Here is a 517497-nt window from a genome sequence, read left to right as displayed (position 1 = left end):
ATAAAACATGCTTTGTAACCCGAAATTTTTTTTGCACCATATGGTAAACTGACATAATCTAATCTATGTTCTAAATCAGTACGATTACAACGATAAGCAACTAATATAACTTTTATTTTACTTTTATTTAAAAAATGTCAACTTTTTACAAATTAAAAAATGTGTTCAAAATTGCTTTTTTTTTGGTCTATGGAGCTATTTGTGGCATCATCTGTTCTTTTTCATCGGTACCGCACTTGTGTATATCTGACTTTTTGATCACTATTACTTTTTTTGTGGATTTAATGTAACCAAAAATCTGCAATTTTGCATTTTGGCAGGATTTTTTATTTTTTAATGGGAAAAGCGGGGGTGATGTAACTTTTATCATGGGATGGGGTTTTTTATACACAAAAAAATTCTTGCGACAAGATGATCTCTCTCCTGAACCACCAATGAAGGCTTTTATAAGCCATTTAAATGCGGCAGTCAGTTTTGACAGCGGAATCTAAATGACTAAATAGTCACACAGAGTGGCAGTCCAGCTACTGATAGCAGCCAGGGGCCGCCTGATATAGAGAGGGGTCTAAGCCTTCTCTGTACCCCTTTAATGTCAAATATGAATTTTACATCCTTGGTCGTTAAAGAGTGCCGCCGCTGTGTCTGCACCTTGTCCAATTTTTACTACGATGTGCCAATAAATATGAAGAAATTTTAACGGGTGAGTGCAGTTTCATTTTCCTTCTTCACTCGTAATACAAAAAATGAGATATTACTGTTATAAAATAGCTTAGGATGCCCTATATACACACCATTTTACAGCTTTTTTGATACAACGTTTTGTTCCTGAGAAATGTAGGTTTAGCATTTTCTGAAAATTCAGTTAAAGTACAACTCCAGCCAAAACAGTTTTTTTAATGTTATTTCAAAGTTAGAAAAATTTGTAATATGCACTAATTATGGGAAATGCACATATAGTGCTATTTCCCTCAATTAACGCAGGCTTCAAAAAAGTGACATCACGACTCCCCAGTCTAAACCTGCAAAATCCAGCAGGGGGCACAGTATATGTAGAAATTACATGTAATGGTCATTCCTGTGCTTTTCCAACCAAGATTCAGCCACCTGCCCCCCCTTCCGCTTGCCCCCCAACCTGCCGTGACAGAAACCCATAGTGCAATCATCCGCCAAACATTCCCCCCCCCCCCCCCGCCCGGCTGCCAGATCCCATCAGAGGTCCTGTCCAGTGCAGTGAACAGGCCCCCCAGCTCGCCCCTCACCCTGACAGGAGCCCCTAGTCCTTGCACTAGCCCCCAAACACCCAGGCCGCCCGATTGCATAAAAAGCATTAGTAGAAGTAGAGGCCCCTTCCAGCGCAGCGCTTGGCTATGGCGGTCCTGGCTGCCTCTTTCCCATTGGTGTAAGTGATTAGGTTCGGTGGGAGAGAGGCAGCGAGGACCGCGACAGAGAAGCGTTCACTGCTTTGCACGCTGGGGAGGGGCGGGTAGCTGAATTTTGGGCAGAGAGGCACCGGAATGGCCATTACATGTAATTTCTACAAATACTGCACCCCCTGCTGGATCCTGCAGATATAGACCAGGGAGTCATGGCATCAACATTTTTTGTTTAAAGAAATTGAAGCGTGCCTGATTTAGTAATTTGAGGAAAATAGCACTATGTGCATTTCCCATAATTAGTGTATATTAGGAATTTGTCTAACTTTGCTTATGTTATAACATATTAAAAAATAGTTTTTGGCTGGAGTTGTCTTTTAATAGTCAGATGGGCATGAACTTATTTTTCATAACGAGAGAGAATAACAGGTGATGGGTGGGATAACAAAGTCAGGGGTGTGAATGTTTTAGGATGTGTTTACACAGACTGATTATGTGACAGATTGTTAAAGCCACACTATAAACAGGGAACAGTCATTCCTGGCTTTGGCTTCAAAAATATGTCAGAAAAATCCCTCTGTGTAAAGGTACATGTGCGGGAGCAGGGATCCCAGTGGTGTGATCCTTTTTTTGAAATGCCACCCGATTCCCATGCTTGACGCTGATCTTTTGCTGTGTACGGCCTGGCTCTATGTACTAGGAGCAGGCCTGCTGCACCCCCCCTAGTGATGCGGCTTCACTGATTCTAATGAAACCACCACGTCACAGAGAGGAGGAAATAATGAATGTTCTCACATTGTTATTTCACATTAAATATCGAGGTGCGGATTTAATGATGCCGATTTCAGCTATTTATTTATATTGAACAAATCTGCAGCAATAAATCTGATTTAGAAAGTGTATGTTCACATGTACTGTATGCATTGTGGATTTCACACTACAGCATTTATGCTTTGCTCAACTACTTATTCATTTACACTCAGTTTGTACATTTCTTTGTTTATAAGAATTCGTAGGGAATTGAAGATTTGGAACTTTGCCATAAAATCAATGTGAAAGAGAAGCTGAATGAATGCCACTCAAGAGGTATGAGCTTTGCTCCAGGTAAACTCACACACAATAGCCCAACTATTACTAGTAACAAAACAGCCAGTTTGTTCCCCTAACATCTGCTGTTTGTCCGTCCCAGACAACCTGTGGTTCCCCAGCTGTAACAATAATCAAGTGTCCAAGTTGGGAATAACAGATCCACAACAGCTGGACGTTACGGGCTATTTGCATCTGCTACAGAATCTGCAGTGTTGCTTTTAGAAGTGTCACTGCACTACTTGAATCCTGATAAGCAGTATGTGACCAAACCCAAGAAGACAAGAAACTGAAGAAACAGTAGCCGTTAAATCTTGTGAAGTTTAATAAAACTTTACGCGCCATTCCGGTGCTCTCATGTTCATTGTTCATTTATACCAGTTATCTATTGTAGGCCCAAAGGATATATTATTTTTAAAACACCTATCAATACCGCAACCAGTGGCGTTGCTAGGCATAATCTTTCGGGGCCTATGCCCCGAATAAATTCGGCCTAGCCCCCAAAGTTTTTTGCTGCCGCCACCCGACAGCAGCCTCTCTCCTGACAGGCGCTCCAGGAAGTCACTCGGCAAGCTCATGCCCCACCGCGGTATTGTAACGGGGGGTACTCAAGTGAGATAACGTGTGTTTTAGGGGAGGGGGTTGTTAATATGGGGGCCAAGTGGGGTAAAAGATGTAGCATGCATTTGTGTGGACGGGGTCTGGTGAGGTTGTGTGTGTTTGTGGGGTAGTGTGTGGGGGAAGAGGGTCAGGTGGGGAAGTGTGTGTGTGTGTGGATCAGGTGGGGTAGTCTGTGTGTGTATGTGGGGACATTATTACTATATGTGGGCACAGCAGGCGGCATTATTACTATATGAGGGCATTATTACTATATGAGGGTGCACAGCAGGGGGACATTTTACAATGTGGGGTAACAGCAGGAGGCATTATTACTATGGGGCACAACACTGGACATTATTACTATATGGGGGCACAGCAGAGGATCCTACATACAGGGTGCAACACTTACCTACCTACTCACTGACACCAAGCAGTGGAACTACTACTGTATAGGAGCCTATAGGTGGGAAAAGGGAAGGAAGTTGAAGGAAAATTGCGGAGCCTAATGCTGCGTTTACACAAAACGATTATCGTGCGGATTTTCACGATAACAATCAAATTCGAACGATAATTGTATGTGTAAACGCAGCAAACGATCAAGCGACGAGCGAGAAATTGTTCATTTTAATCTTTGAACATGTTCTCAAATCGTCGTTGGTCGTTCGCAAAAAAATCGCAGATCGTTCCGTGTAAACAGTCGTTCACGGATTTAACCTATGTGCGAGATAGGCTCAATCGATCGCAAAATGATCGCAAAACGATTTATCCGTACGATATATCGTTCCGTCTAAACGCTGATCGTTATTTTAAAAAATCGTAATCGTTAATTGTACGATCGGACAAATTATCGCTCCGTGTAAACCCAGCGTAAGATGTTTGTCTACCAGTTTGTAAAGAGGTGAATTGCAGCTGGAAGAAATCATCATGGTGACCTGTGTCGGATGGAGAGGAAAAGGGAAAGAGAACAACTCAGATCAAAGAAGACGTCACCTGTGAGTCACTGAATGAGGTATAGCATTTTGTAGAACTTTTTTGAATTTTGTAGAGCTGTGAAAGAAGCTGCCTTGGCTGTGGTGTGCACCACTACCGATAACAGTGACCTTGACAGGAGCCCAGGGTGGTTGGCTGCCTGTGTCTACTTAGCCGCAGTTATTATGAGTGGCAGCAATAGAGCTACGCTAATAGAGCGGTCATTGGGGTTACTAGCTTCTGCACTGGGCTCTTTCGCTAATCCCTTGCGACGGCACTCACAGGGCCCGTGCCCCGGATGTTTTGGGATACTAGCAGCGTCCCTGACCGCAACCATCTCGTTTTACTAATGTCTAAGACTGTGACATGCTGTAGTTGTATTGAAGTTTTATTGCAGTACTGCATAATCACATGTCTAAGACTGTGACATGCTGTAGTTGTATTAAAGTTTTATTGCAGTACTGCATAATCACATTGACAAGTCTGCGGTACCACAACAAAGCAATCGAACTGCAATGCAACAACAACGTGTGAACAGTCTAAAAACTCAACAACAGTGGTTATTTTTGGTGCAACCAGGATATAGTATCCCCATGATTTATTCTTTAGGCTAGGTTCACACATTGAAACATATTGCTTTAGGGTGGGTTCACACGTAATGGATCTCTTTCAATATATCACTGTCACTTTCAATATGATTACATACTTGCAGTAGAATTCAAATCAATCGGTGTCAGAAAGTTTTATAGATTTATAATTTACTTCTATTTAAAAATCTTGAGTATTCCAGTACTTATCAGCTGCTGTATGTCCTGCAGGAAGTAGTGTACTCTATTCTTTCCAGTCTGGCACAGTGTTTTCTGCTGCCACCTCTGTCCACGACAGGAACTGTCCAGAATAGTAGCAAATCCCCGTAGAAAACCTCTCCCATGCCCAGGACAGTTCCTGACATGGACAAAGGTGGCAGCAGAGAGCAATGTGTCGCACTGGAAAAAAAGACATCACTTCCTGCAGGACAGCAGTTGATAAGTACTGGAAGACTTAAGATTTGTAAATAGAAGTAATATACAAATCTTTAAACCTTTCTGACACCAGTTTTTTTTTTCCAATGGAGTACCCCTTTACTTTTGAAGTCAAAATATGGCTGTATTTTAAATATCATAATATGCTCTATTGAAGTGAATAGGAAATTGTCCTGAAGTGCAAACAGTGTAAAGAATACGATCTGCTATTGATTAAAAATTAACATGCTCATTATTTATTACCTGCTTTTGCAAAATATGTCCGTTTTTTAATTTGTTCACATGCTATTTTATCTTCACTCAAAATTACGACTGTGCTTAGCTTTTATTTTATTGTGTGTGAATGTAGCCTATAGATCAGAAGCTAAACTGTTTGTCTGGGCTGCAATGTGATCATGATTACCAGGCTTGTCAAATTATTTATAATATAGAAAGACTGGTACTAAATTGCGTTTTGCCAACTGCTGCTTTCAAGCTCAATCTAAAAAAATAAATGCCTTTCTATGCACTTACTCATTGTTTTTAAAATGGCATCCCTTTCTTTTTTTTATTCTAGAAGCTAATTTTATAAGAGTGCCACAAACTGTAGTCTTGGGCTTACTCATGCATGGTGGCCGCATCCTGCTGAGCTCCGCACCTCCTCCAGCCGTCGGTAGCAATAACCAGTGGGTACCCGGTCCAGTCTAGTGCCTCTTCTTCCTTAGGGATACGGCAGCTGCAGGGGGATTCCTATGGCCGCCAAAAAGAGTGGCATGCAGACCCGATCCTCAGCCCCTCCTCCATCATCACAGAGGCCCTTGAAACAGCAGGCCGGCCCGCCCATCCACCATTACAAGACGGCATGCTGCTTCTCATAGTTCCTCACATAAGGAGGTAACACCTAGCTTCTTAGTCTCCAAGTCCAGCATCAGACATGTTTGGAGACGTCTTCCCAAGCCTCCTCTCTGGATAAAGTTATGGTGGACATTTCACTTATTCAGCCCAGTCCAGAGCAACATGAGGCATATGAGCAAAGTACTGCTGATTTAAAGTGAGATTTTCAGAAACAAGGTTCTGAGGCAATGGAAACCGAAACTGATTCTACTATTGCCACAAGTAACCAACACTCTTCCAATATAGGGGATTGGGAACTTTATGACCAATTTGATGAGGCTAGAGATGCGCAACCTCGAGCATGCTGAAGTTGGATAAAGCTCTAAGGTTGTCTGGAAAACATGGATACAGCCAATGACTATATGCATGTTTTTCACATAGCCTTAGGGCTTTAACCAATTTCAGCAGCCCCCGCTAATCAAATGCCAAAGGATCGGGTTCGGATGGACTCGAGCATGCTCCAGGTTCCCTCATCTCTAGATGAGGTGCATGCCAAAATTGAGGACCTAAAAAATAGGCATCTAAGAGAAAATCCACCTAGATCTCCTCCTAAATTTTCACAGTCTTCTTCCCTGGAGTAGAGAAAACTCCCCCACCGCCCCCCCCCCCCCCCCCCGTACCTTTTTTGGAAGGTCTTAACCAGATCTTTTCCTCAGTGAAAGATTGCAGTTATGTTTTCAGATATAGTTTATTATATTGCCTAAGTATGCCTTTCTTTTTCTTCCAATTATAGCATGAGGCCATGTTCACATGATGCAAGACACCGTCCGTTCTGTGACCAGGCTGTGTCACAGAGCAGCCGATGTCAGAGAAGATCATTCCAGACGGTACTGCAGAACCGGCCGGATGATCTTTATTTCTGTTGAATTGGGATGCGGACGCATCCGTGTGCGCCTGCGTCCCATTTCACTGTTGCCCACAATGGAGCATGCGGCCAGAACGGCCGCACAAAACTGACATGTCAGTTTTTTGTGCTGCCGGTTGGAATCCCAGCTGAAGCATATACTATGTGTATATGCTCCGGCCGGGATTCCATTAATTGCAACAATGACTGTGATTTATGCAAAAGATATGTTGCGTGAACATGGCCTTACTCTGGAGGTGTTCAGTCTCTTATGGTCTGCTTTAGGCTGATAGGGTTATGCCCTTGTGCTCTCCTTGGCTTCAGAGGTTCACTCCCTCTATTTTGTTATGGAGTGGTGTTCCCTTGAAGTCCTCTACTGGGGACTATGGTCCCCAGTAGAGGACTATGCATTTCTCTTTGTTTTTCCTTCTCTTTTTATTATTTTTGTTCTATTTTCTTTCCTTGTGTTCTTGCCCTTGCTCCTCTCCTTATGGGTTTTAATGTATTTCATAACTGCATAAATTATGTCAAATAGGTCTTCTTTTAAGGTGGTAACACACAATATACATGATAAGCCATGATTAGACTTATATTCTGGTCTGATCATGACCAGGTATCGGTGGTGTCCAACTCTTCTTGGGTCACTCCTGCGTTTCTTTCTTACAGATTGAATGAGACACTGTTGACTAACTATCTCACACGTTGAGATGTTGTCCGAAATTAAGGCTTACTTTGCAACTAATCTGACCCAGAATACATCTCCCGCTAATAACTGGGAAGCCCATGGCTACAGTTTGTGGCACCCTTATAAAATTAGCTTCTAGAATTAAAAAAAGAAAGGGATGCCATTTTAAAAACAAAATCTGAAGAATGCGCTAGCTGAGTTACCCAACACAAACAAAATCCTACTTTAGGGCTTTTACCTAAGATTGAAACAGTACGAACAGAGTTAAATATTTGTCTAACATCACTAAACACAGTTTGCGTTAGGCTTAATATAATTGGTTTAGCCAAAGCGATAAACCAGGTTCAATTTTAGCTACACGGCTCACTCCTAAATTTCGCCATAATTTTATCACAACAATTAGGCTTCCCAATGGATCTAAGTCACAAACCCCCAAACAGGTTTGGACGCATTCTATATCTATTACTCTAAAGTGTATAGTAGGGACCATGGGGTAGATTTATCAAACATGGTATAAATTGAAACTGGCTCACTTGCCCCTAGCAACCAATCAGATTCCATCTTTCATTTTCCAAAGCGTCTGTGAGGAATGAAAAGTGGAATCTGATTGGTTGCTAGGGGCAACTGAGCCGGTTTCACTTTATAGCATGTTTGATAAATCTCCCTCCATATCTTTAATCAAAAAGAGGCTGATCTACAGTTCGCAGACATAGATTTACCATCACTATCGGCAGATCATAGACATTTAATGGACAATCCCGTCTCATTAGAGGTAGTTAAATATGCTATCAAAACTCTAAAAGGCAGTTCTGCTCCCAGGCCTGGTAAATTTTTGGGTGATTTTAGCCCCACATTTCGTTTTATTATTTAAGTCACTAATAGAGGGCTTTCTCCCTGTTCATTATCGCTTAACGCAACTCTGTACCCACAATCTGTCTCCCCAAACCACTTTTACCTTCAGATAGCTGCTTTTAATCCAAGATCTGTCTTGGGGTACGTTTGGCAGGTGATGCAGTTTTTGTCCTAAAAACAACTTTTAAACTTGCAGCCCTGTGTAAAGTTAGCGTGGCCTAGGGTGTCTGTGCCCTGACCTTGAACTGCCTCTCCATCCCTCCTCCCCACCCTCTTCACCATTAGGAATGCCCCAGGCAGAACTTTTCCTATTCCTCACTTGCCTGAACACTGCACAGGTGCCTTAACGATCCACCTCATGTGCAGTGTTCACACAGGTGAGCAATAGTAGAAAACCTGCCTGCATTTCTATTGATGAGGAGGGCGGAGAGGAGGAACAGAGAGGTGGTGCAAGCCTTATACAGTCACCCGTCTTGTTTGTTTTGGCTATTAAGCCGTTAGCCTGTCTGGTCAGGTCACATGATAGGGGGATTGAGGTAAACAGGAAACAGCATATATACACACTTTAAGGCCCCGTTCCCACTGAGCAAAACTAGCAGAATTCCGTGGCAGAATTGTCCGCCGGGGAATGCCATTAGCCTCCCGCTCATAATGAGAGTCTATGGGAGGTGTGCGCTCCTGCCCTGTCCACGCTGAAGAATGAACGGACAGGGCAGGAGCGCGCGCCTCCCATAGACTCCCATTATGAGCGGGAGGCTAATGGCATTCCGCGGCGGACAATTCAGTCACAGAATTCCACTAGTTTTGCTCAGTGGGAACGGGGCCTTACGCTGATATTCTTTTAATGTTGACTTCTCTCCTGAATTTCTATGACCTTTTTGATAAATTTTGAAAGGTATCAGATCTGGTTGTTAATGATAGTAAATCACAGATTCTTAATACTGTATTAATATCCCTCATGAGGCAGCTAAACTGATTTGCTTGAATTTTGACCTGCGTTGGAGGAAAGATAAATTGGGCTATTTGGGGATTTTCTTTACACCATCTATCTATATTGTCCTTTTTCTCTGCTAATTTTCTGCTCCTTAGAAGGATGTTTAAAAGTGAACTTAATTTATGCTCTAACCTAAACCATTTGTGGCTAGGGCATATTGCTGCTTTAAAAATGACTCTTACCTAAATTAATATACTTTTTTATACTCTCCCTAAAGATATTCCTTCCTCTTTTTCACAAGGTTTTCAGAAAGACATTCTTTCTTTTGTATGGGGTCCCCGATGCTGTCGTGTGGTTCAACATATACGTTATACTAGTAGGATAAATGGTGGTCTTGGCCTTCCTAATTTAACAAAATACTGTCATGCCTGCCCGACAACTCCCTTAGATTTATTGGCCTGGCTTCCTATGCGCAAGCGTCCGACCATCTTATGCCCACTCCTCTGTTCAACTTTGGCCTTATGGGATTGAATCATACATCCTTTTGAATTTGTGTTTGACCACACACCAGCTGCCCTCTTCTCAAAGCCAGAATTTACCTCAGGTATTCACTCTGCCACTTTTAAATGTTGGATTGATAAAGGCCTACACATAGGAAACTTTTTGATGTATGGACAAGGCATTTGACCTCATGATTTATCACTCATGATTTACTATTCATAAATTACCTGATACTGAGATTTTTATTTTTTTTTAAATCAAGAAAATGTTTATTAGAAATTTTTCAAATGTTATTTTGACAACAACAACAGGGATGGAAAACAGACAGAGAAACCATCCCTGAGAGAAAAAACATACAAAAAAACTAACGAAAACCAGTTGGCAATGTCCCATAATGTGCAGCATAAAATCCGTCATAAATGTTATTAGCAGATTATAATAAAGAATACATTTATAAGAATTAAAGCAGTGTAGATGTCTCCTTGAATAGTAAGCCTGCATACATCAGCTCACATCATCCAGGAGCCAATTTATACAGTTCCACCAACATTACCTGTCTTATACATTTAAGTCTGTGGGGTCGAAGGCGCCAATCCCGGTGTGTCGAGCCACTGTGCTCGACACAGTGCAATACATTTAGGAGTTGAGGCATCCACACCATCTTTAGTAAGTTCACCCGTCCCACAACAGATAACAGCAATTTCCACCACACTCCCAGTTTAGATTGGAATTTAGAAAGAATAGGGGTCAGGTTAAGTCTCTCATATGCTTTAATATCTCTATGTATGATAATACCAAGATAATTGAATTCGGCAATAGAACAGATTTGACCCAGCCAATGGACCAACCCGAGTATCGACCATAGTCACTTATGAGGGATATGGCTGTGGATAAAGATTTATCCGTATCATTTAAATAAAGCAAAACATCATCAGCATATAATGAGATTTTTTCCTCATGCGGATCCCTCTTAAACCCGTGAACATTCGGATAACTTCTAATCAGGGACGCAAGCGGCTTTATTGCTAATGTAATAATAATGGGGATAGTGGACAGCCCTGCCTGGTTCCCCGATGTAACAAGAATAGAGGTGATAGGCCCCCATTAATCTTTAATCTAGCACAGGGTGAGGAGTATAATAATTTGACCCATCCAAAGCGCATTCTGTCCAATATCGCCCAAAGGAATGTCCACTTGACGCTGTGAAAGGCTTTGACAGCGTCGAGTGAGCAAACCGCCCTCCCTCCTGGTCCCACCGAAGGCAGCTGTAAGTTGACGAATAGACGGCAAATATTTATGATACTGAGATTTTTAGATACAATCAGATATCATACTTCTTATCCTCATTAAAAGAGTGATCTAAAGATGTTACTGTTAATATGTATTAATTCACCTGTACAGAAGCCGCACTGTCTATCCTATATGTTTATCTAATTACACCACCTGGTAAGCTGAATTATATGTACCAATGGGAAAGGGGGCAAGACATAGCTACTAACACGGCTAAAATCTCTATTAAAGTAGAAGTCCAGAGATTTTTTTTTAAATCCAGCAGGGGCAGGGAGAAAAATGAAAGGCAACAACTATTCACTCCCCAGTGCCTGCGAAATGCTGTGCCAGAATGTTTGGGATGCCCACCGGAAGCTATTGCCTGACCTGGCTGATGGACAGCCAGCTCAGCCAATCAGTGAATGGAGCGCTGGTGTTCCGCCCCAGTCACTGACTGGCTGGGCAGGCTGGCAACAAGCCAGGTTGTGACTTTGGCAGCAGAGGAAATCCCTGAGCCGGGTGGGGTCCCGGGGCCCATCGGGGGTCGGATCGCCGGCACAGAGAGAACTAAGTTAGTGCCATTTGTTGTTTCCCCCCATTCCCTGCCATTTCTACAAACCCCTTGAGCCTGGACTTCTCCTTTAATACAGCATTAGTGGAAGCAAACTATAAGGTCCTGTTGCTGTGGTATCTCGGATAGCTCAGATGGTCCCAAATTACTCTCCACTATGTTTTAGACATTGTAGTAAGGAAGGAAATATGTTCCATATATGGTGGGCATGTCCGAAAGTGAAAAGGTTTTAATATGTTAGAGGATCTATACTAGCAATAGTATTATAGATACGGCACTTGATTTTGGCTAAATGTAGCTCGCTGCTAGTGGATACAATCTGGAGATGGACCCGTTCCCTCCCAGTGGTGAAGATAGTAAACAATATAAACGTGTGTATCCAGCGCCACTACTCTAACTCTGGTAATCAAGTACAGTGGTACCTTGGTTTAAGAGTAACTTGGTTTAAGGGCGTTTTGGTTTAAGAGCTCACAGTTTTTCAAAATTGTGACTTGGTTTAAGAGCATTGTTTTGGTTTAAGAGCTCCCTGCACTGGGCGGGAGGGCGAGTGGGGGAGGGGCTTGGCATGCACAGTGGGGTCTACAGCCCTGTACTCTGACCCAGGAAGTCTCCCTCACCTTCCAAATCATAGCAGATCCACTTCAGGTTGGGGCTTGCATCAGGGGACAGGACTGTGGAGGTAATCTCTTTATAGCTGTTACCCCTCTCTCCCCGGACAGAGAGCGCTGCATGTATGTGCCCACATCTGCCCTGCTCATTCCTTCCTGCTCCCTGCAGTCTCTGTCAGCTCTGATTGGTCCATGCTGAAAATACCCCCTTTCCCATTGCTGTCATGTAACCACACAGACCTCTGACAGCAGCCCTCCTTCTCTAGTCCAGCCTGTTGTACTACGCTCCTGCATTATGGGCATCTGCAGTTCCATTCTGTATCTACAAATTGCGGCTGTTTTTCAGGTTTCTGCACTTACTCTATAATATATTATACACCACAAGCTGATTTCCATACTGTACAGCAGGGGTCTCAAACTCGCGGCCCGCGGGCCAACTGCGGCCCTCGGGACACTAGTTTGCGGCCCCCACCTCAATGGTAGCTTTCCTGTAAGTGCGGCCCTGACACTGTGCTTGTCTTCGGGAGGCCGGCCGAACAGCTGCAGCCGTCCCTGATGCCGGCCCCCCTCTGCCGCGTCATCAGCTTAACTTTATGCTCAGCGAATCGCGGCTGAGCAGCTGATGACGCGGCAGAGGGGGGCCGGCATCAGGGACGGCTGCAGCTGTTCGGCCGGCCTCCCGAAGACGACGGAGAGGTGGGCGGCGGCGGTGGGAGGGGAGGTGTGCGGCGGTGGTGCGGGGCAGATGAGCGGTGCAGGGGCCTACAGCCGCCTAGCAGAGCCTCCGCATGCAGCTCCCCGGTCTCTGGAGGAGGAGGCCGTGGGGACTGCAAGGTCATTGCATCGCTGCAAGTCCTGGGGTTGTTCAGCAGGATCGGGGGATGCAGTGCAGACCCCCGATCCTGCTTTACAGCCTCAGGACTTGCAGTGATGCGATCACCTCACCCTGCAGTCCCCGCGGCCTCCTACTCCAGAGATCGAGGAGCTGCATGTGCGGCTGAGAGGAGAGCGCCGGTGCCGGGGGTGAGAGGAGGAGGAGGAGGGGTGTGTGCCCAGCTCCCCCCAGTCCCCTCTCAGTGACCCCAGCTCCCCCCAGTCCCCTCTCAGAGACTCCCAGTCCCCTGTGTCACCCCCTGCTCCCCCCAGTCCCCTCTCAGAGACCCTCAGTCCCCTGTGTCACCCCCCTGCTCCCCCCAGTCCCCTGTGTCACCCCCAGTTCCCCTCTGTCACCCCCTGCTCCCCCCAGTCCCCTGTGTCACCCCCCAGCTCCCGTCTGTCACCCCCTGCTCCCCCCAGTCCCCTGTGTCACCCTCTCCTTCCCCAGTCCCCTGTGTCACCCCCCCCTGTTCCCCCCAGTCCCCTGTGTCACCCTCTCCTCCCCCCAGTCCCCTGTGTCACCCCCAGCTTCCCTCTGTCACCCCCTGCTTCCCTCAGTCCCCTGTGTCACCCCCAGTCCCCTGTGTCACCCCCTGCTCCCCCCAGTCCCGTGTCACCCCTGCTCCCCCCAGTCCCCTGTGTCACCCTCTCCTCCCCCCAGTCCCCTGTGTCACCCCCCTGCTCCCCCCTGTCCCCTGTGTCACCCTCTCCTCCCCCCAGTCCCGTGTCACCCCCTGCTCCCCCCAGTCCCGTGTCACCCCCTGCTCCCCCCAGTCCCCTGTGTCACCCTCTCCTCCCCCCAGTCCCCTGTGTCACCCCCCTGCTCCCCCCAGTCCCCTGTGTCACCCCCCAGCTCCCCCCAGTCCCCTGTGTCACCCCCCAGCTCCCCCCAGTCCCCTGTGTCACCCCCCAGTCCCCTTCTTCTTATGAAAACCTGATGCGGCCCAGCCTCACCCAGACTCTACCTCCAGCGGCCCCCGGGTAAATTGAGTTTGAGACCCATGCTGTACAGTAACTTATAATGGGACATATTCAGCTGTTTTTAAATGTTTGTTTCATTTGTTTTACATGTTATTCAGAATATAAATTCACTATTTTTGGAGTGTGGAACCAATTGTCTGCATTTCAGTAATTTCTTATGGGAAAACTTGCTTTGGTTTAAGAGTGGATTTGGATTACAAGCACAGTCCCGGAACGAATTATGCTCGTAATCCAAGGCACCACTGTATCAATAAAATAGGTGAAACTTACTCAGTCCGGATGCTGTTGTTGATACGATGTCCTCTGTGTAATTATCCTTGGTAGAACCAAGGATAATTACACAGAGGACATCGTCTCAACAACAGCATCCGGACTGAGTAAGTTTCACCTATTTTATTGATACTTGATTACCAGAGTTAGTTTTTATATGTTGTTTTCATTTACACAATGCAATGTCCGTATATCTCCATCTGATGTTCTTTTGAAGGTGAAAATCCCAGGGATGCCTAAGACTACCCAACAATTTCTGTTCCTCGCTGTGAAAATTGCAATTGCTACGTCTTGGAAAAAGGTGATAATTCCTTTGGTGCTGGTGAAATCTAAACTTAACTGGATAATGGTAAATGATCAGCTCCATTCCATTTTACATGATGAAGAGGAGAAACTTCAAAAGGTTTGGCAACCCTGGATTTCATATTTGTCTCCCTCCATGTAAAGATGGAGGGGTTTGTAAATATCTCCTTGAGGAGGCACTTGGGAACCGTTCCTTTCTTCCCTCTTTTTCTTTATCCATCTTTCTCCCTTTCAGTTTCATTCCATTACTGGACCCTGGGGTTTATTTTACTGGCTATTGATAGCATAATTTGTGAAGCTGTGTTGTTCAATTATATTACTGAGTGATTAAGACTAAGTAAGTATGCAACGAAAGTTTGTTTTCATATGTTTACATACTTGTTCTGATTTTGGCTAATATTGTTGGCCCTGTTCTTTGGTACAGTCAATTTATGTACTGTTCTATTTGGTTATTTGAAAAACAAAAACTTTTTGGAAAACAATGCGTTTACTCTGCTCAGTTCTCAAACACAGCCTACTTGCTGTGTTTTCCCTTTACTTATAAGAATGAAGAGACTAAGCTACCACAACACCATAAATTAGGTGTAATTCATGCGCAGTTGCCATGGCTTGGCTGTATTGTATATTAAGTACTATAATGCATGATGGCTTACGTGACTAATTACTCATATCACTTGGTAATCTGCTTATTATGAAGAAACTGCTTGGTAAAGCTATCAACTCTGATTCATAATTGATACACTTACAGAGCATTTCACCAGAGCTGTGGTGTGGTATTTCAAGTAGTTCTAAGGCTATGTTCACACAATGTTTTCCCTCCCTGTTTAAAATCACATCCGCCATTTTGAGGTTAAAATGACGTCCGTCATTTTGCTGTTTGGCCGACCGTCAGTGCAGTGACGGCTGTTGGTTCATTATTCTAGTTTAGGGCCCTTTTACACAGAAAGATCATCTGACAGATCATCTGCCAAAGATTTGAAGCCAAAACCAGGAACAGACTATAAACAGAGATCAGGTCATAAAGGAAAGCCTGAGATTTCTTCGCTTTTCACATCCATTCCTGGCTTTGGCTTCAAATCTTTGGCAGATAATCTGTCAGATAATCTTTCTGTGTAAATGGACCCTTAGGTGGACTAATTGGCCTTTGGGTGTGTCTTTAATTGAAAAGTTCATTGAACTTAATAGTTAAAACAGTGAAAGGACCGTGAAAAAAGAAAAACTGTGTGTGAAGAACTAAAAAATTACATCCACTGTTTATATGTGACATAATCATTATTTTGATGTCCATGCAGACACTGTCCATCATTTTATACACTGTGTGCATTGGACGTCCGTCATTCTGTTGACTTCAAAGTCAATCAAATCACGGCAGACAGACGTCTTTTAAAATAAACTTTGGCATGTAACTAAACCCATATGCATTAAAGGGGTGGTGTCACTAGGATACTAGGTCTATAGTAATACATTATGTAAAATGAAACATATTTCCTATTTACAAGCATTTTTTAAAATGTATAGTTTTTAAAGATATAGACTCACTAATCCTCCATGTGCTTTTTTGCTTCTTTATCTGTTGCCCTTCGTTACAGCTTGCCAGGCATCCACTTTCTTGTGTCACACATGCTTAGTTCAATTGTCACAAGATCTGTCTTGTTAGAACCAGTATTTTTTTATTTTTTTTACTTCACTTCACAAGCAAGGGAATTATGGGAAAGTGTCTGCACTGTTGCATGGCAACAACAGCGTCGCAGTCCAGAGAGGAAACCAGGAAGTAAAAAGTTACATGAACAAGAAAACTTGTACAGAGATGTAAGTGTTCACACTGCGTTTTTGCAATCCGTTTAACATATACGTTTTATGGAAAAAACGGATGCAAGAAATGGTTGCAATTGTGTGTCATCCGTTTAGATCCGTTTTTCCATTGATTTCCATTATAAAAACAAAACAAAAAAAAAAAACATCAAAACTGATGGGTTTTTTTTTACAGACACAAAAATAGTGTTGACATGGATAAAATGGATACGTTGAACGGATTGCAAAAACACAGTGTGAACATAACATTACTAAAAACAGCACATTTGTTTTTTACATATATGTATGTGGTACAGATTTGATTTTACCTTCTTGGCTTCATGACACAACCCCTTTAATACTTCTTTCACGGGTGTAACTAGAATTCCTGGGGCCCTGTAACAACATGAGATGGGTCCCCACTACTTACTGACAGAAAACTCAAACAGCAGAATAAATAGTGTGCAATTGGGTTGATATTTTTGGAAGTGTCTGTAACATGGTAAATTAATTTAGCTTTACTACAAACAAACTTCTGCTCAATGTTTCCAAATGTAAAAAAAAAATTGTGTATCATATTGGTAGTTTTGTGTTAGCAAAGACTTGAGAAGAAAAGGATTTAGAGGTAGTGATTTCTCACTGACACAGGTCAAGGAGACATGGTACCTTTTGTATATCCGTCTGTATTTCCAAAATATAGAAAAATGCTTTTATTCTATATTATAGAGTCAAAGAGGCTTTCCGTTTCTCATCTGCTGCAAGCTTTAATGCTTCCTCTCTCCCCCTCACTGCTTGACACTTAGAAGCTGAGTCCTAGGCAGGGTCAGATATAGAAGGGGAGAGTATCAGTACTGTAGCTCGAAGATTTAAACAGCTTCGAAGCTCTGAAGTCCTGTCCACAGAATATAGTCCGTGCACAGACAGTATTTTGCGAACATGTAAATGGCCCCTACAGAGGTGCTGGATATATGAAAGGTAACATGTGTCTTCTTGTCCAAGACAGCAGTTTGGAATGCAAATCGCAGCAGATTCACTTTAAAATGAGTCACCAGTACAGATAGGCGACAGGGAAAGCTATGCTGGGCTGTATATCAGGAGGTATAACCAGTAGTAAGAGGGAGATTGTAATCCTACTGTATAGAGCATTAATAGAACCACATCTGTAATATTCTGTCCAGTTTTTCCAGTGCCTCACATACAAAAAGACTGATAAAATGCAAAGGGTCCAAAGATGGGCTACAAAAGTGGTGGATGCTCTGAAGCAAAAATATATCAGGAAAGGCTTAAAGGGTTGCACCTATCTGGGACATTTATAACATAACCACAAGATATGCCATTAAGACTCCCCTAGCTGTGGGACCCAGCGAGGGGAAGGGTCTGGGGAGCCTTCGATCTGAAGATAGGTACAGGTGTAGATATACAAAATATATAAAGATAGATAGTACAATAGAAAATTTTGGGGGGAAAACCCAAAATTCTTAAAAAGTGTTTAACATAAAAACTTTATTTAAACAATGTGTCATTTTCTGATCATACACCTTTTAAGGGAAGTGTTTTTAATAAGACACTGAACTCAAGAAGAGGGGGGCACAATGTAAGGTTAGCTGGGAGAAAGATCAGAAGCAACATGAGAAAATATTACTTTACTGGAAGAGTAGTAGATGCTTGCAACAAACTTCCAGCAGATGTGATTGTGGGGGTGATGGTGTTTGTGCTGTCTGCAACAGCTTCTGATGGTTTTTATGCACTGAAGTAAGAATATAAACGGGCATTTTTATAGTGTGTGCTCTCTTTACTTTCTTCATGCATTGTTTGGTCAATTCTATTTGAGATCTTAACTGCAGTTATGAAGGGGGATGGTTGCAAAAAATTTTTTAGAAATTATACAATACTTAACATTTTCTGTACTGATTTCTGATAGTATAGCCAGGTGGTAGAGAAAGCAAGTTTAATGCTGAGCTGTAAAACTGGAGGTGCAACCAGTAAGAAGATGAAGATTGTGATCCCACTGTATAGAGCTCTAGTGAGACATCTGGAATATGATGTTCAGTTCTTGATACCTTAGCTATTAAAAGATATTGCCAAGATAGAATAAGTTTAAAGACTGTCTGTCAGGAACTTACCTGACTGTGCTCCAGCGATGTCTTCCCCGGATGGAGCACAGCGCCACCCCCCCTGGCTGGGGCCATGTGGCGTCACGGATACCCGACAGCGTCCCTACCGCGGGCTCCATTGATGTACGGCTGCTCAGCTGAGCGGCATCTGCACTCAGGTTGAGTGGGAGACATCATGCCACTCAGCCTGTAGCGCAGCAGGTGGTGTGGATCAAGACTCAGGAGTCCAGACCAATGGTGTTCTAGTCCGGGCTCCTGGTCCTGTATATATAGTGTGATCACAGTCTGCTAGTCCCTGCTGGCAATTGAGGTTCCCATTCCTAATTTCCCTGTTTGCTTGACTTGTTACCTGACCTCCCGCTTGATCCTTTCACTATCCGTTTGATCCCTGATTTTGCACTGGGTTGCCCGTTTGGTTCTGACTTAGCTTGTTGACTCTCCGTTGTTTTGTCTCTCTGTCTTGTTCGGTGTTACACTTAAGTTTAGGGCACGTTTTCGTGGTTGTCCCCGGCTGCCTACGGCCGACTGAGTCAAGTAGGTAGGGACAGTGGGTGGGTTCAGCCTTAGGGTCCACTGTCTCGTCTTGTCTCTACCTCCCAGTCCTGGCAGAAGTGCCAGCCCACTGTTTTGGGGTCACGGACACCATGAATGCCATGACCAACATAGTGGACCAGATGCAGCGGCACAATACAATGGTAAAGGAGCTTGCTGAAAGGGTCCAAGAACAGGAGACTGCTCCTCAACAGCTTACTATGACCTCCCCAGCAGCTCCTGAGCATCCTGTACAGCTCCCAGAAAAATTCAAGGGGGACAGGAGAAGCTTCCACACCTTCCACACCTTTTTTAGATTGCTCCCCTGGAGACGAGGCTTAGAAAGTGGGCATAGTTATGTCCCTTCTCCAGGGGCCACCTCAGGAATGGGCTTTCTCTTTACCTCCTGACTTGCAGACTGTTGAACAGTTCTTATCTGCTCTAGGCTTACTGTATGATGACCCGGACAGTGCAGTTATTGCTGAGCGACATCTCACTATGCTACGGCAGGGCAGGCGTCCGTTTGAGGACTACTGTGCCGAGTTTAGGCAGTGGAGCGGCCCTTCCACTTGCAACAACCCCGCCCTCCGGTTCCAGTTACGGGCTGTGCAGAGTGACCATCTGAAGGACCTGTTAGTGGCCTATCCGAGCACAAATACCCTCGAGGATACCATGACCTTGAAATTCGGGTACACCAACGTTTAAGGGACAGACAGCGGGAGAAGGGTACCCTAGATCTTACTAGAACTTCCTTGTCTCCGACCTCTTCCTCTAAACCTTCCCCTCCTGTTTTACCCCCTCTGGAGGAACCTATGCAAGTAGATGCCATGGACGCCAAAGCCAGACGGGCACACCGACTTTGGAACAACCTCTGCTTGTACTGTGGAAAAGCGGGACATAGAGTACGGCCACTGCCGGAAAACTCCAGCGCCTGAAGGACTATTGAAGGGGTCCCTCAAGCTCACAGGTAACCTTTATTAAAAAGAACAAACTATTATTGCCTATTTTTCTGGTATTGGGTAATAGATGCATTTCTGGGTACACCCAGGTAGATTCTGGGTCTTCTGCCAATTTTACTAACCACGTGTTTTGGTCTGGTTTAGAGGTATGTGCCCTGCTGCTCAAGGTGTCCGGCAAATGTCACTGGAGCAGACTGTGCCCCCTTTGCCCAAGGGGATGTTTGGTACATTACCCCCCGCCTTGAAGTAAAGGTGGGGTCTGTTCATGTGGAGACCCTCAAATTTCTTCTTATGTAGAAATTATCATCTGATGTGATCTTGGGGTTGCCCTGGCTAGAAGCACATAACCCTGATTGGTCCAGCAGGGAACTGGTTTGGTGGGGGCCTAAGTGTGGTTCCCATTGTATTGCTGTGTCGCTTGCAAAGTTTTTGGCTAACTATGCATATGTATTTGATGAGAATGCAGTGGAGGGGTTGCCCCCCCCCATCGACCCTGTGACTGCTCAATTGATCTCATTCCAGGTGGCAAATATCCCAAGAGACGCATATTTAACCTTTCCTGTCCAGAGAGGAAGGCCATGCGTGAGTATTTAAAGGACAGCTTTAGTAAGGGACACATTCGCCCGTCCTCCTCTCCTTTGGGGGCGGGATTCTTTTTCATGGGCAAAAAAGACGGTGGGCTCCGTCCCTATATAGACTATCGGGAGTTGAATAAGATCACGGCTAAGAACCAGCACCCGCTACCCCTTATCCCTGACTTTTTTAACCAAATTGTGGGTGCTAGATGGTTCTCTAAGATAGACTTGCAGGGAGCATACAATCTGATTAGAATTAAGGAGGACGATGAATGGAAGACTGCCTTCAACACCCCAGAGGGTCATTTCAAGAATCTTGTCATGCCTTTTGGGTTATGCAATGCCTCGGCAGTCTTTTAGCACTTTGTCAATATCTTCCGTGAATACCTTGGTCGTTTTCTATCTTGATGACATTTTGATTTTTTTCCCCCCGATTGGTCTTCTCACATTTTGCATGTCCGTACTGTCATTGAGCGTCTGAGAGTAAATAATCTCTGCGCCAAGTTGTCAAGTGACAATTTGGAATACAGGAGGTCTCATTTCTTGGGTTTCACCAATTACAACAGGAAATTCATCAAGGGGTTCTCGCTCATAGCCAAACCCCTTACTGATTTAAATAAGAAGGGGGCGGATCTGGTAAACTGGACCCCAGACGCTATTATGGCATTTGACAAACTTAGGAGGTTCAGTACTAACACAGCCGGACTTTGAGCATCCTTTCATTGTTGAGGTAAGCGCATTAGAGGTGAGGGTAGGAGCGGTTTTATTTCAAGGGTCCGCAACCTCCGACCAGTTGCATTCTTCTCTAGGAAGTTCTCCAAGATGGAATGTAACTACGACATATGTAACATAGAGTTACTGGCTATAAAGATGGCTTTTGATGAATGGAGACACTTCCTAAAGGGTGCAAAACATAAGGTTGTGGTTCTTCCCGATCATAAGGATCTCATGTATCTGGACAAAGCCAGACGTCACACATCACGTCAGGCCAGATGGGCCTTGTTTTTTACTCGGTTCAATTTTGGCATCACCCACCGGCCTTGTTCCAGGAATGTCAAGGCTGATGGCTTGTCTAGCAGCTTTGACATCGACATCCCAGAGACCAGTCGAATACTATTCTGTCCCCCGGTGTGGTTGTGGCAATCTTGCAGCCGGACCTGCTAGGTCCAGGGTCCCACATAGGCCACCTGAGGGTCTATTACATTCTCTGCCAGTGCCTAAAAGACCGTGGACACACGTCTCAATGGATTTAATCAGACTTGCCCTCCCGCTTGATCCTTTCACTATCCGTTTGATCCCTGATTTTGCACTGGGTTGCCCGTTTGGTTCTGACTTAGCTTGTTGACTCTCCGTTGTTTTGTCTCTCTGTCTTGTTCGGTGTTACACTTAAGTTTAGGGCACGTTTTCGTGGTTGTCCCCGGCTGCCTACGGCCGACTGAGTCAAGTAGGTAGGGACAGTGGGTGGGTTCAGCCTTAGGGTCCACTGTCTCGTCTTGTCTCTACCTCCCAGTCCTGGCAGAAGTGCCAGCCCACTGTTTTGGGGTCACGGACACCATGAATGCCATGACCAACATAGTGGACCAGATGCAGCGGCACAATACAATGGTAAAGGAGCTTGCTGAAAGGGTCCAAGAACAGGAGACTGCTCCTCAACAGCTTACTATGACCTCCCCAGCAGCTCCTGAGCATCCTGTACAGCTCCCAGAAAAATTCAAGGGGGACAGGAGAAGCTTCCACACCTTCCACACCTTTTTTTAGATTGCTCCCCTGGAGACGAGGCTTAGAAAGTGGGCATAGTTATGTCCCTTCTCCAGGGGCCACCTCAGGAATGGGCTTTCTCTTTACCTCCTGACTTGCAGACTGTTGAACAGTTCTTATCTGCTCTAGGCTTACTGTATGATGACCCGGACAGTGCAGTTATTGCTGAGCGACATCTCACTATGCTACGGCAGGGCAGGCGTCCGTTTGAGGACTACTGTGCCGAGTTTAGGCAGTGGAGCGGCCCTTCCACTTGCAACAACCCCGCCCTCCGGTTCCAGTTACGGGCTGTGCAGAGTGACCATCTGAAGGACCTGTTAGTGGCCTATCCGAGCACAAATACCCTCGAGGATACCATGACCTTGAAATTCGGGTACACCAACGTTTAAGGGACAGACAGCGGGAGAAGGGTACCCTAGATCTTACTAGAACTTCCTTGTCTCCGACCTCTTCCTCTAAACCTTCCCCTCCTGTTTTACCCCCTCTGGAGGAACCTATGCAAGTAGATGCCATGGACGCCAAAGCCAGACGGGCACACCGACTTTGGAACAACCTCTGCTTGTACTGTGGAAAAGCGGGACATAGAGTACGGCCACTGCCGGAAAACTCCAGCGCCTGAAGGACTATTGAAGGGGTCCCTCAAGCTCACAGGTAACCTTTATTAAAAAGAACAAACTATTATTGCCTATTTTTCTGGTATTGGGTAATAGATGCATTTCTGGGTACACCCAGGTAGATTCTGGGTCTTCTGCCAATTTTACTAACCACGTGTTTTGGTCTGGTTTAGAGGTATGTGCCCTGCTGCTCAAGGTGTCCGGCAAATGTCACTGGAGCAGACTGTGCCCCCTTTGCCCAAGGGGATGTTTGGTACATTACCCCCCGCCTTGAAGTAAAGGTGGGGTCTGTTCATGTGGAGACCCTCAAATTTCTTCTTATGTAGAAATTATCATCTGATGTGATCTTGGGGTTGCCCTGGCTAGAAGCACATAACCCTGATTGGTCCAGCAGGGAACTGGTTTGGTGGGGGCCTAAGTGTGGTTCCCATTGTATTGCTGTGTCGCTTGCAAAGTTTTTGGCTAACTATGCATATGTATTTGATGAGAATGCAGTGGAGGGGTTGCCCCCCCCCATCGACCCTGTGACTGCTCAATTGATCTCATTCCAGGTGGCAAATATCCCAAGAGACGCATATTTAACCTTTCCTGTCCAGAGAGGAAGGCCATGCGTGAGTATTTAAAGGACAGCTTTAGTAAGGGACACATTCGCCCGTCCTCCTCTCCTTTGGGGGCGGGATTCTTTTTCATGGGCAAAAAAGACGGTGGGCTCCGTCCCTATATAGACTATCGGGAGTTGAATAAGATCACGGCTAAGAACCAGCACCCGCTACCCCTTATCCCTGACTTTTTTAACCAAATTGTGGGTGCTAGATGGTTCTCTAAGATAGACTTGCAGGGAGCATACAATCTGATTAGAATTAAGGAGGACGATGAATGGAAGACTGCCTTCAACACCCCAGAGGGTCATTTCAAGAATCTTGTCATGCCTTTTGGGTTATGCAATGCCTCGGCAGTCTTTTAGCACTTTGTCAATATCTTCCGTGAATACCTTGGTCGTTTTCTATCTTGATGACATTTTGATTTTTTTCCCCCCGATTGGTCTTCTCACATTTTGCATGTCCGTACTGTCATTGAGCGTCTGAGAGTAAATAATCTCTGCGCCAAGTTGTCAAGTGACAATTTGGAATACAGGAGGTCTCATTTCTTGGGTTTCACCAATTACAACAGGAAATTCATCAAGGGGTTCTCGCTCATAGCCAAACCCCTTACTGATTTAAATAAGAAGGGGGCGGATCTGGTAAACTGGACCCCAGACGCTATTATGGCATTTGACAAACTTAGGAGGTTCAGTACTAACACAGCCGGACTTTGAGCATCCTTTCATTGTTGAGGTAAGCGCATTAGAGGTGAGGGTAGGAGCGGTTTTATTTCAAGGGTCCGCAACCTCCGACCAGTTGCATTCTTCTCTAGGAAGTTCTCCAAGATGGAATGTAACTACGACATATGTAACATAGAGTTACTGGCTATAAAGATGGCTTTTGATGAATGGAGACACTTCCTAAAGGGTGCAAAACATAAGGTTGTGGTTCTTCCCGATCATAAGGATCTCATGTATCTGGACAAAGCCAGACGTCACACATCACGTCAGGCCAGATGGGCCTTGTTTTTTACTCGGTTCAATTTTGGCATCACCCACCGGCCTTGTTCCAGGAATGTCAAGGCTGATGGCTTGTCTAGCAGCTTTGACATCGACATCCCAGAGACCAGTCGAATACTATTCTGTCCCCCGGTGTGGTTGTGGCAATCTTGCAGCCGGACCTGCTAGGTCCAGGGTCCCACATAGGCCACCTGAGGGTCTATTACATTCTCTGCCAGTGCCTAAAAGACCGTGGACACACGTCTCAATGGATTTAATCAGACTTGCCCGTCCAAGGGGAAAACTGTCATTTGGGTAGTTGTTGATCGATTCTCTAAAATGTGTCATCTTACCCCTTTGTGCAAACTTCCTAATGATTGTACCCAAGCTACACAGTTTATTAACCACATTTTGCGCCTGCATGGTATTCCAGGAAGTATTGTGTCTGATCGAGGTGTTCAGTTTGTTGCTAGGTTCTGGAGAATTCTGTGGTCGATTGGGTATCTCCTTGTCCTTTTCATCTGACTTTCAACCGCAGACAAACGGGCAGACGGAGAGGATTAACCAATCTCTTGAACAGTTTCTGAGATATTTCGTGGCTGATGCCCAAGACAAATGGAGGGACTTTATATCCCAAGCAGAATTTGCATTAAATAATCATGAACAGCGCTTATTAAAATTGGTACTCATCTATTCATGCCGTCGACTATTTTTCTCTAAACTGTGCACAGTTTGAGCCCAGGCTCAACAGAGCCTGGTTAAAGCCCAAAAGCTTTCCCCAAAACAAGCAAATAAAAGATGCATAACTGGCCATCAGTACGTAGTAGGTGAAAAGGTCTGGCTCTCTACTAAGAACCTAAGGTTAAGGGTACAGTCCGGCAAACTGGCACCCAAATTTGCGCTGTATCTTTAACTGATGTCTCTGAAGTGGTGTAAAAGAACAGTTGCTTTGTATATGTCCCACACCAGCCTTGTTCCGCACACGAACCCTATTAGTTAAAATAAAAACATGATGCTCGATCGCCCAGCAGTAGCTACGTCTGCACGCATTTGAATTAAGGGGTACTCCAGCCAAAATTCATATATGACTATAGTAGTTACCTCTCAAAAGTTATATAACATCTAAATATACTGTCTATACCGCTTCTGGCCGTACTGTGCTATATTATCCGCACTTACAGGGACCAGAAATCTTGAACTTTGCAAGACTTGGTATCTGAGCAGATGGTGATGGCCCCTGTCTCTGAATCTGATGTCTTGCAAGAGACGGGAAGTGGAGCAGATGTTATATAACTTTTGTGAGGCAATACAATAAATATCAATTATGTCAGGAGTACCCCTTTAACCTTTGACACGTTTGTGCAATATGTATGAATGTATGAGGTTTAGACTGGTCAGGGTCTAAACCCCCTCCATCAAGGCTTTACTTACTGAATAAAATGGTGATGTCACAACCCAACTCACAGACCTGTGCGGTGGCTCCTGGAGAGGGGCACAAGGACATTGAGAGACACAGAGCCCCGGAAGGACACTGAGCATCCCTCTGCCATCATCCTCTCCAGCAGCCACAGCCCGCACAGCTCTGAGAGTCGGGTCATGACATCACCATTTTATCCAGGAAGTGAAGCCTTGATGAAGTGAAGCCTTGAAGGCACTTTATGTGCATTTCCCATAATAAGTGTATATTGGTGATTTGTGTAACTTTTGGGGGAAAATACAATACTGTAATAAAAAATTTTTGCCGGGCTTCTCCTTTAACCCTTTTGTGCTGCAGCTAGTTTGAGCCTTAATGACCAGGCTCATTTTTTTAAATCTGACCTGTCTAACTTTATGCGCTTATAGCTCAGTGATGTTTTAATGTATGCTAGCGATTCTGAGATTTGCATTTTATGAACTTTGAAATTCTCTGCTTCTAAAAAAGGAAGTCATAGCACAAATTAGTAACTAAATCACATTACCAATGTCTTCTTTATTCTGGCATAATTTGGTAAACATATTTTACTTTTTTAGCGTGTCACGGGGCTTTATCAGCAAATTATCACATTTTCGTGAAATTTTCCAAAGCTGATTTTTTTAGGGACCAGTTCTTTTTTTAAATGGTTTTAGGAGGCTTGTATCCTGGAAACCCCCATAAGTGACCCCATTTGGGAAACTACACACCTTAAAGCAACTCTGTACCCACAATCTGACCCCCCAAACCACTCGTAACTTTGGATAGCTGCTTTTAATCCAAGATCTGTCATGCGGTCCATTTGGCAGGTGATGCAGTTATTGTCCTAAAAGTACTTTTAAACTTGAAGCCCCATGCCAAACGGGAGTATCTGTGCCCTAACTGTGCACAACCTCTCTGTCCCTCCTCCCCACCCTCTTCATCATTAGGAATGCTACAGGCAGATTGCCTCCTATTCCCTACCTGTGTCAGCCCGGCACATGGGCTGGATAGTTAAGGACCTGTGCAGTGTTCAGCATGTAGAAAATGTTCCAGTGGCATTCCTAATGATGAAGAGGGTGAGGAGGAGGGACGGAGGGGTGGTGCAAAGTTAGGGCACAGATACTCCCGTTTAGCACGGGCTTCAAATTTAAAAGTATTTTTTTAGGACAATAACTGCCTCACCTGCTGAATGGACCACAGGACAGATCTTGTATTAAAAGCAGCTATCCAAAGGTACAAGTGGTTTGGGGGGGGGGGGGTCAGATTGTGGGTACAGAGTCGCTTTAAAGAATAACGGTCCTTTTACACGATAAAGATTGCATTTGAGCGATAATCGTTCCATGTAAACAATGTGAACGATCAAGCGACGAGCAAGAAATCGTTCATTTTGATCTTTCAACATGTTCTCAAATCGTCGTTTATCATTCGCAAAAAATTTGCAGATCGTTCCGTGTAAACATTCTTTCAACGATTTCACCCATGTGTGCGATAGGCTTAAGCGATCGCAAAACGATCACATAACGATCACAAAACGATTTTTCCGTACGATGTACGATCATTCCGTCTAAACGCTGATTGTTATAAATAAAACATTGTTCATTCAAAATCGTTAATCGTGCGATCGGGCGAATTATTGCTCCGTGTAAAACCACCATTAGTCTAGGGGTATAATGAGCATTTTGACCCTACAGGGGATTGAGGAAAGTATTCACCATAAGGCTATGTTCACACTACATATATTTGAGGCTGTATGTTTGAGGCTGTATAGCAACCAAAACAAGGAGTGGATTGAAAACATGTTGTAATTGAGTGGATGGCCGTCATTTAATGGCAAATATTTGCTGTTATTTTAAAACAACGGCTGTTGTATTGAAATAATGGAAGTTATTTACCGTTATATGGCGGACATCCACTCAATTTCAACATTGTGTGGACAGATCCTTTCTGTGTTTTCAATCCACTCCTGGTTTTGGTTGCTATGAGTACCTGACATGAGGACCAAATACAGCCTCAAATATACATAGTGTGAACCCAGCCTTAGGCCATAAAAAAATGGAAAATTTAAATTTTCCAATAATATATACGTTTAGATTAAAGTTTCTCATTTTCAAAAGGAACAGGAAACCACTGTATGGGCATATAGCAGGACAGAAGGAAGGGAGCGCCAATTAGCTTTTTCAATGCAGATTTTGCTGAAGACGTTTCTGAGCCCCAGGTGCATTTGCAGCGCCCCTGTAGTGTGAGCAGAAAGAAACACCATTTTGGAAAGTACACCCCTCAAAGAATTCATCTTGGGGTAGGATGAGCATTTTGACCCCACAGGTATTAGAGGAAAGTATTCAAAATTAGACAGTAAAAATGAAAAACTAAAATTTTTCCAATAATATGTTCGTTTAGTTTGAAATTTCTCAATTTCACAAGGAAAGCTGCGGTAGCTGGGGGGACGGAGTGGGGCCATACCAGCGCCCCTGCCTTATTCTCTGCCATCGCCTTAAAAAGCTGATGGCAGCAGAATAAGGCCCCTTAGTGACCGGCTTAAAAAGCTGTATCGGTGGTTACTAAGTGGTTAACTTAACCCTTGGGGACCAAGCCCAAAATGACCCAGTGGATAGCACAAATTTTTATTTTTGCGTTTTTGTTTTTTTTCCTCCACCCCTTCATTTCTCTATCTACAGGGCCATGTAAGGGCCTGTTTTTTACAGGAGTAGTTGTACTATGTAATAGCATCTTTCATTTTACCATAACATATGTGATGGAACCCCAAAATATTATTTATGAAGATATAAATTGGTGTAATCGTAAAAATAGAATGCAATGTGGTAACTTTTGGGGGGTTCCTGTGTCTACGTAATACACTATACTGTAAAAGTGACATGATACCATTATTCTATAGGTCAGTCCGGACACAACCATATGCAGGTTTACACAGATTCTCTAATGTTATATATTTTATTAAATTTTTTTTTGCAATTATTAATAAAATGGGCCTATTGTGACGCTTGTAACGGTTTTAGTTTTTCACCTACAGGGTTGTACGAAGTGTCATTTTTTGCGCCATGATCTCTAGTTTTTATTAATACAATATTTGTGCAGCTCGGAAGTTTTGATTACTTTTTATTACTTTTAATGTAACAAAAAAAAGAAAAAAACTAATCGGTAATCCTGGCACTTTTTTCCCTCTTTTCGTTAATCAGTGTTATAGGTGCTCTGCTGATTGAGCCTGCCTGTGGCAGACTCAATTAGCAGAGCGCCGATTGGACCGCACTGAGGAAAGCAAGAGACCTCCGCAGTCCCGATTGGTAAGTAACAGGGGCTGCTCCTGTCACTTACACTTAAAAGCCTTGATTGCAGCATTTAAGGGGTTAATGACACACTGCAGTCTGTCATTAACGGTGAGGGCCCAGCTGCTAATTGCACAGGACTTACAGGCACCCAAGGCGTACCGGTACGTCCTATGTCGTCTAGGGTTTAAAGTAGGGCTGGGCGATATAAACGATATGCCAAAATATCGTCATCAATTCGGTTGACGATATAGATTTTTGGCATATCGTCATATCGCGATACATGCCCACGGAGCGGTAGTGAATAAGCTTCTCACTTACCGCTCCGTGGTACCGCGCTGCAGGGCCTTCCGTTCACTCATCGTCAGCGCGCTAGCTGACGATGCGTGTGACGTCAGGTCTCTCCCAGTGCATGCTGGGAAGAAGACGCGGCCCGTCTCGCCTCGCGGACTCCATCAGCCAGCCCTGCAGGAAAGGTAAGTAGCAGAGGGGTCGGGGGCGGCAGATGGCTTGGCATGGGGCTGATGATGGCCCTGGCTGGGGGGACATGATGGCTGGCACATAGGGAAAACAGAGGGGGAGATGACTGGCACTGGGGGGGGGGGCTGATGACTGGCAACGGGGGGCTGATGACTGGCAACGGGGGGCTGATAACTGGCAAAGGGGAAGGCTGATGACTGGCAAGGGGGGCTGATGACTGGCAAGGGGGGTGATAACTGGCACAAGGGAGGGCTGATGACTGGCACAGGGTGGGCTGATGCACACACACAAAAAAATTTATATATCGTGATATATTGTTATATCGTGCATGCATCAAATTATATCGTGATATAAATTTTAGGCCATATCGCCCAGCCCTAGTTTAAAGCGTAACTGTCATTTTAGGGTAATTTTTTCTGAAAACAATAAATATCTATAGTACAAGCGATTTTAAGAAACTCTGTAATAGGTTTTATTTACCAAATGAGTTTTCCTGTACTAAAAAAGCAGTTTTCCTAGCTACCCCCTCACTTCAGAAGGAGGATTTCTATGTCCAATATGCTCTATGAAGAGTGGAGGGACTGAAAGGAGTGAGTCCTGCACAGCACAATACCCTGCAATCTTCTCTCAGTAAGTTCCTAGATAAGCACTGACCTTTCTGACCCCTGAATTCAGGTGCCCAGTCTACAAACAGCTGACCTTCATGTCTCTTCTTCCTGCTCACTCCTCTCCCTCGGCCCCTCCCCCCTCCATAGGACATAATAGACACAGCAGAACCCATCTTTATTTGCTTCTCTGTAATGAAGATGGATTTGCCTGATAATGCTCAGATAAGAAGGGAGAAGGCTGGGAAATTGCATTTTGAGTACAGAAAGCGGCTATTTTGCCTAATAAAACCTATTGTAGAGTTTCTTAAAATATACTACTGATTTTTGAAAAAAAAAAAAAAAAAAAATGACAGTCACACTTTAATCTCTTAAGGACGCATGACGTATCGGTACATAATGCTCCCGCAAGAGGTGTTCAGAGCGGGGCCGCGCGGCGACCCCATTCTGAACCGCTGCGGTCCCAGGTGCCGCGTGTAGCCCGGGGCCGCGGCTATTAGCGGGCACGGCCCGATCGACGTGCCCGTTAATACAGTAATCAGATGCAGCTGTCAAAGATGATAGCTGCATCCGATTACCGGACGCAGCACTTTCCTGGTGTCAAGTGGGGTGGATAGCTCTTCTGGGACAACGATCCACACATCTGTACCGGCCGGGTGTCAGGTCCAAAATGGCGCTGATTCCGACTCTGCACTCGGATGCATCCGAGTGCCGATCTCATTGATCTTTGTTGTATAAGTATTCAGCAAAGATCTCAATGACAGATCAGTATACTTATACTAGAAGTCCCCCAGGGGGGCTTCTAGTATAAGTGAAAAAAAAAAATCACCTCCCTTTTCCCATGTTTTAAATAAAAGTAAATAAATAAATAAACATGTTTGATATCGCCGTGTGCGTAATCGCCAGAACTATTAATCACATTACTGATCTCGCACGGTAAACGGCGTAAGCGCAAAAAAAATCCCAAAGTGCAAAATTGCGCATTTTTGGTCGCATCAAATCCAGACAAAATGTAATAAAAAGCGATCAAAAAGTCGTATATGCACAATCAAGGTACCGATAGAAAGTAAACATCATGGCGCAAAAAATCACAACTCACACAGCCCCATAGACCAAAGGATAAAAGCGTTATAAGCATAGGAATGGAGCGATTTTAAGGAACGTATATTTGTTAACAATGGTTTGAATTTTTTTACAAGCCATCAGATAAAAGAAAAGTTATACATGTTATATATCGTTGTAATCGTAACAACTTGAGGAACATGCATAACACGTCAGTTTTATCCAGGGCGAATGGCGTACAAAAAAATACCCCCCAAATAAAAGAAATGCGTTTTTTTGTTCAATTTTACCACACTTTGAATTTTTTCCTGGTTTCGCACTGTACTTTATGCCAAAATTTAGCCAGTCATTACAAAGTACAATTAGTGACGCAAAAAATAAGGGCTCATGTGGGTTTCTAGGTGTAAAAATGCAAGTGCTATGGCCTTTTAAACATAAGGAGGAAAAAACGAAAACGCAAAAACGAAAAGTGGCTCCATCCTTAAGGGGTTAAAGCATACCTGTCACAAATTCTAGATGTGGCATGTAGTGCAATTGTCTGAAGTTCTGGTATCCATAAAAATGACCACACTGGGTTGGTCTCTGTGGATATCGGAATTTTCTGCTACAATATGTATTGTGCGCCACTCCACGTCCAGGAATTACTGGATGGAGCCCTAGGAAGGCCAGAAAAAAATGGATACAGCCTATGGCCTATATCCGTGTTTTCCAGGACTCCCTAGGGCTGCATCCAACTTCTTCAGTCACCGGTAATAGAATGTTGCATGATCGGACTTGAGCATACTCCGATCATCTCTGGTAATACTATTTCCTACCAGATCTTCTCTGCTATTTGGTAACTTTATATGCAGGATAGGCACGCGGGGTACACAAATCCCCACTATCCAGTGAGGGGAAAAAAAACTAATAAAACACACACCAAAAGGAAAGCTCCACATATTAGGTGAATAAATTGCATGGGGGCAAACTGTAATTTTAGAAAATGGTGGGAGACACCCCAACATATCCACGTAGGCCGGATCCGTGTACTATACCCACCTCGCTAACATCTGGCCGCAGCATTTATAAAAAATAAATAAAACGCAATGAATGGCCGACGTTTTTCGGACTAAAATATAAAAAAAGCCATTTGTGAATGTCCCCTATGGAGGGATCCGGTCATGCCTCATGGAGGTGACTTCCCCTGATTGACCCCATTGCACCGACATGTCTCCGGGCACTGGGCGGCCAGTCCCCTCAGCCCCGGCGCAGACCGGGCGGCTCCTCCACGTACAGGGCTCTGCCGTCTCTGTGAGGTAACCCTCCCGCAGCAGCCGTGCCGCACTCTATCAGCCTCTTCCCAAATCAAAAATGGCGGCGAAGACCCCTCCCTTGCTCCATGGGCAGCTCCATCCCTGCTTCGTCACGGCCTCGCCTCTCTCCTGGTCCAAAGGGAGGAGGAGAGGCCGGGACAGTCGGCGGCCGCTGTGACGTCGGTGCGGGAGCTCGGTGTGTTGCTGTGAAGGGCCGGAGAGACGCAGGGTCCCATCCTCCGCCCGCGCTGTGTCTGTACCGAGCTCGCAGCCACGGGAGGTGCCCGGATGTGCCGGAGAACCGGAGCCGCGAAGCAACATGGCGGAGAAACATCTAACGGCCCAAGAAGAACGGGTGAGCCGGGGGACGGTGGGGCTATAGGCAGCCTGTGGGGCAGGAGCCCGGTGTGTGTGCCCGAGGGAGCGGCACATCTGCCCGGCAGTCACACAGCACAGCCGCGGCTCCTCATTCCAGCTGCTGATTGATCTGCGACCCCTCCCTGCCTGCTGCTACTGCCTCCTCTGTGGAGTCCTGGCCTCCTCTGCTCTCTACGGGGTCAGCCTCCCTGCCTGGGGAGCAATACACCTGGCCTCCCTGCCTGGGGAGCAATACACCTGGCCTCCCTGCCTGGGGAGCAATACACCTGGCCTCCCTGCCTGGGGAGCAATACACCTGGCCTCCCTGCCTGGGGAGCAATACACCTGGCCTCCCTGCCTGGGGAGCAATACACCTGGCCTCCCTGCCTGGGGAGCAATACACCTGGCCTCCCTGCCTGGGGAGCAATACACCTGGCCTCCCTGCCTGGGGAGCAATACACCTGGCCTCCCTGCCTGGGGAGCAATACACCTGGCCTCCCTGCCTGGGGAGCAATACACCTGGCCTCCCTGCCTGGGGAGCAATACACCTGGCCTCCCTGCCTGGGGAGCAATACACCTGGCCTCCCTGCCTGGGGAGCAATACACCTGGCCTCCCTGCCTGGGGAGCAATACACCTGGCCTCCCTGCCTGGGGAGCAATACACCTGGCCTCCCTGCCTGGGGAGCAATACACCTGGCCTCCCTGCCTGGGGAGCAATACACCTGGCCTCCCTGCCTGGGGAGCAATACACCTGGCCTCCCTGCCTGGGGAGCAATACACCTGGCCTCCCTGCCTGGGGAGCAATACACCTGGCCTCCCTGCCTGGGGAGCAATACACCTGGCCTCCCTGCCTGGGGAGCAATACACCTGGCCTCCCTGCCTGGGGAGCAATACACCTGGCCTCCCTGCCTGGGGAGCAATACACCTGGCCTCCCTGCCTGGGGAGCAATACACCTGGCCTCCCTGCCTGGGGAGCAATACACCTGGCCTCCCTGCCTGGGGAGCAATACACCTGGCCTCCTCTATAGAGTCTGGCCTCCCTGCCTGGGGATAAGTACACTGGCCTCCTCTATAGAGTCTGGCCTCCCTGCCTGGGGATAAGTACACTGGCCTCCCTGCCTGGGTATTAGTACACTTGGCCTCCTCTATAGAATCTGTCCTCCCTGCCTGGGTATTAGTACACTTGGCCTCCTCTATAGAGTCTGGCCTCCCTGCCTGGGTATTAGTACACTGGCCTCCTCTATAGAGTCTGGCCTCCCTGCCTGGGTATTAGTACACTGGCCTCCTCTATAGAGTCTGGCCTCCCTGCCTGGGGATAAGTACACTGGCCTCCCTGCTTGGGTATTAGTACACTTGGCCTCCTCTATAGAGTCTGGCCTCCCTGCCTGGGTATTAGTACTCTGGCCTCCCTGCCTGGGGATAAGTACACTGGCCTCCCTGCTTGGGTATTAGTACACTTGGCCTCCTCTATAGAGTCTGGCCTCCCTGCCTGGGGATAAGTACACTTGGCCTCCTCTATAGAGTCTGGCCTCCCTGCCTGGGGATAAGTACACTGGCCTCCCTGCTTGGGTATTAGTACACTTGGCCTCCTCTATAGAGTCTGGCCTCCCTGCCTGGGGATAAGTACACTGGCCTCCCTGCTTGGGTATTAGTACACTTGGCCTCCTCTATAGAGTCTGACCTCCCTGCCTGGGTATTAGTACACTTGGCCTCCTCTATAGAGTCTGGCCTCCCTGCTTGGGTATTAGTACACTTGGCCTCCTCTATAGAGTCTGGCCTCCCTGCCTGGGTATTAGTACACTTGGCCTCCTCTATAGAGTCTGGCCTCCCTGCCTGGGGATCGGTACCCTGGTTTATGGATACTGTATGGCCTCGGCTGTGCACTTCTGCTCAGACATGGTGGAGCATGGTGGTCACTATGCTTCCTATCGTTTCTCTTGGATCAGTGTCCCATCATTGATAGATGTTTTGGTGCACGGACTAGTAGCAAATCCTTTCCCACCTCTCAGCTTACACACACAGCCATTATACAGCGCAGTGTATAGGTGAATCCGCCAGGGCAATACATGTAGGGGTAAACCCTTGACAAGGATCTGTTACTGACCTGTGTGCGGTCTCCGGTTCCTTTTGCACAGACCCAGGCCTAGAGGGTGATGTGCACCAATAGTGAGGCCACCATCGCTTTATCCTCCAGTCTGATCATACAGCGTTTGAACATACAGTGCTTGAACATACAGTACATGTTTTTGGGTTTATTTTTTATAAGGATTTGCCACCAGCAACTGTCTTTATTGGGGAACTTCCATATACATCCTATGGTCTGGCGGTCTGAAAGAGACCAGCAGGTTTGGCCGATATTCGCAATATTTCTATGGCCACCTTGGAATCGAAGGATTTGATGGTTGTTTCATGTTTGTTTTCTTGAATAGATAACTAATAAGTAACGGCCCTATTACACAGAGCGATTATCTGCCGAATCGGGCTGCAATCCGTGCATCGCTCCATGTAGTGGGAGATTACCCTACGTGTAGCCGACGGCTGATGAGGGGGGTATAGAAAATAATAAACATTTGCTTACCTGTCTGTTCTCTCCTGATATTGCCCAGGCTTGTTTCTGCGTTGCCTGCTGACTGCAGCCACCTCTGAAACTTCTGAACCCATCTCTGCAGTGACAGCTTGCTCAGCCACTGCCTGGGACGGGACAGCGCCACGGCCAGTGATTGGATAGGCAGGCTGTCGCTGCTGGGACAGATTCGGAAGTGTCAGAGGTAGCTGCATGGACAGTTAAGCAACATCTTAACTGCAGAGACTTCTTTAACAATGTCTGTGCAGCCCCTGCCCCATGATTATAAAGCTGTGTAATAGGCTCTTATGTACCTATTGGATGAGACTTTGAAATCCCCTATTATGAAATTTGGATAAGGCGGTTGCTGACCATTTGAACAGCCAGTGCTATACCTATCCACAAGAAGGGTAGCAGAGAAGAGCCCAGTAACTACAGGCCAGTTAGGCTGACATCTGCAGTAATAAAAATGAACGAAACTCTTCTAAAAAAGAAGATATTTGCTCACCTAAAAATGAACAACCTGATGGACCCAAACCAGCATGGCTTTACTGCGCGAAGATCATGTCAGACTAATCTCATTCATTTTTTTGACTATGGCCAGGTACACACGTCAGTTTGCAGACAGACTACAGACCCATTTATTTGTATGGCTCTGTTCATGTAGGTGTTATGGATCCATCCATGCTACATAAAAATGCGGGCCAACCCTATTGCAGGACCGACGGCTATGGATACACTTCTGTAGCTGCGGACATCACTACACATGTGTGAATGAAGCCTTAGTTTTAAAAGTGGTGGATAAAGGTGATGCTGTGGATATTGCCTATCTGGACTTCAGAAAAGCCTTTGATACAGTTTTCCATAGAGAAGTTAGTGAAAATTGGTTGCAAGGGTCTGTTCTAGGTCCTGTTCTTTTTAATGATTGTAAGTGACATAGGAGAAGGTTTGGTAGGTAAGGATTGTAATATAGGAGAAGGTTTGGTAGGTAAGGATAGTGACATAGACTGTCTGGTAGGTAAGGAAAGTGACATAGGAGACGGTTTGGTAGGTAAGGTTAGTGGCATAGAATGTCTGGTAGGTAAGGTTAATGACATAGAAGGTCTAATAGCAACATAACAGAAGGTTTGTTAGGTAAGAATAGTGACATAGGAGAAGGTTTGGTAGGTAAGGTGAGTGACATAGAAGGTTTGGTATAAGAGAAGGTTTTGAAGGTAAGGATAGTGACCTAGAAGGTCAGATAGGTAAGGATAGCGACATAAGAGAAGGTTTGGTAGGTAAGGTTAGTGACATAGAAGGTCTGGTAGGTAAGGATAGGGATATAGGAGAAGGTTTGGTGGGTTAGGATTGTGACATAGGAGAAGGTTTGGTAGGTAAGGATAGTGACATAGGAGAAGGTTTGGTAGGTAAGGATAGTGACATAGGAGAAGGTTTGGTAGGTAAGGATAGTGACATAGGAGAAGGTTTGGTAGGTAAGGATAGTGACATAGGAGAAGGTTGGGTAGGTAAGGATAGTGATGTAGGAGAAGGTTTGGTAGGTAAGGTTAGTAATATAAGAGAAGGTTTGGTAGGTAAGGTTAGTGATATAGGAGAAGGTTTGGTAGGTAAGCATAGTAACGTAGGAGAAGGCTTGTTTGGTAGATAAGGTTTGTCTGTTCAATAGTGTACAATATGGTTGGTATTCCTGGAGGTGTCGGTAATATGGAAAATGATTTAGCTTTACTAGATATGTGGTCCAAACGGAAACTGAGTATCAAATCAATAGTTCTGTGTTGACAAAGACTTCAGAAGAGAAGGATTTAGGGGTAGTGATTTCTGGCAGCCTTAAAATGAGTCACTGGTGCAGTAAGGCGGTAGTGAAAGGTAATATATGCTGGGCTGTATAACTAGAGGTATAACCATTAGGACGAGGGCGATTGTGATCCTGCTGTAATAAAGCTCTAGTGACCCTACATCTGGAATATTGTGGAGATTTATCAAACATGGTGTAAAGTAGAATAGGCTCAGTTGCCCCTAGCAACCAATCAGATTCCACCTTTCATTTTCCAAAGAGTCTGTGAGGAATGAAAGGTCTGATAGGTTGCTAGGGGCAACTGAGCCAGTTTCACTTTACACCATGTTTGATAAAATTCCCCCATTGTGTCCTATTCTGAAGACCTCACCTACATAAAGATATTGATAAAATAGAATGGGTCCGAAGACGGGCTACAAAAATGGTGGGAGGGTGTGAGGCCTAAAGCATATTAGGAAAGACAAGGATCTAAAGCTGTATAGTCTGGAGGAAAGAAGAGAAGGGGGGACATGATTGAAACCTTTACATATGTTAGAGCAGTGATTTTCAACCAGTGTGCCGCGACACATGGTCGAGTGTGCCGCGGGGAAAGTTCCCCAAACTATGGTGCCCCTGTGTTTTGTTCCCTGGCAATGCGCAGCGAAACATGGGGGAGAGAAGCACAGAAGAGAAGTATGGTGGAGAGAAGTATGGTGGAGAGAAGTATGGTGGAGAGAAGTATGGTGGAGAGAAGTATGGTGGAGAGAAGTATGGTGGAGAGAAGTATGGTGGAGAGAAGTATGGTGGAGAGAAGTATGGTGGAGAGAAGTATGGTGGAGAGAAGTATGGTGGAGAGAAGTATGGTGGAGAGAAGTATGGTGGAGAGAAGCACAGGAGAGAAGTATGGTGGAGAGAAGCACAGGGGGGAGAAGAAAACAGGCCCAGGTTTCACACTGAGTGAGTATAAATACATTTAGAATCTATATTATTAACTAAATGTATAATATGTACTGTTTTAGTGCCATTTTGTGCCATTTTGGTTGGTGGTATGCCCCTGGATTTTTTAAGTATAAAAAGTGTGCCGCGGCTCAAAAAAGGTTGAAAATCACTGTGTTAGAGGACTAAATAAGGTTCAATAGTGAAGTGTTTTCTGTATTCCGATCTCAACTATTTTTTGCAAATACATTCACAAGTACGCTGGACTTATATTAGGCCACGCCCCCTTTCCCTTGGCAGGAAGGGAGGAAGAGGCGCACGCCTCTTAGTGAATTCGGCCGGCCGGGCATCCGAACCTTCACTCGGCGTACCACATCTACACCTGCTTTTAGCAAGTGTAGATTTGGGCTCCCCCAGCCCACCCATCAGGCTAGTGGGGCGTACACCAGAGAGAAGGGGCGAATCTGCACCTTTTCCCTATCGTACCCTTCAAAAAATGTCCCCCATAGTGTGTGTGTGTGTTTAGGGGGGGGGGGACGTATCAGAAGTAGACAAGTTTGCTTAAAAATGTGTTTGTACAAATAATTTACCTGAGGAGCTCTACAAGTATATAACTATGTAAGTTAAAGGGGTTGTCCTGGAAAATTTCTTTATTAGCCATGCTGTCTGGGCTGCGGGGAACATGACAGTAGTGTATACTTACCTATTTTTGCCACTGTCAGCGTTTTGGCAGTATCCACAGATGTGCCGCTCCCATAGGAGATGGCCAGTCACATAATGTTAGGGTGTGTTTACACAGACAGATTTATCTGACAGAATATTGAAGCCAAAGCCAGGAACAGACAATAAACAGAGAACACGTCATGAAGGAGATTTCTCCCCACTCATTCCCCCCCATCGGTCGCAGTCTGAACACTCGGACCCAATCAAAATTTTTTACGTCTCTGTGACATTACAGGAGAAAGTAAGGGCCCTATTACACCAACAGATTATCTGACAGAGTTTTTTGAGCCAAAGCCAGGAATGGACTATAAGCAGAGAACAGGTAACAAAGGAAAGACTGAGATTTTTCCTCTTTTCAAATCCTTTCCTGGCTTTGGCTTAAAAAAGTCAGATAATCTGTTGGTGTAATAGGGCCCAATAATTGTAATAAGTCCAAAAGCATCCAGAGGAAGTATAAAATCTTCAACCTTTTTTCCTTTTGGAAGTACAAAAATTGTGATGATTCAACCTGAATTGATCTTTTTTAACCAAAGACCAATTGAAGCCAAAACGTACTTGGAAATGAAATGTCATATTTCCCCCAGATGCTGTTGGAGTTTATTCTTCTTATAATTTCTCTAAAATCTTTCATTCTGGATTCATGGCGTACCGGCGTGGATCCTCAATACACGTTATCGGCTCGGTGGATGCAATTTTGGTGCTATTGGGCTTTATTTCATAAGTCTGTGACACGTCATACGTTTTTTCTAAGGACAGGCACGTCAGGTTTTGCACCTGTGGTGTAAAAAGCTCCATCTATACCAAAATGAAAAAATAGAAACTACAAATTATGGCTAAAAAAAAAGACCCAAAACAACCCTGTAGACATAAAAATAAAGTTCTAGCTGTCAGAATATGGCAATTTAAAGCAATTAAAAAATATATATATTTTTTTTTTTTTAAACATGGTAAAACACAAAAAAACTATACAAATTGGGTATGGTTTCTGTATTATAATCGTCCTAAGGAATGATGGTAAAATGTTAGTTTTAGTGTATGGTGTTATATGGTCCACTAGCATAGTATAAGGCATAACTTTCTCTCTGTCCCCCCCCCCCCCCCCACGTATTCAATGTCCCCTACTGTGCAGCTTCTTACCCCTCCTGCCTCCCCTGCAGCTTATGTTGAGTAGGTGGGGGCGGAGCATAACAAGTCTGGCACTGATTGGCTGATGCTCAGAACCCAGAGTCAGGGTTCTGGTCAGCTGACTAAAACTAGGGCTTATATTTCCAGCCTACTCCAAAAAGCCTACAAAATGAAGCTGGGTCTTATTTTCAGGAATTCCTCTGGTGATAGAAATAGTCATTTCTGAGTGATCCTCTCAATACATAGTAATAAATGCAGGGCCTTTCTCTGTGTCATGTCTGAATGTCTTTTTGGAGTACATTTACTTCAAGCTTTCATTTCTCTTTTCCTGTAATATGCCCTCTTCCTAAAATGAGTATTTTTGGGTATTTTCATATCCCCTTCCACACATGTTTTGTGTTTCTGACTATACAAATTGCTGTATTCCTCGGGTTTTTCTTTTTCAGTGAAGCATCCTAGCAGGGTCAGTAAGGAAACTGGCCCTGTTTGTTAGGGGTCATTCACACATCCACATAGTGTTCTGCGGACCAGACCTCGGAGCATCATGATTCTATATGATGTCTGGAACTCCGAAACTGTTTAAAAGTTCATGCCACTGTACTGACTCAGCCGCTCTTAGGGGTCATTCCCATGTGCCATGCACGGTCTGTAATTATGGATGATGTGCTACGGACCGGACTTCAGAACTCTCTGCATCATAAACTATGATGCTGTAAGCTCCAGAAATGTTTAAATCTCTGCGCCGCTGTACTGACATGCTTTGTCATTATAGTAGCATGAATATTTTACTATTTCACTTTAAGGTGGTCACTCCTCCTGATTCTGGGAATCAAATACCAAACGTTCAGGTTTCCTAAAATGCATTTAAAGGAGAAGTCCAGCGAAAATGTTTATTAAAGTATTGTATTGCCCCCAAAAATAAATACAAATCCCCAATATACACTTATTATGGGAAACGCACATAAAGTGCTTTTTTCCCTGCACTTACTACTGCATCAAGGCTTCACTATCTGGATAAAATGGTGATGTCACGACCCGACTCCCAGAGCTGTGCGGGCTGTGGCTGCTGGAGAGGATGATGGCAGAGGGATGATCAGTGTCCCTCAGTGTCCCCCTGCCATTATCCTCTCCAGCATCCACAGCCCGCACAGCTCTGGGAGTCGGGTCGTGACATCACCATTTTATCCAGGAAGTGAAGCTGTGATGCAGTAGTAAGTGCAGGTGATCAGAAGGAATGACCACCTTAAAGGGAACCTGTCACCCCCCGTACCGGGGTGACAGGCTCCCGACCCCCCGTTAGAGACCCCTATACTTACCTCATCCCGCCGGGTCCCGCTTCTGGATTCGGTCGGGTCCCGGAGATCTCAGCCGCTGCAGCCCGGCGCGCGCGCTGAGAGATGAGTCCAACACCCATAGAGAATGACAGGAGAGTCCAGCGCTCCGTCATTCTCTATGAGCGTTGGACTCATCTGTCAGCGCGCGCGCCGGGCTGCAGCGGCTGAGATCTCCGGGACCCGACCGAATCCAGAAGCGGGACCCGGCGGGATGAGGTAAGTATAGGGGTCTCTAACGGGGGTCGGGAGCCTGTCACCCCGGCACGGGGGGTGACAGGTTCCCTTTAAAGACCTTATCCACCTTAAACTAACTTGTCCCTTATCCCCAGAATAGGGTACAAGTAAGAGATTGCAGAAGGACTGACCTCCGTACCCCCGCTGATCTCCAGATCGACCCTCGTCTCCATTGTTTTGAATAGAGCCACGGATACGGCATGTGACCCGTAGCTCTGTCCACTCATATGGAGCTGCCAGAACGAGCGGAGTACAGCACTTTCCTCTTTCCGGCAGCTCCATAGGACTCCGCTGCGGTATTTATAATAAAGAAGCCGCGGGCTGATCTGGAGATCGTCCGGGGTACAGTATAATAGTTGAATACAGTTTAATACAAAGCATAAGATTGTACTGTTGTCAGGGTAACCTATGGCTAATGGTAGCAACAATCGGTTTACTTTGCAGTTCCAGGAAAAAAAGAACGTCCTCCTTCATTTGCATTTCTCACATTATCTACAATGCTTTTTCAATCTTTTATGATAGATACGAGCCGGCACCCTGTGCATTTGGTTTCATTTTGCCTTATTTTGGGTGAAGCTGCATCGTCAGTAATGGAGCAAATCTCAAGCAAGTTTGGGTTTGTCTAAATGGGAGCGTGCAGCTTTTGATTACCAGTGGCTGAGGAAGTTGGATGCAGCCTTGGGGAGTCCTGGAAAACATGGATACATCCATTGGCCATAGGCTGTCTCCATTTTTTCCAGGCGGCCTTAGGGCTGCATCCACCTTCTTCAGCCACCAATAAACAAATGCAGCACACTCCAGTTTGAACGTGCTCAAAGTTTACTTAGCTCTACTATTTACTAGTTCTTGGGGTTGCCTGGCTGTCCATTGAAAATGTATGTAATTTATGTTAGAACTTTCCAGGGTACCGGGGAATGAGTCCCCCTTTGAGAATTCCCCTTTATCCATTTGCAAATTAGGTTGCAATAGGCTTCAGCTTCCTGACTGCCTGAACACAATGATAGTAGAATGGTGCCTTTTTTTTTTTTGATGTGTGTAAAACTCTTTATTTCCAAACATCTTAAAATAAGTCATATTGGCTCCTGCGATGGTAAATATGGCCCTAGGCTATAGTCTCTGTAGAGCCCAAGTCTCTGAGAAGCAAGCTGGCAGCAGTGGGTTATTTGGGAAGGGGCTTTATATACTCGTAGCAGAATGAAAAAATCCACTGTGCGTATGTAAAGCCATAGAAAATAACAGGAGACAGGAACGCAGCAGAACTCACAGCATGAAATCTGCTGCGGTACTATATCTGTGACACTGGACTTAGCCAACATCTTTGCAGTACTAAATCTTTTTATTTGACTTCATTTGCCCATTATACCTCCTTTCTGTAGCAGAGTCTGTAGGCCGTGGCTGTTTATTCTCGCTTACTGGTAAATTCTTAATATAGCCATCTGTGATATTTCTTTTACTGTATAGCAGATGCTTGTGTGGGTTTTTATTTTTCCTTCACTTAATAACATTTCTCGGCTTTAAACACAAGTCAGAGTAATTACATCCTCAATGTGCCATGTGTTGGCAAGAAGAGCAGAATAAAGTAATAGAGGGCTGAATGACTAATGGCGGCTGCTGCTGCCGGCTCTTCCACTTCTGTCTGATTACATTGATTTTGTAGCCTAGATCTGTATTATAATGCTTTGTATGTGGTCGTTCGGCCCCCAGCAGTGGATACTTGGTGTGGTCTTTTGCTGTCTTCTAGTATTACTGATGACCTTCTAGATATATGGTTGTTTCCAGATGCTGTTCTTCTCTTGAGTCTGGACAGGTAGAATAGGATGATGGGAATCGCCTCATGCTTATTTTCGGATTAGGTCTTTTTCCCCCCAAGAAACCACATGCCTACGCTGTAGGGCCACTCTATACCATAGCTAACCACCATGCTGTGTGTCCCACTGATGTAAGGCTCCTATACTGTCAGTTCCTCTGTACATACTGTACACCTCTCTCCCCCCCTTTGTAGTTGTTCCTCCATACTGTATACATCCCCACCCCTATGCAGGTAGTCCCCATACTATATACCTCTCTCCCCCCTCTGTAGTTGTTCCTCCTTACTGTATACCTCCCCCCATGCAGGTAGTCCCCCTATACCATATACCTCCCACCCCTCTCTGTAGTTGGCCCACATACACTCCGTTTCCCCATATTCAATGTCCTCTACTTGTGCATCTTCTTACCCCTCCTGCCTCCCCTGCAGCTTGTGTTGAGCAGGTGGGGGCGGAGCATAACAAGTCTGGCACTGATTAGCTGATGCTCAGCACCCAGTGTCAGGGATTTGGTCAGCTGACTATAACTAGGTTTTGTATTTGGAGTAGGGCTTATATTTCAAGCCTACTCCAAAAAGCCTGCAGAATAAGGTTAGGTCTTATAGACTGTAATAGACTATGGCCATTGTTTACCAGACCTGTCATATCAGATAGCTAATGTAAGGAAGCATTGTTTAGAGACAGCCAACATACTGTTCATGGTTGTCACGTCTGTCACGTGTGGAGATCTACATCCTGCATTTAGATGATATGACTTCATTATAAGATAAGCATGGTTGGTAAGCCAGAGTGATTCGTAAAGGAGATGTACACATTTGCAAAAAAAGCACATTATTCTTCCATTTAAAATGACTGATACCACAACAGATCCCAAAATAGGTGGTGGGTAGTGTTGAGCGGACCTGTCACACTGGATTCGGATGCTCTTGATTTGATTCCCTGCAGCTACAGAAGTTGGATGTGGTCCAAGGGAGTCCTGGAAAACGAGGATACAGTCATTGGCCATAGGCTTTATACATGTTTTCCTGGCAACCCTAGGGCTGCATCCAACTTCTAGTGGGGTCTGTTCGGCAATCTAACACCATAGTGGTGGTTTCTGTTGTAATTGAAGCCGTAATATGTGTGAACAGAGCCTTAGGCCTCATTCACACGTTTCAGGACTGTATAATATTTCCGCAATAGGCAAAAAATGTGTCTGCAGTGCATTCGCTATGGGAAGGTGATCATTTAATTTAAGGTGATCCAATATTTTTGTAGCGTTCGCGAAAAATGCGAATCTACAAAAAACTACACATAGTGCGACTAGCCCAATAGAAATCAATGGGCCCTAAGTTTGTCCGTTGTTGCAGATGAACAATTATGGACAAAGTTATGGAACATGTGAATAAGGCCAAACAGCCATTTTCAGCAGATCTGTGTTTTTTTTTATCATTGAGGTTAATGGGTGATTTAAAAAGCTAAAGTCAGTCAGTTCAGACGTGTACAGGAAAGCTGTGTCTCTAAACCTATTAATGCTATTCTTCAGGATGTGACGTATAGTGATAGAATATAGTGGTTGTGGTTAGATGTGGATCAGTGAATCCTCAGCCACCGTGACGCCACATGTCGTCTGTATGAGCTGCACTTCACTCTTGGTCTCAGACATCTCACTTTTTCTACGTTTTGGTTCCTTTCTTACAATATTTTCCTGTGTATATCACGCCGTGCGGTTATGGCCGCTGCTGTCTCCGCACATGTTAATCTGCACATTGTTACTTGTATACAGCATAGAATGCATTAGCTGCCACTTTATTTCCTGTCCGTTATCTAGCATAGCTATACGGCTTCTTAGAGAGCTGTTAGTGTATTGTCAGGCCGTAATACAGTGTATTTCATATAGAGAGCGCGGCCGGACCTGCCATATTGATTTTTCCCCACAGTCAGGCTTTTATCATTTATAACTGGCTTCCCCTCTCTATTGACAGCTCTCATCTGTCTCTCTGTGTCTGCATATTGGAATATTTCCGACAACTCTCTCGGGGAACCAAATGACCCGATAAATAGACTTTTATTCCTTGCATTGTGAGATGACTTCCCTCTTTTCCTGATGATCATTCATTGATTCTCTCCCTCCAGGCAGTATCAATGAGCGGATTAGAATAGGGCATCTGTTTCAGTCTTATTAGCTACCTTCTCTCTTTATTAACAATTGACAAAGATTTCTACACTAAGATGCCTTCTACTACAGTCCTGATGTGGAAGTTAGGCCACTCCGCTTCTAATACAGCCATATCCTAATCTTATCTTAATAATGGGGAGAAACTGACACTCCAAGTTTACTAGGACATTGTGGATTCTTTATGCTTTAAGCTCTATGTGTATATCGCTGGTCCTGTAGGCTTCAGATCTGTGCGTCTGTAGGAGAATAGCTACACAATACAGTATCTGATGCCATTAGACATTGGAAGCATATGGATGTGTATTAAAGGGCTACTAAATCAAAAGCTAGACAGATTAGTAATTTAGTTCGATTTAAAAATATCCAGTCTTCCAGTACTTATTAGCTGCTGTATGTCCTGCAGGAAGTGGTATTCTTTCCAGTCTGACACAGTGCTCTCTTCTGCCACCTCCATCCTTGTCGGGAGCTGTCTAGAGCAGTACCAAATCCCTACAGAAAACCTTTCCTGCTCTGGACAGTTCCTGACATGGACAGAGGCGGCAGCAGCAGAGAGCACTGTGTCAGACTGGAAAGCATACACCACAGGACATACAGCAGCTGATAAGTACTGGAAGACATTTTTTAAACAGAAGTAATTAACAAATCTATATAAGTTCCTGACACCAGTTCATTTGAAAAAAATATTTATATTCTTTCCACTGGTGTATCCAGTTTAAGACATAAGGGGTCCGAGACATTCCTGCTGAGGTTCTTCTCCTTTACCCCATGTGAAAAACACAGGTAGGTTTCTGAGCTGTGTGTCCAGTCTAAGAGGAGAGGAAGGTAACCTTGCAGCAGTTTTCTCCATGCTCTTGTCCTTAGGATTGGAGTTTGCATACAGTGTACTGTTTGCACCTTCTAAATGTTCTTTTTTTTGAGTAGATTTTACAAAAGAAATGTATTGATGGATTCATGGTCCTAATTGTGTCTTCCCATCCGACAGGCAATTGAGGAATTCATTTCCGAACTGAAGAATCGGGAACAACCACAAGTGGTTACGGTGCCTCCTAACACTGCCGTGAAGTTCTTAATGGCTCGGAAGTTTGATGTTTCCAGAGCGATTGATTTATTTCAGGCTTACAGAGTAAGTCCAGGCATGTTTCTTCACCCTCAGGCCTTATGCACACGTTCAGTAATTTTTTCTGGTCCTGAAACAACCCGCTAAAAATTACAGATTGGACATCCGTATTGCATCCATATTCCATCCGTATTTCCGTAAATCCATTTTTGCTACTCCAATGCTTTTCAATGCACTTCATCCATATTTTTTGCGGAAATACGGATGCCAACATGTTACAATCTGTAAACAATCCGTAAACAGTTGATTTCAATGAGAGGATCTGTAAAAAAAATCAGGGTCCTCACCAGGTCCATACTAGGACATTTCTGGGACATGATTTTCATCCATTTCTGCTACTGATAGTGTGAATAGCCCAATAGACATCAATGTGCACTAACTCTGATCCGTAAATTACGGAACGTGTGCATAAGGCCTTAGGCTGGGTTACCACTATGTTCTTGCAGTCTGTTTTTTTTTCATCCCTTTTTTTGCTGCTCTTCCTGTCTTTCTGCAAAAAAGGGATTCTGGGGTAAGTTAAAGGAGAAGTCTGGCAAAATTTTTTATTAAAGTATTGTATTGCCCCCCAAAAGTTATAAAAATTACCAATATACTTTTATTACGGGAAATGCTTATAAAGTGCTTTTTTCCCTGCACTTACTACTGCATCAAGGCTTCACTTCCTGGATAAAATGGTGATGTCACGACCTGACTCCCAGAGCTGTGCGGGCTGTGGCTGCTAGAGAGGATGATGGCAGAGGGATGCTCAGTGTCCCTCCAGTGCTCAGTGTCCCCCTTCCATCATCCTCTCCAGCAGCCACAGCCCGCACAGCTCTGGGAGTCAGGTCGTGACATCACCATGTTATCCAGGAAGTGAAGCCTTGATGCAGTAGTAAGTGCAGGGAAAAAGCACTTTATATACTCTATATAACTTTCTGACACTTTAATTACTGTTGATAAAGTATTGTGTGAACACTTTCCCAGGTACCATATCCCTTTTTATGTATTTATTAATCCTGGAAGCCATGTTCCCAGCTGTGCTTCTTCAAAATATATAATTACCTGGTAAAAAAAAAACAAAAAAAACACAGCCCAAAAATCCTGTGTGATGATGAATAATTCATTCCATAAATCATCCATCTATAAATTGTCATGCAGTGAGTCAGCTCATTACAGCTGCCTATAAGAAGTATATAAATATAGATGAGGGCTTACTGACAGTGTAGTAGTCACCTATGATGGCTTGAACAGTGCAGGTGAAATAAGGTAGTCTCTTACTCATCTCCTTTTTGTTTAACAGAACACCAGACTTAAGGAAGGGATCTACAACATAAATCCAGATGAAGAACCTTTACGCTCTGAGCTGCTTAGTGGTAAATTTACGGTTTTAGTAAGTATTACTATTAGTTTAAATATATTTTGGTAGCAACAACAAAGAACTTCAGACTGGACATAGACTTCTAGTCATGTGACATCCACTCTTGTTAATATATTATGACTAAAGATCAAGAGTTGATGCTGCCCTGACAACCAGAATCTAATGACCTCACACACATAATACTGCGACAAGTTGTACCATGAAAGTAGATATCAGGATTACCTATGGTGGTGATACTTACATGCTTAGGATGCGTTCACACAGCAGATCTGCTGCAGATCCTGTACATGTAAACGCACCCTTAAATGGGCACTATCACTACAGATAACCTTTGACATGTCAAAAGTTATTGATCACTGCGGGTCTCATTGCTGCGACCCGCTCTGATCTGATCTGATATAGCTGTGGATATGCATATATCTGTGCTGTCAGTTTCCATATCACCATGCCATGCATACATACCTAGAGTGCTGCTGTTTAATCTGGCATTCTGCTCTCTGGCTGCCACTGTATGTCTCTATCAGACTGGAGAAAGACACAGGAGAGCAGGAAGCCAGATCATACAACAGCTCAGAAGGTAAGTATGTACTGCTGTGTGATCTGGAAACTGATGGCATGGATGTATACATAGCTGTGCTGTCAGTTTCTAAGGCTGCATGAACAATACAAGTATTGTTTGTGTGGCCCACTCACTTTTATTGTGCCATGTAAAGGCACTGCAAACGTGCGCCAATCTCGCTGATCAGCACTGATTTGCGTCCTTTCATGACCCATATCAGGTTGTTTAAAACCACCTTAAGTTTGTCCTAATTCTGGAGAAATTGGATATAAAGTCCCTTATTACATTGTGTTTGATTTTGGGGGTGTGGTTCGTGGCCCCCATTCCAGTCATTTGGGGACACTGTAGTAATGAGACTTTTATTACCCATTTTTCCTGTAGGTGACCAATGTCATCTGTGGGGAAAATCTACTTATTTCTTGGAGTTTTATGGGTTGGATAAAACAAAATTTATTTATTTACTTATTTTTTTTTATTAGCCTGCAGTTTTGACAATACACACAGGGTCTGAAGCTATTGGTCTTCTCAATATATCGGTATAGATGGTTGATTAGATTTATGCTTGTCCTCGTGTTTGGTAATGATAGTGTTTGTGCTTCTCAATTACAGCCCGGAAGAGATGCAAATGGAGCAGCGTTAGCCCTGTTCACTGCTAGACTTCACCGGCCGGATGTAACTACGCATAAGGCCGTTCTCCAGGCTATTATCTACCAGCTAGATAAAGCCATTGAGAGGTAATTTATTGATGAGCGATCACTTAATTCTTTCCTTCCCATCAGAACACAATGACAGACAAGGGGAAGCTTTGAAATAATCCATTTTACAGAAAAATTTGTAATCTGCTTCAAGCAAATGTTTTATTGGTGTGCAGAGTTTATGGTAGGGAATGGTATTGGTATTTCACTGAATGACATCTGCCCGGATATGAAAGCCGATCTCTTTATATTATGCTATTGATTTTTTTCCTTTCCTGCCTGTTCTGTGCCAGTATTACTTTCTGGAAGAAAGCTCCTACGTTAATAACCGTATGAATGAATAAGGCATCTGCAACCACATAAATGGAGAGAAAAGACAGGGGTGCCTTCTGGTGCAGTAACTTAACCATTATTGTTTGTTACTGCCCTAGAAGGCACCCCGTCTTTTCTCTTCATTTATGTTAGATAGTAATAGAGTTTCGTCTCTCCATTACCTTAGAGCCTGAGGAGCTGAAATGCGCTGAAACTAAGGGTTTTTAATTATTTTTTTAATCTGAAGTCCACTCTATTGTAGTGTTTGCAGAGAGTCGCTAACACTATTTACTGGGTATACGAGCAGCATACGCTATCCACACTTATACACCTGTGCTAGGCTCATTCGAAAGGTACATGTCCCACATGGTCTCCACTTGGAAACTTTCACCACATAAATGAAATAATATTTGGTTAAGTCTCATTACACAGATCAGCCATAACATTATAACTAGGGATGAGTTAATTTACAGTAGTAACAAAGCTTGGTTGCTATCTGTATTCTGCTCTCCGGGCTGGTAAAAAGATGGATCCAGTCCTGGGAAACTGGGAGAACGAAGCGGAGCACACTTCAAAGACCTGCAGCCCGATAAACAGAATTTATACTGTAAATTCGCTCATCCCTAATTAAAACCACTCATGGGTTGTTAAAAAAAACTAATAATTTATAGAATAAAAAAAAAACAATAGTGAAAAACGTTTATGCCAAGAGGATGCCATGGTGCACTGTGGGAGCAAAGCAAAATGGCACAGGCAATGTGATGCTCTGAGCAATGTTCTGCTGAGAAACATTGGTTCCTTTTGTTTATTTGGACATTTTCCACCTCCCTAAGATTGTTACATATTAAATACCTCTGCTTGTTGGCAAAAATATTCCCTAATGGCAATGCCCACTTTCAGTGACATGATACCAGAGCATCATTCTGCTGGTGCGGCAGGATATTTGGTTAAAACTCCGACATTTGCTCTGTCCTCTTTTAAAGCGTTCAATTGCCAGAAGTGCTTACAACTTACAGGACTTGAGGAGAATATCTGTCAGCACTCTCACCCGACCCCAGGTGCTGACAGTGTGATACAGATGACAGTGCCCTAGTAGACATCTTTGTGTTAGCAGGAGATTTAACGCAATCTTTACTTTCTTACAGGAAGAGGAAGAGTTGTGGCTCAGCATTTGTGCCGCACTCTGGCACAATTCACCGCTACTTCCTCCTCCCTCTTCTCTTTAAATAATCCTTCAAGGCTGGCCTCCAGCTTGCACTGTAAAAAAGTAGAGCATGTGGCAATGATGTGAAGGGCCGCGCATGTCCTGCATTCTGAATCCATAGCCGGGAAGAGTGGCAGGTGTGCACTTGAATGGTTGAAGCCCCTTTCCGCAGTTAATCTCAACATGCAACTGCCACTCTCTCAGGCTAAGGTGCCTGTGCAGGTGGAGAATGCAGGATGTGCACGGTGGCTGACATCAGTGGCGTGCGTTGGAGGCTGAACTGGAAGGATTATTCAAAGAGAAGAGGGAGGAAGAAGTAGTGATGAGGTATGCCAGCACGCAGCACAAACACGGAGCTACAACTCCTCTTCTTTACTGTAAGAAAGTAAAGATTGAGCTAAATCTCCTCCACTAACCACTAACACAAAGATATCATATCTACTAGTGTACCGTCATCTGTCACACTGTAAGCACCTCGGGTCAGGTTCGAGTGCTTACAGGTTCCCTTTAAATGAGTTGTGTCATGGTAAAATTTAGTTTTTAGAAAAGTAACTTGCATCGCTGTACTCTTTGTTCTCCATGGATTTAATGACTCCCAGCTTTCCTCTTTAAACTGTGACCTTGCAGAGGTGTTGTGAAGCCCATGCCTCTACCAGTTGGAACTGTTTTGGTGGCACAAGCAGAACCTATACAACATTAAAGAGAACCTGTGACCCCTCGTGCCGGGACAGAGCCCGGCCAACCCCCCGGTGCAGACTCATATACTCACCGCTTCCGAGAAGTCCTGCTCCTGGACCCGCTCCCGCCGCCGAGATATCTCCATCCGAAGCCGTGCGCGCGCTCAAAGAGATAAGTCCGACGCCCACAGAGAATGACGGCTCCAGTCATTCTCTATGGGCATCGGACTCATCTCTGGAAGCGCGCATACAGCTTCGGGCGGAGATATCTCCGCGGCGGGAGCGGGTCCAGGAGCAGGACTTCTCGAAAGCGGTGAGTATATGGGTTTGCATCGGGGGATTGGCCAGGCTCTGTCCTGGCATGGGGGTGACAGGTCTTCTTTAAGTAGATGATTTTAATGTTATGGCTGATGTATATACTACAGTCCATGCATGTAGAAATCTTTGCCCACCACTTTAATATTTGCTTAGGGTAAAATGTTTTAGTACAGCATTTAAAGTGTGTGTTTGTTTGTTTTTTTTGTGTGTATTTTGTAAATTGTCACAGTGTTTAACTTTTTCTGTAATGTTTTTGGTTTGTAGGGTGGAGACACAGAGGAATGGACTCATCTTCATTTATGATATGATTAATTCCACTTATGGGAACTTTGATTATGAGCTGTGTGTGAAGATACTGAACCTATTAAAGGTATGTTATTGAGTGAGGGTTTTTTTTTTTAATAATAATTTTCTTCCATTTTGTTATATATTATAGGGCTGTTTAAATTGTTACGTTATGATACATGCCATATATTAAAAAAAATGCCAATTATCACAACTGGAAAAGGTCACATAACACCTCTATAGAAGTAGCTTTTACTTACAAGAAATAACAATGATAGGAGGCTTGCACGCCTCCTCTCTCCGCGCTGAAGAATTAACATGTTCATTCTTCAGCGCGGGGAAAAGAGGAGCACGAGCCTCCCATAGACTGTCATTATGACAGGGAGGCTGGCGGCCTTCCGCCACTTTTGCTCCGTGTGCACGTAGCCTAAGAGAGTGTTTTAGATGGGAAGGGTCTGAATGTTGCTGGGCTTTTGCAGCACAGGGGAATTGGCATAGCTTATACCTCAACGCCAGAGTGACTGACTGAAATAAAATTCATACTTCCTGACTCGGGGTAAGGCTGGGTTCACAATGTGTTTTTGCAATCCTTTTTTTTTTCCCGTTTTGATTAGTTTTTCATTTACTTCCATTATAAAAAGAAGGATCAAAATGCATCCCTTTTTAAAAAAAAAAAAAAAAAACGACTTTCACTTATTTTTGTGTACGTTAAACGGGTGCGTTTTGATCCTTTTTTTTTTTTTTGTAATGGAAGTCAATGGAAAAATGAATGCACACAATTGCATCCGTTTTTCCATATGTTTTTTGCAAAAAACGGATTGCAGAAACGTAGTGTGAACCCAGCCTTAGATGCCCTATCGTCAGCAAAAAAGTGCTGTTTTAGAATCCTGTTTCTTGCCCATAAGAAACAGTTAACATACTTGCATTATATCAATTAGGTGGTTGAATTTAAAATTATAACCAAGAATTTTAGATATCTTAGATCTTCAATCTGAGAGTGGTAGAACTGCTTTGGTGAGGTACATTTTATATGACTCTTGTAATAGGTATTGAAGGAGTAATCAGGAGGCTATGACTGTATTATGAGTATAGCAGGTAATAGCCTGAATGTTTCTTCCTTCAGTCTCCAGCTAATGTATATGAAATGTGTTTTATGCCTTGGTGAGTTGCATAGAAATCTTTTAAAGGTTAACTTTTCTTTTTTTTTTCTTTTATGTATGGTTCAATTTTACATTCCTTTCTTTTTGTCCCTAGGGTGCTTTTCCTGCGCGGTTAAAATGTGTTTTTATTGTATCTTCTCCTCTTTGGTTTCGAGCTCCATTTGCTGTTTTACGTCTTTTCGTCAGAGAAAAGCTCAGAGAACGGGTAGCGTATTATATTTTATATGCTTTTGATTTGCTTCTTTGTTTTGTTTTTTTATTTTTATTTTTTTTTATACATATATTTTTCTCAGGTTTTCTATAGATATAATAAGTGTTATTATAACCTCTATTACAGCAGGTATATGTGTATCAGAGAATTGCAATATTTATAAAGAAAGTAGTGTTTAGCCGTAATGTATCATGCTACTATGAGCATTATGATTGCTTTATACATCAATGAAATCAGTTATTTATATTTCATTGACTTTATAGCATCTTAATCCAGACCTAGAAATGTGGTGGCAGTTTTATTGTTAGGGCTAAGTTCACACGATGCAGTTGAAAACCACTTTTGATTGCTTAAAATATGAACATGCTTGCAACAATGAAAGTTAATAAAGGGGAACAAGAAATCTTTCAAATATGTCCTGCAGGAAGTGGTGTATTATTTCTAGTCTCACATGGTGCTCTCTGCTGCCACCTCTGTCCATGTCAGGAACTATCTAGAGCAGGGGAGGTTTTTATGGGGATTTGCTACTGTTCTGGACAGTTCCTGACATGGAGAGAGGTGGCATCACTGTATCAGACTGGAAAGAATACCCCACTTACTGTAGGGCATTCAGCAGCTGTTAAGTACTGAAAGACTGGAGATTATTACAAATCTATATAACTTTATGCCACTAGTTGATTTGAAAGAATACACCCCCCCCCCCCGGTAGTACCCCTTTAAAAGGTTTGCGCACAATCTGTAGAAGTGTTTAGTGTCTTTAGTATGTAAAACTGCATTGACGTTCATCAAACCCTATGTTTGTGATTCTTGTCATTCTTAATGTTTCCGCCGCAGGTGCGCACAGTAAAAGCCCATGAGTTGGTAAATCACATACCGAAGGAATCTTTACCAGAGCATTTGGGAGGAACATCCAAAATAAGCCATGTTGCTTGGATACAGGCATGCGTCAACTCCAGCCAAGGCCAAGAAAACGGAGACTGCATGGATCATCTGTTTGTTATATACTCAACTGAGCAAAATCCTGTGAGTGATAGACTAAACTCTAATTGCACCCAGCAGAATGTGACTGACAATACCAGACTTATTCACAATCATTACCATGAAAACAGGACTAAGAATTACGCAGAGACGCACAGAGTAAGTGGCTGTGTGCACTGGAATGGTTCTGCCGTTAGCGACAACTACGATTGTTGTGATAAAAGCTCAAGCGCAAATACAAACTGCAGGAGGCCGCCTCCACAATCGGAGACTCCTCCGGACACTCCATTGTATAAACAGCCTGCTGACAATCCTTCCATCCCGCCTTTACCCCAGAAATCTCGACCACTGCCTGCAGACATGGAACAATCCATACATATGCCTGAAGAAGGAGGAATGACGGTACTAGGTTTGGTTCAGCACGTCAAGAGGATGAAGAAGAGGGGCATTTTCCAGGAGTATGAAGAAATCAGAAAAGAGCCACCAGTCGGTACTTTTGATATATCAAAGTAAGTTGGAACTTTCTTATCAGAAAGCTAATCATACTGAGAATGCTCAAGTCTTGTTGTTCAGCATTTGAGTCCTATAAATCGGCATTGAATTACCAGTGGCTGAAGAAGTTGGATGCAGCCTGAGGGACTCCTGGTAGATACAGCTACATCCATATTTTCCAGGACACCCTAGGGCTGCATCTACCTTCAGCCACCAGTAATCAAATGCTTAACAATCCAGTGTACGAAAAAGACAATCAGAAAAATCGCTGTCTGTAGCCGTAAAGGACCAACCCCCGAAGCCTGTGATCCGCATGCAGACCCCACCTTGCTGGTACGATCAGCTGTCTATGTAAGCAGATCGCTGAGGAGCTGTTCGGTAATCCATGAGAGTTTGCCTTCACTACACACTTCTATCATAAAGTTACAGGTTATATCTGTGTGTCTGGCACTTCCATTAACGTGGGAAGCAAAGGAAACAGTTATTCTTAATGGGGGGGGGGGGGGGGCTGCTTAGATTTGTTGTATATTAGGTATCTGAGCAGCAGCGCTATTTTACACAGTCCCTATGGCCGGTCCATGTACCAGTAGTGAGATTCAATAAAGCCTGGCTGGAATCTTTCATGCTCCATATACTGATAGGAGGTTTCCTGGTGCAACAGCCACCTATTTATCTCCTGTGGGAGATTTATCAAACATGGTGTAAAGTGAAACTGTCTCAGTTGCCCCTAGCAACCAATCAGATTCCATCTTTCATTTTTCAGAGAGTCTGTGAGGAATGAAAGGTGGAATCTGATTGGTTGCTAGGGGTAACTGAGCCAGTTTCACTTTACACCATGTTTGGTAAATCTCCCACCATATGTCTGAATTCTGTTAAACACAGCTCAGGCAAGATGGCTGCTCCCATAACAATGTACAAAAAGTGAAATGAAAATATTACAAAATACATTATTCCATAAAATAAAAACTAGACCATACATGCTTTTCTTGACTGTTTTCTTCTATGACCTTTTATAATGGCTTTCCTCTTTGATGTGTATACCTGTCTTAATGACATTGCGTTCTGCTGAAGGAAAGTTGCCTCAGGATTGATGATAGGAATCCACTCATCCCTTATCTATTCATACCATCCTTGTTTGTCAGCAGCTGACTGGCCAGAATCTTGTGGATCCAGCGGATTTATCATCAGTCATTAATTATTACAATGATACACAAGGAACTATATCCTCCATGTCATCAGTAATGGTAGTGTATATGATTTATAAGAATAGGCCATGGCCACAGGGGTAACGGTCAACGAAGCATCGAATGATAGATTTCTAATGTTAAAGGGAACCTGTCACCCCCCCCCCCCCCCCCCCCGTGCCGGGGTGAAGGCCGCCCGACACCCCCCGCTAGAGCCCCGGATACTTACCCTATCTCGCCAAGTACCGTTCCTGGAGCCAGTGCCGGGACGAAGACATCCTTGTCGGAAGCCCGGTGTGTGCGCTGCATAGTTAAGTCCGACGCCCATAGAGAATGACGTCTCCATTTGTTCTCTATGGGCATCGCTCCGGGCTTTCGACAAGGATATCTCCGTCGCGGGACCGGCTCCAGGAGCGGGACTTGGTGAGATAGGTTAGATATCCGGGGCTCTAGGGGGGGGGGGGGGGGGTCGGGCCGCCTTCACCCCGACACGGGGGGTGACAGGTTCACTTTAAACTCTAATTTAAATTAACTTTTGTTGTGTCTGACTCTGACAGACCTGAAAACCTTTGGCTAAGCACTTTTTTCCCCTTGCTGGGATCCATCTTCTGCGGTGAGAAGAGACATGGGTAGAGAAACGCTTCACAGTGGTTTCCGAACCCAGACCCTGAATGATCAATACTTTTCCACGTGTCACTAGGACATGGCAATTTTTTTTTTCTTTTAAATGACTTGGTTTCAGAAAGTTATCTAAATTTGTAATTTACTTCTATTTAAAAATCTCCAGTCTTCCAGTACCTATTATCTGCTGTATGTTCTACAGGAAGTCATGTATTCTTTCCAATCTGAACAGCTGCCACCTCTGTCCATGCCAGGAACTGTCCAGAGCAGTAATAAATTCCCATAGAAAACCTCTCCTGCGCTGGACAGTTCCTGACATGGGCAGAGATGGCAGCAGAGAGCATTGTATCAGACTGGAAACAATACACCACTTCCTGTTAGACATATAGCAGCTGATAAGTACTGGAAGTCTGAAGATTGTTAAATAGAAGTAAATTACAAATCTGTATAACTTTCTGACATCAGTTGATTTGAAAGAATTTTTTTTGCTGGCGTTCCCCTTTAAGTGACAGGACACTTAAAGGGGTACTAGTGGCATTGGACAACTTTTGAGATCATGTTGGGAGTTATGTAGAAAATAATAAGCATCATATCCTTACCTCTCCGCACTCCCTTGTCTCTGGTGTCTCCCACTGACTGCAGATTGGCGCTCACTTACTGAACCCATATACAGCACATTAATCATGCCGCAAGGGCTCTACGGACATCAATAGTGATACATACCTGATGTCCTGCTAGCTTCGGCCTGCTCCCCAGTGTCTGAAGTGACAGAGCGACCTGTAACTTCAGTCACTGTGAGGGACGGGACGAAGCTAGCTAGCTGGAAATCGGGGCGCATGGACAGGTGTGTATAACTAGTATAACCAGCCTGCTCAGCCAGTCACTGACTGAGACAGGAGAGCACTAAAGCCAACTATTAGCTGAGAGGGCTGTCACAAGTTTGTTAGCAGAAGACACCATGGTTGCTACAGGAGCGGAGGGGTAAGGATAAACTATTTATTAGTTTCTATATAACTCCAGCATTATATCAAAATTTGTTCAATGTCTGAATACCCCTTTAAATGACATACTCTGGAAATAGCAATAATTTCTTCCCATATGTATCGATTACAGTGAAGAGTGGCAATAGTCCTGGTAATAGTGGCGGGCACCAGTTACAAATCTGCCCTCCTGTTCCCATCAGGAATATCACTGCATGTGTGATTCCAGTATACACTGTATCCCATAGCTGACACCTGCTCACAGGTAACACTATGTGAATGTTGATTATTTCTGATGGACTTCTCTCTTTTGTCTTTCTGTATTAATTTCTGATATGATATAAGATGAGTTTACATTCTGATATTCCCACTTACTTTCCGCAGAAAGCCTTACAATCAATCCAAGAACAGATACAGTGATGTCCTGTGTTTAGACCAGTCCAGAGTTAAGCTGGGGCTTATTGGCACAGACGAGGTAATCTTCAAATAATATTTAATATTACTCTAAGTACTCTATGCCTCCCATGTTATGTTAATGATCACAGCGCAACCCAGAGATATAGCTGGGGAGAGGGGAGTCTCTCCACGGCCATATTTCCTGATCACAACACAACTCAGCAGTGAGACCCGCCGTTATCAATAGCTTTTGACGTGTCTGATGACATGTCAAATATTATTAATGATAGTGAATCTAATGCATGCATCACCCATAAGCTGGAATGGCATCCGTTTCAGTGTTATCTGTGATGGATGTCATTTGGTGCCATTGTTCCATACTTCATTTGATACTGAATACTAATTTATGAAGGCCAGATGGACCCACCTTTGTCACCTGAGGCCCAGTGGACTTTATTGAAGATGTTTAACATCTATATTAGGACCTTTCCCAATGTACACAATAAGCATTTGGGAGAAAAAACAATGTAAGCCAACCCTGCCCATGTCTGTATGGCTGCTCTATAGTATATATCAGGGTTACTCAGCCGCAGGAGCTACGCCACACAGACTGAGGGGATACTTGGGAGGCGAGTGAGTGGGCTGAGCTGCAGCGCCAGACAAACACCCCCCCCCCCCCTGCTTGTAGAAACAATGATGCCACGTTCATTGTGTATGATTATTCTTTAGGCTATGGCCATCATGCTGGTAAATTTTTATGATTACTATAAATGTGATCCAGCCAGACATACATGCTAAAAAGGAGCAGTTATGTGTATATATTGTATCTAGACATTTGTAAGCCTTTTGTAATGCTGGGAGTATTAAGCTTTTACTTTATTTTTTTTTTCCTTCATAGACCACAGACTACATTAACGCTAGTTTTATGGATGGATATAAAAGAAAAAATGCCTATATAGCTACTCAAGGTAACTATTTCTTCTGTAAAAACGTTTGTTTTAATTGAATTTAATGGAAATCTGTCAGCTCCTGGGCTCTACCTAAGATGCTGACAGTATGCAGTAGCTGGCAGTCCCCTAGTGAGCATGACGCCTTTTGGTAATTTGTTCGTGCAGCAAATTATACACAATCCTACTGTAATGAAGTGTCAAAGAGGAGTTGTTGGTGCCACCCTCTGGCACACCTCACCACTCTGTCCCCCTCCCTCCTCTTCATGAATAATCAATGCTGCCCGGCCTCCTGCTTGCTCAGCTGTCAGCCAGTGTCTCTGATTGCAGATCAGTCCTCTGTAGGCAGGTTATGTCTGAAAGAAACACTCACATATAGGTAAATCTCTGACCCTAAATGTGTTGGAGCTGTGGTCTGGGGGTAACTCTCCTGTCTAGAGAACTGCCAGCAGTTCATTCTTAGGATGAAATACCCTGATGGTAATGAAATAGAGGTCTTTATTTTATTTTATATTTTTAATGCTTTGTTCCCACACAGTATTTTTGGTCAGTATTTTACAACCAAAACCAGGAGTGGATTGAAAACACAATAGCAATTAAAAATAAAAAAAAAGCAGCCCCCCTAAGGGCCAATTAATTAAATTAATTTGATTGAACGCTCAGCTCTACTGCGAAGACATTGTCCTGTCCATTGCATTCTTAAGAAATCATAAATATAACATTGTAGCTAGCAAAGAATCATTGCAGCAGAGAAAGGTAAACCTTACACACTTAGGCCAGTTTCATGTAACGGATCCGCAGTGGATTTTATGCTGTGGATTCGCTGCGGATCCTTCCTTGTCATTTTTAATGAGATTACATACTCTAAGCGGGATTGACACGCAACTGACAGCTTCCATAACCCCCTTGCCGGCCGGAGCATACATTACCTGCTCCACACTCCGGTTTGCTTCGGGGGCTCACGGCTGGACGTCCCGCTCAGCCAATCAGAGCTTTAGTCACTTTGAAAATGTTCCATGCTCGAGTTGTATTGTATGGCGTTTAAATAGCGGTGGCTGGTGAAGTTAAATGCAGCACTAGGGAGTCTTGGAAAAAATAGATACAACTATGGGCCATAGGCTGTATCCATATTTTTCCTGGACTCCTTAGGTCTGCATCCAACTTCTTCAGCTTCTGCTAGTCAAATGCCGAACGATCCAACTCTAGCATACTCGAGTCCCGCTCATCTCTGTTCCTTTCCATCTGTTTACAATTATGGACTCCAGTAACCATGAATTGTTTTTATCTTAACAGGTCCCTTGCCAAAAACCTTTGATGATTTCTGGCGTATGGTGTGGGAACAAAGAGTTTTAATAATTGTTATGACAACAAGGTAAATATAAAGGATGTGTAGGCTTGTAAACTTCTGTGATAGTTTTCATAGTAGACATGTCTTTTTAAGTAACATATTTTCAGAAAATGATATTTTTGTATTTTTCTTTTGTATTTTAAAATTTTCCATGTCTGCTTCAGTAAACAAAAAAAATAAACTGTTAACATTCATACATATTCCGCAGCACTTTACAATTCTGAGGGAATTATACACAATCACACTCTATTGAAATGCACATTTAGGCTATGTTTAGTGTTCAGGTTTGGCACTGTTCTCTGAACTTGGAACGCTCAGCATTTGACTCCCAGCGGCTGGAGAAACTGTATGCTGCCCTAGGACTGCTAGGAAAACATAGATACAGCCTTTGGCCATGTTCACACATTGTTTTTGGACAGCTGTTATTTTCCTGCCAAAACAGTTGTTGCTTGCATAATATGCCTGTGTTTTGGTGGGATGATGACGGCAGAAGTTATACATTTTGGGAACTTAGCCATAGGCAGAATCCATGTTTTCCTAGCAGTCCTATGGTGACATGCAGCTTCTCCAGCCACCAGGAGTCAAATGCCGAGCGTTTGAGTTCAGAGAAAAGTGCCAAACCCAAACAGTTCAGCATCTCTGGCCAACACTAGCTATATTCACAATATATTTTTTTTTATTGTAAGGTTTTTATGAGCAGGGACCACACTTTTTGTTTGACTTAAAGGCTATGTTCACACAACGTTTCTTTTGGACGTATTTTTGGGAGTTTAATTGGTGCCGAACTTTTGGTTCCGATCAGTTATAGAAAGGAAAATTAAAAATGTACAATACACATACCAGCGACTGGTTTTGATAAATAAAAACATTTTAGACATTCCTTTTATGCAGGGCCGTTTTAATACATTGGTGGTCCCAGTGCACAGCCCTCAAGAGTGGGCCCCCCCCCTTCCCTTTCGGCACATTGTATAATGTACTGAATTTGCCCCCACACTGTATCAAGAGCCCCAATACATACAGTAGTTACCTTATAACACTATTTCCACCATACAGTGATTACATATTACATAAAAACTGCACTAAACAAAACAGAAAGATATCACCAATGATACCATTTACATAATACCGCCACATCATGACCCCTAACACTACAACCCTATAACAAGAGTGCAGTTACATCCAGTGACTCACCGGGGGCGTCTTCTCCGATCAGAGTCTGTCACCTTTTCTTTTTCTCTCCATCCAGCCTGGGCCACCTTGAAGTTTTCTCCTGGCTGTGAATCTTCTCTCCAGAATCTGCCAGACAAATATTTTAGGCTCCAAAACATACAGTAGTTAGGTCCCTTGTACCCGCTATACAGTAGTTACACCCCTCTGTACCCCTACATAGTTACACCCCTCTGTGCCTCCATAGTTTTGAAGGTGTCCCTGTAGTATATAGACCCTCATGTGCTCCTCCAGTTATATACAGCCCTCCTGTGCGCTCCCCCATTGGTATATAGCCCCCCCTGTGCACTCCCCAGTAGTATATAGCCCCCCTGTGCTCTCCCACAATAGTATATAGCCCCCCTGTGCTCTCCCCCATTAGTATATAGCCCCCCTGTGCTCTCCCCCATTAGTATATAGCCCCCCTGTGCTCTCCCCCATTAGTATATAGCCCCCCCTGTGCACTCTCCCCAGTAGTATATAGTCCCCCTGTGCTCCCACAATAGTATATAGCCCCCCTGTGCTCTCCCACAATAGTATATAGCCCGCCTGTGCTCTCCAATAGTATATAGCCCGCCTATGCTCTCCCACAATAGTATATAGCCCCCCTATGCTCTCCCACAATAGTATATAGCCCCCCTGTGCTCTCCCACAATAGTATATAGCCCCCCTGTGCTCTCCCCAATAGTATATAGCCCCTCTGTGCTCTCCAATAGTATATAGCCCCCCTATGCTCTCCCACAATAGTATATAGCCCCCTTATGCTCTTCCACAATAGTATATAGCCCCCTGTGCTCTCCCCCAATAGTATATAGCCCCCCTGTGCTCTCCCCCAATAGTATATAGCCCCCCCTGTGCTCTCCCCAATAGTATATAGCCCCCCTGTGCTCCCCAATAGTATATAGACCCCTGTGCTCCCCAATAGTATATAGCTCCCCAATAGTATATAGACCCCTGTGCTCCCCCATAGTATATAGCTCCCCTGTGCTCCCCCATAGTATATAGCTCCCCTGTGCTCCCCCATAGTATATAGCTCCCCTGTGCTCCCCCATAGTATATAGCTCCCCTGTGCTCCCCCATAGTATATAGCTCCCCTGTGCTCCCCCATAGTATATAGCTCCCCTGTGCTCCCCCATAGTATATAGCTCCCCTGTGCTCCCCCATAGTATATAGCTCCCCTGTGCTCCCCCATAGTATATAGCTCCCCTGTGCTCCCCCATAGTATATAGCTCCCCTGTGCTCCCCCATAGTATATAGCCCCCCTGTGCTCTCCCACAATAGTATATAGCCCCCCTATGCTCTCCCACAATAGTATATAGCTCCCCTGTGCTCCCCCATAGTGTATAGCTCCCCTGTGCTCCCCCATAGTATATAGCTCCCCTGTGCTCCCCCATAGTATATAGCTCCCCTGTGCTCCCCCATAGTATATAGCTCCCCTGTGCTCCCCAATACTGTATGCGCTCCCCCCTCCCATATAACATTGAAAAAAACAAACACTTTTACTCACCTAGGTCCACGCGTTCCTCTTCTCTTCCCTCTTGTGGCCGCACTTCCTGCAGTCACAAGGGGCTGCACTCCCCTTACCCTCGCGCCGACGCTCCAGTGACGTTGGGCGCTAGAGGGAGAGTGCGGCCTCTTGTGACCGCAGGAAGTGCGGCTACAAGAGTGACTGACAGGGAGGGAGCCAATGGCTCTCTCTCTGTCAGTATCGCTGCTGCTGAAGTGCCGCAGCGGGAGGGGGCAGTGGCGGACGGCGGGGCCCTGCAGGAGGTGCCATGGAGGGGTAAGTAGATTACCCATCCATGGCGCTCCCCCCTGACAGGCTGGTGGCCGGAGCCCTGTGCGACCGCACTGGTCGCACATAGCAACGGCCGGCCTGCTCGGGGGGCCACTTTAACCAGTGGGCCCGGTGCACGTGCACCATGTGCCCTCTGGTTAAAGCGGCCCTGCTTTTATGAGCTGCATACTTAGTCTTTGTTGCATTGTTTTGCCTTATAAATTTTTTTTTTCCCCCCTAAGGGTAATAGAAAGAGGTCGTATAAAATGTGGACAATATTGGCCTCTAGAAGCTGGAAGAAGTGAAGATTCTGGGCACTTTATTATTAGAAACATTCATATAGATCTCTTCCAAGACTTCAAATTAACCCACCTGGATCTCTACAATAAACAGGTACCCAATAAGAAATTCAGACTCAATTAAACCTGTGGTCACAGACAGTATTATTAGGATGCAGCACTACTGTCTACATGTCATTTAGTTTAGACGGTTATCTCAGAATTATGCATTTTACGTTTTGTGGTATATGAAAAAAATATGAATGCTCAGTGTGTGAGAGGTACAATTTAATACCTTTACATTGTACCTCTCACACACTGAGCATTTATATTTACCTAAAAAAGCACAGTATTTACCAAACTAAGGAATACCGAGAAGCTTTATGTGGCGTGTGATACACAGTAGATTGTGATATGCTGTTCTTTCTTTATCCCCCTACAATGTATCTTTTTTTTATTTTTCTAGACCAATGAAAGCAGAAGTGTTGCTCATTACCAATACATGAGTTGGCCTGATTTTGGCGTGCCTAAGTCTGCGTCTGCTATGTTGGACTTCAGAGCCCAAGTAAAGCAACATCAAGCCATGGCTGTGCAAGCATTGGGGTCAGAGTGGACTGGACATCCTGCAGGACCACCTATAGTGATTCACTGCAGTGCAGGCATTGGAAGAACAGGTGACTATTACTGTAGACAGCCTACATTACACACACTGATGCAGCACTATATACTATGCCACCCAGTTACATGTAGTATTTTTAGCAAAGTCCAAATATGGAACATGAACAAAAAATATATATATACAATTAACAGATTAGCATTTTTTTTCTGTGTATTGGAACAACTGTTCTTGCGAAAAATAAAGTCTCCTGGCCTGTTGAATCACAGCGCTGCATTTACCTGTATGTACTTCTGGTTTGGAACGCATACAGTTAAAAGGCCAGCATTGGCATCCAGTGGCACTTGCCAAGTTGCTGGTGCTGACCCCAGCTGCTATGCAATGTATCTAAAACCATAAATTCCAGAGTGTTTCTGGATATCAGTCTGGAGCTGTCTGTTATTCTGGATGCCCCCATAGGGTTCTGTGGCGCACAAATGCCAGAATTCTGGACAAATATGGGACATGTCCTATATTTTTTGGACCTATTTTCCGACACTGAGGCCCTTCACCCTACGGGTGTGGAAATGTATCTGAATCTCCTAATAAGAAATCCAGAAAAATGTACAGGACGTGTGAAGGGGGCCTTACTTTTTCCGCCTACTTGGCCATTAAAGGGCTTGTTTTTTGCAGGAACAATTGTACTTTGTAATGGTGCTTTTACACAGACAGATTTATAAAGCCAAAGCCAGGAACAGACTATAACCAGTGAACAGCTCATAAAGGAATGACTGAGATTTCTCCCCTTTTGCAATCCGTTCCTGGCTTTGGCTTCAAAAATCTGTCAGATAAATCTCTGTGTAAATGCACCCTAATGGCTCTTTTTAATCTACTATAAAATATGTAATAAAACACCAAAAATATCATATTTGGGGGGGATTTTTTTTTTTTTTTTTGTACCAGTCTTTGTCTTTAATGGCACCATATTGGTGTAAAAGGTGTGACAAAATAGTCCTGCCATTTTTCCCCCTTTTCAATGTCATTATTGTTTGGCTGCCAGTTTACACTCCGTGTACACATATATGTGTATGTGAATATATATATATATATATATATATATATATATATATATATATTAGTAGAAGGGAGTAGCTAAGAGTTTGTTGTGACTTATCCTGGTTCTTTCTCTCCCGTATGAATAGGTACCTTTTGTACTTTGGATATTTGTTTATCCAGGCTGGAAAACATTGGCACAGTGGATGTACTACAGACCGTGAAAAGAATGAGAACTCAGCGCGCTTTCAGTATTCAAACGTGGGATCAATATTACTTTTGTTACATGGCAATTATTGAATACGCACAAAGAAAAAGCCTCCTTGCCCCTGTGGAATGGTCCGACACTGAATTTGAGACAGATAGCGAGTGATTGTTCCCTCTCCATGGTACTAAAACATGTTTTGTGGGCGTGTCGTTGGCCATAGCTGGTCCATTCTAAACTCTGCGGTGCTGGAAGGCTCTGTCCTCTTGCTGCTATGCAGTAAAGCGCAGGTCCCTTCAGTACGCCGCTGGTTTGAGCTATTAATGCACTGGAAAGTGTCATAATTTATTGTAGCATGAATGCAACGGAGTAACTTGCACATCATTTTCTAGACTTGAACTAAACTGTACTTTTTTATTTTTTTTCCTTTGCTGTTCTGCTCTGAAAGAACTATCTACAATGTGTCACAGATCCCTTTGTAAAGTGTGTAGTATCTTGTAGATTTCTTTAGTCCTTTATATGATTTTATGTACATTGTAACGCGTCCTCGAACGAGTCTGTAACATTCAACCAATGCCACCAAGTAGTGGTCCACGTACCTGGTCACTTTGGCATTGTTGTATATAGCTAAACTCTAAACAGAATACAAGTTTTGCCATTGGATAAATCCACATTGAAGAACTGAAAGTTGTCAAGACAAATCGCAAATTACTGGTTAGAAGCGTTATGCAAACTCTTTACTCATTTCCCTTAATTCTTTCAGCAGTGGAAGGGTTAAGACAAAGGCCTTAAGCTGTGTTTGGTTTGTTTGTGTTTCCTTTGGGATGCTAAAAAATGATGGTTATGAAAAAGCTTTTTTTTTTTTTTTCCTTTTTGCCAGACACTACATGTAGTGTAGGGTTTTGCGTACAATATTACACTGCCTGCATTGATGTGCCTTTTTAATGTATTATGTGTAGCACAAAAGTCATAATTTATCCAAATTAAATAAGACAAATGCCTGCATTTATATTCTCAGGGGCCTCTTTCTAATTTCCATGTTTATTAGGGGGGGAAAGGAATGGTTTCTTTTTTTTCTTTTCGCTGTCCTTTCCATGTACTTGAGAACAGATTTCTTTAACAGTTATATTATTTTAATACCAATAACATGTTTTCTCCAATTAATTTAATTATTTTGTACTTTAACAGTATTACTTTTCTCCTCCAGTTTGGTACGACCGACTACATCACGGTGGCTGCATAGAAAAATGAACCCAGCTACTGTATTTATAAGCTTACGTAATCATTGTAAATGTTTATATATGCTTTGAGATTGCAAAAAAAAATAGAATGCATTTATTTCCTTGCCGTATTTAAAAAGTACAGAACATGTTGGTACTAGGCTGGCAAATACATGGAAAGCTACTAGGATGAACTTGTATGTCAGATTAAATATTTCTTTAGCCTTTATTGTTTTTATCGTCTTTCTTTTTCTCCCATCCTTATTGTGGTTTTAATATAATGGGCTGATGAGCTACCTTAAATATGTGACCAGTGGGTATTATGAAAATGGCAATGGCAGTATTACGTAAAGGTACTCTGGGCAAGGGACTTTTTTTTTTTTTTTTTTTTTAATACATATGCCCGGGTACGGGTTGTTTTAAAACAATAAGGCACACATACCTCCTTGGCTCCAGCGCCACCGCCGCTATCCTGCTGATTGGCTACTTCCAGGTCCTGGAGCCATGACGTTGCAGGCCCGTGACGTTGTCTTGGACCATCTCTACTGTTCCATAGCCTTTCTCTTGAGGTGTAGGTGCTAGTCCTGAGCATCTTTGCTGGTTAATTCCTATTTCACTGGTTGCTTTACCAGAGTAGTTCGATCCAGCCTGAAGCCCTAGAAGTCAGGATAGGACTAGGTGTGGATCTTGAAGTAGAAATTCACCCCAAGTGGTCCTAGGTGGTGAGGACTAGCTAATATAAGGTTAGAGGTAAGGTATTTCTCACTCTTCATCATTCTATGCTAGTCTACCCTCAACTGGTTTAAAGCGACTCTGTACCCACAATCTGACCCCCCCAAACCACTTGTACCTTCGGATAGCTGCTTTTAATCCAAGATCTGTCATGGGGTCCGTTTGGCCGGTGATGCAGTTATTGTCCTAAAAAGCAACTTTTAAACTTGCAGCCCGTGCCAAACGGGAGTATCTCTGCCCTAACTTTGCACCACCCCTCCACCCTCTTCATCATTAGGAATGCCACTGGAACATTTTCTTCATGCTGAACACTGCACAGGTGCTTAACGATCTAGCCCATGTTCAGTATTCACACAGCTGATGAATAGGAGACAATCTGCCTGGAGCATTCCTAATGATGAAGAGGTTGGGGAGGAGGGACGGAGGGGTGGTGCAAAGTTAGGGCATAGATACTCCCGTTTGGCACGGGCTGCAAGTTTAAAAGTTGCTTTTTAGGACAATAACTGCATCACCTGCCAAACTGACCCAAGGACAGATCTTGGATTAAAAGCAGCTATCCGAAGGTACAAGTGGTTTGGGGGGGTCAGATTGTGGGTACAGAGTCGCTTTAAAAAGGATTTCCTTTCCCTGAAGAGAGACTGGTCATTGACCAGAATATTCTGAGTGCAGTGTAAGTCAACATATTGTGTGTTAAGTGTTTTTCCTTAGTCCCACTAGCAGCACAACCAATGAATTAAATAATAAACTGATGAAAACACCCCTAGTTAACTTCCCTGACATCCCTTTAGCAGCACCACCGTATGGGGAATTAACAAGTAGAACCCCCATTAGGAGAGCCGTCTTGTAAAACTGACTTCATTATAGAGGTGGCAAATGCAGTACGCCTTGCCAACAGAGTCCAGTCTATAATGTTTGAAAATAGTTAAAGGGGTGGACTAAGTAGCTCACTGGCATATTTGTTCTAGAGTAACAGAGCAATGCTCTACCCAAGAGCCAGTTATGGCCCTGGTTGAGTGAGCTCTTGTAAACTTGCGGGCCTGAACCCCCAGATATTTAGCACAAACTGATACACTCACAGATCCTCTGTGATACAGAAGGCTTATGTTAACAATTTCCTGTTGATCTTTTTAGCTGGTAGGAGCTGAGGTAGTAAGGCTTAGCCAGGGATGCAGGACCTAAAGTGTTCCTGTCATCACGGCCACTGCCGAATCAGTGGTGAATTCCACTTTGCCGGCGGAAATTCAGATCTCCATGGCTATGAACACGCATGAGACCATAATGTGTGTGACTCCTATTGGATTAGAATAGCAGAGCTCAGAATGGGATAAGCCTTATTTTCATCACAGATTTTCTGGAATGAGTTTTGGGGTGCCATGTGCATTTGCAATGACCCTATAGAATCAATATAGTGAAGGAATTCTTTTAGGGTATGGTGGTAATTTGACCCCAACACCCACAGGGATTTTCTAGAACTTAATGGGACTTTTTTTTCCCCCCTCAGATATGGCATTCAAGTGCATCATATGTTGCACCCAGCTTCTGCCACCAGACACACACCCCATACAGTTAGGCCTCATTTGAAAATGTATCAGGGACACTAGAGATCTAAATGAAGTGAAATTAAGTTTTCCAGGATTGGATCCAGCTTTTCCCCAGCGCCCGGAGTTGAGCGGCAGGGAACGGAGCAGCGATGAAAGGTCAGTGGCTTGATGAGTGATGAGCGCAGATCAAACAAAGAACTTCGATTCATTTAGATGAGCGATTCACTAATCTCTAAGGGACACCCGATTATGGAATTGCCATTCCTGGCGTTGTATGCTTGGGTTAAAGGGGTAGTGCGGCGTTTAACATTTATTCACTAAGTAACACACTACAAAGTTATACAACTTTGTAATGTGTGTTATTTAAGTAAATGGCCCCCTTCCCCGTGTTCCCCCCACCCCAGAAGTGTGGTGCAGTATACTTACTCAATTGCTGTCGACCCCAGCCGCCATCTTGGGTCGACGACCTCATCTTCGGGAGGCCGGCCCCCCCTCTGCCGCGTCATTAGCTGCTTAGCTGTGATTGGAGCAGTCCGCCCAGTCTCCCGAAGATGACTTGGTCGACCCAAGATGGTGGCCGGGGTCAACAGCAATTAAGTATACTGCACCACACTTCTGGGGTGGGGGGGGACATGGGGAAGGGGGCCATTCACTTATACAACTTTGTGAATAAGTGTTAAACAACGCACTACCCCTTTAACTTGGTACTAACATAATCAGTCTCTTGCTGGATTCTGCTACCTGTTTTTGCCTTCTGAATGCTGAGATTTTTTGGTGGTTTTTATCCCTGCCTTCTAAGAGACAACAGTAATGTCAAATGTTCCAGTAGGGAGAACCTGTAAACCTGTGTTAACAGGGTTTTACAAACCTATTCTTTGCAGTCCAGCTGAACTATATGTGCTAGATATTTAAATACAGCCAGCAGGTGGCAGCATCACCTGCAAAGAAAGCGACAGTCTCTGGTGTTTCTATCTGCTCATATAAAGGGTTTTCCAATTAAATGTTACTTGTCCCCTATACACGGGAAAGGGGACAAGTAAGATCACGGGGAGTCTGACCTCTGTGCCCCCCAATCTCCAGACTGACACCCAGCTCCTTTGTTTTTAATAGAGCCGCGGGTCGGCTTTATTCATTTTCTATGGAGCAGCCAGACAGTACAGCACTAGTACTCAGCTCTTTCCGACGGCTCCATAAAGAATGAAAATGTGTGCTAACAGTAATACCCTGAGAATGCACTGTTGATGTTTAGTCACCAATGGTCCTTTTACACGGAACGATTGATCGTTTGTTTTTGCACGATAATGGTTGAATTTGAACGATAATCGTACGTGTAAACGCAGTGAACAATCAAACGACGAGCAATTAATCGTTCATTTTGATCTTTCAACATGTTCTCAAATCATCGTTGATCGTTCACCAAAAATTCGCAGGCCGTTCAGTGTAAACAGTCTTTCAACGATTTCACCTATGTGTGAGGCTTAAACGATCGCATAGCGAATTTTCCGTACGATGTATCGTTCCGTCTAAACGCTGTTCGTTATAAAAGAAACATCGTTCATTCAAAATCGTTAATCGTGCAAATTATCGCTCCGTGTAAAAGTACCATAACAGGGAACAACCTAAATTGGTCAAGTAAGTTTTAATTGAATGCATTAGAGGGATATTGGCACCAGGGCTGTGGAGTCAGACTCAGTTTTGGCTGGAGGTGAGTCTGAAAAAAATGTAACAACTCCAGTTATAAATTTTTATAACTGAGTTTTCATATGGATTTTATTAATGTTCCTCATTAATATAGTTGATGTTCTATCAATCTAAGCCCTTTATTTATAACAACTAGAAAAACCCTTTCTCACATTCATTTAGTTTCCTCCATATATTAGTGATCTGGTCTCTATTTGGCAGTTTGTTTATGAGCTTGAAGAGCCCAAATCTGGGAGATCTGTGCTGTTGTCTTCCTGGACAATAGCATATGAGCAGCAGTATAATATCAAGATATCCTGTGTAATATAGAGATGTAGGAGAAGCCATAAGTAGTATAGCAGTAGCCTTTGTTCTCAGTGTGGTGTGGTTTTTTTTGTGTTTGCTTCAGTGGGCTATGGCTGCAGCAGGCTGGCTTTGTGTGTGTGTGTGTGTGTGTGTGTGTGTGTGTGTGTGTGTATACGCGCAATGGAAGCAGCAGACTGTGTGTGTGTGTGTGTGTGTGTTAGGCAGACATTAAAGGGATACTCTGGGCATCAGTGAAAAATCCAGGGGGGAGAAGTGCTTGGGATCATAATAAAGAAGTCCTATTTACCCATCCCCATGCCCCCACAGTGCAATGTGCTCCCAATCCTATGATTTCATGGCCTCACTCAGAAATGCCCGCTCAGCCAATCCGTGAGTGAGGCAGGACACAGCTGCAGTCACTGACTGGCTGAGCAGGTAGTTACTGTGGGGCTGCAATTATTCAGGAGCGCAGACACTGAAAGAGAGCTGATAAATCTGGGCCTATAGCTGACCCCTCTATATCACAAGGATCTGGCATTGTTAGCAGTGTTTCTTTGTGTATGGTGAATGTTAGAAACAGAAGATTGTCAGCAGAAAAGGACCACCTGGTCCATCTAGTCTAGTTCTAAATTGTTCAGGACATGGTGACTGGAGACTATCTGCATCCACTGCATTTACAGGGGAATCAGCTTTATATCATTGCCTCAGAAGTCACCCCAGGATCATGTAAGACATTACACAGAAGCTGCTGATTTACTTTAAACTAGTTGGGCAAAGTCCCCTGGTGTCTGACTGGCCATTTATGAAGGAGCTGAATTTTGAGTTGGTCCTGATATAATTCAAAAATAGGAGTCTCAGTTTACCGACTCCACAGCCCCAAATGGCACTGTACTGTACATTAACTCCTTAATGATGGAAGATAGTCTGCTATAATGTATAGCAGGCCATCAGGCCATCATAGCTTGTCGGCACAGAGGGGGGGGGGGGGGGGGTTAATAGCAGCAGAAAACATCTTTCCAGGTTATCGGTGACCCGGAAAGTAATAGCAATTGGTGCTGTCCGAGACAGCACCAATCGCCATTAGTGTCCAGTGAAAAGATGGCGCTGGTGCCAACCCCCACAATCGCCGTGATGAGCTGGCCAGTACCACCTGGCTCATCACGGCGATTAAAGTGTTAAAAAAAAAAGTGTTGCTAGGTAGGTGCAGCATTTATCAGCAACTCATTTCTTGGCATAAGTTTTTTTTTTTTCCCCTTAATGTTAAAAATAAATAAATAAAATAACGTAAAAAACACTACACTACATTACATTACACATTTACATACCCCATATATTAATCCTTGTATAAAGATGGCCCACAGGGTGTTTTCAGCGGGGGAGGTATACGTTATTATTGCCTTCAACACCGAAACAGCCAGTGAGGATGAATGGAGGGATCCTTCCCTCACCTTAATATCCACATAGGCGTCCCAGGAGGGAGCCTCTGGCTGCCCCCCAGACACATCATTCCACCCCACCCCCCAAAATTATGAGCCCCAGATTCCTGGCTTTGTAGCACAAACAGGAATCCAAATGAACCCCACAGGCGTCAGGGAAATAGACTTTTTCAAACTCTTATTTCGCTGATGACCTAAATTTGTTGGTGGCGCAAACAAATTTCCGCTGCATGGCGTGGACCCCTGTTGATGCAGCGGAAATGAAAAAATGTTGGGGGGCTCCTACTGCACATGGGCCTCAGGGTACACTAAGGCAGATTTAGACTGGAAGGGACACCGAAATCCAACCCATCAGATGCCCCCACCTACCCTTTGGAGTTAGTGGGAAGATCGTTTGCAAACTGATCTTCCCACTGCTGGATAAAGGTTACCACCTGTACGGGGATAACTTTTATACCAGCACCCCCTCTTCTGGTCCCTCGCTGCCCGAGCTACTGTAGCTTGTGGCATGATCTGAAAATATCAGAAGCAGTAATAGAGCCCTAATATTTAGCAGCCATGGAGCGGACCCAGCGCTTCTGAATATGAAGGACCCTGTATCGTACCTTGGCAACATTTTACAGGTGACGTCCCCCACACGGGTAAACAGGAGACCCCAAAAGAAGTGCAGAGTGTGGCGTAACTGGGATCAGGAAGGACACCATTTTCCAGTGTGACACCTGTCCTGATCCCCCGGCCTCTGCATACTGGATCGCTTTAAGGCGTACCACACAACATTGTGGTTCTTAATTTTCAAAATTCTTTCCGTTGCTCCTATTTCAGGGGTCACGTTGATCCAGGGATTATTCTGATTGCCATTTTTGAGTCGGGAAGGAATTTTTCCCCTGTGATGAGGCTACTGTCGTCTGCCTCACGAGGGTTTTTTGCCTTTCTCTGGATCAACAGAGGTTAAATTTGATGGACTCATTTTTAACCTTATAAACTAATAACTGGCATAATACCCCCAAAAAAATAAAAAATTGGCCCTTTTCCCTAACTAAATAGGTATGGCCGCCATTCCCATTAGAGGCTTGCCATGATGCAATTACACACCCTCGTGCTGCCAGGACAGTAGAAACCCCCCATAAGTGACCCCATTCTGGAAACTAAACCCCATAAGGAATCTAACAAGGGGGCAGCGGTGATATGGACCCCTGGTGACGGGCACATTTGTGCCGTGAAAATAAAAAAAATAGTTTTTTTTATTTACACCACATGTTCTACATATGTGCCCGTCACCAGTGGGGTCCATATGCTCACTGCACCCCTTGTTAGATTCCTTGAGGGGTATAGTTTCCAGAATGGGGTCACTTGTGGGGGTTTCTACTGTCCTGGCAGCACAGGAGCTTTGTAAATGCTACATGGCCTCCATCCTCCATTCCAGCCTCTAAATGGCGCTCTGTCCCTTTGGTGGCCTGCCCTGTGCCCATATAGCACAGTATGTCCACATGTGGGGTATTTTACCCTACAGGTTTAGCATTCTTTTCCTTTTTAAACCCCTTGTGGAAATGGAAAAAAATCAAGACCAACATTTAGTGTAAAAAATGTTTAATTTTTACACTAAATCATTGACCTTGTCTTGATTTTTTCATTTTCACAAGGGGTTAAAAGATGAAGAAAAAAAAAGCCTACACAAAATGTGAAAAGCAATTTCCCCTGAGTGCGGAAATATCCCATATGTGGACATAAAGCACCATGCGGGTGCAGGGTAAGCCTCCAAAGGAAAGGAGCGCCATTTGGCTTTTGGAGGCTGGATTTGGCTGGAATGCATTTTAAGGGCCATGTTGCCAAGACAGTTGAAACCCCCCCCCCCCACAAGTGACCCCAATATGGAAACTACACCCCTCAGGGAATGTAACAACGGGAGCCTATGGACCCCACTGGTGACAGGCACAAATGTGGAACAATGTGGTGTGAAAATGAAATATAAAATTTTTTACATTATAATGTTGGCCTAGCCTTGAGTTTATGTTCACAAGGGGTTAAAAGAGAAAAAAAACACACAAAATTTGTAGATGAATTTCCCCCGAGTCCGTAAATACCCCACATGTGGACATAAAGCACCATATGGGCACAGGGAAAGCCTCCGAAGGGAAGGAGCGCCATTTGGATTTTGGAAGCTGAATTTGGCTAGAATGGATGATGAACGCCATGTCGCATTTACAAAGCCCTCGTGCTGCCAAAACACTGGAAACCCCCCACAAGTGACCTGATTCTGGAAACTACACCCCTCAAGGAATCTAACAAGGGGTTCAGTGAGCATATGGACCCCTTGATGACGGGCACATTTGTGTTGTGAAAGTGAAAAAAATGAACTTCTTCACTTTCATGTTACATTGTTCCACATTTGTGCCTGTCACTAGTGGGGTCCATTTGCTCACTGCACCCCTTGTTAGATTCCTTGACGGGTGTAGTTTTCAGAATGGGGTCACTTGTGGGGGGTTTACACTGTTTTGTTAGCACAAGGGCTTTGTACATGCGACATGACCCTTGAAATCCATTCCAGTGAAATTCAACTTCCAAAAGCCAATTGGCGCTCCTTCCCTTTGGAGGCTCGTCCTGCGCCCGCTTGGCACTTTATCTCCACATGTGGGGTATTTCCGTACTCGGGAGAAACTGCGCTACACGTTTGGTTTAATCTTTTCTTTTATCCCCTTGTAAAAATGAAAAGTTGAAGGCTAGAACAATGTTTTAGTGTAAAAAATTAAATTTTTTCTTTTTCACGCCACATTGTTCTGAAAATCTGTGAAGCACCTGTGGGGTCCAGATGTTCACCAGATGTTCATCCCCTTTTTACATTCCTCGAGGGGTGTAGTTTTCTAAATGGTGTCCCTTTAGGGGTGTTTTTTATGTTTTGGCACCCCAGAGCCTCTGCCAACCTGAAGTGGTACAGTCAAAAATGACCAAATTTCTATAAACTGCAGAAACGGGGCAATAATTATTGGGGTGCATTTCTCTGGTAATAGGTTTATAATTATGAAATATTGGATTACAAGAAAATCTCTGCACAGAAAATTAAAATTTTCAAATTTCTTTCACACTTTTTATTTCTGTGACTCACCTAAAGGGTTAAAAAAACTTTCTGGATGTGCTTTTGCAGAGTTTTGGGGGTGCAGTTTCTGAAATGGGGTGCTTTGTGGGGCTTTCTAACATACAGGCCCCTCAAATACACTTTAAACCTGAACAGGTCCCTAAAAAAATCAGATTTTTAAATTCTACTGAAAATTTGAAAAATTGCTGCTAATGTTTTAAGCTTATTGTCTAAAAAAATGAAAGATAGTTTAATAAATGCTGCCAACATTTTGCTTATGATATTTAATGTATAATTTATGTGGCATAACCATTTTCTGTACAATCAGAAAAGTTTCAAAGTTTGAAAAATGCTATTTTTCACAATTTTTCTCAAAAAGATTCGTTATAAGTATCGACTCCAATTTACCAGAAATGTAAAGTACAATTTGTCACGAGAAAACAATCTCAGAATCAGCCGGATAGGTAAAAGCATTCCCAAGTTATTAACCCCTAGACGACCCTGGACGTAGGGTTACGTCATGGAAGTCTGTCCCCAGACGACCCATGACGTAACTGTACGTCCTGGGTGTTTCTCCCGCTATGAAGCGCGCTCCGGAGTGGAGCGCGCTTCATAGGAGGTGGGGGCCGGCTGCAGTGAGCAGCCGGGACCTCACTGGTAATGACACGCTGCAGCGATCGCGCTGCCGCGTGTCATTAACCCCTTAAACGCCCTTAAACGACCGCGGCGTTTAAGTGTAAGTGACAGGGGGAGTCCCCTGTCACTTACCGATCGGGACCCCCGCAGTGTGACTGCGGGGGTCCCGATCGTTGAAACAGACCGCCGGAGGTCTCTCACCTGCCTCCGTGCGGTCCGATCGGCGATCTGCTACACTGAGCCTGCACAGGCAGGCTCAATGAGCAGAGCGCCGATAACACTGATCAATGCTATGCCTATGGCATAGCAATGATCAGTGTAAAAATCCAAGTACTGGATGTAAAAGTCCCCCAAAGGGACTTCAAATGTGTAAAAAAAAAAAAAAAAAGTTCAAAACACTATTACACTACCCCAAAGCCCCTCCCCCAATAAAAGTTGAAATCACCCCCCTATCCTATTATATAAATAAAACATAAAAATAAATAAATAGATAAACATATAATATACCGTAGCGTGCGTAATTGTCCGATCTATTAAAATATAACAAGCGTCATTGTGATCAGTGAACGGCCTACGCGAAAAGAGGGAAAAAAGTGCGCAGATTACCGATTTTATGTTACATTATACATTAAAAAAAATCAATAAAAAGTGATCAAAACGTCCAATCTTCACAAATATAGTATTAATAAAAACTAGAGATCATGGCGGAAAAAATGACACCCCATACAGCTTCGTAGGTGAAAAAATAAAACCTTTATAAGCGTCACAATAGGCCCATTTTATTAATATTTAATTGCTAAAAAAAAGGATTTCATAAAAAAAATACATATATAACATTAGAGAATCTGTGTAACCTGCATATGGTTGTGTTCGGGCTGACCTATAGAATAATAGTATCATGTCGCTGTTACCATATAGTGTATTACGTAGACACAGGAACCCCCCAAACGTTACCATATTGCATTCTTTTTTACGATTTCACCTATTTCTATCTTCATAAATAATATATTTGGAATTCCATCATACATGTTATGGTAAAATGAGAGACGCCATTACAAAGTACAACTATTCCTGTAAAAAACAAGCACTTACATGGCTTGTAGATAGAAAACTGAAAGTGCTGGAGCTCTTAGAAGGGGAGGAGGGAAAAACGAAAACACTAAGATCAAAATTTGCGCGGTCCACTGGGTCATTTTGGGCCTGGTCCTCAAAGGGTTAATGAATAAAGTGACACAGGTCATATTCATAAAATTTGCCCCGGTTCTTAAGGGGTTAAAGGGGTCATCCAGGCATTAGCACAGCAGGCTCTGCGCTGTCTTAAGTCTCTGTTACTTTAAAGACTAGCTCACCTCAGGAGTTACAGCCCACTCAGTCCTGTTTCAGTCAGTAACTGTCACTCCCAAGATGAGCTTGTCTCTAAAGTAACGGCAGCTACACACAGTGGGGGATCATGGAGAGGTAAGCATAAGATTTTGGTCATGTTTTCTTATATGGCAGCAACCTGTTAAAAATGTGCTACTGCCGATTAACCCCTTTAATCTTAGGAACAAAACCACAATTTACTGGGGGAAGTGCTATCATTAAGTTAACTAAAGGGGTAAAGTGGCCCTATGAAATGAGTTGAGGGAGCAAAGTGGCACAATTTCCTAAATACTCAATACTCACCTGTTTTATTGTTTTTTAAGTTCACAGCGCAATACATATATATATATTTTTTTAGATCACAGATTACATAGGGCAATGTGACAACAGCAGGAGCTAGTATGGAGGTAAGGATCCAAACAGGGGCGAAATTACCGCAGTAGCAGCCGTAGCTGCTGCTACGGGGCCGGCTCGTTAAGGGGCCCGGCAGTGGGGACTATGTGTGATGTCCCCTGGTTAGCTGTTCAGGATGTTTGTCCTGACACTAGCTAACCAGGGGAGAACGATGTTTGTAGAAATGCCGGGAACACCAACCAGCAGGGGGCCAGCATCAGAGTGTGCAGAGAGAGAAAGGGGGAGGTAAGGCATGGCTGCACCCTTTCCCTCTTTCACTGCCTGAAGACTCCTCTCTTCCTGCAGCAGCTAGAGGCCGCTCTGCTGTCTGGCCTGTCAGCTGCCTGTACCGAGGAGCATCCTGCCAGGTTGGATGACCTCTGACCCCTAGCCCTCTCCCTAGGGGCATGCAGAGAGACAGTGACAGCTCCTTCCTCTTGTAAGTATACACCAGCACTGATAGTGTGTGAGAGGGGGGAGGGGGATATGCTGGCTGCTAGCAGCGTGGGGTTTTTATTTCTACAGGAGCTTTTACATTATAGGACTACAACTCCCAATGTGGTCTGTCTGTGCCCCACTACCCAAAGACACAGAATTCACACTGGGAGTTGTAATCCCACACAGTCTATATAGAAAGCTGCCCTCTGACTGCAGCTCCTACAGGACTAAAATAACTCCTCCTTATGCACAATAGTCACCCCTCATAGTGTTAGAATAACTAGAATAATTAGAATATATATATATATATATATATATATATATATGTGTGTGTGTGTGCATTAGCAGGCTGGTAGGTAGGCAAGCAGGTCTGGTATGGTAGTGTTATTCAGTTTCGGTATGGTTGCATTGTTCAGGTCTGGTTTGGCGGTGTTATCCAGTTACAAAATGGTGGTATTTGTAAGGTCTGGTATGGCTGTGTTATCCAGTCACAGTATGGGGGTATCAGGTCTGCTATGTTGGTATTATCCAGTCACAGTATTGTGGTGTTGGTCAGGTCCGGTATGGCGGTGTTATCCAGTCACAGTATGACGGTATTGGTCAGATCTAACCAGGCATGGGGCCACCTTTACTATTTTTGTGGGAATTTTTTTTAGCAGTTGGGGGGGCTGCTTTTAACTATTTTTATGTCTGTAGTGGGTCTGTATTTTGCAATTGCGGTGAGCTGTTGCATTTTTGTGTATTGTTCAGGTCTGGTATGTTGGTGTTATCCAGTCATAGTATGGTGGTATCAGGATTATGTATGGTGGAGTTATCCAGTCATAGTATGGTGGTATCAGGTGAGGTATGGTGGAGTTATCCAGTCACAGTATGGTAATGTTAACCAGTTAGTGTTGGACTGGGGTATCTGGGACCCACTAATGCGGAACCAGTGAGAAACGAGTGCAGGTTCTAAAGCTGGTGGCCCATCGGGAGGATCCAACACTGGGCCAGTCCAACACTGTATCCACTATGGTGGTGTCAGGTCTGGTAATGTTATCCAGTCATAGTATGGTAGAATAGTTAGGTCTGTGACGTTGGTGTTATCCAGCCACAGTATGGCGGAATTGTTCAGGTCTGGTATGCAGATAATTTAATTTCCAACCTTGTTTATATTTTAAGCAGTTAAAAACCATGTAGGGAAAAAAAAAAAAAAAAAAAAGATTCAGACAATGCATTTGGCCGAAACCATGCGTCCATTTCTTCCCTAGTAGCCAGGAGAGGGGGCCCGTTGGAAAGTTTGCTATGGGGCCTAACCATTTCTAGTTACACCCCTGGATCCACAGAGAGCCTGTGCAGCAAACTGCATAGTACAGACTTGACTGGAATGGATGGACAAGAAATCAAAAATGAATGACTACACTTAGTGACATCACCTGTGAGTCACCAGATATAACCGTTTATTCTGCCTCTGATCAGTGCTGTTGTTCCTCAAGATCCACAGTAAGACTATTGCTGGCATCTTTCTTCCTTATAGACAACTCCCAGCATATTCTCTTCACTCTTTGGTTGCGTGCACACTACGGAATTCCAGCATATGACCCATGCCGGAATTGACATGCCACTTCTTTCGGCGGAATGTGGAATCCTCCCATGCATAGAATAGTGTCTATGGCACGGGCGGAGATGCCCGCCGCCGCGTGCGGGTACGAGCGACGGAATCCGCCGCGGGTCATACGTGGGAATTCCGTTGTGTGCACATACCCTTTATGCTCGGGGCTGTCCTTTTACACACTCCAGTAGCATGTTGTTCCCTGACTTAGCAATAGATATATTTGATTATGAGGCTAGTAGCTTTTTTAAACATTTTTATTTGAGCTTTTACAAACAGGTAATAGAAAAACCATTATAGAGTCACAGTGCTCATTTTATAATTTTTCATAGTTACGGCAAATCAGGCTAGAAGTTTTAGTGCTTGGGGAGGTCAAATCAGCTACTTACAATACAATTGCTATGGGCTGACCAATTGTCATGGTGGCTTAACCCGTTCATGTCAGCAATCTGTATATATACAATCCTATTGCACAGGTATATATACGTTCCTGACTTCAGGGGGCTTTGTGATGAGAGCGGGATCGCTGCAGGGATAGCGATCCCGCTCTCATCTGAGTGAAGCACCGGAGGTAATGAGAATCAGCTGCGATCCCGCAGCTGACCCCCATTAACCCCTTAGTGACCGCCGAAACGGCGGTCACTAATGGGCCGGTGACAACGCTGTATTTCATCTCCCCCCACCGTGAATCCACGGTGGGGAGAGATTAAATAAGTAAAATCAGACCCCAGATCAGCCCCCCTAGTGCCCCGATCACTAACCCCCCCTCCCCGCGGCGGCCATCAGATCCAAGATGGCCGCCGCCATCACTGTGAACAGACTGTCTGTTCACAGTGATCTAAAGTAAAAATGAATGAAAGCCCCATGCTCTCCGCCACCAGAGGTAGCGAAGAACATCAGGCAGTGATCGGGGACTATACTATATACCGCTGATCGCTTGTGCCATGTGCTCCCCAGCACTTTTTATCCCGTCACCATAAATGATTGGTGACAGGGGATAAAAAGTGATACTGTGACCCCCCCCCCCTACCCCATATACTCACCTGATCCTGGAGCTCCTTTCTCCTCAACGTCCTGGCTGGTTAAGAAGTGTGCATGCGCTCCACAACCAGCCAGCTCTGAAAATTTAAACTATAGCTGAGAAACAAAGCTAGATGGCACTACCTAGGCTCCACTTGCGCTGATCACACTTGGGGGTAGCTTGGACCATATGCCGGCGGTGCTCCTGCCTGAATTCACACGTGTAACAGGTAATAGGTAAAGAAAAACGCAGGGCACTCACCGTTAGTTGCTATTCAGACCATCCAATTTATTTTGGTATGCAGGGGTTGCGGGGGAGACAGGAATGGGTGACCGCAGTTTCGCGGCGTGTGCCGCTTTGACGAACCCTTACGTGACCATGACGTCACTTCCTTTTATGTGCTCAGACAAGGAAAACTTTACGTGCAATAAGGTGAACAATAAACATTCAATGTACATAAAATTAAAAACACATACTATATACACTAAGTAGACATAAGGACTGCATTATTTCATTGGCTACATAATATTTATATCGCTACGGGTATTTAATCCCAGATTGCCTAGCGCTTCATATTTAATGATATATTCAGTTTCTTTTTTCAAGAGCATTAATCTCCTATCCCCTCCACCCCTAGGGACCGGTACTGCACACAATCCCACAAATTGTAATTGTGACGGGTCCCCATTATGTGTTTGTTGCATGTGCTTTATCATGCGTGGGCTGCCCTTACCTGTGCGTAATGATCTAACGTGTTCGGAAAATCTCTTCCACATCGGGCGAATAGTCTTGCCTATGTAATATCTCCCACAACTACATATCAGGGCATAAACCACAAATTGGCTCTTACACGTCAAAAAATCAGTTACTCTATGTGTGTGACCTCCCAGCTTGACTTGACTACCATTCTGTAGCGACCTGCAATAATTACAGTGTCCACACTTAAAGTTACCATGGGCTGAATTAGAGGTAAGCCAAGATCCTTCTTTATAGGTATTATCTTTTGCTAATCTTCCATGGACTAATAGGTCCCTGATATTTTGAGTCCTTCTAAATGTCACTATGGGACGATCTGTAATATGGTCCCTAAGGACTTCGTCTTGTTCCACTATATGCCAGTTTTTTTGAATGGAATTCTTAATTATGCGTTCTAGCGGGGAATAATCAAAAGTAAACACAATCCGTTTTTTATCTTTATCTGTTGGTTTTTTATTTGTGATACTCTCACTATATCGTGCTCTATTAATTTGTGGGGATATGTCCATATTCCGTGCTCTGTTCAGACTCTCTTGTATCAACTGTTGGGGATATCCTCTCTTGCTCAAACGTGCGCTTAATTCTTCTGCCTGTTTGTAAAATAAGGAATCATCATTATTTATACGTCTTAATCTAACAAATTGGCTATAGGGTAGGGCTTTCTTAGTATGGTATGGATGGAAGCTATTATAACTCAGTAAGGAGTTGACTGCTGTTGCTTTACGATGGCAGGAGGTGACAAGATATCCATCTCTTAAGTTCAAGTGTACGTCCAAGAAATCTAATTCATGTCCCCCATATACTGATGTGTATTGCATGTTCAGATCATTGGCATTCATATATGATACAAATTCTGCAAATTTTTCCCTGCCCCCCGACCACACCATGACGATGTCGTCTATATACCTCAGATATAGATGTATATACCCCGCAAATTCATTATTCATGGAGAACACCTTCATACTTTCCATATATGCGAGAAAAATGTTTGCCAGGGTGGGTGCCACTGGAGTCCCCATGCCCACTCCTGACTTCTGCACATACCACTGGTTATTAAACTCAAAGGCATTACATGACATCACTAACTGTACCAAATCACATATATATTGTACATAATTGGCCTCGTATCCACCCACTGTTTGTAAACACCACTTAACTGCCTGTACACATCGGTCCTGCGGGATCCGAGTGTACAGGCTTTCTACATCAATGCTCACTAGCTCGTGATCCTCCTGCCAACAAAAAGGTTTGAGTATGTCTAGGAGGTCACCCGTGTCCCTAACATAAGAGGGGATGTTTTTCAAAATGGGTCTCAATAACCAATCCAGGTATTTGGAGATAGGTTCCATTACTGAGCCTCTGCCCGCTACTATAGGGCGTCCCGGTGGACGTTCCAAGTTTTTATGTACTTTGGGTACCCAATACCAGTATGGCTTCTTGGGCATATGGACAAACAATTTTTCCGCAAAACTATTGGAGAGGTACTGTTGTTCCACTCCTCTCCGCAGGATGTCCCTGACCTTATTTTGATAAGAAAGTGTTGGATCTGTGGGTATTTTACTGTAAGTAGTATTGTCTGTTAGCTGTCTCTGTGCCTCCTCTAAATAATATTGCTTGGATAATATAACAATATTACCACCCTTGTCGGCAGGACGTATCACAATCTCACGTTGGGACTTAAGCCATGCTAGGGCCCTGCGCTCACCTTCAGATATGTTAGAACGGGAGGCAGGATAAATTAAAGCCTTTACATCATGCATGACCCTATCCATAAAAAGAGAGATGTGAGAGCCTGCCGCCAAGGGTGGATTAAAAGTGGATGGTACACCGCCTGTGAATACCGTGGTGGGGGAGGGGGATGGGGAAGAGGGGGCACTTGGTATATCAGATGAAGGGTCATCAAGTCCCATCAGAAGGGACATAACTGCTACATCTACTGAGGAAGGATTACCTCCTACCATAAATCCCAAGGGTCCTACTTGAGCTTGCATCTGACCCATAAATATATTGTCATCTCTATGACTGGGTTTTTGAAGGAAGAATTTCTGTATGTTAAGTTTTCTGATGGCTTTCCTTAAATCCACTTCAAAAGCCACATAGTCAAAATCCTTATTGATACAGAAGTTCAAACCTTTTGAGAGTATGGCCACACAGTCTACGTCTAGATGAATATCTGACAAATTAATTATACCTATGTCTTCTGATTCAGATGTTACTCCCATACATATCCCACCTGTAGAGTGAGTAGCAGCATAATCACCTACCTCCGCCAGGTGACCTGCTTGCGCTTCACTCCTCCTTGCGGATATTTTGGATTTTGAGCGCCCTCTGCCGCGGCGGGTCCTCCGCCTAAAGGGGGAACCCCACCTCTGACCACCTGGCCGGATGGGTTACAGTCCATGGTCTCACTGGAGTCCGACCCAGTATCCGTGGTCCAGAAATCTGATTGTTTTTTTCTGTAGTTTCTTGCCCGTCTATTCCTTCTCTTATTGGCATAATTCATATTCCAGGAAAATATTTTGTTTTGTTCATAATCTTGCTTGTCCCTTACAAATTTATCCTTTTTTCTCTCTTTTGTATCCGCCTGGATAACCGCAATCTTCTTATCCAATTTACTATTGAAGGCCGCGTATTGTGCTTCGGTAAAGCGCGTTTTTAGTTCTGTTTTGCTTTTTAGGAGTTCCACCGTAATATCTGAGTATTCTTGTTCGGTGCGTTGGAGAACCAATTTGGTAAGGTTTAAAGCGTGTGTCCTATGTAGTTGTTCCCATTTTTCTACAAACGCTTGGTCATCCATGAATTGTGACACATCTTTGAATGTCCGCAACCCTCTCGGTGCTCGTTCATGATCACAGTAAGATTGTAGTGATTTTACTGTCCAAAACAGTTTGGTTTCTTTTTCGGCTAGGGTGAGTACTCTGGATTCCAATGCTCTAGTACTAAGCGTTTGTAGCCAGTCCTTATGTTCACATAGTGTAAAAAACTCCCCCGCGTCCTCTCTGCCCATAGTACTGGTCTCTGGTCCAGCAGTCGGTTGTGTGCCCATATTCACACTGGCGTTACTCCCCGTGTCCATGTCAAGGGCCTCGATAGTAGGTGTGCTCAATCTAAACGTCATATGGATAAACTATAGCTGAGAAACAAAGCTAGATGGCACTACCTAGGCTCCACTTGCGCTGATCACACTTGGGGGTAGCTTGGACCATATGCCGGCGGTGCTCCTGCCTGAATTCACACGTGTAACAGGTAATAGGTAAAGAAAAACGCAGGGCACTCACCGTTAGTTGCTATTCAGACCATCCAATTTATTTTGGTATGCAGGGGTTGCGGGGGAGACAGGAATGGGTGACCGCAGTTTCGCGGCGTGTGCCGCTTTGACGAACCCTTACGTGACCATGACGTCACTTCCTTTTATGTGCTCAGACAAGGAAAACTTTACGTGCAATAAGGTGAACAATAAACATTCAATGAACAGAGCACGGAATATGGACATATCCCCACAAATTAATAGAGCACGATATAGTGAGAGTATCACAAATAAAAAACCAACAGATAAAGATAAAAAACGGATTGTGTTTACTTTTGATTATTCCCCGCTAGAACGCATAATTAAGAATTCCATTCAAAAAAACTGGCATATAGTGGAACAAGACGAAGTCCTTAGGGACCATATTACAGATCGTCCCATAGTGACATTTAGAAGGACTCAAAATATCAGGGACCTATTAGTCCATGGAAGATTAGCAAAAGATAATACCTATAAAGAAGGATCTTGGCTTACCTCTAATTCAGCCCATGGTAACTTTAAGTGTGGACACTGTAATTATTGCAGGTCGCTACAGAATGGTAGTCAAGTCAAGCTGGGAGGTCACACACATAGAGTAACTGATTTTTTGACGTGTAAGAGCCAATTTGTGGTTTATGCCCTGATATGTAGTTGTGGGAGATATTACATAGGCAAGACTATTCGCCCGATGTGGAAGAGATTTTCCGAACACGTTAGATCATTACGCACAGGTAAGGGTAGCCCACGCATGATAAAGCACATGCAACAAACACATAATGGGGACCCGTCACAATTACAATTTGTGGGATTGTGTGCAGTACCGGTCCCTAGGGGTGGAGGGGATAGGAGATTAATGCTCTTGAAAAAAGAAACTGAATATATCATTAAATATGAAGCGCTAGGCAATCTGGGATTAAATACCCGTAGCGATATAAATATTATGTAGCCAATGAAATAATGCAGTCCTTATGTCTACTTAGTGTATATAGTATGTGTTTTTAATTTTATGTACATTGAATGTTTATTGTTCACCTTATTGCACGTAAAGTTTTCCTTGTCTGAGCACATAAAAGGAAGTGACGTCATGGTCACGTAAGGGTTCGTCAAAGCGGCACACGCCGCGAAACTGCGGTCACCCATTCCTGTCTCCCCCGCAACCCCTGCATACCAAAATAAATTGGATGGTCTGAATAGCAACTAACGGTGAGTGCCCTGCGTTTTTCTGAAAATTTAAAGTGACAGAGACCAATTTGGTCTCTGTCACTGAACTATGATTACTGTGATAGAAAATATCACAGTAATCATAGTAATATAGTGAAAATGAATGTATAAAGTACAAAAAGTGACAAACATACAAAAAAAATAAAACACACACTTTTTATTATAGTAATAATTGCAGTTTACTCCCAAATTACCCGTAACCCCCCCCAGGTTGTCCGTAATCACGTCAGATTGCACGTAACCCCCTAGATTACACGTAACCACCGCACGTTGCCAGTGACCCCCTCCAGATTGTCCGTAATCACCCCAGATTGCCTGTAACCACACCAAATTACATGTACCCACCCCAGATTACCTATAAGCACTTCAGTCTATCCGTAACAATTCTAGATTGTCTGTAACCCCTCCAGGTTGCCCGTAACCACCACAGGTTGCGCATAACCACCCCAGGTTGCCCGTAATCATGCCAGATTACATGTAACCCCCCAGATTGCACGCAACCACCGCAGGTTGCGTCTGACCACCGCACCTTGCCTCTGACCACCGCACCTTGCCTCTAACCACCCCAAATTGCCAGTGACCCCCTCCAGATTGCCCGTAACCACGCCAGATTACAAGTACCCACCTCAGATTACCTATTAGCATTTCAGTTTATCCGTAACCACAGCAGGTTGCCTGTAACCACCCCAGATTGTCCGTAACCACCCCACGTTGCCCGTAACCACAGCAGGTTGCCTGTAACCACCCTAGATTGTCTGTAACCACAGCAGGTTGTCCGTATTCACCCCACGTTGCCCGTAACCACCCCACGTTGCCTCTAACCACCACAGATTGTCCGTAACCACCCCACATTGCCTCTAACCACAGCAGGTTGCCTGTAACCACCCCAGATTGTCTGTAACCACAGCAGGTTGTCCATATCCACCCCACGTTGCCTGTAACCACCCCAGGTTGCCATAACTACAGCAGGTTGCCCGTGACCACCCCATGTTGACCGTAACCACCCCAAAATACCCGTAACCATCCCAGACTGTCCCATAACCACCCTACATTACCTGTAATCTAATTTTTTTTATTTTATTTTAGTAACTGCGCTATTCTAATAACTATTACTAGCTGCGGTTTTGCTCCAGCAAATTGGCGCTCCTTCCCTTTTGAGCCCTGCTGTGTGCCCATACAGTGGTTTATGCCCACATATGGGGTACCGTTGTACTCAGGAGAACCTGCATTACAGATTTTGGGGTACATTTTTTCTCCTGTTCCTTGTGAAATTTAGAAATTTCAAACTAAACCAACATATTATTGGAAAAATTCAAGTTTTTCATTTTTACTGGCCAATTTTGAATACTTTCCTCTAATAACTGTGGGGCCAAAATGCTCATCCTACCCCAAGATGAATTCTTTGAGTGGTGTACTTTCCGAAATGGGGTGACTTTTGGGGGAGTTCTATTCTGTAGACATTACGGGCGCTGCAAACGCACCTGGTGCTCAAAAACTACTTCAGAAAAATCTGCACGGAAAATGCTAATTGGCGCTCCTTCCCTTCTGAGCCCGGCTGTGTGCCCATACAATGAATGGTTTATGCCCACATATGGGGTAACGTTCTACTCAGGAGAACCTGCGTTACAGATTTTGGGGTGAATTTTCTCTCCTGTTCCTCGTGAAATTGAGAAATTTCAAACTAACGGAACATATTATTGGAAAAATTCGAGTTTTTCATTTTTACTGTCTACTTTTGAATACTTTCCTCTAATACCTATGGGGTCAAAATGCTCACCACACCCCAAAATGAATTCTTTGAAGGATGCACTTTCCAAAATGGGGTGACTTATGGCAAGATTTTACTCAGCTGGCACTACAGGGGCAATGCAAACACACCTGGCGCTCAGAAACTTCAGCAAAATCTGCATTGAAAAGGCTAATTGGCGCTCCTTTCCTTCTGAGCCCTGCTGTGTGCCCATGCAGTGGTTTATGCCCACATATGAGGTACCTTTTTACTCAGGAGAACCTGCGTTACAAATTTTAGGGTACTTTTTTTTTCTCTTGTTCCTCGTGAAATTGAGAAATTTCAAACTAAACGAACATATTATTGGAAAAATTAGAGTTTTTCATTTTTACTGTCTAATTTTGAATACTTTCCTCTAACACCTGTGGGGTCAAAATGCTCATCCTACCCCAAGATGAATTCTTTGAGGGGTGTACTTTCCAAAATGGGGTGACTTATGGGTTCTCTCTCTGCTGACACTACAGGGGCTCTGCAAATGCACCTGACGCTCGGAAACTTCTTCAGCAAAATCTGCAATGGAAAAGCTAATTGGCGCTCCTTTCCTTCTGAGCCCCGCTGTGTGCCCATACAGTGGTTTACACCCACATATGGGGTACCGTAGTACTCAAGAGAACCTGCGTTACAAATTTTGGGGTGCTTTTTCTCTCATGTTCCTTTTGAAAATGAGAAACTTTCATCTAAACGCAAGGTTAAAATGCTCATTATACCCCTAGATTAATTCTTTAAGGTGTGTAGTTTCCAAAATGGTATACAAACCTCCTAAATCAACTTAAAAAAAGAACCTGGTCCCTAAAAAAAAAAATCAGTTTTGGAAACTTTCACAAAAATGTGGTAATTTGCTGATAAGTTTCTAAGCCCCGTAACACCCTAAAAAAGTAAAATATGTTTATGAAATGAAGCCAGAATAAAGAGGACATATTGGTAATGTGACTTAGTAACTAATTTATGTGATACGACTTTTTTTTAGAAGCAGAGAATTTCAAAGTTCATAAAATGCTAATTTTTAACATTTTTCATGATATTTTGATGTTTTTACAAAAAACACACAAAGTAGTGACCAAATTTTGCTACTAATATAAAGTGCCATATGTGACGAAAAAAAAACTCAGAATCGCTAGCATACCTTAAAGCATCACATAGCTATAAGCGCATAAAGTGAGACAGGTCAGATTTTGAAAAATGAGCCTGGTCTTTTAGGTGCAAATAGGCTTGGTCTTGAAGGGGTTAAAGACCTTTCCTAGGCCTCTATGGGTACCGTAACAGATCTAATGTTAGAACCTTCTATAAGCCCATTGAATGCATAGATGGCTGCAGTACATACATTTTACATTGATCTGTATAAGCAATTAAATGATTTCCTATACAAGTCCCCTAGAGGAATTTAAAGTGTTCCTGTCATGACATATATAAAAGAGACCAGGAAATATATAGTTAATGCCTGCATTATGTTGTTGGGTCCTTTTTTTTCTTTTTAAAGCATGCACAGCTGCTGGCCAATCAGCATTCATCTTAACCGGGCCAGTCTGTGTGGAGCAGAGGGACAACTGGCATCACTTCCTGCATTTGGTCTCTTTTGCTGTTATAGAAGACTAACTGGCCTTAGTGACAGAGCCGTGACTGCAAATTTCCAGGAAGTGAGACATGTAGTGGCTTAATAGCATTGTATTTCATATAGAAAACAGCCAAAAATATATAACATAAACTGCAAAGAGTTTTTATGCTAATACGATGAAAAAAAAAAATTTAAATAGCTAGGTTCTTGAAAGTGTTTGTTTTTTTTTTTTTTTTTTTTTAAATTAAACAGGAACACTTCAACATGTCAGACATTTTGATCGTAGGGGGTCGAGGTGTTCAGACCCCCACTAAGGAGTAGAAACAGTGGGCAAAGAAATTAACTTTGTTTTTTTAGAAAGCTGCCACTGCAGTTTGTGCCAAAACCAGAAGAGGATTCAACAGGAAAAAGAAGTACAAGTCCTCCCTTCATGTTTTCTTGTTTTAATATATATATATATATATATATATATATATATATATATATATATATATATATATATTTTTTTTTTTTTTTTTTTTTTTGGTAATTGTTTCAAGGTTAACAGATAATCACTATGTACACTCACATAAACACCCTGTGGTAATGTATCATCTGAATCAATAGCATAAGCGGATTAGAAGATCCATCTAACACATGCTAATTCCCTTAACATTTTTCAACCCATTTGAATCCACCTATTATTTTGGCACAAAAACTGCAGGGTCAGATTTTTTTTTTTTTTTTTTTTTTTTTTTTTTTTAAACTGCTGTGTTTCCAGCCTTATTTTATTGATACATTACTATTACGCAAAAGCAGAAAAAAGGAGGAAATTTTTAGAAAAAAAAAAAAGTTTCCAGCATGAAAAAAAACAAAAACCACACACACAGCAAAAACAGCACCACCCCTTTAATAGAACCAAGCTGCAAAACCACACCCAGATCCAGGGATAGGGGTGATGCTGTTTTAGGAGAAGGAAGCAGCCATGTAATAAAGGACTTCCATATACCGCATACCTAGGTGCTCTCGTTAGACTCATAGCTCCTGTGCCCACACCATCACTGTGACCTTCTGCAATGTAATATGGGGAAGTGCTATAGGTGTACAGTTTTATAATTCAAGTGTCTACAACTTTGTGAGAAATGTGTCATTTTAATAAGGTATCGTTTAACATAATATCAAATACTATGAACCCAGTGTTTTATTCATTCAAAATTATAGAAAATGATGGTCAAAAATATATATAAGAACACTGAGGAAACGTAGTGTCTGGATACAATACAAACATGTGCTGTTACATAGTAATACAGAGTTTAGCAGCTGTTCTCGATTAAGGGTGTTAACACGCAGCAGGAATACTAATAGTTTATTCATTGTGTTCATCATCATTTATGTTTCATTTCAGTCATCGCCTCCGCACAGCTTTAGCAGGGCTGCCCCATAATCCCCTGAGGTATCAGACTGTAAAGAAAGAAATACAAAAAGTTATCAGATAAACAATATTAACTGTATTCTATATGGCAAAGATCTTTTAAGAGGTGAAGCCCCACAAGGCACAGTACACCACCAAACAAGTCTTTATAAACATGTTAGGCCGCATTCATATGGTCTGTGCACAGATGATGTGCTACAGACCGGATTCACTGCCCTCCCGGCATCATGTATCATAATGATAGTGGGAACACCGCAATGGTTTAAATCTTCGCGGTACTGTATTTACACAGCCGCACAGCTATTTTCTCTATTTTATGGTAAAATAATCGTGGGTCCCCCAAAAAACAAGCAACAAAATCCAAATGATAAAACTAGATCTGCTAGCTATACATACCTTAATAGCGGAGTATAAAGACTCCCCGGCAAGCTTCTTGTATTCTGCACGGATATCCACAAGATCAATATCTGATCTGGAGACCATTATTCTCGTCAGAGTAAACTCATCTGTCCCAGCACCCTTGAGCGTAAAGGAATAAAAAACACAAAAAAAACAAACAAAAAAAAAAAACAAATGTCAGTAAGAACAGTTTTTTTTTTTTTTTTGTTGAGAAGTTACAGTGTGAAGCTGGCAGCCCACATATTCATTATTGACATGCTTCTCCCAATGCACAGTGATAGGGAGAAGCCTGTCAATCATGAGCAGGCGGGCAGGGGGCAGTGTGCCAATACACTGGACTCAGCCAGCAATGGGCACGCACTGCGGGTTTTACAAGGTAAGTTCTTTAAAGCTATTGATCATATCTGCACAAAGGTTAAACCAGACTCTTGTCTCCAGTTCAGGTGTGGTTTGCAATTAGGCTCCATTCACTTCAATGTAACTGTTTCAAAACCTGCACCCAAACTAGAGACAAGAATGGTGCTGTCTCAGAAAAACATGGCTATTTTCTTCCAAACAATGGATAACCCCTTTAAGGGCCTGTTCAATTCTTTGGGCGGAGAGCGGAGGCGCACAACACATTACATTGAGACAGTGAGGCAGGTGGATTTCGGTAGTTCTCAGCGGAGTCCTGTTTTACTTTAGTGTGATCGGGCCCTTAGGCTATATTTTTACACCTCAAAATAATGGCAGTCCAAAACTATGTCAGCAAAATGATGTTGTGTGAACATAGCCTTAGGATTCAAAACTTTTATGGGGTTGAATGTATCAATAGATTCCCTTTAAGAACCAGATAATTTATACTAAAAATTAAAATGAATACAACATTTAACGCAAATTGTATGTAAAGTAAAAATCTCCAGTAAATATTCACCTTCAAAGCTTTGTGCAGCCTTTCAGCAAAGAAAGCAGGAGTGTTCTTTGCACATTTTACTAAAACAACAAAGAGATAAAATACTGTTGATCATGATAATAAATGTGCAATAGTTTGCAAAATGTGTAATATTCCTCCTCAACACCATCTATTGTATAATCTTTTTTTTTTGCTTCTAGGAGTGTCAACTAACTATTGTCTGCCAGAAATGTTTATCCCAGAATAGGTTTACATTCACTTACTGCAGATTTACCAACCACCTCTGCAGGAAGTTAGTTCCAAGAATCTACTACTCTTTAGAGAAGTGTTTAAGGGACAAAAAACTAAACTCTTTTCCAAGTGGCCATCTGGAATTCTCCATAGACAGTACCAGGCCTGTAGTTGAGCACTGAATGCACTAACCAATTGAGCGAACACTCAATCATCCATCCCTTCAAGCATCAGCAGAAACTCTTTATTTTCCACAGACAATGGTTCCCAAGTCAGACCATACTAACAAGATTCTACCTAGAAATTGAAATTCTTTAGCTGTCAATTCCTTGACCTAAACGACCCGCGTCTCTATTCATAACAAGGGAGCAGGGGCGCCCATCTAGGCTTTTGTAGGAAAAAAAAAAATACATATAATTTACATTAGCAGCGGTACCATTATTTTACAATATTATGTCCTTATAATTGTATTACCTATGGCAATCAGCAGATCCTCCAGGTGACCAGACATCTCACTCTTAATGCTTTCTTCAATAGTTTTACTGCAGATATTCTTATAATTATCAAATGCTGTAAATATATGAAGAGATTCACTTTAGTCTCTTTCAATTTTAACCCTGTTTCCCTGCACGATGGATCCCAATAAACCCCATTACTGTATATTTCCTAAGTTTTTATAGAAATCAGGACACAAATATGAACTAGAAACATACAGGGTAAACAATAATAAAGGATCAATTCTAGAAACAAAAATGCCATACTTAGCCTAAGCTGTGGAAAGCTTCTCGAGCAAAGTACTTCAATAAATTTATCTTCATCTGTTCCCCATTTTTTCTCGCCAGCATTATACAGAATCTACAACGTTAAAAAAAAACAAAAACAAAAAAAAAAGCTGCTGATTTTATACAAACAAAGACTACAATGTGTTGTATCTCAGTTTACTAATGTAAAGTTCATTTTTACAATTTATTTCAAAAGATTCTTTTTACAGGAGAGGCAACACAGCTCTAGTGCTCCCCCAGTGCTTCGGGCCGGTGCGCAAACAGAAAACTGTGCCGATCGCAGGAACCCTATACAGTTTTGAAAAAAAGGACCTGACCAGAGATTCCTGCACCAGCGCCAAGGAGGTACTGCAACAAAAATATCTCAGCATCTGTGATGGTACAGTCAGCTTAAGGAAACACTCCAAACAAAACTTATAAACTGCTGTGCTTGAGGGAACAACTCGGGGATTCGCTGAATGTCCTTACCTATAAAGAATATGTTCTTTGCACGCATATATATATTAGTATAAATACACACGCACATACTGTAATATTCGCTTCATAATACCCTCTTTTTAGCAAGAAAATATCTTCCTAAATGCTGTGTCAGTATAAGGTGCTGTGTGTAAAAGTGGGTATATTATTTCAATAAATTTTGACCCCCTTTATTGCCTTAGACCAACATGGAAGTTTAATTAGTATGACATTTTTTGTCCCCTTGTTTTTAGTTGTCTAAACCAAGGGTGCATCTTATAAAATGCAAAATATGGGGGGAGATTTATCAAACAGTGTAAAGTGAATATGGCTCAGATCGGGTATTGTTGTAATCAGGCGAAAATTTTTATTAACCCCTTAACGACAAACGGCGTATGTTTACGCCCTATTGCCGGTAAGGAAGTTAAGAGCGGCGCCACGCGGCGACCCCGCTCTGAACCGTGGCGGTCCCGAGTGCCGCTTGTAGCCTGGGACCGCAGGTATTAGCGGGCACGGTCTGATCGCCGTGCCCGCTAATACAGTAATCAGATGCAGCTGTCAAACATGACAGCTGCATCCAATTACCGGATTCAGCTTATCCCTGGTGTCTAGTGGAGGAGATCGCTCCTCCGGGATGTTATCCTGGTCTCCGTTTCTGAAGCCGGCCGGGGACCGCTCCAAGATGGCGCCGTCCCCGGCTCGGCACTCGTTTACTTCCGGCTGCAGCAGCCGGAAGTAAACGAGTGCCTATCTCATGGATCTCTGCAGCATATCTAAAAAAAAAAAAAAAAAAAGTCATTATTAATAAAAATCCCCCTCCCCTAATAAAAGTCAGAATCAACCCCCTTTTCCTAGGTTATAAATAAAAGTAAATAAATAAACAAACATGTTTGCTATCGCCGCGTGCGTAATCGCCCGATCACATTACTGATCTCGCACGGTAAACTGCGTCAGCGCAAAAAAATCCCAAAGTGCAAAATTGCGCATTTTTGGTCACATCAAATCCTACAAAATTGTAATAAAAAGCGATCAAAAAGTCGTATATGCGCAATCAAGGTACCGATAGAAAGAACACATCATGGCGCAAAAAATGACACCTCACACAGCCCCATAGACCAAAGGATAAAAGCGCTATAAGCCTGGGAATGGAGCGATTTTAAGGAACGTATATTTGTTAACAATGGTTTGAATTTTTTACCGGCCATCGGATACAAGAAAAGTTATACATGTTATATATCTTTGTAATCGTAACGACTTGAGGAACATATATAACAAGTCAGTTTTACCCCAGGGCGAATGGCGTAAAAACACATTTCCCCCAAATAAACAAAATGCGTTTTTTTTTTTTCAATTTCACCACACTTTGAATTTTTTTCTGGTTTCGCAGTGTACTTTATGCAAAAATTCAGCCTGTCATTGCAAAGTACAATTAGTGACGCAAAAAATAAGGTCTCATGTGGGTCTCTAGGTGGAAAAATGCAACTGCTATAGCCTTTTAAGCACAAGGAGGAAAAAACGAAAACGCAAAAATCGAAATTGGCTCTGTCTTTAAGGGGTTAAAGTACTGTATTGCCCCTCAAAAGTTATACAAATCACCAATATACACTTATTACAGAAAATGCACATAAAGTGCTTTTTTTCCCTGCACTTACTACTGCATCAAGGCTTCACTATCTGCATAAAATGGTGATGTCACAACCTGACTCCTAGAGCTGTGCGGGCTGTGGCTGCTGGAGAGGATGATGGCAGAGGGATGCTCAGTGTCCCTCCAGTGCCCTGTGTCCCTTAGTGTCCCCCTGCCATCATCCTCTCCAACAGCCACAGCTCTGGGAGTCGAGACGTGACATCACCATTTTATCCAGGAAGTGAAGCCTTGATGCTGTAGTAAGTGCAGGGAAAAAGCACTTTATAAGCAATTCCTGTAATAAGTGTATATTGGGGATTTGTATAACTTTGGGGGGGCAATAAAAGTTACACCGCTAGGTAGGCAATCCAAAGAATTTGTCCAATAATGTGAACTTTGTGCCCTGTACACATTTGAACCCTACTGTTATGTTGTTATCTCCCTCATTGCTTCTATATGTTTAATAGATGAATATGTGCAGATACCCTGTGTTGTTGCCTTATTTGTGTTCAGCATTTATTATAAAATGAAAAACAAACACCTTTAAAATGCAAGAATTGTGTTGTCTAAAGGAGGATCTTTTTCTTATAGATTCTTTAGCTCCAAAGAGCCAATACCCTGCACCACTTGAAGACAATAAAATAAGTTTTTATGATTGGTAGGATCTACTACCTTACAGCGAACCTGTGAGCTGCAAATCATGTTCCAAACTGCTAATACTATTAGATGTTACCTGACAGATTAAGGGTCCATTTACACAGAAAGATTATCTGACAGATTATCTGCCAAAGATTTAAAGCCAAAGCCAGGAATGGATTAAAAAAAGAGGAAGAGTCTCAGGCTTTCCTTTATAACCTGATCTCTGTTTATAGTCTGTTTCGGGCTTTGGCTTCAAATCTTTGGCAGATAATCTTTCTGTGTAAATGGACCCTAAGGCAGTCTGTGCTTCCAGAACATAGAAAAAAAGCTTTTATTCTACAGAACAAGGTGTAATGGCGGCCTTTCCGAGCTCCTGAAGCTGGAATGCTTCCTCACAGTCCTTCCCATCCCTGCTTAACTGACAATCAGCTGCAAGCAGCAATAGGGAGGGAGAGAGGGGGATATTCCAGCTTGCAGCAATTCAGGGTCTTGGGAAAGCACCTTGACACTTTCCACTATAGAATAAAAGCATATTTTACATTATGGAAGTACAGACAGATATGTGAAAGGTATCTTGTGTCTCATTGCTCTGAAAGTGTCAGCAGTTTGGCATGTGCAGCTGACAGAATTACTTCATACCTAGAATTACACCGAGACACAAAATGAAAAATTGCTTTCAATTGAACTTGTTTAAGTAGTATAAATTACAAGTCATTAGAATGCTAAGCGAGGTCAGTAAGCTGTATACATCATCTACGCATGTCGGGAGCTCAGAGCTGCAGGGGAGACACGTCTGTCTTCATTTACCTCTGCATCCTTTTTAGCAAGATGTTCATCCACTTTGGAACTTTCATCACGTCTGGCCTGGAGAAAAAAAGAAAATGGAATCAATTTTTATAGATTAAATATATGGAGATTGATTGCATTTTTTTAAGCAAAGCTAAACACCTCAATTTATCTACCATGGTGAATTTAGAACATCTGCTCAGGACTTCTCTGCGAATGTCTATCACTAGCATCTACATTAGATGTTTAAAATGCGTTCCATACCGCATTCCAAATCCATATCTAAATGTATGAATTAGAAAAAAGAAAAAAAGAAATGATTATGCCAAACAATTGCTTGCAGCTGACAAGATCTAGGTCGCAAATGTTTTTGCCAAGTGAAATTGTGAAAGTGTTACTGTCATTTACACACAGGCATGTCATGTCATGTACGGCAGTCTTATGTTATGCCCCGCCCCCTTTCCCCCGGCAGGATTCACTGAGGCGCATGCCTCCAGCAGGTGTATATTTTGATCATGATTTTCGACTGCGAGCAGGCACGCCTCCTCCCCGCCTTATCACGCCCCCAGCCCGCCTATCGGGCAGTACACCAGGCAGGGGCGAATCTGCACAATCTCCCTGGTGTATGCTTAGTAAGTCACCCCCCCCCCCCCACAATATCTGTGTAGGGGCAGTTCATAGCTCTCTCTAAATAGCTTAGGCCAAGTTTACACTCACAAGGCAATCCGGCTCAGTTTCCCTCTGATGCAGTAGCAAAGTGCCAGAGGGGAGCGTTTTTTTGAACTGATCTTTTTATTTGTATGGGACATTTCAAAGCATGCAGTACTTCAGTTGTGCTACCGGATACACCATACGGAGGAACTCATCTTGCAGTGTCCTTCTGTCCGGCATTTCCGAATAAAGAATGGTTAAAAAATAAATAAAAAATAAGGATAGGCATCAGTTGTCAGTTTCTGGTAAAAGGAGGATGCCAGACAACTCGATGTAAACCCAGCCTTAATTAGATGCTATACCCAATGCCAGAGAGCAAGTACCGGGGCACAGTGTAATGTAGCAGAGGAGGCAGAGCCACAATGGCACTGCACAAATGACTGTTCCAAAAATGGTTCAGTCTCTAATTGATTAAGTATGTTTTAGGTGAGGAGTTGGGGGAATATCCCAGTTGATGATTGATGCTGATGAAGGTCTCTCTATCATGGGCATATACACCTGTTTAGTGGTTTACAGGTTCATTCCTAAAATAGGCTTGGCCTGGAATTGCAGCAAAGCTCAGACAAACCCTTCAATACGCTTACATGCAGTAATCCTTTACCCGACCATAACGAGGCAAGGAAAACTGTATTTCTTGAGCCACAATAGTAATTATAGCACAGTAAATTATAGAATTTGGTTAAGATTTAAAACGTAGTGTACATTTAGTAATAAAAAAAAAAAAAAAAGTTTCAGCTTCAAAAACCTCCCCCCCCAAAAAAAGAAAAACCACAAAAAAAAAAAAAGCGATTAAAATCTTACATTTGCCAAGAACATCAATGCTTTCCGGAAGTCTCCTGATGTCTCCGAACTAATACTATCTCCAAGGCTTTTACTATATGCTGCAGAAAAAAAAAAAAAAAAAAACACTACTTCAGCAAATCAGAACCAGTAAAAACACCAAATAATGAAAGAGCCTCTTCTGTCCATTCCCGCATATTCCTACCTAGTAAAGTGATGGCATAGATATCATAGGATATTTTATCACTTTATGATGTGTAAGGGGATAAAACCACTAGAATAAAGGGGCTGCAACACTTGTTTAGCGCATCACTTCTGCAGTGCTTTTACATACACAAGAAATGCTGGGTGCACTAGCGGACAGGTAACCCATAGAAGAGCTGCTGTCCCTTTACGCTCTATTAGAGCTCCAGTGATCATAAGGTAGTGATAAATCATCGCTTTCCCAGATGGCAATGCCCTTTTAACCCCTTGGTGGCACAGCTTTGTGAACTATAAGGTCTGTGCATTTGTGGCATGCCAGTTTCACCCCCACAATTATTTTTGTCAATTTCGTTACAGATTTATGGTAAATTAAAAGGAATCATTATAAAGTACAGTTGGTCCTGCAACAAGCTTCATATGGCTCTATAGTTAGAAAAATAAAAAAAATTATGTATCTTTGATTGCAAAGGGGAAAAAAATGAAAACGCAAAATAGAAAATTTGCTGTACCCACAAGGCCAAAATAAGGGGTTAAAAAAAAAAAACAATAAATGTCCACCTGAATCTAAAATTACATACATTAGCAGGTTCTTAAACCTAAGGCTGAACTAGCGAACGTGGTCACAATGGTGGTTCCTGCATTGAGTTCCCTGAAAATACAAGGTGGCCAAGAAGAGAAAGTGGAAGAATAACAGACAGTAAAATAGCTTCTCCCTCTACCAATAATACCTGATCCCAAAAGGGTCATTTGATCATGATGGAAACTTTCCAGCAAATTCACCTATATGGCCAGTTATCGCATTGACTCATTATAACCAGCACTGGTTACCAGACCTGTATTTTTTGCGGATCAGCAAAGAAGGGGAAGGCATGAATGTAACCTAAATCTGGCACTAATCTATGGAAACGTCATTTTAAATCTTTGTTGCTATACAGTATATGCCTGGTATACAAATATGGTCAAACTCAAAACATGTCGTACCTGTGTAGAAAGCATCGCCCACTTCCTTCATCTGCTTGCTGGTACGGGATGCCAGTATTTCTATGAGGATGTTTTCAGATGTTCCTACACCCTTGACAAGATAAAAAATAAAATAAAAAAAAAAAGAAAAACAAATGTGTCCTCTAATTTTCCACAGGGAAATGGGGTGATGTTGAGCTCCTCCTATATCAGGGCTTTTTCTTTTAATTGAACCACTGTTTATGTAGGGAGAGGTACAGTTAGATTTTATTGGGTCATTACACACAGTACAATTATATATGGTGTGATGTTACATAGGGTGCTTTCCCCACGCATGGTGATATTTTCAGTTCTGCAATACATTGCCATTCAGGGTGGAAACATGCTTAGATATCCAGGATGTTTGTTTGCACTGCCAATTTAACCAGGATATCAAGACAGACTTTCCATTTCATTCAAACATGCCTGGGATAAGCAAATATCAATCCTAAAATAATAATAATCGTATAATAGATACATGTGTATTCTAGGCAATCAACCAACAAATCCGCTGGAAGTTTGTTCCAAGCATCTACTACTTTTTCAGTAAAGTAATATTTTCTCATGTGGCTTCTAATCTTTCCCCCAACTAACCTCTCACTGTGTTCACTTGTTCTTGAGCTCAGTTTTTGTCAAAAAACACTTTCCCCTGCAGGATATTGCAAATCTGTATAACTTTCTGGTACCAGTTGCCGGAGCACCCCTTTAAATGGAACAATGTACGAGATCCTGCAGCACCTCTTTTTTACATTGCTAGTCAATCAGTAAATTCCATGGAAATACTAAATGAGAGCTGGGCATGACAGGCAGAATGCATACACTTTTTAAACAGAAAGTATAGAAAAACGACAAAGATTTCTGCAGCAAGTCATTCCAAATATACCAAAGGAGTCTCCCAACCCGTGCTGGCCCGAGGAGTGCTCAGACTGAAAAGTTATATAAAAATATATATTTGTTTTCTTTTTAGTTTCAGAAGAAATCTTATAGAAAATGTTAATCTTATATATATAATGTAATGAAATGTGAATAGACCCAGCAATTACACACAGCACAATTATATATGGTTTAGGAATTACTAAAATGGCAGATTAGATGGATAAAGCGGTCTTTTTCTGCCGACAATCTTCTACGTTTGTAACTTACTACTATTTAAAAAATCTCCAGTACTTGTCTAGTAGAAAAATTGCCATAAAAATCCTTTCCTGCTCTGGACAGTTCCTGACATGGACACAGGTGGCAGCAGGACATACGTCAGCTGATGAGTACTGGAAGGCCTAATAGAAGTCATTTACAAAACTGTATAAAAATTTTGTACCAGCTGATTTGAATTTGTTCCACGCCGGCATACTCCTGTAAGTCAATGATCACCAAAACCTGAAACTAAACATGGCGCTCAGAATAAATTACACTGGCAGGCCCTATTTATCCAGTTCAACAATGAAAGAAAAAAAAAAAAAAAAAAAAAAAAAAAAAAAATCTAATTTAAAATTACTCAAGGAAGGTAACATTCTGTTAAAGGGGTTGTCCGGCGATAAAAAATTATTCACAGAACACACATTACAAAGTTATACAACTTTGTAATGTATGTTATGTCTGTGAATGGCCCCCTTCCCCGTGTTTCCCCCCACCCACGCTAGACCTGGAAGTGTGGTGCATTATACTCACCGCATCTCGTGTCGTCCACGGTCTCCGATCCTCAGCAGTGACGTCTTCTTCGGGAGGCCAGCGGATCTTCCCGAGTGCCGGCCGCCCTCTGCAGCGTCATCCGAAGCTCAGCCGCGATTGGCTGAGCATAACTGTGCTCAGCCAATCGCGGCTGATGACGTGGCCGCGTCATCAGCCGCTCAGCCGCGATTGGCTGAGCACAGTTATGCTCAGCCAATCGCGGCTGAGCTTCGGATGACGCTGCAGAGGGCGGCCGGCACTCGGGAAGATCCGCTGGCCTCCCGAAGAAGACGTCACTGCTGAGGATCGGAGACCGTGGTCGGCACGTGACAGGTAATGTATAGCGCACCACACTTCCGGGTACATGGGTGGGGGTGGTGGGACACGGGGAAGGGGGCCATTCACAGACATAACATACATTACAAAGTTGTATAACTTTGTAATGTGTGTTATTCTGTGAATAATTTTTTATCGCCGGACAACCCCTTTAAGAGACACGAGTGTATGAGCCACAGTCCTTGTGGTTTATAAAGTTCATAGGTGGCAAAGTACAAAACCTCAAGTTCGATCATTCGTAATTTGAATTTTGGTGACAGACGAAGTTGGATGTAGCCCCAGTCCTGGAAAACACTTAAAAAAATATGGCTACAAAGGACTAAATCCAACTTCTTCAGCCGCCGGAATTTAAATGCTGAACAATTGGACTTGAGCATGCTCAAGACGCACCTACCTCTAGTGATAACATTTAATCTTTGGATAATTCCTTTAAAGCGTTACTGCCAATTTTTTTTTTTTTTTTTGCAGAAATCAGTAGTATAAGCGATGTTAAGAAACTCTATAATAGGGTTTAATAGGCAAAAAAAAAAAAAAAAAAAAAAAAAATCTTTCTGTACTCAAAAAGCTATTTCCCAGCCTCACCCCTCACTTCTTATCTGTTCATTATCAGACAAACCTGTCTTTATTACAGAGAAGCCAGTGAAGATGGATTCTGCAGTGTCCATTATATCCTATGGAGGGGGGAGGGGCTGAGGGAGATGAGTGAGCAGGAAGAGGAGACATGAAGATCAGCTGTTTGTAGACTGTCTAGGCACCTAAAACGCTGGATTCAGAGGTCAGAAAGGTCAGTGCTTATCTAGGAACTTGCTGAGAAAAGATTGCAGGATGTTGTGCTGTGCAGGACTGCTCCGTGCTCACTCACTCCTCTCAGACCCTCCCCTCTCCATAGCCACATAATGGACACTTTTGGTAAATTAAACCTATTACAGAGTTTCTTAAAATCGTTTGTACCAAAGATATTTATTGTTTTCAGAAAAATGACCCTGAAATGAGTTACTCTTTAAGCTGCCTTCTTAACAATATATATTAGACCAGCACAAGGGATGTTTACTAGGGAACTGCAAAGAACTGAATTACCTCTAAAACATCAAAACTACCCCATTAATACAGTAACAGAAAAGTGTCAGCTTTTTGTCCTAAAACATATTCTTTTATTCTAGTGCCTACCTTCATGGCCTTCTTCAGCTGCTTTGCATCAAATACAGCTGGAGGCAAAATTAACGAAACCATAAGATGTTCAAAGTTGCCTGACAGATCACCTTTCAAGTCATCCTTTAGATCCTAAATATGAAAATAAATAAATAAATAAATCACAAATTAGGCCTTATTCGCGCATCCCGTAAAGTTGTCCATAATTGCGGATCCGTAAATCACGGTTCAACTTAGAACACATTAATTTATTTTAGGCTATTCACACAGTCTGTTTTAATTGTAACTTTGATCCATGTCCTAGTGCGGATTGTGCCTCCACACTGCAGTAAATTTGCAAGTAGTTTTGCTGCATCTTTTCTGATTCCATTCAAATGCTGAAAGACTGGACTCGAGCATGCTCCAGTCATGCTCTTCTCTAAGCAAAATATACTCTCTATCCCAGAAATGCTATGTTGAAATACCTAAAAATGTAAATGTCATACTTCACCTTGCCACATGCTGCCAAATACTCTTTTGCAATAAGTTGTCTCTGGGAACTGGACCTTTGTGTAAGAATATTGATTAAGGAATCTTCATCAGTTCCTGGTTTAAAAAAAAAAAAAAAACGTTTTTTTTTTTTTTTTTTTTTTTTTTTACACACTTGCCAAAACTATATAAAATATGTTACATAAAAAAATGCAGGGGAAAAAAAAAAAGTTTAAAAAACAAAATTTTTTTTTAACCCTTTCCACAGATGGATGTGCCAACACGTCCAAATCTGCACACCGTTCCGGTAGACGGACGCGCTGGCACGTCACAGGGATGACACGGGCGCAGGAGCTGCACCCGTGTCATCCGCAGGGCGGCCCGGATCTCGGCAGTTAAGCCTATAGGTGCTGCAATCAGTGCGTTCACAGCACCTATAGTGCATGTGCGGTGAGATCGCACAGCCCCGATAGAGCTGCAACGTCAGGGGGCTTCCCTGAAGACTCCTGGTGTCACAGCTACGGAAGCTGATCAGGCTCAGCCTAAGGCTGAGTCTGATCAGCTTTCCCTATTACAGCCATATTGTATTGCACTGCAGATCAGCAGAGCAATGCAATATGCCTGTAATCAGGCAATTGTACAGTAAAGTCCCCATGCTGGGAAAATGAAATAAAGTGTACAAAAACAAACAAAAAAATTATATATATTTATTACAAAAAATATTAATAAATAAACAAAAGAATCACATAATGCCCACACCCACCAATACAATAGTAAATTTTGGAAAAAAATTAAAATGAAAGATACACATATTTAGTACCGCCGCTTGCGTAAGGACGCGGGCAATACATTTATTACATAAATTTAACCTATACGGTGACTGCAGAAAATTTAAAATGAGAAAAATTGCATTTTTCACAAAAACTTTTTTGCATATCTGTCAAAATTTACCACTAACCTAAAGTACACTATGTCACAAAATAAAAAAATAAAATCTCAGATTGAAAAGTTATAGCATCATGTAGCTCTAACCGCATAAAGTGAGAAAGGTTGGATTTAAAAAAAATGGGCTCTGATCCTGAAGGCCAAACTCAGTCCAGTCCTGAAGGGGTTAATTAGCAGTTACAAGCCTGCCAATAAATGCATGGGCAAAGGCTAGGTTCATTTTAACCTTAGGGGGCGTTCACACGTACCAAGATTACAGTCTATGCACGGAAATGACAGGGATTCCAGCATCATGTATCATTATGATGCAGGGAGCTCTGAAACACTTTAAATCTTTAGGCTACTGTACTGACACAGCCGCATGGCTGTATCAGTACAGTAACATGCTAAAGTTTCGGAACTCCCAACACCATCGTGAATCATGATGCCAAGAGCTCAAACTACTTGCTGTAAAACATCAGTATTTACAGACCATGCGTACTCTTAGAATTCAGCCATATTTAGTGGATGCAAGGACACGGTAAAGGAGGTTTATAGTGGTTAGCAATTCAGCTTGAACTGCTAAAGGAAAAACAGTGGCAGGCTTTTGACAAAGATGAAGCCAACACCATTACCAGAAAACACCCTAACAAAAGCATAGATCCACCACTTCAAAATGAGTTATATTGCATAATGCTTCCAGCATACAGGAAAAAAAAAAAAAAAAAAAAAAAAAAAAAAAAAGGACTCACCAAGGCCTTTGATCGCTTTCCTAACTGCATCAGCATCTCTGCCTGCACTAAAACCTGGAAAGTCCTTCACAGATCCTCTGTTACCAACCTGTGAAGACGTAACACAAATTGTATCACTGTATGTGATTACATTAAAGGGATACTCCATTTTTTTTTTAAATCAACTGGTGTCAGAAAGTTATATAGAATTGAAATTTACTATTATTTAAAAGTCTTCAAATACTTATCATCTGCTGTATGTCCTGCATGAAGTGGTGTATTCTTTCCAGTCTGACATGGTGCTCTGTGCTACCACCTCCGTCCATGTCAGGAACTGTCCAGAGCAGGAAAGGTTTTCTATGGAGATTTGCTACTGATCTGGACAGTTCCTGATATGGACAGAGGTGGAAGCAGAGAGCACTGTATCAGACTGGGAAAAAAAATACAGCACTTCCTGCAATACATACAGCAGCTGATAAGCACTGGAAGACTGGAGATTTTTAAATAAAATTAAATTACAAAATTATATAACTTTTTGACACCAGATAATTTGAACATTTTCACTTGAATTCCCCTTTAAGAGTACGTTCGCACTTACCGGATCCACAGCAGATTTCATTTAAATAACTAAACACAGCATCAAATCTGCCGTGGATCCTGTAGGTGTGAACGCACCCTTACTCTTCAAGTGGCTTTACAGAGTACAATGTGCAAAAAGGTCAACAACGCTTCTAATAATGTCAGCCTCCATAACCCACAGTCACAACAGTGCTGAACTATTACCAAAAACAGTACAGCCCCAAAATACAACTTATAGTGGGAATTTATCTGTAGTGATAGTAGTTTTAGTCCAGAAAGAGTGCCTTCTTGTGACACTGTAGACCACTTTCAATTCATGTCCAAAAAGAGACCATGTGGATAGGGGACAAGTATTTTTAAATCGAAAAAACGCTTTAATAATTTTTTATTATATAGTACTAACTTATTCCAAAGCAATTTGGATAGCTTGGCATTTCTCAGATATTTCCCGGTCCCCTTTAGGGCTCACAGTCTAAATTTAATGTAGTCATTCATAGCATAGTGGTTAAAAGGGGTTGTCCATTCTACTTCCTGCTTCAGCACATGCTCCGATAATGTGTAAAAGAATGCATTAGTAAATCCCCAACACTACTTTTCTGGCCTTTAGCCCAGAATCACACTGCGGGTCACATGACCACCCTGAAGCTATTTCTTCTTCTCCAGCTGACGTCAAGTTGCCTCCTGACTGGGCGGTTGGGAACGTTGATGTGCTCTACCTCCAAGCAGGTACTAAAAAGTACAGCTCCAGCGCATGTGATCATACTGTGCATGCCCCAGTAAAGTAAATAGCAGCAGAAGCCTCCTGGCTCTAAAAGCCTGCATCACCCGGGCTGACCAATCAATGAGCAGTATGCAGTAGTGGGCATGAAGCTTATTATAATAACTGTAAAATAGTAGTTATATGTACAACTCAAGTAAGTCCGGCCAAAACTATTTTTTAATATGTTATTACTTACGGAGAGTTAGACAAATTTCTAATGTACATTAATTATGGGAAATGCACATATAGGGCTATTTCCCTTAATTTAGTAGATCAGGGAGACTTCAGATAGTCTAAAAAAAGATGACGTCACGAACCAGGGGTGTAATTACAATGGATCGCCAGCAGGGGCGCACTATATATAGAAGTCAATGAGTACCATTGACATATATATAATTATATATATATATATATATATATATATATATATATATATATATATATATATATATATATATATATATATATATATATATATATATATATATATATATATAGTGCGCCCCTGCTGGACACTCCATTGTAATTACAATGGATGTGTATGTAAATGTAATACAGTATACAGTGTTTTTGATTGAATACATTTATGGAATACTTTGGGGAGCAAGTGTTCTTGCTCCCCAAAGTATTCCATGAATGTAATCAGTACATAACAGTAAACCGCCGAACACCCGCCGCTCTGGACTAGACTCAACTACTACTCTCATGGTGATAGTAGCTGGGTTATTTCGCCGCTGATGGGCGCAGGGGGAGCCACTCATCACTGTGCAGCTATCATCCCCCTCCGGCCAAACTGTACACTATGTGATGGCTGACTCCCTGCCCGACGCCGCTCTCCGATCACACATGCTGGCCGGGGACACTAGGAAGCCGGCATGTGTTATCGGACAGCGGCGCCGGGCAGGGAGTCAGCCATCACATAGTCAGTGTAAAGTTTGGCCGGAGGAGGGGGGGGAATGATAGCTGCACAGTGATGAGCGGCTCCCCCGCGCCCATCAGCAGCAGCATCAGCGGCGGCGGCGATATAACCCAGCTACTACTCTCCCATCACCATGAGAGTAGTAGTTGAGTCTAGTCCAGAGCGGCAGGCGTTCAGCAGCGGTTCGGCGGGTTACTGTTATGTACTGATTGATTACATTTATGGAATACTTTGGGGAGCAAGGACACTTGCTCCCCAAAGTATTCCATAAGTGTATTAAGTCAAAAACACTGTATACTGTATTACATTTACATACACATCCATTGTAATTACAATGGAGTGTCCAGCAGGGGCGCACAATATATAGAAGTCAATAGTACTCATTGACTTCTATATATAGTGTGCCCCTGCTGGACACTCCATTGTAATTACATCCCCGGTTCGTGACGTCATCTCTTTTTAGAGAATCTGAAGTCTCCCTGATCTACTAAATTAAGGGAAAAAGCCCTATATGTGCATTTCCCATAATTAATGTACATTAGAAATTTGTCTAACTTTCCGTAAGTAATGAAATATTAAAAAATAGTTTTGGCCGGAGTTGTCCTTTAATAGTTCGGCATGGCTAAAGAAGGTGATGCAGCTAAGGAGTTGGGAAAATATGTACACATAAATGGGGGGGTTAATAACACTCCAAAGTCCACAAGGTGCTCCTTTATTTCTGAGGGCTATGTGAGAAGCAAGCAGCGCACCACTTCTGGGGTATCTCTAAAAACTGCCGATTTGGGGGTAACAAATATGGAGTTGAATTTTTCTGATAATACCGCTACACCTGTACACAATTGATTATGCAAAGGGGTGGAGTACAGTACAGTAAAGAGCAGGGGTGCTAAGACCCAGGAACGCTAGGCCCCACCTCAACACTATTCACAGCCCAAAGAAAAGGATTTTTTTTAAATGAAAATTAAGACACAGACAAATGTTGTGAATGCTGTTATCAATATCTATCCAGTGGTCAGGTGGTGAAAGATTCCCTTTAAAGGAGAAGTCAGGCCAAAATTATTTTTTTATATGTTATTACTGATGGAAAGTTATACAATTTTCTAATGTACATTAATTATGGGAAATGCTCATATACTGCTATTTTCCTTAATTTAGTGTATCAGGAAGTGTTAGAATCTCAGAAGTAGTGACGTCACGACGAATGGTGTAATTCCTTTGGAGTGTCCAGCAGGGGGCGCACTATATATAGAAGTCAATGAGTACCCTTGACTTCTATGTATAGTGCGCCCCTGCTGGACACTCCATTGGAATTACAATGGATGTGTATGTAAATGTAATATACAGTGTTTTTGATTGAATACATTTATGGAATACTTTGGGGAGCAAGTGTCCTTGCTCCCCAAAGTATTTCATAAATGTAATCAATCAGTGCATCACAGTAAGCCCGCTGAACCGCCGCCGCTACCGAACGCCCGCCGCTCTGGACTACACTCAACTACTACTCTCATCACCTGCTCATAACATGAGCAGGTGATGCAAGAGTAGTAGCTGGGTTATATCTCTGAGATTGCCGCTGCTGATGCCGTGCAGGGGAGCCGCTCATCACTGCAGCCATCATCGCCCTCCGCTCCCCCCTCCTGCTTCTTCCTTACACTATCTGATGGCTGACTCCCTGCCCGGCCGCCGACACATGTAATCGGAGAGCGGCGGCCGGGCGGGGAGTCAGCCATCAGATAGTGTAAAGTTTGCCTGGATCCCGGAAGAAGCAGCAGGAGGGGGGGATGATGGCTGCAGTGATGAGCGACTCCCCTGCACGGCAGCATCAGCATCGGCGATCTTAGAGATATAACCCAGCTACTACTCTCCCATCACCTGCTCATGCTATGAGCAGGGGATGAGAGTAGTAGTTGAGTGTAGTCCAGAGCGGTGGGCGTTCGGTAGCGGCAGCGGTTCAGCGGGCTTACTGTGATGTACTGATTGATTACATTTATGGAATACTTTAGGGAGCAAGGACACTTGCTCCCCAAAGTATTACATAAATGTATTCAATCAAAAACACTGTATATTACATTTACATACACATCCATTGTAATTCCAATGGAATGTCCAGCAGGGGCACACTATACATAGAAGTCAATGGTACTCATTGACTTCTATATATAGTGCGCCCCCTGCTGGACACTCCATAGGAATTACACCATTCGTCGTGACGTCACTGCTTCTGAGATAATTCTAACACTTCCTGATACACTAAATTAAGGAAAATAGCAGTATATGAGCATTTCCCATAATTAATGTACATTAGAAAATTGTATAACTTTCCATCAGTAATAACATAAAAAAAATAATTCTGGACGGATTTCTCCTTTAAGGAGTTCATGGTGGTAAAATTAATTGCCATTACCTGGTGTTTATGATTTTTATTCATCAACAGTACATTGCTTTGTTCTAACTTCTATCACTGTATACTGTGATTATTCAGTCACTTTACTGTGATAGGGCGGGTTCACACTATGGAATTCTTGCGGACAATGTCCACGGAATTGAGTCAGCTGTCCGCCCGCACATCTGGGCGCCTTTCCGTAGGCCCCATTCTATGCGCCGGCGTATTCCGCTATAGAATGGTATTCCGCTATAGAATGGTGTCTATGGGGCCGGCGGAAATGCGCCCAGATGTGCGGGCGGACAGCTGACGGAATTCCACAAACATTGTCCGCGAGAATTCCGTAGTGTGAACCCGCCCATATTTGGTCAGTGTACAGTGCTGATTCTTAAAGTGATATTGTCATCCTCTTTTTGGTACGTGCAGACCTCAGCACCGTTCAAAAGCTTACACGTTGCACATTTACTATATTCCTCTATAAAATAGGTTTTTCCCCCTCAAAACTGGTTTTCATCGTTGGTGGGCAGTGTCATCTGGGCCATAGTCTCGGCCCCCTTCAGGAGGTCATCAGCAGGTGCCACCCATACTGCAGTGGAGGCCGGGAAATCATCTGGCTGGGATTCTGTCGCACAGACGCAGTAAGGGCAACATCACTGCCCAACCATACCTGTGCCACAGATTCCTTTAAGTACTTTACATATTACTGTGATACTTGGGGAATGGACAGTATATTATAATGCTCTTGTTTTGCCACTCATTTATGCATGCCATCAAGACTTTTCATTGCTGTCAGAAATGTTTTCATGAAGTAAACGCTACATTTTTGTCTCTAAGTACAGTGTACACCATAATAAAAAGGGTCTAATCAATATGTACAGTGTAATTATGGTGTACAGACTACTGCTGGATCGGATAGGACAAATACTATGCCCTGCACCAGAAAAATACAATTTAAAAAAAACATGAATGCACAGACAGACAAATTCCCCTCGGTGTTCCGACTGAGTTTTCGAAAACCTGACTTCATGTTTTATCCCTTACTGTACTGAAACAATAGCAAGCGCACCATAAACATGGTCCAGGAAGTGCTGATACTGCCTTTACAAAAGACGGAGTGCTGGTCAGTCACATTCCACGCTTCTCTACTTCCCCCACCAAGGCTGCCAGACAGAATGCGACTATATAACTTGCTCACTACTATTGTCTAAAATTCCTGCGTTATACTAGAGAGAACAGTGCATAAAACTTACTACTTTACAGAATGTAAATGTTGGAGACAAAAGGCCTCTTTAAGGCCTTATTCAGACGTTTCCTAGTTTTATGGATTTTTTGTGCTGCAAAAAATAGGCTTAGAAGTCAATGTGGAAACGAAACGAAATAGAAGTCTATGGGAACCACATTTTTTCCTGACGTGGATAAAACGTCCATAAAAAATAGGGATCACCTTCCCACTTTGTGCGGATGCACTATGAACAATTTTCTTGCAGATTGTGTCGGTCCTGAAAGGTTGGATGGGGACCATCGGCAGCCATTTGCAGGTCTCTCCAGAGATAATTGATCAAGATCAGGGCTCTGCTGGGCCATTCCTGGAGATTCACATCAGCTATACCCAGCGTTTTCCCCATTTAGTACATAATTCCATCCCAGATTTTTCCTACCTATGTGTATAACCTTACAATTGATCGGTGTGAGCCTCATTTGCTACATCTCATCCCAAGCCTTCAACCTATCCAGATCCATTTATAACTGTACACTGTGCTCTATTCACTTTACACAATTAGTATCATCTCCAAAGACAAGACTTTACTGTGCAATCCCTCAATTTTGCCGAGACCATCACCCCTCTCCATAAGACTACGTCACTTTTCCAATGAGCCAAAAGTGCCTAAAATAAATAAATGTAGACTTATTGGACTAAGAGAGCAGCAAGGCAAAAACCATATCATATCATGCTGGTCCATGTAGTCTGAGACGGTGGGTGGGCACATTATCAGAGCCAGGAAGAGAAGATGCCTGGATAGAAAAGACTCCACAGTGGCCCCCCAAAAAAAGAGTGGATCGCGGCAAAACTTGCTAGGGGGACTTGGGTAAGCTGTAGCCACTATGCCAAACTTTTTTTTCATTAGTGTTAAAAATCCTCTTTAATCTCTTATATTTAACAGATAATAGGAGATTTCCTAAATGAGCGGTACACAAATTGTCTCAGAATCTGATTCTATAGATCCAACTTATTTTTTCACACGGATACAACAGTGGACATAGGAAGTCTAAACCCCTACATGCCAGTTTTTTGTCCAGTAGAAATCATACCGAGAGAAATCATTTGAGAACTTTCTCCACCTGTTACCTATAATCTGTACCATTCAATTGAGAAACAAATTGAAATCTTTTAAAGGGGTATTCCTCCCAAAATCTTTTTAACATTATTTAATAGCCCAACAGTAACCTTACATATTTGTCAAAGCAGGTAATTACGTGTTTTGCACCCTTTTTTGTGCTGTCTCACCGTCTGTGAATGAAAAAAATGAGCTAACTGGTGTCCACTCCAACACCGCTCCTTGCCCCTGGCCCCCACCCTCTGTGTCGGCATCACGTGTCCTCAGTTTCTTTAATAGGCCGCGTTAGTGATTATAATCCTGCCCACTGAAGTGATGGAGGACATGTGTGCCTCCAGTGAGCATTGTGTGTTGTTAGTACGTATCTCTCTCCATCCCCCCTCTCCCTGCCGCTGATCGCTGTGTCTCTCTCAGTCCTTACTCTATTGCGGCTGATCGCTGTGTCTCTCTCAGTCCTTACTCTATTGCGGCTGATCGCTGTGTTTCTCTCAGTCCCCCCCTTTCCCTGCCACTGATCGCTGTGTCTCTCTCCGTCCCCACTCTATTGCCACTGATCGCTGTGTCTCTCTCCGTCCCCACTCTATTGCCGCTGATCGCTGTGTCTCTCTCTGTCCTCACTCTCCCACATCATCACTGTGTTCCGTCCTCCCTCCCTCCCTCTCCCCGCTGATCACCTCTTCTCTCTCTGCATTACCGCTGCTGCTTACTGTGTCTGTCTCCGTTCCCCCGGCAGCCCCCCAACCCCCCCCCCCCTTCCCCGGCGTGGCAGCAGCTGAGCAGTGTGCAGTCTGTCTCCGTTGGCTGAGCACTTCGCTATCTCTGTATGCAGCCCACCACTGCTGGTCACTGTGGTTCTCTCCGTACGGTGCCCATGAACACTGTGTTGCCCCGCTGATGATTAACACCCCCCCAGCACCAATGTGCACTGTGTGGCCTCGCTATCCCCCCCCCCCAACCTATGAGGAATGTGTTGCCCCACTGATCCCCCCTCCACCTATAAGCACTGTGTTGCCCCTGCCACTCATCCTAGATTTCTTTCTATTGCACAGTAAACACAGGGGGCAGTAAAGAAAGCTAAGGGGGCGTGTACAAATGGACCAATCAGGGAGAAGCATAGCATTATGGGAAATGTAGTCTCCAGGCCTGCGCAATCTTGGATATAGATGGCTTTTAGAAAAAGTTCAAACTCAGGAACGGTTTAAGCTACAAACACGGGAGACTGCTCCAAATACTCAGGGGTACTTGGTGAGTAAGACCAGCTAGGTTTAATAGCATTTAATTTTTTTATGTCTTGGGGGGGAATACCCTTTTAAGGCAGAAACATAAAAAGAAAATAAATAAATAATGTAGTTGCATTAGTAGACACACCCTTAAAGGGGTACTGCAGCAAAAAAAAATCATTCAAATCAACTGGTGGAAAAAAAAAATTAAACATCAAGCCTTACAGTACTTATTAGCTGCTGTATGTCCATCAAGAAGTGGTATTTTTTACAGTCTGGAGAGCAGGGGAGGTTTACTATGGAGATTTGCTACTGCTCTGTAAGACATGGGCAGAGATGGCAGCAGAGAGCACTGTCTCAAACTGGAAAGAATACATTGCTTCCTGCAAAACATACAGCAGCTCATAAGTACTGGAAGACTGGAGATTTTTTAATAGAAAAAAAAATTACAAATCTCAAAAAATCTCTTGCACTTTCTTACACCAGCTGATTTGGAAGATTTTTTTTTTCCGCCGGAGTACCGTTTTAAATTAAAGCTGTGTTGAAGTAACACAGAATTCAGTCTTTTTGGGGCAGCAGACTATTAGGGTACGTGCACACTACAGAATACGCCGCATAAAGGCGGGTTCCGTCGCTGACCCCTAGTTGCAGGCATGCGCATCTCCGTCTGTGCCATAGACTCTACTCTAGGCACAGACTGATTCCGCTGTCCATCGTTTGGGCTCTACCCCGGCACAGGGGGTGACAGGTTCTCTATAAACACAGAAAACGTGAAGAGACTGAGTATATTGTTAAACTGCTTGCGATCTCAACCCCTGTAGATTTCTTTAAAAAAAAACAAAAAAAACAAACCAAAAAAAAAACACATTTTCAAAAACTCATTCTGTAATAGAAGGTGCTAGTTACAATATACATTCCGACTCATGATATCGGAGCAGTCCTATTTCAGTTTATGCTTACCCATACAGACATGTTGAATTAAAGGAAGCCTGTGGGGAAAAAAAAGCAAAGTAGTAAAGATCAAAACATTTAACATACAAATTAGTAATAATTACTTAAGGTTTAATATAAATTACCGGGAACAGGTATCTCACCTGCCTCTGCCACTATTCTAATGCTCAATTGGCCCCCACTGATTTTCAGTTCCTGGTCCTCATCCCAAAAAAAAAAAAAAAAAAAAAAAAAAAAAAAAAAAAAAAAAAAAAAAAAGAAAACAGAAAATTACTGCACCAACGACCGTTCCAAATTGGTGGCTGGCCAACCTGCCATTTCTTTGTGTCAAGACAAGACCAGGAAGCGGTGATCACATGCTGGACCCCCCCCCCCCTTTGCAGGCGGTCACATATACTTACCAGTGATAATTGGTTACCTGCGTCATGGCTTTATTTCAGAGCTACGGTGTGATACAGATCTTGCTGGCCATGACGTCACATTTCTCAGAGGTGCATTGAAGAGTCTGACTTCCAGACTCCTTAGCAGTGGGCCAGCCGGCAAAAAAATAACATGGGCACCAGTGGAACCTGAACTGCACCAGAATGAAGCCACGCTGCGGAAAACCAATAATCACTGGTATATATGAGGAGAGGAGGACTTAAAAAAAAAATAAAAAATTAGACTGCCTCTTTAAGTTAGAAACATGCAGGGCAGCTTGCTTATCAGCTGACTGCTCAAATCTGACAGTCAAAAAAAATTCTCTTCTGACGGCCAATTAAAGCAAAGGGGCAGATGAATCTAGCTTCATGGTATATGGAACTTCCAATAATTTCAAACTGAATTCCATAAGATATGTGACTGAAGGCCGGGAGCCTGTGTGTTACACTGCAGATCATACGCTCATCCTGTCTACTCTGTTGACATTCCCTTTAGGATGTGATGCAAGAATTTCACCTCTCCCACACTCTTGTAAATGCTACACTCTGCACACACCCTGAGTCAGTGGGCTTTATTACCACTTACTTGGCATCACATTTACTTACAATTCTTTTTATACAATTTACAGGTTATTACACTGAAGCAGGCATTGTATAAGCATGAGTCCAGTTCAACTTAACAAGACAAAAAAAAAAGGGGACAATATAGAAGTAAATGCTAGGTTACACATTACCTGTACACAGTGTTGAGCAGACCTGTCAAACTGTTTGGATAAGATTCCCCTCAGCTGCAGAAGAACATGGATACAGCCATAGGGTGGGTTCATACTGAGGAATTCTTGCGGATAATGTCTGCGGGCCTTTTCGCCGGCTCCATAAACACCATTCTATGGGCCTGTGTATTCCGCTATCCGCCGAAAGTGGTGACATGTCACTTCTTTCGGCGGATAGCGGAATACGCAGGCCCATAGAATGGTCTCTATGGAGCCGGCGGAAAGGCGCGCGGACAGACAGCGGAATTCCGCGGACATTATCCGCGAGAATTCTCAGTATGTACCCACCCATAGGTTATATCCATGTTTTCCTGGCAAACCTAGGGTGGCATCCAACTTCTGCAGCTGCAGGGAATCAAATGTGGAGCGTTCAGAGAACCCAAACAGTTTGACAAGTTTAGTTAGGCTGCGGTCACAATCCAGCAGGAACTCAGCTCACCCAGTTTGAGACCTCCGCAGGTCAATATAAAGGTGATGTAACCTCAACCTAAGTCTATGTTCACACAGTGTAATGAATAAGGAAAACTATGGCGGTAGTGGTCACTGAAAACAACGGTCATAGGTATCCGGGGGTAACATGGGGAAGGGGGCCATTCACTTGAATAACACACATTACAATGTTGTGTAACTTTCAGTGGGGTCCCACAGCTGTATCTTCCAGACATGGCCCACCACATGCTGCAGCAAACTTATCCACTATTCACTATGTGGCGGCATAACCTTAGGGTTGATGCCAATGCCATGAGCTCCGGGCCTGCCATACACCTATGATATTGTCCTGGTGAGCCTGGCATACACTACACTGTAGTAGACTATATCCCATGCCCTCTGTGCCCGCAGCCTGCAGATGTCACCTGACTTGTGGAGGGCTGATCACGTGTCTCTTTTTGCCCCAATGTACTTTTCTTGTCAGGTGAAATCTCGGATACAGCGCATAGGTGACAACTAAACCAAAGAGATGAGGAAAAGTTATAATATAAGTAAGAGGCTCACCGGTGCCGCAGCGGTATCGCGTCCTGTGCAGCCGAGGATCCCAATCACCACACAGCCGCTCCCTGTGCTGTACGGGAGGATGACGAGCGCTCCGGCCACCACACCTACCGCTCCTCCCAGCATGCACCGCGTCACCTCACACAGGCAGCGCCCCGCGGTGATAGATGGATGGAGATTGTGAGGAGAGGAAAGCGGTTCAGTTCTCTCAGAGAGGCCCAGGGCGGGTATTATAGTGTGACTGGAGGCGCCCAGAGGAAAACACGGACAAGAGGACTCTGTTATATTGTACAGAGTCCGCTATGCTTGTGAACTCCGTTTACACTTAACGTTTTTTTTTTTTTACTTCCCATTATTCCTCCTCGCCTTCTGGGATCCATAACTTTATTCTTTATGGACGTCTGTATGAGGGACCGATTGTTTACTGGCGTCTTTCATTTTACTTTCAAATGTAAAGTAAACTTAGAAAATTGATGGGATTTAAAAAAAAAAAAAAAAAATCACAATTGCATAAATTTGTGAAGCGTTTGTAGGTTCAACTTCTGTAACACTGACATGTTAGGGGAGATTTAATGGCTGTTAACGCTGGCAGATTATCATGCAAAATCTGCTAATCTTCTGATGTAAACCATCCTACCCGTGCCATACGCTCCCATAATGACTTAAAACTAACATCCACCTTAATCCGCACCTCTCAGTCCCGTCTCCAGGATTTTACCCGACCTGCACCAGTTCTATGGACGGTATTACCCAAGATTGTCAGACTCACTTCAAACCTGCCTTCAAAACACACCTGTTAAAGCAGGCTTATAAGGTTTCCTAATTTGACTGCTACCCTCAACGCCTGTAAGGGTGCATGCACACTACGGAATCCGCGCACATGACCTGCAGCGGATTCTGCCGCTCGTACCCGCATGCAGCGGCATGCATCTCTGCCCCTGCCATAGACACTATTCTATGCATGGGGGGATTCTGCCAAAAGAATTGACATGTCAGTTCTATCGGCAGAATGTGGAATTTGCCCGCACATAGAATGCGGAGATGCCGGGTGCGGGTACGAGCGACGAATTCCACCACGGGTCATATGCGCGGATTCCATAGTGCGCACACACACACATGCCAACATTTAAAGGGGAACTCCAGGTAGAGGTAAAAAGAAAATAAACCTGCTGCAGAAGCATATAGCATTGCTTACCTGTCAATCCCAGTTTTGAAAATACCGAAAATCAGTTTTTTTTTTGTGAGGGGGCACATGTACATATTACTACAGGTTCCAGAATGCAATGCTTTCCCTCAGCTGTTTATCACAGACCCATTCCCTGCCCAAATCTGTTGCATAACATCTAGGCTGTGTTCACACATTGCAGTTTTATTGTGTTACTGAATTATTTGCAGTCAGTACTTTATCATTTCATTGTGGTCCCACCTACACAGCACGCTGTTACTACCTATAGCATCGATATTAACCTTTTAAAGACCAGGCCCAAAATGACCCAGTGGACCGTACAAATTTTCGTTTTTACCTCCTCCCCTTCTAAGAGCTCTAGCACTTTCAGTTTTCTATCTACAGGCCATGTGTGGGCTTGTTTGTTACAGGAATAGTTGTACTTTGTAATGGCGTCTTTCATTTTACCATAACATGTATGACGGAATCCCAAATATATTATTTATGAAGATATGAATAGGTGAAATCGTAAAAAAAGAATGCAATATGGTAACGTTTGGGGGGTTCCTGTGTCGTAATGCACTATATGGTAAAAGCGACATTATACTATTACTCTATAGGTCAGTCCGAACACAACCAGATGCAGGTTACACAGATTCTCTAATGTTATATATTTTTTTTTTTATGAAATCCTTTTTTTTGGCAATTAAATATTAATAAAACGGGCCTATTGTGATGCTTATAACAGTTTTATTTTTTCACCTATGGGGCTGTATGGGGTGTCATTTTTTCCGCCATGATCTCTAGTTTTTATTAATACCATATTTGTGAAGATCGGATGTTTTGATCACTTTATTAATTTTTTTTATATATAATGTAACATAAAATCGGTAATTCGCGCACTTTTTTCCCTCTTCGTGTACGCCGTTCACAATGACGCTTGTTATATTTTAATAGATCGGACAATTACGCACGCTACGGTATATTATATATTTATTTATTTATTTTTATATGTTTTATTTATATAATGGGAAATGGGGGGGAATTAAACTTTTATTGGGGGAGGGGTTTTGGGGTAGTGTGTTAGTGATTTTAACTTTTTTTTTTAATGCATTTTAAGTTCCTTTGGGGGACTTGTACATTCATTACTTTCATTATTCACATTGATCATTGCTATGCCATAGGCATAGCATTGATCAGTGTTATCGGCGCCCTGCTCATTGAGCCTGCCTGTGCAGGCTCAGTGACCAGAGCGCCGATCGGACCGCACGGAGGCAGGTGAGAGACCTCCGGCGGTCGCAATGACGCTTGGTATACTTTAATAGATCGGACAATTACGCACGCTACGGTATATTATATGTTTATTTATTTATTTTTATATGTTTTATTTATATAATGGGAAATGGGGGGTGATTTAGACTTTTATTGGGGGAGGGGTTTTGGGGTAGTGTGTTGGTGTTTTCAACTTTTTTTTATACATTTTAAGTCCCTTTGGGAGACTTGTACATTGATTACTTTTATAGGCATAGCATTGATCAGTGTTATCGGCGCTCTGCTCATTGAGCCTGCCTGTGCAGGCTCAGTGACCAGAGCGCCGATCGGACCGCACGGAGGCAGGTGAGAGACCTCCGGCGGTCGCAATGACGCTTGGTATACTTTAATAGATCGGACAATTACGCACGCTACGGTATATTATATGTTTATTTATTTATTTTTATATGTTTTATTTATATAATGGGAAATGGGGGGTGATTTAGACTTTTATTGGGGGAGGGGTTTTGGGGTAGTGTGTTGGTGTTTTCAACTTTTTTTTATACATTTTAAGTCCCTTTGGGAGACTTGTACATTGATTACTTTTATAGGCATAGCATTGATCAGTGTTATCGGCGCTCTGCTCATTGAGCCTGCCTGTGCAGGCTCAGTGACCAGAGCGCCGATCGGACCGCACGGAGGTAGGTGAGAGACCTCCGGCGGTCCGTTTTACCGATCGTGACTGCGGGGGTCCCGATCGGTAAGTAACAGGGGACTCCCCCTGTCACTTACACTTAAACGCCGCAGCCGTTTAAGGAGTTAATGTCACGCTGCAGCGTGTCATTAACGGTGAAGTGCCGGCTGCAATCAATCTGATTGCAGCCGGCCCCCACCTGCTATGAAGCGCGCTCCGCTCCAGAGTGCGCTTCATAGCTCAGGACGTACCGGTACATCCAGGGTCATCTGGGGACAGACTTCCAGGACGTACCGGTACGTCCTAGGTCGTCTAGGGGTTAAAATAAAGTAAAGAACTTTTTTATTTTTATTTTCATCTCCACACACATATTATGATCAAGCATCTTTTATCTTTGAGGTTGAGCCCCACAATAAGAACTTTATCCGATATTATTGTACATAAGATATACTGTTTATGCCTCCTTTTTTGTCCAGGTGGGATTGGCAGTGCCGGCTTTGATTCTCTGTGCCGTTTAGCATCATTCAATTGTGTTACTGCATCATTTTTGTGATTTTTTTTCACACTCTATGTGAACACAGCCCTAATTTTACTGCAGACTTTTGCACAATAAATGAAGTTGCAACACCTGCTTCTGTCCGGTCAGAGATGGTGAATCACTCAGGGGATTAGGGGATCCAGCCAAGCCTCCTGTGACATCACACCCTGCCCCCTGTCTGCATCATCAGGATCGTTTGATGATGACCAACAAGGACGCCCAGAGGAAGTACAGACCAGCGCCCAAGACCGAGGAGAGGCCCCAGCCCAGAACATCTGAGAGAGCAAGACTGCTGTGCGCCTGCATGGACGAAGACATCATCATCCGTCCCTCTCCGAAGAGGTTCAGCCTGAAGAGGATCGCCAGCACTAAGGGAGAAGAAGGCACATCTACACCTACATCTACACTACATTACATGACACCTGCCCCTACACTACATTACATTACATAACACCTGCATGACACCGCATAACACCTGACGCTACACAGCATACGTCACCTGCCACTACACCGCATAACACCCGCTCCTATACTACAGTACATAATACCTGGCCCTACACCGCATGACACCCGACCCTACACTACATATCACCTGACCCTACACCACATACGTCACCTGCCAGTACACCGCATGACACCCGCCCCTACGTTGCATGACACCCACCCCTACATCGCATGACATCTGCCCCTACACTACATTACATGACACCCGCCCCAAACACCGCATGACACCTGACCCTACACTACATATCACCTGACCCTACACCACATACGTCACCTGCCAGTACACCGCATGACACCCACCCCTACATCGCATGACATCTGCCCCTACACTACATTACATGACACCTGCCCAAACACCGCATGACACCTGACCCTACACTACATATCACCTGACCCTACACCACATACGTCACCTGCCAGTACACCGCATGACACCTGCCCTTACATCGCATGACATCCGCCCCTACACCGCATGACATCCGTCCCTACATTACATGACACCTGCTCCTACATTGCATGTTACCTACCCTTACATTACATGACCCCCGCCCCTACACTACAGGACCCCTGCCCATACATTACATGTCACCTACCCCTACACTACATGACACTTGCCCCTAGACTACTGTCAGCCCCCAGTTAGTTACACACATTAGCAGCTTTGATCCAGGGTCCTCGGACCGATCGCCGGGTCAAGAAGGAATTTCCCCCCTGTGACACAAATTGACCCCGGTATCTAGAGGTTTTCGCCTTCTTCTGGATCAACAGCTTAGGGATCCCATAACAACAACATAACAAATTCAGAAATAAAATTCTATATTATACCCATAAAAAAAAAAATGTGAGAGAGGCTTGTAATCTTTTGTCTCCTAAGGGGGATAGCAGAAGGAGCAGGAGACAATGTGGATTGGCCAGAGGCCAGTTTTCTTCACTTCCTGGATGTCAATCAGCTACCAGTGTGGCAAAACGGCAAAGATATGGTAATACATTATATAGACACGCCTGTGGTGTGGAATCTGTTGGCGCTATATAAATAAAAATTATTATTATTATAATCACTTGTTAGCTAACCAGCACTTAAAGGGTACCTATCGTTTAAACAAACTTCTGACATGTCATAGCGATATGTCAGAGGTTTGTATCGATCAGCGTCCGGGTGCTGAGACCCCACCAATCGTTAGAATGAAGGGGCAGCAGTTCGCGCTCTCTTCTTCATCTCCGTCTTACTGCTAAAGTAGCGGTTGATAGAATTATCATCCACCGGGCCGACCGATAGTGTCGGGCCGTGGATCAATCACCAGCCAAATCTCTATTTTCTTAGATCAGATTCTGAGACATTATGCCACAGATGCCAAATCATACATTTGAGACACTAGTGACTTCCTTCTCAAGATACAGGACCTACACATTCCATCTGACGCTTTAATTGCATCATTTTATATCTGCAGTCTCTACACCTCCATCTCACATGAACAGGGGATGGCGGCGGTAGAGAAAGCACTTCAGAAATCCACCTTTTCGTTGGACAAGATTTCCTTTCTTCTATCCTTGTTGAGTATAGTCCTGACTTGTAATTACTTTGTGTTTAACGATACCTACTACATTCAGTTGAAAGGTACTGCAATGGGTACAAACGTGGCACCTACGTACACCAACATTTTTGTAGCAGATCTGGAGGAGACATCGGTCTATGTGTCCCACCACTTCAGCCGAGTGCTGGGATGGTGGAGATACAGCGACAATGTGTTCCTGATATGGCATGGTACACAACAAGAACTAATTGATTTTCACACATACTTAAATTCTATTGACCCAGACATTAAGTTCACCATGACATCTTCAGACAACTGACAACAGACTGACAACTGATTTGTACACAAAAACAACGGACTGCAATACACAACTTCACTACAGAAGCAGCCATAGTCAGTGAGCCTACACATGTCACACCAGCTCTGGTAACAATTGCACAAAAATTCATTGACAGGGGCTATCCCACTAGTTTGGTAGAAAAACATAAAGATACAGTGGTCAACTTGAATAGACAACATCTTTTGCACTCATCTCAACGCACACGCTCTATGGAACGTCTGCAATTTGTAACAACTTACCATCACGTTGCAGGTCATGTTGCTCAAGTTTTAAAGAAACACTGGAACATTATCCGTGACAGTTATCCCAAAATCCCCAAACTGAACAATCCACCATTAATGAGCTACAAAAGAGACAGGAATATTAAAGACAGACTGGTTAAAAACTATATCTCTATTAAAACCAAACTAAGGCAGACGTTTCTGAAGCCTCAAAAGAAAGGTTCATTCCCTTGCTGTACTTGCTGTATTAATTGCCCACTGATGAACAAAGGCCCTACCTTCACTCATCCAAATACGCAGAAAACATATATATTGAAACATTATCTAACATGTAACTCCGAATATGTAGTCTATGTCCTCTGGTGTCCATGCCTCCTACTCTATGTGGGAGAAACAAAGCGTGACTTTAAAACACGCATCACACATCATCGATACACTATACGCAAAAAGAGACAAGATCTCCCTGTCTCTAACCATTTTTTTTAGAAGGGTCACTCAGCGTGATTTGAAATTTATGCTCATCGATCACGTTCCACCACTTCAAAGAGGGGGGGATCACTTGAGCATTCTCATGAAAAAAGAACTCTTCTAGATCCATGAGCTCCAGACACTTAAACCTCAGGGGCTAAATGTAGAATTTATGGTAAATCCAAAGATGTGCAAATAATGTGTCTAACCTCTTGTCCCCCTGATATATGATGATCTCTGAAATTATGTACATATGTATATATTAATTTGTATTTCTCTCCTTTTTTATTAATTAGATACAGAGGCCACCGGAACACTCACCCGTCATAAGTAATACTACACAGCACTTTTATATGGATTTAATAAACAGTGACCATTTCCAAGATGGCGGATTAACCTCTTCCTAACCACCTTACTTCAATCAATTCCAATATGGAGGATTAACCCCTTTCTGATCGGGACCTGCACAAGAGCAGCCAAGCCAGGGTTACCGCATTGGGCAAGCTCCTGTCATCTGCAGTTCTGTGGCGGACAGAGCGGCGATATGAATTGCAGCCGGGTCGTAGTGATCTGACTTGTGGTTCAGATTTGCATACCAGCGTGGGACCTGTGTCTTTCGGCAGCTCTTAGGACCCAACACACTTACCACTCCTCCTTCAGCTGGTTGCTTGGGAACGGTAAACATCGCTCTGTCCCACAGGGAAGCGTGTACCCTGTGCATGCGCTGTTCGTTCCTTCCCACGCCGTCAGGCACCATCATCCTCCGTCTGATCATCCTCCTGTAGATCGGTCTGAACCTCCTACATGTGCTTCTTTTACAGTTTCCCACGACAGTGGTAAGTGGATCTCCGTGACCTCTATTTCATATGTATGAACTTTGAGTGCTTTATGATTATTGAGCATGGACACTGTAAGCCACAATAATTGGATCACTAAGGATCACAAATGATCACCATTCAGCACCGCACTCTCCAACACATGGAGATATGTATATATCATTATTGTTTGCTATAATCATTAATTTTTATGTTGTTTACATATTATAATGATTTGATGATGTCACTAATTAACACTGCTATTTAATGGAGTCACTAGCCCCTCCTCATTATGCTTGATAACGGCCTCGTGAGAAGGCAGAAACGTTGCATCCTCCCTGTTATTTTTTGCCACATGCAATAAATATCACTTTTTTTCACCTTGTGCTGGTGTGCTGCGGAATTTTGCTGTGTAGAATTATCATATAGCCGTATGGAACTTCTAGTAATCACTGTATCGAAAGTTCCATAGGGCTCCATTATAATTGCGTCGACCGCTACTTTAACAGTGAGACAGAGATGAAGAGACAGAGTGCACACATCTGCCCCTTCATTCTAGCGATTTGTGGGGGTTTCAGCGCCCGGACCTCAACCAATACAAACATCTGACACTATGACATGTCATATATACACCTATATATGACCCAATATGTGAAGGTCCTACTTCAAACCTTATATATCAAACCAAAACTTGGTTTACTATGACATGTCAGAAGTTATAAGAAATAATAGGTAGGCGCTAAAGGGGTTGTCCAGGGAAAATCTTTTTCTTTCAAATCAACTGGTGTTAGAAAGTTATATAGATTTGCAATTTACTTATAAAAAATCTCTCAAGTCTTTCTGTACTTATTAGTTATTATATGTCCTGCAGGAAATATTTTATTTTCAGTCTACAATCATGTGACACTGCTTCTCCTGCTGCTCTATCCTATGGGGGTTTTCATCTCTCCCACACCCCCAGACCTGAGGGTAGGCATGGGGGAGGAGTTGGTGTCCTTCTCTACCCGCAGTGCACTTTCTAGGTCATTCCCCCTGAACCCTCACTCTCATTCCCCTTCTTTGAGGTTTACACCCTAAGACTCTTCTGCCCCCTTGCCCTCAGAGTTGCTGTCATCTACCGGCCCCCTGGCTCTCCTCGAAAATTCCTTGACCACTTTGCCATTCGGCTCCCTTATTTCTTATCCACAGAAGTTCCTACACTAATCCTGGGCGACTTCAACATCCCTGTTGACATTCCTATTTCCTCTCCCGCCTCTCAGCTTCTCTCCCTAACTTCCTCTTTCGGCCACTCACAGCTAACCAGCTCTCACACACAGGGGTGGGAATTCCCTGGACCTGATTTTCCTCCGCCACTGCTCAGTTTCCAACTTCACAAATGATCCATCAGAGTTATCCGACCACAACCTTCTCTCTTTCGCAATTAGTAACAACTGCCCCCCTCCTGACACTCCATCCCCATACATATACAGAAATCTGGACTGCATCAACACTCACCAACTCATAGACTCCCTACAATCTTCACTGTCCCCAATCTCATCCCTCACCTGCCCAAACATGGCCACACAACACAACCACAATACCCTAAAAACTACCCTAGACTCTGTAGCTCCCCCTACTCTCCGCACACCCCGCCACAGATGCCAGCAGCCCTGGCACACCCAGGAAACTCGGTTTCTTCGCCGGTGTTCAAGGACTGCTGAACGTCTGTGGAGGAAACCTAGAACCTCAGCAGATTTTATTTATTACAAGTTCACTCTCAAATCTTATTACTCTGCCGTTCAAGCTATTTTCACCTCTCTCCTCTCTTTACTCTCAAACAATCCAAAACGCCTTTTCAACATGTTTTAACTCTCTTTTCAAGCCCAAAATTCAGTCACCCATCACTGACCTCTGTGCTGAAGATCTGGCCTCCTACTTCAAATCCAAAATATCCGTTCTGACATCACCTCCCAGCCCCAAAGCCCCATAGATCCCATCCCCTCTCCCACCTTCTCTTTACTCTCTGCTTTTGATCCAGTAACAGAGAAAGAAGTCTCCAAGCTCCTCTCCTCCTCTCGTCCCACTACCTTCCCTGATGACCTTATTATTCCCTCACACCTCCAGTCTCTCTCTCCTGCTGTCACTACTCATCTCGCTAAAATATTCAACCTCTCCGTCTACTCTGGTATTTTTTTCCTCCTCATTCAAACACTCTATTATAACCCTATTGCTGACAAAAAACTTCTCTAGGCCCATCCTGTGTAGCAAACTATCGACCTGTCTCTAATTCGCCTTTCATCTCTAAACTCCTGGAACGTCTGGTCTATTCTCACCTAACCCACTATCTCTCCGATAACTCTCTTCTCGACCCCATACAATCCGGCATCCGATCCCTTCACTCCACTGAAACTGCTCTCACTAAGGTGTCAAACGACCTCCTGAAGGCCAAATTACAAAGCAACTACTCCTTGCTGATTCTCCTGGATCTCTCAGCGGTGTTTTACACTTTGAACCACCAGCTCCTCCTCTCCATGCTCAACTCTTTAGGACTTAAAAGTGGTAGTGCGGCGCTAAACATTTATTCACAAAATAACACACATTACAAAGTTATACAACTTTGTAATGTGTGTTATGTATGTGAATGGCCCCTTTCCCCGTGTTCCCCCCCCACCCTGGAAGTGTGGTGCATTATACTCACCACATTTGTGTCGACCTTGGGACAATGACGACATCTTCGGGAGGCCGGCCAAACCGTTCCAGCCATCCCTCATGCCGGCCCCCCCTTTGCCGCGTTATCAGCTGCTCAGCCGCGATTGGCTGTAACCTCACCCCTGCATTCCTACAAAATACTAGTGACTGTCTATTCCAGCGTTTCCCAACCGGGGTGCCGCGGCACACTGGCGTGCCGGGAGAACCCGCCAGGGGTGCCGCGGGATCCCGGTGGGAATTTTCACTGTCTCTTTAAGCATCCCGAGAAGCTGCGGCCACGCAGCTTCTCGGGATGCACGGATCACTTTGATGTTCCGCCCGCACAGTAAGCGGGCGGAACATTAAAGTGAGCAGACTGTAGGAGCAGGACCTTTCAGCGTCCTGCTCCTACATTCACTCCCATAGGCTGCCGGCACTTCATACCTGCAGCCTATGGGACACCGGGACGTGACCTTTCCGGCAGGCATAATGATGTGACTTCATCACGCCTGCCGGAGATCCCGTCCCTGCGGCTCGCAAGATGAAGCCAGAAGAGTAGGAGAGCTTCTGCCTGCATCCACACAGCACGGATTAGGTGAGTAGGATGTTTGTTTTTTTAGGGGCATCTCTGGGGGCATTATTAGTTCATGGGGGGCACTTCTGGGGGCATTATTAGTTCATGGGGGGCACTTCTGGGGGCATTATTAGTTCATGGGGGCACCTCTGGGGGCATTATTATTGTATGGGGGCACCTCTGGGGGCATTATTAATTCATGGGGGCATTATTATTGTATGGGGGCACATCTGGGGGCATTATTAGTTCATGGGGGCACCTCTGGGGGCATTATTAGTTCATGGGGGGCAACTCTGGGGGCATTATTAATTCATGAGGGCACCTCTGGGGGCATAATTAGTTCATGGGGGGCACTTCTGGGGGGATTATTAGTTCATGGGGGCACAGCAAGGGATCCTACATACAGGAGGCATCCCACATTCCTACTCGCTTTACTGCACATAACACCACTTTGGGAGCCGACAGGAGGAAGAAAGGAAAGGAAGTTGCTAGAAATGTGCGGAGCCTAAGATGTATGTCTCGCAGGTTCTAAAGAGATGAAACGTACCTAGAAGAAATCATAATGGAGTACTGGACTGGATGGAGAGGAAAAGGGAAAGTGACGCCTCAGATCAAAGAAGACGTCACCTGTGAGTCACTGTATGACCGTTTTCTTATTTTGTAGAACATTATTTAGTAGGGGTGCCCCGAGCTAATCTTTTTTCCAAGGGGTGCCCCGAGGTGGAAAAGGTTGGGAAGCACTGGTCTATCCACTGTCTCTAACACCTTTCTCTTTCTCAAACTTAATCCCTGTAAAACTGAACTACTTATATTCCCTCCCTCTAACAAACCCAAACCCAACATCTCCCTCTCAGTCTGTGGTACTAGCATAACTCCCGTGTATCAAGCTCCATGTCTGGGGGTTATACTATACTTGTATCTATCCTTCACTCCCGATATTCGAGCTCTTGCACGCTCCTGTCATCTTTATCTTAAAAACAGCTCAGACTGTCGCCCTGATCCACTCCCGTCTTGACTATTGTAACTTCCTACTAATCGGTCTTCCTTTCTCTAAGCTCTCCCCTCTTCAGTCTATCCTGAACGCAGCAGCCAGACTCCTCTTTCTCTCCAGCCGTTATACTAATGTCTCCCCCCTGTGCCCACTGCACTGGTTACCCATTAAATCCAGAATACAGCTCAAACCCCTCACCCATAAAGCTCTCCACAACTCTGCCCCTCCATACATCTCCTCCCTCATCTCCACCTACCATCCTTCCCGTGCTCTGCGTTCTGTTATGACCTTACACTAATGGTGGTTTTACACGGAGCGATAATTCGCCCAATCACACGATTAACGATTTTGAATGATTTTTTTTTATAACGATCGGCGTTTACACGGAACGATACATCGTACGGAATATTCGTTTTGCGATCGTTTAAGCCTATCTCACACATAGGGGAAATCGTTGAAAGAATGTTTACACTGAACAATCTGCGAATTTTTTGCGAACGATCAACGACGATTTGAGAACTTGTTGAGAGATCAAAATGAACGATTTTTCGCTCGTCGCTTGATCGTTCGCTGCGTTTACACGTACGATTATCGTTCCAATTCGACCGTTATCGGGCAAATTCGAACGATACATCGTTCCGTGTAAAAACCACCATAACCTCTTCTATAATAAGGTAGATGAAGTGTCGGATCCTCGGGGTATAAATTGCCCCTTTGTCTCTCCTACTTGACAAAGGGGCAATTTATGCCTCGAAACGCGTTGTTTATGAGACCATTAAAATTCATCGTTTTACTTCATCAAACCTGAAGCCGTGAAGCGCCGTCATTCTGGCTCCTGTGGTCCCCGCCTACCCCGAGGATCCGACACTTCATCTACCATTCTCCATTCCCTGATCTCCTGGCTTGGGATCTCGGCATCTACCCTTGGAGCCTGGCTGCTACGGCTACTACCTCTCTCTTCACTGATAGTGCATACAGGGGTTGTGTTCTTAGCACAACACCATCAGGTGAGCAGTTTTATTATCAGCTTGTTCGACCTACAATCTGTTGTTTACGTTATCACCCTATGGCGCCCTTTCCACTTTTTTAGCCCTACTCTTCTATAATAAGAACCTCTCACTCCCGCCTACAAAACTTCTCTCATGCTGCACCAGTTCTCTGCAATGCCCTTCCCAAAGAGCTCAGACTTATTTTCAACACCCACAGTTTTAAGCGTGCCCTGAAGACTCATCTCTTTAGGTGCGCTTATAACGTTCCCTAATCTCATCTTCCTCTCTGCTATGCCTTCTGCATCCTCTCTATAACCTCTTCAGTGCCATCTACCTTGTACTTGCTACCTGAAAATGGCGTGTGACTGGCCCGCCCAATCACCTATAGGCACTTTGAGACTTTATGTACAAGGACTGGAACACTGGCAAACAAAGCACTTGTTGCCTCTCGTATCACCCCCAGTCCTCCTAGTCTGTACACTCTCACGAGCAGGTCTCTAATAATGTATTGTTTTTATTTTAATTTATTTATTGTATAATTTAATATAAATATAACCTGTATTGCACTTATATATTAGAAAAAAAAAGCGCTGCAGAATCTGTTGGCGCTATACAGATAAATATTATTATAGGTGTGTGCCACCCTTTGAGATCAGGGCTCATTTCCTCCTCGTTCCTAGCTCGCTGCCTTTTCTATTACATGCACAGACAGCAAGCGGTGAGCAGCCCATTTAAGTCAGCGGCCGTCTCTTGCTGCTCCTATTGCACACAGTGAGGAGCTGCAGACCGTCGCTGTCTTTGATTGGGCCGTTTCAAAATGTTGAAAGACCATGATCAGCCGACATTGTGCATGTTGGCTGATCGTGGCCATTTAACATGACCTATTACACCAAATCATTTATTGGCCGGTAATTGGCCAGCGCGCTGCAGACAGTCGCTGACATGATCGTCGTCTTTAAATGTGTTGACGGCTGATCGTGGTCTTTTAACATGCACTATTACACCAAACGATTATCGGCCAAGTTTGGAATAATAGAGCCTATAGTCAAGAGCTACCCTGTAATTCCTTTTCACATGACTCCTACACTCATTTAAGTGAATGGATGTATTGTAACTAGTAATGAGTGAAGTGGGTGTTCATTCAAAGCTGAACTTCTGGCTTTTCAGTCCCGCAGTCTGCCTACTCATTCCTAATTGCAACATTGTGGGAAATGGTGGGTTGCAGTGAGATCAGCAATCCCTCAAAAGCTGCACTTTTTTATATGACAAATTTGTATACCTACCATTCTTGAAAGAAGATCAATGAAACAAAGGCCTGCTCTTTCTGAAGATCAGACGTGGACAAGGCAAAGTGGAGGTCGAAAGGGTTGGTGATACAGGGGAAGATGCGCAGGGAGATACTGCGGAGAGTTCAATGACAAAACGATCTGGGCTGGGGGGGGGGGTTACAGTAGAAGTCCCGAGATTGTGCGTAATCCACTCCACAGACAAATTGCCAAAAGGCAACATGCTCACTAGGGGACTGCCATCACCTCAGGTCTGGAGCCTGGATGATTCCCTTTAAGCAGGTTTTCTCAGATACAGCAGTGCATTATATTTGGATAAATACTGCTTTTTGTTACACAGCAAAACTCAGTGGCTTTTGTAGTGGATTTTTCTACCATGGTTTTTGGGCACCACGTCCCTTTTGCAGAGAGATACCAGTAGGATCAATATCCCAAACTTATGTCTTGTCATAGTGACATGTCAAAAGTTTTTATCAGTGGGGTCTGTGGGCATTGTGTCCATTTGTTTCTCCTTGACATCGCTCGGCTTAGTAGCAGTGTATGTGGTTTATAGAGGCATCTATATACCACCCCTGCCACTCAGCTAACTATACCGAATAGAAATAAACGGGCAAAGCAGCACTTCTGCCCATTCCTTTTAGTGATTGGTGAGGATGTCATAACCAAGGCCCCTACAGATTAGACCCCCCACAAGTGACAGTTTGGGTTACAAGTCACTATTTATTATTTACTTTTTATTATTATTTTTTTTCTAAATAGAGGACTTCACTGTGCCATCTGCTTATGGCAGGTGTAATACACTGCAGTACAGATCTGTTAGTGTTAAGGGTCTGTTATGTAGGTCAAAAAAAAAATGGACACAATGCCCACAGACCCCACTAATAGAAACATTGCTAAAAACAAGCAATGTAAAATTGATAGCGAGGATCGGGAAACTGCCTTATAGCCCTATTCCACGGAACGATTACCGTTCATAAACTCGCTCCAACGACCGCTCGTTAACGATCACTAAACTATTTTTTTAGCGAACGATAACACATAACGTGAACGATATATGTAGTGTAACAATTATTTTGCGGTCGTTACATGGTCGTTTAAAACATGGCCGTTTCTATAGGCGGGCGGGCCGGGTTAGCGCACGGGGCGCCGACAGCTTGGGGGCGCTGGTGGCATCCCCCGGACCTCACTTTGCTGCGTGCGCCCCACGGCCCCCCAGCGGCCCGCCCCCTCACCTGTCCCGACGCACGGCCGCCCGACCAGCAGAACGCCCGCAGCCCCATCCCCCCTCCCCCCCGGACCATGAGCCTGGCAGCCTCCTCACCTGTCCTGACGACCGTCCGCCCGACCAGCTGAACGCCCGCAGCTCCCCCGGACAGCGCTCCAACTGAGCGCCGATCACCTGTCAGGTTGCCGCTGCCGCCCCCTCACACATCTTCTCTCCTCTAGCAGGCACAGTGGCATCATATCACCGTGCCTGCTGGAGGGAGAAAATGTGTACGGCGGCGACCTGCTCCTCGCAGGCTGGAAGAGGAGAGAGGGACTCTCTGGATGTTTTAAGGTGAGTATAATTTTATTTTTTTTGTGTGTGTGTTAGGCAATGGGGGGGGGCAGAGCACTGTGGGAATTGTTATTATGGGGGCAGCACAGGGGGTGTTTATTACTATGGGGCAGAGCATGGGGGGGTTGGAATTTTTACTATGGGGACAGCATAAGGGGGTTTATTACTATGGGGGGCAGACAACAGGTGGATTATTAATATTTGGGGGGGGCACAGGGGGGGAATATTGATATGGTGTGGAGCACAGGGGGGGGTTATTACTATGGGGGGGCAGACCACAGGTGGATTATTAATATTTGGGGGGGGGCACAGGGGGGGAATATTGATATGGTGTGGAGCACAGGGGGGGGGGGGGTTATTACTATTGGGGGGGGGCAGACCACAGGTGGGATTATTGATATAGGGTCATCATAGGGGGGATTATTGATATGGGGTCATCATAGGGGGGATTATTGATATGGGGTCATCATAGGGGGGATTATTGATATGGGGACAGCACAGGTGGGATTATTGATATAGGGTCATCATAGGGGGGATTATTGATATGGGGTCATCATAGGGGGGATTATTGATATGGGGTCAGCATAGGGGGGATTATTGCTATGGGAACAGCATAGGGGGGATTATTGGTATAGGGCAGAGCACAGGGGGGATCATTACATGTGGGTAGCACAGTGGTACAGCTGGAGGCATTATTACTATATGGGGGCACAGCAGTGCCCCCATATAGTAATAGGAGCAACCCACATCCCTACTGACTTTAATGCACATGACACAAAAAAGTGGAAGTTGTAAAAGTGCGGAGCCTAAGATGTTTGTCTGGCAGGTTCAGAAGAGACGAATTGTAGCTGCAAGAAACCATCATGGTGGTCCGGGCCAGAAGGAGAGGAAAAGGAAATTGACGCCTCAGAAGACAACGTCACCTGTGAGTTACTGAATTACTTTTTTTTTTTTACCCCAGCTTAAAAGGGTTGAATAACACTTTTACATGCCATAATACCCACACTGCTTCTCCCTAGTAACCCCCCCCCAACATCACTTAATGGGGGGTGGGGGTGGGGCGCTTTTAGCAAGGTTCGCCCTGTAGTTCAAATTAGCTAGAAACGGCCCTGGTTTAAAACGTTCGCTGGGGTGATCATGACCATACGACACACCGACTGAAAGATTTCTAATTTTACGAACCGATTAGCTTATTATCTTTCAAAGACCAACAAATTTTTTTCGACATGCTGAAAAACAATTTTGAATGACAGTATAACGATTTTGCCTTTGTCGTTCGCTCGCTTACACCAATTCCACGAAGCGATTATCGTTAACAAGCGGTCGTTGGGAGCGAGTTTATGAACAATAATCGTTCCGTGGAATAGGGCCATTATCCTTGGCTGATTGCATCTTTTGGACTGTGGCAACGATTATCTGATCCAATTGGATTTGCACACATTTCCATCACATGTTTTCACAGCCATCCTTCCAGACGCAAATACATTGCCGATTGGGTCAGCAGACGTGCGAATGGTACACTTTAAACTCATACTTTGTTTTTTTCTCACATCAACCAATCACAGCTCAGGTTTCATTTTATTCATAATTTTTCGGACTCCCTAGGGCTGCATATTTTAGAAGTAGTTTATTGAATGTATTTGCAAAAATATTTCACTTGATGAGCGCTATAGGTTAGTATGTTAGTTTGAATGGGAATACACCTTTGAATTTACCTTTGGGAACCCCTGCACTAATAGTGCTGGCTTCAGTGTGGTTTTGCATGCTTCACCCCGCCAGTCTCTTTCCGCAGAAAACTCATCATTCTCTGGTCACAGCAGGCACGGCTGGATCTTGTCTGTTAGGTCTAGCCCCACCCATCTGACAGTAGTTACTATCTCTGACTAGGCCCTCCAGCCTACTTGACCATCTCTCTGTCATATACCCAGATATGTATACATGTTTATTGAGATATTTAGGCAGAGTGAGGTGTGATTACAGCCTGCTGCCTATTGCTGAGTTATGGGTGGGGAACAAATGACAACATTTTTAAGTAACCAAATCATTTTATTAATATAAATGTGTTCAATGGCACATATCGCTCAGATACAATATTTATGTATATAAAATAACAATATACGTTGTTAATAGTATATGTCGGTTTTCCTATTATGTTTTACAGCACCATAAAAAAGGGCCACCAAGTCATCTCAAACTAAGAGCCGTCTTGCATACAGGACAATAAGAGAAGCTCTACATACCCCAATCGAGCATTTGCTCTGTGTACACAATGTTCCAGCATTTTATATTTAAACAACACAACTGAAAGCAGCGACCTGCCTAACAATAAGGCAACGTTACATCCACAGCAGCAGATGTGGGCACTGTGAAGACTACATTACAAATGGCAACATACAGTTTCCATGTTGTGTGAGTAGCTTCACAATGTAAGGCATTAAAATGGTTCCAACTATACACAGAATGGCAAAATATAGAAATATACGTTCTGGTAAATAAGTATATGTTGAAATCTGTTTTAAATGGAGCATGACAAAAATTTCACATATAACTAACCTGCTCTCTAACCTATGAATGACATACCCGCTTATGCCTTATCTCTTGTGCATTTTAAAAAAATGTACCTTTATCCAATACCCCTCTGTTTTTATCACAGTGTCTAATTTAAAGAGGACCTGTCACCCCCCGTTAGAGCCCCTATACTTATCGGGCCGGGTCCCGCTTCCTGAGCTGGTCGGGTGACTGAGATTTCAGCGCCCGAAGTCCAGTGCATGTGCTCACATTACAGTCAGATGCGCATAGAGAATGAATGGGGAGTCCGATGCTCCGTCATTCTCAATGGGCATTGGACTCTCCTGTGAGCGCGATGAAGTAAGTATAGGGGGCTCTAACGGGGGGTCGGGAGCCTCTCACCACGGCACGTTGGGTGACAGGTTTCCTTTAAAGCAGAGTGTTTAAAAGTGAACCTGTCGTTTGTAAGAACTTTTGACATGTCACAAGGTTTGATTGGTCCAGGTCTAAGTGTTCAGACCGATACCAATCAGAAGAATGAGCAGGGAGAGGACCGAACTGCTGCTTGGTGTAAGAAAGGCTTCTCAGACTAAGGGCCCTATTCCAAGGGACGATTATCGTTCGAATTATCGTTACATTGTTCGGATCTAAACGATAATTGTTCGGTTGAATAGCAGTTAACAATTAAACGACGAACGAGAAATCGTTGATCTTTTAATAAGACCTGGACCTATTTTTATCGTTGCTCGTTCGCAAATCATTCGCAGTGAATAAGATGTCGCTCGGTCGTTCGCAGTAGCAACAAACGCAATAGCGACGACAAGATGACCGCAAGAACGATCATAAATAACGATTATCTTTCCATGTAAATGGGTGAACGATTTCAGGCCATTTGCAAAAGCGGTCGTTTGAAATAGTTTATAGTTAACGATTATGCGAACGATAATCGTTCTGTGGAATAGGGCCCTTACATTACAAACCCGACTCTTTTTCTAACACAGACCAGAAGTGGGGCGTGTTGCATCGCTCCCTCTACCACTCGTTCTCCTGATCGGTACAGGTCTAAACACTCAAAGCCAGACCGATTAAAACTTTTGGTATGTCTCTAATGACATGTCAAAAGTTTTTACAAAGGTACAGGTACAATCTAAGATGTTTGTGAGATGAGAAAAAAAGTTTTTTTGCCCCGTAAGGCTATGTTCCCACTCATAGTAGTGGGAACATATCAGGGGAATGCAGCAGTCTCATAATACAGACGGCCGCTAAATAACGATCATGATCTTTATTAGCAACTGTCTGTATAACAAGATGACTGCGTACCTCTGCTATGTTCCTGAAATGGGAAAATAGCCTAAAAGTGCAATTCTTGGTCATGGGCCATGTCTATTATTGGAGCTTAGCTCCATTTGTAATCTCATTAAACCCCTTTAATGTAGTATTAAATACTTACAGAGCAACTGTCTGAAAAAACTTTTCTGAGAGTTCAGACCCTGACTGATCAGTACAAGGAGGGAGACGTCCATGCTTCAGTAAGCTCCTCTCCCCACTCTGTGTCTGAGACCCAAGATTGTATTGGAAGTTGGTCTAGGTCAGATGACCCAGAGTTGGGAGTAAATGCGCTGCACTTGTACCTCCCTTGCTCATTCTCCTGATCGATTGCGGTCTGAATACTCAGACCATGACCGATCAAAACTTTTGATATGTCTCTATGACATATGAAATTTTTTTTAATGCACCTGAAGGTGGACGGTCAAATTAAATAATTTTGCCACCCAAGTGTGTATTAGCCTGAATCCAGCACAAAAGGTTACACACACCACAAAGGTAGTGCTAAAACTGCATAGGACAAGTACAAAAATACTCTCATATCCCCACAACTGTGCTCATAAATAAAAAAAAACAATGTCCTTAATGACTTGTCATAAGAAAAAATAGCTTTATAGTTTTAAGGACATTAGGTGGGCTTTCTCTGGACAAAGGTCTATATAACAATACATTTACTTACATTCCTCAACACTGCGCTCTGTGCAATCACTTATCCTATATACTATAGTGGGAAACTACAATGTGATAAAATGTGTTGGTAATATATAAATAAAGAATACTACTCCTACCAAGCTTGCCCCTCCCCTGGACAGAAGGCACAGTTCACACCATGGACTTCACCCCAGATTTACTATTGTTGTCTACTTGAAAGGAGGCATCACTTGAGTCAGTCTTACATTTTGTTGTATTTACTCTGTGGCAGACGGACTATGGTAATTTTGGCCCTATCCTTCTATCTTAAAGGGGTTATCCAGCGCTACAAAAACATGGACACTTTCTTTCAGAGACAGCACGAATCTCGTCTCCAGTTCAGGTGCAGTTTGCAATTAAGCTCCATTCACTTCAATAGAACTGGACAGCAAAACCCAGCCCAAGCTGGAGACAAGAGTGAGGCTGTTTCTGGAAGAAAGTGGCCATCTTTTTGAAGCGCTGGTTAACCCCTTTAACATGCTGCATGTCTAGCTTTTGCTGTAGGTTTGGTGCACTGAACCTGGAAGCACTGCAAAACCAGGTCATCTCCCTGTTCTGAAAATCTATTTACTACACTTGCTATGTCTAGATTTTGTTTATATAAATTTCAACCTCGTATATTGTAAAACTATTTTATTTGCCACAATCTGCTGCTTTTGTTGCATAAATCTGAATAGAAAGTCAGACAAGTTAAAAAAAATGTATGCTCTAATGTGTGCCTAATTTCTATCCCAGATACCTTACTATACTTCTTCCTTTAAGTGCTTTCTTTTGATCTATATGTTGCAGTTAAAACCTGTTTAGTTGCAGTAGCTAGTTACCACATTAAGGCCTTATTCCCATGTTCAATGCACAGTCCGTAAATACATTATGATGCTGGGATCAGTTTAAATTGAACAGCTGTTTCAGTAATGTGTTAGGGCCCTATTCCACCGGACGATTATCGTTCAGATTATCGTTAAATCGTTCGAATCTAAACGATAATCGTTCGGTTGAAATGCAGTAACGATTAACGACCGAACGAGAAATCGTTGATCGCTTTATAAGACCTGGACCTATTTTTATCGTTGCTCGTTCGCAAAACGTTCGCAAATCGTTCGCATTGAATAAGACATCGTTCGGTCGTTCGCAATAGATACGAACGCAATAGCGAAGAAATACGGAAGAAGAAACGATCGCAATTACGATCATAAGTAACGATTATCGTTCCATGGAAGTGAGTGAACGTTTTCAGGTCTTTCGCAATAGCGGTCGTTTGAGATCGTTAATCGTTAACGATTATTCTAACGATAATCGTCCGGTGGAATAGGGCCCTTAGACTGTTACAGTAACGTGAAGATGTAAACAGATTTGGAGCTCTCAGCATCATAATGAATCGTGATGAGTTCCCTGATTACAGTCCGTACCACATTTATAGAACGTACAGTAATCATGAAACTTGGGAATAAGGCTTTAGATGTGATATCCCTAAACATGCAGAAGACATTTGATTCCTGACATTCTAGCATTTAGTCATATTTCTACCTAAATGCTTCTATATAGATTCTAGTGACTGAATACCATTTCTTACTGTGTTAGGCCTTGTGCACACTGAGTAACTTTAGACAGAATTCAAGCTGATTTCGAGGTAAATTTTTACACTGAAATTTTTAGATGTGGATCTGAATTCCAACCAAAAAAGATATGTCATGTCGATTCCTGACAGTGTAATACTTTCTTTCCATCTTATACTCTTTACACTCCTTACCTTGTCATCCAGAATCATCCAAAAGTTAAACCTACTGTACTAATTTCACCTACTTAACCATCAAAGCTTTACTCACTTGTGTTCTTTATATCCCTACATATTAAACTTAAAAGGGGTACTCTGGCAAAAAAATTCTTTCAAATCAACTGATGTCAGAAAGTTATATACATTTGTAATATACATCTATTTAAAAAGTCTCACAGTACTTATCAGCTGCTGTATGACCTGCAGGAAGTGGTGTATACTTTCCAGTCTGACACAGTCAGTGCTCTCTGCTGCCACCTCTGTCCATGTCAGGAACTATTTAGACCAGTAGCAAATTTACATAGAAAACCTCTCCTGCTCTGGACAGTTCCTGTTGTGGACAGAGGTGGCAGCAGAGAGGACTATGTCAGTCCTGCAGGACATTCAGCAGCTGATAAGTACTGGAAAACTTGAGATTTATAATTGGAAGTAAAGTACAATTCTATATAACTTTCTGACAGTTGATTTAAAAGAAAAAAAATCATCAGAGTACCCCTTTAAGAGACTGAAATAGCTGAAAGTCCTTACACAAAATAAACCTAATATTTCACCATATTTCATATGAGACTGAGACACAGCAGTATGTTATTTGAAACCAAAAAAGCTAGCATGTTTTTAAGTGTTGGAATGCAGTGAATAGGCATGAGCATTTTTGTTTAGGGACATAGTGACACAGAAATGGGGTTTGTCTCCTACTACAATATATACATTTCCCTCCAGTGAATGAATAAAAATATTGTGCGCAAAGTGACTTATCTAAATAAGCTCAGTAGTAGTCTCAGTATTATAGTCATGAAAATACTTGTAGTATCTAAGATACAGTAGATTAACATAAAAAAAGTTCTAAATTGGAAAACATAATTTTACGGAACACAATTAGAGATGAGTGAACTTACAGTAAGTTGGAATGCCTCCAAACCCAAACTTTCTACATTTGACTCCCAATGGCTGAGGAAGATGGATGCAGCCCTAAGGCTGCTTGGAAAAACTGGGAAGAGTGATGGGCTATGTTCAGTTTTGCAGCCAATTTTTTTATGGGTGTCATTTGCATAAAACAGCTGCATTTTGGTGTCAACATGACGTCCGTCCAAAATACCATCAGGAGTCAAATGCGGAGTATCCAGGATCCAGTGAACCCAAACTTACTAAAAGTTCGCTCATCTCAAAACACAATGGCCCAGATTTACTAAGATTTTGGGGTCTTCAGAATTGCTACATATTAGGGTTTTAGATTCTCATCCCATTAGATCTATTAGGTATCGCATTGCCCTTGGTGTATTTGACAGTTTTGTTTTTTTTGCGTGACACTCTGTGCACCTACTTTTACACCAAACAGTGCCAATCACATAATTAATGTGAAAACCGACCGCTTTAAAGTTGGTCGGCGAAATGCAAAGTAGATGCACAAAAAAACTGTAAGAAAATTTGTAAATATGTCAAACATCTCAAAGAATAAAGGACATAAAGGAAAAACAAATACATGATAAATCTAAAAATTCAGAACACGCTGAAAAAAGAAAAAAGAACTTACAAAAATTGTCGGTTTGGTAAATCTGGGTCAATAAGTACACTAAATTAAAAACGACAAATATCTGCAGTGATTGGACCAAGTGTTCTAATATGAATACAGTGCATGTAAGGCTACATAGAAGGAAACATCTAGTTTTTGACCTTTGGTGGCAGTGGTTATATTATGTGCAGTGCATTGTCGCAGGCAAATGGGGAGACCAAATATTTGCCATGTGTTTTAGCCCCTTAAATCTCACACACGTGGGCACAGCGAGGTAGCTCAGTTGTGAGTCACAGTAAGTACTGCACATCTGTCCATCATTCACTTTCCCTTTTTTTTCAGTGTAGAAAAATATGGGTATGACTTTTTTTTTTACATTGTATAAAATGGTAGAACAATTTTTTTAATCAAAATATACTTTGTGCCAATATGTCATCAAACTTCTGTTCCATCGTGTAGGTTATTATGAACTTTGACTTCAAGGTTCTTTTGCTTAATCCTAACACTTTTAACCTCATAGTCCTCTTTGCTGTCAGTGAGCAGGTTGATGTTCCTGACAGTACAGTGCTGCCGGTTAAAGTTCTTTTCCATTCTGTCTATGTTTTTTCTTGAAGCATCCACCTTGGTGTTTAGTGGATATTCCTCGGCAGCATCTCTAGGTGGCTTCTTCTTTTTATTTTTCCTGCACTTCTGTGTGATAAGGCACACAGACAAGAGAACAAGCATAAGTAGCATTATGGCTGCAAAGGCACTTCCGATTGAAGCCCCTGTCTGAGATGCTGCTGTTGCTGCCCTTTCCATTTCCAAGTTCAAAGTCTTCATGTTAGTACCATTCTTAACCTGGTCTCCTTCATTGTCATAAATCAAAGAATCATCCAGTGTAAGCCTGCCATTCTTGTCAACTAGATCCCTGCGGGAACGCCTCAGCTGGTAGGTGAGTGATCGCTGAACTCTAGGTCCTGCTATTGTCTCCGGACCAATGATGTAAATAACTTGAAGGTACCACTGGTGCCCAGTTTCAACCTTTCAAAAATAAAATAACACATTTAATTAGTCAACCTTTGTTTAATGCCACTTCCTAGATATGTAGATTATTATTATTTTAAATGCAGAGATGTTTTGCTTTAGAAATATGCTGTATATATGCTGTATAAGGGGGTCTCTTTCAAATGAACTAGTGTCAGAAAGTTATATACATTTGTAATTTACTTCTATTTGAAATTAAGAATTTAGATCCCATAGGTGTCTGAGGAAAGTTTTTGGGATTAGGCAAAAAAAAATAAAAATGTACATTTTTTTTTCCTGAAAATGTAAATTTAGCCTAAAATTACTTATTTTTTTTTACAGAAAAATTGGGGTATTTGCACATTCTTCAGAGTATGGAAGAACCCATATGTGACCATACACTGCTGCAGGGCTCAGAAGGTAAAGAGTCACTTTTTAAGCACAGGTTTAGCTGGAATGGTTTTAGGGAACCATGTCACATATGCGCTGACCCTGAGGTACCAGTATAGTGAGAAAACCTGAGAAGTGTCCCAATTTTGTTACCTAATCCCCTCAAGGAATTCATTTAGGAGGAGTGTTTTCCAGAATGTAATGCAAATCAGGAGGTGCAAAGTGAGAACTAAAATTTTCAATAAATTCTTAATTATACAATCACATTAAAAAGGACAATTTCATGAAATATGCCCATGGGCTAAAACTCAAGGGAACATTATCTAGTTTTAGGTAAAATACATGTAGAAACAGAAAGGGTTCACAAACAGCGCTGGAATTATAAAGAGACGAAGGAAAGGTAGAAATTTTACTCACTTTGTAAAGGGCATCGACTTTCATGGTAAAGCCATCTACTCCAGGCATGCTGCTCATGGCATGAAAATCTGATGACTCTGCAGCAAAGAACGCTTCAAATGGGACATCATGGAAGAATTTATCAGTTACTTCTGGCTGGTTTCGGTCCTGCACAATTCATGGAAAACAGGGACAACTTGTTTAACACATGGAAGATATTGTACAAACACAGGAAACACAATGAAAACATATAAGGGCGTAACTGGTCTGTGTCATAGAAATGAAAAGATTTTACTACAGGTTCTAGATGACCGATAAATGCAAGAACTCTCCAAATATTCCCCAAATCAGCAATCCTTACCGGGTTTTTTAAATCTAAATTTTGTGTGTTTTGGGACATAGAGGGTAAATAGTCATATGGGCAATAAAGAAATCAGGTAGGGTATATTCATTGAACACTGCTAAGACTGTGTGTCTGCTATATTCCAGAAGGTGGCATCATTACTTTTCAAAGGAATTGACTTTGTGAGCATAACAGACTTGGAGTATTTTGCAGAACACGTTTTATTTACTAGAAATGTGGTTTATTTTTGGTATTTATTCACTAACTTTAACTGGTAGGTCAAGGTTTAATCTGCTGACAGTATAACACTATATATAAAGCAGCCTACAGATAATGTTATAAAATTAGTAACAATTACTAATAGAAACAGACTTCTATAACGGTAAGACATGCCTATATCTTAAAGCGACTCTGTACCCACAATCTGACCCCCCAAACCGCTTGTACCATCCAGATTGCCTCCTATTCATCAGCTGTGTTAGCACAGCACATGGGCTGGATCATTAATGTTCAGACAGGAGTAAATGTTTCAGTGGCATTCCTAATGATGAACATGGTGGGGAGGAGGGACGGAGGGGTGGTGCAAAGTTAGGGCATAGATACTCCTGTTGGGCACAGGGCTGCAAGTTTAAAAGTTGTTTTTTAGGACAATAATTGCATCACCTACCAAACGGACCCCAGGACAGATCTTGGATTAAAAGCAGCTATCCGAAGGTACAGGTGATTTTGGGGGGGTCAGATTGTGGGTACAGAGTCACTTTAAGTATGGACAGGAAATAATTGGTTGACATAAGAGATAACAGGACTTCCAACATGACACCTTCAGGACAGACAGACATGTATGCTGGCTTCTGCTATATTTAGATTTCCTCATGTCTATAAGCCTCATTTTTATCAACCTTATTTTTTGTTGCTGCTAACAACATTTTAGTTTGCCCATATTCCTTAGAGATATCTCATGTTGGGGAATAAAGTGGACGCCTACTCAGCATACAGCAGTACTACAAATGTTGGGAATTGTGCCACAATATGAGCATCTAAGTAAGAGATGCAAGAAAGTATAGCACATAAGAATGAAAGCTTACCAAAAGCAGAAACCGATGTTTTAGGTTTTTGTTAGGCTGGATACAACCATACTGGGGTCCCTCATTATAAATAGTTCCTGTTGGATCAAAAAAAGGAACATATCCATCCTTCCCAGTACAGAGATAAACCTTCTCCAGCTGGAGCTTGTATGCTGAATTCAGGTTCTGGTCTGGATTCCAGAGTACTCTTCCATACAGGGTTTGGCCTACAAAGAGAATAGATACTTAAAATCAGGATACTAATAACCATTTTATACGCTTTATATTGATATTAATATCTAAATAGCAACCTGAAAACAATCTTTATATCAGCTGTATTCCACGAGGCGAATGAATTAGGCGGTGAATTTTGCAACAGCTGGAGAGCCAAGGTTCCCTACCCCTGATTTATTCTGTCACAAGTTTTGGACCCATGACTTACAGTATACTTGCCTATTCTGGTAATGTTTAATCACCTTACATACATACCCTTGAACCTCTCATACTTTTAGTTGAGAATGCTTTCTAGTCGAAATCAGCAATAATTCCTTAAAAAGTCCCTTCCTCTCACATTTCCCGTGAATTAGCAGCTCATCCACTCATGAAAAACTATCCATATCTCCATATATTTTCTTTTCCTCCCTCTTTTTTTTAAATCATGATTGCATTTGTTAAAGAAACTTAAAAATATTAAAATATTCAACCTTTGGAGAAAGCTCCTTTATAATCCATCTCTGCTAGAGACATCTCAGTCTTTGTTGGGTCCATCAAGAAAATCTTTTCATTGTTACACAGCTGGAATTCAGTGTTTAAAGAATATACAACAGGCACTGGACGGTTGGTCTGCTGGAAGGCAATAGGAATGAGGAACCTAAGAGGAGAAATACAGTACCATATAAGATCTTTTGTCTATGAGAAATGAATATTATACTATTTATTACAAAACAAGTTTTGCTCTTGTTGAGCGACAGCATTTTTGTATCGTGCTGAAGAATGTACAGAATGTTGGCAGCTTCACATAATATAAATGAAGGCAACTAGCCAATAAATACATAGCAAATCCCCCTCATTGAGGCTTTGTGAAGACAACCACATTGCCTATATCATCACAAGACAAGCTCAAAAGCAACTCTCTGACCTTTCCGGAGCATGGGCTGTACAGGCCAGGGGTTTATCTCCAGGGTCTACCCATGACTGTGTTGGTTGCACAGTGCAGGGTATCAGGTAGATGGTATATTCTCCAGAATAGTCTTTTCTAAAAGGAAAAAGAGAATTTATAAAAGTTATTGCAAGTCATTATTTTCTGTGCTATAACTAAAGCAAGTACTTGTTTATCCAACACACGACGGTTATATATCTTTTAAACATGACAATAGTTTCATTCAGTTTATGCTCTGTTCATACTAGTGGCATGGGTGCTGTTCTTAACAAAAGCAATACAGCTATTATAGATTTGTTTTAGAACAGATTTCAACCAATTCTAAGGGCACTATTTCATTGGGCAATTATCGGCCGAATAATCTGTAACAGGGCCAGCGATCCAGCCACCTAATAAAGCCCTCAGTAGTGTATTCCCATCTCAGCTTGTCATCCCATTTCTATACAAGCTGATCACTGAGGGTCTGATAACAGGGACCCCCACTAATCCTGAGAACAGGGACTCCATCACCCAGGCCAGGAATAAAGAGCTTATTGTACCTGTGTGGCCACTGCAGCGAGCCCGGGGCCACCAAACTTTTATACCCAGCTGAGATGGGATTATACCTTCAATTATCCCATACTAATGGAGTCCCTGAGGATTTTGTAGGGGTTCTAATATTTCTGCTGCAATCTACATCAGTTTTCTGACTAAAAGCTGTATGAGGTTAGTTATACTATTCTGCATGTTTTACCTGCTGTATGAGCTTGTTGCTCTCCACAACTGATATGGGGAATCAAATGTCTGTGCACTCCACAGAGGCTGAAGGTCAAACTCAATGCCACCCAAATGATCAGGTGCCATAATACGGGATTTCATATCTGGAAGAGTGTGATGCTCCATGACAAACTGACCTGTGGAATAAAGTGCAATTTTATTTACTTCACTTATAAAATCTATTATGAAAAACATCAGATCTGCATGATATAGATGATATTGTTTAAGAAAAAAATTATTATTTTTTTAATTTATTTATTTAAAGGGAACCAATCACCGGAAAAACGCATATAGAGCTTTTGAAATGTGCTGTTAGAGCACACAGCACACTTGCCACACGTGTTTCCATAGCCTCCGTGCCTTCCCCGTGTAAGCCGCAAAGTAACTTTATAAAACTGGCGCCCTGTATGCTAATTACCTAAGGTAGTCACCTGGGCGGTGTTCGGCTAGCAGGTAGTCACACCCTCTGGGCGTGACTCAAATGGCTGAGTAGCTGTGACATTCTGATGCCGGACGCGGCCGCACATGCGCAGTGCAGCCACTTCCATTCCGGCGGTACTGCGCCTGTGCAGAATAGCCTCGAATAGCCTGTTAGCCAGAGTTCGAGGCTATTCTGCACAGGCGCAGTCCAACCGGAATGGAAGCGGCTGCACTGCGCATGTGCGGCGGCGTCCGGCATCAGTACGGAAGCGCGCCGACGTTGGGCACGGCGCGCTCCCGAGTGACGCCACAGCCACTCTGACATTTGAATCACACCCAGAGGGGCGTGATTACAGCGGAAGAACGCCCAGGGGACCGTGACTACCTGCTAGCCGAACACCGCCCAGGTGACTACCTCAGGTAATTAGCATACAGGGCGCCAGTTTTATAAAGGTACTTTGCGGCTTGCATGGGGAAGGCACGGAGGCTATGGAAACACGTGTGGCAAGTGTGCTGTGTGCTCTAACAGCACATTTCAAAAGCTCTATATGCTTTTTTCCAGTGATTGGTTCCCTTTAACTCTAGCTCAGACTCCTTCATAAACGGTGGATGTATAATACTTAGTAATAATAAATTTACTGTAGTAAATTGGTATCAGGGTTATCATCTCCATCATGTGAAGAGACCGGTTACATAGAAATATATGTAATGATTCATAATATTTAATATTTTTATTTTAAAATATGTCAGACTTCGGCTTGGGAAAATGAACACAAGAATATAAAATGACAACTGACTACTTATTTAAAGCATGGAAGTGCTGTGTGATCAGGTACTCATTATGGGAACCAGGAGACTGTTTTAAAGGATGCCATACCCAGGTAAATGTTTAAAACATCTAGTGGCAAATATAAATTTACCTCTGAATTTAGCATGGGTTTTAAATTCAATGACCAGACGACCATCCTCCCGAATATATATTCTTATAATCTGAAGTCTGGCAGACAGGACACTGTCTGTCTGAATTCCTGCATTAAAAAAGAAAACAACCAAACAATAAAAACAAAACATAAAAAAGAATTAAGAATGTAAAATTAAATAAATTTAAGTGTAGCTTTCATTTCAGGCGATTTTTTCAGGATAAGCTGTCCTGTGTGTACATGAAAAGCAGCCCTATTTCTGGTCATTCTGGTAATAGTAAATGGCATGTTTTCCCCTTGTTACCACCATGCACACTCCATCCCTGTGTCTGCTTTCCCTATGCTCAGCTGCAGTGTGGATGCAGACTAGCCTCTGTGCTGCCTCCTATACACTATATACACACTAAAAATCCTGCAATCCTACCTTACCGTAGCAAACCTTTAGAAATTGCAAGACCAGCACTGCGAAGTTTAACATGTGAATCCAGTGTTTTCTCTGGCCAGAATCTTCGCAAACTGGACAGGATATTTCTAAGCAATTCCTAATCACTTATTCCGCTTGGCTCCTTCCCCCTCCATAGTCTTCAAAAATCTCCATACACCTTATACTTTTGTCAGTTCAGACATCACAATAGGGTGTACGGGGTTCAACCGACCACCAACAGATGTCAGTAGAAATAGGTGTAGGGCACAATGCATAATCCCCACCTGTTTTGGGAGAGGTAAGCCAAAGCTCTCTGGCTGTGGCCTAACCCTCCCTATAGAGAATACAGGAACGCTCGGCCATGCTTATGTTTATGAAAAGGACAGGTGACGGATGGGAGAGATAACTGACTGATGAACGATTGAAGGTGTATGACCTTAAAGGGAATCTGTCACTTAAATGAAGGCAGCATAAACTAGTGACAGAAATGCTGAATAGATCAGTGTATTACTTACATCATTCTGTTCAGCTGTTCTCATCATATGCAGGAGAATAGGATTGTTGCCACACCCCTACCCCACCCTCCAGCTGCTGATTGACAGTTGACTGCCTATACACAGTATAGATAGATAGATAACTACCAATCAGTAGCTGGTGGGGTGTTGTCTTCTTCTCATGAATATCCAGGACTACTGGGCTCATGTACATAATGGAGAGGACTAGTTATTGTTATTCAGGAGGATATCTCTGGATCAGCTGCACAGAACAAGTAAATGATACATCATTCTGTTTAGCTTCTTTTTCACTAGTTCATGCTACCCTGAGATAGGACACCATAAACCTACTGATAGAGTCTCTTTAAGCCTATCTTCACTCCACTGTACACAGCTTCTCCTTGAAAGGATAAGAAATGGGGGAGGTGGGAAAACAGCCATGTGAGGATAGAAGAAAGCTCTTTTGTCTAATAAAATCCCTTACAAACTTTCTTATATTCGCTTGTCTATTGATATAAAGTTGTTTGAAATGACAGCTATACTTTAAACAGACATGAACAAGTTATTTATCAGCAGCATTAAGATGCAAGTAGAAAACATCTCAGTATTTCTATACAGCTCCACTCACAAGTCTGGCATTTTTAGTCATTTTATTATGTTCAATAAATTATGTATACCTCCATAAAGAACAACACAAATTACTTTCATCAGCTAAATGATATATATTTTGTTTCGTTTATAACAGATGCTGCAGTGCCATAAACCAGCAAGGCATCTTACCAGTCCTCCAGAGAACAGTATCGTAGAAGAAGGAGAATTCCATCTCTGTGTGGTGCTCCAGAGAAGCCCATCCCCTTGGCGCAGTGACATAAATGTAGGACACATACAGAGGAACATGAACTGTGAGGAAGGACTGGGCTGAGTCTCGCACCTGCCAAAAATGAAGATGTATGAAATATGAATTACATGAGCAATAAGAATACTGTAGACAATTACTTCCACTATAACTTTATTGTACTCACAAATTGTAAATACCCTTGAAAGACCGAACATCATTTGCATTATACAGTATAGGAATAATGAAATCATAACCTTATTCAGTAGTAGCTTCTGCTGCATCCACGTCGATCAGTGATAACAATAAAACCACCTGCCTATTATTGTGTAGAAAGCTCTCTGAGCCACCCAGGCATATCTTTCTCTACTTCCAGCAAATCAACTTCAAGAACTGACTGTTCCCTTGATGCCCATTATATCCCAAACTTTGTCAGGTACAATTGTGATGAGCTAATCTGTGTCATTCACTTTACCTGTCAGTGGATTAAAGGGAATGTGTCCCCTAAATTTTCTTTTAACGATTAAATTCTAATCTGTTTCTATTTTCTGACTTAACTTTTTATTTATTTCACTATTTGTACATTGTTATGGGGGCTGCCATATTGTCAGGGCTGTTTTTAACAGCATTTTATGACATGCTTCACAGCAAGCCTCATGGACATAAACAACAATATGGAATAAAAGAAAAGAAAGAAAGAAAAGGAAAAAAGGCCCGGCGCCTCGTGTAATACTGACAAATATATAGGATGATTGAGAGGTAGAAGGTTGCTCACCTTGTTGCCCCTTGGGCTTTGTGCGTATCACCCCTCACTGTCCGTGGGGGTACTGGGGGTCCTGTGAAAGGTCCGAGGTATGTGGTGGCTAGGATAATGGCTGCTGAAGCTGATGATACCCAAAAACGGGTTACTCCCAGGTGGAGGGGCCCGTGAGGACAAGTATAGGTAAGAGATAAAAATAAAAACGCAGGGGTATATATTACCAGCGCTGCCAAAATTATCCAACGGTAGCCGGAAGTAGTAAGACAATAGGTTTATTCTTAAAAGCACCACTATGACGCGTTTCGGAGACTATTAGGTCTCCTTTCTCAAAAATAAAGAAGCACTTTATTTTTGAGAAAGGAGACCTAATAGTCTCCGAAACGCGTCATAGTTGTGCTTTTAAGAATAAACCTATTGTCTTACTACATCCGGCTACCTTTGGATAATCTTGGCAGCGCTGGTAATATATACCCCTGCGTTTTTATTTTTATTTTTATCTCTTACCTATAAACAACAATAGACAGACTATGTCCGATTGAGATGAATGTAAAACATCACTGAGAGCGCTCTGTGACCTTTAAAAAGGTCATTCCACAGGGAGCTGCTATTGTCTTGTATTGATGATATCTACCTACTGGTGTCATATGATGCTGTAATGCTGTACAAATCACTTTACAGCAGCCTCCTCCTATCACCACAGACAGAACAGTCTCAGTGTTTGGTGAGAATGAAAACTGCAAGATTTCTGGACTATTTTATAATATAGACAGAAAAATGGAAAAAATGACACCAAAAACTCTTAAAAAATATGTTTAACATAAAAACATTTAAAGAATAAGTCATTTTCTGATGACACATTCCCTTTAGGTTGGCTGATCTTTGTGTATCCAGAAACATAGAAGATTATTGGCAGCAAAAGACCACCGGTCCAACACTTAAGGCCCTATTACAGCAAGCGATTATCAACCGTATTTGGCCAATTATCGTCTGTTACAGCCGATAATCGCTTGGTGTGATAAAAGGTAGTGTTAAAAGGCAACGATGAGCTGACAGCACCAATTCTGTAATATTACAGTATGTTAATCCCTATGCTAATGAGTTGTTTTGGTGCACTGGAGGCAGGGCTTCTTCCCATGGTGCACCAATCTTAACTGCCCCTTCTATTTATTACTCATTAGTAAAGGCGGGTGGGCCATCCAGGGGGTGGATTAGTGCACTGCAGGTGGTAGTACCACCCCCAGTGCACCAGAACAACTTATTACAGGGATTAAACTGCTAATATCGTGGAAACGTCGCAAGGGTGAAGATAACATCCTCAGTGATCCGTGCGCTGTATGGAGATATCAGCAGTTAGATGCTTCCAACTTGCTGATAGTTTCCCATTAAAGAAGACCTGTTCAAAGCCAAATGGGTTAAAGGGGTACTTCAGCTATCTTTATTCTTTCAAATCAACTGGTGTCAGAAAGTTATATAGATTTGTAATTTACTTCTATTTATAAATTCCAGTACTTATCAAATGCTGTATGTCCTGCAGGAAATTGTGTATCCTTTCCAGTCTGACACAGTGCTCTCTGCTGCCGCCTCTGTCCATGTCAGGAACTGTACAGAGCAGTAGAAAATCGCCATAAAAATCCTTTCCTGCTCTGTACAATTCCTGCCTTGGACAGAGGAGGCAGCAGAGAGGTGTTTTAGACTGGAAAGAATACACCTCTTCCTGCAGGACATACAGCAGCTGATGAGTACTGGATGACTTGAGATTTTTAAATAAAAGTAAATTACAAATCTATATAACATTCCTTCAGTGGATTTAAAATATTTTTTTTGCTTGATTACCCCTTTAAAATAAACCCAAGGACAGATAGTGCTTTTCACCAGGATTCCAGTCATACCTTTCTTCTCTACATAGTCCTTTTCAGTGCTGAGATATAAGATTTGTTTTAAAAATATTTGAATGAGGCTCAAGTGACCAGGGGGCTTTCCCCAGCCTAGCAAGAGTCCAGGGTTCGCCAGCCCAGCTACTCTTATTTACCACCACCTTTCAAGCAAAAGGGGGTTAACTTATGCAATAGGGCACTGAGGTGGCAGGCAGGCCCAAACTAACAATCTTCCCAATCGGGCAGATTCCCGGTCGTTTGCTCTGCTAACTCCCTCAGGGGGCCACCTGTTAAATTATATTAATCATGTTGCTTCTCGTTTAATCATGTTGCGCCACCTTCTCTTTTAACCCACCACACGGGTAACTACTCTTGAAATCTATAAAACTTTCAGCACCTGAAAATCCGCTGTCACAGCTCCACCGCAGACATCAATGAGTTCTGTCATGTCATAATAGGCATCAAAAGTCCAAATGCAGCTTTTTAGGTTGAGGTGTTTGTACAGCTGAACTGTCTTTGGTTCCCTGACATTGGGATCAAACTGGTATGGACGATCATAACCTGGTCCAACTGCAATGCTGTCATATGTCACCTCATCCAGGAAGCCAGCTTCTGCAACCAAACAAAATGAAAGGAGACATTTGTAATTGTATATTTTATCTATAATGGTAAAATGTAACATGCTTTAACCATACAGTCGTATGTCTATGCTTCTGCCCAAGATCATCTAGATTCAGTCTACCAAAGGCAGAAAGCTTTGAGTACAATAATAACTAATGTAGCTGTACCCAGCAAGAAATAACCTAACCATGCAGAATACAATTAAACATACACACATATAGAATCATCAATCCCAGTACCTGAAATGCCTTTCAAATCTCGGATGGTGACAAGATTGGAGCATACATGTTGATGGCGATAGACAGACTCAGAAAGCAAGAAGTGAAGGTTGTGGAGTGGCATTGTAGAGATAAGCGGCAGCATGCCGTCCTGATGTGGAATCTGCACCGAGATATGAATCCTAAAACGAAAACAGTATTTACTGATGATTACAATGCACAGCAATCTCTTCTATAAAAATCCATAGGGGGCCATGCTGCTGTTTATAAACCAAATATTTCATTTCTATGCTGGAAATTAAACACACAGTCATTTTGTATGGTTTTCATGAGTGTATTTCTTCCCACTAGTACATCCGGAATGGCTGCTTTATATCTACTGGTAAATATCACCTCTGAAATGGTTGATTTGTGGGATTTACTGGTAAATATAGCTCTTTACTATTAATTGGTCGGGTCTACTGATAAACTCATAACTACATAAACTGTACTAATAGGTTGATTGGTAGGATCTACTCAGAGGCGGACATATCACTTGTGCAGCCTGTTCAGCTGCTCAGGGGCCCAGGCCAATAGAGGGGCCCACCAGGCTCAGACTAAGTGTCAGGTCTGTATGGTACATGTCTGAAGTGGGCCCCCCAGGTGGTATAAGCACTCTCCTGTGGGGCCCACTTAGTGACTGGATACTGTGCCCAGTCAGGGCTGGTTCTCCTCTCTCCTCCTGCACACTGCTGCTGCTGACAGACCCTCTGCCTCCTGTACTCCCCCCTAAGCAGCCACATACAGTACATGTATACAACCTGTGCCCCAACAGTGATTGAGGGCCCATGTGTTCTATCCCCTATTAGTGCTGTTCTGGGGTCACCTCCACACTCTGAGCTATATATTCTAATTTCCCAGAAAGAATCTAGTGTACAATGCACACAGGACCCTCCAAGTACAACAGCTGCAAACACTACAACTCCCAGCATTAACTGTAGTCTGAAGTCCTCAGGATGTGCTAAGATTTGAAGTACAAATGAGCAGACAACTCAAGGGGTTGTCCCCTCGGAAACTACAACTCCCAGCATTCTATGAGAGCTTTGTAAGTGTAAGGCATTCTGAGAGTTGTAGTTGTTATTATTCCGGGAGTTGTGGTCACACATACATCAGTGCAGGATGGGACCAGGTCAGCATGTCACTTCTGACGGGTTCTTTATTTTGGTGCCCCCATGATCAGTTCTATTGGTGGGCCACAGGCACCCCAGTCCCACACTGCGGCCTGCACATACTGCAGTACAGTCCTTTAGTGGGCCCTGGCATCTGTGCTGTGCTGTAGGGCCCTCCCGATAAACCAGGACACATGTACCAGATACCCAGGCGTACAGGTGTGTGCCTTTAAGGCAGAAAGGTGGAGAAACAAATAGGTTAGGGGGGCCCAAACACATTTTTTGCACAGGAGCCCTTTGCAGTCTGTGTCCGCCCCTGGATCTACTGGTACAAATTATTTCTGTAACAAATGATTTGTTGGATTTACTGGTGAATACTGGTTCTGAACTAACTTACTGGTAGATAATCTGATAAACATCACTTCTGTAATACTTTCCCCAATGTTTTTTGTTTTTACTATAACCTGGATATTACAGATTACATGGGTTCCTGCCAGAGTATAACATGACCTCTTACATCACACATGACTTACCTGTTGGGATGTTCTTTGTGTTTAACATCCAGATACTTCAGAGTTGCAATGAAAGATTGAGCCTGGAAGCCTCTTGCGGTGCCGGCTACCACTGGAGTGTGGCATATGGCACTATCAGTTCCAATTGTCACTATATTACTTCGCAGTGGTGTTCCCACATGTCCAGCTTTATCTACTGCTTTAGCAACACAACGTAGATGGAAACGTCTGCTGAAATAAATGCTATCCAGCACCTGGTAAAGATATAAGAGAAAAACAGGTGGAAAACAATGAACACTATTGACTGATCTTTAAAGTTGACCATACAAAAAGCAATAGCTGGCAGATGTATGTTCCTACGGCTGACAGGTATCTCTCCTGATCTCTCCAAGTATTTATGTACTGTGTATGTATGTATGTAGCAATGGACAGAATAAGCATAAGCTGCTGCTGGACTCCTCTGGTGGTGGTGGCTAGTGTTGAGCGGTCCGGGCAATGTTTTCTGAACCTGAACGCTCACCATTTGACTCTTGTCGGCTGGAGAAGTTAGATGCTGCCATAGTCCTAGAAAACATGGAGACAGCCATAGGAAAATGTTGCCTCACCTAACAGTACAGCACATCCGCTCAACACTAGTGGTGGTTTATTTGAGAACAAAAGGAGTGGATAGTTAAAATCTAACATGATTCTTCTCTTACAAGACATCACATCTACTGTATTGGGAAGAATAGGAAGACCCCTGTTGAGGATGCATAGTGAGTTATAGTCTGTCCATATGTGTGTTTGTGTCCCTCTCCCTCTGCTTTTTATCACCTGCTGGCCAGCAAAGCTTTGTCACTGTCCACATTTCTACAGACAAACTGATTCAACATTACCTGCATGTGAGTAAACCCGAGTGGAGGTTGTGCTGGGTTTATATAAGATGCACTTGATTAATGGTTTGTGATACAGAGCTGCAGCCAAACCAGGTATATTTATCCAGCCCGGGGGCATTTCCATGTTCCGTGATTACAGTCCGTGTATGAAATTCAGAACTGTGTCAGTACAGTTGTGCAAAGATTTAAACAGTTTCAGAGCTCCCGGCATCATTATGAACGATGATGCTGTGAACTCCGAAGTCTGTTCTGTACACAGTACAATACTATCCTTTAATTTTAATTCTTTACATTTTAGGGAGTACTCACCATGTGATTGACACCAGTGAAAGGGGTAGTATCTGTTATTGTTTCAAATGGAGATCTTGCCCCATTGGAATCCGTGGGTGCTGCCACTTCCCAACTAAACACTATAGTAGACTGGTTAATGCCAGCTTCATCACACCGTTCCTTCATTATAGAGTATTTTGGAAAGTGTGGGTCACATGGAGTGACACAAACAAGTGGGTAACCAGGAGATGGAGATTTCTTTGTGCCCTCCTTAGTAGCCTCCTCCACATTATCATAGTCAGCCAGAGACACAACCTAAAAGTACAAAAACGCACATTAAAATGCTCTCCCATAAAAATGTAGATCTGATATTTTAAACTTTGTGGCTTTATCCCTAACCACCAAAGTAAAACCTTTTGAGGACCTGTTGCACAGCATAATGCTGCTCAAGCAGATGGGAGACTCTAAAACAGGATTTATTAGAGTCTGGGAGAGTGAACTGAATCAGGATTTAGATTCTGAACAATAACACAAAGGCTGTCTGTTTACCCATAAAATGTGCTCCAGACTCCAAAAGCTCAATTTTAAAACTTATTTCCCAATGGTATAGACCCTTAATCAAGCTCCATAGCTTTTAACCTTCAGTTTCCTCTAGCTTCTGGGGTTGCACACCTGCTCCAGGAACCATGCTTCACATCTGGTGGGCATGTGCCTTGGTCCATGCTCTATGACATGAAGTCATTAAACAGGTACTGCATCTCGCCTCCCCCTTCCTGCTGAACTGTCTTCCACTAAGCTCAGTCCTGTCCTGTAGCTATCCCAGGGATCAAGTTACAAGCAAGGCAAATCTATGCAGGATGTAAACATGGGTACACAGCCAGAGAGACAGCTCCTTAAAGGGAACCAATCACCCAGAAAATCAATGTAAAGACAAGGATATGTGCTGATAGATCACCCAGCACACTTCCCAAATATGCCCCTGTAACCTCTGTGCCCCCCTCAATTAGACAGTAATCTTACTTTGTTCAGGTCACGCGCTGTATGTAAATTTTTGCCAAGTAGTCCTGGTGGGCGTATGTAGTCCTGGTGGGCGTATGTAGTCACGGTCCGGGGGCGTATCTAGTCACGGTCCGGGGGCGTATGTAGTCACGGTCCGGGGCTGTAATCACGCCCAGAGGGGCGTGATTCGGAGGCTTGCGGTCCAGTGACGTCATCCGGCGGCTTGCGTTCCGCGTCGCGGCCGCGCATGCGCAGTACGTCAGCGTCGTCTCCCGCCGTACTGCGCATGCGCGGGTTCCCGAACACGTCAGCGCGGCCGCGACGCGGAACGCAAGCCGCCGGATGACGTCACTGGACCGCAAGCCTCCGAATCACGCCCCTCTGGGCGTGATTACAGCCCCGGACCGTGACTACATACGCCCCCGGACCGTGACTAGATACGCCCCCGGACCGTGACTACATACGCCCACCAGGACTACATACGCCCACCAGGACTACTTAGCAAAAATTTACATACAGCGCGTGACCTGAACAAAGTAAGATTACTGTCTAATTGAGGGGGGCACAGAGGTTACAGGGGCATATTTGGGAAGTGTGCTGGGTGATCTATCAGCACATATCCTTGTCTTTACATTGATTTTCTGGGTGATTGGTTCCCTTTAAGAGATCTCATTTCAAGGCTTTATATACAGTTCAGACTGCTGCCTCTCTATCGTATCTTTTTTCCATACCCCGGACACCTGCAGCTTGCTCTGCCCTTCAAGCGGCAGCTGCGGCTGTTTTTGAGCTCCCCCAATGTGGCAAATGCAGATTCTCCAGTTCGGTTCCAAAGTTTTTCAGCACCTGCCTTTATAAGATGACAACCGGTGTATAGGACGACCCCTGACTTTTGAGAAGATTTTCCTGGGTTAAAAACTAGTCTTATACGCAGGAAAATACTTTATATAGATTTGTACATTGCTTCTATTTAAAAATCCCCAGTGTTCCAGTACTTATCAGCTGCTGTATGTCCTGCAGGAAGCAGTGTATTGTTTCCAGTCTGACACAGTGCTCTCTGCTGCCACCTTTGTCCATGACACCAATCTTCATAGAAAAGCAGTGGATTTGAAAGAAAAATTTTTACCAGAGTAACCCTTTAAACATGATTAAACTGAAATAAAGCAGTACTTATTTCTCAGTCTGAGATTTTTACCAGCCTTTAGGGACTAGATAGGGACTAGCAGGCTAGGGACTAGATATGAGTGAACATAGCTAAAGTTTGGACAAACCCATTTTAATTCTGCTGCCTGTAGAAGATGGATGCAGCCCAATGACTGCTGGGAGAACATGGATGCATCCCACCTTCTCAGGCAGTAGGTTTCAATGCTGGTTGTTTGGGTTTGTGCAAACCTGTACTTTCAGCAAGTTCGTTCATCTCTAGAAAGGACCCAATGAAGGGAAGGAACATACCTAGTTTACCACAGCTGTCCAAAGAGTAGTCAGATCTGAAAAATGGTGGGGTAGACAGAATAGGAAGAAGGATTGCAATTTTTAGTTGAGGACATGACATGGTGTAAGCATCACTAACTGTAGAAACAAACCCCTTTTGTCCTCACTCTGGGTGTGGTTTTGCAGCTAAGTTCCATTGAAGTGAATAGGTCTGAATTTTAATAACAAACACAACCTGGGAACAGAGGTGGCGCTGTTTTTGCAAGTAAGCAGCTGTTTTTTGCTATTCCTGGTTAAGCCCTTTAAGCTATACAGAGTTCTCTGATAAATCTGGGCTGTTTAACACCTTTATCAAGCTCCCATGACTGAAGTACCAACACTAAGTAGTTTATAGTTAAAGCGACTCTGTACCCACAATCTGTCCCCCCCAAACCACTTGTACCTTCAGATAGCTGCTTTTAATCCAAGATCTGTCCTGGGGTCCGTTCGGCAGGGGATGCAGTTATTGTCATAAAAACAACTTTTAATCCGGCAGCGCTGTGTCTAACGGCTGGGGCTTACATTTGTATATGCATTAGGCTGGCACCACCTCTATGTCCTTCCTCCCCACCCTCCTCATTATTAGGAATGATCCAGGAACATTTACTGCTGTTTGAGCTTTGCACAGGTGTATTAACGATCCAGCCCATGTGCCAGGCTGCCACAGGTGGGGAATAGGAAGCAATCTGCCTGGAGTATTCCTAATGATGAGGAGGGTGGGGAGGAAGGACAGAGAGGTTGTGCCAGCCTAATGCATATACAAATGTAAGCCCCGGCTGTTAGACACAGCGCTGCCGGATTAAAAGTCGTTTTTATCACTATAACTGCATCCCCTGCCGAGCGGACCCCAGGACAGATCTTGGATTCAAAGCAGCTATCTGAAGGTACAAGTGGTTTGGGGGGGGTCAGATTGTGGGTACGGAGTCGCTTTAAGCATAGATGTCTAATATTCAGAATTATTTGGTTTAGTAAAGCCTACTTGTATGTTGAAATGAAAGTGTTTCTCCAAATGCAGAAGGGAACACAAAAACAATAAAAAGAAATGATATTTAACTTACTGTAGGTGGTGATGGTAATATAAGACTTCCTGCCGCCTCCTGGTCCAGAATAGTCACTGTTGCAGTGGTTATATCTCCGAGCACAGCTTCAACAGGGTCATCAGGGCCAAGAACCAATGAAAAGGACTCATGCCACTCTCTGTCCTCATTTGACAGAATTTCTACCTTAAAAAGGAGGTGATCAACTCCTGCAAACAGCAGTGAAGAAAAATAAAAAGCGGATTTATAATTTATTTTTATTTTTCATATAAAGAAGGGTTAGAGGGCTCTATGCTCCACATTTGGTGGGCTTGCCTGTACATTCTTTGTGGCAGGGTGTTCAGGTCCTGTACAATGCGGTCACTTCCCAAAACCTGACTTTGACACCAGAAATGGCTCTTCTTTCTATTTTGCTTACTAGGCTTCTTCCTCTTAGCAACCTGGCAAATAATACCAACACTGTGGAGATCAACCACTCCTCCCCTCTAGAATCATGTGGGCTAAAGCATTTGGAGCCTTGATTCGAATGGAGGAGATAAGGGCGGACGAGCACAATATGAGCAAGAAATTCTCCACCAAATGGAGGATTTGGATTATGTTTCAGTCCTCCCAAGAGATGGCTAGATGGCTGGCTGGAGATAACTCCTTTGGAGGTACGTAAATTCCTGGATTGGGCATCCTGGGCAGCTGGACGGTGGTGGCTCCCACACCTTTTTCCCTCTTTTCTAATCCCTTTTCCGTCTCTCTAGACTCTTTATCCCTACTTTCTCTAGCTGACACTTGGAGATATAACAGTACATGTTCAGGCAGCAACTCAACTCCCCTCATCTTTTCCTCCCTCCCTTGGGTACTCAAGCTTTTCTCTCCTTCTTACACCCTTCCCCTTCCCTGCGTGTTTTGTGTAGGTAGATGTGTTTGTCCACTCCTCAATGTTGTTTAAAATATGCAAAGACGAAATCGACCCATTGAGTGCCTATAGAGAGTCTCTTATTTCGTATACAGTATATTAGTCGTGAAGACAGGACGGCTTGATTCTCTTACATATGTTTACCCTTTATCATACTATCTGCTGAAAGCATGTACTTTTGTATGTCTGTTTTATCTTGCAAATTCTTTAATAAAAACTTATTGAATCTTAAAAAAGGGTTAGAAAATTAAACTCTAAACACTGCCCCACACATTAATAAATCATATATTAGAACAGCAGCCAATGTTTGATATTTCTTTTAAATTAAAGACTCTTGGAGGCAGCTTCATAGAGAATGAATGAAGTGAAGAATACAGAAGTGTTTAGTATAATGTCAAAAGACCTGAAACACCATTTAGTAATCATCTGTTGTATAAAAATTACTTACCAGGGCTAAATTTAAGAACTGTGCTTTTTGGGTAGTAGTCTACTCCTGACTGGGCAGATCCATCTCGTGTACTACAGCGGACTTTTGATGTCCTGTTCTGGTCTCCTCTTCTTATTACTTTTATGTTTAAAATGGCTACTCCATCTGGTTCCTGGGGCTCTCTAATTTGATAAGTAGACTCCTCAAATTCAATAGTGGGTGCTGTAATATAAAATATTATTATTTTCTCACGTGGATAGTTATACATAGCTAGCTATATTTACATGCACAATACATCATGCTGAAATATGTTTGCTGGTGACGGTAACAACAGCACTTACCGTCCTCGTCATTAGAAATGGCAATGGTAGCCATGTCTATTTTCCCAATTCTTGCTCCACTCCAATGATTGCCAAGGGGATTGCTTAGGTGCACCTGGAACTGCTCTTCAGGTTCAAACACTGAGTCGTCATTGATGAAGACTGTGCAGTTTTTCAGCTGTCAAAGGGAGATAAAGGTCCATTTCAGGCTCTTGTATGTTAAAGGGAATCCAATTTTTTGATACTGCTTTATAGACATTTATTAGTACACATGGTGCTTTATTCCTATCTGTGCTTCTATAATATAGAAGATGCTTTTATTCTCTGATGCAGAGTCAAAGAGGCTTTCCCAAGCTTCATCACCAAAACAGGGAAAAAGTTACAGTGGGCTTACAGGCTCTAATATAACATCTGATTGCCCATTTTACTATATCAGAGAATTTACCTGTAGCCAGTATGATAAGCCAGTATTGGCTGTTAGCAGATACAGACATAAAATAGTGGACTCTCTTTAAAATTGCTTGTTTCAGTAATACAGTAAAACAAGAATGCGTTTTGGACCACCTGACACAACACATTGCACTTCACAGCATTTGGTCTGCTCAGGTTTAGGCTAGGTTCACACTACATATATTTGAGGCTGTATGTTTGAGGCTGTATAGCAACCAAAACCAGGAGTGGATTGAAAACACAGAAAGGCTCTGTTCACATAATGTTGTAATTGAGTGGATGGCCGTCATTTAATGGCAAATATTTGCTGTTATTTTAAAACAACGGCTGTTATATTGAAATAATGGCTGTTATTTACCGTTATATGGCGGCCATCCACTCAATTACAACATTATGTGAACAGAGCCTTTCTGTGTTTTCAATCCACTCCTGGTTTTCGTTGCTATGAGGACCTGACATGAGGACCAAATACAGCCTCAAATATACATAGTGTGAACCCAGCCTTAAGATGTAAAAAAGTGGGTCCTTGCATATAGTTGCCTGCATATACTACAATACCTTTGAGATTAAATTATCATGAGCTGGAATCAGGATTTCTGCAAATTTCCACCTTGGTTGCAAAATGCTTGTAAAGAAACTAATAATTTCCACTGAAAGGGAACAGAGATCTGTCAGTGACAGTCTACTATTAGGCTATGTTCACACATGGTATGAGAGCGGCGGGGTCACAGAACGGCCGGTGTTACTGAAGATCATCCTGGCCGGTACTGCAGTACCGGATTCGGGCGCATCCGCATGCGCCGGCATCCCAATTCACCGTTGCACACAATGGAGAGTGCATCCGAAGCCGCAAACTCCATTGTGTAAACTGACAGGTTCTCTGCAGCCGCTATTCAATGAAGAGCAGCTGCAGAAAACTGACATGTCAGTTTTTTGTGTGGCCGGATAGAATTGCGGCTGAAGCTTATATCATGTGTATACACTCTGGCTGGGATTCCATTCATTCACATACAACGCATGTTTTGTATAAATCACAGCTGTTGTTGCAACAATGGCCGTGATTTATACAAAACATATGTTGTGTGAACATAGCCTAACACTACACAAGCTGCTACTTTTTCCTCCTAATTACTTACCACTTTAATTTTTTTTTTCAGCCTACCCTAGAAAAATAGAAGAGTTTACCCAATTGGTTGGTTTTGGCAATTAGACTGGTCTTATTTGTACTAGTCTTAATGAATACAGTATGTCACCATAGAGGACATTAGAGAAGCTGTCCAGAAGTTACCACATTTGAAAATTCTTTAAAGAGGCACTGTCTCAATTTGTTTTCGAGAAATCAACAGGGGGTTGTGATACCAAGCAGTTTTGCAATATACTGTTTATTTCTTATTCTCTTAATTTATTCTTTGCGGTTTCTGTGTTTCAATCATTGTTACACATATGGACACTTGGGGAGGCATTTATTAAGTCCGGCGTTTTTTACGCCGGACGTAAAAATGCCCCCGCAGCTCCGGCGCTACAGAGATTTATGTAGAGGCGGACTGCCTCTACATAAATCCCGTGCGCGCCGTTGCGCACTGCCGAAAACCTACGCCAGCTGAGGACTGGAGTAGGTTTTCGGCGTACATTTTGGCGGAACGGATGATAAATCGCGCGGACTCTGAGTCCGCACCCTCCGTTCCACCCACTCTCCGCCCCTTTTCCGCCCCCTGGCGTACTCGGCGGAAAGTGCCGATTTGCGAATATTTTATTCGCAAATCCGCCATTTTTGCTTAAAAAAAGACGCAAATCGGCACTTTCCGCTGAAAATCATCCATTCGCCGGATGATACATGTGGCCCTTGGTGTCTCCCTTTCTGCCAAACTGCCAAACTCCTTCCATGTGTATATATGGTCTTTTCTCTGTTCGGAAAAAGAGACCAAACACAAGAAGACCCAGTCCTTTGCACGCTCATAAACATGGCTTGGTATTGACAGCCATTCCTAAGCGTACAAGGAGCAGGACAAGTCTTCACCGAGCATGTGTACAGCTGCTGCGCATCCATTTAGTAGCAGAGAATCCTGGGGGTGCTCACATTGTATGGTCAGCTCTCCTGTTACACAGCACCAAAACCTCTGTAACCACACAGTGACATTATACTGACTGAATTGTTACATAACAGAGCATTGTCTCCTGGTAAGCTGATTAGCAAAAGTTAATATGATTAGTCTGTTAATTGCCCTCAGTTGATCTACAACCTGCATGATGAACAGGTGTATTTCCTTGTGTGAGTGCGCAAAGGACTGGGACTTCCTGTGTTTGGTCTCTTTTGTTAACAGAGAAAAGACCAAATATCCGCACAGAGGGAGCATGTAGCACAGTTTGGCTATATGAATAACATAAAGTGTATGTATAAAATAAAGTGTGTATATCACAAAACTGCTTGTGTTCACAACCCCATTAGATTTTTTTTTTATTGCAACAGGTACATCTTAACATGAATCTAAATACCTTTTCCCCCTTCAAAAATATAACACGGAAAGCATCTGAATTTCTTCTTTCTTCAAAGTCATCCATCACTTGAGCGGATTGAGACTGTGTGTAGCAACACACTGAAGACTCATAATTTAAATCCCCAGTACGTATGACAGGAACATGCAACAATCCATCCTTCTCCTTTACTATGAATACGTCTTTACCAAACTGCATGCTGGGAACTAGAGGACAACCAAAAAAAATATTAAACAGTAAAATATTTAAAAAAATCAGATTAGATGAAATGTTTCTCAAATTTATCGAATGCAATTGTCTGCACTGAAGAGATTCTAGAACAAAGTCTACATGAACAAAGAGGTTTTGTCTTCTGCAATGCTATTATTTCGTGGGGAACGTAAGAAATAAATTGTGGTTTACAGACTAAGATCTGTGCACAAAAAAGATTAGAAATGCAATACAAAGGCAACATTTAATTTGGTTCTCTGATATTTATTTCAGTAGTCATCAGACATCTTCCTTCCTGGGATATCTACGAGACTGCTAACATGCTCAATCCTAGCAGCAATTACAATCTTCCAGTTAAAAAAGAACCTGCCACTTAACAAAGCTCTATATTGTAATATGTATATAAAATAGTGGGTACATCTCTGCTATCTTCCCAAAATTAGGTCCCTATTACAGGGAGTAATTCTGGCAGATATGATCCGTGTAATAAAGGCAACGATCAGCCAAGGAACCAATCACCGCTGATCCTTCTAAATTTGTCCTTCTAAATTTTTAAAGTTCATCAGCCACCGATCACACATTGCTACATGCTATAATGATGCCCAGCCGACAGCTGATGATAGTGTAAAGAAAATAATACTATATAATATACAGTAATACTATAATAATACTATAATAGTAAGTTATACTTACCTATCCACGCTCCTCAGGGGCCTGCTGTCTTTTCCCCACTCACTGCAGCCTATGATGAAGCTTCTGAAGACATCTCTGAAGTGACAAGACACTTAGCCAATCACTGTCACTTCAGAGATGGCTTCAGGAGCAGCTGCATTGAGAAGGGAATAGGCAGCTAGACAATGGGAGCCTGGAGAGGTAAGTATAACCTTATTATTTACTATATAAAGCAAGGGCTGCACGTACATCACTACTGAGATATATACAGCCCTTGCTGCATGATTATCGAGCCATGTAATAGGATCTGTAAGTGAGCGCTGATCTAGCAGATCAGTGCTCGCTAACCTGATACATCAGGTTTGCACAGGCAGACACCAAAGTGTACAATTAGAATCACTTATATGCACAGGTCCAGTCTCATTGAAACATAAAAAGTTACTGTGTGCACAAACTGGTCTCATAAACTTGCACAGTCAGCAAAGCTTATCTTACCATCCTGATAGGTATCATTGATAGTAACTGTGGCCTGAAATGGTTTTGCGAGTTCAGCCCCTTGTGCTGAGCTGAGGAACACCACAAACGTCTCCAGCCCTTCAATAACTGGGTGCTGCGTGTCATCAAGTATAGACAGTGTACAGTGCTGCAACGTAAAAAGGAGACTCTGTTAGGCAGTACATCTTGTTTATTTCTTATATGAAGGTAGCTTATGGTGCTTAGATATATATAAAGGATAAAATAAAAGCCTGCAAGACATTACTCACATGACTAAACTTACAAAAAGCATTTATGAGTGGCATTTATCACAGGTATACTAGAAATAAAAGAAGTGACAGGGTACAATTAAATGTTAAAAAAATAGTATCTGTATACACTATAAAATATGTCCTGCATTTGTTACAGCAGCTCAGATAACAATTATACCTTATTTATGTAAAAGCATTATGATATGACAGAGTGGCAGGGGATATCATGATGTTGTCAAACTATTCTACATACACATTGGTTTCTGCTCACATATATCCACCTAGGGGCAGATGCATGAATAGGCATTTTTTTTTTGCACCTCGAGGGGTCTTTGTGCAAAATTATGTGACTTTTTGCCGGTTTTTGATAGGCGCAGACCTTGATGCATCTGCACCTTACAGTTTTAGGCTGGGTTCACACTACGTATATTTGAGGCTGTATTTTTGAGGCTGTATAGCAACCAAAACAAGGAGTGGATTGAAAGTACAGAAAGGCTATGTTCACATAATGTTGTAATTGAGTGGATGGCTGCCATTTAATGGCAAATATTTGCTGTTATTTTAAAACAACGGCTGTTATATTGAAATAATGGAAGTTATTTACTGTTATATGGCGGCCATCCACTCAATTTCAACATTGTGTGGACAGAGCCTTTCTGTGTTTTCAATCCACTCCTGGTTTTGGTTGCTATGAGGACCTGACTTGAGGACCAAATACTGCCTGAAATATACGTAGTGTGAACCCAGCCTTAATGTGCATTTCTGGCTACCTGGCCCCCTCCAACCAGTTTAGGGCCACCAGAGACAGACAGGAGGCCAAAACTGCGCATCAACTTTTTTATTCTTCCAGACCACCTCCGCTGGCCACGAACAGAAAGCCATCGTTAGCGGGTTCTTTAAAGATATGTACAGCCTTGGGACACCTTCACACTGCAGTATTTTGGATCCGGACTTGTAAGTCAAAGCCAATAAAGGAACATATAGGGGTTTATCCACGGTTCGAAAAAACGCAGCTACCTTCTTGCAAAAACAGCGCCATCCCTGTCCCAGGTTGCAAATGGTATTACAGTTGAGCTCCAATATCGCACCCAAACTGAGGACAAGAGTGGTGCTGTTTCTAGAACAAAGCAGTTATGTTTTTCTAAGCCTGGATAACCCCTTTAACTGAGAAAAAGTATACTGCAAAGATTGGTACCTCTGACATCTTTCAGATCCATTTCTTGTTTTGGCTCCTAAATGCTGATGCTAAATTCTGACCATAAAATTTGATGTAATTCTTTTACATCTGTATTACAGCTTCAAGTTCCGACCTCATTGCAGGACTGACAGCTATCAGTTCAGGTCTTAAGTGACAAAATGGGAGGGAGGAGAAGGAAGCAGAAAGGCTCTGTGTTCTTGAAAAGGGGTGACTGAGTTACCAAAGTCCTACGTAACCTCCAAGCAGACGATTATGATAACAACTTACTGCACTAAATTTAGGCCCTTTTACTTGAGCCGATTATTGTCCAGGAGTGTTGCTAGAAAAGTTATTTTGGCAGATAAAGTAAAAGTTATATAGTGATCAGCTGAGGAGCGGGAAAACACCCAATCCTTGGCTGATTCCTGTAAAATTTATTGCTATCGGCCACACATGTTCCTATGTAAACAGGGGATGTGCAGCTCATAGCATTTCTATACTGTCAGTTTCCAGATCACACAAGCAGTGTACACATACCTAGTGCACTGCTGCTTGATCTGGCATCTCACCCCACAGCTCTGCCATCCTGCTCCCTGGCCACCAGCAGTATTTTCAGGCAACTACCAGAAAGCAGGATGGGGGAGGCGGAGAGTGAAATGCCGGATCACACAGCAGCACACTAGGTATGTATATACTGCATGTAAGATCTGGAAACTGACGCATATTTTCATATCTGTGCTGTCAATTCTGTTTGATTTTTTATGATAATAAAGTTGAATCAAAATGGTGAACTATGCCCATTGTTTTTTTTTGTATACAGTGTCCTTGGTGGCACAAATGATACAAGGTTCGTTTGTGAGGCCTGGACGTTTGATTATTGTGCCGTGTAAAAGCATTGCAAACGAGCACCAATCTAATTGATCGGCGCTGGTTGACGTCCTTTAATGGCCGCATATCGGGTGGTGTAAAAGGACCCTTACCACTTCACAATTCACAAGCATGTGTTATGCTAGACAGGATGGATCCGCAGCGGATACCAAACTGTCATTTTCAATGAGGTTATATACTCATTGTCAATGCCATCCCACTTAGAGTATGTAAATGCCGGCCTTCTTAACCCCCCCCCCCCCCCCCGACCGGGACTTACGCTCTCCGAAAAAAATCTTATTGAAAATTACAGTTTGGTATCCGCAGCAGATTTCTCTGCGTACTCGTGAATCCATCCTGTGTGAATCTAGCCAAAGGTGTATTATTTAGGGGCTGATTACTACTTTAATTAGGCGGTGACACTATCTGAGAGACACAGAATCATGAGGAAAAAGAAGCAGAAAACTAAAAATGAAACAGTCAACTTACAAGCAGCAGATTTGATCATCAATTTCCGCAACTCTCTCACTGATCTACATAGGGATTGCAGAAATTCATGGGAAGAAATATCTATCCAGATGACTGGAACAGTTTTTAGTTAGAGAAATCTGTGTGAATTCACCCTTACAATAAAGGTTGTTGAATTGTAGATAAACACTGACAGATGGGCACTTCATAGATGTTAACTGACTGAGAAATTTCTTAGCTATTTCCATGATACTCTGCTCATTAACATGCTTTCATACCATTATGAACTCGCATTATGCATAGTATCACTAGGCTATATAATTGTAGCCATTAAACAGTATTAACGCCAAATTCAAGAGCACAAACAGAAACCTGCTCATTTTCTAACAGGCCCAGTTTATTGCTGACCCGTTCAACAGCATATTAATTGGAATAATAAAGAGGATTATGGACAGTATAATTAATCCTGGCACAGTGCTATAATAAAGAATGAAGAACGTCTCTAGAGGCCTTCACAAACCTTCTCACAAAATGATGGTTTATTACGTGCAGAATGGTTTTTGTTCACTCTATGGTAAAACTGACATGTTATCAATGTTCCTCAAGTCGGTAAAAGTACAGCAATAGGCAAATGTGCCAAAGAAATGACCGAGAATGCCTAATAGGCAAGAAAAATATTCTGCCAAAATGGTTTCCACCATATGTGTATCATCATACCCCTCCCAGCCCAACAGTGTCACTGATGTAAAGTCTCCAACGAGGGTAGGGGAGAGCCCTTGAGAACGTGATGGAATCTGATATCTTCTGCCTTAGACCATACAATAAATTTATTCTCTGTCATAGCAGGTGAAAACATTTTTTGACAATCTCTTCCCAGGTCTAGAGAGCACAGAATGCTGCATCTCAGTTGGTCTACTGTTACACATAATCCAGGGACTTATATTAAGATCAGGGTGTGTTAGCTGCATCTCCAGGACGACCTACTGATTGGTCTCTCTGTGCCAATCCGACAACCACAACAAGACAGCTTTTTGCTAATTTTTTATTACATTTTTTCTGGATTTGATGTGACCAAAAATCTGCAATTTTGAGATCAGGAATTCCATAATTTAATAGTTTGGGCGATTCCACACGCGATGATCCCAAATAGGCTTATTTTTATTATTTATACAATGGAAAATGGGGCAAGTTAAACTTTTATTATGGGATGGTATTTTTTATTACCGTATTTTTCGGACTATAAGGCGCACTTAAAATACTATGATTTTCTAAGAAATTGTAAGTGCGCCTTATAGTCCAGTGCGCCTTATATATGGATCGGGACAGCTCCGGCCTCCATGGCGCAGATAGGCTGCTGAGCTCACATCTCCCCGCCACACAGCACAGCACAGCGCTCCCTCACCTGGACTCCCGGCCCATGGCTCCGCAGGCCTGTCCTGCTGTCCCGCTCTTCCGCTGTAGCGCTGTACCGCTCACCCACTGTCCCGCTCTCCGCAGCCCGGATACAGGCTCAGGCATAAACTTTCATTCAATAGCGCCACCTAGTGGCCGGAGGTTGTAGAGCAACACTGTACTGTACTGAGGCTGGTCACAATGCTCCATGCAGAATTCTGCCAACGGGACTCGCTGGCAGAATTCTGCCTATCCTGCATGGTGCATTATGGCCACCATAGTTAGGAGCCTCAGTACTGTGACATAGTAAGGAGCTTCAGTAGATACAGTACTGTGATCAGCAGGTGACATAGTAAGGAGCCTCAGTAAGTACTGTGATCAGCAGGTGACTTACGTTTTTCGTTCGTTCAAACTTATACACTATAATGTGGTGCGCCTTATAGTCCGGTGCGCCTTATATATGAACCTAGATGGCTTAGCAGGCTAAAATTGAAGGTGCGCCTTATAGTCCGAAAAATACGGTAGTTAAAAAACTTAATATATTTTTTTTACACTGTAATTTGCAGCCCACCTGGGAGACTTCCATGTTAACTGCACTGATCTGTCAGAGAGATGTACTGCATTGATCACTGAGATGAGTGCTCGATTACTATGGGCTGCTGGAGCCCATAGCAATCAAATGTCTAGCCGGGTTCAGCATCATTGCGGCAGTGAGGCCCACGCCCCCAGGGGGTTGGGAGGGGTTCGATCCAGTCTCTATACCACCACGGATGGGGGAAAGTAGCCATTTAAATGCAGCTGTCAGTTTGGACAGCTGCATTGAAATGGCTAATTAGCTAGGCATGGCAATCAGTCAGGACCCATTAATAGCAGCAGTCCCCCTGGCGTGACCCCTCTCTGAACCTCCCTAGGGGTGCAATGACGTACAGGTACATCATTGGTCCTTAAGGGGTTAAATGGGTATTCTACTGAATTTTTTTCTTTTAAATCATCTAGTTTCAAAAAGTTATACAGATCTGTAATTTACTTCAATTTAAAAATCTCATGCCTTTCAGTACAGAGGTGGCAGCAGAGAGCACTGTGTCAGACTGGAAAGAATACACCACTTCCTGCAGGACATACAGCAGCTGATAAGTACTGGAAGACTGGAGATTTGTAAATTGTAGTAAATTACAATTGTGTATAATTTTCTGACTCCAGTTGATTTGAAAGACAGAAAAAAGTCTCACACCACCCATGGATAAGGGATGCAGCTATCCACAGGTGGGACAACACACTGTCCTTTGGCATGCCAGGACTAATATAACATCAAGATATACATAAAATAATGTATTTTACTCGGATACACTCAGTGGGTACTTACCTCTACTGTTTTTCCTGGTCTAAATTCTATTTTTTTTGAGCTAGGGATGTAGTCAATTCCTGGTGTAGCAGAAGATGGATCTGAAGGGCGAGTGGCACACCATACGGATGTTGGCACAGACAGGTCTGGCCCACTACGCATCACTGGTATCTCTATAGAACCTGTTGGACAATAGAGCACATTAGAATATCAGTCAAACCAAAGCGATCACATACCTGAATATTAGTGTTCGAAGAAAATAACACAAAAGCAAGAGACATATAAAGGATATCATTATTACCTATGTATGTATTTTCTTGTAGGCATGCAAGATATATATATATATATATATATATATATATATATATATATATATATATATATATATACACACACACACACACACACACACAGTATATATATAACACACCACTATGTGTGTGTGTTTTCCCTTCTTGTATACATAGATTTGTGCTTATCTGAAAACCATAATGATGGTGGGTCACTACAGTCACCACTGAGACCAGGCCCACATACTAGGACCCTTTTACCACATTCACTTTGCAATTCTCCTAAATAGTCTGTGAAAATGACAGCCACTTCTGGGAAACTGCGATGTACAGTTCTCCCCCTACTCAACTTTATCAACTTCATGGCTAATGCAATTAAATAGTCAAGTGATAGGAGGAGGGGAGCCCCATGCTTGCCACTTGGCACTTCCTGTGCAGAGAAGGGATTAGCGTTGCCTACATTACACAGCATCCAGATCTGACCGGAAAAGGTCAGAGCACTGCAGGAACCTGAAGAGGTAAGCGTTTCGGGAGATAAGGGGGGGTTGGTTGTGGGGTGGCATCGCTGTAAGCCCTTTGTATTCCAGGTTGCAGAACTACAATCCCCTTAATGTCCTGTTGACAGTCCATGATGGAAGTTGTAGTTTTTTTGAGTCTTTAGCTACGCCTCTTGGGCTCAGACAATATGACTTTTCCCATTATACAAAAATAAATGATTGAAAATAAAAAAGGGCAGCTACTTTTTCACACAATGTAGTATAATATTGTACTACATTTTGTTTCTAGATAAGTATCATGGTAAATACTTGTGATCAAAGTATTTTAGGAGTGATACGTTTCTAGATCAGCAATTGCTAAGTGTAACAAATATGCACTAATGCAATAGCGAACATGAGTGCAAATATTTCTTAAATATTCTAAGTACATAATTAGGAACACCTGCATAAACAAAACCATTAGAACATAGTAATTTTTACCTGCATCTTCGCTGACCGTAAAGGTGGCATTGCCCAAGAAAACTGTGGAAGCATCATTGGGACCTACAATAACAACTCTGGCAGTTGCAATGCTTCCAAGTCTAGCATTTTCTGAAGTGTCGGCAAGGGCTATCTCAAATTCTTCTTCTTCTTCATATTCACTGTCATCTATTACTTTGATGTCACATGTGGACATGGTAATTCCAGGTCCAAAAATTATTCTATTTTCGTTGGTCATTCCCCTGGACTTAAAGTCAGATCCGGACTCCAATGCATGAAGACTGCTGCCCTTGGCGGATTTTGGGACAGTGTAGCATATAGTAGAAACAATGCTTCCTGGGTCACCTGTTAAAACAAACCAGTCATCATTATAATTACAGTTCCTACCTCTATTCTTAAACAGGATTTCCACTAAAAAAAACAGAACAGGCCATACACAAATCAGCCAAAATATTAAAGAGATTGTTTGGTAAGCAGAAGACTGCTTAATAGTGATGAACGAATAGTGAGATATTCGGATATTTGATATTTGTACGAATATCCCGCGAATATTCGATCGAATATTCAATACCATTAAAGTCTATGGGAACAAGTATTCGATTAGTGAAAAACATCTATTTGACCAGTTGGATGGTAAAACTGGAAGCTGGGGGATTTGAACGCTTATCGAATATTAGTTGAATATTCGCGGGATATTCGTACGAACATCGAATATTCGAATATCTCACTATTCGATCGAATATCTATTCGATCTAACAGTATTCGCTCATCACTACTACTTAAGCCTTCTCCTTGCTGGCGCTCATTTTCTTAGATCCCACATCGGTGGGTATGGCTAAATTGCGATCATCGCATGTTTTACCTGCACACGATGATTGCAATTTCTTCAGGCACTGGTAATCAAATGCAAAGCATTCAGGTTTGGATGAAAGAACTGAAAAGAATATACCACTTCCTGCAGGGCATACAGTAGCTGATAAGTATTGGAACTGGAAGACTTTTCAGGTTCGAACAAACCCGAGCGTGCTGGAGATTGACTCTAGTTATTGCTTTTGAATTCCAGTAGCTCCAGAAAAACTGATGGTCATTCTCTTAGCATGTGCAATTGATTACAAAGTGACATATCAACCAGTTGTTAAGAGAATCAGAGTAAAGTGACAACCATTATGACTAAACTTTATGTGGTCACTTGGCTGCTGCAACTGAACAGAAACATGCTACAAATGGGTATTTACCAGAGGAAGAACTACCACTGTAGCAGCTGCTACTAGGCCCGCCACATCAGGGGACCTGGTACTGTAATGAGCCTGGGTCCCCAGTGCTGACATAATTTGCAACACCCAGTGGCCAAGCAAGCCTCCTAGTTGTTGCAACTAGCCTCCCAACCGCACCAGATCCGGCCCTATAACTGCAAGTGCTCTTTTTGAGCGCTCGCAGATTAATGCAGGGCTCTAACTGACAGAGCGAGAAGCCATTGGCTCCCTGCCCTGCCAATCACTTTTGTGGCATTCTGCCATGTGGGGTCCTCAAAAATTTGCCTAGACATCTCTAGTTATACCCCTGGTAATTACATACTGTAAAACATTTAAACAATATTCTTGACACCTCTATAACTTCAAATTTATTCATATATGGCTAAGTTTTCTTTTTTTTCTTCTAAACAAAGACTGCTATATAATATTGCTCAACTTTTCAATGCAATAAGTAAGGTAGGAAACAAATGTGGAGGAAAGGAACAAACACCACAACACAATGTAATTTAGAAACCGGTCCAGATAAGAAGCTACAAGGACATAAAAGAAATTGCATCGAAAAAAAATCATAACAAAAGCAAAACCAGGAAATACAAAGTAGTGTTTCAAGTGCCGGATATTACTGTCTAAGACCAAAGCGGGATGTTAAATTAAGGGGTCTCTGCCAGCAGCAGTGCAGATATCTGTAATGGGTTGCAGCTCCAGGCTGCTTCCATTTAGGTATTTCCATTAGATGTGACAGTCCCTAGGACACAGATAATAGAAAATCAAACAAATAAGCAACCCAGCCAAAGCAATCACAGGCTGTATTCTGATGCGAGTTCAGCAGAATGTGAAATTGTAGAGTCTTCACTATCTACAAATTTTAATGAAAGTTCAAAGGAAAATTCGGAATGTGACACCATTTCTGTTTTGTATGGGGAATATTGTAACATCAAGGATCCAGATTTATCAATCTCTGTGAAACTAAATCTGGTGTTATTTACTTCTAGCAACCAATCACAGCTCAGCTTTCTTTTCTTCATAAGTTATAGAAAAGGAAACCTTTTGGTTGCTATGGGCAAATTACACCAGTTTATTTCATACAGATTAATCTGGGCTAAGACCTCTAATGCTTTTACAATGCATACACGAGTTATATGTCAAAGGAGTGAGTTTTTCAACTGAAGTACTATGTCAAGCTGGAAAGAAAACACTACTTCCTGCAGGACATACAGCAGCTGATAAGTACTGAAAGACTGGAGATGTTTAAATACATCAGTTGACTTCAAAACATTTTATTTTCTCCACAGTACCCTTTTAAGACATATATAATAATGCCCAATTTGCCTGCTTTGTTGTGATAACGGCCGTGATTGGTACGGAACTTTGTGCTGAGGGCTGAGGGAATCCCTAGCAGCACCGTAAGAAACTGACATGTCAGTTTTCTGTGGCTGCTATTCAATGAATAGTGGCTGCGGAAAAACCTGTCAGTTCACACAATGGCACATTGCGCCCGCATCAGAATTTAGCAGCAGTAAAGATCATCCAGGATGATCTTTTCTGACACCGGCCGTTCCGTGACCCGGCCGGTGTCTTACCGCATGTGAACACAGCCTTAACCTGTAATCCCCTAATCTGTCTCCTGGTTGGTTTTCACTGCACATGCATACAAGGGGGTTATGTAAAAGTCTGTGCTTTGTTACATGGCAACAGTGGTGTCACAGTTAAGAAAGGAAATCAGGAAGTGATCAGATCCATTGGGGAAAAGAAGAGTACAGGGATGTAAGTTATTCTACTTACAGCACATGTGTACTATATATGTATATGGTATGCATCTGATTTTATCAACTTTATCTCATGTGACAGGCCTTTAAAAATGTTTTCTAATTTAAACTTACTTGTCCCCAATCCATAGGAAGGGGGGGGGGGGGGGGGGGGGGAGTATGAGATTGAGGAAAGTTTGATCTCCATGTCCCCTAGGGATGACTAGATTGGAGCCCCAGCTCCTTTGTTATGAATGGAAACACAAGTCAGTGCATGACCCGCAGCTCCGTTCATTCTCTATGGAGCTGTCAAAGAGAGCCAAGTACAGCACTCTGCTCTTTCCGGGGCTCCATAAAAAATAAATGGAGCTGTAGGTCATACGCTGACCTGTGGCTCAATTCATAACAAAGTCGTCGGGGCTCCAATCTAGAGATCCTGTGGATTGGGGACAAGTAAGTGTAAATTGGAAACCCCTATAAGGAAAAAAATTATTTCAATCCTGAAAAACTAATTTCCCATGGCTAGATACTTTTAGCTTCATGTTTAGAGGGGTGAGCAGAGACAACTGGCAATGTTTTCAGTCAGTATGAGAACATTAACACATGAATTAAACTATAATGATGCAGTGATATGACTGATCCTGCAATCATATAGCAAACGCCACACAAAAAACTCTGTGAAATGTACCATTAAAGGCATGAAAAGTGCTGATTGTGACCCATTTGTTCCTTTCATGCTCTTGCAGCAATAAGAAGTACCAGTAATTCAATTGTAAATGTTACAGAACCTAATTTGAGCGAATCTGGTCATTTACTTGCATAATAATGAATGTAATATGGTCATTATGGAAGATATACGATGGCATCATTGGTTCCTATAATTGAGATGATACAGAACTATGACTGCTATCAAAGGAGAGCCAAAGAAATCATTTTTTCTTAAGTATACATTTTTACAAGGTATTTCAAAATCACACAGCTATTTCCAGATGTAGTGCAGTTTTGCTGGATCATCAGATTCTGGCAGTATATTTGTGCTTATATTCTTATAATGTGCTGACACCAAAACAAGATATTAACCACTGCTGCTCCATTTGAATCTAATGCCCCTGGAACATACAATTACCTAGTATCCTAACCTACAAAGTAACACCACTGCTGTGTGATATCAAAGACCTCAGATCATATGACCAGTGGCCATTTCTCCTCCATAATGCAAATAAGAGTCCATGGACCCTTATTTAAGAGTCTCGAAACACAGGGCTAGCCAGATATTCCTCCAGGGAAGGGTCCAGCCAAGGGGTGGCTCCTATAAGGAGACCACCAAAACCACCATATTAAGTGGCCCTTTCAAGTCAATATCCAGCTCAATTTAGGAGTCTAAGGATATGACAAGTAAAAACCTAAGCCTGGTATTCAAAGACATCTGTTTCGGGGTGTTGCCTCTCATCAGTGCGGAGTAGGATTCTGGCTAGGTGTGAGCAATGCCTAGTTAAGATCACTGATCTCATGGAGACCAGCAAAAGAAAACACTGTTGGCTGCTGGTTATAGCACTCAATACAGTGAACTTCTATGTGCATTGTCCCCTTGGATATACAATATGCAAAAAAAGAGTCAGTGGAGACCTTATTTATGAGTCTCAAAAAACAGGACTAGCCAGATATCCCTCCGCCAAGGGGAGGCTCCTAGAAGGAGACCACCAAAACTATCATATTAAGTGGCTCTTTGAGTCAATATCCAGCTCAATTTAGGAGTCTAAGGACATGACAATGGAAAACCAAAGCCAGGTATCCATTCACAGACAGCTTGTTCAGAGTGGATTCTGGCTAGGTGGGAGCAATGCCTATTAAAGCCATACGATAAACAAATCACTGATCCTATCAGACCAGCCATGTTTCGAGACTCTTAAATGAGGCTCTACAGGCCCTTTTTGCATATTGTGTTTCCAAGGAAGCAATGCACCTAGGAATTCACTGTGTTAAGCGCTTTAACCAGCAGCCAACAGTGTTTTCTTTGGCTGGTCTCCCTGAGATCAGTGATCTGTTTACTATTTCTCCTCCAGAGGGCACCTTCTTTAACAAATATTTTTTTTTTAATTAACTGATGTCAGAAAGTGATATAGATTAGTAAATTACTATTTAAAAATCTCAGATTCCAGTAATTATCATCTTCTGTATGTCCTGCAGGAAGTGGTGTATTCTTTCCAGTCTGACACAGCGCTCCCTGCTGCCACCTCTGTCCATGTCAGGAACTGTCCAGAGCAGTAGCCAATCCCAATAGGCAAAATTTTCCTGCTTTGGACAGTTTCTTTTGGACAGAGGTGGCAGCAGAGAGCACTGTGTCAGACTTTACCCCTTTAAAACAAAGTAAGTTATTATTAGCAATTATGATTATTGACCTGGAGCTAATTCTGCTTCTTTTATTGCCATTTATTTCACATTTTTGTTTATTTTTGTCATGTTGGTGTCACCACTGCTACTGTGATGTAAATGCACTTGACATCTTCACAGTAAAGAAAAAAGGAAATTTTTGCTGCTGTTTTTGGAAAAGCAGAGCAGAACTGCACTGTGTGGACATAGAAATCAATTAGAATAAATGTTTTAAACTGTTCTGGAGAACATGGACACTGAACTGTGATTGGATGCTATAATCATGCCTCTATATAAGTAAGCATCAATGTTGTTGTCTACACCATCTAAACAGACGCCTGCTTACAGCTTCCATCCTTTTCAAAAATGGTATTTGGATAATACTGGGTTTACATAGACAACAGTGTTATTCTCATTTCCCCTTAATCACATCCATAATTCTGTGTGAATAAACAAGAATAGACAGAGAAAAGACTCATCTTTCACCTTTTATACCCACACCTGTGTTTGACTCAAAGACCTACTGTACACAAAAATGGCCAACAAAACTGCAGCCTTAAGGTAATATTGGTGCTTGTAGTCACATGAACTAGGAAAATAATTACTGAGGCAGAGACAAAGCAATGCAACAAACCTTTTCTCTCAACAGGTACAGACAGGATGTCAGCACTCTCATTAGCACGGTAGATCTTCTTATCGAACTGCAGAGTCGGTTCATCCTCTGTGTCATTGATGTTAACCGTGGCTTTAGTGATCTGCCCTAGAAGGGCATAGGCAGGCATGCTCAGCTCCACTGTGAAATGCTCAATATTCTCATAAACCTGGTCATCATTGATGATGATAGTACAGGCTTTACGGTCTTCTCGCTCATCAAACTGCACCTGATAAATTTATAAAGGAACGTGTTTATATGCACAGCTTTCTCTTTAAAGAGTACCAGACATTAAAAATAACTTTGCATATTCTAACAGAGGCATCAACATCTCGTATATTTGTAATTCACTTGTTTTCTTTGCCAAATTCAAAATTGGCCACTAGGTGTCACTATTTCAAGCTTCACTGCCTGTTGTCAATTAATGCACGGTATTAATTATAGCACCATCCAAACTCAAAATAGTAACCCCTAGCGTCACCTAGTGGCCGATGTTATAGCTTTCAATTAGACACAGAAAACAAAAATACTTTAACTGTAATGAATTACAGATATGCTAGATATCAATGCCTGTCAGAATATGCAGCGTTGTTTTTAATGACAATTAACTTTAGTGCTAATTTAAATCAACAAAATGAAATGTTCTTTAAGGGTCCATTCACACATACAGGATCTGTAGCAGATTTGATGCTGAAGATATCATTGTAACTAAATGATTAAACACAATATCAAATCTCCTGCCAGATCCTGTATGTGTGGATATACTCTTAAGCCATTTCCAGAGAGCAAGCTTTCATATCCCGATTCCCATTTTTTACCTTTTGCAGTATCTTACAGTGATTGTCATCATACTTTAATTACACCCACACAAAATCTATTTTTTCCCTAGGCAACATGCTAGGTCTGTGTGTGGTTTTTATATAACACAGAAGGAAAGAATATGATAGAGAATAAGATAAAACAACAATACTTTAGACACTAAGCAGAATAGTGCTTTGTTGTACAACCCTATATTATGTGTCAAATGTCATACACAAATTCTATTTCCTAGTAAAGTAAATTTCTTTCTTGTAATGGAATTAAATGTGTAAGCAGAGAAACTAGTTACAACTGCTCCAAAGACAAATAGAAACTACTCAAAACAGCACCCTTTATTCTGCTTTGGTAGCCTCACTCATGAAGAGAGCAATACCAATATAAATTTACTGAAACCGTACTGTATGACTGATAGCTAATTATCTATCTAATTATCTATTGATAGCCATCTATAGAAAAGAGGCAACTCTACCTGCAATATGGAGTTAGTGAGTGCTAAAGGGTTAATTAGCCATGTTGGATAGCAGGCGGAACTGAGCCCGGGCTATAAAAGGAGGATATTGTACTGTTGGGACCTCTCCCTGACTAAGGAAAATGATTTACTTTCTAAAACGCGTTGGAGGTTTTTTGGTCTTTTACAGCCTCCTTACTATCTGTCTGTGATGTCACAAGACCTAAGGGCGGAAGTTTTTTGGTGCATGCTACCACCCAGGTAATGACACGGATGTGCAACTCTACACTGGAGAGGGCAGGCTGGGACTTGTGGTACTGCTGTCAGATGGATGAACGTCATGGCTTTATGGGATCCACTCATGGTGATTTTAGCTGCTTATTATTCCATCACAGGTTGTGGTATCCTGTTCTTAATTGGCACGTCTGATGTGTTGGTTTGTTGTCCTATGTTTACAATGAGTTGCACCGACTCACTTGGCAGTGACTGCGGTGCTTGTATTTATTTGAACCTTTTTTTGTGGATGACAGGCCCTCTCCTATACCCGTGTGGCACCACTGCTTGGTATGTGGTGCAACTAGAACTTTGTATGTCCTGTTAGACAGCAAAATTCACTATTTTTGGAAAATAAAAAAGTTTACCTGGCCGGCATATTCCACATAGTCCTGCTGTCTCGCTCTAGAGCCAACACTGGAGCTTGATGTGGCAGTTCCCTGTTCTGTCCGGCACAGGACTATGGCATACTGATTAAGATTTCCTGTCCTTTTTACAGTGACACTTATGGATCCTGCTTTTTCACTTACATTGTAACTGTTAACAAAAAAATATGTTATCGATCAATGAAAAAAAAAAGCCTCTAATAAAGGTGATTTGGCTCAACAAACTGAGTGAAGAACTGTCTGTTTGTGAGATGCTTCTTACAAAGTTCCAATTGAAATCAATGCTCTAAAATCACTTTGGATCATTAGAGGACAGTGTCACCTTGGCGGGGCTTTGCGCCAGTTAAGCCACCTCTCCCTGCCTCTGTCTAGTGTCTTGGAGTGGCATTTCCACAGAAGCTAAGCCCCGCCTTAGTGACACCGTCCAACAATGATAAAAGCACACAGGAAAACTAGAGTGAAAGTATCACTTTAAGGCTATGTTCACATAGTGTATTCTTTTTTAAAAAAGAAAGGCTTATTTTAAATGGGATCCCGGCCGGAGCGCATACGATGTGTGTACGCCGGGATCCCATGCGGCGCCGGAAAAAACTGACATGTCAGAATTCTGCCCGCAGAAGGACCTGTCAGTTCACACAGTGAAGCTAGCGGCTCCGGCCTCTTGCTTCACTGTGGGCTATGGGAAGCTCTGATGCAGATGCGCGCTGATGCGCCCGCATCAGAGCTCCGCGGCCGGGATGATCTGGGCTGAGACCGGTTGGGGGCACGGAACGGCCGGGTGTTCACGTAGTGTGAACATAGCCTTAGAATATCCTCACATGTACAGGATCCGCAGCAGATTTGATATTAATGTAACTAAATAACTGAACACAACATCAAATCTGCTGCAGATCTTGTACGGACGTTGTTTTTAAAATAACGGCCAATATTCTATAATGGTGGCTGTAAATAATGACCATGATGATTAGTAACTGCCGTCATCAAACAACAGCCGTTTTTTTCACCTAAAAAGAAGTTGTAACATAAATCCATACAAGTAAAAAGAAATAGGCACTCACCGATGATGTATCTTCTTCTTTATTTCAAAACATAAACAGCTTAAAAAGCCGCAGGGAGAGGGAGCACGGCACACAGGTCACAGTAACATACGTTTCGTGTTCAACAGAACACTTCCTCTAGCTGATGATTGAGCCAATGACTGGCTCAATCATTGGCTCAATCAGCTGCTAGAGGAAGTGTTCTGTTGAACATGAAAAGTGCGTCGCTGTGACCTGTGTGCCGTGCTCCCTCTCCCTTTTAAGCTGTTTATGTTTTGAAATAAAGAAGAAGATACATCATCGGTGAGTGCCTATTTCTTTTTACTTGTATGGATTTTTGTGGACATTACTTACCCTAATAGAGCACCACCAGAAATTATACTACGGAGTCAGGAACAAGTAGTGCTGGGTCCACCTGTCTAATTGAGTTGTAGAAGTTGTAACATAGCTTTAAATGCCTTTCTGAAAAAAGTGACTTTTCATAGCTCCAGACTTACCTCATATGAGTAAGGCTGATCAGCGACCACTGGATGTGGAACATGTTGTCACTGACCACATTGGGCTTACTGTCTTTTACAAGAAATTTAAAGTTATCCATGGTCTCCTTGTACTTGGCTTCATTCAGAATATAACGTATTAAGCCTAGGTTTATGTCCTCTAGTAGATATTAAAGAGGGGGAAAAAAATAACACATTTCAACTTTTAAGTGAATTTAGAGCATTTAGAGCAAACTTACATTTACCATGTTAACAGAAAATTAATAATATATAAAAAAGATAAAGAATCAGACACTATCACTGCAAGAGTGTCCTTATTTGCAGCTTATTTATAGACTATACTGTAAAAACAATGGTAATGGGAACAATGTATTGTCTATAGTAAGAAACTTGGACACAAACACCTGATAACTCTGGACACACTAATGTTCTTAGACTGCCTAATACACTATAAGGCTATGTTTTGTAAACGTACGGCCGTTGTGGCAATTGGCAACAACGGCCGTACTTTTTACGAAAAGCTACGTTGTTTAGTTTTATAGTATTATAGTATAGTACAGTATAAGCTCCGGCTGGGATCTCTCACGGTGCCACAAAGAACTGACATGTCAGTTTTTTGCGGCCGTTATTCAGTGAATAACGGTCGCAGAAAGCTCTGTCAGTTCACACAATGAAATGAGCGGCTCCGGCCGCTTGCTACATTATGTGCTGTGGGGAGTTCTGATGCGGGTGGGCACGGATGCGCCCGGATCAGAACTCTGCGGTGCCAAAGATCATCCGGCCGGTACTGCAGTACCGGCTGGGATGGTCTTTTCTGAGACGGGGCACGGAACGGCCGGTCTCTTACGCCATGTGAGCATGACCTAACCCAGAAAAGGGAACAGTTGTGTTTTTAAAAAAATATATTTTTCATATATTTATATTACTTCCCTCTAACATGAGGAATAGACTGAAAAAAGAAGAGCAGCTTACCCTGTGTAAATGAAGTAAGGAACACCCCAGGTTTTAGCTTGTTTTCCAAATAGCCATGTGTGGGCCCACTTACAATTTCATAAGTAAGTTGTTTGTCATCTGTATCTGGGTCGATGGTCATTAATTCCTTCTTTGTAATGTAATTTGAAGCCTGTAAATAATCCAAGAAATCTTTATCAAGCACTTGGTGAAATGGCTTTAAAAAAAAGTTGCACCCTATTGGCAAAATCTATAGAAAGACTTCTATTGGGGGAAAGTAACTAATATCAACAACATATTAACACAAATGTATACGCTAAGATGATACAAGACTATAAATATGGAAATACACAGACACTGTGCTTTTATAACTTGCTGCAAAAGGGGGTTTACCCAACTGGTCTGTCTGCAATAAGAGATCAGCAGTGTTAAAGATGTCAAAAAGTTATATAGAGTTGTAATTTACTTCTATTTAAAAATTGCCAGTCTTCCAGTACTTATCAGCTGCTATATGCCCTGCAGAAGTGGTTTATTACAAATCTATATAACACTCTGAAACCAGTTTATTTGAAAGAAAACAACATTGGCGGAGTACCCCTTTAACACTTCTGGGGGTGTCAAACTGTGGCCCTCCAAACTGTTGCAAAACTACAATTTCCATCATGCCTGGGCAACCAAAGCTTTGGTCCTGGCATGATGGGAATTATAATTTTGCAACAGCTGGAAGGCTGCAAGTTTGACACACCTGGTCTGAATGGAAGAAATCAGGGGGAACCAGCAGATCAACTAAGGGCCCTATTCCACCGGACGATTATCGTTCAGATTATCGTTAAATCGTTTGAATCTAAACAATAATCGTTCGTTTGAAATGCAGTTAACGATTAACGACCGAACGAGAAATCGTTGATCGCTTTTTAAGACCTGGACCTATTTTTATCGCTGCTCGTTCGCAAAACGTTCGCATTGAATAAGACATCGTTTGGTCGTTCGCAATAGATACGAACGCAATAGCGAAGAAATAGCAAAGAAAAACGATCGCAATTACGATCATAAGTAACGATTATCGTTCCATGGAAAAGAGTGAACGTTTTCAAGTCTTTCGCAATAGAGGTCGTTTGAGATCGTTAATCGTTAATGATTATGCAAACGATAATCGTTCGGTGGAATAGGACCCTAAGGGTACAAACACACGCACCGTATACGCAGCGTATTTACTGCTGCGATACGCAGCAAATACGCAGCAGATACGCAGCAGATTAGATCTAAATAACTGAACACGGCATCAAATCTGCACCATCAAATCTGCTGCAGATCTGCTGCGTATCTGCTGCATATACGGTGTGTGTGTTTGTACCCTAACACTGTGGAAAAGGTTTTCTTTAGTTCATTTTAACTATTTATTTCTAGATTTAGTGTTCTTTTACGGAAAGGACAAATACAATGCTTACTTACAAAATAAGGTAGAAATACTAGGAAGTTTTTTAAATTTCCATCCCCTAATATGATGTTATCAATGGAGAGATTTAGGGCACATGAAATGTATATTATGTGTATTATGTATATTAGTAAACAAAAGTAAATGTGTTAGCAAAGCAAATACGCATAATTACATTTTCAAGATCTCTAAGATCAAGAGAAGTATGTTGTGGACTTCTAGCTAAAGCACATGGAATTGGGTCATAGTCTAATAAAATTTAGCTAATGTTACCTTTCCATCCATGTATTCCAACCACTGAAGTCCTAAATTGGTGATAATTCTTGGTGTTCCATCATCAACTGGAAGGATGTCTACTTTAAACCTCTGAGGAGCTGCAGTTACAATCTGAAAACCATAGGGTAAGTATAGTTATTAAATCTACTGCGTAATGCCAATAATCCACTGCAATATGCCAATAATCCACTGCAATATGCCAATAATCCACTGCAATATGCCAATAATCCACTGCAATATGCCAACAGGCCTGCTCCCTCTCTTGTCACACATGTAAACGTAGGCATAATTTGCAAAGTCCCCATATACATTAGATAGTTGTTAAACACATTAGACTGTTGTTAATCCCATCAATATCAGCAGAGTCGACTGACTTTCAATCATGGAACATGTGTTTTTGCAAATACAATCATTTAGCAAATTTATCTCCTACTCCTGATATGCTGCTCTTTCCATCCTATTGTTGACACCTTGTTGTCTAGGTTACAGATCACCACTCTGCTCAAAAAGCAGTGATCTGACTGGTGTATATAAAGTTCTAATGTTGATGTATAGAGATACAGTGTATATATACACTATCTAATATATATAAATATGTAGACTATATCAATATATACACCAGCCAGACCACTGATTTTAGAGCAGAGTGGTGGTCGTTAACCTAGAAAACAAGCTGTCAATAGGACAGAAAGAGTAGCATACCAGGAGAAGGAGACAAGTTTGCTAAATTAGTGTATTTGCAAAAGTATAAAACTTGAGGAGTCCTACAAGATTACCTATATTAGTATATCTACTAATACTATATTTACTATACTTTGTAAAACATATGACAAAACTCAACAATTTAATTGACTTTTTGGGATTGGTAGGGGTCCAAGCAGTCAGACCCCCAGAGATCAGCTTGTTATGCCCAGATGAGAATATCCCTTTAAGAATTACCTGGCTGACACTATTTATGGTATATTTATGTTTCTTAGACCATGTAATACAACTGTTACTGATCGCTGATAGACCTTTTTTTGCCACTGTAACAAAATGCAGCCCAAATCTTTGGCAATGAAAGATAACTAAATATTTAAAAAATGTTTTGCTTATTGCAGAAAATTAAAGTGATAAATTATCCTCATTATAATATAAGACATACCTCTTTCCCTCCATCTTCTACAATAAAGAAAGGGTTGGTTCCGTCTGACACAGTAAAGGAGAACCTGTCCTTCAGAGTATTACTTCCATCATGATTGTAGCTGATACGATTCTGGTAGATGTCATCCATTGTAAAGGTAAATGTCTGGCGGTAGCTCTGACCAGTGGTGCTGCGCTCAATCACTCCATAACGTGGTGGCTGGACGATGGTGAATGTAACCGATTCTGCCTGTTTCAAAGAGGAAAAAGATTTATATTACAATCAACAGTCATGCGGTATGCGTAATTTAGTATTTCTGTGTTATTTCATACATGCTATTGCGTTAAAGAGAAACTGGTGTCAAAAAGTTATATATAATCGTAATTTACCTCTATTTAAAAATTCCAAGTCTTCCAGTACTTATCAGCTGCTGAATGTCCTGCAGGAAGTAGTTTATTCTCTCCAATCTGACACAGTGCTCTCTGCTGCCACTTCTGTCCATATCAGGAGCTGTCCAGAGCAGGAAAGGTTTTCTATGGGGATTTGCTACTGCTTTGGACAGTTCCTAGCAGAGGTGGCAGCAAAGAGCACCCTAGCAGAATGGAGAGAAAATACCACTTCCTGTAGGACATACAGCAGTTAACAAGTACTGGAAGATTAGATATTATTAAATAAAAGTAACTAACTTTTTGAAACCAGCTGATTTTGAGTATAGGGTTTCCAACTACTGAGGGGATAAATACATTATAACAAACACAAGTGTATAAACTCAACATCTTCGTACCTCGGTATCAGCATCAACAGCCTTCAGCTCAAATTCTGTAATAGTTTTTCGAACACCTTCTTGCACCCTCATTCCTACATTCTGCACCACAGGTAAAGAGTCATCTACTTTATTGATGGTGATGTAAAAAGTTTGTGATACCTAGTATAAAGAAGATATAAAAAAATGGCATGAACAGCAGTGTGTAAACACAGTGTGAATTGAGTCTGACAAAAATAAAATAAGGACACTTTACAAGAAAGAAAAAGAAATACAAGAAAAGTAATAGGGGGAAAGATTTTGGTGAACTTATTTCCTTTTAAAATTGTTGTAATGTAAGCAGAGTATAAAAATCTCTTGGAGCTTTAACACAAGAGATGAAAAACATTCTTCATATGTTTCTTCATATTTTAGCATTTGACACTTTGTCCAAATATCGCAGCTGTTCTCACTGTATAGGAAAATGATTAAAGGGGTAGCGCGGCGGTAAAGAATTATTCACAGACTAACACACATTACAAAGTTATACAACTTTGTAATGTATGTTATGTCTGTGAATTGCCCCCTTCCCCGTGTCCCAACACACCCACCCGTGTACCCGGAAGTGTGGTGCGCTATACTTGCCTGTCACGTGCCGACACCAGTCTCTGATCTTCAGCGAGTGACGTCTTCTTCGGGCGGACGGCGAACAGCTCCGACTGTCCCGAATGCCGGCCGCCCTCTGCAGCGTCATCCGATGCTCAGCCGCGATTGGCTGAGCCTAACTGTGCTCAGCCAATCGCGGCTGAGCACAGTTGTGACGTGGTGGAGGGGGGACGGGCGGCAGCGACTCGGCCGGATCAGGTAATGTATAATGCACCACACTTCCGGGTACACGTGCGGGGATGGTAGGACACGGGGAACGGGGCGATTCACAGACATAACATACATTACAAAGTTGTATAACTTTGTAATGTGTGTTATTCTGTGAATAATTTCTGAGCGCCGCACTACCCCTTTAAGACTAGGTTCACACCAGAGTTTTACCCTCCACCACAATTCTGTTTCTCTGTTCAGTTTTGATAACACAGACATAGAACTTCTGTGGATCAGTCATGGTCCCCATTAATTTCAATAGGTTTTTACTGTGCTCCGTTTTTTATCAAAACATGAATGTCCAAAAAAACAAAACTTGAATGGAAAGTGCACTTCTGTTTTTTTTCACATTATAGTTCACAATGATAGATCTAAACGGAAGTTATTTCTGTTTACGTCCATTTGCAAGTCATACATTAATAGGGGACACAGCCAGTTTTCATTTTTGCGTTTTCATTTTTCCCTCCTCGTGTATATAAGGCCATAGCGCCTGCATTTTTCCACCTAGAGACCCAAGTGAGCCCTTATTTTTTGCGCAACTAATTGTACTTTGCTATGGCAGATGTAATTTTTGCCTAAAATGTGCCGGGAAACCAGAAAAAAATTCAAAGTGTGGTGAAATTGAAAAAAAAAAACGCATTTCTTTTATTTGGGGGAAATGTGTTTTTACGCCATTCACCCTGGGGTAAAACTGACTTGTTATGCATGTTCCTCAAGTTGTTACGATTAAAACGATATGTAACATGTATAACTTATATTGTATCTGATGGCCTGTAAAAAATTCAAACCGTTGTTAACAAATATACGTCACTTAAAATGGCTCCATTCCCAGGCTTATAGCGCTTTTATCCTTTGGTCTATGGGTCTGTGTGAGGTGTAATTTTTTGCGCCATGATGTGATCTTTCTATCGGTACCTTGATTGCGCATATATGACTTTTTGATCGCTTTTTATTACAATTATTCTGGATTTGATGCGACAGAAATTGCGCAATTTTGCACTTTGGGATTTTTTTTGCGCTGACGCCGTTTACCGTGTGAGATCAGGAATGTGATTAATTAATAGTTTGGGCGATTACGTACGCGGCGATAGCAAACATGTTTGTTTATTAATTAATTAATTTATTTTTATTTATAAAATGGGGAAAGGGGGGTGATTCAGACTTTTATTAGGGGAGGGGGTTTTGTGTTATTAAAAATACATTTTTCTTTTACTTTACACATATACTAGAAGCCCCCCTGGGGGACTTCTAGTATATGTACTCTGATCTCTCATAGAGATCCATGCAGTATAGTTATACTGCATGAATCCATGAGATCGGTGTTCTATTACTTTTGGCTGCTGCAGCCAAAAGCAATAGAATGCCGAGCCGGGATCAGCGCCATTACGGAGCAGACCCCGGCCCGGGATGGATGCAGGGATTGCCCCCCCGCAATCGCGCCGCAGGGGGGCGATCCCCCCACTAGACCACCAGGTATGAATAAAAGCAAGTATTTAGAAGCAGCTGTCAACTTTGACAGCTGCTTCTAAGTACTTAATTAGCGGGTACGGCGATCGGACCGTGCCCGCTAATAGCCGCAAGCCCGGGCTACACGCGGCACCCGGGATCGCGGCAGTTCAGAGGGTGGTCGCCGCGCGACCCCCCTCTGAACTCCCATAGCGGCACGAGGACGTTCAATAACGTCCTGGTGCAGCTATGGGTTAATGAACACGCGCAAAGGAAGTGAGAAACCAGGAGGAAATATAAGTTGATATGCAAACGAATGCCGACTGAAGCAAATAGATGTTTTTAAAAGCCAAAATGCAAATGCACCATTAAAAAAAACTGCGGTCAATTTGCATCAGTTTGTGCTTATGCCTTCATTAAATATGGACTGATTTGTTCTTGGATGAGACAAATGCAGGTGTTACACCAAACAATTATCGACCATACTTGGCTGATTATCGGCCGTTCCGCCCAATAATCATTTGGTGTAATAGGTCATGTTAAAAGGCAATGATTAGACAACATGCACAATGTCAGTTGATCGTAACATGTTCTATTGAAACGACAACCATAGACAAGATGGTCTGCTGGCCATCGCTCTGTATAATAGGAGCAATGTTTTAAAAAAAATTTCTTACAGGAAAAAACTTGCAGGAAAAATGAAATAATAACAAATGAATATCTAGTTGAATAAAGCCCCATCAAAATGTGGTTCATATTTGCTATTTATTGAAAATCCCACTCTTGGCTGAAGACATTAGAAAAGACTGCGATTCGAATGAGATTAACCTGTGCAGTCAAATAAACAATGATGAGATCCAGCAAAATTGAAACTGTACAGAAAATAATATGTGCACCTTGGGAAATCTACCTCCGGCCTATTTATTTACCTCAAAACGAGGACAAATGTCCTGTTAACTGAGAACCCAACAAAACAAAACAAAAAAATCCTCTACCTCATTGACTCCATCTGATACGATGAAGGTGAAGTCATCGGCGTGTTTTTCATCAGCACTCGTGTGAATGTACTGGATACTTCGAGACTCTAAATCTGCCTGAGTAAAGCTGCTAATTTTTATAGCTGAAAAAAGAAGAATATACAATCAGCCATGAATTCCTTCTGTATCTAGGACACATTAGCACAACCATTAAAAAAAAAAAAAATAATAATAATAGTTGACCCAAATTTAGCAAACTGTGTAAAATAGAAACTGGTATAAATTGTTCATAGCAACCAATTTGTCCAGCTGAAAGCTGATCTGTAATCCATTGTTGTGGGGACGTTACACCAGTTTTGATATCAGGGTCACTGGGATGTGTGGCTTGTGCCTTGGATGCCCAGTGCTAGGAGGTAAGGTGTCCCTTGGACCACAGATGACAGCCTCAGGAGCTACATGTTTGAGACCACGGGTAGAGAAACCATACCCTGCATTTATTTACTTTATTCTTTTATTTGTCAAATTGCTTTAGCTGATATCTTTCACAGTGATGATAGCTGGTATATTTACCAATGTATCAAGTACACAGAGCACCCAGTAAGCAGGAAAAGAAGGGGAACCATTTACCTTTACCAGTCTAGGAGTGTAAAATGACATGGTGGGTGGTGTGTCCTCTCCACACTGATGAGGGGCAACACCCCGAAACAGCTGTATGTGGATGGTAACCTAGCCTTGGCTTATCCCTGGTCATTACATTGACTTATAAGGGCCACTTAATATGGTGGTTTTGGTGGTTTCCTAACCGGAGCTGCCCCTTGGCTGGGTCCTTCCCGGAGGGATATCTGGCTAGTCCTGTGTTTTGAGACTCTTCAATGAGGCTCCACGGGCTCCTCTTTTGCATATTCATGTTTCCCAGGGGGCAATGCACCTAGGACTTCACTGCATTGAGCGCTTTCATTAGCAGCCGGCAGTGTTGTCGTTTGGCTGGTCTCCCTGAGTTCAGCAATCTGTTTCTCTTATGGCTCTTAAATATTGCACTTTTTACTCTGGGAACTCAGGTAGATAAATGGGCTGACACTTTTTCTGTAGAAACCACGTGGACCATAGGAGATAAAAGTCTAGAAATCCTTTCCATAGAACCTAATAAACATCTCCGGTATATTGTTTCCCATGGTCCATGTGGCTGCAACAAAGCATATTGATGACTGCTATTAAAGTGATAGTCTGGAAAAATAAAATTATCTTAAAGGGGTTATCCAGCACTACAAAAACATGGCCACTGTTGCCCCACTCTAGTTTACAGATTGGGTGGGGTTTGAAATTCAGTTCTATTGAAATAAATAGAGCTTAATTGCAAACCACATCTGAACTGGAACATGTTTTTGTAGCGCTGGATAACCCCTTTAAATGAACTGGTTTCAAAAAGTTATACAGATTTGTAATTTACTCCTATTTAAAAATCTCCAGTCTTCCAGTACTTATCAGCTGCTGTATGTCCTGCAGAAAGGGGTGTATTCTTTCCAGTCTGACACAGTGCTCTCTACTGCCACCCCTGTCCATGTCAGGAACTGTCCAGAGCAGTAGCAAATCCCCATAAAAAACCTCTCCTGCTCTGGACAGTTTCTGAAATGGACAGAGGTGGCAGCAGTGAGCACTGTGTCAGACTGGAAAGAATACACCACTTCTTGCAGGACATAAAGCAGCTAGTAAGTACTGGAAGACGTAAGAATTTTAAATAGACGTAAATTACAAATCTATATAACTTTCTCACATCAGTTGATTATAAAGAAAGCGTTTTTAAAAGTACCCTTTTATGAGCAGCTTAGACAGTATAAATGCCCCCTTTAAAACATTGAACATTGAAACATTAAATATTCTGATTTACATAATCAGAAATCAAAAGCCCTTAAACAAACATTCCGTCCAATGTCCCAGACAATCTGGTGAGGTTACAAGCGATTCAGTACCTGGGGAGCTTATATGCTCCAGATGCCCAAGGCTAGGTTGTCTAGTGATGCGGAACAGCAGTTCTCCGGGCTCACTGTCTCGATCTGTGGCTGACAGTTGCTGTGTAGTGATTTTTTTCCAAGTATTCTCATCCAAGGTAAGACCTTTGTTGGCAGTAATTGATGGCGGCAGTCTGTCTTCTAAAAGCAAGGCAAATGTAACAACACAGTTTTAATGGACTTCTTTTTATTTTGATAAAAATTGTTTTTTTTCCTATATGGCAAAAATGACAGACTGGAATCTGTAATAAAACCCATAGTGTATACTTACCTAATACACTAATATAGAAAGATTGGTCAATCAATTTATTCTCTTCTGGATCCACAACATCAAATTTGAAAGAAAAACTTCCTCCTGATTCTCCTTTACTATGTTTATACATAATGTATCCTGCATACAGAGAAGAACAGCCCAAACAATTATTCGTTTTTTTTGCATAGATAAGACAACAGTAATTAAGCATGCTTTGCACTGGACCAAATATATGGTTTAAAAAAAAAAAAGATTAAAAACCAGGATGTGCCAACATACCCAAAAGAACATTATTATTTACCTTTATTAATATCCATCTGAGTAAAGCTGGTAACTGGTCCTTTAACAGAAATCTGCACCAGGTTATTATTCTTTGACATCTGTAAGTGTCCCACAGCCGGATCTCTTTTGATTATGTATCTAAGGTTGGCATTATCTGAATCTATGTCAGTTCCCTTTAAATGCTGGTCAGTAATTGTAGTTGTTGAGCCTAGATAGAAATTCAAATAAAATATCGTCACCAGAAAACAGCTATGCATAGGTCCACACAAGAAGTAGCCAGAAATTGCATATCATTGAAAAAATATCACCACAATTTTAGTTTCAGAAATGTGGTTTCTTATTAAAAGGCATCTGTTGTCAGCCCAATGAAATGATTTGAGGGCTTGTTTTTTGTGGGACAAGTTAATAGCACCATTTTGGGATTTATATAACTCATTTTCTGGTGGAATAATAAAAACAAACTTTTTTTCTCTCTTTTTTTTTTCAATATACGCAATTGATTATACGGTAAAAATAACATTATGCTTTTATTCTCTTGTTCAGTGTGATTACGAAGAAAGCAAATTCATATAGTTAAAGTTAGGCAAGTTTGACACACTTTTTATAAAAAAAAAAAAAAAAAAAAAAAAAAAAGACCCGTCACTTTTTTATTTCTCTTCTTGACGGAGTTGGGTGGGGGATTTTGTGGGAATACTTTTAGTTTTTTTGTATTATTTTTTGGTACATATTACACATACCTGCTGAGATTTGTAGACCTCTGTTTATGGTCAGCCTTGGTGGCTCCTTTCTCTTTGGCTCAATGGCAAACTTTAATGTTCCAGCATCGGTGTATCGACCATCTGACAGGGAGAACCTAAATTCATCTGAATTTGTAGCCCCGGTCTCAGGAATGTATACAATCAACTCATCCAATATATCCTGATAAGAAAAAGAGGAGCCTTGGGACAGGATCCTTCCATTATCCAATGGCTCAGAGTAGAACTGCCTTCTGCGTAAATGTCCTAAAAGAACAAAAAAAGAAGAATGATGTTTTTTAAAGCAATCCTTTTGGACAACTATTACCCATTCAGTGAAATGTTGAAAAAGTATAGATTAGTAGAGATGAGCGTGACAGGAGCATGCTCAAGTCCAATTGTTTAGCATTTGAATACCGGTGGCTGCAGGGGTTAGATATAGCCCAAGGGAGTCAGGGATAACATGGATACCTATGGATGAATCCATGTCTTCATGGACTCCCCAGGGCTGCATTCAACTTCTTCAGCCACTGTTATTCAAATGCCAAACGATCAGGCTCGAGCATGCTTGCGTTGCGCTCATCTTTATAGATTAGGCCTAAACCAATTTTGGTATAGAATCATACTGTAATTCACAACATAGGCTAAATCTAGCCAAGCACTGTTTACCTGATTAGATGATCTCAGGACAGTGTAGTGTGCCAGTCGTGAGTGCTTCTGACATGTTTTTTTTACTCATTTACACAGTGTTGACATATTGCACAGCACTATACAGAGATTATCATCACTCATCAGTCCCTGTCCCCATTGGGCTAACAATTACATTTCAAATGGGTCAGATAATCTGTCAGACATCTGCAGGGCCGGCCTTAGGGTAAATGGTGCCCTGTGCAAAACTATTTTTCGGCGCCCCAACCGTAAAAGCAAAATACAGACGCCGAAAAACAACATACAGATTCTACAAATCCTACAGCCTCCCACCCCTCCAGATGACTTCCAACACCTACCACCCCCCCCCCGACCATAGAAACAACTACCCAGCCCACCCCGACAACTACCCGACCTCCCAGCCCACCCAACTACCCAACACTCCAGGCCCCCAAACAACTACCCCACTCCCCCAGGCATACAAACGACTACCTGAACCCTCAACCTCGGCGTAGCTAGAATTCATGGTGCCCCTTAGCAGAAAACTGTACAGAGCCCCCTGCCACCACAGGCAACACAAAATGTATGACATCACTGACCGATGGGGGGGGGTGCTCTGTACAGACACTGATTCAGCAAGTAGTGTTAGGAGACCAAAGCTAATGTCCACAACACATGCAGTTACTTGAGGATAGTGTAAAGCAATGAACAGGTTTCAATTTGAAAAGTGACAGCTGTATCCACACAACACCACATTATCTATAGTGCCAGGGTCCTATTGAGGCCCCTGAAGATGCCCAGAATTGGTGCTCCTAACAGTCGCCCCCTAGTGAAGGTTACTGGAGACAGGCAGTGCAGACAGCTATGGAGGACACATGTGGCTGGGCCCGGCCCCAGTTTGTCTCCAGGCGGCTTCTCCGCTTCAAGTGCTCCCTCAGAGTGCACCGCTGATGAAAGGAGAAGGCCGAGTTCAGGGAAGGTACGCCATGGTAAGCAGGAGCATCAACTCCTCCCCAAGCTCCTGCTCCTCATTCTCTTGCTCCCAGACCTTCAGTGGCCACTCCCTCTCCATGGCCAGCAGCCTCAGTTGGTACAGGCGGCCGGCCACATCTCTAGGCTATGGGGAGGGGGGGGGGCACCTGGTCCGAGTGCTGGGTGATGGTGCTGCATAGGAGGGGGTAAGGGAGGGTGGCGAGGAGCGCTCCGGCAGATAAACAGCACACCTAACTTAGAAGTATAAATTTCTAAGTTAGTCTTTCTGCTGGAGCACACCGAACGAACCACATAGGGAGGGTGCACACTGTCTGTCTGCCGGAGCGCCCCCCTTGCTGTCTAGGAGTGATGCACAGGCAGCACACCCCTAAGGCTGGCCCTGGACATCTGTTGGTGTAATAGGGTCCTTACCTCTCTGCGCTCCCCCAGTCTCCTCCTACATCAATTTTAAGTCTATGGCTGAACAATCCCGTCTCTATCCCGCCCGATTCTAAGAGAGAGCCTTGTCTGATGGAAACAGCCCGCTCAGCCAATCACAGACCGAGAATGTTCTCCCAAGGAGCAGCAATATATTTAACGTTTAGTCAACATAGCTACTTTCCATTAATTTATAAACACATTAAATGCCATTTATCATCCACTTACCGTGGCCTGGTGTTTTTGTCACAATGAAACTGAGCTCATTATCTGGTGTATCAATGTCCTGGACACTTAAGCTGGTATTCCTTATAACAGCTCCTGCATTGTCATGAACACTTACAGGCAATAAAAATATCTGAGGAGGCTCGTCGTTCTTTCCCTGTAGTACGAAAAGGTGAAAATAAAGCTTTTTATTATATCCATACATGTATATTTTCTTGCGACAAAAGCCAAAGACTAAGCAGACTTTATGGCTTTAATAAAAAAAAGATCCTCTCACTCCATAGTCTGCTCCTGCGCTCATGTTGCTTTTTTATATATAGAAACATAGATTGTCGGTAGAAAAAGACCACATGGTCCAACTAGTCCGCCCTATTTTAGATGTACCTACCACATCTGCAAGAACTTTGTTCCATTCACCATGTTGCTTCTTATCTTCCTCTAGTTATTGAGTTCAGTTTTGTATTAAAAACTCTTCCCTCTGGGGGGCGTGGCTAGCTATGGTGGTGTGAGGACACTGGTTCTCTGAGCTCCGGTCCGGCGTTAGCCCACAGCACCGATTGCAGGCTTCATTTATGGGGAAAACGGCGAGGAAGACAAAGGGGAAACCCCCCACTCATCCCTCCTCACCTCAGGCGGACATTGAGGCGTACTTCACCCGCTCCAGACCCCCGAACGCCTCTCTGCAGACGCCGGCACCTGCCGCCACAGTCCCCACCGCAGCCGCTGCATCCCTGGCTGCCCTTCTTCCAGAGCTCCACTCACCTCCGGGACTGCAGCCTGACTCCCCGATGCCGGCGACACTCTTCGGGGATGTGTGGGGGACCCGCTCTCCCCCCCCCCGCAAGCTCCGTCCTCACAGCCTGCCGCCCGGCAAGATGGCGCCGCCGACACAGACTCTCCTCATGGCTCCCAAGATGGCCGCCAAGCCGGGGGCGCGAGTGACACCGCTCAGCAGAGCTCGCTTCAGGTGGGATCCCCCATGCCCCTACCGACACCAGCGGGCCCCACAAACCCCCCTCTCCCACCAGACAGCCTGGCGCAGCCTGCAGCCACCACATCGCTGCACGCTCTGACCCTCCATCCTGGACCCCCTCCCCCACCTCTGGAGGCCGCCATTTTACCAGCCACCCTGGTCACTGAGGACTCCCAGCACAACCTGAGGAGCTCCCTTGTCGCAGCAGCGGCCCCCCAATCCACCTTCTCCCTAATGGATCTCCCTGCAGGGGATGGGGGCACCGCTTCAGGGACACTGATGGCACCACAGACTGTGACCTCTTCTCCTGCCCACCATGTGGCGTCCCCCAGCCCCTACCATTCCCCACCTTGTGCTGACTGGTCTGCCCCTCCGCTTGCTGCCACATGCCAGCCCGTACAGCAGATGAGCGGTGCCATTTCGCCCTCCTGGTCCACAGGTTCTTCGTGGAACACCTCCCCGCCACACATGGCTGCAGTGCTTAATGGGACTATTCTACCCTCTGCCTTACAACTGCGCCCTCAATACATCCAGGACGTTGCCAACAGCTCCCCGCTTCATGACATGCTTCCTAATAGTCTGGATGGTACGCCAGCGATCCTGCGCACTTGCACCTCTCCTCTGACGCTCTCTGGCACTCAGTCCCTCCCCATGCTGCAAGCTGCTCAGCTACTGGCGACACCGCAACAGGCGGCCCATACCGACAAATATGTGACCATGGCAGACCTGCGCTCCTTAGTCTCGTCCCTGCCCACGAAAGAGGACTTTACCACCCTGACCAAGCAGATTGTCGCGGAGTGCAGACAGGAATTCGCTCAATTCGGGAAGGACTTATCTTTTCTTTCTACTAAGGTGACCTCTCTGGAGGCCTCTACCGACTCTACCTCCTCCAATGTCCAGGTGTTGCAAGCCCAAGTCCGACAACACTCGGATCAGCTCTTTACCCTGCAGCAGCATCTCGACGATATCGAGAATAGGAATCGGAGGAATAATCTCCGCATAAGAGGACTCCCGGAGACGATCCCACCGGGGGACTTGTTTGGTGTTCTGACGTTGATTTTCAACGATCTCTTGGACCGCCCCCCGGACAATCACATTGAACTTGATCGGGCGCACAGAGCGTTGAGACCCGTTAACCCCGATGACCAACGCCCGCGAGACGTCATATGCCGGGTACATTTTTTCTCCACCAAAGAAGAGATATTGCAAAATGCCAGGAGAAGACGTAAGCTATTTTACAAAGACAGCCAAATTTTCTTGTTTTCTGATCTATCCCGCCACACGTTGGCACAGAGAGCTGCCCTGAAACCACTCCTGTCAGCACTCCAGGACAGGAAAATCCCCTACCGATGGGGATTCCCATTTGCCTTATCAGTCCGCAGGGGAAACAGATCAATCACTCTACGCTCCCCAGATGACCTGCCTGACTTTCTACAGGAACTGGACCTGCCTGATGTGACTTTGCCGGAATGGCCAACACTTTCCTCGACCCCCCTGAAGCGACCACCGCTACGACAACTGTCAGGCCCACGTAAAGACCCCCCAGGAGGCCTTCCCCCGAGAATCTCTAGACGCAGACCCGCCAGATCACCCGACCGTGTGGTGGAAGAAGGAGCCCACTTCTCCGCCTCTCATGCCTGAGCCCCCACTTCGCAGTTGTCTGTTTTGTTCACCTAACTGGTTTACCTGATTTTTAGTCATAGGGCAACCCCCTGTCTCTCTTCATATGCTTATGTATACCTTCCTCGCTGTTTCCCCCCTAAAGTATCTTTATGTAGCTCTCCCATGATTAGCTGCTTTACTTAGTCTATATTGGTTATTTTCGCCTGTCATCTGTGCTCGCACTAGCTTTTCTCCAAAGGACCTAGGACCGGTCCTCAATCTATTCTTTGTACTCGCCTACCTACCTACCTCTTTTCCCCCGAATAGGAGAGAGACAGCCCTGGGCCTGACCCAGACGTGTTGTCTCTGTTGTTTAGTTTTCTTTAGTTGACGCAGCAGTTGCTTTCCTACTGCTTATACCATGTCTCATTTTACCTCTGTTATTCCTCTTCTCCCTCTCCCCCTACCCTCTCCTTGTGTGTCATTTTGTAGCTCTCTCTGACCGGCTTATCTCTTTTATTTCTCCAAAGGCAATCCATACGACCGTGGTGGGAGCACGTATTGACCGTCCCGGACGCCTCGGAACATCCCTCCGATTTGTAAGTGATGGCTGAACTACACATAGCCTCCTTTAATGCTAAAGGATTAAATACCCCAGAAAAACGCGCCCAAATACTGCATCATCTGCACAAACAGGAAGTACATATAGCGTGCTTCCAAGAAACCCATTTTAAATCTGGCCATGCCCCGAACATTAAACACAAGCACTACACACAATGGCACTTTGCTAATAACCCCGAGTCGCGGTCCAAAGGCGTGGCCATCGCTATACATCGCTCGCTTGCTTGCTCGGTCATACAGGTCACCGTTGATCCGGACGCGCGATATATAATAGTTTCCCTTTCCATAGCAGGACATGAGTTTACTATCATCAATGCATACGCCCCTAACCAAGGCGAGACAAGCTTTTTAGTGGAGCTGGTCGATCTGGCACTACCCCTGATCCGGGGGACTGTTGTGTTATGCGGGGGTCTGAACATGACTCTGGACCCCACCTTGGATAATTCTACAGGCCGGTCCGGACTCTCCTACTCCTACTCCTATCAAGAGGGTCAAAAAAGCGTTCCTGCAACTCCAACTATGCGATGCGTGGCGGACATTGCACCCCACGGATTGCGACTACAGTTTTTACTCGACCCCGCATGACACATACAGTCGCCTGGACTATGTATTGATCCAACACAGCGCCCTGTCCTGGTTGACCTCCTCTACAATAGGTAACATCCTCTGGTCGGACCACGCTCCGGTTCTATGCTCCCTGCAGCTGCCCAACCTAACCAGATCGGCCTGGTCTTGGAGGCTAAACGAATCACTTCTCACTGATCTAGCCTGTGGACAACACTGCCCCTTACGTTAAGTGGGAAGCGCTTAAATGCGTCCTCCGAGGAGTACTCATAAAAAAGGGGGCACAGCTGAAAAAGGACAGAGCGCTCAAACTCTCCCGAGCACTCCAGACAGTTTCTCGGCTTGAACTGGCTCACAAACGGGCACTCTTTGTGCCAATTCTCAGGGACCTGCAAGCAGCTAGGCTTGAAGTCAAGCGCTTGCTTGAAGCCTCATGGGGGAGAGCACTCCAGGTATGCAGAAGTCGTTTCTACGAATATGGCAACAAGAGTGGCCGGATGTTAGCCAGGTCACTGAGAGCGCGTATGGCCCATACCCATATACCCTCCATTAAAACCGGAACTAACTCCATTGCTCACACCACTCGTGACATAGTAGACCAATTTCGCTCGTACTATTCGCAATTATATCACCTCCCGCCGCCATCTTCTTCTAATCCCCCTCCCTCGCCGTTTCCTACCCTCGCGGCGGAAACCATTGCTTCGCTAGAGGAGCCATTCTCCGACATTGAACTAGCCGCGGTAATCCAAGATCTACCGGGTGCCAAGAGCCCGGGCCCAGACGGCTTTACGGCCAAATTTTACAAAGATCTCCAGTCCCACCTAGCCCCGCTTCTTCTACCTGCATTTAACTCTATATCTCCAGACACTCCCTTTCCCATGCACTCCACATTGGCCCACATTGTAGTCATCCCCAAGCCTGGCAAGGACCCTCAACTATGCAACAGTTACCGTCCCATTTCCCTCCTGAACGTCGACCTAAAAATCTATTCTAAAATCCTGGCCAATCGCCTCAACACCCTATTACCAACCTTAATTCACTCGGACCAGGTTGGGTTTGTGCCGGGGAGGGAAGCCAGGGATAATACCATCAAGACCATAGACATCATGCATTACGCTCATTCACAAAAGATCCCTTTAATGATCTTATCCTTAGATGCCGAAAAGGCCTTTGATAGAATCTCCTGGTCCTCCCTGGCACAAACCCTCCGTGATGTTGGCTTGGGCGCAGTGTTTTTCTCTAAAATAATGGCCCTCTACCATGCCCCGACGGCCCAATTAAAAATTAATGGACTGCTCTCAGACCCATTTACCATACACAATGGCACTCGCCAGGGCTGCCCCCTGTCCCCCCTCCTCTGCGCCCTGGTGATGGAATACCTATTGGCCTCCATCAGAGCGGACCCGAACATCCACGGCATCACTGTGGGTAGTACAGATTACAAATGTTCGGCTTTCGCTGATGACCTCCTGGTCTACGTCACCGACCCCCTAATCACCCTACCCTCTTTGATGACCCGATGGTCGGACTTCGGCGCGTGGTCCAATTTCAAATTAAACCTAGCCAAATCAGAAGCCCTCAATGTTTCTTTAGCCCCTCAACTAGTTTTATCTCTGCAAACGTCCTTTCCTTTTCTTTGGCCTCTTGCGGGTATTACGTACCTTGGTATTAAACTCCTCCCCGACCTCTCTTCCCTTTTTTCAGCCAACTTTAGCCCTCTCCTCTCTCAGTTTCGTAAAGACCTAGAACACTGGGATCGCCCTGAATTTTCCTGGTTTGGCAGAGTCAGCATAATTAAGATGAATCTGCTGCCCCGGCTCTTGTACCTACTGCAAACCATCCCGATCTCCATCCCTTCTTCATTTTTCCACCAAATTCAAAGATGTTTTGGGTCTTTTGTCTGGGCCTCCCGGTACCCTCGTCTTAGCAGGCTGACTCTTACAAGACCCAAACTTGGAGGGGGTGCAGGCCTCCCGGACTGCCGTTTATATAATTTGGCGTGTGTCCATGCTAGAATCTTAGACATGATCCACAATGAAAGCTCAAAATTGTGGGTCCGCCTGGCCCAAGCGCTTGCCTCCAAATCTTTAGCCACGCTCCCATGGATGTGGTCCCCCATATTATCTGATACCTGCGCTATGTCCTACGCCACCCGTCACACGCTCGCGTCCCTCCAGACGAGTAGGTCCACCTCTCCCCTAATTGACCCCCTAGGCCCTCTACTGCCGATAACTGACCACCCGGAGTTCCACCCTGGAGCCTCCCCTGCTCTCTTTCTGGGATTCTCCAAGCGTAATCCTTTGAGATTCGCCCAGGTATTAGACAAGGGCGCTCTCAAACCCCTATCTGCCATCCTCCCCGCTGATACCCCAGTCGCGAGAGCACCGTTCGCTTATATGCAACTCACCCACTTCCATTCTACTGTCGCTAGGGGTAAACATCTCTCCCGTCCCCTTACGGACTTTGAACGCCTATGTCGGGCCTCCTCCCCTCCGACACACGCTATCTCAACTATATATGGGATCCTACTCTCTGCCAGATCTGAGGACCTCCCCCCTTTCTGTGGGAAATGGGAAAGAGAGATCGGAAAGCAATTTACCATGGAACAATGGTCCCGCTGCTTCTTCCTCACACACAAGACGTCTATTGCGACAAAGGCGCAGGAGACATGTTATAAAATTTTGTCAAGATGGTATAGGGTCCCTGTGCTCTTGCATAGCTGGTTTCCCTCGGTTCCAGATGTGTGTTGGAGATGCAGAGGCGCATCGGGGACCATGGTACATATATGGTGGGGGTGCCCCAACCTTCAAACATTTTGGAGGGAGGTTTTATCCCTCATTTCTGAGATTACGGGTGTTGTCATCCCCAATACCCCGGAGTCTGTTTTGCTGTTTATGTTTCCCATGGCCCAGCAGAAATACAAACGCTCCCTCGCCCGCCACTTGCTACAAGCAGCTAAAACCGTAATCTCCAGACACTGGCGTTCAACAGACGTTCGGTCTCTGGAAAAATGGTTTAAGGAGATCACCCATACTCAACATATGGAGGACCTCCTCTCGCTCACACCGAAGGCGATCTCAACTTACACCTCCACCTGGTATGCCTGGATGGATTTCATAGCCTCGTCCCGCTATAGGACAGTCAGCCTGACACAGCCATAATCAGTGGCCTTCTCCTCTCCTTCCCCCCTCCCCCCCCCCTCCTGGTGAGATCCACCCATGAGTGGCGTGGTTCCGAGGCGTCCGGGCTCCCTACTCCCGCTCATCATTCACCACCCGGGTATGGATTGCATGTAAGTAACTATTCTCTTAGCATCTTCATTTGTTTTCCCCTTTTCCCCCCTCCCTGCTTTCCCCCATGTCTCCCTCTCTTGTCCGCCTGAGTTTGGTTTATTGAGTTCTTCTTTCTCTTTATTTAGCCGAATGCTGGTTTACGATTGATTGCTTGTCAGCACAGAGCTTGTCTACTGGTTGACTGACGGCTTATTGCACCTGTTATTATCATATGCCGTTGCAGTTGTCTGCACCTTAATTTGTTTTCACTTTTCTAGTTGCATACTCACCAAGCATCCGATATGCCTGTTATTCTTATCTTTGGATTTTGTGTTTTGACCGTGCTTTTCTACTCTACTGTTTGTACTTTTGTATTATGAAAACTCTTTAATAAATACTTGAATATGAAAAAACTCTTCCCTCTTAGTTAGTTCCCCCTTTAGTTCTTTAAAATTTTCCATAATGTTCACCTTTTCCCATCTTTCCTCCCGACTAAACAGATTTAGATCCTTAACCCTTCAAGACAGAGCCCTTTGATGCACAAAAGTCTGGGTCAAATTAATGCAATGTTCGTCCCCGCCTTTTATTTTTCCACCTACAGGGCTGGGGTGTCATTTTTTGCGCCATTATCTCTAGTTTTTATTAATATCATATTGGTGTAACCGAAAAACTTTGATCACTTTTTATAATTTTTTTTCTGATATATAATTTAAAAAAAAATTTACAATCCTGAGAGCAGACTCTATGCATAGAATGCTGAAGCAACATGACGGAGGTAGGAGGCTTACCCCCACCCATCGGTACATGTGATCAGGGGTCCCGATCACTCAGTGACAGATGCTTGTTCTGTCACTGAGTACCTTATACGCTGCAATCGCTATAGATTGCGGTGTTTAAGGGGTTAATGAGATGCAGCTGTGGTATCGCAGCTGCCTCTCATTACCCTCAGATCCCCGGACACTGATGTGTGCGGGACCGCTCTCACTGCAGCGGTCCCGCACACATCAAACCCCTTCAGTGTCAGGAACGTGCATATACGTTCCTCCTGCACTTGGTATGTGCAGCAGGAACGTATATCTATATATTGCTGATGTGAAGAGTTTTTAGAGGTTGTCCAGGCAAAATTAACTTGTCCTCTATCCACAGGACAGGGGACAGGATCTCCGTATGAGGCCCCTGGCTACTTTGTTATGAATACAGCCGCAGGTACGGCACGTGACCCTTGGCTCTATTCATTACTATGGCGCCACTGGAAAGAGCCAGGTAAGCCAGAAAGTGCTTACTCGGCTCTTTCCAGCGGCTCTATTCATTCTTAATGAGCCGCCGGAAAGAGCACAGTAAGCCGGAAAGTGCTTACTTAGCTCTTTCCAGGCGTCTCCATAGAAATGAATAGAGCCACAGGTTACGTGCGGTACCCACAGCTGTATTAATAAGACACACAGAAACAGGCCCTGCTAGCTTGGAAGCAGGACTTGATTTAAGAAAGGAGTATACCAGTCTTAATCACCCCCAATAACTTGTCTGGCCAACTCCACCATAAACATGCACACTTGGTCAAGCATGCACGTTTATTTCAATGCAGTAATGGAAATAAGCTGCTGGCAGACACATCTGGTTTATTGATATGGTAACAAATGACCCTGGCATACTGAAAGTACAGCAGACCCAAATCTTTTAATTCCTGTCATTATAATTTGAGTAATAGTTCCACGAATGATGGCTGGCTAATTCCATCAACGTTTACACATGCAGATCATTAGAATGGAGCAGCAACTGAATAAAAATACCAACCTCAATACTGATGGTGATGTTGTGAATTTCAGACTGGCTCGATCCATCGGTCATAAAGAAACTAAAATAGTCCACAGTTGGCTCCACACTGTCATGCACGCTCTGTACGTAGTAGATGTAATTCTCCATAATGTCCTGAACTGAAAACGAAGATTCTGAGCCCATCTGACCTCCCAGGGATGTCCGGCCTCCTTTTTTTTAAATACAGGAATCATTTGCAAATAAGATATGAGTCAATCGATAGATTACAACCTTATACATATTTATTTCATGTCCCTGTTATATAGTGCAAACATATTTTGCAACGCAGAATGACTTATTATTAGAGATGAGTAGAACTCAAGCATACTCAAGTCTGATCATTTAGTATTTGAATACTGGTGGCTGAAGAAGTTGGATGTGGCCCTAGGGGGTCTGGGAAAACCTGGATACAGCCTTCATTGGACTGCATCAAACTTCTTCAGCCACCGGTAATCAAATGCCGGACGATCAGACTGGAGCGCTCATCTCTACTTGTCATCCCTCAGAGAAGTACCTGTCCCAAATTGGGATCTATTTTCTTTTTCATACTAAGGCCAATTTTATCGGAAGCCTTTTATCTACAGCAGGGGTCTCAAACTCGCGGCCCGCGGGCCAACTGCGGCCCTCGGGACACTAGTTTGCGGCCCCCACCTCAATGGTAGCTTTCCTGTAAGTGCGGCCCTGACACTGTGCTTGTCTTCGGGAGGCCGGCCGAACAGCTGCAGCCGTCCCTGATGCCGGCCCCCCTCTGCCGCGTCATCAGCTTAACTTTATGCTCAGCGAATCGCGGCTGAGCAGCTGATGACGCGGCAGAGGGGGGCCGGCATCAGGGACGGCTGCAGCTGTTCGGCCGGCCTCCCGAAGACGACGGAGAGGTGGGCGGCGGCGGTGGGAGGGGAGGTGTGCGGCGGTGGTGCGGGGCAGATGAGCGGTGCAGGGGCCTACAGCCGCCTAGCAGAGCCTCCGCATGCAGCTCCCCGGTCTCTGGAGGAGGAGGCCGTGGGGACTGCAAGGTCATTGCATCGCTGCAAGTCCTGGGGTTGTTCAGCAGGATCGGGGGATGCAGTGCAGACCCCCGATCCTGCTTTACAGCCTCAGGACTTGCAGTGATGCGATCACCTCACCCTGCAGTCCCCGCGGCCTCCTACTCCAGAGATCGAGGAGCTGCATGTGCGGCTGAGAGGAGAGCGCCGGTGCCGGGGGTGAGAGGAGGAGGAGGGGTGTGTGCCCAGCTCCCCCCAGTCCCCTCTCAGTGACCCCAGCTCCCCCCAGTCCCCTGTGTCACCCCCCAGTCCCCTCTCAGAGACTCCCAGTCCCCTGTGTCACCCCCTGCTCCCCCCAGTCCCCTCTCAGAGACCCTCAGTCCCCTGTGTCACCCCCCTGCTCCCCCCAGTCCCCTGTGTCACCCCCAGTTCCCCTCTGTCACCCCCTGCTCCCCCCAGTCCCCTGTGTCACCCCCCAGCTCCCGTCTGTCACCCCCTGCTCCCCCCAGTCCCCTGTGTCACCCTCTCCTTCCCCAGTCCCCTGTGTCACCCCCCCCTGTTCCCCCCAGTCCCCTGTGTCACCCTCTCCTCCCCCCAGTCCCCTGTGTCACCCCCAGCTTCCCTCTGTCACCCCCTGCTTCCCTCAGTCCCCTGTGTCACCCCCAGTCCCCTGTGTCACCCCCTGCTCCCCCCAGTCCCGTGTCACCCCTGCTCCCCCCAGTCCCCTGTGTCACCCTCTCCTCCCCCCAGTCCCCTGTGTCACCCCCCTGCTCCCCCTTGTCCCCTGTGTCACCCTCTCCTCCCCCCAGTCCCGTGTCACCCCCTGCTCCCCCCAGTCCCGTGTCACCCCCTGCTCCCCCCAGTCCCCTGTGTCACCCTCTCCTCCCCCCAGTCCCCTGTGTCACCCCCCTGCTCCCCCCAGTCCCCTGTGTCACCCCCCTGCTCCCCCCAGTCCCCTGTGTCACCCCCCAGCTCCCCCCAGTCCCCTGTGTCACCCCCCAGTCCCCTTCTTCTTATGAAAACCTGATGCGGCCCAGCCTCACCCAGACTCTACCTCCAGCGGCCCCCGGGTAAATTGAGTTTGAGACCCATGATCTACAGTATCTATAAGTTTTTGAAGTTTGGGAGAAAACTATTAAAAACATGTTTATATTACATTACAGTAGCTCCCTACTACACAGTCAGTAAATCATTCTGTCTGCCTGAATGATTTCATTGCTACAAGATGTGCTTAGGCGAATAGTAAAACAAACACTTTGGGGGACATTCATCAAGACTGGAAACGGAAAAGGGCGAATCTGACCCTGTGGCATTCGCCAGGGGCACACACTGATCTAAACATCTAAGTTGAAGAACTTCTGAATCACATTCATGTCATACCACACACCATTCTAATCTTATGAAAAAGAGACTTTTTCACATCACACCAGCTAACATATCACAAAATTAAAGAAAATGTAACCAACTAAGGGCCCTATTACTTGGGACGATTATTGTGCGAAAAATCGTTATAGGGTTTGAACTTAAACAATAATTGGAAAATCATTTGTGTGTCATTGATGACATTTTTTGAGCTGAACTTTAAATCATTGTTAATCGTTCGTTGTGATTCCACATTTGTTCACTAATCGTTCACTAATTGTTCATTGTAATTCCACATCATTCGTTCATTTTCTGGGATCAGATGGATCAGGGATCAGTATGGTGACTGATTTCAGGTAGTTCTAGTTTGCGATCGTTAAAAAATGCTTAATCTAAAACTACCTTTATTCATTACATTGATCTACAAAGTTTATGGCCTGTATAAAGTCTTAAAAAATGTAAACATTTTTCATTATGATTATGAATCAATTTAACTTCATGGGCAATAATATTTAACCCTTTAGGACGGGGCCAATTTTCGTTTTTGCGTTTTCGGTTTTTCCTTCTTGTGTTTAAAAGGCCATAGCACTTTCATTTTTCCACCTAAAAACCCACATGAGCCCTTATTTTTTGTGTCACTAATTGTACTTTGCAATGACAGGCTGAATTTTTGCATAAAGTACATTGCGAAATTGGTGAAATTGAACAAGAAAAACGCATTTCTTTTATTTGGGGGAACTGTGTTTTTACGCCATTCGACCTGGGGTAAAACTGACTTGTTATGCATATTTCTCAAGTCGTCACGATTAAAATGATATATAACATGTATAACTTTTATTGTATCTGATGGCCGGTAAAAAATTCAAACCATTGTTAACAAATATACGTTTCTTAAAATCGCTTTATTCCCAGGCTTATAGCGCTTTTATCCTTTGGTCTATGGGGCTGTGTCAGGTGTCATTTTTTGCGCCATGATGTTTACTTTCTATCGATACCTTGATTGCGCATATACGACTTTTTAATCACTTTTTATTAAATTTTTTCTGGATTTGACGTGACCAAAAATGCACAATTTTGCACTTTATGATTTTTTTGCGCTAACGCCATTTACCGTGCGAGATCAGTAATGTGATTAATAGTTTAGGCGATTACGCAAGCGGAGATAGCAAACATGTTTATTTATTTACTTTTATTTAAAACCTGGGAAAAGGGGGGTGATTCAGACTTTTATTAGAGGAGGGGGCTTTTTACTTATAACAATACTTTTTTTTTTTTTACACATATACTAGAAGCCCCCCTGGGGGACTTCTAGTATATACACTATGATCTCTCATTGAGATCTTTGCTGTATACTTATACAGCAAAGATCAATGAGATCGGCACTCGTTTGCTTTCGGCTGCTGCAGCCGAAAACAAACGAGTGCCAAGTCGGGGACGGCGCCATCTTGGAGAGGTCCCTGGCCGGCAGCAAGTACAGAGATCGCTCCTCCGGGACAACCCACTTTCTCACCCACTAGACACCAGGGATAAGCTGCGTCCGGTAATCGGATGTTTGACAGCTGCATCTGATTACTGTATTAGCGGGCACGGCGATCGGATGGTGCCCGCTAATACCCGCAATCCCATGCTACAAGGGGCACCCGGAACCGCGGCGGTTCATAGCGGGGTCGCCGCACGGCCCCGCTCTGAACACCTCTTCCGGGCGCATGACGTACTTAAGAGGTTAAAGTGTCACTGTCGTTTAAATATTTTTTTTGCAGAAATCAATAGTACAGGTGATTTTTAGAAACTTTGTAATTGGGTTCATTAGCCAAAAAAAGCATTTTTATAATGAAAAAGCAGTTCGAAGCTCTCCCCCCTGTCTTCATCGTTCTCTTATGGAGAGGGGTTGAAGGAGATGAGGCACCAAAACAGAACAACAAAGAGTTAATTTACAGCTACATCACTGGGCTATCTCCTCTGAAGTCAGCACTGACCTCTGAATACCAGCTTTCACACAGTTCCCGCTGTGTAATCCTCGGCACACTCCGGGACCCAGCGCTGGAACCGGGGAGGTAAGTGACCGGCGGCGTCTATATCCACCCCCTCCCCGGCCATACATGAAAAATACACTTAGCCCGGAGTACCCCTTTAATGTTCTAACCTTGTTAATATATGTAAGAATGTCTAGAATTCCTTAGACAACACACTTTGAGGAATGCAAACCAAGGTGTTCCAAAGGGTAGATACAGCTGAATTAACAGAAAGACACCTATGCAGCAATACAAAGTTCTTCCTCTCATAGCACATACATCTTTACTCCGCTCATTCTAAACATTAGCACATGTCATAGATGGAATGTATAGCCTGAAGCCAGTCTGGAGCATTCTCACAGAAGAGACACATTTGGCTTCTTAAAACTATTACAACATCAAAACATACAATAGATGTTATTAAAAAAATAGAAAATAATACATGACTTACCATGTTTGATGTTCTCAAGATAACCAAACCTTGGTCCACTGACAATCTGTATTTTTGCCCTGGGTATGAACTTTACAGACTCCAGTGACAGTAAATCACGTGCAGATAAAGCAACTCTCCCTCCTTCTTCCACCTAGGAATTTATCAGAATCTTAAAATGTATTAAACAAACAAAACAAAAAACACTACAATATAATACAAAGTGCTTAGAGTTACAATCTGTCAGAAAGAAAAAATTATTTAGAGAAGAGGATTTTTTATGGTCAGATTATCAGCAAGAAGGGCTGCTAGAAACACTCCTTCAGCTGATAATCGTCCAGTGTTAGGCTATGTTCACACTACGTATATTTCAGTCAGTATATTTCAGTCAGTATTGTGGTCCTCATATTGCAACCAAAACCAGGAGTGGATTAAAAACACAGAAAGGATCTGTTCACACAATGTTGAAATTGAGTGGATGGCCGCCATAAAACAGTAAATAACGGCCATTATTTCAATATAACAGCTGTTGTTTTAAAATAACAGCAAATATTTGCCATTAAATGGCAGCAATCCACTCAATTTCAACATTGTGTGAACAGAGCCTTTCTGTGTTTCTAATCCACTCCTGGTTTTGGTTGCAATACTGACTAAAATATACTGACTGAAATATACATATACTGACTGAAATATACGTAGTGTGAACGCAGCCTCAAAGTGTCAGCGATCAGCGGAGGAGTGGGAAAATATATTGTTATTGGCCGCACATCTTCCTGTGTAAAAAGAGGATGTGAGCCCAACAGCAACATATATGAGTGGCCATAGAAATGATACAGGGATCGTTTGTGCGGCTTGTCAGGGCGACTGATTGTGCTTCTGTAAACAGCGCCATATCAGACCGTCTAAAAGGACCTTAATCTCACCACGAGAGCGGAACGCTGGCACTCCAGCACTCCTGCAGTGGGAAGATGGCAACCTACAAGTCATGGATGGACACAACCCCTCCGGGAGGGGCTCCGATCGCAAAGGCATCAGCAATAAATCCAAGAATGTAGAAAGAAGGAGCAGCACTCACACCAGTACGTAAATAGGATGCCTTTACTCCAGGGACTAAGTAGTATGCATGCAGGTGTGTTCCACAAGAGCAACGACCGTTTCACGGCTACAGCTGCTTCTTCCAGCTCACATACAAATATGTCATGTGCACAATGCTGTTTAAATGTCTCAGCAGCGAAGGCATGCTTAATCACAAGATTATGCTCACATGATACATTCAGTGATACAATGTAATTCACCAACATAACCAAAGTAACAACAAAACAGTAAGATAGACGCAATCTACCTGAAAGATAGATTACAAAAAAAAACAAAAACTCATATCCTGAGGAAAGGGCATAACTTGGTTTTGTGGGTCAACAGATCTAAGTAAAAATAATATATATATATATATATATATATATATATATATATATATATATATAAAATTAATTGATTATACAGTACAGTAAGAACACTTACTGTTATCTGCTCTCCAGACTGAATTACAGTAAGACTCCTAGTGGCCGGTGTGATGGTGATGGTGAATATCTGATTATCCAGACGGTCATTGTCTTCATTGTACACAGTGAAGTGGAAGAGATCAGTGAGGGGCTGGTTGTCTATCTCTGATACTGAGGAATATCTACAGTAGAGAATAGAGTTATTATAGGAAAAAAAAATCTCAGCTACTTTCAATGCAGTAGAGTTCTCAGTTGTTTCTTGCATGTGTTCCAGATAAACAAATGACAGAATAAAACTTTGACATTACAGAGGTTCTACTTAATGTTACTACTTTTACTACTTTCTACTGGAGATTTGCAAACTTGCTGCCAGGCTGCATCCACCTTCTCCAGGCAGCGGGATGCAAATGCAAATTGTTCAAGTTTGTGGGAACCCAAACTTTTGGCAAGTACGGTCATCTCTATTTCCTACCAATTATGATCATCATCATGACATACCATCATTATAACAGTGATAGCTACTCACTGGTTACCTACAAGTTGTTGCACATCAACTACAGGCTGCAATGCTGGCAAATTTGGCTGTCTATCAGGAAGTCACTAACACTGAGAAATAGTGAAAGATGGTCAAGTGCTCGGGATCTTTGTTAAAAAGGTAGCTTATTCCTTTTCCATTAAACTACCACACATACAGCGTACACAGCAGGGATCAATATAGTCTGACGGGTTATGAGTGTAAACTCTTCTTCATAGACATGTCAATCAATTCCAGAATTCTTTTTTATATATTCCAATACATTTAGCGGCAAACTAGCCTGATCAATAAGCATGTTCTAATGTTCTAAAGAGATATAGGATATGTCATAAAAAGTGTATAGTTATTCATTTTTATGCTTTCTTAGTATAGAGTTAACTTACTTAATCCTATTGTTGTTGATATCTTCCATTGTAAAAAAAGAGAACTCTGATAACTCCTCCGCCACTTGTCCTGACTTGGCCTTTGTTAGAACACCATACATTGGCAGGGAGATTAGCTGGATTCTGATTTTAGAGTCCTGGGAATGACTATCCTGAACGGAAGAAATAAAAATTTGTGTTTGCACTGGGTCATAGAACAAGGCTTGTACATGATAGAGAGATCTGTTCTATTCTAACATCCAAAATTAATCACTCCTAGAAAGTACTGCCTCATTTATATGGAAGTCATGTAAGTTAGTCCATTAACCACTGAATAGTCAATAAAGGGGATTTTTTTTTTCAAATCAACTGTCAGAAAGCTATGTAGATTTGTAAGTTACTTCTATTTAAAAATCTCCAGTCTTCCAGTACGTATCAGCTGCTGTATGTCCTGCAGGAAGTGGTGTATTCTTTCCAGTCTGACACAGTGCTCTCTGCTGCCACCTCTGTCCATGTCTACAGGTGCTAGAAACAAAAGAAGCATTTCAACCTGCCACATCAAAGGTGGCCTTTTTCCAGTTTGAGAAAGGCCACCTTTGATGTAGCAGGCCAAAACGCATTGCTGTCAATGAAAACACTCTCTTATTTAAATAATAACCTGTGGATTACGGATTGTTCATCTTAACTGTGAATCAATGATCTCCATGTGATACCAAACCATAGTGCCTGCGCCCGATTTCTAACTGGGAGTTATCACAGTGACCCTGTGTGGTTCACACCAACACTCCATGTCACTCCATGTCAGGAACTGTCCAGAGAAGGAGAGGTTTTCTATGGGGATTTGCTACTGTTCTGGACATTTCCTGACACAGACCGAGGTGTCAGCAGGGAGCACTGTGTCAGACTGGAAAGAATACAGCACTTCCTGTAGGACATTCAGTAGCTGATAAGTACTGAAAGAATTGAGATTTTTAAATATAAGTGATTTACATATCTATATAACTTTCTGGTACCAGATGATTTGAAGACAAGAATTATTTTTAATTGAGTTTCGCTTTAAGCGAAGCAGAAATGCAGACTCAGATTTTGACCCTCTCTATGGAGCTTTACATACTGAACAGGACTGTCAGAAGCAAATGATTTATACAATAGTTTGTTTTTCTGTGTAACTATCTGCACTTGTCTGTGTCGAAGTATGAAAACCAGAAGGCAGTGCATTGATTAGCCCGTAATTGGCAATCTCAGAAATGACAGCTGCTGTAACTGTGAGAAATATTTGCATAAAATGATACAATGACTACATTACTTAGCAAGAAAATACGTAACATTCATTTTCCAATCAAATCATGAAAGTCCTTTTTCTTCAAAGCCATGGTGGATGAATAATGATACAGCCTCCAAAACATCTGCATCTTCATTATACAGCCATAAGTTAAGCGGGCTTAGCTGGGGAATATCTCCACCATGTCACACGATTAGAAAAATGTACTTAAGTAGACATCAAGGATAAATTTCCTGTGTGTCTATGACATGCAAATGGTTCTCTATTCTATAAATGGAGCTAATGAGTTCTAGAGCGGCATTGTTTGATCTGCAGGGATTGCCCTCGGGCTATATAAAAATGATAGCGGACTTACAATAAACCTCTAACAATAAAGACATAATATGTTTGAGCTGCTGAAGGTATATACAGGGGAGAGGGCACCATAGCAAAACATGGCTTGGTTATGCTGATTCAAGCTACTACACATCTATATACTCCTTGCCATAGATAAGGGCAGTATGGTCCCTGAATCGGTTGACCTTGTAATGTTGCACTGTTTAAGGACAAAAGGAGCCTTGTTCACATCATCCACTGGGAACAATCATGGAACCAAGCTTAGCTGAGAGCCAAGACAGATCCTAATCCTTTAATAACACTTCAAAATACAATACCTGCATTTTGAATAGTATCTATATTGTACATACCCCACTCCCACTATGAATTCAGCTTGCAGCACAACTCAGTTATTGGATAAGAGGGAAACCTGGAGACAGTTCCGGAGGGAACCAGGGGAGCATGGTCAGGTAAGCATGGTTTCCTGTTGTTTTTTTTTCTTTTAACATCACAGTAGCGCTATATCTAAGTTTTACAAGGCTATAGCACTATATATTTTCACAGTGGAATGAAATGAGTGTCATAGACTTTAATAGTAATCAGTATTGCTGTGGAATTCACTGCAGGAAACTTGTGGCATCAAATCTGCCGTGATGCTGCACGTGTAAATGGACCCTTAAATTTAACAGGACCCATCAGCTCTCCAGACATGTCTGTTTAGGTGAATACTTGTGTTTTCCATTAGATAGTTCAATAGCAATCTCTTAATAGAGCTCTGCATTGTGCTAGTCCACTTTTTCTAACTAGAAAATTATTAATAGATTGACCCCTGGATGTTTCCAGTTGGGGGCAACTCACTGTACAATGAGTGCTGACAATAGGACACTGTGTAGGGATACACTCCTTTGTTACTCATAAACTTAACAGAAAAATGGCATAGTGTGGAGTTACAAGAGGCTCCAGAAGTATTATTTCTGGGGGATTACAAGTATTTAAAAATAATAATACTAACAAAGAAAAGGCAATATTATATATATATATATATATATATATATATATATATATATATATATATATATATATATATACACACACACACACACACACACACAACATGTTTCTGTACCAGTCTCTAATCAGTAAAAAAAAATAAAATAAAATATATAATCTGCTTTTCATTTCTGATTTTAATTTAATTTTTTTTACATGTGTCGGGAAGCCATATTCTTTGAGCTTTTGCTCCGCTTTACAGTGCCCACATAGATATAGGAAACAAAAGTCTGGAGCTGATGCAATTCTATGGGAGAGTTTTGGGTATGCTCTGTGACATGTGCAGAGGTCACTGTATGGGGATAGGGGCCTGATCCCATCTTAGCTCTTTGTGTTACTTTTCACTGTTATTCTACTTGTGGAGGCTGCTGAAAAATTCTCTCTACAGAACAGGAAGTGTTAGATTATTATTAGGTTTAGTAGCAAGACTAATAATTGCAAGACTTATCTTCAAAAATAGATAGCAAAATTGAATAAACCGAAAATCTTTAAGATAAAAACTTTCTGATCCACTTTAAGAATACTGCACTAATAGCATGACTGTACACTAAAACACCATTGCCTCGGAGTCACATATGCCATCATTCACTTTTATAGAGATAAATCCAAAAAAACTACTATGAAAGCATCAGATAAATCTGCTCCAACAAATATTATTTAGCGTTTGTGACAATTGCTTGAAATGCGCTGTTATCTATCATAAATAATGACCTGGGGATGGAGAACTATAGTGAATTCAGCTGGGTAATTTATCATAGCTTGTCTTTATGCTCAGACCACTTCCCGATAGCTTCCTTAGTACTTTAGATACAGTATCAAAAATACTTTAAGGGTGCCTTCACACATACCGACTCGCAGCAAAAAACTCGCTGCGAGTTTCTGCTACGAGCCGAGGTCCTGGAAGGCCCCTATCACTATATACAAACAGTGGTCTAAAAGACCGCTGCGTGTTTGTAATGTAGCCGCCCCCTTAACCCCTTCGGCTCCCGCACCGGTCCCGCAATGTAGCCGCCCCCTTAACCCCTTCGGCTCCCGCACCGCTGTCTCCATACATTACCTGGCTCTGGCTGCACGGGGTCCCGGCGTCTTGCTCTGCCGCCCAGCCAATCAGTGTGTTGCCCAGCCGCAGCCACTGATTGGCTGGGCGGCAGAGCAGGACCCCGTGCAGCCAGAGCCAGGTAATGTATGAAGACAGCGGTGCGGGACCGGTGCGGGAGCCGAAGGGGTTAAGGGGACGGCTGCATTACATACATGCAGCTGTCTTTAAGACCACTGCTTGTATGTAGTGATAGGGGCCTTCCAGGACCTCGGCTTGTAGCAGAAACTCGCAGCGAGTTTTTTGCTGCGAGTCGGTATGTGTGAAGGCACCCTGAAGGAGAAATATGGCAACACAGTACAAATATTCACCACAATAGACTTCTTTATTCTTCTATTATTAAAGGGGTATTCTGCTCGGGTAAACACTTGTTGAATCATCCCTTTCCCTAAAGACTATCAATGTGTTTCATACTTGTTATTATCTTCCCCCAATTCTAGGCTGCTGCTTTCTGCTGAGGACACTGTGTGTGAGCTGTTTACTTGTCTTTACTCTGTACCCCCTCTTCCCCACTCCCTTCTGAAATGGCTAATGTAAACAGTGTCCCTGTCTCTGCATTCTGTAATGCCTGGAGAGTTTATCACAGTGAGGTCACCGGCAAGTTGACCTCAGATTAACCCTTTCCAGCATTACAGAGTGCAGAGACAGCTGGCCAGGAACGCTGTTTACATAAACTGCTTTGGAAGGAAAGGAGGAGGAGGGGGTTCAGAGCAGAGACAGAGTTAACAGCTTACACATAGTTTTCTGTGTCTTTAGTAGAAAGCATTAAACTCAGAACTGGTGGAAGGAGACTGAAAAGATAATAATAGTATGGTATAAATTGTTTGTCTCCAGGACGGGGGATAATTCGATGATTGGGTGGAATACCCCTTTAATATAAAATGTAATTAAGGATTTTAAAGAAAAAAAAAAACAAAAGGAAGGAAGGAAAGAAATCACATACTGTGTAAGCAAGATTCGAGCTTGTTATGACAACAGAGCTTTTGCTCTGCACCGTTATGGACAAGAGAGAGCCAGGGACAAGACGAGGACCATTGTCGTTTGCCAATGTGACGACTACTTTCAGAAGAGTCGTGGTGGAAGTAACTCCATCAGTCACTGCAATTTCCATACTGTCTTCCGTTGTTGCAGAGCCATCGTGAACATAATGTATGGCATTTCTGTTGATATCTTCATATGTAAATGTATCATCCGATGTCATAGGAGTCTGGATACCATCTTCCGATTTCATAAGGACACCAAAACGAGGAGGTTCCACAACTTCATATAACAGATCTTCTGGAGCTGTGTCTGTATCACTCACTGAAAGCTGCATTCCTGCAAATGATATATGGAGATGACTGAAAATATCTGCTGCCCTGCAATCTGCGGCGAAATATTCAGTAACATACTCTCATGGTAGCAAAACATTTTATCGCTCTCTTAAACAACAGGGGTTGTGATTGTAAGCAGTTTTACAAAAAACTCTACAAGTTTTCTATGTTTAAATCCACATTATACATACGGCAAAACTGTGGTCCATGCTCCCTTAGTGCTGATATTTGTTTTTTATTTTCAGTTCAGAAAAAAAGACCAAATACAAGAAGTCCCAGTCCTTTGTGCACTCACACAAGGAAAGACACCTGTTCATCATGCAGGTTGTATATCAACTGAGGGCAATTAAATTATAATAACATTATCACTAGAGATGAGCGAACCTCGAGCATGCTCGAGTCCATCCGAACCCGAACTTTCCGCATTTGATTAGCTGTGGCTGCTGAAGTTGGATAAAGCCCTAAGGCTATGTGGAAAACATGGATATAGTCACTGGCTGTATCCATGTTTTCCAGACAACCTTAGAGCTTTATCCAAGTTTAGCAGCCCCCGCTAATCAAATGCCGAAAGTTCGGGTTCGGATGGACTCGAACCAGAACCCGGTTCGCTCATCTCTAATTATTACCTATGCAGCTTACCAGGAGACAATGCTCTTTGTTATGTAACAATTCAATCAATATAATGTCACTGTGTGATTGCAGAGGTTTTGGTGCTGTGTGACAGGAGAGCTGACCATACAATGCGAGTATCCCCAGGATTCTCTGCTACTGAATATGGACACGCAACAGATGTACACATGAACAATGAAGACTTGTCCCTCTCTATGCATGCTCAGGAATGGCTGTCAATCAATACCAATCCATGCCTCTAAGCAGGGGCGTAGCTACCATGAAGGCAGGGAAGGCGACTGCTATGGGGCCCTTGCAGAAAAGGGGCCCCAGAAAGTCTGCTCTGCCCTCATAGTAGATATGCCACAGACAGCTGCCTACCGCATCCCCCAGGGGCCCGGAGAGAAAGAGGGATCCGGCATTGCACTCTTCAGCCCGCTCAATGTAGTTCAGGGTGAGCGGGCTACACATCAGGAGAGGAAAAGAGCAGGAGGACCTGCCAGGTCTTGCACCGCACAGAATGAGAGGACGAAGGACCTTATCACATGACCCAAAGGTCCTCAATACTTCTGTGTGAAGATCAGCAGACTACAGGAGGAGGAGGGGGAAGCCTGGGAGCTGTAAGTGCTGAGTCTGTGAATGTATGTGTATCAGTGAGTGTGTGTATGCATGTATCTGTGGCTAAATATGTATATGTTAATGAGTGTATCTACTGTAGCTATGTATTTTTGTGTGTGTATATGTCAGTAGTGTCTGTGACTGGTGTATATGTGTGTGTATATGTAAGTAATGTCTGTAACACTTGTGTATATGTGTGTGTATATGTAAGTAATGTCTGTAATACTGGTGTATATGTGTGTATATGTAAGTAATGTCTGTTACACTGGTGTATATGTGTGTATATGTAAGTAATGTCTGTAAAACTGGTGTATATGTGTGCGTGTGTATGTATCTGTCTCTCTCTCTCTCTCTCTCTCTCTCTCTCTCTCTCTCTCTATATATATATAGTCTGTAGCACTGGTGTATATGTGTGTGTGTGTATGTCAGTAGTGTCTCAAGTGATTGACAGGTTTGCTCCCAAAGATGTTCTGCAGCAGCTTCTATTAATGCTGGGCTCTAATAAAAGAACCCACCATTAAAAGAAAATACAGCAGATATTATTTCTGGTTGAGTATTTCTTATTACACTGAGATGATTTCCCTGTATACAGTCTACTCATGGTGTATACATCAGCACTAGTGACATCACATTACAGCGTATATATGTGTGTATGTCAGTGGCGTATCTGTATATATGTTATTGGTGCCTCTGTGTGTGTATAAATGTGCGTCATTGTCTGTGTTTGGCGGGCGGGAGGGGGGTAGGGGAGCGTACAGGATTCATGGGGCCCCGTACAGATTTTTGCTATGGGGCCCCATGAATCCTAGCTACGCCCCTGCCTCTAAGCATGTTCTAAGCGTGTTCCTGTGTTTGGTCTCTTTCTTTGACTAGAGAACAGACCAAATATCGTCAGGGAGACACCTAGTGGCCATATGTATAATGTTGATTTAAACATAGAAAACCGAAAAAGAAATGGAGTATATTGTAAAACTGCTTGCAACCTGAGGCACGGAAATAAAATTTACACTTTCACTAGAGGACCAATATACAGGTATTATTACTGACTGTGCAACAAGAAACTGCTGACATATTCTCTTAGTTTGTCCACACCTACAACAAGTACAACGTGATCATACAGAAAAAAAACAGAATGGCCATTATATACAGTACTGTGTGTATATATATATATATATATATATATATATATATATATATAATGTTTCAAACCCTATTTGCTATATGCTTCCGATTTAACTTGCTGTCTTTGTTGCTTGAAGACTTATTTCCCACTTTACTTATTCAAAGTCTCTGAAGAGCAAATGCAAACTACAAACCAATAGGAACTCTTCCACCTTGTGTGACCTCAAGGAATGGAGCAGTGATCTGGAACACAGGAGGTTGCTGTTCATTTGAAAGCAAATGGATGGTAAATGGCATCTCCGCTGTGGTGAACTCCCCATCTGAAACTGAGAGCAAGAATGGAGAGCTGCAGTCAGATCATTTATTTCCACAATGTAACCTCCAGACTTCATTTTTACTTCTATACTAAGTTTTGCCAGAACACAGTTAAGCATAAATTATTCTCCTTAAGTAAAGCTCAGCAGCTATTAACAAAAGCTATTTATACAGCACATCTGGCAAATGGGTTTCTAATACCTTCCAATAATACTAATTACATTGTTAGATGCATATTTATTGTAGCACCTTTTAATATGTACATTTATATATTAACCCCTCTGTGACTAAAATATTCTGACCTTAAAGAGGTACCGCAGCGGTGTCAGAATGTTATATAGATTTGTTATTTACTTCTATTATCTCCAGTCTTCCAGTAATTACCAGTTGCTGTATGTCCTGCAGGAAGTGGTGTATTCTCTCCCGATTTTTAAATAGAAGTAATTACAATTCTATATAACTTTCTGATACCAGTCGATTTGAAAGAAAAAAAAAATAATGTAATGAGTAATGTATGACTATATAGCCAACTGGGTGTTGCCAGTTGGGGGTATGTACCAGCATTTTCTGAGACTATTATCTATTGAATACCTAGCACACACAATGAGGGCCCTTAAGTGATTTTCTCTATACAGCTGCAGCTGTCACTCAATAGGTAGAAAACAACACTACAACAAGATGCCAAGTATGCATAATATATGGTGGAACTGAAAACTGATTATAGTAGGGCTATGTTCCCACTAAGTAAAAAAAAAACAAAGGGAAAAAGGCGTCCATTTTTTATTTTAAAAAAATGTCTGGTATTGCATCATTTTCATTGACTTCAAGGAATTGCATTGAAGTCTAAGGCATAATGGATGTCATTTGCACACAGTGCACAGGCAAGAAAAAAACCTGGTCTGGGTATACAGTAGGTTATCTTTTTAGCTTATCTAATTTCTAGTCTTTATTCTGGCAAAAAAAATAAAAATTGTACATTACCTGTAAAGAAGAAATTCACCGATTCTGGAAGACCTAGAATATATACAAAATGTGCATTAACATAAACCTGGCAAATGTTTTACCATATAATAATGTGATTTGAGCATGGATTACAGGGAGCTGGTCTCTTCCCTCATAGGAAGTAAATGCCCCCCTCGGTACCTTATAACTGATAGGCACACCTTTCCAGTGCTGCGCTTTCCAGTGTGAGAAGTTAGTAGGACAGAGGCAACTAGACCATATAATGCTGTGGTTCTGGATGCTGTTTGCAGATGACATGACAGTTCCCTTTTAAAAGGAATTTGTCACTAGGTTTACGCTGCTTTAAAGAGAACCAATCACTGTTCTAATGCATATAACGCTGCTTACCATAGTTGGTGTGCAGTCCCCCTAGGGGGTGTATCAGATAAAACACTGTAACAGGGGGCGAGGTCGTATTTAGTCATCTGGATGGTGTCCAGGCCGTGACTAGTCACGGCTCTTTGTCAATGCGCTCTGCAGGGATGATTGACAGGCAAAGAAGCCTCTTTGCCTGGAGAGCATGCTGGAATAAAACACCTAGGAGGACAGAACACCAAGTATTGTACGACAAGACTTTAGCAGCTCTATTAGGAGCTTCTAACAACGTTATATGCATTACAATAGTGATTGTTTGTTTTTTAAATAACAGCAGCACAAACTAGTGACAGCAACACTGAGGAGAACATTGTATTACGTTCTCATTCTGTTAAGCTGCTCTCCTCATTTGCAGAAGAAAAAGTTTCATGCTGCGCAACTCTCCCTCCGCCACCCTCCACCCTCCAGCTGCTGATTGACAGCTGTTTGCCTATACACAATACATATGTATACAAAGTATACACAGACAACTGCCATTCAGCAGCCTGCAGGCAGAATGTGCTAGTGCTCATAAATATCTAGGACTACTGAGCATACACACATAATAAAGAGAACTAACCGTTGTCCTTGATATTGAAGAATATATCTTAATGATCCCGTCCCGGGCACTATAGAGGGATATCAGCAGGTTAGATTCCTCTAACCTGCAGATAGTTCCCCTAAAAAACTGTTAAGGACTTTGGATGAACAACAGATAAATAGGAGACAGGCTACCTGTAAAAGAGAAGTCCATGATCTCACTCAAGTGAGGGGCTGCTCTCGGTGGACGGTAGACAATATTTCCAACATTGATGTCAGCTTGTGTAAAGTATCTCACAGGAATCCGGGGCCTTTGTTTGTGCTCCAGAGTACCTGCATATAATACAAGAACATTATGAGGTAATGCACACTAGATTATAGAGTAATATGTTCCACAAGAGTTATTACTATAGTGTAGCAACAAAAAGTACTAGGTTTACATAACTCAAGAGCTTATATCTTTCAAAGGGGAATGCTGGTGATATTCTTTATTTTTCAAAACGTTCGATAGATTTGTAATTTACTTCTATTTAAAATCTTCAGTCTTCCAGTACTTATCAGCTGCTGTATGTCGTGCAGGAAGTGATGTATTCTTTCCAGTCTGACACAGTGCTCTCTGTTGCTACCTCTGTCCATGTCATGAACTGTTCTGAGCAGAAGCAAATCCCCATAGAACCTCTCCTCCTTTGGATAGTTGGTGACATGGACAGAGGTGGCAGCAGAGAACACTGTGTCAGACTGGAAAGAATACACCACATCCTGCAGGACATACAGCAGCTGACTGAAGTCTTGAGATTTTTAAATTAAAGTAAATTATAAATCTATATAACTTTCTGACATCAGTTGATTTGAAAGGATTTTTTTGACCCCTTTAACACACAAACATTAGCTAACTATAATTAATGACCAATAAGCTTGCACTATTTTGTCCGCAGCTTATTACTATATGACATATTCCAACAACGCACGCCTCATGTGACGTTTGGCTCTGGAGCAACACCATGTCCAATCCTTCAAGTTAAATGCAATATTGTGTTGGGTAAGGCTGGCTGAGACAGTAATGTGTGAGGAGAATTTAATTTAGCCGACACTTGAATGACTTATCTAGCGAGCACCCTGCTGTGATCCTCCACAACTTTATTAATCTCGAACTTTTTAGGCAGCTAGTTAATTAACTTCAATAAAGAATGATTTACCATAAATCCTTGTTATTAGACGGTGCTTACAGCCCATTTATACAGCTCAATTGCACTGCAACAAACCCTGGAGAAATGTACCTTGTTACAGAGCTCATTCCCTTATGAAGTCTGCACATTATTAAACCCACATAAACATTCACATTAGAAAAGTCCACACCTGCCATTTCTATTCTGCACCATCTACCTGTCTGTGTCTATCTGTCTCTTTCTCTATTAAATCTTCCAACAGGGATGTTGGAAAACCATGTGAAGTAAAGGGCAGAAGGGCGTCCATGGATGGGATGAGGTGGTTTGGTAACCCAATTCTGGTTGGGCCCTGTGTTGTTGTTGGGCCCTTTGCTGTTGCTACTTTAGCCTGCCTATAATTCCATCCTGAGCAGTGCAGTATCTATAAATACACAGCACATAAAAAACTCAAGTGCTACTCCCATTTAAAGGGGTACTCCAAAGTGTTTTTTTAATCAACTGTTGTCAGAGACTTATGCCCCTATTCCACGGGTCGTTTTAGAGGAGCAAACGAGCGCTATTAGCGCTCGTTTGCTCCTCGTTCGCCGCTCGCTGCCGCCGCTATTCAACGCGGCTGCAGCGAGCGGGTGAGTGCGGGAGGGGCGGCGGGGAGCTGCGGGGGGGCTGCTCGGAGGATCGCTGATCGTCCGGGCAGCCCATAGGATATAGCAGCGTCTGCTGCCGATGCTCCTATTCAAAGGAGCGACGGCAGCAGATCGCTGCTATATCAGTCGCTTGTTTTTCAACATGTTGAAAAACAAGCGACTGCAACGATCAGCCGACATGAACGATGTCGGCTGATCGTTGCACTCTATTCCAAGGAACGATTATCGTCCGTAGCGGTCGATATCGTCCGAAAACGAACGATAATCGTTCCGTGGAATAGGGCCATTATAACAGATTTGTAAATTACCTTTGTAAATTACTTAATCAGCCATTGTATGCCCTGCAGGAAGTGGTGTATTCTTTCCAGTCTAACACAGTGCTCTCTGCTGCCACCTCTGTCACATCAGGAACTGTCCAGAGCAGGAGAGGTTTTCTATGCGGATTTGCTACTGCTATGGACAGTTCCTGACAAGGACAGAGATGGCAACAGGGAGTACTGTGTCAGACTGGAGTAAGTACACCACGTATTGCAGGACATAAGCTGATAAGTACTGGAAGACTGGACATTTTTTTAAAGAAATAGTTTACAAAACTATATAACTTTGTGACACCACTTGATTAGAATTTTTTCTCTGGAGTACCCATTTAAATACTTGGTTGTGGTGCTGAGACTCTCGCCTATTGCTAGAATGAGCAGGGAGAAGCACCCAGCTATGTGCTTCTCTCTCTGTCCCTCTAATTGCTGCAGGAGATGGATTTTATAGTAAGTCTATGAAGACTGTCTCCTGCAGCTCAGAGAGAGATGTGAAGAGAAGCACTTGGAGCCCTTTTAAAGGGGCTGCGGATAACAAGCACTGATTCTTTCAATGCTTCAATCTCTGGCTCATTCATTATCATCAACACCACATCCCCGTTTACACAGGGCAATAAGCAGTGGATAACAATAATTTTATTGGCAGCACAAAAGATCTAATCAGCTGAATAATAACCCATTAGATTTTGTAGCTAAGTACAGGCAAATAACATACTTTATGTATAAATGCTCAGTGGTGATTATACAGCTTGTTTATGTAAAAAAAAAAAAAAATCTTTCTGAAAAGCTTTCAATAAAAAACAGTTGACGCTAACAAAATAGTGAAAATGATACATATGAACCCAGCCTTACAGACGGAGCCTTTTATAACATGTGTTAAAGGCCATGCCACTCGAAGTAACAATGTATCTGAAGAACAAGGCACCTGCCACAAAGCATCTCTTCTTATGTTTGTAGCTATAATTTCCTTTCAAGAAATAAAAAGGATTTTTGACAACTAAGCAATCTTTCCCAATGGTAATAAACTGAAGAAATTTCCACCAATTTGTTGCTTTACCTTCATGTGCTTGTAAGGGAACGGTCACATTGTAAACTATTTTATCACTGGGGCTTTCAGAATCGACAAATGACAAATAATGGGATCCGATCACTGTTATTCGATCTTCAAGAGCCTGAAAAATATGTTAATACATGTAATGAACAAGCCATATTATAGGACACGCTTCACTCCATTCAGACTTGACTAAGCTGGGATTTCACTATTTTGGCTCTAGGCACTAGATATCTGGGGACAGGGGTCATATAGGGGTATATAATATATTTAAACGGATACTACAGCAAAGTTAAAGGGGTTATCCAGCAAAAAAATGCTTCCTTCAAATCAACTGATAGCAGAAAGTTATATAGATTTGTAACTTACTTCTATTAAAAAATCTCAAGTCTTCCCATACTTATTAGCTGTTGTATGTCCTGCAGGAAATGTTTTTTTTTTTGTCTGACACAGCACTCTCTGCTGCCATCTCTGGCCTAGACAAGAACTGTCCAGAGCAGGAGAGGTTTTCTATGGGGATTCATAGAAAACTGAGACAGAGTCGCCTGTCTCAGCCAGAGATGTCAGCAGAGAGCACTGTGTCAGAATGAAAATAAAACAAGATTTCCTGCATGACATACAGCAGCTAATAAATATGGGACCTGATATCAGTTGATTTGAACGAAAAAGATTTTTGCGTGATAACTCCTTTAAAGGGAACCTGTCACCCCCCGTGCCGGGGTGACAGGCTCCCGACCCCCCGTTAGAGCCCCCTATACTTACCTAATCCCGCCGGGTCCCGCTTCTGGAGGTGGTGGGGTGACGGAGATCTCAGCCGCTGCAGCCCGGCGCGCGCTGAGAGATGAGTCCAACACTCATAGAGAATGACGGAGCGCTGGACTCTCCTGTCATTCTCTATGGGTGTTGGACTCATCTCTCAGTGCGCGCGCCGAGCTGCAGCAGATGATATCTTCATCACCCGACCACCTCCAGAAGCGGGACCCGGCGGGATTAGGTGAGTATAGGGGGCTCTAACGGGGGGTCGGGAGCCTGTCACCCCGGCACGGGGGGTGACAGGTTCCCTTTAACTGGTGCCAAAAAGTGCCAGAGATTTGTAAATTACTTAAAAAAAATCTCCAGTATTCCAGTACTTCTCATCTGCTGTAGAATACACTTTTAGGGTCTGTCCACACGTACAGACTCGCAGCATAAATCTCGCTTCGAGTCTGGCAGGTCCTGGCAGTTCCCTGTCACTACATACTCGCAGCTGTCTGAAAGACCGCTGCGAGTATGTAATTCTGCTGCCCTCTTAACCCCTTCGGCTCCCGCTCTGCTGCATGTATACATTACCTCTCCTTGCTGAATGGGGTCCCGGCGTACTGCTCTCTTGCCCAGCCAATCAGTGGCTGCAGCTGGGCAACACTGGCTGAGCGGGAGAGCAGTACGCCGGGACCACATGCAGCAAGGAGAGGTAATGTATACACGCAGCACAGCAGAAGAAGGGGTTAAGGGGGCGGCAGAGTTACATACTTGCAGCAGTCTTTCAGACAGCTGCGAGTATGTAGTGACAGGGAACTGCCAGGACCTGCCAGACTCGACGCGAGATTTATGCTGCGAGTCTGTATGTGTGGACAGACCCTGAATACATTTCTTGTTTATTTTGTTTTATTACTTTTTTTCTACATTCTCACTATTAACCCCTTCATGACCGAGCCCATTGATGCACAGATGTCCGGATTAAATTAGTGCAGTGTTCCTCCCCGCCTTCAAAGAGCCTTAGCACTTTTATTTTTCCACCTACAGGGCTTGCTGAGGTGTCATTTCTTGCACCATGATCTCCAGTTTTTATTGGTATCATATTGGTGTAAAAGAAAATTTTTGATCGCTTTTTATTTGCTCACCGTGCGGGAACAATAATGTTATATTTTAATTAATTAGAGATGAACGAACCGGGTTTGGGTTTGAGTCCGTCCGAACCCAAACAATCAGCATTTGATTAGCTGGGGCTGCTGAACTTGGGTAAAACTCTAAGGTTGTCTGGAAAACATGGATTCAGCCAATGACTATATCCATGTTTTCCACATAGCCTTAAGGCTTTATCCAAGTTCAGCAGCCACCGCTAATTAAATGCCGAAAGTTCGGGTTCAGATGAACTCGAGCATGCTCGAGGTTCGCTCATCTCTAATTTTAATATATTGTACATTTTTGCACGCTACGATATACAGTATATTATGTTTATTTATTTATTTTACATATTTAGATTTTTATAATGGGCAAGGAGGTATATTAAACATTTATTGGGGGTTCATATAAGGTTTTTTTAAATACTTTTAAAAACTTCTTTTAATTACACTTTTAATTTACTGTAAAACATGCAATCAATAGACTGCATATACTGATCTATGCTATGCCATAGCCTAGATCAGTGTTATCGGCAATCTGTACATAGAGCCTGCCTGAGAGCAGACTCTATACATAGATCCAACAGGACCAAGGTAAGTGACTTACCCCAGCCATCGGTACAAGCGATTGGACCATGCTGCGGGGATCCCGATCAGACAGTGTCAGGGGCTTGTCCTGTTACTGACAACCTTAAACGCCGCGATCGCTGTGCATTGCAGCATTTAAGAGGTTAATGACAGGCAGCTGCGGGATCCCAGATGCTGGGCTCCCAGGACACTGATGTGTGCGTTACGCTCTCACTGTAGCGGTCCTGCACACATCAAACCCTTTTGAGAGTCAGGAACATACATATATGCTCCTGCTGCACGGTATGTGCAGCAGGAACGTATACGTATACAAACAGATTGCTGATGTGAATGGGTTAAAGTCAGTATGTTTTTTTCCTATGGTAAGGAGCCAAAGAGAAGGGGGGGGGGAGGGTGCTCACAGGCAGCACAGTTGAGGGAGAAGCTGGGCACCTTAATCTCTTCAGTGAAAAAGGAGCACAGGGGGCCATTCACTTCAATGGGAGCTGAGCTGCAGTAACTTGGCACAGCCACTACACAGTGAATTGGAGCTGTTTACTTCTAGCGCCAATTACTGTGTACATCCAGGTACAGCCACTCATAAACCTATCAGCACGATTGTGCTGATAAAGCTGCTAGCAGTACCAAACAGATGTCCTAAACAGCCTGTTGGAGGACACGTTGACATGCAGAGGCCACCCCAATCCCTAGATCACAGTGCTCTGCATAAAAGAGATTTACCCAGGATATAAAGTTATCGAAACACAAAGATATGGTAGGTTTAGGACATCTGTTTGGTGTTGTTGGCAGCTTTATTAGCACAACCGTGCTAACCCATGCATCAGCAGCCAGCCACACATTACTATTACACGTAGCGATGCACGGTCGGCGGACAATGGTTTTTAAACATGTTGAAAGACAACCATCGGCTCATGATCGGTTCCTCAGCTGATTGTTGTCTTAATTATACGGAGCCATGTATGCCCAAATCGGCCTGATAGTGGCAGAGAATCACTTCATGTAATAGGGCTCTAAAACAGTTGAATAGGTAGTTAACATAGAAGGATATAGAACTGTAGGACAAAACTGCTGTCACATACATCATGGCTTAACCCGTAATAGTCTAGTGCAAGAATTATTGTAGCAGTGAACGTATGGCGCCTTCATTATATGAGCACAGGTCTGCTTGTCTGTGATGCACAGGTCTGAATGTCTCTGATGCACTAAAGGAAACCCTTTTATAAAATATACTGATTGATAATTCTTTACTGTCATTAGGAGGGAGGATCCTGGAGAAAGCTGTGGTGCCTCTGGGTGGTTGGGTAAGATACCAATACTGAATGTGTGTCTGTCTTGGGGGGCTTGATTTGTTGATGCACTGGAAATCTGTAAGCAGAAGAATAGCACACACTTAATATAATATTCTTATCTGACACAAAATAAACCCTAAAATAAATTAGATATACTATAAAGCAATCAGAATTTAGCACATTCCTTCATATAGGTTAATGCCTACTATATTCTGTAATACACTAATATATATATAATCCCCCCCCACAAGAAGTATATTAAAACATAATACACTACTATACCCATATCCTGACAATTCCTTCCTCCCTACTTTTGATTACCTGCCCCACGGAATAGAAATAATAAGTTTCAACTCCCTTGTGAGATCTCAGCAGCACTGACAGACTAGCATCAGTAGTAATATCACTGGATTATATAAGGGAATTTCTGTTTATCTGCTGTAATATTCAAGTTTCAGTTCAAGTGAATGATACATGGATCAAAGTCATAAAAAAAAGTAGTGTGCTTTGGAATTCACAAAAGCACAAAATTCACAATTTGCAACATTCACAACCCCCCCTCCCCCTTTAGGTCTATGCACTTATTATAGATTATGCTCCACATGCTGATTGTTATACTGTACAGTTTTGCAGATCTATCCATTTGGGTTGGACATAATGGGGGAGATTTATCAAAATATGTAAAATTTAGACTAGTGCAAACTGCCCACAGCTCAGCTTTCCTTTCAGCACTGCCTAAAGCTGAGCTGTGATTGGTTGCTGTGGGTAGTTTGCACCAGTCTAAATTTTACACCCTTTGATAAATCTCCCCCAATGTCTAGAATATCCCTTTTTCTACATATTCAAGTTCCTCTTCCTGACATACTTGCCATCAACAGTAAGGGCTTCTTCACATCACTATTTGTGCCTTCGAGGCATGGATATGTTGGGAAACTGTTAAAATGACACGCTGATGTATTTCATGTCAATAGCCTAAGGTTAGTCAGCTAGTGACTACACTTGGGTGAGCCAGGTCTCGAACTAAAAAGTCCAGTGAACCATGCTTCTCCGTCTGAAACAAATTCCTGGATCTGCTTAAAAAAATCACTTGAACATAGTAACTAGCTGACTAGGCTAAGGGTCCCTTCACATGGTTCGATATGGGGCAGAGACAACTTATACAAGGCATGATAAATCTGGCATCTGGCACAAACAATTGCAGCATTCTTTGTGTGGCCATTAACATTAATTGTTATCAACCACATATCCCCTGTTTACACAGAGATATGTATGGCCGATAATGACAAATTTTACCGCCGCACAAAAGAACTAATCAGCCAATCAGCCGTTGAGAGAGAGTGTTTTCCCAATGGGACTTTTACACGGGCCGTCTATTGGCTGAATAAGCATTTCTAGAAACGCTCATTAGCAAATAACGATACATCGGCGTGTTTCCTGACATAGCTGTGCCTAAGAGGCACAATTCGTAGTGTGAACCCAGCCTAACACCAAATTTTCCTCAGTTACGTGGCCTATATCCCTTGATAAATTTTATTACTTGAGTTATTTTTTTTATTTTTCTTAAATCTGTTAATCTGTTTAAGGCTAGACTTGGGCTTTAATGTAAGCGAGTGACAATCTGTTAGATCGACGATCACTTACAGAGCCTAGAAGGCCATCGGGGACTCTGGAGAGGTATGTACAGCATATAACTTTATTATTTTCGTAACACATTTCTTAGCCGTTGACCGTGCATCACTATTACACGTAGCGATGCACGGCTAATAATTTTTAAACATGTTTATAAGGCAACGATCAGTTGATGATAACACAGAGCAATAATCTGCCAAATCAGTCAGGCTCTGTGTAATAGGGCCCTTAGGCTAGATTTTTTCTGAAAGAATGCCACTAAAAAACAGAAAATTTGGTGCGTGGTGTTTTCTGGCTCAAAAACACTTCGGCCACGGGACATTTTTTGTTATAGTGTTGTTTAAAGGGGTTGTCCGGCGCTAAAAAATTATTCACAGAATAACACACATTACAAAGTTATACAACTTTGTAATGTATGTTATGTCTGTGAATGGCCCCCTTCCCCGTGTCCCACCACCCCCACCCGTGTACCCGGAAGTGTGGTGCGCTATACATACCTGTCACGTGCCGACCACGGTCTCCGATCCTCAGCAGTGACGTCTTCTTCGGGAGGCCGGCGGATCTTCCCGAGTGCCGGCCACCCTCTGCAGCGTTATCCGAAGCTCAGCCGCGATTGGCTGAGCATAACTGTGCTCAGCCAATCGCGGCTGAGCGGCTGATGACGCGGCCACATCATCAGCCGCTCAGCCGCGATTGGCTGAGCACAGTTATGCTCAGCCAATCGCGGCTGAGCTTCGGATGACGCTGCAGAGGGCGGCCGGCACTCGGGAAGATCCGCCGGCCTCCCGAAGAAGACGTCACTGCTGAGGATCGGAGACCGTGGTCGGCACGTGACAGGTATGTATAGCGCACCACACTTCCGGGTACACGGGTGGGGGTGGTGGGACACGGGGAAGGGGGCCATTCACAGACATAACATACATTACAAAATTGTATAACTTTGTAATGTGTGTTATTCTGTGAATAATTTTTTAGCGCCGGACAACCCCTTTAAAGCCAGTTTGGGTTTTAGGTGTGTGTTTAGTTTTTTGAAATTGTGGTAGAGCCTGCATGCAGAGTTTTTTTCACAGAAACCTTTTTTGTGCCTACAGTAAATAAAATTAGAAAACACTTAAAAAGACTGCAAAAAAGCTGGAAAAAATGTTGGCAGTTTTTTTGGGGGAAAAATGCTGTGCAAAAGTTTTTTTTTTGCAATATAAGCTATGCTATTAAAAAACTAGGGGTGTCCTAGTTATTTTGTCCAAATGCTCTAGTTATCATAACAGCTATATTGGGGCACAAAGTGGCCTAACTACTATATGTTCACTATACCTTCAGATAGCTGCTTTTAATCCAAGATCTGTCCTGGGGTCCATTCGGCAGGTGATGCAGTTATTGTCCTTAAAAAACAACTTTCAAGCTGGCAGCCTGTGCCAAACGGGAGTATCTGTGCCCTAACTTTGCACCACCCCTCCATCCCTCCTCCCCACCCTCTTCATCATTAGGAATGCCACTGGAACATTTTCTACATGCTGAACACTGCACTGCACTGGAGCATTCCTAATGATGAAGAGGGTGGGGAGGAGGGACGGAGGGGTGGTGCAAAGGGCACAGATACTCCCGTTTGGCACGGGCTGCAAGTTTAAAAGTTGTTTTTAGGACAATAACTGCATCACCTGTCGAACGGACCCCAGGACAGATCTTGGATTAAAAGCAGCTATCCAAAGGTACAAGTGGTTTGGGGGTGTCAGATTGTAGGTACAGAGTCGCTTTAATACTATATAGAGGCACAGAGGTTCATAATACTACATGATGGCTTGGGGGGCTTAAAAAGGGAACTATCAGCAGGTTAGACTAATCTAACCTGCTAATAGCCCTCAATTGTGCAGGAGATGCAGAGGATGAAGGTATGTCTATTAACTTCATCCTCAGCACAGTTCATTCCAGTGCAGTTAGATGTTTGCTCCATGGTCCGGTAAAACTGTTAGATGCACTGGAGCACCCCCATATTGACAATATGCAATATTTTTTATCATTAGAAAGGGGGCAGCCAGCCGTGGGCAGACTGGTGCTTTGGGGGTGGGGCAGTTCTTCTAATGGTGCCCTAGTGCTCCTAGGACCATGGAGCAAACATTCTAACTACACCGAAACAGCAAGGATGAATGAAGGTAAGAGATATACCATCATCCTTGGCTTCTCCTGCACAATAGATTAAATTCGCATAAGCTGCTGATAGTTCCCCTTTAATACTATATGGGGGCACAGAGGAGGCGTTACTACTATATGTCCTGAAGCTAGGAACCTAAAATGTTTCTCTGGCAGATTCTGAAGAATTGTGCCCTTGGCTGGATGGGAAAGAAAAATACATGACTCCAATGAGAGAAGATGTAACTTGCGAGTCACTAACTACATGTGCATTGTCATTATTTGTACAGTCTGCACAGCCTGTGTAGAACTGGTATCTGCCATGGTCACCGCATAGGGCGATATTGGTCCTAGTTTAGTATAGGATTTTATTCGGTAACAGTATGGTCTCAATAGCAGTGGTCATAGCCATGAACCCTTAGACATGCAATCTTCGTAAATAGTGAACTAATAATCTGTGTTATTAGCAAACATTGTACCAGGTGTGTAATACAAGTTCATTTTATGTTTTTAGTTAGGCACATCATTTTCCTTTGAGAGTAGTGGGTAGCGAGTTCATTATAAGACAAGACGGTAGTAATTTAGAGGAACGTTAAAAAGATTTGCTTACATCTGCATCAAATGTTCCCAGGTCACTCCTTATCTGTCTGTGTTATCTAGTGAGTTACTCTGCAAATTGCTTTAATCACCTGTACTGATGGATTGCCAGCGTACAATCATCAAGAGGTCCTTGTAATAATAGCTGCAATGAACACTACGTGCTCAAATTCCTAGAATAAACAGATGCTCATATCTACGGCAGAGAAACTGGCCAAGGATTATCACTATGTTAAATAGTCCTTTGCCCTCCAGGCATATACAGGTAAACAAATATAATATGCGCCTATAATGCAATATTGCAAAACTAGATAGTTATGTATATTTTTATCTGCAGAAATTATTTCACAGAAGTTTCAACAGGAAGTACATCCATAATAGTTGTGCTTAGTTTTCCAGAGTAAAAAAGTAGCACATTTCTGTGCCATCAGTAATTTGTTCAGTTATATCTAACTTCCCCCTTTTTAAGCTGCCTTGGCTTCTTTCAGAAAAAGCAGAAAGCGCCTAACAGGAGGCAACATATTTATGCATTATGGCACATTTTGTTCTGTTTATCTCCACCTTATGGCCAGTTGCAATATAAAGGTCCTTTTACACACAAAGATCTCTCGTAGACATCCGTGCTGTCAGTTTCCCTTTATCATCATTGGACCAACATTCCGTTTACACAATTTTAAGCCTGTTTTAGGTTCACAATCAGTCAAGAATAGGGCACTTTGCTCATCCTCAGCTGATCGCTGTCACTTTTACATGGGGAGATTATAGGCCGCAGGAGTATGTTTTACAACACACCATTCCAATAATCAGCCCATGCCCCTTAAGGTGAATTCGCAAAAATTAAAGGGGTTATCCAGTGCTACAAAAACACGGCGACTCTTGCCCCACTCTTGTCTCCAGATTGGGTGGGGGTTTGAAACGCAGTTCCATTAAAGTAAATGGAGCTTAATTGCAAACCACACCTGAACTGGAGACAAGAGTAGGGCAAACGTGGCCATGTTTTTGTAGCACTGGATACCCCCTTTAAGTAACAAGATAAACTATTTCCCATGCTAATAAAACAGAAGTTAAAAAACAGAGAACATCAAGCACCAGTTCTAAAATGAACATTGTACCTGGAAGCTGAATGAATCTCTTCCTTGTGAATGGGAACCAGAATGTCTGTACCATAGAAGGCCCTCGTTGATATCCTGCTGTGTGAAAGAGGTGGCTGGAGCAGCAAATCGCCCATCAGGCAACCGCTGCCAGCTATTTGCTGGTCCATCAGCTGACATGGAAAGCAGAAGAACAATGTCCCCTGAAAAGGTAAAATTAGTAAGCCTTTATAAAAGAGTTTCTTTGTAAAGTAGAGATCTAGAGATGAGCGCAACTGGGGCATGCTCGAGTCCAATCATTCAGCATTTGAATACCGGAGGCTGGCAAACCACGGATACAGCCTTTGGCACATGGCTGTATCTACAGTATGTTTTCCCAGACTCCCTAGTGCTGAAGCCAACTTCTTCAGCCACCGGTATTCAAATGCAGAGCAATCACACTCAAGCATACTTGAGTGCTATAATCTCTAAATCTATCCAATACAGTTAGAATTTGAGGCACATTACATGGATCGAGAAACTGAGTAAACTGCATTTTCTAGTCACATACATAATAATGCACCATAAAAAGTCAGAATATTAGAGGTTATCCAATCATATCCACAATCATCCAGAAACAGCACTATTCTTGTCTTCAGTTTGTTTGCGGTATTGTAGGTCAGTTCCATTGAAGTGAATGGAGCTGAATTGTAATACCACACACAATCTGGGGACAGGTGTGGCGCTGTTGTTGTATATTTTCTAATTTTGTATATCCCCTTTAAGTAATTTGCAGGAAACAAGAAAAGAAGATAAGATGATAAGTGATAACATACAAGATACAGTGGATAAAATAATTTTCGGCATAGGTAAAGAAGTGTCTGACACTGTATAAAAAGACATAATTCGCAAAAGATTGAAATATTATTCACAACAGGACATGATATTGCACGAAAAAAAGAACAAAGAAAACCTAATAGTAAGTACCATATTGTGGATGTTCATTTGTAATGGTGTATTGGATATCAGAGTCAGCCACACCAAAGGCCCTGGCCTGCAGGAGTCTATTTGATATCTGAAGCATTCCTCCCTCTGGGACCCATACAGGCGCGTTTAATACAAGCTGTATTCCACCGTTCATCTATGGTCAAGGGAAGAAAGGAGTTAAGTGCGAAAGATTAGGAATCAGTGCATCACTTCCAAATTCACCCATAATAATTGTGCTGAGTCAGGGCATTTACATCCAAAAAATTGTAAATCATTAAAATGTTAATTACCTAATCCCTGCTAATGTAGTCAGTACATTTCTAATGAATAAATAATAGTAGAATAACTTATATGTTTTGCATTCGCATAGCTTTTAGACAGAATGTAGGGGTGCAGTGTAGAGCTGCAATGCTGGCAGAATGCTGTGCAAAGGAGCCCCATTCACTTCATTTGTTCTTTGGTTTGGCTGGTTTCCCACAGAAGTTATATACATCGATTAGTAAGTTTTGGTATATTCTAGTTATATGCCGTTAATTCAAAGTTGCACATACATCTTTTACTTATTATTTACTTTATTACTGACTGTATTTCAATGTCCTTAAAATACTACCACAGTCCGGCGTAGGGCAAAAAAACTACTATGGGCAGGGGGTGGGGGGGAAAAAAAAAAGCCAATATGCTTACCACTCCCCAAGCCTACGCTGTATTGCATTAAAGAACTCCCGGACCCCGCCAGCTGTTATCTTTTCCCTGGTTCTTGGTACATTCCGACCTGGGTTCAACATCACAGACAGGTGGGATTTATCCTGCTCAGCCAATCAGTGGCTGCAGCAGTGTCCCGCCCCAGTCACTAACTGGCTGAGCGGGGCATCTGTTAACCTGGTCTTGACGTAGCCGGCGGGGTCCAGGAGTGGGACACGCTGCTGTGCAGGCACCACAACAGGTAAATATGACTACATGTCCCCAAATATTTTTTTTTGGACACATGCTGGACTTCTCCTTTAAAGGGGTTATCCAGGATTAGAAAAAGCACAACCCATTTCTTATAAATAACAGCGCCACTCCTGTCTATGGGTTGTGTGTAGTACTGTAATTCAGCTCTATTAACTTTAACAAAACCTTAAAATGAAACCCAAACTAAGGACAGGAGAGGTGCCGTTTTTTTTGGATAAAAGTCATGTATTTCTAAGCCTTGATAACCCTGTTAAATGGACACTGTCATAAAAAAACAAAAAACATTTGACATCACAGGGACATGAAGAATGATTGACTCCTATAGCATCCGTAGTGCGCAGAAAACAAAAGCTTTATTTACAACATTTGGTACAAAAGGCACGTTGTTTCAACCCCGCATAGATCTTTATCAACCATGCGGGTCGAAAAGTTGTGCCCAGGGGCGTAGCTAATGTCTCTTGGGCCCTGGTGCAAGAGGTCAACTTGGGCCCCCCCTTCCTTGATACTATTGGTGTGTATATATATCACTATCACCACCATATTGTTACTGACCAAATCCAGTATACTAAATCCAATAAAACACAGTACCAGATTTCAAGTAACAAATAACACCACCGCATATTGACTAACACCACCGCTGCTACTGACTAATACCACCACATACTGACTAACACCACCGCTGCTCCTGACTAATACCACCAAATACTGACTAACACCACTGCTGCTACTGACTAATACCACCACATACTGACTAACGCTACCGCATACTGACTAATACCACCACATACTAACGCCACCGCTGCTACTGACTAATACCACATACTGACTAATATTACCGCATACTAATACCACCACATACTGACTAACACCACCACTGCTACTAATACCACCACATACTGACTAACACCACTGCTGCTATTGACTAATACCACCACATACTAACACCACCGCTCTCCTGACTAATACCACCAAATACTGACTAACACCACTGCTGCTACTGACTAATACCACCACACACTAACACCACCGCTGCTACTGACTAATAATACCACATACTGACTAATGCTACCGCATACTAATGCCACCACATACTGACTAACACCACCACTGCTACTGACTAATACCACCACATACTGACTAACACCACTGCTGCTATTGACTAATACCACCACATACTGACTAACACCACCGCTGCTACTGAATAAAACCCTCTGTACACAGATCACTATCACCTCATCCAGTCATGTAGAGGTACCCAGCTCTACACAGGCTTAGTACACCATATACATTACAGTGCAGTTACATCAGGTGACTCACAGGGGACATCTTCTCTGATCAGAGTTCTTCCCTTTTCATCTTCTCCATCTCTCCTGGGCCATTATGAGAACTTCTCCGAGCCACAAATCCACAGAATCTGCCAGACAGACATATTTGGCTCCTCACTCTGGCACCATTCTCATCTCTATACTAACTGCACATCTGTATTGGCTCCTTTACACCCTCATTTAGTAGGTAGCCCTGACATGTGATCCCCCTTATAGTATATGCCCCCCTCTGTGCATGCACCCCTCGTGTAGTCCACCTTATAGATGGCCTCCATGTTGTCCCCCTTATAGATGCCCCCCATGTTATCACCTTAAAGTGACACTGTCACCCCCTTTGTGCATTCTGACATCTCTACACAGGTGTAAAGGGTAAATTTAGCGTTTTTCATACCTTATTTCATATCATACATCATGGTGCTTGTTCAAGTAAAAAGTCATCTTTTATCAACTGCAGATTGTGTTAAGTGGGCGTGGCTTCGTGGCAGTAGTGCCACTTAGCCCCGCCCAGAACGGTACTGCCCCCTTGGCGCCCATTGGTTGGCCAGCGTAAAGGGGGTGGGGTCTAGACCTTTCGACCAGCCAGTTCCAATGGCCGGTGAGGCCAACTGTGGTGTTGTGGGCGGGGCTAAATGGCGCTAATGCCGTGAGGCCCCGCCCACTTAACACAATCTGCAGTTAATAAAAGATTACTTTTTACTTGAACAAGCACCATGACGTATGATATAAAATAAGTTATGAAAACCACTAAATTTACCCATTACACCTGTGTAGAGATGTCAGAATGTACAAAGGAGGTGACAGTGTCACTTTAAAGATGTCCCCCCATGTTATCACCTTATAGATGCCCCTCATGTTATCCCTCATATAGATGGCCGCCCATTTTATCCCCCTTACAGATGCCCCCCCATATTGTCCCCTCCTCCTGCCCCTCCATCACCATACTACTACCCCTTTCATCCTCCTGCTCCTCCATCATACTACAACCTCCTTTCATCCTCCTGCTCCTCCATATTTATATTACTACCCACTTCATCCTTGTCCATCATCATACTAATACCCCTTCATCATCCTCCTGCCCTTTCATCATCATACTACTACACCCTTCATCATCCTCTTGTTCCTTCATCATAGCACTACGCCCTTCATCATTCTCTTATTCCTTCATCATACCACTACACCCTTCATCATACCACTACACCCTTCATCAACCTCTTGTTCATTCATAGTTAATAGTTAATAGTTAATACGGTTGAAAAAAGACACATGTCCATCAAGTTCAACCAAGGAGGGGATGGATACAGGGAAGGGGGAGGGGTGATAGGTTCTATACATATGCATTTATATTATTTTGCTCTAAGAACTTGTCTAGGCCGGTTTTGAAGCCCTCTACTGTTTTTGCTGTGACCAGATCCTGTGGTAGACTGTTCCACAGATTCACAGTTCTCATGGTAAAGAAGACTTGTCGCCTCCGGAGGTTGAACCTTTTTTTCTCCAGGCGGAGGCAGTGCCCTCTTGTCCTTTGAGGGGGTTTTACCTGGAACATCTTTTCCCCATATCTCTTGTAGGGGCCATTTATATATTTAAATAAGTTAATCATATCTCCCCTTAAACGTCTCTTCTCCAGACTAAACAAATGTAATTCTTTTAATCTCTCCTCATAACTAAGATGCTCCATTCCCCTTATTAGTTTAGTTGCCCGTCTTTGTACCCTCTCCAGCTCTAGAACATCCTTTTTATGAATCGGGTTCCAAAACTGGACAGCATACTCCAGATGAGGCCGCACCAAAGCTTTATAAAGCGGTAATATTATATCCCTGTCCCGAGAGTCCATGCCTGTTTTAATGCATGACAATATCCTGCTGGCCTTAGAAGCAGCTGACTGACATTGTGTGCTGTTCTGTAGTCTATTATCTACAAGTACACCCAGATCCTTCTCCATCAGTGACTCTCCCAGAATAACTCCCCCCAGGACATATGATGCATGTGGGTTATTAGTACCCAGGTGCATAACTTTACATTTATCCACATTGAACCTCATTTGCCAAGTGGACGCCCAAACACTCAGTGTGTCTAAGTCATCCTGTAACATCTGCACATCCTCCATAGACTGTACTGTACTACAAAGCTTGGTGTCATCTGCAAAGATAAAAACATTGCTGTTAATTCCATTCTCAATATCATTAATAAACAAGTTAAACAGAAGAGGGCCCAGTACTGACCCTTGGGGTACACCACTTATTACCGGGGACCATTCGGAGTAGGAATCATTGACCACCACTCTCTGGGTACGATTATTAAGCCAGTTTTCAATCCAGTTACACATTAAATTTTCCAAACCAATAGACTTTAACTTACCCATCAGACGTCCATGAGGAACTGTGTCAAACGCTTTTGCAAAATCCAGGTACACTATATCCACAGCCGCGCCGCCATCCAGGCTTCTACTTACCTCTTCATAGAAACATATTAGGTTGGTTTGACAGCTTCTGTCCTTAGTAAAACCATGCTGGTTATCACTTATAATACTATTAGCCACCACATATTCCTGGATGTAGTCCCTTATAAGCCCCTCAAATAGTTTCCCCACAATGGACGTTAAGCTTACGGGTCTATAGTTACCTGGGGAAGTTCGAGAGCCCTTTTTGAAGATCGGCATTACATTTGCCTTACGCCAGTCCCTCGGCACAATACCAGTAAGCAAAGAATCACGGAATATTTCATACAAGGGTAGTGAAATTACAGAACTGAGTTCCCTAAGAACTCTGGGGTGCAATCCATCAGGCCCTGGAGCTTTGGTTACATTGAGTTTGTTTAATTTATCTTGGACCATATCTATAGTAAACCAGTTCAGTACATTACATGTGTTAGCAGCACTGGCCCCACCCACCTCAGTACTGGCCCCACCCACCACAGCTCCATCCTCTTTTGTATATACAGAACTGAAGAACCCATTAAGTAACTCAGCTTTCTCCTGATCCCCAGTTATTAATTCCCCGTCGCCATTATTTAGGGGTCCTACATGCTCTGACCTTGGTTTTTTTGCATTAATATATTTGAAGAATTTTTTGGGGTTTCTTTTGCTATCTATAGCTACCTGCCTTTCATTGTGAATTTTTGCTGCTTTTATTACATTTTTACAGGTTTTGTTGACTTCTTTGTAATGTTTAAATGCTACAGCTGACCCCTCTGATTTATATTTTTTGAATGCCCCTTTTTTCTCATTTATAGCCCTTCTAACCTCGGTTGTAAGCCATGTGGGATTGGATTTTAACCGTTTATATTTGTTACCCATAGGAATATATTTGGCAGTACAGTTATTTAATGTGGATTTGAAGATTTCCCATTTATTAGCTGTATCCGTATGTGACAGCAGCCGCTCCCAGTCTATGCCCTGAAGTTCTGCCCTTAACCCAGGAAAATTGGCCCTTTTAAAATTAAGAGTTTTTGCCCTCCCAACATGCTTTTCTTTTCTACACTTTAAGCTAAAAGTCACTATATTGTGGTCACTATTACCCAGGTGTTCATGGACAGTGACATCCCCAACCAGCTCAGCATTGTTAGAAATAACCAGATCCAACAAGGCATCACTTCTAGTTGGCTCCTCCACAAACTGGCCCAGAAAATTATCCTGCAGGAGGTTAAGAAATTCCCTCCCCTTTGTGGTTTTAGCTGAACCGTGACCCCAATCTATATCTGGGTAGTTGAGGTCCCCCATTATCACTACTGTTCCCTCCCGGGCAGCCCGCTCTATTTGTCTATTCAACTGGCCATCTACCTCCTCAGTAATGTTGGGGGGTCTATAGATTACACCAAGAATAATTTTTTCCCTCTTTTCCTCCTTCTGTAGTTCTACCCACAATGCTTCCACATCATCACAGTCATCTCCCACTATTGCATCTATTACACTCACTTTAATATCATTTCTGACATACAGACATACTCCTCCTCCCCTTCTGCCCACCCGGTCCCTTCTGAACAACGTAAATCCCTGAATATTGACAGCCCAGTCATGTGAGGAGTCCAGCCATGTCTCAGTCACACCAACCACATCAATGGACTCCTCCAGAACCAAGGCCTCTAGCTCCCCCATCTTGCTGGCTAGACTTCTGGCATTAGTAACCATACACTTTATATTACCATCGAGTTTAATTCGTCATACCACTACACCCCTCATCATCCACTTGTTCCTTTATCATCATACCATTACACCCCTCAACATCCTCTTGTTCCTTCATCATAACACTACACCCCTCATCATTCTCTTGTCCTTCAATATCATACCACTACACCCCTCATCATTCTCTTGTTCCTTCATCATCATACTACTACACCACTCATCATCCTCTTTTTCCTTCATCATGTTACTACACCCCTCATCATCCTCTTGTTCCTTCATCATACCACTACACCCCTCATCATCCTCCTGCCCTTCCATCATCATACCACTACACCACCCTTCATCATCCTCACCTGTATGGTTTCTGTAGCCTCCTAGTCACACGCGCTGGCGGGGCTTCTCACTGTGGGGGGCGGAGCTTCCCGGGACATGGTTTTGCAGGGGCTGTCTCCTCAGAATCGGGACAGTCCCGGCAAAACTGTTGGCAACTATGCAGCACACACACACCAGTGAGCTCTGTGTGTACCGGGGCTGTGACAGGACACACACAGAGCTCACTGGTTTGTGTGCTGCAGCCTGCCGGGGATGGGACAGAGCCAGGGAGCTGGGAGCCGCAAGTCAGCCGGGGGCCCCTCCCAGCCTCCCTCTTGTGATCGCAAGCAAAACATTGCTTGCGGTCACAAGAGGGAGTGGGAGGGGAGCAGTACAGTGGCAAGGGGGGCCTCGCGGGCCCCCCCTTGGTAGCTGCCTGGTCGCGGCGGCGACTGCTGCGACTGTGGTAGCTACGCCACTGGTTGTGCCTTGTGTACCAGATGTTGTAAATAAAGCTTCGATTTGAATGCTGCAGGAGCCATTCTTCAAGTTGATTTTGTGCCAACATTGGGATTGTGGGCCCTACAGCGTGCATCAAAATATCTGATTTCTTGGCCATCTTGGACCACTTTCCTTGGTGCTGTTGGAATTCTTTACACTTGGTTTTGTCACAGGGAGATGTCAAAAGTTTCCATCAGTCTAACATCAGTCTAACATCAGTCTAAGACCCCCCCAGCAAAAGTTTTATATTATGACAGGTAAGCTTTAGTAAATTAGTAATACCTTAACTGCTCCCTTTTTGAGCCAAAGCTTCAGGAAATAAAGCAGGCAACATACCTGGCCTGTATTCCGTGAACAATGCCCAACTGCACATTACCATACCATTTCCACTCTCTCCATTCAATACATAGAATTGTATTTCATAATTGTTGGTCACACAATATTCTAATTAACAGAAGCGCTAAGATAATTTCAAGTTGGGCAAGACGTGCAAGCTATCAATAGTATACTGTGATACTGATGCTACATTTAAAAAAATATATAACTAATGTAGAAATCTATGTAAGGGCCTAATACAGGAAAAGATTATTGTGAGAAAAAAACATTATATTGTTCAAATTTAAGCGATAATCTTTCCAGAAGTATGCAAGCAATGATCAAACTACTAATGAAAATTTGTGTATCGCTGTTATCACATCTTTTGAGCCGACCATAAAACCATCGCCGAACGCTCGTTTATTGTTCGCAAAGGTTTATGTACACATCGTTACAATTACGATCTGAAATGACTATCATTTAATGTTATATGGTGAATGATTGCAGGTCATTCACGAAAGTGGTCACTTGTTTATTGTTAATCTGAGAAAAATTGCTTTGTCTAATAGGACCCTAGCTTTCACCTATCGGGATACATTATGCATCATGCATAAAAAATAGAAAGTATAGTAAGTATTGCTTATAGCACACTATTAAAATTCTTTTGCTATGGAAAAAAGCCACTTTCTTTCTGTATTGGTTTATGGCCCCGTTCACACTGAGCAAGAATGTTGGAATTCCATCCCGCCGTGCTCAGTGTCTCACTGTGAGTGAAGAAGAAGCTGAGCGCTCCTTCGCTGCCGCCGCTCTCCGCTTGAACAAATTACATGTAATTTCTTTTAACGGAGAGAGGAGGAAGTGGACGCACGTGCGCCCTCTCCTTCACTCACAGTGAGACACTGAGCACGGTGGGATTCTGTGGCGGAGCGATCCGCCTCATAATTCCGACGTTCTTGCTCAGTATGAACGGGGCCAATATATGTGTAAAATTCTTGTGTAAATTCTTGAATAAATACCTTCTCTGTAACTCTGATATGAAACGGAATGTTTTGGAAGTAGTATCCATCATTTGCCTGGAAAACAATTACATCCGTTTGACTCTCAGATCCGTCGTGGATATAATGAAGCACCCCATTTGTAATGTCATCAAGTCGAAATTTGTGGATGGGAGCGTTTCCTGGGGGAATCACCAGCTGTCCATATTTTGGAGCTGTTAGAACAATCACTGTAACATCTTGGGGATTATCATCATCTCTTAGACCAAGGACAGAACCAGTGATGGAACCAACTTCACCTTTGCCGACCACTAATACTTCATTCCTGAGGATGTATGGTGCCTGAAGTGACAGGGAAAAAAAACAATCAGATACCTGACAGGAGATATGATTCAACCAAACAGCAAAAACCACATGCTTAGAGAGGACCTGTTACCAGCTTTTTGAATGACTAAAGTAAAGGCACACAGGGCACAATAGGGCCTCTTACCCCAAACAAAACTCTCACTCCAGTGCTGAGTAATAGATTTTAGAAGTTTTATGCAAGTTAGGAGCTAAAGGCTAATGATCAATCTAAAGTAGTTAGAAGAGAAGAGGCTGAACATTGTTGGGCTTTTGCAGTTTTAGACGTTATTTCCTAATTTGCACATAACTTCTAAACTTTATATATCAGCACTGAAGCAAAGGATCAAAATAACAGTTATATCCCCTGAGAAATATGTCTAGAGAGAGTCTGAACCCAAACTCTCAGCATTTGATTACCAGTGGCTGCAGAAGTTGAGTGAAGCCCTAGGGATAACACGGATACAGCCTATAGCCTATGACAGTATCCATGTTTATTAGGCAGACAACTGTTTTCTAGAGCAAAAATTGTCCATTACGGCTACGGGCACTGTGCTGTTTAAATCCAGAATATTTGCAAAACTTATGAAAGTTACAGTGCTAAACACCTAAAAATATCCATGTAATACTACCATGTAGTGCTCCAATATCACCATCACACTAATGCCAAAATAAAAAATACACTGCCTAACTGATGGTGCCATATACAGTGTTCAACACCAGATAACATGTTTATTGATGTAGAATATAGGGTTTTTATTGGGCCCAAGCTGTTCATCTGTTTAGCACCTGCACTACACAGTAAGGGTGCCTTTACACAGACAGATTTATCTGACAGATTTTTGAAGCCAAAGCCAGGAATCGATTTTTAAAGAGGAGAAATCTCAGTCTTTCCTTTATGACCTGTTCCCTGTTTTTGGCTTTTCTGGCTTTGGCTTGAAAAAATAAATAAAATCTCTCTGTGTAAAGGCACCCTAAGTGTGATTGAAATCATTTGGCTCCATTCACTATGCAGTTGTGGGACTGCGGCTTAGCTCCTATTCAAATAAACAGCAGGTGGGTTGCAGTAACCAGGTCCAGCCACTACATAGTGAACAAAGCAAGCTGCTCCCGGCTAGTCGGCTCTCAGTGACTTATGGTCATTTGCTAGCTTTAGAGGCCTCCTTTTACATCTTTTAGAACACATTTTCTTGTGTATCAACATAGACTCTACACGTGAAGCCGACCACAGACATCCATCTGAATTAGTCCCACATGTATCGATATACTGGATACAAACAAACTGATCGAGACACCCAATTTAGATGACAAAAAATAAAGACAAAATACCTTTGTTGACACTGCTTGTACATTGATTGTTTTTGGCTGAGAGAAGAGTTGTCCATCACTGACTTTCAGAGAAAAAAATCCTTTCCTATATGAAAGTGAGAACATAAATACATGACATATTTAATATAGTAAATGTGCAGTTCTGTGGAAAGGACATCTTCTGAATGCTAACGTGTGTACTCTTTTTTATCAATAGGAACTACAAGTGCTGATTGCAAAAAAACTACCATCTGTTGTGGATGAAAATTGGCTGCTCATAGGTAAAAATTATTGTCATCATTTGCTTCATTGTTAACTAGAACTATTTATTGATCATAGTGCATCTGCAATTATTCAAACATAATACTTTCCAGCATTTTCTTTACAGAATGTTTTTTTTCTTCAGACATTTTTCTATGGTCAGTGTGTGTATTGGGGGGGGGGGGGGGGGGGGGGGGGGGGGCGACGACTCATTTTATTAAAACCACATACAACTATCTGGTAAGTCTACAAAACAGCACGTCATGTGCAGCCCACAAAATGCACATTTTATCAGAGCCCCAGTGAAAACACCTTGAATAAATAAAAAGGCTGATAAATGAAGTCTTCCATAACTTAGCAAAATTTGGTCTCATTAGGTATCAGGGCCTTTTTACACTGAGCAAAATTCTGCCTGTCCCATTGTTTCAATGGGATTTCTCGTGCGCTTCCCATCTCCACTCAAACAATGGACATGTCAATTCTTAGGGCGGAGAAGAGAGGTGCGCAAGAAATCCCAGTGAATGATTCGGACAGGCAGACTTTCAAGCGTCAGCCGTGGTGCGGGCTCCGCTTGAAATTTCCCTACTTTTGTTCAGTGTGATCGGGCCTGTAGGAAAAGTTAAAATGGCCGTATACCCCTTCCTTGTCTAAAAATACAATTTACTTTACATAACGTTAAAGGAATTTTATGAGATTAAAAACATGACCACAGGTAACAAATATAATAAAATTACAAAAGAACCAATACCATTAAATCCTCTGATGATCCACAATTAGAAATCAGCGAACCGGGTTCGGGTTCGAGTCGATCCGACCCGAACGTTCGGTATTTCGGTATTAGCGGGGGATGCTGAACTTGGATAAAGCTCTAAGGTTGTCTGGAAAACATGGATACAGCCAATGACTATATCCATGTTTTCCACATAGCCTTAGGGCTTTATCCAACTTCAGCAGCCACCGCTAATCAAATTCCGAAAGTTCGGGTTCAGATCGACTCGAGCATGCTCCAGGTTCGCTCATCTCTATTCACAATGGTCTGTGTTTATTTGACAGTAACAATGATTACAAATTAGTGAGATTTGAGTATGCTGACGTCATGCAGCATTTGATTGCTGGTGGCTGAAGAAGTTGGATGCAGCCCTAGAAAGTCTTGGAAAACATTGATACAGCCTAAGTCCTATGGCTGTATCCATGTTATACCAGACTCCCTAGGGCTGCATCCAACTTTGTCAGCCACCGGTAATCAAATACCGAACTATCGGACTTGAGCATGCTTGAGTCACGCTCATCTCTAGCAATAATATCCAGTGATTGGCTGCAGGGGGTCACATGAATATATGAGAGCATCAGTGGTACAATAAGTACACAAAGACCTTTGGGAATCACCAGAGTTGGAGCGTTTTCTTGGGAGGTTGGAAACTTTATTACAACTCCTCATACTTTTTTTGGGGAAAAAATATTAACATTTGGATGATTTACTGTGCAGTTTCATGTTTTGCACTGAATATTTTTGTGCAATCAATCTGTAAGATCGTCTTTTGAGGGTTTTTTTAATATTTCTAAATACAAATGGTAAGGATAAAAATAAACTTGCAATCAGCTATTAATTGAAGTATTTCCTGTTTTTCTTATAGTGTTGTGAGGAGAATACAGTACATTCACATTCGCCCCTGTCTTCAGGGAGCCTACAATCTAAATTTTCAAGTACATAAATAACATTGGCCAATGCCATAGAAAACGAATATTAATTTGAACATTGTTTTACATTATGAGTTCTATTTTCGAAACTTAAAGGGGTATTCCGCTCAAACATATGTTGCTGCCCATGGTGAGACTAACAATTCATTCCATACTTGCGCCGAAGACACAAAAAAATATGTGTGAGCTTTTCTCTCCATCTCTCACTCCTCCCTTCTAAAGAGGCTGATGTAAACAAGTCCCTGGAAGGCTTTATCTACAACTTTGTGGCTTTTTTGTAATACTGACAGGGTTGCTAACTCACTGTGATTAACCCATCAGCATTACATCTACAAGTATCTAAAAAGTTGGAGAGAGGGACTGGTTTACATTAGCCATTTTAGAAGGAAGGGGGAGGAGCGAGAAATGGAGAGAAAAGCTCACACAGTTTTTTTTATATCTTTAGCAGAAAGCAGCCGCTCAGGACTGGGGGAAGGAGACTGAATAGATGATAACAAGTATGGAAGGAATTGTTCGCTTTACCAGCATATGAAAAATTATGTTCCATTGGAAAAACCCCTTTAATTATATTTATTATTTTCTTCTAGTGTTTCATAATTCAGAAACTAGCTTACCATATGCCACCAAACACGGAATAATCTGGAGCTTTAAGAGTAATTACAGTGCAATACTTGATGAAATTTTCCTCACCTTGATTTCTCTTTGCTGTGCTTAAATCTCACCCTTTGCTCAATCAGATCCTTCCAGCTGAAGTGTGTGTCCTTGTTGAGATGAACCTCCTTGCCATGTATAATTTTCACAAGCCGACCATTGGCTGGAGCGGTCACAACATGAAATGTAAGACTAGCTTCTTCAGTATCCAAATCTTGAACATTCATAAAGGACAGGTCCAATGGTCTTATTGCACCGATGCCCACAGTGAAAGAACCATTTACCAGGAGAATGGGGGGATGTGTATTGGCTAAAATACAAAAAACAAACAATGGCCCATATACACAAAAATTTCCTATAAGCAAATTTAGAGTTGACAGGGTTCAAATGTGGTAAACTGGTGCAGGCTATTTAATAAATCTAAACACCAATATAAGGCAATCTTATTGCATGTAACAATAAAATATATAAAAGGATGTGGAACAGAATACATCAATAGGTGGAGGGATTCACAGAATAATCTATATATATGTTTACGGTACACTGCACCGGATATATATATAATATATATATATATATATATATATATATATATATATATATATATATACAGTGGTACCTTGGTTTAAGAGTAACTTGGTTTAAGAGCGTTTTGCAAGAAGAGCTCACAGTTTTTCTAAATTGTGACTTGGTTTAAGAGCATTGCTTTGGTTTAAGAGCTCCTGGTATTGGGTGGGAGCGTGAGTGGGGGAGGGGCATGGCCTGCATAGCGGGGTCTGCAGCACAGTACTCTGGCCCAGGAAGTCTCTCTCACCTTCCAATTTATAGCAGATCCACTTCAGGCTGGGGCTTGCATCAGGGGACAGGACTGTGGGGGGTAATCTCTTTATAGCTTTAACCCCTCTCTCCCCGGACAGAGAGGGCTGCTATACTGTGTCCACATCTGCCCTGCTCATTCCTTCATGCTCCCTGCAGTCTCTATCAGTCCTTGTGTTTCCCATCCTCTCCATTCCTGCTATAATGTGCTTGCACTCACACTCAGCTATACACGCTGCTGCTATAATGTGCTTGCACTCACACTCAGCTATACACACTGCTGCTATAATGTGCTTGCACTCACACTCAGCTATACACACTGCTGCTATAATGATTATAAAATGATTTTTGGGGTGTGGAACCAATTGTCTACATTTCAATGATTTCTTATGGGAAAATTTGCTTTGGTATAAGAGTGGATTTGGATTACAAGCACGGTCCCGGAACGAATTATGCTCGTAATCCAAGGCACCACTGTATATATATATTTATTCATCTATCTATATGAAACTGTACAATACAGGTAAAGGCAACTGGGAAAGTAATAGACTTCAGTTAAGGCACATACACTCCACAAACACGCTTTGCATTTAGCTCTGTCAAGGGTCAAACCTTGACAAAGCTAAATTAAAAACATGTGTTGGGAGAGGGGGTGCTCTAGATTCTTTGGATATTGCATTGTCTATTACTGTTTTACATTCTGAAACCACCTGCAAATCTGCACCATCAAATCTGCCGCACATCCTGTACGTGTGAATGCGCCCTTAGGGTGCGTTCACATGTACAGGATCTGCAGCAGATCTGCAGCAGATTTGATGGCGCAGATTTGAATCTGCAGCAGATCCGCAGCAGATTTGATGGCCCAGAATTTATTTGCTTTAAATCTGGAGCTTCAAATCTGCGTCATCAAATGTGCTGCAGATCCTGTACATGTGAACGCACCCTTAGGGTAGCTTCATACGTACCTTATCACAGCGGATATTCTGCTGTGAATCCGCAGCAGATTTGACTAAATGAATGAACACAGCATCAAATCTGCACCATCAAATCTGCTGAGGATCCGCAGCAGTTTTGACAGTGCGGATTTGATGCGGTGTTCATTCATTTAGTCAAATCTGCTGCGGATCTGCCGCAGAAAATCCGCTGCAATACGGTACATGTGAAGCTACGGCATCAACTCTGCTGCAGATCCTGTACGTGTGAACGCACCCTTAATGTCTATTTTTCCTGTATCTCGAATAATAATTACTAAATCATTCAGACCTGTTGTATGTAGCACTATAACACTGTGTAGAGCAAGGTGGCTGTGACTGGTTGGAAGTAGATACCGTAGTTAAGGATAAAGAGATAATTGGAGAAGGAAAAAGCTCTGTCCTATAACCTATGAACCTCATAGTATGTCCTTTTGTAGGTAATATATAACAGTTTGGCAGGATGTGGGAGACACACTATCTATCTACATTTTACCTATACACTACACCTAACTTCAGGCCTTTACTTGTACACCATCCTTTTTAAATGACCCTGTATATATTTAAAATAAATTAACCCGGCTTATAAAATTAAATAGATACAATTATATCGTCTTACATACTTTTTCTCTGTGTAATGTTCTCTGCCTCCTTATAAAAGCAAGCTAGACAGGAGCATTAACAATGTAATTAAACTGGATCAATAACCATTAATGCTAACCTAACTGTGCTTTAACTTTTAACAAACATGGCCACCCGTGATCATTATATTATCATAAGTGAGAGATCAATAAAGGAGAATTTACTGCACCACTTATTACAATATGATTGAAAATGGCAACATCATCTGTACATTCTAGTTGTCTCACTTAACTCATATTATTTATATAACTTGTTTCTCCCTAAATAAGACTTATATTAATTTTTCTCGGAAAGATGCGCTAGGTCTTATTTTCAGGGGATGTCTTATTTTTCCATGAAGAAGAATGCACAGCAGGAACAGAGCCTGGTATGGCGGCAATCGACAACCAAGGGAAGCTCACAACAGCACACTTGTATAGCACTGCAGGGACAGTGTACGGTATGGTGGCAGGTGACGGGATAACGACAGACTATGGACAGCTCTACATCTGGCGGTAGGGGACAACAAGGATGGCAGCAGGTGATGGGACACTTGATGCCTCGCCTGCACATTTAAAAGTAACAGCCGCGGAAGTTAACATCTGTGTTGGCGACAGGTGACGGTCCTAAAGTCCTGTATGCAGCTGCTCTGCAACGGATGGTGAAAGTAGGGGACAATAGCGGTGGATTAAAAAGAATCACAGATGCATGCCCAGGTGTTCTGTTCGGCGGGCATGTTTCAAACAAAAACTTTGCTAGGTCTTACTTTCGGGGAAGGCAATTCCAAAAACCTATAATAGGTCTTAAAGCGACTCACAATCTGACCCCCCCAAACCGCTTGTACCGTCAGATAGCTGCTTTTAATCCAAGATCTGTTCTGGGGTCCGTTCGGCAGGTGATGCAGTTATTGTGCTAAAAACAACTTTTAATCCGTCAGCGCTGTGTCTAACGGCCGGGGCTTACATTTGTATATGCATTAGGCTGGCACAACCTCTCTGTCCCTCCTCCCCACCCTCCTCATTATTAGGAATGCTCCAGGCTGATTGCCTCCTATTCCCCACCTGTGTGCATAATGAACATGGGCTGGGTCGTTAAGACACCTGTGCAAAGCTCAAACAGCAGTAAATGTTCCTGGATCATCCCTAGGGCTGGGTTCACACTATGTATATTTGAGGCTGTATTTGGTCCTCATGTCAGGTCCTCATAGCAACCAAAACCAGGAGTGGATTGAAAACACAGAAAGGCTCTGTCCACACAATGTTGAAATTGAGTGGATGGCCGCCATATAACGGTAAATAACTTCCATTATTTCAATACAACAGCCGTTGTACACATATTTGCCATTAAATGACGGCCATCCACTCAATTACAACATTATGTGAACAGAGCCTTTCTGTGTTTTCAATCCACTCCTTGTTTTGGTTGCTATACAGCCTCAAATATACGTAGTGTGAACATAGCCTAATAATGAGGAGGGTGGGGAGGAAGGACGGAGAGGTGGTGCCAGCCTAATGCATATACAAATGTAAGCCCCGGCCGTTAGACACAGCGCTGCAAGGTTAAAAGTTGTTTTTAGGAGAATAACTGCATCCCCTGCTTAACGGGACCCCAGGACAGATCTTGAATTAAAAGCAGCTATCTGAAGGTACAAGCGGTTTGAGGGGGACAGATTGTGGGTACAGAGTCGCTTTAAGCAGTTTAGCAAAACTTGATCTTATTTTCAGAGAATGTCTTATTATCAGGGAAACGGGGGTAGACAAGCTGCATAATTTTCAAATGCCTTTCTTACTGCTCAATACTTTATGTAATAGGATTAGATCTATTCCCTGGGAAAAATGATGCATAACAAAGATATGTTTTTTCCCAAGAAAAGGAAAAAAATATGGAAGTGGTGCAGCTGTCATTTATTTGATGCCTTTAAAACCTTTTCCCTACCCATAGGCTCCTTTTCCAGCAGTTGAAGGCTATGTTTCCACTTTGGGAACATATCATAGAAAGGCGGCAATAGATAGATGTCCGCAAATAATGATCATGATCACTATTTGTGTTCATCTATATAACTAGACAGACGCCTTTCTCATATTCTAAAACTGCTTATTTACACATTTCCAAAACTTCCCACATGGGATATTTGGGCTTTTCTAGGGAAATGTTTTATAATAATATATATATATATATATATATATATATATATATATATATATATATATATATATATTATTTATTTTGTTTGTTTGTTTGTTTTTTGGCCCCCAAAAAATTTATGAAAAAATAAAACACTTGTCACACGAACAATTTTACCCATCTGTAAAGCTAAAATGAGTTCTTTTACTAAGGGGTTAATTACTTACAGTAAATGGACACTGTTAATGTAAATGTTTTTAGGGTACAAACACCGTATACGCCGCGTATTTACTGCTGCGATACGCAGCAGATTAGATCTATATAACTGAACACAGCATCAAATCTGCAGCAGATCTGCTGCGTATCTGCTGCGTATACGGTGTGTGTGTTTGTACCCTTAATGTTTATTATGAAATACAATACTATAAAATCAGCCACTAGGTGTCTCACTTCCTGGAAAACAGTCAATGCTTTGTCACTAAGGCCATTTGGTCTTTAATAACAGCAAAAGAAAAGAGATCAAATGCAGGAAGTGATGTAAATTTTCCATCTGCTCTGCACAGACTGGAAGATGAATGCTGATTGGCCAGCAGCCATGCATGACCTGGGTGCACTGCTACAGCAAAGTAAGCGAACATGACCTTCTGGCCTCAGGGAAAAAAAAGCCCTGCCCACCGTCTCAGAGAAAAATAAGGAAGCGTAAACAGCACAAAGGGGCCCTAAATTATTTGCTGGAGCGATGATATTACAATTAAAATTAAAAGCATACATAAGGCAAGCATTAATTATATATTTGCTTCTTGTTTTAAATATTTTATGTGTCATGACTAGAGATGACCGAACCTGGAGCATGCTCAAGTCCATCCGAACCCGAACTTTCGGCACTTGATTAGCGGTGGCTGCTGAAGTTGGATAAAGCCCTAAGGCTATGTGGAAAACATGGATATAGTCATTGGCTGTATCCATGTTTTCCAGGCAACCTTAGGGCTTTATCCAAGTTCAGCAGCCACCGCTAATCAAATGCCGAAAGTTCGGGTTCGGATGGACTAGAACCCGAACCTGGTTCGCTCATCTCTAGTCATGACAGATACACTTCAAGACACATCAGTGATGTGCCAACTAAATTTACAAAAGACATACATTTAAAAAAAAAGAAGGCATTTTTGGAATGTTTTTCTCAATTATAATGCGACTGCTAACTGGTTTAAAACCATTGAGTCAATGACCAGAATGTACAATGTAACTTGCCTCACAGATATATGTCAGATTAAAGAGTCAGATCATTAGGAACTTTAGTAAATTGGTTCTAAAAACATATAGGAAAAACATTATACAAAGGGCTGGTAAACCCTGTACAGAATTCTTATTATTCTGTTTGCTAGGTGATGTGTTACTGTCAAATATTTCTCAATTTGCCTTCAAGATTTTAAGGTGCATTGTTATACTTTCTGGAGCTTTGTACATAAACCACTGGGTCACTACAACTGTAATGAAGCCCAATATAATACAGGATACCTTACCCATTCACAGATCAGCACATAAATAACCTAACTGGGGGTCCATTATGTACTATAACTAGGTGACTTTATAATTTACATGCTTTTTTTTCTCACCCACCTTCACATCTCCTTGTATTGGTGTTTCCTGTGGATCCATGCCCACAATGAGGCACACAGTGATGGTTCTTTAGGAATGTCCTATTGTCACATATTTTGCAATGCTGCGAACTGTCACAATCCAGACATCCAGAAGGGCAGGCTGTAAAGGTAATATGGTTCATCAGGTGCAATCCACTGAGTATACAGAGTTAAGCCAAAATTCATACCACAGTACCAGGGTAAAATATTACTTACAGTATTTGTGACAACAAATAAAACCATATGTTAAGGCGGTAAACAGGGAATTTATCAAAACTGGCAAAGGTCTACACTCTACTTACATCGGCACGTCCGGTCAGAATGGGAAACAGCGTGCTGCTGGCCGCACTCTGTGATGCAATGTCCGTCCAACAGATAAAATGGGGCTTTGCATTGACTGCAGTGATTGAGGCTAGTACAGAACTGACAGTGAACTCCACACTCTGTAATATACAAAGACATTACTATTCATAGGCCACTCTATACAGAAGAAAGTGACATAAATAAGTTTATTATAAGAATCACATAGAGCTTTTAGTCACAATAATAACATGATCATATTTAACATTAAATATTAAACACATTAAAATTGTCTGGATGAAGTTATATAGATATAATATTTACTAAAAGAAGGGCAAAAAAAACTGGGGTACAATAAACAGCAGTATTTACAGGGCTTGTCCTTAATCTGCCATTTAAACTATTTGGTTACATGCTAAACCGAATGCCACTGTGCACAGGTGCTCCAAACTTCAATGCCGAAATCAAAGCATAAAAAAAAGGGTTTGTTTGGCACTCTCTACTTTACGTTTTATTGTAGAAAACTGTTTAAAGACAACAGTATAAGCACAAAAACTTACAGAAACAGAAAACACTGGCGATTGAGGCATTTTAGACTGCTAAGGTCTTTAGTCTTAATTCGTGTTGAGTAGAGACGAGCGAACTGGGTTCAGGTTCGAGTCCATCTGAACCCGATCGTTCGGCATTTGATTAGCTGGGGCTGCTGAACTTGGATATCGATCTAAGGTTGTCTGGAAAACATGGATACAGCCAATGATTATATCCATGTTTTCCACATAGCCTTAGGGCTTTATCCAACTTCAGCAGCCACCGCTAATCAAATGCCGAAAGTTCGGGTTCGGATGGACTCGAGCATGCTCCAGGTTCGCTCATCTCTAGTGTTGAGCAAACTTGCTAACAACATTCATCGGAACCTAAACACTTTGACTCCCGGCATCTGGACAAGTTGGGTTTCCAGGATTCCATAGGCTGACATCCAACTCCTCCAGATGCCATAAGTCAAATGCAAAGTGCTCAGCTTGGACGAACGCTGTAGAATCCAAATACTGGTCATAATCTGACTTGTAAGACCTTGGCAGTATGAAACATCTTAATCTCTTGCGTTTTCTGTAAGACTTTTTTGTGCTTAGGCTGTTGGCGAGTTGTTGTTTTTTTTAAACAGTTTTTTTTTCTTCAATAAAGTATAAAGCTTTAATGGATTAATTAAAAAAAAAGCAGAATGAAGCCTAACCTAGATTAGAGCACTGCAAACTTAGACACTTGTTGAATTAATGCAGAGTACATTGCTGGTACAATCTCAAGGACTGTTTAAGTATGGATCTCACTATCACATAACAAGATGACAGCATATGATTATTATTAGAGCACACATGGGATATATTCACAACAGACATACAAAAAAAAACATCCCGGGGAGGAGACAAGAACGGAGCAGAAGTATAGCATATTAAAAAATGATGAATCTACAAAGTAGTAATAGCCTTATAGTGAGGAAGTTAAGATGAATGAAAATGATAGAGAAGGAAAGGGGAAATGAGAACTGAGATGACAGTAGGAGGCATTAATATTTATATAGGAGATAGTGATGACCTGATTATTTCATGGCCAGGCAGGAAGCAGGAAAGGAAGACGTACTTTGTAAAAGGTCATCAGTAAGGAATTAATAAATAATGGATTGCTTGTCAGGCTGGATTATATCTGCAGGAGATAATAATGTCCACGAATCTAGTATTTCATGTTTATTTCTAAAAAGGGAGCACCATAACTTCTCTGTGCAGTAAATAAATGCATGCAGATTCAATTTCAAGTGTTCCGGCTGTACAGAAGGCGTAGCTGTAGTTGTGAAATATACAGTGAGCAATGAAGGAGAAGGCCATGAAATGATGCAGATGCAAACTGCTGGAACTGAAAATGAACCTTGTGTTTAAACTCTTTAAAGCTACAACAATTATTTTCATCTGTCTTTACTATATAAATGCTCAATGTATGACCAGGTAGTCAAGATTAGTCAGTAGATTAAAGAAACTCTGTCTGTAGGTTTATGCTGTCCTATCTAAGGGAAGCATAAACTAGTGTCAGAGAAACTGAACAGAATGATGTATAACTTACATTGTTCTGTGCAGCTGATTTGGAGATATCCTCTTGAATAACAAGGACATTAACTAGTCCTCTGCATTATGTGTGTGTGCTCAGTAGTCCTGGATATTCATGAGCACCAGCACACACTATAGAAACATGGGGAAAGTTATGTTTGGAATAACCCTTTAAGGAGGAGACTATGGCATATAAGTTGGTAAATTAAGCCCCTTACATAAAGGATAGCTGTGAGAAATCAGAGAACTAGGGGATATATAGTCTGCAACATAAAATGCCTGAAGGAGTGGTCTAGCACACAGGTGAGCAGAAAAAAGAATGGTCTGGCATATAACCGGTGCGCCTCCTTGCACAATAGTCAAGTCTTGTAATAGACTCAGTAAGCGAGCACTGGTCTACAAAATCGGCACTCATTTACAGAGATTGTCAGGCAATTTGGGCCTTTAGGCATTCACTGATTAAGGCTTTGTTCCCACATAGTATATTTGCTCAGCTTTTTGGTCAGTATTTTGCAACCAAAACCAGGAGTGGATTGAAAACACAGAAAGGCTATGTTCATACACTGTGGATGGCCGCCATTTAATGGCAAATAACAGCTGTTATTTCAAAACAATGGCCGTTGTATTAAAACAACAGCAATTATTTGCTATTAAATGACAGCCGTCCACTCAATATCAACAGTGTGTGGGAACATAGCCTTACTCTAAATGAACTAGGTTATAACGAAAAGGGATACATCACTGTACCACATATCTATGCTATGGAAAGTAAGCATTGAAATATAAATTTAAAAACCCTGAAATGGTCCAAATATTTGAGAAAAGTAGTTAGTGAAAATTTTTGCTACAACAGAAACATACTGTAACCACTTTGCCACAGACAGTGCCTAACAACATAATCCCACCTCTGCACTTTTCCACTATATGGTCGCTGTATACACATTATCTACAGATAATTAAACTTATCTTCTTTGCCCTAATTCCCTTCAATAGGTAAGAAAAGAAACATGGAGAGTCTTATTCTCAAATCTACCATAAAAGAACTAACAGAGGTAACTTGACAACTACTAAGAAAGAAATCGAGCGGAAGAGCTGTTAACACTGGAGATGCTGATTCACAGTGCACGCTGTATACCTTCCGCATCAAAAAAATCCAGGACGATTTTCTGCAAACAAAATGACTTAGACACACAGATAGTACAAAGGCCCTTGGCAAGTGAGAACACATTTGATACAGTCCATTAGTGCATCCGAGCGGCACAGGGATAATAAAACCAGCAAGGAAAAGACACTTTTATATATGTTGTCAATCCACACACTAAAGCAGGGATTGATTATCACTTTACGTCAAGTTGCAAAACTGTAGAGTGCAAAGAGACAACTATGATATATATGTAACATATACACTGCATGTACCACAATCAGCCAGTGAGTCTAATGATGACAAATACATGTAGACAGACAAGGACAGAGTCATTTTGCATGGTCAGGACAGAGGACTTGAGTAAGGATCTTACTTTTTTTTTTTTAGAAAACTAAAAGCCATGCAAGAAATTGTCAGCAAATCGCAATAAAATCATTGCATCACCAATACTTTTGGGTGTTATCTTATCACAAACGAAAAAAACTATTTATGCCTTATTTATTTATGTTTTACAAAGTCTCTTGCAACTACTGTGTTTCTCTGAAAATAAGACCTAGCTTCATTTTGTGGGAATTTTGGAGTAGACTTGAAATATAATCCCTGGTCTAAATATAAACCCTACTTATAGTCAGCTGACCAGACCCCTGACACTGGGGGGATGTGTATCAGCCAATCAGTGCCAGACTTGTTATGCTCCGCCCTCACATGCTTAACACAAGTTGCAAAGGAGGTAGTAGGGGTAAGACAATGCACAGTAGAGGACACTGAACATAGAAGGACAGAGGGTACATGGGCCAGCTACAGAGAAGAGAGGGAGGTATACAGTATGGGGACCACATGCAAAAGGGAGGATGTATACAGTATGGAGGATCATCTACAGGGTGGGGGTATACAGTATGGGGACCACATGCACAGGGAGGATGTATACAGTATGGAGAATCAACTACAGAGGGGGGAGGGAGGTATACAGTATGGGGATCACATGCAGAGGGCGGATGTATACAGTATAGGGGATCAAATACAGAGCAGAAAGGGAGATATACAGTATGGGGACTACCTGCAGAAAGGAAGTGTATACAGTTTGCTCCCTTATGGGCAGTCTAGATAACTACAGAAATATTGGCCAAGATTTATCAAAATGCCTGAAACCCAAAATGTCACAGCGTACAAAACTGCGGGCAAAAAAACAGACAGTGCAAGTTTTAGGCATCCTGATAAATATGGGCCAATTAAAAAAAAAAAAGAACAAGTCAATAACAATAAGAAACTGTGGATGGATACCAACCTCTGCAGGTGTTCCCATGCTTGTAATATGACGGAGGGCAGTGCTCAATGCAAGCACCATTATGTAAACTGTAGTGTTCCATACACTGCAAGCAATCCGTGTTCAAGGGGCCTTTGCAGGCATTGCAGCTCCAGTCACACTCTGAAAGGAAAAATATAACAGTGGAGGTCACTCAAATGACAAGAAATTACAGTATCTGGGTATTATCTAATGGTATTATTATTATCTACTAAGTATAAGAACTATTGTTGTTGTAGTGTGTAGAAATGGCCATGTGGCAAGTACCTAATTAACTGAAACCCAGCTGGAAAAAAAATGTTGACAGCCAAGCTGAACATTCCCAGACAATTCCCACAGTTGGTCAATTTATTGCTTATAATAGAGCTGAGCAAAAATGTGTAATGCCAGTATTGAGTCAGCATGTACAGAGATGGAATAAAAAGTGATTTAAAGTTCAACACTCAAAACATGGTGAGCTTGGTACAGTTTGAAGAGTTCTTTTTTTTTTTTTTTTTTAAATGGGATGTAGTACCAACTTGCACCGTAAGATGGCACTGTTCTCTATAAAAACCATTGAAAGCCTGCAAGAGAAGACAACACTACATCTGTCCATGTGCATATTAAGAGTGAAGCACAACTGGAGCATTCTCAAGTCAATTGGCATTTGAATACCGATGGCTGAAGAAGTTGGATGCAGCCCTAGGGAGTCCTAGAGAATATGGATACAGCCTATGGCCTTTGGCTGTGTTAATGTTAGTGTTAATGTGACTCCCTAGGGCTGTATCCAATGTCTTCAGCCACCGGTAATCAAATGCTGAATGATCTGACATGAGCATGCTCCAATTGCACTCATCTCTAGTACATATACATAAAGCCTAAGCAAGGCAGCCTTTGCACATGTAGGTATCACAACCAAGAGAAAATATATAATCAGAAAGGAATCCAAGTTAGATTGTTTTTCTTTAATGATACAAAAAACAAAACTCAAATGTGTTTATTTCAGAAGAAAATCAAATACAGGGGAAAGACTGAAAATATGAGCTCCTGGGCTTTGCTCGTCCTTACAGCTGTATCCTGGTCGATTCTGTTTGTTCAAGTTCAGCTGTAATCCCCACTTGTAGTGCTGAACAAAAGTAGTTTCTGGTCTCCTGCTTGATGAACTATGCTCAAGGCAAGAGGGCGCTTATATTAGCAGGAACAAGAATTTTGTAAAGCAAACTATCTTTGACATTCAAAGATATAAAAAGCAATATCACTGTGCTCAACACAACAGCAACTGTTCATTACTTTTTTTCATTTAGGTTCCATGGAATAAATGATGGAACACAGCATAAAATCTGCTGCATCAAGAATGGACCCTTAAAGATAATTACTGTTAGACATTTATGGTAACCTGAGAGGATGTGCCACAAATGGTTAACAAGACATGCTTGCATTCACCTTTTGTGGATTTAAAAACCACATCTGCTGGGAGATTGTTCCAAGCAACGACGACTCTTTCAGTTTTCCCCCTGTTGCTCCTGATCTTTCCCCTAAGTGATCCCAGATTGTAAGCGCCCCCAACACACACACCTTGTTCTTGTGTCCAGCAAAAGTATTTTCCTCTTTAACCTTATTTACCCCTTTAACATATACAGGCTAAGTTCAAACAATAACTTTTTTGCAGCCGACATTTTGGGTGGCTGTCATTTTGACAGCAATTATGCAAATTGCATAATGCAGACATATATTCATCTCAAAATCATGGTCATACAACGGCCAAGAAAAAGACATGTGAACATAGCATCAAAGGTTTTAATCATGTCCCCTCTTTCCCTCCTTTTATCCAGGCTATACAAATTTTGATCCTTAAAGTGGATCTGTGAGCTGCAATTCATATTCCAAACTGCTGACACTGTTAGATAGCTTAGGGCAAGGAGACACATGCTGGCTTTTACATCTGACTATGCTTCCATAATATAGAAAAATGTTTTTAATCTCTTGTGTCAAAAAGACTTTTCCCAAATTGCTTTTCAGCACAAGCTGGAGAGCCTCTAGCTCCCCAGTATTCTAGATGTGGTTTCATTATACAGCGGAATCACATTCTCCATCTTCCTACTGGTTATATCTCTAGCTATACAGCTCAGCATACCATTACCTTTCCCTACTGCCTGGTTGCACTGGCGACTCATTTTAAGGCTGTCAGAAATCACTACCCCTAAATCATTCTCTTCTGAAGTCTTTGCTACCACAGAACTGCCAATGCAATACTTGGACATAGGATTCCTTCTCCCCAAGTGCATTATTTTACACTTGGAATCATTGAACTATGATTTCTATTGTTCTGACCACTTAGGTAGTAAACCTTAAAAGAGGTAAAAGTGCTTGTTTTGCACAATGGCCCACCATCTTTTTTAACCCCTTAACGACCGCGGGCGTATATTTACGCCCTGCGGTCGGTAAGGACGTTCAGAGCGGGGCCGCGCTCTGAACCGCGGCGGTCCCGGGTGCCGCTTGTAGCCCGGGACCGCCGGTATTAGCGGGCACGGTCCGATCGCCGTGCCCGCTAATACAGTAATCGGATGCAGCTGTCAAAGTTGACAGCTGCATCCGATTACCGGACGCAGCGTCATCCCTGGTGTCTAGTGGGGAGATCGCTCCTCCGGGATAACATCCCGGAGGAGCGATCTCCGTAACTGAAGCCAGCCGGGGACCGCTCCAAGATGGCGCCGTCCCCGGCTCGGCACTCGTTTACTTCCGTCTGCAGCAGCCGGAAGTAAACGAGCGCCTATCTCATGGATCTCTGCAGCATATCTATGCTGCAGAGATCTCTATGAGAGATCAGAGCACTTATACTAGAAGTCCTCTAGGGGGGCTTCTAGTATATGTGTAAAAGTAAAAAAAAAAAGTGTTGTTGTCAATAAAAAGCCCCCTCCCCTAATAAAAGTCAGAATCACCCCCCTTTTCCCAGGTTATTAATAAAAGTAAATAAATAAATAAACAAACATGTTTGGTATCACCGCGTGCGTAATCGCCCAAACTATTAATTAATCACATTCCTGATCTCGTACGGTAAACTGCGTAAGCGCTAAAAAATCCCAAAGTGCAAAATTGCGCATTTTTGGTCGCATCAAATCCAGAAAAATGTTAATAAAAAGCGATCAAAAAGTCGTATATGCGCAATCAAGTTACCGATAGAAAGAACATGTCATGGCGCAAAAAATGACACCTGACACAGCCCCATAGACCAAAGGATAAAAGCGCTATAAGCCTGGGAATGGAGCGATTTTAAGGAACGTATATTTGTAAACAATGGTTTTAATTTTTTACAGGCCATCAGATACAAGAAAAGTTATACATGTTACATATCGTTTTAATCGTAACGACTTGTGGAACATATATAACAAGTCAGTTTTACCCCAGGGCGAACGGTGTAAAAACACACATCCACTAAAAACACAAAATGTGTTTTTTTTTTCAATTTCACCACACATTGAATTTTTTCCTGCTTTTGCTGTGTACTTTATGCAAAAATTCAGCCTGTCATTGCAAAGTACAATTAGTGGCACAAAAAATAAGGGCTTATGTGGGTTTCTAGATGAAAAAATGCAACTGCTATGGCCTTTTATGCACAAGGAGGAAAAAACAAAATCGCAAAAATAAAAATTGCCCCGGTCCTTAAAGGGTTAAAGAATAAAAAAGGTAGTGAGCTTCATGACCTTGTCACTCAGCCAGTGTCTATTTGCACAGGTGTAAAGTCATGGTATCAAATTCGGGGGAATAATGTGGAAGAGAGCAGCAAGCTGAAAAGAGTTACAAAAGAAAAGTATAAAAATATTACAAAGGAGCTAAGAGCTGCTGCCTTTCTGCAGTCATCTTATATAAAATGTATAGTGACCTAGGACTAGACGACACTGGTGCAGTAAGAATGGAAACATAACCTTTCATATCCCTGTGGGTTAAATTAAGCTTTAGTGATTTCACTATTAATTTATTCCACAAAATGAATTCTCCTGTTAGATAGTCGATAAGTTGGAAATACTTCATTGCTTTATAACATGTTTTACCATTATTTAATTAACTGCCAACTTGTGTTTTACAGCAATAATGTGAGAATCTGGCAGGCAGGTCAGCAAAAATCTATGTAACATAAATGGTACACTTAATATATGACAATTATATACAAGCAATCACTGGAAGATAGACAGATACACTGATAGGTAGATTGCTATAGAGGTTCAGGGAAAAAAAAAAAAAAAAAAAAAAAAAAAAAATAACCGTGTTTATTGCCAAAAAAGCCCTGGGTGCTGGTGCTGGCCTGGGCTGCAAAGCAAAGCATTCAGATATCCAGGCAGTTTTCGGATGCACATCCACAACTGTCCAGAATTCCGATTGCCTCCATAGTGTTCTAAGAGCCAGAAATCTGGACAATTAAAGGCATGTCCTATAATTTCGAGGCCTACTTTACAGCATGGTCACCCTTCAAGAAAAATTCCTGAGAGGTTTCTGTGCCCCATAGAACCCTATTAATCAGGAAATCTATGCTGATAAGAAATTTGGATAGATTTTCCTGAAAGGTCTGAAAGGAGGCTTTAGTATTTATATCCCCAATCTATACCTAAAGTTCCTAAAAATACTAGTATACATCTTTTATTTATGCATCTTTTGTGCTACATAGAGAGCATGAATATTATTACAAGTGGTTTTGATCCATCTATGGTTTTGTATGTTTTTCATACCTTTGCATGTACCACTGGTGTAATCCAGATAGTACTGCTGGGTGCAGCTTTCATACTGGCATTCTCCAAATAGTAGAACTTTTTTGGGGTCTTTACATGCAGTACATCCTTCTGCCGAGTCACAAGTTAAACAGTTGCTATTGCAAGCTGCAAAAAAGAAAAATATACAAATGTACCAACATGTATACAATTTAAAAAATTGTAAAGATTTTAATGTGATTTTAAGTGATTGTTTAGAATAAGCTATGAGTATCACCATTTCTGAAAATCATATGACTTATATGATGCATTTTCAGCTGTTTTCCCCACAGCAGGCTTTAGCCCAGGTTTACAAACCCGCCAAAATTACATCCTTTTTTATTGGATGTCTGTCATTTGACGGCAGATAACGGCCATTGTTTGCTGTTTAATGACGGACGTGCAACAAAAATGGCCGTCATTTTGACGGTGTGTGAACTTTGCATTATACCTATCAGTTTTCCTCGAGCTCAAGAGAAAGTGGAGACTGGCTGCTATTGTGTCTTCTATACACAGTACACAGAGAAAAGATCAGGCTCTCCTATCATATCAGAAAATGTATGGCAGTACTAAGAAGTGCAGCTGTGAATCCAGCACTGGGGTAAAGCAGTTGACCACTAGGGGCTGCAGCAGTGTCTATGAGCGTCTTTGCCTCTCTCGCTGTAACTGCGGTTCCTTTTATCCTCTCTTTTGTTTTCATAGACTTCCAATGGCAGCAGTAACAAGATCTGCCAGTGATGCTGAAAATCTCATTTGTGCCTCCTTCAAGAGGGATTTTAGCAAGGACCTGGAAGAGAGCAATGTGTGCAGGAGGCAGGGGGAGTATATGAAATGGCTGATATGTGGAGAAGGAGGCATTCCGCATCTGTATAGAGAGTAATGCAAAACACTATATATAAAGTCAGGGTGTAATCTAGGCTTGCAGGGGCGTTGCTAGGGTCCTAAAACATCCGGGGCCTGGGCCCTCTGAGTGTCGTCATAAATGGTTAGCGAAGGAGCCCAGTGCAGAAGTTAGTAACCTCAATGACCGCTCTATTAGCCCAGCTCTATTGCTGTCACTCATAACAACTGTGGCTAAACAGAAAGAGGCAGCCACCTGGCCTGAGCTCCTGTCAGGGTCACTGTCACCAGTCGCAGTACACCCCAGTGGTGAAAAATTGCCAAGTAAAAGCATTTCTAAGAAGATTTTATTGCTGTGTCCCTCCATAGTAATAATGTCGCCTGCTTTTTTCCCTATATAGTAATAATGCATCTGCTGTGTCCACTATAGTAATATATTTCCCCCTCTCTGCCTGCAGTAAACCCCCCCCCACACACACACACACTACCTTCACCTAACCCATACACACACACTACCCCACCTAACCCATACACACACACTACCCCACCTGACCCATACACACACACTACCCCACCTGACCCATACACACACACTACCCCACCTGACCCACACACACACTACCCCACCTGACCCACACACGCACTACCCCACCTGACCCATACAAACACACACACACTACCCCACCTGACTCATACACACACACACACACTACCCCACCTGACTCATACACACACACACTACCCCACCTGACCCATACACACACACTACCCCATCTGACACATACACACACTACCCCACCTGACCCATACAAACACACACACTACCCCACCTGACTCATACACACACACTACCCCACCTGACCCATACACACACACTACCCCACCTGACCCATACACACACTACCCCACCTGACCCATACACACACTACCCCACCTGACCCATACAAACACACACACTACCCCACCTGACTCATTCACACACACTACCCCACCTGACCCATACACACACACTACCCCACCTGACCCATACACACACACACTACCCCACCTGACCCATACACACACTACCCCACCTGACTCATTCACACACACTACCCCACCTGACCCATACACACACACTACCCCACCTGACCCATACACACACACACTACCCCACCTGACCCATACATACAAACACACACACACACACTACCCCACCTGACTCATACACACACACTACCCCACCTGACCCATACACACACACTACCCCACCTGACCCATACACACACTACCCCACCTGACCCATACACACACTACCCCACCTGACCCATACAAACACACACACACACTACCCCACCTGACTCATACACACACACTACCCCACCTGACCCATACACACACACACTACCCCACCTGACCCACACACACACTACCCCACCTGACCCATACACACACACACACTACCCCACCTGACTCATACACACACACACTACCCCACCTGACTCATACACACACACACACACACACACTACCCCACCTGACCCATACACACACACTACCCCACCTGACCCACACACACACTACCCCACCTGACACATACACACACACTACCCCACCTGGCTGACACCCCCCACCCCCCCACACACACACACTACCTCATTTGGCGGCCATCCTCCACACATACACATTACCTCACCTAGCGGCCACCCCCATCTGGCCGCCATCAAAGGTGGTTTAATATCCCCTGCTGGTAGTTCCCCTGTGTATACATCATATACACCCCATATGCATACACACACACCCTAAACACACTGCACATACATCACATACTTACACACATACTATACATGCATACACCATATACATATATCATATACACCAACACTGTACATGCATACACTCTATACATCATATACACACATACACCATATACATACATCATATACACATACTGCACATATATCACATACACATACTGTACACATATGCATACACCATATGCACACACTGTACATGCATACACTTACTGCTCATATATCATATACTGTACATGCATACACTTACTGCTCATATATCATATACTGTACATGCATACACTTACTGCTCATATATCATATACTGTACATGCATACACTTACTGCTCATATATCATATACTGTACATGCATTCATACATCCTTTACACGTTTACTACACACACTGTGCACCTTACATACATAAGCACACTTTACACACATACACTTGCACACTGCATAGAGACATCCACAGTTCTCATACAGGGACAGGCAGGCAGGCACACACACTCACATACACACTTACTTTTTATCAGGTTGTCCTCAGCTCCTGTCCAGCCTCCCTCTTCCTCACGGCCCCGGCTCTCCTGTGTCCTCCCGCCCCTCCTCCCGACAGCAGAGGAAAGCAGGAAACATATTATGTGGAGGGAGCAGGACCCCAGACTACAGCATGAGGCAGCCTACTGGGCCTCTCCAGGAGCAGGGGCCCCGCACTGGCTGTCATCTGACTGGGTAAGGTAAGAGCCCCATCAGATGACAGCTTGCACTCACTGACTGCTGCACATCCTGCTGCGGGGCCAGGACAGTCACATTCAGTGTGCAGTGTGCCCGCACTGGCTGGCATCTGACTGGGTAAGTGCCTGAACCAGGGCCCAGTCAGATAACAGCTTGCACCGGCACACACTGACTCTGACTGCACGGGACAGGAGGAGTCAGTGTGAGTGCACTCACTCACTGACAGTCTATAGGAGATGCAGGGGCAGAAAACATTCGGGGCAGCAGGCATTTTATCCGGGGCAGGAGCCCCGGATAAAACTGCCTAGCGACGCCACTGTAGGCTTGTATAAGATTTCTAGCATTCCAGACATAGTTGAAGACGTAGACGTTTGGTATGTCGAATGGTGCTCTAGGTTCAGACTCTGGCCTTAACTACATTATTACACCACTCTTAAAAGAATTGCTTTTCAGTTGAAGTTGAGACTTTTCATTTTCAGAACTCCACTAATAGATCAGCCAAAGGATAACTGTCTTTTGACTGTAGCCAAGAAAGACACTTAACAATTACCTCCAGTCACATAGCAAATACAATTACAGAAGTCTTTCATAAGTCATCCGCTACTAATCTAAATCTTTCCTGAGACTCCTGGCTCTGGGTGATGAAATTCATAGTTTGTCTTTCACCGCTGTGAGATCAGCCAGTTCCTCTTGTATTCATACTCCACATTTCTCAATGCCAATCTATAGGTGTTTCACAACTAATGGTTCATGGAAGGACACAGCAGTTGAAAGAACAAGCCTAAAGAAAGGTTGCTTCTTGCTGAATACAAGGCTTTATTTCTCACAATATACTGCAATATTCTCAGAAAGCAAAAATGTTCTCAGCAGAAATCATCTTCCAGCTAACATTGTGCCCTTCACTGATGTCAGAAATAATTTAAGATGTTTGTTTGGTTTAGATACAGGAATATGGTTTCCTGGACCCTGAGATAGGGTATCCTGGACCCCGACATGGACTCCCTCTTATGGTGATATAGACTCTTTTCCCTTGGCCTTTATTTTGCTTTATTTCCTTCTGGTACTTTTTGTTTTGTGTCCATTTCATTACAGGTTTGCATACACATTTGTACATTCACTCACTAACATATCATTTATCTATATTCATTTTGGCCATTGGTATGAGCTGTGTTTATTAGACATGGTTACTTGTTGTTTTTTGTGGTTTTTTTTATTATTTTCTAGTGTATGTCATGCACTTGTAGTTTTTTGCATGAATAAAGATCTCTTATTTATAATCTAAGGATACAGTTTATTCATTATGGATGTGCCACCCATGTGTATATGACATGACTTTTTACTTTCTTTTTTTGGTGTTAGATACAGGAATTTGTTTGACATGATTTTAGGTCTTTTTTATATTAACTTCTGTAAGGTCAAGAAGCCTTCCAAACATGGGGCAGCACATTCATCTCTTAAAGAGGGTTCTTCGTTGAAAAAAAAAATATTTTTTTCATATCAACTTATACTAGAAATTTATACAGATTAGTAAATTACTTCTATTTAAATATCTTTAAGTACTTATTAGCTGCTATTTGCCCTGCAGGAAGTGGTGTATTCTTTCCTGTCTGACACAGTGCTCTCTGCTGCCACCTCTGTCCATGTGAGGAAGTGTCCAGAGTAGTAACAAATCCCCATAGAAAACCTCCCCTGCTCTAGACAGTTCCTGACATGGACAGAGGTGGCAGCAGAGAGCACTGTGTCAGACTGGAGAGAATACACCACTTCCTGCAGGACACACAGCAGCTGATAAGTACTTAGAGATATTTAAATAGAAGTAATTTGCAAATCTATATAAACTTAATGACACCAGTTAATTTTGAAAAAATAAGTTATGCCAGTGTTAAAATTTCTTTCTAAGCATAATAACTAACTAATCTAATATTCAACCACCAACAGCAAAAGTGTAATTAAGCTATTTCCTATTTTAAGAGACCGAAAAACCTGTCCTGATCCTGTCCTCCTCACCTCCTTCCTTAGAAGACAGCGCTGTGATAACCACAATACCACAAGAGATAACTGCAACTAATGTTTCCTGTCTGGGAATTTAACATAGTAAGACTCACAATGACTTCCATACATACCTTTGCATACATTTCCATCTTGGTAGTATCCTTGGACACATGACTGTGTACACATCCCATTGTGAGACAAAAGAAGACCATCCTCACAGGATGCACATAATTTCAGGCCTGGGCCGCTGCAGGTTTTACAGGACAGGTGACAACCTGTAGAAAACACAAGGATTTAACCACAAGAATCCCAGACACCGGAAGACAAAACAGGGACTTAAGATAATTCCGGAGTGTTTTTCCAGTGTGATAACTATTATTATGTTTATCCTCCATAGTCATGCACCTGCTGTTTACATTATGCAGGCATTTAAATATATATATAAAGCTTACCAGATCAGTAAGTAAATCTTATTATATTAGAATAACATGCTGTGAATGTATTGTTATAAATACAGCAGTCAAATAGCTTTAATCTGTCTTGTTTTCTCCCGCTTAGCTCTTAGGCTGTGTTCACAAGGTAATATAGAAGCAAATATGTTATACATTAAATATGTATAATTTGTGGCCGTATTCCTAATCTAACGATATGCTACATTAAAAGGAGAAGACCGGCCATGTAAATTATTTTTCACAATGCAGAGGCAAGGGGGAACATAAAAAACTTTCACAACTCATCTCTTACCTCTCTCCAGCGCTGGATCGCCGCTCTGGGACCCCTGCCCGGCTCTGGGACCTCCACCAGAGCCGTTGTCACAACCCAGTTGATGGACTGACTGTTCAGCCAGTAAGTGACTGAAGCGAGATGCGCTGCAGTCACTGATTGGCTGAGCGGGCTGTCCATAAGCCGGGCGGGACATTTTTCCCCCAGAGTCACAATGTCATCACAACTCTGTGGAAAATGCCTTCCAGCCGGGATCCTGGAGCCCATCATGGCAGATGGCTGGCACGTGATTTCAGCCAGGGATTGACTTCTCCTTGAAAGTCTATGGAAAAACAGCCATCTGTGCACAAATTGTTTTTTTTACAATATGCACACAGACTGACATTTTTCCATAGACTTTAATGTTTTCCCTTAAAAATACAGCCGCATTTTACACATTTTATTTAGCTTTTTTTTGTGTATTTTGCTTTTATTTTACAGTGTGTGAACATAGCCTTATAATCAAGGAAATCACTAAGGGTACGTTCAGACTTACCGGATCCGCAGCTTATTTTCTGCTGCGGATTCTGGCGATGTGAACGCACCCTAAGGCTGGGTTCACACGCTGTAACTGTGCGGCTGTATTTTTTATGCGGCTGTAAATGTGCGGGTGAAACTCCGGCCGTGGGAAAAAATAGACATGCGGCTCAAAACATACGGTCATTTACTTGGAAATCTGGTTCAACTAAAAATAACAAATAAAATGTTAAGAAAGTGATGCAAACACCTCTGGATGCATCTGGGAAAGCAGGGAACACAGTTTACATGAATCGCTATTACCGGGGTTTGCGATCCTCTGCACTATAGCCGATGTCTCTCATGGTTAATATATTGAATTAATAAAACACATTTTCTGTCTAATAAAGTCCCTTTCGTTGTTCAATAATTAAATGTAAACGATTCCATTATTTTGCAATTAAATATACTGTTAAAATAAATATATATATAAATAAATGTATATTTATATATATATTTATTTTTTGACAGTATATTTAATTGCACAATGATGGATTCGTTAGAATTAAATTATTGAACAAAGAAACTGTATTTATTTCAACGAAAATGTGTTTTATTAATTAAATATTAATTAGTACAGGAAGCTCTATAAGCCGTTAATTCATATGCCGGCAATAGAGCATTCTGTACTAATCATCACTTTACTTTAATGAAAACATCAAATGTTTCTTCTAATTATGTTGTGACAATAGCATTATTAGAAGAAACATTTAGAATTATATGTGCGCTCAGCTGATTGGCTGATCGGCTGAGCGCACATATAATGAGCCGGTCCGCAGTACAGTGACTTCATTGTGCTGCGGACCAGCGAAGAGGACACATCGGGACATCGGATGGTGAGTATAGAGCTCTCCCCACCCCCTCCCCGGCACTGCACCCCTCCCAGCAAGGAAGGGGGGTCACTTAACCCCTTCCTTGCTGGGATGGGTGCAGTCTGACATCAGTCTGGCCCCCAGGAGGTTAAGGGGGATGCAATACATCCTCCTTTAACCCCTTGGGGGCCAGACTGTAAGCAGCGATCTGTAAAGATGCTGCATACTGTAAGGAGCACAACACCGCTCACAATGATGGGTGTTGTGCTCCTGTTTGTGTGTTTTTTGTGTGTTTCTCCCTTTTTGTTTTTCAGATATCGGTATCCTGGGGATTACGTCGGATTCCATGGACTACGTCGATGACCAGCGGTTGTTCTTTGAATTTTTTTAATAAAATGGTCAATGAGGGGTGTGGGGGTGTTTTTATTTGAATAAAAAATATTTTAAACTTGTGTCTTGTCTTTATTTCTTTACTTTATAGACTTAGTAGTGGAAGCCGTCTAATAGACGGAATCCATTACTAGGTTGGGGCCTAGTGTTAGCCGGTATAAAATGGCTAACACTAACCCCCTATTATTACCCCAGTACCCAATGCCACCAGGGGTACTGGGAAGAGCCGGGTGCCAGTGGTCCCGGAGCATCAATATTGGCGCTCCTGGACCGGGCGGCAGCAGGCTGGTAAGACTTAGGCTGGGGAGGGCCTAAACCAATGGCTCTTCCCACCCTGGTGTTACCAGGCTGCTGTCGTTTGGTTTTTAACCCGGCTGGTTATAAAAATAGGGGGGACCCTATGCATTTTTTTTTAAATTATTTATTTATTTAAAAAAAAAAACCGCATAGGGTCCCCCCTATTTTTATAACCAGCCGGGTTAAAAACCAAACGACAGCAGCCTGGTAACACCAGGGTGGGAAGAGCCATTGGTTTAGGCCCTCCCCAGCCTAAATCTTACCAGCCTGCTGCCGCCCGGTCCAGGAGCGCCAATATTGACGCTCCGGGACCACTGGCACCCGGCTCTTCCCAGTACCCCTGGTGGCATTGGGTACTGGGGTAATAATAGGGGGTTAGTGTTAGCCATTTTATACCGGCTAACACTAGGCCCCAACTTAGTAATGGATTCCGTCTATTAGACGGCTTCCACTACTAAGTCTATAAAGTAAAGAAATAAAGACAAGACACAAGTTTAAACATTTTTTTATTCAAATAAAAACACCCCCACACCCCTCATTGACGATTTTATTAAAAAAATTCAAAGAACAACCGCTGGTCATCGACGTAGTCCATGGAATCCGACGTAATCCCCAGGATACCGATATCTGAAAAACAAAAAGGGAGAAACACACAAAAAACACACAAACAGGAGCACAACACCCATCATTGTGAGTGGCGTTGTGCTCCTTACAGTATGCAGCATCTTTACAGATCGCTGCTTACAGTCTGACCCCCAAGGGGTTAAGGGAGGATGTATTGCATCCCCCTTAACCCCCTGGGGGCCAGACTGATGTCAGACTGCACCCATCCCAGCAAGGAAGGGGTTAACTGACCCCCTCCTTCCTTGCTGGGAGGGGTGCAGTGCTGGGGAGGGGGTGGGGAGAGCTCTATACTCACCATCCGATGTCCCGATGTTGTCTCTTCGCTGGTTCGCAGCACAATGAAGGCACTGTGCTGCGGACCGGCTCATTATATGTGCGCTCAGCCGAACAGCCAATCAGCTGAGCGCACATATAATTCTAAATGTTTCTTCTAATAATGCTATTGTCATAACATAATTAGAAGAAACATTTGATGTTTTAATTAAAGTAAAGTGATGATTAGTACAGAATGCTCTATTGCCGGCATATGAATTAACGGCTTATAGAGCTTCCTGTACTAATTAATATTTAATGAATAAAACACATTTTCGTGGAAATAAATTCTGTTTCGTTGGTCAATAATTTAATTCTAACGAATCCATCATTGTGCAATTCAATATACTGTCAAAAAATAAATATATAGATAAATATACATTTATTTATATATCTATTTTTTTTAACAGTATATTTAATTGCAAAATGATGGATTCGTTAGAAATAAATTATTGACCAACGAAAGTGTCTTGATTACAAAGAAAATGTGTTTTAGTAATTTAATATATTAACTATTAGAGGCATCGGCATTCGGCATCATTGCCGGCTATTTTTGAAGTACTCCGTACGGACCGCCTGTCAATCCTCGGCCGCATGTTCAGCCGCAAACAATGGTCTTGTTCATTTTTTACGGGTCCGTTTACGATAGGGCCGTAGATTCAGACATAGTGTGCACTGTGCAGCCGCATATCCTATACTTCCAAGCATACACACGAACCACCAAAAATACCGCCGCACAATTACAGCCGCAAATACAGCCGCACTGTTACAACGTGTGAACCGAGCCTAAGGCTGCATCTCATAGGACACTAGAGAATCTGCACACAACACATAGCAGAGATAAGCTATGACCACACCATCTTTTTTTGCCCATCCAACAGACTTTTTTTGGACGGTTGTCCTTTAACATCCAAAGAACAGCTGCTATTTCTAAACGACATCCGTTATTCAGCCATTGGGTTAAAATAACATCAGTTATTTGGGTGGCCATCCAAAAAAATCTTTCAAAACACCAAAAAAAATAGCATTGGTAGCAATGGTAAATAGCATTATATGGACTTCTTTGAACAGCCATCCTGCTCCTTGTGATATTTGAATGCCTCAGTTACACAGTAACGTGCCATGATGATCCCACTGCTCACTATTGTGATATTGTGATAAATTTTTACAGCCACTGTTGACACCGCATTGTATTATGGAACTAATGCCACCCAGTATGAGAAGGAACAGGGTGGCTGTTTAAAGGAGAAGTCCAGAGAAAAATTTTATGAAAGTATTGTATTGCCATCCAAAAGTTATACAAATCCCCAATATACACTTATTACAGGAAATGCTAATAAAGTGCTTTTTTTTCTCTGCACTTACTACTGCATCAAGGTTTCACTTCCTGGATAACATGGTGATGTCACGACCCGACTCCCAGAGCTGTGGCTGCTGAAGAGGATGATGGCAGGGGGACACATCTCTCTGCCATCATCCTCTCCAGCAGTCGCACCCCGCACAGCTCTGGGAGTCGGGTCGTGACATCACCATTTTATCCAGGAAGTGAAGCCTTGATGCAGTAGTAAGGGAGTAACAGGGAAAAAGCACTTTATGTGCATTTCCCGTAATAAATATAGGGGGCAATACAATCCTTTAATAAAAAATTTTGAGGCGGAGTGGCAGGCCGAAATGTCACACCTCCACCGTATGGAGGAACTCTCTGCTGAGGCTTCAGGGTCCGATAAACGATATAAGACGGTATGGATGCCTTGGTTGCTCTTCCAAGAAACTCCTGACTTTCAGACATTGTTCGTTTGATAGGGTAGCCTTTAGGGCTACTCAATTACCAAATTACCTCCCTTTCCCCAATATGGGGCTGTTCCCCCTTGGTCAGGGCAAGTACCCCTCTTCCTCCCCTTCCCTCTGCCCCTCCCCTCTAATTCTTCTCCTTCTCCCTTCGCCTGACTGCTTTTCTGCCCTCCTCAATTATCTCTCTCTACTTACCTCTCCTGACCCCCTCCTGGGGGCTCCTCACTTATATATTGTCTTGATTTAGGTTGCTCCGCTGCAATTTTTTATCTGCTTTCTGTTGTATTGAAAGAGGCCCACCGGACATGGTGTTGCCCATGTTTATTCAGTTATCGACTGACCTGGAGGGGTTCCTTGGACTCTAATAGTTGCTGTTGTTGGGAACACGAAGGGATTCCTGACCCATTTGATGTATGTTAGGTCTATACTGGCACACCTATCCCCCAGGTATAATGCTCTACTTAGACAGTGGGTGCTCCCTCCGGTGCTTCTTTCATGTAATTTCCTGTCTGCAGCGGACTCTAGGTTATTATGTGTTACAAGCCTTATGGTCCTATGTTTGTTATGATGGACCTCTTTTGTATGTTGTTTGTATGTTTTCCTGCCTTTTCTTAAAATCCGAATAAAAACTACATAATACATAATACAAAATACATAATAAAAAATTTAGCTGGACTTCTAATTTAACTGCATAATTTAAGTACCAGATGGTTCATTTTTTTTTAACCTGGAGTGCCATATTAAAGCAAGTCTTACCTTTACAGCTTCTTCCCTCTACATAAAATCCTACTGGACACTCAGGAAGGCAACGATCCCCAACAAAATAGTATCTGGAGTATTGGCACTTCAAACACACGCTGCCTGTGTCATGCAGGTTTGCTATACAATACTGACACTGGGGATGACAATCTAACAAGAAAAAAGTATAAAATAAAGACAAAACTATGTGAATAGAATTGTAAATTAAATTGTAGAAAGCATTTACTAATAGACAGTTGTAACCATATAATTACTTTATAAATGAGTCCCCCTGTAGTATTTGTACAGTTTTACAGTCTGTTCAGGAGTCGTCTATATAGCCTGATTGTTGTGGTCTATATTAACATAGAAAAGAATATAATCACATGGTTCTGTTCCCAGTGTGTTCTTTATAAGCCGCTGTACATCCACCTTTCTTGTGCAGCCATTGTTTTTACAGCAAATGTCGTTAATTGCTGTGAAAACCACAGCTACCCAAAAAAGGTGGCTGTAAAGCGGCCGATAAAGCACGTGGTGGGTACATAGCATACAACTGTAAGTTGTATATCTAAGTTGCAGTGAATTTTCCTTTTTTGATGCTCTTCACATGAAAATTCTGCTGTAATCCCTTGTGTAGGCTGTAGACTGAGTATTTCCACAATGTGTTTATTTATTTTGATGTTTATTTATTTTGGACAGCAGTAACTTTGCGGCTGAACAATTGGCGCTTTTTTCAAGCAAACTATTTTAAAATAACACCTGTCTGTCAACACATGTGGCCATTAGCTAACTGTGATGGCACTGCGGTTGGGGACTGGAGCTTCTGGTAGAGAGGATTTTACCTGACTAAAAGTCATGGCACACCCAACACATTGCACACATTGAATTCTGTTTAGTCAACTTTAAGAAAACTTGAATTCCTAATGGTCCTAGTGTCATTCAGAAGACACTACCTAATTAAAGGACACTGTAAGGCAGTGCTTCTCAATTCCAGTCCTCAGGCCTCACCAACAGGTCATGTTTTGAGGCTATCCCATACAAAGGACACCTGTGATAATACCTGATGCACTGAGTATAATTAAATCACCTGTGAAATACTAAGGAAATCCTCAAAACATGACCTGCTGGTGAGGTCTAAGGACTGGAACTGAGAAGCACTGCTGTAAGAGTCCTATAAGACAAAGCGATTTTTTGTTTTCACCGATTAACGATAAATTATTGCAAACAAGCACTTTTGGGAACGACCTGAAATCATTCACATGAGTTGCGATTATAATTAAAATAATTCGTACACTCTAGTCTACGAACATTCGTAATTACGAACTAACAATGTGTACATACACTGAAAGATAAGCGAACAATTAACAATGATTTTATGGTGAGCGCAAAAGCAATCAACGACAAATTGATCGAACAAACAAATTTTCGTTGGTCATTTAATCGTTAACTGCATACACTAAAAGATTATTGCTTAAATTTGAGTAATTTTTCATGCAATAATCTTTCCATGTAATAGGGCCCTAAGGCTATATACACACACTGTCAAAATGATGGTCATTTATAATAGCGGCCTCTATTTAGTTTTAAATGATGGCCTTCCAATAAAAACGACCATCGTTTTTTGTAAGTACGGGAAAAACATTCATAATTTTAATGGTGTGTGAACATAGCCTAAGGGTAGCTTCACACACACCTTATCGCAGCGGATTTTCTGCTGCGGATCCACAGCAGATTTGATCTAAATAACGGAATACTGCATCAAATCTGCACCATCAAATCTGCTGCGGATCTGCTGCAGATCCGGTGTGTGTGAAGGCACCCTAAAGAAGGAGAAAAAAAAACATTTAAATATCCTGCTAATATGCTCTTTAATGCACATAGCCCCATCTTTCTGCATTAGAGTATATTAGTTTTATTCAATTGTCTTGTAATTCTATCAGCATACTGTAGGGGAATAGAGTAAAGCTGTAACTGGTTCATAGCATCATTCTGTAAGCACATATATCGGACTCATATCCTACGCCTATAGAATGCAAAAAGGGTTTTCCCCCCCAGGTCAGTACAACTAATTCAAAGCATCTTATAAATGTTATAAAGTGAATGTACGGTGGGTCATGGTAGGTTAACATCAAGTACAACGAAGAGTGCTTTTACAAAAAAAAAAAAAGCCATAAAGATAGATAGATAAACAAATAGATAGATAGAATTGTTACCCAATGTTTAAAGGCCCATATGTTATGTATGAGTTTCAATGGAGTTTTCTCTTTATAGAAAGTGCAATCCTGAACAGAATGCATTATATTAAGAAATGAAATGGCTAATTACAAATCCATAGAAATGAAGAATAAGTCAATAATTTACCAGATGACTGCACATATATAGAGAAGAGTAATTGAATTTTAGTAATGAGTAATACAGTGTGACCTCAATATTTTAATGCTACAAGTAAAAATACTTTCTTTTCCAAGAACATTTAGCATGCCTGTATTATCGTAACCGCTGATATTCTGCCGGAGGGCTGTTGAAATGACTTCTAGCAAAACATATCGGGACTGGATAATGAAACTTATCTATCAGGTTACAATTATTTTGTTTCATATTTTCCCCCATAGATCAAAAATGGAATAGAAATTCCACAATTACATTTTATTCTAAGCCGGCATGCATGGCAGTAATGCTGCTTTTCACTAGAGGCAGGATGACAGATCTTAGAGCAGTAATGTGTAAGCATAAAATGTAATTCAATATGCAGCCATTTTAATGTACAGTGTATTAGCAGATTGCTCATACTGGCATGTATTGGTTTATACCTCCACAGACAGCTGTATCAAATGAATTAAATAAAATACAAATACTGACGTGCAGAAAACTGCTTCATTTGTATGGCGCTCATTAAGAAAAACAAAGCTTATAAGGGATCCAAAGCTGAAGAATAATAGCAGGGAGAAAAGCAGAAAAGCATATAATCTAAACGGTATAATTCATATATTTAATATGTAATTGTAGTTATATCCAGATGCCATGGCAGTAACTCCTTCATTAAGAAACTGAATTCAGAACTGAAAATACTTTCCTCCAAGAGAAATCCAAGCTCTAAATCCACAGTAAATATGCAGTACCATTTCATGAAATATTAATGCCCAAATAAATGCTAAATACTCAATGTACAAATGTATTCTGGGCTTCTCATTTTAAGTTTCAGATTTTAAAATGTTAAAATATAAACATTCCTTTATATAGTGCCAACACATTCCGCAGTGCTGTACAGAAAATGTCATTACTCACATTGGTCCCAGTTTTCAAATTGGCTAACAATCATAATTACCTATTGTTTAGGTCAAGTTATTATTTTAAACATATTTTTTTCTATTCAAAATGATTTTTACTAAACATTAAAGTGTCACTGTGTGTTTTTTTTTTCCCCTGCGGAAATCAATAGCACAGGCGATTTTAAGAAACTTTGTATTTCGGTTTATTAGGCAAATATGCCATTATCTCCATTTGAGGATACGTTCACATTTACCGGATTCGCAGCTGATTTTCTGCTGCGAATCCGCAGCAGATTACATTTAAATATCTCAACACAGCATCAGATCTGCACCATCAAATCTGCTGCAGATCTGCTGCGGATCCTGTAGGTGTAAACGCACCCTAAAAAAACTTTCCCCAGGTCCCCCCTCCCTCCTCTTTCTCATTCACTGCTCATTATCAGGAAATTGCGTCTTGTTTACATCAGATGTGCCCTTTCTAATTTATGGAGAGGGGAGGGGAGAGAAGGGAGATTAGTTGCCAGCAGAGAGCAGAAAATAAAGGATTACACAGTGGGAGCTGTGTGAAAGCCAGTATTCAGAGGTCAGTGCTGACTTAAGAGGAGATAGCTAGAGATGAGCAAACCTAGAGCATGCTCGAGTCCATCCGAACCCGAACTTTCGGCACTTGATTAGCGGTGGCTGCTGAAGTTGGATAAAGCCCTAAGGCTATGTGGAAAACATGGATATAGTCATTGGCTGTATCCATGTTTTCCTGACAACGTTAGAGCTTTATCCAAGTTCAGCAGCCCCCGCTAATCAAATGCCGAAAGTTCGGGTTCGGATGGACTCGAACCCGGTTCACTCATCTCTAGAGTTAGCCCAGTGATGTAGCTTTAAATAATCTCTTTGTTGTCCTGTTTTGGTGCCTAATCTCCCTCCACCCCTCCCCATTCCATAGATAACATGAAGACAGGGGGGAGAGCTTCAAACTGCTTCTTCATGATAAAAACGCATTTTTCAGCTAATAAACCCATTACAAAGTTTCTTAAAATCCTCAGCACTATTGATTTCTGCAAAAAAAAATAAAAAATTTAAACGACAGTGACACTTAAAGGAAACTTTTAAAATCAATGCTGTTGGGTACAGAGGAGGAAAAAAGAGAGAAGGGAGTAGACAGGTTTACTTTCAGTGCAAGGGATATTCAGTATTTGCAAAACATGTACATGCTACATAGTTAAACATTTTAGGGTACAAACCCACTTGACGTATTTGCTGCGTGAATCAGTCTTAAAAATAAGCAGGCAAAACGCAGGTTGGCTTTATACGATTGTTCTGCGTTAAAATACGCAAGTGCGTATTTTTGAAGCGTGAAGCTTGTTGTTAGCAAAGCATCAGTTGTTAACAACCTGTGCGAAAAACGCATGTAGCTTCACGCTTCAAAAATACGCAATTGCGTATTTTAACTCAGAACAATTGTATAAAGCCAACCTGCGTTTTGCCTGCTTATTTTTAAGACTGATTCACGCAGCAAATACGTCAAGTGGGTTTGTACCCTTAAACTGTTTCTGTAATATTTTTTTTAATTTTTAATTTTCATATTTTTTTAAATAATTCTAGAACTTGGCACTTTCCATTCTGGAAACCATTCTAGACCTAAAACTAATGGTATCTAATCAATTATTAAAAATCTAGATGACACCTTAAAGCTTTATGAACAGTATAAGTAATATAAAGGCAGACAGAATCTAACACCTCCTTACTCCCCCTCTCATAAGAGAATCTGCGGTGACTCAGCTTCCAGGTGTCTATCAAGTAGGGAGGGGGAGATAGGAGGCATTCCAGCCTGTAGCTATTCTGGAGCTCGGGAAAGCCTTTTTAACTATTTGTACCTGAGAATAAAAGCATTTCTCTACATCCTGGAAGCACAGCTGGATATATGAAATGTACCATGTGTCTCTGTGTTCTACAATTGTTTTTATTTTGAAGGGTCATACTACCTCCAGCGGGTTGGGACCGCTATGGGCACCAGTTTCGCCAATCTGTTTATGGCGGCGTGGGAGGACCTTAACATCATGCCCCACCTGGGCGCGAGTCTGGTGCTCTGGCGTCGTTACATCGATGATGTGATTTTGATCTGGGACGGCCCCCAATCGGATCTTGAACAGTTTATTGCCAATTTGAACGTAAATGACTAATATACGTTTCACCCCCCATATTAGTACCACCTCAGTAGAGTTTCTAGACCTCAACATCAAAGCATTGTCCACAAGACTAGAATGCACAACATATCAGAAGCCGACCTCTAGGAACAGCTTTATCCTGTTCACAAGTTGCCATCTTCCTAGGTGGCTCTTTGGCAGTCACTCTAACATTTGTCTACACCCCACAAAAACAAATCTGAGTGCACCTCTGTATCCACTTTTGCAACTGTACAAGTCTGGAAGGAGTTGGCCCGGCTATCACTCTGTTTATGTACCAGCAGCGGGGCCCCGCTTTGGAGCAGAGTTAAAACAAGGCTGGTGATGTTATCACACTTACCGTGGGCAGACCGGGACACCGGTGACCCCGGAGGACACGCTGATCCTGCATGGGTGAGAGGTGCACCTGCACCAAATGACTTGCATGTGTCTAAGTTCTCCCTTTATGACAACTAGCAGTTGTAAAGCCAGAGAGACTGAGTATACACATTGTACTATAAACAGATCGCCAGGAGGGCAGTACTATTTGTCTGGCTGTAGAATCATACATATACCCTATATAAGGGGGAACATCGTATATATTATTTTAAGCAAACTGAATTTTGCTGCATCAGCAGTGCTGCACAAGCACAATGGGTAAGGAGTATAACCCTCATCTGTCCACTATCACTGACAGGCATTGCTGCAAGCTATTGAGAGGATGATGGGAGTAACTCTCCAGATCTGAATTCAAAGACCAGATAACCCATCAAATGAAGCTTATATGAACTCTGTATGCTTGAAGTATCATGTTTTAAGGACTTTGACATTGTTATTTTACCGCTTTGTATTTTATTTCTTAAATATTTGTTTTGATTTTATTGCACCACAAGGGCCCTGTGGCTGATGTATTTTATATGTTTTTGATTAAAACACCCTATTAGCACTTAATGCTTAGAGGACAGATACATTTTTTTTTATTCTTTCTATAGTAACCCTGCGAGGAATGGAAGAAAAATTAGGATTACATTTGACACTATATTTCCAAAAATGTATGCCAAGCAAGCCATTAAAATTGAGAGATAGGTAGCTATTGCAGGCTGTTGACCATTGTGATAAAGTGCATACGGTGACATATATGGAAATAGATTAGTGTAGTGCAATAGATGTAACACTGCATGCCTCTGGAGAGCAGGGGAATACAATATAATCAATACTTACCGAGAAGCCTATGAAGTAATGCTTTAACACATTAGTAGTTGTGTATGAACACATCTTAAAGAGTGGAGTGCTCATTCCTGGTTTTCATTAATACTGTATTACTATTTTATATTTCCCACAAAATAAAAGAAACTATTGCAGTAGAGGAGATTGCATTAGGGACACAGACTAATGACAGCGGATTACGCCATCCGCTGCTGTGACCCCTCTTCTGTCTCCTGTGGTTGAACGCCAGAAGTCTCGCTCTGAGTGCCTATATACTTGAAACAGATGCAGGGCCGGCCTTAGGGTAAATGGCGCCCTGTGAACCCCCCCCCCCCCCAAGGTAACATAAAGCTCCTTCAGCCTCCCACCCCTCCAGACGACATCCAACACCCATCACCCGACCCTCCCGCCGCCATACACACAACTACCCCCCCAGCCATTCACGCAAATACTAATGCCCCCTCAAGCAATACATAAAACTACCATCCCAGCAATACACACAACTACCCCCAGCAATACAAACAACTACCCCCTCAGCACCCAGCCATACAGTACAAACAAATACCCCCCAGGCCTCCAAACAACTACCTCCCCAGCAAAACACAAAACTACAACAACCTTTGGGTTTAACGTAATAAAATAAAATAGAAGTTTACATTTAAAAAAAAATTGTGGGTAAAATTGCCCTATTCTATTTCAGCTATCAGCTGAAATATTGCAGGACTTCAACCCCCAGCATAGCCTGATAGCTGAAATATTACAGGACTACAACCCCCAGCATAGCCTGATAGCTGAAATATTACAGGACTACAACCCCCAGCATAGCCTGATAGCTGAAATATTACAGGACTACAACCTCCAGCATAGTCTGATAGCTGAAATATTACAGGACTACAACCCCCAGCATAGCCTGATAGCTGAAATATTACAGGACTACAACCCCCAGCATAGCCTGATAGCTGAAATATTACAGGTCTACAACCCCCAGCATAGCCTGATAGCTGATAAATTACAGGACTACAACCCCCAGCATAGCCTGATAGCTGATAAAATACAGGACTACAACCCCCAGCATAGCCTGATAGCTGATATATTAAAGGACTACAACTCCCAGCATAGCCTGATGAATGATCTATAACAGAATTTTACAACTTTAGAAGTTTACATTTAAAAAAAAATTGTGGGTAAAATTGCCCTATTCTATTTCAGCTATCAGCTGAAATATTACAGGACTACAATCCCCAGCATTGCCTGATAGCTGAAATATTACAGGACTACAACCCCCAGCATAGCCTGATGAATGATCTATTACAGAATTTTACAACTTTAGAAGTTTACATTTAAAAAAAAATTGTGGGTATAATTGCCCTATTCTATTTCAGCTATCAGCTGAAATATTACAGGACTACAATCCCCAGCATTGCCTGATAGCTGAAATATTACAGGACTACAACCCCCAGCATAGCCTAATAGTTGAAATATAACAGGACTACAACCCCCAGCATAGCCTGATGAATGATCTATTACAGAACTACAACCCCCAGCATAGCCTAATAGCTGAAATATTACAGGACTACAACCCCCAGCATAGCCTAATAGCTGAAATATAACAGGACTACAACCGCCAGCATAGCCTGATGAATGATCTATTACAGAACTACAACCCCCAGCATAGCCTGATAGCTGAAATATTACAGGACTTCAACCCCCAGCATAGCCTAATAGCTGAAATATTACAGGACTACAACCCCCAGCATAGCCTGATAGCTGAAATATTACATGACTACAACCCCCAGCATAGCCTGATGGCTGAAATATTACAGGACTACAACCCCCAGCATAGCCTGATAGCTGAAATATTACAGGACTACAACCCCCAGCATAGCCTGATAGCTGATATATTACAGGACTACAACCTCCCGATCTGGTAGTCAGATCCAGGGACCACCAGTATACTAGTCACAGATTATGTACTGGTGGTCTATATACTGGACCACCAGAGCAGGGCAATTGGCCTGTTTACACATTTGGGCCCACATGACAATTAAATTACAACCCCCACCATGTATTACATTTTAATGCATGGTGTGGGTAGTAGTCTAATCTCCATGTGTCCAAATGTGTTTTAACCCCTTAAGGAACCTGGTCAGTTTTTCTGCGAAGATCACGGGGACGCCGATTCTTTATGTGTAGCAGGCCGCCCTATGCACTAAAAGTGAATCCAGCACCTCCAGTGTAAGAATATCCCCTTTAAAGGGGAACTGTCAGCATATTAGATTCATCTAGCCCCCCCTACTGGGCACGAGGAAGAAGGTATGTCTGTTACCTTTCTCTACGCTGTTCCCGTGCTGGATCTGCAGTGGATCTGCGTGGATTTGCAGTGTTTCTACAGGAAAATGTGCAGCACAGAGGATTTATTGCATATTGCATATTTAGGAATTAAATGGAAAAATCTGCAATAAATATACTGTATTTCCTGGATGAAAACTGACATGATGTGTTTGAGTGCATAGATGGGATTTCTCATCGCCTCTACTGCCCCTGTATATGGGGCAGATTTACCCCACAGACATTTCATGTGCAAAATTTGCACCAGATAAACCACAAGTGACTCTACCCCAACCATATCTTCCTACTCCTTACACTTACAATAGGCATACAATAGCACACACACACACACACACACACCACTTACATACAGAACAACAATCATTTATACAAATACACGCACATGCATTTACACACAGTCATTAAATACACTGATCTCTGTGCTGGATTTGTCATGCAATCTCTTCACTTGTCAGATCTTCTCCATCCAACATGGGGCTGCTGTGGAGGGGTAAGAAGCAGGGACAGGAATGTAGCTGAAGGAGGTGGGCACAACTCAGGCAGCACTATGGGGAGGAGGGGGCCACTGAAAGGAGATGAGGCGGCCACTGAGTGGAGATGAGGCTGCCACTGAGAGGAGATGAGACGGCCACTGAGAGGAGATGAGACGGCCACTGAGAAGAGATGAGACGGCCACTGAGAAGAGATGAGACGGCCACTGAGAAGAGATGAGACGGCCACTGAGAAGAGATGAGAAGGCCACTGAGAGGAGATGAGACGGCCACTGGGAGGACATGAGGGGTCCACTGGGAGGACATGAGGGGTCCACTGGGAGGAGATGAGGGGGGTACTGAGAGGAGTTGGGGGGGGGGCCACTGAGAGGAGTTGAGGGGGCTGCTGAGAGGAGATGAGGGGGCCACTGAGAGGAGATAAGGGGGCCACTGAGAGGAGATAAGGGGGCCACTGAGAGGAGATAAGGGGGCCACTGAGAGGAAATAAGGGGGCCACTGAGAGGAGATAAGGGGGCCACTGAGAGGAGATAAGGGGGCCACTGAGAGGAGATAAGGGGGCCACTGAGAGGAGTTGAGGGGGCCACTGAGAGGAGTTAAGGGGGCCACTGAGAGGAGATGAGGGGGCCACTGGGAGGAGATGAGGGGCCACTGAGAGGAGAAGACAGGGAACGCACAGAGCAGGCAGCATAAGGCTTCAGGGTGCCGAGCTGCTCTTTGGCCTCATCAGGCTGCTGTCCCTCCCCCTTCTCTCTGACCTGACAGTGGAGGAAGCAGAAAGCTCCGGAGGAAAGCAGGAGATAAATGAAGAATGTGCAGCATATACTGGAATGCTGCATGTTCTCCATTTTTTATGTACCTGTATAAGGAAGGTATCTGGAGTGTTATGACGTGCCAACAACTTCTTCTCAGTTTCTCCTATTGGACTGAACCCTTCAATCTGGTGGAGGCCCCATGGTCCTCTCCCCGACCGCCCCACTCTCCCTCTTCTCTCCTCTAATAACAGAGTCTATCCACTACCCGGCCAAGCAGGGGCGCTCCGGCAGACAGCTGCACTGCTCACCTAACTTAGTCATAGTAGTTAGATGTGCTGTCTGTCTGCAGGAGCGCCCCAAACTAACCACTATGGGATAAGGGGAGGCAACCGGCTAGGGGGGCGCCCCGGCAGACAGGCAGCTCATCTATCTTCTATATCTAAGTCAGGTGTGCAGTGCAGCTCTCGGTCTGCCGAAGCGCCCCCTAGCTGGCCGGGAGTGAGGCACCTTGTGCAAGCACACAGGTCGCACATCCCAAAGGCCGGCCGGCCAGATGATTGGTGTTCATGGATTGTGCACCAGAAGATATAGGCTTGTTTTTCTTTCTCTGAACGTCAACACTCCTGATTTGAAGTCAATGTTCTAAGGCTCCTTGACTGAGCGAGACTTGACTTGAAGGGACATCTCTTTGATTAAGTGGTGTGAGAGCTATTTTGCATATCCTTTCTTCCCAGAATTCTCAGTGGAGCAGCAATGGTCTGCAAGTCTCCACACGTCTTTATGACAAGCTCTCCTTAAGGAGAGTCACTATCCCCTTGACACACTCCTGGTTTAAAAGTTTATATTGGGTAGTGCTGGCACTCTGACTTTCTCTTCGTTGTTGGATTGACTTTTTCAAGGCACTGTAAATATGTATACTATAGCTATAAATACTGGGGTACGTAAACTTCTGATGAGGGTAATTTGGATGTTTTTGGTTGTCATTAAGATTTTAAGTATGCAAAAGAACACTGCAGAGACACCATCACATGTCTCGACGTCAGTGAACTAGCCAGACCTTCCCTCCGGGAAGGAACAACCAAGCCAAAGGCGTTCTCCAGTCAAGGAAACCACCTCAGCAAGGTATCTATCCACAGACAGCTGTTTCAAGGGTTTTGCCCCTCATCAGTGTGGAGTAGGTGATGGTGTCTCTGCAGTGTTCTTTTGCATATTTGATTTCCCAGGGGGCAATGTTCTAGAATACACTGACGTTGAGACACGTGATGGTGTCTCTGCGGTGTTTTGGTTGATCTCCCTGAGGTCAACAAGCGTCCTTTTGCATGCACTTACTAGTCATTGCTCCCACTAGCCAGAAACCTACTCCACACTGATGAGGGGCAAAAAACCCGAAACAGCTGTCTGTGGATGGATACCTTGCTGAGGTGGTTTCCTTGACTGGAGAACGCCTTTGGCTTGGTTGTTCCTTCCCGGAGGGAAGTTCTGGCTAGTTCACTGACGTCAAGACATGTGATGGTGTCTCTGCAGTGTTCTTTTGCATATTTGATTTCCCAGGGGGCAATGTTCTAGAATACACTGACGTTGAGACACGTGATGGTGTCTCTGCGGTGTTTTGGTTGATCTCCCTGAGGTCAACCAGCGTCCTTTTGCATGCACTTACTAGTCATTGCTCCCACTAGCCAGAAACCTACTCCACACTGATGAGGGGCAAAAACCCCGAAACAGCTGTCTGTGGATGGATGTCTTGCTGAGGTGGTTTCCTTGACTGGAGAACACCTTTGGCTTGGTTGTTCCTTCCCGGAGGGAAGGTCTGGCTAGTTCACTGACGTCGAGACATGTGATGGTGTCTCTGCAGTGTTCTTTTGCATATTTGATTTCCCAGGGGGCAATCTTCTAGAATACACTGACGTTGAGACACGTGATGGTGTCTCTGCAGTGTTTTGGTTGATCTCCCTGAGGTCAACCAGCGTCCTTTTGCATTAAGATTTTAAGTGACACTGTCACCCCCTTTGTGCATTCTGACATCTCTACAAAGGTGTAAAGGGTAAATTTAGCGTTTTTCATACCTTATTTCATATCATACGTCAAAGTGCCCTTTTATCAACTGCAGATTGTATTAAGTGGGCGTGGCCTAGCGACATTAGCACCACTTAGCCCCGCCCCCTTGAAGCCCATTGGTTGGCCAACGTAAAGGGGGTGGGGTCTAGACCTTTCGGCCAGTCTGTCCCAATGGCCGGCGAGGGGGTGGGGCAAACTGTGGTGTTGTGGGCGGGGCTAAGTGGCGCTACTGCCACGAGGCCCCGCCTACTAAACACAATCTGCAGTTGATAAAGGATGACTTTTTACTTGAACAAGCACCATGACGTATGATATAAAAGAAGGTATGAAAACCGCTAAATTTACCCTTTACACCTGTGTAGAGATGTCAGAATGCAAAAAGGAGGTGACAGTGTCACTTTAAAATAAATGGCTTCACCCAACCACTAACCATGAGTGGGAAAAAAAGATTTTGTCTTATCATTCATATTCTCTGAACAAAGAACAAGAAAGTAAAAATTCTGCCGGAGTATGTAAACTTTCAGGCACAACAGTGTATATATATATATATATATATATATATATATATATATATATATATACACACACAATAGCACTTCCATCTAATGGGCCTCTATCAACCTTAGGTACATACACCAAAACATTTTACAAATGTCCAGCAAATTCCATTCCACAAACAACGTAACATGCTTTACTGTCGCTGACAGCTGCTTCCCCTTCAGATACAAGTAACATCAAAGACGATTGGTCCAGTAGGGTAAGCAACTTGTTCATTTCATCATTTCCCTAAAACTCAAATCCCTGATTCTATTATATTCCTGCCTATCTATCTGTCTATCTCCTATCTATCTATCTCCGATCAGCCATGCAGCTTTTATACGTGCTCTGTGTTGGAGAACACCATGTTTGCACGATCTCCATACTGACAATATTTATTTATATTGTCATTTAAATATTATATTTGATTTTAAAATTATTGTAGGTCTATACAATTTTTATATTGGAATGCTTATATACACTGTGATTTCTGACGCTAAATTGTTTATACCACACTGATTGTTTGCACAAGCATCTGATGATGGTTTAATTGTATACCATATACTGTTTGGTCACTACCAAATGCACTATGATGCACTCCGCTCCAAAAAGATCCTGAGACACACATATATATATAAACATATATACACACACATACACACACACACACACACATACAGTGGTGCCTTGGATTATGAGCATAATTCATTCTGGGATTGCGCTTGTAATCCAAATCACTCTTAAACCAAAGCAAGTTTTCCAATAAGAAATCATCGAAATGCAGACAATTGGTTCCACACCCCAAAAATAATGATGTATTATTCTGAATAACGTGTAAAACAAGGGAAATAAACATCTAGAAACAGCTGAATATGTCATATTATAAGTTACTGTACAGTATAGCAATCAGCGTGTGGAGTATAATGTATAGTAAGTGCATAAAGCTGAAAAATAGCCGCAGTTTGTAGATACAGGGAGGAACTGTAGATCCCCATAATGCCGTAGCGTAGTACAACAGGCTAGAATAGAGAAGTATGGCTGCTGTCAGAGGTCTGTGTGGTCACATGACTGAAATAGAGAAGGGGTCCGTGTTCAGCAAGGACCAATCAGAAAGTGAGAATCACAGAGCAGAGCTGTGCAGGAGGACAGTGACAGAAACTTCTGTGTAAGTGCAGGCATATTATAGCAGCAGTGTGTATAGCTGAGTGTGAATGCAGGCACATTATAGTAGCTGCAGTGTGTATAGCTGAGTGTAAGTGCAGGCACATTATAGCAGCAGTGTGCATAGCTGAGTGTAAGTGCAGGCACATTATAGTAGGAATGGAGAGGATGGGAAACACAAGGGCTGACAGAGACTGCAGGGAGCATGAAGGGGTGAGCAGGGTATATGTGGGCACATAAATGCAGAACTCTCTGTCCAGGGAGAGATTACCTCCACAGTCCTGTCCTCTGATGCAAGCCCCAGCCTGAAGTAGATCTGCCATGATTTAGAAGGTAAGGGATACTTCCTGGGTCAGAGAACAGTGTTGCAGACCACACTATGCAGACCATGCCCCTCCCTCCCACCCATTACAGGGAGCTCTTAAACCAAAGCAAGATCCTGCAATAGATAGATACAGTGTTGCTCTCCAAGTTTTTAGTCCCGGACATGCTACATAATCCGGTTCCGTTCTTTCCCCCACAGAGACTGTAGTTTATATAACATTCCAGTGTTACTTCCTTTCTTTCTCTCTCTTTCATTATATATACTTTCTGTTTAATATGTAGCATTTGCAATACAGACACAAAAACACATATGCAAGTGTGCTGTCACTAAACAATAGCTGTACAAAAAAAACCCACTTACCAACACAATAGCCCACTAAATTTAGATATTGTCCGTCAGGGCATGAAGTCTTACACATTCCAGCAGTAAGAGTTGCATGAGGGTGACATGTCAGACAATGTGCATCAGAAGGCCCGTTGCACTCTTTGCAGGATGGATGGCAAGCTAAAACAGAATAACAGGAAATATGTACTTTGAGCAAGGAAAACATCAAGTATTTAGAACTATAATTTAGAATATATGCCTAAATTGATACCTAAAATGTTCTTTAAGTTTCATTGATGTCATTTTCATTGATCCAGCACTCAAAATATATTCAGTCCCTTTATTAGGGTGTGTTTTCACATATGTTGAAACTGTGCAAGGGGTGTGGTTATGTGCATGCATGGGGAAACAAGTGTTGTCATTAAGAAAACTGGGGCTAAACTGATGCACTATGTGCAATTAAACATATTTCAAATGTGTAATTGTTTCTAAAACTGTAGCGTATGAGAGATATAGACTTAATAATCTCCCATGTGGCTGCATTGTTATGACCTGCTGCCCCTGGGTAAGACAAACTAAAACGGGCCAGGCATGCTCACTGTCATTCTTACTAAGAATATATGACTAAATAACCAACTGGGTGTTACAAACTGGGGAGGTGTCCTACACTGTCTTGACACTATCCAATTGGAGATGACAGTCTCAGTGTGTAGGCGTCATACATTTTAGTAAGAATAACAAAGGAACTGCACATCCCAGAGCTGTAACAAAAGACGCTGCAGAATCTCTGGTAACGGGTTCCTTTTAACCTATTTATAACATTAAATTTGCTCACCTTGACAAGTTGTGTCTTTGCCAAAAAATCCTTCAGGGCATTGTGGCAAACATGCCCCATAGTGCAGAACATTGGGAGCAGTGCAGGCTGTGCAATTTAAATGGTCCTTTCCAAGACAACTCTCACATGTGGAGTGGCATTCTGTAAAGAAGGTATGCATTAAAAGGTGCACCTCTTACATAATAACAATCTGTCAAAGGTCAGACAAATTGGCAGAGCTTAGTGTACTGGCCAACTACTGACAATTCTTGTTAAAGTGGTGGTCTGACAATTTTTTGTTATCAGAAAGTTATATAGACTTGTAAATTACTTCTATTTAAAACTCTCCAGTCTTATCAGCTACTTTATATCCTGCAGGAAGTGGCGTATTCCTTCCAGTCTGCTCTCTGCTGACACCTTTGTCCATGTCAGGAACTGTCCAGTTCAGTAGCAATTTCCCACAGAAAACCTCTCCTGCTCTGGGCAGTTCCTTTCATGGACAGAGGTGGCAGCAGAGAGCAGTGTATCAAACCAAAACAAATACACCACTTCCTGCGCGACATACAGCAGCTGAAGACTGAATATCAGTTGATTTAAATAAATAAATAAAAAAAATCGCTGGAGTCCTTCTTTTAACTTACTAATCAGAACAAACTGAGGGAGAAAATGTATAGGTGTTTTCATTCTTCTTGCGTGAAGTAGCGAAATGTGAGAAATCAATAGATCTTATGTACTAACATTCTCAGACCAGACAAACCTTCACACTTATGAGGTACACAGGCATCCCAAAGGATGAATGTCGGGAGCCCTCAAACCTAACTATCTCTTGTGATTTAAGATAGCATTAATCAAATAGCTTGCAATGATTAAACCACTGCCCTGCCGATGCGTTTCCCGTATTTCAGGATTTTACTGCTAATATTACAGGGCATGATATACCTACTTTCAAACCTATTTATAATAGTCATTGAATCCTCACTTGCTAGGATTACTTGCAGGACAGTACATCAATGTTTTATATATATCACTGTAAAGCATATGCTGGTGTACCATTTCTTGCATCACTGTAAATGTTCCTTTCTGTGGCATCACTGTTACTGCTCTACAAGCTAGTTGCAATTAATCAAAATGCTAATATTATAAACATACATAAAGACTCATTTGCCATTTTGGAAGAGACATCCACAGATGTGTCCCTATATACAGTTCAGGAGTTTTATGGCTTTTCACCATCTTTTCATTCCTGTGCACTGAAGTCAAATGAGGCATTCAGGGTGTAATTATCTTGCCAAGTAAAAAATTATGGTACAGAGTGTGTTGTCATCGACCTATCATTCCCATCCCACCATTTTTACTGTATACCAAATCTGTATTTTGTCAAGGTTGATAGATTTCGACATTCGCTCTTTAGTGCTGTTCATACAGTGTATTCATTAAACTGCCCGGGCATGAACCAGCCCGCATCTATAAAACTCTGTCTGGTGCAAAACAATGCAAACTTAGCAAATGTGACTCATTATCGAGCCACTAAATCTAAAGTCATAAAAGCTGCTCATAAAAGTGCAAGCTCACAAACATGTATGAATATTTCAAGACTTTTTTATTTAACTAGAGATAGAGATTAGATGAAATAGTCACCATGAAGCACGTCTATTAGTAAGTAGTAATCTGATGACAATACAGTCAGTCCTTCCTCAGCCTAAAATGACACGTATAAGCACCCAGTTTAAACTTAATGGAAACAAAATGTGGATTGTGATTTTTATATTTATTATAAAGAATAATAACAAAGTCTTAGGGGGCATTCACACACTCCGTAATTACAGACGATGTGCTACAGAACAGAATTCAGAGGTCCCAGCATCATCATTCATGATGATGCCAAGAATTCTGAAATCTGTACTGTAGCACATTGTCCATAATTGAGGACCATGCAAGGAACAGGTGAATGCCTCTTTAGAGTGGACCTGTAGTCAATCTCAAATATCAGATGTTGCTATGATTAAATAGCATAATATGCCTTGATTATATACAGAGATATATGGGTGTATAGTTTCTCCAGCAATTTAGTTAACAGTTAGATGGGCGTGAACTTGTAAAAAGGTAGATCAGGGGATGAGAGAAATTGTACAGTCAAGGGGTATTAGGCATACACACCCTCAATGTAAAACATTCATACCTGCTGACTGTGTAAGGGCCCTATTACATGGAACGATAATTGGCCCGATCTGGACGATTATTGCTCCGGGTAATAGAGACAATGATCATCGGCTGACCATTGATTTAGCTTTTGACCTATAATCATTGGGCGCTGACCGGCATGCTGCAGACCGTCGCAAAAAAAATAGTTATCTTTCAACATGCGCTATTACACTAAACAATTATCGGCCTAAACAGTCAGTAATCGTCAAAGTAAGGAGGATAATCGTTCACTGTGATAGGGCCTTTAGGGGCCTTTCACATGTACAGATAAATCACGTAAGCACTTATTTAGCAAACGACAAGTGACAAGCGAATGATTAGCAATAATTTTGAAGTCAGTTCAAAAGAAACGATCAATGACATGGGAAGAAATTTTCGTTTGTCATTTGATCGTTGCCAAAGATTGGTAAATCTGGGACATTGTGTTATGCCTGGGTCCTAGGGGGTGGTGCACAACTCATAGATTTAAAGAACAATAAAAGTAGAGGTCATGCACTACGCCACATATAGCACAATGTAACAATTCTCCTAACAAAACAGTAGTTTCTTCTCCAGAGAAGACCACCTACACAAATAGGATATTATGGTTGTCAGTCATGATGGAAGGAATGCAAAGCTTTTTGGACATCCAGTCACCCTTGACCCATGTGTCAATGAAAGTCAAGAACACAACTACTATTTATTATATAACCTATTTCATATACAACAGGAGAAAGTTTGGACATCCAGTCACCCTTGACCCTTGTGTCAATGACAGTCAAGAATACAACTACCATTTATTATACAACTGGAGAAAGGCTAATATAGAAATTAGGTAATAGCCACAAGGCCACATGTCTCTTTTTTCCCCCATACAAAAAATGAAAAGTATATACAGTATACATAAAAAATAATTGTCCAACACTTGGTTCATCCTATATTTATTTGTTGTCTCGCTGAAGTTATTTTTATTTTGTCTGTAATATACAATATGGAAATTGAAGCTTACACTAAAGCATTTTCTGCTACAGGCAAATTGTCTGAGAGATGGTGTGCCCTTTACTGATCAAATGATTGAATCTTATTACTGCCTAAGGCTTTGAACAGAGAATACAAGCATATCGCATCATCTATTTATGACAAGAATCAATTCAAATTCCTCTTCAGCAAACATTCTAGACAGAATAATGTGGATGGAGAATTCCAGGAGTATTCTTTTTTCTTTTTTTTTTTTATCTGACATGAAGAAGATGATTTACTATATTGTAAGTAACCATGCATTCAAAAAAAATACCTATCTATATAAACTTATGATGGACATCTATAATTCATTGTTTTACCTTTCTGTTTTGATTTAAATTAATATTTGACCCTAAAATGTTTCATTAGCAAATGTGATGCCTCTTTGCAATGTGTCACTCCAAGAATTTTATCCAAAAAAGCGGTGCACAGGACTTTTCCCACATTTACTCTATGCTTAATGTTTTTTGAGGCAAAAACATCTAAGGCCTTATTCCCACATTCTTCGCACAATAGGTATATACGGATGGTGTGCAATGGAATGGATTATCGGAACTCACTGCATTACATATCATTATGATGCTGGGAGCTCTGAAACAGTTTAAATGTTTGTGGAACGGTACTGACACAGCTATGCGGCTGTTTTGGAGTTCCCGGCATCATAATGATACATGATGCACAATCCAATAATCCATTCCATCCCCCACCATCCATATTTACGGACCATGAATTACAGCTGACAGATTTCCTTTAAAACTTGGACTATGGAACATGCTTTGATTAAGGGAATTATATGTTCTCTCTTTTTAACTGCATTTGAGATTACTACAGAGAACTTTCTGGGGAAGCACTAAAACATACATGGAAATATAACAGTTAGGCTATGTTCCCACAACAACTTTTTTTTGGCCGTTTGACAGTCGTTTTTTTTTTTAACGTCTGTCATTTTGGTGCCAAATTGATGGCTGTCCCAAAAAAAAAAACACTGTGGCCAAAATGGCCAAATAAGTTGTTATGGGAACATAGCCGAAATGTGACTTTTTAGTTGCACATTATTATTTTTCTACGTGATTACAGAAGCAAACATGTTTGGCAGAAGCAAACCAAAGTAACAATCTTAAATAGTTCAAGAGAGTTCACTTGGCACTACTCCCATAAACACATATACATTCCGTATAAAATGAACTGCTTCTGTGGCTCACCCTTTTGGTCAGTCTGCTCCAGCGTTCAGCTTAGCGTGGTGCTCTGCAATCCACAATGTAGAGTCCAATACATAGCAATGGAGAAAGATGACGTTGCGGCACTCACTTGAAATTCATAGAAATCTTTATTAATCGCTGGAAGGCATACAAAGTAACCACATGTGCTCAAATCGGTTACATGGCAGATACAGGTACACTCCACTTAAAGTGACGCCCGTTTCGCGGTCATACGCATCAACAGGCTTAGTGGTACGTCATAACGTTCTTTCGTACTCATTATATAGTCTAAGACGTGAACACTATTGCCAGAATCTTGTAACCATTTAAAGTGACATACACCATTAAAATAATTACAAATATAAAAACATTTTAACTGAATGCAAATTATAAAAACACTAAGATCGTTACGGTCATTAAGACCCAATGAACCAAGTGCATCAGTCTGGATAATCCAGCGAGCCTCTCTCTGTAGTAAAATTCGCTGGCGATTCCCCCCTCGTCTGGGTAATTCTACCTGTTCCAGACCTGCAAAGCGCAAGACATCCACATTACCATTGTGAGCGCTGTTAACATGTTCTATTAACCTCGGAGATCCTACTCCTGTTCGGATGGATCTACGGTGTTCCCTGAATCTAACATATAGACACCTGATGGTCTTTCCAATATAAAACATGCCACATGGGCACATGATCACATATACGACATATGTACTTCTACATGTCATAAATTGCTTTATTGTATGTTCATGTCCCCCTATCCTGATAAATTTGGAGCACATATTATAACAACAAAAGTTACAATGTCCGCACTTGTGATTACCATTTGGGGCCACCCTCTTTAACCAGTTAGGGGATGCGGATTGTACCGCACTACTTGTCAGATTGTCTGCTAGTGTAATACCCCTACGGTATGAGAGGAGAGGCTTCCGAATGGCAATGTCTCTTAAATCCTGGTCTGAATCAATTAAATACCAATGTCTATTTATGGCCGTTTTTATTTTAGTATCCATGTTTGAATGCTTAAAAGAAAAATTGAGTCTTCTGTCGTTATTTTTTACGGCTACATTCACATTGGAATCATTGGCTTTTTTTCTTGTATCTTTTAAAACGCTCCAAGGGTATCCCCTTTGTCTAAGTCTCTTATCCAAATCATCAACTTGCTTTATATAGGTATCATGTTGTTTATTAACTCTTTTTAAACGCATGTACTGACCAAATGGGACTGCTTTCTTAACATGATTGGGGTGGAAACTCTGGTAATGGAGTAAGGCAATGGTGGCAGTGGGTTTTCAGTAACCTTCAGTGATAAGTACGTCATTTTCCACCAACACCTTAACATCTAGAAATTCCAGAGTTAAACCTCCCACCTTATACGTAAAGTACATATTCATGGAGTTATATTCATTAAGATGTTGTACGAACTCACTTTATCAGGATAGGGGGACATGAACATACAATAAAGCAATTTATGACATGTAGAAGTACATATGTCGTATATGTGATCATGTGCCCATGTGGCATGTTCTATATTGGAAAGACCATCAGGTGTCTATATGTTAGATTCAGGGAACACCGTAGATCCATCCAAACAGGAGTAGGATCTCCGAGGTTAATAGAACATGTTAACAGCGCTCACAATGCTAATGCGGATGTCTTGCGCTTTGCAGGTCTGGAACAAGTAGAATTACCCAGACGAGGGGGGAATCGCCAGCGAATTTTACTACAGAGAGAGGCTCGATGGATTATCCAGACCGATGCACTTGGTTCATTGGGTCTTAATGACCGTAACGATCTTAGTGTGTTTTTAAAATTTGCATTCAGTTAAAATGTTTTTATATTTGTAATTATTTTAATGGTGTATGTCACTTTAAATGGTCACAAGATTCTGGCAATAGCGTTCACGTCTTAGACTATATAATGAGTACGTAAGAACGTTATGACGTACCACTAAGCCTGTTGATGCGTATGACCGTGAAACGGCCGTCGCTTTAAGTGGACTGTACCTGTATCTGCCATGTAACCGATTTGAGCACATGTGGTTACTTTGTATGCCTTCCAGCGATTAATAAAGATTTCTATGAATTTCAAGTGAGTGCCGCAACGTCACCTAAAGTAACAATCTTGTTTTGTTTGGTGGGGATTTTAGTATGTAAATTATGAATTATGATAAAAAAGGAAAATATTAAAAAAAAGTAAAAATCTTTGATTCTGTTTTATTAGTTGTATTGTTTTTTTCAATTGTATTTCTACAGCTGCAATTAAAAAAACACATCAAAGCGCATTCCAATGACTTGCTTGCAGTTTAATATTGACAAACTCAGCATTGTTTTTTATGCAGCCTTTAGCAGCTACTTCGCATGTTTCTAATCAGACCTTTTGCTTTACTTACCCTGACATATTCCTGTAGCGTCCACATAAAAACGTTTCCTGCACTGAGACACACAGCTTCCATAAGGCTTCCCTCTGTACTCTTGAACTGCCTGTAGTGAATGCTCTGGATTTGTGCACTGTGCGCAGTGGGAGTCTTCTGGTCCCAGGCAGACACGACAAGATGGATGACAAGCTGAAGATGTAAAGGAAAGACGGGAGAATGTCTTAGAACAATCATACGTTTATTAAGCTCTTCTCAAATGTGACTACAAGAATTCATTGTGAAATAAAATTAATATCAACGATCTGCGCCAGTTTCTTCATCAAATTTAAGAAATTCAAATACATAAAATAGCATGCCACTTCCTGATGTACTCACTTAAAGGGGTATTCCCCCCAAGAGCTAAAAAAATGAAATGCTCCCAAACCTAGCTGGTCTTACTCACCAAGTCCCCCTGAGTATTTTGAGCCGTCTCCCATCTTTCTAGCTGCTGCCGTTCCTGAGTTACAACTTTTTCTAAAACATGGTCTATATCCAAGATAGGAAACTACATTTCCCATCATGCAATGCTTCTGCCTGATGATGGTGAAGTAGCAGAGATGAGACAATGAAGGAGATGATGACAGTGTAGCAGAACTGAGATGGCTGTGCCAGTGTAGCAGAGCTGAGTTGGAAGTGACTGTGTAGCAGAGCTGCGTTGGCGATGAAGTCGTAGCAGAGCTGCATTGGCGGTGACGGTGTAGCAGAGCTGAGTTGGCGGGGACGCCGGTGTAGCAGAGCTGAGTTGGCGGGGACACCGATGTAGCAGAGCTGAGTTTGCGGGGACGCCGGTGTAGCAGAGCTGAGTTGGGGATGCCAGTGTAGCAGAGCTGAGTTGGGGATGCCGGTGTAGCAGAGCTGAGTTGGCGGGGACGCCGGTGTAGCAGAGCTGAGTTGGCGGGGACGCCGGTGTAGCAGAGCTGAGTTGGCGGGGACGCCGGTGTAGCAGAGCTGAGTTGGCGGGGACTCCGGTGTAGCAGAGCTGAGTTGGCGGGGACTCCGGTGTAGCAGAGCTGAGTTGGCGGGGACGCCGGTGTAGCAGAGCTGAGTTGGGGACGCCGGTGTAGCAGAGCTGAGTTGGCGGGGACGCCGGTTCAGCAGAGCTGAGTTTGCGGGGACGCCGGTGCAGCAGAGCTGAGTTTGCGGGGACGCCGGTGTAGCAGAGCTGAGTTGGCGGGGACGCCGGTGTAGCAGAGCTGAGTTGGGGACGCCGGTGTAGCAGAGCTGAGTTGGCGGGGACGCCGGTTCAGCAGAGCTGAGTTTGCGGGGACGCCGGTGCAGCAGAGCTGAGTTTGCGGGGACGCCGGTGCAGCAGAGCTGAGTTTGCGGGGACGCTGGTGTAGCAGAGCTGAGTTGGGGACGCCGGTGTAGCAGAGCTGAGTTGGCGGGGACGCCGGTGCAGCAGAGCTGAGTTTGCGGGGACGCTGGTGTAGCAGAGCTGAGTTGGGGACGCCGGTGTAGCAGAGCTGAGTTGGCGGGGACGCCGGAGTAGCAAAGCTGAGTTGGCGAAGACGCCGGTGTAGCAGAGCTGAGTTGGCGGGGACGCTGGTGTAGCAGAGCTGAGTTGGGGACGCCGGTGTAGCAGAGCTGAGTTGGGGACGCCGATGTAGCAGAGCTGAGTTGGCGGGGACGCCGGTGTAGCATAGCTGAGTTGGCGATGATGCGGGCGATTGTGAGGGGCGGAGCTTGTCACGGGGGGGGGTGGAGCTTGCCACGGGTGGTCGCGGGGGGCGGAGCTAGTCGCGGGCGATTGCGGGGGGCGGAGCTAGTCACAGGCGATTGTGGGGGGCGGAGCTAGTCGCGGGCGATTGCGGGGGGCGGAGCTAGTCTCGGGCGATTGCGGGGGGCGGAGCTAATCGCGGGCGATTGCGGGGGCGGAGCTTGCCGTGGGCGATCGCGGGGGGCGGAGCTTGCCGCGGTGGGGGGGGCCGCGGGTGAGTGCGTAGGCTATGCTGCGGGTGAGTGAGGGATGCCATAGGTGATGGTGGGGGGTCGGTTGGTTGTGGGGCAGGGGGCTGTGTGCTGCGGGTGAGTGCTGCCGGGAGGCTCTGGACACAGGGGGTGAGCTCTGGGCTGGGGGTGACCTTGTGGCTGCTGTTAGAGAGGGATGCAGTCACAGCTGCGCTGATCACTGTGCTGGGACTGAGGACACGTGATGCCGACACGGAGGGTGGGGGCCAGGAGCAGGGAGCGTGTCGGAGTGGACTGAGGTCTGATGATTCTCTGCAATCCCTGGGGGTGAATGCAGCTGGATAACAGCAAAACTGTGCAGAATCCATAATAACTTTATATTGGAAAGATGGAAAGCTACGGATGGGCAGCGTATTAATGCAAAAATAATTTTGGGGGGAATACCCCTTTAATACCTTATTTGATAACCTATATCAGTGATCCCATCACTAAACAACATACAAAGTAGGGAACCTATCAGTAGGTGACATTATCCAACCAAAAACTGCCGGCTGTGTTACACATCAAATTGCACACATAAACAATACAATAGAATATCTGCCCAATCAGCCCAAGCAACTGTGCACCGCTCATGTAATAGTGACGCGTGGCCGATGGCGAATGACAGTGTAAAGAAAACAATAAAGATTACACTTTCTTCTCCACTCTCCCCGATTTACTGCTGCCTTGTTTCTGCATTCTCCAATCGCCGCAACCACCACTGACGCTTCCGAACCAAACTCTGAAGTGACACACTGTTCAGCCCGATAAGTGATGAACAGACAGGAGGATAACGGAGGAGCCTGGACAGGCAAGTATTGAACATTTTTATTATTTTACCACTTTAAAGCAAGGGCTGCACGGACATCACTAATGATGTCCGTGCAGCCTTAACAGATTATCAAGCCACGTAATGGGCTCAGTAAGCAAGTGCTCTAAGTCTTGTACACAGTAACTATGGCGCTAAGGGTAAGTATTGTAATTATGTAATACACCTAGAAACTGCAGCCGGAAAAAAAACAACATGGTAAGCCATTGAATTCCCCTTATGTCCCAGTGTTTTCCAATGAACTCAGTAGGCATGTTCAGACAGTAAAAAACCATGTGGATTTTTCCACTTTGTTTTTATCCATCGGAACATGCCATTGGGCTGTGCCCATATGCATTAGATTTCTAGCATTTTCCATTGTATTTAGCAAATAAGGTTTATTATGTATAGTCAACTTAAGGAATCTTAGATTGTAAGAAGAACAATGTTAGGCCCCCTTCACACGTCCGGAAAATCTGTCCGGATTTCCGGACTTATAGGCTAACATCAGACACGGAAAAATCCGGAAGGGTGTCCGTTCCGGAAAATAGGACCGGATTTTTTAGATCCTGTCCTATTTTCGTCCGGAAATCCGGCACGGACGCCCCCATAGAAGTCTATGGGAGCGCTAGAATCACGGGCATTTTCCTGATGTATATCAGGAAAGTGCCCGTGATTCCGGAATGGTAGAGAGCCAGGACCTCACCACGGGGCCGACCACCCGCACCGCACACTGTGCCCGGTACAACAGGGCTGGCCGGCCAGAGTGCGGTGCAGCCCGCTCCGCCCGCCCGCTCTCGCCTGCCCCTCTCCACCCCCCCCCCTCCGATACTACAGGGCTGGCCGGCCAGAGTGCGGTGCAGCCCGCCCGCTTCGCTCTATCCCCCCCGATTTATGTTGGCATACTAGACCATCTCATCAGGAAATCCTGAAGGTTTTTCCTGATGGTTTCCTGATGGTAAAAACGGATTACTGTCAGGAAATCCTGATACTTTCCTGATGACATTTGAGGTCTCCTGATCAGGATTTCCTGACAGTAAAAACTGACACGGACATGTGAATGGGGCCTTAAAGGGATTCAACAAAAAAGACATATCAACATTTAGGGTTGCCTATTACAGTCACATCAAATTCTATCTTATAGCCAACCTCATTTATTTATATATTATTATAAGACGCCTGGTGACCGTATACCAGATATATGCATTTTAATCATGTATCTCAACCTTAGCATACTTTTGATGAATGGTATTCTCTGATGCTGCCAAATAATTTTCTGATTATTCCATGGGTCAGTAAAGCTAAATAGAATCTGTCAGTTTCCTTACCCAAGGGTTAGGTATAAGAAAATCAATCTTTACATGACAAATAGCAATTAAGAATTATGTAGGTTTTGGGGACTTGGAATGGTTTAGGGACAATACATGCTAGATGAATACATTTATTTCACAATGTAATTATTTCAGAGCTACTTAGCAATTTTTAGTGCCACTTACAATGAAATGAATTCATCAAGCACTTGATGAAATTCACCCACTGATAAATGAGGCTTAATTCTTTAAATTCACCCTAGCAATAATTCAGTAATTACAAAAACTGTCAAATGAAAAATTTTAAAGAAAAATAGTGTCTGGTACACAGTACCACTCACCAAGTGAAGATCCGAGTCATTCTGTTTACTGTGATCTTCAGTTGGTGAGTGGTACTGTGCACCAGATGCTGTATCAGTACAGTAACAAATGATGAATAAAGAATACAGTAATGAAACATGATGTTGGGAGCTCTGAGCTCCTTTCCGCTGTACACCATCCATATATATAGACCATGGACAGAATGTGGAATTATGTTCTCACATTTTTATTTTTGCATCCAGGATCATAGAAACATATACAGTGTGCAATGCCAAAAAGCCTTATTCCTAATTGGTCAAGTTATCCACATCAACGCAGTGTATAAAGTCGCTGTTCATATGCAGCCATTATGGCGTTTTTCTATTTTGTTGGTTGTAACATTTAGATTTTAAGAAACTAGTGGTAAAGCTATTACTAGTTACTTTATTGATTGAACATGCTGACAGAATGAGTCTACGTCAGTTTCTGAGAAGCTTGTTGACAACCAATTTGATGTTACTTTTTTGTTGTCGCTTCTTGTCAAATGGCTGCTGTTATGAAAAAAGAAAATGTAAGTAAATTCAATATTATAAAAAAAAAATAAAAAAACAATGACGCTAAGTAACAATATTTGTTTGAAATATTTAGGCTTATAGTGAAGTGGACCTTTTCTCAAACCCAACTTTATTTTTTCCCATATGCTTTTTTGCCACCCAGTTTTTACAGGATGAGGTCATATTCATACACACAGTAAAATAAAAGCAAAATACGGCAGTAAAAAGTAAGTAGAAAACATGGCCATATTTTGAATTTAAAAAATGTGGTACATTAAAATCTATAGAAAAATGTCAGTCTGTGCACATACTGTAAAAAATGTGTGTATATATATATATATATGTACATATTTTTTTTTTTACAATGTGTGCACAGACGATTCTTCCTCTTAAAGTGTACGTGCATGGCAAATTTATAAGTTAATACTATGTTTAGGTCACTGTTGTGAATGATTTCCTGGCATAAAGGGTTCTATTGGGCACGGATACCCTTTAGGATTTTTACTGAAGGGTATACGTGCCAAAATAGGCAGAAAAATATAGGACACCTACGGGGTATCCTGAATTCCAGACAGCTCCGGATGCAGTCTGGAATTCCAGACGCACTGCTTGGCAGCCTGGGACAGTGTCAGCCCCCAGGCAAGTGCCGCCTGGTGTTGACGCTGGTGGGCCTTTAAATGTACAGTATGGGGGAGATTTATCAAACATGTTGTAAAGTGAAACTGGCTCAGTTGCCTCTAGCAAGCAATCAGATTCCACCTTTCAATTATCACAGACTCTTTGGAAAATAAAAAGTGGAATCTGATTGGTTGCTAGGGGCAACTGAGCCAGTTTCACTTTACACCATGTTTAATAAAACTCCCCCTATTTGTTCCTAATCAGCACATACAGTTAAATGTGGTGCTGTATTGTGATGTTACTCGTGCACTCACAAAGCCAGAAGACAAAAGAATAAGCCGGAAGGGAGCACCACAGCAGCCTTCAATTTTTGCAGTCAGGAAACACCATTCATTTCCTGAAGTCTTCTGGAAGATTCTCTGATCAGTGTTTCTTGACCGTAAAAGCGGCCAAGGACGTGTGAAAGGGGCTGGATCAAAGGGTACTTCTGCTTTTGCTACTATTTATACATAAATGATTGCAAAATATAAAAGAAAACTTTGTGAATGTGCACTAACCCTTTTACTTGCTATTTTGTGCAAGTGAAAAACATTTGCTGAGAAGAAGTGGAAAACATGGGAAAGATTTATGAAATTTTGTAAAAACTTCTATATAAGCACTATATAGAGCATTATTAGCACTAAAAAAGCTACACTGCAATTAGATGGTTTCATAAATCTCCTGTCTATAAACTCAAAAGACATTTACCCAACCTAGAACAACACATTAAAACCTGGGAATGAGACAGCTGGGCTCATATGTTATAGAAATACCCGGTAAAATTTCTGCACAAACACGCATCCATAAAGAATTAAATACCATTGCAGTGATTTCCATCAAAATAGTATCCTAAGCCACAGTTACTGACGCATTGTCCTTTCAGCAAGACCAGCGGAGGTGAGCAGGATGTGCACTGGTTGGCTAGTGGTCCAGAACATGATGCACAATCTTTGTGACAAGCTGGGGAAACAAAGAATGACACAACAAATGCTTCATGGATGAAACAACATTTCTGTAAAGTGCAAATCAATTCCCAATGGCTAAAACAATGGAATGCAATATCCCAATATGTGAAATACATGTACAATATGAACAGATTAAGGCTCAGGATATAGGCAAGTTTATTGATGACTAAGGTGTAAATTGAGGCTTTTTTCAAAGAAATAGCAGGTACAATTGCCACATACAGTGACTTCTTCCATTAGAACAGCCACAGCCAATCCAATATCCAAGGGAGAAAAAATGAAAGGTGTTATCTGGCAGATTTTTTTTCTCTCAAATCCACTGGTGTCAGAAAACTTTACAGATTGTAAATTACTTAAAATTTTATTAATTAAAATAGTATTTAAAAAAAATTCAAGTCTTCCAGTACTTATCAGTTGCTGTATGTCCTGCAGGAAGTGGTATATTCTTTCTAGTCTAACATAGTGCTCTTTGCTGCCACCTCTGTACTGGAAAACGAGATTTTTTTAAAAATAGAAGTAAATTATAAATCTATATAACTTTCTGAACCAGTTGATTTGGAAGAGAAGAGATAAAATTACTCCTTTAACCCCTTAAGGTCATAGCCAATTTAAGTTTTTGCACTTTTGCTTTTTCCACTTTATGTTTAAAAGTCCATAGCGCTTGCATTTGTTCACCTAGAGACGTATATGAGCGCTTATTTTTTGCGAAACCAATTGTACTTTGCAATGACAGGCATTATTTTTCCATAACATATGCTGCGAAACCGGAAAAAAATAATTTGCGCTGTCAAATTGAAAAAAAAAGGAATTTGTTTTGATTTCGGGGAGTTTTGCATTTACGCCTTTCGCCCTATGGTAAAACTGACTGGTTATGCATGTTCCTCAAGTCGTTACAATTACAACGAGACCCACGCCGGCAACGGGACCCACGCCGGCTAATAGAGGCGCTCCCCGGCTGCACATGTCAGCCGGGATCAGCGCCGTTCAGAGCCCCGCTCTGAACACCCCCCGCGGCACCATGACATATCAGATACGTCATGGGTCGCTAAGGGGTTAAATTAAATATTTTCAGTAGATTGACACAAAAATCTAATTTCTAACCAAACTGTATGTATCCTAAAGATCATGCACAAATTTAAAAGGCTGAAACATAAAATCTTTTTTCTGCTAACTGCACATTGTCGCTTACATTGTGACAGATGATGTTATATTAGCAGTAATAGCTGCTGTTTATTGCTTGTCATTCACAATCATTTCTCCACCGATTTGATTTCTTCTAGCCTTTTTTCTACTAGAAATGTTACACGCTGGCTGTAATTGAGATGTCTTGAAAATCTGCAATTTAGCAGAATAAATAATGCCACTATATAATCGTACTATGGGTTATCTGTTTGTCTGAAAGATGCCTGCACTCCGCCTATAGAATACTATTGCTTAACTAGGACCTGTCATTACTTTTATACTGCCTGAACCACTACTCATCTGTGTGGTCTCCGGTGGCTTCTGCCTGCCCCACCAATCTTGATTGATAGATCCCTCCCAATATGCAAGTAGCAATAGAGAGACCCATTAATCTTGGCTGGCAGAGAGGGAGAAGCCGCTGAGCCCAGTTCCTGCCCAGTTCTATAACTATGATAATATTTCACAGCTGATCATTTGTCATTGTAATAAGGGAGCTTCTCATCGTTTTATGCAGCCCATAGTTTGGGTACCATGAAACTAATGACCGTTTCCTTTAGCAGATCAGAGCTTCACAGTATGGAAACTAGTTTTCTTGCCAACTTGTCTTTTTTTTTTTTTTTTGCACGATGGTGAAATATGAAAAATCCCTCATACTATACTACAACATATAGGAATTATCAATGCAAATAATGGCTTGAAGAGGTATTCTACTCAAATGTAACTTTTGCGGCTGCCCATGGTGAGACTAACAATTCATTTCATACTTGTTATTATCTATTCTGTCTCCTTCCCCCAGTTCTCAGATGCTGTTTTCTGCTGAAGACACAAAGATCTCTGTCTGTCTACCACGCCTCCCCCCTACCTTCTGAGACATCAGATGTAAACAAGTCCCTCACTGGCTTTATCTGCAATATTGTAGCTTCTTTGTTATGTCGGGAGGGATAATCACAGTGAGGACATTAGCAACTTGACCCAACAATAACCTTCCCAGCATTATAAAGAAGTTGCACATGACTACAAAGTTGCATATATAGCCTTCCAGAGACTTGTTAACATCAGTTGTCTCAGAAGGCAGGGGAGGGAGGGGGAGACGGAGAAAAAAGCTCACAGATAGATTTTTGTGTTTTAAGCAAAAAGCAGCAGCTGAGAACTGAGAGAAGCAGCCTATATAGATAATAACATGTATAAAACGAATTGTTAGTCTCACCATGGGCAGCAACATATCAAAAGTTATGTTTATGTGGAATTTCCCTTTAAAGTCTATAAGCGACAAGTTGAATGGTAAAATTGAAGTGGAGGGGGGGGGGGATTTTACCATTATTAACAATTAATTATTAGCTGGCATTTGGCCTCCATGAACTTCTGTTCCATGTATTGAGTGTTAAATTACCAATATAATAATAAATCATAATATTGATTTACACTTTTCACCAATAGTTTAATCCCAGGTTGCGCTATTTAGATTTGCAGAATTTTACCCCTGTATAGTTCTTCATTTATTGCACAGAAATATTTTACCTGTGCTGCTACATACATTTCATTGCTAACCTAAAATCTTTCCAACCTATTACTATCATAGGCTAGAAATATGTCACCTACATTGTCTTCTGATTAGAGCCAGATACTAAAATATGTATTCATTTTTTTTAAATTCTACTCTTTTTTCCAATTATATTTTTCAAATTTTGTATTCTTTTACACTATTAAGGGTGCAGCCTGGAATATGTCTGGTTAGACTGGTAGGATTTGCTAAAAAAAATTGATAGCAAACGAATAAGATGTTATTTGTTTGTGGGTGTATTGAATACTGATTAATGGAAATGTTTATGAATCGCCATTGTATCCCTTTGGATCTGTATGTATTTTGTGCCACTCCCTGATTTTAGCTATTTTATTGTTATATATTTTTTCTCTAAATAAAAATTATTGCAAAAAAAAAAAAAAGGGTGCAGCCATATGCACAACATTCATAAATATGTTTTATGGCAGCAGCATAGTGATTGGAAATAACAGACAGGAGAGCCTATTGACACCTCTTGAGGAATTTTCTATGCATTCCCTGGGATTTGCACAATAGTCATTGGCCAAGATATCAACGTACTGTCTGGTTTCTCCCACAGCAACCAATTACAGCTCATCTATCAACTATTGTTAATGGCATGATTCATGTTATCTAAAAGTAAAAGTCTTCTCTACAAAACTGAAATTGACCAGACCAAAAAACTTCAAGATTTCAGAATTATTTTAAAATATATAGTAAAATGGAAAGGTAAAAAACTTCACCCAAATTTTTTTTTATAACTTGATTAATTTTTTTTTTTATTTAAACAAGTTATTTTCTTAAGACATGTCCCCTTTATGTACTTTAACATCCATTTATCAATCCACAAAAGGAAAGGAAAAAAAACTGTTAAAATTTGTAGGTCAAAGACAAAAATACTTCCTACCTATGCACAATCCATCAGCGTCAGCATAATAACCTGCTGGACACTGCAGCACACATCTGCCATAGTGAAAGATTCTGCCTTTGGCACAGCTTAAGCATCTGTTGTCCGAAGAGCAAGTTTGGCATGATGGATCACAATCTTGAAGAAAAAGACAAAAGACATTAAACTAAAGTGATAAAAAGGCAGCAAATAATGTCAATCAAGCACAATTTATTGGAACTATACATAACACTGTACAAAGCTGTGGTATTTAATTTCCAAATATGGAGGCCATTATGCACTTGGCACTAAGAAACAGTGAAGCAGATGGACATTGTGAGGAATAACAGGAGAGAGCCAGGGCACGATAAAATGGAGACATAACAATTGAATTCCCTACATTTTCTGTGTTTTCAAACGGGTCAGATACCTTTTACTGTAAAATGAAATTGGACAATTAAAAACGTAATCCGTTAGTAAAATGTCATAATAAATGGGAAGGTCAGGCTATTTGATAATATTGGCTACACAATAAAGGCCCTATTACACTGAGCAATTATCTGCTGGATCAGGCCAAATCGGGCAGATATTATCGCTCCATGTGATAAAGACAACGACCAGCCAATGAGCTTGCCGGTTGATCGTTGTCTTTCAAAATGTTTAGAAATCATTGGCCACCTGCTGTGCATCTACACACGTAAAAGGTGATGCATGGCTGACAGCTGATGAAAGAGTATAGAAAACAGCAAAGCTGTAGTTGTGCTTACCTCTCCATGCACCCCTGGTATCCACCTGCTGTGTCTCTGCATCCCACGCTGATGCCGCCAAACCTGTCAAATCTGTAGTGACAGCCTGCTCAGCCAATCACTGGCCCCAGTGCTGTCCCGCCTCACTCAGTAATTGGCTCAACGGGCTGTAACTGTCGAGACGAGTTCAGTGACAGCAGCAGGAGATGCAGACATGACAAGAGGACAATGGATAGCATGGAGAGGTAAGCATAACTACATCTTTATTATTTTCTATAAATAGCAAGGCTGCACGGACATCACTAACAATGTCCATGCAACCCTGCACACATGAATATCAAGGCTCGGTAAGGAAGCACCAACCTAGCAGACTGGCATTCGCTTACCCCTTGGGTCAAGCTGTGTAATATGGCCCTTACTTATAGACAACACAAGGCTAGTCAAGATGCAGGCACAAATCTGATCATTACCAGGTGGTGCACCTTACACAAAAGCAATATGGTAATATAGGCGTTGAATGAACCGTACAATATATGTACAATTTACATAACATATAAAGAATAGGAATGTTACAGATTACCAAACATTAGTCAAACTTTTGATATGTCACAGAGATCAGGAGAGAAAGCCCTTCAAACACATCTGGAAAAATTAGCTTAATTTCTTATCAGGAGATCAATATAGATTTCTGTACCCATAAAGTTTTATTGGGCACAGACAACCTTCAAGACTTTTTCTGAAGGGTGTCCGTGTCGAAAAATAGCTCAGAAAAATATAGGAAATATCCTGTATTTGTCCAGAATTCCAGCACAGATGCCTCATAGAACCCTATGGGGCATTAAGAATTCCGGACGGCTCTGGATTCACATCTGGAATCTGTATGGAATTCTGGATGCATTACATGGCAGCAAGTGCCAATGCTTGCACCTAATCAGGAGCAAATACAGTAAAATGCGGCACTGTGCTTGACCGGGAAGGAAGCCATTGGCTAATGACCCTATCAATCACTCTTGTGGCTGGAAGGAGCATTATACCTCCAGCCACAAGAGACTATTACCTTCCTCAAGCATTGCGTCACTCGTGCACCTTCGAGAGAAGGAGAAGCCAGTAGGGGGGCACTGCTGTAGTCTTTTTTCCTTCTATATTTTTATAGCCAAGAAACATTGATGGCTTCCTGAAATCTCCTGATAAGTGTTTCCTGACCGTAAAAATGGCCACGGAAGTGTGAAGTGTTGCTGACTTATCATTTAAAATTCTATAGAGACTCTGTTCATACTACAGTCATAGTTTCTTTGGCATAACAGAGACATGACTTATATCACAGATCTATTTTCAAACCTAAGTAATTGCCTTCTAAAGGACCCCAATGTTTTTGACAGCAGGAAAATCACGTTTAGGGCATTACTTAAATAATTCACTATTGTGGTCAGACATACAACAAGGCATAACACTATCAGGAATTAGACTTGATCAGTTTTAAACAATTAATACTTAAAGTGTAACTGTGTAAGTTATTTTAAGAAACTCTATAATAGGTTTTATTAGGCAAAAAAGCCTCTTTCTGTACTCAAAAAGCAATTTCTCAGCCTCCGCCGCCCCTCTGCACATTATCAGGCAAATTCGTCTTCATTACTTGTGTCCATTATATCCTATGGAGGGGGGGAGGGGCCAAAGGGAGATGAGTGAGCAGAAAGAAGAGACATGAAGCTGTTTGGAGACTGTCTGGGCACCTAAAATTCTGGATTCAGAGGTCAGAAAGGTCAGTGCTTATCTAGGAACTTGCTGAGAGAAGATTGCAGGTAGTTGTGCTGTGCAGAACTGCTCCGTGCTCACTCACTGCTCTCAGCCCCTCCCCTCTCCATAGAGCATAATGGACACAGAAATCCTGCTTCTTCTGAAGTCAGGGGGGAGCTAGAAAAACGGCTTTTTCAGTTCAGAAGGAAAATCTTTTGCCAAATAAAACCTATTACAGAGTTTCTTAAAATCGCTTGTACTATTGATATTTATTATTTTCAGAAAAATGACCCTAAAAAATGACATTTACGCTTTCAAGCAAAAGCTACGGTTTATAGCTTGTACTGGATATTTAATTTGCATCAGTGCCAGCAGAAGGAGAAAGGGATATTTCATAATAGCAGCATTAAATTCAGATGTATATGCTTTCTGTCTCTGTAAACCTTGGCGAGATGTCCCTGTAAGTTCTAGCAACAAAGAAGGAAATTAAGTACTTTCACAAAATATCATTGTTTTGGCAGTATGGTTCATTCACTTGCCTGATAGACTAGAGCGCAGTTTTAAGCAATCAACCAGCACACGCTACACCTCCTTTACTGCAGACAAGTGACTGTGTCAGTTCTTCTGTTTTATAACATGCTGCTTACTGAGCCAAATAATGATCATAAAGAGGAGAACATGCCCCTGGTCTCTAATCAGTCTTAGCTAGTATCTTGTTCAGATTTTGTTAAAAAAAAAAGAAAAAAAAAAAGAAAAAAGGCACTAAAATGACTATCACTGCCAATAAGGGAAAAAATGCCCATTTTATGCAATAGAGTCTTTATCTGTCTGTGTAATAAATCCAACAAAAATGGACAAGCCAATTAGTATAAGAAATGGTAAACCTCTCTTTATATCCTGTCATGAAGTTTTATTATGTTGTTTTTGTTTCCTCTAAAAAAGGGAAAAGCTATTAAGTGGACTTTTCCTTTTACATAACATCTTGAACTGCATCTTGTGTCTTGTATTTTACAGGGGTTTCTTTATATTTTGTGTGAAACATGTATCAGACTGCATTCAGACGCTAAGTTTATTTGATTTTTTGTTGTGTCATTGTTGACATTTTACTTAGAGGCCAAAAAAAGGCCCATGTGGTATGTACATTGCTATTATTCTCATCTCAATAAAATTGATATGTTTGATACAAAAAAGAGAAAAGCAATGCATCCTAGGAAGTTAGATAATGTCAAATTAGGAACTAGGAAAATAGGTCACATGTCTGACAGGGGGTAAAGCTAAACTGTTGGCTTTATTAGGATTGGATGTAAGATACTCCAAAGATGTCTACCCTTGAAGGAGGTATTTGATTGGCTTCAAATTTTTGTTCTGCAGGAGGACAAATTTATTCAGACAATACCAACACCATACAGCCAATGCCATTAAAGGGAAACTCCAGCAATCCCATATATAAACTACATTTCCCAGCATGCACTGCACCTCAATAAACGAACTACATAGATAGATTAGAAAGAGAGCGATGAAACAACAATGTCTCCTTTCCCTTATACTACTCAGGAGAAGCTGTAGTTTCCCCGCCCTTGATCAGGTGAACAAAGTGTGATGTCATCGGTGGGCAGAGTTACAGATAAGGTGTTAAAGCTGGCCTGACAGCAGGAGAGACATGGATTTAATTCACATAATAGAAACCTAATACACACAAGCTTAGATTATGGATGGGGATTTAACAGGGTTAAATCTTTCTTAACCAGTGTTCCCCTTAAACAGTCTTATTCTCCAAGTCGTTTTCTTTACTTTTTCCACCGGGTTCTAGAAGCTTTAACTTTTGAATTTTTTTCTGCCCCTTTTAGGATATAATTTACTGACTAAATTTGAAAACATTTTTTGGAAGGGGGGAGCGAGAGTAAAAAAAAAAATATATGTTTTTGCTTTTTAAAGGGAACCTGTCACCCACCCGTGCAGGGGTGACAGGCTCCTGACTCCCCGCTAGAGCCCCCTATACTTACCAGATGGCACCGGGTCATTCTTCTTGATACGGTCCGGTGACAGAGATTTCAGCGCCCGAAGCCCTGCGCGTGCACTCCTGAGAGGAGTCCGTCGTATTCACCATTCATTCTCTATGGGCATCGGACTCATCTTAGGAGCGCGCGCGCCAGGCTTTGGGTGCTGAAATCTCTCTCACCGGACCGGATCAAGAAGCGGGATCCGGCACGATCAGGTAAGTATAGGGAGCTCTAGCTGGGGGTCGGGAGCCTGTCACCCTGGCCCGGGGGGGTGACAGGTCCTCTTTAAATATATGTAATTTACTGCATGGCAAAAAATAACATTATACTTATACTTATTACTCTAGTTAGCACAATTACAGAGAGTTTATTGTTTGAAGGATTCCAATGGAAATCTTAGACATATGCGTTTAATGGATGCTGCTTACAGATGCATAGGCTCTCATGTTAGAAAAACATATCACAGGCATAATGACTTGTTAACCAACACTAGAAATGAGTTAAGAGGTTAATGGCGGCTAAAATAAACCTTTATGTCAGCCTTTCCCCAGGTTGGCACTGCTTAACACTTTGATCCTAAATATATCTAGCAAACAATACAGGTTATTGACTTATTATCTCTCTGGCACATGATGGACCATTGCGGTCAGCTGAAAAATCCCTTTCTATTCCCTATTTTAAAAAATGAATTAAAATTAAGATGTTTAAGACACAAAACTATTTTAAAAGACAAAGTTCTTCAACACAAGGTGATTTGGGCAGAACGGCAGAGCTTCTAGCCCTTAAAAGGGAACTAATCAGCATGACTGTGTCGTTATAGTTCCCAGAATCATAGTATAGAGCTACTGTGCAGCTTATGGCACACAACAACCGCGACTGCAGCAGTCGATTTAGTAAGGAGAAAAGGTACTGCTATACTGTACTGTACTGTAAGGAGAAATACTGACTATTTCAGGCCATTTCCTGCACATATACATTTATTTACCAGGTCTCAAAACCGCTGAAGACTACATAGAATCCTAAAAAGTAAACATATAGTGGGAGATTTACCAAACATGGTGTAAAGTGAAACTGGCACAGTTGCCCCTAGCAACCAATCAGATTCCACCTTTCATTTTCCAAAGAGTCTGTGAGGAATGAAAGGTTGAATCTGATTGGTTGCTAGGGGCAACTGAACCAGTTTCACTTTACACCATGTTTGATAAATCTTCCCCATACTGTACATAGTGAACACTAAGGGTAGTATTACATGGGCTGATAAGGGCCAGATATTATTAGATTGGCGCTCATTTACTGGGCCTATTACACAGCCCTATAATCGTTTAACAAGGGCTGCATGGACATTGTTACCGATGCGCATGCAGCCCTTGCTAAACTGGCATACATTACCTATCCATGGTCCAGGGCTCCACTTGTGCTCCGCTTCTTCCCGAGTCCCGCGCGCTGCAGCTTCAGAGCGTCCTGTCTTAACTGACAGGCCGCTCAGCCAATCACTGGTCGCGGCGGTCCCGGCCTGTGATTGGCTAAGCGGCCTGTCAGTTAAGACAGGACGCTCTGAAGATGCAGCCCGCGGGACCCAGGGAGAAGCACAGCTCAGGAGGAGCCCTAAACCATGGATAGGTAATGTATTTACATTGCTAATCATCAGCCACCGGCCACGCACCGCTTTTACACATAGCGGTGCGCAGTCGGTGTCCGACAATTATAGGTCCAAACCTTTATCAACGATCAGCTGATGACAACAATCATCGGCTGATCGTTGTGTTTATTACACGGAACGATAATGGGACGGATAGGGCCGAATCGGCCGATTATCATTCTGAGTAAAAAGGCCCTTTCAGATGAGCAGGTCCTGATAAAGAGGACCTAGCTCATTGACTGGCACGCATATAATAAGCCTTTACACAATTTAATTATCACACAGGCTGATCACTGGATCATTCATGAAGCCCTTTAATTCCATTATTGTCAGCCACACATGCTCTGTTTATATAGGTCGCTGTCTGATCCATAATGATCATTTTTAGGTCTGCATAAAAGATCTGATCAGCCAACTAATTTTTTTTGGTTCAACAGCTGATTGCTGTTGCTTTTACATAGACCATTTCTTGGAAATGCAATAATTAGATTGGGTGAGGGATCCTTTATGTATTCAGGCAGTGAAAGTGTTATCATGGGATAAGATAGTGGGGTTCTTACACATGTAGTAAAGCAATATTTCAGACATTTACTCTTTTGCTTTCAAATGCAAAATGGATAAATATAAAAACATTTTCTGGAAAGCAAATACTCTGACACTTTTAGTGCAGTAATTGCTTTATTCGTTGGAGGCTCTGTGGTTACAGGGAGGGCACTGTGTAATAAAATAACACCTATATTTCAAGAAACAGCTGCACCTGCTTACACCATAAATATGTTATTTCTTAAAGGTCTGCATAACTCAAAGTGTAAGGAATAGAAATTTGATTTTAAAGGACAACTTTGACACAATTGGCGTCCACTAAGAATAAAAAACAAATAGAGATCAATTCAGAACTTTACAGAAAGGCTAAATCGGTACCGAACAAAACTTTTTGCAAAGTTCGGAACAAGTTCAGAAAGATGGTGGCCACACATAGTTTTCTCACCTGTCCATGCTCCCCCAATGTCCTCCTCTGGTCTCTGCAGCTGTCAAAATTCCATTCCTGCCTAGAGACAGCCTGCTCACCCAATCACTAGCTGCGATGCTGTCCCGGCTCAGTCAGTCAGTGAAAAGCTGCGCAGGCTATCTCTCTTAAATGCGGGGAATGGAGAGGGTGGTCATGGGGGAAGCACGGACAAGTATAGATGAGCACATTTTTTGAACCACGCTAAAACAGCTAAACTCCTGAACTTTATGCTAAAGTTCAGCAAACCTGTAAAACCAAACTTTTCAAAAGTTACGCTAAGGACTCATCTGAGGGGAAAAACATGCTTAGCCAATCACTGGCTAAAATGGGACAGAGCCGCAGCCAGTGATTGGCTGATCGGGCTGTCACTCCCAGATGATTCTGTCTTAGAAGTTGTGGTAGGACCGCTCAGCCGGGACCTGAAGATGACGTAGGACGACGCCGGCTTAAGACCCCCTAAGCTTGCCTGTTGTTGTGTGTTACAATTTGCTGCTGAGACACTTTTTGTTTTTTGATTTAGGACTGTTTACTTGTAGATATCACTTGTTAACGCTATACTGTATCTTCTTGATTTGCACATGCACTTGGACTTTAGTTTGTTGGTGCAACATACTATACAAATTAAACTATTCATATCAGGACTTATCAGTTGTCTAGGGGTAGTCTTACATACATTGCAGGACAGGGTGTGAGCTGGTGCTATAGCTAACAGCTCTTAATGCTGAGAATTTTTTAATAGCTTTTAGGGGTTAGGATAATGTATGTACTACTTTTTTTTTGCATATTATGTAATTATTAGTACAGAGACTATACCTATTTGATTACATTGGTGTGCCAGTTAATTGTTCTATATACTTTGTTCTTGTGTTAGTAATTGGTCTTTTTTATATAGGCACCCAGACACCTTGTGGATATCTAATTGGTGGGTAGGAGGACACTGGGGGAGCGCAGAAAGGTAAGAATAAAACTATTAATTAGGGTATGCCCACAAGCAACAACATATGAAAAGCTATTTTTGAGCGAAATACCCCTTTATTGGGCATCTTTTAGATTCCCCAGTTCGATGTACATTTGTTTTGTCCACTTTAGCTATGTGAATAACATACTGTACACATTTTTTGCAGCAAGCCCTTATTAACAAGGAAAAAAAAGAAGAAGCAGGTTAAGTTTTATTACTCAGATTTTTTTTCTCGCAAATGTCCACAGAAATAAGTAATGAAATTGTAAATGTAATCTAATTGTATTATAATATACAATAATTATGTAGATTGCAGAATAATGTACTAAATATTTTTCATTTTGTCTGGTATGGCCTCCATAAATCTTGCACCTAATAAGCACTTTAGTCATTTCAGATCTGCCTTGTTTCCTTGCAAACCTTCTAGCCTCATATTTCAGATTTCAACTACAGTTAGCGAAACAGTTATACACTTCATAAAAAGTTCTCAATTAATGCCAACTTAAGATAAATCAGTAGATATTTCTTTGTTCCTGGTACATTAGTTCAGCTTTAATATGTTGTAACATGCTCGACAAATGCAATTATTTATTCTAGGGAGAACGCAATCAATTCTTACTCAGACGTACACTTTTGTTCTCACTAAGGTCATGCAAGGTAACTGATAACTGTGCTCAAAACAAGAATTACCTGCACAGATTCCATTTTGTACATAGAATCCCGGACCACAGCTGTCTACACAGTGACCACCATGTTTCACTTGTGACAGGTCCTTGCATGTTGTGCAATCACTTTCTAAAGGGCCGTGACACTCTGAGCAGGATTCGTGGCATACTAGAAGAGAGAAGTCAAGGAGAAGTTAAAACTTTTCTGTAAAAATTCTGAAATAAATGAGTTAATGAATTACATGAATAGACAGTTAAAATAGTAAAAGTATTGAAGACCTTCTCTCCTGCCCTTTAACCCCTTTTCCTGATTTTAGGTAACCCACAGTTCATACCTGGCACTTTCACCTACATACCTGGCTCCCTACTACAAAAGATACAAGAAATCTTAGACCCAGGTACCATTGGTGAATGACTGCACAAACAATACAAGGCCTGTTTGTGCAGCTCGGCTGCTTGATTTATTGTGCTGTAAATGAAAATGAGCACCAATCTTGCTGATCGCCGCTCAGTTGCGTCCTTGCACGGTCTCATGTCGGGCTGTCTAAAAGCACCCTTACTTTAAAGTTTTACTGACAGACAAACAAGCAGAGCAGCAAATAGATCAAATTCATCAAGCTGTGTGCGACTTTTAATGAATAGGGGTAAGGCTACACATGTAGTTGTCGGCATAAGGAGAACACTACAACACTGCAATTCCCCCCATTTAAATTTCACCTGTGTAAAATAATAATAATAATAATAATAATAATAATAATAATAATAATAGGTATTTATGAAATGATCTGGGTATTTAGAATATACTGTACATCAAGTTATTAATGCAGGAACTATAACCAGTTGTCATGTACTACTTAACTTATGAGGAAAAACAAGATATGAAGAAATAAAATTGCACTAGTTTATCCTTAGTTGACTGTAGCACTTTTATACACAGGGCATGCACAGTCTTGTTCCAGCTCTAGTGAGTAAGACTAGTTGCCATGCTTGTGCCTTCACGTTTAAGAGAAATTAAAATGATGTGGATTTTAGGTATTTTTGACATAATGGTAAAATCCATTGTCTGGACGCCCCCATAAATTCTTACTAATAATGTTTAAATGGGTTGTCTCATTAGAGGAATGTGTGTCCATGTAATACATAAATGGCAGTTGCATGTTAGAGTTCATACACACTACAATTATGCCTTCCCAGGGGTGGATGCGCTGACACCCTGTCAAATTCAGATGCCGAGGTATTTGTGCACGGGCTGACATTGATCCCATTTACGCCTATGGTCAGCTAGTAGAGTTAAAGTGTCAGCTTCTAGACCTACAGTATAAGCAAGGAAATTGTTAGAGGAAGATTTTGTTTTTAGATTATTGTTCATAGTATAGGGTACAGTTTTAAAGAGGACCTGTCACCCCCGGTGCCGGGTTGACAGGCTCCCAACCCCCCGCTGGAGCACTCTATACTCACCTGATCCCGCTGGGTCCCGCTTCTTGAGCCGGTTGGGTGACTGAGATATCAACGCCCGAAGCCCGGCGCGCGCGCTCCTCAGATGAGCCCAACGCTCATAGAGAATGACAGGCGAGTCCGACGCTCCGTCATTCTCTATGAGCATTGGACTCATCTGAGGAGCGCGCGCTTCGGGCTTCGGGCGCTGATATCTCAGTCACCCGTCCGGCTCAAGAAGCGGGACCCGGCGGGATCAGGTGAGTATAGGGTGCTCTAGCGGGGGGCCGGGAGCCTGTCACCCCGCCACGAGGGGTGACAGGTTCCCTTTAAGTAAATCTGTCAGGTGTGGTTCACATTCCAAGCTGCCGACACTGTTAGATAGCTGGTAAGAGAAGGAGACAGGTGGAAGCGTTAGATTCTGTATGTGTTTCCAAAAAGTAGAAAAATTATTTTATTTATGCTTGATTCATAGTCAGTGCTCAGCTTCCACCTGACAATCAGGCAGAGATAGGAATGAGAGAGTGAAAGATGGTGCTTCAGCCTTTAGCACTTTAGGGGCTTGGAAAAGCCTCTTTGACACTTTACACTTTGCAATGCTTTGGAAGCACAGATGGATATGTTAAAGGCACAATGAGGGACATTTATTAAGTCTGGCGTTTTTTGTGTCCCTGCAGCTCCGACAGTAAGGAGATTTATGTAGAGGCGCACAACCTTTACATAAATCCCGTGAGCACCAGTGTGTGTGCCAGGAGCTGAGCTGGCGTAGGTTTCCCTACCATTTTTCGTAGCAAAAAATGATAAAGGAAGCAGACCCAGAGTCTGCGTCCCCCTGTTCCGCCCCCTATTGTATTCGCAAAATGTCCATTTGCAAATAAATTAATTCGCATCTGCCCATTTTACGCCAAAAAAAAAAACTTTTTACTTTGTTAACTTTCCCCCATGTATATCCTTGCCCTAACAGTTGATCTAACAGTGTTAGCAGTTTGGAACCTGAATTGCAGCCAACAATTCACTTTAAGGTTACTTCAATATGTGGTGCAGGATATGTAACTTATAAGCGCTGACAGCTAAAAGCAGCGCTGTGATTGACAGAGCAAGAAGCTACAGTATGTTCTCCACGCTGTGCCAATCTCTCCTGTATCTGTAGGAACCATTAAACCTGAGTAAACTTGAAAACTCTACTGCAACTGCTAGCTTTCCTTAGGGCTCTCCCCTGATGACTAATTCTAACCACTATATTCCTGGATTGCATGTCACTCTGTGCCCACCAGTAGAAATAGGCGGATGTTCATACTTGTTGGCTTAGGTACTTCTTTACTAAAGCCCCCACAGCTGAGTATCAATGAGTCTGAATATGGCACTGATACAACCCTAACCCTGCATGCAGTCCTCAGTCACCACCACTAGTCAAGTCCAGTCAGTCTCAAGTCAAGTAAGGTCTATTCCAAGCAAATTAAAGTAACCAGAGACTATACTCTATGTTCTGTCAGGGAGTCCAAATGTTTTATATTCCATGTACCCAGCTCACTAAAGGGATCTCAGTCAGTCAAGCCTGTATTACTGCACTTTTTATTGTTTTAAGAGACTGTTTATTGTACTGTGCCTTTAAGATTATTTCTTTAGCAAACATTTTCCTGGTTAATTCTGATTGCTGGACTCGTCCCTCGCACACCTGCACTACACTGAACTATTAACAGGCCTCTGTCAGTAGATCCAAGGGTGGGCACATACCACTCCTGGCCACCGCGACAGGTACCTAAGCGACATATACTATCTAGCCCTAGCTAATACCACCTGACTCCCCTGTGTTACTGCACATGCATTTTTTTTCAAACTTAATTTTTATTTATTTTCCATAATAATGATACATTCAGCCTCACTCAACTGGCACAGTACGCCTCAGTAGGGTACACAGACCCTTAGTCTCTGTATGTCAAACACGGTTTGATGAGGCTGCTCAAGCATAGAGGGTAAGTATACAGTACTATAAACCCCCCTCCCTCCCTAACCCAACACCCCCTCCCACCCCTCCCCTCCAGGCTTGCGGAGCTAGAACTGCCTAGCCAAAACGGTTCAGCAAAAAATAATACACACAGTTTACTGCTGGGCGTCTCACCCGCTCATCTACGCGTATTCGGGTTCTGTAAAGGGCCTAAGGTGCCCGCTACTTCTTTTTCCATGTACCATTTCGTACCTTTGAAGGGCCTCACCACCTCATGAATTTCAGACGGTTCCAGGAAGCTAACCAGAAACCTTTTCCATTTTTTAAAGAAGGATGAGGCTTTTTTTTCCTAGCGGGTTCCGCCTCTGGTTGGTCCTTGTGCAGGTACCTTTTAACCTGTTGGAGGACCTGTTCCACCGTGGGCATTTCCGAGACCAACCATCTCGAGAGCAAGCACCTTTTTGCGACTAGTATAAAGACATGCTGTAAATGAGTAATTTGCATCTCCTCTGGAGTTATGTGCAATACCAACAGTTGGGGGTCCACTGGCATGGAGGCATCTAACCTATTGTTCATGAAGGATATAAGGGTTTGCCAAAAGGTGAAAACCCTTGGACACGTATATAGGCCGTGATATAGGTCAGTACCATATTCTAAAAAGTTCGGACATGCATCTATCCTGTCCGGGCGTAACTCAGTTTTAGGAAGTGTAAAACCATATGTGGCATGATGTATTATGCGGAATTGTGTCTCTCTCCATTGCCCATTTACTATGACCTTCCTGATAACGCCCCAATCATTTAGGATCAACTCCTGAAGCTCAGGAAGGGGAAGTTTCTCTCTCCAATATTTGAACATGGTATGTGGTACGTCACTTGTAAGGCTACGTTCACACAGAGCAAAAGAGGCGGATTACGCAAGGAAATATTTCCACCTGAAATCAACTAACGCTGAGTTCCGAGCAGAATATAAGCAGAATGTAAGCAGAATCCCTGCGTATTCCGCTAGGAAAGCGTTCAGCTCGTAATCAGCTCTTGACAAATTCAGCGCGAAATACTCGAGGAATCTGCGCTGAATCCGCATGCATTCAGTGCTGAAATTCAGCGAGTATTTGGCGAGTAAACTAGACTATACCAGAATATATACTAAAATCCTCCTCCCCCCTTTTTTCCCCATTTCCGCGCTGATTCAGCGCGTAATTTCCGCTTGTATTACGCTTGTATTCTGTGCTGAATACGCGGGTATTCCGCGCTGAAACTGAAAATCAGAGCCCCATTGGTTTGTATAGGCTTCCGCTAGCGGAAGAATGAACATGTTCATTCTTCTGGCGGAAAGCGGATTAGTTCAGTGGGGAAATTCCACCGTGTGAACTGCAGAGCAGAATTTCCATTCAACACAATGGAAATTAGCTCTGCACCTATTTTAACGGCTGAAATTTCAGCGCTGATTCAGCGCAGAAATTCTGCTGCTTTTGCTTTGTGTGAACGAGCCCTAAGGGCATCATGTAGTGTGAGATAGAGAAATGAGAGCGTGTGTATGGGACTAGGTGTTATTACATATGTTGCTATGGGGACTGCACATGCATTTTTGCAAACCCGTTCAGATGAAAGGGGCAGTCACAGAAATTTTAACATATCTGCCTTTGAATGTACATGTATTATATCTATATTCTAGATTTCATTACTACTGGAGATTTCGATAATATTAATTAATTATTCCTCAAAATAATTGATAGTTTTTTTTTATCAAGTCAATAAAATTGAGACATTTTATTATATCTTCTCACTGCTAGAAACGACTGTAAAAAACATAAGGATTACTGAAAATAAGAAATACTTAGAATGTGGAAATAAATCACAATGTTTTAGGCTATTTTTTATATCATTATAGATCTGCCAGCTTAGGTTTCTAAACTGAAAGCTTTCAGTACAGGCTTATACCGTGCTCTCCCTAACAATACTAAAGCCAAATGTCAGCTATATTTACAATGACATCAAGCACTTGCAAATTTATTGCACCATCTAGGATTTAGAAAGATTCACAAGCAATGAATTTAGCATCATGAAAAATATAGTAAAGTCATGTTTGGCAATGTATTTAGGGTGCTGATATATTTGTAAGGACATTGCAAGGTAAAAGAGCCCCATAAGTTACATTTGGTAATTCTAGCAGGACCCAGTTCGTCACCTGGCACAGCTTAATGAATAAATATATATAACTTTTTACATAGAAACACATGACTTCTTACTGCTCCCAACTGCTTTCATTGCTTAAAGCGACTCTGTACCCACAATCTGACCCCCCCAAACTGCTTGTACCTTCAGATAGCTGCTTTTAATCCAAGATCTGTCCTGGGGTCCGTTCGGCAGGTGATGCAGCTACTGTCCTAAAAACAACTTTTAGGGTGCCTTCACACACACCCGATCCGTAGCAGATTTCACGCTGCGGATTCGCAGGATCCAGTGTCATTGCATCCCTATGAGAATACATACTCACAGCGGGATTGTGGGTACAGAGTCGCTTTAATGGATGTGGACACCTTAAATTATTTGACATGTTAGTGGTTACCTTGACTTGAACAGGAGCTACGATTGTTTCTCACACATGTGAGCCAGATGATGCACTGATTGTGTGAAATGATCGTAGCTCCTGCTCTTTTTTGTGGAATGCGTTTTTATGTCTGCACTTGACTTGAAAATAAAGCAACTTTGATCACTACTTGGTGAGTTGCCGCTGCTGTACCTCTATCACACTTGGATTAATTCACAATCTACATGTCATATACAAAGATTCATGTATGGGGACATTTAGGGAGAGTGGCAAGTGTTTACAGCATGCTGGCTTGTGATGAGTGATACTAGAGAGCAGAAAGGAAGTGAAGGCAGCAGGTGCTGCAACCTCGCTGATTGTGCTAGTCTGCAGTGAATTTAAATGTTCTTCAACAACTTGGGTTATGTGGGAGAGAAGTAGGCAGGGATGAAGGACTGTAATGGAGTGCTGAGGGAAAGCAATGCGTTCTGGGGATTGTAGTACTGAGCAACTGCTAAGCTAGTAAGTACAATCATGAAATACGGACTCCAAAACAAATGTATTTTTGGTGGTTTTAGAAGTGGGACATACTTTGTAAACAATGAGGTATGATTCTGCAGGATATTTTTTCTTACCTGATGTTAGAGTACCACTTTAATATTATTTAGGGTGCCTTCACACCTACCGGATCCGTAGCAGAACTCACTTCTGCGGATTCGCAGCGAGATCAGCTGCGGATCCAGTACCATTGATGCCTATGTTAGCACATACTCGCAGCGGGATTGACATCCCGCTGTGAGTATGTGCTTTAACCCCCTGGCGCCCACAGCCATGCCAGCGGCATCCTCTATCCCCGCCCCCATCATCCCCGCCGTCCGCTTCCTCCATCCCGGCCCCCAATCAGCACCGCCGCCCGCATCCTCCATCCTCCCCACTGCCCGCATCCTCCATAATCCCCGCCGCCCGCATCCTCCATCCCTACCGCCCGAATCCCAAGAGCATACATTACCTGCTCGGTGGCGCGGCTTCAGTGAGGCTCCCGTCTCCAGTCCCGCTCGGCCGAGGCCCCGAGGCGGGACCGGGAGCCTCACCGCAGCCGCGCCGAGGAGCATGTAATGAATGCTTTCAGTGGTGGGCTGCAGGAAGCGGGGCGGTAGGGATGGAGGATGCGGGCGGTGGGGATTATGGAGGATGCGGGCAGCGGGGAGGATGGAGGATTCGGGCGGCGGTGCTGATGGGGGTCGGGATGGAGGATGTGGGCGGCGGTGCTGATGGGGGGCCGGGATGGAGGATGCAGGCGGTGGACATGAGGGGGGCGGGGATAGAGGATGTCGGTGGCGGGGCTGATGTGAGCAGCGGGGCTGTGGGTGCCAGGGGGTTAAAGCACATACTCACAGCGGGTTAGCAATCCCACTGCGAGTATGTGCTGACATAGGCATCAATGGTACTGGATCCGCAACTGATCTCGCTGCGAATCCGCATAAGTGAGATCCGCTGCGGATCCGGTAGGTGTGAAGGCACCCTTAGGAACAATAATTACCAAGCTGAATTACTCAGACATAGGGCATGTATTTTGGGAAATTTGAGAATTTCCCCGGAAAATACCACCTAAAGGGCTTATTTAACACACATTATAAAGTTATATAACTTTGTAATGTGTCTAAATTAGCGGTCTGGCCCCGATCCCCCCCACCACCAGTTAAATAAAGTATGCACAAGCCAAAAAGACAGAAATGGCTGCACATCCATCGCACCCATGGCTGACACAAAAGCTTATTCAGCTACATTTAAAACCAACATCAGAAGTTAGTAAATAATTTGGCCAAACCATATTGCCTCATGTACCACGTGCAGGTCTTCTGATACACATGAGTCCCTAACCAAAAAACATCACTGTGCCGGTCAGCGACCACAATCCCCGCAAAACGTGCGCAAGCAGAGAAGGGGGGCCACGGAATGGCCCTGCAACCCCATTGTCACAGGACCAGACCCTAAAGGGCCCCCCCATGACCCCACAGGCACCACCGGCGGAAAAAGTGGACGCCAAGCAACACAAGTGTGAACAAGCCCTTACCTCTCTCTCCATTCCTCTGCAGGTAGAATGGGAGAATACTAGGAGATCCTCCCCTTATGTACCCAGGTGCTTCCTGCTAATTTGGATCACATGGGTCTTACAAAGCACGAGAGCTAGCCACAATGAAAAAAGGGACAGAATACATAAAATATGCACAAGCCAAAAAGACAGAAATGGCTGCACATCGCGAGAGAAATGGAGAGAGGTAAGAGCTTGTTCACACTTGTGCTGCTTGGCGTCCACTTTTTCCGCCGGTGGCGCCTGTGGGGTCCGGGGGGCCCTTTGGGGTCTGGTCCTGTGACAATGGGGTTGCAGGGCCATTCCGTGGCCCCCCTTCTCTGCTTGCGCACGTTTGCGGGGATTGTGGTCGCTGACCGGCACAGTGATGTTTTTTGGTTAGGGACTCATGTGTATCAGAAGACCTGCACGTGGTACATGAGGCAATATGGTTTGGCCAAATTATATACTAACTTCTGATGTTGGTTTAAAATGTAGCTGAAGAAGCTTTCGTGTCAGCCATAGGTGCGATGTGCAGCCATTTCTGTCTTTTTGGCTTGTGCAAAAGTTAAATAAAGTATACATACCCGATTACGGTTGACCCAGTCCTCTTCTCCCGGGTGCCATCTTGTGACAATGTCGTCACAGCAGGGGGCGGGCCAGGTCTAAATCCTCCTCGGCGTCTTCAGGTGAAGTGAACTTGCGCACCAGCAGCCTTTGCATTGGCTGGACCGCATTACATGGCTTCTAGCTTGCTGAGCCTTGATTGGCTGAGCTTGCTGGAAGCCATGTGATGCGCTCCAGCCAATGAAAAGGCTGCCAGTGCACATGCGCACCGGCAGCCTTTTCTCTCCCATTGACTTCACACAAATCCGGAAGTGAGGGAGTTCTGAAGACGGCGACCGGAGGTGACGGAGTCGCGGGCGGTGGGAGATTCAAGTGCCGATTGTCACCGGTGGGATGGTGAGTATGATCTGTGTATGTGTCTGTGTTTTTTCTTTTTTTTAGGTCCCGCCACAGTTGTCCTTTAAAGTATATCAAATGCTGCACTATAATATACCATGGGGTGCTAGCCAGAGGTCTTTTTTTCAGAGGATTGTTGGAAATGAATTATGGGCACTGTTATATTTGAAGATTTCTACACAAGCTCTATATTATGCAATCAGAGCAGCCAAGCTGAACTAAAGCAAATTGGATTTTTTCCCATGAGAACCAAAGGAGAAAGTTTTCCAGAATGCTAAAGATTCTGTACCACAACTGGACAGCTGAAGTGTCACCCTCATGGTAACAAGCACAGGTTTGTTTGTTTGTTTGTTCTTTCATTCTTTCATATTATTAATACTCATTAACTATACGATCTGGATAGGATGCATCAGTCTTAACTTTTAAAAAAACTAAGATATATATATATATATATATATATATATATATATATATATATATATATATACACAATTTATTTCTCCATTTTCCATCTCCCAGGTGTGCACAAAATCAGCATAAGGAAAGCAAAACTGTGATATATAGTAATGCCCGGGCTGGTAGTGTTGTTTGCATATAAAAGAAGACAATTACATAAAGTTCCTAAAGATCTTAAACCGCCGCTGTCCTTTCCTCAGGAGTTTAGCTTTTAATAAGGAACAATGAATTCCAAGGTATAATCCCATGAGCTCCAATGAATTCAAAGAAAAACTGAAAACAAGAGTTCCTGGAAATGCCAATATATGGGATTCTTCACACACTGCTTCTCTCTGGTGTTTTAAGAGCATGGAGAAAAAAAAAACCATCCCACACATTAAAAAAATGAATGTGCTTGTTTTAGGTGTCATGTTGTCCATACTGTCATGAGTATATGGAATTTTATAATGAAAGGGGTTTTCTGGGGAAGATTATTATTAGTAATAGACAATGAGGCATGTGTATGGATAACAATTTGCAAAAAAAAAAAAACCTTAACTATAGACTTTAAAGCGATTCTGTACCCAGCATCTGATCCCCAAACCGCTTGTACCTTCGGATAGCTGCTTTTAATCCAAGATAATGACAGCCATAAATAATAATCATGATCATTATTAACGGCCGTCATTGTTAAAGAATGGCCATTTTCGTCACCTAAAAAAGATATGTAATCATAGCCTAATAGTGACTAGTTCAGTTCATTTCTAGGCATTCACAGATTCTGTGGGACGTAAAAAAGGACTGCATTTGACTATGCTTAGTCTAAATAATTCAAGAGATCAAGCATGGGTAGCCATCATTTTATGACAAATAATGGCCGTTATTTCATAACAACGGCTGTTTTAAAATAACAGCAATTATTTGCCAGTAAATTTTCAACAGTGTAAGAACATAGCATATCTGTGTTTTTAATCCACTCCTGGTTTTGGTTGCAATATGAGGACCAAAATACTGAGCAAAAATACTGTGTGTGAACATAGCCTAAAGAAAAGACTGATGCTTTTTCTTTTTTTAAAAATTTGTATCCACCATCAAATTGCCATTTTTTCTGTCTTTTTCTTCTTAGGGGTCTGTGTCAGACTTGAAAAACAACAGTATAAAAAATAATAAATATAAATACCGCAGTAGACAAACTTAAGAATAAACGGTATAAATACCTAAACAATCTAAATTGTTCTGGAAATATCCCAAACCGCAGGATTGCACACATTGGCCTTCTTTCAACAGGAGGGATCCAACACATGCTGTACACTCAAAACCATTGTTACAAGTCACACAGGTGTCCTTACAAGCTGTTCAAAAAGAAACAAAAATACAACGCAAATGATGTTTTGGTACTAAATTATACATAGCTTACAACACTGAATGCATACACCCTTATTCCAAGTTATCTGTGCTAAAAATACAGTTAAATAGAAAAAATATATACTCACCCCCACCCCCTTGCTCCCCAATGGAACCAGTGATCTCAATGTTTGTTTCCCCCATGCTGTACTTCCTTGTGTTAGTGTGAGATAAGGACCTTTCTGCTGAGCCAATCAGGCAAGAGGTTTAATACCCCTTCAGCCACTGAGCAAGACAGTTCTTGTGAGACACAGACACAAGGAAGTGGAGAGTGCATTGAAAGACCAACACAGAGATAGCAGGCATGGCGGGGGGTTTATATACATTTTCAAAATGTATCCTGAGCACAGCTAATTAGAAAAAAAATCTTCCTTTAAACAGATTTTTTTAAATTTAATCTGTATCATTAAAAGGATATGCAATGCCAGACTGTACTCAAGTAGGAAATTAGATAGGAACACTAAAGCAGTGTGACCTATTTCAACAATACAGGGAGCTGATTTATAATTATATTACTAAATTATAAGACAAGGATAAGCTGCTAGGGGTGTGTCTGTTGACTGATTCCAGAAGGAACAGAAACCTGAATGGAATACAATGTATCTACAATTGTAAACAATTCTTCTAACCTGATGATAGTTTCCCTTTAAGAAAATAATTTAGATATGTAAAATGTAACTATAAGACAAGTTACAATACTGAAGCTGTTCAGCTGTATACAATGTACTAGTGAGATTCAGACAGTCCTCAGCCACATGCAGATTTGTTTCCATTCACAACACGAATTACCTAAACATGTTCTGCCATCTAGATAGAATCCAGGGTCGCAACTGTACACACAGCTTCCCTTCTGCAGCAAGCGAGCTTCATCTCGGCAGATGTCACAGTGGTCAATAGACTGAGAGCAGGTTAAGCAGTCTGGGTTACACTGCTCTGGAATTAGAAGAAAGCAGAAAGCACAGATAAGTTTTGTATTATATACTGTGAAAAATAAGACTTTAGTGCCCAAGTAAGAACTGTACATCCCTTACTACTAGTAATTAAAACATTTTTTTCCTGTTTTTACTGTGATCAGTAAAGGAAATAAAAACATTTGAAAGGATTCTTCAGCAAGGTCTATTCATTCACCCATAGGGATATAGTTATACATGCAACAACATTTGTCTACTGCATACATGCATACTGTGCAAACAGGAAGTAGATGCAAAGCTAAAAAACAGTTTGATGTGCTAAATCTTTCCAATGGCTTTCTTTGTAACCTATCTCGGTTCTGAGGGAAGGCACAGGTAGTTAAAGTGGTACTCAAGTTAAGTTAAAAAGATTTGTAACTTACTTTTATTTAAAAAATCTCCAGTCTTCCAGTACTTAGCTGCTGTATGTCCTACAGGAAGTGGTGTATTCTTTTCAGTCTGACACAGTGCTCTCTGCTGCCATCTCTGTCAATGTCAGGAACTGTCCAGATAATGATGTTCTATGGGGATTTGCTGCTGCTCTGGACAGTTCCTGACAGGGACAGAGGTGGCAGCAGAGTGCCAGACTGGATAAAATGCACCACTTCCTGCAGGACATACAGCAGCTTATACATACTGGAAGACTTGAAATTTTTTAACAGATGTAAATTACGAATTGGTAATTTTTCTGACACTAGCTAATTTTTTTTTATTCTTCTGGAGTTCCCCTTTAACAAACAGTAGAGATCCAAACTATGGAAAACCAATCCAGGACAATGTGCTATAATTCTTTTAGAGGGTTCAAATGCAGATAACTGACTATAACAACCACAACTATAGTAACATATAATAACAATACCTTTTTTGCACTGTGGACAGCATTCTCCACCTTGAATTACCGCAAGAGTTCCTACAGGGCACGACGGACAGGATGGAGAGAAGCAGGTGACCTGACCATTCTGGCACTCACACTCAGTACATTCATCTTCTTTCCACTTCTCTCCATTCTTTAGTGATTACATTCATGTGGATATAAAGAAATATTAGGTTAGTACTGAGACCATGTCGATTTCCTTACTGCAGCAGACACACAATGAAGACTCAATATTAATACATTAATACGTTTTTGAACACTGACCGTAGATTACTTTAGACAAAGAAAAACACAATGACATTCCTAAATGGGAAGATGAACAATGTTGGGAAGCATAATAATAATACATGGATGTGGCTATGCATCAAAAAAACTGACATCAGGGTAATGGCTTTAAAGCATGATGCTATAGCTTTGAGGAAGAATGGGTTGTTGTGTTGACCTAAATCATGTTGTCTGCTTTACCTGGGCTCTAGGTAATTTATTGTATGTAGTCTGCAAGGTTGTAACTCTCCAGCTTTCCATAGTCATATCTCAAGTAACTAATGGTCTACCATAAACATTATCTAAACTTATGACATATGAATATTGACATATTCTTCTTTTTACCAAAACAAGTAAATTCATAGAATTCTCTCTGTAGAGTTTGAACAGAGAATTTACAGCATGCTAGCAAATATCATCTGTATGGTAATGCTGAAGTCAGCGCAGTACACTTAAAAGTTTGCTTTACCTAACATTTTTTAAGCTAATGTTAACATAAATTTACATAAAAATGCATGAGTATTTCACATGCCAGTGCTTTAAACTGTTCCGCTGGTGGCCCAACATGATCTATAAAAAATGTATAAATGATTTAGGAAAATAACATGACATGGGGTCGGATGAGGTGGCAGTAAACTATTATCTCATGCCCTACAAGCTTATGTTACTCGTTGTTACTGCCCCTGTGTCATTAGCAATTGTGCTTATTTTGCATGTGAATTGTTCTATTTTTTTGTAATTACTATATCCCGAACAGGATTCTGTCTTTGTACTTGTGTGCTATTGTTGCATTGTGTTTATATGTTCTTTAGATAGGTCATGGTGCCCATGTTATATATTTTTTTTTTTTTGCAAAGATTTCTTTGAAAAAAAACAATAAAGGAGGACACTGGGGGAGAGTGGACAGGTGAGAAAACCTATTTTTAGTTTTCCAGATGTGTGGCCACCATCTTTTTGAACTTGTTCCAAACTTTGCAAAAGTTTGGTTCACTCATCTCTAATATTCACACCACAGAATGTATGCCTATCCTAATGTATTCCAAGATGCAAACTGCAAATCCATATCGGAAATCCAAAGTCTCCTAATGGCCCTATTCCACGGGCTGTCTAGAGGAGCAAACGAGCGCTCTCCGCGCTCGTTTGCTCCTCGTTCCCCGCTCGCTGCCGCCGCTATTCATCGCGACTGCAGCGAGCGGGTGAGTGCGGGAGGGAGGCCGGGAGCTGCGGGTGGCTGCCCGGGTGATCGCTGATCATCCGGGCAGCCCATAGCATACAGCAGAGTCTGCTGCCGATGCTCCTATTCAACGGAGCAATGGCAACAGATCGTTGCTGTATCCGTCGCTTGTTTTTCAACATGTTGAAAAACAAGCGACTGCAACGATCAGCCGACATGAACAATGTCGGCTGATCGTTGCACTCTATTCCACGGGACGATTATCGTCCTATTCGTTCCATGGAATAGCGCCTTAAGGCTGCATTTACAAGAGTCTTCTACTACAGATTATCTTCAAAATCTGCAATGGACTTGTTTTTTGTTCTCTAAAATTTAACTGCATTACATATACACAGTTGCACATAAATAGAATAGGAAAAAGAAACACAAACAATGACATACAGCAGGTACATATATATAAATAATCGTTTGCCTGCTTCTGCATGGTGATGAACGGAAAAACGTATTCTAATCTTCTACCAGGTGATAAATTTAAAAAAAAGTAATCAATTTTGCTAACGATTTGTCTAAGCAAAATTGCTTAGTTTTCTATTTTGGCCTTTCTCTTTCTCCCACTTGTTTAGATTACTGACCACCGCTCTGTGAGTTGGGATCCTTGGGAGCAGTAGGCATGCTTTTTCACTCTGTCTCCCTCTGAGGTCACACGTCTCCAGGGCTTGCGGATTGTGCCTAAAGGTGTGTTTAATTGTGTAATCTCAGAGGGCAACATAGCAATACAGCAATCCGATTCAGCACCACTGCATACTGTCCTTATTTGAGTTGTTATTTATAAGCCTAATGCTACGTTTACATGAAACGATAATTCGCCCGATCGTACGATTAACGATGTTTGAGTACCGATTTTTATTTCATAACGAACAGCGTTTAGACGGTACGCTATATCGTACGGAAAATTAGTTTTGCGATCGCTTAAGCCTATCTCACACATTGGTTAAATCGGCGAATGACTGTTCACACGGAACGATCTGCGAATTTTTTGCGATCAACGACGATTTGACAAGTTGTTGAAAGATCAAAATGAACGATATCTCGCTAGTCGTTTGATCGTTCGCTGCGTTTACACGTACGAATATCGTTCGAATTCGACCGCTATCATGCAAATTCGCACGATAATCGTTACGTGTAAATGCAGCATAATGTCAAAGGCAAAATAACATATGTAACAAATATATTGTAACTGTAGTCATTTTTTTCGTGTGATGTCTCTCTCTTCAAGTACAGTATTTCTGTTTGTACTTGTCAATCATATCCTGTGTCTTTTGTGACCAAAAAGCTAGTATCCTAACAAATTGGACTGTCATAGCCCCACACTAAAGAGTGGCCTGGGAGGCAACAGAGCAAAGAGGTTCCATCCATGCAGCCAGAAGAAGTTCTGTGAGATTGCTCAAAGTCCTGGCGTAAACCAGGGAAACATAGGCATAAACTATAAATGATAAATAGAAAAAAGATGGTAAAGGGCATAAAGCCAGGGAAGATGTTAAACTGGCATAGGGGAATCTTCACGGTGGAATTCAGCTTTTAATTAAGGCTGGCCCAAGGCTCGAGTGACGGTCTGTCTCTAAGCATTGGATAATGGTAATATGTTGTGAATGCCAAGCAAATGGCAAAATCTTACAAACCTCCTCGTTCTAGCAAATTATATTGAAGTGTGTTCTTTCCCATGGACATGATTCAATCCCTTTGTTTAACATAAATCCTTAGACATTACGCACCTAGCTTTGTAAGACCCAAATTATCCTGTTTTCTAATGCTCTCGAAGACTCTTTTTGATAAACAAGAAATATGCCGTGTCCCATATTACATAGTATTATTTTATCTGCACGTATAGAAAATTGATATGTAACCAGGATTAACATAACACCCCTATTCCAGCTTTAATGGCTGTGTGTACATTGCTGTTTCTAATGGTCCCATTTGCTCTATGCTACTTAACTAAATGTTAATTAACTCTCCTTCCCTGACTGCCCAAAACACTTTGTGACTGTCAAGAGGCGAGCAGCAGAGCCAGTTACATAAAGGAGAAAATCCCTATAAATATAATTCTTTCAAAAAGCAATGAGAAAAAGAATATAACAGAATTAATCTCTATGTAAAAAACTCAACTCAACTCAACTCAGCAGTGTAATATGAAGATATCCTGTGTAATATAGAGGAGGAGGAGGAGGAGGAGGAGGAGGAGGAGGAGGAGAAGAAGACATAAGTAGTGAAGCAGTAACCTCTGTCCTCAGTGTGGTGTTTTCTCTCTGGGAGAAGATTGTGTGTTTTTCTTCAGTGTTCTATGGCTGCAGCTGTGTGTGTGTGTGTGTGTGTGTGTGTGTATGAGTGTGTGTGTGCTATGGCTGCAGTAGGCTGTGTGTGTGCTATGACTACAGCAGGCTGTGTGTGTGTGTGTGTGTGTGTGTGTGTGTGTGTGTGTGTGCACACTATGGCTGCAGCAGGCTGTGTGTATGTGTACTATGGCCACAGCAGGCTGTGTGTGTGTGTGTGCTGTGTGCTATGGCTGCAGCAGGCTGCGTGTGTGTGTGTGTGTGTGTGTGCTATGGCTTCAGCAGGCTGTGTGTGTGCGCTATGGCTGCAGCAGGCTGTGTGTGCGTGCTATAGCTGCAGCAGGCTGTGTGGGTGTGTGTGTACGCTATGGCTGCAGCAGGCTGTGTGTGTGTGTGTGTGTGTGTGTGTGTGTGTGTGCTATTGCGTGCCCTCACAGTGACCTTCTATATCGCCATGTGTGACCTCTCTATCACTATGTGTGAACCCCTGTATATCACTATGGCTGACCTCTATATCACAGGAATCTGGCATTGTTAGGAGTGTTTCTTTAAGTATGGTGAATATTTAGTTAGAAAAATAGAAGACTGTCAGCAGGAAAAGACCACCTGCTCCATCTAGTCTAGTTGTGAGTAGTTCAGGACATGGAGGCTGGAGACTAGCTGCATCCACTGCACACACAGGAGAAGCTGCTTTATATCTTTCCTTATTACCTCAGAAGTCGCCCCAGGATCATGTAGGACATTAGGGAGAATCTGCTGAATCAGTGTGATAAATAGCTCCCCTGGTATATGACTGGCCATTTATGAAGAAGCAGGAGTCTGAGTCGGACCTGATAAAATTCAGGAGTCGGAGTTAGAGTCGGAGCTGCAGCTTACCGACTCCACAGCCCTGCAGTAATCATTACATTTTTTGCACATACAGGTATATATGTGTAATATTTTCTTAACAGGTTTCAGCAACCTTAGAGGAAACAGCAGCTATAAAAATTTTAATGCTTCTTTTGTCTTAAATGTATCCAAGAAGTATCAGCACTCACCATCAAATGTTTGACTCCACTCAAATCTGAGTAGGAATCCTACAAACAAACAGAAATACCTATGTAAGAATAGTGTGTTCAGTAAGTTATCAGGTGTATCAAAAGCATTCCAATGAAGCACATTCCAGCGTTATCTAACTCAAGAATTAAAATACCATGCCATGTCTTCTTGTTAAGAGAATTTTAAAGTGATACTGTCACCCCCCCCCCTTAAAACAGCATTACATGACACAATAATGAGGGGGAAGAAAGCTCTGCCCAGCTCAGCGCTCGCTTCCCCCTTGTTCTCTGTTCACTGCCTGTGCTATTACATGCACAGACAGTGAGTGAGGCGGGGCGAGTGGGGCAGCCAGGGCAATCATTAGATCGACTAGGTGGCCTATTGAGGTCAGCAGTGGTCTGCTGCCACCACTCTTATTACACAAAGCGACGCACAGCAGATGGTCACTGGCATGATCGTGCTGTTCCAACACGTTGAAAGACCAAAATCAGCTGACATCGTCCATGTTGGCTGACTGTGGTCTTTTAACATGTCCTATTACCAAAAAAATCCGGTCCATATGTATGCTGCACATTTCATATACAGTGGTGCCTTGGATTAAAGGCATAAATCGTTCCGGGGCCATGCTTGTAATCCAAATCCACTCTTAAACCAAAGCAAATTTACCCATAAGAAATTATAGAAATACAGACAATTGGTTCTACACCCCAAAAATAATGATGTACTATTCTGAATAACAGGCAAAACAAATGAAACAAACATTCAGAAACAGCAGAATATGTGATGTTATAAGTTACTGTACAGTAATGGAAAGGATAGGAAACACAAGGACTGACAGAGACTGCAGAGAGCATGAAGCAATGAGTAGGGCAGATGTGGGCACATACATGCAGCGCTCTCTGTCCGGGGAGAGAGGGGTTACAGCTATTAAGAGATTACCTCCACAGTCCTGTCCTCTGATGTAAGCTCCAGCCTGAAGTGGATCTGCTATGATTTGGGAGGTGAGGGAGACTTCAGTGCTGTAGACCCCGCTATGCAGACCATGTCCCTCCTCCCCACCCAGTACAGGGAGCTCTTAAATCAAAGCAATGCTCTTAAACCACTTCACAATTTTGAAAAAGTGAGCTCTTAAACCAAAACGCTCTTAAATCAAGTTACTCTTAAACCAAGGGACCACTGTATATACTTGTATAAAACTTGTCTGTGTTTTCTTGCTGGTCTTAAATCACCTAACATCATCAGTGGAAAATGTCACCAATGCGGGGCTTTAAGGCAGTTGGGCCCTCTCCCTAGCAAGAAGATGGAGCCCAACTGTCGTGAAGCAGTGCATACTTACCTTCTGAGCTGCTTGTGATATGGCATCCTGCTCTCCAGCTCTCCTGTCCTCGAGCTACTGCTTTACCTCCAGAGAGTAGGGCAGGAAAACAGGATGCCAGATCACACAGCAGTGCAGATGCTATGTATGCACTGCCTGTGATCTGAAAAATGGACAGCACGGATATATGCATTTCTGTGCTGTCAGTTTCCATGGCTGCATGAACAATACAAGCATCGTCTGTGCAGCCTGTCCGCTCAATTTGTTGTGCCGTGTAGAGGCATTCCAAAATTCGGTTTGCTCATCTCTAATGACTACATTTTAATACCATAAGATACATATTTAACCAAATTCATATTCATTATAAAATAATTTTTTTTTGCCTGAAATATTTATGACATATCCTCAGGCAGGTTGTGTTTTAGAGAAGGCTCATCATTTATTTTAAAATTAATAGGTGGATGTTTGGGATGCATTAAGGTAAAAACAAACAATATTATTGTGAATATAAGTGAAACTGTATTGTCCATCTTACCTCTTTGTCGGTTTCTTTGTGGAGGCAGTAACTGGTGCTTAGCACACATTCCGCGCAACACTTCCCCTCAAAATGTACTAATTCTTCACCCTAATAAACAAAGGCAGATTGCAGCAGCGTGAAGAATGCTTTTTTGCTGAGGTCATGTCAATTTTTTAAGTAAACAGTGACTAAATTGTGGAATTTAAAAATGTGACTTAAGGAGTGACTTAAGCGTTTAGAGGCTCTCCAAAAAGAAAAGCAAACTCAGCGCATTACTGGAAAGCCTGTTCTCTGCACTTAAGCCTATTATCCACAACAAAGGTTAATACAAACTGCATGTTTGATAACGAGAATCAACCCCACCACAGAAACAAGAAAGAATTACAGTACTAAGCGCAGCATATACTTTTATATACTTTAGAAAATGTTACCTATTACCAGATGTCCATCAACATGTAATAAAACATATTGTTTGGAATTTAAGTTACCCAATAAAGAATTAAAATGACACTACATATTAAATTATTAATTTTTTATTAGTATTTCTTTTTGCCTAAACTTGACCTGTTGTCACTTTTAGTGAAGAAAAAAAAATTAAAGGGAAACTGACAGCACGGATATGCATATAGATTTACAGATGTCTATGACATGAGGATCGCATACAATCATGCTGTGTGATCCGGCATCTTCAGCAAAAACGTGTGTCTGCCCTGCTCTCCGGTCACTGCTGTGTCTTCAGGCTGCTCCCACCTCTTCTCCTTCTGGAGTAAAGCCCCTATTACATGGGGAGACAAGAGGAAGCAAGCGAGCGCTGACCTGTCAGGTCAGCGCTCACCTGCTCCTCTTACCCCGCTTGCTGCTGGCGCCATTAAATACGCCCCCCCGCTGGCTGTAACCCACAGCCCATAGGAGACAGCGGTGGTCTGCTGCTGCCGCTCCTGTTACACGGAGCGACTGTAGCAGATTGTTAACAGGCTGATTGTTAGCGTTTCAGCCTGTTGAAAGACAGTTGAAATTGTGCATGTCGGCTAATCGTTGTCTTCTATTAGGGCCAGTTCACACGGAATCCCACCAGCCTCCGTGTCATACAGTCTATGGGAGGGCTTGTGCATCTCCTCTCTCCGTTTAGAAGAATTGACATGTCTGCCTTTATGACACGGCTCTCCGCAGCGGAATTTCGCCAGTTTTACTCCGTGTGAACTGGCCTGTACACAAAATGATTATCGGCTGTAACGTGTATAAAGTGTATGGGGACTTTGAGTAGTACAAACCACTATAATCTGTTACTACCCTACCTACAGAATTTACAACATATTGGAAAGTCATGGAAACAACAATCTTTTGCACTACTCATGCACCTGTATGTGTAAATCTGGGTCAATATATCAAGATAAGCTCAAGAAGGTGTAAGCACTAACATACAAGGCTTTACATGAGTAATGAAAATGGACTGGTGGGAAAATGCATTAAAGATCAAAAGTTATATGAAGGAGGACATTCACCAGACACAGTAGATGGTAATGTGCAGCTAAATGAATTCCTTCAGTGAAAACAGTGTCAGAAGAGTGGGCTGTAGAATGAGATAGCAGAAGCAGGACTCTGTAAGTTGGCTTCATTATGTTCCACCAGAAGAATGTTAGTAGGAGGATAAGGCAAAAAGCTGGAAGCATAAATACTTAGTGTATCCTACCATTAGCAGGGCACTTCATTTATAGACATATATTCCTGAAAATAACTCTGCATAATGTGCTTGACACTCCTATCCCTACACTGTATAAACATTGTGGGATCTTATAATGCAAAATGGTTCTTACAATCCAGAGATGTGGAATTTATAGCTGTAAGTGAATTCATTTCTCAGCTCCTGCTAGAACCTATTATGTTGGAAGTAAACAGAAACCTTTTGTACTCAATGGCCACCTACCAAAGCCATCTATGAATTAAGGTTTGAAAACTCATTACCAGGAATACATGTATAGCAGCACATCAGAACTATTCTATTATTCATTAGAGCACAGAGACAGCCTATACAAATAATCATTTCTATACAATTGCAGCAATGCCAACAGAGCTTGTGAGAGTTGTGATTTAGCATAGGTCATTAAATCATATTGTGCTGGGGGGCGTGACCGGAAGCCGAAGGGTGAGGACGCCTGAGCTTGAGCTCCTGCTCCACACTGCCTTCCATAGCGGTTTATACCCTGCCAAACTGGACCGACCTGACCCATGAGGGGTAAACGGACCTCCCAGAAGCCAGCCACCCGTGCCACGCTTAAATTGAGCTCCGGAACCGGCACCCTGGACGCATACCTGAGCACATCCCGCCCGGCTGCAGAGTCCAAGATGGCGTCCGCAACTATACGCCGCGCTCGGCGAGCCTCGCACCCAGGCTCTCCGCTTCTGCCTCCTCCAGCGGGTACCTCCGGAGCGGAAGACGCCTCAGACCGGTCAGCCCGACACCCTGAACAGCCGGCCCCTGCCTCGGAGCCGCAACCGGAAGTGCGCCACAGTGACCCGGACTGGCCGCCATTACAGAAAGCTGTGAGTCCTGCGCTGCCCCGCACCACACCTCATCCCCCATCTCCCCTGCTAGGACCCTCACAACCCGCTGTGTCGGGCGGTAAGCTGCCTCCCAAACCGCAGCGTCCCCCCTCACATACCATGCCTAATGCCTCAGCTGCAGACAGGGACACTATGAACCCCACAGACCCGAGGGGAAAAGCAGGGGAGGCTAGCCATACATCTGAGGCTAGAAATGAATGGTGGTCCTCTCAATCCACTACCTCAGACAGAGAGGAATTCCCTACGCTAGCAGATGACAATTGGTCACGTTTTCTACAGAATATGCCCACTAAAGAGGACTTTCGCTCTCTGATTACTGAAGTGCGGGAGGCATGTAAGGCGGAAATAGCCACTGTGAGGCAGGATTTACAGGCCATGTCACAGAGAATAGAGTCCTTAGAAGATGACCATGACAATACACGTTCCTACATTGCAGACCTGCAAACCACAGTAGCCTCTCAACACGTGGCCCTATGTGAATACCAACGTCACCTAGAGGATCTCGATAATAGAGGCCGCCGGCATAATATAAGGGTGAGAGGACTCCCCGAAACAATTCGTGACAACGAACTCAGACGCACACTGGAAATAATATTCAACAAGATCCTCGGGGCTCCTTCAGATCACCAGATACAGCTAGATAGGGCGCATAGAGCCCTGAGACCCAAAGATGCATCCCCCCTGCCTAGAGACGTAATCTGCTGCGTCACAGATTACCTAACAAAGGACGCCATTATGACCAAAGTCCGTGATGTACAGAACATTGAATTTGATGGAGCCTCCTTACAATTGCTGCCCGACTTATCCTGGGTCACCCTTCAGAAGAGGAGACGACTCCGTCCTTTGCTCCAGGTGCTCCGCGATGCCAACATTTTGTACCGCTGGGGATTCCCCTTCAGCCTGACAGCCAGGAAGAATGGCCGCTCGGCCACGTTGAAAACAGCGGGAGATTTGGAGAGCTTCTGTGAGACCCTTGATATCGCTCCCCCTCGTCTTCAAAACTGGGAACTCTTACCCCCACCTCCCCCACCCCCGCCGGTGTGGACCCCAGTACACTCACGAAAGAAACGCACCTCTTCTGGAACTCCATCTCGACGCACCAAGTCAGCTGGACTTTCCCAACCCACTTGAAGTGTGCTCCTGCTGACCCTGGGAGATTCCTAACCCCTCCTGATGGCCCGTGCGGGCCTTGAACTCTCCACTTTTCTATGTTTTGGTCCTTACTCTATTATACCGCTAGCCATTCTATTTCTCTGTCTTTTAATAGCAGTGGGAGGGAGAGAGTTTTGGTTTTCTCTTTACCTGTTATTACAAATGTTGGCACAGGGCCCCAGTCCTGTTTCTCTCCTCCTTACTCACCCTGCCCCCTTTCCGTCTCGATCCCCCTATTACCTGCCGGGATTAGTGCCGACTCCCCCTGGATGTGGGTGGGGCAGCCGTAGGGAAGGTGGTGTCCTTACCCTTCCCTACGCCTGGCGGTCACCTGAGGAGTACGGGTTACTCCTTAGGTGCATAGTGTTCTATTTTGACTTTGTTCTCATAGGTTTTTATTTGTTTGTTCATGTCTTGTCCTGTCAACCCCCCAAGTCTGTCTGTTGTGTGTTCTTCCTTTTGTTTCAGGTTTTTCAGTTCCATAGTCTCCTTCATGATGTTGAATGGGAAATTGCTGCCGTGAGATCTCCCCTCCCCCCGAAGGGCTCGCTGGGACCCCGAGGGACTGCTATACGAACCCTGATGTGTAGGGTACAGGTATCTTGTCTTGTTGCTTTCACAGCTGCCTCATCATGGTGCATCTTGTGACGATAAATGTGAAGGGCCTTAACTCAGATTTGAAGAGACGCTTATTGTTGAGAGAATTGGCCCATCTGAAGGCTGACGTTGCTTTCATTCAGGAGACTCACCATGATCAAACGTGCTCTTTTAAGTTTGCTCTTCATAGGTTTACCCAGGTGTACATGGCCCCTAAAGATAAAAAAAGGGCAGGAGTGGCTATATTGATTGGCAGAAATTGCACGCTGCAGGTCGATACCTCGGACATTGACTCCCAAGGTCGCTTTATTCTCCTCCAAGGGTCCTTACAGGGGACTCCGGTTACGCTCTGTAACCTTTATGCTCCTAACTCCGGCCAAGTGGGATTCCTGGATAGTGTCCTAGCCAGGGTTGCCCGTCTGCCGCCCGCTCTTTTATTAGTGGGAGGGGACTTTAATATACCCCCCTCGGAGATCTGGGATAGGCAAACAGTCGCTCCAGTATCTCCCTCCAAACATGCCAAGCAGCTCTCTGCGGCCTTTCGCAGGACACTTAGGTGACATTTTCTCTATGACCTGTGGAGAATAGGACAACCCAAAGCAAAAGCATACACCTTTTACTCTCACCCCCACCATACTCATACCAGGATTGATCTCTTTTTAGGGAACGTTATGGGGCTTAGATCCATGACGCAGGCGGACATTCATCCCATTACTTGGTCGGATCACACCCCCGTCTCCCTAGACATTGAACTGTCGTCTCACCCCCGCAGGGTGTGTCACTGGCGACTGAATGAGGCACTGTTGAAGCACCCTCCACATAGGGATTCTTTGGCGGCGGGACTGCGTGATTACTTCCAGCTTAATGTGGATAGTGTATCTAGCCCATCAGTCCTATGGGAGGCCCATAAGGCCGTCTTCCGAGGAAACTGTATTTCCCCGTCTTCTTATCTTAAAAGGGACTGGGAACTCCAGACCTCCTCGCTTACGCAACAGCTAAAATCCAAGGAAACTTTATTGTCCCGACGCCCCTCCCTGTCACTACTCCGAGAAGTGGTAGCTATCCGTAACCAATTGAAAGATCTAGCCACATCTAGGGCTAGCCGTTTACTATATTTTACTAAACACAAATATTATGATAAGGCCAACAAGACCCACACGCTGCTAGCCTCCCAACTGAGAGATAGTACTCTCCTGACCTCCCCTTTTGCCATGAAAGATAAGCAAGGTCACCTTCACCACGACCCAAATAAAATTGCAGCCATACTTGCGGAATACTACACCTCCTTATACTCCCTTCCTGACTCCCTCCCACCTGACCCGTTACAACGCACTCACCTCCTCCAACAGTACTTAACCTCCTGCCAATTGCCGAAACTCTCACCCTCTGATTTAACATCTCTGAATGGGTCCATCACCCTGGAGGAGCTGTCTAATGTGATTAAAAATCTCCCTAATGGGAAATCACCAGGGCCAGACGGACTCCCTTATGCCTACTATAAGACATTTGCCCCCATTCTGACTCCTTGAGATGTACAACTCCTTTTTAAATGGTAACCCTGTCCCTCCGAGGATGCTGGACTCATTCATTACTGTGGTCCCCAAAGTAGGTAAAGACCCCTCCGACCCGGCCAGCTACCGCCCCATATCCCTTCTGAATGCCGACCTAAAAATTTTCACCAAAATCTTAGCAATCAGATTAGGAATGCACCTACCGACACTTGTGCACGCGGACCAGGTGGGATTCGTTATGAATAGACAAGCGGGGGATAACACCAGACGTACCATTGACCTCATCGAGATTCTAAACCAGACTGAATCCCAAGGCCTGGTATTAAGTCTGGATGCCGAAAAGGCCTTTGATAGGTTGGGCTGGCCATTCTTGTTCTCAGCCATGGAGGCCTTTGGTATTTCTGGTGCATTCCTGCAGGCGACACGAGCACTCTATGCAACCCCATTAGCAAGAGTTAAACTTGCCCACGCGATGTCGACGTCGATCCATATCAGGAACGGAAAAATTGTGGTTGGCGCCCTTACACCGCAGTAACTTAATTTGGTCCCCTGCCCCTCCCCCTGATACCCTCTCCTTACTGGGCCCTTCGAAGCATACCTGGGACGTTTGGAAGCAAAGTGTTCTCCACTTCCCCTTACGATCACGCCCTTCTCCACTAGCTCCATTCTTATACACAGAACTGATCCCGGGAGCCTATAACTATGATGAGATCTCACCCTGGCAAAGGGCTAGATTATTCCATTATGCGGATATAGTATGTCCATTCACTCGGCAGGTTATCCCATTCCAGACACTCCGAGAGCGGTTTGACCTGCCCCTTCGGGCGAATGCCTACCATGAAAAGATCTCTTATTATGCGGCTCAGATTACAGACCATAAACCCTTTCAAAAACCCACTATGTTCGAGCAACTAAGTAAAGGTCCCCCATCTACTAAGGGGCTGATATCAATGATATATTCTATTATTAACTCCCCTCCCACTGGCTCTACCTCACAACATAAGTACATGGAGAAATGGGAGGACTACCTGCAGCGGCCATTATCACAAGGTATATGGCAGATTGTCTGGTCTCAGGCAGCCAAGTCGTCTTCCTGCATCTCTTACAAAGAGAACCAATATAAGATTCTCTATTTTTGGTATCACACCCCTGATTTATTACACCGTCTGTACCCCAACACCCCGCCGGAGTGCTGGAGATGCCTAGTACACCGGGGTACCCTTACACACATTTTTTGGGACTGTCCGGTGCTGAAGCCGTTTGGAACGGAGTCCAACGCCTAACCGCTGCGGTCTTGGGGCAGGTAGTACCTCTCACCCCGCTTTCCTATATTTTGAATGTCCCTCCTAAGACCATGAGAAAGCACCAAGCGAGACTGTTCTTATATATACTAACTGCCTCAAAATGCCTCCTAGCTAAGTACTGGAAGCAATGTCTCATCCCAACGGCTGTTGAACTAGTAATTTGCATACAAGATGTTAGGAGACTAGAACATATCTCTGCGTCCCAAGAAAATAGAGTGGATAAGTTCCTGAAGGTCTGGGCCCCATAGGATACTTACTATGAACTTTCCCATTCACCCACTACCACCTGACACCCTGACTAGTTCTACCCCTCATGTTTCTGTCTTGTCTTTGTTACCCCCTTTTTTTTTTTTTTTTTTTGTATGTTTTATGATTGGTGCTTCCGGTCCCTATATAATGGCCCGTTAGGCCCCTGGGCATCTTCGCTGATATACGCGTAGCCCCAACTGAAAGTGACGTTTTCTGAGCGTGATTATGTGTAACTTGTTTTATGGTGTTGGCCCTGAAGTCTATGTAACCGGAAGTCTTTCATGCCTCCAATGTATGTTTGTTTATGTATTCTGTTTTGAAAAACTTTGAAAATAAACAATTTATAAAAAAAATCATATTGTGCTATACTCCCCTACCTTCAGTCCTGGTGACATGTCATCCCCACAGGAAGTGCCTGATCAGCCAATCACTGAAGAGAGTCACTGGTGCAACCAATCACCTGCAAAGCAGGGAGATTCCTGTGGGGGGCATCAGACCTGCACCAATCATTAGATATAGCCAGGAGACGTGTGGTGGGGCTATGCAATTAAACAAGTTATCTGCTCAATCCGCCATATTACAGAAGACTGGCTCTATTTTAAGGTACTGATAAAAACTTTTTGTTTGTGTGACACGCAAAAAGTAATTTTTTAAGTAAATGCAACTTACACACTGAACTTTATACAAAATATCTACATCTTAAAGGGTTAAGTCATCGAGAGTAGACACTGTCTTACCCATGAGCACTCTACTTGGGAACATTGTGCTGCATGACACTGTACTTTCCCTCTGTCACATACACAGAATTCACAGTGACTTCCATTCCAGAGCTCTCCATGGTACTTCATAGATCCATCAACCATACAGCTACCTTTAGGAGACACACACTGTTCACAGCACTGTCCTGAGCGCCTTATTTTGTTCTGGCCCTACAAAGAAAGTGAACAGATCATTCAAGTGTTTGTAATTAAAGTATTTTACAAATTACAAATTTCATTCATGGATATATATATATATATATATATATATACACATACACAAGTCCCATCACAGCAAATGACCTCCTCAAACATTAGGCAACCGTTTTTTGTGGAATGACATCAGCAAAATACTTCTATTACATATGTTATCAGTCTATGACACAGACTCCTTCATCTTGCCATTGACAAGATTCAGGTGCGCTAAATGTTGGATGTATTCTGTTGACAAAGAGAATGGCGCAGCTAATATTTTGGTTAAAGGGGTTATCCAGAGCTACAAAAACAAGGCAACTTTCTTCCAGAGACAGCCCTACTCTTGTCTCCAGCTTGGGCGGGGTTTTGCTGCTCAGTTCCATTGAAGTGAATGAAGCTTAATTGCAAACCGCTCCTGAACTGGAGACAAGAGTCGTGTTGTCTCTGAAAAAAAATGGCCATGTTTTTGTAGCACTCGATAATCCCTTTAAGGCGGAGTTCAACATCACGGGCACACCTAAATATTAGAAGAGTACCGTCATCAAAAATAAGATTTGACATGTCAAAAGTTATTGATCACAGCGGGTCTCACTGCTGACACCCACTCTGATCAGGATATACAGTCAGAGAAAGACCGCAGCAGTCCGCACATTCATTCCCTGGCTGTATCTTCGAAACTGCACCGTCAATGAATGTCTACGAGACTATTTTCACAGTCAGAGCAGGTGGCAGGGAAGTGGATCGTGCTACTGTATGGGGATAATATTTGTCCCATTAAAGTGGTATTATATAGTGTCTGTGTGACTATCATTTAGAGGTGTACAGTATTATAATAGAAGCTTACACACAGTTTTTAGTGTCTTCAGCAGAAACGGTAGCTTAGAACTGGGGGAAGGAGACTGAATAGATAATATTAAGTATGGAAGGAATTGTTTGTTTCACCATGGGTAGCAACATATGAAAAGTTATGTCTGGAGTGGAATACCCCTTTAAGGCTACTAAAGTGTATTGTTACCTTGTCACAGGAGAGAGATGGACAAGTTTTTGTATGGCACTTTACTTCACCTCTTTCACAAATACAGGTGGTACATGGATTTTTCTTCCACTGTGAGCCATGCTGAAAAAGAAAGCATACAAGCATACATCACTATATAATTATGGCCACTTTGTTTAACTAAAACCAAGAAATACAAAACAGCACAGAATGACTAGTAAAAAGAGCAGGTGATTAGTGCCACAAAAAATGTAGAACAAAAAAAAGGGAAGATTAGAAACTGCTTTTAAAAGGGATACTTCAGCAAAAATCTTTAAAATCAACTTGAGATTTCTGCCAGAGATTTAAATCTGCCAGAGATTTAATTCTATTAAAATCTCCCCAGACTTATCAGCTGCTGTATGTCCTGCAGCTGAAGTAATGTATTCTTTCCAGTCTGACACAGTACTCTCTGCTGCCACTTCTGTCTATGTCAGGAACTCTCTAGAACAGTAGCATATCCCCATAGAAAACCTCTCCTGCTCTAGACAGTTCCTGTCACGGACAGAGGTGGCAGCAAAGCGCACTGTGTCGGAATGGACAGAGTACACCACTTCCTGCAGGAGATACAGGGGACATACAGCAGCTGATAAGTACTGGAGGACTTAGAGATTTGTAATTTGCTTTTATTAAAATCTTAACACTATTTGGCACCAGTTGGTTTGAAAGATTTTTTTCTTTTTTTTGCTGCACTACCCCTTTAAGAACCTGCAGAAAGAAACAGCAGAATTTTTATTCCTGTTTATGGAAAACACAAACCTACTATGGCAGCAAATACTATAAGATAAGCAATATGTGTGCACTTATAATAACCAGTGCCAATAACCAGTTACTTCATCAGGTTGTGCCCACCCTATATAACTAGTATACAGAACTTCCCCATGCAATATTCCTTATCAGTATACAGCACAGCTAATGACATCCCCGAAGCATTTAAAAAACCCAACAGGAAAGAATTGTTACTTATATAGGTCAATATATGAACTGACCTGATTCTATTTATTCTTCAGTGCTCCAGCAACATTATAACGCTAGCTGGACAGTGCAGAACACAAATATATGAAATATTTTCCATAGGGAGGACACAGCAGGAAATACGACCTTTATCTACAAACTAGACCCATGCCTTTGAAGATGTAAGGGCACTAAGGATACCACACACCCCCACAGCATTCCTATCTCTGGCACTGCAGCTTGCCAGGGATAGCACAGCTTTTCAAGCGGCTATCCCACTAGACTGACCTCAAAAAAGTAATATTTCAGGTCATTGTTCTAGTAAATTGAGGATGACAGAAGAGGACGGCTTTGTCCCAGTTTATGCCTTTAATTGATTGATCTATAAATCATACACATACACACACAAACACAGGAGCTGCCAAACTTCAATTAGGGCTGCAAATGTTCTCAAATGTCGTACTTTGAGTACAAGGACTTAGAAGTTTTATAGAAAGCTGTTTAATATTTGAGAAAGAGACAGAGAGAAAGAAGAAAAAACGAGAGAGCAAAAGAGAGGAAAAAAAAATAAAAGGAAGAAAAAAGAAGAAAGTAAGCAAGCAAGGAAGGACAGACCGGAAGGAAGGAAGCCAGTTAACAACACAATCTGATTCTTATAATGCAGCCGCATTCGGTCAAAATCCAATGTCAAATATTAATGATTCAGCAGGAAAGAAAAACTTGGATAATAATCCAACATTGATATCTGATGATGGTTACTAGAGATGATTGAGCATCTCTATAGTGAGAATAGTATTTGCTCAAGTGAGCATTCCGTGCTGCTTGGGTCCTCATTAACAAAAAGCTTGTTAAAAGGCTGCTGAACATAATGTATTTCCACAGCCTTATGCTGGGTTCACACTATGTATATTTGAGGCAGTATTTGGTCCTCATGTCAGGTCCTCATAGCAACCAAAACCAGGAGTGGATTGAAAACACAGAAAGGCTCTGTTCACACAATGTTGAAATTGAGTGGATGGCCGCCATATAACGGTAAATAACTTGCATTATTTCAATACAACAGCCGTTGTTTTAAAATAACAGCACATATGACGGCCATCCACTCAATTACAACATTATGTGAACATAGCCTTTCTGTGTTTTCAATCCACTCCTTGTTTCGGTTGCTATACAGCCTCAAACATACAGCCTCAAATATACGTAGTGTGAACATAGCCTAAAGGCCCTATTCCACTAACAGATCTGACGACAGATTATCTGCCAAAGATTTGAAGCCAAACCCAGGAACAGACTATAAACAGAGATCAGGTCATAAAGGAAAGACTGGATTTCTCCTCTTTTCAAATCCACTCCTGGGTTTGGCTTCAAATCTTTGGCAGATAATCTGTCGTCAGATCTGTTGGTGGAATAGGGGCTTTAAAGTGTACCTGTGATGATTGTCCCTCCCGAATCTGCGGTGAGATGCTGTTAATCCGGAAGGTTGGGTCTCGATCGATGTGGAAACACAATCAGATGATATTGCATTATTGTCTGCCTGCATTTCCATATCCATGGAGACCCAGCCTTCCAGATTAGCAGAGATCTAGAAGGGCCAATCGTCACACTCTAAACCACATGGGGGTGGGGAAAGTATACCTACTACTCCAGTTTTCAATCCGTCTTCACTATTGCCACTCAGCCAATGAGTGACTGCAGTGGTGTCCTGCCTCAGCCGCTAATTTGCTGAAAGACTGAAGCGGTAACTATACTTTCCCCACTGCCACCAAAAGAGTGCAGTCTGGCTTAGCTTGACCCCCCAGGGGTCAAAATGTCAATTCAGATTAACCAGGTACCTTCTGCCTTGCCGAGCGGGGTTACCTGGTTAAATACTTAAGTCTTCTATTGATTTCAATGGAACTTACTACTTGAGTCAAGCACTCAAGCATTGGAAAACTTGAGTATTTTGGTAAGCATACTTTCCCCAATCCCCCGACCACCACCAAAAAAACACAGTCTTACACTGTCACCTTAAGATTAACCAGGTACCCTACCCTGGTTTAATACTTGAGTCTCTCATTGTTTTCAATGGGGCTCATTACTTGAGTCATTTGAAAATACTCCATTCGAGCATTTTGGTGCTCGATCATCTCCATTGGTTACCAAAATGTTTGCAGCAGTATCAGGTTGAATAACAGTGGCTATCTAATTTCTATGAATGGATTCAATACATTCAATTCCTTTAACCAATGGTAAAGGATCTTTAGAGAAGCTGGATTAGATCATATAAATAGAGAAACAAATGTCCATTGATGCCCAGCACAACCACCCCAAATAAACCCATAAAATAATATAAATTGAGCTACTTTTTTCATTCATTCATTCATTCATTCATTCATTCAGTCTTAGTATGGTATTTCTGTGTCTGGATTGCCAATATTCAAGATAATTTAGCAGTTCCATGTTGCTTAGACTGGGATTGTATCAGCCAACAATTACATTTTTCTATATTACACCAATGGATAATTCAAGTAAAAATATATTACTTTGGAAAAGATTGGAAGGCGCTATCAGTCAGGGAGCACTTCAGAGATAATGAACTGAAAAGTTCCCTGGTGAAATCATTACCTCATATGTCTTTCCAGATACAGCACATGACTTTGGAAGGCACTCAGGACAACACTTTCCAGGAACCACAGCCAATGTTTCATCCTAAAAAATATAATTACGTTGTATATTTACCTGTCAATTACATAAAGGGAGAACTGCAGTTAAAAAAAACTCCTTTCAATCAGCGACTGACTATGAGGCCTGTGCGGACAGGTCTGGAGTGACATATTTCCATTACTATACACATAATGTGAGGCATGGCAAATTCCAGACACCTCTTGTCATCCACTGTACTGAGGACACACAAGATTCAGGTCTCAATCTACCCCACTAAACAGGAATACATAATGCAATTATCCATAGATATTATCATCTCATTCATATTCTGTAATTATAATGTGTTTGAGGGCAGGGCTGTTTTCATCCCAGCAGGATCTTAGGTACCTATTGAAAAAAATAATCGACCTCTAAATTCAATATGTTTAGGTGGGGCATAAGTTGGAGGGCTGGCAGGATCAGGATACAAGGATGATGATAAAGTGGTCCTGTAGAAGTCAAGATTTGGTATCTGCTGCGGATACTTGCCCATTCACTTCAATGGGAAGACCTACTCGCAGTGGGAAAGTCAGCACCTTTAACCCCTGCGGCCCAGGTACATACTTTACCGGCTCCAACTTGCTTCGGGGGCTATTGGCATCTCCTGGAATTTAGCCAATAAGTGCACACCCCGCCGCAGCGCACTGATTGACTGAGTGCCGGGAGATGCCGGAAGCCCCTGAAGCAAGTTGGAGCTGGTAAAGTATGTACCTGGGCCGCAGGGGCTAAGGTCGCTGACTTTCACATACCCGCTGCAAGTATGTCATACCATTGAAGTTAATGGGCAAGTATCCACTGCGAATTCGTTTGCACCCTAAAGAAGGTGTCCCATAAAATAAAAAATGAAAGGCAGGGGGTTGCGGGAACATAATAAACAAAGTAAACTTACTTTGCCTAGTGCCTTGTAGTGCCACTCCCGTGTCCTGCTGACAGCCGCCGCTGTCCTGAAATTCTTCCAGCTGCAATGTCACGTAGCTGACTCAGCAACTGCCCACTCAGAAAACAGAAGGTGAAGGTTTCTCCTTTTTTTTCTGTGGCAGGAGATTACTCAGCTGGGCTGTGACGTTGCAGCTGGAAGAGCTGGGTACGTGACATGTCTGGATTCAAGCCAAAAATAATAGCCAGTGGCCGCCAGCGAAACCTGAGTGCGGCACAAAGTCTGGTAAGCATACATTATTATGATCCCGTTGCTCCCTGCCAGCCTTGCTTTTTTTTCTTTATATGACTTCCCATTAATGGTTTAAAGGAGGTTAGAAAAAAGGAACCCACAAGTTAACTCCAGCCAGGTGTGTGTGAGTGAAACTCTGGGGACTGCTGGGTCCAGTTCAAGGACATGGTGGCATGGGAAAGAAAAACATAGGTAAGTGGGTCCCTTCATGAAGATGGGGAACCGCTTCCAGTATGAGAGGTCAGTGTCATATCAACAATTTATGTTGTGTTCCTGGTTGGGGTATACCAGGGTCACAGGCAGGATAAAGCAGTCTGAAGTTAAAAGCTCAAAAGTATCAGGCTTGGTGGAAAATACAATGTAATAGAGTTGATAAATATTTTGGCTAATTGTGGGTTTGTTTATGATGATGATATGAAATGGTGGTAAGGGGTGGATAGGGTTGGTATCCATGTCTATAGAGTGGTGGGCTATGGTGTAACAGCATTATGATGGTGGGCGGTAGGTTTGGAACAATTAGGAGTCAAGATGTGGTGTACTTTACGTATAATAGTTTGACCACATGGCATTCTCAGGCTAACCCCTATAGAACATCGGTTATGTAATAACGGTGCTTATTCTTGGTTATTAAATTGGTATTAGACTCGCTTGTTTGAGTAAGTTCAACACTTATGGTTTTATTTTTATTGGATATTGTTAATATTTTTATAACTGTAAAACTAATAAAGACTTTATAAATAAAATAAATTGAATATGTCCCTTGCGATTCCTTCCTCTAAATCAGGGGTCTCAAACTCGCGGCCCGCGGGCCAACTGCGGCCCTCGGGACACTAGTTTGCGGCCCCCACCTCAATGGTAGCTTTCCTGTAAGTGCGGCCCTGACACTGTGCTCGTCTTCGAGAGGCCGGCCGAACTGCTGCAGCCGTCCCTGATGCCGGCCCCCCTCTGCCGCGTCATCAGCTGCCCAGCCGCGATTGGCTGAGCTTAACTTTATGCTCAGCCAATCGCGGCTGAGCAGCTGATGACGCGGCGGTTCGAGGGGAGGTGTGCGGCGGTGGTGCGGGGCAGGTGAGCAGTGCAGGGGCCTACAGCCGCCTAGCAGAGCCTCCGCATGCAGCTCCCCGGTCTCTGGAGGAGGAGGCCGTGGGGACTGCAAGGTGATCGCATCGCTGCAAGCCCTGGGGTTGTTCAGCAGGATCGGGGGATGCAGTGCAGACCCCTGATCCTGCTTTACAGCCCCAGGACTTGCAGTGATGCGATCACCTCACCCTGCAGTCCCCGCGGCCTCCTCCTCCAGAGATCGAGGAGCTGCATGTGCGGCTGAGAGGAGAGCGCCGGTGCCGGGGGTGAGAGGAGGAGGAGGGGTGTGTGCCCAGCTCCCCCCAGTCCCCTCTCAGTGACTCCCAGTCCCCTGTGTCACCCCCTGCTCCCCCCAGTCCCCTCTCAGAGACCCCCAGTCCCCTGTGTCACCCCCCTGCTCCCCCCAGTCCCCTGTGTCACCCCCAGTTCCCCTCTGTCACCCCCTGCTCCCCAGTCCCCTGTGTCACCCCCCAGCTCCCCTCTGTCACCCCCTGCTCCCCCAGTCCCCTGTGTCACCCCCCTGCTCCCCCCAGTCCCCTGTGTCACCCCCCTGCTCCCCCCAGTCCCCTGCGTCACCCCCCAGCTCCCCCCAGTCCCCTGTGTCACCCCCCAGCTCCCCCCAGTCCCCTGTGTCACCCCCCAGCTCCGCTGTCACCCCCTGCTCCCCCAGTCCCGTGTCCCCTCTCAGAGACCCCCAGTCCCATCTGTCACCCCAGTCCCCTGTGTCACCCCCTGCTCCCCCAGTCCCCTGTGTCACCCTCTCCTCCCCCCAGTCCCCTGTGTCACCCCCCAGTCCCCTGTGTCACCCCCCAGTCCCCTTCTTCTTGTGGAAAACCTGATGCGGCCCAGCCTCACCCAGACTCTACTTTCAGCGGCCCCCGGGTAAATTGAGTTTGAGACCCATGCTCTACATGAAGTGGCAAAAAAACTGAGCAGTGATCTGATAACAGGTCTTCATTGCCAATCCCAGCATACAGTGGGATGTTACATGGACTACATGTCAAGCCATACACTATGCCTTGTATCTGTGTATCATTGTGGACAAGAGAGTATGAAGCATAAGAAGGAGAAGTGAACAGCCAATGGTTGCTCCCCTTTTCCTCCTAGCTGTTCCCAGACATATTACCTTGTCACATAACATGGGAAGACAATCAACAGTTAGGCACTTCATCACCCCGTTCTGGCAGGTACATCTTGAACACTGTCCTAACTTCCATTCCTCTCCATCCTTCAGTATAAGGCCACCATCAAGAGAGCAGGACTCTGCAACACAAAAAAAGATGCAGCATTGTACAAACTCAATGGGAGCTGTCAACTTCACAGCTTCATGAATAGACAAAAGCAAATAAAACAGCATAGTCCTGGTTTATGTGCATAGTGCACACTGTGAAAACTATACATTTTAAAATGTCTGTATAACAGGTCTCTAAACAGGTGCGCTACATCTCTTCCCACTTCAAGCTATACAAGATGGGAGAAATAAAGAAAATGGCATGAGGATATAATCCAGCTGTAATGTACATTGTTAACACTTTATCATTTATTGCCTTTCAGAGATTCAAGTAGAATAAGAGGACTAGACAAACTTTCTACTACCACTAAATCATTTTCTCTGAGTTTACATGCTTTGCTGTAATTTTCTGACATTGTAAGACTTTATAGTGACTATATGTATTTGGAATATAAGTAGAGAAGGGCTCGGTGAGCAGGGAATTACAGACACAAGGTAGAAGGACACCAGGGAACGTAGGCAGGTAAGTATATGACTAGAGATGAGCGAACCTTGAGCATGCTCGAGTCGATCAGAACCCGAACGTTCGGCATTTGATTAGCGGTGGCTGCTGAAGTTGGGTAAAGCCCTAAGGCTATGTGGAAAACATGGATATAGTCATTGGCTGTATCCATGTTTTCCAGACAACCTTAGGGCTTTATCCAAGTTCAGCAGCCCCAGCTAATCAAATGCCGAACGTTCGGGTTCTGATGGACTCGAACCCGAACCCAGTTTGCTCATCTCTATATATGACTATTTTCTTTATGCTCGCAGCAGCCGTGCATCACTATTACAAATGTATCGATGCACGGCCATTGAACAGCTGATGATTGGTTCCTCGGCTAAATGTTGTCTTTATTTCCGATTGAGCGGGTAATCACTTCATGTAATAGGACGCTAAGGGAAAAGGCCATCAGAAACCTCTCCCTTGAAAACATATATGATTAAAAATGTCAATATACAATTTCCCAATCCCCCTACCCGCAAAATCTGCCATTAACATTGGCTTTGGTCTCTGCTGCACTCAAACTGCATTGCCAATTCACTCGGTGCTCTCTGAGTGGACTAGAAATAACTTTCAAAATTTAATTTGATGAGACATTCAGTGAAGTTACATAGAGAAAGTGATCTTCAGCCCACACACAAACCCCAGTGTGAATAGGCTTGGCACGATGGGGAGCAGCAGGGATTAGAAGTGGCATCTTATTAGGGGAAGGGAGCAGAGAAGCTTGTGACTCTCCCTGTCCCTCTACAAGGAGTGAGAAAAAGTTTTCAGCTGGACTGTCATTATGACTATATGCCCCTTGTTAAAAAATAACTGATGTAAGTGATTGCAATTAATGTGCAATGTCAGAAAATATATATATACATACACACATATACACACACACACACTAATTCTGCTTAAATTTACTGGATAGAAAAAGATCCCATATCAGTCGCACCTGAGGCCCTCTGTCATACAATATGCCCGCTTAAGAACTTAACGCTAGATATGAAACATCAATCAAACTTACAATTCACCCTTCACCTACAAAAAAGTACTAGAAAGATAACGCTATCTCTGTCTTTATAGGGCGTTCTTATAGCAGATTAGTCCTTCGTAGTAGGACTGGTACTTGTCTTATTTTCCATCTGTGACTAATGACTGCACACTCACACAATGCACCCCAGGTACACCACATACTGTAATAAACCTTTCATTACAACCACTAAAAATAATGCATGGTAAGCCCATCCATTTAATACTACGCCTTCTTGTTAATGGTTAATGCCAGTAAACAGCATCACACTAAGTGTACTTAATTATATTCAAGGTCTCGTCTGAACAATCAGACTTTTTCCTGTGTCACTAAATAGAAAGCACTGTCAGCGGAAACGGGTGACTGGACCAGATCAGTAAGGTAAGAGGAGAAACCAACAAAAATAGAACGGCTCAATGAGTCTTTACTAGTTAGAATTCACTGGATAGGTAGAGATGTGAACCACACATAAAGAAAGCAATATGGATTTCCTAACACAGATAAAGCTGGCCGGATACCAGGAAAAGAAATTTATGTTGATAAACATGCTGCTTACACATTTTATTAAAAGCATAGGATTACCTCATTTGTTTATGATTAAGTATCTAAGCTATGTGATACACTCGACTAAAAAAATAGAGTCAGCAGAATTTTAAATGATGTAAAATACCCATGGGAAGATTTTGCATTTTACAAAGCTCTGCAGATACTCAATTTTATCGGATTACAGTGAGCAGCTCTACTCTCCTAGGTAAGCAAGTAAATATCCGTCAATGACACAAAAGCTCACCATGCAACTATGCCACAGCTTCTACCTGTTACAATGTACAGAAAAAATTATTTACTGACATAGAAAGCATTAGACCTGTCTTTACACGAGCAAATGTAAATATGTCTGTAATACAGATGTGTATTTGTCAGTATTCACTCCATATTTCTGTACAGTAAATACTGATGGGTGTCTTTATAAACAGCAAATCAAATTATACTTTGAAAGCTTGACAAAATAAATGAGAACATAGATGAAAAATGTGATAAAAAATTATTTTTCTTTAATAGATATGTGGTCCAAACAATGGAAACTGCAGTTCAATTTTTCCGAATGTAAAATAATGCACTTTGGGTGCAGGAATCCTCTATCTGAGTATCATATCGGCAGTTCTGTGTTGGAAAAGACTTCAGAAGAGAAGGATTTAGGGGTAGTGATTTCTGACAGCCTTAAAATGAGTAAGCAGGGTAACCAAGTGGTAGGGAAATTAGATGGTATGCTGGGCTGTATAGCTAGAGGTATAACGGGTAGGAAGAGAGAGATTGTGATCCCGCTGTATAGAACTCTAGTGACATCACATCTGGAATACTGTATGCAGTTCTGGAGACCTCACCTACAAAAAGATACTGATAAAATAGAATGGGTCTGAATCTATATAGTCTAAAGGAAAGAAGGGAAAGGAGGGACATGATAGAAACTATTATATATGTTAAAGCACTAATTAAGGTTCAGGGGGAAAGTGTTTTTAATGAGAAAGTGAACTCAATAACAAGAGGACACAGTGAGAGGTTAGTTGGGGGAAAGATAAAAAGCAAATGGGAAAATATTACTTTACTGAAAGAGTAGTAGATCTATCCTAAGATAATAAGAAAAGAAATACTAAAAGGGCAGACTAGATGGACCAGGTGGTCTTTTTCTACCGACAGTCTTCAACGCTTCTAGGAAATATTGATGCAATACAGATTAGATACATATGTACTGTATTTTAATTTCTCTCCATTAACTTCAATTGGTGTATTTCATCCACCTAATGAATTAAAGGGAACCTGTCACCCCAGCTGCCGGGGTGAACACCGCCCGACCCCCCCGGGTGGAGGCCCTTATACTTACCCCTTCCTCGAAGTCCCAATCCCAGACCCCATCCCGTTGCCGAGAAATCCCCGTCAGAAGCCGTGTGCGCGCTCATCACAGATGAGACCGACACCCATAGAGAATGACTGGAGCAGTCATTCTCTATGGGCGTCAGACTCATCTCTGGTGAGTGCGTGCACGGATTCCGACAGGGATTTCTCAACAGGACGGGTTCCGGGACATGGACTTCGAGGAAGGGGTAAGTATAAGGGGCTCCACCGGGGGGTCGGGCGGTCTTCACCCCGGCAGCTGGGGTGACAGGTCTCCCTTAAAGCATGCATTTTCTACAGCCATGTGAATAGTCATGTAGGTTAACGACCGCAACGTATTATGGATTAAAAGACAGAAATGTACAGTAATATGCATAGTAACTATGCTCTTGTGAAGCCACAGCTTTAAGCTTGCCCTAAAAACACATCTTTGCACAATAAATGGTCTCCCCTACCGTTACTGTGTTTTGTGTCTGTTCCCAAGAAACATTACTTGCAGAGTGGCATGTGAGGATGGAGTGCACAGCTACACTTTGTGATGCTAGATAGTTATCCAATAGCGTAGAAGCAGACAACAGTATTAGACATTACATATATAACGATGGTGACAATCTCTGACTGCTGGGTCCTTGGGGCATGATAAACGTTAGCAAACACATAAATAACTAAACACATTGCACTCACCTCCTGTCCCCACACATATTGGGCAGCATTCTCCAGGAGCTACAGCCTCTATTTCTCCTGTTCTGCAGCTTGTCCTAGGACACGGCTTTGAGGCACATGTTACCTTTCCATGCATACATGTACATACAGTGCATTTTGTGGGAGCCCATTGTGTACCATGCTGAAAATAAGGAGAATTGTCTTTTTTATTTTGCTAATTCACAAACAATTGTTATAATTCCCCATTAGTCAATATACCATTGTTATCCACTTGTTTTAGTTAAAGGGGTTGTCAAGCAAAAATCTTTTTCTTTCAAATCAACTAGTGTTGGAAAGTTGTATAAATTTGTAATTTACTTCTATAAAAAAAATCTCAAGTCTTCCCATACTTATCAGCTGCTGTATATCCTGCATGAAATGTTGTTTTATTTTCAGTCTGACACAGCGCTCTCTGCTGACATCTCTGGCCGAGACAGGAACTGTCCAGAGCAGGAGAGATTTTCTATAAGGACTCATAGAAAACCGAGACACAGCTCCTGTCCCGGCCAGAGATGTCAGCAGAGAACAATGTGTCAGACTGAAAATATTACAATACTTCCTGTAGGACATACAGCAGCTAATATGTATGGGAAGATTTGAGATTTTTTATTAGAAGTAAATTAAAAATCTATAAAACTTTCCAACATCAGTTAATTTGAAAGCAAAAGATTTTCTCTGGACAACCTCTTTAAAACAAAGATAAGGGGGCTGTTAAAGGATTTTATTTTAAATACAGTGCCAGATCCACAATAGAAGAATCGCAACAGCACTGGCCAGTAAATGTGAAAATTAGAGGATAGTGCATGTCTCATCAAACAGGACCTGTCCACCTGGGATCAATCCAACAAACTGCATGGAGACAGAAGTTCATGTAAAAAAAACGTGATTCTTTATTCACATCCAACTACGCAACGCTTGGAAAAGGGTGAATATCAGACAAAACATCACATGTTAGCATGTGAATAAAGAATCATATTTCCTTCACATGAAGTGCTATCTCCATTTTGTTGTGAGAGCAACCAATCACAGCTCAGTTTACAGCTTGGCAAAATGAAAGAAGAGCTGTGATTGGTTGCTGTGGGCAGTATATTTCAGTTTCTGTTTTACACAATTGGATAGATTTGGGCCTACCGTACTAAGATAAAGGTAGTAAACATACAGTAGACTTTAGAAGGCAAGTTAACTATTCTAGTTGGATTTTTTAGTTGCAAGGTGTTAAAGAGATCCAGTGACTATAAAAATGTTATCTAAGATTTCAACATCATGTTATAGAGCAGAAGGAGCTGTGTGGATATATTTTTTTTATTTTTATTTTTTGGAAGGCAATTTTTCAATATTGTGTTAAGGAGTCCAGCGGGCAGTGTCACTCAATGGACTGGACTCTTTAGCATGGTAAGATCAGAGATTTCAATAAATAAATTACAAGTTATACTGAATCTTATGCTATAAAGATATATATCAATCTGTTTAGCTTTTCCTGCTCTATAATCGGGTGGGAAAGACCAGGTGGGATTTTTTTTACAGCCTACAATGTACATAAAAAGGTAATACCTCATACTCTTTAAGAAATTCAACAGCTATCAATATAAAACAGTTTAAGTGGTTAAAGGGGTTATCCAGTGCTACAAAAACATGGCCACTTTCTTCCAGAGACAGCACCACTCTTTTCTCTAGTTTGGGTGTACGTTTTTCAACTTACTTCTAAGTGACCGGAGCTACAAACCACACTTGAACTGTAGACAAGAGTAGTGCTGTCTCTGGAAGAAAGTGGCCATGTTTTTGTAGCGCTAGATAACCCCTTTAAGCAAAAGAAACAAGTCTATAGGCACAATGACTACCTGGTTCTTATTTAATATAGTATGTGGGCCCAATATACTGTCCTTGGTTACCATACAGCTGCTTTTTCAATGAAGAGCAGGGATGAGGAACCTTTAGTCCTCCAACTGTTGCAAAACTACAACTCTCATCATGCATGCACAGCCAAAGGCTGTCAAGTCTTGATGGGAATTGTAGTTTTGCAAAAGCTGGAGGACTAAAGGTTCCCTATCTCGAATGTAGGCCATCAATTAGTAAAGAATAGAAACTTATTTCACATCCCAACCTTGTGAAGCTCTGCATGTAAACAAACTATATCTATAGGTAAGGTCATTGACATCAAACCTCTGGGACCGATTTGAGAAGCATGCAGTTTTATCATGTTGTGGTCTCTAAGTGAGCCTTTTAGACGCCAAAACTCCTTTTCTTTTCATTTAATGAAAATGATGAGATTCCATTAATATGGCTCATAGTAACATTTTATTATACTCAGTTACAATGGTAAACAGTTATGTACTTTGATATTAGAGAAGTCTCATAGGTGTACATATATACATGACCCCAATAAACAACATGTAACACCTGTCATTCTTTATGTAAAGGGCCCAAGCATGCAATCAAGGTGTTAAAAAAAAAAAATAATCTGAAGAGTGTGGTGGCAGCGCTGGGTGGGAATTAACAGTGGCCTTTAGGTTCCAGCACAATTTGTATGTTATGCTTCTATCACAAGAGAGAAGGTTACATTTTCAGTCACCTTACCCTTTCATTAAATTAGATACACTTTCCCTGACAGTAGGATTAATGGCCCTTGTGCTACGCCTTCCAATAGCTGTAAGCAGAGAGACCTTAACAGCACGAGGATGCCATTCACAGCAGTGATTAGGGTCGTCTCCATGACCCGCATGGCAAGCTTTACAGTGCACTGCCAAGTTCCCAGCCTTGCAGCTTCTGGGGCAAAACGTTCATCTAAAGGTAGGTCATGTGGAAATAATAACCTCAACCTGTAATGATTTAGTCTACATTTGTCAGATAAACGCTGAGGCTTCTTTTTTCTTCTAGATAGTTCTAACAAACTAAGATGATGTCATCTAGGAATCTTAAAGGGAACCCCTCCCCAAGACAATGCTATCTAACAGCAGGTTACAGTCTTCTCACCTGCTGTTAGTTTGCATTTACAGTAGTTAAAGCAGCTCGTAATTCATTAATTTTGGAGAAGAGGCTTCTCTAAGTTGTATATTTTTTGCAGAAATCAATAGTCCAGGCGATTTTAAGAAACTTTGTAATTGGGCTTATTATCCGAAAAAAGCATTTTTATCATGAAAAAGCAGTTTGAAGCTCTCCCCCCTGTCTTCATTGTTCTCCTATGGAGAGAGCTAAAGAAAAGACCAAAACAGGACAACAAAGAGTTAATCTACAAATCCCTCACGGGATATCTCCTGTGACAGTCACCAGTGACCTGTCTGAGCTCGGATTACAGCTGTCACCCAGCTCGTGCCTGTAATCCTCTGTTATCTGCTTTCTGCTGCCGGCTAACTCCCTCCTTCCTCCTCCCCCCTCCCCTCTCCCTAGAGCAGACAGGGTACGACTCCTGCAACAAGTCACAATTTTCAGATTTTTCAGAGTGGATGAAAAAGAGGAAGGAGGGGGGGACCTGGGAAAAGGCTTTTTACATGCAGATAATGGCAGATTTGGCTAATAAACCCAATTACAAAGTTTCTTAAAATCGCCTGGACTATTGATTTCTGCAAAAAAAAAAAAAAAATACGACAGTGACTCTTTAAAACAGAAGCAATGGGGTACATTAGAAGGGCTTAGGTTTCCAATGTGGATGAAATGGCTGATCAACCAGTTCAGGGTAAAGACCCATTAGTTGCTTGCAGAAGAAATAATGTATCAAAGTCATGGGATGCTGGAAAACATGCTTGGGTGCCTGGGTGTAAATGAAGCACCATTTGAGAGGGAGCTTATAGGGGTTGTAAAGCAAGGACAACTTTTTTTAAAAATAAACATCCATTTATCTGCCCCGCTCGCACACTGTGGCCTGCATTCCACCACTCAGCCATTGAGCAGCTCAGGCTGCCAATCCAGCGAGAGTGATTGGGAAGAGGGCAGAGGCAGCATTATTATGTCACTTGCTCTGTCCTCATGCCTAGTTCACAAATTGGTGCAATGGGGGTGTTAGTCCCACCTCCAGTTCACCAAACTACAAAGTTCATGAACATGGCAATGAGGATCCAGGTAAGAAACTTGCCTTCATCCTCAGTGTCCCGTGCTCTATAGAGACATATCAGAAGTTTAGATGCTTCTATTTTAAAGTTTCCCTTTAAGGGTAGCTTCACATATACCGGATCGGCAGTGGATTTCACGCTGCAAGTTTGCAGTGAAATCCGCTGTGGATCCAGGTAGTGTGAAGTTGAATGGGTCACATACCCGCAGCAGAATTTTCATCCCAATGTGACCCAGCCCCTTTAAGCCTCCACAGCCTGAAGCCCCCGGCCTGGAGCATACATTACCTGCTCGGTGCCGCGGCTGCGTAAGGCTCTCCTTACTCCCCATCAGCCAATCAGTGCTGCCGTGCACTGATTGGCTGATGGAGAGCCGGGAGCCTCACACGGCGGCGGGGAGGTTAAAGGGGCCGGGTCACATACTGGCAAACTCGCAGCGTGAAATCCGCTGCTGATCCGCTATGTTTGAACTACCCTAAAGATGTGAATATTCAAGAAAAAGCAGGAATATTCAAGAAGAAGCATCTGAAATCTGCTTCCAGTGAACTAAACACCACATCAGACTTCTGTAATGCTATTCATCTGTAGTAAATGCAGCATTTACAGTATTTATATAGACAGAGGTATATGGAAAAATCATGGATTGGAAAGGTGTAGCCAAACTTTTGAACTTTTAACATTGCTATTCTTAATTTGTTTCTGTTTCCATTATTAAATGATTATTTTGTTTTTTATTTTATATTATTTTTCATAATAGTACACTTTTTAGCTGTTAAAGGAAAACTGTCACCCCCCCCCCCCCCATGCGGGGGTGAAGGCCGTCCGACCCCCCACTAGAGCCCCAGATACTTACCCCATCTCGCCAAGTCCCGCTCCTGGAGCAGGTCCCGGGACAGAAATATCCTTGTCGGAAGCCGGGCGCGCCCTGCATAGAGGAGTCCGATGCCCATAGAGAATGAATAGTGCCTTTATTCTCTATGGGTGTCGGACTCATCTCTTCCGCACGCACGCCGGGCTCCCGACAAGGATATCTCCGTCCCGGGACCGGCTCCAGGAGCGGGCCTTGGCAAAATGGGGTAAGTATCCGGGGCTCTAGCAGGGGGTCGGGCGGCGTTCACCCCAGAACGGATATCTCAGTCCCGGGACCGGCTCCAGGAGCGGGACTTGGCGAGATGGGTTAAGTATCTGGGGCTCTAGCAGGGGGCCGGGCAGCCTTCACCCCGGCACGGGGGAGAACAGGTTCCCTTTAATACTGAGTTTCTATTAAACTCTATTTATTACAAACTGAAACTCTTTAAATGCCACTGTCGGATGTGATGTTATATTCAAACCAAAATTGTTGTAGTCAACCATCCTAATATGCAATGTAACAATAATGTCAAATAATATATTATGTTAGATGATAGCAAAACAAAGATGATACAAATGCCTGTTCTGTACTGCGGATCATTTGCTATCTCTAGCAAGTAACTGCTTCCCAGGCATCGTGTACAGCAGAGCAGCCCTTAAATTGCTCTGTTAGCTAATATATCAGAATGGTCTACTGGCATTCCATTGACAATTACAGAAGCCTGGATGAAGGAGTGTGTCTCTACTAATGTTTCCAACCTACTCTAGCAATCTTCTCTGTCTCATCCCGTCTGTGTTCCTCACCTGCCTGAGGCTGTTATGTATAATTCACAACTCCTGCTATTACAACTGATTCATGCATCTCACAATAATTCATCCCAAGCAAATAAATTGCTAGCAGATGTTGGTCTTCTCAATAGATAACATGAATCAAAATGGAAAAACAGAATATAACAAATTGCACACACAAACTACACATTATCTTTATATAATACCTAGGTTATAATAATCAGGAATCCTTCAGAAAGATTTGCCTCAGCTGTTCCTAATGCTTGCATGCTTCAGTGACTGTAAGGCCCCACTTGACTCTATTTGTGTACTGTCACTGTAACATGTGAATGCAGCAGCTAGAAGTTCTATGCTGGTGACCAAATAACATCATTTTTTGTGTGCTACCGATCCCAAATTCTGTTGTTTGCTTTATGGCCTGTAATATGCAAAATCAGCATGTGTGAGGGCACAATCAGGTTTTGTAGTATATCTTTTGATCGCTGCAGGCTAATGCGCTTTGGCAGCAGTTTGTCCCATGTGAAATTAATGGAATCTGTTATCACATCCATCATGACCAGTTGTGTTCACACAAACTGAAAAAACTGGTAGGATGGAAGGATGGATGTAATCTTACATGTGGATATTATTCAATGTTTAGTTGTATGTAAAGTATATCCATAAAAGACAGGGCATGTTGCTAAACTGAACATCTATAGGGGGAATTTATTAACTATATAGACTGACTGAGAGGAAAAGGTGGAAAATTTAAAAATAAGCCTGGTGCCTTGGTGAGGGTAAAATATTATCTTTAAATCTGCAGCAGCCAAGTCAATGAGGCGTGGCATGTGCAGTGTTTAGACAAGCAATGAATAGGAGAAATCCTACCCAGGGGCGTTCCTAATGAAGAGGAGAGTGGGGAGGAAGTAAGGAGAGGCATTGCCGGCCTAGGGCCCAGACACTGTAGGCCACACCACACTGACTCAGATTAAAAGTTTTGTTTTTACCTTAATGAAGGCACCGGGCGCATTTTAAAAGACACAACCGGGAAGGACTCTCATCAAAAGGACGGTACCATCTGTTTGGGGAGGTGGGTTGGTGGGTAAAGTATTGCCTTAAGAAAGAGCATCTGCGTGCTCCACAATGTCACCTGCTAGTCCCAATAAAGTCACAGAAGCATTAATATTTTCCTATAGGAAGTGGACGAATCTTGGGAATGTTCTGATGTGTGAACAGGGAATGTGCGGCTGATAGCAATCCATTTAAATTGCCGCACAAAGGTAACGGATCGTTCGTGTGGCCCGGGCTGCTTGATTCATCTGATCTCACTGATAGAAACTTGTTGAAGTTTCAGTAAAAAGGGGGGAAACAACTGTAGGTGATACATTCAGTTAAAGCCACAGAAATCTCTGCAATGAAATGCACCATGTGAATTTACCCTTGCAAACCAAGTAACACCCCTTCTAAAGACAAAACTGCCAAAGAAGTCTTAGGCCGGGGTTCTATAGTCATTTTAAACAGGCTGATAACTGCACATTCTGGGGTATCGAGAATTTTAATTCATTGTAACAGATAAATAGACAATTTCTGATTACATAGGGGAATCACTACTTTCGTATCAAATTTAAAGCAGCTCAAAACGTATATATGTCTACATACTGCAATGCTGCAATAAATGCACAAGAGAAACTAAACAGGTTACACAATAAAGCCAAGTAAGCATTAAACTATTCCTACTATTAGGTTTAGAGAGAATAGTCATGCAATAGACATATGGAAAAACATATGGAAAAATAAATAAAAAGAACACTTACAGCATGCTCCTTTCCTTCATGTCGGCAAAAGCTTTCCGATCTTGAAGCACATTCTGGGCAGCACTTGTTAGGATCTATTCGAAAAATCTCTCCCTAAATAATAAATAACTTGTTTAGTATTACATTATTTTTACTAGGCAAAACAATTAAAAAACAAAAAAATTTTGTCTTGTATATTCTTCTGTAGGTGTAATAATGCACAATGTAATTAACTTCTAATTAAGGCATTGTAGATATAATACATATAATAGCATTGGTGTAAAGTAAAGGATTGCAGAAGCCTGTGGATACGTCTCTGCTGGCCCCATTATTATTACTGGATCTCAAGTACAGCACAGAAGGCATTAAAAATTCAAAATTTGGTGGTGAATTTCTGTATCAGACGGCAAGAATGCTTGCAATACACCTATGCTGCTGCCTCTAATTCTGATAACTCTAAATAAAGAAAAGACTATGGATTGAATTACAATACCTTTGTAAAATCACATTGAGGGTCTCTACAAAGGGTCTTTTCACACAACACAATATTGCCATGACAGGTGCAATCTTGACAGGATTCAGGCTTCCATTCAGTACCGTTCTGTAATAGAAAACATTAAATGTTACTGTTCTGCATATATCGTATATATCTAATGCACCTTTTAATAACATAAATGATGCCTGCCTGCACATACTAAAATGATTTGTGGCAGCATTTGAGACAACCCAATTGTATGTATCCTACACACTGGAACAACTATACATATGGTCTTGTACTAAAAATGGTTTCTAGCATGCAGCTGTGTGCAGTGTAGTTGTTTTTTTTTTTCATTAAAGGAGAGTTCCCACCGAAGTAGAAAAACTGCAGGCAGGCTGGTGGGGGCAGGAAAGTAACAACTGAACTCACCCATCCTTGTGCCTCCGATGCACCGCTCCCGGGCCCCTCTAATAGCTGCAACGTCATGACCCTGGCTACATGATTGCCTGTCCAGCTAATCCGTGACTGGGACGGAATGTTTAGCTGGAGAAGCCAAGTGCATGACGTACTTGATTTCCGGGTCAGCTAAAGTGAACGGGACCCAGGAGCGGCGCATCGGAGGCACGAGGCAGGCTGAGTTCAGTTGTTTATTATTTTCATGCCCCCACTAGCCTGTCTGCAGTTTTTATACTTCCGTGGGACTTCTCCTTTAATAAAAATAAACTGCACTGCTCCTGGGGGACCCATGGCCATTCAAACTGCCCACATCATCCTTGTCAGGGCCAGTGAAGTTTCTACCTCAAGCAGGGCTCTGCTGAAACTGACAGGGCAACAATTCATCCTCCTATAGGGAGAGTGATGAAGGACCTGGGTCACATGACCTGAAGGTCCCCAAAGTTACAATGTGGACATCAACGAGACTGCAGAGAGGAAGAAAGGAAGACAGAGCTCTAAGTGCTATGTGCACGTTAGTATCTCTCAGTAGGTGTCTGTACATACTGCATCTGTGTGTGTGTGTGTGTGTGTGTGTGTGTGTGTGTATCTATCTATCTACCTGTGTGTGTTTGTCAGTAAGTGTATGTAAGTACTATATCTGTGTGTATATGTTTACATCAGAGTGTGTGTGTGTGTGTGTGTGTGCTGAATCAATGTGTCAGACAATGTGTGCATGTATGTATCTGTGTCAGTGTCTCAAGTGATAGATATGTTTGTTCCCAAAGATGTCAGACAGCGTGTGTGTGTATGTGTGTGTGTGTGTGTGTGTGTGTGTGTGTGTGTATGTGTATGTATGTATGTATGTATGTATGTATCTATATGTGTCAGTGTCTCCAGTGATGGAGGTTAGTTTCCAAAACGTTCTGCAGCAGCTGCTATTTAAGCTAAGCTCTGATCCTTAGGGGGGCATTTTAGGGGGACAGGCCGGTTGGGTGGACAGCCCTGGTGCTGACACTGATCCTCTAAACATCCCCACTGAAAACCAGTTTATAAAAGAAAAAACAAACTGACTTTTGAGAAAGAAAGCCAAACATGATGTGAATAGGACCTAACACCATTTTTCTTCAACAAATAAATAAATACCCTTTGATAAAAATATGACAGATCTGCATCTGTAGAATAATGAAATTCAGTGTGAAAAATAACCAATGCTTCTCTGTGATATAAATACCAGGTCCCTCTCTAGTACTGTACGCCTGCTTAAAAGCTCCCAGGATTCCTTGCTGTAAGCCTGTGATAATGAAGAATGGATTCCTGCCAGGAATGGCTAGAATGATAGAGGCATTATTTCAAACAAAGCTTCTGCCTTCAGCACTGCTGCAACCTGAACTACATATTTTAACCTCAAGATCGATAAACTTTGAGGCTCAAGTGCTTTATGTATATTGAGCGCTGTGTAACATCAATGTGCAGCCCATGAGCAATGTATCATGTACAAATTGGAAATAAATCATGATGTATTGTTGTAGTCCGGTTTCAGATGCAGAAGTTTAATATCTTTAAGCCTGAAAATTCAATGGGGTGTTTGGTAATAAAAAGCGTGATCATATAGGTCAAATGAGGATTCAACAGATATTTGATGAGCATGAAAATCACATCATCAAATATTTCATGAATCTTTCATACCACTAAAATATATATTCCTCTGCTTTACTGTATATTATGTCATCTGATAACAGGCCAGAGTCCACTTAAATATAAATTCCTCTACATCACATTATGTGAGATGACTGTACAGAATATACTGAGTAACAATGGAGTTGTCTGGTCATTACTAATACATTTCTGGAAGCCTCCACAGAATGTTAAATTAAATTGTATACTTACTAGAGATGAAGGCAACTCGAGCATGCTCAAGTCCGATCACTCAGCATTTGAATACTGGTGGCTGAAGAAGCCAGATGTAGCCCTAAGGAGTCCGGGAAAACATGGATACAGCCAAAGGCCATAGACTGTATCCATGTTTTCCTGGACTCCCTAGGGCTGCATTCTGCCACCGTTATTCAAATGCCAAACAATCAATCAGATTCAAGCATGACAGAGTTGCGCTCATCTCTAATACTGCTCCTCTGCTGCTGTCAGTTTTCAGGACATCTGGTGTCTGCCATCTTCTTCTTCAAAGCTTCCAGGGACATGCTGCTTAGACAGGAAATAGATCTCTCTATGCTGTCAGCTGAGCAGGTATTTCCTGTTGGTCGGCGCTTTAAAGAAAAGAATGGCTACAGACATCAGGTGGTCTAGAAACCAGGAGTGAAGGAGGAACTGGGCAGGTAAGTATGTATGTTTATTATGTTCCTCTCAGACTCAGCCTATGCCAGTCTAAAACATAGTTCTGATGGATTAAGATGTGCCTCCTACTAAATGAGGTCAGAGGTGGATGAAAACTTGCTGGTGCCAGTCTCTGCTGCCTAGAAATTCCTGATTGCATCTCAAAAATTGCCTGCTAGACCTATCACTAGGGATGGTCCGAACCTGCCGAGGTTCGGGTTCGTAGGAACCCGAACGCTCGGCAGCAGATTCCCGCTGGCTGCCGGCTCCGAGGAGCAGGCGGATCCAGTGGGAATTACGCCTGGAAAACTGGGATACAGCCCATGGCTATGGCTGTATCCCAGTTTTCCAGGCGGTCCTCCCGCTGGATCCGCCCGTTCCACGGAGCGGGCAGACAGCGGGAATCATTACCGAGGAACTCGGTTCGGACCATCCCTACCTATCACAGGCTGAGGTGGGTCACTGCCACAGCCAGTAACTGGGTGAATAGGCAGTTGCTCTGTGTTAAGATACAAATAGGAAGCAGTTGGCAGAGGGGACCGGATAATCAGAGCAGCAATGAGAAGGGGGGGGTTTAACAGCAGGGAAGGGCTTTTTGTTGTTGTTATTGCTTTCTTTTCATCCTTTAGTGTATTTGTAACCTTTAAAGTTTAAAAAAAAGCTAGATGTAGGGGTTAAAAGGGTTATCCAGCGCTACAAAAACATGGACACTTTTCCCCCTCTCTTGTCTCCAGTTCAGGTGTGGTTTGCGGTTAAGCTCCATTTACTTCAAAGGAACTGAATTTGAAACCCCATCCAATCTGGAGACAAGAGAAGGGGGTAAGGTGGCCATGTTTTTGTAGCGCTGGAGTTTTCTCCTGTTTCTATATATATATATATATATATTTATATATATATATATATATATATATATATATATACACACACAAGCACATGTAAAGTTTAAATGAATGTATGGTTACTATGAAATACGTTTCCTAACTCTGAATGCATGATGACAGAAATAACCTGGTATAAAAAATAAGGATCACATTGCGTTCTGCAGTGTTAGCTGGAGGTTTACATTGATAAAAATGTGTTGCCCTTTACCAAACAATATTGTATTGACACACATATGCCCCTACAAAAAAAATAACACTGCACAGAATAAGTATTTTTACTGGATGCCTTTGTATGAATAGAACAGTTGTGTCATCCATAGAGCAAAGAAACAACATCTGGCCAATATTCTGGCCAAAAGGACACATAAATATCAATAAATCAATATTTACCGCTTCCTTTACTGACTACCTAGTGATAAACCAAGCCACAGTGCGGTGCAGCAGTTACTAGTTTTTTTTTCCCCTTGCCCATCTAATTTTTCTTTCACTTTAAAACAGATCTTGCAATTCTGAGTGCTAGCTCTTTGGTCTAGTGCTATTGGATTAATTAATGAGATTACAGAGGCTCATATCTTACAAGCAGGTACCAAATGGACCAATGCATGAAAGCGAAACTATTAGCAGGCTAAACAAATCTAACCTGCTGATATGTCCTCATAGTGCACGGGGGCTGAGGATGAAGGTAGATTTCTTACCTTCATCCTTGGCACCATTTCCATGCAATTTGTATTTTAATCCCGAGGATAGTAAGGTGGTTTGGTGCACAAGGGGTGGGACTACCGCCCGCAGAGCAACGACCCAACCAGCTCCACTGATATACATCAGAAGGGGCTCGCTGACTAGGGGCAGATCGATGCACTAGGGACAGTAATCATGCCCCCAGTGCAGAAAACCGCGGTACTAACCTTGGGTTTAAACTACAAACTGCCCGGAAACGGTACAGAGAATGAAGGTAAAAAAGTTATATCTTCATTCTTTGCGCCCTGTGTGAAATAGGGAGATATCAGCAGGTTAGATTCGTCTAACCTTTCCCTTTAACAAGTTTTACAAATGTAGTATCACACATACAAAGACAAGCAATGCGGTACTTGAGAGCAACTAGCCTTATAGCCCATCTTTAAAGATAATCAGGGGATGTTCTTCATAAGAAAGTGATCTGTCTCGTGTAAAGTTCAGAGTCCTGCATCTTCACAGTATGTTTAATTCATTGTAAACCCATTAGCAGACAGTGCATGACATTATGGCATGTTTACGTGCATTGCTTAGATGGATTCCAGTCACAAGCCTTACCCTGAAATCCCATTTTGCAGTATTAGAGATCTAGCAGTATCCGTATGTGCAAATACTGTATACGTATAATGTTCTTTACATCCATGTTTCTAAAGATATAGTAATCTTTACCTTATATTTCAATTATCTTCCCATGTAACAAGCAATATATAGGTTTGTTATAACTCTGGAAATACAAATCATAATGCCATAGAACTAAGTGCTTAGAGTCACTCAAGGAACAATGGCAACAATCATTGTGTTGGATGTAATAAACTGTTATCACATGAAATGAGTGCAGGTTATGTACTTTGTGAGTGTAAATCATTATTAAAGTCTATGTGGGGGTTCTGCAAATGGCAATAAAATTGGGGTCAAACAGAGTGCCACCACCTAGGGAGACATAGCAATATAAGACAGTAGTGCATATTGAAAACCAAACATATTTAACTAAACAGCAGCTTTATAAAAGTCATTATATAAATGTTCTACCCATTCTCATGAACATGCCTCCCCCGGGCACGCCAGCTCTAAAACTTTATGTTGTGTACAATATTTCTCAAATTATGTTTACAATTCTACACTTTACGTTTAGACCCATTTACACATGGCGGCGGGAATCAAATCTTATTATCGTTAGAACAAATAATATTCTTCTGTAACTGCAGAATAAACATTCTAACTTCTCACATAATATGCATGTATAGAAAAATTGTGTAACCACAGCCAAAGTCAAATCATAGATACTATTTCATATAGAACATACAGTATGGTTCTTAAAGTGTCACTGTGGTTTCTTTTTTATTTCTTTTTTTTTTTTTTGTTGCAGAAATAAATAGTACAGGCGATTTTAAGAAACTTTGTAATTGGGGTTATTGGGCAAATATGCCATTATCTGCATTCAAAAAGACTTTTCCCAGCTTTTATTCACTGCTCATTATCAGGAAATCTTGACTAGTTTACATCAGTTGAGCCCTGTGTAACCTATGGAGAGGGGAGGGGGGAGGAGGGAGATTAGTCACCAGCAGAGAACAAAGGATTACACAGTGGGAGCTGTGGGAAAGCAGATATTCAGAGGTCAGAGAGGTCAGTGCTGACTTTAGAGGAGATAGCCTGGTGATGTAGCTGTAAATAAACTCTTTGTTGTCCTGTTTTGGTGCCTCATCTCCCTCCTCCCCTCCTCTCCCCATAGACAACCATGAAGACAGGGGGGAGAGCTTCAATCAGCTTTTTCATGATAAAAATGCATTTTTCGGCTAATAAAGCCAATTACAAAGTTTCTTCTGTACTATTGAATTCAACAAAAAAATGTTTTTAAGAAAAGTGACACTTTAAATTCCTGTTTTGTTACAACTAGGGTTGAAATTGGTGATCTCTCTAAATATACAAGGCCATTTTACTTTATGGAAATCAATCACCGGGATTTTACTGATAAAGATACCCTGCTGGGACATAGAAGCCTCTTCACTTGTCAATCACCACTGTAGAGTGTGCTGACAGAGAGCCGTGACTAGTTATGGTCCAGTCTTCACCCCCATGCCTAGATAGCGGGGATTTGCATACCCTGCATGACGGATGATTTCTTGCATCTAAAGGTACAGAAGCAAAGAAGATAATGGTAGAAAAGAGTATAAGCAGATCTATTGGGCACTGCAAGTACCTTTAGGGTCTGTCCACACGTACAGACTCGCAGCGTAAATCTCGCTGCAAGTCTGTCAGGTCCTGGCAGTTCACGGTCACTACATACTCGCAGCTGTCTGAACGACCGCTGCATGTATGTAATTCTGCCAGCCCCTTAACCCCTTCGGCTCCCGCTCTGCTGTGTCTGTATATACATTACCTGTCTCCTACACAGAGTCCGGACGTCCTGCTCTCCCTCCCGGCCAATCAGTGTGTTGCCAAGCCGCAACCACTGATTGGGTGGGCGGGAGACCAGTATGCCGGGACCCCGTGCAGCGGGGACAGGTAACGTATATATAAAGACACAGCGGGGCGGGAGCTGAAAGGGTTAAGGGGTCGGCAGAATTACATACACGCAGCAGTCGTTCAGACCGCAGCGAGTATGTAGTGACAGTGAACTGCCAGGACCTGACAGACTTGCAGCGAGATTTACGCTGCGAGTCTGTACGTGTGGAGAGACCCTTAAAGTGTAACTATCATTCTTTTTTTTTTTTTTAAACAATTAGTACAAGCAATTTAAATAAAAACTATGTAATCTTTATTAAGCAAAATAACCTCTTTCTGTACTCAAAAAGCTGTTTTGCATTTTCAGGGTCCCTGGATAACAAACCATAGGGGTTGTACAGATCTGCTAAATACTAAATCTACCTAAAAAGAAATGTCCCTTGCTTTTCGCTGCAGACTTTATTGCAGAAAAATATATATTTCTACATCATTTTTCCCCCAAAATGAAAATATGAAAGCACACTTGTGTGTTACTGTAGGACTCCAAGACATAAGAGCTCATCACTGGTAAATATTCACATTTCACTATTTATATACTACACCTGCACTGACTGATTGCTTATTATTGAGATATATGGTATTTGTTAGGCACATTATATGATGTAATGATATAGTAAGGATATAATTATGTTGATGTATTCCCAAACACTTTATATTCTGGGAGAAGTGCTGTACATATATGATATATTCACTGTAAATATTATGATTATAGTTAATTTATACACATCTGTCCCAATGATTTGTGATTTTGTATATGCACTTGTATTTAAAGAATTATACCAGCACCAGAACTTTATCCTTGTGAAGGGCTTAGGTAAAGCCAAAACACTGCATATGGGTGTGAATAACTAGTCAATTTTTTCATTGAAGTGCTGTCTCAACTCATGCTTCTGGTATTGCATCTCATCAACATTAAGGCTCCGTGCACAGGGAGCAAAATTGGTGGAATTCTCCACCGCGGAATGCCGCCAACCTCCCTGTCATAATGACAATCTATGGGAGGCTTGCGCGCCACCTCTCTCCACGCTTAAGAAGGAATGCCTGTCATTATGACAGGGAGGCTGGCGGAGAATTCCACCACTTTTGCTCCATGTGCATGGAGCCTTAAGGAGAAACTATGCCCAGGTTAGACAAACCTAAACTGCTGATATCTTCCTATTGTGCAGGAGGCGCTGTTCTGGTGCAATGTTCACTCCACATTTCGGTAAGACCAAGGAGTAAATGACTAAGTGCACAAGAAAGGCGCCAAGGATGAAGGTAGGAGAAATACCTTCATCCTTGGCGCCTCCTGCACAATAAGGACATATCAGCAGGTTAGATTCCTCTGATTCTTCCTGATAGTTCCCCTTTTAAAGAGACTGCTCCCAAACTGATGGTACCACATTGTGTCCAGTTCAGGGATCATCCTTCCTCCCAATGCCAGTATTTTGAAGAAAAACTACTTTTATTGCTGTGGTGGGGCAGGGAGTCAATCTTGTGTGGCCTAGAGCATCTGTGCCATATACCTGCGGCAGGAGAGAGGTGCCGCGGGTCTAAGGCACTGATGCTCTTAGCAATGCCAGATTGACACGCCGCCCCACCACAGCAACAAAAGTAGTTTTTCTTCAAAATACTGGCAGCAGGAAAAACACAGATCCCCAATCTGAGATAGGCTGATACCCAAACAGAGTAGCTTTAAAGTGTACCTGTTGTGATTTTTTTTTTTTTTTTTAAAGAAATCAACAGGGGTTTTGATTAGGGATGGTCCGAACCTGCCGAGGTTCGGGTTCGTATGAACCCGAACGCTCGGCAGCAGATTCCCGCTGTCTGCCCGCTCCATCGAGCGGGCAGATACAGCGGGAGTAACGCCTGGAAAACTGGGATACAGCCTATGGCTATGGCTGTATCCCAGTTTTCCAGGCGGTCCTCCCGCTGGATCCGCCCGCTCCACGGAGCGGGCAGACAGCGGTGATCATTACAGAGGGTTCAGGTTGGTACCATCCCTAGTTTTGATCACAAGCAATTTATCGCTGTTTACAAAAAGAGACCAAACACAGGAAGTCCCAGTTATGTGAGCAGTCACACAAAGAAAGACACCGGTTCATCATGCAGGTTGTATAACAACTGATGGCAATTACCTTTTGCTAATTATATTATCAGCTTTGCAGCTTACCCGGAGACAATGTTCTTTGTTATGCAATAATTCAATCAGTATAATGTCTCTGTGTGGTTACAGAGGTTTTGGTGCTATGTGACAGGAGAGCTGACCATACAATGCGAGCACCCCTGTGCTACTGAATGTGGACCTGCAGCAGCTGTATACATGGGTAGTGAAGACTTGTCCTGCTCATTGCGCACAGGAAGGGAGTGGGACCTTCTGTATCTGGTCTCTATTTTTGACACCTAGTGGCCATATGTATAACATTGATTTAAAATAATAAAATAAATAAAGGGTATATTGCAAAACTGTTGATTTCTTTAAAAAAAATACAAAGCCAGACACAAAAGATGAATTAAAGTAGAAGAAGAAAAGCAAACCATTCTTCTAAGTCTTTTTTCAAATCAAGTTTGAACCATCAATTGTCTAATCCTTTTTGATCTTCTGACAATTAGGAAAAAGGCTGCAAACCAGGGACCTAGTCTCATGTCTATTATTTCAGACAAATTTTATAACTGTAGTATTGGGATACAAATAAAAACGCACAGTAACAAGATAGTTTCTAGTTTAAAGAGAACTGTATCCTAGGGCAAACAAAATAAATTCTAACTAAAGAGCTAAACACTAAAAACTTGCAGTAAAAGAACATGACTGAGTAGCCAAGAAAGAACCTAGTGGAGAATACATCAATACAGTCATTCTAATGTGCTCAATGTCTCTTACTTTTGGCAAAAGAAATCGGAACTCGTGGACAGTACAAAACGTAGATGAGGGAAGCAGTGATTCCTCTTACTTAGCAATACAGTAGGTACAGTGACAGAGAACTGACATTAGCCTTGAAGTTATTGTTCATTGTAATGTGAGCCCAGAAGCAGTTGGAGGTGGAGATTAATAGTGCAGTTTTAGAACCAGAGCAGGGAAAGTTGTGGTGGAATCAATCAGAAACCCCAAGCTTACACTTTTATTTATCCTCCTTTTTTAAAGTGAAAATTTAGGCCCTTGTGGAATCTGCATCTAAAATCCACACTGAGGAATTTAGTTGTTAAAGGGGTACTCCAGCGTAAGGGGTTATTTTTAGATCTGGCCAGGGAGAAGGTGGCTGAAAGAAAAGACGTCCACTCACCTCCCCGGTACCAGCGGCGGGTCCCGCATCGCGGTGCTCCGGTGCACGGTTCCCGGCCGCTTCCGGGTGTCTGACGCAGGCCCGAGATGTGACGTCTCAGGTCCGCTCAGCCACTCAGTGAAGGAGCGGGATCCGTTTCAAGTCCGCTCAGACATCACGTCTCGGGCCCGAGTCAGACACCCGGAAGCGGCCAGGAACCGGGCACCGGAGCGCCGCAATGCGGGACCTGCCGCTGGAACCGGGGAGGTGAGTGGATGTCTTTTCTTTCAGCCACCTCCTCCCCGGCCAGATCTAAAAATAGCCCCCACGCTGGAGTACCCCTTTAAATCAATACATAAAACAAAACCAACTCATTGCAATCAATATTGGAAATAAGAGCAAATGGGGCAAGCTTGAATACGGTCATTGCACATTTGATTACCGGTGACTGGATAAAGCCTAAGGGCCGTATTACATGGAACGATAATTGGCCCTATCCAGCCGATTATCGCTCCATGTAATAAACACAAAGATCAGCCGATGACAACGATCATTGGCTGATGGTTGATATAGATTTGGACCTATAATTGTTGGCCGCGGACCATGAATCGCTACGTGTAACAGTGGTGCGTGGCCGGCGGCTGGCGATTTCCAAACTGTATACATTACCAATCCATGCTGCAAGGCTCCTCTTGCGGTCTGCTTCTCCCAGAGTCCCGTGCGCTCCAGATTCAGAGCGGCCTGTCTGAGCTGACAGGCTGCTCAGTCAATCACAGGCCGGGACCGCCGCGGCCAGTGATTGACTGAGTTGCCTGTTAGCTGAGAGAGGCCGCTCTGAAGCTGCAGCATGCGGGACCCGGTGAGAAGCAGACCGCAAGAGGAGCCCTGCAGCATGGATTGGTAACGTATACAGTTTAAGCAAAGGCTGCAAGGACATCTGTAATGATGTCCATGCAGCCCTTGTTAAACGATTATCGGGCCGTGTAATAGGCCCAGTAAATGAGCGCCAATCTAGCAGATCGGCGCTCGTTTACAGTTATTAACGGGCCCTCATCGGCCCGTGTAATAGGACCCTAAGGCAGGCAGCCCTCGGGATCCATCCACTTTCTCCAGGCAGCCGATTGTTCAGGTTCTTAGGTACCCAAACTTTCTGCAAGTTTGATCATCTCTAGATACAGCCTAAGGAGCTTGGAAAGTCTCCCTGACACTCACAGCAGAATAAAAGAGCTTTAAAAAAAAATAAAAAAATTCTGGAAGCATGAACAGATATATGAAAGGTACCATGTGTCTCCTTGGCCTAACAGCTATCTAACAGGGTCAGCGATTTGGAACATGAATTACAGCTGACAGATTCACTTCCAAAATACTAGATTTTTCCTTTTTAAAGCCAGTAACACATCTTTAACGGCCATATTTCACGGCACAATATTGAGGAGGAAGCAAGCGTTGTCAGATCAGTGCTCGCTTCCTCCTCATTCTCTGCTATTATACGCACAGACAGCGAGAGGGAGGAGCAGAATGGGCCTCATGGAGCTGCGGGAGGGGCCCATTACACGGAGAGACGTGCAACAGACCGCCGCTGACATGATCAGGCCATGAGCCAACATCATTCATGGTTGCTAATTGTGGTCTTTTATCAGCCGATAATCGTTTGGTGTAATACCAGAGCTGAAAGAGGAGCTGTGATTGGTTGCTGTGGGCAGTTAACACCAGTTTCTATTTTAACTCTTTTGAGCATGGACATATAAAAGTGATGTACCCAGACAAAACCAATGTAAACAAAGTAAGCAACTGTTATCTTAGGTCTGATTTGGACACATGGCCTGAATGCTAATCACGCAGTATTGCTGAAATGTTAAACCTTCAGAGCAACTGCACCTCTATTAGGGTATGTTTACACTGCTCCAATTCCCCAGCTGACTGTGACACAATGCTTCATATGGAGATGGTTTTGCCCATGTGAACTGGCTCTTATACATCCATTCTTCAAAGGTAAAAAGGCATAAAGCACAGTATAGGAATCAGTCCATATCATCCATATTACAGATAATGGTGATTTTACACTGCATGAAGCTGCTAATCCTCAATGTCTTTTGTCAAGCTGGGAAAACCCAAACATAGACTTAGATTTCTTTGATGTGAAATACTCAGGAATAACACACATATCGGATGCACAAGTCAGGGATCTGAGGCAAGCTGCAGCTGTTGGGTCCTCTCAATGTCAAAGGATGACAAATAGAACAGGGTCATAAAGACTCTGCATAGCATTACACATACAAAGTAGCACGTGTTGAAATTAAAGACTGATTAGCGAGCAACACCTAGATTATATAGGAAAATATAAGACAGATAGCTGTCATATACATTAGTTGAATGGCATGAGTTCACTTTTACAAAGACTGACAGAGTCTAAAAAAAGGATATGAGTGTCTACTGGCAAATTTCGTTAAAGGGCTTTGCCGAGTTATTTTTACTTGTCCCCATCACAGGATAGGAACAAGTATGAGATTGCATGAGGTCCAACCTCTGGGGATCTCTAGAACAGTGCCCCAACTCCTTGTTTTTAATAGAGCCATGGGGCAGCATGTGACCCGCAGCTCTATTCATTCTCTATGGAGCCGTCAGCTATATCTGAGTACAGCACTTGGCTATCTCCAGCGGCTCTATAGAGAAGAAACAGCAGGTCAAGCGACAGCCCGTGGCTATATTCCAAACAAGGAGTCGCAGTGCAGTTCAAGAGATCCCCAGGGGGCCCAGAGGTCGGGACCCACACGTTCTAATACGTATCCCCTATCCTGTGGTGAGGGTGACAAGTCTGTGATAGTCGGTGATAATTCTGTGAACACCTTTAATAGGTGAAAAGTTAATTCCTTATGATTCCTCAGACAGATGCCTCTGTACAGACCATACAAATATAGTGTATGGGTACGTGCACACTGCTGAATAGCTTGTTCATTCTTTGGACGGATGAAGCAATCCGCCCGTGGATAGAATGGAGTCTATGACACAGACAGAGACGCGTCGGCGCCAGGTGCTAGCTGCAGAATGCACAACGAATTATCCGCAGCCATTCCGCAGTGTGCACGTACCCTTAGACAGTATCCATACAGGTGAGAAAGGTTACTTCTTTATTGTAGGATCCAATACGTAGCTACAATATAGACATACTTTGGCCTATGATGTTTATGACTCCCAGGTTAAAAATGTATATTGAGCTGTATAGAAAAGCATAATGAACATATCTTTTCTATAAGTATGATAGGCGTACTAATGTATTTTGTCCGTGAAGTCAATCTTTTTCCTTCTCTCAGGTGAATGGAGGTCTATGGTTACAGTTGTTGGGAGCTTTCTAGATTCATAAACTCAACGTACAGAGCAAAACACAAGGGTGAACCCTAAGATGCTAAATTACACCTGCCACTATGTGTATACACAATATACTGCACTGACAAGTCATGTCTGAATTTTATATCCTAGATAGCAATTGACTCGTATGCCGGGTAATTATTTTTTCATTTTCTCGTTTTTCCAAACTCTAATTAGAGTCCATTCAGCCTAATATCTGAAAATGTTGGACAAACCTCCCAATGAACTCCCATTTATCACATTTAAGAGCAGCACAGGCAATTTCTATGAAGCACAGAGGATACAAGAAACATTGATTATGAAGAACATTGTGTTCTTTTCACATAGATACTCAAGACTTCAATATGCTGAGAAATTATATTGTTAAAGGGTAGAGCACTTGGTGCTCAGATTGTTAATTAAGATATTTTTAAGCATTGTCGGCTTTTGTGATGGCTTGAGCACAATTGTAATAATTCATTAAGGTGGAGTTGTAAAAGACACATGGAGTACTTTGTTTTAAGGGCCTAATTTGTCTAAGCTCTGTAAGATGAACTGGGGTCTTGGTTATGACGACAAATAAAAGAAAAAGTGAAGTCTGGGGTATGTAAGAATGCCTAACAATGTTTTTTTTTTTTTTTTTTTAGCCTTTAAGTGAACAATACTTAAAGCGACTCTGTACCCACAATCTGACCCCCAAACCGCTTGTACTGTAACTTCGGATAGCTGCTTTTAATCAAAGATCTGTCCTGGAGTTCGTTTGGCAGGTGATGTAGTTATTGTCCTAAAAAACAACTTTTAAACTTGCAGACCTGTGCCAAATGGCCGTGGCCTAGAGTGTGTGTGCATTAGGCTGGCACAACCTCTCTGTCCCTCCTCCCCGCCTCCTCATCATTAGGAATGCTGCGGGCAGATTTTATCCTATTCATCACCTGTGTAAGCACGGCACATGGGCTGGATTGTTAAGGCACCTGTGCATTGTTCACTGCAGAGGAACAGGAAAAATGGTGCCAGTGGCATTTCTAATGTTGAGGATGGCAGGCAGGATAGACGGAGGGGTGGTGCCAGGTTAGGGCACAGGTACTCTACGCCACAGCCGTTTGACACAGGGCTGCAAGTTTAAAAGTATTTTTTTAGGGCAATAACTGCATCACATGCCGAACGAACCCCAGGACAGATCTTGGATTAAAAGTAGCTATCCGAAGGTACAAGTGGTTTGGGGGGGGGGGCAGATTGTGGGTACAGAGTCGCTTTAAAGAGGTACACTGGGCATTTATAATTTATTATATAATACATTGATGGTATTGCATAGAAAAGAAACATTCTATTCTCACATAACTGCTCCCCCTTGGTCCTCCTGTAACGTCTTTGGGTCCCCTGCTGAACTTACCGGCCACCACTGCTAAGACATTCCATCTTAGTAGTGTCAGCCCGCTCAGCCAATTACTAGCTGCAGCGCAGTCCCGCCAAAGTCTGATTGCGTAGGCTGTCACTGCCGAGATGATCCTGTCTCTGAAGTGACGGTTGAAATGTTCGGCAGGGGACCTGAAGAGGTGACAGGAGAACCCCAGGGGAGTGTGGTTAGATGAGAATAGGATGTTACTTATTTTCTAAGCAAAACCAACAATGTATCAAATAGTATCCGGAGTAGCCCTTTAATCTAGAAAAAAAATCTCATAATTGTACAGTATAGGGGACAGGGATTGTCCAAATTTAGAAGAGGAAGAAGCCTCTTAATAATGTCATGCACAGTCTATATGCCAGACATAGAAATCTACACCAGCATGACATAACTAATATGCCAATTTCTGGAGTAAGTTATAATAAATTTGCACTACCCACTTTTTTGCCCAATCATGACATAAAAGGGGTGTGAAAGGGCAAGCCTTGATAAATTCCTCCCTATATGTCCTCTTTTAGCTTCAAGTCAGTGCACTCTTCATATGTCAGGTTGCCTGGCAAAACATTAATTTATATGTAAGCAACCACTAATTCAATTTATGTGATAGTAAATGTAAAAGTGCATTCACTCAAGCGGTAACATATTCATACAAATTTCTATTGGCTAAATAACAGATTGATGCTGCACATTAAGTTTTTTGATGATCATAGGGTCTGTTCACTTCATGTTTCCTGAATATACTTAGGGCCATATTAGATGACCTAACCTGAACTGTAATCTGCTAGATCGGCACTCACTAAGGGTCCTATTATTGGGCCATCTAATAGGTCCAGTAAACAAGCGCCGATCTAGCAGATCGGCGCTTGTTTACTGGACCTATTAGATGGCCCAATAATCGTTAGCAAAGTCCATGCAGCCCTTGTCCAAACACCTGATACCCTACCTCTCCTCGCCCCAGGTCTTCTCTCCTGTGCTCCACAGCTTCACAGTCTCGGCGGCAGCAGTGTCTCAGACGTAGCAATGCACCATCGGTGGCCGATGTTTTTAGGTCCAAAACTAAACCAACGATCAGCTGTTGATTGTTTTATTGGCCGATCGTGGTCTCTATTACACAGAGCAATAATTATCGCTCCGTGTAATAGAGCCCTTACCGAGCCCATTACATTATATTGCTAGCAACATTTGTGCAGCCCTTTACTTTAATCAGCCATCTGACGCTCATCTCTTACCACACTAAAAAGTATGCGGCCAATTGAAGATTATTTTTGGACATGCTGAAAGACATGATCAGCCAATGACCATACTGATTGCTTTGTCTATCACATGGGGAGATATCTGCCTGCTTTGGCAGATACTTTCTCTGTGTAATAGGCCCTTCACTATATTTGCCTGAAAGGAGCCCACACATATATTGTAATGTCTCTGTAGACTTTTAACAATGGAACTCAAAAGGCAGATGTATATAACTGTATAGGACAATGACCCTTTACTGTTAGGGGCTATGTAGAAAAATGGGATAGGTGAGAGGTAAAGATGCATGCTAGAGTTCAATCATTCAGCATTTAAATACCAATGGCTGAAGATGTTGGATGAAGCCCCAGGGAGCTTGGGAAAACAAGAATACAAACATAGGCTACATCCATGTTTTCCTGGACTCCCCCTCAGGCATCCAACTTTTTCAGCCAAGGGTATTCAAATGCAGATCGATCTGACTCATTGCACTCATTACCAGGGATAGATAGACATTATGCTGGAAAAGAAATACAAGTTGTTCAATGGATGGTCTCCTATGTAATATGGCATTTTCACCTATTAAACCAGTGCTTCTCAATTCCAGTCCTCCCCAACAGGTCATGTTTTGAGGATATCCCATACAAAGGAGACCTGTGAAAATACCTGATGCACTGAGTATAATTATATCACCAGTGCAATACTAAGGAAATCCTCAAAACATGACCTGTTGGTGAGGCCTGAGCACTGGAATTGAGAAGCACTGTATTAGACAATTCAAAATAAGAAAAAAAAGATATAATGTAATAATGCAATTTTCTATACAAAACATAAAGTCGCTCCATTAAGAGTCTTTAAGTGCGGTTTACCCATAAGAAAATTAGATTCTTCACTTTGGCTGCTTTTGCTTGGTTTTTGCAAACTTTAGACTTTCTGTAACGATTGCCCTTGGCTGTGAGAGTAGCACACAAGCAATCAGTGTTAATGGTGTGAATTATCTTAGGTTACTGTCAGAAGCGCGTCTTTGTAGCCATGTTAATATGTTTTCTGGTTTATGTCTTGTTATAACTACTTTTGTTTCCCTGACATTCCTGGAAGCTGTCTAAAGTAGCATGTGACCTAATCGTCTTTTCTTCCCAGGGGGGATGTGGATTTTTCTAACACACAAGGAAATTAGCTGCCAATTGCTCCAAGAATGACATATCGACAAAGTGTCCTCTTCAGCTGCACACACAATAGGACACAGTGACTGTGATCTTTCATAAAAGAAGCAAGATTTTTTGGGGGACTTCTTCTAGTTCTAGCTAAAACACTGCAAAACAAACACGCACAAAAAAAAAAACAGGTATCGGGTATCTTGTAAGTTGATGATTATTTGACTACTCTGTTATGCCCATAGAACACAAAAAGGGTGAGGAGAATTTCTCATTATGTTGCAGGTCTATTGAACATCTGTAAAAAGCAGAACCAACACATGAAATAATACTGCCCATAATGAAAATAGTTACAATATAGTTTCAGTCTCGATGACTAATGGTGTGTTTACACAGACAGATTTATCTGACAGATTTTTGAAGCCAAAGCCAGGAACGGATTTGAAAATAGGAGAAACCCAGTCTTTCCTTTATGACCTGTCCCCTCCTTATAGTCTGTTCCTGGCTTTGGCTTAAAAAATCTGTCAGATAAATCTCTCTGTGGAAACGCACCAATAGACAAAGAGATTTTTTGTTTTCTCTGATTAATGTTAAACAATTGCAAACAAGCGTTTTTCGGAACGACCTGAAATCATTCAACATAATACACAGAGTGACAGTTGTTAGTTACGCAATTACGATCCTTTGCATACTATAGTATATAAACGAACGTAATTCTGAACTCACGTTTTCTACATTCTCAGAAAGATTTGTGAACAAATCAACAATGATTTTATGGTAAGTTCAAAAGATGCCATCAGTGACATTCAAAAATTTTCATTAGTCGCTATATCGTTGCCTGCATACACATGGAAAGGTTATTATTTAAATTTAGAATGCTATAGCGATTTTTTTTTCATTGCCCCAACTAGCCAGAATCCTACCCCACACTGACGAGGGGCAAAAACCCCGAAACGGCTGTCTGTGGGTGGAAGCCTGCCTTTGCAAGCCCTTGTCATGATCGCAATACTCGCACCTTGAGTTAGACATTGACAAAAGGGGCCACCCTGTTGTTTCCCTGTCTATGTTCCAATACTCGCAACCGAGTGGGACTTAAGGGGTTATTTATCAGGGTGGTGTGGTGCTCTCCCCATCATGGAGGCACCCTGTTGGCAACAGGCTAGAGATATCTGGCTATCCCTTGTTTTGAGACTCGTAACTGAGGCTCCACGGACTCTTGTTTTGCATATAGCGATTTTTTGCACGATAATCTTTCTGTGTAATAGGGTCCTTACTATTTTAAAGCAGCTTATAAATACATATAGTAAATCTCAGAATATCCCAACCTACACTTTAACTTGCAAACCTTTAAAAAAAAACTTTTTCCCCAGCCTGTACAAATGCAGAAGAAGTGGAGACCCACATGCTATACTATACTAGCCTATGGGTGATGGATGCCACTGTACAGCACCTGTCACCGCTCACATTTGCCGTTACATATGCTAAACACAGTGGGGGAAAAAAGGAATTGTGAACCTAAGCTAGCCATACGAATAGCCATAAATCCAGCTACTGTAGCCTGACTTGTCACGCTTTTTTAGTTATTACTTTAATTTCATTTACATAAATTATAGTTGTTGCCTTTTACTAATTAGGTTCTAGTAATTTACTGTTTGCAAATATGGTGACCTTTCTCGCAGCAAAATGAAACTGGAATAAACTGTGCATTTCTGAGATTTACTTTCAGGCTATTAGCATATAAGCTACACAGACAATAATACACAGCCATCAATCACAGTCTCAGTCCTTGATATTTTGCAAAAAAAACATATAGGAAGCATACTTAAAAGGATTCTAGATTAGATTTACAGACAATGATTGTTGAATACATATTTGATAATGTGTTGGGAAATATTCCAACTTTGCATATGTTTATTTTGCCATATAGTGTGCTTTCTGCTGCTAGGACAAGTCTAAATTTATCGTCTTTCTGGATCTTTGGATTGCTGACAAGATCTGAATTTCATATAACACAGGTTGCTGATAAGACAGGGCAGACACCATGCAAAGCTTTGGTAATGGTCCATGAGCATTCATGTCTCTGCATCATTAGGAACTATATAAATGCATCTCAGGCACCTAGACTTGAACTTCAGGGATTTTTTTACAATAGCAGAACAAACTTCTATCAAGCTACTATCCCAACACACTGACTCATGTCTAGTGGTAAAGGTATCACATAAGTCCTACTCTTTATTACTCACATGAAAGTCTTCACTTAGGGTCCATTTACACAGAAAGATTATCTGACAGATTATCTGCCAAAGATTTGGAGCTAAAGCAGGAAACATACTATAAACAGAGATCAGGTCATAAAGGAAAGCCTGAGATTTTTCCTTTTCAAATCCATTTCTGGCTTTGGCTTCAAATCTTTGGCAGATAATCTGTCAGATCATCTTTCTGTGTAAATGGACACTTACTACTGGTGATAGATGACTGGCCTTGATGTGTATTGGGGAATTGGGAGGCATTGCTGTGGACTAAGGGTGGTATTACACGAAGCGATTATCGTTCGAATAATCGTTCAATCGGTCGTATTTGAACGATTATCCTTAAGTGTAATAGTAGACAACGATTAAACGACGAACGATTGGTCGTTGGTCGTTTAATAGGTTTTGGATCTATTTTTATCGTTTGTCTTTTACACATCGTTTGCACATCGTTCGTTTGAATAAGATGTCGTTAGCCGTTCCCTGTTCATTCGCAAATTGAAAGGGGAGTGTTCTTGAACTTTGTTGCTCCAATTCAACCGATAATCTTTCCGTGTAGTAAAACGAACGATTATTAGGCAACCGCTATTGCGATCGTTGGAGATCGTTTCTCGTTAATCGTTAATTGAAAAAAATCGCTTCGTGTAATACCACCCTAAGTGAACACTTGACCAACTGCTTGAGCTGGGATCAAGAGTGCGAGAAAAATAGATGGATCAGAGTCTGTATCACATTTTATGCACTTTATGGATGATGACAACATTTTCTACACCCACAGCATTTATCTTACCTGTACCTTTATCAGTAGGGAATCCTTTGGTTGGGGGGGCGGGGGGAGGAAGGGTAATAGTTAGGGATGGTCCGAACCCACCGAGGTTCGGGTTCAGCTGAACCCGAACGCTCGGCTTTGGATTACCACTGTCTGCCCGCTCCGTGCAGCGGGCGGATACAGCGGGAGGACCGCCTAGAAAACTGGGATACAGCCTATGGCTATGGCTGTATCCCAGTTTTCCAGGCGTTTCTCCCGCTGGATCCGCCCGCTGCACGGAGCGGGCAGACAGCGGTAATCATTGCGGATGGTTCGGGTTCGTACGAACTCCGTACGAACTCGGTTCGGACCATCCCTAGTAATAGTGTAAGGAGTAATAAGGATTAAGGATAAGAAATGGTCATTGGAGATAGAGTAGATCAGTGAATTTCAACCTTTTTTGAGCCGCGGCACACTTTTTATACTTAAAAAATCCCGGGGCACACCACCAACCAAAATGGCACAAAATGACATTAAAACAGTACATATTATACATATAGTTAATAATATAGATTCTAAATGTATTTATACTCACTCAGTGTGAAACCTGGGCCTGTTTTTTTTCTCCCCCCTGTGCTTCTCTCCACCATACTTCTCCCCCCTACTTCTCTCCTGTGCTTCTCTTCACCATACTTCTCCCTCCTGCTTCTCTCCACCATACTTCTGCCCCCTGCTTCTCTCCACCATACTTCTCTCCTGTGCTTCTCTCCCCCATCCCCAGGTTTCTCTCCCCCATTGTTTTCTCCTGTTTCTCTCCCCCATCCCCAGGTTTCTCTCCCCCCCTTCCTCCTCCGAGATGGCCGCTGCTGCTGTCCGCCTTACCTACTGGCCGCCCGTAGGGCCCAGACGTGCTCCTCCAATCAGCGGAGACCGGGAGCGTGGTGCGCTGCGGCGGGACGTAGCACACACGTTGATTGGATGCGTGCATCACGGCCCGCCGCAGCGCACCACGCTCCCGGTCTCCGCTGATTGGATAGGAGGAGCACGTCCGGGCGCTACAGGCGGCCAGTAGGTGAGGTGGACAGCAGCAGCGGGGCGATCTGCAGGGGCACCATAGTTTGGGGAACTTTCCCTGCGGCACACCCGACCATGTGTCGCGGCACACTGGTTGAAAATCACTGCAGTAGATAAAGAGAGGATGGAGATATTAGTTTTTCAAGAGATGGCTAGAGGAAGAATGTAAGTAGGTTAAAAGAACATATTTATGAAAGAAGGGTATTGCAATTGGGAAATGAAGAGAAGAAAACTGTGTTTTGCAATATGTATTTATTATGTATTTACTGTTTATTTTGCAATATAGACAGAGGCGTAACTAGAAATGGCTGGGCCCCATAGCAAACTTTCGATTGGGCCCCCCCAAACTGACCTTTAAACTGTGCAGTAATAACTACATAACTGCAAGCGCTGGTCAGGAGTGCAACCAGGTGCTGCAAATGACGTCAGGCCATGGGGCCCCCTGACATGGTGGGCCCCTAAGCAGCCGCTATAGCTGCTATAGTGGTAGTTACGCCCCTGAATATAGATGTTTAATATAGTAATGGTGATAGTCTCAGATGATGCATCTCCATAAGAAAACGTTTGTATTTTCTTGTCTTGCTTGTTTGTAAGTATGATTGTTTGTATGTTTGTTTTTCCGTGCATAAAACTGAAGATCCAATAGAACGGAGGTAAGTGACTTACCCCCACCTGTCGGTACAATTAGTCGGGCCATGCCGTCAGGGTGCCGACAGATCTCTGTCCTGTTACTGACTAACTTAAACGCTGTGATCGCTGTGCATTGCAGTGTTTAAGGGGGTAATGACAAGCAGCTGCGGGACCACGGCTGCATGTCATTCCTGGGTCTGGGGACAGTAATGTGTGCAGGGCCAATCGCATTGAAACTGCCCTGCACACAATAAAACCCCTTCACTGTCAGGAACATTTATATACGTTCCTTCTGCACGAGGCATGTGCAGCAGGAATGTATATAGCCGTATGGCTGAAGTAAAGGGGTTAAGAATAATGCATAACATTGTAAAACAACTATGCTTTATTTAATTTAATGATTTATTCTTCACTAAAATAAAAATGTACTGTATACCTATTTACTAAAAGCTAAATTTTTTTTTGTTTTAAACCAACTCTAGTATTTAAAGAAGACCCTATTAAATACCACACATAACCTAAAGACAGAAATGGTGGTGTTATTGCAAGAGAGTAGCTGTCCTCTTTCTTATCTTCGATAACTGCTTTAAAGCGACTCTGTACCCACAATCTGACCCTCCAAACCACTTGTACCTTCGGATAGCTGCTTTTAAACCAAGATCTGTCCTGGGGTTGCAGTTATTGTCCTAAAAAAACTACTTTTAAATTTGCAGCTAAGAGTATCTGTGCCCTAACTTAGCACCACCCCTCCATCCCTCCTCCCCACCCTCTTCATCATTAGGAATGCCACTGGAACATTTTCTGTTGTCTGAACATTGCAAAGGTGCCTTAACGATCCAGCCCATGTTCAGTATTCACACAGCTGATGAATAGGACATAATCTGCCTGGAGCATTCCTAATGATGAAGAGAGTGGGGAGGAGGGACAAAGAGGTTGTGCCATCCTAATGCATAGACTACACTTTATACTCGTTAGTGGCCATTCTGCTTGTCAGTCATCCCCACACCAACAGGCTCTCCACCCAGATGACTAGTTGCTGTCCCTCTCCATCCCTTGGGTGGCAGAATAAAAGTATGTACTGCGAGCTGCACAGTAGCTTTATTTTATGATTCTGGGAACCATATCAGCACAATCGTGCTGATTGGTTCCCTTTAAAACAATGAAGTGCTTCTCCCAGAATGTAATGGTATAGAGGGGGGGGGGGGGGGGTCAGATTGTGGGTACAGAGTCGCTTCTAATCTGTGTGGGGAGAATTGGTGTAATTTGGCTACAGCAGCCAATCACAGTTCAGATTTCTAACTGGTAATATAAAAGCCGAGCTGTGATTGGTCCCTATGGGCAGATTACACCACAGTTTGTCCCCCACTGACTGATATAATACCCAGAGTATTTATAAAAATACGAATGTATATAACTAAGACATCCAATCATTATTAGCAATACTATCAGTATATAGGAAATATAATCACCATACATATTACCACTATACTGTTACTAACCAAATCCTGTATACTGAGACTAATATTGCCAATAATAAACAGTATACAAGGGGAAAAAAAATACCGCCACACCATGACCACCATATTGTTACTGGCCAAATCCAGTACACTAAATCCAATAAAACAAAGTACCAGATTACAAGTAACAAATACCACCACATACTGACTAACACCACTGCTGCTACTGACTTATACCACCGCTGATACTGAATAACATCACCACATACTGACTAATACCACCAGGGGCGGTCTTGGCATTTCTGGGGCCCCAAGCGAAGTTATGTCTGGGGCCCCCCCCCTCGACATGCGTTCCAAAACAATAGACAGCTGTGTGTTGCCCCCAGTAGTATATACCCCTTGTGCGCTACCGCCAGTAATATATACTCCTTGTGTGCTGCCCTCAATAGTATATACCCCTTGTGTCCTGCCCCCAGTAGTATATACCCCTTGTTTGCTTCCCCCAGTAGTATATAGACCCCTGTGTGTTCCCCAGTTATATATAGCCCCCTTTGTGCTCCCCCAGAAGTATATAGACCTCCTGTGTGCTGTCCCAGTTGTATATAGACCCCCCGTGTGCTGCCCCCAGTTGTATATACCCACTGTGTGCTCCCCCACTAGTATATAGGCCCCCTGTGTCTCCCTCAGGGGTATTTAGCCCCCCTGTGTGCTCCCCCACTTGGATATAGACCTCCTGTGTGCTCCCCCACTTGGATATAGACCCCTGTGTGCTCCTCCAGTAGTATATAAACCCCCTCTGTGGTTCCCCCATTAGTATATAGACCCCCTATGTGCCCCACCAGTATTATATAGACCCCTTGTGTGCTGCCCCAGTTGTATACAGACCCCTGTGTGCTCCCCCAGTTATATATAGACCACCTGTGTGCCTCACAAGTAGTATATAGACCCCCTGTATGTTCCCCCAGTAGTATATAGACCCCCTGTATGTTCCCCCAGTAGTATATAGCCCCCCTGTGTGCTCTCCCACTTGGATATAGACCTCCTGTGTGCTCTCCAAGTTGTATATAGACACCATTCTGCTGCTCCAAGTAGTATATAGACCCCCTGTGTGCTGCCCCCAGTAGTATATAGACCCCTCTGTGAAGCCCCAGTAGTCTATAGCCCCCCTGTGTGCTCCCCCTGTTATATAGCCCCCCTGTGTGCTCCCCCATTTATATAGACCCCCGCTGTGCGCTCCCCCAGTGAAACAGACCCCTGTGTGCTCCCCCTCCCATATAGTATATAACACAATAAAACAAACACTTATACTCACCTGGGTCCGGGCGTCTCCTCTTCTCTTCACTCTTGTGGCCGCAGGAAGGGTTTTTCCTGCGATCACAAGAGGCCGCACTCCCCTTGTCCTGGCGCCGATGCTCCAGTGATGTCAATGGAGCGCCGGCACCACAAGGACAAAGCTGCCACTTGTGACCGTAGGGAAAACCCTTCCCGCGGCCACAAGAGTGACTGACAGGAAGGGAGCCAATGTCTCCCGCCCTGTCAGTGCTGCTGCATTTAACTATGAGCGCTCATTATGTGTGCTCATAGTTACAGTTCAGATGGCAGCAGCAAGCTAGGCAGTGGCCCTCTCCAGCGGTCTTGAGCATAAGAGCGTGGGCGTGGGGGCCCCCCTGGATGTTGGGGGCCCCAAGCGATCGCTTGGTGTGCTTGGTGCCAAAGACCGCCACTGAATACCACCAGATACTGACTAATACCACCACCGCTTCTACTGAATAACATCCACTGTACAAAGACAAATATCACCTCATCCAGTCATATAGAGGTAGCCTCAGCTCTACACAGGTTCTGTACTCCATATACATTACAGTGCAGTTATATCCGGTGACTCACTGGGGACGTCATCTCTGATCAGAGATCTTCCCTTTTCATTTTTTTCTCCATCTGCCCTGGGCCATTATGAGAACTTCTCCGAGCCACGAATCCACAGAATCTGCCAGACAGACATATTAGGCTCCTCACTCTGGCACTATCCTCATCTCTACAAACTGCACATCTGTATTGGCCCCTTTGTGCCCTCATTAGGTGAGTAGGCTGGCACTATGTGATCCCCCTTATAGTTTATGCCCCCTCTGTGTAGTCCACTATAGTACATGCCCTATTGCATACACCCTTCATGGAGTCTCCTTTATAGATGCCCCCCATGTAATCTCCCTTATAGATGGCCCCCCTATGTTATCTCCCTTATAGATGCCCCCCCTATGTTATCTCTCTTATAGATGCCCCCCTATGTTATCCCCCTTATAGATGTCCCCTAGTTATCCCCATTATAGATGCCCCCCTAGTCTGTGCAACGCAGATAAAAAAAAACAACAACAACAACAACAACAACTCACCTGACAACTCGCTCCCCCGTCGTGGCTCTTCTCTTCTGCAGGCTGGAACTGGCCCCCGGCTGACCCGCAGCTCCCTGGCTCTGTCCCGTCCCAGCCCCGGCAGCCCACACGCCACGGAGCTCTGTGTGCGCCAGGGCTGTAACTCCCGCCAAAGGAGACGCGTGTTAGTGACGCGCCTGTGCTGTAAGTACTTCCCTGGCGCACACAGAGTTTACTTGTGCGTGGTGCTGCCAGGGCTGGGGAGGGAGTGGGAGGGGGGCAGTGTGGTGGCAAGGGGGGGGGGGGGCCGCAGGACTTGGTAGCGGCCCAATCACAGCGGTGACCGCTGCAGCTACGCCACTGCATCCACTACTTTCCTAGCCTTAGAGATGAGTGAATGAGCCCAAGCATGCAACATTTGAATACTGATGGCTGCAGAAGTTGGATGCAGCCCTAGGGAGTCCTGGAAAACATGGATACAGCCTATGGCTATGTTCCCACTTGGAATTTTAGCAGTGAAAGACAGCCATCTATTGATAATGAGAGTCGCAAATAATGATCATTATTTGTGGCCGTCATTATGAAAAGAGGGGCACTTTTTGCCATTAAATGATGGCACACTCCCATAGTGGAAACATAGCCATAGGCTGTATCCATGCTTTTAAGGCAGGCTTAGGGTACTAATACACGAAGTGATCATCGTCCGTACTTGGCCGACTATAACAGGAACCAAAATCCTGTTGCTGATAGCTGGCCATAGTTCCTTATAATAGGAGCAGTGGCAGCAGACTGCTTTTATATCCTATGGGCTCCAAAGATCTATAGATCGTCCAGGGAGCCCCTCTCGCAGCTCCTCACAGCTCCCTACCCCGCTCTTACCCCCTAGTTGTCATCTTGTGTAAAAGTGCCAACAGCAGGCGAAGAAAAAGGAGAAGCGAGCGCTGACATGACAGGTTGGTGCTCGCTTGCTCCTCCAGATCGGGTCATGTAATAGGGGCCTTAGAGCTGCATCCAACTTCTGCAGCCACCAGTATTCAAATTCCACCCGCTCGTGTTCCAACGGACCTGAGCATGCTCAAGATCCGCGGGTCTTTAGCTCTAATCATAAAGCGGTGAGCAAACTAAAGACCACACAGATATTCACTTCTGATGTGTTACTGAAACCAACCAGGTGGGAACAGATAAAAACAAATGCTTTTGTGTGAGTAATCTGAAGAATGTGCATTCACCATAACTGTCTGAACATCAATGATCTGGACAGGAAACCTGTCTGAGTGTGTTTAGCTGCAGAAAGCAGGCTCACGGAGCAGTATTTACAAACTTCTACAACTTTACGGTCTGCATATTAATACAGAGATTCTATAATGTACATTACATTACAGTGGTGACAGAAAACAAAAACTTCTGTGCTTTTCCCTTTTTCCCGATGTGTGGCTTTGTAGAGGCTGTTGCATGAAGGCCCTATTCCACCAACAGATCTGACGAAAGTTTATCTGCCTAAGATTTGAAGCCAAACCCAGGAACAGACTATAATGAGAGAACAGGTCATAAAGGAAAGACTGGATTTCTCCTCTTTTCAAATCCGCTCCTGGGTTTGGCTTCAAATCTTTGGCAGATAATCTGTCGTCAGATCTGTTGGTGGAATAGGGCCTTTAGATTTTTCCGGTCATGAGAACATAGTAAGAAAAGAATGGTAAAACCTACACAATACCCTTTTTTATAGTATGGATTTGATCATGATGGATGAGCTGACAAATTCCAGTTTTTCTTTTCTATTTTTATCTTATTTATTTTTGTGGGACTCCTACTGACACCAAAGTCAATCTGTAAATCACTTTGTAAATTAATTACTTTTCTTTTTTAAAGACTTCTACTACAGGGTTTTCAACAAAGTTAAGCTAGGTTGACACCAGTATTTTAACCTTTGCTAGATTTTTTTTTTTATAACAAGGAAACGAAACCTAGCAGGCCTGCAAATTCCCCATTAACTTCAATGGGTTTTTATTGTGCTCCATTTGCATCAGGTTTGCTCAGTTTTCATCAAATCCGTCAGTGCTCCATTTTGCACAAGTGCACATCTTTATAGTCAATGATGATGGATCTAAAGGAGTGCTTCTCAAACTTTTTCTACTGGAGCCTCATCCAACAGACCAAGGCAATGACTGGGCCTCACCAGACTGACCAAGATGGTGCCTGGGCCTCATCATCTGTCCATTTAAAAGCTAAAAATAATGCCAGGGCTAGCTTTTACCCGTCTCCCAAGCTGTATATGCTAATAAAGCAAGTACAAAGTTAATTAACAATGTTGCTAAAATGGAGATTTTTGCAACCAGCAAAAGGTCTGTGCAGATCATAGTTACTTGCGCGAAAACTGGTTCCCCCGCTGGGCCTCACCAACAACTAGGGAGCGCCAAAATGCAAATGGATGATTAAAAAAAAAAAAAGCTAATTATTTTGCAATCAGTTTGCTCATCAATTGTGTTTTGTTAAGATCACATTGCATCTTTGCAGCCAGATCCCTAAGTGAACCCTAAGTGGGCAAAATACATACAGTTGTATGTATGTTATCTCAACTGTATAAAAACTTGGAAGAAAAAAACCAGAAGAGCAATGTTTATACTTGGTTAGGTAAAACAGGAAAAGAAAACCCAGTGATGAGACGTTAGTATAATGTAGGTGAATTGATGGATTGGGCAGTTGGATTTCAACATGTCAGATCCTTTGTTCTCAGGGGAGATAAACCACCAACAGAGGAGTCTGGCTTATTATCCTCTCTCCGTTCAGAACTCTTGCACACTCAGGACACACATATATGTGAGGGACAGAAGAGATCAGCTGGTAGCAATGTGAGCAGTCAGCAATATACATGGCCACTGAGGTCTCTTATGTGCAAAGTACAGTATGGTACAGGGGAAAGAAATAGTACTTTAGAGGAAAGTTTTTCTTCTCGTTGGAATCTTTTCCCACTAATGTCAAGGATATACAGAAAGATAGATAAAATAGATTTATAACAAGGCTGAATAGTCAGGCTTTTCCTCTTTTTTTTATTTTAAAAAAGGAGCAGATGTGAAGTATCATATTTTATTGTGAACTATTATGCAAAACACTTTGCTAATTTTATGGTCGGCAGGTGCAAGACTTGCTGTTCATTGGCAGGCAAGAGTAAGTTGTATTTTGTCATGTTGCAACAGATGAATATGTCATTGGAAACGGAGAAATCCACCTTGGGGAAAACCTTTGCAGCAACACGTTACATATTATATGCATCCTCTTAAAGCCTTCAAATTTTTTGGCTCTTTATTGGTAACTGCTGAAAAACCTTATGGCCATCCTGTGTGTTTCAATGAACACAGAGAATGTAAGAACGCATGTAAAAAAAATTAGTTTCTTTTTCAATATTGCCAGTAAAATAGGCAATAAATATACTTGCTAGATGAGGTAGGGGGCATAGCTATAGGTGGAAGCAGAGGCTGCACTCCCACAAAGCTCCTGGAGTTAGAGAGAAGCAAGGTTTTATTGTAATACACATTTACATAGGATTAATATGTACTGGTTATTGTCTCCATATTAAAAAAAAAAATCTACTGTGTACTTCCTACCCTTGAAATATTCTCATTAAAGAGGAAACTAAACTTCACAAACAGATTAGTTACGAACTTTGCAAAAGGTTTGGTTCATTACAGAACCAAACTTTTTGCAAAGTTTGAAACAAGTTCATAAAGATAGCAATCACACATTTTACTATACAAAGACAATAAAAAAGCCTATGTCTATCTGTCCATGTTTCCCAGGTGTCGTCCTATTGGTCTACAGTCTTCCCCCACTGATCGCAAGCCACCTCTAGGCCACTCAGCCAATTACTGACTGAGACTGGACAGCGTTGACTGGAAGAGGAGGCTAAAGTGTCATCTTAGTCTGAAAGGGGAGGAATCAGCGGGGAACACAAGGGTTGCCTGGACAGGTAGGTAGTGATGAGCACTAAAACAGCTAAACGCCTGCTATCATTTAGCTGTTTTAGTGCCGTTCATTTAAGGACAAACTGCCAAATGGAACTTTTTGAAGTTCGCTCATTCCTAATCCTCATTTATCAATATATGAGAAGTCTATAATTTTTTTTAAAGATATATCTATATATATTTATATATATAAAATTGGATGACCGCTATATATCCTGCATGGTATCACTTTATGAATTCAGTATTCAGAAGCCTGGGAAAACTGGGAACCAGGCCCATTAAACGATTTACAATTGCACTCTGTTGATCAAAAAGTACTTCCCACCTTGAAAGACTGTTGCTTCAATTCATGTTTATACAGCTTATAAAGTAATATCTTTAGAGCCCTAATATTATAAAAGTTTATATTGCGTATTTCATATAAAATATATATTTTAGGCATGTAAGTTAGTTTGGTTTTGCTAAAATTATTATGTTAATTTGTTTTCCCTAAGACCCATTGGCATCACAACATATGGGGTAAATTCGCCCCTGCGAGCCCCTGGGACGAAGGAATATTTAATGAAAAAATAACAATTAAATTTTAATCCCCTCCTCCATGAGGTATAAATAGGCTCCACCTCCCCCTAGACCTCAGTCTAATTATAAAGAAACATAAAACACAGGGAGGGAGTCTTGTGATGCCAATGGGTCTTAGGGAAAACAAATTAACATAATAATTTTAGCTTCCCTTACGTCCCATTGGCATCACAACATATGGGGAATTAGCAAGCATTATCCCCAATGGGCGGGTTATTTATTACGTCCGCATTAAGAACAGATCTTGCAAAGGTTGTTCTTGACAAGAAAAGAAGTATCCAGCCTGAAATATCTCACAAAGGTAGTCAAAGACGACCAGGTAGCTGCCTGGCATATGTCCTCAAGTGGCACAGCGGCACGCTCTGCCCAAGTGGAGGCCACAGCTCTAGTAGAGTGAGCCCTGGTAAATTCTGGTGGATCCAGATCAGCAGAGGAGTAACATAAGGCAATGGAGTCACAGATCCATCTGGATATTGAAGGTTTTGAAGCCTTTCTCCCCTTGTTCTTTCCTGCGAAAGGGATAAAGAAATTCTTGTCTTTACGAAAATCACCTACTCTATGTAGATAGATCTTGATAGCTCTGGATACGTCCAATAAAGAAAGATCCAAGTCTTCTTTAGATGATCCAGTAGGTGAAAATACAGGCAATACTATTGGCTGGTTGATGTTGGCAAATGAAGCCACCATAGGCAGGAATCCTGGAAGGAACCTAAGGATAACTTTGTCTTGGGAAAAAATCACGTATGGAGGTGCGGAGCCAAGGGCTTGAAGTTCTCCAACTCTCTTAGCAGAGGTAATGGCTAGTAAAAGAGAAACTTTCAATGTTAACTTGAAGTTTACTTCCTCCCAAGGCTTAAAGGGAGGAAGACACAGGCGTCTCAACACAAAGGATAAGTCCCATGGGTCTACCTGCTTTACCAGGTTAGGCCTAGTCTAGCCTTTACAAAATATCTTACCTCCAAGATCTGAAGAAGACGTACGTTTAGGTGTGCAGAGAGGGCTGCTATCTGCACCTTGATGGAACTAGGTTTTAACCCTTTATAGAAACCTTCCTGTAAAAACTCCAATGACTGTGGAGTAGAAGGTTTAAGTCCATCAATACTCCTGCTTGCACACCAATCTTGAAAATCTTCCAAATACGTGCATAAGATTTATTTGTAGTGCTACTACGAGCGTGAGAAAGAGTATACTATACCTTCTCAGAAAAACTAGAGTCCAATACGGTCCTCTCAGTCTCCGAGCTGTCAAGCTGAGGCTGGAAAGATTTCTGCACAGATGTTGACCCTGGAATATTAGATCCGGATGCAGAGGTAATCTCCAAAATTCCCCTCTGCTCATATTCATGGGCAGGGTGAACCATGACCCCTTCGGCCAGAAGGGAGTTATTATTATTACTGACGACTGATCTAGACTGATCTTAGTCAAACTCTGGGAATCATGGCTATGGGAGGAAAGATATACGCCAGCTGGTATGTCCATGGTATTGTCATTGAGTCCAATACCGTAGGATTGTCTGCCCTGTAAAGGGAACAAAAATTCCTCAGTTTGGCATTGCTTGCTGATGCCATGAGGTCTCTCTGAGGAAGCCCCCACCTCTGGGTTAACTGAATGAACACTCTCCTTGAGAGAGACCATTCCCCCGGGAATGTCAGGCCTCGACTCAGTCAATCCGCCAATATATTGTCGACACCCCTGATATGAATGGCAGAGAGTCCGGTTATTCTGGTTTCTGCCTAACAGAAAAATCTTCTCTACTTCCCTGAGGAGAGAAGGGGATCTGGTACCTCCCTGTTTAGGTACGCCACACAGGCCATGTCGTTCATCCGGATTCTGACTGCTCTCTGTAAAATAGGAGGAGAAAAATGAAGAAGAGCTAGGTAAATCGCTCTGAGCTCCCTCACGTTGGAGGGCAGAGCGGATTCCTGTTGACTCCAAGATCCTGCAGTCGTGATGACTGTCAGATGAGCTCCCCAACCTGTTCCTGAAGCATCTGTCGTGATGGTTATCCAGTGTGGTTCTGAAAATAAAACTCCATGTTTGACTTGTCTCCACCACATTAGAGAATGTCTTGTTTGAGTCGATAGAACATGCATCGCATCCAAGTCCTTCAGTCCTCGGTTCCATACTGTTAGTGCTTCTCTCTGAAGAAATCTCATGTGCCATAACGCCCATGGCACCGCGTCCGCAGCTGAGGCAAGGAGCCCTAGAAAGCGCATTTATGTTCTTATGGATACCTGACGAGGAGGAATTAGGAATTAAGTCTGATTTCTCTATGTTGATAAGCCAACCTAATTGTTGAAGTATGTCCTGGACACAACTGAACTCTCAGAAGATCCTGAGTCTGAGTCATAATCAACCAATCGTCCAGGTAAGGGATAACTTTATCCCCTGTAAACGGAAGCGAACCATCAAGGTGACACTACCTTAGTGAAAACAAAGGGTGCGGAGGTATTCCGGATGGAAGGACTTTGAATTGTAAGTGTCTTACCTTCCCCTGTATTTGGATGGCGAAGGCTCTCCTGTGAGCCTTCAGAATCGGTACATGAAGATATGCATCCGGTAGATGTATGGTGACCATAAAATCTCCCTCCTGGAGGATAGATTCTACCGATCTTATGTTCTCCATGTGGAACGTCTTCTTTACGATGCACCTGTTTAGATATCGCAAATCTATAATAAGCCTCCAATTTCCGGATGGCTTCAGCACTAGTAACACTGGGGAGTAAACTCCCTGACCGATCTCAGATAGAGGAACATCCTCTAGAGCCTCAATGGAAAGGAGGTAAAGAATTTCCGTCTCTAGGACTAAGTGTCTTTCTGGCTTAAGATTTCTTGACAAAAGAAATCTTGGAGGAGGAAGAGATGATAAATGAAGGACATAACCATTTTGAATAATATTTAACACCCAGTGATCTTTTCTTAATTCTTCCCAGGCAGGGAGAAACAAACTCAGAAGTGTTCCCACTGGACAGCTTCTGCGTCAGAAATCTGGTTTCTTGTTGGTGTCTTTATTCTGCTGCTTCCCGGAACCTCTTCTGGAATAGTTTCTTCCTCGACCTCTGTACTGGTATCTCCCTTTGCCTCGCTGAGGAGATTTTGCTCTGCGTAAGGAATCACCGCTCTTATAGGACAATGGTAGGGACTTCCCCTCCTTGTCAGACAATTCCTCCATTAATTTATCCAGCTTACAGCCAAACAGCCTACCTGGCTGGAACTCCATATTACAGAGCTGAATTTTGGAGTTAGCATCTCCAACCCAGGGTTTTAACCATAGCGCCCTTAGGCAGCGGTTGAGAGCGTACTAGTTTTTTTACGCTAACCTGGTTCCCTGAGATGCATCATCGCAGAGGAAGTCAATGGCCATAATGACCTTTTTTAAGGAGCGAAGGACCTTGTCCCTGCTAGCTCTACCTTCCAAATTTTCCTGGACCTTGGTCAGCCATCTTCTTAGGCTTCTAGAAACCTCAAAGAAGAAATGGAGACTGCCCCTTGGGCTGCCGCTGCCGTATATGATCTCTTGAGGGCTACCTCCACCCTTCTATCCATCGGATCCTTAAGATTGGATCCGTCCTCCGCAGGCAGCACAGTACATTTTGATAGTTTGGCTATGGCCGGGTCCACCTTTGGAGGCTCAATCCAGTCCTTACATTGTTCTTCCTTGAGAACATATAAGGTCTTAAACCTCTTGCTCAAACCCGGAGCCTTTTTATGGTTCCTTCCATTCCGCCTGTAACATAGACAATGAAGTCTTACCCACAAAAAGAGCCCTAGGCTTTTTTGAGGAGGACCAATCCTATCCTCTTCTATTTCCTCAGGGTGTATTTCAGCTTGCACAGCTTAGCAGAGCTTGTGAATTCTATCAGCTGTGAAATACCCCCTGAATAATTCTTTCTCATCTTCAGAAGTAGAAGAGGTTTCAGAAGAAGATGATGACTTAACTTCATCAATCACAGTAAAACTGAAAATGACCATAATCCTACAGCCATAAAGTAATATACTCACAGGCTGGGAGTAGAGAGAGAAATACTCCATTTGGTCTTTAACTTAGGACACGGGCGGCGAATCTCATTAGCCGCTAAAGTCTTTTGCACATAGTCCTTGACCCATACAACTACCTCCTGAACATCAGGCTCCTCATAGGTTTAGGTCTGCATGAAGGACAGCGTATTTAGGCATTATAAATATTTTTAGACATTCATAAATATTTTTATGAAAGAAAGGATGAATCTTATCTGGAAAAAATGATCCTCCTACGGTATCCATAGCCATCAGGTAGTGGAGTCTCACACTTGGCACATGAAGTGCTTCCTTAGAAGGTCTTTTGCCAGCAGCAGGACTGGTCTCCATTTCAGACATCTGCAAATAATCAATGTTTTACAATACATATAAACCACTAGCCTGGCTAGAGTGATATCGGAAAGAGACACTAGGTGGCAGCAACACTTACTTTTAAGTATATAGAAGAGAGATCACAGCACTTTGCACTCAGATGTTTTCTATTCAGATCCAAATGAGCCACAGAAAATCCTTCCAGAGGAAGACAGCCAGACCTAGAGGTAGCAACAGCTTACCTTCTGCCTTGAACACACAGCTAATCCAGCATGCAGAGAGCGCGCGCCGCTGCCGGCCCCTGGAAGTGACATGGCGCTGATGCCGCAGTGCTGAGACGCACGCAGCGCCGATGCGTTCCACAGTCGAACGCAAATGGAAGAAAAGCCAGCGGCTCGGGTGACACGCAGAGTGCGTTCCAAGACGCACCAGGTAAGAAAAACTTAAAAGCTAAGACCTGCAGAAGCAAATATCAGGATACTACCTGGACACCGGCTCCAGCGGCATCCCAGCAATCATTACCTGGAGAGAAAACCTGAATGCAACAGGTTAACAAAGCATAAAAACGGAGGAGGGACAAAGTCCCCTAGGGCTAACAGCAACGAAGTAAAAAAAGACTGAGGTCTAGGGGGAGGTGGAGCCTATTTATACCTCATGGAGGAGGGGATTAAAATTTAATTGTTATTTTTTCATTAAATATTCCTTCGTCCCAGGGGCTCGCAGGGGCGAATTTACCCCATATGTTGTGATGCCAATGGGACGTAAGGGAAGCAGCTTTTTCTTACAAGTTTTTGCAATTATTCATAGAAATGTAAAGTATTTTGGCTTAGTGTAGCCTATCTTCCAGTTCATTGAGCAAGGCACTTGAGCATAACAAACATAACATATACATCTAGGTCATGCTGTAGCTGCAGACGGTTACAGATGGGACTCTATTTTCATGGATAAGTAGCGCTGCAGTTTCACATGGAGGCTAAACTATAGCGTCATCTGTCATTTGTACTGCTCACTTTACGATTGTCAATTCAGATGCTTCCTAAGTCAAATCTCTATATTCATGTAGTGTATATTATTTTTATTATCAGCAAATTTTGACAAACCAGGTGAATCTATTATATGTTGCTACAGGCCAAGTCTTGGGTTTAAATGTTTCCTCAGATCTTACTTACTATTCAGAATAAAGTAATATAATTCCTAATACTTATCAAATACTGAAATATTCTTATTGTGGATTCTTGGAACAGTTTTGCTGTCTGGTCCTATAAAGTAAGTACCGTACAAAATATACCTATTTTACTTGATAACTTTAGAGATGAATGAGGATTTCTATACCATTACATTCTGGGAGAAGCACTTCCTTGTTTTAAAAGGAACCAATCAGCACGATTGTGCTGATATGTTTCCCAGAATCATAAAATAAAGCTACTGTGCAGCTCGCAGTAAATATTTTTATTCTGCAACCCAAGGCATGGAGAGGGACAGCAACTAGTCATCTGGATGGAGAGCCTGTTGGTGTGGGGTGTGGAGATAACTGACAAGCATAGTTTAAAGCGACTCTGTACCCACAAACTGACCCCCCCATACCGCTTGTACCTTCGGATAGCTGCTTTTAATCCAAGATCTGTCCTGTGGTCCGTTTGGCAGGTGATGCAGTTATTGTCCTAAAAAATTAATGTAAAAATTGCAGCTCTACGAGCTACGAGCGTATCTGTGCCCTAACTTTGCACCACCCCCTCCGTCCCTCCTCCCCACCCTTCTCATCATTAGGAATGCTCCAGGCAGATTGCTTCCTATTCCCCATCTGTGTTACCACAGCACATGGGCTGGATCATTAAGACACCTGTGCAATGTTTAAACAGAGGTAAATGTTCCAGTGGCATTCCTAATGATGAAGAGGGGGGAGAGGGGAGACGGAGGGGGTGGTGCAAAGTTAGGGCACAGATACGCCCGTAGGGCACAGAGCTGCAATCTTAAAATTAATTTTTTATTACAATAACTGCATCACCTGCCAAACGGACCACAGGACCGATCTTGGATTAAAAGCAGCTATCCGAAGGTACAAGTGGTTTGGGGGGGGTCAGATTGTGGGTACAGAGTCACTTTAAAGTACACTTTGTTCATTAGGTTTCCACACCCTCCGCCTTCCTGTATTTTTTTTTGTTTCATAGGACATCTCCCTTAAGTCCTAGCCTGACTGCAAGTCTAATGATCTTAATAGGGATCTATACATAAAGCTAGTTTAAATCCAGCCTTAAAGGACAAGTCCGGTCAAAATTAAAACTCTTCTGAAGGCAAGGGGGCTGTGGGAACATTATTCTCACCCGTCACCGTGCCCCTACAGCGCTGCATCATAAGCTCACTGACCGCCACTTACCTCCAGTTTCTCCCAGCTTCATGGTACGACACTATCCGAAGGTAGGTACCTGTTCAGCCAATCAGTGACTGCAGCGTTGTAGCGCCTCAGTTACTGAATAGTTGAGCAGGCATTCTTGAACCTGGGTTGTGATGTGGCAGGAGCAGGAGCCTGGTGGGAGTCCGAAAACAGTGATGCAGCGCTCCGGGGGCACAGAGATGAGTATACACACACTTTATTATGTTCCTGCCCTCAACAGAGTTTTCATTTTGGCCAGTCTTCTCCTTTTAAGTATAATTATCCCTCACTAGACAATCAGTTAGGTAACAAATTCCATTCCTACAATATTATTCATATGTAAAATTTTGTTACATAAAAAGCCTAGTAAATAAACTTCTTTTGGTGCACACAAAGATATATGCTTTCTACCCAGTGAAATGTTTAGTATTCTAGCTAACCTATCACCAGACATTGTTTAATTTACAGTCATGATAAATGTCATTTCAGTGCATTCAGAAGGTGGTATGGAGACAGTATTCATCATATAAAGGGTACTCTGGAAGCTGAAATGAGAATCTCTTGTAGATGTGAATAGCTTAAAATACTGCCTCAAGGGAAAAGGGACTCCCAAGTTACAAACTGGCAGCAAGCAGCATCCAATTAATGTATCAAGCACACTGACAGCGTCGCTGGAAATGTGACCAGTCAAGGCTTGATATAAACTGCTTTTGGGAAACTTGGAAGGTATATAGAGGTCACCTGAGGGTAGGATGAAAATAATGTGCTGAGCTCAGAGTTATGCACACAAATGTAAATCACTGGAAACTTTTTGAAAGCTGATAGCTCTTTCCAATACGAATAAGAAAAAGTTCCCCAAAAAACATCCTAAAACCTATTTGTTATAAACTGAAGTCATAATTGTTAAAAGTAATCTGTCACCTGGTTTAACCCCATAAAGGGGTTGTCTCACAGAGCTACTGTGGAATGAAACATATTTAAAATGCACAAGCATTTCTGAAGCTGTATAGTTGGAACCCTAGGTTATGACCCACGGCACGCAACTGAACTGCAAGCTCCAGGAAATATTGTCTTAATTATTCTCCACTACATATGCAAGCAATGGGGATTAAGGGAAATTGTGTGCATTGTTGCATGGCAGCAACACAGCCACAGTTTGGAGAAGAAACCAGGCTCTAGTGAGCAGATTCATTGGGGCAGCGGGATCGGTGGCAGCTGCAGGTTTTTGTCATCATTTACCCGTTTCAAGGTGTAAACCATGATAAATAAGGCATGGGTGGAGGCACTTACGCTTGGCATACACCATGGAAAAACCAAAAATCTGCACCTTTCCCATGGTATACTCCAGGGACAAACATTGATAAATGTGCCCCACAATTTTTATACTACTTTACATACATAAATGTATTTTTAGAGAAACAACCCTCAAAATACCCCCCAAAACACCACTAAATAGGTGCAGGAGAAACAAATTCATACTTCCCCATATTTGCTATAATATTCCAAGCAGGCCTGAGGAGAAATATATTATATGCATTTAATAATAATTTATTAAAGGGGTAGTCTGAAAAAAAGTGACATTTATATTATTAGGTGCCCTAAAGTTACATAGTCTCAATTAACATTTATAAACTAAAAAACATATCCCAGTTTCCCTGCACTTCTGTAAATCTGTATGTTGCAGTGGAAGTTCTGCAGTCCAGATCATCCAACACAGTCTCCCTGCATGCCCCTCTGCCATTTAGTCTCGCACCCCCTCCTAATAGTCTGTAAGCTCATGCATGCGGGCAGGGACCTCACTCCTCATGTATGGATAATTATATGTAGATCTCTGTAATGTCTGATTTTTGTCTATGTATGTACCCCCAGAATTGTAAAGTGCTGCGGAATCTGTTGGCGCTATATAAATAAAAATTATTATTATTATATTGTGTTGAACAAAGCAGGCAAACAAAGGAGTTTGGCAGTCTTTGGGGCATCGTTTGAAGCTGCACTGCTTTGACCGGGCTAAAAGTCTACCCCCTCCCACCTACAATATTACTTCAATGATCCTAGGTTCCTATATGAATATATTCCCCTCCCTCTCACCTCTCTCGTATATTTATAAGCTCTTTAGCCATAGATATTGCCAGCTTCTTTTGATAAGCTCTTTTCCTTTTTTATGTTACCAGCACACATCACAACTTAGCTCCATCATATTTTTGACAATTTAATCAAACTAGTACGAAGACAGGAGATGGTTCCCAAACTACTTGCAGTGTGAAAGACATGTAAAAGGACATACTTGTCAATCAAACCCAACAAGGGGAAAGCTGGGGGAACTGCCCAGATACCTTTTCAACCATCTCCTGACAATTTTACATTGCTGTACTTAATAAGAGAGCTTGTTGATATGTCATGATTGGTCCAGACAGCAAGAATCTCCTGACAAACTTCCTCTAAAACTACTTAAAGGAGTTTTCTAGGCAAAATAGACTTATGATCTATCTGCAGGATAGGCCATCAGCCACTGATCGGTAGACACCTGGCATGCTGCCTATCAGCTGTTCAGCACCAGTTCAATGCGTATGGCTGGACATAGTGCTACTCAGGTGCCATTAAACTCAACAAGAGATGAGCTGTGTTATGTGTTGCCACTGCCACGCTTATAAATTGCACCACCATTACCTCATACAAATTGCGCCATTATATTTCTAGTTATTCAGTAATCGTTGTTCTATGCCCTTAAGTAAGACAATGTAGAAAAAGTTCTATTAAGTTCATTAGTAATGGCCTTTTCATCTCTTAAGAAGTTGAGCGGTCAAAAGGTTATTGGAATCTTTTGAGGTATTAAAGAAAGCATCACTTGACTGCCAGATTTGACTGTGCTGCAAGTGATAAAAGTTAATATAGCCTTCTTTCTTTGAAGAAACTTAGCTATTTTACGATTCAGTCTTAATAACCTGTCTTAATAAGCTCCAACAAGGAGTCTGAGGTTATGGGAAAACGCACATATCGAGTAAATGTATGCTTTTTGTGTGTATAATTAAGGGGTTGTCAGATCTGAAAAATCTATTTTTAGATATCTTATTAAGGAATTCTTATTAAAGAGTGTTTCCTTGTTACTTGCTTGCTACATATGCATCTATAAGCCAAAGAGACTAAAAGAGTTTCCTTGGAGACCCAGAATGTCAATTTATTTCACTCAGCACGGTATAGCACTTCCTGTTTCCTGTAGTCTCACTGCAGGAGACCTAAACATGTATTGCCAGATTATCTGTCCAATCAGGCAGAATCGTACAGATATTGCCTTGTGTAATAAGAACAACAATCAACTGAGGAGCCAATTATTGGCTAATCATTGTCTTTCACAGAGTTTAAAAATCATCGGCCAATGACCATGCACTGCTCCGCGTAATAGGAGGTGCGTGGTCGGTGGATGATGAAAGTGTATAGAGAATAATAATAAGACAATAACACTATACTTGCCTCTCCAGGCTCCCTGGTGTCCTCCTGCCTGTTCCCCACTCACCGCAGCTACGCCTGATGCCATATGTGCAGTGACAGGCCACTTGGTCAGTCATTGGCTGCGGCACTGTTCTATCTCAGCCAGTGTCTTACATCTTGAACCATAAACATAACATACGGATTTGTTATAAGCAAGCAACCAGCCTACTGCCGAAGGAAAACTAAAACAGCTCATTCTGATAAATATGATGAAAAATATGCTCCAGTAGATGGCATAATTGGTACCTTGTCCATATTGTATAACCACTAAACATTCATCATGGTATAGTGCATGAAGGTGCCAAGCCCCCTTCACTGTTTAGATATGAACAGAGGCCCGCTACCTCAAGCAGATTTGTCTGGCTCTAATCAATCATAAGAATAGTGCATCAATGCTTAAAGGGGTACTCTAGCACCTTAAAACTTTTATATAGTGCTGCCCTGATATAAAATATAATAACCATGCTATTTTTACCTAATAACGCTCCCCCAGTGCACTTCTACAGATAAACATATCTTGGCAGTGACAGTCTGCTCAACCAATCACTGAGACAGGACAGTGCCGTGACGAGTAATTGGCTGAGCAGGCTGTTACTGCTGAACCTAATTCATTGTGGAAGTGGTGGCTGCTGCAGTCAACATGTTTATTATGTTTGTGGGCAGCACTATATCAAAAGTGTTGAAGTGCTCCTCCCTTAAGTCCTAAAGAACCCCTTTAAGGAAACTTTAGGTAGTAAAGCAGGTAGTAAAAAGAAACCTGTCATCACTTTCAGGCTGCCTGAACCACAAGTCATTGGGACAGTCCCCAGCAGCTTCTCCCTGCCCCACCAGCACTGAGTGATAGATCTCTTCTTATACCCAAACAAAGAGAACTGCAATAAGCCCAGCCAGGTAGGCAGAAGCCACCAGAGACCGCTCCTTAGACTTAGGCAGCATGAAAGTGATGATAGGTTTACTTTAAATCCCTATAGGGATTGAAAATGTACCCATAAAGTAAGTGACATATAATGTGGAAAATGGGTCTTGAATTTAAACACACAACCTACTACAATGCAGAAATTATACTGTAGCAGCATTTACATGGGAAGCACCACTTTATTCACTTTTTTGGATATAAAAATAAAAAAGGACTTGCCAGGGCACAGACAGCCTTGCATTCACATTGCAGTCAAGTCATCAGTATAAACATAGATAATGACATAGTTAACTATCATTACAGTCCCCTTGTGGTGTATAAAATAAATCTAGACCTGACTGTAATAATACTCTTGGTAGTTGAGTCTAATAAAAACTGATAACCTGAAAGCATCCCCCTCCCCAGAATCCTGACTCCACCACAGCTCCATAATTTATGTCAATTTACAAATTATATTAGGGTGCGTTCACATGTACAGGATCTGTACATCAACATCATCAAATCTGCTGCAGATCCTATAGGCGTCAACAGAACCTTAATCTCATTTTCTAGTTTTTTTGCCTCTGGACTTTCCTGTCTCTCACCATATAGGAGACACTGTTCTGAGAGCTGACGGAGCCCTGGTACTACTGACTGCAGTCACAAATGTAGCAATCACCTCTACAATTAAAATAACACGTCCTATTGGCAGAAAAGGGTACAAAGCTTTTATAATGTGCAATTCAATAACTGAAAACATGACAATGTTCCTGTAATGTTAAATCTTATGGCTCTGTTCACACAACGAAAGTTCCGCAGTAATCACAGGCGTTGAACTTACATTGTGCTAAAGGCTGAGGGAATCCTGGCCGGAGTATATATGTAATGGCTCAGAAAGGTATTTATTGTCAGGCGTCTGGAAATGTATTGTTGCTATTGACAACCTTAGACAGTCTGTATTAAGGCCTATGTATTTGCTGCTCTTCCTTAGCTCTCTTGTAGTGGTATTGTTTTCTGCTATGTATTTATTTAATATGTTGTTTTTTTGTTGTATTAATCGCTAATAATACAAGTGTTGAGCTTGATCAGTGCTCCTCCCCTGCAACCTATCACACTCTAGTGATTGTCCAGGGGAAAGTTGGCTCCACCCACCTCCTACCCAGAGGGGCTGTGCGGTCTTGTCAGTGACAGTTGGTAGTCTGGCATTGCCAGAGTCACATCTAACCTCCCTACGTCACCTCAGTAATCCTGTCAGACTCCACCCTCAGCCCCCTAACCTGTTTGGATTGTATATAGTTATCCTTCAAGTAAAGTCTTAATATACTTTCACCGCTATTGTGTGAAGACTTATAAAAAATTATATGTCCCTGCGTTTATGCTAAAGAAGACAAGGGCCCCAGCACCCTCGGACCCCACCGTGACAGGAAGGTTTCAGAAGGTGAGCCCTAAGGTTGCACTACACCACCCAGCAACACAATACCCTCAGCATATTACAATAATATCACGAAAGGGACATTATAATTTTTCTTGGCGTCATACATAGGGCACTATATATACACATAGTATACACTCCGTCTGGGATCCCTAGCGGCGTCGCAAGAAACTGACCTGTCAGTTCACACAATGTGGAGCGTGAAGCTCAGACCACACGCTCCATTGTGTGCAGTGGGGAGTTCTGATGCGGCTTCGTTAGAATCAATGGAGCCGCGTCATAGAGGGGCAGGGGATTCCCCACACTGGGGGCGGCCCGACCAGCCTCTAGTGCTTCAGCACCGGCCCGGAACCCGTGGATAGAACAGCACTGTACATGGGAACCGGGCCGCGGTTCAAAAATGGACCGCGGCACCAGCTTCCCTGCACTGATCTATCCATGGGTCGTGTTAAAGCGAAGGTACTTGATGGTACATTCGCTTTAGGCCTAAAGCTCACTGCTAGAGTACCAGGGATGCATGGCTTATCAGGCTCCAGAAACTTTCTCTGACATACCTCTATGATGTGTACTAGGGATGGTCTGAACCCGCCGAGGTTCGGGTTCGGCTGAACCCAAACGCTCGGCATCGGATTCCCGCTGTTACAGCGGATACAGCGGGAGGAACGCCTGGAAAACTGGGATACAGGCTATGGCTGTATCCCAGTTTTCCAGGTGTTCCTCCCGCTGGATCCGGCCGCTGCACGGAGCGGGCAGACAGTGGTAATCATTGCGGAGGGTTCGGGTTCGTACGAACCCCGTCCGAACCAGGTTCGGACCATCCCTAATGTGTACTTATGTTTGTGTCTCAGCCATTAGCTTGCAATAGTTTATGTGCACCCGATTATAAGGGTATTTACACGTTCCGTGCACGGTCCATATCTACAGACAGTCTGTGCTGCAGAACAGAATGCAAAGCTCCTGGCATCATGATTCATTATGATGCTGGGAGCTCTGAATCAGTTTAAATTGTCACACAACTGTTCTGACACAGCAGCGCAGCTGTATCAGTACAGTGGCCCTAAGATATAAACTGACTCAGAGTTCTCGGCGTAATAATGAATCATGATGATGAAAGCTTCACAATTCCACTCCATAGCACATCTTCTATGCACAGAACATAGTCATGGAATGTGTGAAAGCCCCCTAAGAAATGCATTTAAGTCTGAGTCTGTGATTCTGTCACCCAACAACACACTAAAACCTAGAGACAGGCATGAACAGAAAATTGTGCTCACAGCCTCTGTATGCTGCCTATTCCCAGAATGCAGACTACACTATTTTATGCCTGTATTCTGCTGAGGGTGAATTTGGGCACAGATAAGACTATGCTACTTGATGCAGTTTCCATGTGGAAGTTTTATGCACTGATGAAAAGTGAAATGAAACTGGTATCTTCTGGTAAAAAAATAAAGTATATATAATCTCTTTGTGGTTTGCTCCACGGAGTGGCGTAAATCACTGTTTATATTTTATTGGGGGGAAAAAAAAAACTACGCTAAAATACGCACAGTGATTTTCTGCATGTGGGTATACAGTACATGGTTAGAGCCTGTCACATCCTTACAAATAAATGCAGTAGGCATCATCAGTGGTCATCATACAACTGAAGCAAATTTTAGTTAACAAAAAGGTTCAACACTAACATCACAGCCTGAAACAGTATTTTCAGTATAATGAAAAACTATGATCTGCAAGTGTATTCCTACTATTTATTATTGTAAGCCACTGATCTAACAAGATACTGCTTGCAAAGGAAGAAAAAACACAAAACACACAGCACATCCACCTATCAACCATATGCAACAGATTATAATAGAAGTTCTCGCTCTCCTGCAGCAGGTCATTTATCATACAGCACAAGATGCCATTATTTTTCATTAACATTACATTTCCTCTGTGAAATATATCATACATTAAACAAATGAATTGAGCATACTGATAACACGCTATGATTATTGAGATCTTACTAAAAGAATAGTGACAGGATGCCTTATTACAAACATTGTTTGTAGCAGGGTGTTTTTTTCAATGACGCACTAGGGAAATTGCTTAAGCATTCGTAAATTTGTAAACATATGTCTGAAATAATAGAACGTTTCATAAAAAAAAACCATACAAAACAAGAGAGCACAGCAGCAGTGTTAATCTGTTGTCTTCTGAATTCAGTAACATACTGCATATTTATGTAATTTGGAGCTTTTAAGGAAAACATAGGGGGAATAGCGCCAGTCCTAAACAGCAGGGCTCTGGACTACAATCCACCAAGCAAGATTTTGGTGGAAATGATTTTCAAAGTAACCTTTTGATGAGAGTTAGTGCTTCCTGGTTGTGTCTTTTAAGATGTGCCTGGTGCCTTGGTTGGGGTATAAAAATTATCTTTTAAACTGCAGCAGTAAAGTCAATGTGGTGTGGCCTACAGTGTCTATGCCCTAGACCTGCGATGCCTCTCCTTTCTTCCTTCCTGCCCTCCTCATCATTAGGAATGCCTAATGTCTAAACACTGCACATGAGCCTTAATGACCCGAAGCGTTACAGAAAAGCTCTTGTGGTGTCCCACCACAGGTGTTTCTCGTATGGGCACCTGTCGTAAAAGCCCTGTACTGTAGAGTAAAGTGGCAATGAAGTTGTATTCTCAGGTTTTACCACAAGATGTCACTATGTATTACTTTGTATATGTTGCACAGCTTTAGTCATTCAAGGGTTACTGTTATGTTTTGTGATTCTGTGCATCAATGAGAGAGACTCTTTCTTCTCTAGCTATCTCTACTCTCTTTTCTTCTGCACACTCTCTTTACCACTCATAGAGGCCGTTACATACACCCTGTAGGAAGTAGTCACATGGGGAAAGGAAGTGTAGCGTCACTTATTGAGTTCTTCTCTGATTCTTTGAGGAGTAGGGCAAACGCAGATCAGGCATCCCTGCTTAGCCAGGTGCCTGGCTCTGCCAGGTTCCCTGTCCGGGGCAGCCCAGCTGTAGTAGTGGACACATATGGAGAACACAGAGACTTTCTTTACTAAAGGACAAGTCAGAGAACACCACAACCCACACTGACAACCTCTCTTAAAGGAGCAGGGCGGTATCCTAGACAGAGGAACTGACCCCAGATAGAGCAAAGCAGCCACAGTCAAGGCCTACTTACTCTCTCGCAGTGCAGTGACGCCGGAACACGCTCGGACACTTTGCTCAACTCAGGTAACCAAGACTGAGGCTTGTGTCACCCTCATAGTACGGGTACCCCGACAATGCAGGGCAGGTGGTGGTTTAGCGACAAAAGTTGAAACATGGGCACAAGTATTCTTCTTTCAAGTATCTTTTCTTCCAAGTTCCAGCAGAGCACATTACTAAACTGGGTTGGGGCTCTCTTGACAAAGTCCTCTCCAATCTTCTGAACTCCCTACTTCACGCAACTAAACCAGCACTACTATTCTACCTCACCTATTTAGCATTCCTCAGCACAGATTTAGTGAATACAAGTCTGTATTTCAAGAGTCACTCGTTATCCTGTCTCAAAAGGGACTTGTCAGTAAAGAACACGTTATTTATTCTATTGGGAATTGGTGGTAATTGCACCAGTACCCACACACACTGACTACACCGTCCGTTGGGTCATTTTTCCCTTTTTGTGGGTGGCGGTACCGACAGTCCTGGTGGGTTCTCTCTCCAATCCGGACCACCAGGATAAGAGCCCAAGGGACCCATGACAGCCCATCAGATCACCGACCATTGGGGACCAATATAGCCAGCCACACACTAAAGCAGGTATACATACACAACTGTGTGCTGAACTGGCGTCACAAATACATCCTAACCGGCTTAGCTATATACCACGGACCAACCACCACAGAAGTGGCGTCACCAGGAACAACTTAGCAGATGACCGGTCGCAGCACCACACAATAAACAGGAGAAATCCTGCCCAGGGGTGTTCCTAATGATGAAAAGGGAGGGGAGGAAGAAAGGAGAGGCGTCACAGGCCTTGGGCACAGACTCTCTAGGCCATTCCCCATTGACTTGGTGTTTACAGTATCACTTTGAATGGTTTGCCAATAATCTAATGTGTATGGCCATTAAATCTAACTTTGAGGGGAGTGTGCCACTGCCTTGTCAAGTCATTGTGCCTACACTGAAAGAAGGAAGTGCTGTGCAGCGGAAAATGACACCATCAAAATGGTAGTGGAGAAGCTGGGAAGGTAAGTATAGTCTTTTCTTATTTACTAGGAACCTTAGCACAGTTAAGATATGAGAGAAAAAAAAGTCATCCTTGTAAAATGACTGAGGGTACTTGCAAAGGAAGCTCCTATTTCTAACTTCCACTTTGGAAAAAATGTCCCCACACATTCCTATAAAGCTATATCAAGGTTAAACCCATTTTCTAACCTGGGGTTAATAGTTTGTACTTAAAGGGGTACTCCAGCAAAAAAAAATTGTGTTTCAAATTAACTGGTGTAAGAAATTTATACAGATTTGTTATTTACTTTTATTTAAAAATCACTATTCTTCCAATACTGTTCAGCTGCTGTATGTCCTGCAGGAAGTGGTGTATTCTTTCCAGTCTAACACAGTGCTCTCTGCTGTCACCTCTGTCCCTGTCAGGAACTGTGCAGATCAGGAGATGATTTCTATGTGGATTTGCTACTGCTCTGGACAGTTCCTTACGTGGACAGAGGTGGTAGCAGAGAGCACTGTGTCAGACTTGAAAGAATACACCACTTCCTGCAGGACATACAGCACCTGATAAGTAATTGAAGACTTGAAAATTTTAATTAGAAGTTAATTACAAATCTATAGAAGTTTCAATAACCATTTGATTTGAAAAAAAAAAATGCTGGAGTTTCCCTTGAATGAGCAAAAAACTGCCCTTTAATATTGACCTGTTTGGAGAGCTTACATTGTAAGCAATTGCATACTTTTGCCTACTTACTTTTGCCCACACTTCTTCAATAGTGCAAATGCAACCAGAGAGTTTCAAATTTCACTGACTTTGTAACATTAAACATCTAAATCAACAGTAGATGTGATAAAAAGCATATTTTCAATACACATTCAGGCTATGTTCACACTACGTATATTTCAGTCAGTATTGTGGTCCTCATATTGCAACCAAAACCAGGAGTGGATTAAAAACACAGAAAGGCTCTGTTCACACAATGTTGAAATTGAGTGGATGGCCGCCATTTAATGGCAAATATTTGCTGTTATTTTAAAATAACGGCTGTTATATTGAAATAATGGCAGTTATTTACTGTTATATGGCGGCCATCCACTCAATTTCAGCATTGTGTGGACAGAGCCTTTCTGTGTTTTTAATGAACTCCTGGTTTTGGTTGCAATATGAGGACCACAATACTGACTGAAATATACGTAGTGTGAACCCAGCCTCAATATTTTTTTTTCCTTTTTTCATCATGCTGTAAAACAAAGCCGAACTTACCAGAAATCCAGGTCCAGTCTCCTGAATCTGTTTAGTCTTGTGCTGGTTGAAAAAAAAAGGGACTAAATACATGAAGTCCTGGCCAGTACAGTGAGTCACGCACGGCTCAATGTGTCCATCAATCACATGACTGCAAATCAATGTAAATTGCAAACTTGCTTTATATCACATCTACTGTTGATTTAGGTTTTGGAAGGTATAAGGATAGGTACACTTTAAAATAAACCTGTGACCCGGGACGCGGGCACAGAGCCCACCCGACCCCCAGTTGCAGCCCCGGATACCTTTCCTGCAAGTCCCGCTCCTGGAACCAGTCCCAGGACAAAGATATCCCCGTCGGAAGAGGTGCGTGCGCGTTGAAGAGATGAGTCCAATGCCCATAGAGAATGACGGCTCCATTCATTCTCTATGGGCATCGGACTCATCTCTGCTGATTAGCATACAGTGCACGCTCAGCTTCGGGCGCCGATATCTCGAGACCGGTTCCAGGAGCGGGACTTGCAGGAAAGGGTAAGTATCCGGGGCTGCATTGGGGCGTCGGGCGGGCTCTGTGCCCGCGTCCCGGATGACAGGTTCCCTTTAAGCTTTGTAGTTCAGTGAGGTAAGCATGCTTCTAAAGTGCCAGTCTCAAACAAATTGACCATCTCCACCATGACTCGCAGCATTTTCAAGCTAAAACATGCAGTAAAGGTTAACATAAAATATACTTATTACATATATTATTAAAAGTACCAAATCGACCTTGTAAACTCAGTTTCAGTATAATTCATTTATGCATATTTGGTAAAATGGTTTTAAGGCTGCATGCTCTGTTCAATTTCAATGCACACAAGCTGGTAGATGTTGGAAAAATATATGGGTCCATCACTCCATTTCTTTTTCTTGCTAATGTGCAAAATGAAAGAAAAGCTTTCTGTCCTAGGCTGTAAAGCGGGAGACATATTGTAATTTACAGGAAGAAATCAGAGAGGAAGCTCCAGTCTTCCATTACCAAACATCAGGGAGATAGGATAGGTTCAAATACTGCTCACAGAAGAAAAGAAATTGTAAAATTTTACAGCCCAAGGACAAAACATGAAGTGTGATTTATGGCTGCGTTCAGCTGGGCCGAAGAATGGAAGTGTTTTCAGTCGTACTGCTGGATTGTACACTTTCTTATCCAACTCGGATGGTCGCATGCTCTGCAGTAGGAGCACAGAAATAGCTAGTGTAGTTCCCCCCCACCAAAATGGGCCATTAATAAATATATTTAACTGACAGTGACTCAATACTAGGTGTACCACTTCACACAACATCCAAACCCTGTAGAGCCCATGTGATCAGCAGCATCTGGAGCTTCTGCTTTCTAGTCTCCAATGTGACTAGGATGGCATTCAGATGCATGGTTGGGTGAGCAGTGTGTTGGGTGACCCTCAGCTGTCAATCATCACTATAGCTTACATCCCAGTGAACGTGTGGGGATGCTTCTTATACAACCACACAATTATTATAGGGCACATTTAAGGCAAATGTCTAATGATTTTATATATATATATATATATATATATATATATATATATATATATATATATATCACCTGGTAGGCATGTAGATCCCACCAAGTGGTTATAACTACAGATCGAACAAACAAACAAAGAAGGCAGGAACCGGACATCAGTTTGAAAAAGAGACCACCTCATGGGAATCTATGGACCAGTGAAAACCAGGTGATATAAAGAAAAAGAAAAGTCATTAGGCATAGCAGTACATTCGCTTTAACTTGCCTATGGGCAGGAAAATCAATCACACCTGACTACCATTTATTATTGTTTTCTATTTATTTTTATACAATTGATATTGCATGCTGGGTTTTCAGCACTGAATGTATCAACTCCCAAGTATGAGCAGTATTTCAGTAGAGAAAAGAGCTAAGGGGTTAAAATGCCATTTATACGGAGCCAAAGTGGATTTCGTCTTATGAAGGGATTATGGTGTTATCAAACAATACAATGGAAGCACTGTTGAAAGGGGTTTCAAGAATGCATTCTTCAATTTCTGTCCACCTAGACTTAAGGAAGGTGCTCTAATGTATTATGTTACAGATAGCACTTCGGTCATTATAACTGCACATAGAAAAATAATACCTTTTTGTCAGCAGATTTCATGTCAAAAAAATACGAAATCAACAGAAAACAACACCGGAGCTTTTTCTGTTATCGTTGACTAAGGGACTGTATTGGGATGCTCAAGTTTACAGCAGTTAACATATCCTAACCTCAAAAAAATACCATATTCACAGATACAGCTGCTATTAAGCATTACATGTAACATCAGATATAAACTCTCAGGTCACTTCAAGTGACTCTTTACACTTTGTTGGTATGCTATATAGATGGAAATGTTGAGGAGTTTTCTGTCATGCTTTACATTACATTACTGAACACAATACTCAAATAGCATTTCCATCATCCCCCAAAATATTAATTGATACAAATGACCAGGAGGATCATGATAAGATGCTATGTTTAGGGGGGGATAAAATAAGGAACCCTACAATATATTGGGAATCGTATATACTAGATAAATAATAAAAAAATGGGGTACAAAGGCAAAGTAAATAAGGACAAAACTGAATTTCCACACCTCTAGGAAAAAAACCAAAACTTTTTCTGGGCTCTGTCCTAAGGCACTCACAACTTTGTGAGCCTAGATAATTCACCACGAGGGGCTATCCCCCCACCCCCACCCCTTCTAAGGACTATCAATGGGGGCTGGCATGGGGTGGGGAGAAGGGGATTTCACAGCTAATATCCTCAGCACCCCATGCCCACTAAGGAACTATCAGCAGGCTAGATTCGTCTAACCAGTTCCCCTTTAAATGGTTAATAAGAAAAAGAATGTCCCCTTTCAATATGAGGACTTATACTTAATTCTGCTCTCATGAGGCTTTACCTAGTCGGTCGGTCGAGTTTATTACAAGAAAATATCCTAGACAACTTTGGCCTACTGTAAAAATTCTGACCCACAAGGGTTTGCAACTTGTGATTCAACGTCCCAGTGATAGTGGTCTAAAATTCAGCAATTTAACAATGTCATTTTTATTGGAAAAAGGCAATGTGCAAGCGCTATGTTTACCTTGTATCAGTGAGAAATTAGGACAGCTCAGCATATCAGGGATAAATTGTTCAGCTCAGCACACTCAGGAAAGATTGATGAAGTTTAGGAAATGATGATGTGTTTTGAGGCATAATATTATTTGCCTAAGGTCACTCTCAGCTTGCCATTAACTGAGATTTCCTGATTAAGAGTCTAAGGACACAAAGCGATCTCTCCTGCGGACAAGAAAATCTCTTGAATACTGAAAAAGACAGTAATATTTAAAATTCTACCAGTCTTATATGATTAACTATTAGAAACAATACCCCCCTATTATCAGTTTGATGTTATACACCAGATGCATATTTATTCACAAACATCAATTTTCTATTTAAATAGAAAATGCTGTATAACAATCTGTTTCCTGTTCTGCCAGACTCGAGATGTCCTATTTCACAGATAGCAATCCATCTTCATGGCTGCCATGTAATACCCCATTTCCCCTCCAGCACAAATACCTGGCTGGCCGTAGCTTCCCAGCAGAGTGAGCTGTGTGTCAGAACCCAGGGCCATCAGCTGTTGGTATGGGTACAAGCATTTTGAAAGGGCTTGAGCAGACAAAGAAATTAAGCAATATCCTCAGCGCCAAATTTCAAAACTACTGTATACTGTGCATTCGGAAAGTCTACAGAGCCTTTCACATTTTCCATATTTTATGTTGCAGCCTCGTGCTAAAATTAAAAAATATAGACTTTTTGTTTTGATAAGTTGATACTTAATACCCCATATAACTAAAATCTTCACTAAGTACCATTGGCAATGATTATAGCCATCAGGGTATGATACCCCAAGATTTGGGAATTTTTTTTTTGCCATTCTTTTCTGCAGATTCCCTCAAGCTCTGTCAGGTTGGATAGGGACCATATGTAAATAGCCATTTTCAGTCCTTTCCAGAGCTAACTGGGTTCAAGACAAGGCTCTGGCTGGACCACTCAAGGACATTCATGGAGTTGTCTCTAAAGATGTTCATTCACCTTATACTGAAGTTAGCCAAATGCACAGCCACTGGTGGGTTCAGCTGACAGTATAAGGAATGGGTCTCCAAACTGCGGCCCTCCAGCTGTTGCAAAACTACATTTCCCATCATGCCTGGAAAGCCAAATCCAAAGCTTTAGCTGTCCAGGCAGGATGGGAGTTGTGGTTTCGCAACAGCTGGAGGGATGCAGTTTGGAGACCCATGGTATAAGGTGTTAGATGGCTGCCTGTTTCTCAAAAGATGATAGATTTTCAATGTCTGACCACTTTGTTCTGAAAGAAATATGCCTCTAACAGAGATGTCTGGCAGCAGCTTACACTTTGCTTCTCCTTAGGAACACATGTATATGTGGAAGCTGGAAGAAATCACTCCTTGGCTTTGTGCTTATAGTTATTGGGGGGCATTTATTAAAGGTTTTGTGGCTATTTTAGGTGACTAATTGGATTTTTCACCCATTTTTGGTCTAAGTTCTAGTCATGCACTAGTATTTGACGGGTGAATATTTTAGATGCAACTTTTTTTTTAATCTGCTCGTTTTCAGTACTCACCCACAAATTTACAAAATCTGGTACTTGCGCAAAATTTGTAATTTGTGACTTTTTAAAAAGTCACACAATCAGGTGCAGGCCTACATCTGGTCAGTACCAGGTAAATATGCTTGTGAATATTCTATTCACAAATGTATGAATAGTTTGTTAAATTAGTCATATTTGGCTGGGTAAAAAACAAATACACTGTAGAAAAATTGCACATTTTAGACTCCATAGTAAATGTCCCCCATTGTCTTGTTGGAGGGTGGACCTTTGGTCCAAGACGGATTTCCTCCCTGTACATTGCTCCAATAACCTTTCTTGGGAAACTGGCGCCAGTGAGGAGTGGACAAAGCAGTTAGAATCTGCTCAGCGTCGTCTATCACGTTGTAAGAAAATCTATATTTAGTCATTCTTCTAGTATATTTGTTTAGTTTTGTTTGTTTGGTTTGTTAAAAGTATTTAAAAAGTGTATCATCAGAAACCTTACATTTAACCTTAGACCTTACATTTAAATCCTGTTTCTATGTTAAAGTGTACCTGTCACGATGGGCTGCTTCCAGACCTCTCCGGAGATCATTACCAGTACACTTTCAACATTTTTTAAAATTTCAGAGAAATTCTTTAGTTTTCCAGTTTACTAGCTATAGTATATAATAATCCTGAAAACTTGCAGTTATCAGTCTGGCTATTAACCTGCACTGAGCAGTTAGACTCTAGTAACAGAGTGCAGATGTCACTAACTAATGCTACTCAATAGCACAGCATTGATCGGTATAAGCAATCTGATGATTGCCATTAAATGTCCCCAAATGGAACTCAAAAAGTGTTAAAAATATTACAAAGCCAACCTTACCTTTGCAATTCTAATCAGCAACTTGTAAAAGTTACAAGGTACAAAAATAAGAAAACCAATAACTCCTGCAATAATAGTAGCTTTCCCTGTTTCTGTATCTGAAAAGTTAAAAAGGACAATTAAATTGCATGCGTTTCCTGGTAAAGCCTATTCTCCAGCAGGGCTTCTATTTGTAAAAGATATATATCACTCAGTGCCGGTGAATGGTCTATTTCACTGTGTGCTCTGAATAATATTTGCCATGTTAAATGTGTGCCCATTTTTTTCTGCAACAAGAAGAGAACATTATCATATGAAACCTAGACAATTTCAGAATTAATGGACCATCAAAATGTTTCTTCTATATTTCCTTTCCTCTGGATGATACACGATAAAGATAAATTGCTAGATATAGTCTTGGCAGAGAAAATTAACTAGAAGCTCTAAACACAGAGGTGATGAAATAATGATTTATACTAACAAAGTCAGGCATTGTTATCCATCTATGTATTTCACATTTTTAATGTTATTAGGCAAAGCTCTGGGAAAGTAAACAGCAATATAGTACGGATTCATGGGAACGATCGGATTATACTAATGCAGGTTTCGAGATTGCAATATGTGCAAAATCCCTGATATGCCACAGATTAATTGTACATAAACCTAAGCACATATATTTGTAAAGCAGTGACTCCAGGCTCACAGGATCTGAACAGGAAACAGAACTGTGTCATAATTATATCAAAAACCAACAGAAAAATGTGTAAAAAAAAGTGCGTAAAAAATATGTTTTAGGTGCATTTTGTTTTAAAGCGGTTGTAGATCCATTGTAGATTTTTAGCTTACCCCTTTAAAGGGGAACTCCAGCAATCCAATAAAAATAAAAAATGCATAAAAATCATGTAGTTGCACTCAGTGATACCCCACCAATTGTTTAAAATCTTTCCCACTTGTCTGCACTGCTCCTAGCCCCAGATTCAAACCTTTACAAATGAACCAAGTTTTACATTGTAGCACCCGGCCAGGAATCTACATCTCCCAGCATGCATTGCCCTTCAGAACTAACTACCAGGTACCCTCCCCTGTCTTGTAGTATCTGCCCACCACTGACTCATTCTGCTTCTACTATGCACAGTAAACCCAGAATTCATCCATCTATCTCTCTTATCTATCTATATAGATAGATAAGAGAGAAAGATGAAACAACAGGATCTCTTTTCCCTTATACTTCTCAGGAGAGGCGGTTGTTTCCCCACCCTTGGTCAGGTGATCACTGTGTGATATCAGGGGTGGGCAGGGTAATAGGTGGTGTTACAGCTTGCAACGGAAGAGACAGAGAACACGTAACCTGTGTCCCAAAAGGGAGGGGGAGGACAGAGGAGCGAACACAGAGTGGAGCAGGCAGTGCGGATTTTTAGCAGCTTTAGGCTATGTTCACATTACGTAAAAGTACGGCCGAAGTTGCCATCGGCAGATCATTTATTTCCTAATCTCCATTTACAAACTGAACATTGTAATTTGATTCCTGGTTCCTGTGGTCAAATGCTCCACTTGTCTGCACTTGTTTATTACATAAAGCATCATATATGTTCGATGCTCCATGCCTGGAAGTTAGGCTGTCTGTGTGTATGGAAGCAAGCACCACCACTGCAATCCGTTAACAACAACAATGTATTTAAAAGATCAGAGTATTTATTCATACACATTCTTAAAACAGTTATTACCTTTAGAAATCTTATTCCAACCATATTTTAGATGACCGATTATAGAAAAGTTTAGACCGAAAAGTTGATTCTGCAAACCAAGCTTATATATTGCATGTGATGAATTTTGTTCTCTATTAACAGCCAATGCACATCCGGACGGGATCCAGTGCGGTGCCACAAATGACGACATGTCAGCTTTCTGCGGCTGCAATTCAATGAATTGCGGCCGTAGGAAACCCTGTCAGTTCACACAATGAAGCGAGCGGCTCCGGCCACTTGCTTCATTGTGTGCTGCGCCCGCATCAGAACCCTGTGGCCGGAAAGATCATCCGGGAGGATTCCGGGCTGAGACCGGCCATTCCGTGACCCGTCCAGGTCACGGAGCGGGCGGTCTCATACGTTGTGTGAACATAGCCTTAGTAAGTCAGGATGTGCTGTAGACAAATGGCCCAATTCAAGTAATAGAAACCTATTACACATAAACTTAGATTATGGGTGGGAATTAAACTGGGTTAAATTTTTCTTAACCAGAGTTCACATCTGCACTGAAGACTCTGGAAAAGCCTGGCTAAAAAGCATGTGATGTGAAAAAAGAAAGGGGTGCAAGCGGCTGCCAGACGCCTCTGGTAGCAGACTACCTCCCCAGAAAACAGGAAAGGGCATGCCAAATCTCTCTCTCCTCTGACATATGCCATGTCTAAGAATAATGCTTATTTATAAAGCACCAAAAGATCCTGCAGAATATTACAATTCTGAATGGCTGGCCAGACCCGCTGGCCACTCAGGCTGACATTAGTCTAATGTGTATGGCCAGATTTATTCACTAACAGGAAATTATTATTGCCTGCTGTTAGTGCTGCTGCAGCCACGACTGCCACTCTGGTCCCACCCATCCTAAAGAAAAGGGGTCATCACAAAATGACAAAATCAAGTCAGAATAGGTCAATAATTACTGATTGGTGGAGTGATTACACCCGGCTACCCTGGTGAGCCGTGCTGTGACTTTCTTTGGATAACTAAAAAAAAAAAAAGGCATATGAGCATTATTGGAAGAAAACTGGCGCCAGAATAATAATATAATTACTCTTGTGACTGTTTGCATAACTAGTGAACAATGCAAACAAACAAGGAACAACAATGCTTTGTAAGAGAGGCATTGAAAACCATTCTAATGAAGGGGAAATTCTGGTGACATCTATTGTATTCTAGAACTGTTAGTAGCTTGAGGATGATGCCTTAATCTAAAAAGCCCATCAGTTTAATCTTTTCTTTCTTTATATTAGGGAGCATTTCCCAAAGTGAACATGTTCCACATACGTAACCAGATTTTTTTTTTCTGCTTTCCAATAATTAATGGGCAAATGTTCCAAACTACTGGACAATTACAATTTATGCTGTGCAGACTGGTGAGCATTCCTTGTGGCAATGTATGCTCGTGATTTACATCTTTTTGGATCGCTTACCTAGGAGTAAAATCAGAGATTTAATTTCAAAGCATCAGAATAAAATTTTTGCTTTACTGTTTATAAGCCTACAAATATATATATATATATATATGTATGTATGTGTGTGTGTGTGTACCTTGGTTTAAGAGTAACTTGGTTTAAGAGCGTTTTGGAAGAAAATTTTGAAAAACTGTAACTTTGTTTAAGAGCATTGCTTTGGTTTAAGAGCTCCCTGTACTCGGTGGGAGGGCTAGTGGGAAGGTACATGGTCTGCACTGGTCTACAGCACTCTATTCTGACCCAGAAAGTGTCCTTCACCTTTTAAATCATGACTAGAGATGAGCGAACCTCGAGCATGCTCAAGTCGATCCAAACCCGAACTTTCGGCATTTGATTAGCGGTGGCTGCTGAACTTGGATAAAGCCCTAAGGCTATGTGGAAAACATGGATATAGTCATTGGCTGTATCCATGTTTTCCAGACAACCTTAGAGCTTTATCCAAGTTCAGCACCCCCAGCTAATTAAATACCCAACGTTCGGGTTCGGATCGACCCGAACCCGGTTCGCTCATCTCTAATCATGACAGATCCACTTCAGGCTGGGGCTCACATCAGGGGACAGGACTGTGGAGGTAATTTCTTCATAGCTGTAACCCCACTCTCACCGGTCAGAGAGTGCTGCATTTATGTGCCCACATATGCACTGCTCATTGTTTCATACTGCCTGCAGGCACTGTCAGTGCTTGTGTTATATTCTCCATTCCTGCTACAATGTGCCTGCACTCACACTCAACTATACACACTGCTGTATAGAAAAGTTTCTTTCACTGTTCTTGATTGCCCTTCATTGCTGTCACATGACCACACAGACCTCTGACAGCAGCCCTGCTTCTCTATTCTAGCCTGTTGTACTACACTACTGCATTATGGGGATCTGCAGCTCCTTCCTGTATCTGCAAACTCCTGCTGTGTTATCAGGTTTATACACTTACTAAACATTTTACTCCACATGCAGATTGCTATACTGTACTGTAACTTATAATATCACATAATCAGTTGTTTCTCATTATTTGTTTCATCTGTTTTACATGTTATTTTACATGTTTTTTTTTAAACTTTTTTAAACTTAATTTTTTTATTTATTGTCTCTAAAATTGAAAAAACTAAGGCTGACAGTCTGACTGAATTTGGATTCTGAAATGTTATAATTGTATGCAAATGCAACTAATAGTGTTCTTAAATATGTATGAAAACTTGTGACAATGCATAATGAAGCTCTCTAATTATAGTGAAATATTATTGTCTACTTTTTTAGAACATCCGATTAATAAAATTCTAAATAATTTTCATGCTGCTAGTAGAAAAAAAATAATTATATTTTTAGCTTTTAAGAAGAGTTACCCGTACAACAACTGTTACACAAGGCTATTAAATGACCGAGCGATCAGGTTCGGGTTTGCTCATGTCTAGTATGACATGAGCCAAAATATGATTAGTGCAGGTCTGATAACCAGGACTCCCAAGATCGATTCTAAGAACACAGGTCAGAAGCCAACACCACAGCATTCCTATGCACCACGGCAGATGGACACATATGGCAGCCTATTAATGTGTGGGATCTGCTGACAGAAAATAACAATACACAAAACTATAGGAGGAGAAAGGCAGATATGAGGGATCAGTTTTCAAAAACATTTAACGGTAATTTAATGGATCAGATTGACTTGCAGACCTCTTTTTTTTTTTTAACCAAATCTAGTACTGCAAATTGCACAACTCTTGACACCAACAAGTCTTAAAGGTATACTTCGACAAAATTTTTCTTTTAAATCAACTGGTGTCCGTAAGTTACAAAGATTTGTAATTTTGTAAAAAAAAAATCTCCAGTTTTCCAGTACTTATAAGCTACTAGTTGTCCTACAGGAAGTGGAGTTTTTTCCCCAGTCTAACACAGTGCTTTCTGCTGCCACCTCTGTCCATAAGAGCAACTTTCCAAAGCATTAAATGTTTTCCATGGGGATTTACTACTGCTTTGGACAGTTCCTGTCACAGACAGAGATGGCAGCAGAGAGTACTGTGTCAGACTGGAAAATAAACACCACTTCCTGCAGGACATACAGCAGCTGATAAGTACTGAAAGACTGCAAATTTTTGAATAGAATAAAACTCCAAATTTATAAAACTTTCTGAAACCAGTTGATCTGAAAGAAAAAATTTTTTTAACTGGAGTACCCCCTTAACAGTGCATGAAACGTTTACCTTAGCTGTGTGTTTTTTTTTGTTTGCTTTTTTACATCACCCTTAAAGCGACTCTGTACCCACAATCTGACCCCCACAAACCGCTTGTACCTTCCTATAGCTGCTTTTAATCCAAGATCTGTCCTGTTTTCCGTTCGGCAGGTGATGCAGTTATTGTCCTAAAAAACAACTTTTAAACTTGCAGTTCTGTGTCAAATTGGCTTGGCCTAGAGTGTCTGTGCATTAGACTTGCAATGTCCCTCTACCCCGCTGTCTTCACTATTAGGGATGCCCCTGGGAGCATTTTTACTATTCATCACCTGTGTGAACACTGCACAAGAGCTGGATCGTTAAGGCACCTGTGCAGTGTTCTGACAAAGGATAAATAGAAAAAAAAACCTGTCCAGGGGCATTCCTAATGGTGAAGAGGGTGGGCAGGAGGGATGGAGGGGTGTTGCAAGTCTAATGCACAGACACTCTAGGCCACGCCAATTTGACAAAGGGCTGCAAGTTTAAAAGTTGTTTTTTAGGGCAATAACTACATCACCTGCCAAACGGACCCCAGGACAGATCTTGGATTAAAAGCAGCTATCTAAAAGGTACAAGCTGTTTGGGGGGGGGGGGGGGGGTCAGATTGTGGGTACAGAGTTGCTTTAGGGGCCAATTATTTGCCAGGAGTGTTGGTATAATCCTTCAGCTTATAATCGGCCCCTGTAAAAGTGACAGTGATGGGCCGAAGAACAGGAAAGATCACATCTTTTGCACTGCAGCAAAATCTATCGCTATCGACCAGACATTTTGTTGTGTAAACAGGAGATGTGCAGATGATAGCAAAGGGAAACTGCATATATCCGTGCAGTCATTTTCCAGATCACACATGCAGTGCATACATACTTTATGCACTGCTGTGTTATTCGGCATCCTGCTCTCCAGACGCTGCTGTATCTACAGGCTGAGAGGCCTGAAGATACAGTGGAGGTCAGAGAGCGGGATGGGACAGTCGGGGAGCAGGATGCTGATCACACAGCAGCACAGAAAGTATGTATGCACTGCTTGTGTCATCTGAAAACAGACAGACATGTCAGTTTTCATTGCTGCATGAAACAAAACAAGGATTATTCACACAGCCTGGCCACTCGATAAACACTGCCGTGTAAAGGCACTTCAAACAAGCCCCAATCTAGCTGATCGGTAGTCGTTTAGGGACGTGGAATGCTAAAAATCTGTAGGCGTACAATGACCCTTAGGGCGGGTTCAGACTACAAAGTTCTCGTGGATAAATTACGCGGAATTCTGTCGCCTGTACGCGCTCACGGCTGCGCACCTATCCGGCTGCTCCATAGACACCATTCTATGGGCCGGCTGATTGCGCATTCCGCCAATAGAATTGACGTGACATTGGGTATATTCAAGACACAACATGTGTCTGATTGGACTATTCACTCCAATGTGCCCAACACAGTCCAAAGTCTAAACACAGCCTAAAAGTTACTACACTTAGCACATTTGTGAGCATGTACATTGTTTTTGCAGGACTTCAATTCACTTTAAGGAATGAATAGGTCTTAGGCTAGTTAAAGTTTTTCTTATGCTTCAGGTGCCATTATGGAGCTTTTCAAAAGGAAAGTTTTATTTTACTTTAGAACAAATCTGCAACAGAATATTGAGATAAAATTGAACAATATATTGCCCCTTCATGGTTCATAATAGAAAGTGTGAATTTCGGGTTTAGTGGTCCTTTAAGGATTTCTTATTATTCCAAGTGAAGATAATTACTCTGTAGAATGTGGTTGAAAATTAATAACACTTGATCAGGAGAAAATATAGCTCCCCTGATGAAAATCAGGACATGATTGAAGATCTTTGCATTCATGTATCCAACGTGTTAAATCTGAAGTGACAGTTCACTTAGGCTATCGTGCCACAGCAAGGAGGCCAATCTCTCAGTCCAGAGCACTGGCACAGTAAAAAGATTAATCTACCTGTGATGCGGAAATCGAAGTGGTCAGTTCCTGTCCATTATATCTGTGGCAAGTTGCCTGGACAGCCAATCAGACTGCTAAGTGACGCCAAACAAATCTAAATAACTGGGCTTACAGAGTGGCAGCAATAGGCATCACAGAAGGGGAATGCACACTAGATTATTCACCCAGCAGTTTAAAATAAATGGACCAGTTTTATAATGTTTTCAGACAACATCCTAAACTAAATAAAGTGTTTATACAGCAACAAAACCATAATATTGCAGAATAAAAAAATTATTATGCTAAAATACACGGTAATAAAAAAAATAAATGTCACCGTTTACATTACAAAATTTTTGGCTTTCACAGACAAACATTTAGAGAATATCTGAATTTTTAGCTTAATATAAAATAAATGGAAAACAACATTTTATTTAGCTTTAAAAACGGAATGCCTCTTTTTATTACCCGCTTGTAAATAAATGGCCAAATGGTAGGAGGTAGTCAGTCTTCTCACAATCACATTGTAAACATAACCACAAAGTCTGCTTTTCTGACTGATCCAACAAGAAGCAGATGTCACCTATTACTACCTTGAGGCCACGTTCCAACATGCCAGGGAAAGCATGTGGCTGAAACCACGCTCCCATTTCTTCACTTACAGCAGTGCTATGTTGCCACAAATCCCAGCAACACTAAATGGCTATTGGTAAATGCATGTGTGTGTGGTTTTGGACACTTGTGTTCCTAGGTATATGAGAAGGCAGCCTTGGGCTAATTTATTGCCAAAATCCACATCAAATTATTAGCCAGCATGTGAACCTTTCTTATGCTCTTCTATTGTAGGCAGAAGTTATTACACATTACACATGACAGTAGTACTTAGTATTGAGGGAACCAAACTTCCCGAAATGAATTTCTTTACAAACGTTTTAAGTAATAAGTTCAGAAAGATGGGGGGCACACATTTTCTCACCTGTTCGCACTCCCCTGGGGTCCTCCTCCAGTTTTCCAGCCCGTTTAGCCAATGACTGACAAAGACGGAACAGCACTGTGTCCAGTGGTTGGCAGAGTGAGCTGTCAATCTTGTCTCGAGAGTGACTGCCCACTTAGCCAATTACTGGCCATGGCGCTGTCCTATGTTAATCAGTGATTGATTGGCTGAGCGAGACTTTGGGAACTGTGGGGGACACCGAATGATGGACACAAGGGAAGCACAGACAGGTAAGTATAGATGAGCAAATTTTTTCAACCGCTGTTTAAGTGCAGTTGGTTTAAGGTTCGGTTTGCTCATCTCTGCTTAGTACAGTACAAAGTCATTGAACCTGCAGAGATACATTTCACCATGTATACTTTGTAGCTATGGCGGAGGACAAGTTTATGCAACTCTGCAACCAAAATAACCATTTTCCCATTTTCTGGATATGTCTTTCAGAAATGAATGTGCTTGCCGTCACAGCACCCATATTCCCATGAACAATGGGAGGGAAAGAGCAGCATATAAGGAGATGGAGGCAACCGTGCATGGATATGCAAAATACCGATCAGTGACTTAAGCCTTTTTTTTAACTCCTGACAAGGGAGCCTTCAGACAAAGCTCTAGGCCAGGCTGGAAGCAAACTAATAACAGTTCCTAGAAATGCCTAAGTGTACTTTGAATACTTCCCCCTCAAACTCAGAAAGCAGTGGTACACAGGTCACATTAACTCTGCTACCATTCAATACACTCAAGTCGTTTTGGTCAGCTGTCTTTCTTCTCCTCTGTCATTCTCTTAATATTGACAGATTCTCTACGCACACTGACTGACTGAACTCTCCTCTCACACCTCCATCCTCTTGGCTGCTCATCTTATACATCTGAGCGATTTCCTGCCACAGCAGGGTTTTTATCTGGAGCTCATTAGCATAGCTCCACCCACTCACTGGAATCTTCTCTCACTAACTGTAACAGTTCACTTAAAAGTACTGTTGAGCCACCTTCATGAAAGTGTCCGGGTTCAGCAACTTCTCTGAACCTGAACACTCTGCATTTAACTTCTGGCATCTGGAGCAGGTTTATGCAAAGCACTGCCTGGAAAACATGGATACAGCCTATGGCATCCTAGGACGGCATCAAATTTCTCTAGATGCAGGGTATTAAAATGAAACGGTCATTTAAAATATTTTTTGCAAAAATAAAATCAATAGTACAAGCAATTAAGAAACACTATAATAGATTTTATTAGGCAAAAAAAACTCTGTAGTCAAAAAGCTGTTTTACAGCCTCCCTGCCTCATTTCTTATGTAATCATTATCAGGCAAAGTCGTCTACATTACAGAGGAGCAAAGTGAAGATGGGTCATTATAACCTACGGAGGGTGGAGGGGCATAGGCAGATGAGCAAATAGGAAGAGGAGAGAACCAGCCCTGAGATAAGATTGCAGAATGTTGTGTTGTGCAGGGCTGCCTTTTCTCCTTTCTGGGCTCACTAACCCCCCCCAGCCCCTCCCCCCTCCATAGACTTTAACAGACACAGAAAACCTGCTTCTTCTGAAGTGAAGGGGGAGACTACAAAACAAAATTTTGAGCATAGAAGGAAAATTTGCTTAAAGTTACTGGGCAGCTTGTGGCACATACCAGCCACAGCTGCAGCAGTAGCTTTAGTAAGGAGAACAAGTACTTTTATTCTGCTTTGCGAGGCAGGGAGAGGGGCAGCAACTAGTCACCTAAAGGACCAGACAGCAAAACTGCTCAAAGAATCCATGATGAGAATATTTCATTATTCGATTAGTATTATGAGAGCGGTGACTAGTCTCCACCCAGGTTGCTGCCATTCTCCCTGCTTCCTTACTAAAGCTTCTGCTGCAGCCACGGCTGGTACATGCCGCGAGCGGCACAGTAGATCTATACTATGATTCTGGGAACAATGTCAGCACAAGCGTGCTGTTTGGTACCCTTTGATTAATCCTGTTACAGAGTTTCTTAAAAAACGTTTTTCGTATTATTTTGATTTCTGAAAAGTGACATTTAAAAGACAGTTACACTTAAAATGTTCGTGTTTAGGTTTAGAGAAGTTGCTTACCCTGGACAATTTCATGAAGTTCCCTCAACACTACTCCTAAGTGACCTGCAGTTAGTAAGGGAAGATTCCAGTAGGTGGGCAGAGCAATGCTAATGAGATCCAGATAGAAACCTAGCTGTGACTCTTCTAGGAAGTGAGATGACTCCCAAATAGGAGAGCTGGCGTCTCTGTAGTGGTTAAGGGTTAATAATCTGATGTTCTATTTCTTTATACTATGTTTATACTTAGAAACATAATGCCTGTAATGTCTTACAAAACAAAAATGATATTTATCAATGATAAAAAATAATTGATAAACAATACATAATTATACACACCATTTTTGTTATTTGAATCTATCAGTCGATGAAGAACAAATGCTGATTAACAAGAAATATAAATTGCCCCTGGGAAATCTTGCACTGGTAACCATAACAGGGTACTTTACACAATTTATTCCGAGGTATTGATTTGTTCAGTGTGCGACACATACTGCATTCTTTAGATGATGACTTGGGCAAGAAATGAAAATGAAATGTTTGTTAAACCTTTTACAATAGGTCTGGACAAATATTACATTGCTTTTAGTAGTGGACTCTATAGTTACACCTAGGACAGAAAAGTCCATTTTTAAAAGTGCCTGAAAAGAAAAAGAGCTTTTACTTTATGTATGATTAGTCCAGATATCAAGTATTAAGTAAATTCCTAATGAGTTACATGGAAACTGGAGAGAAAGTAACGGCTGCACATCCCATCTATGGCTGATACTAATGCCGCTTGGCCTCCCTTCCCTGGTTGTGCACGTCTTGCGGGCATGGCGGTCGCTGACTGACACGGGGGTGAGTTAGTGTAGGGACCCATGTGAGCCAGGAGACCTGCACACTGGTACATGGGGGAATATAGTTTGATCAAATTATATACCAACATCCTGGAGTTGGTTTTTTAATGTAGCTGAGAAGCATTAGTATCAGCCATAGGTGTGAGGTGCAGCGCTATTTTCTCTTCTTGACCGTATTTTACATTTCTCCCTTTTCTCAGTGTTTGCACTCCTCCTGGTAAGACCCACATGACCGCAATTAGCAGGAGACACCTGTGCACACATGACTTGTACCTCCTATCCTTCCCATTCTACCTGCTGGAGTGTGGTGAGTGTTTTAGACCTTGTTCACACTTGTGTTGTTTGGTGACAGCTTTCACCGCCGGCGGTGCCTGCTGGGATTTACGGGGGCCTTTGGGTATTGGTCCTGTGACAGTGGGGTTGCAGGGCCGTTCTATGGCCTCCCTTCCCTGCTTGTGCACGCCTTGCTGGGATGGCGGTCGCTGACTGACACGGTGGTGAGTTAGTGTAGGGACCCATGTGAGCAAGGAGACCTGCACGCTGGTAGATGGGGCAATATGGTTTGATCAAATTATATACCAACATCCTGGAGCTGCTTTTTTAATGTAGCTGAGAAGCATTAGTATCAGCCATAGGTGTGAGGTGCAGCACTATTTTCTTTTCTTGTTCCTAATGAGTTATAGAATGTTCCTTGCCTGCAAACCAGCAAGGAAATGACAAGTGTAAAAAGTACAGTGTTGAAAATTCTAGAAGTCTGTTGAACAGTATCATAATGCTCTGCCTAATGTACTATGACTATAACCTTTTAGATATGTATTTATTTCTTGCAGCTCATATACTGCAGCACAAACCAATCCTACACTGGCTGCTGGACGCAAGTGTAGATTTGTTGCGCAGAGCCTGTGCACCTCTTAGTAGATCCAGCCAGAAAAAAAGCATACGAGTACACCGGTCTTCATAAATGTCCCCCGTGTGTATATCACTTTATGTATAGTATTCCTATATTTTACTATACATTATACACAATACATTACTCTGCTGATCTGCCTTAGGGCAGCCGTAGTTATTATACTGGAGGCCTCCGGTTGTCACAGCTACCATCGGGGCTGTGTGATCGCTTCACACAGCCCTGATGGTGAACAGAAGGAGAATTCTTCTTCTGTTATTCACTAAAGATGCTGTGATGGCACTGACTACAGCATCTATACAGTTAACTGCCGGGATCTGAGCGGCAAAAAATATACTTATCATCACCGTTCAAATTTCCCGCCGGCCGCGTCCCCGGCATTCTCGGCTGCCGTCCTCACCTCTGGGTCCGGGTGCATGCTTCCAGCATCACATGGCTACAAGCCAGCTTAGCCAATCAGGGCCGAGCAAGCTGGAAGCCATGTAATGCGCACCAGCCAATGAAAGGCTGCTGGTGCGCATGTGCACCTGCAGCCCTTTCCTCTCCCATTCACTGCTGTGGATGACAGCGAAGAGGAAGGAGACAAGGACAGCCCCCTGCTTTGAAGACATCGACCCAAGATGGCGCCCAGGAGAAGAGGACGGGGTCGACAGTGTTTTGGTAGACAACTTATTAAAACACATTACAAAGTTATATAACTTTGTAATCTGTGTTAATTAAGCAGAAAAAGAAGAACGCCACACTACCCCTTAATTATACGTCCACGTGTGAGAACAATGGACGTACAGTTACTTCCCTGGTCCTGGAAGGGTTAAAAAGTCAGAGTAGACAACGTGCAACCTGTTCTTTAGCAGTATGACCAATAACTATAATAAAAATTAGAGACAGCACTTTTTACATTTTTAAATGTCTCTCTTTTTCATTTAAAGTCAAGAGGGAAAAAAAGCAAAAGGAAGCATACAGCGTATATTGATGAGGGTTTGTTCATCTAGCCTTGTAAATTATTTAAAATGAAATTATGTACTGATGCAGCTTTATGGAGTCACTCCTTAATACTATGACAAAATGTTATATATTTGATTCTCTTACAACATGTAATTATATTTCCTACATAAAATATATATTTACTAGGGCCCAAGTAAAATATAAACTCTTTCCAATACTGCAGGCTTGATATTCAGAATAGCTCTTAGTTGGAGTCCTTAGTGAGTATACTTTTTCTCAGACCCCAAGGACCACATTGGCAACCCCCTTATTTCTTCTTATATCTCCTTTCCCCTTTGTATACCTTGGGGTAGCTTATTATATTGAAGTTTTTCACTGAAGGCCCCTATTATGCGGTCTGCAGTGTCACATGCCTGCATCCCAGATAAGGAAGGAGTGCGGGTTGCCAAGCTTCCAAAATTGGGATCCAACAGCCACCAGAAATCCAAACCTCCTTTACTTCAGGTGACTGCCTGGTCATGGTAACTTGTGTATTAACAGGCAACTACATTTCTTCATTATTGCAATGCAGGCAGTGCAACACCGTGATCTTTGGCTATTTGATGTGTGGGTCACCACAAAGTGACTGTGTTGCCAGAAGCTAAATTTAGAACAATAAACTGCTTCAATGATTATTTCCATTTCCTACAGTTAGTAACCTTTTACTTAAAGGTGAACTATGCTGATAACCTCATGCAGCTGTGTACCTCATCTTTGTGGCACCGGTCTTCTTTTTTTTCTCGAAATCTTTTTGGAGAAGTTTGATTCAGAACAAATTTTCATAGGGGTTGGAGCTGTCAGTGTGAAGATGGATTAGCGCAGTTAAGGTGACCGAACACCTCTCTTTACTGATGCATGCTGAGAGATCTTGACCACCCCTCCCTTCAGAGCAGAAAGGGAGTCATCAGCCCGGCCACCTCTGATAACACAGAGAGGTGGCCAGAAACCTAGACAACAGCTGTAAACATGGCAAAGGACCTAAAAAGTGCTAAAAAGGTAACTAGAACCAACTGCAGAGTTTCATAAGTTTTAATGACCTACTGTTTTAGATATAGTTGATTTAATTAGTCTGATAAAGCAGTACTAGTATCTAGTCCTATGTGGATGCAGAAGCAATATTCAGCCGGCTTGATTGATTGAAAATCTGAAGAGAATCTTTACCTTATTAAAGAACACGTATTTATTTTAGAGAACACAGTTTAACAATTTAGCTTTTACATTTGAAGTATGAAAAGATAACACTGACAATTTTGAAGGCTCTTTCATCTTGCAGAACAAAAGAGAAAGAGGGTTTAACCAAAGCAATGAACAATTATAGGACAACTTTCCATGGCACATCCTGATGGAACCGATATCTAGAGATGAGCGAATTTGCCGAAGTTCGGGTTTGTATGAACCTGAACTATCGGCTTCTGATTCCCGCTGTCTGCAGCCTCCGTAAACAGGGTGGATACAGCGTAAGGACCGCCTGGAAAACTGGGATACAGCCTATGCCAATGTCTGTATCCCAGTTTTCCAGGCGGTCCTCAGGCTGTTTCCACCCTGTTCACAGAGGCAACAGACAGCGGGAATCAGAAGCCAATAGTTCAGGTTCATACATACCCGAACTTCAGCAAATCCGCTCATCTCTACCGATATCATCAGCATTTGTGAAAGTGGATTTTTTTTTCTCTATGGCAGATATCAACAAAAATAATGTAACAAGTTTAAACTGGTTTAAGGCCCTGTTCAGACATCAGTATTATATCTGCAATTAAATATCTGTAACGGTATATTGAATTCATCTGGACCCTTTTACACATCCATAGTTGCTATATCCTGCATACGCCTAACATAACCTATTCTAATGAATGCGTCAGCACAATTGTGGATGGCTATGAATTAGAGAAGAGCAAATCGAACTTCCCAAACCGAGATTCATTCTGAACTTTGCTAAAAGTTCAGTTCGGTACCAAACCGAACTTTTTGCTAAGTTAGGAACAAGTTCAAAAAGATAATGGCTGTACATCTAAAAAACAAACAATTTTTTTCTCACTTGTCAATGCTCCCCTGGTGTCCTCCTCTGGGTCTCCAGTCTCTGCAGCCAATCACTGACTGAGTTAGGACAGTGCTGCGGACAGCGATTGGCTAAGCGGGCTGTCACTCTTGTCTTGAAAGTGACAGCCCACTCAGCCAATCACTGGCCTCATCGCTATCCCATCTCAGTCAGTCGGTCTTGTTTCAGGACAACTCCATGGCCAGTGATTGGCTGAGTGGGCCGCCACTGTCGGGACAAGTGTGACAGCCCACAGAGCTGTGGTAATGTCCACTCTCAGTCAGCTGTACGGTATTGTGGCTGCTGTGGGGGACACCGGAGGAGGAGGACACCAGGAGAGCGCGGACAGGTAAGTATAGATGAGCACATTTTTTTTAACCGCACTAAAATCCCTGAAATCTTTTTGCTGTTTTAGTGCGGTTCATTTTGGACAAACCTGAACTTTACATTAAAGTTCAGCAAACCTGTCTAACCAAACATTTGAAAGGTTTTCTCATCTTTACTATAAATGTGTGGATGTAGCCTAGAACTGCCCTTATAATTCAGTTAATTTTTATTTATATCTGGGTAAAAACAGCAAGAAAAATTAAGGCTGGCGCCAGCTACATTACAGGTTACAACAGAGTCAGACTCTGAGCTATGTAACCACCCCATTTCAATTATTCATTTTACAACTGAAATGTGAATATAAGGGTTTCTATTAAGTTATCAGTAGAACTGAAATAGGCTGAACCTGTCAAGGTGATAAATCACTGACCTTGTACCGTTTCAGAAAAGTTTCTGTAAAAACCTCAATATGACTATTACAGGAATGCTTTTCCCTCCTACAAGCTATCATCATATCTTACTCTGGCCTCCAAGATAATCATATTGCAAGAAGTAGAACTGGGGAAAATGCTAATGCAGTTGAATAAAAATACACTTTTATAACTTTCTAAATTCCATTTGTTTTACTTTGTTTAAATTTTATTGAGTACAAAGTCAGATACATGAATAAAAGATGAGAGGATAGTGTATAGTAACACTGTATAAAAGGCATCGTATGTATCCATAATATATGACATAACACATTGCAACCAGTGCAGAGATATACAAATAAAGGAAAATACAACAGGAAAGCGTAAGAGCATGTGAATGTCTTGTCAATACAGCTTCAACAAATATCAGGAAAGAAAAGAGGAGTAGTAGCAGGTAGGGGTGTGCAGAGGTATTCAGTCCGCCAGGTCATGAAGCGGCCATACATTCCTAACGACAAATCTATATGTATTGAGGAGGCAAATGAGATAGAGAATCAAGAAAAGAAGGTCCAGAATAATTAGTATGTGGGTTACACCATTTGGACCTACTTTAGATAATTTTTGAGGACTTCAGTCCTTGTAGACAATCTGGTAATAAGAAATAACCAAATTCACTAGGTGTTTTCCATAGGGAAGCATGTGGCAGCCTTTTGCCTAATCTCATTGCTACTGTCCCAGGATGAGGAATGCAAAAAAATTCTACTGTGGTGTGGTCATCCAATACACCAAACAGACAGATTTCAGGGCTGCAGGACACAGGTTGGGTCATAATAATATTTAACATAAATACAGAAAAAAAATTCATGCTATTTTTAGGGGGGGGGGGGGGGGGGAATACATTTTAGATGTTTGATGGGAAGGTCTACTTCCAGACAACATCACAGATATCACTGTACCCATGGTATTGTTGTCAACGTGGAAAAGTGCTTTAGGTGTCATGCCTTTAATCATTTCCTCACTTTACAGCTTTACTCACTGCTTGATATAAAATGCCCTTTTGAAGTTTATTTTACTAATGCTCCTATGTCAAAGTGCATTTTATTAATAATAATAATAATAATAATAATAATTAACACTATGCAACGTAATGAGAACTGCTCTTACAAAAATTAAAAAAAAACACACCAGAAGAGCCTGAAATGAAGAAGAGCAAGAACAGTGGGGAAATAAACACTTTCCTTCCAAGTAAATTATTAACAATCCTAAAAACGACTAAATTACAAGTTAATAGGTAACTTGTGCCTATTACTTATTATACGGTAACAGGGTAACAGGGAATGACTGTGGCAGATTAGTTTTCTTCTGAATAATTGACTTCTGCTCAAAGGCTTTTTGTGCAAAAAAGTTTGAGACGTATATTGAATTTCAAAAGAAACTTGTATGCTTTGCCTTTTAAAGCCTTTACACCATACACCTTATAACCATAAAATCTTATAAAATGCTATGGGAATTTAGTCAAATGAGCAATAATGTCTTCTAATATATATAGTATATATGACAGATACAATAGTGGTAAACGGAAGAGGTTGGTGGGATTTGTCTGGCGCAACCACCCCTATTGGAACACCGGCCACGTTCCCCTGTAACTTCTCTGAATGAAGAGAACTCCTGGCACTGGTGTGAAATCAAATTCAGGCTTTTATTTGACGCAACGCGTTTCGAGGGTGCAATCCCCTCTTCATCAGGCATCATCTAGAATCAAATTCCGAGTATTCGTGTTCAGACGAACCTGAACATTTGTCAGGTTCCCTCATTGTTACTGCCTGCCCATCTGCATTTCACCAACAATAGAGGTAAGGGGCCCACCATTTGCTAACTATGAACCCTATAAGACAAAAAACGTGAAGACCCAATTTTTTTACAGGATGGACTTGTTTCATCCTGCTTAAATATGCTTGGCAAAGTGGTCAACAAATTTGCGTTCATATGACAGAATATAGTACTTGCCTAATTTCTTTGAATGTTTTATCACCTCTCTACCATGTTTCTATTAGGTAAGAATGGAAGCACTAAAGTCACCTAAGGTCTTATTAGTTCCACCACTGTAAGGGCCCATTCACACGAAGAGAAGAGTTGCGGAATTTCAAGAGGAGCCCATGTCGCGGACACTGCTTAAAATTCAGCCTGTCACAATGATTCAATGCGATGCCTTGTGCGCCTACGCTCTCCGCCCAAAGAATTGAAATGTCAGTTCTTTGGGCGGAGGAGTGCCAGGCATTGCATTGAATCAATGTGGCAGGCTGAATTTCAGGTGGCGTCTGCAGCCAGGGCTCGGCTTGAAATTCTGCCACTTTTACTCAGCGTGAACAGGCCCTAGTAAGGATAGAAATCACTGGTCTAGATATACTCAGTACACAGTACAAGTCAGACAGTTTTGGCGACAGGTACATTGGTAAATGTGTCCTGAAATTTTTAAAAAGTTAGACTATTTTTATAAAGATCCCTTTACTTGTCATTTAACTAGTTCTTGTTTTCACATATTTATGACTAGCTGTTCTCTGTGTAGAAGCCACCAATCCAAAAGGTGGGGGTATCCAGAACTCTGAAAATGTGATTAAAACGATCCTTTATTAAACATACATTTAAAATTCATCTCCCTTCTGGGAGACCCATCACCCTGGGAGACCGTTGAAATATCCATGCACCCTCCTGAAGTTACTTCTATTTTTAAATCTCAAGTCATCCAGTACTTATCAGCTACTTTATGTCCTGCAGGAAGTGATATATTCTTTCCAGTCTGACACAGTGCTCTCTGTTGTCACCTCTGTCTATATCAGGAACTGTCCAAAGCAGGAGAGGTTTTCTATTCCTATTTGCTACTGCTCTGGACAGTTTCTGACTTGAACAAGGTGGCAGCAGAGAGCGCTGTGTCAGGCTGGAAATAATAAATCACTTCCTGCAGGACATACAGCAGCTGATAAGTACTGGATGATTTGGGATTATTTAACCTCTTAAGGACCCATGACGTACCGGTACGCCGACCCTTTAAACGGGTGCCTCGCGAAATCGTGCGGCGCTCCCGGGAAGATGGATGCTGATTGTTACAGCAGCCATGTTCCTGTGTCACGTAGGGGGCAGTTTCCCTGCGCCCCCGTGATGACTATCACTGTGATTGGCCGATGACTTCTCATAGGCCAATCACAGCAATTTCCTTTGTTTTCGGGACCGGACCCCGGAATTCAGCGGTGATTGGTGCTGTGCAAGACAGCACCAATCACTGCTGTGCCCGGGCATCACCTGCCCGTGGATCCGGCCCCCAGATCGCCCGTGATTATCCGGTAACCACCGGCCGGCCATTCACAGGCGATCTTTACTACTACCCCCATCATCTCCTTCTCTGCTTGCCGGAATCGGCGAGCTGAGAAGGAGATGATGGGTGTAGTGTATGGTGAGCCCGGCGCCTGGTGCGGTACTCTAGTGTACCGGGCGCCGGGTGCCTCCTCCCCCCTACTGCCTCCTCCTCCGCCTTCCTCCACGTGCTGCCTCCAATAACAGGGAGATCAGCAGCATCTGATCTCCCTGTGCTCTCTCCTTCCCCCCCCCGTACCCGTTCGCCTCCTCCCCGGTACCGCCGCTGCTCCATGCTGTCCCCAGTACCTCCTCCTCCCGACGCCGCTCCGTGCTTCCTCCTCCCCACCGGCCGCTCCGTGCTTCCTCCTCCCCACCGGCCGCTCCGTGCTTTCTCCTCCTCCCCGCCACCGATCCGTGTTGCCCCCCGGTACCCACCCTTCCTGCTGGCAGTCACCCTCCCACCCTCTCTGCTGGCAGTCACCCTCCCACCCTCCCTGCTGGCAGTCACCCACCCACCCTCCCTGCTGCCAGTCACCCACCCTCCCTGCTGCCAGTCCAGCACCCACTCTCCCACCCTCCCTGCTGGCAGTCACCCACCCACCCTCCCTGCTGGCAGTCACCCACCCACCCTCCCTGCTGGCAGTCACCCACCCACCCCCCCTGCTGGAAGTCCAGCACCCACCCTCCCTGCTGGAAGTCCAGCACCCACCCTCCCTCCCTGCTGGCAGTCACCCATCCACCCTCCCTGCTGGCAGTCACCCACCCTCCCTCCCTGCTGGCAGTCACCCACCCTCCCTGCTGGCAGTCCAGCACCCACTCTCCCACCCTCCCTGCTGGCAGTCACCCACCCACCCTCCCTGCTGGCAGTCACTCACCCACCCTCCCTGCTGGCAGTCACTCACCCACCCTCCCTGCTGGAAGTCCAGCACCCACTCTCCCTCCCTGCTGGCAGTCACCCATCCACCCTCCCTCCCTCCCGGTACCCACCAACTCACCCTCCCTCTCTGCTGGCACCCACCAACCCTCCCTCCCTCCCTGCTGGCACCCACCCACCCACCAACCCACCCTACCTCACTCCTTGCTGGCATCCACCAATCCACCCTCCATTCCCTGCTGGCCCCCACCTACCAACCCTCCCTCCCTCCCTGCTGGCACCCACCCTCCCTGCCTGCTGGCACCCACCCATCAAACCACCCTTTCTCCCTGCTGCCACCCACCCTTCCTCTCTGCTGCCACCCACCCATCCTCCCTGCTGGCACAAACCTATCCTCCCTCCTGGCACCCTCCCTCCCTGCTGGCACTCTCCCACACTCCCTCCCTCCTGGCATTTAACCACCCTCCTTGCTGCCACCCTCGGTGCTGCCACCCTCTCCTCTGTCTTGCCACCCTCTGTCCTGCCACCCTCTCTCCTCTCTGCTGCCACCTTCTCCCCTCCACTGCCACCCTCTGTCCTCCCACCCTCTCCTCTCTGTCTTGCCAACCTCTCCCCTCTGTCCTGCCACCCTTTCCTTTTACCCTCTCCTCTTCGTTCTGCCGCCCCTCTCCTGCCACCCTCTCCTCTTACCCTCTTCCCTCCGCCCCTCTCCTGCAACCCTCTGTCCTGCCACCCTCTGCCCTTTGCTGTTTTTTTTTTCTTCAGTGTAAATTAATTTTTTTTCTGCCCCCCTAGTAAAAAAAAATGTAAAGTAAAAAAAAAAAAAAATGTAATAACAGTACATAAAACACACACACACACACACACTAACACTTTCACGTGTAGAAGCATAACACTTACACACCCCTCTAAGGATGCCTTCACACACACCGGATCCGCAGCGAATTTCACACTGTGGATTCGCAGCGAAATCCACTGCGTATCCAGTGTCAGTGCATCCCTATGAGATTACATACACGCAGCAGGCTTGAAATCCCGCTGCGTGTATGTAAGTTAACCCCCCCCACTGGCCAGAGCCCCCACTGGCAGGATGTCCCGCTCAGCCAATCAGTGGTTGCGGCGGGGCAGCACACTGATTGGCTGCGCGGGATGAGCAGACGCCAGGAGCCCTAAAGCAAGCCGGAGTGGGGAGCAGGTAAAGTATGCTCCGACCAGCGGGGGCGTTAACTTACATACACGCAACGGGATGTCAAGCCTGCTGCGTGTATGTTTTCTCATAAAGATGCACTGACACTGGATACGCAGTGGATTTCGCAGCGAATCAACAGTGTGAAATCCGCTGAGGATCCGGTGTGTGTGTGTGAAGGTACCCAAAAGAAAAAAACAAAAAAATGGCCCACAGGTTGTTCTCGGCTGAGGAGGCATTCGCCTGGATTGCCTCAGATACTGAGACAACCAGTGAGGGAGAAGAGAAATATCCCTCGTTCCTTCTTCCTTTCTCTTCTTCCTCACCGTCATCATCATTTAGTGATGACAAGCCCCCAAGACACTGCTCCAACCCCTACGAACCACAGATTCCTGAGTTTTTGGGGTCACTTGTGGGGGGTTTCCACTGTGTTGGCAGCACGGGGGCTCTACGAACCCGACATGGCCTTCATCCTTCATTCTGGCCAAATCCAGCTTCCAAAATCCAAATTGCGCTCCTTCCCTTTGGAGGCTTTCCGTGCACCAGCTTTGCACTTTGTGTCTACATATGGGGTACTGCTGTAATCGGGGGAAACTGCTCTACATGATTCGGAGTTCATTTTTTTCTTTTAACCCCTTGTGAACATGAAAAATTCAAAGTTACACCAACGTTTTAGTGTAAAAAATTACATTTTTCATTTTCACTGCACATTGTTCCACATTTGTGTCTGCCACCAGTGGTGTCCAGATGCTCACTATACCCCTTGTTACATTCTTTTAAGGGTGTAGTTTCCCAAATGGTGTCCATTTAGGGGTGTTTGTTAGGTTTTGGCACCCCAGAGCCTCTGCCAACCAGAAGTGGTACTTTGAAAATTTGCCAATTGTAATGGAGGCTTCAAAATTCGCTAGGCGCTCCTTTGTATCTAAAGCTTGTGGTTGAGTCAAATAGCGCAATAGGGCCATAAATCATATATTTCTATAAACTGCAGAAACGGGGCAATAAAAATTGTGGTGCATTTCTCTGGAAATAGGTTTTCTATTATGAAAGATATTGGATCACAATATAATTTCTGCAAAGAAAATAGAAATTTTCAATTTTCTTACACACTTAGCTTTTATTTCTGTGACTCACCTAAAGGGTTAAAAAACTTTCTGGAATTTATTTTGCACAGTTTGGGGGGTGCAGTTTCTGAAATTGGGTGCTTTGTGGGGCTTCACAAGATACAGCCTCCTTAAATCCACTTCAAACGTTAACTGGTCCCTTGCAAAACATGATTTTGAAATTCTTGTGAAAATCTGGAAAAATGCTGCTAAATTTTGAAGCTTTCTATTGTCTTAAAAAATTGAAGGCAAGTTTAATAAATGCTGCCAACATAAAGTAGACATGTTGCTAATGCTATTTAATATATAATTTATGTGGCATAACCATTTTCCTTACAAGCAGAAAATTTCAAAGTTAGAAAAATGCAATTTTTCACGTTATTTTGGGGTTTTTCATAAAGATAGGCTGTAAGTATCGACTCCAATTTACCAGAAATATAAAGTACAACGTGTCACGAGAAAACAATCTCAGAATCAGCCGGATAGGTAAAAGCATCCCGAAGTTATTAACGGATAAAGTGACACAGGTCATATTCCTGAAATTTGGTCCGGTCCTTAAGGCCATTTTCGGCTCCGTCCTTAAGGGGTTAATAGAAGTAATTTACAAATCTATATAACTTTCTGACACAAGTTTATTTGGGGGGAAAAATTGCCTGTGCCCCCCTTTAATTTTTTTACATTTAAAATGGTTTCACTACAACACATTTACTTTTTATCCAAAGAGTCACCTTTAGGTATCATGTAAATTCAAGCAAGAGACGCCTTTGAAAATAAAATCTATAAACACAAAAAAGCAGTACAGAGTGCCCTAATTTCTTCAGTAAAGCTTTCATTTGCCTTTTACAAAGTAGCGAGCTCAAAATATTTCATTTCTAAATCCTCGATTCAAAACACATTTTGATCGCCCCTACTGTGTGCAGTAATCTAAGCTTGGACATTATAATGAAATCCACACAGCAAGATGTCCAAAGCCAATCCTTTTTAAAGGTCAGGTGACACTTAATGAAAAACTGGGGGGAAAAAAAAGGTCTGCACAGAGTGAAAAACTAACACAGAGTCAAATATTTACAACACTGACAGTGGAAAAAAATACAGAACATACTATGCTATAAAATGACAAATTGTGTTTCAATGTAACAAAAACAAAAGTAGCAACAAATCAAAAACAATAAAGAAAATGTACAACAAAGTAGCTTGTTCAAATATGAACATTAAATAAACAGACAATCTCATAATTAGTAGTATGTGTTCTCATTGTTTTCATATGCATTTAGGAAATGTAGGCTGCATTAGGAAGTCATATCAATGAAAAAAATAAGAATCAAGATGGAAGACATCCCATGCATGCCCCAGAAATTAAAACACAGCACATAACACAGCAAAAATATATTAAAGACAAAAAGAAAGAGCATTTATGTCAGTTTTGCTCCACTCTTCAACTAGCACACACTAGTTGGAATTTACGCTAAACTTTGATCTCAGGAATGTACCATAGAGGCTTAATATTATTCAAGTCTGGTCCCTTGGCTGGTTAGGGTAGATATGTAACCTTATTTTTATGTGCCTCAAACCATGATCCAAGAGGTCTGTTCACAGTTATGAACATATATACAGATATTGTGGACGTGAAGGGGTTAACAACACCCTTCATTTCACCATAAAACATACTGCAAAACAGAAAAAAATTCTGAGCTAAAACTAGGGGAAAAACCCTGCAATCCTGCAACTTAATTTTATTGCAGAGTGAACAAAGTAAAAATTCTGCAGGTCAGTACCATTACCATTTAGTTTGCTCTGTTTCACGAACTAAAATGAAAGTTTATTAAATCGCCATATTCTAACCTCTATAATCTTTTTATCCGCGGAGAAGTATAATGGCTTATTTCTTGTACTGTCATCTCTAGTCACCAGACTGGAAAAGATGGGATATTTTGCTCGCTTTTTATTCTACTTTAGCAGACAAATGACATGACCAAAAATCTGCAATTGTGGCGTTTGGTATGGTTTTTCGTTTATGCCGATCACGGTGCTGAATCAAATTTGTTTAATTTTCATAGTTTAGACAATACCAAATATTTTGGTTTGCAAATTTTATTTGAAAAAATATAAAACATTGTTTTAAAAAGGGAAGGGATTTTTTTTCAATACTTTTTATTTTAATTTTCTTTAACACTTTCTAGGTTTCCTAATTTAATTTTCTAGGGATTATAATAAGCAATCATTAGACTACTTATACTGATCAATACTATCCTATGGCATAGCACTGATCACTTAGATCCGTGCTCTGCTGCTAAAGTCTGCAATCTGTTTGCTATGAAGGTCTAGTAAAGGCCTCCATCAGCTATAGCAACCAATTGACACCACATTATTCTGTTGCAGCGTTGTCGATCAGAACCCTGGCAGGTGCGTAACATGTCAAGTCACTCTCTGCATGCTGCAATTGGACTGAAGTCTGCACCAAACACCTGCCCACAGCTGTAAAATACAATAGGTACTCACCGCATATTAGCAAGGGCTCAGCTCCTAAACCTGTTCTATATGCAATGGCTGCCGAGCCACAGTAAAAAGGCCTCTAGGGTCGTTAAGAGGTTACATTTATAATAGACAGTCATTTGATACATCTTACACTTCTGACTACTCTGTATAATTTTAGTCTGTTAATAATTTCAAATGATTCACTCTAAATATGAACATTTAATGTCTTTCTAATAACCGCTCTAAATTCTTGATATGACAGTTATTAGAAGACACTGAATGTTCACCTTAATATTCATCTCTAAAATACTCAGTAAATTAAAATTAAAGAAAGCACCAGGCAGTGCTCACATAAAACCTTTTTAATCCCCACTACTTAACTAATGGTTAATGCACTATTATTACTGTCCATTAATTTCTATTTAAAAATCTCCAGTCTAGCAGTACTTATCAGCTGCTGTATGTCCTACAGGAAGTGGTGTATTCTTTCTATTCTGACACAGTGCTCTCTGCTTCCACCTCTGTCCATGTCAGGAACTGTCCTGAACAGCAGCAAATTCCCATAGAAAACCTCACTTGCTCTGGACAGTTCCTGACATGGACAGAGGTGGCAGCAGAGAGCACTGAGTCAGACTGCAAAGAATACATCATTTCCTGCAGGCCATACAGCAGTTGATAAGTAATGGAAGACTGGATATTTTTAAACATAAGTTATTTACAAATGTGTGTGTGTGTGTGTGTGTGTGTGTGTGTTTGTATATATCTATCTTTCTGACACTATTAGGTTTGGAGAGAAAAAAATTGTTAGGGTATGCCAAAATATAACAGTTTTCTTATTACTTGGCAATTTTTATCCTGATGACATTTCTATGTGTAGACAAATGTAAAAGTGGTCTTGCATTCTAAGCAGGTTGACTTACCACCCTCATAGTTCCTACAGAAGAGGAAAGATCATTAAAAGTTCATTATTGTGTCACAGTCACAGTCATGTACACATATTTCAGGTTTCAAAGGCACCAGTGTAGTTTTATCTCAGGATGAATGTCTACCTTACAATACTTGAAAGCAAAGACTGAACCCTTTCATGTGTACATTAATGTTCTCCTTAAGAGCTGATAGTAGTTTGTCTGCTCTTTATATCTAAAGGTATAATCAGGACATAATTACTGACTCTTAAAGCAGAACACCATCTCTTTGTCTTTCCTTTAGCGGATTCAACCATTAAGGTAACTTTCCAGCTGTCACAGTCTAGAGGACGGTTCCCATTGTTCTTGGTATATGTAAGAGATCCCAACTACTTGTGTCAGGACGTGTCCTGGTTCCACCTGCAGAACATCCCAACCCTTCATCAGTTCCATGATCAAAGCCAGTAGCATAAAACATACCTAAGTGTCTAAAAAAGCTGATGACTAAGATTTCCTGTACCATGGAGGACTGCTCTTCCCACACACTCATTCCCACACATACCCATGGAACACTAAACACCCAAATATTCAAAGAATGTTACTATAGGGGGTCTCAACACAAGGGCGTTATTAAGAGTGGCCTTTATGGCTAGCCCTATTATTTTATTGGAAACTGCCAGGATAATGACAATGCAGCAGGCGTGTAAAATCCAAGAACAAGCATTATTCTAAGTTTTCTATAAAAATTCTTATCCTATAGGGTCTTTTCTAAAGCATAAAATAACCTTGTGATACTCTACAACTAGGAGTCATTTCCATCCTAGAAGCTATAGCAAAACTACAACTCCCAGCATGCACTCTAGGAGTTGTAGTGTTGTAACTGGTGAGAATCTGCCGTTTGTAGACCATCAATAAAATTTGCAACAATATGAAAACCTCATTCAAATTTTATCTATATCATAAAAACTAGAAAATGTACCCGGCGTTGCCCGGGTATAAAGTGTCAGTGTGTTAATTAGATTTGTTCCAAGGTCGTCAAGGAGGCAAATCTATGCCCTTGTGTTTTTTTGTTTAAGGGAAAGTTGACAGGAGCCCTATATACCCCGACAGATCTGCACTGTTTATGTAAATTGTAGGTTAGAAATAAACCTAAACCTTTAAACATTCTAAATACCTAATAGCCAAACTGAGAGAGTCAGCTGACTGATGTGATGTCATCAGCGGACTGCCGATTGGTTATACCCTGCACCTGCGCAGTGACACCGGCAAGACGCCGATGTTTGCGTGCTCTAGCTATACCATGGAGTCGGTTGGATACAAGTCCTGGGGATATTTTCTGATTTTAGTATGTAAGTTATATATGTTCACTGACACACTGTTTCTGGTGGTGAGGGTTAATAAAGTTAATTATGTACTTGGCAACTATTTGCTAGCTTAAACATGTGATTGGCTGTATGATGTATATATACTCTGTTCACTTGTATATTGTATCAGCTTGAGAAAGACCTTTTTGGTCGAAACGTTGCTGCTATGTTATTGCCATGAGGGAATAAACACACTTTTTTGCACTTTATCAACGCCTTGATGCTGTTACCTTTTGCATTTTTCTATGGACTTTGTCCTGTTGGACTACAGGAATGGTAACTTTGTTTCATCTATTTTCTATATAATTTTTTTTATATTGTTTTGAGTCTGCTCAGAGACCGACTAGGTGTGCTATGGTATTTTTGCCTTTTAGCCAAACTGAGATGTCATCATGTGATCAGACTGTATACAGAGCCTGATTATATACAGAGCATGGTTATATACAACATTGTCAGTGTTATATACAGCCTGGTTATATGCAACATTGGCAGTGTTGTATATACAGTATACAGACTTATATACAACATTAACAGTGTTATACTGAGCCTGGATATATACAACATTGTCAGTGTTATATACAGCCTGGTTATATACAACATTGGTAGTGTTATGCTGAGCCTGGTTATTTGCAACCTTGGCAGTGTTATATACAGTCTGGTTATATACAACATTGGCAGTGTTATGCTAAGCCTGGTTATGTACAACATTGGCAGTGTTATGCTAAGCCTAGTTATATACAACATTGACAGTGTAAGTAGAGGTCCTGTATACCTGTAGTATATAGTTGGTGGGGGTCCTGTATATCTGTAGTGTATAGTTGGTGGAGGTCCTGCATACTTGTTGTGTGTAGTTTAGGGTCCCCCCCCACCACCACCGACTGCAGACCATAAGTATGGTGTGTGTGCAGAAAACCTGCAGCTTATAATAATAAGTCCATACACAATCCTGCATCATCATAATCTGGCCCTCTTCGGCACTATCTTCTATCCTTGGTGAGGACAACACAGAAGAGGTTTCAAAGTTTCTAATACTGTATACACTCCCCCACTGTAGGTAGTCCCCCCCGAAGGTAGCCCCCATACTGTATACACCCCCACACCTGTGGGTGGCCCCCATACTCTATACATTCCCCCCCTTGCAGGTAGTCCCTATACTGGTATACACTCCACCCCCGCAGGTAGCCCCCATACTGTATACGGCTCTCTCCTAACGGCTCTGGACGTCCAAGCCCCCCCCCCCCGGTGTGCAGCGTCCAGAGCCGTGAGGAGAGAGCTGTGCCCGGCAGCTGAACACACTGGAGGGGAGCCTGCACGATCTAACAGCGGTCTGTGCGGGCGGGATGATGGATGCCTCTGTCAGTGTAAGTTACGCTCCCGACACAAACTGGGTTAACTTGCATACTCGCAGCGGGATGTCAATCCCCCTGCGAGTATATAGTGTCATAGGGTTGAATGACACTGGATCCGCAGTGAATTCGCAGCGTAAAATCCGCTGTGGATCCGGTAGGTGTGCAGGCACCCTTACTGTATTTATTTCTGTGGATGTTGTGAGGCAGCTGGCCCTAGCAACCAATCAGATTCCAGCTCCCTGTGAAAATAAAAGTAGTAATCCTATTGGTTGCTAAGGCTTTCAACTGCCGTTTCTGCTGGTCAGCTTCAGCACTAATTATATCACCTGTGTGTGCAGTGTGGAGATTTTCCCATTCATCTCTATGGGGCGCTCTTACCCCTCCCCCTCCCCTCCTGTACATCTGGCGGGGACGGGACCTTCGCTCTAACCTGCCCGGGCACCCAATGTATCTGTGGGCCAAATTTGGGGTCAAACGGTTAAGGCGTTTAGAAGTCTATAAGGGACAGACAGACAGAATTTCATTTTTATGATATAGATGAAAGTCTGTCTGTCTGTCCCCTATAGACTTCCAAACGCCTGAACCGTTTGACCCCAAATTTGGCCCACAGATACATTGGGTGCCCGGGAAGGTTAGAGCGAAGGTCCCGTCCTTGCCAGATGTACAGGAGAGGAGGGGAAGAGTGCCCCATAGAGATGAATGGAAAAATCTCCACACTGCACACACAGGTGATATAATTAGCTTCAGCTCTGTCCAGGAGAAACGGCAGTTGGGAGCCTTAGCAACCAATAGGATTACTACTTTCATTTTCACAGAGAGCTGTGGTTGCTAGGGAAGCTGTCTCACAACATCCACAGAAATAACTGGTAGACCCCCTACTCCATCTATACAGTACATGTATATACAGGGCACTACAGGTATACAGGACCCCCCTACTCCAACTACACAGTACATGTATACAGGGCAGTATTACCAGCTGCTGCTGCCCTAAGCACTACACCTGAAGATGCCCCATTCTCACTCCAGAGGTCACATTTAACACCACCATATCAGACCTGACCAATACCGCCATACCGGACCTGACCAATACCGCCACACTGTGACTGGATAACACCGCCATACCAGACCTGACCAATACCGCCACACTGTGACTGGATAACACCGCCATACCAGACCTGACCAATACCGACACACTGTGATTGGATAACACTGCCATACCAGACCTGACCCATACCGCCATACTGTGACTGGATAACACTGCCATACCAGACGTGACCAATACTACCATACTGTGACTGGATAACACTGCCACACCAGACCTGACCAATACCGCCATACTGTGACCGGATAACACTGCCATACCAGACCTGACTAATACTACCATACTGTGACCGGATAACACTGCCATACCAGACCTGACTAATACTACCATACTGTGACTGGATAACACTGCCACACCAGACCTGACCAATACTACCATACCCCCTTCGAAAAGACACTAGATTTTCTGGCAAGTCTGAGCAGGAGGTGGAATTCTAGAAAAATAAAAAAAAAATGAAAAATTGTTTCCTTCCCCCTGCTCCCTGGTGCTGCCCCCATCCAAGGTGCTGCCCTAGGCAGACCACGAGTGCCTAATGGTAAATACAACCCTGCAGGTATACAGGACACTACAGGTATACAGGACCCCAAAACTATACACTACAGGTGAACGGGACCTCCACCAGCTATATACTACAGGTATAAAGGACCCCAAACTATACACTACAGGTATACAGGACCTCCACCAACTATATACTACAGGTATACAGGACCCCAAACTATACACTACAGGTATACAGGATCTCCACCAACTATATACTACAGGTATATAGGACCCCAAACTATACACTACAGGCAGGGCCGATTCTAGCTTTTTTGCCGCCTGAGGCGAAAACTGACAAAGCGCCGCCCCTTCCCCCCCCCCCCCCCCCTCAGAGCAATAGTCAGGGAGAGAAGATCCAGGACAGGCACAGTGCAGCATCGCAGTGTGTATGGGACAGCACTATAGATAACAGTGTGTGCCGTGCGGTGACCAGATTTTTTAACTGTTTGAGCCACTATGGGCTACCTGGGAGCTTCAAAACAAACTACAATCTACAACTGCTGACCTCTGACCTCAGGAGCCGGAGAAGAGCCATAAAACGGGCTGCTCTGTTAACTCTTTCAGTACTGCAGAATGTAGAGTATTACTGTGCATCACTTACATTCTGCAATACAGAAAGAGTTAACAGCAGAGCAGAACATTACTTTGATGCCTCTTCTCCTGCTCTTGCACTATGCTGAGGTCAGCTCGGAGTTCGGCAGTCCAGAGAAGACATAATATAGCGTCCCCGCTGCTGGTAACTTTTTCTTTTCTACAGTGTGTAAGTGATGCAGAGTATAATAACTGCATTATTGAAAGGGTTAACAGCAGGAGACACTATATCTATGTCTTATGTGATGTGAATACCTGTGAATACGAGGCTTCCAGTGCCTCCTCAGCGCTTCTCATGAGGCAACTGACAGGAAACACGGCTGGGCACTGAGCCGTAACTAGTTGTAATGATAAGGACACAGGACGCTGATGCCGCCCCCCTCAAGGGCTGTGTTATCTGCCGCCTGAGGCAAACACTTCACCTCGCCCAGGGCTCCAGACTAAAAAATTTACCTGGGAGCCATTGGCTCCTAACCTGAAAAATTTAGGCGCCAAATAGAATATTTGGTCGCCAACATTTTAAACCATGTAAAATTAATGTTATGTTAAATGGGACTTACTGTGTGCAGAGGCCACGGCAGCATCCTCCTCCTTTAGATTCTCTCTTTTCTTAGTTTGAAAACGTTCAACATGGAAACTTGCAACTTGACAACCATATCCAGTCTGACTCAGTACTTCAGCTTCACTTGGCTAGCCTATTAATGAGGCTTACTCTTCTGAACTTGAACTTAAAGGGAACCTGTCGACCCCCGTACCGGGGTGACAGGCTCCCAACCCCCCGTTAGAACCCCCTATACTCACCTCATCTTCACCCCGCTTCTGAAGATGGTCGGGTCACGGAGATCTCAGCCGCTGCAGCCCGGCGTGTGCTGAGAGATGAGTCCAACGCTCATAGAGAATGACGGGAGAGTCCAGCACTCCGTCATTCTCTATGAGCGTTGGACTCATCTCTCAGTGTGCGCGTCAGGCTGCAGCGGCTGAGATATCCGTGACCCGACCATCTTCAGAAGCGGGACCCGGCGCGATGAGGTGAGTATAGGGGGTTCTAACGGGGGTTGGGAGCCTGTCACCCCGTCACCGGGGGAGACAGGTTCCCTTTAAAAGCTTGCAACAGTCTATACATACTGAGCTAGACTTATGACTGCAGCCATAGTGACCCCCCACAAGATGTGTATATAAATAGATATATCTCTCACCTAGTGACTAATGCAAGTGACCCCCTACAATACAGACACCTGAGGGGCCCTGATAATAATAATTGTGCATATATCTATCTCCCAGTGTCTGCAGCCAGTTTGCCCTACACTTATAGATGGCCCCCTCCCCTTATAGATGACCCCCTCTACCCCCATTATAGATGCCCCCTCCTCCCCCCCATTATAGATGCCCCCTCTCCCCCCCATTATAGATGCCCCCTCTTCTCCCCCCCTTATAGATACCCCCTCCCCTTATAGATGCCCCCTCTACCCCCCATTATAGATGCCCCCTCTTCTCCCCCCCTTATAGATACCCCCTCCCCTTATAGATGGCCCCCTCTCCCCCCCTTGAAGATGGCCCCTCTTCTCCCCCCATTATAGATGCCCCCCTTCTCTTCTCCCCATTATAAAGCCCCCCCCCTTTCCTCTATGCTAAGCAATATTTTAAAAAAACAAACACACAAACTCACCTGACAACCCGCTCCCCCGGCGATCCTCTTCTTCTTAAGGTGCTGTCCCCGGCTGATGCGCGGCTGCCGAGGGTGTCCCGTTCTATCCCCGGCAGCGCGGCGCGTCAGTGAGCTCCCTGTACGCCGGGGCTGTGACTTCTGACACAGGAAGCGTCTCTGACGCGCGCTTCCTGTGCCGGAAGTCAGGGCCCCAGGCAGCTCACTGATGCGCCGCGCTGCCGGGGATAGGACGGGACACCCCCGGCAGCCGCGCATCAGCCGCGCATCTTAAAGAGACAGCGCGCCGCCGCCGGGGCCAGTCGCAAATGGCGCCCAGATTAATAAATCTGGGCGCCATTTGCAAAATTTCAGTCGCATTGGCGACCATTTTGGTCGCCATCTGGAGCCCTGTCGCCTCATGGCAGATATGGGCCTGACTACAGGTATACAGGACCTCCACCAACTATATACTACAGGTATACAGCACCCCCACCAACTCTATACTACAGGTATACAGGACCCAAAACTATACACTACAGGTATACAGGAACTCCACCAACTATATACTACAGGTATACAGGACCCCAAACTATACACTACAGGTATACAGGACCTCCACCAACTCTACACTACAGGTATACAGGACCTTCAAACTATAAAGTACAGGTATACAGGACCCCAAAAGTATACACTACAGGTATACAGGACCTCCATCAACTATATACTACAGGTATACAGGACCCCAAACTATACACTACAGTTATACAGGAACCCAAAACTATACACTACAGGTATACAGCACCCCCACCAACTCTATACTACAGGTATACAGGACCCCAAAACTATACACTACAGGTATACAGGACCTCCACCAACTATATACTACAGGTATACAGCACATCCACCAACTTTATACTACAGGTATACAGGACCCCCAAACTTTACACTACAGGTATACAAGACCTCTACCAACTATAAAGTACAGGTACACAGGACCCCCAAACTATACACTACAGGTATACAGGACCCCCAAACTATATACTACAGGTATTCAAGACCTCCATCAACTATACACTACAGGTATCCAGGACCCTTAAACTATAAACTACAGGTATAGAAGACCTCCATCAACTATACATTACAGGTATACAGCACCTTCACCAACTATATATTACAGGTATACAGGACCCCCAACTATACAGCAAGATTCATCAGACTCAATGATAAATTTGTCAAAATTTGTTTTTGCACAGCATGGAAAAAATACACAAGCGCAAAAAAGATTGCACGGATGACATATGTGCCCCTAAAAATATAGTAAAGCTGCAGTAATTAAAAAATATCTAGAAACATAAAAGTAAGAACACAAATAAGAAACAATCACAAAAAATCACTTTTCAAATTTGTCATTGATGCTGTTATATAGAAAAAAGCAAAGATGTTCTTTGTCAGCCACCAGTATTGTATTCAAATGCCAAACCATCGGTCTTGAGCATGCTTGAGTATCATTCAACTCTACTTATTACTTCTCCACACTCCCCCAATGACCTCCTGCAGCATCTTCGGTTCCCCTGCAGATGCTTCTCGGCAGTGACAGCTCACTCAGCCAGTCACTAGTGAGGCACTGTCCCATCTTGAACAGTGATTGGCGGAGGTTATCAATGCCGATACAAAACCGGTTGGCAGCAGGATCGCACAGTGGTGGACCTGAACTTGTGGCAGGAGAACACAGGGGCAGCAAGGTGAGGCAAAAATAGCAGTATATAAAAGGTTTTTCAACACCAGAGTACCCCTTTAAAAAAAATATTTCCAAACATGTTGAAAAGAATCAAACAGGAAATAATTCCTGAGTGAAAAAAAGTGTTTTCCCATTGAAGATGGATTGCATAAGTCCCATCACAGCACAGCAGTATTCAATTTATTTGCTGGAAAGGTGAAAATTAATTCTGAGGGTCTGTGAAAATTAGTTTAAAAAAAAGTTTAGTGTTTTCAAGTAAACACTATTGATATAGTCTGTGTATGCCTTGCCAGTATATATATATCTATCTATATGGATTAATGGTGCAGCACAGAAAATAATACACTGGTAAATGAACTGGTGAGAAAACTACACCTTTTTTGCAATTGGAACACATACATGAAACCTTTTGGATAATAATAGCAAGTAAAGAAAATACATTTTCAAAAATCTGGTCCTTTAGAAGGTCTTAAAATTAGCTAAATACAACCTTATATAAACCAACACATAAAAAATTACACTTTTCATTATCTCATTATTTGTTTATAGCAGGGATGGAGAACCTTCTGCCCTCCAGCTGTTGCAAAACTACAATTCCCACCATGCCTGGAAAGCCAAAGCTTTAGCTCTGGCTGTCCAGGCATGATGGTAATTGTAGTTTTGCAACAGCTGGAGAGCCGAAGGTTCCCCATCCCTGGTTTATAGGGAACCAGTCATGTTCCAAACGGCGACACTGTTAGAGGGCCAAGAGGCAGATAGTACATTTCATATATTCGTCTGTGCTTCCAGAGTGTAGAAAATGCTTTTATTTTATAGTACAAAAGAGTGCCTGCTAGGACTCAGCTTCCAGGTGTCAATCAATTAGGGAGGAGGGGAGAGAAGAGGCTTCACAGCTTATAGCTATTCAGAAGCTTGGAAAAGCTTAACTCCTTGTAATACAGAACAAAAGAATTTTTGCACATCCTGGAAGCACGGACAGATGTTAGGATAAGGAGACGTGATGCCTTTTATATATCTATCTAAGTGTCAGCAGTTTGGAATGTGAATTACAGTGTTGTAAAACTCATATATCGCTATCATTTTATATATCAGATCGTATCTATCTTACTCGTTTGTCTTTGAACATGTTTAAAGACAGCGACAGACAATGATCAGCAGACATCGTTCATGTCGGCTGATAGTTGTCTTCTATTACACGAGACGATTATCAGCGGTAACAGCCAATAATCATTTTGTGTAATTTTTGTGGGCCTTAACTTCCTTTGTGCCTCGCAGCACTGATATTATGCACCCCTCCTCTAGGCTGTGCTGTCCTTCTCTGTGCTGATTCTGACCATGCCCTGCTCCCTTTGTCTTCTATTGATCCTTTATATGCTATGGAGCACACAGAGGAAGAAACAAGGTCACATGCTCCTCCGTGCTCGGACATCTTATGGACAGAATCACCATTCAACATACAGAGCAGGGCAGCACAGCCTGGTGGATGGGCACCTTATATCAGAGCTGAGAGACACACAGGGAGCTGCTGTAAGCAAGTGCAGTGTGTACACAGGGAGCAGCTGTAAGCAAGTGCAGTGTGTACACAGGGAGCAGCTGTAAGCAAGTGCAGTGTGTACACATGGAGCTGCTGTCAGTATGTGCAGTAAGTACACAGGAAGTTGCTGTCAGTAGGTGCAATGAATAAACAGGGAGATAGTGTAAAAGCAGTGAGTACACAGGGAGCTACTATAAGTGCAGTGAGTACACAGGGAGCTACTGTAAGTGCAGCCAGTACACAGGAAGTTGCTGTCAGTAAGTGCAGTAAATACACACGGAGCTACTGTAAGTGCAGTGAGTACACAGGGAGCTACTGTAAGTGCAGTGAGTACACAGGGAGCTACTGTAAGTGCAGTGAGTACACAGGGAGCTACTGTAAGTGCAGTGAGTACACAGGAAGCTGCTGTCAGTGAGTGCAGTGAGTACATAGGGAGCTGCTGTCAGTAAGTGCAGAGAGTACACAGGGTGCTGCTGTCAGTAAGTGCAGTGAGTACACAAGGAGATGAATCTAACCTGCTTAAAGTTACCCATGAAAAGCTTCCTTCTTCTGATGGCCTATGTTTTCTTTCACCTCATTCATAATCTAACCTACCATCTCCCTATTACACAGAAGGCCCTGAGGATGAAGGTATGTCTCTCACCTATATCCTTGGCGCCTTTCCCTTGCACTTACTTGTTCACTCCACAATCAGACAAGACTTGGAGCACTGGGGCGCCATCAGGAGAACTGCCCCACCCCTCATAGCAGCGATCCACCCCAGCTGGCCCACCTCTTCTAATGATTATCAATGAAGCAGGCCGGTGGGCAGGGGGGCAGGGCAGTGCTCCTAATGGTCTTACAGGGCCGAAGAGTAAATGACTAAGGGCACAGGAACGGCGCTGAGGATGAAGGCAGGAGACATACTTTTTGTGTAACCTCCTGATAGTTCCCCTTTAATAATTATCACAACAACAAAAGCTTAGCGGTCCCTGCACAGTCTAACGTCACATACTGACATATTATCAAGAACTATTCGCCACAGGTATACAATCTAAGAGAAACTGAGTGTTATAACACAGCCCAACACATGTTCAGCCCTAGGGATCTATATGAAAAGAAAATAGGCCACTAAGAAAAGAACAGTGCTGCTATAAAGATAGTTACGCTTTAAATAAAGTAACAAAATCCCATTGGTTATACTTGCAGCCCAGTAAGCCGGGTGTAAGATGTCTTGCATTCTATAACAAATCTGTCCTGACCACAAGCCTTAACCAGCTGTGCAGGACAGAAATATAGTGAAATGCTTGCGTTCCAGTCATTTGCCATATTAACAACAGAGCCACCAATACTCAAACGCAATATAATTTCAATACATATTGTTCTTGAATGACACTCTGCACAAAATGCAAGCTCCGAGATCCAAACTAACTAGGAAAAATGCTTACCATCCGCAGCTAAAATGGATCAATACACAAGTTCCCATTACAATATAAATACGAATAACTTTAAAATAAAGAGATTCATCCGTACATAGAGCTATGCATAAAAGCCATAAAGAAACAGCAGTTTTAATAAAATGTTATAATCAAAATCAATTGCTTTTGTAGAAGACGGTTTTATGAATTTTTAGATTTTACTATGTGATACATAGACTTCACTAAACATGAGCGATCTTCAGCATAGACACAGTCTGGCAAGGTTATGGTATCGATTTGAATACCAGTTCTTCCACGATGGAACTATGTTAACACATCGTCAAAATGGCAGACATATTTTTGGACGGACGTCATTTAACAGCAAATAATGGCTGTTTAATAATGATTTAAGACAATGGAAGTTATCTTGCGGTAAAAAAAAACAGGCCTCATTTTGACGGTGTGAACATAGCTTAAAGGGGTAGTGCGGCGCTAAGAAATTATTCACAAAATAACACACATTACAAAGTTATACAACTTTGTAATGTATGTTATGTATGTGAATGGCCCCCTTCCCGTGTTCCCCGCCCCCCGCCCGTGGACCCGGAAGTGTAGTGGATTATAAATACCTGATTCGTGTCGACCCCCGTCCGCCATCTTCTGACAATGATGTACTACACTTCCGGGTCCACGGGCGGGGAACACGGGGAAGGTGGCCATTCACATACATAACATACATTACAAAGTTGTATAACTTTGTAATGTGTGTTATTTTGTGAATAAGTTCTTAGCGCCGCACTACCCCTTTAATACTAAATTATCATTTAGGCCGCATTCACACATCCGTGGTCTTGCCCATAGCTACAGACAGGACTGCAGATGTGCAACCACAGCCTTCCACAACCTATCTTCAACTACATGGACCCCCTCATTCAACATAGGGGATACTTAATTTACTGTCATATTTTGCTTTTATTTTACTGTGTGTCAACATAGCCTTATAGGGGTAGTTTACAAAGCTCCAGTCTTTCAATAGTTATCAACTGCTGTGTGTCCTGCAGGACGTGGAGTATTCTTTCTAGTCTGGAAATCAGGAGAGGTTTTCTATGGGGATTTGCTACTGCTCTGGACAGAGGTGGTAGCAGAGAGCATTGTGTCACACTGGAAAGAATACACTTCATTCAGGACATACAGCAGCTGATAAGTACTGGAAGACTTGCTTTTTTAATAGAAGTAAATTACAAAATCTCTGGCACCAGTTGAAAGAAAAAGAAAATCAATTCACTCTATTTCAACAGTGTGTGAACATAGCCTTTTTGTGTTTTCAATCCACTCCTTGTTTTGGTTGCAAAATACTGAGCAAAAATACTGTGTGGGATTATAACACTGGATTTACACTTTGGCTGGATTCTTTTTTCGCACAGAAGGTGAATCCCTGTACTGGAGTAGACCGTGTAGCCTAGGGAGATGAGGCCCTGCCTAGAGGACACTGTCCACTGATGAAATGAAGCGACTTTAGAGGAGAAAGACGCCACAGACAAGTTTGCCACAGACAATATGCAATTTGCAACCTGGTAATAGTTCAGACTCCTCTTATGTGGGCTTGTCCCTCCTAATAATCTAAGATGGATGCCAGATCTGTGTGTCCAGAAAGAGCACCACGGTAGTCCCCAGTTTGGGTGTGGGTTTTGCAGCTCAGTTCCACTAAAATGAATTGAGCTGAATTGTAACATCACACACAACCTGGGGACAGGGGTGGTAATGTTTTTGCAAGAGAGTAGTCCTGGATAATCCCTTGTAGGCTATGTTCACAAACTGGCCCAGATTTATCATAAAGTTTAAAATATATTAGTGTAAATTGTCCACAGCCCCAATCACAGCTCCTCATTTTAGCAGAACTGAAACCTGAGCTGTAATCGGTCGCTTTGGGCAGTTTACACTTGTCTATATTTTAAATCTCCCAGATTGTCTGTTTTGCTTTAAGAAAAAAAAAAGCTGCAATAAAAAAAAAAAACACAACAGACGTTTTAGATTTTGATGATTCCCAAAGAAAGCAAATACAAACAATGCCCATTTGTCCCACAATGCATAGAATAACGGCCGTTAATTTGCAAATTAATGCTGTTGATATGTATTGGTGGCTGCTAGGAGGCAAATGAAAAACAAAAAATGGCAGTGCAAAGGCACAGATATCATCTGTAACATGGACTATAAAAATATACTAGGATTTTCTAAATACAACTGTCTGCAAAGTAAAAGAAAAAGAAAAGATTGTGATAAAATGAATGTAGTGGACTTTTACTATAAAGAGCTAAGCAAGTGTCAGGCAACAGTAAAAAGTTTCCTTCAAGAGATTATTTCACTATGGAAACCACTTTTTCTACTTGCTTGGAAATCACATTTCACATAAAAGGGATCCAATCTTAGCACCAGGCTCTACCTTTGTCTTTATGTCATGAAACAGATGCCCAGGAGAAACATGGAACAAAGTATTTGTTTAACCGTATTAGGAATTGCGTGAGCTGCCGGAAGCTCCAATTATATAACCAGATGTCTGATTTTATTGAATAAATTCTGTAGAGAAGCATATTAGCATAATTCTCCCTAAAAGTGAAGACATCACTTTAGCTAAACTGCTCCCCAATGACCATTTAAATTATATTAGTATTTGCCTTCATTGCCATTTTAATTTTGTTTTGCTGTTGGTTTCTTTTTTAGTTTCAAGTGACAACAAAACTGCAAATCTGTATTGATTAATGGGGTAGACAGCTGGCATTCAGAAACGTATGATGGGAAGGAGGCAGGAGGTAAAAGAAATGGAAAAAAGCAACACTTATGTCTGATGGGAAATGTTGGGTTTTAAATAGCATCAAGTCGTTTCTCAGAAAAATGCGGCAGTATGGAAAGCTACCACTTGAATTACTTTCAAATAAACTTAATAAAATAAAGTTCCAGCTAAGAATCGCTGACAACATGTTATATGGGGATTTTTTCAAGGGCAATTCCTTAACCCCTTCATTAAGGCACGGATGTCGACTCCCGGCCACATTGAAGCAATGGTACTCCTTGCCTTCTAAGAGCCATAACGATTCTAGTCTTCAATCTACAGGGCTGGATGGGTGCTTTTTTTGTGCCATGATCTATAGTTTTTATTGGTATATCATATTGGTGTAAATGCAATTTTACATATTTTATTTGTATAATGGGAAATGAGGGGATTTAAATTGTTATTGGGGAAGGGAGTTTACAACATTTTTTTTCCACATTGTAAGTCCCCAGGGGGCTTAAAGGGAACCTGTCACCCCCCGTGCCGGCGACTCACCCGCTTGCTGCTGCCGGCAGCAGGAAGCGGGGAACGAGTAGCAAACGAGCACTAATAGCGCTTGTTTGCTCCCGTCAGTCGGCCCGTGGAATATGGCCTTTAGGCCATGTTTACACAGCATAAAAAAAAGGTACAGAAAACTACAGTCTGGTTTTTATTTAAAACAATGGCCATAGTTTTCTGTCACTGCTGAAAACATAAAAAGCAATGGAACAACAGCCGTAGTGCTCACAAACAACATGCACTACGGCCGTTGTTCACTGCAGCCGTAGAGAAAAAAATTATTTTCTGTAGCTGCAGTTCAGCGGACATAGTTAACCCTCTGTGCACACAATGTTTGGCCATGCTAATGGCCGTATATTGCACAGGGGACCTAAAGGTGTCCGCAATCCAAATAGAAATAAAATAGCATTCCTGTGGCCAATAATGAATTATCAGACGCAGGAAAGTGAAAAAAAAAAAGAGCACCCACTGTTTGAAACCGCAAACAACTGCTGTGTCAAACAATGGCCACTGTTTTAACAGCATGTGAGCATAGTCTTACCCTGTATTTAAACAATCCCATTCTAAGTAGGAATATAATCTATAATGCATGCAATATTTACATGGCACATCGCTATAATGTTTAGGCATACCCTCTGTGTAGAATGTTTATGTATAAGGAATTACATATAGTTTACATATAACAAACTTTAAATTTCTTCCTTTACAGACCTAGTATTTTTTTTACAGAAATACTTTGTCTGCCATGTGCTTAGAGCCTTGGCCAGATTGTAATTGGTGATGAAAGAGATTTATTTGACCCGCCATTTCTGCAATTTAAAACAATGGTCCCTGCACACCCATACATAGGCAAGCAGTCTAGCTAAAGAAATGAAAAGGAGGTGGAATGTTCCACTGGGGTTTTACGATGAGATACAAATACCAGTCTGAGACACACAGCTGATACCATCCCTCTAGGCAAGAACCAAGTGCTCAACTAAGCTTTGTGTTTGCATATAAAGCCTCAGATCTTCCTAGTAACATAGTCTACAAACAACTGTTCCACTGCTCTAGTATGTCATCAATTCACACCCAAATGTCTTTTTATAAGTCGGTTACAGAATGAAATCAGGCTGTAGTTTATTTTCAGTTTATACATAGACAGAAAAATACACCATAAATACGGAAGGAGTAATTGAGATAATTTCCAAAGTAGCAAGAAAATTATGCTTTTTAGGAGTCACTGTGAACTGTCTACAAATTATCATGACTACTTAGAATAGGGGCTGTGTTTTGTGGAGAGGGAGCTGCCAGAACTCATCTCTGAATGTACAAAAACAAAAAAGATATCTGGAAACGTGGATATATGAGAAAGGAACATTTTGACCTTAAAGGGGTACTCCGGCAAAACAATCTTTCAAATCAACTAACTTTTATTTTAAAAAACTCCAGTATTCTAATACTTATCAGCTGCTGTATGTCCTGCAGGAAGTGGTGTATTCTTTCCAATCTGACACACTGCTCTCTGCTGCCACCTTTGTCCATTTCCGGAACTGTCCAGAGCAGTAGCAAATACCCATAGAAAACCTGTACTGCTCTGGACAGTTCCTAATATGGACAGAGGTGGCGGCAGGGAGCACTGTCAGAGCATTGACTGGAGAATGGCCAATGTTATACCGTTCCACAAGAAGGGTAGTAGAGAAGAGCCCAGTAACTACAGGCCAGTTAGCTTAACATGTGTAGTAGTGAAAATGATGGAAACTCTTCTAAATAAAGGATAATTGATCACCTAAAAATTAACAACCTGATGGATCCAAACCAGCATGGCTTTACAGCAGGCAGATCATGTCAGACTAATCTCATTGATTTATTTCATTGATATCTGGACTTCAGCAAAGACTTTGATACAGCTCCCCATTAAGATCTGATAGAGAAGTTAGTGAAAATTAGAATTAATCCCTGAACAGTTCAGTGGATTTAGATGCATAATAAAATAAGCAAAACAGTATACAAATACTATAGGGAATTTGTAAAAGATCAGAAATTAAAGACACCTGAAATAATAAATTCCTTCCATAATATTATCCTGGTGATACGCCCTCTTTAACCCCCTTTAGCGACAACACAACTTTACAGGTTTTCCTGCAAATTAATATGTGAAAATGAATATGAATTGGGGTCTGAAGACTCTGGTGTAACTAGCTTTTATTTTTTGTCCAGTTTTACGTGATGTCAAGATATGTAAATGCACTAACAGTACATTAATATTGATCTGTATGTATAAAAATAACATTAACTAAGGCAAAAATCTGAAACTCTGAACTGTACAGTCAAAAAAGGTGCATAGAAATATTTATTCAGTTCAGCTGTCATTTTTCTGAATTGTAATGTGAAAAGATGAAAGTCTTCAAACATGTATTTCACATAGAATTACTGATGAGGTTATCTGGAGCGACCTTTTATCGTTCCCCAAGGATGGGGGCTTCCATAAAAGAGTGCAGCAAACCTGATCACCAAATCTAAGGGGTATGCAGAATCACTCCGGAGGACGGAACGTGTAAGAGCAACAAAGCTGATTTGCCTTTTATCCAAGTCAGTTAACATAATATGTGGCACAGTGAATAATTACATTTTAGGATACTGTAGCTATTATCTAATGTATAACAATTGGATAATTGAAAACTTTTACTGCATACGATAAATAATATGGAGGAAACGTACAAAAAAGGCAGTGGTTTATTCTTTCCAGTCTGACAGTGCTCTCTGCTGCCACCTCTGTCCATGTCAGGAACTATCCAGAGCAGGAGAGGTTTTCAATCCGTATTTGCTACTGCTCTGGACAGTTCCGGACATGGACAGACCAACCCAGTCAGCACAATTGTGCTGACTATCATTAGCTTATAGTTTATTTTGTTTTTTTAATATATCTCATACAGTTGTATAAAGGAAACTAATTCATACATCATTACTCTTTCAGATGAGGAAAGTCATCTATGTATGTATCTAAATAAATAAGTTACCGTAAAGCAAGTAACAAAAGAAGAAAAGACATACCGCAAACAAGGAACCCTGGAAGATACAGGCACCTGCAAAGAATAAAAGAATGATTAGGAACATTTGAGTCGTCTCATGTCTGACACTAGAAACTGATTAAAAATGTATTATAGCCACATCAATCAGCAAAAGTATATGAATGACTTTATTTAACAAGGCCTATTTACTTGGCCGAATAAAACACACACACATTTTAAAAAAATGCAGCACATGCTATTTTCATTCATCCTGATATGCCCTTTGAAGTCTATGGATGGGTATTGAATCCCTTTCTCAAAGTATTCTTTTATTTCTTCTGTCTTCTGGTCTACACTGTTCCTTACATGTAAATCCTCATTCACACAGTCTGTAGGCTGTCCATGGAAGGTCTGCTTCACTGTATCCATTTTAATTTTAGCATACAGAAAAAGATTTTGTGTACAGTTAAAAAAATAATAATAATTTTTTTTTATAATGTAAGTTAATGAAAAACAGATTGTGCAGTATGGAATACAACAGCATCCGTTTTTTGTCCTTTATATGTATACATTAAATGGACAGCAAAAATGCAGTGTGACCTTAGCCTAAACAGTTTAATCTTTCTCTATTTTGCTCAATATACATGTTAAAAGGAATGCTTGATAAGAAAATAACATATTGTTTAAATAAACGTTTATTTTTATTTTTTTTTAATCTTCCATTTCTTATAATTATCAAAAACTAAGCTGAGACTTCCTTTTGGAAGGCTGCTGTAAAGTGATTTGTACAGCATTGCAGCAACATATGACACCAGTAGATAGATAACATTATAAGAGTAACAGTATAAGACAATAGCCGCTCTCTGTGGAATGACCTTTTCAAAGGTCACAGAGCATGCTCAATGATGTTACACATTCATCTCAAGGGGACAGAGTATTTTCGACTATGCCCATGAGTCTTGATGTAAAAGCATGTCACTAAAGGAGTTTAAAAGGGATATTCCAGTGCTACAAAAACATTGCCACTAACTTCCAGAGACAGCACCACTATTGTCTCGGGTTTGGGTTTATGTTTTGGTATGGTGTGTTTACACAGAGATTTATCAGACAGATTTGTGAAGCCAAAGACAGGAACAGACTATAAACAGAGAACAGATCATAAAAGGAAAGACTGAGATTTCTCCTCTTTTCAAATCCATTCTTGGTTTTGGCTTCCAAAATCTGTCGGATAAATCTCTCTGTGTAAATGCACCATAACTCAGTTCCATTGAAGTGAATGGAGCTTAATTGCAAACCACGCCTAACAGGAGTGGTGCTGTCTCTAAAAGAAAGCAGTCATGTTTTTGTAGCGATGGACAACCCCTTTAAGAACAGCCCAGGCATGATGGCAGCCCCCATAACAATGTATAAAAGGTAAAATTTAAAAAAACAGTCAGAAAACATAAAAAAATTGGAATAAAATAACAGATTACTGTGACTCTAATCGGCAAAAGAAAATTTAGGTGACACATTCCCTTTGAGGATAAGTAACCCTCAATTATACATGAAAAAATCCTATATATTGCCCCAGGCACATTGAAGTAAAGTGACTTGGCCTCTAAAGTTCACTGTTGGTCTGTTAGGGGATTATCGATGGCATAGACTAGTTTACTGCACAGCTCAGACTGAGCTCAGCCAAGTAATTGTTAGAAGGTAAGTGGATACATAGCTTCCTTCCTCATTGGTCTAATGACAGACAGAGGTCAGATGGAAGCCAGGTAACATCTTTTGTGCTTCTATTAAGGTGGTTTCACACAACTTTTTCTGGCAAATTTCTTTCAGTTTTTTTTAGATGCCAGAAGTGGGTACAAAAGATTTTTTGATATTTTACATCACTTATGAATCACAAAGCTAAACAAAAACTGCCTTAAAAAGCTGTGTGCCAAAGGCCCCATACGCGTTTCACTTAAAGGAAAGGATCTGCCTGGCATATTAGTGCCCTATATGAATTGTTTGGCAGAATAGAACCTACATAGTGGAAGCTAGACAGTAGAAGCAACTTTATGGACAATCTGGTTCACCCAAACCCTAACCTGCAGCATTTAATCAGCGGTGGCTGCTGAAGTTGCATGCAGGCCCACCGGTTTTATTTATTACGTTTTTAAAATTATTGGCTAGTTTAGTCAATTCTAAAATAAATCTGTGAAGTATAAATAAATCCTAATAGTACAAGTGAATACACAGAAGCTATAATTGGGTTTTCCACCCAAAATAAACTTCTCGTATGTTCCGTCTCCTAGGGAGACTATAACAAACAGCCTATTCTTACCTTTCAGCACTCCACCAGTGTCTTGAGACAGACTCCTCTGGTTGTGACAGACTGCTTAGCCAATCACTGATCGTGGCACTGTCCTGCCTCGTTCAGTGATTGGCTGAGCGGGCTGTCACCGCCAGACGAGTCCATCTCGGAAGTAGAGGCAGGACTGCTCTGCTGGGAACCTAAAGATGATGTAAGAGGGAACCAGGGAGCGCAGAAAGGTAAGAATAGGCTATTTGTTATATTCTCCCCAAGGACTGCAACATACCCTTTAATCACTTCATTAAGGGGACTACATCATACAAGGTTTGTGTTATAAGGCTTGTAAATTAACACTATAACTGTGCCATTGTTTCTCACACTTTGTAACCCAAATTAGTATTTTGTAAGCCAAAACCAGGAAAGGGAAAAAACAAGTATAAAATACGACATGGATAGAAAGGAGCGGCTGCACATCCCACCTATGGCTGCAAAATATTGTATACTGCAAAATATTGGGACCCATTCTAACTAAAATACTTCTGTACAAAGGAAGACTTTAAGGTTACAACATGCTGGAAATAAACAACTTGCCAAGCACATAGTGAACTCAACATAACACTCTATAGTGAACTAAAAGAGTCTATTCCAAAACAAACAAGGTATACTACCCAACTAACAGCTATGTAAGCCTGTTCCGTTCCGTGTATGGTCCATAGATACAGACAATGTGCTAAGGAAAGGAGTTTGGAGTTCCCAGTATCATCACTCATTATGATGCCGGGAGCTCAGAAACTATTTAAATAATCGCATTACTGTACTGACACCGTCTATCAGTACAGCAGTGCCAATATTTAAAACAGTTTAATAATGTATGTTGATGCCGGGTGCCAGTTTGAGTGTAATAACCAGACTAAAATTGTTAAATTCTTAGACAGGGTAAACGTGACATTTTATCAGGCATCTGGGCCAAATATTAGCTTCCATAGTCTTGTGATCTAAAGTTACAATGATTTCAAGCTATAATGGATGATTGGAAACCAATATGTAAAAAAGTGGACTCTCAGGCCCTCAGCCTTTGAACAACTGGCAAGGGGGGGGTACTTAAACTTCTGGCATAATTTCAGATATAGATCATATAATTAATTCACCAGTAGATGAATCCCAGGTTCAACATAGCTATGTGACCAAAGGGGATCCAATATTGGGTAGAAAACTCCCACAAGAGCGTTGGAGCGTAATTTGGGAGAAAGCAGCGAAGTCTCCAATCTGCCCTACCTATAAGGAAACACACCACAAATTTCTAATGTTATGGTACCATACGCTTAAGTTGAATACCATCTCTCTGCTCCCTGGAGATGTATGGCTGATGTGGGATCCCTTTACCACACTTTCTGGGACTGTCCCCTTACTAAACAGTTCTGGAGGGAGAGTCGTAGGTTAGCCTCTGCTGTCCTCAAAACCGATGTCCCCAAGGACCCTGCTGTTTGTCTACTTAATCGCTTTCCCAAGACTCTTAGAAAGTCTTGAGAACCATGCGGACCACTGTCAAATCCTTTGCCAGGAGCTGGGAGCAGACTTTACCTCCTTCTTGGTCCTTGGAAAAACTGACGGCATCTCCAATAATACAATGGAGGTATTTGAGCCCACTTGGTCTCCATGGGATTCTTATGATGCCCCTTCTGCGCCGGCCAATGGGTAGTCCTCAAATACATTGCAGTTTCATTGTGTTATTGAATTATTTGCAGTAATTTATGATTTCATTGTGGTCCCACCCACACAACACGCTGTATTCTCTCCCCGTAACACCACACAGCACGCTGTATTCTCTACCTGTAACACCACACAGCACATTGTATTCTCTACCTGTAACACCACACAGCACGCTGTATTTTCTACCTGTAACAACACATAGCACGCTGTATTCTCTACCTGTAACATCACACAGCACGCTGTATTCTCTACCTGTAACACCACACAGCACCCTGTATTCTCTACCTGTAACACCACACAGCACGCTGTATTCTCTACCTGTAACACCACACAGCATGTTGTATTCTCTACCTGTTACATCACACAGCACACTGTATTCTCTACCTGTAACAGCACACGGCACACTGTATTCTCTAGCAGTAAGACCACACAGCACGCTGTATTCTCTACCTGTAACACCACACAGCACACTGTATTCTCTACCTGTAACACCACACAGCACGGTGTATTCTCTACCTGTAACACCACACAGCACGCTGTATTCTCTACCTCTAACACCACACAGCACGCTGTATTCTCTACCTCTAACACCACACAGCACGCTGTATTCTCTACCTCTAACACCACACAGCACGCTGTATTCTCTACCTGTAACGCTGATATTGGAATAAAGTAAAGAACTTCTTGATTTTTTTTTTCTTTTTATTTCCACGCACATATTATGATCAAGCATCTTTTATCTTTGAAGTTGAGCCCCACAATAAGGCTCTGATACTCTCTGCTGTTTAGCATCATTTACTTGTGTTACTGCATCATTTTTGAGAATACGCTGCAGTACTGCAATGACACTCCAACATGTGCGAACACAGCCCTAATTTCTCTGCACACTTCTGCACAATTAGAGAAATCAGTGCAACACCTGCTTCTGTCCGGTCAGAGATGGTGAATCACTCAGGGGATTGGGAGATCCAGCCAAGCCTCCCGGGACATCACGCCCGGCCCCCTGTCTACATCATCAGCCTGATCTCAGCAAACACACACAATGTGAGACAGAGGCATGGAAGATTTGTCTCCAAAGGGGGGACAGCAGAAAGAGCAGGAGACAATGTGGATTTGCACAGAGGCCATTTTTTCACTTCCTGGATTTCTATCAGCTATCAGTGTGGCAGAACCATACAGATACGGTAATACATTATATAGACACATATCTATATCACCAGTGCCTGGTCCACCTCAATGCACAGGGGCCCTCTGCAGTCTAGGTCCGCCCCTGGTGTATGGTGAATATTTCGTTAGAAACATAGAAGATTGTCAGCAGGAAAAGACCACCTGCTCCATCTAGTCTAGTTGTGAGTAGTTCAGGACATGGAGGCTGGAGACTAGCTGCATCCACTGTACACACACAGGAGAATCTGCTTTATATCTTTTCTTATTCCCTCAGAAGTCGCCCCAGGATTATGTAGGACATTAGTGAGAAGCTGCTGAGCCAGTTTGATAAATAACTCCCCTGGTTTATGACTGACCATTTATGAAGGAGTCGGAGTTAGGAGTCGGTCCTGATAAAATTCAGGAGGCGGAGTTGGAGTCGGAGTTGACTCCACAGCCCTGGTTTAAATACCCTTTAAGGTGGAGTTCACACTACGTTTTTGCAATCCGTTTTTGAATCCCTTTTTACAAAAAAACGGATGAAAAAATGGAAACATTTGTGTGCATATGTTATAATCTACAATGCATCTTTTTTACCGTACACAAAAATTTGGATAAATGGATAAATCAGTTTTTCCATCCTTTTTTTTTTTTTTTTTGCAAAAACATAGCGTGAACCTATCCTAAGTGTTTATTATTTTTAGTTACATCCTACAGCATTTACCATTCAGCCCATGTTACATAAACGTCTGAACAAGGACACTCTCAGCAAAACAAAACATCTCATTATTGCGCCTCATCCTTTCATTAGAATAATCACCCCTAAATGCTACAACCAGACTTGTTACACTCTAAACTTTGTTACATCATGTTTTTTATGCAACATTAAAGAGCAATATTATTATTATTATTATTGGAGTTTTCTTTCAACAATAAGCGTAAAGAATGTACCAAAAGTACCATGCAACAGTCTAGTAAACAATACAATACTTGTATTTGGCAGATGAACAAAGAAAACAGATTGCATTAGCATCCCTTGATGTACTCCAATATTTTATACATTTCTAAGTTACCCATTTTTTGCCTTTCATAGTCTCCTCTGCCTCACCAGGAGGCTGCCAACATATACAACCCACAGAAACCACATTAAAGGAGATCCATACATTTTTAATCATGTACACTTCATGTACTATTACACGAACTATGCCCCCTTATTAAATTCAGTGGCAACATTCTGTAGACAGTGTCAACACCCTATTAGGTAGGCAATGTGTATTGCTGCAACATCACCCTCATCTTAATCTCAAAAGCAATTAGAAAACATCATTTCCTTCATGACAAATAATGACATACAAGGGGGCTGCGAAGTTCCTGGCTTTGCTCCCTTCCAGTTGGAATTTGGAAAATGAATTTGGTACCATATGAGAGCGTGATATCTTGTTATGTAAAAGGTGCAAATATCAGATGTTTACAATTTTATAACTATTTTTAATTTCAGATAGAACTTGGCAGAAGATCAAGAAACATTTATGTCTGTGGAGTTAGGGGTCAGCATAAAGTTTTTGGTTCTCCAGGTAAAGTCTGCAAAGGACATTTAGGGCCCTATTACACGGAGCAATTTTTAACAATTAACGACTAACTATAAACAATCGCAAACAAGATTATCGTTAACCTGAAATCGTTCACCATATTGCACAAAACTATGGTCTTTAGTTACGATCGTTACTACGATCGTTATTGCGATTGTTACTATGATCGTTTAAAGGAGTAGTGCGGCGCTAAACAATTATTCACAAAATAACACACATTACAAAGTTATACAACTTTGTAATGTGTGTTATGTATGTGAATGGCCCCCTTTCCCGTGTTCCCCCCCACCCATGCTAGACCCGGAAGTGTGGTGTATTATAATCACCACATCTCGTGTCGACCCCCGTCCGCCATCTTGTGACAATGACGTACAGTTATGCTCAGCCAGTTGTGGCTGAGCACAGTTATGACGCGGCAGAGGGGGGCCGGCATGAGGGACGGATGGAGCGGTTCGGCCGGCCTCCCGAAGATTACGTCATTGTCACAAAATGGCGGTGAGTATAATGCACCACACTTCCGGATCTAGCGTGGGTGGGGGGGAACACGGGGAAGGGGGCCATTCACATACATAACACACTTTACAAAGTTGCAATGTGTGTTATTTTGTGAATAACTGTTTAGCGCTGCACTACCCCTTAAATTCTTCTGATCCCAGCAAAACAATCGGCAATGTGCAATTACACTGAACGATTAGTGAACACACGCGGAACTTGAGCGAACAAATGTGGAATTACAGCGAACGATTAGCGAACAATTAGCGAATAAATAACGATAATTTTAGGTTCAGATCTAAATCAACGATCAACAACATATAAAAGATTTTTCGATCGTTGCCTGCAATTACAAGCGATTATTGCTTAAATTTGAACGATGTAACGATTTTTGCGCACGATAATCGTCTCATGTACTAGGGCCCTTACACTGAGATGTAACAAACATTAGGGGAGAAGTGTCCTTCCTACAGCACTGAGGGGTTCTGGTTTAAAGTGTCACTGTCGTTTTTTGGTTGTGTTTTTTTTTTTTTTTTTTTGCAGAAATCAATAGTACAGGCGATTTTAAGAAACTTTGTGATTGGGGTTATTAGGCAAATTTGCCTATAACTGCATTCAAAAAGACTTTCTCCAGGTCCCCCCCCCCCCACACACACACACACACACACTCATTCTCATTCACTCCTCATCATCAGGAAATCTCAACTCTTTTACTCAAATCTTACTCTTTTTATCAGTCGAGCCCTGTGTAGCCTATGGAGAGGGGAGGGGGAGGAGGGAGATTAGTCACCAGCAGAAAGTAAAGAACAAAGGATTACACGGCGGACCTGTGTGAAAGTGAAAGCCGTATTCAGAAGTCAGAGGGGTCAGTGCTGACCTCAGAGCCCAGTGATGTAGCTGTAAATAACTCTTTGTTGTCCTGGTTTTGGTGCCTTATCTCCCACAACCCCTCCCCTCTCCATAAGAGAAGCATGAAGCCAGGGTTGAGAGCTTCAAACTGCTTTTTCATGATAACATTTTTTCAGCTAATAAACCCAGTTTCTTAAAATCATCTGCACTATTGATTTCTGCCCAAAAAATGTAAACGACAGTGACACTTTAAAGACTGCGGATTTCAACGTAGAATATGAACTATGCAGTGGGGGTCCCACAACCTCAACAGACCTGGCAACAAGCAATGCTGTCCATAAGCTGATTCTTAAGGACTGGCGAATGTCCAACAAAAAGATAGCCCAGATACTGGACAGCTCCCTGGAATGTGTTGGTTACATTATTACCAATATTCTAGACACGCGCAAGCTTTCTGCAACATGGATGTTGAAATTTTTAAAAAGTGAACAAGATGTTGCTGCCAAATTGAAGACCCTGGGTTTCCAATTGGTCCCCCGTCCCCCTATTCACCTGACCTGGCCCCTTCTGAATATTATCTGTATCCTAACTCACAGACACACCTGAAAGATCGTCATTTTGACGACATTGCTGACGTCAAACATACTGCTGAGAGCAAGGGCCCTATCCCACAGGAAGATTATTGTTAAAAAAATTGTCAGATCATTCATAATTGAACAATAATTGTTATGTGTAATAATAGACAATGATTAAACGACCAACGAGAAACCGTCGGTCGTTTGATAGAATTTCGTGCAGCGTTCGGTGTAATAAGACATTGTTTGGTCATTTGCAGTAGCAAAGAACGCAGTAGGGATGACAGGACGACCTCAAAATGATCAAGTGTAATGGTCATCGATCTGTGTAATTGGGTGGATGATTTCAGGTCGTTCGCCATAGCGCTCATTTGAGATCGTGTATCGTCAAAAAATCGCTTTGTGGAATAGGACCCTAAGTTTGAAGTACCTATCACATGATTTCTTTTTGAATGGACTAGAAAAGTGGCAAGAGCGATGTAACAAGTCCATCAGTCTGAGGGGGAACTATGGTGAATAAATGTATAACTCTATCTCTGGATAAAAAAGACAATTAAAAACCCACATAAAAGGGAAAAAGAAGACATAATTTTCTAGTTTATGACAGTCTACTAACTTGTAACTCTGTGTTCTTAACTAAAGGCCGTTTTACAAGGGCTGAAGGATGAAGCGAGCAGTGATCTGACATGTCCTATAACATCAAAAGATTATCGGCCAGAACAGTCAGTAAGCGACCAAGCTCAGCAGATAATCATTTGGTGTAATACCGCCTTAAGTTCCTAGATTACCAATGTCAGGAAGCGGACATGATGAACAACAAACACATTCATGAATTCATGAGTAATTATAAGGTATGAAGCAGAGAACTCTAATTACATCAGAATAATGATAGGTCATGTGATCCAGGTGTATAAAGTGAATGGTGCAGGAAGTGGTCACCTTTTTCCTTTACAGCTCCAAACAACAGGAATGTTCTCACTGGGTTCTCTTGCCCATAAATATACTTGCATGTCTGCTGTTCTGTGGACTTGGACTACCTATTCATTATATGGAAAGTCATTCATGTACATGGCTGCTGTGTAAGGCTATTGAAAAGCCAAAGCCATTCCAAAATCCCTGGTGTTTATCTGATTGGATTTTTCTATATTCTTAACCAGGAACCAGTGCTGTGTATTACTTTGATGGCTCTGAGGAAGCAAATCCCTGCTCTAGCACACAGTTTACTGTAGTGTAATGGCCCATTGACAATAGGGTGTCTGCTATTCATCCACTGGCATGGACATGTCTGCAGTAAACTGTCTGAGGGAAAGGCAAATTGTTATTTCATACCAACAGACCGACCTCCGACCCTCATAATCCACGGTCCATTCACATGTACAAATAAAAAATGAGAGGGGAACTTTAACTGAATATGAACAGAACCCAAAATTATGCAACACCTTTACCCCCAGCATTACACCCGGACTTTTGCTGAATGAAAACGTGTGTGTAGTGTTGAGCAGATCTGTCAAACTGTTCAGGTTTAGCAATATTCTCTGAACCCAAACGGTCATCATTTCCCAGGGCTCCAGAATTTGGATGTAGCCCTAGGGCTGTCAGGAAAACATGGATACAGCCTATGTCATATGGCTATATCCATGACCCTTAACAGTTTGACAGGTCCACTCAACACTACCCCAGACTTACGATTTATTTACAGCTGTACAAGTGATGAATCGCCCCTCTTACAACCCCGGTATCCATGCACAGTCAAAGACCGAGTAATGAAAAATTACTTTGGAAAACAATCCAACATTCACAGTCTAAATTTTAGATTACAGCCATCATTTATCTCCATCATTTGTCTATGAAGATTTAGTGGAAAGATGCGGCTCATGAAACAGCTGGATAATTTCCTATGCCGGTAACAACTCACCACATCCTAACATAACTTTTAAGATATTTTACTTAGAATTTGCCCCTGGGAAAACCTTTCTGTGATGTCAGCTTTGGTGACTAAACACAAAGTGTGCATCTACAATACATATGAACATAGATAGCCAATTCACATCACTTATTAATTACACCAAACTATTTATGGGATGGGAATTAAAGGCTACGTAAACTGTACATCAACGAAGTAACACTATGGAACAGGTGTCCATCTACAACCATCCCTTACATTCTATTCTACAGGGAAACTTTCCACAGACATGAAAGGATCACCATGAGGGTTCAGACGATCCAGGTACAATGTCCTGCTCATAACAGTTACTATATGCACAATCCATGCCCTGTGGTCCTGGGTTAGTTCCAAGTAAGGTTCATTTGTTCCTCTACTATTATTGTATATCATATATTATATAAAGATATTAATACACAGGACTTCGCTAAGAACATACATTTATGCACATTGACTCGCTTTCAACTAGAACTTACACATTTTACAAAATTAGCATTGCAAATAGTCAAATCAAATTGGAAACCGATTAACTGAGCAAAATACCTTGAACTTTAGGAAACCAGAACTCCTGAAATCTATATTAAAATATCTGCAAATCAGAAAAGACCTGAACAAATCCATCGGAAATGTTAGTCTCAAGGTTCAGGTTGCTTCTGTCTTTTCATCACTGTTTTTCCCCTACCACCCGACTTTCATACAATATGAAATCTGTGTGTTATTACTTTATGCTGCCCTACGAGAGGGCAACATAAAGAGGCTGACAGGTTCCCTATAAAAAATAACATAGTATATTAATCATAATCCAGCCATGAACATCTTAATAAAAATATTAACCAAACGCAAAACTCTATTATAAAAATCTATAACCTCATAACATTTTTATTTCCAAGCACAATTCATTGAAAAGCAGGCTCACATTTACAGCATTTCCATTGTGGTTCAATGGGAATATTGATTCATTCTGTACTTTACCATTCAATCATGTTTTCTTCTTTCAGCTTTTTAGTTTAAATACAAGAACTCGCAATATATTATATGCAAATATATTGTGTTTATAGAGCACAGGAAATAAATTATAGCACTAACATGCGGAGCGGGGCTGCACAGCATATTGAAGAAGTGGTACTCCAACATGAGGTAAAAAAAATAAATAAATAAACAAACAAACAAACAAACAAACATGTTGCAGAAGCATATAGCATTGCTGTCCTAGTGTTAAAAGCACTAAAATCTATTTGTTTTGGGGGTCATAATTCTGTACTTCCCAGTTGTACAGTTGCTGAATACTACAATTACCAGGATGCATTGATTTTCTTCAGCTCTTCATCACAGTCTTCCCATTCTGCCCACTGCCCACTGTCCTCCAGCCAGTTCTCCACCCAGAGTTGTTGCAGAACATTTAATTTTACAGCTGACTATTGCAAATGAATGAGGTTGCAGCACCTAATGCATCCATTTCCTGTCTGGTTTGCAGCATCATTCATCACATGGTTGCATGCTGTGAACACACCTCCCTCTTCCTAAATGTGTTAGTAAAGATATATATGTATACCTGTGTATATGACATATGTACACAGATATATGGAGATAGTGATGAATACTATAGGGGCTGGTCAGAAAGGGTGCCATCACTCAGTGTGGTGCTAAGGTTCAGAGAAAATATCAACATTTTCAGCATGTCTCAGGTCAGTGGGGTCTTAAGAATATATTTAATGTAAGTGCCAGGAGTTTGCACGGAACAAACAAAAAACATAGGGCATAAACGAAGTGTGAACAGAGCCTAAAGGTGTCCAAAACTGCCACTGACAGAATAAGGTGTATGGAGGTCTCCCGACTATCAACTAGGAAAAAAGGGTTGGGGACGTTGGCCATGGCTTAAGCCCCTATTCCACGGAGCGACTATGAGGAGCAAACAAGCGCTATTAGCGCTAGTTTGCAACTTGTTCCCTTGAGTAAGTGCGGGAGGGGCCATGGGGAGGCTGCCCGGGTGATCGCTAGATCGTTCGAGCAGCCCATAGAGGATAGTGGCGGTCTGCTGCCTCCGCACCTATTCCACGGAGCGACAGCAGCAGATCGCTGCTATCACAGTCGTTTGTTTTTCAACACGCTTGAAAGAAAAACAACACAACGATCAGCCGACATGAATGATGTCGGCTGATCATTTCCTTCTATTCCACGTGACGATTATCGGCCAATATCGGCCGAATATGGACGATAATCGTTCCGTGGAATAGGGCCTTTACCCTTTACCCTCCAAATACAGAGCACATGAACATTTGGCAGTATCAAATGTCGAAATGTATGATTAGCACAGGTGACAACTATTGGCCAAACAATCGTTTAATCGACAATTATTGATGATGAATAGGCACCTAATTTGAATTTCTATCAGCTTCCCTGCTCTGCTGCTAGGACTCCAATAATAGTTATAAATGTGAGTGTATAGCCTGAAACTACTGCTCACTATCAAGGGAAAGCTGTCATTTCTCTCACCCTTAGGCTCTAGATGCAGGTAGAGAAGTTCGCGGTCATGAGCGTGCAGCCGCTGCTGTGATCAGACATGACTGTATTCCTGCAGATCAGCACAAACATGTCAATGTGAGAACTTCACAGACAACCCTGCCTAGAAGATAAAACAGGAAATTCTTTGAAAAATGTTAATATATAATTTAGATTTAAAGAAATAATTAAAGCGACTCTGTAACCACAATCTGTCCCCCCCCCCTCCAAACCATGTGTACCTTCGCATAGCTGCTTTTAATCCAAGATCTGTCCTGGGGTCCGTTCGGCAGGTGATGCAGTTATTGTCCAAAAAACAACTTTTAATCCGGCGGCGCTGTGTCTAACGGCCGGGGCTTACATTTGTATATGCATTAGGCTGGCACCACCTCTATGTCCTTCCTCCACACCCTCCTCATCATTAGGAATGATCCAGGAACATTTACTGCTGTTTGAGCTTTGCACAGGTATATTAACGATCCAGCCCATGTTCATTATACACACAGGTGGGGAATAGGAAGCAATCTGCCTGGAGCATTCCTAATGATGAGGAGGGTGGGGAGGAAGGACAGAGAGGGTGTGCCAGCCTAATGCATATACAAATGTAAGCCCTGGCCGTTAGACACAGCGCTGCTGGATTAAAAGTTGTTTTTATGACAATAACTGCATCCCTTGCCGAGCGGACCCCAGGACAGATTTTGGATTAAAAGCAGCTATTGGAAGGTACAAGTGGTTTGGGGGGGGGGGGGGGGGGGGTCAGATTGTGGGTACAGAGTCGCTTTAAATAACTTTTCCAATATTGGCCATTGGCCATACTATTTCCGGCTGAATTATTGTTTCATCTCTGTCTATTATGTGCTATATAACACAGTGAGGCTGGGTTCACACTATGTATATTTGAGGCTGTATTTGGTCCTCATGTCAGGTCCTCATAGCAACCAAAACCAGGAGTGGATTGAAAACACAGAAAGGCTCTGTTCACACAATGTTGTAATTGAGTGGATGGCCGCCATATAACGGTAAATAACTTTCATTATTTCAATATAACAGCCGTTGTTTTAAAATAACAGCAAATATTTGCCATTAAATGGTGGCTATCCACTCAATTACAACATTATGTGAACAGATCCTTTCTGTGTTTTCAATCCACTCCTGGTTTTGGTTGCTATACAGCCTCAAATATACAGCCTCAAATATACGTAGTGTGAACATAGCCTAAGGCAGTAAAGCTAGCAATACACATTGGCTATGTTGTCAGAACTTGACAATTTTGGTAGGAGCGGTCAACCCTCTAGTGTAAGGGTTATAAGGGCCCGTCATCTTATCTCCCATCATCTGTCTGCAAAAAGAAGGATCAGGCAGGATCTGATTTTAAAGTGGTACTTTGGTGGAAAAAAAACGTTTCATTCAAATCAACTGGTGTCAGAAAGTTAAATAGAGTTGTACAGAATTTACAGAAGTAGTCTATTTAAAAAATCTCCAGTTTTCCAGGACATATCAGTTTCTGTATGTCCTGCAGGAATTGGTGTGTTCTTTCCAGTTAGACAAAGTGCTCTCTGCTGCCACCGCTGTCCATTTCAGAAACTGCCCAGAGGTGGAGATGTTTTCTAAGGGTATTTTCTACTGCTCTGGACAGTTCCCGCACGGACAGAGGTGGCAGCAGAGAGCACTGTGTCAGACTGGAAAGAATACACCACTTACTGCAAGACATACAGCAGCTGATAAGTACTAGAAGACCTGAGATTTTTTTTTTTTTTAAATAAAAGTATTTTACAAACTTCTATAACTTTTGGTTATAGAAGTTGATTTAAAGGGGTACTCCGGAGGAGGTGGCTAAGGGAAACGACGTCCACTCACCTCCCCGGTTCCAGCAGCGGGTCCCGCACCGCGGCGCTCCGGTCCCGCTTCCTGGTGTCTGACGCGGGCTTGAGACGATACGCCTCAGGTCCACTCAGCCAGTCAGTGACAGAGGCGGGATCTGAGCGGACTTAAAGCGGATCTCGCCTCTGTCACTGACTGGCTGAGCGGACCTGAGACGTCACGTCTCGGGCCTGCGTCAGACACCACGAAGCGGTGACCCGCCGCTGGAACCGGGGAGGTGAGTGGACGTTGTTTCCCTCAGCCACCTCCTCCCTGGTGTCAGGAAAAAAATGCCCCCTCGCCGGACTACCCCTTTAAAAACAATTTTCCCCTCTTTAACCATCCCATGTCCCACCTCCTGCAGAACATACAGCAACTAATAAGTACTGGAATACTGGAAATTTTTAAATAAAAGTAAATTACAAATCTGCATACCTTTCTGAATCCAGTTTATTTTTTTGAAAAAACGATTACAAATGTCAAAGAAAAAAAACCTTGTGTGTTAATCTAGGAGCAAACCAAGTGTGAATCAAGCCTTTGTCTATGTTTGTCTTTATATTGTCTTTTGGCCAGTATTTCTTCCAACCAAAACCAGGAGTGGGTTTAAACTGGGTAAATCTTTCCATTATGATTTTGCCCTGTCAGTTCCACTCCTGGACGTATGGTAATATTGTGTGGGAGAATTTACAGTCTTCCTTATTAACCCGTCTACCCACTGGGCATGCTCTTCTGAACAATGTAGTAGCAGGGTGAAATCTTATCAGGCTCTGGAATTCTGGCATAATCTCCTCCTTAATCTACCTTCAATTCACAGGCAAAACAAACAACTCTAGAGAACTCCCTGCTTAATAAGGTGGGAAACAAAAAACTTGAGCACAATCTCCGGCCTGACCTTAAACATCCCCTCCCCCTCTTTCTTCTCTAGGGGGATGGAAATCTCAGTAAAACAAACAGCATACTTAGGGAGCCGCAGGTTCCTGGTAGTGTCTAATGTTCAGCTACATTAATCCGTGTGTGTGTGTGTAAATGTGTGAATGTGTGTGTGTGTGTGTGTAAATGTGTGTGTGTGTGTGTGTGTGTGTGTGTCTGTATGAGCTTAGAGAGCAATAGATTCTGCCACTGGAGTGTACGGCTCTCTGCATTCCTCTATGGCTCCAGCTTTAAAGAGCACCACACAACAGGTGGTCTCCTTACTACAGGCTGGCGGAAAATAGTCCACAAAGTATGAGCTTCAATTGACTGACATAAGTTTAAGAAAAATATAATGAACTTCACCGCACCCTGGGAATTTTGGCACACCTATTACTTTTGAAAACCCCCATACACGTTAACATACTAGTTTCTTATCCTTTTAAATTTATTATGCATCTAACGTATTTGGCTGGTATTTCGTGTGTCACTGTGTGCCTACTTTCACCAAATTCAGACACAAGAAATGGATGTGAAAGGGGCCTGAATATTATAAAGCATACATAGCAGAACATATTATTAAAGGGGTACTCCACATCAACTGGTGTGAGAAACTTCTATTAAAAAATAACTCAAGTCTTCCAGTACTTATCAGCTGCTGTATGTCCTGTAGGAAGTGATGTATTCTTTCCATTCTGACTCAGTGCTCTTTGCTGCCACCTCTGTCTATGTCAGGAACTGTCTAGAGCAGTAGCATTTCCTCAAAGCAAACTTTTCCTGCGCTAGAGACAGGAAAAAATAAACCACTTTCTGCAGGACATAGTACAACTTCCAAGTACTGGAAGATTGGATATTTTTTAATAGAAGTAAATTACAAATCTATAACTTTCTGGAACCAGTTGATTTGAAGTTGATTTGATTGGAGTACCTGTTTCAATGGATATAGACATAGAAAAATGGATGAGGTCATCTATCCTCTGCACCACTGGGGAGAATCTAATGTTTGAAAAAGCAAAGAAAAAGCAAAAGAAAAGATTTCTGCTTAAAAAAAGCATCACAGGGTGCCACAGACACAGCTTTTTTGTGGTATTTTTCTGGCCTCCAAAAAAACTTCAGAAAAACTGCCAAAGATTATCTTGGCGTTTTTTCAAGCGTTGTTGACTTTAGGTGTGAATGGCTTTTTTTTGCCTTTGGAGTTTTTGAGACTAACAGAAGAAATTTCATTGAACTATATGGGAGAGAAACATCACATAGCCAAAAATAAAACATCAGAGGAGAGAAAAACGCCACAGAAAAAAAATTGTATGTATGGCATTTCATAAAATTTCAGTGACTCAAAGCTAACCACATTGGCCACAGAGTTTTTGCTAACATTAAAAAAAGAAAAAACGCCATGGCATTTTTTTTTTTTTCGGGGGGGAGGGGGGTTGGCGACAGAAGTTCCGACCGGGGAAGCCCTATAGTGGACTCTTTCCCCACCCGTATCATGTATCAATATGACGTGGGGAAAGTGTTTAAGGGCCCTATTACACCAGATTATCTGACAGATTTTTTTGAGCCAAAGCCAGGAATGGATTTGAAAAAAGGAGCAATCTCAGTCTTTCCTTTATTACCTGTTCTTTGTTTATAGTCCATTCCTGGCTTTGGCTCAAAAAAATCAGTCAGATAATCGGTTGGTGTAATAAGGCCCTAAATCTTTGAGGCCCTGCAATGACAGAGCCACACAGCTGCTTCATTACAGTGCTGTGAAGATTCAAACACTTTCTCTGCATCATATTGATAGATGATGCTGGGCAGGTAAAGAGTCTACTAGAGGAATGGTCTGCTCATTGCATACCTATCTTACATGACATGAGTTGTCTGACATATTGATTCCTACTTCACCTCTACTATGGTTCTCCTAATGCAGCCTACATTTCCCATGATGCCTCTTGCTTTGCAGAGAAAGAGGGGGTGGAATGTTATTACTAGAGATGAGCGAACCTGCCGAGGTTCGGGTTCGTATGAACCTAAACTCTCTTGGCTTCTGACTGCAGCTGTCTGCCCGCTCCGTGGAGAGGGTGGATACAGCCGGAGGACCGCATGGAAAACTGGGATACAGCCATAACCATAGGCTGTATCCCAGTTTTCCAGGCAATCCTCTGGCTGTATCCACCCTCTCCACGGAGCGGGCAGACAGCGGCAGTCAGAAGCCGAGAGTTCAGGTTCATACGAACCCGAACCTCAGCCGGTTCGCTCATCTCTAGTCATCACTGTACTTGCTCTGCATTTTATGTGCAGTAAGGGGCACCTTTTACTTGGCCCGACACTGCAGCAATAAGAAGCACCAATGAGCGTGTCGGCTGATCATTGGCCTTTTTCACAGGCCTTCTGAAGGCCCCAGACCTGCCATGTATACACCTTTATACACAAATAAATTGGCTTCCCACCATGCCAATCACCAAGGGAAAAAAAGGGAAGAAGAGATGCGCCGGTGAAGTGCACAGGAACCTGGTGGGCATGGGTGTTTGTTTTTTCTATATTACAAAAGGGGGAATGCCTACATGGGCAAGGCTTACTACTGGGGAGATGGAGGGGATTACCTACCGGGGAGATTGTCTACATGGGGAGTTTGAATACCAGAGGAACCCCTACCTGCACAGTGGGGCCTAACTACTAAGAGAGGACATAGATATTATACGGGGACACACATGGACCTAGCTTGTATATGGGAGCAGAGGAACCTAACAAGTATATGGGGGCACAGAGGGGCCTAAATACTATATGTACTAGAGTAAGGAACATTAAAATGTTTCTCTTGCAGATTCTGCAGAAAAGAGTTGTGGCACGGGTGGGGTGGGATAGAAAGCAAAAGTGAACAACTGCAATTAGATACAAAGTTTTGGCTGGGCCAGCTCCAGGTTTCAGTGAGCCCTTAAGGCCCTATTCCACGGGTCGTTTAGAGGAGCAATATCGTTCGTATTCGGCCGATAACGGCCGCTACGAACGATATTCGTCCCGTGGAATAGAGTGCAACGATCAGCCGACATCGTTCATGTCGGCTGATCGTTGCAGTCGCTTGTTTTTCAACATGTTGAAAAACAAGCGACTGATATAGCAGCGATCTGCTGCCGTCGCTCCGTTGAATAGGACCGTCGGCAGCAGATGCTGCTATATCCTATGGGCTGCCCGGATGATCAGCGATCCCCCGGGCAGCCCCCCCAGCAGCTGGGAACGAGGAGCAAACGAGCGCTAATAGCGCTCGTTTGCTCCTACAAACGACTCGTGGAATAGGGGCATAAGCCTAAGAAGAATAGATAATTTTTTTTTAATTTAGAGGATAAATAATTCTTTTAACATATTTAAGTTTTGTGGTGAAATAGAGCTACATTAAAGAACCAGTTCACAAAAAAATTATTATTAGCGCCCCCAGTACGCGCTGGCACGTATACTCACTGTAGAAGATCGGTATCCCGCAGCGACGAGAAATTACTTCCGCCTGTGCTGTGACTCCTCTTCTGTGTCCTGTGTTTGAACGCCAGAAGTCATGCGCTTGCATAGAGAATGCATTTAAGCGCGTGAGTTTCGGTGTACAATCACAGGAGACAGAAGAGGAATCACAGCAGAGGATGATGTAAGCGCGTGGCGGATTTGAACGGCGCTGCGGGACTGGAACGACGCAGCGCTGCGGGACACCGATCAGCTGCCAGCGCCTACCAGGGGGGCCAATAATAATTTTTTGTGAAGTGCTTCTTTAATGTAGCTCTATTTCACCACAAACCTGAAATATGTTATAAGAATTATTTTTATGTCCAAATATATAATGGAAATTACATCGGGCAAAATATCATGTTACAATATGTAATAACATGAAACATTGTAACTGAGATTTTCAGCTTTATATTAAACTGTATCTTAGTGGCTTGGTAACCACACATATTCATACTCATGAGCAGTGTTTTAAGTCTTGCTTGCTCTAAATTTCGAACTCATAAAGGAGCAAATATAAGATCCACCCCCATATGCTTCAGCCTGACAATTGAACCTCCGCATTATGTATAAATATAGAATTTCCAGAGAGCACAAATGGATGCACAGGATTGCTTCAGGTGCACAGACCTCAGCTCATTCTGCCAACAGGGACAGTATGATAAATACTATCACAGGGGACAGGCATGTGTTAAGTTAAATCTGACATTAATATAACCATTGTCTCTACTATATCCACTCAAACACAACTTTTCATATGTTGCTGCCCATGGCGAGACTAATAATTCCTTTCATAATTGTTATTATCTATTCAGTCTCCTTCCCCCAGTTTTAAGCTGCTGTTTTCTGCTGAAGACACAAAAAAAACTGTGCGTGACATGTTCTCTCTGTCTCCCCTCCTTTCCGAGATGGTTGATATAAAGTCCCTAACTGGCTGTCTCTGAAACTTTGTAGCTTCTTTGTAATGCTGGAAGGGAAGTTGCTTGTAAACTCACTGTTATTAACTCTCCTGCAGTACAAAGTTGCCACAAAGTTACAGATAGGGACTTGTTTACATTAGCCGTCTCAAAAGGGGGGGGGGTCTTTCTTCTCGGGGCTCAGTGGGTTCATGTGCTGTAAAATGCATTTTAAAGGACAACTCCGGCGAGACCCCCCCAAAAAAAAAAAAACACAGACACACACAGACACCATACTCACCATCCCTCCGGTGACGATCGCCACTCCATTCGGCCGCCGTCCGCCTCACCGTCACCTGCGTCCGCCGTCCAGCGATGTCTCCTTCTTCCGGGTCCATGAGAGAGAAAAGGCTGCCAGCGCGCTTGCGCACCGGCAGCCTTTTCATTGGCTGGAGCGCATCACATGGCTTCCAGCAAGCTCAGCCAATCAGGGCTGAGCAAGCTGGAAGCCATGTGATGCGCTCCAGCCAATGAAAAGGCTGCTGGTGCGCATGTGCACCAGCAGCCTTTTCTCTCCCATTCACTCTCAATGAAGACGCCGAGGAGGAAGAAGACCCGGACCGCCCCCAGCTCTGACATCACCCGACACCAGAGAAGAGGACCGTGACAACCGTAATAGGTAATGAGAAGAGGGGAGACAGGGGGCGCTTCCTTGTGTAGAAAAGAGTGACCAGGTGGATGGAAGGAAGATCTGACAGGGATCCACTCACCTGGGTAGGTTGTGCAAATATTAGGCACAACTCTAAATGCAGCATGAAGGGGTGTACTCCGCAGCTGTACTGGGGGACATCACCACCGACGGTGGGAGAAGCAAATGCAGAAGTGTAGTCAAACGACTACAGGACCGAAGACCAAGTCCACACCAGAAACGATGAGCGCAGGAGTATATACAGTTTACACACGGCGGTGCAACCAAAAGTTATCCAAAAGTAGATGACGTAGTAAATCAATGTTCATTTATTGCAACGCGTTTCGGCCCTATATTATCTAACATGGGCCTTTATCAAGCATCTTGATAAAGGCCCATGTTAGATAATATAGGGCCGAAACGCGTTGCAATAAATGAACATTGATTTACTACGTCATCTACTTTTGGATAACTTTTGGTTGCACCGCCGTGTGTAAACTGTATATACTCCTGCGCTCATCGTTTCTGGTGTGGACTTGGTCTTCGGTCCTGTAGTCGTTTGACTACACTTCTGTAATAGGTAATGTATATATTCTTTAACTTCCGGGGTGGGGGGTCGGGGGTCGGAAAGTGGGGGAAGGGGGCCAGACCGGGTATTTAACCACATTACAAAGTTATATAACTTTGTAATGTGTGTTAAATAAGCCAAAAAAAATTTTCGCCGGAGTTGTCCTTTAAGGCTAAGTCTACACTATGTAAAAACAACAAGGTTGTCGTTGCATTTCCTGCTTGCATGACACCACAGGAGCCTTACAGATAGCTCTGTCAAGTTCCCATTGCAGTATCTGGCATCTTAGTAGCCAAAATAGCACAACATGCTAACAGAGCCTCTGATACAGATGTGAACAAAGTCTAACATCTACATGAATGCCAGGACACAAGGTTTCCCAGCAGCACATTACTCAGAGCACTACACTGCCCCCCCACTGGTTTGCCGTCTTCCTCCCATACTGCATCTTGGTGCCGTCTCTTTCCCAGGTTAGTGACAGACAGAGTTTGGTTTTTCATTTCTTTCACCTGTCTGGCCAGTCACAACACAGCACAGTAATTCTATAAAGAAAAACAGACATGGCGGCACATCCACTTGATTTTCACTGATTCACTGCTTCTCAGCACAATCAAAATTGACACCAGGAGTTAGTATACATTTTTATCAAAGTATATAGGCCTACACACCACTTCACAGTTTCTGATTCGTGTGGGTCCCTAACCTAAACGGCGTAGCACACGGGACATGTGTACATACTCCTTACTACTATGCCGTGACATAGCACTCATAAAACTACACTGGACTGAACAGGCTGGTGCTGTACTGTGGGAAGAGTTACAGCACACTACTATAGATGGTGTATGTGGAGGGAGACAAGGTTGATGCACTGCCTTTGCAAGGTGCTATGTGAGTAGAAACAGTAGCAAAACAGCAAGGAATGGGTTACACTAAGCAATGAGCTCCTGCAGCTGAGATAGAGGGAAGCCCTGATTTACTTTTTAGGGACATTGTGGATTCTTTGCACCATGCAGAAAGGCTTACTGACTGTCCATCCCCTAGTCTTATGTTTTATCTTGTTCTTTCTGTTACTAGAGAGCGACTGAGTTTAACCTCTTAGATGACCTAGGACATACCTGTACACCTTGCCTGTCCCTAGACAACCCTGGGCATACAGGTACGTCCTGTGTTATGAAGCGCACTCTTGAGCGGAGCGCGCTTCATAGCCTATGGCATAGCAATGATCAGTGTTTGCAATCTAATGATTGCAGGTAATCGTCCCCCAGGGGGACTTAAAATGTGTAAAGAAAAAAAAAAAGTAAAAATGTTTTTTTAACAATACCCCAAAGCACCTCCCCCAATAAAACTTAAAATCCCCCCCCTATCCCAGAATATAAATAAAACATATAAAAATAATTAAATAAACAAACATTATATACCGTAGCGTGTGTAATTGTCCGATCTATTAAAATATAACAATCGTCATTCAGTGAACGGCGTAAACGAAAAAAGGGGGGGAAAGCTAGGAATACTGATTTTTGGTTACATTACATATATTAAAAAAATGTATAAAAAGTGATCAAAGTGTCTGCTCTACACAAATATGGTATTAATAAAAACTAGAGATCATGATGCAAAAAAATGACACCCCATACAGCCCTGTAGGTGAAAAACTAAAACCGTTAAAAGAGTCACAATAGGGCCGTTTTATTAATAATTGCAAAAACAAAAGGATTTAATTAAAAAAAAAAATAAAACTTTACAAAATCTGTGTAAACCTGCATGTGGTTGCGTTCGGACTGACCTCTAGAATAATGGTATCATGTCGCTTTTACCATATAGTGCATTACATAGACACAGGAACCCACCAAAAGTTACCATATTGCATTCTTTTTTCCAATTTAAACAGTTTATATTTTCATAAATAATATTTTGGGGGTTCCATCATACATGCTATGGTAGAATAAAAGACGCCATTAAATAGTACACCTATTCTTGAAAAGAAACAAGCCCCCTACATGGCCCTGTAGATAGAAAAATGAAAGTGCTAGAGCTCTTAGAAGGGGAGGAAGAAAAAACAAAAGAGCAAAAATGAAAATTGTCACGGTCCACAGGGTCATTTTGGGCTTGGTCCTCAAAGGGTTAAAGACAGGCAGCGTGCAGAGAAGAGAGACATCTTGTGGCCAAGACCTAAAGGGGTATTCCACTCAAACCTAACTTTCCATATGTTGCTGCCCATGGTGAAACTAACAATTCATGCCATGTTAGTTAGTATCTATTCAGTCTCCTTCCCCCAGTTCTGAGCTGCTGCTTTCTGCTGACCACACACAAAACTTTCTTTGAGCTTCCCTCTCTTTCTCACCCTCTTCCACCCACCAGTCAACCAAGGTAGGAGAGAAGATGAATGAAGGGAAGGGGTAGGGGTGGATAAAGGAGAGAGGATGTGATTTTATACTTCTTCATACACACTAGTGTTATTTTGAGTATGCTAACAAAGAGATGGGATAAAGAAAAGCATAAGCCGATAGGTACACTTGTGCCAGGTTAAACCTTCTAAAATCAGGAGCTGGGTGCAGCAACAAGAGTGTGATGTCTGGATCTCTGCATAGATGATGAACAGTCCACAAATCAATAAGTCTAGTAGGCAAATCCGGGGACACCACTGACATGTAAATAAATAAGAGCACAGGGATGCTACGTTCTTGTCTAGTAATCCAAAAGCAATAAAAATGAACAGCCGATGTAGTGCTGACAAAGCAAATATTGATACAGACATACAAATCACAAATCCGTGATACGGGAAGCAGCGAGGAAACTGTAAGTGGAATCCTCTGTGGTGAGAGATTAGATGTGTTACAGTACAATCCCTGTTTGCCAAAAGTGCCCATACATTTTCATTAGCTGTCGAACAACTGTTTATTTGTATCTCCCATTTTCCACATACACAAACAATCTCAATTCATATACGGTAATTCCAATGGAGACAGCAGGGGTAAGCTGCTGCCAGGTTCTTCTACTGGTGCCTTAAAGGGGTATTCCAGGAAAAATGAACTTTTCCCCTATCCACAGGATAGGGGAAAAGTAGGAGATCGCAGTGGGTCCGACCCCTGAACCGTCCGGCGATCTCCGTATCGGACCTCGCCGGCTCTGTTATGAATAGGGCCCCGGGTCGGCATGCCATCTGCCTATGGAGTGACGGAAAGTGCCGAGTTCAACATTCTTTCGGCTTACTCCGCTCTTTCCGTCACTTCATAGAAATAAATAGAGCTGCAGGTTGTGTGCTGACCCCGGAGCTCTATTCATAACAGAGCCGGCGAAGTCCGATACGGAGTTCGACGGTGGGTTTAGGGGTCGGCCCCTCCTACTTTTCCCCTATCCTGTGGATACGGGAAAAGTAAATTTTTCCCGGAATACCCCTTTAACTCTTTGTAAGCAATAGGTTTGGCGGGGAAAAATGAATACACCCAACCCTCTCAGGAAGAGTCAGGAAGCCCCGATACACATTAGTCAGTTGGCGAGTCGCAGTGAAGTTAGCAGGTTGGGCCAACCTTTCATTAATGAGTATCTTAAAGCGACTCTGTACCCACAATCTGTCCCCCCCCCCACCACTTGTACCTTCGGATAGCTGCTTTTAATCCAAGATGTGTCCTGGGGTCCCTTCGGCAGGTGATGCAGTTTTTGACCTAAAAAACTACTTTTAAACTTGCAGCCCTGTGCCCAATGGAAGTATCTGTGCCCTAACTTTGCACCACCCCTCCGTCCCTCCTCCCCACCCTCTTCATCATTAGGAATGCCACTGGAACATTTTCTCCTGTCTGAACATTGCACAGGTGCCTTAATGATCCAGCCCATGTTCAGTATTCACACAGCTGACGAATAGGAGATAATCTGCCTGGAGCATTCCTAATGATGAGGAGGGTACGGAGGAGGGACAGAGAGGTTGTGCCAGCCTAATACATACACAATCTAAGCCACGACCTTTGGGCACAGGGCTGCAAGTTTAAAAGTTGTTTTTTTAGGAAAATAACTGCATCACCTGCTGAACGGACCCCATAACAGATCTTGGATTAAAAGCAGCTATCTGAAGGTACAAGTGGTTTGAAGGGGTCAGATTGTGGGTACAGAGTCGCTATAGTTTTGGAGCTCCCAGCATCATAATGAATCATGATGCTGGGAGTTCCACATTCCTTTCTGTAGCACATAATCCGTATTTATGGACCATGTGGTCCATGTGGTTTGGGGGGGGGGTCAGATTGTGGTTACAGAGTCGCTTTAAATTTTTACACTATGAAAAACTTTTGAACATCAGAAGTTTTGATCATTTGACCAGGAGAAGCGTGCAGATGGGCCCATTTCTCCACTGAAGGAGTTGAGATCTATAATACGTCTATGCGGCATGACTCCTGCAACAAGATGGATAGAGCAGCGTGCCAGGCAGTGACGTGCTTATCTGCTTCTTTACTATATCTTGGCATTGGTATATCCGTGGTGCCACGTGTTTTATCATCTACCGACTTGACTAATGGGGATCGCAAAAGCATTTATTGGTTTGAGGAAAAGTATCTAACGTATATAACAAACAGCGCCAGTACCATCTACAGTGTGCGCCAAGCTTGGCAGTCTTCTCTAGTTTTACAACATCTAACTTTTATACAAGATTAATACATCTCCCCTAGAACTCCACTAAACCCACAAGTGCCAAAACAGGTGACATATAGCTGGCTGGTCTACCTGTATGTAAGCTGTGACTCCATCCAGCTGTATGTACCATGTGTGTAACGTACGGGAAATGGATAGGCGTACAGATATAGGTTGTTGGCACATAATAAAGTTAATACTATAATGATAACAATATTGAAGCTGAGCTGCTAAACATAAACCAAGCCTGCAGTCACACAGTCAGTAGTTTTTCAGGACCGTATACGATATCATCCGCAATCTGCAAATAATTAACCCATCTGCATCTGGATTTTTTGTGCATTAGTAAAGAAGGGGAAGGTGATAGTTAACAAAGTGGGAATGGTTTGAAATGATCACTCATCCATATTATTTAAAGATTTTGCGGACATTACGGACGTTTCATCAGCAGAAATTATGGACGTAATTTTTGCGGATCTGTAAATCTATGGAAGTGTGAACAGATTGTGGACAAATTTACAGACCGTGTGAATGTCGCCTTAGGGATACTGGTACACACTGGGCACATCATCTAAGGGCGGCAGGTAGTACCTGGTCTGTACTTTAGTAACTCTTTACAGCCATCATATCCCCGAGTTGGGGCACTGGTACAGAGCGTTGGGGCACTGGTACAGAGCGTTGGGGCACTGGTACAGAGAGTTGGGGCACTGGTACAGAGAGTTGGGGCACTGGTACAGAGAGTTGGGGCACTGGTAAAGAGAGTTGGGGCACTGGTAAAGAGAGTTGGGGCACTGGTACAGAGAGTTGGGGCACTGGTACAGAGCGTTGGGGAACTGGTACAGAGCGTTGGGGCACTGGTACAGAGCGTTGGGGCACTGGTACAGAGAGTTGGGGCACTGGTACAGAGAGTTGGGGCACTGGTACAGAGAGTTGGGGCACTGGTACAGAGAGTTGGGGCACTGGTACAGAGCGTTGGGGCACTGGTACAGAGAGTTGGGGCACTGGTACAGAGAGTTGGGGCACTGGTACAGAGCGTTGGGGCACTGGTACAGAGCGTTGGGGCACTGGTACAGAGCGTTGGGGCACTGGTAGAGGTGGCCTCCTCCTGGCACTCCTCTCCATGCAGATAACGCAGACAGACTGATAAGAGAATCTCTAGGAGTGTGTGCATAGTGTACAGGAGATGATCGATCACCTGAGCAGCCACATTAGCTGACTCTACACATCTCATGCCTATGGGGAATGGACTACAGGAAAAGTTGTGAGCACCGTGAGCTCCGTATACAGTGTGTATACGGGAGTACTGACCTTCTGACTGTGGGGATAGGGCTGTGAGTCCCAGCAGAATCACTACCACCTGCCCATGGACGCTCCTGCTCCAGTCCATGATGGAAGGGGTTAATCCAGCAGACACGATGAGTGGGCGCAGGTCACCGCTCCTCCGGGGCTCTGTCCATGGTGGCTCGGGCACGGCGGCTCAGGCACGGCTCTCCTCCCGGGCAGCTGCGGATCCTGCTGCTGGAGCTGGAATGACGCTTGGTGTAAACTTGTCCTGTGCTCAGGTGGATCCGCAGTAAGGTGGCCCGGCCGTGTGAGTGTGTCAGTCAGCGGGCACACTCCGGGCTCCTCCTCCTGGTCTCAACTTTCCGAGCTCTCCGCTCCCTCCTTCCCCGGGGACTGACTGCCCCAGAAAGAGGAGCTGCCCGGAGCCTGGCACACAGCACGGGGCGGCCTCCTCACCGGGGGAGGCGTGTGCCTCACTACAAGGAGTCAGGGAAGACGTGCCCTGCGGCTACACAGGCTGCGAGTGTGGGGAGGGGGAGGCACCGTCCTGCAGGGCAAGTGCAGACTCACCCCCCTGGGAAGTGGAAATACCTGTGTGGCTGCGGCTCATAGAGATAACGCACCGTATGTGCCTGCGGCTCATAGACATAACCGTATATTCCTAGACAGCGCTACATGTAAGGCTGTGAGGGGATCGTGTATCCACCTCAGCCCAGTCACACAGGAGGCGGCAGCGGCGGCGGAGATTCCACCGGGTCACGTGACGCCCAGCAACCTGATCCCCTTCTCCGAATGTCCATGGATCCAAGCTGCATGGGGCCGAGCAGGTGGGGGAGATATTAGCTGCTTTAACATAGCTACTATCTTCCATAAACAGCGCCATTCTTGTCTTCAGGTTGTGTGAAGTATTACCATTCCCAGTTCAGCTGAATGGAAGTGAGCTGCAATACCACGCACAAGGTGAAGAGAAGAGTGGCGCTGTTTCTATAGTTTTCTAATGCTGGCACACCCCTCTAACATATGTACTATATAGCCAGTAATGGAGGAAACGCGGGGGGGGGGGGGGGGGGGGGGGGGGGGGGGGTAGGCTCACTTGCCTCCTCGAGCTCCCATAGACTTCCATTATAACATGGAGGCTGGCGGAATTCCTCCAGTTTTACTCCGTGTTTAACTGCCATGTTCTAGTATCTATATAGATAGATTAACCCCTTCACGTCCACAATACTTTTATATATGTCTATGTTGACTATGCCCTGTCCAGCAGTAATGTATTTAAACATTCCTGACTTCAGGGGCTGTAGATGTGTGCGGGACCTCTGTAGTGTGAGTGGTCCAGCACACATCAGCAAGTCTGGGGACGGAGATAATGACAGGCAGTTGTAATCCTGCAACTGCCTGTCATTAACCCCTTAAACGCTGCGATCTGTAACGATCGCGGCTTTAAGGGAGTCAGTGACAGGTTAAGCACTCGTACCGACAGGCAGGGGTTAGCCACTTACCTCCGTCATGTCAGATCGTCCATCTATGTATAGAGTCTGCTCTCAAGCAGGCTCCATCTACAGATTGCCAATAGTCCTGATCTATGCTATGCTATGGCATAGCATAGATCAGTGTATGCGATCTAATAATTGAATGTTTTACAGTAAAATATGGGATTGAAAAAAGTAATAAAAAAAGTTTTTTAAAGTATAGAAAACCTTATACCCCCCCCCCTAAAAGTTTAAAATACCCCTTGCACATTATAAAAATATATAAAAAATAAATAAACATATTACACATCGTAGCGTGCGGAACTGTCCGATCTATTAAAATATAATATTATTTTCCCACACGTAAACGTAAGAAAAAACACCAGGATTTTTTAAAGTAATATATCAGGAAAAAAATTAATAATAAATTCAAATAAAAGTTATGACATTATGGCACAAAAAATGACACCCCAACCAGCCATTTAGGTCGAAAAGTAAAAGCACTATGGCTCTTAGAAGGCGGGGAGGAACATTGCATTAATTTGCCCCGGACATTAAAGCGACTCTGTACCCACAATCTGCTTTTAATCCAAGATCTGTCCTGGGGTCTGTTCGACAGGTGATGCAGTTATTGTACTAAAAAAAAAACTTTTACACTTGCAGCCCTGTGCCCAACGGGCGTAGCCTAGATTGTGTATGGATTAGGCTGGCACAACCTCTCTGTCAGACGGAAGAAAATGTTCCAGTGGCATTCCTAATGATGAAGAGGGTGGGGAGGAGGGGTGGTGCAAAGTTAGGGCACAGATACTCTAAGCCACGCCCTTTGGGCACAGAGCTGCAGGTTCAAAAGTTGTTTTTTAGGACAATAACTGCATCACCTGCCGAATGGACCCCAGGACAGATCTTGGATTAAAAGCAGCTATCCGAAGGTACAAGTGGTTTGGGGTCAGATTGTGAGTACAGAGTCACTTTAATTTGACCCGGACCTCAGTCGTGAAGGGGTTAATAAACATGAAAGATAGAGAAATAAATTGGTAAAGTTCAATAGGTTCAATTTTGACACATTTTTTCCCATATTTAGTACCATACATGAGATACGAGATATGAGATACATTGGGTGCCTGGGGAGGTTAGAGCAAAGGTCCCGTCCTTGCCAGATGTACAAGAGGGGAGCGGGATGGGAAAGAGTGCCCCATAGAAATGAATGGGAAAGTCTCCACACTGCACACAGGTGATATAATTAGCACAGCAGCACTGCAGGACCCCCTACTCCAACAATACACTACTAGGTATACAGGACCCCAAAACTATACGGTACAGATATACAGGACCCCACAAACTATACAGAACAGTTATACAGGAACCTCAAACTATACACTACAGGTATACAGGACTTCCACCAACTATATACTTCCGGTATACAGGACCCCCAAAACTACACTACATGTATACAGACCCCCAAAACTATACACTACAACTATACAGGACCCCCCCCAAACTATACACTACAGATATTCAGGACCCCCGAACAGGTATATAGGACCTCCATCAACTATATACTACAGGTATACAGGACCCCCCCAAACTATATAGTACAGGTATACATGACCCCCAAAACTATACACTACAGGTATACAGGACCCACAAAACTATACATTACAGGTATACAGGACCCCCAAAACTATACATAACAGGTATACAGGACCCCCAAACCATATACTACAGGTATACAGGACCTCCACACACTAGATACTACAGGTATACAGGATCTCCAAAACTATACACTACAGGTATACAGGATCCCCAAAACTATACACTACAGGTATACAGGACCCCCAAAACTATACACTACAGGTATACAGGACCCCAAAATGATACGCTACAGACATACAGGACCTCCACCAACTATATACTACAGGTATACAGGACCCCCCCCCCCCCCCCCCAAAAAAAAAAAAAAAACAACAACAACTATACATTACAGGCATACAGGACCTCCACCAACTATATCCTACAGGTATAAAGGACCCCCAAATGAAACATTACAGGTATACAGGACCCCCCCCCCCCCAGGCCCGTATCTGCCATGAGGCGAGGTGAAGTGTTTGCCTCAGGCGGCAGATAACACAGCCCTTGAGGGGGGCGGCATCAGCCTCCTGTGTCCTTATCATTACAACTAGTCACGGCTCAGTGCCCGGCCGTGTTTCCTGTCAGTTGCCTCATGAGAAGCGCTGAGGAGGCACTGGAAGCCTCGTATTCACAGGTATTCACATCACATTAGACAAAGATATAGTGCCTCCTGTTAACCCTTTCAATAATGCAGAGTTATTATACTCTGCATCACTTACACACTGTAGAAAAGAAAAAGTTACCAGCAGCGGGGACGCTATATTATGTCTTCTCTGCACTGCCGAACTCCCAGCTGACCTCAGCACAGTGCAAGAGCAGGAGAAGAGGCATAAAAGTAATGTTCTGCTCTGCTGTTAACTCTTTCTGTATAGCAGAATGTAAGGGATGCACAGTAATACTCTACATTCTGCAGTACTGAAAGAGTTAACAGAGCAGCCCGTTTTATGGCTCTTCTCTGGCTCCTGAGGTCAGAGGTCAGCAGTTGTAGATTGTAGTTTGTTTTGAAGCTCCCAGGGGGGCCCATAGTGGCTCAAACAGTTAAAAAATCTGGTCACCGCACACTGTTATCTATAGTGCTGTCCCATACACACTGCGATGCTGCACTGTGCCTGTCCTGGATCTTCTCTCCCTGACTATTGCTCTGAGGGGAGGGGGGGGGGGCGCTTTGTCAGTTTTCGCCTCAGGCGGCAAAAAAGCTAGAATCGGCCCTGCCCCCCCCAACTCTACACTACAGGTATAAAGCACCTTCACCAACTATATACTACAGGTATACAGGACCCCCCAACTCTGCACTACAGGTATACAGCACCTTCAACAGTATACAGGACCCCCAAACTATACAGTACAGGTATACAGCTCCCCAACTATACACTACAGGTATAAAGGACCCCCCTAAATAGTACACTACAGGTATACAGGACCCCTAAAAATTATACACTTTAGGTATACAGAACCCCTCCAATTATACTTTACAGGCGTTCATGAATTTCACTGATTAAGGGTCCTATTCCACGGGCCGAGGAGGGCCCGATCAACAATGTAAACGAGCGGCGATCTGCTAGATCGCCGCTCGTTTACTGGGCCTATTCCACGGCCCGATGTTCGTTGAGCGAGAGCTGCAAGGACATAGTTACAGATGTCCTTGCAGCATCATACATTACCTCGCTGCAGGGCTTGTCCTCCGCTCCGTCTCCCCCCAGGGTCCCCCGCGCTCTATCTTCTGAATGGCCGGTCAGCTGACAGGCCACACTCAGCCAATCACAGGCCGCGGCGGTCCTGGCCTGTGATTGGGTGAGCGCTCCGTCAGCTGACCGGCCATTCAGAAGATAGAGCGCGGGGCACCCTGGGGGGAGACGGAGCGGAGGACAAGCCCTGCAGCCAGGTAATGTACGATGATGCTGCTGCTGTTTCTTCTCAAATCGTCGGTCGCCTGCCGCGCACCGCTATTCAACCGTAGTGATGCGCCATGGGGGAACGATGATTTTAGGTCTGGCCCTAAATGAACGATCAGCTAATGACACGATCATTGGCTGATCGTTCTCTCTATTTCACCGAACGATAATCGGCCGAAGCGGGCCAAATGGGGCCGATCCGGCCGATTATCGTTACTGTGGAATAGGCCCCTAACTCAGATGAAACAATATCTTTTAGACGATTGCAGTTTTCTGTTAAGCACCATTTGCAATGACCATAAACAAGGCCCAAGGCCGATCACTGCAGGTGGTGGCATAAATCTGGATTCTGCATGTTTTCCACATAGACAATTGTATGTTGCTGCTCCAGAGTTGTATCAGGTAAAAATATTTATGTCAATGTCAATATATTTATTTATTTATTTCAGTCTGATGACAAATTTTCCCTGGAAATGGAAAGTGTGCAAACTTCAGATGAAAGTTCAGAATGGGGCAGCAGCCTCGTAAGTGTATTAGGCTAGGTTCACACTAGGTTTTTGCAGTCCGTATAACATCCAATTTAAATGGTCACTTTTAACATACACAAAACATTCCATTTTTTTTTTACAATCGAAGTTAAAGGACAACTCCGGCGATTTTCTTTTATAGCTCATTTAACACACATTACAAAGTAATATAACTTTGTAATGTGTGTAAATAAGCTGTGTGGCTCCATTCCTTTCTGACCCCCAACCCCCCCTTACCCATGGAAGTTAAATAAAGCATACATACCCAATTACAGTCAACCCCGTCCTCCTCTCCCGGGCACTATTTTGTGACAATGTCATCACAGCAGGGGGTGGGCCAGGTCTTCCTTCTCCTCGGCATCTTCTGGTAAAGTGAATGGGACATGAAAAGGCAGCCTTTTCATTGGCTGGACCGCATCACATGGCTTCCAGCATGCTCAGCCCTGATTAACTGAGCTTGCTGGAAGTCATGTGATGCGCTCCAGCTAATAAAAAGGCTGCTGGTGCGCATGCGCACCGGCAGCCTTTTCTTTCCCATTCACCTCACTTGGACCCAGAAGTGAGGGAGTTCCGAAGAAGCCAGCAAGAGGTGACGGAGTCGCAGCTGGCGGAAGATTCAAGTGGCGATCGTCACCTAAGGGATGGTGGATGCGATCGTGCGCCCGGCCCGCCCGCAGCCCACCCCCCCCACTCAACCGCAGCCCCCTGCGCAGCCCCCGCTCCGATCGCCACCCCCGCCGCTCCGATCGCCCCCCCCTGCCGCCACTCCGATCGCCGCCGCTCAGATCGTCCCCGCCGCCCCGGCCACGAGCATACGTTACCTGCTCCGCGTAGCAGGTCTTCAAATCCCCGGCTCCCCTCTTCAGTCCTGCTATGCATTGATTGGCTGAAGAGGGGAGGCGGGAAATTCAAATGGCTCCTCTTCAGCCAATCAGTGCTGAAGAGGAGCACTGATTGGCTGAAGAGGAGCCGTTTGAAATTCCCGGCTCACCTCTTCAGCCAAACAATGCGCTGAAGAGGGGAGCCGGGGATTTTGAAGACCTGCGACGCGAAGCAGGTAACGTATGTTCTTGGCCGCAGGGGCGATCGGAGCAGCGGCTTCAAATCTTTGACAGATAATTTGTAAGATAATCTTTCTGTGTAAATGGACCCTATGGGTCTTCTTGACCCTATGAGAACTTCTTGAAAGATCAAAATGAACGATCTCTCGGTGGTCGCTTGATCGTTTGTTGTGTTTACACAAGCTGATTATCGCTCAAATGCGATCGTTTATTGAAAATTTGAATGATAATCGTTCCGTGTAAACGCAGCATAATACAGACAATGTTTAGCGAATGACATTGATCATCAGCTGATCTGTCTCACACCAAAATCAACAGGCACCGATCTTGTATCGCTACGTGTAATAGTGATGCATGGCTGACGGCTAATGATTGAATAAACTGTTAATACGTTACTTCTCCACGCTGTCGGAGCTGACAAGCTGCTCAGCCAATCACTGTCTGAGAGACCACTCTGAAGCTGCAGCCGCGGCACTGGGAAGTGAGCAGAGGGCAGGAGAACACCAGGACTGTGGATAGGTAATGTATTAACTGTTTACCCCCAGTGCATTAGACAGGCTCATTTACATATATAATTTAGTACAAAATACTATTATTTACTATAATTATGCCACGCAGGAAGATAAGAATAAAGGCGCTGGAATCTGAAGCTCTAACACTACAAGTAGTTTCCCTTTAAGGCTGGGTTCACACAATGTTGAAATTGAGTGGATGGCCGCCATATAACAGTAAATAACTGCCATTATTTCAATATAACAGCCGTTGTTTTAAAATAAAAGCAAATATTTGCCATTAAATGGCGGCCATCCACTCAATTTCAACATTGTGTGAACAGATCCTTTCTTTGTTTTCAATCTACTCCTGGTTTTGGTTGCAATATGAGGACCACAATACTGACTGAAATATACGTAGTGTGAACCCAGACTAAATGTATATTACTTTTAGCCTCTTAAGGACCCATGACGTACCGGCACGTCATGGATCACTGTCACTTAAGGACCCATGACGTACCGGTACGTCGGCCCTTTAAACGGGCGCCGCGCGAAATCGCGCGGCGCTCCGGTGAAGATGGCTGCTGATTCTATCAGCAGCCATCTTCCTGTGTCACGTAGGGGGCAGTTTCCCTGCCCCCCCGTGACGCCGATAGCTGTAATTGGCCGATGACTTCTCATCGGCCAATCATAGCAATGTACTTTGTTTCCGGGACCGGACCCCGGAATTCAGCGGTGATTGGTGCTGTCCGAGACAGCACCAATCACTGCTGTGCCCGGGCGTCACCTGCCCGTGGATCCGGCCCCCTGATCGCCCGTGATTGGCCGGTAACCACCGGCCGGCCATTCATGGGCGATCGTTACTACTTCTCCCATCATCTCCTTCTCTGCTCGCCGGAATCGGCGAGCTGAGAAGGAGATGATGGGAGTACTGTGCAGTGAGCCCGGCGCCCGGTGCATACCTGGTGTGTGCCGGGCGCCGGGTGCCTCCTCCCCCGTACTGCCTCCTCCTCCTCTGGCCCCCTCGTGCTGCCGCCAATAACAGGGAGATCAGCAGCCTCTGATCTCCCTGTGCTCTCTCCCGCTCCTCCCCGGTACCTCCTCTTCTTCCCCGCCGCCGATCCATGCTGCCCCCGCTTCCTCCTCTTCCCCGCCGCCGCTCCATGCTGCCCCCGCTTCCTCCTCCTCCCCGTTAGCCGCTCCATGCTTCCTCCTTCTCCCTCATGCCGCCGATCCATCCCTCTCTCCCTGTGCCCTGCTGGCATCCACCCTCCCTCCCTCTCTCCCTGTGCCCTGCTGGCACCCTCCCACCCTGCTGGCACCCTCCCTCCCTGCTGGCACCCTCCCTCCCACCCTGCTGGCACCCTCCCTCCCACCCTCCCTCCCTGCTGGCACCCTCCCTCCCACCCTCCCTCCCTGCTGGCACCCTCCCACCCTACCCTCCCTGCTGGCACCCTCCCACCCTACCCTCCCTGCTGGCACCCACCATCCCACCCTCCCTGCTGGCACCCACCATCCCACCCTCCCTGCTGGCACCCACCATCCCTGCTGGCACCCACCATCCCTCCCTGCTGGCACCCACCATCCCACCCTCCCTGTGCCCTGCTGGCACCCACCATCCCACCCTCCCTCCCTGCTGGCACCCACCATCCCACCCTCCCTGCTGGCACCCACCATCCCTGCTGGCACCCACCATCCCACCCTCCCTCCCTGCTGGCACCCACCATCCCACCCTCCCTCCCTGCTGGCACCCACGCTCCCACCCTCCCTCCCTGCTGACACCCACGCTCCCACCCTCCCTCCCTGCAGGCACCCACGCACCCTCCCTCCCTGCTGGCACCCACGCTCCCACCCTCCCTCCCTGCTGGCACCCATGCTCCCACCCTCCCTCCCTGCTGGCACCCACGCTCCCACCCTCCCTCCCTGCTGGCACCCACGCTCCCACCCTCCCTCCCTGCTGGCACCCACCATCCCACCCTCCCTCCCTGCTGGCACCCACCATCCCACCCTCCCTCCCTGCTGGCACCCACCATCCCTCCCTGCTGGCACCCACCATCCCACCCTCCCTCCCTGCTGGCACCCACCATCCCTCCCGGCACCCACCATCCCTCCCTCCTTGCTGGCACCAACCCACCCTCCCTGCTGCCACCCACCCTCCTGCCACCCTCCCTGCTGCCACCCTCTCCCCTCTCTGCTGCCACCCTCTCGTCTTACCCTCTCCCCTCCCCTGCCATCCTCTGTCCTGCCGCTACCCTTTCCTCTCCCCTCTGTCCTGCCAACCTCTCCCCTCTGTCCTGCCACCCTTTCCTCTTACCCTCGCCTCTTACCCTCTCCCCTTCACTGCCACACTCTGTCCTCCACTGCCACCCTCTCCCCGCCCCTGCCACCCTCTGTCCTGCCGCTACCGTTTCCTCTCCCTACCGTCCTGCCGCCCCTCTCCTGCCACCCTCTCCCCTTCTCTGCTACCACCCTCTCCTCTTACCCTTTCTCCTCCGTCCTGCCGCCCCTCTCCTGCAACCCTCTCTCCTCTTCTGCCACCCTCTGCCCTTTGCTGTTTTTTTTTCTTTAGTGTAAATTTCTTTCTTTTTTCTGCGTCCCCCCCCCCCTTCTCCCGGTGTGCCTGCCAAGTAAAAAAAATGTAAAGTAAAAAAATAAAATAAAATAAAAATGTAAAAACAGTACATAAAACACACACTTTCACGTGTAGAAGCATAACACTTACACACCCCTCTAAGGGTGCCTTCACACACTCCGGATCCGCAGCGAAATCCGCTGCGGATCCAGTGTTAGTTCATCCCTATGAGACTACATACACGCAGTGGGCTTGACATCCTGCTGCGTGTATGTAAGTTCACCCCCCGCTGCCCGGAGCATACATCATCTGTTCCCCGCTCCAGCTTGCTTCGGAGGTTCTCAGCAGGATGTCCTGCTCAGCCAATCTGTGGTTGCGGCGGGGCAGCACACTGATTGGCTGCGCGGAATGAGCAGACACCGTGAGCCCTGAAGCAAGCCGTAGCAGGGAGGAGGTGATGTATACTCCAGCGGGGGGGTTAACTTACTTACACGCAGCGGGATGTCAAGCCCAACCCCAACGAACCACAGATTCCTGAGTTTGTTGGGGTCACTTGTGGGGGGTTTACAATGTTTTGGCAGCACGGGGGCTCTGCGAACCCTTCAACCTCCATTCTGGCCAAATCCAGCTTCCAAAATCCAAATTGCGCTCCTTGCCTTTGAAGGCTTTCCGTGCACAGACTTTGCACTTTGTTTCCACATATGGGGTACTCCTGTAATCGGGGGAAATTGCTCTACATTTTTAGTGGTTTATTTTTTCTTTTAACCCCTTGTGAACATGAAAAATTCAAAGTTACATCAATGTTTTAGTGTAAAAAATTAAATTTTTCATTTTGACGTCACATTGTTCCACAATTCTGCCCGTCACCAGTGGGGTCCATATGCTCACTATACCCCTTGTTAGATTCCTTGTGGGGTGTAGTTTCCATAATGGGGTCACTTGTCGGGGGTTTCTACTGTTCTGGCAGCACAGGAGCTTTGTAATTGCGACATGGCCTCCATCCTCCATTCCAGCCTCTAAATGGCGCTCTGTCCCTTTGGTGGCTTGCCCTGTGCCCATATGGCACATTATGTCCACATGTGGGGTATTTTCGTAGTCAGGGGAAATTACCCTACACGCTTTGCGTTTATTTTCTTTTTTAACCCCTTGTGGAAATGGAAAAAAATCAAGGCTAGACCAACTTTTAGTGTAATTTTTTAAAAAATTTTACTCTAAATCATTGATCTTGTCTTTTTTTTTCATTTTCACAAGGGGCTAAAAGATAAAAAAAAATACAAAATGTGTAGAGCAATTTCCCCTGAGTACGGAAATACCCCACATGTGGACATAAAGCTCCATGCGGGTGCAGGGTAAGCCTCCAAAGGGAAGGAGCGCCATTTGTTTTTTTTAGGCTGGATTAGATTTTAAGGGGCCATGTTGCATTTAAAAGGCCCCTGTGTTGCCAAGACAGTTGAAACCCCCCACAAGTGACCCCATTATGGAAACTACACCCCTCAAGGAATGTAACAAGGGGTGTAGTGAGCATATGGACCCCACTGGTGACGGGCACAAATGTGGAACAATGTGGCATGAAAATGAAATATTACATTTTTTACACTATAATGTTGGTCTAGCCTTGAATTTATCATTTTCACAAGGGGTTAAAAGAGAAAATAAACACACAATGTGTAGAGCAATTTCCCCCGAGTCTGTAAATACCCCACATGTGGACATAAAGCGCCATGTGGGTGCAGGGCAAGCCTCCGAAGGGAAGGAGCGCCATTTGGATTTTGGAGGTTGGATTTGGCTAGAATGGATGATGAACTCCATGTCGCATTTACAGAGCCCTCGTGCTGCCAAGACACTGGAAACCCCCCACAAGTGACCCCATTCTGGAAACTACACCCCTCAAGGAACCTAACAAGGGGTGCAATGAGGATATGGACCCCTTGATGACGGGCACATTTGTGCCGTGAAAGTGAAAAAATGAAAATTTTCACTTTCTCGTCACATTTTTCCACATTTGTGCCCGTCACCAGTGGGGTCCATATGCTCACTGCACCCCTTGTTAGATTCCTTGAGGGGTGTAGTTTCCAGAATGGGGTCACTTGTGGGGGGTTTCCAGTGTCTTGGCAGCACGAGGGCTCTGTAAATGCGACATGACCCTTGAAATCCATTCTAGTGAAATCCAGCTTCCAAAGGCCAATTGGCGCTCCTTCCCTTTGGAGGCTCGTCCTGCACCCCCTTGGCACTTTATCGCCACATCTGGGGTATTTCCGTACTCGGCAGAAACTGTGCTACATGGTTTGTGTTTTTTTTTTCCTTTTATCCCTTTGTGAAAATGAAAAATTGAAGGCTAGAACAACATTTTAGTGTAAAAAATACTTTTGTCCTTTTTCACGCCATATTGTTGGGAAAATCTGTGAAGCACCTGTGGGGTCCAGATGCTCACCGCACCCCTTGTTACATTCCTTGAGGGGTGTAGTTTTCTAAATGGTGTCCCTTTAGGGGTGTTTTTTAGGTTTTGGCACCCCAGAGCCTCTGCCAACCTGAAGTGGTACAGTCAGAAATTACCTAATATAACGGAGCCATTGAAATTCACTAGGCGCTCCCTTATATCTGAGGCTTGTGGTTGCGTCAAACAATGCAATAGGGCCACATATGGGGTATTTCTATAAACTGCAGAAACAGGGCAATCAATATTGGGGTGCATTTCTCTGGTAATAGGTTTATAATTATGAAAAATATTGGATTACAATAAAATCTCTGCACAGAAAATTAAAATTTCCAAATTTCTTACACACTTAGCTTTTATTTCTGTGACTCCCCTAAAGGGTTAAAACACTTTCTGGATATGCTTTTGCAGAGTTTGGGGGGTGCAGTTTCTGAAATGGGGTGCTTTGTGGGGCTTTCTAACACACAGTCCCCTCAAATAGACTTTAAACCTGAACAGGTGCCTAAAAATATCTGATTTTGAAATTTTACTGAAAATTTGGAAATTTGCTGCTAATGTTTTAAGCTTCCGATTGTCTAAAAAAAAATGAAAGATCGTTTAAAAAATGCCGCCAACATAAAGTAGACATGTTGCTAATGCTATTTAATATAGAATTTATGTGGTATAACCATTTTCTGTATAAGCAGAAAAGTTTTAAAGTTGGAAAAATGCATTTTTTCACAATTTTTCACGTTATTTTGTTTTTTTTCATAAAGATTCGTTTTAAGTATCGACTCCAATTTACTAGAAATGTGAAGTACAATATGTTACGAGAAAACAATCTCAGAATCAGCCGGATAGGTAAAAGCATTCCGAAGTTATTAATGAATAAAGTGACACAGGTCATATTCATAAAATTTGCTCCGGTCCTTAAGGCCATTTCAGGCCCGGTCCTTAAGGGGTTAGAACAAGGCTGCAACATAACAAAATGTTAAAAACATTGAAAAAAGTCTGAAGACTTCCTGAACATAAAACTGGAATGGGGACAGGGATTGATGTTGGAAATGAAAACCTCTGTACACTGCTAGGGAGCATGGCACTATATAGATATATAGTGAATATATATACCACTTTATGTCGAACTATAATAAATTCAATCCTGACCCTGGTGGTAATAATGGGTCACTTCTATTATTGTGTCAAACCTGTAAACCTCAAGTAGGGGTTTTAGGTCAAGATTAAACTTATAATTGTACCATAAAAATGTAAATTGTGGCAAAAAGAATTTAATATCACCTTAATATTTTATTGTCACATTAATAATGTTTGAAAAGAACATTGAAAATGTCATATGAATGTCAATGATGCTGTAATAGATGGTAATTCTAACCAGCAGGCATAAAAACTTGTTTGAGCTATAACTGTTTTATATTTAAATGTTTTTTAGTTGTATTTAAGTGATCCAACAATGAAATAGTAACATGACATAATAGGCATTTGATACAGGTGGACATCATACAATGAAAAATATGATTATAACAATCAGGCAAAATACTGTGCAAAGATTGCGGCAATACCATCCACATAGGAATTGATGACTTCTACTGCATATATCCCGCCAATGTACATATACGTTCCTGACTGTAAGGGGGTTTGATGTGTGCAGGACTGCTGCAGTGAAAGCGGCCCCGCACACATCAGTGTCCTGGGAGCTGAGGATCCCGCAGCTGCCTCTCATTAACCCCTTAAACACTGCAATGCACAGCAATCGTGGCATTTAAGATACTCCGTGACAGGACAAGCTCCTGTCACTGAGTGATCGGGACCCCCACAGCCATGCGGGGGTCCTGATCGCTTGTACCTACGGGCAGGGGTAATCCATTACTTCCGTCCTGTAGGATGGGCGATCTATACATAGAGTCTGCTTTCAGGCGGGCTCTATACAAAGATTGCCGATAACACTGATCTATGCTATGCTATGGCATAGCATAGATCAGTATATGCAATCAATTGATTGCATGATAAACTGTAAAATAAGATTGAAAAAGAAAATTGTAATAAAAAAAAGTTTTTAAAGAGGGCTGTGGAGTCGGATCCGGATGCTAATTTTGGCTGGAGTCGAAAAAAATGTTCCGACTCCACCTTTAAAATTTTTTTTTTAAAATTTAGAATTGAGTTTTGATATGGATTTTAGAAGTTGTGGTCATCAACATATTTTTTAAAGGGAACCTGTCACCCCCCGTGCCGGGGTGACAGGCTCCCGACCTCCCGCTACAGTCCCCTATACTCACCTGATCCCGTCGGGTCCCGCTTCTAGATCCGGTCGGGTCACGGAGATATCAGCTGCTGCAGCCCGGCGCGTGCTGAGAGATGAGTCCAACACTCATAGAGAATGGACTCTCCGTCATTCTCTATGAGCGTTGGACTCATCTCTCAGCGCGCGCGTCGGGCTGCAGCGGCTGATATCTCCGTGACCCGACCGGATCTAGAAGCGGGACCCGACGGGATCAGGTGAGTATAGGGGGCTGTAGCGGGGGGGTCGGAAGCCTGTCACCCCGGCACGGGGGGTGACTCATAATAAAATAAAAAAAAAAAGATTACGGGTAATCTGGAGGTGGTTACGGGCAACCTGGGGTGGTTACGGGTAATCTGGGGTGGATACGGTCAACATGGGGTGATCACAGGCAACCTGCTGTGGTTAGAGGCAACCTGGGGTGGTTACAGGCAACGTGGGGTGGATACAGGCAACCTGCTGTGGTTACGGGCAATGTGGGGTGGTTACAGACAATCTGCGGTGGTTACGGACAATCTGCGGTGGTTACGGACAATCTGCGGTGGTTACGGACAATCTGGGGTGGTTACGGATAAACTGCTTATAGGTAATCTGAGGTGGGTACCTGTAATCTGGCGTGGTTACGGGCAATCTGGAGCGGGTCACTGGCAATTTGGGGTGGTTAGAGGCAAGGTGCGGTGGTCAGAGGCAAGGTGCGGTGGTCAGAGGCAAGGTGCGGTGGTCAGAGGCAAGGTGCGGTGGTCAGAGGCGACGTGCGGTGGTCAGAGGCAAGGTGCGGTGGTCAGAGGCGACGTGCGGTGGTCAGAGGCGACCTGCAGTGGTTGTGTGAAATCTGGGGGGTTACATGTAATCTGGCATGATTACGGGCAACCTGGGGTGGTTATGTGCAACCTGCGGTGGTTACGGGCAACCTGGAGGGGTTTCAGACAATCTAGAATTGTTACGGATAGACTGAAGTGCTTATAGGTAATCTGGGGTGGGTACATATAATTTGGGGTGGTTACAGGCAATCTGGGGTGATTACGGACAATCTGGAGGTGGTCACTGGCAACGTGCGGTGATTACGGGCAACGTGCAGTGGTTACGGGCAACCTGCAGCGGTTACGGGCAACCTGCGGTGGTTAGGGGTAATTTGGGAGTAAACTGCAATTATTACTATAATAAAAAGTGTGTGTTTTATTTTTTTGTATGTTTTTCACTTTTTGCACTTTTACACTTTTTTTTTTTACTATATTACTATGATTACTGTGATATTTTCTATCACAGTAATCATAGTTCAGTGACAGAGACCAAATTTTCTGAGTTGGCTGGTTCTGGAGCGCATGCGCACTTCAGAAGCAGCCTGGACGTCGAGGAGGAAGGACCTCCCAGGATCAGGTGAGTATATGGGGAAGGGGGGGTGACTGGGGGACAGGGGGTGACTGGTGGGGGTGGGGGGCGACTTGGGGGGGGGGCACAGTATCACTTTTTATCCCGTCACCAATCATTCATGGGGAGCACATGGCACAAGTGATCAGCGGTATATAGCATATACCGCTGATCGCTTGTACCGGGACCCCACAGAGGGGTCCCCGATCAGTACCCCATGCTCTCCGCTACCTCCTGTGTTGGAGAGCATGGGGCTTTCATTCATTTTTACTTTAAATCACTGTGAACAGACATTCTTCTGTTCACAGTGATGGCGGCGGAGGGTTAATGGGGGTCCCGCAGCTGATTCTCATTATTTCCTGTGCTGTACTCAGATGAGAGCGAGATTGCTATCCCTGCAGCGATCCCGCTCTCATCAGTAACCCCGTCAGTAACAGGAACGTATTTTATACGTTCCTACTGCACGGGGTATGTGCAATAGGAACGTATATATACATGTTACTGACGTGAAGGGGTTAAAGAGGTTATCCAGCGTTACTAAAACATGGACACTTTCTTACAGAGACAGCATCACTCTTGTCTCCAATTTGGGTGGGGTCTGTTAGGGTCCATTTACACAAAGATTATCTGACAGATTATCTGCCTAAAATTTGAAGCCAAAACCAGGAATGGATTTGAAAAGATGAGAAATCTCAGTCTTTCCTTTATGACCTGATCTCTGTTTATAGTCTGTTTCTGTCTTTGGCTTCAAATCTTTGGCAGATAATCTGTCAGATAATCTTTCTGTGTAAATGGACCCTAATGCTGCGTTTACACAAAACGATAATTGGCCCGATCGTATGATTAACGATGTCGGAGTAACAATTTTTTTTCATAACGATCAGCGTTTAGACGGTACGATATATCGTACGGAAAATTTGTTTTGTGATCGTTTTGCGATCGCTTAAGCCTATCTCACACATTGGTTATATTGCCGAACGACTGTTCACACGGAGCAATCTGCGAATTTTTTGCAAACTATCAACGACGATTTGAGAACAAAGATTAAAATGAACGATTTCTCGCTCGTCGTTTGATCGTTTGCTGCGTTTACACGTACGATTATTGTTTGAATTCGATCGTTAGCACGCAAATTCGCATGATAATCATTACGTGTAAACGCAGCATTACTCAGTTCTATTGAAGTGAATGGAGCTTAATTGCAAACCACACCTGAACTGGAGACAAGAATCGTGTTGTCTCTGGAAGAAGGTGGCCATGTTTTTGTAGCACCCATAAGGCTACAAACCCACTTGGCGAGTCTGCAGCGAGACTCGCTGCAGATCCCGGCCCTATACTTTTAATGGCAGACAAACACGCAGCAGGGATGTACATCCCTCCTGCGAGTTTGTCTGCAGCCCACCCCATTAACCCCCGGCTGCCGGAGCTGATACTTCTCCTGATCCCTGCCCCAGTGGTTCCCGATGTCTTCACCAAGCCGGAGCAGGGACCAGGTGAAGTATATGCTCCAGCCAGCCGCCCGCAGCCCCTTTAACACCTCCCGCAGCCCAGGCCGCCCAATCGCCCCCCCCCCCCCCCCCGCAGCACTGATCGCACGCCCCCCCAATCGCCCCCCCCGCACCACCGATCGCGGGGCTGCGGGCGGCTGGCTGGAGCATATACTTCACCTGGTCCCCGTTCCAGCTTGCTGAAGACATCGGGAACCGCCGGAGCCGGGATCAGGTGAAGTATCAGCTCCGGCGGCTGGGGGTTAATGGGGTGGGCTGCAGACAAACTCGCAGCAGGGATGTACATCCCTGCTGCGTGTTTGTCTGCCATTAAAAGTATAGGGCCGGGATCTGCAGCGACTTTCGCTGCAAATACGCAGCGAGGGGACTCGCTGCAGACCCGCCAAGTGGGTTTGTAGCCTTAAGACCATTAATGTTCTGATTTCATGCCATTGTATGTGATGTCATAGTGGACTTAATAAAAAAGTCTATGATGGGGCTAAACTGTTGGAATTAGTCGGCGGCTGGGGAGTGGGTTGCACAGTCGTCACACTCTCTCCAAGGTTGTATCTCCTAATCACAGAGGGTCTAGGCAGTAAGAACCACTGTGGTTAATGGGTGAGATTTATCAAACTGGTGTAAAGTAGAATTGCCCAAGTTGCCCCTAGCAACAAATCAGATTTCACCACTGATTTTCCAAGGAATCTGTGAGGAATAGAGATGAACGAACCTCGAGCATGCTAGAGTCGATCCGAACCCGAACTTTCGGCATTTGATTAGCGGGGGCTGCTGAAGTTGGATAAAGCCCTAAGGCTATGTGGAAAACATGGATACAGTCATTGGCTGTATCCATGTTTTCCAGACAACCTTAGAGCTTTATCCAAGTTCAGCAGCCCCAGCTAATCAAATACCGAACATTCGGGTTCGGATCGACTCGAACCCGGTTCGCTCATCTCTAGTGAGGAATAAAAAGTGCAATCTGATTGGTTACTAGGGGTAACATTACATGGCTTTTAAACGTTAGTGACATTGTTAGCAATGTCCTTGGAGCTCTTGCTGGTATAGAAAATAATACATATATAAGTACATATATAAAAAATGATAAAAGTATATAGCTACCTGTCCATGCTCCTTGGCGTCATGCTGCCTTTTCCTCTTTGACTGCACTGCCCCGGAAGTTTCTGAGCCCATCTCTGCAGTGACAGGCTGCTCAGCCAATCACTGACCAAGAGGGGACAACGCCATGGCCAGTGATTGGCTGAGCGGCCTGCCACTTCAGAGACATATCAGTGTATCAGTATCATGATGACAATGGGGAGGAGGAGACAGGCCAATGGGTAAGTATACAGGAAGTGAGGTGTGCCGAGGTGCAGCATAAATGCCAAGCCACTACTTCTCTTTGACACTTGGTTTGAGTGTGGTTTTAAAGAGTAAAAAATCAACTTCATGGGGGCTTTGAAGACAGGGACCATGCACAAGAGGGGGCACATCTATACTACATTGTCAGCACCTTGAGTGCGGGCCGAATGCTGACAGATTCCCTATAACACCCAGGGCCATATTTACAGCTCTTGCCAGGAACTGTTGAGAGCAGAAAAGGTTTTCAGTGGGGATTTGCTCTACTTCTCTGGACAGTTCCTAACCTGGACAGACGTGGCAGCAGAGAGCACTTAGGCCCCATTCACACGTCCGTGTCAGTTTTTACTGTCAGGAAATCCTGATCAGGAGGCCTTAAATGTCATCAGGAAAGTATCAGGATTTCCTGACAGTAATCCGTTTTTACCATCAGGAAACCATCAGGAAAAACCTTCAGGATTTCCTGATGAGAAAAAAGGGGTTCTCAATATGGTCTAGTATGCCAACATACATCACACGTACCCACATTGCCTCTAGTGTACCTGGATGGCCACAGGCTGCAGAACTACAACTCCCATCATGGCCTGGCAGCAGGGGAATGATGGGAGTAGTAGTTCTGCAACCTGGATGGCCACAAGCTGCAGAAGTACAACTCCCATCATGGCCTGGCAGCAGGGGCATGATGGGAGTAGTAGTTCTGCAACCTGGATGGTCACAGGCTGCAGAACTACAACTCCCATCATGGCCTGGCAGCAGGGGAATGATGGGAGTAGTGGTTCTGCAACCTGGATGGCCACAGGCTGCAGAACTACAACTCCCTTTATGGCCTGGCAGCAGGGGCATGATGGGAGTAGTAGTTCTGCAACCTGGATGGCCACAGGCTGCAGAAGTACACCTCCCATCATGGCCTGGCAGCAGGGGCATGATGGGAGTAGTAGTTCTGAAACCTGAATGGCCACAGGCTGCAGGACTACAACTCCCATCATGGCCTGGCAGCAGGGGAATGATGGGAGTAGTGGTTCTGCAACCTGGATGGCCACAGGCTGCAGAACTACAACTCCCATCATGGCATGGCAGCAAGGGCATGATGGGAGTAGTAGTTCTGAAACCTGGATGGCCACAGGCTGCAGAACTACAACTCCCATCATGGCCTGGCAGCAGGGGCATGATGGCAGTAGTAGTTCTGCAACCTGGATGGCAACAGGCTGCAGTAATACAACTCCCATCATGGCCTGGCAGCAGGGGCATGATGGGAGTTGTAGTTCTGCAACCTGGATGGCCACAGGCTGCAGAACTTCAACTCCCATCATGGCCTGCATGGTGGGAGTTTTAGTTCTGGTGGGGTGTGGGGGCGGGAGGGATGTTTTATCTCACCTGGCGGCTCGGGGGTTCGGGGTGCCGTGCGGCAGGGTTATCAGGCGACTGATGTGCGGTCCAGGGGGCAGAGGAGAGTGGTGAGTTCCGGGGGGGGGGGGGGGGGGAGGTTCGGGGTGCCCCGCGGCAGGGTGAATGGGCGGCAGATGGCTGATGTCCGGTCAGCAGAGAAGAATGTTGAGTTCCGGGGGGGGGATGGTTCGGGGTGCCGCGCAGCAGGGTGATCGGGCGGCAGGTGGCTGATGTCTGGTCCGGGGGGCAGAGAACAGTGGTGAGTTCGGGGGGAGGGGGCGTCGCAGTTCGGGGTGCCGCGTGGCAGGGTGATAGGGCGGCGGGCGGTTCGTGATCGTGCGCGGGGGGCTCTCTGTCATCTGGAATCACGGGCTGGCACTCCCATAGGCTTGGGGGCGTCCGGGCCGGAATTCTGGACAAAAATAGGACATGTCCTATTTTTTCCGGATCTATTTTCCGGAACGGACACCCTTACGGAAAAATCCGAAAGGGTGTCCGTGACTAATTAAAGTGAATGGGTCCGGAAATCCTAAATCCGGACGGTTTTTCCGGACGTGTGAAGGGGGCCTTAGTCCGACTGGAAAGAATACACCACTTCCTGCAGGACATACAGAAGCTGAAGTACTGGAAGTCTGGAGATTTATAAGAGAAGTAATTAACAAAAATCAACTCTGATCCCTGCCAATGCAGCAAAAGGCAGAATGTATCTCACTGACAATGATTGGTTGAGCGGGCTGTTACTGCTGAGCCTAGTCCGTTTTGGAAGTAGAGGTGAGATCGCTCAGCGGGGGACCCAAACATGCTGAAGGAGGACACCAGGGAGAGTGGAAAGGTAAGAATTAGTTCTTTGTTAATATCTTACCATGGGCAGCAACATATCAAAATACCCCTTGATGGTGCGTTCACATGTACAGGATCTGCAGCAGATTTGATGGCGCACATTTAAAGCTGCAGATTTGCTTAAAATCTGCAACTTCAAATCTGCTGCAGATCCTTTATGTGTGAATGCACCCTTATGGTCCTTTTACATGGAACGATTATCGTTCGAATTTTCGCGATAATGATCCCATTTGCGCGATAATCGTTCCGTGTAGACATAGCGAATGATCAAATGACGAGCTAGAAATCGTTCATTTTGATCTTTCAACATGTTCTCAAATCAGCGTTGATCGTTCGCAAAAAATTTGCTTATTGTTCCGTGTGAACATTCTTTCAACGATTTCACCAATGTGTGAGAGATGCTTAAGCGATCGCAAAACGATCGCAAAATGATTTTTCCGTACCATGTATCGTTCCATATAAATGCTGATCGTTATAAAAAAAAAACATAGTTCATTCAAAATCGTTAATCGTGCGATCGGGCGAATTATTACTCCGTGTAAAAGTACCATTAGGCTGGGTTCACACACAGTATATTTCAGGCGGTATTGTGGTCCTCATATTGCAACCAAAATCAGAAGTGGATTGAAAACACAGAAAGGCTCTGTTCACACAGTGTTGAAATTGAGTGGGTGGTCGTCATTTAATGGCAAATATTTGCTGTTATTTAAAAACGGCTGTTGTATTGAAATAATGGCAGTTCTTCACTGTTATATAGCTGCTGTCCACTCACTTTCAACATTGTGTGAACATAGCTTTTCTTTGTTTTCAATCCACTCCTGGTTGAGGTTGCAAAATACTGACTGAAATATACTGTGTGTGAAGCCAGCCTTAAAGTTCAATGAACAGCTTAACCCTTTAAGGACAATTTTCGTTTTTGCTCTTTCATTTTCTCCTTCTTGTGTTTAAAAGGCCATAGCACTTGCATTATTTCACCTACAGACCCACATGAGCCCTTATTTTTTGTGACACTAATTTTAATGTGCATTGACAAAAAGGGCAATTTCTTTCTTTTTTTTTTTTGGGGGGGGGGTTTGACACCGTCCGCCCCATAATAAAACTAACATGTTATTCATGTTCCTCAAATCGGTACAGTTACAATGATATGTAACTTGTACAACTTTTATTTTATTTGCTGGCTTTTAAAAAATTAAAACCTTTTTAAAAAAAAATAAAAGGTCTTCAAATTGCTCTATTCCCATCCTTATAAAAAAAATTTTGTCTGTGGGGCTGTGTGAGATTTTGCACTTTGGCGGGTTATTGTGCTTATGCTGTTTACCGTGCGAAGTCAGGAATGTGATAATTCAATAGTTCGGGCGATTATGCACGCGGTGATACCAAATATGTATGTTTGTTTATTTATAAAATAGGAAAAGGGGGTGATTCAGACTTTTATTAGGGGAGGGGATTTTATATTGATGAAAAAAAACTTTTTTTAATTTTTTTATTTTCTTACTTTAACTTTTAGTCCCCCTGGGGGACTTTTATTATTACTGCATTGATCTCTACTGCATTGAGTTATGGAATGGGTGTATAGCGAGTGCACTACTTGGCTGACGAAATGACCTAATTAGTATGTATAATTAGTAGGCTCTCTAGCAATACCCCTACAATATTATCTCGAAGTATAATTAAATCACAAGTAAATATGTATCTATAACACTTTATCTAAATCAAAATTAAAATTCATAAAAACATATAAACAAATGAACATGTAACTACACGCTTACAAAAAAATTTAGATTTATATAGAGATTTTTTTGTAAGCGTGTAGTTACATGTTCATTTGCTTATATGTTTTTATGAATTTTAATTTTGATTTAGATAAAGTGTTATATATACATATTTACTTGTGATTTAATTATACTTCGAGATAATATTTTAGGGGTATTGCTAGAGAGCCTACTAATTATACTAACTAGCTAATTAGCTGAGCGCGGCGATCGGCCACAATGGCTAATGTGTGCGAACCCCAGCTGTACATAACAGCTGGGCGACGCGCGCTGCAGAGAGGGACGGCAGCGTGAGCCCTCTCTGCATCTCCTTAACGGCAGCATGACTAGTGAGGAATGAAAAGTGGAATCTGATTGGTTGCTAGGGGCAACTTTGCCCCTCTGCCATTTTGTCTCAAATCTCCTCCTGATAGTCTGTAAGCTCATGCATGCGAGCAGGGACCTCACTCCTCATGTATGGATAATTATATGTAGATCTCTGTAATGTCTGATTTTTGCCTATGTATGTACCCCCAGAATTGTAAAGTGCTACGGAACCTGTTGGCGCTATATAAATAAAAATTATTATTATTATTATTATTATAAGGCACCGTTCCCACTGAGGAAAGGTAGCGGAATTCCGCGACGGAATTGTCCGCCACGGAATGCCGTTAGCCTCCCGCTCATAATGGGAGTCTATGGGAGGCGCGCGCTCCTGCCCTGTCCGCGCTGAAGAATGAACATGTTCATTAACTGAGCCAGTTTCACTTTACACCACGTTTGATAAATTTCCCCCATAATGTTTTCTATTTGATTTGTTGGGCAGGTTTGGGGTATTAACATAGGGTTCTGTGCCTTCTAAAAATCAAAGTTTACTATAAATACAATAAAACAAACAGCTGTAATACCCAGTACAGAAGTACAATAGATTATAATGAACTGCAGAACATGTGAAGATGAGCACTCAGGAATTATTTCATTTCTAGTTAGTAAAACCAGTGCAATACACAGCAGATCCAGGTACTTCTGGATAGATGGTAGACATATACATAACTTTGCTCACTAGAATATTGGACCTTGTTTGGGCATATACTGAACATTCATTGAGCATTTTACACCTTCCTAATTATTTGGTACATTACTCTTCATGGGCAAATGTTCTCATCTGGCCTCCTGTTGGTCATAGTGCACATGGTTGGTTACGAAGTTAATTACTGATGTATATTTTGTTACCTGGGTTTTTTGATCATTTTAATCTAAATTACCTTACAGACTTTTATCTGCTTTGAGAAATAAATGTACTTAAAATCAGCTCTACTTATAGAAAATGTAATATACAACAGTATTTAGTAATTATCAATAATTGGTAAAAATTAAACCTGAACTTAACCACAGTGGTTGTGGCACAAAAACCGTCAAAGCGACAAACTTGCGAATATATGTAGCACGTGTATGTTTTATCATGTAAACTGTATATATTCATACGCGGTGTATTATTGTGCCTTGTTTTGTTGACTAAAACTTTCAATAAACATTTTATGAGAAAAAAATTAAACCTGAACAAGTGACATTGCTTTGATCTAATGTGATTACATTGTGGAAGATTCTTAACAGATTTAGGGTGCCTTCACACCTACCGTATCGCAGCAGAAAATCCGCTCCGGATCCGCAGCAGATTTAACTAAATGAATGAACAGAGCATCAAATCCGCACTTACAAATCTGCTGCGGATCCGCAGCGGATTTGACAGTGCGTATTTAATGCTGTGTTCATTCACTTAGGTTAATCTGCTGCGGATCCGCAGCGGATTTTCTGCTGCGATACGGTAGGTGTGAAGGCACCCTTAGGGGTACATTTATCAAGGTCTGCGCCTAGCTCAAACTATAAAAAAATTCAAATGTTTGGGCAAGGCCCCCTGTGCGCAAAAACTGTGTGCTTTTATTCAGCTTTGCACCTTGTACGCCTTCTGGGCGGGGAGGGGGCATGGCATGTGGAGAGGCCGGTGCTTCCCGTAAGGAAAACAGGTTAAAATTCTATGCCAGCTTGGAGCTTTTTTTTTAGCCTGTTGTATAGCAGCCTCTGCTATGCTACATTTATCAAGAGGCAATCGATAAATCTAGGAAGAAAAAGTTCGGAGGTCAGCACATCCAGTAAAACTTTGTCTTTTATTTATGTTCCATTAAAAAAGACATATAGGCAGATACAAAAATCAAAAAGGTACACATCTAACGCGTTTCTGGCTGTTCGCCCTTAATCATAGATGATTTGTACATACGTACGCTGGGATAAATATAAGGGAAATAAGCATATAATCCCTCCCATGCTACACCTGAATCGCATTACTTTCTTCATAGACATTTAAAGTGAAAGGACATGAAAAAACGCACATAAAGTGCATAGTGCCAAAATACAACAATTATTACAAAAGGTTTTTACAAAAATACAAAACACAAAATACATGTTAATAATTTATAATAAGATCCAGTCTATGATTGAGTCCTTTGGGAGATGAAGAATCCAACATAAGAATCCAATATCCTTCGCGGTTTAAAAGTTTCTGTCTCCTATCACCTCCACGATCCGGGCAAAAAACTCTCTCTATGCCCATGATGGAAAGTGAAGAAACATCTCCTGCATTTACTAGAGAAAAATGTTTAGCCACATTTGATGGATTTTTGGCGTTTACATGTGTAGCACCATAAATATGTTCACGTAAACGGTCTTTTAACCTACGGCTAGTGCAACCTACATAACCAATTTCACAAAAAACATAAATTAACCAGGTAGTATTACAATTCACGTAACTTTTAATTTTGTATTCTGTGTTGTCTACCTTGTTTGTAATTATGTTACTTTGTTTAATGTATTTGCAACAATTGCACCTCACACCTCCACATTTAAAATTACCCTTGGTATTTAACCATGTGGGGTTAGCAGAGTGTGTCTTGATATGGGAAGGTGCCAAAAGGCTACCTAATGTGGGAGGACGTCTGGTGGAAAAGTTACAACCACCCTGTACTATTTGTTTTAATGTACTGTCTTGATATAGTACAGGTAAAAACCTTTCAATAATGTCCCGTATGTCAGCAAATTGTCGTGAATACGTAGTGACAAACGTGGGCTTTCTTGAAAAGTTAGTGGAAGATTGTCGTTTGTTATATAAGAGATCTTTGCGATCTCGCATTTGTGCATTGTCATGTGCTCTAGCAATATTATGATCTCTATAACCTCGTTTTTTTAAACGTGCACTCAAATTAACAGACTCTATCTCGTAGCTTTGCATAGTGGAGCAGTTCCTGCGCACGCGCACAAATTCCCCCACCGGCAAGCTACGAATAGTATGAACAGGGTGGCAGGAATCAGCCCTAAGAACAGTATTTCCAGCAGTGGGTTTTCTGAAATTATATGTTTCCACTTTATCCAAATCAGCTGTCAATTTAACATCCAAAAAGGAAATATTTTTCTATCCCATTCATAGGTGAATTTTAGAGACACAGAATTTCTATTACAATACTCCATAAAATCTGGTATGGCCGCCACATCACCCGCCCAGATGATGATGACGTCATCTATGTAGCGGCCATACCAGATGATGGAGTCACAAAATGGATTGGAGGTGTCAAAAATGTACAGTTCTTCCCACCAGGCTACAAATAAATTTGCTAGCACTGGTGAGAACTTTGCCCCCATTGAAGCGCCTTTGCGCTGGAGGTAATATACCTTGTTGAACATAAAGTAATTGTGCCCTAATAAATACTCTACTGCCATTATGATAAATGAAATCAAATCTGCATGGTATGTTGAGTATCTATGTAAATGATATAAAAGGGCATCAACTGCTAGCGTGTGAGGTATACAAAGGTGTACAACGATTCAATGTCACTGGTAATCCATGTGTAGTTGTCCTGCCACTTGATGCCATCAATACTTTTAAGCACATGTTTAGTGTCTTGCAGGTATCCAAAGCATCTAGTGACTAAAGGTTGTAAAGTCATATCTATCCATTCACTTAATCTTTCATTTAAGGAACCGATTCCTGCCACAATAGGTCTCATAGGTGGGGGGAATCGACCCTTATGGATTTTTGGAAGCGAATAAAATATTGGAACCACAGGATTATCTGGAACCAAATATTCCATCTCTCTTTGTGTGAGAACACCGAGGGCATAGCCATCCTCCACAATTTTTTTTGAGAGTGACGCTATACACAGCAGTAGGGTCAGAGGAGAGGACACTATAAGTATCCTTGAGCATTTCTTCATTAAGTTGTATATATATAGGCTCTTATTCATTAATACTACCGCTCCTCCTTTGTCCGCTGAGCGGACTAACAAATCATCATTGCCCCTAATGCTGTGTATAGCATCCCGTTCAGACTTGGTAAGGTTACCATAATGCATTTTTTGTTTAGTTACTTTCTTATGCAGTTTAACCAATTCTTCCTGAACTAATTGTTGGAAGAGATCTAAAGATTCTGATCTAGCATAAATAGGATAGAACTGGGAATTCCTTACAGTCATTGGAACATGTTTAACACTGTGAGAATCAGAATGATCCACAGGTTGTTCCAATGACTGCAATGAAGCCAAAGCAACATTTTCTGTAAACAGTACGGTATTATCCTCAAGATTCTCAATAGTTTGCATACTATCCATACTTAAATCATGTGCGTCATCATTATCTTCTGAAAAAAAATGTTTTTTTTACAGTGATCAGCCTAGAAAATTTATTAATATCCATAATGGTACAAGATAAATCAAAATCATATGAGGGAGAAAAATTCATGCCTTTAGCTAGAACACTAACCTCAGAATCAGAAATGATATAAGATGACAAATTAATCACATTACAGTCTAATGCTTCTTCCTTGGGATTTTCTCCCGCTGTGGATATCTTTTTACGATGTTTGCGGCCTGCACGTCATTGTTGCTTTTTCCGTTTTTTGTACGCTGTGTTGGCGTATTGCGTTTCTTATTGCGATAGTAAGTATGTGATTGTGGTGTATCCTGGGTATCAGATTCAGTTTCACCTCCATCCGTCTCAGTGTCCCGTTCAGTTTCAGTGGAACTAAAGCTGACTGTTTTTTTAGGGGATTTATTTTTAGGATTTTTCTTTTTGAGAATCGGTTTAGGTGTATACGACTCCCACCTTCCCCATTCATATACGGTATTGGTCTCAAAGTCCATGCTGTCACGTTGAAATTTGCTCGTTTTAGTACTCACAATAATATCCTCCAAGGTAGCAAGTTTCTCCTGGATATTTTTATCGATATCCTGGAACTCTTGTTGTGTTTTATAAACTTGTAGATCATCCTGTGTCTTTTTAATATCTTTTCTCAATGACACAAGAAGTTCCTCTTCATGTGAAACTATTAGTTGCATAAGTTTCAAAGAAGCATCCGTTAGGATAGTATTCCATTTTTCTCTGAAAAACGGGACACTGAGACGGATGGAGGTGAAACTGAATCTGATACCCAGGATACACCACAATTGCATACTTACTATCGCAATAAGAAACGCAATACGCCAACACAGCGTCCAAAAAACAGAAAAAGCGACAACGACGTGCAGGCCGCAAACTCCCAGTTCTATCCTATTTATGCTAGATCAGAATCTTTAGATCTCTTCCAACAATTAGTTCAGGAAGAATTGGTTAAACTGCATAAGAAAGTAACTAAACAAAAAATGCATTGTGGTAACCTTACCAAGTCTGAACGGGATGCTATACACAGCATTAGGGGCAATGATGATTTGTTAGTCCGCTCAGCGGACAAAGGAGGAGTGGTAGTATTAATGAATAAGAGCCTATATATACAACTTAATGAAGAAATGCTCAAGGACACTAATACTTATAGTGTCCTCTCCTCTGACCCTACTGCTGTGTATAGCGTCACTCTCAAAAAAATTGTGGAGGAGGGCTATGCCCTCGGTGTTCTCACACAAAGAGAGATGGAATATTTGGTTCCAGATAATCCTGTGGTTCCAATATTTTTTTCGCTTCCAAAAATCCATAAGGGTCGATTCCCCCCACCTATGAGACCTATTGTGGCAGGAATCGGTTCCTTAAATGAAAGATTAAGTGAATGGATAGATATGACTTTACAACCTTTAGTCACTAGATGCTTTGGATACCTGCAAGACACTAAACATGTGCTTAAAAGTATTGATGGCATCAAGTGGCAGGACAACTACACATGGATTACCAGTGACATTGAATCGTTGTACACTTGTATACCTCACACGCTAGCAGTTGATGCCCTTTTATATCATTTACATAGATACTCAACATACCATGCAGATTTGATTTCATTTATCATAATGGCAGTAGAGTATTTATTAGGGCACAATTACTTTATGTTCAACAAGGTATATTACCTCCAGCGCAAAGGCGCTTCAATGGGGGCAAAGTTCTCACCAGTGCTAGCAAATTTATTTGTAGCCTGGTGGGAAGAACTGTACATTTTTGACACCTCCAATCCATTTCGTGACTCCATCATCTGGTATGGCCGCTACAAAGATCACGTCATCATCATCTGGGCGGGTGATGTGGCGGCCATACCAGATTTTATGGAGTATTGTAATAAAAATTCTGTGTCTCTAAAATTCACCTATGAATGGGATAGAAAAAATATTTACTTTTTGGATGTTAAATTGACAGCTGATTTGGATAAAGTGGAAACATATAATTTCAGAAAACCCACTGCTGGAAATACTGTTCTTAGGGCTGATTCCTGCCACCCTATTCATACTATTCGTAGCTTGCCGGTGGGGGAATTTGTGCGCATGCGCAGGAATTGCTCCACTATGCAAAGCTACGAGATAGAGTCTGTTAATTTGAGTGCACGTTTAAAAAAACGAGGTTATAGAGATCATAATATTGCTAGAGCACATGACAATGCACAAATGCGAGATCGCAAAGATCTCTTATATAACAAACAACAATCTTCCACTAACTTTTCAAGAAAGCCCACGTTTGTCACTACGTATTCACGACAATTTGCTGACATACGGGACATTATTGAAAGGTTTTTACCTGTACTATATCAAGACAGTACATTAAAACAAATAGTACAGGGTGGTTGTAACTTTTCCACCAGACGTCCTCCCACATTAGGTAGCCTTTTGGCACCTTCCCATATCAAGACACACTCTGCTAACCCCACATGGTTAAATACCAAGGGTAATTTTAAATGTGGAGGTGTGAGGTGCAATTGTTGCAAATACATTAAACAAAGTAACATAATTACAAACAAGGTAGACAACACAGAATACAAAATTAAAAGTTACGTGAATTGTAATACTACCTGGTTAATTTATTATGTTTTTTGTACTTCATGTGAAATTGGTTATGTAGGTTGCACTAGCCGTAGGTTAAAAGACCGTTTACGTGAACATATTTATGGTGCTACACATGTAAACGCCAAAAATCCATCAAATGTGGCTAAACATTTTTCTCTAGTTCATGCAGGAGATGTTTCTTCACTTTCCATCATGGGCATAGAGAGAGTTTTTTGCCCGGATCGTGGAGGTGATAGGAGACAGAAATGTTTAAACCGTGAAGGATATTGGATTCTTATGTTGGATTCTTCATCTCCCAAAGGACTCAATCATAGACTGGATCTTATTATGAATTATTAACATGTATTTTGTGTTTTGTATTTTTGTAAAAACCTTTTGTAATAATTGTTGTAGTTTGGCACTATGCACTTTATGTGCGTTTTTTCATGTCCTTTCACTTTAAATGTCTATGAAGAAAGTAATGCGATTCAGGTGTAGCATGGGAGGGATTATATGCTTATTTCCCTTATATTTATCCCAGCGTACCTATGTACAAATCATCTATGATTAAGGGCGAACAGCCAGAAACGCGTTAGATGTGTACCTTTTTTATTTTTGTATCTGCCTATATGTCTTTTTTAATGGAACATAAATAAAAGACGAAGTTTTACTGGATGTGCTGACCTCCGAACTTTTTCTTCCATATCTCCTGGTTTTTGGTTGTGCACTGGCTGGGTGAGCTGAACTACCTAATTACTTAATCGATAAATCTAGTGGCACAAAGCCAAGGGAATTTAAAATGAGTACTGTGCAAAAAAAACTAAACAAAACTCATATTAATAAATGTGCCCCTTTAAGGAGAAGTTATTGCAGGTATTCTATTGTTTGCCTGATTGTTTGTTGCAACTAAAGCAGAGGCTGCTTCATGTAAACATGTGCCAGTGATGAATAAATTCCTGCTGGATTATGTGGTTCATTGATATGTGTATTATAATGGGACCCGCTGTGCTTTCAAACCGGTTTGGCATAGGGCCATGCTAGAGAGCAGAGTTTAGGTGCCACCTAAGTTTTCACCATTTATCCCACTCCAGGATGTGGATACTGGACTTCTGTTGCTGAAGCACACCAGTTTTCTCCACAAGGGGTCCTGGTGTGGGTAGTAGCTGGTCCTAGGGTACCGACAGTGCTTAGATTCTTAGGTTAACCCCCTCCCGCCGCTGCACAGTAAATTAACGTTGCTGCAGCCTATGCCTGGTGCTGCAGTGATGTTAATTTACTCCACAGGATGACACAGGCGTAGACGTAGGCCTTTGTCATCCGCGTCAGGTCCTGGCTATCAGTGATAGCCGGGGACCCGCCGCAACCCTGCGGTCAGGCTTCCGGTTTCTAGCTACAGAGGCTGGCGGTGGTTAGGAGGCAAGGCAGGACGCGCTCTGCCCCCTCCCTTCTCTCCCCTGTCGCTGTCACAAAATTATGACAGTGGCAGGGGACATAGGAGAGGGGGCAGAGCAAGGGACATCAGCTCATGGGATCATTATGATCCCATTAGCCAGCGTTTCCCAACCGGGGTGCTGCGGCACACTGGTGTGCCGGGAGAACCCGCCAGGGGTGCCGCGGGATCCCAGTGGGAAATGTGCTCTGTCACTTTAAGCACTTCGAGAAGCTGCGGGCGCGCAGCTTTTTGGGATGCACAGATCACTTTGATGTTCCGCCCGCACAGTGAGCGGGCGGAACATTAAAGTGAGCATAATGTAGGAGCAGGAAGTGTCAGCATCCTGCTCCTACATTAACTCCCATAGGCTGCCGGAACTTCATGCCAGCAGCCTATGGGAGGCTGGGACGTGACCTCTCCGGCAGGCATGATGATGTGACGTCATCACGCCTGACGGATGTCCCCCCTGCTCGCAAGAGCGGGGGCATTATTAGTTCATGGGGGCACCTCTGGGGGCATTATTAGTTCATGGGGGCACATCTGGGGGCA

General features: G+C 42.9%; 2 protein-coding genes, 1 long non-coding RNA gene and 1 pseudogene across 4 annotated transcripts; 2 read left to right on the top strand and 2 right to left on the bottom strand.

The window, feature by feature from the left end:
* The first annotated feature begins 32761 nt into the window (after positions 1 to 32761).
* Positions 32762 to 67098, top strand: LOC138797625 (tyrosine-protein phosphatase non-receptor type 9-like; annotated as a pseudogene).
* Positions 67099 to 90789: 23691 nt separating this feature from the next.
* On the bottom strand, positions 90790 to 116310 carry ANXA3 (annexin A3). Its single transcript, XM_069976679.1, has 13 exons — positions 116199 to 116310; positions 114023 to 114051; positions 104887 to 104974; positions 103233 to 103327; positions 102761 to 102874; positions 99575 to 99665; positions 98411 to 98490; positions 96920 to 96976; positions 93373 to 93466; positions 93086 to 93181; positions 92402 to 92460; positions 91486 to 91608; positions 90790 to 91118 (listed from the first exon to the last, which is right to left on the bottom strand). Exons 2-13 carry the CDS (start codon positions 114032 to 114034, stop codon positions 91059 to 91061), a joined length of 969 nt encoding a protein of 322 aa, XP_069832780.1. The 5' UTR covers positions 114035 to 114051; positions 116199 to 116310; the 3' UTR covers positions 90790 to 91058.
* A 7174-nt stretch (positions 116311 to 123484) lies between these two features.
* LOC138797624 (uncharacterized) lies at positions 123485 to 148176 on the top strand. Its single transcript, XR_011363965.1, has 3 exons — positions 123485 to 123744; positions 140941 to 141018; positions 147710 to 148176. It is a non-coding gene; the product is annotated as an uncharacterized lncRNA (long non-coding RNA).
* Positions 133841 to 486111, bottom strand: FRAS1 (Fraser extracellular matrix complex subunit 1). 2 transcript variants are annotated; one of them, XM_069978024.1, is made up of 73 exons: positions 485729 to 486111; positions 458378 to 458409; positions 361221 to 361328; positions 360749 to 360841; positions 353260 to 353419; positions 349019 to 349155; positions 345567 to 345650; positions 341991 to 342092; positions 340760 to 340951; positions 332666 to 332755; positions 330815 to 330853; positions 325998 to 326145; positions 324978 to 325121; positions 324002 to 324136; positions 313433 to 313576; positions 304678 to 304815; positions 300903 to 301043; positions 294484 to 294657; positions 287714 to 287854; positions 286915 to 287058; positions 272269 to 272421; positions 266140 to 266283; positions 260653 to 260799; positions 255935 to 256075; positions 251415 to 251555; positions 251093 to 251233; positions 244983 to 245253; positions 242355 to 242439; positions 240705 to 241025; positions 232165 to 232318; positions 231220 to 231401; positions 225717 to 225833; positions 222007 to 222121; positions 219021 to 219158; positions 217911 to 217943; positions 216809 to 216940; positions 213896 to 214269; positions 209231 to 209382; positions 208332 to 208494; positions 206835 to 206967; positions 202006 to 202196; positions 193186 to 193339; positions 190903 to 191166; positions 190185 to 190373; positions 189902 to 190021; positions 189592 to 189771; positions 187643 to 187767; positions 184368 to 184508; positions 183605 to 183832; positions 182458 to 182571; positions 180771 to 180921; positions 179799 to 179958; positions 178247 to 178415; positions 176321 to 176567; positions 170319 to 170663; positions 169073 to 169233; positions 163555 to 163702; positions 162178 to 162383; positions 159256 to 159412; positions 158936 to 159136; positions 157602 to 157789; positions 154117 to 154392; positions 152954 to 153186; positions 151294 to 151454; positions 150831 to 151045; positions 147745 to 147895; positions 146047 to 146154; positions 144684 to 144843; positions 143930 to 144046; positions 143496 to 143662; positions 142813 to 143018; positions 141406 to 141552; positions 133841 to 140616 (listed from the first exon to the last, which is right to left on the bottom strand). In XM_069978024.1, exons 1-73 carry the CDS (start codon positions 485805 to 485807, stop codon positions 140029 to 140031), a joined length of 12030 nt encoding a protein of 4009 aa, XP_069834125.1. In that variant the 5' UTR covers positions 485808 to 486111; the 3' UTR covers positions 133841 to 140028. The 2 variants fall into 2 exon arrangements, with proteins under 2 accessions (XP_069834125.1, XP_069834126.1); XM_069978025.1 differs by lacking the exon at positions 332666 to 332755.
* Between the last annotated feature and the right edge of the window lie 31386 nt (positions 486112 to 517497).

The sequence above is a fragment of the Dendropsophus ebraccatus genome, chromosome 7 (assembly GCF_027789765.1).
Source record: "Dendropsophus ebraccatus isolate aDenEbr1 chromosome 7, aDenEbr1.pat, whole genome shotgun sequence".
Classification (NCBI taxonomy): domain Eukaryota; kingdom Metazoa; phylum Chordata; class Amphibia; order Anura; family Hylidae; genus Dendropsophus; species Dendropsophus ebraccatus.
This window is presented reverse-complemented; position numbering and strand designations above follow the sequence as displayed.

Excerpts from the sequence above, each read along its gene's own strand:
- ANXA3 (XM_069976679.1), bottom strand. Across the intron at positions 102,875-103,232 it reads ATTTGGCAGCATGTGGCAAG|GATCTAAAGGATGACTTGAA; the intron begins GTGAAGTATGAC and ends TTTCATATTTAG. Across the intron at positions 91,119-91,485 it reads CTTTATACTCCGCTATTAAG|TCTGATACCTCAGGGGATTA; the intron begins GTATGTATAGCT and ends CTTTCTTTACAG.
- FRAS1 (XM_069978024.1), bottom strand. The coding sequence starts at position 485,807 with ATGGACTGGAGCAGGAGCGTCCATGGGCAGGTGGTAGTGATTCTGCTG. Across the intron at positions 458,410-485,728 it reads CCTATCCCCACAGTCAGAAG|GTGCCTGTATCTTCCAGGGT; the intron begins GTCAGTACTCCC and ends TATTCTTTGCAG. Across the intron at positions 241,026-242,354 it reads TACAAGCAGTGTCAACAAAG|GCACCATACATCCTCAGGAA; the intron begins GTATTTTGTCTT and ends CTGTCACTTCAG.